This window comes from Labrus bergylta, chromosome 17, assembly GCF_963930695.1.
Source record: "Labrus bergylta chromosome 17, fLabBer1.1, whole genome shotgun sequence".
Classification (NCBI taxonomy): domain Eukaryota; kingdom Metazoa; phylum Chordata; class Actinopteri; order Labriformes; family Labridae; genus Labrus; species Labrus bergylta.
Genome location: NC_089211.1, coordinates 17,158,967 through 17,645,374, shown reverse-complemented (window position 1 = coordinate 17,645,374; position 486,408 = coordinate 17,158,967). Strand labels below are relative to the sequence as shown.

Sequence of the window (486,408 nt, the reverse complement as noted above, 5' to 3'; positions counted from 1 at the left end):
TAAGATGAAAAAAATCTTAGAAACATCAAATGGAAAATGTAAAGATAAAGATAAAGATAAAGATAAACTTTATTGATCTTTATAGAAAACAGGGGATGGGAATATAATTATTAAAAATAAAAATAGAAGTTAAAATCAAATCAAAACATATTTACATTCAGCTAAATAAAAAAAATACAATAATGTAAAATTATGGTTATGGTTAAACCATTTGATTAAACACCAATCAAAATATAATAAAATATAAATGGAATGCACAAGAAAAAAAACAACTACTTAATAATTATACAATTTAAACATGTTAGTTTGTGTTAAATCAAATAAAACACTATTTTAAAAGATGTGTAGCAGTTCAGTATAGTTTATAAGGTCTGTTGTAGGAAAGTCATAGCTAGCTAACGGATAAAGATAAGGTGTTATTCTAAGCTAACTAGCGTTTAGCTGACTTCCCTTTAATTTGCAACAAGTACTTTGGGGTGTAATAGACTAAGGCTGAACACCTGATTGTCTTACGCATGTTAGTGAAAATGTATTAAAGCCATCAGGAGAAGATAGCAAGCAGCCTCAGCTTCAAACAGGACAGGGCACAACCATGCTGTAACCGTGTGGATGCATACACACTCTAACAGGCAGGAATTATTTATGTGCTGAGACAGGCATTGTTGCGCTGCTCTTTGGAGCGCTACAGGGCAGCGGGCCCTGCTTTTGGAAAGCACAGCTGCCTGCCTTTCAAGAACGCTCCATCCTATCACCATGACAGTGAAGGTCTCACTCCCTAAACTCTCCCTTTCACTTCCTCCCTTCCCCATTTTTTTTTTTTAAATTTTCAGACAACAGGGTCAACCATGTCTTTATGGTGGGACCCTCCTCTGTACTGCGCTAGTTCTTCCAACGCTCCCAATTGACATTTAAACTCCAAGGCTAGGCTAAAGCAGGCCAAAGAGCATTAAATGAGGCGGTCCACAGGGGTGCACAGCCAGACATGACCACTCCCCATATAGCACCTTGACCTCCATTAGCCAACGGAGTCCCTGGGGGTGTGCAGATGCACCTAGCCAGAGAGATCAGCTCTAGTTCCAGGAGTAAAAGGGCAAAGCAGGGACATACAGACCAACCGTGTGATATTCTTTACATTAGCATTTGAGCAGTTAGCCATAGCGTCCTCTCTGCATGCTGCTTCTCTCTTTAGATGGCTAAATGTCAATGTTCATCCTCTCCTTTATTACCCTCAGCAGGTGAGAGGCATTTACTGTGTGTTTGAGGCTAAATCTTCAGTGTCACTCAATTTTTCTCTCACAATACACTGAGTAGGAGTGTGTCATATAACATATTTGGTAACCCATTACTGTTGGACCAAAACTTATGTTAGCATTTAACAACTTCCTAGCTAACATAACACTGAGAATGTTACATGACTTAATGTCAAAATGTCCGGTGTAGGTCTGTCAACATTAACTAGTTTATCACGATGAAATCTGAAATCAATACGTTCATTTCATTTACGATTCACGCTTAATTGCAATTTTTCCCTTTAGACGCACCGTGGATAAGCCTGTGTTTCCCTGTAGTCACAGTGATGGAACACAACAACCTTCCTTTTTCAGTGGTTAAGTAAATGACGCAACCTTGGGTCACAAAAAAGTGGGGTTGAATTCACAGAAAATGCAGTACTTTAAGCTCAAGATTGTACAAAAATTCAAAATAAAAGTCTAGCCATTTTTATTTTTAAAAGCAAAATAATGGAATATCCAACTTGCGATTAAAAATGCAATTCATCGCATTTAACTATTGAAACCAGCGCTTAATAGTGATTAAAACATTTGATCATTTGACAGCCATAGTCCGGTGATTTCATACACGTTGAAAAGAGTTGTCCAAGATATTCAGAATGAATAAAAAAATACAAATGTTTCATGTAACACAGACAGTGGTTGAATTCTAAAACTAGCTGTTGTAAAGTTATTGGTTACTTAATTTATTTTTACGCTTGAAGAAAATCTTTATTTACTGGCTAATTCTGTCCCATTCTTGCTAAATAACATCCTTTTTAAGGATAGTTTTTTTTTTTTTTTGGGCCAAATATTGAAATGTTACAAATGCAAATCACAAGTGATATAATTGAGGTTGTATTTAGTGGACCATCACAAAATAGTCCCCAATTTTAAAGTTGAGGAAGTTTGATTTAACACAGTTATTTAGATTATTCACAAAAACATGAGAAAGCGCTGAGTGTTGAAGGATTTTCGTAACATTTAAATTTAAATTATGCACCTATTTGTGTCTTTTCAATCCCACTCTGTAAAATCTGCCCTCTAGGGTGACTGCCTCTTCACACAGCTCATCCCTCTATTTCGGTGTGTAATGCTGGTCAGTTGAATGGGTAGGTGTTATCAGTGGATATGGCAGTCCACCAGGATGCGTCACTGTCTATTCACACAAGTCCGGGCCAGTTTTGACAGGAGCATGTTGTTATGAACAAGGTGCGGAGTGAGACAGTCTGGTCTGTGGGTGTCACACAAGTTCATGCCAGCTCCTGGGTGAGGGGGTTACCGTACTGCTGGCCTCAAAAGTCCTGCAACATGGCTCTGCTGATGAGCCATCCAACGTTCCATCCACCCAAGGGCTGTTTAACAGGATCAGTGATTAAAGCTGTGAGTAATTGAATTAGGAATGTTCGGCCCAGAGCTAAAGCTGCCTTACAGAGACTTGGAAGGAAAAAGATGGAAAAGTTTGTGAGGTGAGACGAGCCCACACCTTATTGGAACAAAAACTGATGCTTACAGATTTGAGTCATTTACTAAACGCACTAAAGTGACTGAAACTTTTAAAAAGGCAATAAGGAATAAGGCCAAATTATGTACACATAGTAGCATGAATTTACTTGTGTTTTTGTACAGTGTGTGTGTGTGTGTGTGTGTGTATGTATGTGTGCTTATGTGTGTGTAGGTGTGTGTGCTCATTCATAAATACATGTAGAGCTTCATTTGAATATGAAAGCAGGATTTTTTTGTGGGCATTCCTTTCAGGGTTTAGCCCAGATTTACACAACCTGAGAGCAAAGCTGTGTCCCAATTCCAGTGTACATAACAATTGTTTAAATGAGATATGAGTTTGTAGTAACTTGTGAGCTGGATATGAGACAAAATAATAATTAAAAAGAAAACGAAAAGTATTTTTGCTCATGTCAAACTCAAAGTTATTTCTTGAGAGCTTTCAGTAATGATTGATCACGCACTTCCTAGTTTATAGTGTTTTATTATAGTATAGTTTTGTATTTTTCTGTCTATACTATTCAATTATGTTGAATTGTATGTATTGGTAAGCTGTGTATTTGCTCTTTTTTTAATATTTCAAAGGCCCATGTAGTTCAGGTTAAGTTAACTTTAATGTTATCCGTATAGTTGGATTTGTTTGCAGTCAGCAAGACTGACATCCATCATGACACACAGATTACAAAACCGATGTAACAAGGAAAAACACATTAAAGAAAAGGCAAACTATTTAGTACCTAAAACAGGATCAATGATTAACAAAATTAACCGAGGCTTTATAAGCTGTGGTGTATATAAGCACCAAATAATCACAGAATACAGTAAATAAAGATCTGCTTACAGCTGGAAAAGCACATATATACAGCTCCAAAAGCATAAAGTAAGTATTACATTTTGCATTCTCTATGTAAAGTATCAATTGCAAGTGGCAGTTGCGTTGCATTGATGTTTATTTGTACTTACTATTAAACAGCAGAGTGCTTGAATTTCTTGACACCAACTGCCAAAATCAGTATGCTGTGAGTTTAGTACACAGTGAAACTTGTATTAGTTTATAGTGTGGAAGTGGGACACAGTTTAAGTCAGGTCTAATCGCTCTCACCGCCTTGAAAAAATACATGGTGACAGGCCATTATTAATGTAGAACTGCCCTACTTACCTACACACACATGCAAACACACACTGGTGAAGGCAACACACGGCAGCATTTTAACGTGATACCAAATCATTTTCTCTCAATAAAAAAACTCAGTGCTGTCTTTTCCTCTTGGATTCATCTCCAGGCTAAAAATAATGATAATGACAACATGGAAGGTTGGGATCCTTTAACAGCACACACTCTGCAGAAGGCAGGGAAAGCCCTGGACATGTTGCCAGTCTATCACAGAACTAACACAGATTGACAGATAAACACACACACACACACACACACACGCACACACACACCCATTCACTCCTATGGGAAATTTAGAATCTCTAATCCACTTGATTGTGTGTCTGTGGGCTGTGGGCAGGAGCCAGGGTATCAGGAGAAACCCATATGTACAGAGGGAGAACAAACAGAATGCACCAGTGACTGCGGATCAAACCTGGGCGCTTTTAGCAGGAAGGTGAAAGTGTCACGCTCAGTCATTGATTCCTGGAGGTCAAATCACCTTTTCACTTGACCACCTTTAAGCTCGACCTATCAATCCCAGATTAAATATATATAATTAATGTGTCTATTTTTAGGCTTGTTGTCACTTAAAGAGGCAATGTCGACTGAAGCTTTAGTTTTTAAAAGAAAGCATGTCTAGTTTTCACACGAGAGACAGAAATGTTTAAAGAATCACACTAAGACAAGGATTTGATTGATTTAAGAGACTTAAGAATAGAAATATTTTTAGAATCCAAATATCAACACAGCTTTCAATGGAGTCCTGAAAAGCACTTTTACAATCATTATATGACAATAGACTACATAAAAAACAACCATAAAATATTTACAACACACTTAACATACAATTTGACACTCCTAGATAAATACACCACTCCTAGATAAATACACCACACATACAGTACAGTATTTCTATGTATCAAAATGTGTGGCACTGCAAAAGGAGGACATGGACATGGGTATAAAAAGAAAAAGAAAAAACCTCCTCATTATCTTCCCCACATTCAGTCAGCAAACACTAAACACCAAGGCAAAGAGAAAATAGGCGACTATAACAGACAGCAGAAAAGCGCAGCAGCAGTTCTGCCAGAGCTGTGTTGATAACTTTCCAGGAGCTGATTTAGCGAAGGAAGCTACATCTGTTGAGCTTCAACGACAGCCACTGGGGTGTTCAGGGGTGCTTCAGCTCAGATGTGCTGCTATCAACTTTTTATGTCGATGGAGTAACCTAGTTTGTTCGGCACACAGCGAATATAGCAACCCGGAGCCCTGAAGCCCCTCAGCTCGGGCATTGTTACGAATATTAGCAGCTTTTTAATTCACAAAAAAACAAAGACTGATCCTGCAAAGGGAAATCCCCGCTCTCATGCAGTAAATTTCTAAATAACTGATGTAGAAACAGATAAACCGAATCACATAGACACTCCCTGTACCCTCAACCTTCTCTTTCTCCCTCTCCCTGAGACAATTCTGCAAATAGAGTCGTTCTGATACATATACAAGTGCTGTAAATTCATTTGACATGGCCTAAACTGTTGGATTAATTATCATTTGGTTAAAGCTATTTATTTCAAATCATTTTTCTTAGCACCTCAGAAACAGCACTCAGCAAGCTGCATTGTGCTGCCAACATAGAGGCCAGGCTGCAATCAGAACCTACTGTTTCAGGACAGAATGAAGAGCTGATCTCTAGTCAATTATTCTGTTACAGTCAATCTCTCTTTACAGATTCTAAAATACAGAATATGTAGGCAGGTGACATACATTTTTGGTGTGGGGAGTGTTCTGGTTTTTGTGTGTGTTCTGATTAGTACCATCCTTTAGCGTGTCAGTGGGTGTTGGCTTAATGCAGGCAAAAAAAAAAAAAAAAACAGTTTGAAGAGTGTGTGGAAAAGAGGCAAAAAGGTCCTTTGAAATGATTGATGTTGATTATTTGATGAGTTTTCACATCTTGACATGAGTTATTAGTGACCACGTAAAATACTACTTTTTTGAGTGATTCCTTCATAAATTGTATTCTTTACTAATACATAACTATTTCAGTATGTGTTCAAGTGGCTGATGTTAAAGTATTTTCTGAGCTGCAGCAACACTGTTAGTGTTGGATGTAATGTAAAGATGTAGATGTGCTGTATAATTTACAACACAAGGTGGTGTCTGTGAGTGAGTGAGGAGCAGCTCGAAAAACTTGCAGGCAGAGTTCAGAGAAGGAACCTGTTTGTCTTTTGGTGAGTGCAGAAAGAAAGAAAAGTTGAGTGACATGTCTTGACGCGTCTGTGTTTTCTGGCTGCAATTAATGCTTCAGCAGTACATTCAGCTAATGTTCGTTCTAAGATGCTCAACTCCAATTCTGTTCTCGATTCTCCTGTTACTAGTCTGACTGTAAACCCCGGCAACACATAGAGCAGGAAGTCCTACATCCCTTAACCGCTGGCTGCCTGAGAAGCCCCCAAAAAAGTTGTCAAAGTTGAGCAGACTACTGCATTCATGAAAAAATACAAACCTGCTCTTTTTTTTTTCAGATTTTATCCGATAACTATCTCTGAATTACGAGTTACATTTTTATGAAAACATAAACTTATAACTTGTTATTCTGAATTAAGGAGATAACGCTACCTCAAAAATCCCAATAGAAGCTCTCATTTAGACCACTTAAAGTAGCAAACAATTTTAGACTAAGTAGTCTAATCCAGTTTTATTTTGGGTTTGGGTTTGACACATGGGGAGATACTCATGTCTTTGTGCTGGCTAAGGAGATCATTGCAGTTGAGACGGAAACCTCACTCTGATCCATCGGGAAGAAAAAAACGCAGAGAAATGCATGTACCTCGCAACTCGTAATTCGGAGATAATCTCTTGGCTCCATGTTAAAAATTGATGCAGATAAAGTGAGAGGTTCCTCAAGAAATTCTCTCCTTTGTGAATCTGTTTTAATCCCTGTTAATATACGTCTCTCTTAATGTGACAATCCAAACAAATGAAGGGTCAATAGATTCTCTAAGCCAGGCAAGACAAAAACAAACGCAAAAACTGTTATCGGTTGGTAATTGTATCAGCCAATTTACAAATTCAGGTATCAGAATCAGTACCTGAATGAAACAAAAAATGGTATCAGAAAATAAAATCTCCCCTTCATAGGCAGAAATGTTTGGACAGCCTGTAAGAGCAAAAACGCTTGCTCTAGGGAACGGGTCGCTGCACCGCTTTGGTATGTTTGTGACAGGAATGAGTGGAAAGGCTGTATATGCATGTGGAGTGCAGGTGTGTCATGTTTTATATATAATATGTGTAGAAAAGTCACTGCTGAGGGAGTTCTGTCTGTCACACACTGTCCCTCGTGGCTCTTCCATCATAGACTAACGTTCTGCTGTACCTTTTCTCACACTCTTACTCTTGTCCTGATTGATACAGACACTATAAGCCCGAGGAATAGAAAGGTTTTAAAGGTTATAAATACTGCATGTCGATGTGTAGTTAAGTCTGTGCATTGAGGGAGAAGGTTGCGTAAAGTGAAAGGGATCCACAGCACACCTGTCCTCATGCTGTTGTTTGAGTAGGATGTTCTATGTCATCGTTAAGCAAACATACGAGCAGACAGGCGGATTTTCCTGCTCATCACCTGTCTGAGGTCATTCATTGATGAACGTGAATTACCACGTGTTAAAGCCCATGTATGCTTGCAGCTGTGTTTGTCTGCAGACTATTAAAAGCACAGAGATGATTGAGACAGGAAGTCTTTCATTCGTCCTTCCCTGTTCATCCAAAGTTAACCCGTGTGGCATCTAGTCTCATGCCATGCAACTAACATCCACATGGGAATTGTTGGCGGTGGTGATTCCAGAGCCTGTTGGGGCCCTGGGCAAAAAATCTATAGGGGGACCCTCCAACCAGCGTTCATCACCGTCTTGTCTGCCAGTGTCCCGACGCCTACTCCTCTTCCTCTTTATTTTTTCTCTCCTATAGATTAATTATTCCTCTTTCATCTTTCTGTGTTGACTATCATTGACCATCTTTGATTTTCACAGCGATCCTGCACGTGACGCTCAGCAGGGCAACACGAGTGAGTGCTGTCAGATGGGGCCCCCTTAGGGACGTTTCCTACAGTCGTTGCAAAATGTAAGGCCGCTGCTTTGGTTGAATTTGTCAGCCCTTGGTCTGAGGCTCCAAGCAGTTGCCTGCCCTACCTGTTCACAAGCAGGGCCTCTGATTGTATGTAAAAAAAAAAAAATATGCACAGGAGGCAACCACAAAACTTGCATTTCATGGGAACTCCTCCGGTTTCACATCAAATTAAGTTGAGGAGTTATCAGCCTGTTACGATGTTGTAGACTTTTGTATGACTCTCTGCAGGAGCTTTTTCTGGATTGAGAAATAGCTCTGGTGATGTCATTACACATGATCTAGTCACTTGGAGTGACTGCAAGTTTTTTTTTTAAACTAATATTGGAGACACATTTTTAGACAGGAAGGGTCTACAAAGTTGGGTTTCGACAACACGATACAAACGAAACAAATTCTGTGCTGACAATCTCCGTCTAACTTTAGGTTAAGGTGGGCCACAGGCCTCCTGGCAAACAGCCTTCCATCTATTGTTGCTTTATCATGTCAATAATGCTGCAAAATGTATTTTTACAGTGAAGCTGTGAAGGCGAAAACACATCTTAAAACCCATAAACCTCTAGGTTATAGCACAGGACAAGGACATGGAATCTATTCACTCTATAACACTCTGATAAAAAAAACACCAGTCTTTACATTTTAGTTTAAGGTGTTTGCGAGTAGTACAGTGAATAAACCTTTTTATGTGCGGGCCAGCATTGGTTTGAAACAGACATTCAGTTCAGATAACTTTTAGTGCACGGCTGCTGATGGATGCCACCAGAATGGCACGATTACAGAGGAAAGTTGTGGTGCAATCTGGATGCAGATCACCTCCAGTGGGGGCCAAAATAGCCGAGCACACGAGTGATAAATAGATGGAAATAGCCCACAGTGTCCAGTTCACAGGCCCGCTGCCCCGCGCTTTGATCTCTGGTCCTAATGAGCTCTCAGAACAGAGCCAGAGATGAGAAGACAGGCTTTTTCAAAAGGACCCTTGATTCTGGGGGAGACCTGCGGTAAGAAGTGCTATAAGCAGACCTGAGATGTTGCCTCAACCAACATTAGTATTCCCTTAAGAATTCTTGGCTACATTAGTAAAACCTGCCCACCCAACTCTCCGGAGCAAGGTCACTTTCATCATTCTGCACCAAGTCCTAAACTACAGAGGGCTTTCAGGGATTGAAACCATACGTTTGTTTATCATACAAAATGCTTTTTTCTTCTGTTAATAGCTTAATAATGTCAATAATTCCCTTTGCAGAGATGGCAGCTCCCCGCCCACCCCTGGGTGTATCTGGTAGTTGAATTTGTTGAGAAGGATTAAGTACTAAACCACCAGTGGGCTGAGACATTGCCAGGGGAAAAATATTTGTTAAACTGTAAAGTGCTTGTGTACAGCACATTCACTTAAAAGCAAAATCCCTCAGTGAGAATATGCAGCTGGATATGCAATCAAAAGGAATATTTAATGTCTTCCACCCTCGTTCAGATTCAGCATGCAGTGCACTCTGGTATGCTCTCCTATGCCGGCGACAGGCATATATTAGCTGTCCATATACCACACACACCTGCACGTTATTATAGACCACATACAAGAAATAAGGAGGAGGCATAACAGAGGGCTAGATTTGCTAACAATGCAAAAAAAAAAAAGTATCAGAAAGCTAATGAAAGGCAGGTTATTTATGGACAAATACATGAATTAAAGCTGGTGATTGAAGTTCCCACTTAAAGGAGAGTCAGACTCCTTTTTTATTGATGATGAAAAACTTTAGGTATCCAGTCATCTTTTCTACGTGGGACTCATTGGAAGTGCTTAATGATACCCGAGCCCTCTCAAAGGCTACAGAAGCAGCAGGACATCAAAGAGCGGATGACAGACAGACAGATTTGGAGTTGCATGTTAAAAGCCCATCCCTCTTTAAAATGAAAATAAAGCTCAAACACACAGCAATCACCGCCCTAGGAAAAAAAGACCCCGTCATCCTCCATGGCGAAACACTGCATCAACCTAAAGACGTACATGTTGCTACATCCGTATTTCTTCAAATCTTTATTATTTCATTTCCCCCCCCCCCCACTCCGCTCTTCAAATGGCTCGTGCTCAGGCATAGCCAGGCATGTTTTTGCATCATTAGAGCTGGTGGGTATATTTGAAGACAGACTAATGACAGCTTGGCTTTGCAGCTCAAACGAGAGCCATCGCTCCTTTACCTCAGTAGATACAGAGATAGATAAGGGAGGGGGGTTTGTAATGATGTCGCCTTATCAAATACTCCCCGAACAGAAAAGACACAATGTCAGACTTGAGCTATTTAAATTACAGTCACGGCTGTGCTGTGTGACAACTGTTAGGCATGTTAATGTGTATTTTCCGAGAGAGTAAATCAATTGGGCATCACCGTGTACATGCGGCTGTCTCGCAGGATGAATGGTCCGAATGATCAAGAGGAGCAATGACACACAATAAGGAGTGCTGTACACTGATAAATTTACAGGCATGTGTGATTCACAACGCTCGGCCTCAGAGAAACGCCATCCTCCCAACGCTTCAGATTCTGGCATGATCATGATCATGATCTTTCTTTCCTCCATTTATCTCCCCACAATCTGCCGCCCTATCTTCCTCTGTTCTCCTTCCAGATTTCAATACAGTTCGCACACCAACGCAAGCTTATTTCATGAGAGCTGCAATGTGGCCCTTTGCCAGGAATGGTTTCTTTCTCTCTCAACTTCTCTTTACTACATCTCCCACCTACAGCTGCTCGGTGGCCTCAGGTCACATCCCATTTGGGTGGCAAGTCATGGTAGCCAAATAACGTGTCCCTTTGTTAACACTTGGGAAGGAGACGCCAGAGTGTCAACACTGACCCCGGCCTGTTAAAGAGTATTAACAACCGAAAGCAGTGGCCGGTTTTTCCCGGGCCAGCTGTAGACGAAATCACGTCTTGTTGACATTTCATAAGGGTCCACCCCCCCCCCTCCCCCCCACCAACAAAAACCCTACGTCTGCTGCAGCCCAGGGCGATACAGATTAGACCATAATATGGATCGATCCCTGCTCTCCCTCTCCCTCCCAGCTCTCGTCTTCACACATACTGGATGTGTGGGTGTGCGCTTGGGTGTGTGCACATACAGAATTTGTGTACAATTTGTGAGCAGACCAAAGCACCAACACCCCTCCTCCTCCCCCCCCCCCCCCCACAATTTTTTTTTTTGTTTATTCCCCCACCTTTTTTTTTATTTTGGCTCTTTCTGGGAGATTAATTCCTCTCTTCCCATCTTTGGGCTGTCAACTCAGGGTATGGAGTCATTTTTTAAAGGCCGCCGTTCCCAAGGACGGGAGACTGATTGAGTTGTGGCCTTTTTCTGAGTGGGTAAAGAACAGGATTAATGTGTAACTCTCAAACTGACATGTTGGAAAATGGGGGGGGGGGAAAAGGGTTAGAAAATGTCCCATGTGAGAGGGTCATATAATGAAAGTTTATGTGCGAGTGTATTATGTACTTAGTTATGAGATCTGAATGCAAGACGTGTGATCTGTTTATGGGAAGGCAAGAACATGAGGACAATTTTTTTTTGCTGTAGGTGTTAAAATCTTTAAACAGAAATAATGATCATACAAACAATGTTTCTGTTTGAATAATTGGTCAACAGCTCAGAGCAATACCAAACTACTTGTACAACTGATCATCTATTAAACCCCTTTGATGAAAAGTGATCTGGACAGAAAGTCATGTCAAGCACATTTTTACATCAATCTACACTAACAGTAACAGTTCACATGCTTTGAGAGTTTCCGGTTCATTTACTTGATTTGTACCCGTAGGTAATTTTTTTCTCTCTTCTGTCATAATACTCAATATGTCTTCTGCTCTGTTATTTTTCTAAACTGAAAATTGGCATCGTAAAAAAATAGAAACACATACTGTAGGTTTTGATATGAACATCTAGAAAGACGTACATTAAAACGTTAATGTCACCACCACATTTTTTTGTTCCATTTGCATCCTTCATTCCTCCAGGTTTACACAACCCCCCTCGTGCCCTCTGGTGACCCCCCCTTGGGAGTCGGGATGAACATTATGAAAAACAATTAGGTTAAAATCTTTAGCAAGGCAGGCTAAGTACGTTAGTGTCCGTCTAAGGAGTAGCATACATTAACTTTATTGTGTAGGATTACAGGAAACTTAAAAACACTGTTTCCGACTTAAATAGCGACTAAAATCTACTGTATCTACAAACAATATAAAAGCTGTGACTGGATGCCATTAGAGAGGGGAGTTTAGCTAGCATTGTATGTCCTGCTCACAAAGCAACCCCAGCTTTGTTAATCAACTAAGCGGAACGTATGCCACACACATATATCAGTTAGTCCTCATGCTTAGAGTAATTTGTCCTCCAGAGTTTAAGGTAAAAATATTGGTTTAAAATGATAAATAGCATTATTTAACAGATATTTTAGGCCATTTGACTTTATTGGATAGGGTAGCTGAAGAGAGACAGGTCGTATTCAAACCCACGGCCGCTGCTACGAGGGCAATGGCCTCTGTATATGATGAGCGCAACATAATCGCTAGGCTATCTGGCGGCCCCTTAAATCACGATTCCCCCTTTCCTCATCAAGTTCCCATTGAAAATGGCCCTGTCTCTGATCAACTAGAAAATACACTTAAGATAACATTTCACATACGACCATCAAAAAGCCATAAATAATGACATCCCGGCTCTTTCACTGCATATCTTTGAAATGAATTTCCAGTGGAGGAAATTCAGCAGAGCAACATGATCAGAAATGAAACCACACGCTAGCTGCCCCCCTGTCTGAAGGAAATGAAATCTGCATTCACCTAGGGGTTCCTGAGAACCAATGTTCTCAACAAAGGGAGTGAATTAGAGGTTGGGCCTGCACTTTCTCATGAACTCCTCCCAACAGACTCTCACCGCTCCTCCCCCCCCCCACCCTTCCCGTGGCCACGCAGAGCTGAATAGCTGATTAAGCACACATTGATTAGCGCAGACTCATTAGCATCCTGTTTGCGTTGACTGCCCCCCACCCCACACACCTTTTTCAGCACTCCCACACACACACACTCACTCCCACACATACACACACACACACACACACACACACATTGAGCCCCCTTGCTGCTCCGACTCAAATGGATTAACAAGCACAATATTTCTGCCAGGGACAGGAAATCACTGAACACTTGTCAGGAAACCTGCAATCGATATATTTCACATCATTGACCCCCTCTCACCGCCTACGGCCCCTAACCCACCCCTGTATCCCCTGTCCCCGACCTTTCCACACAGCGCAGAGCAAAGCTACTCCTTCTGGCTAGTGAGCGTTTGCACATGTCTAATTCTAGATTTTGAATTTGCATTTCCTCTACATATCAAATCAGGCATTTATCAAGCTGGAAGTAACTCAAACGCACACTTGTGCAGGTGAAAACCCGCACAGATTCATGTACACACACACATATACAGTATGTGTATATGCACCCCACACACCTTGTTGCATACACAGTATGTGTGTGCGTCTGAAGTTTAACGCTAGTTATTAGCGTAGCTTTTTTTCTCGTCTGTCATCTCATCTAATCATTCCCTGCAGAGTTGCCAGCACTAGCTTAAGCACCTCAGGGTGTCTCCAAGGTTAACTTAATACATTACAAGCAGAAAAAAAACAGCGCTCAGAGTGTATGTGTGTATGTACTTTTCGTGTGTGTATATTAGGCACAGAAGTTTGTGACCATTTTCATATTTTTTGTTTACACAAATGAAAAATCTTTAAAGAGAAAAAAAAACTGTTGTTGGTAAAAAGCGACTTATTCCCAAAAGGCTCACACATTCAGCTCAGTAGATGATGTAAGATGAAAATATCTCAGCTGGAACCGAATCAATATACACTAAAATATGTGTGTTCGGGTAGCCGTCCAATTATGACACAGTTTTCTTCAAATAAAGGACAGAGAAAATAAACGTGTTGCTGATTTCTCCATCTGCCATCTGTTGCTGTAAGATTCACACAGAGAGAGAAAGAGAAAGGGAGGGCTGCTTTCACTCTGGAGATTCATGCAATTTGTACCCGTTTTTTTGGTTTGTGCAAATTGCAATAAATCTCTTTTAAAGATTTATTTTTTGGGGCTTTTTGTGCCTTTAATTGAGAGATAGGACAGTGGATAGAGTCGGAAACCAGGGAGAGAGAGTGGGGAACGACATGCGGGAAGGAGGCCACAGGCGGGGTGCGAGCCCGGGCCGCCCACTTGAGACGACAGCCTCAATACATGCTATCCATTGCGCCACCAGCGCCGCCCTGATTGCAATAAATCTCTGAGTGAAGAGCAACATTCCACTTTGGTTTGGGTTGAATGTAGCCCCAATCCAAAAGCCTTTTGCAGAAAACATAGGACATGAGAGACTTATTTCAGGCTGCAAAAATGGTACAAAAAGATTTAAAAAAAAAAGAAACATGATTCAAATGTTTTAGTTATAAAACGTAATGCATTCTTTCTTTTTCTCTTAAGAGGCTTTAAGCCTCCTGGAGGTTATTTTTCTGGCTGCTGTGAGCTTTCTGGAGTGTGACAAATAACCCAGCAGGCCTGGAGCCCACAGCTCAGTAAGCATTCCAACAATGCCATATTACTGCATTAATATTTAAGGTCTAATGTTTCCCTAACTGGCATTCAGACAGCTGGCTAAGGGCCTAGCTCTAAAAGCGTGTCAAGGCCGGCACTCAGCATCATGTATGTTGTTTGTGTGTTCAATGCTTTGTAAAATAAGCAAGAAAAAGTCAATCGATCAGAATTTTTTAATGGCTTTTAAAGTATTTATTTTCTGCTCTGGTTAATACACGTACATCTACAACAAGTAGATGTTGTCAGGTCCCGAGATGCTCAGCTGATGTTGAATTGGATGGAGACAGTGATTAACGTTAGCCTACCGCTGTATTTACGCTTTTATGTCAGTTGTACTCAAAATTGGCAATAAGCGCTTATTACCACTTCTACAAGGCTACTGCTGCTGCTGCTGTTTATACTACTACTACTTCAGTGTGATGAGTCAGCCAGTTATTTGTTCTGGTTGCTGTGTGGAATTTGGCTCTTTGCATTCACACATGCAGCTCACCTTGAAAATTTCCTGAAAGTTTTGTTCATGTGTTATAACAACTATAGACTATCATGTCTCAGCCTCCTGTTGTCCTAAAGGGGACCGGAGATGTTGGAGGGGAAAGGTAGAGATGATATATGCGGATATAGAGGTCATAACTAATTGCATAGACAGAGGAAGCTATACAAGCCACATAGACTTGAAATCCCCCATTTTTTTGAAGTATGAAAATGTCAGGAAGTGAATGTGTGTTCTTGTTGTACCTGTCTTATTTGTGGCAACCTGTTCATGGGTGTTTCCCTGCTGTCGACACTATGGATGTCGGCAATATGGAAGAGGAAGAACCAGAGGAAGACGATTAACAAATGACTCACTGCTTTCAATATCATTGCATAGCTCAGAGCACAGATAAAGACATTAAAGAGCCTGATGGTGTAACATCTGATGATGTAAGCTCTCCAGGTTGCGGAAGGAAAAAAAAAACATCTTGTACCCAGCCTCCATCTGACCTTGACTCACCAACCGCCTTTTGACTCTGATATCACCTTCCCGATCAAGTCATTAGCGCTCAGAGTGCTGCATGTGTGTTAGCACGTTTATTAGCAGGCTGATTATGAAAACATTTATGATTTGAGAAAAAAACAATTCTCCTGAGACACGCATCAGTCACAGTAACACCTCATCCTCCGGCATACATTACAGACCTTATGGCAGCATGTTTTTCTGCTGTTTACAATCTTGCCAATTTTTTTTTTTTCCCTTTCCCTTCTGGCTTCTCTTTCCCAGTCTGGATCTACCTGTTCTCTCCTGCCTTCTTAACCCCCCCTACAGGTTACAACAGAGCGATTAAATCCCTGGTGCCTGGATTACATCGTAGCAAAGGTTGCGGACATGTCTGCGTGGGAGTGGTTTGATATTTTACACAGTAAGTGATGCAGTCAATGTGACACTACAGAGGAGCGGAAGCTGGTGGGATCTCGTCAAACCTGTAAGCTAAATTTGTGAGACGGGGAGGGAGAACATTTGGGGGAAGTGCTGCTGGTGCACTGAAACTGAACCCAAAGCTGCAGATTAGCAGGGGGGCAGACGCTGACGTACTATGTGTGTGTGTATGCAAATGCACGTGTATGTTCTCCTGTGTATATTTTTCTGTGCACAGGAACGTTTGCCATAGCCGCGATGGAAGGAACAGATGGGCGGGGGAAGTGGACTCCTGTGCCTGAGGACTACTGTGGCGCTTAGGATCAGAGTGCCGCCTACGTTCCACCCTGGGCCCCAGTTACCCACTACAGCACATGGAGCCCGTCCAGCACCAGCCCATCATGGACCAGCCCCCCGCGCCATCTGTCTCCTAGGACAGACAACCCCCCCCCACCCCCCCTCCCCCAGCTCCTGCCTCCTCTTTCCTCGTCCTTCTCAGCGCTGTGTCCTCGCCAGCCCCGCTCCTCCGCCTCGCCACCCCCATCTCCTAAACCAAGAAGAACAGGCCTGCGAGCAGTTACATGAGCGCTACGTGTTGCTTTTTGGAGCTCTGGGTAGACAGAAGGAATTTGGAGAGATGACTCAAGGAGGAGATGGAGAGCCAAGTTGCATTTAAACCCATACATCAAGAAGATGGAGCGATGATTTATTTATGACAAACCTGCTTCCGTGCAGTTTGCTTTGGATAACTTGGTTTTACAGCATCTCTGAAAGTGTTGCAGGTGGCACAGACAGACTTCGAAAAAAAGGTCACATAATCTGGAAAAAAAGAGTGCTCATGCATGTCAGACGGTCTTAAAAGGCTGTATTACTTCAGTGAGGTCTATAGGAGCTAAACTTCTGTTAGCTTGTTTATAAATGATCCAGTCTTAAAGGTCAAATATCTAAGACATCCACTGAATTCAATCATAAAACGACCTCACTTTATGCTTAACATGTTGGATGAATAATCAAACGGTAAACTAAAAGAAAGATATTACTACATTTAATACAGTTAAAGTTACAGATATCTTACATATCTAGCTATAGGTATAGGCTAGGCTAATTCTTACATGGCTGAAATAGCTAGCTAAACATGTTGGACTTTAACACGCTAATGTTGAAGTGCTGGCTTATCTGACAACAATGCTGAAGCCAGTATGTCCTCCTTCCTAGTTTCCATTCTGGTTTGAAACGTTTTTATTTGGTGTTGACCAGAGGTAGACGGTCTTAAGGAAACCCCAAACAGCCGTTTTGGACACCCCTCGGTTTGCCAGGCAAACAGTATCTGAAAAGAATTTGAAACATCTGAATAGCAGAAGAATTTCTGTTCTGATTGAGCAAACTACTCTGAGAGGGATTTGACAAAGCAAACACGACTATTTTTTTCTTCTTACTTCTATGTCTTCTTTTGTGTCCTTTGGTAAAAAAAAGTCTTTAACAATATGACCTAATTTTCCTCAACTTGGGATAACCCAGAGGAAAAAATAAAGAAAATATATTTAGTGTCTCCAGTTGGGATTTTTTCTCTAGAAATATTGTTTAAAGAATGAACAAGTGTTCCTGTTGTGTTGTTGTTGCTGATTCATTGTTTGGTCATGAAGGTGGCTCTTGATAAAGGATTAAACCAAGATGCACAAACACAAATGAGTGTAGAAGGTCCTGCTTTAGCTGTGTTAACTGGTCAGATAAAACCTTTGGCCTGTCTTAATCACCTGTCAGCTCCGTCAGAGGCTCTTGGCCCTCTAACCGAGGGGGAGTTTCTGATGTCTTGTAATGCCCGGCCTCTCTGGTGTCTGTGGAGATAATGAGGCAATACTGTACCGAAGCTATGACACCATGCTGGGTGGGAAGGTTGGTCAGGGTGCAGTAAGGACCGATAATGAGGGACAAACTCTCGCAGGCATGGGGGCAGTTGCGGTGGGCGGATAGTGTTTGGAGGCAAACGCAGTGGGAGGTTCAACATGAGCCGGGAGTGAGGTGGAGGAAAAAGAGGGAAGTGTGTGTGTGTGTGTGTGTGTGTGTGTGTGTGTGTGTGTGTGTGTATGTGTGTGTGTGTGTAGGGGGGGGATAAAGACTGACGACAAAATACCAAGCACTAGTGAAAGAAAAAACAGAGCTCACAACAGATTAATGAAGACACAAAACAGCTGGACATCTGGTCCACTGTGCACATATAGTCGTGGCTGTTTCAAACTTACATCAACAAAACCACAAAAGAAAGAAAGCTCAACATATTCACAATCAACTCTATAGACTCAACCGCTACTTTATTTAAAGGGAGAAAACTCAGCTCTGTAGATGGAAGGAAAACATTGACAAAAACACTCTTAAGGCTCTCCTTTAATGACATGACTATTATGATGGTTAAAGGGAGTGTTAATTTAGCCCAAGACAAAAAAAAAACTTCTCTAACGACCCCCTCTGTGTTATATTAATATAGCTGTGAACACCCTCCCTTAGGAGTCACTGACAGAGCGCGGCATCCCCCCCACACCCCCTGCTTGCACCGAATCTCCCACACACTGCCTTCATTTGTGTCTCTGCTACTTTCTCTGCGAGGCAAATTTCTTGAGCGTGTTTTTCCTTTTTTAGTTCAGTCCTTGTATTCCATTCATTTTTCAATTTTTTTCTCTGATTTGTGTTTCAGGAAGTCCCACAAAGATCTGGCGGTTTCTTAGAGTTTTTGGTAGAACTCAGGATTGCCTAATTCTATGGCATCTTAAAAAAAAATCAAAATAAGGCCAGAGGCTGTGGTTGGTTAGACAATTAGGAACAAAGCCCCTCTATGGACAACAGATTAAACCCAGAACATCATGGGATGGCTAACAGTTTTCAACTTAAAAATTGATTCCATCATGTATTAGATTAACCATTAATGGTTTACTGTACTAGTTCAATGAAATGCCACTGTAATCCAGGACTTTGGTAGAAAGATTCTAAAAATGACGCAGGTGTCTGCTGCACGGCAAAAAAAAGAACAAGTCTCTATCTTGCAGCTTTTGAAAGATTTTAAGGATGCAGTAAATGACACACTGATGCTTGATATGACAATGCCTATGTAAAGGGAGAATTTTTCACAAGAAAGTACGTTTACCAAAGCGAACCTGAGGAAGCTACAGGGGAAACGTGTTGTTTGCTCACAATCAAATACAGTAAAGTTAATTTCAGTGTGTCACTGATTTTGGATTTATTTTTCATTGAAAAAGCATTTGAGTCAACTGCAGCGATTTATCAAAATATGTGAAACACTTACAGGCACTTGAAATGTTTTTACATCTTTTGTTGTAAAAGCCACTTCCTAAAGGGACTGGTCAAATGAGAAGAGATCATTTTCTGTCTTTTTCTCCACATGGTCACAAATGAAAAGACCATTGTTTTCCTCTTTTGATATGTTCTGTTTCGAAATGCTTTGTTGGAGCTGTGTTTGTGCCACAATAAAAGCAGTAACAGGCATACAGGCCAGCAGAGTAACATTAATTCCACAGCCCTCGGGAGAGCAGTGTATTGATCGAGCTTCGGTGTGGTTTGTCACAGGTGATCACGGTGATTGGGACACTGCTCAAGCGTGTTATCTAGCTCTGCCCTGGAGGAGAGCACTGTAAGGACTTATACAGCACAAACTGACTGGCACTAATGGAGAGCCCCACTCTTATTATATGAATCACTTGTCTGCACTGTTGAGCTGAGCGAGGAAATGACTGACATGCAGAAAAATGGCATATCAACTGAATGGATTTGGGCTCGTGGAGATTGAGCAGTTCAGACAGCTGAGGGCGGATAACAGGTGGAATCTGTCTTTCACTTCCTGACCTTGAAGTCATAGTATAAGTCTGTACACCAAGCCCTTTGTCCACACAATAATGGAAGGTTGAACACTTCCCTGCACCTTCTCCATATATTCTTAGCCTCTATAGTCCCAAGACCAGCAGGTGTGAATACTGCTGGATTTTTACCCGTGACTCTTCCTCTTTCTCAACCTTACTTTTTCTCCAACGCAGACACAGAAAAAATCCATTACATGTCCATTCTCACCTCTCTCAACTCTTCTTCTTTCTTGTTTTCAGCCGTCAGGACACTTGTTTCTGTTCCTTAACAGGACCACAGTTCTGCATGTTTCAACCCCTTTAAAAATATCCATGATCTTTTCTTGATTTCAAAGGGATACACATTTTTACAGAAATGTCCTACCCAAAAATTTCTCCACATTTAATAAATCAAGCATGGAATATAAACATTTTTAATTACTTAATTACTAATTACCATTAGTAAGCAGAAATGAATGGGTAACATCGCAAATTTAAGCTAGGTAAGCTAATTGATAATAGGCTAAATGGCATAGCTTAACATGTTGGCTGACTAATCAACAGTAAATTAAAATAAAGCTATTAATACATATTTACATAACAGATATCTTAAATATCTATAGGTATAGGCTTAAGCTAGCTATGGATAACATTTCAAATATTAGGCTAAAAGTAGGCTAGCCAAAAGTCATGAATACAATTTCAAATAGTTGACTTGGAGTTAGGTAATGGAGAAATTGTTTAAATAATAAGCTGATAGATAACATTATGGTTTGCATGAAGAGAACTGATGGATTCATGTTTGAATCTAGCTAAGAGTAGCTTTAAGGATAAATGTTGAAACCTTGAGCTTCTGCCAAACAGTTTTGTGATGAAAATGTAAAAATGAAGTTGAATAAAATGAAGTTCATATCAATGACACATAGGGAGACTGACAGATGGTGTCAATGACTTGCTGTGGGGGGAGCCCTTTATCTGGCAAAGTAAGTTAGAAACCACAGAATATCTGAAAATTAGAAAATTCTGATGATGTCCTCCAATGTTCACCTAATGCCAATCTGCCTCTGATCTTAGAAACCCCCTTTTTAAAATGTAAAAATACCTTATTTCAAGTCTTCTCATAACACAGAGAAATAAAACCCCCCAGAGACATACAGCTGTTATACTAGAGGTATTAAATATATTTACATGCATTACTTTAAGAAGCAGTAAAAAGGACTCTCTCCTCAGGATTAGTACCTAAAAATAACTCAAGTTGCTCATCAGATGCTAGAATAGGATGAGACTGCAGATTCCTTTGCCCAGTGGTCACAATTAACGCTGAACCTTCAATATTGCCAGGCGGCCTCCGGAGATCTATTAGAATTACCATAAGCAAATTGGTCAACAACTAGACATATCCCACACGAGGGGTTAGCAGAGTGTGACCCTGCCCAGTCTCCCTGCTGACTGACACTGTTCCTGCTCGACCTTTGGCAAACTCAGCTGATCGAACACGCCACCTCAGAGCTGGAGTAAGCATTGTATAGGGAGCGGGGCTAAAATCCCGCCGTCTGCATTACATCAAACATTCATAACCTGACCTGGCATGAGAGTGGAAACTCTTAAAAACCCTTGAAACTGTACTGGAGGGTACACGTTAATGTAAGGACGGAGGAAAAGCGTAACAGCTTTAAAATATTAACCTCTTTATAACAGTTTGATGGCTTAATCGCCAATCAATACCATTGTGCAGCGGCAGTGGCTGGGTGGGAACAGGATGGTGGTGATGAAAAATGCATGAGGCTGGGGCTGAGGCGGGGGGCCAGAAAATTAAACCCTGCCCGCCACATTTGCTGAGTTGCAGTGGTGGAGCCGGGATAAGTTCGAGTAGGGAGGTTTGTGTGTGTGTGTGTTTGTGTGTGTGTTTGTGTGTGTGTGTGTGTGTGTGTGTGTGTGTGTGTGTGTGTGTGTGTGTGTGTGTGTGTGTGTGTGTGTGTGTGTGTGTTTGTGTGTGTGTGTGTGTGTGTGTGTGTGTGTGTGTGTGTGTGTGCGCGTGTGTGTGTGTGTGTTCATGTTGGTGTGTGGTTTCCCTGTGGTGTGTTTTGCACCTGAGTGAAACAAATAAAAACACTCTGGTGACCGAAAACGTGACACACAAACCCAAACACACACAAGTGTTCTGCAGAACGTTATTGTTTCTCCCCCGCAAAGTTTAAAGGAAAGCCATTTTCAACTTAACTCCTGTTTTTGTTCAATCATCCGCACCACAAAAAGAAACAAAAAAAAAACTCTCAAGAGAAAAATAGTCAACCATCACAGGGGAAAGAGTACACGGGTGTAAAACCATGATTGGAGATGTTGCTGTGACTTTTCCGCTCCTGTTTATGAGATGAAACCTAGTCAGGGTTCCTGCAGGCAACCAAATGTTAGCAATGACCATAAAATACAGTCTATTTTTAGCATACCCTTAATTCCTCTCTTGTAAGGACCAGAAGGCCTCAGCTTCCCCTGGGTTATGAAAGATTAAAGACCCCTTATGTACACATTAGACTGACAAAATCATATCTGCACTCAAAAAACAGCTTGTCCCTCATGTGTGGTGTCTTGCTTTTTTAACTTTATATATCAATAAGTACCATTTTTTGGAACTACCTACAAAAAAAACTGCGTATTTTATAGTTTTACAGTACATTACAGTCCAAATGACATAGGGTCCCAGTTCAATCTCATTAAACTACATATAGTTTGTGATCAAGTTGTGAGTGTATACCTTTAATGAAACTTCTTATGGTAACAATTTACAATGAGGTACACAAATGTTGCATAGTTAGTGGGAAATGAATGGGAAACTAACCACTAGGTAACTATAAGGTAACCACTAAGTAACCACTGGGTAACCACTAAGTAATGGGTAGACAGTGAGTACTTCCTTATCACATGTTCTGGAGTAGCTAATGATTAGTTAGTGGGAAACAGCGGTAACACATTCACATTTACACGCCGTCAACGAAGCAGTGGGAGCAACTTTGGGTTAAGTGTCTTGCCCAAAGACACATCGGACATGTAGCTGTAAGAGCTGGGGATCAAACCCCCGACCTTTCGGTTGAAAGACAACTGACTCTACTACTGAGCCACAGCCGGCCTATGTAATCTATTTAGGGTCTTACATAATATGACCAAAGACAAATGAGATTGGTTTCAGACCAGAATCGAAAGTAATTAAAAAAAAACAACAGAATTTTGTTATTTAAATTCTTAAAATTTGGATGACATTGGTTATACTCAGTTATTTAATACTCAACTAATTCTGAAATCCAGTAACAGATGAAGTCACAGTTCAGCTACTGGTAAGCCATAGTTTGAGCAGCTTTATCCATCTTGTTAACCTGCTGGCGGGCAGTGCAGAGGTGGGTCCCGCGAGGCCCAGATGCTACCCCCACATGCTTTTCGCCTCTCTGTCGGACGCCGTGCTCCACCACAAGGCTGTGATCTCACCTGTCAGAGCGAATTTAGCTGCAGGTGAGCTCAGCCGGTTGCTACCTGCAGACTACAGCGTTGTTTCACGCTCCAGTTGGCCACCTCCTGCTGAACATGATGCTGGAGAAAAATGGACAATGACCCCACCTCAGCCTTTTCCATTCCAAGTCAATGCAGGAGAAAGCTTTTGCAGGAGGAGGGTCGGAGAGGGAAAGAGGGAGATGAGAGGGCATGTAGCACTTTAGCTAGGGTTTCCTGGAAGTGTTTTTATAAACTGGCAGAACAGTGGGTGGCATGTTGTACTCTGGCAGTGATGTAATTGTCCCTGCTGGTAAAGTGTGTGACATAGAGCATGTGAAATCTCTCAGAATGAATTCACCATCAACACTTTGAGCAGAGGAGACTATTTGAGGGAGACCAGGCGAGCCGCAGACGCTTCTGCAGCCTTGAACGGTTCGTCAGCCAAGCTTTTTGCTTGAAGTAATCTGGGCCTCGCCCTCAACACAAAAAATAGCTTTATCATTGATCAGAATGCATCCTGGCAAACAGGCATAACCAAAATAGCGTCACCATTGATCTTGAAAGGAAGACTAATCAATCTTTATTAGTTCTGAGCACAGCAACAGCGGCGTTTTACGGACTAGGCTTCCAGAAAGTCTGCTCTCACACTCACACACACACAGGGCCTGAGTAACATCTTCACACACACTTTGAGCCTGCATTGAGAGCACAGTCAGACGAGCAGACAGAAGCGTGAGGGGAAGTGTTTCAGTCAGCAGGAACCGGCTGTGTTGAACAGCAGCACCTGGCTTAAAGGATAACACTTTCCCTGATCCCTTGAATCTACAAGGCCGTGCCAGCTGAATATACCATCTCACAACCACAGACGGGGTTACCTACGGCAACAGCGGCCAGCATCATTTCTCTGAAAAGTGGATGTAACAAAAAAAAAACATCAATACTTGCCATGATATAAGATGCCCTCACGGAGGGACTGGGGACCCATCTGCATCTGATTACAAGCTGTAAATCTGGATGACCCTCTTTTTTACAGTCTGCACATATAGCCGAGCATGTTTATCGATCTTTGTGGACACTCTGAGGTCTTGTACACACACCCATAAAAAATACCAGCACTACACTGAAAAAAAACACAATATATTGTTGGATCAACTTGAGAAAGTTAAAGTAATCGATCACAAAAAATATTTGACATTAACTCAGTATATACTACATAACTTCAACCTGAATTTGTTTTAACACTTAATGTGGGATTTAAAACCATGTCTACGTGTGTGGTTTAAGCCAATTGAAACCCTAATCCATTACGCATTTACACATTAGTAGAGCAAAAATCAAGTACTGTATATCCTCTGTAAATGTCTGAGTCATTTACTGACTGTCCACAATGAGTTAGAAACGCGAGTCTTGCCAGCTGTATTGTTGTCGTAGCTGTGTTTACATCATGTTTACATGGACGGGACGGCTTGCATATAAAGCTGTTTTAGTCAAGGTTTAGAGAAAAGAAGAATAACATACTCACTGCTTATTTGGATGTCACATAAGTGTCTTTAGATCACAGTCATTTTGTGTCAATTTATGTGCAATGTGAAGCTACGAACTAACCAAACTGTGCTAACATTAGCCGGCTAACACAACAATGCAGGCCACAGGCAATTGCAGCACGAGCCAAAGGACTATTTTGTCCGCGGCTTTATCTTAACGGTGCTGTGTTATGATGCATTCTAATTAATAGCTCCTTCCTGCGAATGTGAGTGGAGAGAGGTTGGAGGTGTGCCGCTGGAGGAGAGCGGAGGCTTCAGAATAGCAAAGGTGTTGCCAATGAGGTCACGTCAAACAGCAGTTTCTTTTGTTTTAATGCTGGTGGGCGACGTCTGCTGGATCAAAAAGTCGCACATTCAGGTATTAAGGTATCCGTCTGTTTACACGTAGCAGTAGCATCACTCTGCCCGCCAACTATTGGTGTATTTTTGTAGGGCAGTAGGGATGGACATTTCAAGCAAAATACTATGTGGATAGTCACTGGAAATTATATCATTGGACTGGCCTTCACACCTGGCCAGATCATGCTTCCCCAATCTTCACTGCTCAACATTAGTATATCTGTACTAATCACAACTCACAATCACGTCATTCACAGTGTGATTGAATTATAGTAGGCTGTGCACGGAAATACAGAACAGATCATGTCATTGAGTCAGAGACTGAACATGATGGACGGATAGGTACGCATCATATTTCATCTTTTCCTCAGTGATCATCATAATTCATTATAAACTCTCAAAATGTTCGTCGATCACAGAATTTATTGTGCCATTTCACGCTCCTCCTGCATCAGCATGAGAGACATTTACTTTGTCACAACTCTATCTATTTTAATTTAATGTCAGAGTGTGTTGACGTCTGATAAACTAGTTGACCTAATAAAGTTGGCACTTTACACACAAATGCTTTTCAGTTTCAGTGAGTAAAAAATATTGAATGAGTGACATCAATCTTTCTCTGACTGCTAACTTTTTGATAGTTTCCTTTCGCACTTAGAAGTTCTTGTTTCTCTTCCACATGCTGGCACCTCAAACCCAAGGCTATAGGAGGAGACGATAATTATTGCCTGATATATTTGTCAAGTAACTGCTGCAAGATGCAGAGCACAGAGGGATTCCAAATAATCATGTTTGCCTCATTATACATACAGGGAAACAATTGTCTAAAAAGCTCAAAAACAGAAAACAAAGCAGTCTGGGAGAATGCATGACACCCTGAGGGTGAGGAGGGGGAGAGCAGGGAAGTGACAAAGAGGCGGAGAGAGACATGAAGGGGAGGAGGAGGGAGCCGCATTCAGCATGATGCTTATCTAATGTATGGGAAGTTTTAGTAGCAGAAATGAGAGTGAGAGGTAAAGAAGAAGGAAGGAGGGAAAGTGAGACGAGGGGGAGTTTAGGGGGTAAACAGAGATGTCTTTGATGGTGATAAACAGATGTTGAAGAGAAGCCGTCTAGGCTGTGCAAAGGCCCACCTGAGCTGGCAGGTAGTTGTGCCCAGATGGCTCTTTGTTCCAAACCCGGTGCTAATGAGGAGAAGGAGAGGCAGAAGTAGAGGGGAGGGACTCTGGCAGGGGCAACAAGAAGGAAAAAGGGAGCGGGGGTACTTTTCATCAGGCACGGATACAGGAGTGTTAGTAATGATTATCTCATTGACAAGCCTCTTGTGTCCCAACTGGACTGCACGAAGCGAACACCTGTGACTCGGAGATGATCTCACCGATAGCCAATCGCCCGGATGCAGAGCAGCGCTGCAGCATTGCATATTCATTACAGAATCCCATGCATTGATAGATCAATGGTGCTGCATGCTTCCATATGCAAACCACTGCGGTGTGCGATACATCAATCACCCCGCAGAATAATCAAATACAGGACTCGTCCCCCGGGCCAGAAAACACTGAGGACGCGGGGCAAGATGATGACACCACAGGTGTCAGCTGCTTGCATCTACTTTGATGTGCATCCGCGCGTTTCTGTGCGTCAGGAAGGCGAGTGAAGATGATGTGAAAAATAGCAGGTAGAAAAAAAGGTATGAATGTGTATAATATGAAATCAAATATGAAATAACATACACAAAGTTGAGTTATTTTTTATCGATAGCTATTTTTTAAGATCTTCGCTGTACAATTTAGATCCTGCAGACGTTTGAACAACCAGTCAGGGTTGCTCTTTTCACAGTTTAAGACATATCTTCACAAACTAGTGTTCCCTCTGTGATTTGATCCTTAATTTAATTGATCTGTCTTCTTTCATTTTCAACTGCGGTGCACTTTGTTACCTGTATTGAAAAGTGCTATACAAATAAAGCATCAGCATATCATCTGTTTTCTTTGTGAGTTGCAGGGATGTTTGTCAAAGTGAGACAATTCTAAGCTAAGAGCCAAAGAAATCCCAGGATGGATGGGTTAAAAAAAAGAATCCTCATATCAACTCCCTCTGGAGAAAACTCATTTATGGTACTTTAAACTTCTCACTTGTTATGAACTGCAAAAAAAAAAACTTCAACTGCATCATAAATGTATCTATTTTGACTGCAAGTGTGTTTGTGTGTTTGGCAGCTTTTGCAGGCTATGTTAGACATGTCTTGTTTTCATACTGTAAATAAAAGAGGTTTAGATCTTAAACAGGCTCCATGATCAAGTTAAGTGTTCTCTGCGATTGCAGTTAGTCATGTAAAGCCAAAACAGGTAAGATTTTCATTTTGTTGTTGTTATGAAGTTTAACTCACTCTCTTGCCAAAAAGACAGTCAGAAGATGGAAAGCTTGATTCCTCTGTTTTTCTCTTTTACCATCAACATCCGCTTTAGTCTTTGCATGAAGTGTTTGTTTTTGAGCTTCCTGCAAGAACCCTACAACATTATCCCATGTTATATCGCTGGTGCGATAGTGCTATTCGCTAGAATAGGCATGTGTGCCGCAGAAAGGGAATGAAAGAGGCACCATTATTTTCTTCTACAATTCAGTTGCCCCTTAGAATGATTTTAAGCAGTATTTTTGAGGGTCAGGGAACTTTTTCAGCACTTTTTTTTTTGCTTTAAGCTTTGCAGCTGTAACTCCTATAGGGCCAATTATGACAACCAAGATCCAAACATCCAAACATGAAATAATGCCTCTTGCTGCAACTGGCCTTTTGACAAAAAAGGGGGGGAAAAAAAGACAAAAACACGAACGAGAACACAAAACTGAATAATGTTGTCAACCAATTATGTGAGTAAAAAGAAAAGCATCTTGATTCATGACAAACAAAGCCCTTTTATTTCACATTCTGTTTGACCCTCATTTAGCATTTAGGTCTCTTGAGATCAACATCTATTTCTCAAAAGAGACTGGGACATAACTGTAGCTCGATTATGTCAGACACACACAAGGGAGAGCAAGATAAAATGTGTTGCACAAAACAAAATAAACATTCACACTTTCTAGTCTCACTCCTTTTAATTTCTGTGACTTCATGTTTTCAAATAATTTCCTTTTTTATTGTAGTTCAGTGCAAACAGATGGAGCTGCCCACTCTAAAGCCCTTTCACCAAGCTCTGTATGTTCCCTTGGTAAAGACACAAGCTGGGAGACCTCAGAGCGCAGGCTGCAATTTGACATCGCTGGTGTAAAGAAACACGAGGACAGATGTAACAGAAGCTGCTCAGGGAAGGCCTTATAAATTAGAGAGAACCCACAGAATTATGTGCATATTTCATCAAACAATGTGTAGAATCCAAGTCAAAAGAAACAAACTGGACCAAAACCTCTGACAGTTCCCTGTAAGGTTTCAGACAGAACATCTCAATCAGCTTTATTATACTCCTGTTAGCATACTTATGACACTTCAGCTTAGTTTCTCTTGTTTTTGCAGAGTGTTATGTGTTCTTAGTTTAGCATGAAGACAGCAAGTCAGAACTTACATGTCGTCACCCTGCTGTGAAAACTGCTTTCCTGCTGCTCTCACACCTGAGGCAGTCTGTACGTGCCTGGGGGAAGTTGATGGGAGTATATTACACCTTACCAACGATTTAATGTTCTCAGCGATGGTACAGTGCAGGTAAAATGCTGGATGTGTGTTTCTAGGTATCAATATCTTGAAATCGCCCACCTACATCTTAAATGTTATGATGTTAAATCAACACCCTAAATTGTAGGAAAGACATTTTTTTTTTTTGAAAATGTCAAATCTCCACAGTGGTAAGAAGTGTCATTTTACAATTACTGGAAAATGTCCATCTCTCTTTGATCTTTTGCAACCTGAAGGGAGTAGCCATAACCAAATAATCCCAGTGCCACCGCACAAATGAAAAGTAACCACAAATGAGTTTGAAATGAGTCTTTCTAACAGTAAGCAGAGCGCGACTACACTGGTTGCAAAAAGAAGTTTGACTGTACAGACGTCTTTGATGACCCTCATTCTCGACTTATTTAACATCAATGTAAACCTTTCCATACACATTTGTACTCTCAGTTGCTTGTTCCAAGTGATTTTTAATAAAGCGTGGGATTACATTTGTAAACTATGGTTCACTCAAAGTAAAATAGACAACAAAGAGCAATATGCTTTAGGGCGTTGCTACTTTGAACGGTTGTTACAAGAGCAACCTGAAATAAGAAAAGATAAGATAAGACAAGACTTGTAACATGTTTCTCCAACATTACAGTACAAAAAGAAGTAACACAAAAGAGCAAATATGCTTTGTCCTGTGTTTGGTTGTACTAAAACACACCCTAAGGTGTCAGATGTGAGTATTTTTTAAAGTACACTTAGTTGAAAGCCTGTCTTTGAAGTGTTATGCACTTGCTAAGCACACTACAGCGTCACCCTCTAATCCCTGTATTCCCATTACTGGTTCCTCAAAACCAAGAATTCGACAGCAGAGATGACAAACTTGAAAATTCAAAACAGAATTCTGGAAAAAAAAACAGGGGATGTAATAATGGCTATACTTCCACTTTTATCTACAGTCTATTAAATTCAACTTATAAAAAAAGAAAAACAAACTGCTTTTCCCCCCATCTCATTATTTTGTCAAGAATGTAAAATCCTGGATTTTGCACCAACAAGCACTAAACTAAGCATAAAGATCCACTTTTGGAAAACTCTCTAAAAGTATGGTAATATGCAAAACTCCAGCTGTGAAGTCTCCTGATAGAAGAGCTGCTTCTGACAACCCTCCTCCTCTCTTCACCTGCAGTCTGTGGTGGGTATAAAACTATTTCTCCCTGCTGCTCACTTACACCTCTGCATGGTCAGAGGAACCTCAAGAGACCCCAGAATATTTCACATTTTAAGTAGATTTGCCCCCCCTCCCCCCCATTGACTGAATTTCATTAAAATATGAAAATCTTTCTTTTTTAAAGTTACATATATTCACAGCTATTTATCATAGAAGTGAATCAAATGGTTGAAACTAGTATTCACCATGTTCAGACAGTGGCCATTTTCATCATATATCCCACTCAGGGTGGGAAGCTCAAATGCTATCCACTGTAATCCAGGATGCAAGTCTAATAAATAAAATACATACATCCAGATTTGGCCGGGACAGTCCCGTTTTCAAGCTCTGTGCCCCGAGTCCCCACACATATCTATAAAACATGTCCTGGTTTTGAACAGTCACTGTCTCAACAAACCAAACAATGCACCATGTTTGCAACACTGACTTTTCTGTATGTCAAATAAATGTCTTTACAGCTAGCTTATCGTACTAACATCACCTGCTGCGTGACGACAGGTAAACTAGCTGTCATGACTTAAACGAAGTAAACATTTTCTAGAGAGCTCTCAAACATCACGTTAGCTTGTAGGTCTATGACTTGATATGTGTTCTAAGACAACATTACGCTAGCTAGGATTGAATCCTCTCCCATTGTTTAGTGTAAAACTACCAAATGGTAATTCTAGCTTTTAGCAGTATTTTAGTTAACCCAAATTTTGTCTGTTTGGCTGGAGATTAAGCTAGCTGTTTTCTGAACCTAACTGTGTTATTTGTTAATTTGTTTTATCTTGAAATAACCGCTCAGATAACATTAGCTAACATCACATAAATGAAGGTAGACCTCAACTACTTATTTGTACTAAACAAGCAGAACGTTAGCAAAGACTTAAAGCCTGTTAACAACCTGCAAGACAGCAGTCTGACATAACAGCTTTTGAGCGTTCAACTCTGAGTATAACATCCAAGAAAAGTGTCCACGATTGGAATAAAGTAAATTCAACCACAACACTTTAACAAGTCTGACTTTAATCGCAATACTTGGGAGCTGGTCCGATTTTCTTAATAAGAATGTATGATGTTTTGTGGGTGATTGTAGTAAGTAGCATGTCCACAGATTGGCACAGAAGCTCCTTAAGGGTCATCTGACTGGCCACTTGTCGTAGCAAGCTGGCACTCTCCGCTCTGCTCTTCTGCACTCGGGGTGTGGTGGGTAGTCAGCCTGCCTCTCTGAAGGACATCCGGAGAGTTTCAAAGGCGATAACAAATCAAACTGTTCCCTGAATCTAATATCAAACAGGCCTGGTGTCAGCATTTATTAGAGAAATCAGATTCTCCCCCCTTCTGCCTCCCTCGTCTCCCCCCTTTTACTCTCCCACTTGCAGTATTCCAACACACAGCGGCCCCTTTGAAGTCGGAAGAATGCAGGATCGCAAATTACCCAGGAGACGCAGCTGATAGTCTTTGAAGCCCTCCTTTGATAGTGTTGTTTTTTGTGCTCCCCCTGCTTCTCTCTCCCTGTATCTCTCACTTGCTTTTCCCTTCTTTTCCACACACAATGTAGCTTGCAAACGTGAATCTGTTCAATGGTGAGATCACACACAAATACTCCAACACTTAGATTCTCTCACAGCAACAACAATGACCCGCTGGAAGTGGACAGGGAGGGGAAAAAAGGAATCCTGATTGCTTAATCTTCCACATTTGGAGTTATTTATTTCATTTAACAATAAAAGACCTCTACCCTTAGGAGGGAAGCTTCTCGTTTTGATCCACCTGCCAGCATGAGTGCGCTGTAACTCAAACTCTGGGCCTGGGCATACTTAGTTCCCTCATTCCCCTATGAAAGACAGATGGAAAGTCCATGAGCATGATGTAATTTCCCCTTAGCCACAGTCTATTCAAAACTTCCCTGCTCAGATATAAGTTGTCACAGAGCACTTCTGTTTACTCTGGTCTCTCCTCACGACATCTAAAGGGAATAACTGTAAAGGTACTCAAAAGATTTCTCTCTACATCAGACAGCATGACAGCTAATGCAAGGATGTAACTGCTTAGAAAACTAGTCAAGAAACCCCCTGTTCTTAAAAGGCTGATATTTGGTTTAGAGCTGACAGGAGGAAAACAAGATTTTGATTATTCATCGACAGCAAAAACACTGTTTTAGCTTGGGGTGTAACGGTAGGCTATGTGTCTTTGTCAGGGTACAGGAGTCTTTGTTTGGTGCATGCAGAGATGAATATGTCTAAGTGAGTGAACAATACAAGTGGTCACAGATGGCAGTATCCACTCCAATCTAGGTGGTGGTATTGCGCTCAAAAGCCTTTTGCCTTTCGTCGTTTAAGAACACACAAAGAAGACAACTTAATTAAACACAAGACCAAGAAGGGTAGATGGGAAATGCAAGGCGACACAAAGGAGCTTAAAGAACCTGCTAGCTACATTTAAGTCTGCTGTGTGGTAAAATGTTGGGTTTTTGTGGACTACAACAGCAATGGTGTGCAAGTGGTGGATCGGTTGAGGACTGTGTTTCTACGTTGTTCGACAGTGGTGCGGTATGTGTGTGTGTGGTAACACGTCAACCCATATGGGCCAACCACCAGGGCTGGACAAAAGAAGACAATTGTCCAACAAGTCGTACACAATGTTTTGAAAAAGCAGACAGGGTCAAAGAAATGAATGAAGCTCTTGGCATTTATATTTCAACCGCTCTGTGCCCGTATGCAGTAGTAGAGGACCCTGGCTTCAAATATTTACTGAAAGTTTCTGCACGTCACGCAAGGAAGCAATTAGCTTAACCAGCATAGCAAACTTGTGCTGGGCTCCAGTGTATTTTTTTGAGCCCCCCCACGCTAATTTGCACAGACACCCAATTACATGTAAAACCATTCCTTAAAATTCCACAACAGCCGATCTATGTCAACATGCAGCAAAACACCATGGAACTGTCACCCCTACCAGCCTCTGATCAGCACCACAGACAGCAGCCTGAGCGGCACATTTATCCACACTGATCTTAGAGCGTGCCTCAAACCACCTCAGCCTGGTTTAATGAATCTACCAAACATCTAATATCAGTTTAATAGGCAGCTTACCCTGCTTATTGATGACAATTAACCAAATAATCATGAAGAAAGCCCGGATGCTTCCTATATGACTACACATAAGGGATGACAGCATCTGATACGTCTACATGCACACTTCATAATTTATTAATAATGGCCCAGCAGCCACATTTGATCACAGACACACAGTCAGGGCACATTTTCCAACATATTAGAGGTAACAATAATATTTCAAAAAATTCTAATTCCATTCAACTTTAGCAAAGAGCAATCTGTACTCACCAATTAAAAGTTGATCCGGGCCTTGCACTCTGCAAAGTCTACAACAATCCATGTTTAAATTAAATTTACTGGCTTTGTTGTTCTCCATTAACAAAATTGTCAATAATCAGTTTGAGTTTTGAGAGTATGCGAAAATGCAGCAGTTACAGGAATGGTCAGGTATAGCAGCAATGCTGTGAAACCACAAAATTGTTGCTGCCATTGATCTGGGGTCCATGTGGGGCCACCCAAAGCGTGTTGGCCCCAGTTCATTGCACCACTTGCACTGTGGATAGTTAAGTCATTAAGTGGATTTACCAAAATAAAGTAAAGTGAATTATCCTTCTGTAAGTGGAAGTATGGAGGATTAGGATTATAAAGTCAGTAACAGAACAGTAATGCATTGTGACTTCTACATTTCGGGGTATCAGCAGCATTGCTGTTTAACCAGGAGTTTCACGAGGGGTTTGCTCCTTGTTGCTTTTTAGCATCTAGAGAAGTGTATTTTTTACAATTAAAACAATTCTGATATATGTTTCTAGATATAACTGCTACTCCTAGTTTCACATGCTTCCTATATTACATTACATTAGCCTATTTTACATTACATCTCTTTAAAACAGAAATTATGGCATCAACAGAAAATAAACAAAATGCATTGCATAAAGCCAGTCGCCTAATTTAGAGAACAAAGGAAGGCGCCCAAAAGGTTACAGTTTTCTTTTGAAACACAGGCCATTATTTATTCTTATGTTACTGGCAGATACATTCCCATGAGGTATAGCAGGATTAGATCAGCTGCCTGTCAGAGGTTGGTTGTAATCCAGTCAATTCGCCCAAGGACACATCGACCATCCATGTTTTAATCTCTGGTTTTTCCGGCAGGCACTTCATGGACCAGCCTGTCATGACTCACTAACACACAACATTGACCCATTAGGTAAATGTTCACCGGACTAAGGACACTTCTTAAGTTGACAGGGAGTACTTTTTTCTTAAAAATGTCTAATTTCTTTGAAGTTTTATTCCTTTTTATGTGACAAGATCTAAAAGTTTGGTAATAGTTCTGAGCACGTATAAAACTGATATGGCACTCCTCCTGTTCTTTACTTTTAATCAGCGGGGAATTCATCATGCATCATCTCTGCAACCCAAGTACAGATCGTTTCTTAATGGTGATGCAACCATTTTGAATTCTGGTGTAATGGCGGTCCATTGTAGTTTGGTTTTAAAACACTTTCATAAATCTTAAATGGCCTCTGCTTCATTAAAGTCGTTACTCAAGAGCTCCTTGGTGCACTTTTGTGTTTGACAGGTTTGACGAACTTCGCTTTTCTTGCCAATGATGTTCAAGAAAAAAACATGACATACACTTGAAGGGCAAGATGTCATACGGTGATGATGATGGCTACGCAAAAGCATGCAAGTGCACCCACACAAAGTGTCTTGTGCTGGTTTCAAAGCACACAAGCACAGACCCTCCCTGATGCGGAGCTGCATTGCTCTGGTGGTTTGGGAGCCTCACGTCCACTTAGATAATTAACAGTGATCAAGGGTCGTCCTGCCTGTCATAGTTGCCTCATGTTACCGCCTGTTCAAAAGGACTCAAACTCACTGGCCTGAGCTGAAAGGAAAGCTACACACAGGCTCATATTCACATCCAATAAGCCACATTGTAAATGCGAGTATAGGTTTTTGAGGTGGGGGCAGGAATCTGACTTATCTAATATGAACAAGGGAAGATCAAGCGCCTTCCACCCACACCCACTGAGGGCTTTGAAAAGGGACCCAAATTATAAAACATACCCAGGCTGTGCCATTCCTTGTAGCTGTACATACGTAAAACAGGTTGGAGATTATGAGATTTTAAGATTTTTCTTTTGTTGATATTTGTTTTTAAGTCCTTTTTTCCAGTTTGGCATTGTTTGGTTTGGCAAAATGTGCAAAATGACACACCTATGAACGTATTCAATAGGCAAACTGTTCATGTAGAAGAGCACACTTGCTAGATGCTCATTTGGAAGGTAACTTTCTACCATATCAGAGTGAAGATCAACTTGTAAACATCACAGTGGCTTTTAGCACTTTTCAACTTATTCTCCAAGGAGAAAATAAAAACAACTATGGATAGAGAGCGAGGAAAAGAAAGAATCAAACATGTTGAAGAAGGCAAACAACGGCTCCCAACCTCGCTTTTGTACACAAATAAATGAGCTTGAACTTTGTTCCTGAACACCACCTGCATTTTCTCAGATTAGATTCCTTATATCCATATTGTATTGATATTATTACTATATCTTTCATACAACAAGGTGTGGCTAAAATTGGAGTGGATGAAGGAGAAAGTTATTTTGGCCACGTCAATCAGGCAGAATCTTTAAACACAGACAGAAAAGCCTATTTCTTGGAGCAGATCAGTTGGACATGGAAAGTTGGTTGTGCGTTTCGAGATCACCATATCCAAAAAAAATAATAAACAGGTGATCAGCAGTGAGATTAGTGATAGGTTGAAAAAAAGCCGTGCACAGCTTTCTTTTCCTTTTATCTGCAAACACCTAATCAGAATGCTCCCCTACTCTACACAGACACAAACACACCCATTTCTTGCATGTGCCTGCTTTTAATGTGTTTGAATTTTTACACTGTCTATTTGCATTACTCCTCGCTTTCAGAAAAAACAAGGATGGGATGGGAGTCATTCTTCTCAGATAAAGAGGTAAACAGTATTTTTGTAGGAGTAGGGTAGGACAGGAGTAAAAATCCTCTTGTGTCACCCTCCATTGGGAATCCCAACATCCTCCCACCCTATACAGACAAACTCTATTGTAATTAGCAGACTTAACTTTGCAAATACACATTATGAACAGGTATGGTGGCCCAAAGCTGCATTTGTCATGGTTGAGGGCTTTGTGTTTGAAACCACTGAGCCTGTGGGACACCATGTCCTTTTGAAAGTTTTAATTAAGTTATGTGTGTGTATGTCTGTGTGTGTGCGTGTGTGTGTGTGTGTGTGTGTGTGTGTGTGTGTGTGTGTGTGTGTGTGTGTGTGTGTGTGTGTGTGTGTGTGTGTGTGTGTGTGTATTTCTTAGAAGTGAGGTATTTTGTATGGTAAGGCTTTAATGCAGGCAAGAGGCAACCTCTGGTGTGAAAAAAACGAAGCAGAAGTTCAAAAAATAAAAGTGCAATTCCCTGAGTGTCCACTCGAGGCTTGGCTGCAAAAGCACTGGAGTGCCATTGAGACCCATGTTAAAATGCCCATTTTTACTGCAGAAATAAACACATTTACAGTTTGATTCAAAACATTTTTTTTTGTCTTAAAGGCTTATTTCTTTATTTGTTCACACTGAAGAGGGGTTGAACTTTTTTACAACTCATCTATTTTGATTCAATTCAGGCAAAGAGTTAGGAGCATAATTAGGAGTGTGGGTGATCTGACTGACAGGCAGGTGCATTGTAGCTGTTTGCTTGGTGAGATCCACCTCAGCTCCACCTCTTTGCTCGTTTTAGGTTGACTGAAGGTTAGCGTTGGGCTTCAAAACTCTGCTTTAGAAAACAATGGGTGATGTCACTGAGACTACGTCCATGTTTGGTCTATGACTGCAACATGTATGATGGGACAATTAATGGTGTCAAGATACTGTTTTCTATCTATCTTTGGAGTTTTCCAGTCGCTTTCTAAAAAACCTGAGGCATAATCAACAGGTCAGGGGAAACAAATCAATCAGCCATTTCATGGTAAATTAACATTGTTTTTCAAGATGATGAACGATGATTGTTTACATGATTGGGAGGGTTTAATGTCTTATTTCATCTTATTAAAAAGTAAAACAGAATATTTTAGAATTTTCTGCCTTTAAGGAAGACACTTTGAAGTTTAGGTAATTTGGACTTCTCCCAAAATTCTGACATTTAATACACCAAACAAGTGATTCATGTATTGAATAAATTAACAGCAGATTACTGACTAAAAGAAAAAAATCATTAGTTGCCGCTCGATCATTTTCATCTCTTCTAGACTCTCAAGGATGAGATACTTATCCCGTAAGATATTTAAAGGTCAAAGAAAGTATTAAAGTAAAAAGTATGTAGATTGGTTAACAGCAATAATATAATCGTACACAAAGGCTGACACAACATTCATTAATTCATTCACTAATCCCTGTTATGTAAACTACAAATCCTCCCCTGGCTGGACTGGAAGTTCTCTTTCCCCTCCACAGGGCCAGTTAAAACAATACATAAGCACTGCTGTGAGTCTCCAGAGCCTCAGCAGTACAGTAATGCATATTGTAAGCTCACAGAAAACACTGGGGTGCAGCGTCCTTTTATCTCCACATTATCGGTGTCAGACTGCTAATGAGAGCAACTGTAACACCATCAGATGCATCCTATTGAGCCAAGTGTGCATGCAGCCAGTTCTCTGCTGCAATCCGATGCATAAATGTGTGTGTGTGTGCGTGTGCAGGGGCATGAGTGTGTTAAAAAAGAGGGATGGGGGTGTTAAACTTATGGAGAAACACTGCATCTGGGAGAACAGATGAGGGAGGTCTCGGCTCTCTGCACAGTGAGGCGAGGAAACAAGAGGCTTAATTCTTTTCTGTACGCCTTTCTTTAGTATTTCATCACTCCTTTAGTGTTGTGGTCCAGAGAGGGGGAGGAGAAGGGGGACCCCTCAGCTGGGACAAAAGAATCTAATCTTAAGCTTGAGGGAGTGGAATTAATATACATTAGGAATGGGGGCTTAGAAGAGGAAAACAAAGAAAGTTAATTGTCTAATGACCTTGTTTGCCTTTTACTTCACTTGTATTGATAAAAAAGTTTTGGCTGGGTTATTTTACTCTGAGACTGAGGCCAAGCGCTTATTGTTATGTTAGAGTTAATATTTGTGTAAACACTGCTATTCAACAGTAATAATAAGTCTTCAGACCTCAGGCCAAAATGAAGCTTATACATAGTATGAAGAGGACGAGAGTCTACCAGGGGGAGATTCAGGCGATGTATAGCTTATTTCAAACTCCATTTTTATGTTATGTAAAATACATTGGTTGGGTTATTTATTTTAGCTTCATACCTGAGTCTGCTAGTTACGTCATCACTAGCATAATATACATTAGTTTTGTCACTATTTTATTTACATTACTGGTACTCATTTGAATTCAAATTGTGTTTTTTTTTTTCCCTAAAGCGCACCAAATAGTTCTTCAAATCAAATGTTTCATCAAATGTAAGTAATTAAAATCTCCTTAAGGGGAACTTTCGGTTTGTTTTTTGTACTTTTGGATCGAAACGCTGCCCTTAATCTTCTTTAATCCTCGACTGCACTTCAACACTTTATTTATATTGTTACCATTCCAGCGAAACTTTTAACAAACAGTAACATTTCATTTTCTTGGTTGTATTGCTCTGTTTTCCCTCTGTTTTTTTCCTGAACTTTCGGTTTTTGACATTTTTGGCACAAACCGAAAGCGCCTTCTATGAACTCAATTAGAGCATTGAGGAACAACTTTGGTTAGGAAAAAAAGGTCTTCTGGCTGTGATTCTCTCACTTTCACGAGCTACCTGCATTCCACCTCTTTTACTCTTAGATTGTTGCTACAGTGTTACCTACATGATCATATTCTGAAGCTTTAGGCCACTGACTAAGAGACCGTGTTTGACAAGTTAGGAGGAAAAACATGTTGGTTTGACCATGTTAGGAATGACTAAGTATGAACTGCTTAACATCCTGAAAGTTGAATTTGGGTCTCTTCTGTGAAGTTCCCCAGCTTCAAAAAGAGAAAGGCCTCCTTTTGTGTAAACTTTGAAACAAATATTTATTCAATTAAAGATTTGCTAAACAGAGCCGAGATGTTAGAAGGGCAGTGAGACATTATGCAGAGCTTTGTTATTGTTGTGTAAAGTATGCACAACAAAGCGAATGCTTATCATCAGGAGAAATTATAACACTCCAAATACAAGTGGAGCAGAGAATGTGTTTAGAGAGAAAAAAAGATGAGGGTAACATTAAATTATTAGGGTTCAGTGTTGAAAGTAGATATCACGTTGCTGTGTTGCAATCTAAAATCTTATCCATACGAGATGAGTCTTCTTTATTTAAAAACACATTTAAGAACAAATAAGTTTTCTAAGAAGTTTTCTTATTTTGTTGCTACAAACCTGATTATGATTCAAAGTTTAGCAGATTAAAGGAATGTTTTCTGCATCTCTAAAGTTGGATTAATAAAACCAAGTTTTGTAAAGGCGTCTCTGTTTCTGTTTTTCTGTTTTTTTTAATGACACGAAGCACAATACAGGACAGCAAAATACAAGGTGTGAGAAAAAGCCTAATATAGAATCAACAGACAGAAGATTGGAACTCAACAGAAAACATTCCCTGGTAAACTAGTGTGTTAATGGTCAACATAACAGAGATCAGCGGACTGCTTGACCAATTCTTTAAATCTGTTCTAAAAAACACTGATGGAGGCAGGAAGAAAAATGTATAATTATGGAGAGGAGTGACACTAAATACATTGTGGGTTAAAGGATCATAAAAATGAGAGCCGTCAAATGTTTATATGCAATTAAAACTCAAAATTCAACAGTAATTACAAATGAATCGCATTTGAAACACGTTCAAAATTCCATTATTTTGCATTTCATTTGCTTTTATTTTGTATTTTTGTACCATCTTAAGCTAAGGGGTACTTTATATCCTGATAAGAGAGTAAAAGTCAACAAGAACATTTAACCTTTAACTGATTGAATGGCCATCAGGAGCTTTGTAAAAAAAAAAAAAGAAGTGGTAGGCAAGTTCTTTCCAATCATCTGGATAACTTTGCATGACTTTTTAGGCGAACAAAGTGAGACAAAGTGTGTGACATCAATTTAAAGAGATAAGTCACTTAGTATTGGGGACTGCCTGCTCATGCAGCTGCATCAGAGTGTGCATGATAAAACATAAAAACACCCTCCACCAGGAGAAAATATTGCTTAAAGTCAAGATATGACACAGCCTATTAAAAGTGTGTGCGGCTCAGTTTGACAAGTTGAAGCCGGATATCTATATACAGTACAACACCCCAAGACTGCTGGTCTGTGCATCCTGCTCCCAGCCGGGTGGGGGGAATTGCAAACCAGAGACAATATCAAACCCGCTGAAGAAGATGCAGAAACAGTCATTCATATTTCATAAGCAGAGCCCTATAACCCCCCCCCCCCCCCCCCTTTCCTGCCCCTCCTCTCCCCTACCTTTAACGTTTCCTTATTAAATCCGCAGCTGTCAAAGCGTACCTCAAAGTCTTAGCATGCACACACACCAGCATACACACAAACATTATGCAATTATTCTCAAAATCCTGGGTGTGCAGTAACACACACACACACACACACACACACACACACACACACACACACACACACACACACACACACACACACACACACACACACACACACACACACACACACACACACACACACACACATAGTTCCTCTGTTTCTATTCCCTCCCTGAGACAGGCATCCTGACTTTAAACTCATTACTTGAGACAAGGTTTTTAATGGAGGCTAGAGCGCAGCACACTGAGGTGCAGGAATGAATGATTTGGGGACAGAGAGAGAGTAAAAGAGGGAGAAACAGAGCGAGAGAGCAGCCAGAGTAAACTTTTACTTTTTAATTCACACCACACCCTCACCTTAGTTGACCAAAGACCTGATCTCTGTAGGAAGCCACTGCAGGCTGGTGGAGGAGAGTTCTGAGAAGGAAGCCGCACACAAACCTGTTTGGTTTTCCCCTCATGTATCTAAAGTTGGGCTGAGCGACAGAGGGGGAAGTAACGAAATAGAAATACTTAATAAATGCTCTGAACACTGTACTTGGTAGCTTGTGTACCAATCAAATTTCTTGCTTTTTTTGGTGACTTTTTACTTTTACTGCCTACATTTTTAAAACAAATATGCAACACTTCAACAGAGGCTTTAAAGCCTTTGGAAATTTGAAGAAGTGATTGCATATATGAAATAAAATTGATATTCCACTTAAGTATCCACAAAAATCCTGGTCAAAAACTGTCATTGTGAAGCACTCTGTGACGTCTGTTCTTGAAAGGTGCTATATAAATAATTCATATACTCACTTGTTTAGCAGTTTAGACTATTTTTAAGACTGTGTGGGCGGGGCCAACACATTTTTAATTGACATCTCGCACTAAGATGAGGCATGCCACTGAACTTCAGAACTCTTCCTGCTGACAGAACTGTACCTCTACTACCCGTAATAGAACATCAATGAACTAGCACTACTCTTGCAACAGACGAGCACTTAACCATCCCCAATACAGCAATGAAAGCTGTGTGATTAATTGTAATTTACTTGGTAAATCCTTGGAGGGTACCACACCCAATTCAAACCCAGTAACAGAAAAAATAGCAGAACAACAATTTTGGTTTAGGATTTTTCTAATAATTCAAAGGATTTTGTAGATTATTGTAGATTAGGGGGATTATCGGTTGGTGTATTTGTGTATTTTGCATAACTGAGCAACACTGGAGTGCCGGTTTAGCTCAGCAGTTAAAGCATGTAGCAGCCCAGGAGTGACTTTGATACTTGGCCAAGCAGAAACATCCAGGGTTGAAAAATGAAGCCAATGTGAAAGTGCAAAAACCTGCAGTTTCTCGAGTGTCCACTGGAGGTTAAATGCAAAAACAAGGGAATCCCAACGAGGTGTCATATTGTAAAATGCCCGTTATTATACAGTTTATGGACTCAGGCCTTTTCCAAGACCTGTTAACATTGAAAAGATGAGACAATAACACTTAGAAAAGATGATTTGCTTGGTGAACTCATCTATCCATATTACACAGAACAACAGCCAATAGATGTAACATAGAATATACAATGTTACAGACGAATCAATTAATAACAAACAAGTAGGAAATCTGCTAAGAAGAGATGTCTTCATGTGATGTCTGAATTAAATCAAATGTCTCAAATAGATACATCTACGTTTACCAGTCTTTTTCTTGTGTTCTTCTAGGGTAAAAAAACTGTGTGTACTTTTGCCACGTCTGCAGACCGGCCGGTGCTCGTGTAACGCAGCAGACATTCGCCACCAGGGAGTCATTGAGCAGCAGCGACGCCTGGGGTGTCATAACGACAATATTGCACCAGCAGAGTGCTAAATGACAGTGAGCTCACAGACACAGTGGAAAGAAGTGGCCGAGATGTGCTGATCAATGACGAATCAATACCGCCCTGCCAGGTAATCACAAACCGCGGTGATTAACGGCGTCCAATCAATTGCCATTAACCCCTGCATGTAGCAGTTTAGCAGACAATCAGCGTCGATGTCCGAGATATACGCCAGAAATGATTGGAGGCCCTTTAACATCCTTCTGTCTCTGTTAATGTCACCAGGAAGAGAGAGCTCGGATGTGTGATTCACTGTGTTTAACCCTGATAACACATAATGAGTGTCAACAGAAAACTTCAGTGCATTGAGGGAAACTCAGTCAGCGTAAATAAAGACTTTATTATGTGTCATAACTGTCTTTAAAGGTACGACATTAAAATGTGTTTTTTCTTTATTGACTGATTAAAAAAGACAGACAGACATTAGATTATTATAGTCGTCACTTCTATTACTTAGTTTTAATTTCTGCTATTATTGTAGGAGCCAATTTTAGTGTGTGCAAAAATAATTTCAATAGTTTGGTTTACCTGTTTATTGATTTACTTAAAGTTGACACTATGTGGAGATAATCAATAGAGTGGGTTAACTGGTCAGGTGGTATGGTTGAGTGGTTATAGCTCATGGGTTAACAGGAAGTCGGTCGGCATAGGTGGTGGGAAAACACGTTTATTACTGTAAATGAAACTAAATTATAATCTAAGACCGTCTGTTTCAGCCTTTGCAAAAAACGAATGAAAAGTCATTTCATTTTGTACATTGTTTATTTTTTTGGATATGCATTAAAGACAATTCAAAATGTAGGTGACTAAAAGTATGATTTAGAAATGTGGACATCGGATAGTCACTACAATTATTATTAACATTATTACTGTGTGTCTTGGTTATTTTTTGTTTCTCTGTTTGTGTGCTTCTTCCAGTCAACCAGTCAGTCAGTCAGTCAGTCAGTCAAAAGTAATGGTCACTGCTCATTAACACTTCACTAATATATTTTTCCTTCCTTCTTTGCCTTTATTGTTTGTATTTGTGCATTTATCTGATTTGTGTGTTCGTGGTCTGTTCGGGGCACCTTGTAATATTGTGTGTGTGTGTGTGTGTGTGTGTGTGTGTGTGTGTGTGTGTGTGTGTGTGTGTATTTTCATTTTGTGAAACTGAAACAGACTTGCCTAAGAAGTCTCTGCTTGATGATCATTTTTTGGGCACCTGTGAAATGCCATCTGACATTTTTCTGTCTGATTTAAATTGAAAGACTGGGCAGACAGAAAAGTACAAGGAATGGAGTCAATTTGCGGTGACATACTTTCCACCGTTCTTCCTTCACACCCTCACACTCCCATATAGGCATGCGAGCACACACCCACACATGGACACGCACATTTGCTGATCATTCTCACACTTGTAGGTGTGACGCAGCTTCATGCAACACACTAACCCCATGCTTTCAGGCTGTTGAAGACGCGATAATCGGTTCCTTTTCCTCCACAGATGAGAAACATTAGGATATATCCAAAAACCATTTTCTCCAATCACACTCACCATCAGCTTTCGTCTGTCTCTGTGCTGAAAAACCAGAATTCACAGTGACAGCTGTTGTTAACAGGCCAAAGTGATGGATGAGTGCGTTCAGGCACGAGCAATTTGTTAAAAGCTGACTTTGATTGCAACTAATGAGGAATGAAAAGACTTAATAGATGTTGTTCTGGATGTATTTCTTGTTTTGAACCAGAAGAGGGAGCTGCCAGTGGGGAAGCAGCATCCAAACTCTTTAGAAATAGGTCAGAGGAGTGTTTTTCTCCCTCACACCCGGCTCTACCTCCACTTCTTTTACACACTGTAACAACCGTTTTCTTTCTCTTTTTTACGCTCTCTCACTCATTCTACTTCCTGCTACCTTCTCTCTCTAACGCACTTCCCACTTCCCCTTCCTCACCTTCTCCTCCTCTTGTCTCTTCCTCTCTTTATTGCACATCTCAGCACAACTCCTAAACTTCAGCCATCATCACACAACTCTGACAAATATTCCACACCAGCAAGCACTCTTTGCACTCTCTGCTTACTTTGCTTGCTGCTGCTGCTGCTGCTGCTGCGCTAACCTTGAGCTTTTGAAGGATGCGTACTGCAGGACAGACGGACAGATGCGTGAGTAGGAGTCCTCCTCTCTGTGTGTTCCATCAAATGAAGATCAATATCACCACAAGGTCACTTTAAAATTCAATTAATAAGAAAGTAAACATCCCACGGGGCCGTCGTCACCCCCTGGGAGGGCAAGAACCAAACATCAAATCCAGTGTGGACATCAAGGAGCAGAGCAATTGATCAGTTTAGATCTGTATTATTAAGCACAAAGCATGATGGGAGATGAGTTTGTCTGTAATGAAGTCTCACCAAGTGCATTTTTTATTAATGACATGAAGCAAGCCAGCAAAAGCATATTGTGTCTTGTGCCACCATCTGTTTTTTTGTTGTTGAGGTGTCTGTGTGCATATTTTTTAGTGTTTAAGTGTATAAAGGTCTGAAAACTGCATGCGGTCTAACTGCAAGTCACGATAAGTAAGTTGTGAAGTTTTTGCATGCGCTGAATGACCACAAATGTGCCACTTCTTTCGTCCACACAAGGCCTGCATTAAAATATGCATGTTGAGCCACCACTCAAGTCTTAATATTTAAACCCCGCCTGGAGGTGAGGCCCGCTCTAACACAGCCTGACAGACCGTGTGTACAGAATGCAGGCTGCCTCCCATATAAAGTCCCTAAAAACGTACACACACACACACACTCACACACACACACACACACACACACACACACACACACGCAGCAACAAACAAGAAAATAAACACAAGCTGGTTCAGACAGAGCCATGGATAAATCCATACAATGTGCGTCCCATATGTGGGGAATGCTTTTATTAGCCGCGTATGAGCCGCAGGGGCTGGTGGGAGGACTGCAGGGAGGTGACTGGCGCTTGTTTGTAGCATGGTTGTGGAGGAGAGGGAGGGAGGGAATGTGACCCGCAGAGACCCAGGTGATCCGAGCGTTAATTACCGTCTGCTAATTACGAGAGAGACGCATCATTAAGCAGAGCGAGCCACCGGAGGGCTGGAGGACTCCCTGTCTCTCCTCCACTTCTCTTTCCCTTCGCACTCCTTTCTTCCTGACCCTGATCTTCTGTCCCAATTAGCACTGCCCTGCCTCCCCCTCTTCCCTCCACCTCCCCCCCCCTCCTGTGTGTTTCCATCAACACTGCTGCAGCCGCTGTCTAAACACACGCAGCATTGGCGGGACGCACCATGGGCCAGCCATTAGGGGAGACGGTGCTAAAGAGGCCGCGCAGGCACCTCTGTCTTCTTGCACAATGACTAATGTGGCGTCACGAGCTGTCATCCATGCCTCGCTGAGTCTTCCTCACTAGTCTCTCTTCCTTATTGTCTTCAATACTCTCTCTGTAATATGATCTGTCTGCTTTTCCTCCCTCGCTCTACTGTTAGCGAGTCAGTGTTTTTTTTTTTTAGTTACACAGCACTTGAGTGATGGCAGAGTGTGTGTGCTCGTGCTTCAAACAACTCAGAAGTGCCGGCGCTTTGAAGGAAACTATTTGAGGATGAGATGCAGTCAATGACAGGTTTGGTTGTTATGTAATTTCCCCTCCCGGTCCCTCTTCTGTCCTCTGCCTCTCATCTTCCTTGAAATTTGTGTTCCCTCCCGGACCCCCTGGGGATTTCAGGTAGGACAGGATCAGCTGCCCCCGGGGGTCAGATCTGAACCTTCTGCCAGCCAGACCATCTGGAACCTCGCGAGCCACGAGGTCCGTGCCGACGGCTCCACCACCAGTAAGGCAGTTGGGAAACGCAGGTAGAGAGCAAAGAGGTGCAGATGAGAGAGAGAGAGAAGGCAAAGGGAAGGGAGGGGGATAATGAAGACGAGGCAGGGAGGAAAGTGAGAGAGAAAGATGGTAATAAATGAGAAATGATGGAGATGAAGGGAAATAAGGGAGGAACAACTCTCTGGAACAAAGCTGAGACTACACTTTGTTGTGACATGAAGGAGATGGTCTTTAACTAAGAACTGAATATCACAAATTATTTAGTGTGAATCTTAGTGTAAATCTATGTCACTCGCCATTTAGGCCTGTATTATTTAGTACTAATCTTACATATCCAAGATCTATAGGGTGGACCCAACATATAGCACACAACCTGAGCTCTCCCAGTGTTCATATCAAACATTTATATTTCACACAGAAACAGAGGAATCTGTTGGATTGAACAATAGCGCGGAGTTATTGTTTTACCAATCAGAGAGGTGTTTAAACCTTTTCCCCACGTGCTTCTTCATGAGGCTCATAAAGATTATTTTTTTATTTGCTATCTTTATAACTGATATCCAGGCAAATACTTCCTCTAAAATTATCTGTTCGGTGTTTTAAGACCAACTAGAAAGTTGGAAGATCAAAATGGAGATGGAGTTAAAAATTGGCATCTCTTCAAAGCATTTTGAAACGGAATGAGGTTATACAAATGAATAAAATGCAAATATGTCACTTGTTGATAGGTTCAAGGATTTATCAAAGGTAATGAGTTACATCTCTTTTGCGTTCCATATGGACAGGTTTCCTAAAAACAATCAGAGCTCACTCAAAACCAGGCTCGTGCCTGGGGGGGGGGCATGGGCCACTCTTGAAATCTGGTTGGACACCCCTGGTGCCACTCTGAAATCCTAAACCATCATTAGTTATTTGCCTTGTTAGAGATGAGACTCATATTAAAATAAAAAATAACTTGTGTATCCGGCAGTGGTCTGGCCTAACAACCAGTAAAACGTCCACTCTCCATATCGCGTAAAGAAACACTCCTTTTTGCTGCTTTTGAGGGCTAGTTAAAAAAATTCAATGTAATGACACATTGCTCCATCATTATCACAAAATCTTGTCAGGTTGTCATTTCTGTGCCGTCTTAAATAAACATCACATCCCCATGAGAATTGAAAAGCTTCCCAGAGAGACATAACTGCCAAAAATAAGATAAACACTCTTGTCAGCTCGCAGAAACACTGAAATTACTTACAGTTCCACAAACATTAGGCTTCTGCAAAAAATAAAAATACATAGAGTGTAAACAAATCGATAAATTACTCATAGGGGTCCTGTCCTAAACTGAGCAAAGAGCAGAGATTTAAAGAGATGCCTACCACAGCTGTGATATCCGTCTGAAATGAGGGAGGGATCTGTTGAGTGTCTTCAAAAATAAACTCACTGGTACAGAATCTGTTGGAGGTGTGAAGAAGTTAATTCATGAAACTAAACTCATGTATTCAACCCACAACAAAATACAAACTAATGTTGGACTCAAAATTGGGGGGTGGATATAAAGTGTGCCTGTACAAGGAAAAAAGTAACTGTCATGCAAACATCTGCACATATTCCTCAAGCCAAATCACGCAAAGGTATTTCAGCCTTTTGTTCACACGTATCTGGCAACTTTTACCCCAAGCATCTTGTGACTGGGCAACATAATTTAAATATTGATGACAGAAAATGAGCAAATGGAAAAAAAACCTTCTAGTCGTATCTTTGATGTAAGAATGATTTTGCAATTTGTTGGTCGTTGAAATAAGTACATAAGACCATGCTGCTGTTTTCACTTTTTACATTTAAAGATGGATGAGATTTTAAGGAAAAGAATCAAAAACTTGATTATGTTTTACATAATGTTTAACAGATAGCCCAGTAAAACCAGCCGTTATAGATTTAGCGAGCGCAGTGTGTCTGTTGGCTGAGGCTGTCTGAAATCGCATACTTTCAACCTATTAACACAAAATATGACGTCGTAGTGAATATGTACAATGTCATCTTGTGTCTACCAGAAATACTAGTAGACTAGTAATAATAGTAATAAAAGTGTATTGTCTTGTGCACAAACACACAATGTATTTCAGTGTTGCACAAGGTTAGTTGAAGTCAAGATATTTCTTTTATTGATTCATACTGTTCAAACTTTCAATGACAGGTGACTTTTAGCAGAGGACACAACAAACTCAGAGTTGTTTGTCCATCAGAGAACGAGTGAGGGGGCAAGAGTAGCCGACCTGCTTGCCTTCTACTGCACATCATTTTATTTTGAAATGCATAAGGATCCTATTACCATGCCATTTATACAAACAATAGATTTATTTGTATTATGTTACAGGCAGGATTATGGGATCTGTTTCTATATGAAACTGATTCTCCCAACACACATATGACATTGTTGACAGATGCTATGCTAATAGATGTTCTGTAAATCGCATGCTGATGCATAAATTAGACCAAAGCTCATGTAGATCAGGCTGAATCTGGGCTACACAGGAGCGGGCCCGAGGAGTTCATACTGTTCATGCTGCAGAGGCAGTGCAGGTCAGTCAAGGATGGCTCGATTGCAGTCTTAATATTGCAACAGAGAACATGAATAAAACAAACCTGATACGGACAGTACCACTCCCTCCATCCATTAGTTACAACAGCAGGGTATCAGAGGAGTCCTCTAGCCTGGGATAGCAGACACCCGTCCAGTTGAGGCTCTCATTAGTCCCTGGAAGTTAGGATGCATGTCGTGTAAACACAAAGACTTAATGTAGATCTAACTTAAACAGAGCTGTCAATCAGTGGCAGTCCTTGACCCTGGTTGGCTGATGAGGGTTCTCTGGAGGCCCGGGATGGTTGGACAGTTGGCTGTCAGAGTTGTGCTCATCAACAAGCAGCGGCGTTACAACAAAAGAAGAACAGCTGGAACATCAGGCCAGTGACATTGACAGATTAATGTGCGAGGAGAACATACATAAGTAGCCACAATTACATCCAGATCAACTGTCAGGATAGTCAAAAGAAAGCCAGAAGAAAGTGGTGAGGAGGGTTCTTGCAAAGCTTGATCACTGATTTTCTTATTTCATGTTTTGCAGTTATCATATTCTCTATGCGTGTGTGTGTGTGTGTGTGTGTGTGTGTGTGTGTGTGTGTGTGTGTGTGTGTATGTGGTGTGTGGGCAGGCAGGTTGGAGTACATACACAGGCCCTGATGATATTTAAATGTTGACAGCATGCCTAGAACTCTTGTCCTCCGTCACTCTGTCTTCATTTCATCTCCCTCCTCAGAACACGCTGCATGAAATCAGCGTGCATCAAGCCTACTCATGCTAAATGACACGACTGTGCACCAGCATTATAATTTGTCTAATTCCTTCAAAATGATCTCATTTACTTAATTTGCATTCGTAAGTGGTCTGTGGTAATTTTTTTATTGCGATGTAAAGAAATGGCTGACTAAATGATCTGTTAGTTTCCATATTGGAGCTTTTTTAGCACTATAACGTCATTAAAAGCAGTGCAATTATTAGAGCATGATGTCACAGTTTATCAGCCTGCTTGTCTTCACTTCCTTTCAATATGCAACTCTCCTTGTCACTGATGCCCTTGTTGGTGCGTGTATGTGTGTGTCCGACCGAGGTGTCAGCATTTTCTCAGGAATCATTGGGCTGATGGCCTGTCACCCCAACTTAAGGACGCAGCGAGGGGAGGGGAGGCGAGGCTCACCTTTGCCACGGCTGACATTTTAATTTGTCACCGTCGCACCGTCCTGTTTCCGTCAATAGTACATCAATGCATCAGAACAAACGTCATGGGACGCAGGGGGATCTGTGGGTTCGATATTATTGATACTCACCTCTGATTAAGGCTTCAGTGCTGCCGCTGCAGAAGGAGCGGGCCTGTGGGGCCTGTGGGGAGAGAAAAGAAGAATGAAAAGAGTGAGATGGCAGCTCAAACAAGAGGAGATAAGAGAAAGGTCAAATCTCCAAACATAGGACAAACATCTCTGTTTAAGTACAGGCATGTGAGGCCATTAGGATGTAAGCAAACCTGTTAGGATAATTTCAAAAGCAACGTTCTATGTTTTCAGGTTTCAGTGGGACGTTTATGTAGATTAATCAACAACCAAGCAGCATATCTATCCAACTTCTTTTAGCTGTTACAAGAAACACTTGAGCATTAACAGCAACCATTTGGTGCATGTCATCCCCTTTCTCTTACCCAAAATCATATCTTACTTTAGCTGTTCTATCTAGAACAATTGCCTCCACTGTAAGCGTATGTTTCAATCATTGTCTCCTCCCTCAAGAATTCAATTTCAAGTATCTGCTTTAGATAATGTGAGTGTTCTTCAGCAAGATGAAGTGTCTACAGCTGTGCTTGGCAGCTCTGCTTGGCAGCTAAGTGCTAACATCAGCACTATTACACGCTCACAATGAAAATGTTAACACGGTGTCGTTAAGAAGGTAGAACGTTTACTGTGGTCACCAACCGAGGGAACATACTTTACCGCGTGATCCTTCTCTAGTTTTACTCAAGGAAAAAAATAAAATATATACATGTAGTGCTGCGGGGATGCCTTCTTGAGACGTCTTAAAAATCTTGTTTTGAGATTCTCCGAAAAAAAGGGGTTTGTTTGGCACAATCTCAGAGGTGACATCATCGTGTTTTTAATAGTTTATATTTTGTGAAAATGAGAGTGCCAATCGGAAATGATCACTCCCACTGTTCAGGTATTATATTGCAACTGTAATATCTGCTTAAGTGAGTACTATGTCATTTTTATTCCATATCATGCAGCGTATTAAAAGATGGAGAGGATAATGGTTTGTTTAAGCCCTGAATCTATCCAAAGTGTATTTTTCTTAATACGGCAAAATAAGAGGTTTCTATTGTGTTGTTTTTAAAAAGTACCTAGTCACTTTCCATCTCGTCTAATATACAGTCACTCTTCCTCATACACACACACCCACACACACACACACACACACACACACACACACACACACACACATTAATACATCTTTTCCCTGGCTGGGACGGTCATTAAGCCCTCATAGTGGCGTCCGTCAGTGCGGCCGAGACACCTCTCCCAGATGTCAATACAGGTTTGGCACACCTTGGCCCAGGGTGCCCTCTGAGACCCCACCACTGTCCTGCACGTGTCAGCAGAAACAGAAGCCACTGTGTCAGGCTGCTTCTCCTTCCTCCATCCATTCCTCCCTCCCTCTAAAGCCCTCCATCCATCCCTCGCTCGCTCCGTCCAGTCCCAGGGGCAGCAGGTCAATCCTAATTGTATGCTAATCAGGGCATCGCGCACGTCTCTCTAACTGCTGACAATCGATGGGTGACATCAAGGTATCGTAGCCAATGCAAAAGAGAGCCTCCAGAGTAAACAAGGAGGACAGGGCGTGGATGCAGAAGATGTGCCCATCAGTCTGCCTCAGTGGCCTTCACTGTGTGCGTTGGATTCACATCCTCCTAACTGATAAGAGGTTTCGTTTTATAGCCATATTCATCCAGGTATTTTCTGTGGTAATGTTTTGTCACAGCAAGAACATGAGCAATGTTTTAATCCACAGCATAAAACAGAGACAGCAGTCACGGGACAGACTTTAAATATGTGCTAATATAATGTGGCATAATGCTGCAGTTACAAGTGAATGATACTACAGACTGGAAGTCAGGAAAATGTATTTAAAGAGCGATGGGGGATAGATGTTAAAAAAAAAAAAAACGTTGGTATGTAGTTGAATTTCACACTTCATTGTTTCCATAAGTGTTATGGTTCAGGAAACTAATCAACAGTTACCACGGAAATTGCAATGTGCCACTCCAGCTAGCTAGCAGCTACCTGCCAGCTGTAGTAAACATAAGAGCAGGGCACACATACGTAAGCATCTGTGATATTCCCCCTACATCATCTACTCTCCCAAGATTTGATACGCTTTGTTAATTGATATTTCAGGCATATCAATTGAATATATGTAATTTTCTTTTTCTTTTTTTGGGAAATAATTTGAACATTGTTTTTTGTTTATTGTATTTTCGTGCTTTTCATTTTTTGATATGTTTGATTTTATTTGATATGTCTGAAATAAATGTAATCAATCAATCAATAACAACAATTATGAAGTCCATAATCAGCTGCAGGAAATGATTGTATGTAACTGAAACAATTCAACAGTTTGTCACAAATAAAACCCACTAATCAAATTTAACAGCAAGCTGCAACACAGTCATAATCACCCCTCGTTATGTAAATTATACATGTAGAGTATAAGTGGTTTAAAAATTTAAATATAACCTGCATTGATGTATTAATAAATATTTAATTTTCAACTATATTTCAAACTCTAAATTACTGGAGTTAGGGCGGCTATAGAGGTCAGCCTTATGCGGGGGGTGGGGGGGGGCTTGAAACCCTGCTAGTGACCGACACCCATCACTGATGTCTTTATCCACCATTACTCACTTTCTCTCACTTTCCACCCTCTCTTTACAGTCACATTACAAAGTCTCTCCTCTGTGTCTCCGATAAATCTGTTCTGACTTCCAGTAAAACCAAAACTGGCAGTTCTAAATGAATGAAACATGGGATAAGCAGAGATGACACAGAATCTGATGAATAAATCCCTCAATATGGGATGTGGGTTTTGTAATAAGCCACTCTGTATGGGCGTATGTGTTTGTGTGTGCATAAGTGTCTGCATGGGCCACTGCTTACGTGAGAACGTGGTAGTGTGAATGTGTTTTTTCCCATGTGCGGGTGATGAGGGCATGCATTCAAGTTCACCAGCTGCAGCTCATCTTTTGATCTGTGCTGTCTTTACGGCTTAAAATATGAATCTACAAAACTGTTCGATTTAATTGTGGTGAAAGATTTACTAGAAAAGGACTTGCATAACAAAGCAGATGAATCAATTCTTATCAATTAATTTTAAGTTTCATGCTAATGCTACATTACATTGTCAAACACTCAACAACCTTTATTGTTGTCTAACCACAAGGAGTAATAGAACAAAACATCAGAACAGGAGGACTTAAATAATGTCCTACTTATTCTTTTTTTAATTTTTTTTACACTTCCTGAAACATTCAAAAGCCGGAAGCTTAACAAGCATAAGAAGTGCGAAGTCTTGCTAGGTTTGACTTTATGTATTACGCTAGCTTACCAGTTATGTGAATGAGCTGAATAGAGCACTTGAATTCATTCATTTAACGTTATGAACATTTTTGCCTTTTGTGAAAATAAAGGCACGCACACATGAAATGTTGGCAAGTCCATGTTGGCAGCAACAGTTTGAGCTTTTTTCTAACAGCTTGTATTGCTTTCTCCTTAAACGTTTGGATAACCATGGTGATTTTATTCAAAACGTGTCATCATCTAACTGCTCATGTTTCTTGCATCATGTAATCTAACCTGTAACCTTAGTTAAGGATGGCCACGACTATCAAAATGAGAACAAAGAACCAGAAAGTTCCATTAACCTTCTGTGCATGCCACGCCTCTTAAAAACACTTTCTGTCCTTATAACAACCTCTTTTTGTCTTTTCATGCCTTGCCTTCACCCAGAGGAATCTTTTACTCTGTTACCCCACAATCTTTTCTATTCCTCACACATCTCTGATCCCACACAATTATCTCCCAAATCCCTTCCCAACTCCCCTTCTTCTCTTTTCTACTATTGTAGAAGAGTAAATGCTTTTGAACAGTCAGACAGAGACTATGGCTTGTGAATCGAGGGTCTGTTTATTTCACTCGGAGCAGTTCTTTTATAGCATCCCAAACATCCTTTTACAGGCAATCATCACATTGGGCAATTACAACATGTGTTTTATATAAAGACCATTTCCTAGAAGTTTCTTGGACGGACAACTTGTCTTTTACCAGGAAAGAGTGAGGAAATGTGTGTACGTGTATCAGAACATGACTTTGTGACTTGGGGGGTAAGATAACCATTGACTTGTGCCTGTTGTTGTCCAGATTGTGTGTTTCTGTTATGCTTCAACCTTTCAAACTACAACACTATCTCTCTTTCGCTCGTCATTTATCCACCCTCGTCTACTCCGACAGGTCTCATGGTTCCCTACCGCCCTCCCTGCACCTCTCTACCCCACTCATCCCGTCCCAGAGGCCACCAGATAACGGGGTCAGTGTAATCCCGCCGTATATAATCTCCCCGCTTAATCCTTTCAATCTCTCACGATTAAACACAAAAAAGATGTCCAAACAAGAGCTGGAAAAAATGACAGCCCATTGCGCAACAGGCTGTGAGGTCGCTTTGGGGGGAAGTGTGAGAAACGGTGAGGAAAATTGTGACAAAACTGAACAAGGCAACATCGGTATTAGCTTCTCTAAACTGTGTGCTGACACCTGAACACTGCTAGTCTCTGACATATTTGGAGACTATATACATTTGACTATTTCTGGGCCATCAGATGGACAGCTAAGGCAATACAAATGTGTGGGAAGCGGCATGTCTGTATTCAAGCAGGGGAGAACAGGGTGCCGTAAGGTTAACAATGCAGAGATCTTCACCATCACTCACTGGTCTTTTATCTCTCTTTTTTTTTTTTTTACCTTTAAGCTACGTCCCTGCTGAAGGAGGCAGAGTAAAAATAAGTCCCTCTGACAGAGTCTTTTAAAAACGTCTTTCTTTATCTGTGTTTGTTGTTAAAACTACAACCCTAGGTGGTAGGGCTGCCCTCTAAAAGTCGAGGATTTAAATCACCAGTCAAGAAGAGCCAGAGTTACATTGGCCCTTTTGTTTTGTGGATATGACAGTATGTAGGAGAAATAACATGGGAGGTTGTACACTTTAAGAGTCACGTCTCAAAATCACCGATAGATTACACATCACTGCCCTAAATCCGGCAGCAAAGGCATACCTCTCATTGTCTCCTAAATTGTAATTACTGTGCCTATGATGCTAGTTCTGTTAGGCAGCTAATGGAATCTCCATATATTGTTTAGCATCAGGCTAACAAACTTAGATGAACATCCCAGCCCCCATCTCTGAGAAATGTCTTCCCCCCACACCCCCAGTCGCCTCTGTAAAGAAGGTCAGCAGAACTGATTAAGATCCGAACAAAGCACTGTCAAAGTGAATGTTTCTAGAACCCTTTTCACACATATGGATATCTCCTGAAAAACTCTGGAGATTTGGCTACCCGGAGGTGCTTTAGGCTATGTGTGAAAGCAAACAGCCGCATTTTTTCGCGGGGACTTTACCCGGAGTTTCGGCCAAATCTGAGTGAGCTGATGTCTGAACGCGGCCGCGTATACTCCGGAGATTTCAATTCGAGCCAATGAGACCCGAGTGACGTTTATATACAGTGACTGCCTAAAGTGTCTGCACGCGACCACCACGATCTATCATTATAAGATCGAAATCCCCCGCTCCCCCCTCCCCTCTGACAGGGAAAGTCCCCCGCTGTGAGGAGCATAAGTGAACGGCTAGTTCGGGAGAATCTAGCGGAGCGGCCCTCCTGCAATTTTCTAGATATTATCCGGAGTGCATTTGTGAAAACGGCTTTAGAGGCTATTTGGAGGGGCTAGCTCATAGCTGAGCTGTTAAACTAACTTAAACTCACAGTCTTATCCCCATGATTGATAACATAAAATAGATGTCAACTGAGATAGAAACAATTGGAAAAAATTATCTGAACTGAATTTTAACGTCATGTTGTGAAATTTTTATTACACTATGTGTCAGCAGCTGGTTTGGTTCCTCCATATAAAATGTGTGGATCTTGTAGGCTCAAATAGGAATTTAGTGTGTCATTTAACTGAACTCAGACTTAGCAGGAATCAAGCGTAGATGCTAGTAATGGAAAAAACTGATTTGCTTGACAAAATTCTGAGTCAAGCACAGTCCTACTAGGTGCGCAAACACAATTCAAGTCGTTTCTTCACTAAAATATTGTCCTTGAAGTTAAAAAGGGGGGTAAACTTTTTGTTTAAAGCAGTGACAGAGAAGCTCCCCAATGTGAGGGCCTTCTGCCATCCCACAGGTACAAACAAGGTCATAAACTTCATCTGCATGAACACACACCCCACACACACAAACACACACACACACACACACACACACACACACACACACACAGTCAGATTTATCTACTTGGGTCATGTGTGTGGTGGCAGGGATCCAGACCACATGGGCTCTGGAGCTAGGTGGATCCAGACCTTAAAGGGGAGCCGTCCAGTGTGTGACGCGCTCCTCTTAGGAACGCCTGGATTCTCTGCTGACAGGGGCACGGAAGAACCGACCTGACAATGGCACTGCGGATCGATCCCCGCAAGGACAAAGCAGCTGCTCTGGGGGAGAGATGAAAACAGCCCTGGTGATTGGCCCTCTGGTGACTTTTCACACTACAGTGCAGTAAGGGCACCTTTGTGGCTTTTGATTCCTGCAGCTGCTGTGAAGTTATGGCATCCAAATAAATTCAGTGGAACTTATTGGTAATTTAGATTCCCCCCCCTCCCCATTTTACCAAACCAGGTAAAATAAGTAAAACCAAATGGTGGTCCTAAATTGAACCTCATGGGGGACTCCGTTGTTTACACCAAATTTCAAAGGCAATTTATATTAAATATTTATCATGTACGTCAAGATATTCCAGACAAAAGTTTCGGACCAGCCAACTGACGGCTGAAAAAGTCGGCCCTCTCTTCATCCCTGAAACATGTTCTGCAGCTGTTGGTGTTGGTGTAAAACTCTAATTTACCATCTTGATACAATGCGTATCCACAAACAAACACAAACAAACAAACATTGCACAATGCGCCGGTCGTGGAGCATTCCTGACATTTAGTCACAGGCGTCTTTAATAGAGGGAAAGTGGAGCCCCGGGGGCAGATGACAAACTGTGAGACTTCCTGCTTCTCCTCTTTCACACACTTATGAGAATCCGATACGACTGGAGCAGCACACTGGCCCTCTTCCCTCCCTCTGCTCAGCACTCCATCCATGGGGATAAGTGAGCAGGAATACAGAGAGAAAGTGTGTCTATGTGTGAGTACAATCAAGACGACGATACAGAGAGAAAATATAAGGGTTAGTGGGTGCAGCAGAGAGCAGAAAAAAGGAGAAGTCCCGGGAGGGAGGGAGAGGAGGCAATTTTTTTAGAGTTTAAGTGAGAAAGATAGAAGTGTTTGAGATGAGTGGATGAGTTTGAAAGAGTGAGAGGAAGTGGAGGAGAGTCGGAGGAGAAAGAGAAAACAGCTGGCATAGAGGAATGCGGCGGAGAAGGAGAAAAACCCCTCATGTGAAGACGAACCTGCATAATTCATGTTCTGCTCCTTTTAGAAACAGCAGCTTCATCAGGACAGGGCCGCTTGACTGTAGCAATGCAGTGTGTGTGTGTGTGTGTGAGTGTGTGTGTGTGTGTGTGTGTGTGTGTGTGTGTGTGTGTGTGTGTGCGTGCGTGCGTGTGTGTGTGTGTGTGTGTGTGTGTGTGTGCACGTGCGTGCGTGCGTGCATACGTGTGTGTGTGTGTGTGTGTGTGTGTGTGTGTGTGTGTGCGAGAGAAAAGGAAAGTGTGTGTTGCGTTGAATTCTGCTTGTAGTGGCATGTTTGTTAGTTGTGCGCATTCTCTGTGGTTGTACTTTTCACTGTGCTGGTTCCACAATGTGTCCAAAGCACACACAGATGTTCACATGCATTTGTGTGTGTGTGTGTGTGTGTGTGTGTGTTTAACAGGAAGTGGAGCTGTGCGCCTTCACCTTGCTCTGCTCTTCACCCTCACTCTCCCTGACTGCACTCTACAAGGCCATTAGAGCTCCCTGAGGCCCGCGGAGGCTGCTCGTCTCTGTGTCTGCTTTCATGTGTCAGTGAGTGGGCTCAAATGTGTGTGTGTGTGTGAACCCCACGGAGTGCATGCCAAAGTTGAACCGTAGTATGTTTCTTTTCCGAGCCTCTATGAATGGATGCAGTGTGTAGGCAATGTGTTCCTTCATACCTCTGCTTTCATTTTCACAGTGTTGGACAAAGATGGTTTTATGTTCCTGTGTGAGAAATGTTAATGCACAGGTGTGTCACAGAGTGTGTGACAGCGTACAGTATCAATATGAGTGTGTGTGTGTGTTTGAGTGACAATTCCAGCAGCAGCAACAGCCTGCTGTGCATGCAGTGTGTGTGTGTGTGTGTGTGTGTGTGTGTGTGTGTGTGTGTGTGTGTGTGTGTGTGTGTGTGTGCGTGTGCAGCTGCAAACAAGCCTCGGTATGGGTTGCAAAGGGACATAGCAGGCAGCGCTGGTCTGATCAAAAGATTCCCGGGTGTGTGAAATACACAACTCGAGCTTTACCACTGTTGACTGCTAGATTAGCATGCTGAGAACAAACATCACTACACAAACAGACAGAAAGACCAAAAAAAAAAACATTCTTAAGAAGAGCCGGCACTCCCACCCACTCTCCTCACCACCAGTATGTTAAAATGTGACAATTCTGTTACAGCGCTGCACAGAGAGACAGCAGCATTGCAAACAGAGGCAGAGAAGAAGAAAGCTTTTGTGCTGAAGGAGTAAAGCATTCGTCACAGCGGTAATCGCATATACACAGCTAACTTCATCTTGTGTAAAAAAAAAAGTTTTTTTTCCAGTTTTATGAACTGAGAGAGCATAACCTTCACTAATCTGCACAAACACTTTCATAATGAAATGTGTTAGCGCTCTAAAATTAACTCAACCTTAAACACATAAATCAGTTCACTAGCCACATGTGCGCTTTGAGGCTCTGGAGGAGCTTTGCATACACAGTGCATCATGAAGGTTCTATTTGGTTCCAGAGATGTAAAAAATGCACCATCAGTTGATTTAAGGGGACCGTATGTGTGGAACTTGAAATTAGACACTTTTAGTTAGGTCGATTAAAATACATTTTCTGTGTTGCCTTAAAACTGCATCAAAGAAGTTCCATTTGAAGAGTAAACATACAAAAAAAAAAAAGAGACTATCTAATATGTCTGTAGAAGAATATACACATGACAAAGGGACTTTGACAAAGGTTGTTCTTGCAATGGGTGCAACTAGCTGAAAACTTTCATTGTCAACTAGAAGTTGTTGATCTCCAAACTTGGTCCTCCATGAGACTTTACTGAGGCGCTTTGGTTCCCAAGCCAAGTCCCTACAGACTGAGCTGCTGCTCACACCTTGGCCCGGTGTAGTCCTCATCCATATAATCCTTTCACAGGACAGACGTTCGCTCTCATCTTGTTCTCACACCCCGCGTGAACATCGCGGAGCGGCTGTTTAATTTTATTTTAAATAAATGTGGTGTTATTTATGTATACCTCGTCTTTGACTCCTATTTTTGACAGGGACGCTCTGTGTAAAATTTGGATTTTCTCACAGTGCATGCGAGGGTTTTCTCCAGGTTCTCCTGCTTCCTCCGACAGCCCAAAGACATGCTCGTTAGGTTAATTGGTGACTCTAAATTGCCCGTAGGTGTGAATGTGAGTGTGGCTGCTTGTCTGTCTCTGTGATCGACCGGAGAATAGTCCAGGATGTACCCCACCTCTCGCCCAATGACAGCTGGGATCAGCTCCAGTTGCCCCCGAACTGGAAAAGCAGTGAAGATATGGTAATAATGGATGGATCTTTATACAATACTTAAATGCCCAAAAGTACGTGTAGGAAAACAGAAAGATATGGCTTGGTGAACAGAGTCCTTCATACTGTCTATTTGGAGATCCCTCCCTGGCAGGAGTCCAGTGTAAAAGGTGTGAGAGGAAACTTTTCTGTGCATTCTCAAGTACAGCAGAAGCCAACATGAATTACTCAAATCCACTGTGTATCTTCTGAGGGTTAATCATTCAGCGTCCCTGGTCAGTATTTTGCTGCTGGTGGGATGGATGTGAACACACACAAAAAATATTCTTAAGTTTGTAGAAATAATGTACTTAGACCTGTGAGTACATCCCATTTGAACTTGCAAACACATGAACCTTCCGCTCTGAGACAACGGTATGAAACAGCAACTGTCCTGCTGTCCAGCAAGAAACTCCAATCAAATATAACTGTGCTTAAAGTTTCTTCCATAGCTGTGTGCTTAAGCTTACCCCTGGGTTTTAAATATGTATTTTGAAGGTTGTTTGCGTTTTAATGTGATTCAACAGAGTGACTTGATGAGCGGAGTGTTTGTGGGATCTCTTCCTATTACTCAGGATTACGGCTTGTCCACAAGCCTTCATTAGGCTGGACCTTTGAGTTTTGATCCCAACATGGATTATAGGATATTTACCATGTTGCCCTCTAACCTGTGTAACATCCTCACCTGCTTTCATTCTTGAAAGGGTGCTGCGGAGGTCACGGGAGAACACAGAGAGGCCCTTTACTTGGTGAGTGTGCAACACTCATAACGATGAATTTAAGCTCGCCACTAAACAAGCAGCTTTTTGATTCTCGCTAATTATGAAATGGTTAAAAATTCTATGCATGTTTCTTTCTCCTGCATTCGAGGTGAGCCGCTGTGCAGCCGCAGCCTTCCACCGGCTCTCGGATGAAGCTCGTCAATTAGAGCTCAGGACGAAGCGCGGCATGTTAATTTGCGGTAAAATATTCCTCCTCCAGCGCTAATTAGGTGCTAGCTGTGGTCGAGGAGCGCCGTTTCACCGAGCGAGAGCAGTCTGTGCTGCGTAGCATTCCCCCGGTATCATTTGGCTGACCAAAGCAGCCGCGATAACAGGGAATTATTTTAATTAACCGGTGCCGCCTTCTGCAGCTAATGAGCCAAGTTAAAACGGAGCCGACATCTTGCTGCAGCATGCACGTTTCCAACTCAAGCACCAAGGATAATGTACTCAAAAAACAAAATATGAAGATAAATAAATCACAAAGTATATACACAGGATGAGTACATGCATGGATAAACTTTGAATCGGATGTCACACTAGCACTGATGCCTATACGGCAGGGAGGAGTCAGAGGAATGTCTAGCATTGCAAGTGCATGTGTGTGTTTGTGTGTCAATGAATGGAGAGGAAGGGTTTTGGCAGGTTGACCCTGTCATGCATGGTTTGAGTGACAACAGTTTGTCCATCCTAAAATCTTTAAATCCTTAAACAGAAACCAGAATGATGAATTTTCTGCTTAAATGTAGGAGAAGGACACTTTTTTCTTCTTCTCTCTCCTTCCGACTGAGTCAGAGTGAGAAAAGAGGAGGCTTTGAAACTCTGCCCAGGATCCTGCACAGAGCAGCAGAGGAGGGAGGGAAAAAAAAAAAAACGAGTTGGCCCTCAACACCGTTATTACTCTTCAGTTGTGTAACAGCGACATTTGCCCCTGTCTGAGGAACATTCATCTCTACCTCCGAACCACCTGCATTCTCAGAACTGCAGGCTGTGGACGTTGCATCTTCACCTAACAAAAATACCTCAGTCACACGCAGGTGACACCCGTTTTATAACTGTGAGGTACTTCATTTAGATAGAGCTGGTTTGATTCTGGTACACAGGGCAAAGCTGCCGAGCTGGCAGTAGCAGAGAGACCTGCATCATTGCACGGTAACAGCAGGTTTTTAGTGTCTATGTGTGCATTCAGAACGGTGACAGCACGTGCACATCAAAGGGCGGCACCAGGGGCTAAAAAAAAGCCAGTGCAAGTGAAAAAATCTGCAGTTCCTTTAGTGGCCACACGAGGCAGGTTCAAAAAGTGATTCAATACTCATCTAGCCCAATACAAAAATTCAAACTCGATAGTCAAATTAGATGTGTTAATAGCCCAGTACAAGAAGCTTTTTTGATTATTTCTCTGTTCATGATGATTGTACATCGGCTGGACTATAACTCAGCTGTTTCAATTATACTTAGGCTTGAAGTTATACATAATTAAAGAGGTGTTCAGTTTGAGTGTCAGATTGGTGCTGCTATGTCTTAACTTAACCTGCGATGTTGGTGCATGCAAATTTTAGACAAATAATGTGGCTTTCTGCAGCTTATTGTACTTCAAAATGTCTTGAATTATTTTACAATCACCTTTAAGAAGGTATGCTGTCCTCGCCATACAGCGCTTGTGAGCAAATTCAAAGTTTGTCAAGCGTTAATCTATTTGTGGTGGTCTCTAAATGGGAGTCAGGACTGTATATGGATATTTCCATCAGAGATGACACCGGGCATCAGTTATTTTTTTAGATATCCGTTCATGCCCTTCACCCACCAATCTCTCACCTGAGATTTGAACTAGCGAGCAGTGAGTCTTCTATGATCCACAAGCTCTCTTAGCTTCTTTAGACTAATAAATAAACATCTTGAATCACAACAAATTGAATCTCATTCTGGTAACTAGCTCATTTACATGCTAATTAATTAGCTGATGTCTCGCTCCTCTCCAGCTCCACCCTCTCGCCCAAATATGGTAACTCCAACATGGATGCGGTCACGAAAAAAGCTGCTGACAAATGAATGAACGATGATGTCAAGGTTTTGCTGGTAGTGTTATTCTGCCCACGACAAATATGGTGTTGCTTTGTGATTTCACGAGTCTTGGAATGAGGCCTTTGTCCTGTGTCAGCTCTCAGGCCTTTACTGCGGGAGCTAACACAGGAGACCGGCTGATGAGGTGATCACAATCAGGACCTGAGTGCGCTGAACTAAAACGTTAACTAACAGCTCTGAGACAACCTGCACCACCCTTACGTCCCCTCTCTTTCTCTCACACACACACACACACACACACTGCAGATGTCTAAGCTCAAATCAGCAACTCTGGCCTGTAGCTGAACGCTGCTGTAAGTGTGCAGCGGCTCTCATTACCTTTACGTGGGAGCTGAACTTTAAATTAGTCAGCATGGCACATTCATTAGCCCGCTCGAATTTACCTCTTGGAAGGCGCTAATGTGCAGAGCTATACTTCATCTGCACATCACACGTCTTGCTATCATACTTAGCCTCTCATCTGAAAGCAAGCGATGCCGGCGGCGGCGGCAGCAGCAGTCAAGGTCATTTGATGAGAGCTGGAGGTGTATGTGATGTGAATTCGCTCACCGGATTGATTCCTCCTGTACGTCCTAATGATCAAACCCGGGCGGATTTAGAGGAGAGTCAGGCCCCCTTCATGAGAGTGTGGATAGGAGGAGAGCGGTGCACAGGGAAATGAGATACTGTAGGTACACAGTGGTACAGTGGAGAGAGGGCCAAATGAGAGGCTGTTTCATGGTTTGAGCTGCAGATCATGTTCGCAGTAGAGAGGAATAACCCAGCTCATCTTATTAATATCAATCTGACAAGCTCACAGAGGAATGTCTACAGCTTCTTTCACTTTTAAAGACGCTGTGTGTGTGTGTGTGTGTGTGTGTGTGTGTGTGTGTGTGTGTGTGTGTGTGTGTGTGTGTGTGTTACATAAGCTTTGTCAGTGTTTGCTTTTTTTGCAAGGGATTCCTACATATTTAAAATGACATGGTGGGAAAACAAACAGGGAAAATACTGCTGCTGCTGTACAACTGCTTCAGCGTCTTACAAAAGAAACGAAAGCTAAAGTTAAGGGCTCTCCCAAATACAGAGATACGTTTTCTCTCTTTTGATTATATTTCTCAATCTTGGGGATTTGTGTCTTACGTTTATCTACTGCCGACCCAATACAACTGAGGATGATGTAAATACATTTGGATCAGTTCTATAGGAATAACTTTAGTTTGTACTGGAGTAATACTCCCGCAATGAAAATAACTGTCATAAAATTCAGTGCATTATTCACTTTTACGTGTCTTGTGACCTCTATAAATTGAGAATGTCAACATGTGACCCATCAGCTTATGTGTCTCAGGCCCTGAGAGTTAAAGATAGTCAGTAGCTTTTTCCTTAAAAAATAAAATATAGACTTTACAAAAAGTAATGCCACTCAATCACCCATATACATGTGGTGACTGTGTATGCAGAGATCCAGTCCTCTGCATGGATTTTGATGTATTGTTTTGGTTGACATGGGATGTTTCTGGGCGGAGAGCTGATGTGTTTCCCTCAGCCACTTTAGGAGGGGATACAGTTCAACAATCGGACAACAATTCAGTCCAGCGATGAAGGCAGACATGGACATAGCGGCAAAGAAGAGAAAATATAATCATAGTCAGGCAAAACGCCACCATGATATATAAAGCTCGTTCCAAAACGAGGGTGAACGTTGGGTTGGCTTTAACCCGCGGACGCAGAGTTGACCTGCTTTCTGTTGGACAGGCAGGTGCCAAACACCGATGGTCAGCTTGTGCTAGCGTGCAGTTGCTTGCAGTGAAGGTAGACGCTGTAAATGTACACACTAGGTCCAGCATTGAGTGTGCACTTCTGGCGGTGATGAGACCAGGAGGAGGAGGGGTCTAGTTTAAATGTTGTGTTCATCAGCTGCAACGAACAATGCTACTGACGCTACATTTAAAACTATACAAGATTAAAAATAATAATAATAAATATCAAGAAAGAATCACTTTTTTGTTCATAATAACCTGTTGGCCTCTTATCTTTAGACTCATTTAGGGTTCTTAGCCCCAGCTTGGGCACCAATGATGGAGATTATGAAAGTAAATTGTTATTCTTTTTTTATCTTGACGTATTTTTTGGTAATTTGGATAAACAGCTCCCTTATACTTGGAAGATAAATCCAATGTCTCCATCCAGATTGTATTAATGGAGAAAAAATTAAAAAGGAAGAATTTGTTCAGAAAATAACAAGTGAAAGAAAGTGAAAGGAAGCACAAAAAACAAACATTCATATCCACACATAAAAAATGGGGGCAGTGAGACGGAGCTCTGTGGTATTTCCGAGGTCGCACCCAAACTATAAATCAGACTTTGTAGCCAGAAACTCATTTTGTGATTTAAACAGGTCTTTGCCAGCTATGATTGAGCAAGTGGACGCGTATGTGTGACAGTACAACACGGCACTAATGAGATCCCAAACCAGCACCAAGCCACGCTGGAATTAGTGCCTTGCACACCCCCATACACCTCCTCCCCCCACATCCCCTTTAATTCTCCCAACCCTTCGACCGGCTTTATTAAAACCTGGACATGAGGCAGAATTGAAAAATGAGCTGAACTCAAACGCGACTTTAGATTGACGCAGTCTGGAGGCACAGTGCTCTGTGGTATGGAAGTGAAATGACCTGTGAAATACAGCCTCGTCTTTAAACACAAAACAGCCCCTGTTACACACATGTAGAGTTAAAAGTGTGGGCTGCAAGCACACACACTCATACACACAAACGCATTCCATCCTACGCACACACATGCACATGCCAAGCATCAGAGCAATTACTTGAACAGTGTTTCATGTAGGAGATGGCAGCAGAAAGGGTGCTGCTTATTAACGAACACTTTCGCTTGAGACAAAATCTGAGCCGTGCAGTCTACCTCCCATTCAACAGATTAAACCTGCGAAAAACAAATAATGAGAGGTATGAAAATGATGCATTTATAAATAAGGTAAATCCACACAGTGTCTCAGTGTGTGCAGCCAACATACACAGTGGGCCTACCAGCTGACGGCGCTTAGCGAAAGTAAAGCAAACACTGCGCTGCCTCTTATCAAAGGGCTCCTGCTGCCTTGGACTGGTTTTAATGAGGAATTAGCAGTAAAAGATAAACAAACAAAATCTGATTTTACTATTCACTCTCGTCTGTTTGAAGGGCTCCAATCCCCCCCACCCCCCGCCAGTCTCCAACCCATCCTCCTGCCCGTCAAAGACCCAAACAGACTGACTGATGGGAGCTTTTCTTTGCTGTGTGATCTGATTGGCTCGTCACTTTGTCGCCTTCTCATTGATGTCTTTTTTGTTTTTTTGGCAACGTTACCACACTTTCAGTGTTTGACTGACCAACTTATTAGTTGTGGCTCGCAGAACAGCAGGGAGTGTGTGTTCCTTGTCATTAAGGTGCTTTGCTGGGTCATTAGCACAGGAGCAGGACTGCAGCAACAAGAGGGGGGGACGATGCATAAAGAGAAAAACACACACTGAATACGCGTGGGTGGGTCATCACTGACTTCCGCCCGTGGCCTCGCTCCACTGATGATTAAAGCCGGTGGTGTCAGAGAGAAACATGTGTGTGTGTGTGTGTGTAAAGCAGACACAAACGCACGAAGAAGAAGACATGGAGGTGTTGCTAAACACAGACAACTTAACAGCTTTTGATCAGCTTTAAGGAGAAAGCTTGTCCACAAAAAAAACATGTTGTGCTGCTTAGCGACTCAGAAAGCTTGTTGGTGCTCTGCCACAACACCGAGTTCAACTTTTAACAACCGATTAACATTTTAAATCAAAATCTGAAGCTAATCTGCTGGATGCTTTTTTTTCCTCGCCCTCTCCCCGTCTTTTCTCTCGCTCTCATTAGTCGGCCACATTAGCTTTCCCACAACTCTCAGAGCCAAAGAAAGGAGAAGAGAGCCTGCGGCAAAGTGACCTTCTGGGGATGGAGGGAGGCCGGGGGAATTCTCCGACACCACTGATCTCCACCAAGTTCAGATTCGGCTCAGGCAAAACTCTGATCTGATGCAGCCGCTGGTGATTGACAGCAGAGACGGCGTGAATTTTAAGCACCGTTTTTCAGTGCGAGGGAGATCATTTGACTACAGACTGACACGTCTGCTGATGGCTGTTGGCAAATTAACCCTTGAAGAAATGTCACAAAGAGAGATCTGAGGTGAAGGAGCGATCTTAGGTTTGATTAAAGAGCGAGGATGCACACAGGAGGAGGCGGATCAAAAACTCTTCAGGTTCCTCATCAAACTAACCGGATAAATAAAAAAAAGTCTCGCTGCGTAATGACCTCGAGACTTCACTCTTTGAGAAGTAGCCAGGGCAGCATAACTAAAGGCTGCTGTTTGTGTTTTTTTTTTTTTTTCATTCTCACCACTGCAGCTATATCAAATTTTGTGGCCATAGCTGCTGGCGACACTTGAGAGACCTCCAGCGCCCCAGTATCACCGTTAGACCCTGTCAGTGTCAGCGCTTCTGCACAGAGCTCTGCTCAGCATGTCACATAACCTGCAGTTCACCAATTCTGTTTGCACGGTCACATCTGCGCACCAAAAATAAACAGAGAGGGAAGGTGAGATAGCTAGACGTGTAAAGGAAAAAGACAGAGGATAAAGGTATGTTTCACGTTAAGTAGGACATGTGACAGTTCTCTACTTGGTATATGATAAATCCTGTTGTATCCCCTGCACATATTTAACAGTAAATGTGTGCACTGGGATTGTAAAATATTACTTATGGTACCTTTAAAACCATTTGTTTTATGAATACATTTATTTGTGATCGTTTTATACGTATATGTTACATTATTATATGGATTTCCACAGTTTGATGTTAATGCAATTATTTTTGGGAGTTTTTTTGCAGCATATCTTTTTCATTTTCATTCTCTTTCCGTCTTTCCTTTTATTTTGGTCATAACATATTATTTGGAATTAAAATTGTTTCTCAATCTGGAGCATGTTTTTTCCTAATGTACATAGGTTGCAGGTCGCTTTCCCTCGTGGACCACCATAGTTGTCATGCTAAACTTAAAGTTTTTAGTAATACCTTTATACAAGTCTAGGCTTTAATTATGTTCTCTCCCTGAAGTACTGCAATTTCAAATTCAATGCAGTAAAGCAATACGCCTTCACAAACCCATCTAATTTTTGCAGCCGCGACACCAGATGCTACCTCAGCCTCAGTGGCCTTGCAGGACAAAAAGCCATGTTGAAGGTAAGAAGGCCAGTAAAGTCAGCACAGCAGTTGATACACTGACTGAATGGATGGATGAAGGAATCCGTTTTAAGTGAATGAAGACATCTGGGGTTCACAAAGTAGGGAAAGTGTTGTATTCTATTTGAAAACTAAAAAAGAGAAAAAGATCAACTAACTATAAATCTCATAAAACCAGACTGTGATATAAACTGGAGACCCCCCATACACCCTCTTTTGAATCACCTAAAAGTAAGACTCATATGGACTGCTAGTCAAACTATTTGAAAGCAAGTATTCTGGTGGATTTTCTTTAGTGCAGAAATGTCTCAACATGTCTTAAATGCCTTACGACACAAAGATATATGATACAATATAAACAAAACGGCATGAAATGCTACAATACTGTAATATACGATACTATACGATGCATTTGTTTATGGCAGTGGTTCTCAACTCGTCTAGCCTCAGGACCCATGCACTACCAACTCCTCTGTGAAGAAATCGCAACCCAAATTTCTGATATTTTTCCACCAGTCAGATTTATTTACTGGAAAATAGAGCAGTTTGGACCTCAGTTGGTACAAATCATATGACAGTGTTTAAAAAGCGCTTCACAGATGGTTTTTTTTTCCAGGCACACAGTCATGACCCACTGAAAGTGGCTCCGTGACCCACCTCTGGGTCCCGACCCACCAGTTGAGAACCACTGGTTTATGGTATGATACGATACAATAAGTTACCAAATGATATGGTACAATGCGATATGATAAGGTGCAATAAGATGTGATACAAAAAGTGTATGATACGATACAATAAGATAGCAAACCTTTTGATACGATGCAATATGTTACGCTTGGTTATACGTTACAATAAGATTCCATTCGTTATGATAGAATACGATACGATTACGTTTTACGATATGATAAGGTACAGTAAGTTACGAAACAAAAGAGTAGGATACAATACAATAAGATACCTTATGTTATGATACAATACCATAACATATGTTACGATATGAAACAATGCAATATGTTAATATACAATGAGTTACAATAACGGAAATATAATATAATTATAAAATATTATCATTATTTGTAAGTCCTACAAATAAAAAGAGCCACGCTGTTACTCAGCCCCATCATTGAAACATAGTACATGTCCCTCTCCTTCTGCTTACTCCATCGCTCTCTTTTTTTTCTTGGTATGAGGCTTCCCTGCAGGAGTTCTGTGTTTCCCTCCCAGCTTGTTTTCCTTGATTCAAAGCTCGTTCCTTAAAACACACTGCCAGGCTTTTTCAAGACAAGCCGAAGTTTATGGCTCTGTGATCTGAAGTTTGCTGTTTGGGTCCAAACACCGATGGCAGGCAGAGCCGGAAAAGGGGTCCACCATAGATCTGAGTAATGGTGCATTTGCGGTGGTACAAAGGATCCCTTCCAGTGTGTGTGGGGGGTGGGGGTGGTGGTGGTGGTGGTGGGGTGGGGGGTTATGTTTGTATAAGATTGTGAAGAAACAAGAAAATGTATGGTCCACTTGTTTGGCAGATATTAAGCCTCAATACATATCATTCAGACACGATGTGCTTTTATTTGTGTATATGTAAGTGAGTGTGTGTAGGAGAAGGGGGCGAAGGATGGGTAAGCTTGATGTCTTTATTCTGTCATCCCAAAGGGTTGGGGGTGGGTGTGGGCTGGGGGGGTAAAGCAGGTGCTTACACGGCTCAGCACTTCCCTATGACTGTGCCAGCGCCGGGAGCAAGCACACATTTAGAGTTAATCACCATGTTCCCTGCCATTACACTCTCACACACACACACACACACACACACAAAGAGAAATGTGCGCACACACACACACCGAGGCAGAGACATATACACACACAGTGAAAAATACAGACACACTTGGGGCACCCCAACTGCCTGCAGGGAAATCGGGGGCTAATCCGACAGTGATCTAGTGACTCTGGAGAGAAACCACATCCACAGAGGAGTGTCACTGGCTTAGTCAGGGGGAGTGTGTGTGTGTGTGTGTGTGTGTGTGTGTGTGTGTGTGTGTGTGTGTAGGCTGCAATGTGAAAATATTTTGGACTTTAAAACCAGGATAGAAAGGAAGCTAAACTGGTATTTCAAATAGAGTTTAACTGCTTGCTAAATGTTATTGACTTTGTATACTTTATTATGGTTGGTGAGGTCGGGTGAGGAAAATATTAACAATTCAAATGTAAAGGCTGAAGAGGCACTTGCAGCTAGGCTTGCTGGATATTTAGAATTCTGGGTTTTGATAACATTATTCAATATGACTTGCAATACAAACATATACAAGTGATCATTAATCCATGTCTCTCTCCTGTTCAGCATGTTTTACACAGACACCCTGTGCTTGTCACCTGCCGTCTCTCTGCTCTCCGGAATAATTCTAAATAGCTGAACCTGGTATCTATCACTCCACAGCAATCATGCTGTAGCACACTTTGGAAGTGCCTGTAAATTTACAAAAATGTCTCTAAGTATACGGCAGCTAGTTAGGTCTTATCTGATTGGTCAAATAGTGTGAATGCATGTGTGTCCGGTGTATCCAAGGCAGATCTAATATGTCAACTTTCACATGCTTAGTTTAAAATAATAATAATAAATAAACTTGTCATATTTATTAATTTGATAAAAGGATGACTGTACGGTTGCCGTTTATCTTGTAACCCTATAAACGGTTCTGTGAGCAATTTGAGACTCAATAGTAGTGGAAGCATCCTAACGCTCGCTTCATTTAGCAAAGTTACTTGGCATGGCTTCAATGAGTCCAGATTTTAGCTTCTGTTTTTTATTTTTTCAGCTTTGTGCAAGTAATGTAGAAGCAAGCATTTAAAAATACTTATTTCAACACTCCTTCATGAAAGCATTCTCCCATGACTATTTCAAAGCTCGTTATTTTGCAAGTGTGGGTGTGATTCTGTATTAAACTCCACTCACATGATTACAGGCGAACTGTTAAAAAGGGAGGTGGATAAGATGGGAAAAAAAAAGCGAAATCAAACCAAATAGAAATAGACAAACGATTAAAGAGATTAACAAGCTAAAGAATAATAAGAAGGTTGGCAGGAGAATGCAAAGGATGGCAAGAAGGATGGAGCAGATCGAGGGAGAGAGCTGAAGCAAACAAATGGTTTCAACTCTCCTGGGAAGGCTCTGTTCATCCCACACATATCGAGGGATAAAGGAGAACAAATGTTCCGGGGCCCAAGAGTCACTTCACAAAGATCCAACCATGCCACAGCTCCACCAGACTTCTCTGAGCTTCTATTGTTGGAGCACGAGTCCCACAAGACGCCATAAGAAGGAACACTGATGAGCAGCTCCACCTGTGGACAATATGCCTCCTCTTTCTCACACTGACGCTCACAGGTGTTGGTGTGAAACTTTTTTCACAACGAGGAGGGGAATTTGACAACAGTCCGGACATTTGGAGACATCTTGACCTTATATATCAGCAAATTCATTGACTGTCCAACTGAAGGGGAAACAGTCCAAAATCAGATTATTAACCCGTTGTTTTTTTAATTATCTAAACTTTTAATTTAAAAAAAATCGCTTTTGGTTAGTAATCCATCATAGAAATCATACATATGCCCAAACCATTTATTTGTGTAGTGAACGTTGTATTCTATGATCTAACTTCATGGTTCAGCTAATAATGGCAGGTCTTGATATGATATGATACACTTTATTGTCCCCTTGGGGAAATTTGTCTTTGACTCAAAGTGCTGCCAAACATTCAGCTGCTTCAGCACGTGAGTCCGGGTCGCAAAGGGCAGCGCCACCAGGATTTTCGGAAATGGGGCTTCTCAACACAAGACGCATGCACAAACAGTGCAGGCACATACAGTCGATATCTTTGTTTCAAAGACAGGGCAAAGACGAATAGACCAATTTGGGATAGATGTCACGGTTAGGTAACAGCAGCCGCATGCATTGAAGTGGCAGAAAAACAGCAGAAGCAAGTGGAGAGAAACATGGAGAAACAGGCCGGAGCTCTGGGATAAGGGAACTTTTTTATTTTTGTGCTTTTGGATGTCAGAGGAAAGAGTAAACAACAAGACGTTTTTTATAGCTGTGTTTTATGTCCTTGTCGCTGGCCAGGCAGTACTTCGGTCCTTAATACCCAAAAAACCGTCTGACAAATCTAAGCATTCAATGTCCTGAACATGATCGCAATGTACAAGATGGTATTCGTCAAGAGATTTGTATGCCTTGAGTTATTCTTAAGAAAAGATGATGGGTTTCAAGTTATACAAAGATTTCAGCTTTCTGTAACAGCATTACATGGTGGTGTAGTTGAATTCTTGTCCCACTGACCTGACAGTGAGTAACGGTCTGGAAACCTCACATCATTGATAAGGGTTAGTGTGTCACTGTAAGACTACTTGTCTTATGCAGCTAAAACACTGAAATAATTGGAGATGGCGTTCATACCAAAAGCTATCACTAGCTAACTCTCTGCCACCAGTTGAGCTCCAACCAAAAAACTACTCATCCATCTATACTAATACAAAAATGATCAATGTCCTCTTTAAGAGACAACAAAAGAGAGACAAAAAAGAGTCAGATATCAGTTAATAAAAACATTCACCATAAAACTAGTTATGTACAGTTTACACATCCACAGATCATTTGAGCAAAAAGTATTCTTTTCTTTTTTTCCCTCATGTTTCATTGCTTAAATTTCAAACAATGCTTATCAAGAGGTTGTTAAACAAATAAACTTGTGACCTATCAGAGCTGGAGAAGCATAGGTGTAATTAATAAGTAATAATAATGATGGCTGCATTCTTTTCAGCAGCGTCATCACACTAGCTGTTACAGCTTCCTGAAACAGTTAGATGAATCCATAATTGATGCCGTCAATTACATCCATGCCCCTCTTGTGAAAAAACCCCAACAACATTGGTTATGCAATCGACCAACAAAAGGGAAAGTTTGCTTATGAATACAACATTGTATAACATTGTTCTATCTTGCAATAACGTGAACGAATCCAGAAAAAAGAAGGAATTACAAAAAATATAAAACCTATTTTACGTTCATTATACCATACTTTTTTTTAACACTTCCAGCAGTGAAGTCACTGATCATAATAAAGGGTTAATCTGCAGTGTAACAGTTCATTTCTTACAATGACCCATCACAACAAGCACAGGTGTGACTAATATTAACGATGAATCAGTGTGATGTAGGTGTGATAATACAATAGGCATGACTCAGAACAAATAGAGACAATACACAACAGCAGGGCCTTGAAGTGACACATTCATCATTTGCATCCAGAGGTCGCGTCAACCGAATATGTTGTGGCCTTCGACAAAATTTTCTGAACAATGACAGAAAATATTTAAAGGCAGTCCGTCATTTAGAAAGATTAGAATGACAGGTATGGCACATCCTGTATAGCGCGGGAAAATTCTGCACAGATTTACAGTTATGTTTTAAATGTGGCTTTCTTACACAAAGCCAATGTTTGCACAGTAGGATACAGGACAGACCGGCTGGGGAAGTGACTGACATCGGAGAGGACCACTTCAGCGCAAATACAACCTCCGTGGCTCATCAAAATTCTTTGCCACAGAAAATGTAAAAAAAAGACTGTTTTTGTAGTGTCTTGTCTGACACCTCAGTGGTTTTAGACATTACAAACAACTATCAGAAAATATTAGAAAAGTAAACCTTTATGCTGATTGTCTTGTTTGCATTTAGAGCTCATAAAGAGACACAAAATATTAGTTCCAGTCTGTTTCATAACCATCTAAAAACTCCTCATAGCAGCTTTAAAGGGTTTTTTTCTTCAAATTTGTCACTTCAATTACAGACTACACACTTCTGAAAGGTGATTTCATCAGTCTCAAATGCAAATTAAATCATAATTTTTCCATTTTCATCCTAAAATTGTGTTTCTTGTTTTTTCACCTTTTTGCCTGTCTTGTTTTTTCAAGGCAGCTTAACAGTTACAAAGTCACAAAAAGACATGCTGTGCTGTACGCAGCATGCCAAGTAGTGATGCTCATCCACAGAGTTTAGGGCACACACGCACACACATCAGCAGATTAACATGATTTCTCCTTTTACTTTTTTTTCTAGCATTCAATCACTGCATGCAGACACAAACAGGCAGGTAGGATTAGAGGTAATTTGTTTAGACAGCGTGGTCTAGGTGCAGCAGGGAGACAACATGTGACACACACATTAAGGGAACAGATTTGCAGGCAGGGCAGAGGAAACAGGAGAGGTGGCAGGAACACTAATTAGAGATGAGGAGCAGCTGGAAGGGCAGGCAGTAGATCACAGCTGATTAGTGACACAGGTGAGGAGGAGAGAGGAGCACACCAATGGCACCTAGTGGACAGGTGAGGAATGGCAGACAGAAAGTGCAGAAGCTAAAAAAAAGGGCGCTTCAGGAGTTAAGAATGACCAGCTTAGACTGCTACAATCATACAACACATAATCCAACATAGAATACACATACACATAAAATTTAATTCTATTGGTGTGTCATTCTAAATTGGTTAGCTGCTTTAGTTAAAAACAAACAATACCTACATTATCAAAAACAATAGCTGTAAAAAAAAAAGTAAAATTACTATTCCAAAGTCCAGGTGGTCCAGGATGTACGTCTTAGTTTGTTAGCCTGATGCCATTAACAGGTTTACAGGTTTTTTTTACTAAACAATAAGTATAATAAATAGTTTAATTTATCAATTATGACCAAACAGCCTATCTTCTCCATCGTTTGACTGCTCCACTTTTCAGAAAATGTGTGCTCAAACAGGCCGTTTGGATATTTTCCCTTTATGACATCACAAAGTGCAGTAACCCCTCCCCCAGGTGGGTGACACTCTCACAGCTACAGTAGGTGTGTCTTCTGCCCTCTGAGTTGGCCTTTTCACTGTAACCAATTGGGCATGGTGCAAGAAAGTCCAGGCCACCCAAGACCATCCAGAGGGGCGTGGTCAGACACGGCTCATTTGCATTTAAAGCTACAGACACAGAAACGGCCCATTCTAAGCCAGGCTGAAATAGAGGGGTTTAATGAGTAGGAAAAAATACAGGATCAGAGTGGATTTTTAACAAGAAACTGTTTTAGGGAGCTCTGAGACTCATTTAAACTGGTTGAATATGTGACCTTTAAGTTAAGGGATGCTCTATGTATATATATAAATATATAAACTGCCTTTGCAGAACTCAATTTCCCATGAGCCTTTTATGGAGTATGTAAAGACATTTCTTTAAGATCAGGAAAGACAAGACTGAACATAGATTGTTATTTTAAAGTCTGAAATGAAAAAAATATGTAGATTAATATAATGACAAAGATTAAATCAAAATAACAACATTTAAGAAAAGATAATCCCAGGTACATTTTTCTTTTCTTTCAGTAAGCCTGATAGATGAAATGTTATCTTACAGTAAAATAAGCCGGGGCTTCAAAATTCAGCTGCAATGCTTGCTGCTTGGAGTGCAGGCAGGCCTTTAAAGGTGTTCAAACAGAATAATTAAAACAACAAAAGTGTATATAAAGTACAGTAAGTACATTCAAAGCAAGAAGGACATGTAGATGTGAGAGTTTGTACAAAGACAGCGAGAATGAGGCTTGATCCCGACCTCGTGCCTCTGCGGTTTCACTCTCTCCTCTTAGTCGTGCAGGTCTCACAACAAACATATCGATTGTGTTTACATTAACTGCTACGTGCAGAGCTGTAGAGGAGAGGCCGGCCCTGCCTTTACTGCAGTCCTGGGATCACTCAAACAGAAGAGGGCTAATCTCTTGCCAGACCTCCACCCACTGCCTGCTACATTCCCATACTAACACCCACCATCCTCGCCCCTAACCCCAAGCCAAGCACGGTGTGGGAAAATACTCCAATACCGTGATTAAAGAAGTACTGTTTACAAAAGAACAGACTGTACTTACATAGATATATCAGAGAAGTGTGAGAACAAAGAAATGAAAATAATACACCATGGTACATGGTGGTGCACATGAAAGGCAGAAAACATAATGCACAAACATGCTTGTTCATGCACATTAAAAAAAAAAATACATCAACAAGCTGTGACTAAAGCAAACAGCATGAAGGGAAATCATCCAGTTGTGGTGGAGCAGAAAAAATAATTGCATGAGAATCAATGTTCTTTGTCTGGATCTAATGAGGGAGATATCAGAGCATGGAAGAAGAAGGAGAAGGCGAAGAAGTTGAAAAAGAAGAAGAAGAAGAAGAAGATGCTTTTAAAAACGACAAAACCTTTGGTCCATGCTGAAGTCACGCAATGAACCTCAGCAGTGTTCAGCTGCTGCAGGCTGCTGGGTCTGATGGTAATTAGCAGAGGTTCCTTCACACACTGTTACTGGTGGCTATGGCGCCTGATGAGCTGCTGCTGCTGCTGTTTGTTCACAGCAATGTTTAAAGGTGTTTGAAGCAAGTGAAACAAGACACAAAAAAAGGAAAAAGGCCATGAAGCACTGCATGGTCGGGCTGGGGAATGACAAAAACAACAACATTCAACTAAACAGATAGTGTATGACATCAAATGGGAAGTTGAACTGAACATTGCATTTTGATGTATGATGCTACTCTTCAGAGTATAAACACTACTATTCTATTAAAGCCAAAGTAATTCAAGCTTATCACCAACTAGAACTCATTGTGTCGACTGCGTTGTTAAAGTGTTTATAAAGATTGTTTGGCACTTAGGAGCAGGAGAACAAGCTCAGTTTGAAGTAAAACATTGACATCGCATCACTTTATAATCTGTTGTTGAAGGTAGCATGAATAAGAAACATCCAATAACTTCTCTTTTGGCTCCGTTTTAGTCTCCACCACCATATGAAGGACACTTTAGCTGTTAGATGCCCCACAAAGTTGTCATAAGTAGAGTTAGTTAGTTTTATCAGTTTTCAGCCTTTTGGTTGCTGAAAAAAAGACGCTAGCTGCTGCTGGAAGTTTGCTCAATAAGTGTAAACTATAACAGGAAAGTCCTGACTATGGATTCCAAAAATGTTAGCTCAAAGATGCTAAAATGCTCTAACAATTTGAGCGATTTTTTCCCCCTGGTGCTTTGCAACAAGTCCCTTTTACATTGCCTTTCGGTGCTGCTGTGAATTCTCAATGTAAACAGGGGCATTGCAAGTGACGCCTCTGTCCTATACAGTCATAAGAACCATTGTAAAAAAAAAAAGAAGAAAAAAGAAGATATTGTTGAGTGCAATTTGAATTCCTAAAGTTGATACAGAGCATACATGTTTTATTGATGGGACATACAGACAAAGTGATTCAAACATTCAATCAATTTGCCTTTGTGGCATTAATAGGAGGGACATTAGTCATTTTTCTCAATGTCCATCAGATTTTCATAATGTCCTGGAAGAAGTAAGGCCAATAAGGAGATGTCATCTAAATTGATTGAAAAAATCTTGAGCCATCAGAGCTAATAAAGTACTTTTAAGGGAAGTGTTTGAAGAGAGAATTAGCAGAGAAAGTTGATTATATTCTTGTTCTGAATTATGTTGTTTTTCTTCTTCTTCTGATTCCTATTTTCCTTTTGAAGAAGGTTTAGGGGTGTTTCTCTTACTTAAATGTAAATACTTGCTTTACACACCTGTTTCGAGCTAAATGTATACGTATATAATTTTATTGTTTATGCCCTGTATGTTTTTTGTCTTTCATTCTAGTATTACCATGAAATAGAATTTAGAGATTATCTAACTGTGTCGTGATGTATTTCCAATTGAAACATCATAGAACCAATCACAAGAGAGAGAGGCGGGATCATTGGGATGAATTTCATTGGATCGTTAGCTTCAAAAAAGCTTTTTAATTGGTCGAAGAATTAGCAAACGTCGCCGAGTGCAGGATGAGTCATCAGACATTTGAAACGTTTTACAGAAAGAGAAAATTCGGTTATATGATTTCAGATATATATTTATTGAAATATATTTTGTAGATAATGGCAGATAAAGTAGCAATTCAAACAGGAAAGCTGGGAAAACGTATTTTTCATTTCATGAAGAAATACCCACATTTGCGTTTGCTGATTATTTGCTATATTATTTTACACATGTGCATTGTTTTTTGTGTTATTGTGAATCATTATTGTGTGTTTATGGTGATAACGATTGGCAGGATACATTTACAGGACATAATGCAAACACACACACACACACACACACACTCACACACACACACACACACACACAGAAATATAATATAAAGTAATTTAATATAAATAGATCCCTCCAACCTCACAATCATTCCCCCTCTATCCATGAGGTTGAACCCTGACCTGTTGGATGTAAAGTTTCAAAGACACAGGCTTCATTACCCAGGCTCCTCTCTGGCAGAGCGGGGTCTAAGTTACCCCCGAGGAAGGACAGAAATAAACAAAGACCACCATTGGTTGTGTGATGGAAACAAAGCACCGCTGCAGTGAGAGGTCAGAGAGGCCGTCTTCCTGTGTAGTGCCTTCTGGCTTTCAATCATAAAAAACGTCACAACAATCCTCGTCTGTGACATCATCTCAATGATGTAAGAAATGTCGCACCAACACATCATTTACACATGCCAATTACACCATACTGACACTACGATTATTAGGCTCTGAAGGGTTCGGTGCCTTGTTCAAGAGCACCTCTGCAGTGCTCAGGAAGTGAACTGGCTACCAGACCAGTTTTCAGTCTTAGTTTAGACTTAAACCGGTGACCCAACGGTTCCAAACCCAAGTCCTTACAGACTGAGCTACAGTGAGGAAAATGTAACCAAGATTATCACAGGAGTCATTCAACTCGTTTCAAAATAACACAAGAATCTCTTCTGCTGCGGACTGTACCGACCCGGGTGATCTTTCGCCGATTCATCGTAAGTTGCATGTGCGCTTTCGTTTAAAAAAAAGTCCTGACATCCGCAGCTTCACATCCCAGATTCGTTCTGTGCATGAATTCACTCCAAGAGATGACGCCACGGCGACAGTATATGTCGGCACCTGTCGCAGAGGTGTTTTGGCTCATATTGTGGCATATACATTTTAGCAGATGGATCTTTACATCACCAGGCAAATTTGGTGATGTATCATGTGTTTGTGACTATTTAGTTGTGAGCTTATTCTTCATTAGAACTCTTTTATATACAATTGTTTTCTGTATATTGACATTTTTTTATATTTGTATGAACACACTGTCCAAAACCAATGCCCCTAGTGGGATTGATAATCTTGTTTGATTGAGAAAACTGTTTTGGAAGACAACATTTTTTCGTCTTTCTCATGAGAGAATACTGAATTTATGATACTCGAGTGTGAGGACGAAAGCTACATTTTGACATTTATTGTGAAGGACATGTTTGTTTTTCTGTCTTGATCTCATTATTTAAGTAGTTTAAATGTCAATATTAGGTTACATCGTGTCTTCATCCTTTTTTTTTAACCATGACATCATAAGTCCTCCGAGAGCAGCTTTCACTGTACAATGTCACAGTCTCCGGTGGGAGAAATGGATAGGCTCTATATGTAGATAGATGAATGAACACGGTCCACAGGTGACAGAGAGGGGTCAGCATGGCGGAAGAACCTCTGGGTGGGACGAGGGCGAGGTTGTCTGAGCGAATCAATGAGACGAAAAGCTGCTATTGATCGTGCTGGATTTATCCCCCCCCCCCAATGTCAACACGGAGCGTCGGTCTGAAGAAGAGACTGTGCCCTGTTTGCCCCGAGAGCAGCAGGATAAATCTCATTCTCTCCTCTACAGCTCATTTAATGAAGGATATAATGGTGTGAGTAGGCTGAACGACTGTTAGCGGACCATTCTCCTGAATAGACTGTAAATCTTTTATCCTCCTCTTGTTCTGACTTTAATTTGCTGCTGAGCCCTGAGTTATAAATCTGAGATGGCATATAAGTGGCTATGCTAGCACATGGGAAATAATGTGTTCATCTCTGGTTACAGGAACTTTGAGGGATCAATTTTTTTTCCCAAAGTAGTTCTATTCATGCTGAATAGAAAACCACTTTATTTCACGCTGATGTAATGACTGTTAACATAAATCATTAAACATCTGCATGATAGGGAGGGGTCGATAAAAGTTCAAAGTGTTAAATCAGGATTTCTCAACCCCACTCTTACCTGAGATCCCATTTGTAAACCTTTCTGACGTCCATATTCTAGCTCTAGAAGCATGTACAATTGATACAGAAATTATAATATATACCCTTAATATGGAAATAATATCCCAAGAAAAGTAGAAGGGCAATAGGGCAAAGGCCACCACCAAGGCTTTAAGTGGTGTAACAATCCATCTGATCTGGATTATCCTCAAAAGGAATGCGTGTTTATTTGACTTGCTACATTAATTACCAGGCCGGTGATTTTTTTAAGTAATCCTGCAAACAGACAAACAAACAGCACTGTAAATTTGACCTTTTTTTGTCAGAGGTAATGAATTCATTTCATATTCAAAAGATCTTCTTCAAAATAAACATCAAATAATCAGTCAATAATATATCCATGACCTAGTTAGCATCAAAACAAAGAGGTCATGAGCCCTAAGAGAAGCATTAAAGGTGCTGTAAAACTGATTTTTATTTGTCAAATGATGCATCTTGGGAAAAGTGGGATCAGGTGTTTTTAAATCATGGCTACAGCTCAAGGAAATATCAGAATATGATGGACACTAAATCTTAGAGCGTGTGGTTTTTCTTTTTCATCTTTTATGGTTTAAGGGGACTAAATCAAGGCAGTATTCTCAATGCTGAATTTATGAGAGATTGCTCTGTTTTCGCTAAAGTTTCAACTCGAGGAAGGGTGTAGAATTGGTAAAATCAGTGGTTCCCATCCTTTTTCTTGGAGCCCTATCTTCTTGTATCTAAGAAAAACTGTACACGAATGGCAAATAGGAAGTAGTTTGAAACCAAGCTGTCATGTCAACTCAAAGAAACTCAAAGAGAAGATTTGACAAATAACAGAATGAGACAACCAGGGAGTAAAAAGGTGGGATAATAAGAGAGAAATGAATGTCATACATGCCTGACTCTTACTTTTGACTCATTTTCACAGTAAAATACCAAATCTCCACAGAGAGTAAATCACTGCCTCTAGACTTATCACTGTTTAAAGAAAACACAAACATAAACTCAGATCGTTGCCTCCCTTGGCTTCCTATCCCTTTCCATACAAACTTTTTTTTTACATATATATATATTTGAAACATCTACATGACAAGGCACCAAATAATTGACCTACAAACCCTCTATGAGCCTTTTCAATTTTCTTAAATCATTCTTTATTTAACATTCTGATTTCACACACAGCAGCCTCACACATACCATACATACATGACTGTATCCCTTTAATAACAGCACATCATAACACAAGACATCACAACAGTGCACACATATGCAGCCCTGACCTATAAGACCAACACCATTGACTAATAAGAGAATGAGCTCACTTATTCACTCAGCACATGAATGAGTAAGTGAGTGTTTCAGTGTACGTCAGTAATGTCAATGAGACTCAGCTGTGGTTCTTGCAATGGTGAACGCAACTCTCCTGTTGATGAGTTGATGGACGAGAGAGCGAATGACTGAGTGAGAGATGGAGAAGGGGTGAGGGAGTGAATGACTAACTGATTGATCTGATGAGTAAGACACTGAGAGAGAGAGAGACTGCGTTTCTTACCGTAACCTTCAGAGTGGCAAAACACTCTTTGTGTGTGTGTGTGTGTGTGTGTGTGTGTGTGTGTGTGTGTGTGTGTGTGTGTGTGTGTGTGTGTGTGTGTGTGTGTGTGTGTGTGCGCGTGTGATCGTGCGTGTGCACAGTAAGTGTGTTATGGCCTCTTTTCTGCGAGTCGGCAGTGGAGGTACGACTGAACCTCCTCAGTGTCCCTGTGTGATCCAGTGATCGATGCAAAACCTCTGGAGGTGCCTTTCACACACACACACGCACGCACGCACTCACACACACACGCACACACACACACGGATGCACCTTCCACACCCCTGCAGCTCTGCACACAGAAACGCACACACAATATCTCAAAACAATGCCCCTTTGTATGCTCGATCCCACTGACACACGCAAACACACACACCACCTCAGTAGACGGGAGTTTCTGCCGCTGGCTCAGTGTGGGACAGGACACACACTGAGTCCACAGCTTGTCATCCCTCCTTTAAAAGTGTGACGGATATGTTGTGTAGAAGACCTCAGGTGTTATTTCCAGTCATCACAGCTCCCTTTTTTTTATGGATCCTCACCCTCAAAATCTACTTCAGCCAATAAGATTCCACAGGACAGAAAACACCAAAGGTCAACCTAAAGCTCTTAATTTGTAAAGTTACAGAGTGTGGGTTATAAAACACTGAGGTGGGGGAATATTAAAGAAAATACAACTCTGTGTCTTTTTTTGTTTTTGCAGGGGGGGGGGGGGGGGGGGGGATTGTCCAGGTAAAAGGGTTAGCTGTGGTTTGTGGGATCAAGGTGAAATGTGTGTGCGCTTCAGGGTCTCTTCAAGGTTATTTCTGGTCTCCCTGGTGAGCAAACACCTGATGTAAGTGAAAAGAGCATCACTCCCAAGGTAGGACCACTAACTAGGAGTTGCTAGGAGACCATGATTTGTGTGTGTCTGTGTGTGTGTGTGTGTGTGTGTGTGTGTGTGTGCACGTTTGTGTGTCTCATTTTGTAAAGGACCCATCTGGTAGTTTAGAGAGAACATGGTATGATCAAAGTGACAGGTGTTGTGTAGTCTGGAAGGGGACATATGAGGATTACTAACCAAATATAAGAAAAGGGTGTGAAGTGTTGGAAATGAAACCAATATAAACTTTTTTTTAATTACAGCCAAGTGGTGACACACAGTTTGTTCTAGATTTAGTGAAATTTTTGAAATCAGACTGGACTTCAATACAAAGCTTCTGGAATTCATTAATGTTTTTTTTTATTATTATTTTTTTTTTTTTAGCATCACACCAAAGTCCTTCCAGCCTCCAGCCTTCATGAGTGTTATGTGAAAACTTTAAGATGTATGTTTACCAGAGTTTCTCACAAGAGCCAGCCTTCAACCAACTTCATGGATACTACTGTCTGAAGTCAGATCAACATCGTTTCATTATATTATTACTAGTGATGTTTCCTAGTGGGTAAATTGACATTTAAATTAGACTTAACAACTAGTCTAAAGGTAAGGAAAACACCCAGCCAAGTGTGGCTAACATTAGCACCGCTAGTGCATTAACATTCACATGCTTGTGATAAATGTTGCTATGCATCATTCAGGTCGATAGTTTAACCTGAAAGCACATACATTCAACTTTATCTCCATTTTCTAGCTCAAAATACTAGCTAACCGTGCTGCTCCTGGCTACTATCTGTTCATTGTGCTTGTTTACATCTGGGTGGTAGAGCGGGTAGAGTAGGCCCAGTAACAGAAACTACAGCCAGTAGTTGGCTACAGTGAGAGCTAGTGGAGGGTGGCTGTGTTGTAGTTTGAGCAAAATGGTAAATTTGTAAAACCCTTGAGAACAATGTAGAGAGGCAACCGCTGCAACAAATGCAGAACCCTTCTAAAAAGATGCAGCTAAAAAAATGAAGTGCGGAGGATTGACTACAAAATGCAAGCTGTCTTGTTTCTTAATCAAATAAACTTATTTGCTAAAAAAAAAAAAAATACAAATCAAGATTTTGGGGAAAGTTTTACTCACAAAGGAAAGATAAAAAAAGGATATAAATGATGCTGCAGAAATAGAGACATTGTACTGTACTGCTCCCATTTCACTTGGTTGTCAAAATTTGCAGCACCTGTATTCTCGACAACTCAACTCAGTGCCAGACATCTTGATCTGTGTTTCTTTTTGTTTTCTGTGTTTCATACAAGTGACCACTAATGTAGCCTTGAGCTTGTATAGTAGCTGCTAAATCATGGAACTAATTTCTGGCTAAGTTTCTAGTAATGTTCACATTTCTTTTCATTGTAAAAACGTCTTGGTCTTCAGCCCTCTAACTCAAGTGACATCACTTAAGGCAATATGCAAGATTCATTAAGCTCCTTTTTGAGTTTAAAGACCTTATACAAGTATTTTCATACATGAAGAAGCACTCCTTCAAATCTTTAAATAAACCTTGATGTATAAAAAGGGGCGTTTCGCTTTACATAAATTTATCTATCATGGATATGAGACAATGTGAGCTAATGGCTTCAGACAAGATCTTTTAAGGACATCAGCCTGTGTCTACAACCATAAAATGATATACATGCAGTACTGTACTGTGTTGTGTATGTGTGTGTGAATGTGTGTGCGTCAGTGTGAGATTACAGCTTGGCCATCTGTTCAAAGCATTTCTCAATGGATAGATAAATTATTTCTGATCATGCGCAACTTGTTTGTGGCGTTACTTAAAGTTCCAAAGTGATTTATGAGAGAGCGTGACTCCTGCACAGGTTGACTTTTACGTCATCGTTTCAGCTAAGAGAGAGAGAGAGAACGAGAACGAGAACGAGAACGAGAGAGAGAGAGAGAGAGAGAGAGAGAGAGAGTACAAGAGGGTGGGATGAGGTCTGTCCTGAACCTTGTCCAAACTCTGCAGGCTGCCACGATGAAGGGTATATTTTTTTATCAAGGTCTGCCAGCTAGGCTACACTGACAGTTCAATCCTCTGCCAAAAATACAAAAAAACAGAGAGAGTGAATGTGAAAGAGGGGGAGAGCACAAAGAAAGATGGAGTGGGGGAAAAAAGAAGAAGATACCAATAGAGCATCTTGTCATCTGTTTTTTTTCCACATACTGACACAAGTCGACAACTTTTTTTCAGATTCGGTATGCACACTCCAGGGAGCCGAATGATTCACAGAGCAGATTTCTATACAAACTGTTAAATAAATCACAGAAATTATATAAGACTGACATACAGCCAAGACCAAATCAAGTCAAAAGGATGCTGAAGTTTAAAAAGTATGGTTAAGTCACTATTTTTCAGGAAATGAGCGAAGCAATGCCCTGTTGGGATAGAGTAAAGTAAGCCAGGACAAGGCTGTCCTATTGTTATTGATACTCTTATTTAGTTAGACATAATTGAATTCCAAAATACGACATCACTCATCCATCATGTTGAGGGCTGACATTTCTATCAGGTTATTGATGCACAGTCAAGTGATTTCAGTAACGTGTAAAATCAAGAAAAGATAGAGCAGGAAATGTGAAGTTGGCTAAATATGATCCTGTTTTTTGTTGGAGACAGAGCAGCACATCATCAAAATGCAATCAGCTACCCTGCCCGCCTACACGTGTAATCCTGATCCATTTGTGAAAATAATGTTGGAGCTTAATCATACTAAGGCGTGATTCCAACACGACTGACACTCAATGACCCTCGCTGAATCTGTGATGAACCCCTGCTTTGAAGAGAGTTGACATTTTACCTGAGATAGCAAAAAGTGCTAAAATTATATCAACATTGTACCAGTCTTTTTTAAGAAACCACAAAAGATTGAATGAAAAGAACAACTGGTTTAAAAACAGCTCATTTGGCTACTTATGGGTGTGGCTAATAACATTTCTATTGACATCTAGCTCCGCCCACAACAGTGGCACATGTGACTGGTTATGTGTTTGGATTTTCCACTAAATGTTCTCTTAGAAAATGTTGTGCTACCCATTTTAATAGTTAAAAGTTAACATACAATTGCAAATTTTAGCTGAGATGCCCATTTTTCTTCTCAAAGCTAAATCAAAGGCTAAACGATGGCTAAGTAGCGATAGATGCTAACTTATTACGGAGCTTAACTCACTCTGAGTGGAACTCTGGCAACACTCGAAACCTAGTGCCAAGGAAAAATAATCAGTGACCCAAAATAATCAACGGCAGTTCAAAAAACAACTCGGGTGGAAACTCGTCAACCACTGCAGTCAGATTCTGGCCCAAGGATTATGCTAACGCTAGCTGTGGTGAGATTGAGATTGGTTTTCCGAATTTATGAAATTTCCGTTAAAGATTCCCAAACATAACAGCTCCAAATACAAGGCAGATAGCAAGATAGTTAACAGAAACTGAAATGATGGTACTTTGACTCTAAATTTGACCTGTTTTAAATAAATGTTTCGACTCTTTATGCCTTTATTGAGAGGACAGGATAGTGGACAGAGTCGGAAACATGGATGAGAGAGGATCGGATCTGGTGTGCGGTCAATGGCCGAGGTTGGGATTCTGGTGGGAGCTTAGGCTACTGCTTCGAGGGCTATAGCTGTAACACATGGGACACACAACTGAGCTAAACCGGCAGCCCTGAAACAAATTTTAATACTTTATAGATTGTTACTAATAGTGCATAAACTAAAATGACTTATAGAAGGCTTTTGTCGATTTGGGTTTTTATGGGCTTCATATCACTCAAGTGTCAAGTTGACAAAAAACTGTTGCACAAGCTCTCAATTCTAACCACTCACATCTGAAAACCTTTGGAAGTCCTACTCCATGTTTTTCTTGACAAAAAGCACTTAGTGTGTGTTTCACATTTGAATCAGCAGCAGCTGGAAAAAATCCTTTCTTTCCCCTCTTCACCCAGGTGCAGTGCCGATTAAAGGCCTGTGTTATTCTATATCAAGAGCCTGTTATAGCCGCCATATTTGTGTTGTTGTATTGATCCCTCAGGGGCGAATTTTTCTTTCAGTCTTGTCCTGTTCCCGGTGCTGTGGAAAGGAGGTCCTGTCCTCAACGGTATAAAAAAAGGAAGTGGAGAAAAAAGAGAGGGAAGGCCCCTGCAAGGACAAACTATCGATCCTCTCATGTGTACAGTGTCAGTGTTTCATACAGATGTTCAGAATTTCCTCCGACTCGCTTGTCTCTTTCTCACCGTGGTTTTTTTTCCTTCTAAAAATGGGACCAGAGGTGTTGTGTAATTATGTAAGCCCAAATGCTCGTCACTCACCTCAGGAGTGTGAATTACAGTGTCCTGGCTCACTATGAAATCAGTACACACATCTGCTCCTGTGTTGGCAGAACAATGGTGTTCGTTACTACAGTGGTTTCCAAAATTAGGTGTAGGGACCTTTGGGGGTCTTGAGAATGCTGCAGCAGGTCTTTTCATTTCATATTAGCTGCCACAGCAGGGAGGTTCAGAGAATTGGTGAAGAATCCGTTAATTACCACAGAGGTTACCACAGTTAGAAATTGTTGGAAAAATATAGTCTGCCTGATACTGATGCTATTCTTTTTCACTATGTATGTATGTATATTGTGTTGTATTTCAATAATTCAAATGTTATTGTTTTGAAAATAAACTGTAAACACAAATCCATCCATGTATCTACCTCTTGGTTTTTTTGCCCCAGAGTATCAAAACTGGCTCTGTAAAAGCGTAAACGACAAAACAAACATTTACTGAAACATGATTGCAATTGATGCAACAGTTGCTAAATAACTGCAGTTAATAAAGCTCCTTGTAGCATGACTATTTTGGGAATGATGTTTAATTGTTTTAAACTTAAATGCACAGTATGTAAAATCCGCTACCAGGGGGATCTCAATAAAAAAAAAAAACTTGCATACAGTTGTAGCGCCTGCAGAGTCAGAATCCTCTTTCTACACACCTTCATTCATTGCTTCCTCCGTCATCCACCCACATTCATCTCACACTCCAATGAAAAACAGCCACAGTGCCTGCGAAGTCTAAATCCGTCCTCCAGGAAGGGCATTTGTATAGGTGCAAGTCACCGGTGATCGGCGCGGAGAGTCATTGAAAGAAAGTCAGTGAAGGAGAAGTGTTACCTTGGCATAGAGCGTGATTGAAGTCCGTGTTATAGCCGTTTGTTAAAATCTTCGTCGCTGGAGGGCCGTCTTTGTCAGGCCCGATTACCTGTTGGATTTGTTTATTTCCCTGTTCCTGGCGGCCACTGCACTGTTCCACAGCGGTACGCAGACCACTTTGGAAGAAACAGACTTGATGCTGAGGGCAGTCCAGGAGTCTCACCTGGAGAAGCTTATCAAACCCCAGTTACATAACCTGTTACTTAACAATGTTGATGTGTGTACAACCAAAGTGGGAAGCACTGAGATATTGAAACATCAAATCTTTCTCACCAATCCTGTACCCATTTGACAGAAACCCTATCGAGTCTCCCCTCCTAAACACAAGGTGATGAAGGAACTCATTGAGGACATGCTAAAAGATGACGTCATTGAACCTTGTTGTTCTGCTTGGCCCTCGCCTGTGGTTCTGATTCCCAAAAAGACAAGGTTTTGTGTCGATTACCGAAAAGTGAACGATAATACAGTCACTGATGCTTATCCCATTCCCACAATCCAGGAGATATTGGATAGTCTCTCAGGTGCTGTTGTATTCTCATCACTAGACCTTAATAGTGGCTACTGGCAAATGGAGATGGATCCAGAGGTGAGGGAAATCACAGCCTTCATATGCCCTCATGGACTGTTCCAATTTAAAGTTATGCCATTTGGTCTTAAGAATGCCCCTGCCACCTTCCAGAGGCTCATGGAGAGAGCACTGGGAGAGCTGAAGGGAATCTTTTGTTTTGTCTACTTGGATGATATTATCATCTTCTCTTCGTCCTGGGAACAGCATTCCTATGATGTCCAAGCTATCCTGGACAAACTCTGGAACGCTGGCCTCTCTGTGAACATGAAGAAGAGCAAACTGTTCAGAACCTCTTTGAAATTCCTGGGTCATCTTGTCTCTGCTACAGGAGTCCATGTTGACCCAGACAAGGTTGAGGCTGTTCAGAACTTCCCTGCACCCACCAACCTGAAAGCCCTACAAAGGTTCTTGGGCATGGCTGGGTGGTATCACAGATTCGTCCCCAACTTTTCACAGATTGCCGAACCACTCAATGCCCTAAAGAAAAAAGGAGCAAAATTTGACTGGTTATGTCAAACAGCGTTTAATACCCTGAAACATCACCTGGTAAAACCACCTGTCCTTGGCCATCCAAACTTCAATGATCCCTTTGTGGTTTACACCGACGCCAGTGAGATTGGACTTGGGGCTGCTTGTCCAGAAATCTAATTATGGAACCGAGGAAGTCCTCACCTTTGCCAGCCGCAGTCTAAACCCAGCAGGTTTAGACATGTTGCCACTGAGCTGGAATGTTTGGCAGTGGTGTGGGCAGTTGAGAAGTGGAGAACTTACCTTGAAAGTAGACTATTCACAGTTGTAACCGACCATGCCTCTCTCCTGTGGGTGTTCAAAACCACCAAACCCAGCACACGACTCATCAGGTGGGCACTCCGGCTTCAAGAATTCACTTTCACTGTAGAATACAGAAAAGGAAGATACAACACTGTACCGGATGCCCTGTCCCGAGCCCCTTCAGAATCCATCCATACCTCCCCACCTGTGTGTGCAACCATCACATCTGCCTCTCCAAAACCATCAAAAGAGCTTCCCATCTCAATTGAGGCCCTGCAGAAGGCACAACAGGAAGACCCAGAATGTCAGGTTCTATATCAAAAAGTGGTAGAAACCGGACAAGTCAGTAATTCAAACCCTTCATACACCATCATGGATGATCACCTCTACCGCCTCGTCACCCTCCCATACAAAACCATCTACCAACTCTACATACCGCCTAGCTTCCGCACACAGTTACTGCACTACTTCCACCAAGATCCTCTCTCTGGACATCTTGGCAGGCACAAAACCTACCAAAGACTGCAACATCTTGTCTATTGGCCGAAGCTGAGCTTGGATGTCAGAGAACATGTAAAAAATTGTCGTACATGTCAACTTTACAAACCCGAAAACAGAAAACTTGCAGGACTATTACAACAAACTTAAATTCACCGACCATGGGAAATGCTGGGAATGGATTTAATGGGTCCCTTCCCCAGAAGCTCCAAACAAAACGTTTACCTCCTGGTTTTTGTTGATTATTTCTCCCGGTGGGTTGAATTGTTCTCCATCAGAAATGCCACGGCTGAAACCATCTCTCAAGTCATAGACATCTGGACCAGGTGGGGTATTCCTGATTACATCCTGTCTGACCGTGGAACACAGTTTGTGTCATCAGTTTTCCAAACAGTATGCAGAACCTGGAATGTGAGACACAAGTTAACCTCTGCCTACCACCCCCAAACCATCCTTACAGAGAGAGTGAACCGTGTTCTAAAATCAATGATAGCGTCCTATGTAGGGGACAATCACAAACACTGGAACAAGCACCTGTCTGAGTTTCGGTTCGCGATTAACTCTGCAGTCCAGGAGTCAACAGGCGTTACTCCTGCAGAGTTTAATCTTGGTCTCTCCCTCAGAGGACCTCTGGATGCAATGTTGCAACCTCAGCAAACTGCTCCAGACATCCCTTCCTACACCAAAATTACACAGCTAAAAGATCTTTGTTCGTTTGTTTTTAAAAATCTGGACTCTGCTCGTCAACGGCAGAAAAGAAACGACGACAAACACAGACGTGACCTTGAGTTTCAGGAACAGGACAGAGTCTGGTTGAGAGCCCATCCTCTCTCCAAGGCAGAGAAATCGGTTGCCGCCAAATTAGCCCCAAAATGGCAAGGACCATATCGGGTGGTGGAACAAGTTGGGCCTGTGAATTATCAAGTTGTTCTAGAAGATTCAGGCAAGGACTTGAAAGTTGTCCACATTGCCCGTCTTAAACCTTGTTATCCGACTGCTCGGGGGCTAGAGGAGCAGGAAAAGAACCACATTCTTGAAATCCTGAATGAGGAGTCGAATGAAGAGGACTTCCTTGGGTTCGCGGACACCTCCTGTTCAACTTCTAATGAAGGATGGAGGAAAAGATCTGCAGAAAAATCACAAAATTACAATTCTGACAATACCTATGACTCTGACAATGACTTCGGTCACAAATCAAACATCCGTTAAACAACCACCTGGACTGTGATTCTGTGTACACTAGGACAACTACTGCGTCTTACCTTTGGTCGGCTTCTGCTAAGGGGGAGGAGTGTAGCACCTGCAGAGTCAGAATCCTCTTTCTACACACCTTCATTCATTGCTTCCTCTGTCATCCACCCACATTCATCTCACACTCCATGTATGAGATGTATAGGCGCAAGTCACCGGTGATCGGCGTGGAGAGTCATTGAAAGAAAGCCAGTGAAGGAGAAGTGTTACCTCGGCATAGAGCGTGATTGAAGTCCGTGTTATAGCTGTTTGTTAAAATCTTCGTCGTTGGAGGTCAGTCTTTGTCAGGCCCGATTACCTGTTGGATTTGTTTATTTCCCTGTTCCTGGCGGATCACCTGTTCCCTGGAGTCAGGAGATGCCGGCCGCAATGGACTCTGACTACTGACTGACTTAAAAACGTTGGTACCGTGAGTACCTAGTGTGTCTTTTGTTTATTTGTGTTTTGAGAGACGCTGGTTTTCTTTTGAGTTTGTTTCCTTATTTATTTTCGAGGCCCGCGGTAAAACCTGGAGCAGAGTTTTTGTTTTGTAGTTTGAACATTGAACTGAAATGGACTGAACTGTGGGTTGTGGGTATACCGGAGCGGACTCTTTTCGGAACGGGAGTGAACTTTGATGTACAAACACAAACTGTGAAATGCGCACACACACAGTGCGCACATTCATTTTGTTTGCAGTGTGGTTGATGCATGTGATAATATATATATATTTGAAATCGCATTGTTGTTTTTGTTTGATTGTTTTGTGGCTCTTGCTTATGTCATATTTTGTGCAGGTTGACTATTTTTTGTTTGCATTTAATTTTTATTTGTCAGACTTAACTCTGACTGGCACCCCAAATTAAAACCTTGTCAAACCCGCTACACAGTAAAAAATGAAGGACAGTAACAATATCATTGCAAATGTCCCAATAAAAGCTGTGAGGAGGTTTTTGGTGGTTATTATGAAACTGACATTACTGATGCCTCTTTATGAGCTCCAAAAAAAACAAGACTTTTTGACGGACGATTTGTTATTTCTATAAGTAATTTCATATATCCCTATCACTGGATATATTTAAAACAAGGCGATTACTGGCAAGCTTCCAAAACAGCCTGTTTTACTTTCTTCCATGCCAAAAAAAGTCATTGTGAAGTACATGTTAGACATTTAAAATAACAAAGGAGATGTTTTGGCATAAAACTCGAAAGAAGAAGAAGTTCTTCAAAGAGACACTATTCCCACTTTGTCCACAGGGGCGCCAAAATCGACACGAACCAAAAGTTCCTCACAGAAAATTAAATGTGTTACCCTTCCATTAAAAAACATCCCAACGTTGAGTTCCCTAACTAAATTCTTGGGTTGGAGGACTCAACAATTTGAGAGGCTTTATGGGTTGTCACAACATCAACCTGAAAGTGATTTTTTTATATGAATAACTTTTAGAGGTATGAAGAGTGATTCATTCTTAACATTCCAAAGAGTGACTAAAATAGGCTTAAAGATTGTTTAAGCTTGACCAAACAGTGATGTCATGGTGCACTGACACATGGGACATACACTTTTACATCACTGCAGCGAGGTGAGAAGTTGAACTTCATGAGGTGAGCAAAAACAAGGGTGTTAGGTTTGTCTTCCCATAAAAAGGTCAACATTGAAGCAGCAGAGGCCAGGGAATTCTGTCTATTAAGCCTGGCTCACACTGCAGGATAATCGGGCCGATTTGAGCTCCGATTCTTCCTTCCCGACAATCGCAGGGTCGCTCCCGACTCAAGGCTGCTGGGACCCGATTATCTGCTCAGATTATCTTGTAGTGTGAGTGGTACAAAGATCCAATCTTAATGTCCCTGATCTGCCCGGCGAGCATTGGGGATGCCCCGATTTATTTCAAACATGTTTAATATTTAGAATTTAAAATCTTGACGATTACGTCATGAAAGGGTCCGGCAGAAGTTGTGTGTGACTACAATATCATGACAAAAACAAGGGAGGAATGTAGTCATGGCGACCAGAGGCAGGACGCAACCCAGCGTTTTTCGTTTTTTGGGGGGTTTTTTCGGTACAGATCATCAGTGCAGCACTTTTCTGAAACTTGTATCCATATATCTACGATTGTATCTACTTTCCTCTATCCTATAACAACTTTCACTTCCTTCTCTTTCACCAACCGCTGTCCGTTGGAGTTTTCAAATGAAACTTTATTAACAACTGTCAATGCTCTGTGACGATTTCAGTCGTACAGTGTGAGCTCTCCGGCCGTGTCCGACAATCGGGTCGTACAGTGTGAGCACATAAATCTCAAGGTCTGGTCGGGCGTCGTAAACGATTCAGTCGTACAGTGTGAGCTGACATGACACCCCGACTTTTATACAATCGGGGATAAATCGCACAGTGGGACCCAGGCTTAAGTCTGTTGTTTGTGTAAAGCTTGAATACTCCTGGAACCTACATTTCCCATCATGCAATTCAGTAGTGTCTTTCATTTAGCCCCAAGAGATTGTTCAGATCCCATAGCTCTAATTTGTAAAGAAGTGTTTCAGTAAACATCGTCAGGGTCAATTTCTGGAAAAATTGGGAAATACAATAAAGTTTGTATTTGGCAATCAAATTCTAAGTTTGCAAAGCATACAATAAATACATTTCCATTTAAATATGATATAATAAAAACACATCATAAAATATAGTCTTTGGTGGAAAGATATGAAGTGATATTAGAGAGAGCTGTGCAGATACGTGTGTGTTCTGTGATGGATAATCGGATTACAACCTGTTTGAGACACATTTCTAATGTGATGTCTGCAGGTAGAAACAAAGTTTGGGAACAATTGAACAGCATGTATAGTTCTTAAATTCAAGAACCTACTTATTGAAAGAAATTCTAAAAAAAAAAAAAAAAAAAAAAAAAAACAACTAAAGGTGACAAAATGTATTGAAGATGAATGTCAGTTATTTGGCAGCCTCTGAATTGGAAGTTAAATCTACTGTAAGGAACTTTCGATTTGTGTCGGTCTTGATAACCCCTGAGGACAAAGCTGTAACTTTCATCTCTTCCCTGATCTTGTCCTGTACATGAGAGTTATATTTTCATTCAGAAAGAACTCATCCTTCCTCTTTTTTTAGCAGATACATATTGCTCACAGTGATTCTTTTTTAGTGTAAACTGTAAATAAAGGCTCCTTTAGCTTTTGTGCTGTTCATGGCCTTATCTGACACTGAACCAGTGGCACTATAACAAGCATTAAAAGTTACTGGTAATTGTCTGTCTTCTTCATGATGGTCTTCTCAGATTTGGTAGATCATATAAAGGCATCAGTATTAATTTCAGTCACTTGATAATGGTTTAAAGGCTCTGCTTCATATCAGCCCCATGGACAGCGCACCGCCATGCTGCAGGATGGAGACCAGTACATGGCAACGCAATGTGACCTTTCAATTTGATTTAAAACTTCATGTCCATCTTTTGATATATACAGTGTCTAACAGAGGTATGCCCCTCCCCTCATTTACAGTGTTATGCTTTGGAATTCAGATGGAATTTAATATAACAAACAGAAGTTAACCAATAGGCAGTCATCTGTTGATTGCAAAAACATTAACCTGATGACAAAGCTTTTTACATCATATTAATGAGGGGTTTAGCAACAAAGCACCCAAGACTTTCAGATTGCAATATAAAAAGGATTTTCAAAGACAATTCATATTTTACACATAACTTAAAGTTAACCTTGTTTTGTATTTTTCCATCAAATAAAACCTAAATGAAATTAATTTCAAAGTAGAAGTAGATGGGTGAGTTAATATTGATGCAGGGGAGTGTTAAGTATTAGGACTGTTGCGTATGCTATAGGTTGAAGGACAAACTAGAAGGAGCTGACATCTACAGGATGTTATGTGGAATGTTTAAAGGACTTTAAAACAACGCAAAAAGAAGTAAAAGGTCACTGTATATAACGTTATGTTTTCTTTGTATTTAGCAATCCAATTAAAGGCAAGAGTAAAGTACTCCCTGCTGCTTCTTTTACACCGGGCAGCGGGCAGGGTGCAGACCGGACCCGTTGGGGAAGAGTTTTGAGCCTGAGCGGAGAAGGGAAGTTGCACCGCCCCGTTCAGACAGCAGGGCTGGAGCAGATAAAAGCTCAGATAGTGATTGAAAGTGATGGTAAAGGGATTTAGCCTGGGCATTAACAGAGAGAGAGAGAGAGAGAGGGAGAGAGAGAGCCATATACACACACACACACACACACACACACACACACACACACAACGAGTGAAAGCCAGGGAGAGAGAGAGAGAGAGAGAGAGGAGGAGAAGGAGGGAGGGTGATATTTTCCATAAAGCCTTTTTCTCTCTTTCTTTCTGCCCTTGAGCATCCCGGGTAAACCCAAGCTTGTAAAGTGGGAAGAGGAGGAGGAGTGGGGGAAGAAGGGCGGGCACAAGCCTTTCCTCAAAGTCAATATTTTATACTTTTGATACTCCTTGACGCTGGATTTTACTCCTCTTTTTACCCCAGCCGTTTCCAGATCTAGGACACGGATCTCGCGTGCGCAGCCGTCTGCAGTGATTAAAAAAAAAAGTATTCGGCAGAAGAAGGCAACAAAAATATAGAAACAACGAGCAGCCGGGCCGGGCCGGCGGATATCGCGGAGTACAGTGAGGACAGCGGCGGGGAGCGAGTACAGTGGACGATCAGAGGAGGAGGGGGGGGAATCTTTGTACCTACAGAGGGGGGGACGTGCACGGACTCCTCCACACAAAGTGCTGACCTGTCTCTCGGATGCACGTTAGAAGTAAGTGCTTTATCTGATACAATCTCAACACGGTGCATTTTGCTGTTTTGCTCTTTGAAGTCTGCACTGAGGAGCTGTTCTGAGTTCAGCACATTTATCCGGACCAGTGCGGGATAAGCAGAGCGGTGAGGGGACTTTGAGCTTTATTTACACCATTTTAGACAACAATATTGCTGCTTTTATTTAGAAGCATACAGGATACATATATTTTAAGAGATTATGCGTCTAATTGTTGTCATTGACACACCCCTACGACACTGTCAGTTCCGGGAAATCGCTTTGGCGACTTTACTTGACAGCTGAACTACGTCCGCAGGGTTGTTGTGTGGGACAGGCTGTGTAAAGGACCTGGCTTCTGCCAGTGCGGGATAACTGCCGGATTATGATCAATGAGGGCACACTGCAAGAAGTGTCAGCTTTGTTTTATGCATGTATTCATGTATTCACTTTAAAATCTAATTACAGTTGAATTAGGTGAATGCATCAAGGAATAAACAGCACAGTGCATGCTGGCGTGTTTAAAGTTTAAAGCAGGAGCAAGACCAAACATTTGACATATTTATAATTCATAACCATCCAGAAAAATTTAACTTTTTTAATAAAAATTATTTAACAAAGATTTTTTTCGGGGAAAATCTCCTTTTTACGCACATTTACGCACATGTGAGGTAAATATCTGATTGATGCTTTTAAATATCTTTCTTGCTGTGCTCTTACTAAAAAACACACACCTAAAGCCCAGGATGTCCCGCATTTATGGGCTGATAGAGCGATTACAACTCCTGCACGCAGCCGGCAGCAGCACGTGTTTTTACGCACAAGGTTATCCTCACAACACGCCGCTTTATCATGTCTTTTTAATGTACGACTTCATGATACATACAACATAAAAGGCACCGCAGGGGAGTTGAGAGTTTTCACCAAAACTTGCCCGCTTTGTCACCAACTTTCTGTGCCAAAAATCCCCTTAAAACTTCTCCTTCTCCTGAAGACGGATGGGATGTTTTTTCACTTTCCAAGCTAAATTACCGCCAATTACCACAGAATAATTAGGGAGTTAATTATCCTACAAAATAAGAACGCAACACACTCATCCACATGTATATTTCAAAGCCTTGCATTAAACTTTTATTCATGCAAAAGAGAAACAGCACGCTGGATGGATTTCAACTTAAAACCGAGCTCTGAAAAATATCATCATGCAGCATCGCTTCGTTTACTCTTGAGATCAAGCATGTGGTGGATAGATGAGCATACATTGCACTAACACCCCGTTTGTCCTCATTTCAACTCTAGGACAATCAGAGGAGCTCGGCCAGCGCAAGACGTCCAATGGATGTAGCTGAGGACGCAGCAGCTTCCTTTCCTTCATCCTCTCTGGCCGGCTGCACCGTTCCACAGCAGGACACAGAGCTCTTAGGCATGGATCCGCGTTAACGCCACCCACCAAACTCCCATCAACACTATGGTTAAAGTGTATGCCGAGATCCATCTCAGTAACATCATCCGCACCTCCATCAATCGCTCATCTTCCTCGGGAAGTCAGCCGTTAAAACAAGAAAGTGTCCCTCTGCCGGCGCTCTGGGGGTCGTCGATATTTGTGAAGAGAGACTGAGAGAGAAGTTGCCGATAGTGTCCTCCTGTCATCCAGAAACCTGGAGGCGAAAAAGCGATACAGTGATAAAGTTCCACAATATGGTGGTGAGGATGTCCACTGTTTCCTCATGATCACCGCTCCATGCGCCTCACCTCTCCGCTGAGCTCCGTGGCCCCCTCACCCTGCGCCGGACCCCGCTCCAAACACCCCATCACCCCCCCCTCCTCCACCAGCCTGCCATGCTCCTCCAGGCCGTGTTTCTGCTGCTGCTGCACTGCTTGGCCTCAACGCTGGGCCAGTACGAACTGTGCAAGTCCCTGGTGAGCACGGATGAGGGCTCGGTGTGGGAGCAGTACGCGTGCCAGCCCAAACAGGCGTCCATGAAAGACCACATGCGGATCAAGGTGGATCCGCCCGGGATCACATGTGGGAACCCGCCTGAGAGGTTCTGCACACTGGTGAGTACATGTCCGGATTTTTAAGGCTTCTTTTAAACTTTTATTCATAACTTTACAACTCGTGGAGATGTAGGTCAAATAAGGAAACTGGTTGGAATCTTCAGTGTAAAAAGTTTAAAAGCCATTTTCTAACAAAATATCAACTCGACTCCAAATTAAATAAAACAATGAAGAAAAATCAATAAATGTAAAATTAAAAACTTTGTACTATTTTAACTCTGAAATCTTGTATGAGGGTTTAAAAGGTTATGAGGGTGGAGATAGATCTAAAACTTTTTCAGAACTGTAAAGCAATTAGCCAATCGATAATCAACACTTTTCTGACAGTTTTAAGCATGCAGTGAGTTTTACACAACATTTTTAACAGATGTTTGGTTTTCAGAAAATCCTAATAAATATATGATCATTTGAAATTCAGCATAGATTCAAAGGTCATTAAAAACCAATGAATGTACGATACTTTTTACTTGGAACAAACCATACTTCCCACACATGCAATTAAGCTTGAGATTGACTCACAGCAAAGGTCGAATTAAAGTCAGAGCAGGATTCACACCATCAAAGCTATAGGGATCTAAAAGGGATGACATAAGTGCGATGACTTGGCAAAGCTCGACCTCCCTCAGAGAGCTCCGGAGGTGTTGTTTACATTAGTATGGACTTGGCAGCCTGGGATCTGGTTTGATTTCCTCTGGTAAAATGCATATAGCGGGACCTTTTTTTACTTCCAAGGACACTGAAGGGTGAGCTGAGGGGGAAGAACTCGTTAAAATGTCTTCCACAGCAATATTTAACAACGCTTTGGCCTGCAGGCGCGTTCCCATCCCGGCTAATGTAAGTGTAATAATTTGAAACAAGGGTTATAAAATCATTGTAATCCTACGAGGGCTGCAATTAAGCTTCCTTCCTCGCCTCTTTGGTGGAAAGTTTTTATGTTTGACTCATAAGATTTGACTCACTGTGAGACAGCAAGTTCGTCCTCTTGATGATCGAGTGTCCGCTCGCTTAGCTTGGCCGGCATTGGAGGTGTCAGACCTGCCTCCAACAGCCATGAGTCAAAATCTCACAGAAAGTGTTTGCAGAGAGAGCGCTCAGGCCTGTCTACATCATGTCCTGCTGTTAATTAGTTTGTTTCTGTGCGGCTGAAGATGTGTTACCCTCCACTTCCTCTCACTCAACAGCACGTGGGGTCATTTGACAGGGAGCGGGAGTGGATATGGTGCTCCTCGGATACCTAATGGTTAATGATTTGTTTAATGTAGAGGTAGCGGAAACCACTGTCGTCTTGAGAAAGCCTCTCCGATGTCTTCTCCTGAGCTGGGAGACGGACACAGCTGAAGGAAGGTGAAGTGAAGAGGGATGCTCGCTGCCATAACGTATTGACGTCTGCCCCCTAATGGCCCCAGCCTGGAAACTTCTATGACTATTTTTCTGAGTGAGCAATGATGAAATATTGATGGGGTTCTTAATGGGCTTCCTTACAAGGGTTAGCCAGCGTCGCTCCATCCAAAGGATCCATAGTGCAGAAAGAGAAAGAAAGAAAGTGGGGTTTAGAGAGGGCGGGACAGGAAGGAGTCTGGTCTTGGTCAGCACTTTTTCATTGGTCGGGGTCTTTTCAGTGGAACGTTGCGGTTCTTCTCAGGTCATCTGTCTCTTTGGGGATTGAATCAGACCCCCCATGGCGTGCAAGAATGAAGGATTTATAGAGTGAGAGAGCTGGGAAATGAAAGTTTACTTAAGAAATGAGGGATGACGTAGTCAAATTCATACATAATGAAACCAGAGTTGGTTTAATCCTGTAATTTGATTATTATTTGACTGATTTGTGTCTATTTTGCGCCATGTCCTTTCTTATCGATCACGTTTTAATCCACATTTTTGCATTTATCTAAAATTTAAACTCTACATTTGGAGTTACCGATCACTATGCAGCCACTCAAGCTTTAATCCATCTACACACACTTAGCAGGGAATCTAGCCCATTACTTCTCCTGTTTCTTCATTTACACCCACAGAATGACTATTAGCTGAGGGTTATTGGTATACAGATCATTTATTTTCAGGAAAGCACAATTTTTCCCCTCTACCTCCTGCCTCCCCCTGGATTTGGCAGCTTTACAGGAAAGCCAGTTTCTTTTCTAATTGGTGTACATTTACATTCACTCATTCAGCAATCCCACAAGTTGAGGGAAAGTCAGGGCACCGAAAAAAACAAGCCTACATCACCCAGTGTGCAGAGCCGCACATCCCTAATAAGACTAGAGACGTACTGCAGAAGATGCAAATCATTTCTCCCCATTTCCCTTACCCTATGAGTGCTACAGTGCTTTCATAAAAACTATTGGAGAATTCGCTGTTTTTTTGTTTTTTTTGATGTACTGTAGCTTTCCCTGCTTGCATTGCTTTACTGTAGTTTTTTTGTGCCTCCATCTCCACAGGGATGCATTTTTTTCCACTCTATTTATCTCTCTTGTTTTCTGGGAATGCAGCATTCTTTCTCCTCCGCCAAACAGGCCAGCATGTTGGCTTCCATAGACATGACGGGCTTCCAGCACTTTGACTAAGATGCTACTGTCACTAGCACTGTGTTGGGAGCTTCACTAGTTTCTTTGTAGTTTTCCCTCGTATGATAGCTACTATAGAGTGTTCGCTCGCAGTTGAGGATGATGGAGTAAGGCGGTTTGAGAAGGAGGCTGAGGCGGCGTGTTGCAGAGGGGGGAGAGCTAATGATGAGGGAGAGGTGAGGAAGATCCAAGCTTAGCTAAGCAGAAAGATGAAATCACACCACAGTTCCACAGTAGTACACATAGTGACGATATATAAAATGCTACACTCAAAAGAAGAGTCTCACCGCGCCCGTTGTTTGTTATTTTGCGTTTTGGTTTTTGAACCGAAACCTTCAATCACCAAATCTCCCTCGGGCCTGTGAACAGAGAGCGGGCGGATGCTAATGGGATGCTTGCAGGAATGTACAGTGATGGGGACTGTGTGAAACGTGTGCACGACATTGGCCGAGCACACATGATAGTATGTCTAAGAAAAGGAAAAAAAAAAAAAAAAAAACACACAAACAACACACCTTCCTGTTTCACAACACATTTGCCCGTTTTAGAAGGTAGAAATCAGCCAGCTCTAAAAATAGACATGAGAAGAGAGAGAAGCCGCGCAGCAGCGGAAGGGGAGCATGCAGGAAGGGGAGGAAGATGGCAGCTGGTAGCGTGGATCAGTGCTACCCAGACTGGGCCTATGGCCATGCTTCAGCCTCCCTGCTCAGTGTAGAGCTGCCAGGGCCCCGGCAGGCCTGCCCCGCACAGCAGTGGGGCATCAAGGCCGCGAAAAAGGGCCACGTACATCCAGCAGTGGGCCATCCCTGATGCTCCCCTCTGGGGTAAAAAGCCAGCCCAGGTGGCCGGTGTTCTAATAATACACGCTTGGAGGTGAATTTGGGCGCAGCAGGAGCAGGTTTGACAGTGAGGGCCATAATTAACGGAAAAAAAAGAAAGAGTGACTGGACTAAGAGAGGTGGGAGGAGGGTGCAGTGATGTAATGGCACTGCTTGCTTCCTCACCAGGACATGGTTGAAAGTGATAAGAGTGTGCTTATATGTGTTGGCAGAAGGCACGGATAGTTATAAGTGAGATTTATCCTTTGCTCAGGTGATACTATAAGACGGATTGGCCGCGGGGGCTTAGACAACCTGAGGTGAACTTAACGAACTGCCGCATCTCACCAATCAGGATTTCAGGATTGACGGCTATGAGAGGAGGAGAGACCATAAGCAGAGAAACACAGAGGATGTGTTTGCATGTGTACTGTACCTTTAAGAGACATGGACTGGACACAACATTCAAGTTGCAAATTAAAGAGAATTTTTTGACCCTTGATCCCATTATCACATTTTTGTCCCTTCTGAATTCTGTTCATGGTAAAAATTGACTCCCTAACTCCATTGTAGAGATTTGAGGAAACAGACAGGGATGAGGAGTTTGAGTCTCTTTGCTTTCCGACTGTCTTCAAAGCTTTCCAAACATTTCAATGCAACAGAATCCAACTCAAATATTCAGGCAGGCAAAATTCCCATGGAAATACTGCAGAAAAGTACCAGAGATAAGTTCTGTTGATTTGAAATGTTTGCAAAGCTGGAGGAGACTCTCAATCGCTCAATGAAGGTTGTGAGTAAGACTGTGGACTGTAAAATAAATAATCTTAAACTGAGGCGAGGGGTGCAAGTTTCCAACAACTTTCCCAAAAGAAACTGGGAATTCATCGAGATTCTCTCAGCAGAGATACCTGTTGGGATGCTTTCTGTGTTGGCTTGAAGTCAGACTCAAAGACGAGTGTTGAATTTGATTTGTATTGATTTCAAACTTTCAAAAAAACCGAAAGACAAACTCAATGCCCTGATTGGCATTCTTAATCCTGGAGGCCATATATCTAAATGATCTGAACCAAAGAGGTGGTGAGTAAAAGTTCTTTAAAAAAAGGACTAAACCCAATAAATAAAACAAGAAAAAAAACATACACCAGAATGTTCCTTTAACATCACTTACACAGCTGTGTACAGATACAAGTACTAATGCATATCTGAAATAAAGTCGTACAAACTCTTTTTAAAACTTTTTAAAAGGAGCAACGCAGAAAACATCTTGCAAATTGCCTTGGGTGACGTCACTTGAGTCAGCAGTAACTGAGGCTTATGATGACTTCTGTATTTACTCACTTAAAACTGCTATAATTATCCCCATGTAGGGGTTCACATTTGAATAACTGTGCGATTTTACCTGAACCTTTTCCTGCCAGCCCCCCCCCCCCCGAGTATATTTTCTACAAGAAGTTGGGATGAGCTGATGTGTAAACGCGGTTCAACGCAAGCGAGTGGGCGGGGTTGATGATATTCTTATCACATGACCAGTGATCGATCGCTGCGGTCCTCTAGCACGTAATAAAGCTGCTTCATACCCTTTACGTCTTCTTTGTTCTTTTCCACTCTTTTGTTGATACTGTCAATTACGTGAGAAAAATGGATCAGATCTGGAGGGCTGAGTTGGACAGAAATTAGTATCGTACTGACTGAGGCAAGAGGTCAGAGGTGATGTTAGCATATAGAATCTAAAACTCCAATTAAACAGTGGATTGTCATGTTGCATAGTGGGTAATGTAGTGCGAGATCTGAATAGAAAAGGGGAAGAAATATATCGCTGGCTCTGTGTTACTTAAACAGGAGATTGTGAACCTAATAGTTTTCAGCGGTGAAATGCTGAATAAGTGGAGTATTTGCTTTTAGAAATAAACAACAGAGACAATTATATAAAGACAGCTAATGCAAAGCTTAAAATCCCTTTTCCAGCCTGTCTGCCTCTCTTTATCTACATCTCCTCCTTTGTGATTGGTTTAGATTTAATAACAGGCATCCATAAAAGATAATAGCTTTTACCTGAATTCACCTCATCCCTGCACTGCATAAAAAATATTCCTGGATATTTTGTTCTTTCAGTGCTATATATATATAGCATATATATATATATATATATATATATATATATATATATATATATTAGCTATATTTATAACCCATTTTAAAAAAAAAACACTTTTCTAATTTCACTGGTCATGGTCCGATTGTGGAGATCTGCCTCTGCTTTAGCCCAGCATGTTGTCCCAGCTTTGTCCTTCCTCTTCTTCTCTCCTCCTCCAGCCAATCACACAAGCCTACAGTCAACATTTACTTTTAGCTCTCACGCACGCACACACAGACATAAACAACACCCGCCCACACAGACACACAACTAAGACACATTTACACTTCCTGACTGCTTTTTGGTGCACGGCGAGACATTTCACAGCCGGGGAATGATCACTGTTACAGGTAATTAAAGTAAACAGCAGGTATATGACTTGCAATTTTTTACATGTGCTTCACTTCTAAATACACACACACACGTCTCACACACACACATTTCACTCAGAGTAACAAGAATCTCCTGTATGATGGAAAAACCTTGGATGAAATAAAAGATTAACGTCATAAGTGAAAAAGCAATATCCCTTTCTTGTCCCCTCGGTGGCCTTTTTAATGGGAGGGTCATTTCATTTGATGTTTCTCCCAAACAAAATAAATTGTGTTCTCTGAGTGTGTGTCTCTACCTTTATTCCCCTTGCTAGCAATATAACTTAGAAACTTCTATAAGTGGAGGAAGAAATAAAGAGGAGAGGGAGGGAGAGGCGGCTGCGGAAGATATTTCGTGGGCGACAGAAATGGTCATAAAAGCGATGGAGGAGAGGGAAGAAGACATTTCTCCATGCTTTTATTTAGGTGAAAATGCACAATTGTAGCTTTGTTTCTCTCCAGGAAATGCCAAAAAAAAACAACAAGTTACTTCTAAACTGATGTTTGTGTGAGATTATTTTCCAGGAGGTAAGAGAGCGCACAATTGGTCCTGGTAGACAAACTTCCACACTTGAAGACTCAAAAAGGAGTGTTAAGGATCACATTGTTATCCAGCGACTAAAAAACAAGGAAGTCACTCATTACGAGGGGAATCATGGCGGCTGTTGTCGTGGAGACAGGATCCCAGCGCGTATAATTGCTGGAGGGGCTTAGCAGCGCGGGCCACCTGCTGCAGGAGTTGGCCTGGATCTGTGTGTGTTTGTGCGAGTGTGTTTGTGGGTGTGTGTGTGTATCCTGGCGTAGATATATATACACTGGGCCGGGCCAGAGTAGTGGCAGGAGGCAGGACTGGGATGAGGAGGACAGGGCACACAAAGGGCTTAAACATAACCCCTAAGTCCCTCATAGGGGGGATAATAATCTTCTACATTACAGTGAATATCACCTCTACTGTAGCTAATCCTAATGGGCCTTGCAGAGAGAGAGAGAGAGAGAGAGAGAGAGAGAGAGAGAGAGAGAGAGAGAGGTCAGAGTGAACAGCAGCTTACTCAAAGTCCAACAAAGAGACAACAAGACGTAAAAAATGACGTATTGATCCTGCTTCTTCAAGTCAAACCGACTTGTGCCTTCTATTGACACAAACACACTTCAGGAGCAGAGCTATGTGACGCCTGTGTTGTATCTGGGACGGTGTCACGGTGCGATCATTTAAATAGGATTTGTAGGTACAGGGTCAGTCCCGGAAAAACAGCGCACTAATCCAATCCTGTGTTGGCCAACGTGTGTCTGCACTAAGGTCAGGAGAGGCACTAATGGAGGTCACAACAACAGACTATAAGTAGCTTCTGACTTTCACTATAACCTCCTGGATCTAATTTGAATTGTCTTTTCCGGTTGCAGTCGCTTATGAGTATTGTAGATTATCATCCTAAGTGTGTTTGCGCTGACAGTGATCTCTATCCGAGCCAGTGCAAGGGAGATAATTGGGTTATCAGATAGAGGACAATGCTACAATGTAGTTCCAGCGAGGAAAGAGATGGATTATCTGCAGTTTTTTTATTTGTTTTTTTTTTCACTGTGCGGATACAGTGTCTTCACACGCATAGTGATCCACAGCCTCCCTCAGCAGCGCCTCAGCGTTTGCTTATGTTTGGACTTTTCCCACTCTGCATTGTCACCATAAATCAGATGATTTATAATGTCGGCCTCGCAGGATTGTAACTTCTGCCTTTGTTATTAGACCACTGGAGCGGGTTTGACTGACTGCTCACTTTCCCCGCGGTACAGTCCAATGACTCTGTTCAAAAGGCAGAGCTGTCGGCGGAAGCAGCTTCTTGGCAAAACAAGTGAAAAACAAGCGAAGGTCTGAGAAGAAGCGGTGACACATGATCCGTGCACGCACAGTTCCATCGATATTGTGCCGTATTGCTTTCACGTTAGAGCTTAGATCATAAAGAAGAAAACTGCTGTTTAAAGTGATACTCCACCCAAAATCATTTGAGTATTGTACAATCAGCTTTTGGAAAGTTGAAAAGTGGATGTTGAGAGGTTGCTCAGCTTTAAATCATGCAGTCAAATGGAAAAATATAAGAAAACAGGCAGAGAAAGTTCTCGAGCTGTTTGGTCATCCGCCTCTCCATCTGTATGCTCACTATGTTACAGACACTCTTAGAAATATGGGCAAACTTGCTAAGTAAAACTTGTTAGTTTGGTTTTTTTTGCACGATTTCAAATTAACTTCATTATTTGACGCCACCTTATTAGTCTCCAAGGGGTCAATGTTTGATGCTGAAAAAATAGATTCACATTCAATACATTTGGAGACATGTTTTGCTGTGCTGAACACACGGCCTAGTTTGAGTGTTTTATGAATTTGTGTTAAAATGGTTAAGTACTGTAGGGGCTAATTTTGGTCATCAGAGTAAGCATGAATCAGCATTTTTCCTGCATTTTGTTGGATTTGGTTAAGAAATCTCTTGCCTTCATCAAGGAGAAGGAACATTAATCAAGTGTCTTATCAAACTGCTGGAAATGAAAGATGAAGATAAAAGTCACTTTCTGAACTTTAGCGCTTCATTAAACTTCTTGTGGCTTTCTTCCACTCTTTAACTGTAATAAGAGCTCCGGAGGGTTCTGTAAACGGGGAAGCTCAATCTGATTAGTAGTTTTGAAATTATTTAACTGAAGACAACTATAATGCAACTTTGTTACTGGAAGTTAACTGAAATAATAACAGATTTTTAAAGCAAATAAGTTATGTAACATTAGCTTATGTATTGAACATTTATTTCAATGTTAAACCATTTTGGCTTTTGTTTTTGGTGTGCTTTAAAGCTCCTGTGATGAGTTTTTTTGCACGTTATGAAACAGACTGAAGTTTATACTGATACCTGATTATGACTTAAAAGAGCAAGCAAGAGAAACATTAACACAGTTGATTATATCTCTATTGTTATTATTAATACCTGAAACAGCAGTGACATGTTGGGTGTCAGGTAGAATGATTACTGGCCAAAACCTTTTTTTTATTTTATTTTTTTATAAACATTTTCTACTAAAAAATCCTCAATGAGTGATCCTTTTCACTGTTAAAAGAAAGCAAATTATTATTTTTTTTTACTTCTAACACACGTACAGGAAAAAATCAGGAGAAAGAGATAAGAGGTACCGCTCGTCCACATGGTTCCCCAACATCAACACAAACAGAGGGGTTCCTAAAAGGAGCTTCAATTATTGGTTTGAGATCGAATCTTAATTTAACCACACGTCAAAATAATCCACCAAATTTTTGTTTCCATTAAGGGTCACATATTAGCCTCCTTTTCAACAAGTTTAAAAAGTCTAAAATCCACTCTGATCCTGTATTTTATCATGCCTATAAACCCCTCTATTTCAGACCTGCTCACAACAGGCTGTTTCTGTGTCTGTACCTTTAAATGTAAATGAGCTGTGTCTGACCATGCCCCTCTGGAAAGGCTTTGTTGGATTGGGTTTTCTTGCTCCTTGCCCTATTGTTCACGGTTTTGAAGGCAGACTCAGAGGGCAGAACAAACACCTAGCTGTGGGAGTGTCACCCACCTGGGGGAGGAGTTACTGCCCTTTGTGATGTCATGAAGGGAAAATCTCTAAATGGCCTGTTTACGCACACATTTTCTGAAAAGTGGAGCAGGCAACAGACGAAAAGGACAGGCTTTGTTTATAATTAGGGGGGGTTTGTGAACAGGCTGGGGACACATATTAGTGTTTAAAAAACATTGTAAAGCATATTATTATTATTATTAGGTAGGACAGTTGAACAGAAACAGGGAATGTTGGGAGGAGAGAATGGGGGATGACATGCAGCAAAGGGCCAGGGTCGGATTTGAACCCAAGGATGCTGCGCTGAAGACTATCGCCTCCATACATGAGGTGCGCGCCATAACCGCTTGGCTATCCGCGCCTCAGTAAAGCATATTTTGCATAATACATGACCTTTAAAGCCTACTTCCCATCATCCAGATTTATTATTCCGTGTTTAAACATTGAAATCATGTTGAATATCTGTTTTTGCAACTACATTTATCAATGGCTAACATCAAAGCACTGACCATTAACTAAAAAACAAGACAACCCACAAGAAACCCACATACATCAGGGGTAGATAGTTAAGTTAGGAACATATGTAAGGTAAATCTTCTTCTCTGATTGGCTCTTTTTGCTCTGAGCTTTCATACATATATTGGATGTTTTCACTGAAGAGCTGCTTTTAAAGTTGACTATAACTGTTTGCTGTGAGGAATGAGTAAAAATACGTCACCATTCCACTTTCAGCACAGAACTTTTTTGCAGTTTGCAGTTTGGAGCATAATGTAATGTAATAAAAGTTTGATGAATAAAAGCCCAGTGCCTTTACAAAGTGAGTGACACACAAAAGTGAATACAAGGTTAAACAACATTTGTTTCATGTGGAAACATACAGTAGAAATGCTGAATTAATAAAAAAAGAAAAAAAAACGGTTTGAATCCCCAAACAAGGTACTGTCATTCTCTTGTTTGTCACATGCAGGGCAAATGTTAAAGTTTTATTGCTTTGCTACAGCAAATATGTTTGATGTCACTGGGGATGAGACACAAGTCCTTATTTCACCTACTTTGCCTCCGGCTGTTTTTCATCTTTTCTTCTTTTTTTCTGTTTATTATTCAAATATCTAAAAATATTCCAAAAATAATCATTGAAATTCGCTTTTTTTGTAGATGTTGTTGTCAACACATTCTTATTACCTCACCAAACAGCATTTCAAGATGAGCTGGTCACATTCTCAAACACTTTAGAAGACTCAAACAATTAGAAGAAGAAATAACGTTCACGGCAAGAAATAACAAAAGCAAAGCAAAGAAGAAAGAGGAGGAAGGAGAAAGAGGAAGAGGAGGTGGAGGTGGAAGAAAAAAGGGAGGATATTTTAAGACATGCTCTGCACTCTATCAAGAGCTTGTTAGGCTGAATGCAGTAAAATTGAGACAGACTATTGGATTCCCGATAAATAAAAGGATTTAACATCAGCTATAAAAAGTAATCAGTTACTACAAGTGGAGAGAAACACAGCGGAGTGAAAACTTCACAGGCGTCAGCAGCTAATTCTTCACCTAAACAAAATGTATTTATAGCAGGAATGACAGGTCTGGGGGTTTTCGAGTAATGCTACAAATAAAGTATAAAGAAAGAAGCCAGAGGCGTAGCGTTATGAGTGAATACTGGGACAAATTAAACAAATAACGACCCCTTTTGATAAAACGAATGACTTGATATCAGAGACAATAATAATAAGCCCTGATCAGGCTAATTAGTACATCCTGGGGGCGCGATGAGCCGTCTGAATGTGATACAATCTAAACAGAGCTTCAGCTGCATTTTGCAAATTAAGCACCAGGAGAGATGACGAAGAGGATCTCTGGGATTTCTGTGCAAATATTGAACTTCTGTGGTGATGTAGATGTCAGACAACTGGATTATAACAGTAAGCTACGTCAATTTAAAAGAAATGTCTGCAAATGTCTCAATGTGACGAGCTGACGACTGAGGAATTAGGGATTCGGGGAGGTGGGAATACATTAAGTTATTCAAGTATTGAGGAAGAAAACCGAACGCTGGATTAAGGTCAATGGAGGGGGCAGGACCTGACATTTCTTGCGACATGGAAATGTAGGAATGTCAATGAGCAGAGACTTAATTTGTTTTCTGGGTAGAAGAGGACATTGAGATCTCCTCACAGAGAGTGAAAGTAATTTCTTATTGCAGGTAGATAGAGGTGTGTCGCCCTCTGTGAAGAGTGTGAGTAATCCCGTTGACTTCTGAGTCCTGTAGAGGAGCCGCAGCTTGAAAGTCTTGGCATCGCTAGAACAGGAGGATCAATTCTCTGGAGTTAAAAGTGCAGCAGCACTCTGCTGTCTATGCAAAGACGGTGATGATGCACGATCCTCTTGACCTTCACACATCCTGTTGTGTTGTTTAGCAAGTTAACTTTGAGCTCTCTGTCCCTCAGTGTCACAGAGAGGAGTCAAAGCAGCTTCACATTTAAATACTCACATCCTTTTTTTGTTAAATTATTGATTATTTTTAGTCACATGTTTTCAATCTGTACTGATACTATAGTAGTAAATAAAGATGGGCATCCATTGTGAGGAATATTTAATTTCTTAGCTGTAGTTCATTTTTGTTGCCTTGAAAGAGAATCTAAGCTAAAAAATATTGCTGCCCGAGTTATATTTTCTCATCATCTGAGGCATTTAAGCCGAAATAACAGCTTGACGGATTTCGTGTGAGGCTAGTTAACCAAATGCCACAGGGTCCCCAAAGGCCATGTGTTCACTGTAGAAATGACTTAGTAGTATTTTGACTAATTGCAATTTCTCATGAGGGTATGCAACTTTAAATCATTTTATATACCGTACTTGAAAAATATGGGCATTAAGGTTTCCTTCTTAACCAAGCCTCAGGCTGTGAATTCACACCTTGATTATATCATATTATGTTCATTTAACATTGTTTTTTTTTTATTAAAAGAGGAGTCCTCTCTCTCCTATTTTTGTGATGTGACATTTAAGTCAGGTGACACAGTATGAGGACAGAATAAGTCCTTTTAGGGTTGTGGTCAGTGGTGATGGATGTGTGGATGATTGTTAGCAAGCTATATGTTAAAAATCGAACCTGTTGCTACTTAAGCACAAGCATGACTGCTTTGAAACTTTAAGCGCACTTACTTAACATTGTTGACTTGAGTGTGCTAAACTGTTTGGGCTGTGATGACCATGTGGTAAAGTGGGTAAGATAAAAAAAGTTCTGCATGTGGTTGTGTTGGCCTATGAATGCTAGCATGGAGAGTTGAATTGTCCAGCCTCGCTGAGGTGTTGAGGGACAATCTGGACAAAACCCTGGTGAATGGAGGTTCCCAAGCGACAACCTCAGTGATGTCCTGGCTTTTGCGGCCCATCGGTCTACATGGTTAAGGTGTGGGGGTCAGAAGGGACCATGTGGTTGGATAGGTAGTATCAGCGTTGTTATCTAGCTAGCTTGCATAAACAGAGGCGAGTTATATGGTAAGAGTGGCAACTTAGGTCCATGGGGTAGGTTGTGTAACTTATCAGTAGGGCATGGGGGCATAATTGGGATGAAGGGTTTCTTCTCCGAGCGCTTATCCTTTCATTAGGAAAGAAGTATATTGTGTTTATTGGTGCCAAAGAAATTTTCACATTTGCAAGCTTAACAACAAAGACTGAATCTGGAAGCTGATCCTAAAGCTTAATTGGCCCCAGGCTCACTTAGTATGTAAATCTCTCCATGAGTGTGGGATTTGTCTAGGTGTTCTTGTTTATTTCGAGAAATTATTGACAAGCTGGTATTGTTACATTAATTCTGAATCCATGACTTATTATTTCTGCTCTGTCTTAATCTCGTTTTCAGGAGAATCCATACCTCTGCAGTGATGAGTGTGATGCTTCTAATCCAGACTTGGCCCACCCTCCTCAGTTGATGCAGGACCGCGAACGCAATGGCCTTCTCACCTACTGGCAAACAGTCACATGGAGGCGCCACCCTGAGCCCCTGCTGGCTAACATCACCATGTCCTGGAACAAGAGTCTGGAGCTCACAGACGACATCCAGATCACCTTTGAGTATGGCCGTCCCACTATCATGATAATGGATAAGTCCATGGACAACGGACGCTCTTGGCAGGCTTACCAGTACTACGCCGACGATTGCATAGACGCTTTCAACATGCCTCCAAAGCGTGTGCGTGACCTCTTGCCCGCCAACATCACGCGGGTCATCTGCACTGAGGAGTACTCGCGTTGGGTCGGCTCTAAGAACGAAAAGAATGTGAAGTTCGAGGTGCGGGCACGCTTCGCTGTGTTTGCAGGATCGCGGCTACAGAACATGGACAGCTTGTACACTCGCATGGAAAGTATGAAGGGATTGAGGGACTTCTTCACCTTCACTAACCTTAGGTTGAGGCTTCTCAGGCCCGCCCTTGGAGGCACCTACGTCCAGAGGGACAACCTGCTCAAGTACTTCTATGCCATCTCCAACATCGAGGTACCTGCCAGGTGAGAGAGAGTCCATGTTGGTTTGATTTATGATGTATTTTTCTCACTTTCCCTATTTTTTACATAAAACTGGCAAATGACTACATGATTATTACTTTAGGTGAAAATATCTTTGCATTGCTGCGCGAGTAAGAGTTAATTGATTCCATCTTTGGAAGTCAATCCTAACAAGAGGTTTTCGATCCCATTATGTGACAAATCAAGTAAATCCAACTTTGAGGTTTTTCAGACGAAAGACAGCGGCACAGTTTTAGAAATGTTGAACCAGATTCTCTTTTTGTTACTGCAGCTACAACAAACATCTACAAACCACCTGTATAAGAGTACACCAAGAAAAACATTTAAATGACAAGCCATTTGATGGAGGAGTATTTGTTTGACTCTGGGAGAGAAGAAGAAATCCTGTGGAGGTGTAAAAGCTTTTCACTGTTTGGCTGCATTTTAAAACATAGAAGCAGCACAGATGGATGATGAGAGCTGATGACATGCCTCTGATCCCCATCCTCGACCAATCTCGCACAGTCTGACACGCATAAAAAGGCTTCAGATTCCTAGCTGATGCACAACTCAAAGGCACTGTAAAAAGACAACATAACTCCTGAGTCTTAGTAATGTAAAATTTCCCTCATTTAAGAATTATTCTGGCACAGAAGTTGAAGGCTTTTCACGGGGACTGTGCTCAGCAGGAAGTAGCTATTTAGAGTTTCCAAGTGTCACTTTTCGGAAGCTTTAGATCTCTTTAGAGTCAAACAAAGTTCGAGTCACCTAGCAGCAGAATAAGGATAACGTCAGCAGATAAAACTGAAGCTCTCTGCACCGGTGCCTATACAGACAAAATACTACCAATTTGTTCAAGTCAACAAGGGATATGTTTAGATGATCATACTTTAAATCATAAAGCAACCGGCAAGTTGTTTGACTTATCCTTTCATGCTCAAACACAGTATAAAAAGGAAAAGCACCTGGTGAAAAACAAATATCCTCTGATCTCACATCCATGCAAACACTCTGATCTGAGGGGCGTTTTAAAACGACCCCCTCTCTTTCTACATGAATCCCCACCTGCCTGTCACTGCCCTGTGAGGACAATGATAAATGACAGAAACATACGGCCTCGGTGGTCTAACGTAAACCGCCTTCGCATTCTTGCCGGGGGAGCGGGAACCCTTACATGGCAACTTTGTGACAGTGAAGGATGCTCGGGCCGTCATGCGCCTGCTTAGCATCAACAAGCCATCTCTCCTACCTTTCAGAATTATCATTCCAATCAATACGGCAGGCTGACATTTGAATGGTATTTAACATCCTTGTTGGGACGGCATGGAACAGGAGGGAGGAGGCGTGAATTCTGTGTGTGCGCCAGAGAATGATGGTGATGGTGTGTCTGAAGGGGAGAGTGAAAATGAGCGGCTGTTTGAGAGGGGCGTTGTCCGACGTGGGCGTCTTGTGTGTTTGTGTGTGCAGTCAAGGTATGGGGAGGTTGTTTGATGAAGTCCTGAGTGGATGCTGACACAGCACACACACACATACACATATACACACACAGACGCACACACAAACAGCCCTCTGGCACTGTGGAAAGGGCCTGCAGGTATTGATCACAGCCACTTTTCAGGCTCAGCACAGAATCAGAGAGAGAGAGAGCAGCCCAATGCCCCTGGGGTGAAACAGTCCATCAGCATGCCAGAATCTCTAACACAAGCAGCAGATTTAATAATCAACCATCCATGTGTTGAAATATTTGTGCTTATTTTGTTATTTAGCAGTCTACAAGTGAATCACATCTAAGAATTTATCATCTGTCTCCAATTCCCTCCTGTGCCGATTTGCCTGCAACACCTCCCGTCAGTGCAAGCTCTCTAAAACTGTATACTTCCACTACACTTTTTAAATGTCTTTCCGGATCCATAGAGCAGGACCGGTGGCTTGTGGCTGGTGACAGCTTGCGATAGTGTCAGTATGTGCTGGATCTGGTAACAAGAGGACCCAAATTTAGCCCTGTGGAGATGACTGAGCCCAGTCCATCTTCCGCCCCCGGCCACCCACACCTCCCGTAACATAATCACTAATCAATAAGTTATTCTGGGCAGCCAAGCAGGAGTATTAGGTGATAGTGGGAGGGGGGTCTTCAACAGTACAGTACAATCAGGAGTGTGTGATGCTTACGGTTGGGAAATTGATTTTGGGGGAGCGAGACGATTAGTCAATGTTCCCCGGACAAAAGGCTAAGCTATTTCATCTCATCTCATCTGGCCTTAGTAACATATTGGGATTCCCAATGCTTAAAATTTGAATAATGAATATTCCACTCCGCTGGGGCTTTAGCAGGGGACGGCCGCACTGAAATGGGTTTTATATGATCAAGACCGAGTGGCAGTGTACCACAGGTCGCAGCAGTAATGAGATATGCTGGTGTTATAGATGGAGAGAGAGGTTGTAGTCACTTCCTGGCCATATTGTGTGTCCCCATGCCTCTCCAGCTGAACCCAGTTAAAAGTGATTATTATTAGTTAACTGTTCTTCATGATCTGGGTTGACCCTGGGCAGAACAGCAAAACAACAATTTCCCGTCAACCGGCTTAGGATGTGTCTCATTTATCTGACGCTGCATTGTCAGAGTGACTGGCCTAAAGAGCTGGCACAGGTATGCAAGAAGACAGGTGCTCAGGGAAAAATAGTGCTGCTTTATCAATAAAAACGAAACCTGATCGGCTATTAAGTGCCAACGCAGGGAAGCTAGGTTTGATGGGAGGGAGGCTGTGAATTTAGATTTGTGGACGTGATGAAAACACTCAGCAAATTTGATGTTGAGCAAGTTCTGAAAGGGCATTTAGGGTGGAGGGCAGCCAGAGTTGGAGCAAGGGTTTCTGAGGTGGCAAAAGGGGAGAAGGTCAAAGGGAAGGGAGGCAAAGTCGAATTGGAAAGAGTCGATAGAATATCATTATCAATTCAGCATCACTCACTTTGTAAGTTTTCCCAAGGTTAACTGTAATGAGCTACAGCTCCGACTACAATATAAACTATGAGCCAAGGTGTTTGGGGTTTTGACAGCCCTCTGGCTTAGTGCTCATTTGACGGGCTATATCCAACCCTCAGATGTGGCCATTTCCATATCACTGATGGGCCATGTGAAAGCCATCTCCAACCATCATCATCAAGATAGAGTAGGAAAGCCTCAGCTCTATCATCATTTACATCAGTGAAATCACATTCACCGGGAAGCTTTACTCATAAGCAGAGCTCTCAAATTCCCCCTCATTCATTGAACCTCCATCTCTCCATACTGGCTCCCTCCATCCCATCTGTCAGCCGTCTTGTTGGACTGTGGTGTGGACTAAAGTGAGCTCTGGCTGGCCTGTAGTCTGCATTATGGATTAGACGTTGGGTCATGGATTGGGCCTTTTTAATGAAATAAGCAGCAGGTCGTACGTAGGGTCTTTATAATGGAATAAAGGAAAGGCTGTAAGCTCAGGAAGAGCCAAGTAAGTGGATTAGGGCAAAGCCGGAGAGAAGGAGATGGAGCAGAAGAAAAAGTCTGCATCATTTTTCTCTCCTCTCTGGTAATCGCTGTTCTCCTCTCCTCGACTTGCAATTTGATTTGATTGGCTGATGGTGGAAGAATGACATTCAAGAGAAGCCAAATATGTAGAATGAGTGTCTACTACTGCCCTAAGTCAGTCATCTGAGCAAGCAGTGCAGACAAAAGTTCAACACATGTTTTAAAGTACAGAGCTGATGTGGATTATTTTAGCACCAGGGTTCTTTTTTGTTTTCCTTCAAAGGAAAAAATACTGTTGTTAACCATTTTGATTAATAATTGTCCACTCAAAATATAGTCTTAAGTATTTAATGATTTCAAAATTCAAACAAACAATTTTTGGCAATTGAAGGTAACATTTTTTGTCCATTGTAAATGATTTTTGGAAAATTAAGTGTTTCTTAAATACTCAAATCTTCCTTGGCCTTTGCAAATGAATTACAAAAAATGTAAAAATGTGTAGTCAAGCCTGGCAGAATCTGAGCAAATGAAGAAATTGTGAATTCCAAACCAGTGTTGCAGAAAATTTGTTCAGCCAAAAAGAATTTCAGAGTTTCAAACAAACTAGTGTGTATTTATTTGCCTAGTGCTCATTTTTTCCAGTCATAGTAAAAAAAAAAAGAGGTACATTTTTAGGAAGTGGAACTGACAAATGATGAGAAATGACATTTATTTGTTTTGTTTGTAAATTGTATCCAGATTAATTGTGTACAATCATGCTAGTGGCTATGCATATGACCTTGAAAGCAAATGGCTAACTGCTAATGTTAGCATGGCTACAGTGAAAATGTTAACGCCCTTAATGTTAAGAAGTTTTACCCTGTTTTTCCAACAATGCATGGAATTGTTTTTGTCCTACAGTAGATACTTAGCTTCTTATTCAAAGTGTATACTTTGGATACAATATGCATGCAAGTTTAAACTTGTCCTACTCTTAACTTTGATGCATACTTTAGGCATACATACATCTGTTCATGCTATAGTATAGAGTATATGTCTTTGCTTTTTCCACCGATCAGTCGTTGTGTCATGTCTTCATCTGTGCAATGGATTATGGATCAATATACCCAAACACTGCATGTTGCATTAAGTCTGACTGAAGGTTGCAGAAGATTCTGGAATTTTTGGCATACTGCATTGGACAAACATGTATAAGGAAATACTAAATCTTTCAGTGGCTTGCTTAATAGCATAAAAGCATCGGTATTGCAACACACATGCTAATTACAATGTTCACCATCAAAGCTTATTGTGTAACCATGCTAACAGCATGCTAATTAGCACTAAACAGAAATCCACAAATGTCAGCGTCATGGTTGGTTTTCTGCCAATCCATTTGTAAAAAACAATTGAAAGAGATTAAGTTCTTTGTGCGTTAACTCCTAATTACATTAGATAGGCCTGGTCTTGTTTTGAGGCCCTATCTCTTCCCAACGATTAATTATTTTCCAGTTGTGAAAATGAGTTAAGAGCAGAACTGAAAAAAAAAAAAAAAAAAAAAAAAAAAACAAGCCATATGAATGCTAATGATATTCAGAGTGTTCTTACATGGTCGTGTTGTTTCATGCCTGCCTGAGACATTTATCCACCGTGTGTCTGTGTTTCTCCCAGTGCCATCCTGGCCCCCTGCTGACAGAGCTAATGTGCTGAGAGGTTTAAGCTCTCCATCTCCTCACAGGCTAGAACAGACTGGCACAGAAAACTTAGCTGGTGTTTGATAACATGTCGTACAAGGAGAATTAAAGCAGTTTTTGTCACTTCTTTTAGGTTGGTGTTTGTATTTGCCTGTATGTGTTTAAATCATGACAGACTAAGAGGCAGAAGAACTTTGCAGTTCTTACTTAAATAGTATTATCTCTGCTTCACAGCATTTCCAGGTGTAGCTCTAGATATAATCTAAAATCTGTTTTAGCGGATCTTATTTTAGGGCCTTTGCATTTACTTTGCATTTATGTTAAATCTGCAGTTTTCAAAAACATGGTACGTCTCAGGTCAGGGAAAAGTTGCCTTATATATCTGTCACTCAGATCTGTGTTTTTTGAATACATTGCTCATGTGTCCTTTGAGGCTTGTATGAGTGCACATTATCTAGAGATCAGATTCTAGTACAAGCCTGAAATATCTGGAATCTGGTTTTCAGAATGTGATGCTGAAATGATCAAAAGATCAACTTTGGAAGAGAGAGTGCAGTCGAAGGACACCATGATAATGGTGATATGGATACATTATCTGGATAAGGATCCACAGGCCTTTGCATTTACACGTGATATAAATCAACACTGTGTTTATCTGGATTCTTCCTACAGTATAACATATAATCAATATTCACATTTGGATTCTTCATTACCATCAGTATGAACGTACATTTTCTACATAGACTTTCCAGATAAAAAAATGATGCAACAATGTTTGTTTTTGGCAAATGCAGAGCCCCATCTGGATCGAGATCTAATGATTAATTCAAATCTAAACTTCAAATTGACAGAAGATTAATGTGTTTTTGCTAATACAAGAAGGAAATTACCATAAACAAAAACTGTGCAGAGAGAGAATTTCTACCAAAAACGTAATTCATGCTATATGAAAGATTTCTGCTGCTGGGACCTGACCCACATTGACTCAAACAGTTGAGGGTCTGTGCACCTTGAAGGAGAACAAGACAATCACAGGGGTCACAGGTTCTTGATGTTGCACATGTTGATGGTGGTAAAATCCTGCGTGTGAGTATTACAGACTGTTAAATGTATTCATCAGTTCATCAAGTCGGACGGGCCGGAAATCAGTTTATTGTCTCACCTTAAACAGCTTACCACCACAGACGCAGGAGTGCTGCTGTTGGTCTAAATCCCCACTTAAGAGTTGCATTGTCGGTAATGTAGTTGTCGGCAGGTTTTCCAGGATATATCTCTAGTTAAGCTGGATTGATGTTTACTTTTCTTTTCATCTGTCCAGTGGGAGTAAAGTAAAAAAAAAAAAAAAAAAAAAAAGGAAGCGCATAGTTTGATGGTTTAGCTACTGTTATACAGTTGTAAAAATAAACCATAAAACCTGGTGAAACCCATGGAAAAAAGAAACTTAACATGGGGGATGATAGGAAAACAGGAGAAGTTGCTTACAATTTCTTAAATACTAAATATTTTAATTTCATTCTAATCAAAACTTTATTTTGGACTCAAGGTCCAGATAAAATTACATATTATATACTAATTTGAGTTTTAATTTTTATAATGACAAACCTTCAGTAACACTGATGTGCACTTTTAAAGTGACATCGCCTCCTGAAGGATGAACTAATTATTTCTTACAGATGCAAAATCAGTCTGTTAAGAAAGTTTGCTGCTGTGTTGGCAGCTTGAATATGGATGATAACGCAGATATTGAAGTTTTTTTTTTACCTCAAGGCTTGTCCATATTGCCTACTGTAGACAAAGAAAGAACAAATGTTTCTCCTCTGCTCCCTCTATTTGAGCCTCGGGTCTCTCTGTGTCTTTTATCATCCACATAAGGTGACTTTGAATTGTGCAAACTGTTGCCGCTATTTTTGAATTCCACAAAAGTTTTCTTTGGTGTCCTTTGCTGAGTGAAGGTGAGAGGATGAGAGGTATAAGCCAGGATCAGGGGGAGAGGGGGAGAGAGAAAAGAGGGAGGTAGATGATGGATTAACTCCTAGTTTCATGGGACTAGCTTGGGTGTGTGATTTTGTGATGAATGATGTGAGGTGTGATGCTCTGTAAATATTATTCTGCTGCTCACACGGCCACCACAGAGCACAGAAACAACAGCATATTCTCCGTATTTTGCAAACTTCTGCCCCTGTCTATTCTGTTTCATGATAAAACAGCTTTGCACTTGAGAGATGCCACCTTTTCCTCCTCATGAATGAAATATACGATCCATGCTTGATGTGTGATGAGAGCGTAGAAGCCGTAGCTCGTGTGCTCTCGCGGATGACAGGAAACATTCATGCATGGACCCTCCCAGCCCCGTTCAGGCTCCTCCCACCGCCGAGCTATCTCCCTGCGAGGCAGCCGAGGCTCGGAAACAGATCACTTTTTAAATCATTCATGAGCACTCCCCCAGAAAAGAAAGGCATGCAGAAAGCTGAGGGGCCGCAATGAGGAATGTGTCATTGTTCCTCTCATATGCGATGATTTATGACACAATGGTTGTAACTGATTTGATAATCACGGTTTATTTCCCCTCAGAACGGGAAGAAAGTTAAAGTCAGCAATTTCGCCTGTTTTCCTTTCATTCCCCCTTCTTTTGTTTCTTTTCTTTTTTTTTCTTTTATAGATTTCTCTTTTCTTCCTCCACCCTTCCGGCCCCCTCCTCTTTTACTCATCCCATAAATATCCTTTTAAATTCACAAATACAATAAAAGAATCCTCCCCAGCAGCGCCCGCTCTGTGCCTTACCCAGCATCTGGTGAGAGGGGAATCTCTTGATACCGCAAGCGTGCTTTAAAGCTGAAAAGCATGCTGGGAATTGTAAGTGGGAGAACATGAGGTGGAGGGAGGGTGTCCTTGGAAAGATGGTTTGTTCTCAGTCAGCCACATTAATTAGCATAGCATTATTACAGGCATGGCGTGTTCAAAGACACACCGGCATCTCGCCTCGCTGTCATTACTGGCATGTAGATGGGCACAGATAAACAGCACATCAATCAGAGTCTGAACGGGAGAGCGAGAAAATGAGCCCATGTGTCTGTTAATAAGTACCACATCAGCTCACACTGCGATCAGTCACTTTTTGATGTCAGAGACTTTCTTTTCTACCACAAAGCTGTCGCATCGAGGGTCACGCCGGGTCAAAAGTCTGCAAGTTTTCAACAAAACAGAAAGTGATTTCACTGTGAATCATTTTTAGCTTTTTTAAAGACACAGAACCTCGAGACATGTAGCCTGTACACCTGGAAGTTGCCATGTTTACATAGAAATAACCCTTAATATTTCGGAGAGGACCCAGACTTTACAGGGCTTAACGATCACAAGAGATCCAGTTCACGATGAAGCAATAATATTGAACAAAATGAATTCTTATAATTTACATCGATACATCGTGTTTACCCTCAAATAGTTAACTTGCCAGAGATCTGCACTAGCCAAGATCCCTTGAAGTACAAAATAAGTAAAAAAAAAAAAAGTTTTAAAAGTCAGGAATACAATTTCAAGCTAATATCTTCATAATCAACCGTAATAGTTGGACTCTGACAATTGTTTTCCATGAACCAGTATCAACGTCTAATCAGTTCCTAAAACACACATTAGCAATAAGTAATCATAACTTTTTTTTAATGTACATATAAGACAGCCTCTATAAATAAATGTTTTTATTAATGATAACTTGAGCGTTGCTGCTTTGTTTACTGTCTTGTGTTTCTTAATTAAACAGCAATCTGATTAAACCAAATTTAAATAAATGATCTCTGTCTGAGTGTATGACTTTTACACAGCACAGAACTGTAGTGGAAAAAGACGAGAATACCTGCCATAACTCTGTGTTTGAAGAGCAGTGTTGGGACTACAGGTTACTAAGTAACGCCACTACTATTTGCAGTACAGTTTCTGACATGTAAAAGCACTCATTACTTGACAACAAGCGGGCGAGGATACGCTAACGTCAGCACAGTATCATCCTGGACAAAAGAACGTTGCAAGCTGTAAACAAACACAGATGGAGGATCATTCAGCCGTGAGCCTTCTGTCTCGTAATACAGACATTATTCTTCCCTGCTCGAGTTAAACGACAACAATACAGCGGTGAGTTGTAGTCTACGTGCAGGACGGAACACTTCTCTCACAAAAAACGAAGCACCGAGCTGCACAACAAGACACTTCCGGAGAGCCAGGTGCAGCTCACGTTAGCTTGGCAGACCAAGGAGGAGACACTCCATACAAACAGCCGGCTTGATTTAAAACACCGCCTGCCCCATGATCTGTAAGCCAGACTAAAGACTGATGGACAGGTATGATGTCGGCGACGTGCTTCAGATCAACTGTTGAGTCTGTTGCCTTCAGAGATCTAATCCCTAAAATACCTACGTATTCTAAATGACTAGTGTTATTTCAAATGTGTGACTTGTCACAGCACAATTCTTGTGAACATTAATATGAGGACTTAAGCAAAAAAAGTAACGCTCAAGTCACTTTCTCCGGTAACTAGTTACTTTAGTAAAGCAGTAATAATAACTCAGTTACTTATTGATAGTAGTAACTAATAAGTGTAACTAGTTACTCATTTTCAGAAACATGCCGAACGCTGTTGAAGAGAAGCTGGGTCAATAGGCCAATAAACAGATTACTGCTTTTGAAATCTGACCAATTATTTGGTCAGTTTTGGGGCAACGTCACCAAACGCTCGCTTGTTTTGTCTCAATCGTGATGTTTGGAGGTTTCCCTTTGTCTACATGCAAACACACGCTTCAATGTCGTCAATCATTTCTGAAATGGTAAATAATGAAAATGACAAATATCTGTCTTGTTTGAATTTTAATCATTACGTCAGCTGGAGAGTGCGAGTTTCCCTTTTAAAAAGTCCCCTTGTCAAAGTCTGCCTATCTTTACATCAGAGTCAAGACCTGAGCTTTATTATCCATCAGTTCATTTCAGGCCACCGAGCACATCTAGAATTTATATAAAGATATGGAGCTCAATAACTACATATTAAATCTGCACAAAGCACAGGTCATTTCATTAATTGCTAAATAACAATGGGCCATAGTTACACGAGAGTATCATTAGGTGGTCAGTTCAGATATGAATCCAATTTCAGCAGAATTAATTAATTTATATTGAGATTATTATGCTAAAACATAATTACTGAATAGTCGAAAGCGGAGCTCAGAACACTGGTAAACACCGTCCTTTGTCTTTTTTTGTATTTCTAAAAAGAGCCTCAAGTTTGAGTCCTTGTACTAATTGTCTTGCTAACTGTGCTGGTGCGTTTTGAGGCTCTCCGCTCCCCTCTCCTCGTTGTCTCTGGCCCGCGGCTCGAGGCGGCTCTCCTCTTGCTATGACTAATGATGTTCCTTCAGTCTCAAGGTTTTAGCGGGATAATTATATTAACCCCCTGTCCTCTGGCTGATCCCAGCGCAGCTCCTCTTCCCCAGGCATCCTCCTTTGTATGGTCTCAATGGAATTAAACACCAACACACACACACACACACACACACACACACACACACACACACACACACACACACACACACACACACACACACACACACACAGAAATCTGGTAAAGTTTAGCGCTAGGTTATATATTATTCTGACAAAAGGTATCCAGAAACATCCACTGTATGACTTTGGACTTTTGTTTGTCGGGGGGTGTGTTTATGTAGACACGCCATGACCCATGAACACCAGTTTAAAAATCAGATCTGTGAACTTACAGGCTTACCAGGTATGCATGCATGTATTTGATTGGCAAGTGTCTTGATGGATGATGTTGCTGAGCTCAGTTCAGTCAGGTTAAACGTCTTGCTGAGTTTTTATCCTCTCATTAGGTTGTCTGTAGCTACATTACAGAGTCTGGTGTCTACTGTTTGCATTGTTTTAGTTTGTGTGTTTGTTTTTAGCTTAACTTTTGACTTTTCTAAACAATGTTCAAGAGACACACAGAAAGATAATTTCCCATGCATGCCAAGAGACACACGAGTGTCATTAGCAACCCTGCTGCTTAAGTCCACACAGGTTAGAAATTCCTGTATTTTGCAGTCTGAGGATCCTCAAAGAGCATGTGTTTTTAAAGGTAGGTTAAAAATAAGCCAAACTCGCAGGAGGTATATTGCAGCCAAGTTAATTTGCTTACTGATAAAAAATCAACAAAAAAAACCCTCCTCCTCCTCCAGTATAAAAGAAGAAACCAAACCAGTGAGTTATTTCTTAAAACAAGGGTTATAACCACAGTTTAAGTGGATGATGTCCTAGAGGTGGGCGGTATGGTAAAAATATCATATCACGTTTTTTGTTTTTTTTTGCAATATCACGCTCATGATTTTTAAAAAAATCTTTTTTTGTTCTTCAGGAACATTTTCACGCAGTGATGCATTCATTTGAAAACATGTAGACTATGAGTTCTTATGTTTCTGTTCTATTTTAGCCCTGCAGAGTTCCTCCAGCTGGAGCTTCAAACAGGCTCTGCAGCCTTTGTTGTTTTTTATGACATCATTGGACTAACTTTAGTTTTGTTTATATATAATCAAACATAATACAGAATGTTTTCAATCTGTGACACATGATCAAAGTAAGTTTTAATGAAAGAAGAGTTTAATTCATAGAGGGGGCGGGACATCGTTGATTGACAGACAGACAGTCACCATTGTTACTCACTCTCACCTGCCTGCTGCACACAACGTGTAACGTTGTTTAGCCTAATCCCTATAAATTCACAACACATGAGCTTCAGGTGGAGAGGTTTGATAATAACTTTTTAAAACTGAGAGAGAGCAGAAAACACTGACAGCAACATTTGAAACACCAGGGTTATATCTCCACTGACTGTCTGTCTGAGCTCCGACCTGTCTGACTCTCTGCAGACTGTTCATGTCTCTCCGGCTCGTTAAACGGTTTCTTGTGTCACTATCCGAGATGTAAACTTAACTTTGCAAACCATGCAGATGAGTTAAGTGTTGCTCACGCCGAGTCGGTTTGGATAAATATCAGAACAGTTGCATATAACCGGGATGGAGTTGTTTTTGCAGACTTTACTTTTAAGTTTCGTTTTCACCGCGGCGGAGCAGAAGGGGAAGGGGAGACGCGTCTGTGTCGGAGCAGAAACTGCAGCATGATAGAATAAACACATTCTGCGATCTCTCTGCTTTGGCAGATCGTCAGCAAGTTAAAATCCTTCACGAGCTAAGATCGTTATATTGCCCACCACTATGATGTCCGCATAAACAGAGTATCAGTGGAAACTCCTGGGCTGACAAAATTCCATTAATTATGTAGTAGTTTGAAAGGTTGAAGCATAACAGAAACACACAATCTGGATAACAACAGGCACAAACAGGCACAAACCAATGGTTATCTTACCCCCCAAGTCACAAAGTCATGTTGGGTACACACATACCCACTCACTCTTTCCTGGTAAAAGACAAGTTGTCCGTCCAAGAAACTTCTGGGAAATGGTCTTTATATAAACACATGTTGTAATTGCCCAATGTGATGATTGACCATAAAAGGATGTTTGGGAACGTGGTACAGGAACACATTTACAGATAAAATGTGGGTTTTTGTACTAAATTTGTGTAACTTCTGATGACTTTTAGGAGACTTTCAGGTTTGAGCTTATCATTTAAATGAAAGGACAAATAAAAGTGGAGAAATGATGTTAAGTAGCCATGTTTTTGTGAGGAATTCAGTGCATGGGTGAAGACGGATGCGAGCCCTGAGGGTGCAGGTTTGAATCTGTGTTGATGTGCTAGTCTAAAGCAAAAGAATGCCTCTCCACACATTAGAGGTTCAAAAGTGTCTCTTAAGTTCTTTTGGCGGGCAAATTGTCTCAGAGAGAAGAAGTGTATTCTGTTTAAAGTTCTCAATCCGACTCATACACACACACACACACATAGAAAACACATAAAGACCCTATAACAGATCCGTATCGCTCCCTTGGGGTCCGTAGACTCCATGGGGGACAGCACAACAGGAAGAACCTCCCACTGAACCCCAATGTCGTCCCCGGGTTTCTGTCTCTTCATCAATTTTTCATTCCTTCACTTCTCCTTCCCCGTTCATATCTTAAATACAAGGAGGATGTATAATAACCCCCCACCCCCCTCCCCACCCCTCCCATTTCCAACTCACACCCAATTTCCTCTCTCCCCAGGTGTTGCTCTTCGCTGTAGTGTTCATTAAAACACATTCAGCAGCCGTAAGGACTCTGCGGGGAGGTCACACTCTAATATCCACAGTTACACAGCGATCTCAGGATGGCCAGCGCCGGACAGAAAAGGCCTTAAAGGGATAGTTAGAAATTCAGAGGAGGGGTTGTATGAGGTAATTATTGATAGTGAAAGCATTACCTGCTGTAGACGGCAGGCAGTGAGGCCACTGTTTGGAGTGTAGAAACTGAAATGAAGCTTTGTGCTGCTAAGGACTAAATTAGAGCAAAACATATTTTAGCAACTTGAAATCATTTACCAGGGGGAAGAAAAATCAGCTGAAGTGTAAAGCTATATTTGTAATATTTTCATCATTTAACCTTTCTGTCTTGCAACATTTTCATTTGGTTTTCTTAACTGAACACATTCTGCGTTTCCAATGCAGACGTGCATGACTTTGACTTTCTCATTGGCTGCCATTTTGACAGACAGGTTTGTAAAATTCCATTATGATGTGTTATTACTAAGACTGTCAAAAGTTAAATTTTTTTAATTGTGGTTGATAATTAAAATGTAATAGTTAATCGCATATTTACTTATCAAGCTTTTATTTTGAATTTTTGTACAGGCTGAGAGTCGTCCAATTGCTGTTTGTCTGGATATTTTCTCCTGCAGCATTGCTTTCATAAACACCGGTTGTAGTTTGTCAAATTGTTTGCATCTATGAACCGCTGACCTTAACAGCATACAGTTACAGATACAGTCTGTGCATGCATATGAGTACAGGGCTGTTGAGGAAACATATTTTCAAAGAAAGGGTTTCCCGTCAGAAAGATGAAGCGGTGAAATTAGAATAAAGCGTGCAAACTGGTTGGTGTCATGGTTAACTTCTCCAAACAGACCCTATACGCTGACTGTTATCTTCTGTATGAAGTATACTTTGAGAAGTACCTCAAACAACTATCCCTTTAAGAAACAGTGACATGGCTGCTTCAGTAAGAACTGTGTCAAGCGTTCTGCATCATTCATGCTGCATCATGCCGCATGAATATTACAATGCTGCCGTGCACTGTCTTAAAATACCACTCGCCAAATGCCAAATGCCAGTGAACAATGTCCTGTGTGAATGATTAAATAAGGGTCAGCCATCACAGTGGTTAGTGACTTTGAGGGTGCGTTTATTCATAGGTGATAGTATTCAGCATCATGTGTCAGTTTTGGACAATAACATTTCAAATGAATCACGTGAAGACAGACAGGAAAAAGTAGGTGAAACTGCTTAGAATGTGGCGCATTCACACCGTCTCATTTTAAATGTGAACCGCCAACATCGACATCAGGGGTGGGGATCGCAGGGTTCACGACTCAGCGATCCTGCAATGATTCTTGTATTGCATTGGTGACTCTTACAACACTTCCTTTCACTTCTTTTCACCACTTTCCAAAACTACCCTGCTGTCTTCATCTTCTTGTTTTTTTTTTAATTCTGAGCACATTTAATGCAAATTCAATGCATCCCATTTAAATTATCATTTAATTGAAATATGAAATAAATATTTGACTGAGAAGTCTGGTAAAGTTTAGCGTTAGGTTATATATTATTCTGACAAAAGATATCCAGAAACATCTACTGTATGACTTTGGACTTTTAGATCAAAAGCCGCCCTGTAGTTGTTGCAATGCAAGTGTTGAAGTTTGTGGGGGTGTGTTTATGTAGACACACCATGACCCATGAACACCAGTTTAAGAATCAGATCTGTGAACTTACAGGCTTACCAGGTATGCATGCATGTATTTGATTGGCAAGTGTCTTGATGGATGATGTTGCTGAGCTCAGTTCAGTCAGGTTAAACGTCTTGCTGAGTTTTTATCCTCTCATTAGGTTGTCTGTAGCTACATTACAGAGTCTGGTGTCTACTGTTTGCATTGTTTTAGTTTGTGTGTTTATTTTTAGCTTAACTTTTGACTTTCCTAAACCTTTAAGGGACAATGTTCAAGAGACTCACAGAAAGATAATTTCCCCGTGCATGCCAAGAGACACACGAGTGTCATTAGCAACCCTGCTGCTTAAGTCCACACAGGTTAGAAATTCCTGTATTTTGCAGTCTGAGGTTCCCCCAAACTCGCAGGAGGTATATTGCAGCCAAGTTAATTTGCTTACGAATAAAAAATCAACAAAAACCCCCCTCCTCCTCCTCCTCCTCCAGTATAAAAGAAGAAACCAGACCAGTGAGTTATTTCTTAATACAAGGGTTACAACCACAGTTTAAGTGGATGATGTACTTATAAACAGAGTATCAGTGGAAACTCCTGGGCTGACAAAATCGCATGAATTATGTTGTAGTTTGAAAGGTTGAAGCATAACAGAAACACACAATCTGGATAACAACAGGCACAAACAGGCACAAACCAATGGTTATCTTACCCCCCAAGTCACAAAGTCATGTTGGGTACACACATACCCACTCACTCTTTCCTGGTAAAAGACAAGTTGTCCGTCCAAGAAACTTCTGGGAAATGGTCTTTATATAAACACATGTTGTAATTGCCCAATGTGATGATTGACCATAAAAGGATGTTTGGGAACGTGGTACAGGAACACATTTACAGATAAAATGTGGGTTTTTGTACTAAATTTGTGTAACTTCTGATGACTTTTAGGAGACTTTCAGGTTTGAGCTTATCATTTAAATGAAAGGACAAATAAAAGTGGAGAAATGATGTTAAGTAGCCATGTTTTTGTGAGGAATTCAGTGCATGGGTGAAGACGGATGCGGGCCCTGAGGGTGCAGGTTTGAATCTGTGTTGATGTGCTAGTCTAAAGCAAAAGAATGCCTCTCCACACATTAGAGGTTCAAAAGTGTCTCTCAATACAGATGCACGTACACACATACCCACTCACTCTTCCTTGGTAAAAGACAAGTTTTCCTGCCAAGAAACTTCTGGGAAAAGTTCTTTATATAAAACACATGTTGTAATTGCCCAATGTGACGATTGACCATAAAAGGATGTTTGGGATGCTATAAAAGAACTGCTAACCCTAACCCAAATAAACAGATCCTCGATTCACAAGCCATAGTCTCTGTCTGACTGTTCAAGAGCATTTACTCTTCTACAGCATATTACCCACACCTGAACCGCTCGAATATACTGTATAGGTCTCTCTCTCTCTCTCTCTCTCTCTCTCTCTCTCTCTCTTCCACACACACACACACACACACACACACTCTGTCCTCTGAGGTCTGGACTGCAGAACAACATGTGCCCATGCAGGCTCCATTATTTAGTTATTTGCTCCTGTGCATACAGTACATATCTGAGAGAGCAGGTAGCCCAAAGTGGGCCTGACTGACTGCTGCTCTTGACGTGACTCAAACCGACCAATCAGAGAGAAGATCTCAGGTCTGGGCACGGGCTATGGCATGCACGCAATAGCCATTTACTGTATCCTGCTTAAATAATTCAGTCGTATGCTTAGTCTCTCACAATCTCTCTCTCTCTCTCTCTATATCACTCCATCTTCTGCTATGTTGTGCAAAAATTACACACCGAACTACACACTTTTTTTAAAACTCAAAGCACACTGTGCCTATATACTGATTCATCCCACATACACACCAGGGAGGTCACACATCTCCGCACACTGCTTAGTAGACTCACAGATAACAAACACACACACACACACACACACACACACACACACACACACACACACACACACACACACACACACACACACACACTCTGGGTGTGGATTGCAAAGACAATCAAGGTCATTCCCGCGCTTTGAATAATTGAAGATGTCTTTTTGCCGGACATTTCACTCACACTGCGACCTCACAATAGTGACAGTCTTGAGGGAGTGCATGAACTGTGTATAAAAGTGCTACTGCAGATTTGTGGGCTGCACATCCACGAGACAAATCTCCCGTTCCACCACGTCCCCCAAAAGTGCTCTTTTGGATCGAGATCTGGTGACTGTGGAGGCCATTTGAGTACAGTGAACTCATTGTCATGTTCAAGAAACCAGTTGTGATATGATATGAGCTTTGTGACATGGGGTGTTATCCTGCTGGAAGTAGCCATCAGAGAGGATGGGCACACTGTGATCATAAAGGGTTGGACATGGTCAGCAGCAATGCTCAGGTAGGCGGTGGCGTTTAAACGATGCTCAATTAGTACACAGGCTGTATCTAATGAAGTGCCTGGTGAGTGTAGTTGGACAATACCTCTCAGACTACAAACAGGGACCACAACACTTCAAAGCCCCAAATCTTCCCCATTGCCCTCAGATTCTGAATTCATTTGCATAAATCCGTTACCACATCTTAACTGATAGTTGATGGTTTACAGTTAACGATTGCATTTCAAAAAGAAATATTAAATATGAAATGTAATTAATTTCCTTTTTGCATCTCCTAAATGTATTTTTTGGGGGGGCAATTATGCATCACTGATATTTTTTTAAACTAACATTTAAAAAGCATCTCAAGCACCCCCCGCAGTTCTCCAAAGTATCCCAGTTGGTACATTTAGTCCCATTTGGACTTGACTGCAGCCTTAGATGTTCCTGTAGAAAGTGTTTTATCCCCTACATGTCTGGGGGAGATGATTGAACATTAGAAATAGAAAGAGATGGAGGGAGAGATGATGATTGAGACAGGAAGTGTTTAGTTTTTATATTCGCGGCCGTTTGCCGTCAACAAGTCGAATAAGATACTGACTGATTGAGTTTTAGAGGAATGATTTGTAGCAGAGAAAAAAGCTGAGAGGAACGCGTTAAAGAGCTGTGTACGGCGTCGTAACTCCACATGATCACAGGGGAGGTCACTTATAGATTACCTGTTTAGTCTGGAGGGGAAGTGAAGGAGCACACATGTGAGAAAAGGATACATGTTGAAGAGGAGGAGGGGGAGGTCGTAAAGAAAAGGTGAGGAGGGGTACGGAAGAGAGGGGACATTTGAATAGACTCACGCTGCTACGGAAGGCTGCGCTCGGGGGAAAATCGATCCTCTCTCCCCTTCAGAGAAAGAAATTTATGAAGCTGGAACATAAACGCAGTCATGTCCAATTAGCCGCGCTGGATTTACGAGGCGAGGCGGTGGAGGAAGTGGGAGGGGACGTGGTGATAAAGACTTCAGAGGAAGCCAATAAGGCGTGAGGCTGATCAATGATCCGGGCTTCACGCAACTCCCACTCGCCGCGCTCGGTCGCTCCCCGCGCTCCGCTTGGGGATACACTGTGTCGGAGGGATCGGCTTATCCGCTGGCCGCCCTCAACCAATCAGGTCCTAGTTGATGGACATACTTATATATCACCTCTGGAAATGATTTAAAGACACATCGCTATAATTTATATCCAATTTGGTTCTTGAAGTCTATGTGTCTAGTCTTTGTGTAATGTTGCACACAGGACTGTGGTTGGCTTTCAAACTAGTTGTGATATTACAAAACAGGTGTGTCCATGTAACTTTTAAACTCAGAATCAAGGTGAGAAAAGAGACTTCGTATACCTCTGGTTTAAATGTCTGCAAATAACATTTTTCATAGTGATAGTGAAACACTGAACCGATGTTCCAGTGACAAAAAACATTGTTTCAGTGGTGGATAATTTGGCAGATTTTCTGTCTGTGTGGCTCATGTGGACAAATGGGTCCCAGACTTCCTCCTTATGTGGCATGAGTGATCAGATCTCAATGGGTCTACAAGACGCTTTGGGGAGCGATCACACCTAGCATTAAGGCTGTCCACTTGTGATCTGATCACCCATGGAGGGATGTTAATGCAATGTTTAAACAGGGCCGTTGTATTTCTCTGCCTCAGCGACTGTAATCAATAACGAGTGATTATCTTGGTGTCAACTGTTCATCAGAAATGTGTTTACTTCTATAATGCTTCTACAATACGTCGGCATGCCAAAGGTTTTTAATCACACACACCAATGCTGTAAGCAAAGACATGAGGGAGCTGCCAGAGAGAGAGGAAGAGAGATGGACAGACAGACTGACTGAGAGCATTTGTATTTGGACAGAAGAGCTGAAGTGAATCAAAAACAGGACACATTAGCTCTGAGGTCTATCAGTGGAGTTTATGAAATGGACTGCAGTCTGTCAACAGAGACGAGCACTGATTGTTGTCTCGTACACGAACAGAGATCAGAGAAGCTTTTTTACATTTTTACAGGAATAATTCAGCGGTAGCTGGCTAATTGTATTAGGCATGCCTGAAGCTGAAAAAAACACAGATATTGCCACTGACAACTTTTCACTTCTTCTCCTCCTTTCACTCTTCTTACCCTTTGGCAGTTCTGGCCACGCTTCTCCTGATGCACTGGACCGGTTAAGATACAGAGACACCGTCACATCAGCCTTATGCCATCATTGTAGTTAGAAAGGACAAATTCACAAAGTGCTGTCGTTGGAAAACAGTATTCGTCATGAAAATACATGTTAGGTTTCGATGAGGGCTGAGGGTAGTAGAAGAAATAAGCGGAAGGCAACCACCAAGTAATCTTAAACACCCTTACAACGTCTCATACTGACTCATAAGGTAGCATCTATTTTCTCTTTGTCTTTTTGGTTTAGTCCTACATGGTTAACTTGGAAAAACACGTCATGTGCTAGATTAAAACAAAAAGTATTTTTATGATGTTTCTGTATTGTTTGGCACATTCATATCCCTCGACTACCAACTCAAACTACTATATCTTTAAGAACTGTTTCTATGAAGATCTTGTGTTTCCTAGGTCGGGTTTATATCGAGTCAGTTGAAGGCATGAGTGTTTGTATAAAGCTAAGAGGTGCCGTGACAAAGTTTTGGAATTTGTGAGTGAGAATGCGCTTGAAATCTTGTAGTGTGAAAGGAACAGTGAGCAGAAACCAACCACAGCCAACAAGAGCAAGCTGACTGGGAAGCATCAAGTGATGTTGCAGACTGGTTTGAAGATTTTGTTCAAACCAACCCTCAGTGCAAAATGTTTAGGCCAGTCTGTTTCATGCTTTTCAGCCAAGACATGAACCAAAGTTTTTTCACTTCCTTTTAGATTTGACATTGCAAAACATCATAAGGTCATTTTTGATCATACAACATTAATGCTGAGGGTGTAGTTCTGCAATCTGATTGCACTGTCACGGTCTGGAGTATGTTAACTTACAATTATATATATTTTTTAACTTAACCTTTTCTAAATTGGTTAAGATTTAAAAATCATAAAGTGCGCCGAGCATAACAAAATCTGATATTAGCCACTTCACAAAGGTAGGGCTTGCTACACTTTATTTAATCGTATTACACTGTAATTTCCTGTCCATTATTCCTGCTATTTCATTCATCCCTTGGACTTCCATGCCATCAGTCAGCTCTGCTTTGGGTCTTCAGTATTTCTCTCTCTATGATAAAAGCACTGACACTCAGCGCCCATTAGGCTCTCGCTCCACTGTTCCTTCTGCAGGTTGTGTATCTGGTTGTGTGCTTTGTGGTATCAGGGGAGGAAGTTGGTGTGAGTAGCGAGAGGGGCCTTCTCAGTGACGGCTGATGGAACACAGAGCAGAGAAAGACAAGGAGGAGGGAGATCTCCTGCTGGGTCAGAGCTGCATCGATGCGGTGTGCCTTCAGGTTAAGAGTGCGTAGACGTAGACCCTCCTCCTTCCCCTCCTCCAGGTTTTGCCGCCATAGTTGGGGCGGCAGGCGGACTGTCAGGGCTTTGACACAACTTACCTGCTTCATGCTGTACTGACTGCTCAGCCCTCTGTATCATCTAAACCCCCTATTTTCTCCTCCACCTACTGCGCTCGAACACATGTCCGCAACCCAATTTACCCCATGCACTCCTCAGTGAACACGGTGCCATGGTCGGAAGCAACCAAGCTAAAGAGGTAAGCCTGCTTAGATGGACAGAATGGGGAAAAGGAGAGGAAAAGATTGCGGATAAATGGGAATCAAAGAAGAAGAACAAACAAAAATAAAAAAGAGAGAAAAGGCTGGAGGAGCAGAAAAGCTACAGCGCTAGGAGCACAAGTAAAAAGAGACAGTGGGAGGAGAGTGCAAAACTGAAAATAAAAGCGAGGCAGTGATAGCCGTGTCCCCGGAGAAGGATAGAGGAATCCGCGTCGACTACAGTAAAGAGACAGATAAAGCCCCATTAACTGCTGCTTCCAGCTGCTTTCTCAGGCTCTGCCACCACATGACTCCCCCCTTGATGTTTGTTTATCTTTCTTATTATTTATTCTCCTAATTGCTGCGTCTCCGCCGTCTAAAACAGGCCGTCCTCGGATCATTAAGCACACTGGGCCGTCAAGATTTCACAGAGACAGACTGCAGGGAGAACGGACACAGAAACACAGACACAGGGAGGGTGACACTTTTTTGTATCTATCTGATGACGACTAATGATCACTGGTTGGAAGCAAAACTGTGCAAGCATGTGTGATGTTTCATGGTCTCACGTCCAAAAGAAAAAATCCATATCTTAAAAAAAGCTTTCTTTGTATGTTCTTCATGAAATTTGAACTGGAAGCAGCCATCAATGTAGTGAATCAAACCGTAATTGACAGGACCACAGTCTGTGCGTTAAGAGCAGATATTGTGGGAGTGAATACATGAAACATGGTGTAAGCTATCTAACCTTTTGCAGTTACATCAAGTTTGAACATGTTTTAACTTTAGAGGTAATTTCATCTAAACTGCTGCTCATTCTTTAGTTTAAAATAAACTATCAAGCATTTAATGTCTCTAATTTCCCTGTCACAAATGCTATAAAAGAAAGAGAAGCTTACAATGCAGAGCACTTCACCTGAGTGGACATAAAAATGAAACCTAGAAGTCACAGAAAATATAGATCACATAATGGTGTTAATCAGGAAATTCAAATAATATGGTCCCTTTGCAGAAAAGTATGTACTTTTTCCTTTTTTTTAAAGTATCTACATGTTTTCTTTCGTAACTTATATTGTATATTTTTTGTCAGTATCAGTTTTGTGCTCTTGAATAGATGTACTATTCTGATAGGCATGTTTTCCTTTCTTTTTTTAACAATCATGAAGTGTCTCTATATATAGTTCTTTTCATTGTCAGTGGTGGAGTCCGCTTTTCCCACAAGGGATTAAATGTCTAACTACACAAAAGGAATTCACAGCAAACAATGAATGCATTGAAGCAATGCAGAAGGCTGACCATATAGAGTATATATATATGATGTGATAGGGAAGACGTCAGCCAAGTGCATTCTGAAGTTTTCTTTATCAAACCAACATAATGCAATGAATCATCTACTTTCGCTGTTAATGGAACTACAGGGTCATGTTTGTGGTCGATACAGGTGTAACTTCAAGTTAACTCTGGATCATGTAACTATACAACATTGTAGATTTGACAAGAACTCACAAATGTTGCCAAACCAAAATCTGGCACCAAGACACTGGCAGCAGATCTTTGAAGTCCTGAAAGTCATGAGGTTGGGCCTCCATGTATCTGACTTGGTTGTCCAGCAGATCCCACTGATGCTCAATTGGATTGAGATATTGGGAATTTGGAGGCCAAGTTAACACCTTGAACTTTCTTCCATTGCTCTGTGGTTTAGTTCTGATGCTAAAGTGTCCATTGTAGGGGCTTTCTGAGGCAGACAGGGATACCCTTACTGATCAGTTACTACGTGAAAAACTGGAATGCATTGTATGTTCTGACACCGATGACTCTGTCTCTGGTTCCCAGGTTTTTCTTCCTGTAATAACTTTTGATAGGACTGCAGACTAGAAACACCTCACAAGAGCTGCCGTTTTGGAGATGGAGAGGGGCCATTAAAGTCGCTCACATCCTTACCAACTTTTTCTAGTTTCAAATCGTCTAATTTGAGGACAAAGTGTTAATTTGCTGCCGAACATATCCCACCAACTGACAGATGTCATTTTAAAGAGATGATCAGTGTGACCTGTCAGGGGTCATAATTGTATGGCTCATCACTGCTCATCCAGTAGTTTTCAGATCTACAAACCCTGAAATGGTTAAGGTTAGACTTGATTCTTAAAACTGGCGTGCGTAATATTAGAGAAGACAATGGTTTTGGTAAAAAAAAAGAAGCTTGAAACAAACTAGCATCTGAGGTGCAAAAGTTTTGTTGGACCATCCATCTACTGCAACTGGACAATACATACAAATTATTCAAAATTATAAAACAATTTATCTTTCATCTTTAATGAGAACAATATAATTGTTATTTCTTCATTCTTGAGTTGGATTATATTTAGAGGTCAAGGAAATCTACTCAAATCCAAAATTCAATAGATCCAAGATTAGCGCCAAGTCAATCGTTAGTCGTGTTTAATAATCGTGATCTCCAAATTGAACAAAATAATCTGTTTCTTTTGCTGTGCTCATCCAGCCCTATCGTCCACTCTGACCTCCTTCTCTGCAGACTTTGTGGCTCAGTAAAAACATCACCCAACTTCCTCCTTTTTCTAACCAATAGACAAAAGTCACAACTCCTACAGTGCTCTTTGTCGCATGGTCGTCAACATTTCTTCCCATATGCTGAAACAACAGATACTCCAGTTAGGAGTCTCCAACACACTGATAAACAGAAGTATTGACCCAAAACTACTGCAACTAATTAAAACACCACCTTGTGTGTGTGTGACTCTAAATGGAAACTGGAATACATTTGAATCACTTATTTGCTTCAGTTCCCAAGCTCTCTTTCTCAGCGAGCTTTCTCTTGCCCTTCTGTCTTTCCCTCCACTCACCTCTCTCTCTCTCTCTCTCTCTCTCTCTCTCTCTCTCTCTCTCTCTCTGTCTCAGTAAGGAGACAGCGTTGTGATGGATCCAGCTGTCCCGTCTTAACTTCCTCCGAGCAGCTACTCCCTCTTTGATGACTTTGCAGTGAAGGCAGACATCTTGCACATTAACATATGATTGTGGCCCATGTATTATTTGTGTGTGGAGGGACTGAAGAAAAGGATCGGGAGAAATCCCGATGCAGGCTGTCATCCGAAAGAGAGGGAGCTAAAGAGCGACGGCACTTGAAAAGTCCAAGTGTCACATCGTTCATGCGGAAGGAGTGCAAAGATGGAAGTGCTCATGGTCTTGTTGGGCTGTAATATGTGGCAGGAGTTGAGAAAGCAGGTCAAGGGGACAGAGGGTTTGCAAAGTTTCAAGACTTTTAGACTAAAACATTGACTTAGATCAGTCCCTGCAGGATTTCACAGGCTGCTTTTGGGATTGTTGAAGACTAAAATGAGTGATTTCACGGCAGCTTATTGAAAAATGCAATGGGGTTTGTAATGTTTTGAGGCGTGATATTTAGTGAAACACATTCAACTTCTACTGACAAACAAAAGATCCAATAAAGACATTTACTAGCTGAGGGACATCTTTTGGCTCCTGAAATCACTTCCTTTTAATTTGTTTTAAACCCCCCCAAAAATGTGTAAAAACTGAATGAAAGCAAAGGAAACAGCCAAACTGTGCATGCGCATGCTATCCATGTACGCAAAGAAGAATCTACACGTTTTTACTACATTTATGCTGATCTACTCATTACTGGCTGCTGGGCGAGTATAAAACCATTGATAAGAGTCAGGGGCATTACTACCTCACTGTACAATGACTCAATATGATCAGGACTGACACATCAGAGAGAGAAATTTAAGAACACACAACTGATTGATTGAGCAACTCAACATGAGACATTTTGGTTGGCTGAGTGGACGGCTTACAACTTTAATTGCAGAAAAAGAATAAATAATCACAATAGGATATCTAGAATTGGATGTATTATTTTGGATTCACTGTGTAAATCCTTCTTAAAAAAAAGACACTGCAGTCGTAGGCTGGATAAAGAAGCACCGACAGAGAAACGATTGCACCTGACGCTCTTTATAATGGGGCAGCTGTCTCCTGCACAGCACACACACACACACACAAAAAATGTCTCTGGCCTGCAGCTTTCAAGAGATATCTATATATAAGACACAGTAACAATACCTCCTGAAAAGTCATACAACATTTACAAAATAAAGGAGGTTAATACGTAAATTGTCAATGAAGTGATTTGAGTGATGTTTATAGCAAGAGGGGAAATAGGCTGATTGGTCAGATATGTGGAAAAGTTGTGGCAATTGGGCAGTACTGTTTTCCTGCACAGAACGCAGGGATCAGCTGATTTGGTGTTAATTGTTAGGATCACCACATTGCAGCTTCCTGAGGAGACTTTTTAATGATTATATAAGCGGGGGATTGCATTTGTTTTTTTTAATAAGAAGGCAGTGACATTCCATGAAGATGGATTCATGCACCCCTTCCCGCTTTAACCTCAGAGTACGTCAACTGCGCACATTATTGACAAGAGGGAGGCCATTTCCTCCAGTACACTCCAGCCATTAGGCCCGTAAGACACACACACAGTACAGCAGCATACCTAGAGAATCACTCTGTTCTTCAGTATTGATTTTAAACTACAACTTTTAGATCCTGCTCTCAGTGGCGCTTCCACTTTTGAGACGAGGCAGATGAGATTTATCACCGGCGACACAGGAGATGAGAAGCGGTGATATGTTCGGCGCTCTCACTCTCTCAACGCAGGCATTAGTCACCATGCCTGTGCTTCTCTGATCTGTTGTCTGTCATCCTCACTCTTAGACACATGCATCACAATCACACGGCGCTGAACACACACACACACACACACACACACACACACACACACACACACACACACACACACACACACACACACACACACACACACACACACACACACACACACACACTCCTTATTTTCTCCATGAAAAAGAGATGTTCAATTTCCACCCCTCGCTAAGTGGACAGCTCATGTCCTTCAGAAAAGCGTGCAGGAAACAAGGCCTTGTCGGTGGATGGATTCTCCCTGGCACGTCCTGTCAGCTCGTCCAGGTGATCAGAGAGGATTGTGGGTAATTTATAGGACTGAAGGCAACAGTGTGATACTGCGAGACACAACTCGCCGTGATCGATTGTCTTCACGTCTTCCTCCAAAGCTTACTGTGTGTGTTTCTAAGTTTCTGTCATCGTTAGTTTGGTACGTAAAGTAATGCTGAGAAACGGGAAAAAAAAACTGATGAGAAAGTGTAGATTAGTGTGAGGAAGGAAAATTGAAGTAGTCATCTCGCCAGAATACAGGGCCCATTCTTTGAATATTTGATGCAGACGGATAGCTGTTCACTCCAGTGGAACAAACTGGATTGGAGTCCAGCCGCTCATCTGGAAAAGGCTGTAATTTGAAGTCGTCACTGTGGAATGTCCTTAAGATCCTCATTTTCTTCTCGGCAAAACTTCCACCTCTGGATCAGCCCACCCAGGCCATAAACTGAGGTTGTGGGTCGCACACACATGTTGTGATTATGCACTCGTACTCACATTCTCAGGCAGTAGAATGTCACAGGACCAAATTAAAAAAAAAAAAAGATTTGTGCCAATATGCTCGTTTGGATGGAGAGTGGGTAAAGAGATTCCCAACAATCTTGGTCCTTCAAAAGATTATGTTTGCTTTATATATCTATCTATACTTTACTCATCATTTTTCCTCTGCTCTGTAATCATTTAGAAGAATGAAAGACAAGCAGCTATTTCAAAGTCGATTATATTCTAAAGAAATGTCCTACAATCAGAAACTCCAGATTGATACAAAACCTATCAAATATTTCTTGTAATTATTGAATTACATGCCTATTAGTCAAATTGACAACTTTATTTATCTGGTATGAATGGATAGATATTGCTTTGTTGTTAAAAAATGATGAAGAGTAGCGGCAGCTCTTCAAACTACATTTTTTAATTTGTTGTTCAAAAAGCTGAAAAAAAAACCAAGGCACTCTTCTGGAAGAAATAAAACGCCTCAATTCAATAGGCTATTTCATGATGAAATTGCTAAAAAAAAAAAAAAACAACAACAACACAAAAACAAAAAAACAGATCATGATTTAAAAACAAGCTGAGTAACAGCCTACCGAAGCGGCACAAACAGCCGTCTTCAAGTTGTTGCTCTCAGCACACAGTCTGCCACTTCAGTAAGCCAATTAATTACACACACCTTTGACCTGAGCAGCAGGTCACTGAGCTCACAGGTGTGAATGCAAGAGCATGCTCACCTAATGTCTGAGCAACAAGTACAAGAACCGGACATGAAGAGCACAATAAAGTCAATATAATCACCTTCCAAAAGTTAAAGACAAACATTCATTCACAAAGGTAAAGTAAACCACAACACACAAGGAGCCACACCTCATACACCAAAAACAACTCCAGAAAGGACTCCTCATTCAAACCTATACTGTCACCTTCATGTGATAAATATTGAGATTTACTCTGTAATGATCATTTCAAAAAGTTACCACCTCAATGGTTCTATTTAATTGTTTCTAGGCCAGAAAGCATGAAACTATGGGGTTGCTGTTGTTGTTTTTAAAATATATTTTTGGGCCATTTTTGTCTTTAATTCGATAGGACAGCTGAAGAAAGACAGGAAATGTTGGGAGGAGAGAGTATTGGATGAAATGCCGCAAAAGAGCAGAGGTCAGATTCGAACCCACGGTGGCTTCGACGAGGACTATAGCTTCTGTACATGGGCGCACCCCAGGGTTGCTGTTGTTTTTAAACTGCATTTATTGTTAAATAACAACTGAAGCCTGATTTAAACTTCCGCGTAGAATATACGACGTAGCATGCGCCGTGGGTTAGCATAGCTCTGTACGTACTCAGAAGCCTGCGTGCCTAGCCAGACGTGGACCTCAAATATTTTAAAATGCGTCGCAACAATGCAGATCAAAAGCCCTGTGATTGGTCCGCTCAGTAGCATCTTAAAGGCTAAAGGCATATTGTGTGTTCTCCAATGTGAGAGAAATAGCTGCTGACGTTGAACCAATGTGTCAAATGTAAGACATATCTGTAAATATCAGAAGCTCTCAGTTCCTCTTCCAGTGGCCAAACTAGCGCGAAAAAAATTCCCCCATCCTCTGCCTCAACTGATTCAGTCGCCGTACATTCCATCACCTCGGATATCCCCTCTCTTTTCTTCTTTGCAATAATTGCAGTATAATCAACTGCTGCTCAATATCATATACAATATATTTATACACTTGGTTTCAGTCGCCATGGTTTCCTGAACACAGACGAGCAAAGAATGAGACGGAACGAGAAACTGGCGATATCACTAGCATAGAAATCGCACTGCCAACTTTGGTTTGTAGGCGGAGTATTGCAGACACACCAACGCACAAGTATGTAGTGCTCACGACGGCGTAGGCCATGAAGGCGATCGTATTAATCAGGACTTTATAAAGATTAATAACGTGTGTTCAACATTCATCCCAGCTGGATGTTTGACTGTCGGTACATTTTGTGCAAACGGTTTGATTCATTTTCCATTACTTCACTCAGTGAGTATGTCGACTGTGTTGCTGCATGCTGGTGAAATCAAAACGACAGAATCAGATGGACTGGCAACTGTACAAACTGCACGAGCAAACATCAAATAGAAACGGCTGCTGACGCTTCGCCAGATTTCTTTTTTTTTTCTCTGAGAGAAAACTGAATGTGAGACCAGAGAATTACACTCCAAATGGAGTGACTGTGATTTTCTCCTTTACATAAACTGGAAGTCACATCACATATCTCTATTCCTGTATTAACTTTCATGTGTATTAACTTTCATGTGTATTAACTTTCATGTCTGCTTCTGCAACATTTAAGTGATGCAGCATATATAGGTGTACACACCCATATCACCACACATCTGATACTAATCCACATTTCCCACCCCCACACATAAAGACAAAAAAGTTTCTTTTAATATTAAGTTTTTCTAACTTCTTGCTATCCTTGCCAGTTATGTACTGTAATTTACAGCAAGGGTCAATTGAATAAAAATGTTCTTTTTGTAAGATTTTCATCCTCTAGACTTCATTTTGTTCCATCTTGTTTTACATATATTTCAACAATGCAATTTGCACACAACATGTTCCCTTTTTTGTAATACTGCTTCCACAATATCTAGCATCATTAACAGAGCGTCTACAATCAATGTGTCGCAACAGTTCTCACTTAATCAGACTTAATACCTTGAGACGACTCATCTCACTTAACGAACCTGTCTCTTTCTTTGAAGGTGTAAGTGTAACCTCCACGCCTCCCAGTGCCTGCTGCAGGAAGGGAACCTCCAGTGCCAGTGTGAACATAACACCACAGGCCAGGACTGCCAGCGCTGCAGGAAAGGCTTCAAGGCCAAGTCCTGGAAGGCTGGATCCTACCTGCCCACACCCAATGGAACCCCCAACACCTGTAAGCACCCATTAATCTGTCCTACTGTGTCGACAAAAGTCATCAATATTACACAAGCTAAGATAGTACACTAATGAACCCTTTTGTATGACTTAGCTAAAGCCTGTTAGATTGCATTAGGCTTCCTGGATGTAATAAAACACTGGAATGAACAAAATTCTTCTGACAGGGTGTCCTGGGAGGGGCCTAAATCTTGAGGCACTGCTGCAGATTTATGGGTTGTTTCTTCTTAATTTAAACCAAAAATTATTTCTCTACTTCTTGCTGACACTTACAAATGGAAAAGTGGCATCAGTTGAAAGTTTTTTAGTTTAAAAAATCCATAATTGCTGACAGTTTAAGCTTACCTTATCAAAAGGCTGGTACACAGAAGGAAATAGCTAGCCTGCATCCATTAAAAAGGAAAATAATGAGTCCACCAACTCTAAAAGTAACGTATTAAAACCTTATATTCAGGTATTCTTCCCCTGAGTCTCAGTTGGTTTCCAGTCCAGCACGCAACACACATAAAACTGTGTTGTTTTTTAAATTTTTTTTAAATTGTGGATAAAAAAATGGATAAGTCTGACTTTGTTACAGATTTTTTGGGGGAACCTGGCCCACTGTCTGCGCCTGATATCAGTCTTTTTCCATAGGGAAGCTAACTGGCTACTTGCAATGGGCTTAGTTATTCAGCATAAAGATCAAGTTTCATCAATGCTCATGTTTGGTTGATATAAAAAGTATAGAAAAGTGCAGCGTCAAGATGCGACATTTAGCGAGCTTGCTGTTTGTTTAAATTAAATTATTTTTTCGACATTCATGTTGGTTTCTTAGCCTAACTAACTTTGACCTGTAAGTTGTTGCTGCTGGTAGTTAAATGTGGCTAAATTCATGCTATCTCTGTGTACTGTAAGCCGAGAGGGCTGAAGCTCAGTATACGGTTAACTAGTGTCCATTGGCCTGTTAGTTGTTTTTAAGTAGGTAGTGAGCCAAGAGTGGGAATAAATTCAAATTTTACAAATCTGCATGGCCAGTTTACTGGTCAAGACGTCTGGTCTATGGAAAAACCCTACACAAGAACCTGTGAGGTCACTATACAGATAAATAGACTCCTCTACACCAATCAGAAGTCTTTATACTCAAAGTGTTTTATTCTCTTTTTACAGTAAATCTCAATTTTGCTGCTATGATGATTCCAGATGAAGTAAATGTGTTTCAGTTGAATCTTTCTAATCACACATGATTAATCATGACATTTCTTCTTTAAAAAATGAACGTGTAGGCAGGTATTTTAAATCTCATTCCTCAGCATTCTTGATTGATGAATGCTGAGGTTTCCTCACAACTCTCAGGTCCTCAATGAAAAAACAGGATCAATGGAGCAAGTTGAAAAGAACAGAGTAGTTAAGAGGAAATGACGGAGCTCTCCAATCTGTCGTCACCTCTGTGCAGAGAGCAGATCAGAGCGCTGTAAAACCGTGGGAGTGCGTGGGGGGAAATCCTCTTGGAGAGAGAAGCCTGCAACATTAGATAGCTCTGATAAAATAATAATCTAGGGCAGCCCCTCCCTACTTCAGTCCCTTCACACAAACACAGAAACACTCACATGCACATATAGACAAAGAGAGGCGCACACATACACCTGTATCTGTACTGGCTCTAATGTCAGCCCTTTTTTTATCAAGCATTTGTTCCCAAGTCACTTCTAATGGTACCGACACACACCTTCAGAGCCCATTACCACCCTTTTAAAGTTCGGAATCCCATTAGTAGAACTTTAAAAATTAAAATGTTTGCAACTTGTTCGCTTGAAATGCGACACAAAATGGCCATGGCTCACGAAACAGTTTGGTCCCAACTGGTTGCATTATGCATGGCAGGCTAACTATAAATACAATCTTAGAAAAAACACAGAGGAAAGGCAAAAAGTTTTGATTCAAGCATAGCAAAGAAGCAGCGCTTAAAACATGCATATATTATAAGAAGCTCTGAATGTGAAAAAGGTTTTGGAGGAGTAACAAGAAGAGTTTAAAGGCACCTTTGCCTAACTAGTATGAGGCTGTGGGAGTGTGTCTAGACTTTTTCAACTGGGGTGGCCCCAACAGGGGCAAGGACTTATGCAGGAGTGGCATGAATTTTGTGTGCACAATCCTGAAACTAGTAGTCTGTTGAACCATTGCCAAAATAGTTGATTTTATCCTTTATGTCCCACCCCTTATAAGGAAAAGAGCCTATCACAGTTAAATATTATGAGGCGGCAGCTGGAATGGCTGATTAGATTTGAAGGGGGCCTGTACCACCTCTGGACACCCCTCTGGACACGCAGCTAAGAGGCGGGCTTTAGCAGCTTAGAACCTTCACACATGCATTAAACAACTGTATCATACCTCTATGTTAAAGTAGATATGATTGGTGGAGACATGCAGACATGGTAAATAAATGCTTTGGACATACATGTACATGCATACACTTTATGCCACCCCTGCAAAAGTTGTGCCGCCCAAGTGAAAAAAAAGAGTCTGCATACTCCTCTGGAAGTAACAAGTTAAAAGGGGGATGGAGGAGGCGGTGCAGATCCAGAAATTATCCTAAAACATTGAGCGGTGGTAAGCTGCTGTTTTGCAGAACTGCTCCAAAAATCTCTCCGCCACTTGAGTCTGATGAATGAGGCAGAGTCAAGACTTTAGGCAGTTTGTATGCATAAATAAACAAGTTCTCATCTCCTCTTCCTCTGCTTATTCTCTTTCAGGTACGATTGCTGGTTCATCCTCCGGTTCCAGTAAGTAATAACGCATAGCAAAGCGGAAAGGCTTCTATTTTTGTATCAGCTCTCTCTCTCTCTCTCTCTCTCTCTCTCTCTCTCTCTCCCTCTCTTTTTGTTGCATTGTTTTTCAAATTTAAGTTTCAACCCAACACCTCCCATTCTGTACGTCTCCTAAACTCTCCTCCTCTCCCCCCCTTCTCTCCCCCTGTGATGTTCAGCTGGCTCTCTAGTCAGTCATTTCTCCTTTTTTCCCTGCATCTCCTCTGTCAGTGCTGCAGCTTGGGCCCTGTGTGCTTCATTATTAATAGGCCTCTCTGTCGCCATGTCCTTTCATCACAGCACATCACACTAACCTGCACAGGAGGAATTCTTCCACAGTTCTGCTGCTTCTCTCATTCAGACTAAAGACAGCGCTGGTGATGGATTGAAGAATTTGAAGGGGGGGGGGGGGGGGTTTGGATTGGATGGGATGGGACGGGAGAAGGTTGGGTGAGGATGGGTGCTGGAGAAGAGAGACAGACAGAAAGAGAGAGAGAGAGGGGAATGGGAGAGGAGGATGTTGGCATATGTTAGTGTGTTGTAATGCAGTGTGATTCTGGGTGAGGAGCTCGGGGAGGCAGGAATAAAAGGGAATTTGATTAGGGATTCTCTCTGTGGAGAGGCTCTCAGCCTCCGAGCTGTTAGACAGAAACGATCGGCAAAGTGGCAACATCAACCCTGACAGCACTGGGCTTTTCTCCACATGGCCGGACAGTAAAAAGGCTGCTGCATGGATAAACTGAGCAATTGGACTGCACTGCAGAAGTCTGTCTCCTCTCACAATTAGATACAATTGTGTGCTTATTTGGAAAGATAATGGGGGGGGGGGGGGGATGATTCTTGCAAATGGGCTGAAAATCAGTTTAGAGGTTTACTCTCAGGTTTCTAAGGTTTTAGTGTCTAGTCTGTTAATCATGATTTTTACCTATGCTGCTGATTAGCCTTAGCTCATACATTTATTGTTCCTGAAGCTGAAGATGACACGGAGGATGAAACTGAAGGAGAAGCCGAGGGGGAAGATGAAGGTGAAGCTGAGGGTGAAGCTGAAGGTGAAGATGAAGGTGAGGGTGAGCCCGAGGCTGAAACAGAGAGCGCCACAACCACTTCAGAAGCTGAATGGCCTCCAGCTTTTACCAGTGAGCAGTTCGGAGCCCCTCAGGAAGGTGCGGAATAAAAGTAGATTAGCCATAGATAGAGGTAGAGAGTTAGTACTTAGTGGGTTTAGTCAATACTGTCTATTCTTGTTGATCGTTAAACTCCCCTGAAGTATTTATTGGACAGATGTATTCCCTGCTGAAAATCTCTTATCTTCCAAAAGAATTGTTTACAATTACTGGGTCCTGAAAGCAGAGGCAGTTAGGGTTTTTAAAGTAACGTGGTTAAAATCAGTTTGTCGTGCCAGATGTCATTTGCTACTTCAAGTCTTCGCTTCTACCACTGAATAATAAATACAGTAAAATCTGGTGTGTGAGACGCACTTTTTTCTTCTTCTTTTCACTTTTTTTTTTCCTTCTGAAATGTTGTGCTACGTCCTATATAGGCCAACCGGTGTGACCAATATACCAGTATAAAATGTTGAGACATGTTACATCATGACCACAAGTGCAGTGCTCCCATTCATCGTGCATATCAATCTGACAATTTTTGGAAATGCACTTGGTTCTGTTCTGTTTGGAATTAGATGACCGACTTAGATAAACTGCTGGTGTCTTTTTGTCAAGTATAAAGTTAAATGGTATTTTCCAAATATTAGGGTTTATAGTGGTCAACTAATCTGAAGAAGCGTAGTTTAGCTTTGTAAGAAGAAGACAGGGGAAACAGCTGGACTGTTTAAAGCCAACGAAGTCGACCTACTGTAGCAGCAAGCAGCTCATGTATAGAAATTGAACAGCATCAGTTTGAAAGGGCAACGTGCATTAGAGTTAAGAAAAATGACAACACATAACCCCAGTGTACGACATACATTACAGTTTGTTTTGGTAACAGATGAAACAAACAAGAACTGTGTTCACAGGTAGCGCAGCTGTTTGCAGCCATGTGACCGACTGCTGGTTTTAGCTCTGTATTTGACAGACATATATGAGTTGTAACAGCTTATGAAGTTGTAAGTTGTGAGCCTTGTGTCTAGATAAGCTAAGAATGAAAAAAGAGTGACTGGAGATATGCTCCTATCAGGTTTTGAGGGAAGAAGAAAGCTTCCACGAGCTGACAGCGTTTGTCCAGCAAAGGTTAACATGGATACCATCTGTAGACCGCTGTCCTACAGACTGACAGTACTGATGAGGGACCCATGGCAGAAAACATAACGGACTGCTTGTGCTTTAAGAGACGTTTTTTCACAGGAAAAGATATATAATCAGTGAGTACTCGTTCATAAGGTAATGTGACTACTTGAGTATTTGGATTACTTTAAATGCTAATAGATCATAATCAGGCTTCAGAGCTCCATGTTAGCCTGAATCAAAATTCTTCCAAGTGCAACACTATAAGAACTGTGTAAAGTATGAGTGCAGGGCTTTCAAACTGTAGCATGAATTTGCAGTACAGGATTGCTACTTTTACATAAGCAACATATGAATACTTTACTAACCAGCCTGTCAAATAACAAAGAAACAGTGTTGTGGAGGCTTGTGAAGAAACAAATGTGTGTGTTTGTGTGTGTCAGTGTGCTTCTAGACACTGAACTGCAGCGTGTTTGTATCTGTGTATATGTATCATACATAATACATCCTGCAGACTTAAGATGTACATTGGCCAATTCCCCTGCCGTATGACTCTCTGACGTCAATGCCGGGTGAGGGTTGTCCCGTGTTGAGTGGAAGGGCGTCAAACTGTACCGGCATTCAGACTTTATTTGTTCTGACAGACTGATTTTAAGCAACCCAGGACGGACGTGAACAGAGTCTGTCAGCCGCTTGAATGTACAGTCAAGTGGACCTGAAAACCCCGGCTCGGGCTCATGCTAAATTTAAACCTGCCAGCTTGGTAGGCAGCGGACCTCTCATGTTCCACCAGAAAAGCACTTAGGAAGTGGGCGGAGCTGGGATTTCGGCTCCGCTGTGATGTCGACCGACTTTTCTTTTTTTTTTCTTTTTGTCTGAAGGAAATCCATTAAGAGCATTTGTTGAACAGCACAGCACTTTTGTTGTTTGGCTGACATCAGTAGGGAACTCAAATAAGTCAATGATTAGCTGTGATTTAGGAGAGGCTGACAGAGGCTTTAACACAGGCCTGTGTAAGCTTTTTGAAGTCCTCCGGGAAGCATACAACATCACACAACATCACATATAGACACGTTTCAAACATTAGGAGTCATAAAGAGACGATTAAATTAGATTTCCTATCCCAAACAGGGCCTCTGATGATTAATGTTATGTTCTTCTTTTCACATAAACCTTAATTATTTGAAGTCAAAAAAATATTTTCAAAATGTAAAAAAAACATTTCATAATGCTTTGTTTCTGACCCACCAACAATCTAAATCTTTATTCAATCTGCAAACATAGAAAAAAAAATCTGAGTCTAACTCCAGAGATTTCTTTGGTGCCATTTCTGCATGAAAGTGGTAGACTGTTTATAATAAGTGGAAATAATCTCTTGGTGTAAGATCTAAGTCGATGCAGACGTTACTTCATCCCGCATTCCTCCTAATGACCAGCAGGGGGAGACTGAAATGTTCCCATTTAGAGTTAAATAGACAATAAAGCAGTTAATGCTTTAGGGCGTGGATACCTATATATGACCGAGTTGATGAAAGTGATTTGTTAAATGGCACGAATATATAGCAAATCCACGCTGTCAACCAAATATAGTTACTTCTGGTTACAAAACAACCAAGACCCATACCAAAATTCCAACCTCAAGGCTTCAAAAAATTAAGTGAACAAACCAATGAGTGACGACAGCGTGGCTGTTGTTAAGTCTTCATTTACATACTGATCTAATAATCATTGCAGCTCTCATCAATGTCAAACAAATGCTAAGCCTTACTTTGTTTGTTAACCAACATAAACAAAACATACAGAAGTCATATATTCATATATTAGTACAGCAGTAAGACGTATTTGTATAATATATTTTATAACAATATTCAATATTTGGAATAAACTGGAGAAAGTTCCGATAAACCCCACAGACATAAGAACTATTCGGCTGCTCTTTTGGGACACCATATCTGATTTTTTTATATCTCAGGTTGCTTGAACCTGACCCTGATCTTAACAAACCCTTGTTATTTCTGTCAGTGTGTGAGTGTGTGTGTGTGTGTGTGTGTGTGTGTGTGTGTGCACATGTCTATGTGTGGACTCATGTTGGGCATATGGTGCAGTTCGGTGAAACCCATAAATCATCCTCATCCCTTACTCTTCCTCCCAGGGATCTGAGGTCTAAGGTTCCCTTCTCAGCCAGCGGCCAACACTACTGTGTGTGCGTATCAGTATGTGTACATGCAACACAATAGGGCTGCATGATTTATCCTAAAAAAAATCACAATCTTGATTCATACACACATGCGATCTTACTTATTGCTCGTATTCACATTCAGACTGAATGTTGCAGCCCTAGTACACACTGTCTGATACACACACAAATGCCCTCTAACACACACCCACTTGCATACATACATTTGATTGTTTTGTGTGGCTGAGGCTTCTGTGATGTTGTAACTAGATTGCACTAAAACCATTCGATGTGTATGTTCTTTTTGAAAAGTGTTAACTGCAAATTGTGCACATAAAATGTTGTCTTTCCTGTGTAAGCAAAATGTTTAAACAGCCTAGGAATTTTTTTTGGTCCATTTTTAATCCAAACAAACATCGGTTATATAAATCATATTTGTGGTATTATTACTTTTCCAGGAACCTTAAAAATGCTAATCCAAGCTCGGGTATGTATCGTGGGATTTTTCCACTAAGATCTATGACAAGATTTTAAGTGTGTGTGCAGATGAAGCACATGAATCCTCGCAAACATCATCAGACTTACAGCTCGCACAGCATGTCATAGTAGTTGCGCCCTTTTGTCATGTCCCTGCCCCAGTTAAACCACCGAGCATGCTCAGATGAGGATTAGTGATCTATTGGCAAGGGAGTCTGATCCACAGAGGCAGCAGCTGATTGGACGGCTGAACAGATGGGCGTTTGGCAGAGAGAGGGAGGTTGGGAGAGGAGGTCAGCGAAACCAAATCCTAAAACCTAGTCATACATCTACCAGGCAGCCACCATGACCTTGCATGACCCTACTTCATCTTTGCATTCAGAGGCAGATCCCAGGGCTGCAGAAGACCCTGAATACAGATAAAGTACAAGCAGGCACACATGTAGCCGACAGTAAAATCGCACACTGCAGTGGTACTACATTAGATTAACCGCAATCACATCTGTGCAGAATCCTCGCGCCTGTTAATCAAAATCCCTGCATTCCCATCAAAAAAACTGAATTTGCACTTTGACTGAATCATGTCTGAAATATCATGCGTCATATTAAAAACATTCATGCTGTCACTCCGTCCGTCCGCATTAGCAGTTCTTGCAAAACGTTAACTGGATCTGAATCTCAATGGCGTCATTACAGTGGAGTTAAATCAATGTCCAATTCTGTTGTAATGAATGAAGGGAATGCTGAGACTGACAGGTAGCATTAGACATTATTGTATCATTTCTCAGGCTGTATTAATGCTTCTGACAAATAATCTCATTATATTCAAATGGAAGAACACAGATAGGCGTAGCTGTAATTTGTGTGTGTGTTTGTGTGCGTATGTGCGTGTGCTTGTTTGTGTGTCATGGGACAGTCCATCTGCACAGACTGATGTCACAGGATTATGTAACGGATCAGATTAGATGGATGCATCGTATGTGAAAGTGATGGCGCTGTTACATGCCTGAAAATGACTCTAATACCTCACCCCCCCCAACCCTTTTTTTTTTGTATCTTTCACTTTCACATACAGAGTTTGTTGCCTCAAGAAGCCCTGTGTCAGAGGCTGGAAATTCAAAATACAGCCCTCTACACCCTCTTGATTTTGATCTAAGTGAAGGTAGGCACTTGGAAACTAGGTAGAATGGTCAGTTTAGTCATGCTTGCAGTCTGATTACACTCAAATATACCAGAATGATAGTTCAAGTTATGTAAACTTTTTGCTTTTATTCATTATGTAGAGCTTAGTTGGGGGGGGGGGGAACCGGACCCCAAATCCCTCGCTAGCACCAAGATTAAAGGCTGCCAGTTTCCGCTTTCTGTGCCTGCTTGACGCTTTCTCCATGTCTGCTTTTCAACTGTCTGCTTTCATAAAAAATATGTACTTTACTCCAGAGGTGGACTACTCACTGTCCTCCAGGGAACAGAGGGATTTCAACTACATTTCTATGCAGTCATGTGGATGTGGAACGGGTTTTCTGACACGCAATTTGCAAAAAAAACAAAAACAAAAAAGGATTACGAGGCAGCTGTGATGTATTTAGTTTTACCAGTTAATGTAGTAATTGTATTCGTCCTCTAATGGCTTAAATCAAGATATCGTTTTTACGTGCAACACGCAGATAATATTAACAGGCATACTCATTCCCCTAACCCCAATTTTTTTTTTATTCCAAAATAAGTCCCATTCACTAGCAAGCATTTCAAACTGAACATGTGGCATAAACAGATAATATTCTGTTTTCAGGTGCATGTCAAAAATTGGAAGTAAGGACCCCAGTTTATGTACGTGACATGTGTCTCACTTTACAGTCCGCTCTGTGTGATGCATCCAAACCATGTACCTAACAGTTTGCAGCACATTAATAGTGGATTACACAAACAGAAGAAAAGCCCAAATCTCTGGTCTGAAGTAGAAGCACACTAAAATAGACCAGAATGCCAGATAACATTATGAAAGATGTACATATTAACAGGAATAGGGATGTTCCTTTTGACTCATTTCCCTGTTGATTGAGCGGAAAGTGATACTCAGACTAGTCGACTAGTAAGAACACAGGCTCAATTTCTTTTAACATGGCTAAACAATTTCCAAAGACATACTGCTTTTAGACTTTTTGAAACAGATCTTCCCATTCTTTAATGAAACGGATGGCTACTTTGCATGCTGCTAAAGTGTGAGGCATTTTGCAAGGTGCATTACTCAAAAACCTCAAAAATAAGACTCTTGCAGCCTAAAGGCCAAATAAAAGAAACAATAATTAAATTAGTGTTAAATACAAATGTTGGTATGAAACCCTTTTAGATTATTTGAAAGTATGATAATAATCCAGGAGACAATAACAGTTTAAACAGGGAGACTTGAACCAGTAGTTTCATGTCTTCAGATTGTATCTTAACCCTTGCGCTGTAGCATTGTGCCTCACTCTATTTATAGGTACCTAATTGATTCAGGGCTGATGTAAATGAGATTCCCATGATGTTTTATCTCTCAGATTTTGAGATAACAAAATTGAGTGTCTGAAAACACATATGCACACATCCGCACACAGCATTGCAAGTGTAAGACACGAGCAGCACACTCTGACAAACAGTGCGCGATTTCATTTTACAACCATATTAACAATAGTCACACCTCGAGCAGTCATTGTGTTTTAAAGAAACAAAAAAACACAAATTCTCCAGCACTGAAAGGGTTGTGGAAAACATTTGGAGTTAAGCCGATCTCAGCAGTGTGAAATCACACTCTCGTTGTGCATTCTCACTTCTGTGTGTGTGTGTGTGTGTGTGTGTGTGTGTGTGTGTGTGTGTGTGTGTGTGTGTGTGTGTGTGTGTGTGTGTGTGTGTGTGTGTGTGTCGCTGCGCTCGCTTGTGTGTGAGTCGATGTAGGCTGGGCTTTCTTTGTATAAACAATCTGAGGCAGCATCTCCTATGCTAATGTCTTAACACGCTCATTCCACTTTGCATTTACATCCCTTGTCTTCATGCTTCTGATGCAACTGAACAGACACTAAAGCTCAACCAGCAGAATCCAGCAGACACACAAGCGCACAAACAGACAACATGTTACCCATCGACCCTTTGTCTAAGCCTCAACTGGTGCACTATGGGGCCCTTTCAATTATGTTCGACTTATATATATATATTTTTTTTTTTTCACATTTATGTTTCATGTTTATATGGGAGATAATGAAGCACTTTTGTCAACACTTTTGTCTAATTATGTGGTGGACGATTACAATCACAGTTCCCAATATGTCAATAAGAAAACCTTCAAAATGTAACAATGAAGTATTTGTTGACAACAATCCAGTGCTTCACTTAAATAAACAGTTTATCTTTTGTACACCTGACTAATTTGGACGATACCTCCTCCAAAATGAGCTTATTGTTACTTGTCATTTTCATTATTATCATTGTTATTATTTTGTCGGTTACATTTTTGGCCCTTCCCTTGATAAGATAATACAGCTGGAGAGAGATCGTAAAATAAGAGAGAATAAAGAGCGGGGCCGACATGCCTGAAAGAGCTGAGAGTTGAAGTTAAACCTCTGAGTGACGCATTAAACACTTTGCCTCTGTGCAATGGTCTCCTGCCTGACTGAGCCAAATGCTTCATTCATGTGCTGCTCGGGTGGTCCAAGTTTCCGAGTTGGGAAGTCGTTCTTCCGACATCAGTGTGTTCACGTGATTACAGGTCGGAAAGTCTGAATGTTGTAACAACAGCACAAAAAAAGAGTTGATGCTACGAAGATCAGTGAAATGTAACTTTTAATCCGTGCAATCCGTGAATTAATAAAAAGTATGTTAACATTAACAAAACATATTTTGTCCCCAATTTGATGACGATTCTGACATCAAGTCAGGAAGTCGGGCACCTAATTCTTTTCCGAGTTGCCGACACCACATGAATGCACCAAAACCTTCGCCTTCGTCTAGTTGATCCAAGCTGATTGGTTATTTGAAGATGACTTTTTAAACCGGCCACAGTGACATTAAAAAAGGTGAAACGTCTTCCTACAATGTTAAAAAGCTGATAAATACTTTGGCATTTTAGCTTTTCATTGATTCAAGCAGGAAATTGTCAATCTAAGGTGGTAAATGGCTTACTGGTCAGGGGAGATGTACAAAGATGAAGCCAAAATACCCCTGTGAGGGGTGCTGACATATTGCACATTTGGGGCAAGAGTCTGTGCAGTATTGTTCGGCTAGAAAAGGTCCAGTATTGACGTCACCTTGCCTTCTGCTAATGAAAACACACATTTAATTTACCAATAAAACTGCATCAGGTTGGTTCAGTCTACAACAGAGCAGATTCTAGTGTCGGTTAAAAAGCAGATGATCACGATTATGGAATTTCATTTCACTTGTGTTAATGTTTGTTAAGTTTTAATCTCACTGCTCCTTCTCCCGTGCAAACAGCACGGAGCAGCCACATTCGTCAATAGAGCCGTCAATCACGTTTTTTAAAACCTTTTTATAGCATCAAATTGCTTGTTCCATAAACTTCTCAGGGACGTCAGACATCCCATGTACAGAGGTTATAATCGTTGAGGGGGGCAGCCTGGGTTCAACTTCGACCTTTGGCTCTTTTGCGGCATGTTGTTCTCCAATCTCTCATCCCAGTTTCCTACATTATCCACTGTCCTCCTCTCTAACAAAGGCCTTGAAGCCACAAAAATAAACCCAAAATGGAACAAAAGAAACTTCCAAAGAAAAGTAGTTTTGAAGATAAATCAGCGTTACGAAATTAAGTTTGAGAAAAATGTATATGACCTGTATTCAGTCTATTGTGCGAGTGCCAGAGGACATTAGCACCAAACTTCTGTAAAAAACACGAGGTAAAAAGACTGAAGCAGCAGCCCTGAATCACACGAAAATGAGGCTACATATTTATAAAGAAAGCTAGTTTCCATCAGACACTTTTCATGTTACAGCACAAGTTTTCCCTCCTTCAGTATTCTATCTATCAGAAGAGTTCAAGACACCAGACGAGTTCAAACCTTCTATAACAATTCCCGACCCTCCACATCTGTCGGTCCCAGAGGAGCCCACGCATCACTCTGTTCATCATCATCTCCATTCGATCACAATCGAGTCCATCCTACATCCCCTGACTCCTGTTCACCATCATACAAGCATGTCTGAAACTGAGGGGAAACACTCAGAGTCGAGGGAAAGTGAGAGAGGAGGTAAGGCACATCTAGTAGTAGTAGCAGCAGGAACATAGAATAATCTTATTTAAAACAAGTCCATTATTTTCCTTTCTCGCCATTGTGATGATTTTATGATGTGGAAAAATGTGGAAATGGTCAATTTTCCAGGAGGTGAAAGTCATTAGCATAATCGTATATTGTTCAGCATCATATCACATGTCATTGAAGCTTATTGGATTTAGGTAGAGGCAGTGAAATCTAGTTAATGTTTGAGTGAGTTAGGCTGTTTTGAGAGCAGCAGAGAGAGTGATACAAAAAAAAAGACCAGCAGGGGAAGGCTTTAAAAGTCTGACTTCAGTTGACATTGTCTTTGCATCATTCAGAGGCACTGAGAGGATTGTGGAGCATCAGCAACGGGATCAGAGTGACGTAAAGACCCGATAACAAGAGAGACAGAATTAGGACTAAGGACGGGTGTTGAATATAGAAGCTTAGCGCTGCAATATACCTAATTTCCACCCCGGATGTTTGTAGAAACTTTGTTGGTAAAAATGATTGGGACCAGATTTCCTGAAGTGTTGGATTAATAGGTCAAGTCTTAAACCTCCAAAACAGCTAACAAGACCAGCCGGATAAAATCGAACTTGTTTAAATTAAGGATTTAGAATATGGATGATGCTTTCTGAACAGCAGCCTCATTTGCCAAAAAAGAACAAGAAGGAGAATACAAATGCTGAAGGGGGTTTCCAAGCAATGGTAAACATTTTAGCCTCAGGCACTAACAACAGCTAGCTTACTTCTGCTGACAGAAAACGAACATTTCTCACTGAAGCATTTTCATGTCCAACGTGGCAAAGTCCTCCGCCTTCGATTTTGTTTTCACTGCAAAACTGCAGCACCTTGTAATCAGTCTTAGTTTTGTTTACATCTGCTTCTCCTGAGATAACGTTAGATTATACAAGCTAATGTGAAGTTGAAGGTATGTGACTTGGGGGTGTCGCTGGGTAAGGAACAAGAGGGTAAAGGAACAAGAGGGTCGCTGGTTCAAGTACCGGTGCAAGTATGGAAGTTAGTCTGGTTTCTAGAAAGCTGCCAGGCCACTTCCCGAGTACTCCCCAAGGTGGCCTTGAGCAAGGCACTGAACCCCCCAAACAGCTCTGGTGCGCTCCCTGAGTAGCAGTGTGTAGCAGCTCCATTCTGATATGTTCTCCATAAATACATGCTAAAAGGTCACATTTGTGCATGTGTCTAATTGGGGCCGATGTGTTTGAGAAGCATGTCTCTCAATAACAGAGCGTAAAACCAGAATTTCCCCTGAAGGATTAATAAAGTATACAGTTATTTTAACTATTAATAAAAAGTATATTTTTGTCGTAGAGTTTGCATGTTTGATATTAGCGAGGAGAATATCTGTAACCTTTATGCCTGTGAAGGAAGTGGATTTTTCAAAATCCGTTTAGGATTGCCTGAAAGCGGCTTTGGCCCAAAAAGTGATGTGCCTTCTTCTAGCAGAGAAAGCGGTAACCCTTTTGCTCAGACGGCCTGCGTCTGATGTCAGGTCAGTTTGTGGCTGATCTGATTGTGATTGATGCCAACAACTGTTCAAATCGCTCCGGCCCTCGAGGCAGCAAGGGTTACTGAGATTAAATGCATTTATGCTTACTGCTGTGATACATCAGCCTTTGAAACAACTGTGATTCAGAATGCTGCACTCCCACTAGAGAGGGTTTTTTTTTCTGAATCTAGTGTGTGTGAAGCCGTGACTGGTGTGTGCGCGAGTAGGTATAGTGGGGCCGTGAGTCGGACATGAGCAGCGTTAAACAGGGGTTACTTTGATGAGATGTAACGATGGCTCGACGCCAGTTGTGTGAAATGGTTCAGGGTGCGGTGAGAACAGCTGCTGGCGCCCTGTCTCACCGGAGCCCAAGGGAGGGGGGGGGGGGGGGGGGGGTGAAGGGGAGTGAGTGGGCGGGAGGGAGGTTGCCTGAAGGGGGACGCTCCACAGGGGAGCAGGATGCTTGCAGGATGCCCCTCTCGGAAGGAAAAAGAACAACTGGAGACATACAACGCCTGCACAAAAACACCTCAAGGGGAAACACAGATGGAAGCGTGCAGCCATGTACTCTCCTGTGGTCCGGTGATCATTAGTCCCTCAATGATGTGCACGGTGTGGTCGCATCATGTGATTGGTTATCTGTTTTTTTTTTAGTCATTATCGTCTCTGCAGTGTTTTGATTTATTGAATCATGCTTGTGTTGGGAAAGGTAAAAGGTGGAGGAGGGCAGATGATCCATAAACTGAACTAGTTTCACATCTCTCTGCTTTCATTTGTGCTCACTCTAGCCTTAAAAACATAGAGCAAAGGATGCTGGGAATGGTATAAAGCCCTCTGGGAAAGTGATACATACACAGAAAGAGAGAAATAAGGGGAAATTTTTTGCAAGAGGCAATTAAAAATGCAGTAAAAGCAGCATTGCTTTTGCTAAGTTATCTCTGGTACCTTTATGGATTTGTGCTGTTTAGTGCAAGTGTTGCATGAGAGAGAACGTTTGAGCTAAACATAAGGAAGTAAACCAATGACAATATGTCATTGTAATAATAAAGAATATATTATGAGAGTGAATATTTTTGGGCAAACACAGAGACAAAAATAGGAGCAGACCATCATCTTTTTACCAGAACAAAGAAAGAAAACCACTAAGGCGAGTAAGAACAAGTGCCAGTCAGAAAATTCCATGACATTCAGATAAAAGGAAGTGCATGTCATTTTTTTTTTTTCACACCCAGGCTAAAAGTGTAGTGATGAAGGAGTTTCTCAAGCCTCTCTGACTTTCACAGCTTTTTTCCCAAGCCCAGGGCTGAGGCCCCTGCAGGGGCAATCCACTATCTGACAGAGAAAAGAAAGAAAGAGAAGAAGGAAAACAAGGTCTCAGAGGAAGACGAGGGCAGATGATATCAGTAATCTTTACCCACTGCAGGATCAGCCTAATTATCAAGTTCTTACCAGTCAGGTTTCTGAGGGTGGGGAGGGGGAGGCATGTGTTATAGGCTACCTCACATGATGATGATTTTGTGTTCAGTCTTCCATAACTCTGAGGAACATGTACCAGAGAATCATGGCCAGGCACCTGTACAACGGCAGCACTGGGAGGAAAGAGAGGAAGTGGAGGAGGAGGAAGATAATGAAAGAATAGCAGAAATCACAGGTACTTTACAGCAGTGTGCATGTTACCAAAGCTTCGAAAAACAACAGCTTAAGTGCCTGGTCAACCATTTCCTAGCTAAGATTACCATTTGATCGGGTCAAACTATGAAAGCTATAAATAAGCTAGCTAACAGCAATGTTGGCTTGTAAAATCAAAATCTTTCGACAACTCATTAGCCACAACTAACAATAACACTCTACTAACTCTTCGCTGACATTACTGCTATCAATTTACTGTTAGCCAGCTAGCTTTATTGTTTGCTCGCTAGCCAACATCCCTGTTAACTCAGAAATTAGACCTAATGTTTAGCACAACACTATTCAACAGTACTGTTAGCTAGAGAGTGATGCTAAATTTAGCCAATGACTCACGTTATACATTAGTGCACTATATAGTGAATATGCCATTTTGTACAGCTGTAGGAATTATGAGAGAGAATACATGTACCCTTTATAGGTAAGGCATGGTATCCCACAATGCATTGTGAAAAGCAGTGTGAAACGAATGGTCAATAACCAAGTAATACCACCAGCCATTGTGGTGCAAAACATTGGCGAGGGACATTTGACTTCTCTCATTGCCAATGAATGAGAGGCGTGCGAGCAGCGTGAATACAGAAACACTAAACTGTTAATGTGTTGGCGCTTTTAAACTAAAAATGTTTAAGATGTTTAAATAAAGAGTAAAGGACACTCCATGGAGCAACGCTAGATGTTCCTTGTGATGATGAAAGGAACCAGACCATAGTTTTTTAAGCACAATTAAAGAAGTTGTGGCTCAGAAAATTGTCAATTATTTTATTAAGATCAATTTAAGAATCATGTCTTTATAATATTAACTTATTTTGTAAAACAGAAAAGGCTCAGTATAATAGTTTGTCATTGAAATGTATGCTGTTTTATTTGATCGCTGGCCGGCATTGAAGCACGTCTTGATTGCTCAAAAGCAATCGCGTAATAACCCGTGTCTGGCGATTGGCTGAGTATCATTGTACGATGGTGTTTTTATTGGGCCGTTGAGCTCACTATACATTCCACTACTACAGAGAGCTTCCTGCATAGGGTTCTGTGAATGAGTGTGTGATTTCAGACACAGCCTTTGATTAACAAATTGCATTCTAAGTTGCTGTCCAATCAGGCAAGATAAAGAGGTTATTGTGTTTAAATGACAATACGAAACACTGTATTACAATTTTACTTTCAAACAGACCCAAGAAGTACATGCGAGCAAAACATTTGCCATGTGTATTCGGTGACTTTAGTTTAATATACTGTGGTGTTCTGATGCATTAAATATGCAGTAAATAAACTTCTATAATGAGTTAAACATGACAGATCACTGGCAGCCTAAACCTAAAAAAAACAATAGAACAGTATCTAAATTTATCTTTTCATGGATATGAGTCTGTCAGTCAAGCGACACAGCAACAACATAATTTTAGCACCAACAGGATGGGTGTCATATTTTCTATCTGAGACTGGAGCTGAAGGGCATGAAATGAAAAACTGGAATAAGGATGAAGCAAAAGTGAATTTATTCTTCAGGGTGCCGTGCTGACAAAAGAGCATGTATAATTTAGAGTGGGAGATGTTTTTTTTTTACTCGTTATGTCAATGACAATTGTGGTGTTTCAGTTGGGTACAAATCTGAGGGACCGCCACATGAGCGTCACGGCCACAAAACCTTCTCTGAGAACAGAGAGGAAAGGAAGGAGGAGGAAAGAGAAGCTCACAGGACAGGTATTGTTTTTGTTTGTACTGTAGTGGTTAAAGTCAACTGTACTTAGTTGTAGTGGTGGAAAAAGCAATAGAACTCTGTAAGTTGAAGGAAAAAAATGGAGCTTTTAAAACTAAAAGCTGCTAACAGGAGACCTGTATCTACATTTTTCCTTCTTTTTTTTACAATAATCGTGGCGGAACAGTCTCTTACAAGCCTCAAGGACATCAGACTCATGGCCACAAAACAACAACCTCGTCTGAGAACGGGGAAGAAAAGAAAGAGGAGACGGGTAAATCTTTTAAGGTGTAATGTTGGTATAGTGTAGAGGTTCCCCATTGTGCAGATGTGTAGTAGACCTAAATAAAGCTTGAATGCATATAGAGCAAAGAGAACAAGGCAGTGAGGGGAAAGTTATCTCTTTAGTATGTAGTAGAAGTAGTGCCCTCCAATGTCCTTACTGTTGTGTTGTTGTATAGTGTTAAATATGCAGTAGATACATTTCCATATAAGCTACACCCATAGTGTAAAATGAGAACCTGACAACCAGAAATAGCCGAGTGTGCAATAATTTTAGCTTTCAATATTAATAAAGATTGTGTTTTTTTTAGTTCCCAATATTTTTGAGGGACAAATGCACAGGACTCATGGTCACAAAGCCTCAACTGAGCATTGGGTGGAAAGGGAGGAAGAAAGGGAAGAGGAAAAGGAGGAGGAGGAGGAGGAGGAGGAGGAGGAAGATGATGAAAATGAGGAGGAGGCGGAAAAGGAAGACGAGGAGGAGCAGGCGAAAAAAGAGGAAGAAGAGGAAGTTGTGGAGGAAGTTGTGGAGGAGAAGGAGGAAGAAAAAACTGAAAGCAAAGGTATCTTGGTTAAATGTGGTAGTAGTGTTTGTAGATTCATCTTGCAAGATGAATCTAAAAATGAGAGATGGAAGTTCACATGCTGTGCAGAAAAACCCAGAGCTGCAGACTCAAGTTTTGGGAAACATTACCTAGATTTGGGAGTTATGTCTCCTTAAAGGGAAGCAAAACGTCAGGCTCAAATCCTTTCCACGATCAGGAAGTGACTTATTGGGGAAACGTGTCTACATCTTTTAACTTGTTTCTCAATGTTACGTTGAACAAAATGGTTAATCTCCTCTTGTTTTTTTTAAGGTTGGTGTACTGGCTCAGAGGTTTATTGTTGCCACCTAGGGGGCTGGAATGAAACCAGGATAGAAGTTGTTAATCAGGCAACAAAGTTTTTGGCACAATAAATACATCATCTGTAGGGAGAGCGACATGATTTTTGGTGTCCCAAGCTTTCTGGTGTACATTTATTGTTCAAGTAGTATAACCCCTTGGTGATTCAGCAGGCATTGGCTGTATACATAAAACTAGTCTGTATGGAGGGCAAAAGAAGGAGAATGCAATCACTGCAATGCAATCCAGGACCCCATTCATCATTTAAAGAAGGTTTAGCTTTATGGTTATCTCTAAAAACAAACATCTGCTTTCAAGTGCAGGTAACAATCTGGTCGTAGACGTTTTTCAACTCAAACCCTTTCTCGTGTATTAAGTTGCTAGCTTGACTGCAAACATACAACAGTACATGAAAAGGGAAATCTTGGCGCTGAATAACCGCTGGCTTCACCAAAGGCTCTAAAGAATGTCCTTACGCCCAGAGACTGTATCATTTCTTACGTACAGTGTACGCAAGAAATATTGTTAGAAACATATCAAATGCAATTGATTAAGTTATAAACCTATAAACCGATAAAGCTAAATCTAAACTCTGTTTACCAAGACTTCAGTGAAATGGCAAAAAAAGGAAAAGATGGATATTTAAAGGGTTTTAAATTGTTGTGTCAAGGAAGCCTCCATTTGTTTTTGTGATTTCATTCATAAATGTGCTTTTCAGTTTCCCACACATCTCAGGGGCCCGTTCATGTGACTCCTGGCCACAAAGCAGCCTCATCTGAGCATGTGCAGAAAAAGGGCGAGGAGGAGCGTAAAGGTATATCCTGAAATGTACAGTAGTGAAGGCAGTGGCTTTATGTAGTTCACCTGTAGTAAAGGGAGTATGCAGTAGTACGCTTTTTTTATTGGCAGAAAAACCTGGCATTCTTTGTTTCTAATTGTCGTCGGTTTTGCTTATGATGATTTTCGTTGGGGTTTGTCAGCCACCCACATTTTTGAGGCGCCCCTTCATGAGCCTCCTGGTCACAAAACCTCAACTGAAAACAGGGAGGGAAGGAAGGAGGAGGACAGAGAAGTTGAAAAGAAAGGTATCTCTTTTTTTTGTATTGGTAGCAATCATTTTATAAAATATACCTCAAACTTTTGTCCAATATGTAATTGACACTAGTGGTATTTTAGTCTCCCATCATTTTGAGGGACATGGACATGGGACACTTGGTCACAAACCATCAGGGCATGGGGTGGAAAAAGAGAACGAGCAGGTTGAGGTGAAAGGAAGACAACCTGAGAAGACAGGTATGTGTTTTTTTTGTATGTGGTGTAGGTCAAGTCATAGTTAGATATACTGTAGTTGACTTGTGATGTAGTAAAACATTCAGTTCATAAAATTGTATTGTGTTAAATCAGCCTTTGAAACCTGAGAACATTTTCGTTATTAGTCCCTCCACTGAGGACTTCACGTTTTTATGCATATTTTTACTTTGGTTTCACCGGCTCTCATTTAATTACATCATCTTGTTTTGGCCTCTTCTTCTGCAATGATTTAAAAGCGTCTCTCTGGAGAATTAGGACCACCAGCTGTTTATCTCAAATCCCTTGAGACCTTGTATTCATATACTGCAGTCTTAGATGGGTGTTATAATACTTGATATTTTCATTCACTGGTTTTTACTTGGGGGGGGAATATGCGCATTTATTGCTTTGAAACATCACAAATAAAATATTGTCCAAGAATATTACCCTTTGCCACAAATCCTTGGTTGATTGTTTTTCTACCAGACATAGACTGAAGCTCAAAGCAGGATATAGGAAAAGTTAATAAAACACTAAAATGTTGATTACTGAAGGTTGGAGGCTGAATCACAGATACAGACTGCGATGCTTAGAAATAACAAGTTATAGGAAAGTATATGGAGGATGTGAAAAACGCGAACATAAACTATGTTCCCTTTGCTCATTTTGACTATGATGATTATGGTATGACAGACTCGCAAAACTTTGAGGGACACATTCATGGGACTCATGGCGCCAAAACAACAACGCCATCAGAGAAAGGGGAGGAGAAGGTTGATCGTGAGAAAGAGGAGGAGAAAGAGAAAAAAGAGGTGAAAGAAAAGGAAGAGGAGAATGAAGCAAAGCAAGTGGAGAAGGAAGAAAAAGAAGTGGAGAAGGAAGAGAAGACAGAAATTATGGAGGAAGGTATATTTATACATGTAGAGACAGAGAGTGTATACATATGTTGTAGTTTGCATTTTATGCAGATATTTAGAAGTGTAGACCAAAATTAAACTTGGCAACTCCTGAAGAAATAATGTATCTCTGGGATATTAAAAACAAGAAATCTGCCTTAACTTTTTATCTTAATTTATTTTTTTCAGTCTCTAATCGTGTACATCAGACCCATGGCCACAAAATAACACCTGTGCACAAGGAGCAAAAAGAAGGGACAGGTATTTTTTTACTAAGTAGTAGTACTTAAGTTAATGTAGTATCGTAGTTAAGGTAGTCAAATATAAAGTTATATACTATATTAGCATATTTTAAGCTTCAATAACAGAAGAAAGATAATAAAATGATCTGTGTCGTTTGTTTTGTCAATGATAACGTTTTCAGTCAACCACCATGTTCATGAGATTCATAAGCAACTTACGTCAACCTCACCAGAGCACAGAGAGAAAAGGGAGGATGAGGAGCAAACAGGTAAATCCTTATCCCAATGTAGTCACAGCTATCCCTTATTGTAGTTAACCTTTAGATCAATGGTGCAAAGAAACTCTCACCTTGAATTTTTCCAAAAATGGCCCCTTTGAACAACAAAAATATACCACATTTTTGTCTGTTATGATGATGTGGTGTTTCAGTTTCCAATAAACCTGAGGGGAACGTCCACGTGACTCATGGCCACAAGACCTCAACCGCGCACAGAGCAGAGAGAACTGCTGAGACAAAAGGTAGTTTCAGACTTTGTGTTTGAAATACGTGGTAGATTAGATCATCTTTTATTTCAGATTTGAAAAGTTGCCACCAAAAAAAGAGAAAGAAAATCATGAATATTTCTGCGTACTCTATTTACAAAAAATGTTGTATGTCAGTTTCCTATACGTCTGAGGGACAGGGACGTGAGAGTCAAGTCCGTAAAACTTCATCCCCGTCTGAAATCATAAAGGAAATACTGGAGGAAGAAATACAAGTTGAGACTAAAGGTAATTTAGAAATTATCTTGTGGTTTTTAAAATACATGAAAAAGCAGAAATGTACTTACTGTGTCCTTTAAGTGTCATGACAGCCTTTGGGTCGATATGAACTAGTTAGCCGTATCTTAATTCAGTACTAACACTACAATCAGCTTATGAGAAATATTGTTTGTCAGTTTCTCAAACGTCTGAAGGACTTGGGACTCCTGGTCGTAACACAACAACCTTATCTGAACCCGGAGGAAATAAGCGTAGAGAACAAAACCCAGAAGTGAAAGGTACATCTTTTAGACAGAAGTGTTCATGCAGTGTTTCCCCCCTAATATAATGGTAGGGGAAACACTGGTTCATATGTTTGTAGTTTAAAGCAACAATATGTCGGAAGTTCTGGTGTGATTTGGTGCCCTTGAGTGTAACTTCACTGTAATAAAAGTTCTGTTACGCCTCCCTGTTACAGACAAAATGTACTTTTTGACAATCAGAATGTCTTATAGCCTCTTTGTTGAAGCATGCAAACACGTGATATGCCAACGATCCATGTCGACCAACAAGTTACATTATATTACTGGCATTCTACAATTCTACAATTCACTTAGCAGACGCTTTTATCCAAAGCGACATACATCAGAGAGGAAGTACAACACTAATCCATTCATACACCGCCATCGAAGCAACGGGAGCAATGCGGGGTTAAGTGTCTTGCCCAAGGACACAACGGACATGTTGCTCAGCTGGGGATCGAACACTAGGCCTTCCAGTTGAGAGGTGACGACTCTACCAACGGAGCCACAGCGGACCAGAAAAATGAATCTGCTAGTGTCTAAAGTTTACAGTTTGCAAACTGTTGGCATGTGAAGTATATTCACATTACTCACCCATCAAACAGCTCTATAGCCAGGTGTCGGGCTTGCAGTCTACTGTTTTGCTAAGCTCTCACCAATGTGTAAAGCCTGTCCAATCTAGTCCAATCTCGGTCACTTTCTCTTTCCCTCTTCTTAAAGTACTGAGCCGGGCGAACTGGCTTCTTTTTAGCTGAAGGCTGTTTTGTGAACTAGTGCTGTAAAGCCATGCATATCTTGTGAGATAACCGCAGCCCATTGCCAAAGTTACATAGTGCTGTAAACGGGTGAATGGGGCGCTCTGTGGAAATGGGGTGGCTGCCTTTCTGCCTGTTGAAAGTTATTAAACTATTAAATCGACTTTAAAACTACAAAAATGGAAAACTTACATATTGTTGCTTTAATGTACTGTAGTGTAATTTACATGTAGTGATTCACAAACTTTTACCACTTTAACACCCTAAACGTTAAAAACACCCGCCTTGAAACATAAAAATGTCAAAATGCATCCAAATGATCTTCTTATGTTGATGATGTGGTTGTGTTTCAGTCCCCCCAAAACCTGAGGGACAAGTACCTGAAACTCTTGGCCACAAAAAGACAACCTCTGTGCATGGCCATGAGAGAAAAGGTATTTGATAGTGGCAACAATTTCTTTGTAGATGCAGATGTGTTTCAGTCAATATTTAGTTGATGAACTTTCATCACAAGCTAAATTTGCTGAAAAATGGGACACAAACATCAGACATGTATCTTCATTCCTCTTTCTGTTTATCTGTTCAACTGCACTGTAGCCTGTGGGTAAACTTGGGCTATAAAATCTTAATTTCGTTTCATTGGAAGTCTATTTTTAGAGACAAGGAAAAAAGGTTGGAAGAGCCGAGAAAAAATTACAAATTAGATTGCTGGGAAGGAAGCATTTTAAGTTTTGTTGTTTTGCTTTTTCTGACAATGATGCTTTTGGTTTTTCAGTCTCCGACGACATTGAGAAACAAATACTTGAGAGTCATGGCATTAAAATGACAACAGGAAACGAGCACAAAGGTATCTTGTTAACATGAAGTGGCGGAAATCTTCTCATAAAATGTAGTTCATTTTTGCAATGTCAGTGATGATTGTGGTGTTTCAGTCCATCATGTTGTGCAACATGGGAGTCCTGGTCACAGAATCCCATCTGGGCACGGGGATGCTGAAAAGAGAGGTATCTCTTACAATGGCTGTATGGTCTTGTAAAGTACAGTAAATATACTCTAGATAACATGTTGTGTCGTGAATAGGGTAGAGATAAAGTCTTTCTCGGCAACGCACAGTGAAAAACCCAAAGGGTATCTAAATGTATCTTTAACAACATGAATACCTGTCAGTCAACATATGCTGTATGGGCTCAATCTTAGTATTCTACCAACAATACAGGAGCACCATATTTGTTTGAATGACAATGAATTTGTCTTGCCTGATCAACTTTTAACAACTTAAACTCAACACATCTTTCAGAACATTTCACATAGCTTTAATACTCATTATATTAGGATACATTAGAATATGTGAATTAGATCAATGTAAGCAATGGTGTCTCACCATTCATGGATGTTGTTGTCTTGTTAGGTTAGTAGTTGGGTAAAAAAAAGATCATCTGCACATCATCGATACAGATTGATTTGCGAGTTGTTGCTTCTCTCTAGTGCACCTGCACCACCACATCCACCACCATCACAGAGTGAATTTACTTGAATTGGATGGAGGTCATCATGAGTTGAATCGGACATTTGTAAAGAAGGATGAAGAAGAGGAAGAGGAGGAAGAAGAAGATAACAAGAGAGGTAGAGTTTGGTATAATAGCCAGGTGATTCATAACTGGTTGCACATCGGGACCAAAAGTTCCTCAGCATGAGGTTAATAGTTAACACAGTATTGCATTTATAGCTCCACTTAATGTGGTAATTTGAATCCTTGTGAGCCCACAGACGAGTCATCAATTGCATGGTTCATTCTTAAAACTCACGTTCTATTATTCCCTTAATTCACCTAAGGCTCTAAAGTACAATAGGTCGATATACTTCTATTGAGAGAGTCTTCAATTTAAATCCACTTTTTGAGTGCATTCAGAGGTAGTATGTGAGTCACAAAATGTACACTGTTCGTATCAGAATGCCATCTTATTTCCAGACGAAGTCCCATCCTGCTTTCAGTTTTGGGGTTGATTTCGTTTTTGGGATTCAACCATTTTTAAAGCTTGCTCTTGCCTTCCCAAATGCAAATGTTGTACAAAAGCCTGTTCCCTCGTGTCACTTTTTTTCTTTGGCTTAAGGGCACCCAAGACTATTGTGGTGGTACAGGGCTGTGTGTGGAGTCTAGCTAAGTGGGACTATCTTAAGGATCTCTTTCCCACTGTAATTTTTGCCAACAGTTTTTAAAAACATTTTGAATTAGGAAGAATACTTTCTCAGCAGGATGGATAAATCACAGTTCACAAGCTTTGGACTGCAACTCAAAATCGGTTTCGGCCCTAAGCTTGCCCAGTTCCTGTGGATTTGTAGATGTTTGAGTATTTATATCACTTTAAGGCCTTTTTTCCATGGTGGGATAAAAATTGCGGCTGATGGTTAACCTTGAAAAAGAAAAAGAAAGCTTGAAAGCTCGAGAAGAAATATTGATCATACCAGATTTCCCATGTAGTTGACCGACAGTGGTTTCCCGGGATGAGAATGACTGTTCTATTTACATTTTTTGGAGTATTTTTAAGAGAATGTGGAATAATCTTGAAACCTCTAGAGTTTTTTTTAAATCATGCCGTCTAGTCCAAAATATAAATAATGAATCTAATAATGAGCAGTCAGGGTAGACTTGAAAACACTGAGTTCAGTTCAGCACATTAGTAGCTCTTGTCAAAGACCTTGAGTTTGACTTTTGGATTCTTTCCAACCAGTTAAGAAACACCGCACTAGCTGAAGATTATGTCAGCTTTACAGAACAAAGCAACCCCCTTCTGTCAGGTAGAATCTAGTGGGAATCCTCCCCATCTAATTTATACAACCCCTCTGTAGTCCTGATCGTAACCTATAGACTACACCTGCTCCAGCTGTGTGAAGGTAAGGTTCTGTAGAAGTCTGTAGCACGATGAAAGATGTGGTTGACAAGTCTTAAACAAGGATTCCTTCATCTCTCAAGGGCTTCTGAAGTACTTGACCTCAGGAGAGCCTCAGGCCAGACAGTTGTTTGGGCTCATATACGATGATTTCAAAGGTAAGAGACCAACATGAGCAGCATGCAGTCTCAAGATACCAGCAGGAGACTTGAGCTTAGCTAAATCCTTTTGGATTCTTTGCTTCAGATCAGTGGATTTTAAGCTCTTTCTGTTGTTTGGATGATGTTTGTAGAGTGGAAACCTGTGGAAAAATTCCTTTCATTGCATGTTTTTCATTCCTTCCCAATGCATCTGTCACTCTTTGGTGGTTTTTGTGTCTTTATGTTCATGATTAAGGTAAGTGTGCTTTAAATTCATATTTAACCATCAAACAATTGCCTTCCTTGACATCGTTGTTTATACTGATTTTAAAGAGGAAGCTTGTTAGCAGAATATTATTTTTTTTCTTTCCACCTCTCAGACACTTGAATGCACACGGCTCTTTCTGTCGTTCACTGTTAACAATTCACAATTGATAAACACCAATAAAGCAGCATCTTGACACGTAACGTTAATTTGTGGAACAATGTCCCATTGCCTCTCTAGTCGGTAGAGTAATTGGCCATTTATATTTAATTAGGCACTTCTTCCCTCTCTGCTAGCACACTTCCCTCAGTGCTGAGAGAGGCACTTTATGGGACTCCTCGTGCTGGCTTCCTTTAAACCTGCTCATTAATATTTCAGCTGGCATCATCAACCAAACAATAATAAAATAATAATGTGACGGCTGATTAAACAGCTAAACTCCGACTTTTTAATGTGCATTTAAATGTGTATTTGCATAAACATGCCTGGTAAACGCCTCTTTAGAGGACAGTGATGCCTTGCAGCGCACTATTGCAGCCAACTTCTAAAGCTTAATAAAACCTTAATTAGGTACCAAGCCGCACCGAGATAAATGTAGCAAGAAAGTGGGGCAACACCCCTCCATCTCTCGCTACACCCCTTTGCAAAATGAAGATCATACGGAAAATTACAACATTTCTCTCACTGTGAGGAAATTATAAAAGAGAGGTGTTGCAGTATTCTCCACAGCATTTTTTTTTTTTTTTTTTGGCTTTGGTTTTAGGGTGTGAAATTTGGAAGAGGGCTTAATTTGTCAAGCGTACGAGCGTGCAATCAAATCCTCTCAGATAATTCATGAATTACAAAGACAAAATTGAATTAAGAGCTGCAATTGTGCAGGGTTTTATGAATAACAAGACTGTGGGAAATGAGGAAGAGATGGGGTAAAAGAGAGTAGAGGCAATGGAAGGTTAAGCAGGGTCACAGTGATTCCATAGCACCAGGTGCAGTCCGAAAACGTTTACTATACCGTAGCACTCACCTCAAAACTCCCTCGGTTATGATTCTGTAGCTTATAATCTACTCATCCGGTAATGCAGTTAAATTCCCAGACACAATTAACATGCCTGTACTCACACGCCTGTTCACATACACACAAAGAGGCACACACACACACACACACACACACACACACAGGATAGTGGAATTCCCATCAGTAATCAGTGCAGCCCAGCGAAGCAGACTCAGCAACTGTGAGTGTAGGAATGGGGAGGGAGTGGTTTGTCTTTATTGAACCAATATAGAGTCAGAAAGGCGAGTCATAAAATCCGTTCAGAGTCATTCATTTGTGCACTGACATCTGAAACTGAAACTTCCAGATGTATCTGTTAGTGCGGGTCGTTAATCATTTCCTGCTGTCACTGAGGAATCCTGGGAGAATCCTTAAACAAATCCAATTCAGAGTTCTAACGTATTGACTTCAACTCTTAACAGGCCTCCCCCTAGAATCTAAAATCTGTCTTTTTCTTTTAGACTGTGAGTGCTACGGCCACTCCAACCGCTGCAGCTACATCGACTACCTGAACATCGTCACGTGCGTCAGCTGCAAGCACAACACCAGGGGCCAGAACTGCCAACACTGCAGGCTGGGATACTTCCGCAACGCCTCTGCCGAGCTGGATGATGAGGGCGTCTGCATCGGTCAGTGTGCAGGAGAAGTGTGGAGAGTGGTGGGGGCAGAGAGAGTGTATGGAGGGGGGACAGTGTGTGTGTGTGTGTGTGTGTGTGTGTGTGTGTGTGTGTGTGTGTGTGTGTGTGTGTGTGTGTGTGTGTGTGCGTGAGAGAGGATGCTGGTGGGGTTTGTGTTGAGTGAGTGAATATCTGGGAAGGAGATGCTTTAGGTCTTGCTGCTTTTAAAATTCCAAAAGCAGTCTCCATTGACACAGACTTTGTTTTTTCCAAGTGAATGTGCCAAAAGAATATAGCGTAGAAAAGACTTTCTGAATGGATGCAAAAAAAAAAAAAAATTTCATTGAATATTCTTTCAACTATGCTGCTCTAAAACTTGTATGAAACATTGTGTTGTGTTGGCTCCAGCAAACAGAAATAGAAAACAAACAGTGACTTAGATTATAAAGCAGATTCAGGTTGAGGGTTTTTCCTTCTATGTATTCCTTGTTACAGTACAACAAGGGAACAACAAGTAAATGGGTATATTTATATTTGATGTTTAAAACAAGCTTTAAATCTGTTTTAATCTGTATTATTATAAACAAGACCCTCAAAGAGACCGATTTTGAGCACTACAACACTATTATTAGGTAGATTTCTCTTTGGATGCTCACCCGGGACACACTACTGCTATCTCAGTTTGTTTCAGGGATAGGCATTTTATTGAAACTCCAAAAGGCTAACAGAATTAGTATCACAAGAACTGTAGTTTGAACTCAAGAAACAATCCATTTTCCTTCACAATTTAAAAAAATAACAGCCTTTACAATCTTTGAGTTAAAGAGATCGTTGCTCAAGTTAAGAGATGCTGAATTATTTTTTTGGTATCTCTAAAGTCTGTAACACCACATACCTATTCAATCATTCAAAAACCAAGACCCAACACTAGCAGGTTTTTAGGGCTTCTTGTCAAAATTTTGGACCAAAGGAGAGTGTGACACAACGCCCATCTGACTCCCCTGATCCGTCAGCATCATCACATTGCTTTTCCACTTCATTGTCCTTATTCTTGGGGTATGTATTTTAAGTATAAAAAGGTTTAAAAGTCCTGCACAGCTTGCCTTGTACACCCTCAAGCACCCTCAGAGCTGAAATTCAACACTTATAAAGCCTAATTTTTTACCCAGTATTCAAGTGTTCAGAGCCAAGACAAAAACAAACATTCAACTGTTTTTCTAGATGTACTGTGGGTAAATATTCGTGCATCTTTTGGACAGTAACACACCGTTTTATGTAAAGTCTTTGCTCTTTTTAAACTCAGTCTCAATAAGGTCAAACCATAATAAGAGGTCACTCTGTTTGCACATCCGTGGAGCCAAAATCTGGTGTTGATTTGGGTCCATCTGTAGGTGGACTGCAGGGGGTTGGAGGGTAAAAACTCACAGTGGTTGGGGCGCACACAGGGCCAGGCCTTGGAGTCAGCACAAATAAGGCCCCATTAGCTCCTCTGCCAGAATCCTGGTACATGGAGCACGGCAAAAGAAATCAGATCACACCAGCTCCTCCCAAACACTAAAGCATCTGCTGCACACACAGTCTACACAGATACACATCCGCCATAGACACGGACACTCATTGGCTCACATGCAAGAGTCAGTATTCATGCACATGACCCACAAACACAAACATCCATCTGCATTGCTGTGGTTGTGTAATCTGGACCTCTTGGCTTGTTAGATTTGATTAATATTTAATGATAAGTTTCATAGAAAATTCTCTATTTTGGATTTTTGTTCAAGTAGACGATATCAGCTTACAACAAAATCAAGAAAAAGCATCGGTCGATCATCAGCTGGCAGACGATATGCTGCACTGCAATTTATTTTTGCCCCTAGATAGGACGGGGATCTGCAACCAGCTATCGCTGATTAGTCAGCTTCCATATTATATTTATTGGTAATGATCATTCCTGGAAGAAATTAGTGAAATTGATGTAATAACAAATTGCGATAGTTCAGAGTCATTTTGTGTAAAAGGAGGTGAACCCTAGAGAGGTAAACCTTTTTTTTAACTGCTTTGACATTAAGCTCAGTATTAATTTAAGATTTTAATTGGACAAACAGATGTTTGAGCATGTCATCAACAAGCTAATGTGATTAGATGTTTGTGTTGTTTGAAAGGCCGTGTAAATGATAAGACTCCAACATACTGCATTTCTATTCGTTTAATTATGCAGCACAACAAAAACACTTCTGCGTCTCCCTCGACTGCAAAGGCACCACCATGTTCCCTTCACTTCTTCTACCTGCCTTTGAAAGCATGTATACTGCCATCAAAAGAGCCTGAATTCCTTTTAAGATAGGATTAGTTTCCCAAACAACGTCTAATATATGGATTGTACTTTCTGACACCTGTCATTTCATTTGACTGTTTAACTGATACTTCAAACAGATCAAGGGTTTAGGAAAAGACTTACGTGTTTTGTGACTTTAGACAAATGATGTTGGATCTATAGAAATAGTTGTGAGCTGGCAACAATAAAAAGTGTGCCGTAAATTACAACAGTTTTTAGCTCACACAGCATCACATACATTCGATTTTCTGTTAGTTTCAATTATTTGAAAAAACTTTAACTAAAATAAGAGAATAATAATAAATCCTTCTGAAAAGGACCAAATGTCTTATCTGAACTTGTGTAGCATCGTGGCACATCTCTATACTTTGAAAAAACTCCACCTCTACTTGCACACTCCTGTAGTCCTTAGAGGTCTCAGTACCAAAGCATAGCTGTGGTCTCCAAACAAATGCAGATACCGCAGACGGGCTCAAGTCACATCTAGATCAAATCCTTTGCAAAAGAGGCTGTAATTCCTAAATGACTCCTTCTCTACTTCATCCACCTTCCCACTTCTTTCAGAGTGCAACTGCAACCAGATGGGTTCCGTCCATGACCGCTGTAACGGCACAGGCTTCTGCCAGTGTAAAGACGGAGCCGCGGGGGCCAAATGTGACGACTGTCTGCCCGGGTACTACTGGAAACAAGGCTGTTACTGTGAGTCCAGAAACACCATGTTTTGTCCAATTTAGGGTTCTCGTACCTCAGGAGTACTGTAGTGAACAGGTATTATCTGCCAGAAAATATATTTCAAAGCTCTTACATTTAAAAAAAGAAAAATGTTAACCCACCAGTAGAGTAGGAGATCTTTTATTTTAGCAAGTTCATGGAACAAATGTATAAATAAATACACCTTGTAGCCTTTTAGGACCTTTACGAGTGGACTGTGCCACTTAGCTTGTGCATCACCCTGATGTTTTTTCTTTACCCCCCCCCTCCCCCCCCCATGGGAATAGATCATGTACCTCATTAGCAGCATCAGCTGCTCTTTTAATTGATGACCCTGTCACTGCTTAACCCCATTACAGGGAATCGTCTTCCTCCACCATCTAGCATCGTGTCAGGGGGCCTCACATAGTCTCACATAGACCCTCTCCAACTACACACACACACACACACACACACACACACACACAAACACATTGAAGCGCCTTGCTTTTTAGCCAGGGGTTTATTTATCACAACACAGGGACATAAATTGTTGCACAATATGTTAAATATTTGACATCTTACTCCAAATACAGCAAAGCCAATTATCCAGAGTGATAAAAAAAAACTAGTTGGGGTGTGTAATTATTTCTTGTCACAGAAGGCTGATGATTTTTTTTTCGGTTTGTAGATTTTTGGGTCAAGTATCTTTTTGCATTGCAGCTTGCTCTATAATGACTTTTAAAGTCAGTGTAATTATGTTATATACTCCTCTAATTATGACCTAACAAATACACACATGCAGTGTATTTTCTGCTGCGTCTGGGACAATGATTCTGACTTGATCCTGAGAAAGTGCAGGCTCTATGAAAACAGAGTGAGAAAAGGGCTGAAAAAACAAAAAAAGGCAGGTGTTACCTGTTGTCGTCCCTAAGGCAAAGACTGGAGAATTTATCTTGCCTCTTTCCTTCCTCCTGCTTCTCTTTTCCACTTTGTTCTTTTTGCCCTGAATTCTTCCCCTCCCTCTGTATCTCTGTTTCCCCCTCATGCCTCTTACATTGCCCCTCCTTATCCTCCCCACATGTCTTCCTTTTTCCTATACATCTTTGTCGTCTTTGTGCACTTCACTCCCCCACTCTCCTTTTACCGCCTGTCACTCCGTCACTTTGCTGTGCCCTCTTTATTCCCAACTCCTCTCTCGTGTTCTCCTTACCTCTGCAATTCCCTCACACGCCCTCCCCCCCCCCCCCCTCTACTTTTCCCTCTGCTGTTTCTCTGTCTGCTTTCATCTCCGCTCACAGCGAACGTTTGCGATGAGGAGATGCTCCTGTGCCAGAACGGAGGAACTTGCTACCAGAACCAGAAGTGCATCTGTCCTCCAGAGTTTAAGGGGGTACTGTGCCAACAGCCCCGCTGCGAGGCGGGCAAAGACTGCAACGCCGCCTCTTCCCTGCATCCCCCCACGGCCACCCTGCTGCTCTGCACTCTGCTAGCCCACCTGCTGGCCACGTTAACGCCCCACTGAGCCACACACACACACACACACAAAAAAAAAAAAATCCCCTCTGACCACGGGGTGTGTGCGTTGTGTGTATGTGAGCGGGATGGGGCCGCCAAAGTCATGGACCCCGACGAAACAGACACCGCTGCACTCGCAAGAAAAAGAAGAAAAAAAAAGCAAACACACTCACACTAACTAGCCCAAGTCTCCTTTTCAAAACACACACACAAACACACACACACCTCACAGGACTGTTACAATAACCAGTGTGTGCTCAGGTGCAAGAAGGACAAACTGGAAAAAAAAAAGAAAAAAAGAGTGACCTCAGTGAAAAGAGATGCAGGCATAAGGGGGGGAAAAAAAAATCATACCAACCACTGTTCCCTTTATTCCTGAGCTGGAGCAATGTGCATCAAACCAAAAAGCATAAAGAAAACACTTAAATCACCACTGTTTCACTTCAAAGGGAATGGCTGTTGTTAATCACAAGGACCTTTTATCTTTTTCGTTCTTCTTGGTTAAGTTACAGATCTTGCCTCCGTTAAGACAGACAGCCGACATGTGTGTGTGTGTGTGTGTGGACGGTTTAAGACATGTCAACACGACGGACGGACTGACGGGTCGGGAGGCGAGATTTTGATCCTGCTGCTGAGGCCTACATATATTAACCAGGTTTCATTTCTTCTCTAAAGATGAGACTTGATTTGAGATTTATTCTATTTCTGCTGCATTCTTTTATTTTTTTTTTAATTTTAATTATATCTTCAGTCATTGTATCTAATGTGCCCACTAACAGTCGCTGAGATTATACGTACTATATAATATCCAGAGGGATTGCAGATTATAATAAAAATTAGTCACTGTTATGGTTGTTATAGGAATGAGTGATTGTTGCCACACTTATCGAGATTTAATCTTCACACAGTATTCAGGAAAGCAGAATTTATCAGAATTTAACTTATCAGAAGCCTAAAAAGAGAGAGAGAAAAGATATCATCCACGTATCAATATTATATGACATTATTTGAATATTTTTTGTAGAAATTATTTTTGTTTGGAGTTACAATAAATTATATAAAACAAGATTTAAAACTATTCCAAATGAGCATTTTATTACACTGAGTGTAAACCCTGCAGTAAATATGACTGTTATTTGCCTTCGTGCTTGTACTTTTTTTTTTTTTATTCAATGAAATGTTCATGATGTTGAAGTCTTTCTTTTCCAGTGGGCTGAAGAAAAAGCAAGATGAGACAAGAAAGTCCAAAGTCCTTTCAGTTTGGACATTGTGTTGAATGCTCATGAATGCACACAGAGTCTGTCTGACAATCACAAGCACTGCTTTCATGTCAAAAGAATATAAATTATTTTATTCTGATAAAAGTTGCCAAGGGTTTTTATATGCGAGTGACTAAGCAAATTAAAAACATATTTTCCTCTATCCTAACAATGCATATAGAAGGGACGGGGCTTGGCAAAGTATTATATTTGTGATTATTGTAAAAATGTATTTGAATAATAATGATAAACATTTGAAGACCACTAGCCTGTCAAAGGACTTCTCACAGACGTACAAAGAAACATCAAGCCAGCCTGAAGTTTTTGAATTGCAGTTTTCAAATAGTTTCTTCCTGTTTTAGGTCACCTCATCATCATATTTTAGATCTTGGTTTTCTTCAACTATATAAGTTAACTTCATTAATTATTATTTTACATCTGGATGTTAGGAGATGGCAAATTGAGCTAAAGTTAGCAGCGGCTCAGCTTGCAGCCCCTGACACCTGCTAATATAAGCTGATTTACAAAGTGAAGCTGCTTTCAATGCTATAAGCCGTTTGAGTTACTGGGTGTGTTGGTTTAGGAGAGAAGGAAACCTCTGCAGTTTGATTTGGCTCCCAGTAAAAAAGGGATAATGATTCCTATTATTTGTGGCTGTAAAACAAACAATTGCAATTAATCGCTGAATTTAAGTAAATCAAAATAGATAAAGGGAAGAGTGAAGAAATGCCATTTTGACATCACTTTGTGCATATTACTTTTCACCTGTCAACTGAGCTGTCTGAGAGTTTTTTAAAGAAAAATGTGCCATCCAAAGGCACAGTGGTGTCGAAATTTGATATCACCGTGGAAACAGGAAGGACTCAACGGTGTATAACCTAAGGTGCTCCTAAAGGGACAAAGTAACAATCGATTAAGGTGATTAAGAGAATTGAAGGTGTTCATTTCAGACCTCAATGGCATTACAATTAATGCATTAAAGCTGACACCCCTACTATTATTATTATTGGTGATCGTATTTGTTGCCATATCACGTAGATCTCACATAAAAGTGATAAGTGACCTTCTAGAGAGACTCTCCCTGAAGCAATATTGGCAATCTTTGACTCTCCTTGAATTCACTGATCTCTTTGAAAGGCTTTTCCATTGACTTGTCCTTCAGGTTTTATTTTTCCCCTACAAAACTACAACATTATTTTACTGAGAGATGTTCTGTTGCTGAGTCAACCCAGGTACACAGTGGGTAAAGAGACATGAATGCTGCATTACAACAGGATACATCAAAGATCAAAGTGAGACTAAGCCTGTAAGAAATGACAAGACAGGGTTTCTGGTATTACTCCTCTATGTCTGAGCTGTTGGTAGTTGTGTTAGCTATTCTGTCTGTAGGACTCATCCCCTCTGAGCCTGAATGGTGTCAAGAGCCGAGACGCGGAAGCGAATAGTTTATGAATGTAGAACACAGAGAAATGATGTAAAGAAACACATTTCATTGTGGATCAAAGAGCAGGTAGAGCATGCAGCCAGAGGAAAATACATTACAGCATACTCTGATACATAACTGTGTGGAAATCTGATCTTCAACAGCCAGTCAGAGAAGAACATGGATTGGGCTAATGCATTCTTGTAATCATTTCTACAAATGGAAATTCTTGAATAATAACATGTTGATATTCAGTGAGAGAGATTTTTCTTGGGTTGAAATGTGCTTCTGTACTATCTTGCCTAAGCTACAAAAGAGAGATCCCATTCTCATATTTTTTGGTAAATATTAAGCTACAGCCAGCAGTAGGTTTGGTTAGCATAAAGAAAGGGGAACACAGTTCAGGACCCAGGACTGGATATCCAGCCTGTCCTCATACCTCAACAACTGTGTAATGATAATCAATAGGAATTTTGGACAGTTCTGAGGAATCCCTGAGAGAAGCATCAACTGGGCTGCTCCCCCTCAACCTTCAATTAAGAGTTCTTTTCTGCCAAGAACACTGAAGAGAAGTGAACTGGGCCGTGATTGGAAAAGCAATACAACGTAAAAAGTTGTGTTATTAATGATGAAAGATCATAATAAGGAAACAGTTGGAAAGAAGACGTATATTTCTCATTCATTCTCTTTTAATATTTAGTCTTTAGGTCAATTTTTGAAGGTTACTAATAGGAGCTTTGGCCGTAACACAGGCGACTACATGTTATGTTTCCAGGTGTTTCATTGGCTCATGTGTCGGCCCAATTGGTGTACACTTCCATCTGACCCAATCATCGTACATTAGACCACTTAAAGCTCCTCTTGCTTTGTGACATTACGTACTCAAAAGTATAATTTATTATAAAAATGTTGCAATCCTAAATGGCATTTGAAGAATAACTATCACTCCAATCATATTATTCTTGGATATTATTCATTGCAAAAGAAGATTAGGGGGTAGGGTCCGCCAACTTTGATAAAGGGTCCTCTGATTGGATTCCTTTTATCTCTTAAAATGATTTATGACTGTCACTAAAATATCTACCATGACTATTCGGGAGCCAGCGGCATGAGGGATAAAACACATTTTTAAAGTTGTGTTCAGTTTGGTTAAGTTCAGGCACAGAGGCACTTGGTAAAGCATTGATAAAAAATATTGATTTGGGTTAAATTAAGTTCCTAAGTACAGGTACATTATTCAACGCTTGACCTTTTGGTTTCGCAGGGAACAGAAAGATCAATATGCATGGTGAAAATCATGTGTGAACCATCCAACCCCCTGACATCCTTCCTATGCAGATGTGGTCGATGTTTCTTCTAGGGGTCACACTTCCTCCTTTGCCTAACAGTTGGCCCAGCCATTGAAGGTTGCTGCCTAACAATAAACGTTAATAACAGTCTTAGCGAGGAGCAGGTGGCCTAGCGGTTACTTTGCATGCCTCATGAGGGTGTGATCTTTGGGGCAGGCGGCCAAGGTTCAAATCCAATTTGTGGCTCTCCTTTCCCACGTGTTGTTTGTCCCTCTCTCCCTTCCCAATTTCCAACTCTATCCCCTGTTCTGTCTCTCCAATAAATGCATAAAAAGCCCCAAAATAAATCTAAAGAAGAAGAAAAAGGTCAAGCTGCTTGTGCCAAAAACCTATATGACTGTATTTTTGTGATGAAGGTGTAGGATAGCAGTGGATATCACACCTTAGCATTGTCCACTTTAAACAGGTTCATTGTAATTCAACTTACAAAGGGGTTCCTGTTCCATTCAGTGACTTCATAAACAAAATGATCTGCATCGACGTCTAAAAAAATGAGGCATATATCATCACGATAAAGCAGGTCTGTTCATTTTTTCATGGTTTAAATCTGACAAATTAGACGGGAAGTGCCAAATGATGTCTCTATCCAAGACGAAACTGTGAATAATAATATCATTAGCGTTTATTACAATAATTAATGAATATTCAGCTCGGCCTACCTAATTAAATTAAAATGGAGCAACTCGCTGCTTTGAGATGAACCCGGAGACAAATGAAAAATGAATGAGAGTAAACTCTCGGAACAACAGAAAGCTTCTGTTTTTATTTCACCTCAGAGAAGCTGATATAATGAGTGCAAAAGATGCTAAATCATCTTTCAATTTCTGTTTTATCTTTTATATGTCTGTTCAGGGAGTGTGTGGGTGTCTTAAGTAAATTTCAAAATCCAGAGCATGCCATGAGACAACGCCAACATTAACATTAGGAGATGGAGAGCAGGACAAAGTATTACTGCTGATATAGAAAATAAGTATATACAGTCAGAGCCATACGAGGAACGCACCACATACAACATGATCTTAAAAAGTGACTTATGAAGGTAGACAGTAACACCTGCCAACGCTGCAGTGTGTCTGTGTAAGAGATCAGAGACGTGGGAGAAGAGCGGCTGAACAAGTTTGTCTTCTCCTGAATGTGACTCACAGTTTGGTGAAAAATGTCTCTGTTTGTCCGTGTCATCTCAGTCCTGTTTTCCCAGCTGTACCACTGCCTCCTGTTTGGATTACTTTCAGCTGTGCATTTCACACAGGTCCTAGAGGCTTGCACGTCTTAACTGCCCTGAAATCTTACTTTGTTTTAAGGAAACACGAGCCAAGCCCCATGTGTGCCAATGAGCCTCTGCCAGCCATGCTTTGTACAGCCAAACCGCTTCTTGTACTTCAAGGGTTATGACTTTCTCTGGGGTTTCACTGGGGCTCATCTCATGTTTCATCATCTTTTGGAAAAAAATGTGGGTTAGAGGTACAGCAAAGCTCTGCTAGACAAACCCCTCAGGGAAGAGGCTTGACAGAGCACCTTGTGTTTCGGGGGATCTGGCTGAAAAACCTTGCTTGTCTCACATCTGAAGTCCTGCTCTGTTTGTACACTGACATCCATGCATCAACAACTACCTACTCAAGGGTTGTCACGGTACCAGAATCTCAAACTGTGATACCATACCAGGAAAAATCAAACACTTTTGATACCTGTTTCTGCAACCACAAATAAAAGAACAAGAATAGAAGTTCTAGGCACCTAATATTTGTTACTTTTGTTGTTTTTTAATTACTAAAAATTGCAAGCAAACTTTTGCACACCGTCTTCATTGCACAAATACATTTGCAATGTTAGACCTTCTCTCCCTCACGCTCACCTCCTATACTCTCTGTCTGTTTGTGCGAGACATACGGTACATGTTGCTTTTGCAGCTTTTGCTCCAAAAAGGACTTGAGCAATGTCAGTATTTGCAGACCTGTGAATTTGAATGGACAACCGCTGCTCTCGCTCTTTCACTCGCAGCAGCTCTGGGACAAATACCTGTAGTTGACAGCCTTTACCTACTCTGTGTCAAGAACTCTGATCAGGCGAAGGTCAGTTCTTCTTTAGAGTGTCACTATTCAAGATTACCATCTGGGCCTGCACTAATGCCTCCCAGGACCGCTTCCAATATCTACTCTTGTTGCTATCTGATGACAGTGAGTCCATACGACACGTGTGCTCTTGTGTCTAAATTTAAAATCTGTAACACATAATTTCTTATGTTTTGGGGATCATGATTACGCAAGTGGGCATACATCATCATTCTTTTAGACTCGTACATGTTTTAGTTATAATCTTTCAGGCAGTTAATGTGATTCCACCATTAAAATGCTTTTTGTGCCTAAGGGCAGACACACCACCACTTTCTCGCAAGAAGAACTTCACAAGTATTACAAAACAACTATGATCTAATGTCTAAGTTACAGAGCCCTCAACTTTAGTCATTCTGAGGCAAAAGGAACCTCAACTTTGATCATTGGAGACTGAAGGGATCTGATGATTTCAGTAAGTAACTTTTACATGCTGTGTATTAATGTGTTTTTCAGAAGAGTATGCAAATGTTGTGGATATTGATCTGCAATTAGAGTAGCCAGTGTTGCTGAATAAGAGAAGACCTAAAAAACAGAAAGTGATGAAAAATTAGAGGTGTGCTGTAAACTGGTATCAGTACCATCACAAGTATTACGTTCTGCCACGATATGGAGTTTTGCACAGCCTTGCACAGTTAGTACACGGGTAGATACATATATAAACATTTAACAGAGGAAGAAACACATAAACTCAAGTCAGACAGCATGCAATGAGGGTGACAATATTTCTAAAGTCTGATCTCCTTCAGCTTGTGCTGGCACACTAAGCACACAACAGTGTCCTGTTTGCACTGCACTAAAAAAAATCTCAGTTTGGACCAATGAAGAGGCCAGAACGAGCCAAATACCTGTGTTATGTTAAGAGCGAAATATTCAGCATCTAGTGAGACTTCAAACTAAATAAGTAAACACACAAAAAATACTGAATGCTTTTAAAACATCAATTATGCATTTCTTCAAAAAAAATATTATTTTAGAAAGGCATAACACATTTTTTACGACCTGACAAGTGACGAAGAAGACGCAAGATTAGAATTTCCTGATGTTGAAAATACAATGCATACTTTTATGAAAGTCAAATATCAAACAGCACAATTATAAGACAGACAGACAGACAGACTGACAGATAGACAGATGAAAGATTGACTAATGAACAGATGGACATCATGAATTCACCAAAAGCATCTTATTCGTCCTATTTTTTGATCACAAAAAAAATTTCGTACAGAGATGTGGAAGATGAAGTTATTTCAACTGAAAGTCCACTTTAAACTCCACCTGTTACCATCAAAGTGTTGCTGCAGCAGTGCTGTACCTGTGAAAATCACTGCATAAAACGGCATTAATATGCATGAATAATTTAAGCATCATAAGGCCACCACCTAGCATGCAGACGCACCAGTTGGCATTGAAAGCTTGACATCGACTTGTGCAGGGTGCACACATTGCATTTTCTCAAAGCTGGGGCTCTTTACACATGAAGAGACACAGATGGGATGGAGGTGCTCCGCCCAAGGACTTGCACTAACAATAATGTGATTTGCAAATGGAAATTGAATCCATATTGTGATTAAATTAAATATACATTATTCATCTTTGAGTCAGCAGAGTGTAGTCCCGCTCTGCTCCCGTTAGTTGGTCAACTTCCTGTCACTCATCCTGATGAGGTGTCTACCTGAGGCGTGTAGCCCGAGGCTGAGCTAAAGAAATCTGTAAAGACACCCAGAGGCGTTGCCAGACATAAAAAATAATGCTGGGACATGAAGCTCCCAGCACACACTTCCCTAAAGAGCAAGTTGAAATCCATAGAAAATATGCATAACACAACTTATTTGTCATGAATACAAATAGATGCAGATCTGCTGGGGAAAGTTTATCAGATAAAAACATAATATTGCTCAAAGTAAGCATTACTAATGCACAGCAACCAACACTAATAGAAACTATAAATACTCAAAGGACTGCATAAATATATGAGTGAACTTCACTTTGAATCTACTGTCCAAAAGATTAAAGCCACAATATGTAGGGGTTTGGTGCGCTTTGGCACCCACCAAAGGTCTCTGCGTGCGACTGCACTGTCATAAAACACACATAGCGCTGTTATGCCTCCCCCTCTTACACAAAGTGCATCTGTTTACAAAGCCTGCTGACAAGGTACAATTAATACCACAGCTAGCTAGCGACTACAGCAGCTTGTTCGCAAACTATTTGAATGTGAAGTATGTGTGTGTGTGTTTATAACTGCTGCTGATATCTATGGGCTGTGGCTAAGAAGCTATATTGTTGAAGGTCATTTATTATGCTCATTGCTTATTTAGATAATTAAGGTTGCAAACTTTTAAAGCTAGACAAGGAAAGAGACAACTTCCGGCGTAAGATGGAATTTATGTATGTATCTAACCTGAGACATAACTAAGAGTAGAACATTTACACTGAAAACAATTCTACAATTCACTTAGCAGACGCTTTTATCCAGAGCGATGTACATCAGAGAGTAAGTACAACACTAATCCACTCATACACCGCCACCGAAGCAGCGGGAGTGCGTTGCCCAAAGACACATGGGACATGTCGGCTCAGCTGGGGATCAAACCCTCGACCTTCCGGTTGAGAGGCGATGTCTCTGAGCCACAGCCGCCTTTACAAACAATACAGCCTAACGTTACATCGCAATCTGTTATGAATGATACCTGCAGGGTTTTATACTCGGCTTTCTCCTCGGCCACTCTCTGTTTTCTCTTCTTCACCTGTCACTGTCCTCTTCCTTCAGCCACTCTATTAACCGAGACGGGCTAACTGGCGTCTTTTTATATCTGAAGGCTTATGTGTGAACTAGTGCTGTAAATCTGTACATACTTCTCCTAGACGAACACAGCCGGCTGCTAAAGTGACATGGCGATCGGGCCACGCTGCTGAGATGGGAGAGACGCCATTCTAAAAAAAATGTAGTAATATTTTTTGTAAAAATAAAATATAACAAGCTAAAGACATGATGGTTTCAGTGAAAGACTGTTTCTTTCTATCATACAGAAATCAGCCCCCTAGCTGTTCTGCCAGTTCACATGATGTCATATAATCCAAATATTCTGTTTTATGGGCTCTGCTTCACTCCCATTATTGCCTGTTTTATTGAGCATGTCAGCTGGGGCCATGAGACTCCAGTCTGCTGTGTAGTTCAATATACTCCGCTGATAAACAACGGAATTACACTGAATCACTCTGAATACATTTTAGTTACTGTCCAAGTGCACGCTCCATCTCTCTTTATTGCCCACTCATGATTACTCTATCTCTAAAGCGCTTTTTTCCCTGTGACTCGGCAGCATCCAATTCTGACTGAGAGAGAGAGTCAGCTGATTCATGGTAAAACATTCAGATAGACCCCCCAACACGATAGATGCCCACAATCTGACAAGTGGTGGTTGCAATTTGTGGTTCAGGTTAAGTCATGAAATATTGTCCTGGAATACTAGAAACAGATCCATGAATTCAAAGACTGATTGGATCCTAAAAAAAAAAGCACAGCTGTTTATTATACAACTACCTGGCATAGTACATTGCAACATGTCTCCACGATAACCATAATATCATGATACAGCAATTTGATGATCATTCAGATATTGCATCCAATTATTTACTGATACATCATGATATCTGAGCACCTTAAGATTTGTTTTTGCACTTTCAGCACCTATTTTCAATACAAAACCAAAGTAGTTCAGTGTTCTCAGCGCTCAACATCCTGAACACCAAAACCTCTCGATGTCTGCTTTTTTTTTGTTCCTGCACTTACACATCTCTCAGTTGAAAGAAGTTCAACTTTTAGAACAGCGCGTCCCTCATCAATGTCACTTCTCCCTCACCAACAAATCAAAATCAAGCAGGGGCGGGAATTCTGATATCAGTTTTGTCAACAACGATGTCAGAGGAGATGCTAGTCTGACTTGTCAATTTATAACAATAATAATAATATTAATAATAATTCAAAATAATTGATTTCCCTTTCTAAATTCTGCTGTGCAGGGACTCAAGGTCTTTACAGATCCTGACCTAACCAAGGACCCGAGTCAGATGGGTCCTTGATGCATTCAGTCTAATCAAGTCAGACAGAGGCCTGTTTCATTGCAACAGGCTGCACTCCTAGTGTTTATTATAAAAAGGTTATTTGAATGTACATGAGAGGACTGTGAATCAGTCATAATCATATTGGGAAATGTCAGTCACAGTCAGATTTATTCTGTGAAATGACAATTATGTTTTGAGGAAAATTGAATCACAAATATTAAATTAGTCAGAAAACAGTAAGTCAACAGCCACGTCATTTCTATAAATTAATGTCTGAAGCAAATTAGTTTTTGGACTTAATTCACATTATAATGACTTTTATGTTGCTGCTCATTTTTGATGGCATTGCTTGTTAACCGATAGCGCTGATGCTACTATTGGTGAGGGTTTTCTGTTTTATTGATCTGTTCTGGTAAAGTGTAATCATCCTCTGGTTGTTTAAGGCTGGGTTTTGACTGCAGATTAGGTCGCTCTGTAAGTGAATTGTAACATTGTAATTGTGTGTTGGCTGATATTGTAAAAGGAAATGTGTTAAAAGACTCCAAGAGAGGGATATATTAGTTTCTGTCACTCTTTGGTCCCCAACACAACTGTGTGCCAGCTGTTTCTCTTTACATAAGTAAAACCTCAAAAAGATTCATCACAAGCGTTCACTATCTTTACTGCTTACTTAGAGAAGACCAAAATAAAGAAAGATTTGGCTTCACCTTCCAGCATGTATTTGCTGTAAAGACTGTTTTACCTTGTAACATCCTGCTGGAGACTTCTAAGTTGACAGTTGTGTTTTTAAACATTTTAGGCAGTTTGTTTAAAAAGCGACGGGAGTGCTCACAATAGGCATTGGTTTGGCTGTTTTCCCCTCGTTTCCCAAACTGTCTTTTTACCGACACGTTCACTTCTGAGGTATCACTGTGCCATATTTCAAACATGTTGACATATTTCTGAAAAATGGCTGCCGCTGTGCAGCTTGTAACCCACAAAACGCCTGTGCTTCAGGCAGAATATTGAAATCTTTGTCAATTCACTCAGCTGTCAGGCTCAGCGTGGCGGAGGGGCTGACTTCAGAGCTGTGAGTGTTGTAGATCTGGGAAAGGCGGGGATGTGTGCCTCCTCCGCTGCTCCTGCAGACGTACAGCAGGGAGGAGATGTGAAACTAGATGCCTATGGCTTCAAGCTCATAAATCTGACTGGTTCCGATGTCTGAACATTTGTTGGTAGTAACATCTGCAACGATTATGATGTTTCTCTCTCTGTTATATGCTTTTAACATCTCAGTCTTTTGGTTTTTTTTAAAGACTCCTCTCACAGATGGAGTTTTAGAAATGTTTGAGATTGCTGTGAGAAACAAATCTGGATGTTTTGGTTAATGCTGCATAGCATTTAGAGATGTCAGCACGCTTTCAGGTGGCAAATTAAGCTTGTTTTGGACCTCTGCCATCGAATCTGTCTGTAAAATATGAGCAGATGAGACTTACTAGACGTGATAAACAAATAATAAGATAATATCCCTGTCCGACATCAGAAATCATTGGGGTATTGGTGTTCACAGAGAATGCAGAGAATACACACCCAATAACACTTTCTAAAGTACATTTTCTTCCACTCAGTGCTTTGACAGGAAGTCAGTGATTTGACAGGAGTGTGGAAACAGCTGGCTTGGTCAAACTTTCAATGAATGAGAAGTATAGAGTGCTTCAAATCAAGTACTTGTCAAAAACTGTCCAAATCTTCTGAGACCCATTTACGAGGGTTCAACATCAGACCTGAAGAGTCTACATCTGACTGATCTTTAAGGTTTTTTTTTTTCTGAATCTAAGACTCAAGTATTAATGCCCACTGTCTCCATTAATTGGTCAGGTCTAAACTTTCCTCTGAAGCTCTTTTTTTTCCACTCCTCAGGTTTTAATGCATGTGCAAAACTATGAAGGTCTCTGCATAAAGACCAAGCAGCAATCTCTGTGAAAAATGAAGCCAATGCATAAGTGCAAGTGCAGTTCCTCGAGTGTCCACTTGAGGCTAGTTCGGAAGGCCAAGGTCTCCCCATTGAGTCCAATAATAAAATGCTAATTTTTACTACATAAAAAGTAAATGAAGTAGTTAGATACAAACATGTTTACGGTCCGATATAGAAATGGTTTCAGTGTCAAAAGCTATTTTCACGATAAAAAACATAGATGAGGGGGAGTTTTGTGTAACTCTTTCATTTTGATTGTATCAGGAGAAAAGTTTTGCATAATTTTGCATAAATAGAGCCATAACTGATTTGAATGGCAGGCAGGCACATTGAAGCAGTTTGTATGTCAGTGATTTAGTAAAGTGAGACGTCCACTGCAAAAGGCATCGCTCTCTTTGAGGGATAAAAAATAGCAAAAGACCAGATCTGATAAAATTCCATCGTGGCGGGTGAGGTCAGTAGTCACCTCTACCTTTGACCAAAAAAATCCAACCAGTTTATCCTGGAGTCAGAGTGTAGATTGTGCCAAATTTTAAAATTTTCCCTTCATGCCTTTATGATATCACTTTTTTTTTTTTAAAAAAGGATGTATACAGTAACATAATGCCTCCAGCTATTGCTTTTTCCAGCAAAGTTGTATTCCACTTAGCAAGTAGTAGTGATGGAAGCTTTTAGATCATCTCCCTTCATCCATCCTTAAGACAAACAGCCTTGCTGCAATACAACATAAATGCAATGAAATACAATCCAGAGAGTCCAGTTTAACAAACAGATAAAGGAGTGTGAAGGGTTATCACACATTGTAAAGCTGCACTGCTGTGTATTCAACTTCCACAAAGGATTTTTTAAGCTCCAGAAAGTTATCATGTCCACAATTATTTGATCTTTACTTCCATCACAAGGCCAACAGTGTATCTTTCTGATAAACCAAAAATGATTGCTTGTTCTTGTTTGATTTTCCAAAGACTTCACCGTCTCGCCAGATGATGCTGCAGTTTGGCAAAAGTTGAGCCAAAATTAAGCCAGATTCCAACTTTTTGCTAGATGACCTTTTTTTTTTTTTTTTGTTGCCAGAGCCTCTATGTTGGCATCCCTGCTGTTCCGCTGCACTGGCCTTCAAAAGAATGAGGGGGCTGAAGTCAGTCTTATATTAGCAAACCACCATCAAAGGAGCCTAATGGCCTCGTCTGGGTTTAGGTTTGGGGTCCGAGACCACCAACTGACACAAACTATGAGAACAGAGAGCAGCCTAAAATCAATAAATGTACTCGTAAAGGGAAGAAAAAACAACCTTCAATCTGTTATACTTGGTGTTATTTAAATGAAAGGCGCCACATCGGGGATAGCTGCTTGAAATCATATAAACCAAACTCTCATTTTGACAAAGTACATAACTTACACATTCTTACACAGATCTTCTTATCATCTCAGACTGCAAAATGAACTCTGATAAAGGTCGAAAGCAGTGTTTTAAGCTTAAAAGACCAAAAAAGCAAAGCACAATTAAAAGTTTCAATTCACAAAGCGTCAATGCACGCAGAGAATGCATGACTTACTCTAATCCAATCTTCAGCACACTTTACGAAACATTAACAAAGCCCTGTCTCCAAGGTACTCATTAAAGCTTATGACTTTTATGTAGCACATCTTAACAACAAAACATGGAGATGGAACGATCTCAAGCAACCACATGATCTCCCGCATGCAGGCCACAAGTAATCACTATTATACAGCAAGGAGCTGCAAAAATAATGGTAAATTCAAAGTGTTCAAAGCTGCAGGCAGATCTGTATAGTGTATGTAAACAGTAGTCATTACTAGTGAAGCGGTGCAGTGTAGTAAAAATATTTCAACTCAAGTACTCTGGTGGACACTGGTGCTTTAACAATGGGTATTTACATTCAATGCAAATCTGTACTTCTACACCACCATGTCTTAGCTTTAGTTTAGAGAAATTGGTCTCACAGGAGGAGATCAATGCTACACACACATAAAGGTAGAACTAAGTAGCTCACAGTATTTAAAATTAGCACAGCAATAAACCTCTTTAACAGCCAAAATGCTAACTCAAAGGCAGCAGTATTATGCATCCATTAACAAATGATACATTGGTTAAAATGCTGGCAGGGACATGGTGGCATAATGAAGAACTTTAAATCCCTCAAATATTTTTTTTAATTTTACATAAATAAGCGTTTTAGTGCAGCAAGGCAACTGAACAGGGAAGTACAGCTCTTAATAAGTTCTCCATATCAACCATGCAACAATACACTTACAAACAATATGTCACAGTTAACCATCAGAAAAAAGGAAAAAAAAGTCAAACAGAGGTTGGATTTTGCTTACCAGAACTAATGTGGTAGTTCATTATTCTTTCTTTCAGAGATGAATAACTCCATATCCATATTGAACAATGTCCCAAACAACACCTGCTGTCCTGAAGATGTCTCATCTCCTCCTCCTGTTGCTGCAAGCTAACTTGGCAGAAGTTACCAACACCTCACACAAACCAGCCAGACTTTGTGTATTTTATTGAAATGATAACTTCACATGGTTTGTTTTGATGCAGTACTTCAGTGACAGTTTACGTCACAGTTCGTCTTCGTGGAGTACTGCCTGACGTGTTTGTTTCATATTAAACATTTTATTAATGAGAAGTTTGCGCCTACACCTGGCTGTCATCAGTTGAAAACGACGGCCTCGACTTTATGGGTGTAATACTGTCTTTGGCCACCGAGAGCAGGAGGCGCTGTTTTACTCATTTCAACTAATTCGCTAAAACCGGTGAAGAAGGAGGAAAACATTGTCAAATAACAACGTTTTCAACAACATTTATATCTTCTTTTTTTTTCAATCGTTTCCATGAAGGCCAAAAAGGTGTGATGTGTTTATAAGATGACAAAATGTATTGTTTTACTGGTTTTAAAAACAGGTGGATAAAAGACAAATGGAAGGATATGTGAGTTAACTATTTCTAAAATAATGGAGCCTATTTGTAGGCTATAGTAGAGTAAGCTGAGGTCAACATAATAAATCTTCACAACTTTTAAGTGGGGAAAAGTAGTTTAGTGTATTTTTTTATAATTATATTTACTATATTAATTATAATGTAGTTTTGCTCTCTAGTTTTCAGTTTTATCTCCTCTTTATATTTTTTCTCCACTAAATATTTGAGGCAAGTAGGCAACTGACCCTTACATTTTATATCACTGTTTTACTCAAAAAACATATTATTGGTTTACAAAGGATAATGAATGGGCATAGATTAAACCCAAAATGAAGTCATGCAATTAAAAATACTCCCTTCTTAACCAAGCATTAAACTGCAGCTTAAATATGAAGACACTAATGAAAATGATTACCTCATTAATATATTTAAAACAATACTGAAGGGGGTAATCCTGCATGAAGGTTACTTCAAATAAGATACAGGCAAGGCAATACTTCAGTAAAGTGTTGAATGCATGACACTTTATTTAACCGAGTATTTTTGTAGTTTGCTATAACTATTTCTTCTTAATTAACTAAATACTTCTTGCACCACAGTTATTGTCTGTACCATTTCAGAGGCATTCAGTAGCAGGCCGTATATTAAATTATCTTCAGTCTTGAAGTCATTCTTCAATGTGTGCCGTTTTTTTTGTTTCTATTTTGTTTGTAGAAGTTACCAGTAGGTATGCATGCGTGCATGAACTGATCATTGTTCTGCACATTTTCAGCTCATCATGCCAGAGGGATCTCAGTGACTGGAGGCTCAGACTCCCAGTTAAGATATTGTCAAAGCCCGTCTTCATTCCCCTCCAGGGCTGAAACATCAAATGGTTCACCTCTCGGTAACAAAAGGCTTAGAGCGAGCAGGTACTCTGCAGATAATCCTCTCCCATAGCTTTCAGTCTCCTCATGAAGCCTTTTAATGTAACACTCACTGCATAATAAAACATTTATAATGAAAAATTAAAACGACGAAAAAAAAGTAGAATGCATGGAATTCATGTGTTTAAAAAAATAAATAAATAACATAAAAAGGCTGATAGCTATGTTTTATCTTTTAAAACATTACTAGTAGAAGACATGGGCATGGGCCATTCTTTGATTGCCCTAAAGCATCTATAGTGTTTTTCGACATTTGATTTATACCAGGAATGCGTTTTGGATTATTTTCCATATTTATGTATATGTGGCTGTAGCTCAATCTGTAGGGAGTTGGTTTGGGAACCAGAGGGTTGCCGTTTCAAGTCCAGATGTGGATAATAGTATGAAAGTTGGTCTAGTTGCTGGAGAGGTGAGAGGGCACTTCAAAGTGCTGCTGAAGTGCCCTTGAGCAAGGCACTAAACCCCTAACAGCCCTTGAACTCTGTGTCGCAGCCCCACTCTGACATCTGTCCATTAATGCATGTCCACAGGTCCTGTTTGTGCATGTGTGTATTTTGGGCCTATGTGTGTAAGAAGCATGCCTCTCGATAATAAGAGTGTAAAACCCGAATTTCTCCTCAGGAATTAATAAAGTATATAAAATTAAAAATACAATACATTCAAGAACTGGTTGGATATACTGTAAGATACGATTTGTTGTTGCTACAGTGGGACTACAAATCCACCAAATTACATGTTGAAATATCCGGAAAGTTGGGCATATCTTTGCATATAATCATTGATACACCTGGTGTGTTTTTGGCAAGGATATACCAAAACTGCAGGTGACACAGGCATATTCTTCTGCAGGTTGGACACTTTTATTCATACAAAGAAACTTTGGCCATCAAGGACACCAGGGAGCTGAGCGTCATTCCTCACAGTCATAGCAAACAGCAGCGTCCACACACCTCCAGATGGCTTTGTCTGAAAACAAATGTGTGTGTAAAGTATAACCTGTCAGGAAAGACAGACTGAAAGAAGAGACATTGTACTGTAAAAGAGGAGAGGGAGCAACTGATGTTCTTTTTTTTCAGGAACCACCTGACTGTAGAAGCAAATATTCTGTCCTTTGTATGCTAAAACACATGGGAGCAAACAGGAGTTTTGGTAAACACCGTGACAGTTATTCAATTCAAGCAGCAGGAGGGGATTCAGAAACCCACTGCTCTCATTTCAGGCATGTCCAACTGTGCTGATTAAGAATGAGATCAGAGAGGAAAAAACACCACTCAGCAGTATGGAGGTCAAGAGAATTTGCAGCAAGAAATTGTCTTTTTTTTTTTTTTTTTAAATGAGACACAAAGAATACAAAGGACACAAGGGAAGGAAGCTGTGTTCATCAACAAGGAAAGAAGAACAGAAGCTTCAGTACGAGTGCGCAGTGTAAACACCGTCTCCAGCAGTGACATATCTGGAGTTTAACTCACCTGAACACTGAAGATATTGCTCTGAAGACGGCACAGCTCAGTCTCAGCATCCTTTTCAAAAGAAACTGCCAGAACAAACTGAGAAACAGCGGCCTTCTGTGTAAAAGCGTCGGTAAAAGCACTTCCTTAGCTAGTGTGTACAGTAATAAAAACAGTGTATTATTTTATGATTTATCTCGACTGAAACTGTTTTACGCTTTAAAAAAAGAAGGTAAATGCACATGAGCCTGTTTTGGTCTTCTGGCTACTCAAATTGCTTTTACACTGCAGGTCACACATTCACACCCACTCACACACTGATGGTAGAGGCTGCTATGTAGTGTCCATCAGTATTAACTAATCCCATCCACACCCATTCACACACTGATGGTAGAGGCTGCTATGTGAAGTGTCCATTTTAACTAATCCCATTCAGACACATTGACAAGCAGCAGGAGCAACTTGGGGTTTAGTGTCTTGCCCGAGGACACATCAGACACGTGGCTGAAGTACTTAAGGCTCGAACCCCTAACCTCCCGGTTGGTTGAGAGACGACCAACTCTACCACTAAGCCACAGCCGCCCTCGAAAGTATGAACAATAATTAGGCCTACATCACAATAACACAATTTCTGCTTCAACATGCTTAATTGAAGATAGAAACTTTAAGAATCATGATTAAGCACAGCCAGCAGTGACTTTTATGTGAACTTTTTGTTTCTGTGGTTCTGATTTCTAATTTTGTTTGGGTATGAAGTACTTTATTTAGCAGCTCCATATCACAGGCGACCATTCCCCCCCCCAAAAAGATAACATTTTGTTTCTTTGTGAAATCTCACTATTCTGGGGATTTGTGTTCGCAGGTTGCTCTGGCTTTTTTTTATAAACTCTGTTTGGAAGTATATTTTTCCCCAGTCTACGATGTTTGGTCAAACACTGTTCTCATAGCTTTCCTGTTGTCTGCAGTTTCTTCACGGATGGCAGAGCACTGTGTCAGCTCCTGTCACACAAACCCGAACAAAACATCAGTGATGTATTTACTGTATGCTGATGGGGAAAAGGAAGGTTTTTCTTTACAAGGGAGACAATATTTTTCCAGGAGGTTGCCAGGTTATAAAACCCCTAATACAGGACATAACACCTGCAATTTGACATTGACATTTGACATTATAAAACAAAAGGTGCCCTTAAAAGAAGCACAGCACGAGAGTCTACAGATATGAGAATGAAAAAGGTCATTTATAAAGAGTCATAGAGTTTTTGGCCATGCTAGCAGCTCTGTGAAGCTGTGGTTTAGAGAACATGTATCATGTGTTTATTTAGAAAACATAACTTGAAAAAAAAATAGTGTATTTTGCTTTATAGGACGTCATAATTTTCCTCCTCCTACTGCCACAACTTTAGACGTCCAAAGACTGTCAAGAAAAGGAACATTGGGAGCAATCAAAATTCTGATTGATTCGAGAACTTCTCCATGTTGCTAAAGAGATGCGAGGCCTTTGGGAGATCTGCTATAAGCCTCTTTTAGATGTAACGTCTAGCTTTAATGAGATCTGCCAAAAGCACTTTATCACAAGAAAGAGACAGAGATGAAGTCAATAGGGTCAATTTGAGAAGAGCAAGAAAGCGAAGCTGTTCAGAATCCCTCCCTGCAGAAATGAGAACAGAAACGATGAACTAACACCAGAGTGCCATTATTTGCTGCATTAAAGGTTGTTGGTATTTCAACGCTTTAGTCAAATCTGTATTATCTGTATGTCTTTTCTGTGATGTGCTTACATCAACTGCTCAAGCAATGGGATTATCCAGGATGTTATTTTTGTTCTCTTCTTTATGAATGAATCATTATGTATTCCTGTGTTTGCTGCTTTTAATGATTTATGCTGTGAATTCTCTCTATTTTTCAGTGAGCCAAAAGCTTTGGCACATCCACAAGGGTTTTAAGATTGAACATCGAAACAAACTCACTTCCTGCTTCCTTAAATTCTGTTACACTTGAAATAAATGGCTTTCCAGACTAACATGATACAAGCAAGTGGTGTCTCTAATTGTAAAAAGAAGTCTGCCAGATATTTGAAGAGTTCATCAGGGATATTTGTACAGAGGAGGACCTGTGTCCGAAGCCGAAGCAGAGGATAACAGTGTTTCATGGTTAACGTGTGTGTCCTGTCAGCAGGCAGCCTCTGGGGCGCCTAAGTGTACCATCTGTGACCAGGTCTGCCATGCCATCATACCTTGTACCGCTGCCATGATGATGAGAACGAGTTGGAATGAACATCACTTCTGATTCCAAGCCAACAGGAAACAAGGTGTCTGTTTGTTTTTCTTTACATACATCTGTTGAAATAATAATCGCTGTACACTGTAAACCCGAACAGTACTGCTAACTTAAACAATTTGATAGGTTTGTAATCAAATTCTGTTATCTAGTTAATGGAACTTAAAACAATTATGGTCACTGAACAAATATTCAATTCAATTCAATTAAAAAAACTGTCCCCGGGGGGCAATTCAAAGGCACACAGAGCAGTAAATTAACAACAGTGCAAGTAAACGAAACATTTTAACCTCAATATAAAGTGTCAATTTAAATACAACTTAAAGCTTAAACTGAACTTAAAAATACAAAATATAAAAGAGTAGATATAAGTGGACAGTGATCGGACTAACAGATGTAAACAGATGTAATCAGAACTATGTGCTTAGGGGCGGCTGTGGCTCAGTTGGTATAGTCGCCGTCTCTCAACTAGAAGATCAAGGGTTTGATCCCCAGCTGGGCAACATGTCCAATGTGTCCTTGGGCAAGACACTTAACCCTGAATTGTTCTGCTTTGGTGGTGGTGTATGAATGGCATTAGTTACCTCTGATGGATGATACTAAATAGCAACCACTACCATCAGTGTGTGAAAGGGTATGAATGGATGGATGTAAAAGCGCTTTGAGTAGTTGGAAGACTAGAAAAGCGCTATATAAGCTCAAGTCCATTTACCATTTACCATTACTTATAAGCCAGCACTGCGGTGAGGGTAGTAACACGGTAAATCTACGTTTTGAGTTTACTGAAAAGCCATTTTTTAATGACTCTAAAACGCTGGGGTGTGTGTGTGTGTATGGTAAATTAGAAACTCGGCGAGCATTATGGGTGATGTTTATGAGTTGTGTGCGTCTGTTTGCGTAGCCTACTTATGGGTTTCTCCAGTGCTTTATGTAAAAATGCTAAATGTCTTTTTCTCTGGCCGGAGTTGAGGTAGAAAAAGTGGTGAATGTATGTCTACACCAACTGGGCAGAGGCCAGGACGAAGCAATGCCGTTCGTATGTGTGTGTGTGTGTGAGTCAGTGACAGATACTACGGTGCTTTCTTGGCGTTACTTTGTAACGCGTAATTCTACTGTGTTGAGCCGGAGTAAAGGTAGGAATAATGGTGAATGGACGTGTGTGTGAGAGAGGCTCAGGGCTGCTCTGCCTGTATGTTTAATCTGTGATGGTGTTAAGTATTCTGCAACAACTCAAAGGCAGTGTTTGGTGATCTGAATAAATCATTGTCTATAGTGTCAAGAATGTATTAAGTATGGTAACAACATCTGTTAACTTTAAATTGAATCTCTACAAATTGTCATTCCCTTGTAGGCTGAAGTGGATGCTGATTTGCGAGCGCAATCGAGAATCAAGGTAACTTAAATGTTAACAAATTCACTTGGATGCTTAAATATTAGGCTAGATTTGTTATGTGTTGATTGAGATACATGGAAAAAAAAATCCAGTATCTTTAAAAAAAATCACAATATCATCAACATTATATTTGCATGTTTAATTTATACATGTACTACTTAATCTGTGATTACAGTTTTTCATGATGTGTAAACTGAATTTGTTTGTTGGTGTTTTAAACCTCCCCTTTATCTAGCTTAGTTGTTGAATGCCTTTTATTTGTAATCAATCATAGTTTGATTCTTTGTTTTTTGATCTAAATTGCATTGCATATACTTATATTACCTATATTTAAAACAAACTTTTGTGTATCGGATATTTTTAACTGTATAATTTGTGAATTCCTTATCGTGATTATTCATATTTATATCCCACATTATTTTTAGGAGAGACACAGTGTTTATAATTTGTAATTAACATCATCTCCTAAAACATTTTTTTGTCTGTTTTTGTATGTGCTTGTGTAGACCACAGTAGTCATCTGAGTTTGCTAAGACCATACTCTATCGGTAAGTGAACCCTTCAAATTGTGTATTAAAAGATTATTTAAGATTTGTCTGTAGTTGGGCTGATACCATTGCAATGTGCACATTCATAATAGTCGCATAGCAAGTCTTCAGATGTCAGTAATGTGACCTGAATGATGTCAAGCCACTTTTGTGTTGATTGATGCAGACCAAAACCGCCATTTTTCTTGATTCCTCGATAAGTAGTCAACAATACAAGTCTGTCTGATATCACCATCAGCAGTCAGAGAACTGACAGATGTGCATGCAGAGTCTGTGTCCCCTGCATGTAAAAATGCACAAGCCGCCACAGATACACTGGCATAATGCTCAACCAGATGCTCAATTACATATTACAAATCAATGTATTTCTGCTATCAGTAGCACGCCTGTTCTTGTTAAGCTGTGGCCACATACACAGACTGTTAACAGCGTGGATGCTGCGTTGATTGATATTTTTTAGCCGCTACTAACTGCAGTGCACGCAGTTAAGTTTTGTGCAAGTCACAGGCTGCTCAAGACGGGGAGCTTTCGTTTATTTCAAAGTTACAATCATGGTGCTGGTCATGTAGAAACGTAACTTTTGTCATTGTAAGAAATGGTTTATGTAAAAGTAAGACAATTGCAAGCCAAGTTTTTTTTTTTTTTTTTTTTCTTGAAAAAACTAGGGGTGTAACGAAATAGTCAACTCACGATACGATATAAGGCTCACGATACGAAATACTCACGATATGATATAAAATAAATAATTTTATTACCCAATGAAGATCTGTGAAATAAATTTTTGTTGATGAAAAACAATTTGACTGCAAAAGCTGGAGACAGTGTGTGGGAGTGTTTTGAGTCACAAAGAAAGAATGAAAACAAATTTACCAATCTCACTAGTTCTTTTTTTTATTATTTCTTAAATAGAAAAGTTTTGAAAGCTTTTGTCATATGGCCTTTATACTTTCAGCTCAAAATGCACAAACCAAAATCAAATCTCTTACCTTATAACAATTATAACAATTCTGTTTTTAACAAGTAGATCACGACCTTTCTGAGGCTGAAACTACATCAAAAAGACGTATGGAATCTCAGGTAAGAGTCTCACAGTGGTTTCAGTATAACCAGACGTTAATGCCTCCATTGCTTTGATGATAATTGATATTTTTTAATGCAGCAATGTTGCTGAAAGATTTTTTTATTCAACATGTTTTTCACAAAAAATTTAATTGCAAATGTATAATTGATCTTCATACACTTGTGCGTGTGTCTGTGTTTTTTTTAGGTTTGTGCTGAATTTCACAGGATAACAAATGTCAACCTTCGCAACCAATTCTACTCAGCTAGATTGACACACACCTCGGCTGCTGGCCTTGTATAGAGAGAAGGCAGGACGCACCGGGAATATATCAAAGGCCCTGCGTGACATCCTAAAGAGTTTTGATCTCCAGGGGAGTTACTTAACTAATCTTAAAAGATCTTTATTTTGACTAAGTTCCATTTTAGTTGTATGCAAACTAGTCAGTAAAAAGATCACAAGTTGCTAAAATAAATATATGCTATTAAATAATGATTAAAATAGGCAGCAATCAAGCAGTGGATGACCTGAGCTTATGTACAATTTAGAGTTGCAAGATAACATCAAACGCACAGCTGCTCTTTTGGCCCTGCCAGTGTCTGAGGAAGACCCAGACTTCTTCAAGTCTTGGAATGTAAGTATTAGTACATTCAACAAATGTATTGATTTATCAATGGAGTCATAATGCCTTTTTTCCAACGTTTTTCACTTTTTTTATTTAAGGGGTAAATTAGTTCAGGTGTTCATCAGTAACTTAAAAAATACTCTTAAAATTAATTTTGTAAAATAAATGAGATAAAATCATGATTGTGCTCCTGCTTATTGTCTACAGGATAAGAATACTTGAACTTTAAAATACATTTTAATATTCAGATCAATCAATCACAACTGACTCTCCCCTTTCTTTCAAAACGTGCAGTTGCATCTCAACTTAAAATCCACCTTTCTGCCAATAAGAAGAAGAAGATTTATTTTATTGATCCCCGCAAGGGGAAATTTCAGTTTTTACACTCTGTAGTCATGAAGACACACATAGGCTGAAGTATATATATACAGACATGCACACAAACAGGATCCTATGGACATGCACTAAGGGAGAGATGTCAGAGTGACGGAGCTGCCCACAGCAGGCGCTGCTGAGCCGATGGTGGGGAGGGGGTTTGGTGCCTCGCTCAAGGGCACCTCGGCAGTGCTCAGGAGGTGATCTGGCACCTCTCCAGCTACCAGACCAACTTCCATGCTTGGTCTGCACCGGGACTTGAACCGGTGACCCTCTGGTTCCCAACCCAAGTCCCTACAGACTGAGTATGCACTGCATTTGGACTACCCCAGGAGACTTGCACATACTTTCACTGTCATCCAGAAAGTGATAATGGGGCTTGATGATGGTAAGGCCCCGAAACCCTGTGTACTGCGTCTGAAAAACGACCTTTCGAGTACAGAGTAGGCTGAGTTGCAGTCTGTGTGCAAAGGCGTTAATGCACCAGAATATTTCTGTGCACTGTCGTTTCAGAGTTTGTTTGTTGTTGAAAAATGTTGTTGCTGTTTAAGTTGGTAAGTTTTGTCCGACTGACAGAACTACCAGAGTTCCTCAAGTCGCTGACTTAAAATGGTTCATACAACAGGACGAGGGATTGTTCGAATAATAACAGAAACCACACTGCCAAGATGATCATCCGTTTGACCACTTTATCGGCAGGGTGGTCAACAATGATCCTGTGGTTGGAGACCGCCTCAGAGTAATCTAGTTAGAGAAGTACAGAATTACACAGGCAGAGAGAGGTAATCACTAAATCATCGCCACACTCCTGGGCTTTCATTTTTTATCAGGTCTTTGTAGGGAATACTTGGTGTCCATGTTATTTTTTTTTTTTTTTTTTAATGAACCCGATATTTTGTTTTCAGGTTACTTTGCATTGTGAAAACATTTGTTGTCAACTTCATATCACTGTTTAAAAAAGCAAGTATTAAGTTTTGCAGAGCAGGCACTTTGTAAATGTTGATTTTCATTTTCCTCTTGGTTTATATTTTTATTTCCAGGAAATGTGTGTTAAAAATATATAGTTATTGAAAAAAAAAAAAAAAACTTGGCTAAGCACTTCAAGAAACACATTTCAGAGTTCTCTATTTGTTTTGACATGTTGGTAGATGCACATATTCACATACAATCACACTCTTGAACACACACACAACTTGCTAAATTCCCTCATAAACATACACAATAACAAATTGTTTTTAGTGCAATGTTCATTTTAAGCTTGAGCAAGGGTGTCAGATCTTGCTGTGTCTGTGCAGGTATTTAATTTTTTTTTATTACAAATGAGGTAATTTCAGTAATCAAGGTCCGGGACAAAAATGTGATATTCCCTGAGTCTTTGAAATCAAAAACTGAATACACTTTGACCTCCATGACACATAGGGTTAGACACTCCTGAGCTGTGTTTTTATAAAATTGTTATATATTCAGTCATGTTTGACTAAATAAAAAAACTTTTAATTGCACAGCAAAAGTTTTATGTTTGTGTTTTATAAGTAGTTTGAATTTAAATAAATTAAATATTATTTCTGAAAGAATAAGTTTATCACAATTATAGTTTTTGAGTTTTTAGATCATGTTCATCTAAGTTCTGGTAAATTAATGTAATTAAGTGTGGACGAACTAAAAATGTAATATATGTTAAGCAATACGTTTAAGTACTGGAAACTGAAAATTAAAAAAGTAATAATAATAATAATAATCTTTAAAGTTTGAGTAAATCAAAATTTGTAATACTTGAATTCTATATTTTTAAGTACAGTTATAATGAAGTGATATTTTTATGTGAACTCTTACTTAGCAATATTGAGTTAACTAACTTAAACATTTTGAGGTAATCAGTTTCCACAAAGGTTTTGAGTACTGTGAACTTTGAGGTTTAAAGGGTTATTTTTTGTCAAAAACAACAGCTTTTTACCAAGCTGCTCTAACATATCCTGCTTTCTAACACTTTTTGTGCAAAGCAAAGGCAGACTAAACACATCTCAGCACATCCAGTACAGAGATGAAATTGTTATTGATCCTTCTGTGTAATTGTGTTTAAGACAGCAGACAAGTGTACTTAGCAAAGGTAGTGTTCCTTTAATTGTATCAGGTCTGAGGCATCCTTGTTATACCTTCTTGTCTTGTTTCTCAGGAATTTTTTACCACAAGCACACCGAGCACTTTGACGAGAAACCGTTTGCTTGTGAGAACTGCGGTGCAAAATTTGGCGCCAACTCGTCTCTGAAGAGCCACATGAGGCTGCACACGGGAGAGAAGCCGTTCAACTGCAAACACTGCGACATGGCGTTCAGTGTGGCTGCTGCACTCGCGTACCACACAAAGAAGAAACACTCGGAGGGTAACGCACACACACACTCTCTCAAACCTGTGCATGACACCTGTTCAGGAACAGGAACACTCTTCCTGTTATGGTGGTCATATTTATGTTTTTATTTAGATCATTGAAACACAGGGGGGAAAAATGTATATTATCAAATTACTACTTCTCTGAATGACTTAACTGATGTTTTCAAATTCAGCAAAATCAGAGTAAATAAAGATATTCTTGAGTTTTGATACTAATTAAAGACGCTGCTCTGACATCAGTACCTCAACACCGTCTTGTTTTCTGTGTCAGACCTATCGGAGCCTCACGACTGTCAGAAGTGTTGCCTCAGCTTCTCCTCACTGGACGAGCATCGCCAACACATCCAAGACTTCCACCCTAAGGAGTACCACAAGTGTCCCACCTGCAGCAAGGTGTTCACCAGTGCCGCCCTGCTGGAGAAACACAAGAGCACACACACAGGATCCAAACCATTCAGCTGTGACATCTGCAACAAGTCCTACCAGGTTTGTAAAAGGGAACATTTCTGACCTACTTGTCGCCCAGCTTTCACAATCTCTCCTCATTTAAACCTACTGAAACATTATTTTTCTACAATTTCTTGAACAGAATAAAGTTTTTGCTTAGTTTGATTTCATTTTTCAAACTCTCTCATACCTCATTCTCACAGATTGTTATGCACATACTCTTTATTGTTGTTCAGCACACAGTTTCTTCATGACGACCCTCTCCTCTATCTTTGAAAAACAATTTTTGGATATTAGTACAAAGTCATACATTATTTGTGCTGTGTTAAATCCTACTAGATCCATGAATGTCAACATGTGTGACTTTTAAAGAACAAGACGTTGGAGTGTTAATGGTATCATTCATGCTTTGCTTCTGCAGAAGGAACTGCAAAGGGAATCCCAGCTCTCTCGTGGGTATCGGTGAACAGGTATAGATTGGGGAGATCGATGAAAATGCTTTCCACAACATCGATGACCCAAATTCAGAGTGTCGAGACATGGTATGTCGAGTTGGCTCACCTTGTTGTTGAGGGGGAGCTCTGATAATCAGACAGAGATGGCTTGTGAATCTTTTAGGGCGATGAACTCACCAAGCAATGTGATTATTCTATAGTCCTCATATCTGTTGGAACATCAGTGTTTGACCAGTGAAGGAAGGATCTCTAAATGTCTCTTGTTTTCGTCTCTTGTTCCTTTTTGTAGAACACATTTGTTGGCCTGACCAACCTGGGTGCTACATGTTACGTTAACACATTCCTGCAAGTGTGGTTCCACAACCTGGAGCTGCGTAGGAGCCTCTATCAGTGCCACAACTCCAGAGCCCAGGAACACAACTCTGAATCAGGTATATCTCAAAACCAAATATTGGGGATGCATCTGTTTTGTTTTCTCTCATTTCCTAGTTTGACTCAGCATGTTTTAGGGACAAATGTTTTCACCTTTTTTTTTTAAACCACTTAAAAAGGAGTGCATGAACCAACAGCTACAGATCAGTTAAATTCAGGCTCTCTTACTATTGTGCTCAGTGTGCTAATTAGTACAAAATATAGCTACACATCATTTTAAGTTAGAGACCAGAACAGAATATGTTGTTGTGTTTTCTCCCGTTTTGTTGATCTTAAACTTCTAAGGTTGCACACAGACGACTGGCTGATGGTTGTCTGAAATACGACAGAAGTCTGACAGAAGTGAAAAACGAGGCTAGGATGAATTCCCAAATCTTAACTTGTATTTTTCCTTTCCTTTCCAGATCATGCAAACTTTACTCACTCAGATTGCTGTCTCTGTCTCTTTTCAGATTACGAGCCTCAATCCATCAGTGACCACCTGCACTATCTGTTTGCACTCCTGCAGAACAGCAACAGAAAGTACATCAACCCTTCAGGGCTGGTCAAAGCGCTGGGCCTGGACACGGGACAGCAGCAGGTAAATCACGTCGAAGCCCTGCACCTTTTTTGTATAAAAAATAACTTTCTTCACGGGTACAAATCACATATTGTTTTCTCCTAATGTGAGTATTATGTTAAGTATTTTCTCAAATGCTCTATGAAGCATTTTATTGTATTGAATTGGTCAGAATTAACATGAAAGGCAAAGTCTTGTTATTAAACAAACTGTCAACCAGATGATTACCCAACTACGACCCAACACTTCCACCAGATACGTGTGCATTGCATGTCCGCTCCGGTACGACTCGTTCTCCCTCGTCCGTCTAACACCCCCAGGCTGCGTTCTCAGGCTGTAGAGACTACAGCCGTCAGCTGGAGTGCAGAGACAAAGGAATTCTCGCTGTAATTTTACAGATTCATTCGCGACAGTGTGCGATAGTACAGTGTATGTGTTATAAATCTCTATATAAACCTTATAAACACATAAACAAACACACATAAGGTCATCGTTCTGAACTGTCAAAACGGAGTGTTTTATTCTGAAAAGAATCCAGATGTTTTAATGTTGTTTCGGTGTCTGACTTACTGTCCCGCTCGGTCTGCTCTGTGGTAAATTGATCCAGCATTGGGAAAAAATAGAAGCCTTGGGTATCTGCTACAGAGGGATCTGGACTGCCAGAGCAGAGACGGAGCTAGTGCAAGCACACACATTGGATAAAGTAAAGCAGCAGGAGTGTAGACGGACAGAAAACGCATCTGTTGAAATTTAGGCTTTACACTCATCGGAGTCAACAAGGTAGAGTGAGCATGTTTATTAGTAGTTTTGTTTGGTTTCTTTGCAGTGCATGATGTATGCTAACATTTCCTTTTCAGGATGCCCAGGAGTTTTCAAAGCTCTTCATGTCTCTGCTGGAGGACACGCTGTCCAAGCAGAAGAGCCCCAGCCTTCAGATCGTCATCCAGCAGCAGTTCTGTGGACAGTTCTCCTATGTCACTTTGTAAGTCCAGTCAGTACTTTAACCTTGTGTAATTTTAAAATGTTCCTCTATGTTGCTTAAACCATTGCAAAGACACCAACAAGGTTAATTTCTTCTTGAAAAATTTGCCCAAGTGTTGATTTTCCCTGATTTATTTACAGACTGCATGACTTTTTAAAATGTGTAGGTATCAGTAAGGAGAAAAAAAAAAAGTATCAGCTCACATCTTTTTTAGGCTGTGGTCAAATCTGTGAACTTGTTTTGACTCTTTCTTTTTTTTTGTGCAGCTGTAACCAGTGTGGACGGTCATCTGCGTTGCGCTCCCGATTCTACGAGCTGGAGCTGAACATCCAGGGCCACAAGAACCTTAACGAGTGTGTCACAGAGTTCCTGAAGGTAACTTTCATACCCCGCATCATCAAGAATGTTAAAAATGGACAGACAGCGGAGTAAAAAACGTAAAAGGAAAGAGCAGAATATGAGGAAATCCCTTACTCCCCAACAGACAGACTTTTGCTAGTATTTCTGAACGGGCCAAAGCCATAACAAATGCCATTGAAGTTCTTATATCGACAGAGGGAAATATAAATAGTTCTGCGCTGAAACTATACTGTCCCAGATGTGATTAGCGTGCTCAAAGGGAATTCAAAAAACTTTTGCCTTCATAAGCTAAAAGGTGGAAGTGTAATTTAAAAGAAATATTTTTACATATATAAATATTAATTACTTTATTTCATTCATATCTTTTATTTATTGGAGACTCTTTTGGTTTAAGGATGCAGCGTAAGTTTATTTTAGTTTATTTACAATGTTTAATTTAAAATGTTATTAAAAAGTTACCTGAGTAGGTAGACAAGTCTGCACTTAGTCCAATTTGTAAAAGGGAAATTCTAAGTGTTCCTAATAAAGAAAAGAAAAAGTGTTGCATCAGGTCCCTTTACTGTACTGAAAATGTACCGAACTGAAGCTTCAAAACTTGGAACCGTACCGAACCGAAATTTTTGTGTACCGTTACACCCCTAATAGATGGATGGAGATTCAATGCGACTTAATCAAAGAAATCAGAAATATGAGCAAATATAAACTGGTTTAAGGTCATTTCCTGCGAGCAGTGTGAACACAGCAAATGATGAAATATGAATGATATGTTTCCTCTTCCTATCTACTGCCTTGCTTTTAATAATACACCTTTATTTTGTTTATTCTTCTCTGATTTGGGACTCAGTTTATTTTTCTGTTTCTCAAAGTATTTCAAAATCCTTATCACAGAAAAATCAGCTTCCCTGATTGGTCCTTGGCTGCTGATTGATCCCCGATCTCTGCTGCGTTGCGTTCTAATGACTCATCTGCTTCAGCTTTCTCTCTCTCTCTCTTTCAGACGTAGTAGCCTCGGCGCTACATCCTCTGAAAATAACTCTGTGAGTAATGACTGTCTACAATGGGTGTAACACCTGAGTCCCACTGTCTGTGATGCTTTTTCCGAGTCCTATCTGGCTGGCTCATCCCCTCGTGTATAAAAGTTGTTTAATTGAGGGACTAGAGAAAAGAAGAATAACATACTGTACTCACTGCTTAACTGCGTTTCTAGATCACGCTCCTTTCGGGTAAATTTACATGCAGTGTGAAGATACAAGCATAATAAAGATAGCTAACACAACAATGCAGCACGAGTTGTTTTCATTTCATAATGGTGCTCAAGAGCGACATCTGCTGGATCAAAAAATCGCATAGTAAGCTTTTAACACTGAATTTCTTTCTTTACATTTCAGTCAACAAGGTTCAATCATAATGTAACCATCAAATCAGAAGTAGATTCACTTCCTCAGTCCTGCAGAGTGACCTTTAGCGGAGAGACCGCCCTTTCTGTTTGACTCACTGTCCAGTCTCGGACCTCCACCGTAGCGCTCGTAGAGAAGATGTGCGACTTGCATGGAAACCCTCTTGGTGTCTCCGACCTTGTTTGGGTGCAGCTTCCCGTGAGAGCACAAGAACAACGTGGTGTCGATCTCTTTTGTGGTGGTGGAGTCGTCCAGCCACTTCTTCAACCAGTTGAGGTGGATAAATTCATAGGGCTCACCTTAGGACGAAGAGCAGGGAGACACACTTAGCAATCAAGCTGCCTGTTTTTTTTTTTTGTTTGTTTTTTTTTGTGGACTGTGGATCATTAGGGAATGTTTTTACCGACCGTCTCTTGCAGGTAAAAGCTCGTACAGCTGCTTCACCTCCTCATGCTTGCCTTTGCCTTTGTCCACGCTCTGTTTTCTCATGTCGGCCATCTCGTTGCACCACTCATCAAATTTACGGTTGTCTTGGTCCACCAACCTCTGAAGGAAGGCTGGGAGCGAGGACGAGGGTAAGAGAGACCATCAGACAAGGGGACATGAACCAGACTGCAGGCTATGGTTTAAATAAGTTTAAATTCTAGGACTCACTTGGCACCTCGATGTTGGTCCTTGGGGTTTCTGAGCTCTCCTCTAATTGGATCTTATACACCAGCATGGAGGCATTTCTGGAGCAGGGGTAGCCTTTACTGCACTTTGGCTTTCGCGTTTGGGATTTTCTCAGCTAAAAAAGCAAAAAGACAAGAACAAAAGTTACAACATGAAATGTCAGACTCTGAACAAAGGAGATCTTACCTGTTTTGTAAAAACCAGTCAGATTAAATGAATGTTATAGGGAGGCTATTTTAAGGTTTAGGAGCTACGGATGGCCAAGCATAATGTCAACAAACAGTGTGTTTACATGGACTTGAGTATCCCGGATATGAGCCTGATCCCGGATTTGATTACATTCTAGATATAGCTTTAACATGCACACAGTGAAACCTGGTTATTCATTTCCCTGTATGCATGTTAAATACTACTATCCTGGTTCATGATTACTGCATCTCAATTGCACAGACGCCCGCAATGTTTATCTTTTACAACACAAACCATGGCAACCATATGTATTGGGAAACTGGCGTCCTGCAGCCTGTTCACCACAGACTTGAACAGGTCCGCATTTCGATGATTTATCTCGTCTAAATTCCAATTATGTTGAATTATTTCATTATCGAAGGAAATGACTCAGTTTCTTTTCTCTTATTGCCGTCGCCATGTTTGTTCTAATGATGCGTCAGTTGGCTGTGGCTGAGCCTGCGCAGGTAGGTTGATGTGATGTTAATGTTTGTGTTTACATTATCATTTTTACCGTTCCGTCTGTGTGTGCTGCAAATGACAAGAGCTGCTTAACTTTTTTCATTGTTTTTATTTATACAATAAAGATATATCCTGTTGTAGTCAGCAGCTGTCAGAAACCGGATCAAGGCGTATTCATGCCACAGTATCCTGTTTTCTTCCGGCAGCAAAATCGTATTTCTCATAATCAGGCGTCCATGTAAACTAGTTCAAATGATAATTTAGAAAACCTTGCCTTGTGTTGTGAGGGTGCAAGAGGAGCATTATTCACTGTAGGCACCAGTTATTTAGAATGAATTCTGAGATATCCAGTAAGTCGATGTGTAGTGACTAATACATCAATTTGTGTCACGAGCCTAACCGCAGCCTTTAGGACGATCTGTTAACAGTGTATTGTAAACATACTAAGGCAGGTATAAGAGAGGAACACATTTAGCACGACTCACCGATGTCCTCCTCAATGCCAAGCTGAAGCTTCTTGCCTTCCATCTTCTTGATTTCCTCATCGTTGAATTTGTTCCAGTCGCCGGTGCGCGCGTCCTTCCCATGTGCGATATAGTGGCCCGAGTAGGCACTGATGCCCCGATGGATCAGTACCGCACTCAGCTTGTAAACAAAGTTCTGGCCTGGAGAAAACAAACAAAAAATGGATGTTAACAGTCTGCAGTGTGACCCCCTTATCTAATCTAATGTTCACTAATTTCACACTGTGGGCTACGTTATTGTCAGCGGGCTCTAACTGAAAGTGCAGATTATGTGTGTGTGTGTGTGTGTGTGTGTGTGTGTGTGTGTGTGTGTGAGAGTGTGTGATATAGATTCATGACGTTAAACACCTTGTAGTCCTTCCATGAAAGACCTCATGTCCAGCTGATCAGGAAAACTGATAAGAGGTGTTGAGCTTCTTCTTGTGGCCCGTTTGTCTGTCAAAAAAACCAAATAATTAAATCCACCAACGCACTTATTATTGTTATTTTTATTCCCGTCCTTTTTACTCCCCATCAAAAGCCCCCTGAATAGACTTTGAATAAGAATGAATTCCGAAGTTGGAGGCAGACCTGTTGAAGACGAAGCGCATGAGCTGCAGGTTGATTGTTGGAGGCAGGTTGTGCAGTCTGATCCTCTGGGTGGCATTTTGTTTACTCTAACAGTTCTCACAGAAGTATCGGTTCTCTCCTTCCAGCTCCTCCTCCTGAGAAAGGCTAAAGTTTAGCCATGAGCCGTGTTTTCAGAGAGAGTCCAGTTCAGGTTGTTTTGGTACGGTACACCTTTATTGTTGACAAAAGTTGGTAAAGGATGCAAAACGACTAATGTGTACCATCCTACTTTTTTGCTACCCTTCTGTTGGGATTGCCAAGCGTACAGATCCAACCCTAAAGGCTGCAGCTAGACACACAGCAGCCTGTTGATTGGTCGAAAGAATCGACACTTCCGGTGTGATGTTTGTTTTTAACTAATGTCAGCGTGTAGCAATGCCCCATGGACGACCTCGGAGGTACAGCCCTCTTCTGGACATTCTCTATAGTTGCCCTTTGTTTATCTTGTCGCGTTCTTCTTCTTCTTTGTTGAATTCATTTGCGGTCTACACTACTCTGATTAGCGTTCATTAAGCAAAGCTAGGAAGGGAAGGGAGGGAGGGTCGAAGAACTGAGACAAAGGATGGCTCGGTATCAGGTGATTTAATGTGTGGTCTAGGCGTTGTCCTGCTCCTGAACCTAAGTCAATATACTTACTTCATCAGTAATCTGTTTTCTTTTTGTTTTTTTAATGGTTGGAAATAAAGGGACAAACCGGAGCTTCCCGGAGTAAACCCATACAACAGAATTCATGATCAGATATTGGTGTCAAATGGTCGCGCTCTGGTCTGCGTTCTGTAGCATGACATGCAAAAAGAGGTGAATAACTTTACTATAGCTAACGGAGGCTCACCGCACATTAGTTAACTAATTAACTAATGAACTAAATGAGAGCACGCTCCCTACCAACCTGCTAGTCTAATCTTCCCTAGTGGAAGGAGCTATGAAAAATTATTCCGCTAACATCCTTTGGAGGACGGATGAACAAGTTATAATCACAGCCCCAGGATTATCTACCTAACATTCATTTCTAGAATAATTAGATTCAAGAATAACCCCTGGTATAGGACTCTAGATTACCCCCCGGAGAGGGAATAACTGTGAATAAGATAAAGATAATATAAATGCAAATACAAAACAGTGAAAGTAAAAATGTAAAAAGAAAAGCAAAACACAAAGACCAAAGTCTAAACCCGAGAGTGTAGACACTTGAGGTTTTAAAAGATTTTGGTCTCAGAGACTAAGTCCCAAGAATGGGGATTCAAAAGTCAGAGTGACATGGAGTCCTTTAGCAGAGCAAAAAAGAACCTCGATCAGCTTTTACACAGCGTTTTTATAGCCAACCCGTCTCTTTTTTTCAAGATTCTGTGAAACCTCAATAATGCAGAGTCGCAGAAATGTGATACATACATGTGTATTCAACCAAGTTCAATCAAGTTGATATGGGGTCTTGATGTCAAGGCATACAAGGTAACACAGGTGATACTAAGTTCATATGTGGTTTTAGCTCGAAGACCGTGAACCAGGCAGATACACAGAAACGCTATACGCCTACGAGCTCGCATGTGGTTTTGCTCAAAGTACGGCACACTTATCCTGACCTCACAGGTGCGTAGGCACCACGAGTGTGTGTAAGTTTAACAGGAAATGTTGAAAGCAGAAAAAAGTTATGACTTTATGACATATATATTAAATCATAAAAGAATTAAATGATTATAAAAAAAAAGACAAACACAAATTCAACTATTGCATAACTCTTTCTGATCTTTCAACAGTTCAGATCTCTACTTTACTGTAGTAGGTGATCCAGCATGTATCTTGAGCTCTTGTCAAAGCGACCATGGCCTGCTGTTCCTTTATCAGAGATTGGTGGAAAGCGAAGAGGCTCTTGTGGTTGCTCTCGCGGTTGCTCACACCGCTGCTTTTCGGGCGGACGGACACGGTGTGGAGGCACTGTCATGTTTTTTGTTGTTCTGGATCTTGTTCACACGTCCATATTTGGCCTTACGCACGTATATTGTGCAGTCTGGCTTGGTGTCAGGAGGACATGGAGTGAGCACATTGTTTTTTAAGTGGTTACCTCTGCCCACAATGTGGTCCACATCAGGAGACTTGACCCGAACTTTTCTGGCAAAACCACTGAGCGGAGTGCGAGGGTCATGTGGCGGGACCCTATCCCGCACATCTGGTGAGCTGACGTTATCTTCGTTTTCACTAGTTTCCGGGGAGTTTTCAGTCCCTTCCTTGACTTTGACGGTAGCACGCTGTTGAGGCTCCTTCATACGTTTTCTCATATTTTTGTCAATTATGTCGATCTGAGGGACGACCTGCATCGCCCTCCAATACAAGGCATATACTTGAGAGTCCGATATCGGTGGCCTAGCCTTTTCAATAGTCTCACTGAGGGTATCGCATTTGTCTAAATCTTGGAACTTTGTTTTCAGCTTGTGTTCAAGCTCCTTGTCTGATCTGTGTCTTTCTTCAAGCCTTTCTTCTATCTTTTCGAGTTCTTCAATCATTCTAAAATTACTCTTTTCTTCGCAATTTTCTTTTGTTTCTTTAAGTATTTGATCCTTTTCCTTTTCCATGCTTTGAATTTCTTGTAGCTCGTGGTCGAAATTCTGTTGAGGGCTGGAAGACATCAAATCCCATTGATGCCTCCTGAAGAGGCCGATAAAGCAGCCGGAGTTCGTCCACAGCCGAACATTGCAGTCCAACCCTGCGGTGACTATGTGTTCACGCTTAGAGTCAAACATCACACTCACTACCTCTGTCAGGTGAGCTTTCCAGGAGCCCAGCAGAGGGGGAGGACACAATGACACTTTCCATTCATTTGTAATCTCAAATGGCTCTTTAAGTGAATCTTTTCCTGACCAAAATCCATCAATGTCCCACAGGCTAACGTTCCCTAGACTGTCCCCGGTGAGTAAAATCTGCTCATCAACATCAGTTGACATGGTGGTAAGGACGGCACTTTCATCTTCCACTGCCTTGAACTTCCCTAACAGACCTCCCTTGACTTTAGGAGACCAGGCGTAGATGTAGTCGCCTGCATAAGTTAAAAGTGTGGCTATGTCTACTCTGTTTTCCCTGGTCTTCAGACATATTAGAGAACGGTTGTATTCAGGAGCCTTACCAGAAGTTGCACTACGTTGTTTTTTTCCAGCGATTTTCCTTTTACACATATCCACAGTCAGACACCCGGTCTGTCCTGGATGTCTTTTGTCCACCATGTATGTGTGAGGACTCTGATGGGTATTAATCCAAAAGGCGGCCTCTGCAGCTTCAACAGACCACAATTTCCAGACGACAATATATGCATTGCTAGAGGCGGTGATTAACGTGTTTTCATGCACATCCATTGAGGAAATATCTTTCAAGTATTTGTGCCTCATGTATCTGTGGTCTTTGTCTTCCAGATCCATGTTGAAAATGGTCCTAGAGTTAAGTCCAGACACAAAAATTCTGTCGTTGATGCACACAATACCCGTCACCTTGTTCGGCATGGTACCAGAGAGAACTATGAGCTCTTTTCCGCTGTTGAAGTTCCAGAGTCTCACTTTCCCGTCCTGTGAAATTGTGATCAATCTACGCTGCGGTTCATCGAACGAGATGGCAACGAGCCCCACCTGCTGGTCCGGAGTGACTTTGAACTGCAGTTCAGCTTTTCCGGTTATGATGTTCCACAACATCACAACACCGTTTTGGCAAACTGAGACGACCTGTTTGAAAATATTGTTGTAGAGGGTGCAGCACACGGGCTGAATGTGGGAGTTCACCGATTTTTGAAAAACATCCGTTCCTCTTCCGAGAGTTGTTGCAACGTTTGAGGTGGCCACAACTAACTCGTTATTTATGGTGTTCCAACAGGTGCTGGCGATCGGTGCCGTCCCCATTCCCTGGACCTGGAAGCTCTGCTCGGACATCCATTTAATCGTGCACCAAACGTGGACATTCTTGTCATCCGATAAACTGAGGAGCATATCATCCTTTTGGTTGTACATAATATGGGTGACGGGTTTGGTGTGCCCTACCATTATATTTTCGGGGTTCTCTGTGTTATTTGGTATCCACACCCGCAGTAATCCATCCATGCCACCAGTCACCAGGCGTTCAGCACAGTATTCCACACAAGTGAACATTTCCTTACCAGGCTTGCTTCGAAAGGTCGAGACTCCCACTGAGTGGGGCTCGGATAGGGTAATGAGGACCATGTCCCTGGACGAAGCACCGCAGACAGCAAAGGAGTTGAGGGTTGGAATAAATTGGATCTGACTGCAAGCGTCTTCGAAGACGTGTCGTCTGTGACACTGGAAGTTTTTGGATTGTTTAGTCAAAAGGTTCGAAATGTAAACCGTGGGATACTTCTTCAGGGACATTTTCTCGTAGCTTCCTTGGCAGAAGAGGCCTTCCTGGTGGACATTGTTGGAAATGAAAATGTACAGATATCCTTTGGAGTCACCAACGGAAAACACCGCTTTTGTGCCATCGGACCAGTAGTTCAAGCTGGTCAATTTTTGGTCTTCTAGTATTAAGGAGTTGCTGATTTCAAATGCTTCAGGTAACCTGTGGCAACTGTAGAACGCCAGCTCTCTTTTATTGGTGGAGACGGCGATCTGTTTGAGCTCTGGCAGGTAAACCATGTCATTAACACACATCGTCCTCTTTTGCATGTAAGGAAGTGTGTTCTCTTCGTTGTCCAGGTAGAATGTCTGAGGACTCTCGAACCTGTCGGTCCAGAAGTTTAAGATCCCATTAGACGTCATGGAAAGGTATTGACCTTTCAGGTAGACCCGTGCCTGCGACCCCCCTGAAACGGTATCAGTCGGCTCGGCATCGTTCAAAGGATTGAAGATGAGTTTCACAATATTTTTCTGATGATTCATGGGTGTAACTTTGAATGGTTTGGGAAACAGCAAATCTAAGTTGGACGTCGCATCAGCCTGACAGAGCATGAAGGTGAGTAGCTCTCCGAGATCGACAGTGGAATCGCAGTTTGTGTCGATTTTCATGTGAAGGATCTGGAAGTCTTCCTCGGTCAGGCTCTTGAAGTTGTCATTTTCACAAGTCATTTTAGAAATCTTTTTCATTGCTACACAAAACTCCTCCATGTCCAATCCTCCGCCTTTGTCTACATCAGCCTCTTTGAATATTCTCAAGAGCTCCGAGATAAAATCAGTTGATGAAAACTCCTCCGACTCTGCCGCATCATTGGCGGCGTTCATTGGAGAAATCTCCTCCTCGACGTCTTTGTGGCTCGTCATTGTTGCAACATTAGTCACTTACAATATAAGCAATTAACCAGGCAACAAGTCTTTTGTGTGTTTAGCGTGCAAGATGATGGGTCGAGAAAGTAAATGGGTATTCTCCAGTGGTAAACTCTGATTCAGTCCTGCACTTCTCTCTGGCTGTGACGAGTGAATTCAATCTGGGAAATTCATCGAGTCTATTTATGTCAGACAACGTCCTTTGTGATGTCATGAGACTAAAAAAATCAAATGTAAACAGAACGTCTGTTGTGATGTCATGAGACTAAAAAATTCAAATGTAAACAGAACGTCTGTTGTGATGTCATGAGACTAGAAAATTCAAATGTAAACAGAAGTGGAAAAAATAAGGTTTGCTGAATCATGGACAACAAACAAACAAACAAAAACTCCCATATCTACTGGGAGACAAAACTAAGAGATGTGTCCACCTAGCGTTGTTTCCGCACTGCATCATGTCGCCAGCACAAATGAGATGTGAGCATGGGTAGTTGTCACACTTCAGGGCCTCCGATGTCAAGCCTATGACCTGAATCTCATCAAGCTGCTACTTTTTTGTTGCTTGATGCAAAATTAAAACTCGCCAGTTTCCCTTTTGTCATGAATTTTCTAACAGAGAAGTCTGTGTGATATCACATTAATGCAGCTCTCAACCCGATCAGAGAGTTACCAGGCTGGTGTGGTGGAGGTCGTCCCTGTGCAGGCCGGTTAACACTAACAGGGCTGATGTGCAAAGAAGCATTTAGTTTTTAGTGGCTCCACCTACAGCGCACATTGAGCTTAGTGTCTTGTGAATCACAGGAGACAGAGAGCCTTTGTTTATTAGAAGGGACTATGACAGTGCTGATCAAACAGATAAGATGGAACTTTGAACCTTATGAGGAACATTGATGACATGTTTGCGAAACAATCGGCAGCCCTGATTGTTAAGTTGATAAAGAGAATCCAACTGTTGTCTCCCTACTTCCCCATGCAGTTGTCAAAGACGCTTTGTTTGTCTTCTACTTTCTTCTACTTTTTTTATCGGTGTGCTATCAGAATATAGACGGTATAACAAGATGCACAACAAAACACCTACCCCAAAGTGAAGCCAAAAGATTTAGATGAACCCCACCTCCTCTGTGTTAACAGATGGGAGACGGGGCAAATGTTAAAATAAAAATGCAAAGCTAATTTTTTTTTTTTTTAAACTGGCTTTGGTTGTGATAGCTAGTTATTAGCATACTGATTTGTGTAAAAGTACTCCTTTTACTGAGTAATTTCTGTTACATTAGGTTTTTTTAGTTAGATGTTGTAAAATGGCGTTGAATGCCATGATTGACAGTTCTGTTATCCAATGCTTTTACTTAAGCATAATAGCAAACCGTAAAACAGGATTCAGTGAATATATCATATCCGGTAGCGCCTGCCTCAAACTGACACAATAATCTGTTTAGCTGTGGACCTTACCAACCTGAGGAATCTCTGACTTTTCATGGTTAGAGAAATTTGTTGTTTTTTAGGGGAAGCTGCATGATGTCAGTGCCGCAGTTCTTCCACATTATCATTACTGCGCAGACTTTGGCTACAAATATGCAATATGTCAGTGCCCATCACAGGGGTACTTTGGCTTCATCTTTGTACAACAGGAGGAGTTGGAGACGCGTTGTCTTTTTTTACAGTCAGCTGGTAGGACTAGAGCTTAAATTGCATGTCATTGTGTAGTCCTATTATAATACTCTGTAGTGGCAACAAGGCAGACTTGAACATGGATCTTGGAGATATAAAATCGTCGAAACAGTATACTAATCAATTTGATCGATGCCTGTAGATATCTCATTTGTTGTTGTTGAGTTTTTCAATCTGCCACCAGGCCATGGTATTGATGAAGCAGAGCCAGGAGGATCCCTAAGGACAGTTGAGATAAATCCCTGCCAAATGTTCGAAAACCAGTGTGTAAAATGTAAGACATGAATTTACTAAAAACTTTTCTCACATAGCTATTTTTATTTTACAAGTACAAAAAGCGACATCATGACATTTACCCCAAAACTTGAAAGGTGTATTAGTTAAGGCAACTGAGCTAATGAGGGACTCGTGAAGCACAGGTGGAACAAATTACTCCCATAATATTCAGAGCGATGTGGACCACTCTGTGTGTCTGTAACGTTGATTCAGCATTTGTTTTGTTTTGCCAGCTCAGGATTTGTAAAACCTGGCCAACACTAACAGACTTTTTAAATCTTAAAAGATGTTGGAAAAAGTGAGAGAAACACATAACATTAAACACTGATAGATTTTTAAATTTTTGTTTTTAAAGTATATTACCGAAAGGTCATACACACACATCCCAACCTGCCGTGTTACCTCGGTCATGTTTTGTTTATGTTCATTTAATTTTGTAATTTCCTGTTTTATTTTGTACTTATGCTTGTCTCTTTCTTTCAGATCCTGCTTAGGTGTTTTTGGATTACCAAAATTTATAACCGTTGCATACGCACAAAACGGGGTCTGAAACTGGCGTACGCCTTTTCCCACGCAAAGTTTGTGATCTATAAAAACAAACCTGACGGTAAAATGTGCGCACCGGTAAGCAAACTGTGACCCAGGCGTACATACATTTTGGAGGCATGGGAAATTGGCGACACAGACAGCGAAGTGGTGAATTGAAGCCTGCAGATACATATTGATGTCTCTTCCACATTTTATTTCACTAAATATCAAACTTTACTGACAGATCCACGTCATCATAATCATTCAAACCGATGGTTTTATTTAGGCTATAATCGCGCATGTAGTGAGCCATTTCCAATAAGTCACTTTCAATATGACAATATATAAACATAAAATACAAATAAAAAATAAAAGTCCGCCACATACATATTGCATCAGCGCAAGCCCTTTTACAGAAATTCACAAAAAAATAAAAATGTGTTTTTGAGCTAAACAGCATTATGGTATTTATTAAGCTGTTTTTGGGGAATTGACACATGACAAGACTTACTGGACAGTAACTCGGTTGGCTTCCAAAACATCCCAAACACACTGGCAGCTTGATTGATTCAGCCTTTTTTTTTTTTACTGTAGATGCCTTAACCTATTTTCAAACACAATCAGACAGACGTGCATTTTAAAGGTTTCCATTGTTGAGAATTCTCAAGCTGATGGAGAAGACGGCAGACAGCTGGACAAACAGCAGTCACTCACCTGATCATGTCAAGTCTTATCACATTGATACAGATATCCTAGAATGGAAACAGTGGGCTGTGACGCTTGCTTTGTGCTGTGTTACTATTTATCATCCCTGTAAACAACATCAAATTGCTTTTTCTCATGTTTTTAGGAGAAAGAAATTAATGCATCCAGGGCATGGAATTTAAAATGATGAATTAAAAGTGCTAAATAAGACTCCCTTATGATATTATGATAGCGTATGTAATGCGAGAGGGTCATAAGTTCCATAATTCAATAAACACTTGTGTTACAAAAAAAACCTTTCCTCACTGTCATTCCTTGATTTCTTCCTCTGTCCACTTTCCTGTCTAAAAAAAGGACAAAAAGGCCAAAAATAAATCTTGTGTCAGTATACCGGCAAATATTCATGATGCTGTCCTGGAGCTCAGGAAATCAGAAAAGCATGTGGACTATGCTCCCCTGCAGCTCTCAGATGGATCTCTGCTGTCCATCACGGGCCTGTTGATGTTCCATCAGTTTAACATAAAGCATGACAAGGAGCTCCTCAGGAATAACTTACACTGTCAAAAGAGGACTGAAATGACCAGTGGTTGGTAGAAATGAGCAAGTAAGTGGTAGTGTACACAGTAAGTTACATTTGAGACCTATGCAATATTGTAATTACAGTATTAATATACATACTACCAACATAATTTCTGTTACAGGAACAGTACTCCATCCATCCATCCATTTTCTTCCGCTTATCCGAGGTCAGGTCACGGTGGCAGCAAGCGCGGAAAAGTCAACCAAGACTTCCCTCTCCCCAGCAACGTTTTCGAGCTCCTCCTGAGGTATAGGAACACGTTGCAGTGTACAGGTCAATGAGAACATAGTGCTGCAAATACAGACAGAAAACTGTATCCTCTTAAATACCGTCACCTCTATGTACTGCACAGTGTGCAACGTTTATCCACCATCTACCTCTTTTTCTTATTTATCTTTTTTTTTTTACCAGACTCAGAGGTTTAAATCTGCGTAAGGGTGTTATGAGAACACCGGGAATTCTGAAGCTGCCAGGTTTTCCTTCCAATACCTGAATGCCTGACCACAAATCAAGCAACAGGCAACAATGGACCCTGGTTGGGAAAGTGACTTAAGATCCAAGGACCTGTCTATCTGAGCTACAGCGTTCCTTGGCTGCTATAAGATTTTTTTTTTTTTCTGGAGAGACAACAGTCAGTGCAGCACTTCACAAATCTGGACTGTGTGGGAGAGAGGCCAGATGGCAGAAGACAGCAGCCCGGAGTTTGCAAAAAAAAAAAGAAAAAGGCAGTGAAAGACTGAGTGCATGATGCAAAAGACTGTTGTATGTCTAAATAAACACAGATGACATCAACTTTAATGCAAACTGATTTTGAGTGTAAAAAAGAAACAAGCATTGGCGTCATAGAAAAGAAGCATTGTGGTGCCAGCATCCTGTTCACCAGTGGGGACAGGTGAACTTTCGAAGAAGCTCCCTGAGAGAATCACAAGTGGAGTTCTGTTCTGATAGAAATCACTGCATTCATATATACAAATCATTTTTTTTATTATTATTATTGTGGAGATTAATCTGTCCCAAGAGGAAACTGAGACAAACGCTTCACAACTGAAATATCTGTCAGCAGCTGCCGCAATTAAACCTGAATTTACATATTTGTGTGTCCACTTCAGAGGAAGGAAACGCTGTAAACAAAATGCTGACATATTTCTAAGTTTAACTGGAAAATGTTCAAGTAAATAGTTGCCTTATTACACATTTTTGAAGACATGGAGGAACTTTCACATGGAGGTATTTTTCTGGCCACCTGGAAAATGTAATCACTTTTCTTCTCCTTTTGACTTAGTTTTTGGTCTCCACCCACCTCCAGGAAAATGTTTAATTCTTTATCATTTAAATGAACTGCTAACTTTATCTAGCAGCTATTAACCTCTGTACAGGTTGCCTACTTGTTGAAAGCCTTTTTGCTAAAAACTTTCCACTGTGCTTATAGTAAGAATATTGAGAGTGGACCAAACACTTACATTTTGGGCTGTAACACCATTATGAGCTTAAAGATGTGCCCTTGCTATTCAGAGTTAATTACCCATATCATTACCAACAGACAGTTAATTCATTATTCTAATATAGATATTGTTTATAGCATCTTTAACATACACTGAACTTGGAAACTTGAATTGGAAGGTGATTACAAAGTCAGGTAGTCTGCAAGCCACCAGCACATTTAAAAAAATAAATAAAAGTACAACACACACGGTCACAATCTATGAAAAAAACTAATTTGAAGACCGAAGAGCAGATAAAGTAAATTATTTAATCAAACAAAAGATCGAAAATACAAATTCAAAAGCTTACTTTTCCAAGAAAACAAAGTCCAACAAAGTCCATTTAAGTCCAGTAGTCGAAACGAAAACGAGCCATGAGAAAATATAACACAGGTAGGTAGACGTATTAACTGACTTCTTCTTTGGTGCATTACAGCAGCTTGAATCCACATTGTTGCATTACTGCCACCGCCTTCATTGTGTTTCTATCTCAAATCAACTTCTCAAGTCCAGTCATAGTTAAATGTTTAATTATTGTGACAACCCTGTGATCAGGCCACTGGGAGTCTTTGGTTTGCTGCTGTTGTCTCTCTGTGTGATCAAGGGAAGCAAGCAACATGAGGGAAGAATGTTTCAAAATAAAACAGGAAATGAAATCTAAACACTGAAATAAACAAACAAAGTACAAAACTGAACAAATAATTATGTATTTCCCCACCTAATAAAAGTAACCATATGTGTGTCTAAAAGCTTTTTCAGATCATTGATAACAAGCTCCTGTCAAACGTATTTTCTACGATCCATAAAGTAAGCTTGTGCTCTTGCCTATCTTTAGTCAACTTTAGCTGTTGACATTAACACGCGTTTTATATCGTGGTCATAATTGCATCAACAGAACCTTAAAAAACCAGGGCAGTAAGAAGTGGTTCTAAGTAGGGATCCAATAACATCCCTATTAAGACAGAGCAGAAGCACAAACAGGTGACAAAACAATAAGAACATTAAGGAGGATCAGAAGCTTTTCACTCAGACTGTGAGGCTTAAAAGGATGAGGCAGTCCCAGGAACACCAGCAGCTCCTGGCTTTGGTCCTGAAGCTAATCTGCTCCAGGAGAGTTGAGTTGAGTCTTCCTGAGTTTAGTCAACAACACAAGTGATGCATCATAAACTGGCACGGAAACAGCTACATTAGAGAAATTCAGAGTCTGTTATTCCTAGTTATAGTTAGGAGTTCACTTAAATTGAGGATATCACCTGTTTATGGGGGAAATTCTCATATCCCGTCATGTACTTACAGAATATCATATGATTGATGGATTGTTTCTAACATTACCAAAGAAAATTAGCAAAGGTGGAAAACAGATTTTCCTGTGACCCCACAAAGATAGCAACACCAGTTCATATGTTTTGCACATGTGAGACCTTGCAAGGTTTTTCTCAACTCAATTTTTATTTGATAATAGGGCTATTTAAAAGTTTAACATTTACATATTTTGTATATGGGCGGGGGATTTCGAATTTTCATGAAATTCATTAATCTTGTAACTTCGTGAAATGTATTAATCAAGTCCGCCTACCACCTGTTAACACTCCTACCTTTAGGTGTCTGAAGCTGTAACCTTATATGAGTGAAGCACCTAAGTAGTAGCAGATCTATGTTTGGATAGGAGCCAAGCATATGTTGTCAGCAACTGTTTGCTAGACAGAGGGTCTACAGTTGTTACGTATACAAATCAGTGTCATGTCATCTTTATTGTTTTATGGTGATGTACCCAAATGGAAAGGAATTTGGGGGTTGCACCTTTTTGACAGAATATAAGCAGCACTGTGAACACTGTTACTTTGTCAGCACTTTGTCAGTCAAGTGATTTGGAAGCGTGCTTGTTTGATGAAGTTGTCTGACCTCGGCCGATTAAACGGTGTTATAATCTCCAGTCTGTTTCACGATTTCTTCATTGGATTTATACAAACAGAAACAACCCCCACCTAACAGCATCCAATCATTATTTATGTCTTTCATACAAATTTGCTTACGTCATTGAAGGAACATTGAAGGAGTCTTTGGATTCATCCAAAAGGGAACATCTGTCTGTAAAAATGTTCACTGCTATCCATTGAAAATAGTCATTGGCATATATTGGACCCAGCCAGAGGTGGCGCTTGTCAACAGGCAAGGTAGGCAACTGCTTGGGGCCCCAGACCAGTAGGGGGCCCCTGAAGGCTGACAATCTTTAAGCCTAGCAATGGCATAAGAGTTGTGGAAACCTAGATAAGGTGGCCCCGCACAGCACTCAGTCTTGCTACGCTTCTGAGCGTGGCATGGATTATTCGGATGAAAAATGTAAACATCTAGCATTGTTTTGTTGGTGTCAGATTTTTTTATGATATACTGCTGATAGAATCTGGATGGACCCAGCCGTCAGAGGACTGATGACTGACATTGCTATTGCCCAGGACTCTTTCCAAAATGCATGCATGCATGTGTAGGAGTGTTCAGGCAGCATTGTTCATCAAAAGGTCTTAATTCTGCGTTTAAATGTATTAAGGGATTTAAAGTCTTTTGCATTATCAATGTAATAAATCCACATAAATCTAAACCTATACACCTGATGGAAAACTGATAAAAAAACAAAAAAAGATAGGAAAAAGTGGGTGTTATCTTAAACAATCTCTTGGAACATTTTTTCTTTTTGGGTAATCTCCACAAGTTTGGGAACCACTGTCTTGTCAGCCCTCTTCACATTAAAAAGATCTTGCTCCATTGCTTCAGTAACACTGCAGTGCAGATTTTACCCCAAACTGCATGAGTTTCTCTCAGATGTCATTCTGAGATTTAAAAGTGACTCATAAATTAGAGGTGAACTTGTGGCAATTAGATCAACTGTGACGCTCTTGATTCGAACGCACGGCAGGGTGTCGACAAAAGCAGGTGTACAGCAGCAGATGTTTATGGACGCAGTATTTGGTTTAAATAGTGTCCGGTCACAGCTTGAGGACTATTTATGAGTAGTTGGGTGTTTGTTTGTTTGTTTAACACTGCAATATTAGGATTAGAGCAACATAAGCACCACATTGTGTAAAAAATAAAACAACATGTTCACCAGCTGGCCCAGGAGCAGGACCTTACAGAGACTCTGTCGACTGCCCGCCCCCCCCCCCCCCCTCCCCCCCACATATTGTTCTTTCAGTGTCTAAATAAAGACTGTTGCAGGTGAGAGGCCAGAACAAAAACCCAAAACCCCACAACAAATAAAGATTGAGAGATTCCAAATTTGTTCAGACTACTGCCAGATATAGAGTTGAACAATTCCTAGAATAGAACAAAATGTATTTATTATTTATAGTCTTAAAGTTACTGTCAGGAGAATGTAATGTGACTTTCAATTTGTAATATTACACAATTAGATGTGATCATTTATTGGTTGCAAATACGTATGACCTTCAGATACATATTTGTCCTTGAACTAGCCCATGTTACAACGAGGGAACTAGTACCTTCTGTGACGAACATGAAGTCAGTATATGTTGCCCCCCAGTGGAGAGTTGTGACAAGGCAACAAGAGTACACCAAGATGTAAGGGCTTGACTACAGCTTTAGCCAAAGTAGTATACCAATAAATTACAGATACATCACACTTTGTACTTTTTACTGCTACACTGAGTGATAGACAATAAACACTAACCCAAACCACAAATCGCTCACCAGATTCTGAAATAAGACAACCATTTTAGGCATGAACAAACTTTCCAAATAATCAAAAGTAGCTACACAAAGCCAGAAAAAGACGTCAGTGTCAGGGAGTGGATTCATTTAGTTGTTTCAGATCAAAGAGAAAGGATTCATATATCAGGGAGGTTGTTTGTTTTCAATCCAAGAGACAAAAACAGAAAAATTAGGGCGTCAGTTTGAAAGCTCCTTACGTCCCTGTTCACCGTTCATACATTCATTGAAACAAAAGTGTTGTCCGTACAATCACTGTGCATGCGTCTGCAGAGGAGACTTGGATCAGTGTTTTCGGATTGGCTGCAAAATGGGTTTTTTTTAAGATCTATTGTCACGATTCCTCTGTCCTGTATGGTGATGCTAATGTGTGGATGATATATTTATTACACTTTTTAAGATGATTCTGAATTCATCAAATGTGTTAGGGAGCACTGAAATAGAGACATTCAATTCAACGAAACAAGTATATTTAAAGAGTCCTTTATAATAACAAACTCCATCAAAAACATTCTGCATCTGAGAAAACTGAAACAACAAAAAAGGTGATTTTAAAAAGCGCACTTTCATTTTGTTGGCTGTTTTTAACAGTGTTAATATCGACTGTGTCTAACTGTGACTGTGCTCGAGGTTGGTTGATTAGTTTCTGCAACTAAAAAGTACAATTAAAAGAGTTCAAACCAGTGAAACAAAGTGAATATGGAGGACTCATGAGGCAATGACTGTAGTGTTTGAGTTACAGAAAAAGTGAACTGTCTACTCTGCGCTCCAGTCTGATCTGTAAATGTTAAAAGGCTGCCACCTAGTGGAACTATTCCCACAGTGGCTGTAACAAGAACACAGAGCATACAATGAAGTACGTTTTACATTTAAGGTGTAGTTTTTACATTGAGCAGGATATGAAGTGTGTCCATTATCCTTTCTCAGATTAGACTTGATACTTGAAAATTTGATATGCTTTGTTATTACAGGTGCCGTACATGTCGAAGTTTCAGAAGATGGGAAATCTCCAAGAGAGTGTCCATCATGACTTTACTTAACTGCTGAACATTTTACATTCTTCTTTCATGCCTAATGATAGAGTAATAACTACATATAGTTATAGACCAGTGGTTCCCAAAGTGGGGGCCAGGACCCCCCTGGGGGGTTCACAAGATGCCTTCCAAAAACATGTAAAAATGGAAAATGGTTTAAAATTGAATATTATTGTGAAAATACATACAAAAAAGTAGTTTCTAAAATGAATTTATAAAAATGGTATGATGGTGTTTGGGCTATTATGTGGTGTTCTAATTTAACAACTTGTGCTATATTTATGTGCAGAAACAGATCTATTGATCAATTTGTTAGTGAAAGGTGTACATAGTGCATATATGTATTATTATTATTATCATTCGATTCTTTCTTATTATCATCAGTATTTCATCCTTTCCATGTTTGTATCTAATATGTTTTACGCTTTTATTTTGAAGTGTTTTAACACGCAAGTTTCCCCCAAAGTGGGATCAATCAAGTACATCTTATCAGTCTTATCTTGTCTTGACTCTGCATATGTATATAAAAGAAAAATTTCCAAATCTCCCAATGTATTCTTTCCTTCTCATCACCAGATTTAATCAGAGATGTTGAACAGCTTCCATGCCTGAGAGTGAACACACTAAACTATGAGATAACGCCCAGACTTCAAGTTGCAAAATGTAAATGACAATAAAACCTTCAGTGTCTGTGCATTATATGTTGTAGCAGTTGTCTCTGAAAGCTATTTGTTGAAGACTTGAATCCAGGACTTGAGGCTGTACAGTTGAGCCAAAGCTACGACTACACGTTGTTTACTCAGTTATGTAAATCCTCTGCAGGTTTTTTAATTTGGTGTGAACTTCTCTTTCAAAATGCTAGATAAACCCCTGTGATTAAATCAGCTGATACGTGATAAGCATCAGAAGATTGCACAGTTTAACATTCCACTACGTCTGCAACAAAGTTTCTTCACATTTGCCCAAGAAGACAATTTTTATAGTCTTTATGTTGCATTAATATCCTACTGTGTAACACTCCACATGGCACACATCATGCAATATCAGGTTTCATCCAGTGGAGGTCAGTGCTCCAGTGTTTGAAATTTGAGTGGGCTCTGCCGATATGGGACAACTAGAAAGGTTACATACAAAGGGAAATCCAACATAAAGGCTCCCTGACTTTTTTTACAACTTTGTTTGAACTGAAGAGATGGAGCCCCAGTCTTCCAAAAGAGTTTAATTCATTTAAACAACAAGCTTTGTCCTTGACTCCAAATCTGCATGTATTCCAAACTTAAAAGTCCTTTTCCATTTGGATTTAGGTTTTTTAAACAAGTTGTCTTTAAAGGCATGCCTCTTCATAATGTAGACAGCATGACACACCAGATTTCACATCTGCTCAAAGGAGTACAGTCAGATAAAACAAGACCCTTTAGGGCAGTGGTTCCTAAATCGTTTTCAATAATGTAGTAGTACTTTATATTTTGAGGAAGAAAGGCTGGGAGACATTTCTGCACAACGGACTCTGCAAGTTTCTTGTTTTGGCATTGGCTGGATGTACAATTTATTTTTTATTAATCAATAAATACAAATTTCAGACGACCCCATCTGAATTCCATGCGACCCCACATGGGGTCAGGACCCCAAGGTTGGGAAAAGCCTGCTTAAGGGGAAAGGCGACCACGCACTCTGGAATCATCTATTTTGTTCAAAACCATTTTATTTTTGGGAAGGGAACCAAAGTGCTCCATTAGCTCATTCAAACAGGGCATGCTCAGAGAAAATAGCTAGGAGAAACAAAAATAGGTCGAGGTCTTCCTCATTTTCTATCTAGGCTGTGCCCGTTCCCGACGGGTATTTAGGGATAGCCTGAGGTTAGACCTGCAAAGTGAATCCAAAAAGGAATGGGTCGTTTAAATAGGGCACGTTTCTTTTTATGCTGTATGAGACGTACTGTGTGTTCAGCAGCATGAGAAAGTCCCTTTACAATAAAAGGAGATTGTTCTTTCTTCTCTACGCAGCAGAGACCTATTTATAAGTTGTCACATCCACCAGCTCATACAAGTCACAAATACATACTTCAAGTCCTCTCTCGTTTGTTAATATTACAGGAGTATGGTTGGCCTAAATGATGTAAAAAAATGCTCTTTCATCAGCTCCTTGTTGAATTAAAGCCTATAGTACTTACATGCCTTTATTTACCACAAGGAGCAAATTGTTTATTAAAAAGATACACCTTAAAATGTTTGTTTATGGGGGTTTCACCTGGATAAAAATGGTTTTATGACACATTGTGTTCTCGAGTTTGGTAGATTGTTTTAGACAAAACTTCCAGCCTTTCAATTCAGGCAACACTTTTAAGCTCTCCTCAAATAGTAAAGTAGGCCCAACCAAAAAGGCTGTAATGTCTCCTGGTGGTTTTTCAAGGCAGGTGCCTCTTTGCAAACCTTCTCCTCAGAATCCTGTCCCATTTAACTCAGCTCGCTGCAGTTAGTGATGAATCAGCACAAATACAACAGGACTGTGCAGCCATCATCAGGCACACACCACAGAACGATGCAGTGAATCTGTAAATCTGAGACCTAAGTGCCACATTTGCTCAGAAGGAAACACAATAATGTGAAGAAAAAAAATGTTTTGGAAGATACCACAATTTGAAGAAAAAAGAAATAAAAAAAAAAAAGAAGCGTGAACCATCTCTTGTACATAAACACATTTTTATTCAGCCTGATATAGGTAACACATGAAAAAAAAAATTAATTCTAAGAGAACTACTTCCCTTTGTGGAGCTAATGATATGACGGTTTGATATCAGCTTCAGGTGCTCACTGGACAGCTGCTGTGGGCTGTGAGGATATTAAGCATAATCGCATGCTACGACTGACCTGAGGCGTTTTTTTTTTTTTTTTTCCTTCTTCATCTGAACTAATACAAAAAGAAAACACATCCCCCTCGGCAGTCATTATATGTACGATTTCTCACAAAGTGATATGGAATGTTGTTTCAGAAATGCAGTTTAAAAAAAAAAAAAAAAGGAAAACTGTTTGTTGCAACAGCAGAAAACAAGATAAAAAAAAAAAAAGATAATGGTTTCCCAGAATTCGGTTCCCAGGCTGCTACTGTGAGTGAGGCGCTCACAAACACAACTCAGTCCAAAGTGTTCGACAACAAAAACAACAGAAAAAACCTGCTGCTGCGAGTGAGTCTCCTAATCCTCACGTGGATATGAAGAGAAACCACAACCTGGATGCTTAATAGTACAGAAGGTACAGTCAATTTACACAGTTTGCAGATCAGCTTTGGAGTCTATTATATTAGGGCTGACAGTCATAGATACAAAGCAAAAGACTGATGAGGGGGAAAAAAGGGGGAGGATCTTAACATTTAACTAGTGTTAGTCGTCTTTTTTTTATTTATTTCACAAAGTGCAAATTTTCCTTTATATTACATCATTACCAATTTGTTTTAAAGAAATTCTTCTTATTCTATTATATAACAATGAAAAATGGAAAAAAACTAGCCATTACCCAACCCCAACCCCCCCCCCACCAGCTACCCATCAGAAAAGTAAAAAAAAAAAAAAAGAGGAATCACTAAATACATGCTGCAATGACGCCCACCGATGTGTCTGACCAGAGCCTCCTTCTCTCCTCCTCTCTCTTACAGTACACTGTTACTGCCAGCGTGCGTTTATAGTTAAAATATATATATTAATCTATCATTAAATAGTATGCCTCTTGCGCAGTCTTGCATGCACTGAAGAGCATTGTGGGCAAGCTGTACAAGGAGGAGAGGCATGTGGACGGACTCGCTCAAGCTGTAGGCTCCGGGGTCAGGTCCAGGCACTCTTATCGCCACCTGTAAACGGTTTCTGCCCCCTCTTTCCCTCGCCACCACGTCAGTCCAGAAGATGGTTCTCCAGTGTGTTTTTTTTGTCGGTGAGCGTTGGTTTGTGTTTTGAGTGTCAGTGTGTCGCGTCTGTGTACGTGTGTGTGTGTGCGGTGTGTGATGTGGTCCTAAATTCAGTTTCACAAAAGAAATGTGCGGATCACTGAAGCTTGGTTCCGAGCTTTCGTTGTCTGTTCCTAGAAACAGAAAGACAAAGAGAACAAATTCAACAGTGTCACACACACTAATAGAAGGAGGATTTTTATATCAGCAAAAGATCTATTCAAATGTGTATCTGTTGTTTGTCAATGCATCATGAAGAATATTTAAAAAAAAGAAATGATTTCCACTAACAGCATTTTGTGTTGAGGATATCACCAAACCTACAGATATTCAGTTTATTACATTGACAGACTTGAAGAAGTACAGTGTCTGTACAAATGTCTGGTCACTTAAAAAGTCAACATAAATAATATATTCATAAAAATAGTTGCCTATTATTTTGAAAACAAAGCGTGTATATTTTTTGTAGAAGTTTGAAGTCAATCTGGTAAACAAAAAAAACAGGCTTGTTTTAGTGGATTCACAAGCAAGGAAACAAACAAAAAAGGAACATTTTTGAGCTTACTAACTGATATGAAATAAGCTCACTAACATAGAGAGCTCTCCCGTCTCCCCTTCAATAACTCCGTACAGTTCAGACATTTTCTATGACAATGATGCTTGTATGACAATTTATTGTCCCATAAATTATCCCATATTCACCCAATGTTCTTTTTGCTTTTTAGGCCTTCATTGTAGAGATAGTACAGTGGATAGAGTCTGGAATCACAGCCACATGCGAAAGGAGCCACAGGTTGAATATGAACCTAGGTCACCCGTTTTGTGACGTGTGCCTTAACCACTCGGCCACCGTTGCCTCTCAACTAACATTCTTTAGGTAATGATGATGGTTAAATGATTTTATAAATATCCAATATGTCAACAGGTTTCAAGCCCTGCCTAAATCAACATTATGTATCATCAAACATCAATGTGTCTCTGAGGTGTGCTGGACATTCTGGTGGTTGATTGACTTACCTTGCCTCTGATCTGGTCACTGTATACTCAAACCATAAGATGTTGGGGATCAGGCTCGTGTCTCGCACCAGGAAGTACTCTGATATTGGCCTATCAATCGAAACAAATGAGAGTGTAAGGAAAGAATAATTAGAGCAGCCATAATTGAGATGTGTTAGACACGTATTCAGGCTCAGGAGGAATAGTCCTCCCCTGTGACATTAGAAGGAAGCAGAGGAATGAGGGCCCTACTTACCACGCTGCTATTTTCGGGAATAATGGTGTCAACACCTCTTGTGTGAAAAAGAACCAGACAATGCCAATCGTACAACCGGTCACTCCGCCATAGAAAACCTGGCTCCAGGTGTGATACAACAGGTAGACCCTGATGATGAAAGAGAGAGCGAGAGAGAACAAAACAATGTAATCATTGAGTTTCAGACTAAACTAAGTCCTCCAGCATGCATGTGTAACAAGATCACATTTGGCGTGTTCACGCAGTCCAAATAGTGTTACTCAGGAAAAAGCACAGTTTGGCTCCTTTGCTCAAAGTGTGAGCAGACGGTAAGGCCACACAATATTTTAAATTAGTCTGTTTGCCCGGAGCACACTGTAACAGAGAGGGTCATCAAAGCTGTTATTCATGAGCTGCAAATATTTCTAAGTTTAGAAATGAGTAAACCAATCGGGCAGTAAGTGAATCCGTTATTTAATCCATTATCATATGTAATCTTTATGAATCATAGTGATATCTTTGGATTTCATTTAAGTGGTTTAGCTCAATAAAAAAAAAGTGGGAGCTGCATTAAGAAATCTTTTATTTCAATGTATTACTTCATTTAATCAACATCCGGATAAATGAAAGTATCAGATGAGACTAACAGACAAGCTATATTAAAGGACTCGTACATTTAATGAGACTGAACAAAACTCAACAGGCAAATCACGAGGTATACAAACTGAGAGTCCAGTTAGCCTCTGCATTGATCTATGCTGTCTTCATTTATTCATCTAGATTATGACAAAACAAATTTGTCAAACAACACATCTCAAGAGTTGGTTAACATTTTTATATCCGAAGAATGAATCAGTGTTTCCTGCAGTGCTTTATAATTCAGATAATTGCTTAAAGAAGCAATATGTAACCGTAACGAGTAGCATTTAAAATGGGTACTGCAGTCCAAATTCAAACCATTGAAGAGAGCTGTCCCTGTCCCCCTCCTCCCTATAGTCGATGCTCATGCGTGTTGCCATGTCGCGGACACTGAAGCTTCAGTGCTTAGCCAGCTCTGCATCGGTCTAGAAACCTTTTTTTGAAAAGCCAGCTAGCACTTTAAATAGCGATTTATTTATTTTTTCTGTGGGAGAGACTGATGAATGCTCAGTATATTCAAACTTCTACCAACTACTACAAATACTAAAAGTATTTAAAAAAAATACCTGACTTCATCAGCCTCCAATGTTAACATTTTCCCTCTACATGTGCACTAGCTTAGATGGTTTCTGACAGGGTGGGAACAATCCCTTACCTGCTGTACGAGACTGAGAAGGCGACTCCCAACAGGATGATGGACAGTATGTGTCTCCACAGCAGGTCCACACATCTAGCATTATTGGTTTGATGCATTCTGAAATGAGAGAGCAGCACGAGTTCACAACCTGACATTCACCTTAAGAAAGGTGTGCTTAAAGCTTCCAAAGAGTGATAATGAAAAACATGTATTCTATGATTCAAATAAAAAATATATATACATATTTGACAGAAATATTAAAGAATCAAGCTGTACGATGCCAAACAAACCTATTCCACAATGCTGAAAGCTGTACAGAACATATCTACTTAGTTAATTTATGTCAAGAAACTTAATTAGCATCTTGGTCAACTTTAGTGGTTGTTGGACTCCCTTAAAATTACAACCTTTACACCTCCCCCAAAACAGCAAACAAAAACAAGCTCACCTTAAATAAAGGAAAAGAAAGAAGTAAACAACAAAGAACCAGATGAGCTGGGAGTGACTGGAGGGCATCCCATAATCTGTGTGCAGGGTGGAGTGTGTTCCTGCAGGGAGAAAAAAGAATCAAACTTAAACATTTATATCGAAGAGAAAATCTTCATATAAAGATTGACATTTGGTCAAATTGACTAGTGAGTGTCTCTCATTTCCTAACAATGTATTATATGAAAAGGGATGAGAAATACAGTGATGTCGTTCATTTGAGGTTATTTGTGTATTTGTCTTTTATTCGAATGATTTTGAATGCCACTTGTTATCTAAATTGGTTGTTAGTCCATGCTTTTATACTCAATGTTTCTTTCTTATTCCACAAGTCTCTTTTGAAAAAGAGATCATAATCTTGCTGGGAATAACTACTTTAATTCATTATAAACTTAATTTGACCATATTATCATAATGAAGAATAAAGCTTCAACATCTCTTTCTTGTGGCAGCTAATATCAAAAAAATTATACAATCATAAGAAATATTGGTTGCTATTCTGTTAATCAGTAATTTCTCACCAAAATAAGCAAACCAGTCTCCATTCATTGCTTTTTTAGATCTGACGTTTTTGCATTTTTTTTTTTCCAGTTTTGTTCGTTGTATATCATTGGAATTGGGACTCTAGATCAGATAAGGCGCTATTGATCAGAGCAGTCAACAGCCTTTCCCGCTCTCCAGAGAGACCACGCCCCCTTTTGGGTGAAAGCAAGCTCTGAGTATGTATGGGCCGTAGATTAGAAAACACTGGTAGCAATGAGATGAAATGCTATGGAAGAGCATTTTGTACTTCCAACTATTTTAAAAAATATTCGTAAAATGTACTGAAAAAAATAAATAAAAATCATCAACTAAGAACAGGGGACTGTGAAAGAACAACTCTGTGGCTGTGGGCTGAAACTAGAGAGGATCAGAGTGGTCAAATGTGGGACCGGTGTTCTCACTGGCTTTAAGCCAGCAATCGTTCTGTGACAGCAGGAGCTGTAGTCTGCCTGCCTGTTCCCAGATTTTTCACACATTCACTAATGTACTTAAAACATTTTGTCACATCTCAAATGTTTGGTGAAAATGTCTATAAAAGAACCCTGAGCCAGATCCTCTTACAATTCACTTAGCAGACACTTTTTTATCCAAAGCAACGTACATCAGAGAGTAAGAACAACAGTAAGTACAACTCTTACTAAAAGAAAATAATGTCAAGTTTGATATTGACACATAACACCTTCTCATCCTCATCTCAGAGCCTCACTTGTCATGTATCAATTTAAAAAAAGGAAACAATATCCAAGTTACATTAGACCCCTAAAAACTGTCTATATTTACCAATACATTACAGCTATGAACACTGCTAGAAACGATTACAAAGAAATACTATTGAAAAGTAGATCCCTTTAACAAAGTTAAAGATTCTCTATTTTCTTTAAGTACTTTATTATTTGAGGCTCATGTTTACTTGAGTATATATACTTGATAGGAACCCCAGTTTTCCATCATAATAAAATCCAATTTGAGACTAGACACCTGACTAATGTCTGACAATGTGACTGATATCAGAAGTAGATTTTCTGACTACAATGTTGTTGCAAGTTGCCCAATCATTATCCTTTTATCAACTAGTTCAGGGATGGGCAACTTTGGTCACAGCAAGGGCCCCATTCATTTAACTCTCAATACCAGAGGGCCAAATTGTAGGATACAAAAACAATTACATTCAATTTCTTCAATTTAACTCAACATATACCAGTGATCAAATATTATTATGGACATACTTGTGGTTTTCATGATTTCATGGCAGATTTTGTCATGTTTTTCTTCATGTTCCCAATTAATTGATATGTAAAAATTGACCTGAGGGCCACGTTGAGGGTTGATGGGGGCCGCATGTGGCCCCCTGAACTAGTTGCATCATTTACCTGCACATGGGCGCGGCTCTCTGAGGATGTTCTTAAGCAGCCAGTTTACCCCTTCATTCAGGATGAGCCCGCCAAAGAAAGAAATCTGTTGGTGAAAAATATTCCAAGTTAACACATGGGCACTTAAAAACACATGGCCTGACACAAACATTTAGGAAAATTCCGTAAATTAAAAATACTGACATGAAAGTGATAAAAGTAAAGTTTGCTTTTTCTTTTTCCTGCAGACAACCCCAGAAAGTGCATGAGCAAAACTCACCGTGTGCAGCTCCCGTTTAAACACTATAAGTGTAACAAAACCCACAAGGATTGCTATGGGTAGGAGACTGATGTAGGCCAGCACATTCCCCGTCAGATCACCTGAAACACATCAACACATCACTGAAGTTGAGGCTACCTGACAGTGGTGGGAGTGACACTTTGAGACACTCAGAGAACCCGGATGATTATTATATTAAACTCACAAAAACAAGAAACTGCTCTGTTGGAGAACCGAAGTCATTAATTGTGTAAACTAACAGAAACTGCAATTTAGTTTTATAATTAATTAAATAGCTTGGTGCAATTAAGTTCACGCTAGTTATACTTTACAGTGGCAGACCAAAAGGCAAGCTAACACGTTAGCCACAGTCACGGCTACTATCCTGTAAGGCGAAGTAGATAATAATTTAGTCCATATTGGAAATCTTGTATTGCAGTTATGAGTGCTTATATTTTTTCGCATTTATCTCGTGGGAGTGGGTATATTTGTTATTTCCACAGAGAACATATCAAAGCCGATATTAAAATAGCTATGAGGCTAACTAGCCTTCATTGTGGACGTTGACGCCAACTGCGCATGCGGCGCTGTCTCACAATTTGGCAGTCCGAACTACATTCCCCGCTGTGCTTGAGATTTTACAGCGGCTCACAATTTGGCAGTAGCACCATCGGCCGTGTCCATTCAGTCGCACGCAAACACATGCGCTTCAACAATTTCCCAGCGGCTGTCGGTTAGCAGACATTAAGGCGTTATAGGAATGTGTTAAGTTTACTCACCCTCGGGGAATTCTACGTGTGTCAAAGATATGGACCGCCATTGAGGTGGTGCCGAGCACTGCTCTTCCAACGCCATCTTACCCGGACACAACCGGGCTGTCCCAGTGAAACGCCCCAGACACGTGTTCAACCAATGGTGGTCGGAGCTCTGTGTTGAAGCGAGCCCCGGCAGCGGAGGAGCCGTCCAATCCCAGCCGCACAGCGAAGATGAGATATTTAGCCCATAGAGAAGAATTATTGAATGAACAAAAACCACAAAAGTCCAGTGCTCCACATTTAAGCAGAGAACCTCTCTTATGAAATTAAATTAAATTAAATTAAATTAAATTAAATTAAAATAAAATAAAATAAAATAAAATAAAATAAATTAAATTAAATTAAATTAAATTAAATTAAATTAAATTAAATTAAATTAAAAAAATAATAATTTGTATTTCATTAGGCATAAAACAATGCGGATCAGCTGCTGCCCAAATTCTATCCTTGTGTTAAATTTATGGAGCAAACTTAATACATTTAAAATAACTTGTAACTCATTTGTAATAAATGGTATTACAAGCTATAATTAACATTCTTATTCATTACAGGCAACTCGTAATTGAGCCATTCACAAGACTGCAATTAGGCCTATCATTATTTCTGTGGCGTAGCCTTTAGGCCTAATTAAGCTTTTATTTTTTTTCTAGACATCAAATCAATCTACATCCTTTTGATTTTGTATTATTTTGTGCACTGCTTCAAGAACAACTTTAAACAGACATATGTATCTTACATTTTGTATACCTCTATTATATGTAGAGGTATACAGTATGATAAATAGCAAAAAAAAATATTTGATGGCTGTCTTAGTGAGATCAGTAGGCCTACATGGTTGTATTAAGTGATACTGACTACCATGGACCCCATTGGAGAAAAGACCCCAGGTTTCTTAAAGCAGGAACTAAAAACAAAATGTTTTGCAATGTCCAGGAGAAATGAGATCCCTTAAACAAAAGTTGTCAAAGCCATCTTTAGAACTGGAGTCTATTGATCATTTACTCTGGTTATGTTTGCTATACAGAAATTTTGAGGGCATGCAGTAACATTTATATAACTGAGAGCAAATTTAAACATGTCCTTAAAACACCTCACTGTGCAGAAGGTAGGAAAACTATGAAGTTTTCTAAACTTGCTTAAGTGCACCCTCCTCTGGCATTACATTGAATCACTACAGAATTTTCTCTCTACACCCTACCATAGGTTACCACCAAATGTCTAAAAGTTCATTAGAGTCCTGAATCAAAACTCAACCTTTTGTTAATAGAAGAATAAGGGGAAACGGAAGTGACCTTTTAGGATAGTATGGTGGATAGTATGGTTTGGGAAAATTAAAAAAAACCCAAGGAATTATTTGGGCCCGAGCACCGACCTCAGAGCGAGGACCCTATTGTATCTGTAGGAGTTTTCCTTTGCACAAATGAATCGCAAATTTGGGGGCCTTAACATGCACGAAAACTCACAAATTTTTGCGTGTGTGAAATTTACATATTGTAGTGTTTCCGTACAAGTGTGATGCAAAATGGCTCAACAGCGCCCCATTTTGATTTTTACGAATAGGTTTTTTTGCCTACCTACATGTTGAACATGCCGAGACCTACAAAAAAGTCAGTGGAGGTCATCACCTAATGTCAACAGGAAGTCCACCAGGATTTTTTGAATGTCAAAAAACGTCATATTTTCCCTCTTTAAAGGGTACCTGTTTGAAAGCATCAGCCCGAAAGCGTTTATCTGATCAATTCAAGTTTGGTATCAAATGAAAGTAGACAAATTGAAGGATAAAAATCACTCAAATTACGAGGTTTCAAAATAAGGCGTGGCCGTGGCATGATATCAAAGTTTGTTGCTGTTTTTGGCATCGCGCCTAAAACAGTAAATGCTTATAACTCTGCTATGCAGTGTTCAATCATCACCAAAATACTCATGCATGACAAATAGCCCGCCCTGAACACATCCATGAATTGAAGTTTTTAATCAGTCACAGCGCCACCTGTTCACAACAGGAATTTACTACTTCTGAGCACTATTTTATTTGCATTAGCCATTGCTACACAGTTGCTCATATCTCCCTCACAATCGCTGTTGACCTTGGCCATACAACCTTTCGAAGCTCAAAGGCCTTCGCTAAAAAGCAGTTGCCTTACGAACGCGTTGTTCGCCATCAAACAATTTTTTTTTTATTTGAGGGACTTAAAATTGCTTAACATGGTCGTATACACACAACACGTCATACACATCATCCCAGTGGGAAAGTAAAACTTTTCCTGTAGGTGTAGTGAGTGGGCGTGGCTTAATGGCTCAGTGGCGCTCCCTTGAAATTTTTAAAAAGGCCTCCCCATAGGGGTTTCTTTCACAAAAAATGTTTCTATATATTTAACATATCAGGCCCTATACTCTGGCACCTATAGTCAAAAATCAACAGGAAGCCCGCCATAAGTTGTTTAACATTAAAAAAATAGTTCAACTTCGCATTGTCAGTGTGTTCTAGATGTGTTGAAGATATCAGCTTGTGCGCTATCTATCTAGCTCTACCAAAATTACACACATCCACACACTTCAAAGTGGGAGATAAAATACAATGGGATATCTTTTTGGGAAAAGGCATAATAAACATGTTTAATAACAAAAATAACATTTAACATGGAGAATCAAAATCAATTTACAGTTTGTGCTGACATGAAAGTTAACAATACAAAAGACAGAAGGCATGGATAGGACACTTGGTATGTACAGCAGTGACTTGCAAAAGAAATGAAAAATTTCAATTTTTTTCCACATTTTGGCCGTCTGAGATTCCTTTACTCTAACAAATGTACGTCTAAGTATGAGAGTCCACGCTGACACCATGGCTTCATATGATTTTAGCTTCCTAAATGTTTTCTTTAGCTGATTCCTAATTGAAATGATCTAAACTAATGACAACTATAGAGCTGAGTCCGCGTCTAACTGTTGCAGGGATATACTGATTCATGATACATTTCAGAGAATTTTACACTTAACATGCGAAGGCTTTTTGGAGAAATTCATCTTCTCTACAGATACAGAAAAAGCAGGCAAATATGTGAACACAGGACTAAACAATAGCATAAATGCATTCACCTGCAAGATGCATATTGTTGCAAATATATTATATACTCTACAATAACAGGGGAGACATTTTTTTTTTCTTAAAGCAGCTTTAGGGATGGAACCACATGTGGTCAAAGTATGAAAACTTTCAACATTTCAAGGATGAAAACTCAAACTTTGGATAGAATAAAAGATTACCATAATACATTTCTTTCATCGTAAAGATAGTTTTTCTACTGTACACTTCTTATGCTCTAACTTACATATACTTTTTCAGTCATAGGTTGCAATAAATAATTCAATATGTTTGTTCAACTCTTGAACAGATCATTCAAATAAGGGCTGTTTCCTGAATCTTCCTGCTTTTTCTGATAAAGTGCAAAATGCTTAAAAACACGAAGCTGCACGTCTGTCAAAAACAAAGAACTATACTATGTTGAGTAAAAAGCTCTATTTACAGACAGAGGCCGAAAGAATCCAACAATGCCGACTTTTAACACATCAAGTACAGTTTTTAAAGACAACACGATGGTATTGTATCGCATCAGAGGTGTGTCGTAACGATAGCAGTAGATTTGGATTGTACGGTTATGAGAATGAATAACAAAGAGCAGACCTCCTCTTATTTGTGTGATAAAATGTTAAAAATCTGTGCAACCCAAAATGATTTGATAGAAGTGTCTTCCCTTTTCTGATTCATGCAGGCAGCAGTAAGCATACATTCTGTGTTTCTAACGCTCAAAATAACAAATCTGTCCATCAAAATCATTCAGTACTCTAGTTTCTTAAACAGTCTGCATTCAGAAATCTCTTTTTACAGTAGTGGAGGTTTCCATGGGAGGACCACAGGAGGAAACTGCTTGAGGGTAGTGTCCGATAGAATCATTTATTTTGAATCAGACTACTGTCTGAGGAGGCATTGGTATCGGCCCGAAACGCGAGTCTGTGCATCTGAAACAGCATAAGGAAGGAACAATGGCATCAGAACATATCTAATTTCTACAGAAGAGCTGATCAGACATGCAACCGTAGATTTTATTTGCTCCGTTTTCACGGTATAATAAATCCTTCCTGGTTTTCTCGAAATCTCAGTATCTTGAGATTACGCTGGTTTTCCTATGATAAGAGAACATTTCAGTTGTTTTCTTCAGATTACCTCTGCATAAAAAAACAGATGGTTTTCTAATTATACCAGATTAGTGTAACTCAATATCTTGATTCAACAAACCACTTTCTGGTGATCTAGAAAACCAAACAATAGACTCATCGATGTGATAAGTCGAGATCTTGAGAAAAAAACAGGAAATGATTGAAAATGATGTGAAAATGGACTGAATAAAAAGTATGGATGCATGTCCTATCAGGGCCTCTGTAAACTTCAAATAAAGTCACACTGTACATTAACAGGTTCTTCACTAAAGGTCATCATGAAGTCAGAACCAAAACAACAATACTCTTGCTAAGTCTAGGTCTGTTGATGTTGACAAGGCTGTCAAGGTAGGGTGTAAGATATAGAAGTTCTACATGTGGGCATGATGTGGTGATTGAGCTAGCTTGAGGGGGGGGGGGGGGGACTCTGGGACACCGGAGCTCACTGTCCAGCCTTCCCAAGATGTTGACTAATTGGACAAAACAACAGTGAAGGGAGGTTCCTACTTGACAACAACTGTGTTGTCCTGGCTCTTGCTGCCCACCAGTCTACACAGTTTAGTTGTGGAGGGGTCAGAAGGGGCCATGTGGAAGGGTAGGGTAGTTGCTATTGGAAACTGTGACAACCTGGAGCTCGCATCAATGGAGCCTGGGTCTTTTGGAGTTGGCAATGCTGGTTGCAGGGGCAACTAAGGGCCACTGGGTGGGTTATATAACTCCTCAGTAGGGCACAGGGGTATAATTGGGATGAGGGGTGTCTTCACTGAGGGCTCATCCTCTCATTAGGCCTCGAGTTTATTTCAAAAGTAGATGGCACTGATTGATTTTTTTTTCTCTTTCTCAAGTCTCTGCTGTTTGTTACAGCAGTAGGAAGCCTTTCTTTGTGGGAGACATTTTGACATTTTTACCTCAAGTAAAAAAAGAAAAAAGAAAACGTGAATAATAAAATGAGTGACAGCTGTCTGTATTCTCTTTAGCTGCATCAGTTTCAGCACTGTGCACGCTGTTTTTGTCACCGCTTACTGGGACACTTGATCACAATAAAGCCATCACTATGATTTTAAATAACATCCGAGTCATTCCTTCCACCACATGAGACACTTTACTATATTCTCAGTGCTCTGATTTGTACCTTGATATTACCTTTTGGATTATTTGTCCTATACAATGTCAAGCATTTTGTCAAATTTTCTGTGTTATGAATCAAAGATGAGCACGTTGTACAGTTCAGATCAAAATGTTTGGAAGGAAATTAAATGTCTCAAACAATAAATAAATGAACTCAAGAATAACAAAACAACAAACAAACATGAAGCACTGCATTACTCACGTCCTTATATTGATTTCAAGCTACAATTCTCGTTACTTCCTGAGAGCACGTTAACAGAATTTTTGCTCTGTTCCAATTTCAAAACGAACAATTCTCCTACATGGGATGTAATCAGATGGGGAAGTGGGAAGTTTCTTTTCATGCCACCTCAGTTTGATAGATGTTTATCATTTGTTAGATAAATTCTGAAGGATCACTGTGACTCTGAAAGAAGATGAAGTATGTCATCTTAACATTTTTTTTTTTTTAAATTGAGTAGACTTTTTGGAATATTTGGCATCCTCTTGTTCTTGATTGAACCACTTGGGGCAGATATTTCTTCAGATAAAAGAAGATTAAGGGACAGTAACTGAAGTGACAAATCCATTAGGGTCCATCATGCAGCAGCACAAGTCTACAGCTGGCCGAGCACATCTGGAATCATCACAGTTAACAAAACTCCTTCCCCCTTTAAAGTAAAAAAAAAAAAACCTTTGCTTTGACTCTGATACTATTTCTGTTCACATAATAACAAAAACCTTGATGTCCAATTAAATTCCACAAGTCAGCTTAAAAGGAAAGTTACAGTGAAGCCACATGTTCTCCGAAAAGACTTGATCCATGTGGAGTTACAGTGTAGAAGGCCCGGTCTTCGTGTTGTCGGAGCTTCTGTCAGGTGGGTTTTCAAGAAGTGTCGATGTAACGAAACAAGGCAGAGACGAGTCCTCACACGTCTGAGATCACATGACTACAGTAGGCATTTCTTTGATACGCGACAGCAGCTGATAACAAGAGAGACAGAGTCATATCCAACAGTCTCTCTTATTAACTGAGGACCATCGAGACAGTAGATCTGGTGGGGGGGGGGGGGGGGAAATATCCTCTTACAGTAGTTGATTTTGATGAATACACGTTTGAATGCATAATGCCTGGACTCATAACTTGATTCCGGTCTTATGTGGAAGTACAGATGCTGAACTGCGAGTCCTTGCCGTTCCCTCCTGGTCAGCCAGCCCACTGTTTCCAGCCTGTATGAAGCTCTCAGTGACCGTAGCTGTCTTTGTTGGACCCAGATGAGCCCTCTGTGTCTCTGGGAAGGGCACCGTTGAGCTCCATGAGACTATCGATTCCCAGGTAACCCAGTAAAATCTCACTGCGCCGGTGGGAAAGGTTCAGGATGTCCTCAGCCAAGCACTGAGTGGAGGTGAAGCGGACCTTGTCGTGATCAAACATGTCCTTAAGGTACTGAACGATTTGTTGCTGCACATGAGAGAGGAGAAATGAATGACAGAGAGTTAGGGTGTGATGTAAACACTAAAACCTTCCATTGGAATCAATCAGTCTGTGTGGACGAATGATTTATTGAAGGGACTAAGATTCACCTTAGCAACTGTCCATTCAAATCTAGACTAATTTGTTTTTTTAAACTTAATGATGCTAAAACACAAATTTTAGCTAAGACAGAGAAAAGAGGCAGACGGCTCAAAAACAGGTTTATCACTCAACAGCTAAAAAAAAAAAAAAAAAATCGATCTATCTAGTACACAGCTTTAATCCAAAGTGTGCAAAGTTGACTCTGTTCTTATTTCATTGAAGTATTTTAGACCGAACAAAGACTTTGCTTTGGAAAGTCTGTTGGTCCTCCTTCAGTTGCACACTCCGCCATTATGTGCCTATAAACAACATCCCTGAGTAGTGGCAGGGTTAACGGTTGGCTCGTGAAAAAAAAAAGAATTACGATTCTTGAGCCTCTGGGCGACGCATAAACAAGCTCAAGGATGTGCCGTCAGTGTGAACACAGAGCTGAGAACAACAAGCCAAGTCTAACATCTTCAGAGTTGCAGTATGAGTATAGGAGGCTGGCTTCTCCGGGTGTGATCCACACTGGAGCTTAAAGATATAAATTCAAATACTGCACCTCCACAAAGTTAAGATGTGATCCTGATTCAATATTCTTGGAGTCTTCAGGAAAGAGAACATGGCTACAGTATTGCTCATCCTGGCAATGCTAATACTAGTTCACATCGTTCATTTGCTTCTATAAAATGTTTGCTTCTCAGGTGTGTATGCTCTCACCTTGAAGATTGTGCACACTTCACTTAAGTGCTGCCTGGGTCCCAAAAAGCCGAAAGCTAATACAGGGCTCACATGTTCTGATATGGCATAGAAGTGGGAGATAAAACCATCTGGAACCTGTGGAGAGCAATAAGAGCCAGCAGTCAGGATTAAAAAGGTTCAAACTGTGAATAACTGCACTTAAAAAAAAAAAAAAAAACACTCACCATAAGAAGACGTCTTTTCGCTTTGAGGACAGACCAGCAAGCTGTTGCAAGAGCCTGCAGGGAAAAAAAGCCCAACTCTGTTATTAAACCGACTCTTCGCTAACTTGTCTTTGACAGAATCAGGGAGTGTATACACGTGTGTGAACGTACTGTCTCTTTGAAGCTGTCAGAGAGCCAGCGGTTCCTCAGAACAGCTACCACAGAGGAGGGCGGGCTCTCCAGGTCTTCAAACGCATCCATCAGGATGAAGTCCAACACGATATCGAAAAAGTTCATACACACCACCTGCAGGAGTCAGTATAACCGAGGTAACATTTGAACTTAGATACAAGGTACACACAAAAGATACACAAGATTGACAAATGCATGATGTAACCCTAAACAAACAATATTGAGCTGACATTTAAGAGTTTACAGGACAATGTCTATCAGAGCAGGTCATGTTTATTTTGTTTATTTTTAATTCAGGAAATGTCACAGAGTCCTACTGAAGGTTTCATGCTATTCCAGTTGGTGATGGTGATGGTGATGCCCAAAGAAGTTTAGAATTATACAAAGGAAGATATAGGGGACTATATGAGTATGAGTTATACTTAAAAATCACAAGATTAGATGTATGAAATTGACATAAAACAAACAATTATAACATTTATATTTAAAGTCAAGCAGACCAGCACTTTTTTGCACTTCTGCACTGGCTTCATTTCTCAACACCGGAGTGTTGCCGCTTGGTTCCAATATTTCTTTCATCCCTCTTTAATTTGTCACATTCAGTTTATAATTCAGGAAGAGGCTTGTTCATCAATCTCTGGTGGGAGCATCAGGAATTTAGCTTAAATGAAAGTTATTTTTGCATGTTTTTTCAAGTTCATAAGGATGGATTGATTGCCGCTTACACAGCCAACTTCAGTGTGAGCATAAAAGAGAGCTTTAAAGCGAGTAAAGCTCACCATAATTCAGAGTATTAGTGACCGGGCTTTAGGTTAAGTATTATTCAGATTAGTCCCAGGGGATCTCGAGTTCATGTAATCTGCCTGAGCATCCCTGTTCCCATGGAGACACCAATAAACAAGCAAAGATAAAACAACCAATAACATGAAGATGATAAGTGTCACTTTATCATTAAGAGAAAAACTTAATTTTAACGGAGAGAGAACGGCAGTGTCACTCACCCCTCTGCCCTCCAGCTCCATCTTAGTGACGGGCCACGTCTCCTCCCTCTGAGTGTACAGCAGCATGTCCTCGTAGCTCTCCAGAAAGCCTTTGGGACTCTGAGACAAACAGGAGCAGTAAAAAAAACACAGAAACAGTTTGTTTACAGCAGTGATGTGGCCACTGAAGCAGAAGCAGAAGCATGTTCTGTTAATCCAATTAGGAAGAGTTAATAAGTGAGGATCCAGATGAGTAGTGTTTTACCTTGTTTGCCTTCACCATTAAGCCTGTAATCATTTGCTTCCCGGTCTCCATGAAAAACGTGCGGTGAGTTTCATCTAACAACAGCATCTGAGAAATGAAAGCATGATCAAATTATTACCCTTTGATGTCATTTTTCTTTTTTTTTTAAAAGTGGTTTCTATGTATACAGCGGGGTTCTGCCTTCTTTAAAGATCAGAGTTATTTCCACATGTAAGCAAAAGATGAATGCAAAGAATCTAAAGAGTCTGGAAGCCACCCCAGCTAACCCGAGTCATTGCCTCGGGGGTTATGAGACTACACCTGCACAGAGGCAGCAGTAAGGCTGCAAGACGTCATGACAACAGAGATGATTTATATTAACGGGCCTGCTAACACATGAAGTGCAATGACACAAAAACCCTTTGTTTCATATTGAGCAAGGGGAAAATGTTATTAAAAGATTGCATATTAGAAAACTGGCAATAAGGCATAGGCACTAGGGATGGGTCATAGTAGCGAAAGGACAATATATCGTCGTCCTGACTCCTTTGATTCATTTATTGCATCACTCTGGTGCCACATCTAGATTTATTAAAAAAAAGGTGGTGCTTTAAACAGATTTCCTTGAGAATTTGACTCTGTGCATCACTACTTCACGACTTCTCTCCTTGGCGATTTGGCCATAATTGAGGATAAAAGAATTTCATTTGACCAAAGAAGATGTTGTTTGAGGGATAAAAGAAATAGAAGAAGAAAACAGTGGGGATAATGTTGGACAGTGTGGAATATAAGTAAAGAGAAAGTAAAGTGTGTATCATGTATGTATGTATTTAACTTCTTTAAGGGCTTTTTTTTTGGGGGGGGGGGGGGGGTGCCATTGAGCAAGGCTCAAACACAAGACAATTCCTTTAAAAAAGAAAAGAAGAAGAAAAAAAAAAACAGGCAGAACTTTGCAAGGGATGATTGAAATCCTCGGAGCAAAGAGAACTTTGTGTGAGCTTAAACAGACCTGAAACGCTTGTCTCACACAGTGAAGCTTGGCCAGGAAGTCTTGGTCACCAAAACATTCCAGTAATTCAGTCCTGCCGAAAGGAAGAGAGAGTTATGAGGCTTAATCGAACCTTATTCTTCTGTTAGCCAAAGAACACAATAAAGCAGAATACACACTTTTATTTTGGTAACTGAAAACCTATTATCTGTTTACTAACTCAACAAACACGGAACAATATTAGCTTTCATTCTGAGAAGTGTTTTTAGTTACTATTCGATGAATGTAAGTCAATTGTTTACTCAACTTTTGCATCCATTTTTGGCCTCCACCAATTCATTGAAGAAATACTAGGCTCTTAAGCTGCTCAATGCTCTACCCTCTACTTCAGTGGGTACTAACACTGCCTGCTATTTCTGGAAATTACACCGATGAGAGCAGTGAGGGTCAACCAAAAGTATAATCACAATAAAACAAAAAACAAAAGAGCTGAAGGACCCAGAAACTTTCTGCAGAGCAGCAGCTAACAGCCGTGTTGTTCTCGGTGTGTTTTTCACTAAGAGCGACTCACGTTGATTAATGCAGCTTTAAGTATTTAGGTACAGTTGATACTCTTTAGTTACCTCAGAGACCGATAAGCCACTTTGCTCTCCCGGACCAGACACACGGCTTCTTCATAGAGAGCTGCTGGCTTCAGTGTCTGGTAGACGTCTCCCAGACACATGGCATCAAATAGCTGCAAACAAAGAACGTACACGTACCTCGGTGAACAGTCCACTTATGCTTGAAATAGAAAGCAGCAGACGTGACTGGCTCTGCAAGACGAGAAGGGTAATAGTACGAGTACTTTATACGATTACGGAAGAGAGAGAAACGCTAACCTCTGCAGCCGAGAAAAAGGAGTCGTCAGAGGTAACTGTAGTCGCATCGTCATCCCGCAGTCGGTGGAAACTCTCCACCGTAGGCAAGATAAGAGTTCCTTCACTCTCTGCCAAAAAAAAAGAGACAAATATTAACTAGCATGGAAACCATTTAAATGCAGATGTAGTTAATAACTTACTAAAAGAACATGCATCATTCCTACTCTTCACTGATGAGTAAAAGCAACTAAAATGTGACCCTCCTGAATCACAACATGTTCTAATTGGCTCACTAGGTATTCTTCAAACCTCAGTCTTATTTGTTCTGCTTGATTAAAGATATTTTGAACAGTTTTTAAAGTCTCAAAATGACTTTTTTACCGAAGTCTGCCAGCACGCTGTCTGTTGGGATACTGCTACCAAAATCTTCTTGTAGGTGATACGCCCTGTGCAGTAATGTCTCCAGCTTCTCAGCAAACACTTTATTACGGGCTTCAACCTGTAATGAAAAGGGGAAAAAACGCATAAAATAGGGCTAGGGTTACTTTATCAATATACAATTAAGACATTAAGTCCAGGAACTTTTTAAATCCTTTAAATGTACTGTGTCTGTACGGTGCTGAAAAACATTTTAAGAACAGTGCTTGAAATTTCGACATCAGCGTAATCCATAATAGTGTACACAGAGTGGAAAGTAATCCAACCAAGCACAACACTTTCAAGTAACATGAGCTGGTTATGATTTGTTTGATGGTTACCATAGGAAAGTCTCCACACGCTGCACCCTGCAGAGCAAGGCTGTTGTTGCTGGAGCTCGAGTGTGTGGGATGACGAATATTCAAGGCCTGTTCCCACTTTTGGAGCGCTTCCTCAAACAGCTCCATTCCTGACAGGGAAAGGAGAGCAAGGTTTACCACGCTGTCAATGCAGCATGTAAGTGTTAAGATATGCAAACAGAAATTCTGGTGGCTGGAGCACATTTTACCTGATCAAAAGTATAGTTTAACAAAAGTTTAAGTAAGCCAAGTTTGTATATTTTTAATAGGGGAAAGAAAATTCAAATAAATAATGCAGGATAATCCCGCCAACAACACTCTGGGTCCAAGATTCCAACAATTTACAGGATTACATCTTTCCTCCACTTGTTCTAACAACCCTAGAAGAATAAAGCCCTCTTCACATGCTTTGGAATGTCGCGCGATTTAGGGCTGCCATGATGCGGTGTGAATACAAAGAATAATCTTTCCATGATACTTAAGAAACAAAAGATTATGAAACATCCAAACCAGCTAAACATGTGAATGTGCGGTGTGTGAGATTTCTAAAAAGAAAAGCAGGAGTTCTAAACACCTACCCATTAAATAGAGATTCTCTGCGTTTGCATCGTCCACTGCCCCGGACTCCTCCACCACAGGCTCTGCTTCCCAGGGGGTGGATGGATTAACAGACTGATTTGGAGAGCTCGGGACCCGCATCTTTGCCAGAAACAAACATCAACACACACACAGGGAAGACGCATTACAAAAACGTGGAACAAGAGAAAAGGTACACAATATATGTCACAGAATTAGTTATTTAATTGTGATACTAACAGATGCCAGGCTGTGTGAGGAACTTGAGTGTTTACTGGGGGCCAGGGAAGAAATTCCACTCATGGTGTCATTGCTCCGCGTGCTTGGACTCATCATCTGTCGGCCAGTAATCTGACCTGTAAGAAGAAAAAAAAAAAACGCCTTCTGATTTGCATATTTCTTGCAGGATCTGAATGACCTAATATCCAATGTGACATGAACTCATGCACACCTCTCTTTAATGACGAAGGTCGTCCTGTCTTCATCAGTGCCTCAGGTATTCCCACAGTCTTCTGGCCCTCCTTCCCCTGTACCGCCTGCTTACGTTTCCTCCCTCTTCTTTTCAGCTGATGAGCGGTAAGCGCCAAAGCGACGCTTCCCAGCGCTGTGGCGAACAGCACCTTCTTCAAGTTCGGGCTGAGCTTCAGCTGAGAAAATATGGACTGAAAGACGACAGGCCAACACAAGATATCAACGTTAACAGCTTCTAGATACATTTGAAAAGCCTACAGTGAGAGTGAATAGAGATGCAAAGCATAACTGTAGATGCAAAGTGGTTTACCTGCCCAAATGTGGAATAGAGAAACACTGGTATCTCGGCCACAGTCATGGCCAAAGCCTGGGCGATGGACATCCCGTCTGGTTGTTTGACTGACATCTCAAAAATGGAAATGCCTTCAGGCCTCTGCTCGCCAAAGATCCCTCACATTCACCCTGAACGAGGTCTCCTCTCTGGTCTGGGATAAGCCAGCTCAGGGCTTGCTGATGAGCTGCCTGTCTTCATTCACGCCCCGGCTGCAAAGCGGTCCAGTGTCGGACTGTAGATTTTGTTTACCCTACAGACGGAGAAGGCATGAGTGTAACAACCTCCTTCTTTAGTTGTCATTCATAAAACCGGCCTCGCAATTATAAAGACAAGCAGAGTGTCACCAATCAATCATTCAATCTTTTTTTGTTTAGAGCCAATTCATACATTTTTTTTTTTTTATCTCAAGACCATTTAAAGAGCAGGTAAAAGGCCGTGCTTTCTTTTATGATATTTTCAAAGACCCAACATTAATCCATCGCGAGCATTGGCACTAATCAACATTTATCAACGCTACAGTGGCAATAACAAAACCTGCCTTTTAACAGACAGCAACCTCGAGAAGAACCAGACTTCACAAGATATCCATAATATCAGCTTTTGTAATTCTGTACAGCATCTAGTAACGACTTTATGAATGTCACATTAACAGTGAAACATGCACATTATTCCTTCGCTCAGATAAAGTAGAGCAACTCATTTTGCTGTATTGTGTACCTTGTATATTGAATCTTAACCCCTATTCGACAACATCCACAACACAGACATGGCATCAATAGACACAATCATCACCACAGAAATGCATAAAGCTGAGCAGAAAAACCTTCCAGACTCAGACAAATTAGAATATACTTGCAAAGGTCCATGGCTTAAACTCACATTAAGTGTTAAGCAGCAGACTGTCTGCCAGCTACTTACCTATCTACACTGTTTGGTATGCAGCCAGTGGACAGGGCTGCCTGACACCTACTGTGTGGCTGACTTTGTCTCCTTGGTCTTCATCACGTCTGGAAAATATGAATAAACGACAAGGAATAATCAGTATTGGCAAAGTGAAAGAAACCTCACACTCACACTCACACTCACACTCACACAGGCAAGCATGCTAATGTCAGCTAGCACTCAGCTAGCCTAGCTCGTCGCTCACTTGACATCACAGCATCATCCGGTCAACCGGACACAAACCGCGGGGCCTTTCACTCACACCTCAGATATTTCGGCATGTTTTGTGTGCTCCTAATCGGATATGTGACTAATAACATAAACCATCACTTTGCTACATACCGTGAGCATCCAAGTTGGCGGGGAAGGACATTACTGTGTCACCGCCGCACACTAGCTTACTGCTAAAGGGGGCGGAGCTCTACAGAAACACAAGGCTACGGTTTCATCCACAAGCCAATCAGGCGAGGCGTAGACCAGTTTCCTTTCTTTTTTTTCCATGACCAATCAGATAGAAGGTGAGAGGGGCAAAAAAACTTCTACTAGCCAATCAGATCATTTTCGCTTGACTAGAAAAGCGAAAATGTGAAAGCTGTCAAAAAGTTTCCTGTTGCGCATTAATTTGTTAAAAAATAATAAAAAATAAATAAAAATAAAATCGATTAAATAACATGAAAGACATAGCAACATAAGTAGCATTTGTTATTATTATTATTATTATTAATAATAATAATAATAATAATAATAACTTTATTTATATAGCACCTTTAAAAACACAGGTTTACAAAGTGCTTTGACAAACAAGAACAAAGCAAACTAAACCAAACACAGAAGAACATAAACAACAGCAAGAAAATAACAAATGCAAAATACTAAAAATAATTAAATACAATTCAACAGAAAAGAACCCAAAGTGCACGATACCCAACAGACATATATAATCCGACCATCACAAGAACCATCATAAGAACCCAGGAAACACAAGAACCCAACAACACGAGCTGAGACCAAGAGGAACCAAAGATTTAAAAAGATGTGAGAAACTAAGAGATATAAGCAAATAAAAAGATAACAGCAATAAGAAGGTAAGAGCAGTAAAAGAAATAGAAACAAGTGGTTAAAGGATCAAAAAACCCAAAACCATAATATTAATGAAAATAAAAAGTAAATATAAATATGAAACGTAAATAGACAAAGTAAGTAAGATAAAAAAAAATACCAAGTTAAAACATAAGAGGAGTTAAGATATGAGCATAAATAAAATAACAGTAAGAAGTAAAAGAAGATAAAAATAGTAAAACCAGGAAGAAAAGACATTAAGAAGACGACATCACATAAAAGCAAGTCTGTAAAAGTATGTTTTAAGAAGGGATTTAAAAGAATTGAGGGAATCTGCGAGTCTTATCTCCTCAGGGAGGAGACACGTCGCTTTGGACAAAACCTTGTGCTAAATTAATTTGTAGAATGTTACAATATGCAATATAATAATATAAACAGGCTATTGTTCTCCTTTACAAAAATACAATAGTAATACAACTGATCCTGCATTATATAGACCCGCATATTTTAAAGGGCTCGTATAATATCACTGTATCAACTGTATGTTTGCAATCGGCTGGCTTTTTTCCGTGCATGTGTTGTGGAAACATACATTTACGAGCGGCACTTGAAGACGTCATTATGAATGTTCCACAGGTGTGTTAAGTTCACTATAATATAATTTCCGGATGTGGCCTCTGTCTTTCAAAATAAAAGGGCGAGCAGGTACATAATACTGTAAGTAGGCATTTGCGCAATATTTCTCACGCGGTAGTTTTTAAAACATTGTCAAATTAACACATTCTCTAAGATTTAGGACAAGGGTCAAGATACACTTCTTTTTTTTTTTTTTTTAATTGTAGGTGTCCAGGTGATGCTTTTGTTGCGGACCGGAAGCTTTATTCTGGGTGGAGGAACACAGTGCGGAATTGAAACAATATTTAGTAGGCTGCTGTGTCAACAAAGCGGGTGCAATAGTGGTAATCCCCTGCGAAGAGAACAGCTTGAAGTTAAATTAGACATCCTGTTATGGGATATTATTATGGAACCGTCAGGCGATAAAACACTTTCGTGACATCGTAAAGGAAGAGGTCTCTGGATTCGACAATATATATCAGAGTTGCATGAGAGCAGCCATTAAAAATGTGTATGAATCCTTTTGATCGTGATTCGTCCATGGCTGAGTTTGTCTCTCTCGACACTCCTCCCTGGAGTTAAAAGAGCTGGAAACATGAGTGGCATCGGGCTCTCTGAAACTGAGCTACAATTCTCTTCCCCAAAGGACTTGATATGAAATCTCTGGTAAGACAGGCGGTTTTTAATGCAATGTGTGTTGTCATATTTGAGCCAGATGTTCTTGCTCTGTACATGTCCGGATGTGTTATCATTTCAACCACAGCCCCCCTCTTGCTTTGTCTGGTCTTCTGCAGATGCGCCGCTGGCTGTGCCTGCTCACCCTTTGCCTCCCTGTGTTGTTTTGGTTCGGACATGTGATCACGCGGGACGATCCGACCCCTGCTGAGAAGAGCTCCAGGCTCAGGGGCTACATGAGGGTCAGCCCCGGCAGGATGGACCAGGTGGGAAGCAGGGTTTGGGTTTCTAGAATATTGCATCTACAGGGCAGGGTCCAAAGCTCAGTGGTTAAAAATGAACCTGTAAATAGATTTCGACGTTACACATTTTGCATGTAATATTTTGCTTGTTAAAATGTGAAGAATATTCCAATTTTACTGGCAGATATTGGGTCAGGAATACAGGAAAATAATGGTCACTTTAAATGAATCTGCCAATCCTTTCTTGAATCATCCAATGAATAGATTCATTAGTTTGTCTATTTGTGTGTCAAAGTCAAAAAAATAGGGGAAGTCCCAATTTCCCAAAGCCCAGGTTTAAATGTTAAGAATTCTTGTTCTGTTCAACCAACAGTCCAAACTAAAGATATTAAGTTTACACAAAGTCAACGTATGCTCCTGATTCACAAGCTGAAAATGTGAAATGTAAGTCAGATTGAGTCGTTTATCTGTTATTGACATAGCCTAGCTGGTCATTTCATCGTTGTTAAATAACTCTTCTCTTTCGTATCTATGATTATTAAAGGATAATAAATGACACTTTAACAGCTGTAACTGCAGCATTGTTCTTTCCAGAATATTCAGAAGTTAGCTGATTTTTATTTATAACTGTGTTTGTTTTGCTGACATATTGTAGAACTCTGAAATGTCCCAACTCTGATATTTGTATCTTACATGGAAAAAAAAGGTTTGGGACCCCTGACATAATGATCTCGCACCATTAAAGGCTTAAGCTATAGAACTGGTTCATGTTATGCCTGACCTCTATAAGCCACATTATTGTTTAATTTCTGTGTTTTAGATTTTGTTAAATCAGCAAATGTCAAGATTCACATCATTTGCTTAAATTGTACTGGTTCACTTTTTTAATTTGGCGAATATTTTATTGTTATTCAAAAACTGCTAATATTTTGTGCCGTATTAACAATTGGGATTTTTGTGCCCACTCCTTTCCATAATTGGTTAAATAGTTTTAAATTGTGATTAATTGGTGAAAACATTTTTTTATTTCAGTTCTAAGTATATAATTAGGTTGAATATGATTTTAAAGACATTTTAAACATAATGGGTCCTGTCTATGACGAGGTGCTTGAGGTCATCTAAGCTGTTGGAGCAGGTCTGACAGGAAATGTTTACATACCTTATATTCCAGATAAATAGTTCCTGAAAACATTTGTTGTTGTTGCTAAACAGATCACATCAATAAGGCTAAGTCAATGCTAATACATAGAGGCACACACCAAACAGGTCTGGCTTCAATAACAGACACATGTACTGATACAAACATTGTGTTTCTAGTATTAAACAACTTGCGATAACATAATACATTTCAGTATGTAAGCTCAAACATCTTTTTTTTTCAAATTCTGCCTTCATTCTCCACAGCCCCTGGACATGCACTGCAGCCGCTGTGCCTTGGTCTCCAGCTCGGGTCAGATGCTCGGAGCTGGCGCTGGAGAAGAGATAGACGGGATCGGATGCGTGATCCGGATGAACAATGCACCCACGCGGGGGTTTGAAAAAGATGTGGGAAGCCGCACCAGTGTTCGGGTTGTGTCTCATACCAGCGTTCCCTGGTTGGTTAAAAATGAGAGCTACTATTTCCAGCAATCAGTGAACACCACGTACATATTCTGGGGGCCCGAGAGGAACATGAGGCAAGACGGGAAGGGACGGATCTTCAATTCTCTCCTGAAAATGGCAAAGAAGTATCCAAGTGTCTCGATGTACGCTCTGACCAGGGAGAAGATTCAACACTGCGATAATGTGTTTCAGAATGAAACTGGGAAAAACAGGTACAGATACAGGAAAACAAACAGAAAGACGTTTAATCAGTTCTATCTTTAAAATCAGCAACATTAACAAATTCTTCCAAAAATCACCCGCATTTTATGAATCATTGGATTATTATCATTTATTTGTTTGCCTTTCCTGTTTCCCCTATTTTCCCTTCAAAATAAGAATCTCCACTTTGTACAGGAAGGCCAAAAACAAGTCATTATTTGAAGGGGAAAAAAACACTCATGAATGCATATCAGGTTAAATGACAAAATGTAATGGGGTTGATATTTTAGAATTCCACAATAATGAAGTCACGAGAGGTTCTCCAGTTTTGCCTTCTCTTTTCATCCTAACTTAGCACAGGCTACTGTGGGCCTTAGCCAATGACAAACAAGACACCTGCCAGTATAAATGTCTGTGAATGGCTTCTGCCCCGGACTCGGAGACTAAACATTTTCATTACTCAGCGGGAAGAACAACAAGCCACCTCTTTCATGCTCTCTGCTAATCAGAGGCATAAAAACAGATAACTGTCACAGATACCAGAGGTTTCTGACAGATCGTACGGCCTCTGAGCGTGTCACCTAACACTGATGTCATCTAACACATTCACTGACATTCAGGACAATTCCTAGTAACGACCCAGTCCTTTTGTTTAACTGAAGATAACAGTCTTGGCACTGTGAACTTTGGAATAATAACAGTGAACATCGGCATGTTGCCCAGCCTGTTACAATGTTATCAACTGTAAAGAGAAGAAGTATATAGCTGATCTCATTCTTTTATATTAATCATGAACAAGTATGTTTTTATAAGAACAGATGTGTGGTGTCTCTTATTCAGGATGAAGACCGGGGCGTTCCTCAGCACTGGATTCTTCACAATGATTCTTGCTATAGAAATGTGCGACAGCATCCATGTTTATGGAATGGTCAATGATAACTTCTGCAGGTGAGACCCAATTTTAGGTTATGCAAAGGTTGCATAAGCCACTGTGACCTGTTGATCTTTGCGATGGCATTTTGAAGCAAGTTTGTTATTTATGCCGTTGATGTCTTGTTTTTTTTGTTTTTTGGAGCTAGAAGTGATCTTATTTTTGGACGAGAGGATGGATACAGTATTGCTAAATCTCTATCCTGGTTGCCTGGTCATCTTTGTAGTGGCTTGTCAGTCACAGGATGCCTCAAATGAAACCCTTTGCTTTAGACTTTATTGTCCTCATGGGGACGTTCCTTTTCACATCCTCATTTCTGTCCAACAGAAATGTCCCACCAAAGAACAGTACATACACAAAACACAGTGTATGAAACAAACAATGCCAAACAACAACCCAGAGTTCAGGAATCAGAATCAGAAATACTTTCTTAATCCCAGAGGGGAACTCGGTTGTTACAGTTGCTCTAAACACAATATAGCAGTAGAAATATAGTAATATATAAATATTAATAAAATAGAATATGAATGTAAGTAAGATATCAAGCAATAAGTACAAGAAATATTTACACAAATAAGAGTAAAAGTAAGAATACAGCTTAGTAAGCGCATTTTGATATTAGTTTGTGCTGCACAAAAGCACAGAGAGTGAGGACCTGGAATATATACACACATTTTCAAGATTATTGGCCTGCTCAGACAGGCCTTTAGTTCAGGGCAGCTATAAAAGCAGGGATCAGGATTTTCCCAAGGTGATCCCTTCTGCACCTCAGTGCTCTGTACCTGCGTCCTGAGGGAAGTAGGGGGAGCTGGATGTTTAGTGGATGTCTGATGTCCTGTTTTATTCAGGTTGACATGCGTGCAGTGGCCCTGTTGTTGAGTTCTGTTCGGCTGGGTGTGGGGGGAACAGTTATTATGGCAGCTGTGGTTGTGATGCGTGAGAGTTTGGCCTTGTTTTTAACCGATAACATGTTGATGAAGAAGCAGGTGGAATAATAAATTAGGTTAGGCGGGATATATTTTTTTAATGATCTATCAAGATCTGTTGAGGAAGTCTTAAAACCATCAGGTGAAACTATAAACTCATTAGAAAAATCTTTATTTAGATATAAATCATCTCAGATCACGTAGGGATAATTTCTCATCTAGTTCCTTTCAAGCAGTTTTTTGCAACCACGTTCGTTTTTTGGTAATCTGATGTTTCCTCCGAATAGCCAAGCCAACCAAAGTCCTGTTCCTTACCACTACTATGAGAAGAGCAGGATCAATGAATGCAGGATGTACAAGGTCCACGAGCACACTCAGCGCGGGGGTCATCGATTCATCACTGAGAAGGCCATCTATGCCAGGTGGGCAACCCAGCACAAGATTGAGTTTAAACACCCCTCATGGAGCCCCTGAAGAAGAAGATATTTACTACACAGTGTTCCTTTTACTGAGCAGCGGTATGTCCTTTTGCCTGGTTTTTGTTCCTCTTTGTTGAAGTCTATAGATTTGCCTTGAACTGCTGTAGAACTTTTATCATATACTGGATTGTTACTGGTGGAACTTTAACGGTCACAAACATTTTAAACTGGCTCAATGTGAATGCAGTTAGCCAGATTTAGCTGCATTTAGCTGCTAACATGTGGTGGGTACCATCCCCAGTATTACGAAATACATCAGCTGTATTAAGCCATATGTCAGTGTTGATGCTGAGAAAGACTTTAGAGCCACTAAACTAGAAACTAAGAGGAGTTCAAACGAAAGCGAACACTTCTTAATGTCTTCATACCTGTGCCTTGATTTTAAGTCTTATTGTGCACTATTTTATGCTGCAGCTACAATACACATTTTTACTTTATGAAACAGGAAGTGTAATGATTCCTTGCTGTGACAAAAGCATTTTTTTAGATCAACAGTTAATCTGGCATTTTTCATTTTCATGTAGTTGTTTAGTACTCAAACAGTTCTAACAGTTGGTCATTTTGAATGCCTGTAAATGCTGCTGTAGGGCAGGTTGGTGTCAGATGAGGCTTTTAAACACACGCTGCCAACATGGCCTTTTTTCTTTTTACATTCTCCATGGGATTTGCCGTCTTTTTAAACACTTGACTTTTAAATGACAGCAGGAGGAGATGTTTCTTTTGTGAGATATCACTAAACGCACATGTACAGAAAGAGATCAGCAAAGCGATATAAGGGAGGCTACCGCTTTATCCGAGAACAAGCTTTAGAGAAGTTTCCTTTTTTTAAATAATTTGTTTAAACAGTGGTTACAAACCTAAAGTAACTTCATTTACATTGTGAAAACAAGAAAATTATGTTTGCATTTTACATTAAGAATGGGGGATTGCCAATACATTTTAGGATTAGTTTTCTGTTGATCAAATAATTGATTAATTGAGAAATTTTTGCTACAATATCGTTCTTTTTAGTAAACTTTTGCCTTAAGACCTGACAGAGAAATGTTAAAGAAATGTAATGTCATGTTGTTCATTGACGTGTGTCTTGTAGTCAAGCTTAAAGCTGAAGAAAATCCCCACAAACTACTATTACGATACAGTTTATTATTTTTAAAATAGTAAAATAAGATTCAGTTTAACATAACTCATTTGAAAGTCCTTTTTTCCCCATTCCTCAAGTAGTTGTGGTCACTAGGATGCCAAGCTTTAATCTAAGTGCTCATTGACTAAACCAAAAAAAAATGAACACACACATCAAGCAGCATATTAAACTAATATGTGTCCCTAGTCTTTCTTCAATCCCCCCTATTATGAGAAAAGTCTATCCTCTCTGTCCTTTGCCTTCTAGACTTTTCAGAAAATGTGTGCTCAAACAGCTGTTTGGAGATGTTCCCTTTATGACATCACAAAGGGCAGTAACCCCTCCCCCAGATGGGTGACACTCCCACAGCTAGGTGTTTGTTCTGCCCTCCGAGTCTGCCTTCTCACCGTAAACAATTGGGCATGGTGTGGGAAAGAAAGAGCCACCCAAGCCCTTCCAGAGAGGGGCGTGGTCAGACACAACTCTTGTCAAGATACAAAAACAGCCTGTTCTGAGCAGGGCTGAAATATAGGGGTTTATAGGCATGATAAAATACAGAATCAGAGTGGATTTAGAACAAGAAACTTCACAGACATGTTTTGGAAAGCTCAGGACTTATTTAAACTGGTTGAAAAGGAGGATAATATGTGACCTTTAAGGTTTTAATGTTGAAGCTTTACTCTTATTTTATGCCCTGACTGCGACAAGGGAAAGGGCTTAAATGCTTTAAGTAGCAGAGGTTAGCTCTACCTTTTAACTCACCTGTTCCCTTGTGCATAATGTAAATGTAATGCAGTTGTTGTCTTTGTGAAATTAGTGGTGACACGAATAATGAATGAGTGATGGAGCTCAGTGAGACGCAGTGATTATTTGATGATATGTTTATACCAAACCTAGACCTCATATTATCTAAATGTAACTACTGAGAGCTAAGTGTCCATCACAGACAGCATTTCTTCAAATCAATGGCTGAAAAAAACACTGTTAATCATGGAACTAGTTTCTTGTCTTCAGAAAAAAAGAAAAAAAGTTTACCCTTTTCATTTTATTTGCTGGAAAAAAATAGCTCTGCCTTTAAGATTGCATAATTGTTATTTTATGACTAATTCCAAAGACTGTATTAGTTACTGTAATGCACTTCTGAATGAACTACTGTGTCAAAATAATTTTCAGGCATTACATGTTTGAATTGAAATATGTTTTTAATGGCCTTTTGGTGACCATAAATGTAATGAAAACTTGAATGTAAACTTGAGCACTCGTCACTGCTGATTGATGTCACTATGAATAAATCTGTTAAACACAGTCTGCCTTTGTGTCAGCTCTTGGCCTCAGATTAGATTCTCTTGGTCTCTATTTATAGTAGATCCCATGAATGTGGTCTGCACATGTGTATCTATACAGCCTTTGTCCATCAACATGTGCTTTTTGACTGGTAGGATATCATCTCGGGACAATGTGGGCGTGCACAAAAAGAGCTTCATAGACAGTGTCACACATTTTCCATTTGTTTTTTTTTAAATGTGTTTAAATGTTTAATACAGATACTGTTCATTCAGATGTATTTACCTTGAGTAACAGTTAATTCCACCACAGCTATTGATGGCTGTAGTTTCATTGATTTTTTAAGTGATTTTCCACTGCTGCAATAATTAATTTGATTTAAAGCAGAGATGAACATTGTAACCTGCATCAGTGAGAGGAATCTCTCTGACTGGCTGTTTAGAGGTTTCACTTATCTGCAGCTCGACACAGAGTTCGGAATCGGGAAAGCCCCTTGAGCATGCCGCTGTAGTAGGCTATCCATGCTTTCACCCATTAGTGTGGTTTCTCCTTCTTTGTCACCTCCGCCTCTTTTCTTTTTCCACTTAAAGAACAAGGGCTGACAACGCCAGTGCTATTTTCAACTTTTTATCAAACATTATTTTCGATTTGTAGGCTACCTATAGCCTACGAGTGGTGAGCGACAGCGGTGTGAAAATGGTCGTTTCGTATAACAACGGACTACCGCCGCCTGCTGGCATGGTTGTTTACTCTCACGCATGCGCAGAACGTACGTGGTGGTTGGCTGTCGGCTGTAGTCTTTGCGGTGTGTTCTAGTGCAACTTTTTGGCGAATTAGATGTGAGGCGACGTGAGGGCCTCACGAGATCCAGTTAATTCCACCACTGTTAGTATAGTAGTGTTAGTGTTAGTTTTATAATGGTGCAGTTGAGCTTTAAATGTTCAACAGGGCTTTTATTTAAAGCAGAGCTGAACCTTGTAGTCCGGATATTTTTGGGGTGTAAAACTGATTGAGTTCATGCCCAAATGAAGCTCCTACATCAGGCGTACCTTTTATGTCATTTTTTACATTTCAAATATAATTTTTATCACTGAAAGAAAAATAATAATAATAATGTAATCACTTAAAATGTCTTAAAAAGTATGCAGTTATTAATCAGATAACCTACGATTGGGACTAGTAAGATGTTTCAAGCCTCAGAACATTTGGTTTATTTTAGGGTAGTGAATAAGAGATACTGAGAGACGCAGACTGACACTTTGAGGGACGTTTGTCCGATCAAAATCCTCCAACATATTCATTTTAAAACATGTTCAATCACACATTAGACGTTTTATGAAACATATTTATTGTTTGGCTGTTTTTGTTTTTCCCAGAATGAGAAATCAAGCCAGGCCAGTTTTAAAATTCAGCTGATTTAGACTAGAATCAGAATCAGGTTCATCATCAATTACATTTCCACATTCAAAAAATTTGACTTGGTGCATTGGTATAGGCACTTCAATAAAATTCAATTAAAATATAAAAAGCAATTTAAAAAAAGATAATATAACACAAAATGTGCACTGGAGAAACTATGCAGTTGTGTGCAAGATCAATTATTAGAGCAATTCTGAATTATATAACATATTCAAGACCAGTGTGTATTAATGTAACACATGAGATCTGTGTTAGTCTTAGCATTATTGAAAATGACCACACTCTGTGGATGGATGATTCTCCATCATCATGTGGGGGGTAGAGCGGGGCATTGTTAATGAGGCTGGCAGCACAGAGAAAGAAACTGTTCTTGTGGCATGAGGTTTTGGTCCAATTACACAGTGAGCCACAGGAGTTGAGCATTTTTACTCTCTGAAGGAACATCACACTAAAAGAGACTGGTCCTAGACCTCTGATATAAACACAAGCACAAATAACAAATACGTTAGTTTAAGAAAGCTAGCCTTAAAGATGTATTTTACTTGAAGTGAAATTTACACATTTTAGATTGAGGTGCGTTTAAGGGGAGTTGGAATGATTGTGTTTAAAGGTAAATAAAACTGCGCTCTGTAGGGACAGCTATGAAAAGGGAAATTATACACACAAATGAAAGGAATAAGTGGAAGCATTAAATGGGAGAAGAGGAGGGGGACCAGAATTGAAGTCAAATTAAGACATTGATGTAGGGGCTTTTAGATTCAGGTGCGTTTAAGGGGAGTTCATACACACACACACACACACACACACACACACACACGCACACTCCTCAATGAAGTCGGACATCCCCCAACACAACTAATCTATGTGCTGCAGTGGGGGACGTTGTGATGACGTCAGATGTGGTGCAGGAAGATGGGGAGCGCGAGAGATGAGGGACACATCAACACAGCAGATCCAACTCGGCCATGAAACGGTAAAGCGGATTAACAAACACTGGCGTTAATTCTGACACTTTTGACATGACAGCTTAACCGATACCTTAATCACATTTGCCGGATTTGGCCATTGTTTTATAAAGATAGGCTATTTACCAAATGTACGTCAACAATGGACAGAGAACAGCTGCGTAATGTGGCATTTTTCTTGCAAAATAAATAAATAATTGGCTTCTAGGTTTATGGCGGTGGGTAGCCTACTTAAAAACTAAAAATGCCTTGCTTATTATTTTATTTTTTTACCCTAGTTTGCATATTTTTCCATTTGTTTTGATGCATAATTTTAACCTAAATAACGGTTCATTAATTAGACTACTTTGCGTATTGTTGCGTGATAGCCTATCGAATTGTAAATAATCTACCTATACTTCATTTGACATCATTTATAGGCTAGAAATAAACACTAAACCAATAGCGGGGGACCGTTTTCGGAGTCACAGTTGTTTTTTTTCGTCTGTCTTGCGGTTAAGGTATGATGACAGATAGTCACAGCCAGTGTGTTGGTACACTGCCTGATCTGACAGGATGGGGCTCAGGCTCAGCGGCAAGGTAAGCCTTTTTGATACGAGGCTATAATTATTGTGTGATTTAATTAATGTTTAATGTTTAGTGCGATCCGTTTACACAGCCACGTTCTTTTTTTAATGTAGGCCCATCCTACATGTGGTGTGAAGGATGTAAAGTCATTTTGGGAATGTATTAATAGGCTACATCACAGTAAAAATTCCAGTCCTGCATTGAAAATGTTCAATATGGAAAGGGTTCTTGAAGAAGGCCTATCATAAGTAATAATAACAATAATAGTCATAATTTCTATAAAATTTCTGTAAAACAACACTACAACAATGATAAAATGAAATAAAAAAGATATTCAAATAACTGTATTCATGCCTATCCCTGAGGTACACCTTTTGTGGAAAAGCAACAGTGCAAACACAAGGCTCATAAAAATTATAACTAAACCAGGTGTTTACTAAAACATTACACAAGATTAAGGTAGAGGATTATTTAAAAAAAGATATATATATATATATATTAAAAACTGTTTATAAAAGTCTGTTTAAGAAGATATTTTTAAAGATGAAATGGATTTTACTGCCTTAATTTCTTCTAGCAGACTTTTTCAAAGTACAGGTGCCAGACCTTCTTGTGCCTTAAAAGGAATCTGTAAATTGTAAATAAAATTCTAAAACATACTGGGAGTCAGTGTAGGTGTGCTTAAACATTAGTGATAGGAGTGAGTTTCAGTTTAAATCAAGATGAAAGGAAAGCATTAATAGCCTTCTCCAAATCAGCTTTACATAAAATTGTCTGGATTTTTGTGATATTTCTGAGTTGAGCAACTTTTAATGACAAACCATCAGGTTCCTTTAAAATCTGCTATCTGGCATTTTGCTGATAAAAATCTTGAATTTCATGTTTGATATCGTCTAACTGGGAAAAAAACGTTTAAACATGCAACATTTGATGGCATTGAAACCATATTTGAGGGCGTTGAGGCAGCTGGAATGATTGTGTTTAAAGGTAAATAAAACTGCGCTCTGTAGGGATAGCTAGGAAAAGGGAAATTATACACACAAATGAAAGGAATAAGTGGAAGCATTAAATATGAGAAGAGGAGGGGGCCCAGAATTGAACCTTGGGGTATTTTTTTATTTTTAATATATATTTATTTCTGGGCTTTTATACATATATTATAGAGAGACAGGACAGTGGATAGAATGAGAAATTGGAAAGAGAAAGTGTGGAGAATGGCATGCGAGAAACGAGCCAAGGTCCTTTTTTTTTGTCTCTGTACATGGGGCCTGCAAACTAAACAATAGGCTACCGGTGTCCAATTTTATGATTTTCATGAACAACGGCTACTCTGCCACCACAGCAAGATAGGAGTGGTGATGAAAATAAATAAGAGATGGTGTGTCTTTAATCAATGGAGTTAAATCACCTAACATTACAACAAGTGTAATAACCATCATGAAAATATCAAGATCTGAAGTATCTATAAAATCAGCAAAGGTACTCTCTCTGAAAGTGACTGTCATCCAGCACTGAGTGTCTAAGTATTTTAATATCTTTAGATTGAATGGGTTCATTAAAGGTGCAAGTATAAAAATTTAGGTTAACAGAAATAAAAATATACACCATACCAAAACTATGAACTAAGCCAAAGGTAAACATCATAGTTTGATGGAGAAAATGTGATGAAGTGCCGATGTACAATACCCTACACATTTTCAAGTTTAAGTATAAACCTGTTCTAAGGTGCTGCACTTGAGTTTAAGTCTTTAGTGACATTTAACAACTGTTGCTTAAAAGGGACAACAGAGCCACAGGATGGTAATCTTGGCGGCCATCTTTGTCCTGATGACACTCCTCATCCTGTATGGCTCCAACAATGTCAGCGATGGCGTCTATGCTCCCTTCCATGTGGCCACAAATCATGCTCTGGTGACAACAGATCTGAAGAGGTGGACTGGCAGAGAGGGATATGTGCCGGTCAGCGGAAATAAGGTACCAAATGAGCTGTGCACAAACACTGAAATCGTATTACCCCCCTGAGATGATTTGTATCTGTCAGGAATCAGGACTGATTTCAAATCTAGTTTGCATGCAGTTTGACTAAGCATGGGGCAAAAGTTCAATATATCTTCTACTGCTGAGCTGATCATATGTTCATGTTGAGACTGTTAAAACTTTAAAACCTTAAAAAGCTAAACTGAGTTGACACAATTATAATACACGCAACAATACACAATTAGTCTTTCAACTAAAAGATACCAACAAGAAAGTGGTATCCCATCATAAACTAAATGCATTCTTACTGTTGTCCTTGAAGGCAACAAATAAGCATGACTGCTGCTTACGTAATATTATCAGGACATTATTTAAAGTTCAGAACACAATGTTAAAGGTCAGTAAATCAAAACAAACAGGAAGAGAATTCAGAGCGGAGCAGCTTCCTGAAGTTTCTTTCCAGATGGGTCAGATAACACCTTCCTGTTCTCGATCTATGCTTTCTTTATGCTCCATATTTATATTGAGCACCAACACTTGCAAATAAATGATCTTATGCTGAAAGCAGCCACCATAACAATACTGATTTCCAGAAAGTGTAAACCTGCTGTCATGAGCATTTTGTTGTTTGAAAGCTTCTCTGAATGTGCTTCTATAAGAGCTATATGCTGCTCATGCTTAACTGTAACATGTCCTGGACATGCAAAAAGAGGTGAATACTTTGCTATAGCTAACGGAAGCTCACCACATATTAGTTAACTAATTATTGAACTAAATGAGCGCTCACTCCCTACCAACCTGCTAGTCTACTCTTTCCTAGTGGATGGAGCGATGTAAAATTACTCCTCTAACACCGTTTGGAGGACAGATGAACAAGTTATAATCACAGCCCCAGGATTATCTGCCTAACATTAATTTCTAGAATAATTAGATTCAAGGATAACCCCTGGTATAGGACTCTCTGTGGATGAATAAAGTTTATTCTTTTCAGTCCAAAAAGCGCGTAGACACTTGAAAACTGCACTTTTTCACACTTCCTCATTGGCTTCTTTTTTTGAAGACCAGATTTTCGCCACTTGGTTTAACCCTCTTTATTATTTTAGATAGGAATCTGGCATATGCTAACTACAACAACATTAAGCTCTGCTGAGGAATTGCCAGTTCTTTGTTTGTTTTGAAATTTACTTAAGGGTTAACGATCTATGCTACACGCCTTTCCCCCTATGTAACACAGAAACTCACACAGGATGCTCACACAGGATGCTCCGCCAGTTCTTATTTAATTATCATTCACTCAGAAACCTAAAACCATATTAGAGCCATCCAGACTAATCTGATTTTCGGTATCTCGGCCAAAAACACTGATACATGCAGACTGAAGGGACCAGGGATCGAACTGCAGATCTCTTATTAAGTGAAGCACAGTTAAAAAAACAACAACAACAAAATATGTTGACATGATGATAACCCTGGATTGAAAGTCGTGTTTGTGTAGGTCATTCCAGATGTGTTTGTTCACCACCTTATTTGCCTCTATGAAGGTTTATTCTCTGGTGGGCCCACTGCCCAACAGACCTGTAGTATTGCTTAATATGTAAATTATATAACCTGAAACTTGTTCGTATGAATTTGTATACCAAATTTAATGGAAAGCCAGTCTGTAGTTGAAGACTGGTTCATATCTAAAGCACCTATTAGGACATTTTTCTGTGTGGATTTTGGCAGCCGTTCACCCTTGTGTTAGATTGTTTAAACAAATCTCTTAATGCTTCCCTCTAACTGACCAACTTGCTATTCACTGTGAACTTTGTAGTGTGAAAAATAACAAACATCTTTTTCCATTTCAGAATAAATCTAAGACTGTTTCATAACCACTGAAAAACTCCTCATAGAAGGTTCAAACCATGTTGAAAATGTTTTTTAGCACCAGATTTAAAAAAATATATATATATGTGCAAGCTCTGGGAACTTCTCAGCATTCTTAGCATTTCATTACAAATTGACTACTAAATCCCCAACCACGGTATTATAAATGGACTGTATTTCCCACTATGAGTGATAGTCACCTTTATCTTGAAAATGTTGTTTTTTTCTTTCAGAACATGTCCCTACGTTGCCATAACTGTGCATTGGTGACAAGCTCCAGCCACGTCTTAGGCAGTGGAGCAGGAGAAGAGATTGACCATACAGAGTGCGTGATCCGGATGAATGACGCTCCTACGATGGGGTACGAGACTGATGTGGGGAACCACACCACTCTGAGGGTTGTGGCTCACTCCAGTGTGTTCAGGGTGGTCCGCAAGCCCAATGAGTTCCTACACCAGACAGACAGCAACCCTGTGATCATCTTCTGGGGACCCCCAAACAAGATTGGGAAGGATGCAAAAGGAACCTTGTACAGATTGATCCAAAGAGTCAGCATGACCTACAGCAACTTGTCTTGTTTCAGTGTCACACCCACCAAGATGCGCAGATTTGACAATCTATTCCATACGGAGACGGGACGAGATAGGTGAGTATTTAGCATAATGTGTAACTATTTTTTTTTTTGATCATTCTCATGCTACTTTCATTAATGTTTTTCTGTTTTTGTGCAGACAAAAATCTCACTCGTGGTTGAGCACAGGCTGGTTCACCATGGTCATAGCCATTGAGATTTGTGATAACATCAAAGTTTACGGGATGGTTCCATCTAATCACTGCTCGTGAGTATAATGATGGCGATAATCCTCCTATTTGGACTCTAAAAAGGAGCACTGTAGAATAAACCCTCCCCTAACCCTCTCCTCTGCAGGGTGTAGGAGAACTTTGTGTTGATGCAAAACTTTAAACAAATCCAAAAAGCCCTCTATAAAGCTAGTGCTTTGATTGTATATTTCCTGGTTACTGTATAAATCGTTGACTTAGAAGTGGACGTAGACTCTTGGTTTCAAGATTAAAGCCAATGTGGAATGGCCTAAAACCTGCATTCTTTCAAGTGGCCAGCAGGGGCTTGACTTCTATGCAACCGGATGAGAAAAATACTCAAAACATCAAGTTGTACATTTTATAAATTATGATTCCATTTGCAGTAAAACAGACAATTTAGTTTTTAGGCGTGGCTACACATTGCTACCACAACTACATGTCAACTGGGATAGAGACTTAGCAATGTGTATCTAACTTGTCGTCCAGATACGTCTCTTCAGAGTAGTCTAAAAAGGGGTGCAGTCAGACTGACTATACTTAAATAAAGGTATTTTTTGAAACACGGTACACTAATGACTGTTTTTTATGAATGGTTTATTTAATTTCTGTCAATAGATACCTTGAGCTTACACAATAGACCTTTAAAATACCAACAACCTATGAGTCCTCACATTATGTCAACCTTATGCCTGTTACGTTCCCCAAGATGGCTATGGGATGAGGGGAGTAACAATAAATTAAAACCCAGGGAAAGAAATAGGAACTAAATATGCAAAGTTTAAAATGATTTATTAACAAACTAAATCAAAATGTGCAACACAAAACCAGCTTCTTCTAAAAAACACTTAACAAATGAGAAGCCAATTCAAAACTAACACTCAAGATATGAACAATAAGGCCTTAATCCGAACACAATCCTTCCACAGAAGGATCACACTAAGTTTGTCAACGTCAAAGACACACACAGTCCAACAACCCACTAGCAACTGGCAGCCTCCTCTCCTGCTCTTTATAGTTTGCCCCTGATTAGTAATTAGCCACAGGTGATGCTGGGCACTCTGAGGCTGAGGAGCAACACCTGGGGAGCACACACAGGAGAGAGAGAAAACACAAACAAAACTACAGCACGTAACAATGCCCTTTCCTTTTTAGAAAAAAACCTGGATCCAAAAAGATGCCCTACCACTACTACAAGCCCCGGGGACCTGATGAATGTTTAACATATCTGCAGAATGAGAGCGGCCGCAGAGGGAACCACCATCGCTTCATTACAGAGAAACAGGTGTTTGCACGCTGGGCAAAGCAGTATAACATCTCCTTCACTCATCCCAAATGGTGAAAAGACTTTTAGAGATCTCTCCGAACGCTTGGAGCGGGATTTCAGTGCAACTTCCCTCTGATAAAAGAAAATCAAAGAGCCAGATGATGAATGACAGCTATTTTCAGGATACACCGGTAGAATGAAGAAGAAGCTTTTGGAGGAGAGCTATTATTGGACCAAAGGACTGAGGAGATGTCTGGGAGTATTTTCTGTCAATGAGGTGTGCAGAATCAGAGAAGTTTCTGAACAAGTAGATCCCATGTGGACCAACGTGTTTTTGTAAACAGAAAAGGAATGAATTTAAAGAAGATTTTTATATGTTTTTAAAACCTTTATTATGCATTGAAAATGCACTTAAGTTCTCATGTTGTGGGGTGTTGGGGTTACAAGCATTCTCATAAGTTAATAAGAGAGTAAAAATCACTATATTCTATTTGCTGTACATTAGCTATAAGCCATGTGGCCAGTGTAACATTTCAGATTCTGCATTTACAGATCGGCATCGGTGTCACCGGAACACGATTTGGTCTAGCTTAAAAGATGTTAAAATTTCCTACTAACATTTTCCTGCCATGCAACAGTGTTTAATGTGTCGGCTGAAGGCATCTCTGCAAAGACTAAATCGGAGACTGAAAACTGGCACAATTCAGCTTAGAGCACAAGAAAAAGTCTGATAAGTGAATGAACGCTGCAAACAATCTGGAATGGAAACTTGGTGCTTCAGACCATTTTTGATCAGTATCTTTTTTTGAAAGACGTGTGGTGCTTAAAGTTCAGCCAAATTCAGCAGAAGTCACTTCAAGGTGAGACAGAGATCACTATGAGGATAATGCATGAAAGTAGTTCTAGCGATTTTTCCACTGTTTGTCTTTTGATTTATATTCTTTATATTACCCGGACACATTCAGAATGCAGAGATTATATAGCACCAGCTTTACACTAGAGATGTAGATTTAATATGATACAAAAGTTATTTTCAGTCAAATGGTCATACCTCTGTTTTGAAGAGATTAGTTTCTTTACTGCACTTGAATGTTTTCAGGAAAATTTGAAGATATATAACGATTGCATTGTGAATTGAAAACTTTTACCTCGGAGGCATTGTGGCGCATGCACATTCAGTTCCAAACATTTAAAGAATACATCATCATGCTAGTACGATTTAGCTCTCTGGACTGAAGAAGTCAATTCAAAGTGAAAATACAATTTCTGACTTTAAATGTGGAAAAAGATGCGTTGTCTTAAACCATTTTAAACTCTTGCAAGTATTTACCTTCAGAAGAGGCCTTTCTCTCCATGTGGGCTGTGTGTTTGAGTCATGATCAGAAACCTGTATAATCCCTGTTTTCAAACTGCTTGTTACTAAATGAATGAATGAAAATGTTGAAACTGACAGTGGTACTATTGAACAAAGGTGACACTGCAACTCACCACAAATTCAATTATATAAAATTCTTATGTAATTTATGTTTCTTATAAAAAAATGTATTTAAAAATGAAAAATGGACCATAAATAACAAATATTAACAGCATAGATGCTTAAAATTTAGTAAGTATGATACAAGCATGTCCTACAGTTTAACTCCATGAGGGAGGACGAAGTCTGAGAAACACAAGTGAATGAATCTCAATTTAGTTCAATAAAAAGTCAAACTACAGGCTTCAACATGACTTTCACAACATTCTAAAACCTTACAAGCTTCATGAAGGTCGGGTTTTTACGATGACTGTGTGAATTCATTTGAACTGGGTTGTATATCAAACCGTTACAAAAAATATCAGTTATGTTACAATTCACTTAAACACTTTTATCCAAAGCGACGTACATCAGACAGTAAGTACAACACTAATCCATTCATACACCGCCACTGAAGCAGCAGGAGCAATGCGGGGTTAAGTGTCTTGCCCAAGGACACATTTATTATTTATTATTAAATCTGTGCCTGCCTTCTTGTCTGGGTGAAGGGAAAATTAAACACTGATATAAAGTGGTGTAAGGATGCATGCAGCATGCATTGCAAAAGGAAGACAAGGTGAATCTACAACCCAATGCAGGAAGCTGTGGCCTCCACTCTCTCTACTAAAATGTGTCACTTCCTCTGAACTTTGAGAGATCTGATGTTAGCGTTTCTGACAGTCTTACTCTGAAGTTCAGTGCCATTTGTTAACCACATTGTGCTGGTAACTGTTGTTCATGAAACACTCTGTATACCGTCTATCAAAATCAAAGGATATGCTTTGGATAAATACAAGTCACTTCAAGCCTGTGGAGTTTATTTTGTAAATATGTACAATTTGCTGGACAATTCAAAAACACTGACACACTGAAATGAAACAAACAGAAGAGGAATTTGAAAACCAAAGTTCCTCCGATGATGGGGGATGTGATGTTTGAGGTCAAAGCTTTTTAAGCGGTGAGCGATGTTTTCAAATCCAATTTATTTTTTTGAACCACTGGAAACATCTGCAAAAGCAGCCGTGATTTTGGGTCTCAATCCTGCCATGGAAACCAAGATGGCCTCCTGTAGAAAAGAAAAGAAATGAGAAAAAAACTGAGTTACTACATTTCGCACCACACAAGAGATTTGACATATATACGCATGAAACAGATATGTCACAAAACCTCTAATCGGCCCTCACCTCTGTGCGAATGGTCCTGCTGCCCTGACCTGGGCATGTGTTGAGATAAAGGTCGAATAACACACTGGGGTCATTCACCTCAAGGTTCTGGTCAGAATCTAAACTTGCCTCCAATCCCTGAAGACCTCCAAAAACGACCAGGAGGTGCCTGAAGGTGGAAAAAAAAGGGTCAGATTTAATGACAAAGAAAAGAAAGTGAAGTATCAAGACTGTGAGTTTACAGCTGTAGCTCTGTGAGACTGTTCCTGGGCACAGTGAGAGCTTCATGATAGTGTTAGCATATTAATACTCTCCCAATGACAATTTGATTGTGCTGATTTTCAGCAAACTTTTTTCACCATCAAAGTTTGGAGTGTAGGATTCGCAAATTATTAGGCCCAACAGATACCGACATCAATAATAGGGAGAGAAAAAAATATGATACCGATATATTGGCTGATATCTTTGTAGAAATAAATATAGACACACAAACTCATATCTTATATGTGTTGATCCCTCAAATGCAGTTATCACACACGTGTGGAGAAGATACACAATGGGGACAAGTTGGTCACTGAACTGGAAAGTAACTGTGCATGTACCTGCCTCACTACTTGACACTCTGTTGTTGTAATCCATATAGCGCCCTCTGCTGTTGACAGAGAACTGCTAGTGTAATACAATGAAACTCAAATTAAATGCTTTATGACTGGTGAATAATTCAAGTGATAGTGACACATATCTGGGACAAAAGTAGCCGATACCAACAGTCACTGGATATTATTGTATTATATTATTATGATTACATCAAAAGTACAGCTGAGGTCAGTGACCCTGGCATTAGCTTTGCAGGTATTTGGTTATAAATACAACACCTAAATTCACTTCTGATTGGGCTCATGAGTTAATAAAAGTTATTTAAATTCATTCTGAAGAGGACTTGAATGTCTTTCTGGACTGGTCAATCTTAGAACCCACTAGCTATAGCCTGACGATGTCATACCCTCTGTGAGCAGCCTACTTTTTGGGGGTTCCAGTGTATCCAGTGTTTAGTAATAAAGGCCTTCTGGACAGGACTTCCATTTTTGAGCTCTGTACTGTTTCCAGTCCAACAAGCAACTTGAAAATGGAGGATGGATTTGGAATTGGACCTACATCTTAATGGCGTATTAACTGAACTTGCATACCGATTTCTGTTTATGGGGGTCAATTAAAGCTGAGTCGTCATCAGGGGACCGCTGATAGTTACCCATATTGCATTATGGCTGATGTTTACTCCCTCATTTGCTCTCCTACTTGGATGGTTTTTCCTGCATAGAGCCAATGCTGGTTGAAATGTGAGTGGACAACACTGATTGGACTTCAAACAGAAACCAGGTCGCTTCCAACCCCATGCACCAGGAATCCAGTAAAGCCTCAATGGCTGTTAGGAGATTTCATTCTGGACAAGAATGGTTAAAAATACATTCCTTTCCCGACTTGCCCTCCCATCTTATTCTGAACTTACTTGAATGGTGCCATCTTTGTTTGGTCCATGTTGCTGCCTCTCTCTGATGTTCCTATAGTCATGTCGTATCCTTCTTTATATGGACTTTCTGAGAAAACTGCACCTGCATTAACAAACCCACAGTTTTTACATTCCAGCAGTCACAGCGGGGCAAAGTGATAGTTGTAAAGTGTTAAATGATGACTTACTGAGACAAGACGCCAGACGGACACTGTAGCCCCAGTAGAGACCCCCTTCAGTCCTCGGCAGGTGAGGAGCCACCACCTTACCTTTAAAAAGTTTGCTTTCTGCAGAGGAAGGAAGACGAAGATGATCACTGTCCCTGAAGCGTCTGAGAACTTTTTATCGAAGAACAAACGCACACAGACGGATCGTCTGATAGAGAAACTCACCTGGATTCTGGGATTTATGGAGCTGTACTGTGACTCGAAGTCCGGACTGCAGCTGTTTGTCAATCCGAACATCCTGTGGGAGCAGATGATCAAAGTCAAGTCGAGGTTTTATAATCTGGAAAACCTGAGACGACGCATCATATTTAAGCTAAAGTGAAGAAATTCACTCTTTCCAGCCTCCTAAAGAGGATTTGATTTCTAGTTCCCTTTTTCTTGAGTGACTGCAAACTGAAAGTATTTGGATTGTAGACAAACTGTATGACGACGGTACACTTATATTCTAGATTTTAATGGATATTTTTGACATTTTATAATCAATTCATCTTGAGTGTATTTGGTAGATTAAATAAAGTTAACCTTGCTTGGCTGCCTGCAGTACTATAGTCTGTGTTTCCATTTAAGTACCACCAGTATCTTTGACTCTAGTGACCACATCAGAATATAGTTACATTTTATCTCCTGTTAAGACATGCTCACCTTTCTCATCCCACAGTTGACCATCGAGCCTTTTCCTTGTTTGGTCGGCCTGTCGAGGACAATTCCTTCCCGGTATTCTGACTGATCATCTATCCTCATGTGGTGAGGGGAGTCTAAAGGGTTCAGCAAACCTGGGAGGGAAAATAAAAACATGAACTTGTGAAATAGTGTCCCCTTTGGACTTCATGTAAGATTCTGTGTTGTCTTTTTTTTCTTTAATACCAGATACAACTAATGGGAAGTTGCTCCAACAGCATTACAGCTAGGATCATGCAGGTGACTTTTGGAAAAGTGAACATGGTTTTGTAGATTAGAGATTAGGATAAATACGGAGCCCCTGAAGTTCCAAAAAGTGAAAAAATAAAAAATAAATCTTGCACAAATCTTAAAGTTAATAGCAGTCTGTACATCCATGAATACATTTCAAACAAGAACTGCTATTGGACAATTCACCAGACTTTTAAAAGCTGCAGAAAATGAGCCAACGTTTAAGGAAGGCATAATCACGTCAATTTAGTCCAATGAGACTCCTCATCGACCTGCCATAATTTGATACATTTCAAAAGCAAAATTTGGACTTCTACCTGCATACTGTAAATCCTGATGCTTTGGAAAAAACCACTTGCGCAGATACCTGGTGGAGAAAAAAAAAAAACTGAGTTTAACGATCTGACTAAGTGGTCCGACACAGGTTTGTCTGATGGTCAAGTACTTTTCTTCTTACTGGGGACATTCCAGATACTGAAGTATTCTGGCGAGCTGAATACAAGCCTGTCCCTTCTTCCCGACACCTTTAAATTCCCCTTCAACGCTCCTGCAGGACAAAGAAGAAGAAGTTAGTTTCAGAGGTTTTAAAGGGCAACTTACTGGAACAATGTAGCTCTTAAATGAACTCACTTGACATCTTCTCCTTGTTCATCGAACACAACGATCTCGTCGACACAGAACACGACGCAGGCTCGGGCGATCTGTCCTGCCAAGTATGTGCGAAGTTCAGTAGACTGAGCGTTATCCAACACAGAGCCTGGCAAGGCCACGCTGACTGTGTAAGCCCGACCTAACAGACACATGCACAGATGACACATCAATATACAATCAAAAAGGGTATACAGCCTAATAGAAATCCATGATATTACAATATGGTTACCTTTACTGTTTTGGCTCTGTTCAGATTTGTCAGCCTCTGCAGCCTCTACCTCCTTCTGCTTCTCCAGCTGCTTGATCAGCTTCTCCTCTTTCCTCTGCTTCTGAGTTTCTTTAACTGGTAGGGAAGAGTTACCAAAATCACAACCACTGTAGAGCAGGTTAAATGTACTGTTGATTCTGTCTGTTTGATGGCAATCAGAGGGTTAGGGTTGTCTTTTATCAAATCAGATTTAACCTGAAGGACTTTAAGTTGAAGGTGAGAAAGTTAATCTGTATTGCTATTGTATATATAATAATTTGTTTGTTACTTTTGGCACATGTGTCAATCACACCTGATGCAGCTGAGAGTTGTTAGCCTAATGGAGCTAACGTGTTAGCTGTTTACTTACTTTCTGATTTTCTTTTCTTCCAGTCGACCCTCTCTACAGTCTATAAAAATCACAAAATACATTACAGAAGACATCTTTTAAAAAAAAAATAAAACAGGACATTTGGTTTGTTGTGTTTAAAAAGGGTGCACTGGTACCTGAGCGGATTCAACGCTGGGTCTTTTTGCTGCAATATTGGTGGACATTTTTACGCACACATGTGATATTATTTACTTCCGGGTTCTTCTTCTTCGGGGTTTTCTTGATGCTGTTTTTTTCTAGCTGTTTTCCTAGCGACCCCTTTCGGTAGGTTTTATTACTGCAAACTAAATAACTTTCGTAGTATTCATTGATTGAAAATCTATTTTTAATAACTGAAACCATTCAAAGACAAAAATGTTATTCAATTATCTATTGATGAAATATAAAATAAAATATATAGAACATAGAAAGGTTATAATTGCAACCTTATGGGGCCATGTGGCGCTTACATGAGAGTGCAAAGTCGGATATGTATTTCCCCATTAAGTCTTGTTTGATGAAAGCTTAATTAAAACCCTTTTGATAAATATTTAAATTCATATACTATTTCGTGCTAAAAAAAAAAAAAAACACAGTATTGCTCAAACCCATTCATAGATATTTTATTGATAAAGTCTTGGTGTATTCATATGCACAATATGGTGTTAAGACATGGACAGCAAATGCATGACTATGTAGGCACACCCTACAATGCTTTTTTTTTTTTTTTTTTACAAACTAAAATTTCTCAAGATGTCCTGGGCTGCGTCCAGAGTGGAGTCCTCCTGTTAGACAAAGAGAGAGAGTTTCAGGGACTGACAAAGAGCAACGCACTGAAAGACAGGTCCTGAATCAAACTGAGATTTCATTCAATGTTAGCAATTTAATTTAGCTTACTTTGACGAAACAGAATCTGATGTATTTGTTGAACTCCTTGCTATGCTCTGGGCTGTAGAATGCAGACACGGGGATTGTCGCTAAACCCTGCAGAACACAAAATTATATCGTAAAGGCCGGAAGAACAGAAATAAGCTACACAATTATACACTAAACATTATTCAGCACTTGTGTTAGAGTCCTATTTGGGACTTTAATCAAGTTTTTGCATAATCTTTTAATATTCACCTTCTCTTTAATCATCCATTTAACAAATCTGAAGTCGTAAGGTTCCTCCTCAGTGCTCTGGTCATTCACCTCTGTCAAAAAAATACATGTATCGTCCATGTTTTTATGTGTTTTCACATGGCTTTCATTGTGCATTGTGTCTTGAAATGATGATAAGACTCAACTGGAAACACAAAGACATTCACACAGATGAATGCTGGTGCCACTCACTGACAGAGGAGATGTCTGCAATGATAAAGTATCCTCCCTCAGGCATGATGGGCTGCAGACCCACACTCTGCAGACATGAGGCCAGCTTGTTTCTCTTGTGTTGCAGCATCGCAGGCAGCTGTTTGAAGTAGCTCTCTGGAGTACCAAACACCTCATACTCTCTCTCAAACCCCTGAGCTACTGCCTCCTGATGAAAAAACCAAAAAGGAGACATGCAGGACTAAAGCGGTTCAAGCATGGAACTCATGTGAAAATCACGATGTATGCATCAGATTTGTGTACCTGAGCAGCGGTTGCACAATCGAACACAGACATCTGATGGGCGGCTTTCAGATGTTTGATGACATTTCCAGAACCCATAGCCCAGCCGACCTGGAAATAAGAAATGAATTCCTTTTGTTTTTAAATTTGTGTTCTTTTCTTTATGTCTGTCCGTTTGTGAATGACTTTGGGCTGCATGTTTTTATCATGTTTTTATATGAAAGGTGCTATATAAATAAAGCTGAGTTGAGAATCAGCATGTGTAGAAGAGAGAAGCACATTATTGGAGCTCTTCAAAAAAAACAAAAACAAAGATTGTGCTTTTACCTTCCAGCCAGTAGCACTGAAGGTCTTTCCTGCACTGCCAATGGTGATGGTTCGCTCCCACATCCCAGGAAGGCTAGCTGATTATACATTTATATTGTTAATCTATAACACAGCTATAGTTTTTTATGTATTGTACAGGCTGTGTCTCACCAATCTTCACATGCTTTGCTCCATCATAAGTCAGCCACTCGTACACCTCATCACTGATGCACAGCATGTCATGTTTGATGCACAGATCAGCGATCATCTGGAGCTCCTCAGTCTTATAAACCTGTAACAGACACAGATAGTTAACATCTATTTATACACAGATGATAACTTTAAAGAGACACACCACTGGTACATATCTTACTTTGCCTAACGGGTTGTTGGGAGTGTTGATAACGATGGCTTTCGTGCGAGGAGTGATTTTACTGGACAGCTCCTCAGGAGAGAGAACCCAGTCTCCACTTGTCAGGACGGCACCGCTCTCAACTTTCTGTAAGTACCAGTTGTTGTTGTTGTTTTTTTTTAAAATAGCTTGCTAATTTACAAACCATTACACAAGAAAAAGTGGAAGTTGTTGAAATATGCTGTGGAATCATTTTGTAAACTGTGTTTACCACTGACCGGCCTTAAAGGAACATACACTGCCTTCCCTCCCGCCATCTTCACCATCGGCTGGTAGCAGTCGAAGAACGGCTCGACAATTATGACCTGAAAGACAAACGCCAATCACTTTTGTTGTGTTTGGTAGCATAGCATATACTTTGAATCGCCTTCCCGTTAAAGGTGAATAACATCATTTTTCATCCTGGGTCCTACATAAACATGTTTCAGAGTGTAAAGGACTAGGTTCAAACTTGTTAGCTCCAGTAGATTAGGACAACCAGCAGCCACAACACAGCTGTAAACTACTACAATGTAATCCTTTGTGCCAAAGGTGAACAAGTTATGTCCTCTAAAAGTGATTCTTTTCTCCCATTGACAGGCTCAGGTTGTTACAGTAACTGTGTGTTAGGTGGAAACACGCTCCTCTGAAGTTGTCCTAAAGGATTACACTGTAGCCAGTAGTGTCGTGACCCCGTAAAGCATTTTCCCAAAAATATAACTCGTCTTTATATTACAATAAAGACATTTTGTATATGATCAAACCTGTTTTTATTCATTGCTATTGGTCTAAAGAATAGCATCAAAGTACAGTGCGTATACCATATACAGAGTTAAAATTATTTACAACAATATCAATAAGCTTAACAATTTAAAATTCCTTAAATCTGTTTATAAAAACCTTATAAAAAAAAAAAAAAAATTCTTGAGTGTTACAAACGTTGCATTAAATGTGGTTATTCAACATATAAATGCAGAATGCTGATTGGACAAAGTGTGACAAAATGTTTAGACTTTTTTGTCCCTATACTTACAAAAACATTATGGTTCAATACAAATCCTTTGATTTTAAATTGTAAAGCTTTTCAAAGATTTATAATAACAGTTGGATCCATCATTTCTACCAATTTTGGGTTGGTTTACAGACCTCATCTCCTTTATCCACTAGAGCTTGAAACGCACAGAAGAGAGCCTGATACGCTCCGACTGTGACCAGGACGTCCTCAAAGGGATCAATCTCACGTCCCACAACCCTGCTGAAGAATTTAGCCAGAGATTTCACAAGGGAGGGGTGGCCCTGAGGGAAGAAATTCAGGTCTTGAATATTGTTGGGAATCCATTAGTACTTTTAATACCAGAAAAAAATACTGAATCCAATCAGAATCACAGGACTTCACTTACAAACACTCGGGTGTACTGGTGCATCAGGGGTCCTCCACTCACAGCGCTGCAGAACGCCTCCTGCACAAACTTTGGAGGGGAGAAGTCAGGAAACCCCTGACCCAGGTTCACTGCTTTGTAGTCGGCTGCCAGCTTCGTGAATTCAACCCTGTTGGTTGAAAAACAGTTCAGACACTGCAGTTCTGCTAATATTATAAAAATCTGTACTATTCTGTGGAGTACACAGTGTTTAAGCACATCACAAATAAATAAAAACAGAATCCTAGTGTAAGAAGATGATTGGTTTTTAAAGGAGAAAAACACTAGATCGCAAAGATCCGCTGTCTGACCAGGGCTCAGAAAATCAGCAGAGACACCTCCCACCCCCACCAAGGACTGTTTTCGCTGCTGGACTCTGGAAAGAGGTTCCGCAGCCTCCGAAGCAGAACTTCCAGGTTCTGTAACAGCTTCTTCCCACAGGCCATAAGACTTTTGAACACAAAAAAATAATCCCTCCATTACCCCTCAAACCCCCACACAGGACTACCTCACTGGACTGTAAAATACATATAACGTGCAATATATTTATCTGTATAGTATTCTTACTCATAGTTTTTCTTTTTATATCTATTTATATCTGCACCTTATTTTTATTTTTATATGTAAATACATGCTGCTGTTCTTATCCTGCACTACAACGAGCCAAATGCAACGAAATTTCGTTCTTATCTGCACTGTAAAGTACAAGTTTGAATGACAGTAAAGAAAGTCTAAGTCTAAGTCTAAGTCTAAGTCTATATATTGCGTGATTGCACAAGAGAGTTTCCTGACAGACTTCACTCGGGGTACCACAACCCAAAAGTCTGTGATGAACACATACACTGCTTCTAAAGGGAGACTTTTTTAAAAATCCGGAATGAGGTAATGTTCCCCTGCAGTGAGCTGTTTGCTGACACACTGACTGAAGACTGAACTTTTCTGTCATCAGCCAATAAACTCCCGCACAGCTCAGGTGTCAAATGTCCACCTGTCATTATCTCTTACCAAACATTTTTATCCACACCGTCTGTTCGGTGTGCATGAAGCCGTCCTGACATGATTACCTGAAAATACAAGAACACTTGAAGTTATCCATAAAATGAGCAAATATGACATTAGTGTGGATGTAGTTCTGCACCGCTGCTTGTCTTACCTGTTGGTTGTTTCTTACTGAACTCTGACAAAACTACAGTCCAATCTGCAGGAACATCCAGCTGCACTTCTCCACCACTCCTTCCCTCGAACTTTCAACCTTCTGTAACTTTATGGCTGCACTTTCCTTTCCCTTCAATAACATTTCTCCATCGAATGAGAATAAGAGACCTGAGATCTATATGCGAAAAAAGAGCAAAGAGGATCAAACTCAAACACAGATTTGTATTTAGAGATTTAAAAATCAGAGGATTACAAATGACGCTTAAAGAATAAACTACCTTTACTGTTGTCATGGTATAATGGTGCAATTCAACCATGACAAAGAGCAATGCAACAAAAGTCTCTTACAGCACTGTCACACTTTGAATGCTCTGAGCATGAAGCATAAGACAAAGAAAGGCTGGTTTGTAATGTGCACACCAGTGAGGAATCTTGTTGGACTCTTTATAGCTGGTAGCTATATAGCTATAGCTGGAAGACATGAAACTTTCTGCAACACTGTTATTGATGGACAAAAGGGTATTAAACCCCTACTTCGTTAGACAAGAGAGGTCACACAGTGTTATCTAAATGGCTCCTCTAAAGACAAAGACTACAGGTGGAAAGCAGGTGGGACTCTTCAGCAGGTAGAGTTTCAGTTTGAGATGAGATAGGTCGACTCTCGTAAAAAGAGTAGTCGTTCCCTTACAAAGGATGCTACTCGATGGCCTGTTTTCTTTCTTTCTCGCATGTCGTTCCCCACTCTCTCTCTCTCTCTCCCAGGTTTCTGACTCTACTCATTATTCTGTCTCCAAAATAAAAGCCCAAAAACCCCCAAAATACATATAAAAAAAAAACCTCATCTGAACCAGCCACTGAATCTGACCTGAAAGAAACTTTTTACTTTTTTCCTCTGCACAAACATGCTCATTTTAAAGTTACGATACGATACACTTGATTGTCCCCTTGGGGAAATCTGTCTTGGACTCGAGACTCAGGAAGCGTTAGATGTATATTACAGTAGATTCTTCACATGGCATGAGCTAGACACTTTGCCAATCGAGGTTGTAAGACAGGAAAAAAAAAACTCACATTGAAAAGAGACGGCATGTCGAGTTCTTAAAATCTTTAATAAATTTATACTACTTTGTTTCAGGAAAAATATCTCAGGAGTAGAACATGATTTAGGTCACAAAGTTAAATACATCCATTTGATTATTATTTGTTATTTAAAATATCTTTTAAATCATTGCACAAGGATTTTCACAGTGTTTTGCTGTATGGACAAACTGAAAGTGGACGTCGTGTTCTCATATTTTTCACAGGGAAACATTAAATATGGCTCTTTCTTTTCTGAGGACGGGACCAGTGACAGCTTGAGCAGGATGTTGAAAACTTTATGGACGGTTAACACTTCTTCACAGTTTATTTCCACTACCCCTGACTCCATTTTTTCAAGATGTCTGCTGCTGCATCCAGAGTGGAGTCCTCCTGCGAGACACAGAGGGGTCAGAGTGTGAGAAGGACTGTCAAAGGGTGACATGTTGTGATTTATTTTAGCTTTCTAAGTAGAATTTACCTTCACAAAACAGAATCTGATGTACTTGTCAAACTCCTTGCCGTGCTCTGGACTGTAAAATGCAGAGACGGGGATGGTTGCTAAACCCTGCAGGAAAAAAAAAAAAAGCCAATTTATAAAGCAAGTTTGTTATTTTTTTCAAGAAATTCATTTGTGTATTCATGCAATTAAATCAGATAAAAGAACTGCATTTTTACCTTCTCTTTAGTCAGCCATTTAACAAATCTGAAGTCATAGAGTTCCTCCCCTGTGCTCTCGTCATTTAAGTCCACGTCTGTCGAAAAAAAAGGAGCCGATGAGTCAATGTCAGTAAGGCGGCTCTTATCGACGATTATTTATACACATCTGCACTCTACTTACTGACAGAGGAGATGTCTGCGATCATAAAGTATCCTCCCTCAGGCATGATGGGCTGCAGACCCACACTCTGCAGACATGAGGCCAGCTTGTTTCTCTTGTGTTGCAGCATCGCAGGCAGCTGTTTGAAGTAGCTCTCTGGAGTACCAAACACCTCATACTCTCTCTCAAACCCCTGAGCTACTGCCTCCTGATGAAGGCAGACGTGGATAAGAGAAAGAGAGAGAGAGAGAAAAACATGTTCATTTCATGATGTTGAAGTTTTGTAATAATCAAAAGGTCACCATGACTTTCAAAAGCAGCTGGCAAAAAAGAAAAAAATCACAAAACTGCAGTTCCTAAAATGGTGGCTCCAAAAGTGAGTCATACCCCACAGACCCCGATACTGAACCTCTATCTATATTTACGACAGAAATGATATTGTGTGCAGCTTGCTAAAGAAATGGATTTTACTCCTTGTAGCTTATTCAAGACAACAATGGGGAATTCATTTTGTTAGTAATGCAGAGTTTGCAGTCTGGCCACTGTGACTTACAGTTTTGGGGTCACATCAAGTTACTAAACTCCCAACATCTTCCACCCACTTTCTAAATACAGTCAGTTCTGGATAGAAAAACAAAACAAAACAATGGATGGTGACAGCCAAAGGGCCAAATAACATTAAGGTGGTCCATTACTTTTCTTTTTTTAATATTTATTCTGGGCTTTTTATGCCTTTAATTAGAGATAGGACAGTGGATAGAGTCAGAAATCAGGGATGAGAGAGAGAGAGAGTGGGGAATGACATGCATGGAGAAGCCACAGGTCGGATTCCAACCTGGGCTGCCTGCTTTGAGGACTTCAGCCTCCGTACATGGGGCGCGCACACTAACCGCTAGGCTACCAGCGCCCGAGGTGGTCCATTTCGAATACAACATTTTCCATACAGAAAAAACCTTTTAGACAAGCTGTGGGCAGATTCTTCATTAAGTTTCTGTTTCAGTTCAGTGTCAACAGTCATACCATCAAACTATATAGAAATAATGGAGACAGTTAGCATCCAAGTTTGTTAATTTCTAGGCTTTTCTATTTTTGAAAACCAACAAATTAGCAAAAGGAGGAATCATGTTTGTTACAGAATGTGGGAGCATCTTCTTTGAGAAGCTACAGAAACTATGTTTTGTTCCTGCGGGTGAATTCCGATGCTTCATGAGTCATTACCTGAGCAGCTGTGGCACAGTGGTAAACGGTGTTCTGATGAATGATTTTCATGTGTTTAATGATATGTCCAGAGCTGATGGCCCAGCCAACCTGACGAGACAACAACAGGTCATTAAAACAACGTGTGGTGGAAAAAAAAAAAAGGTTCTTAATATTTGAATTCTTTAACAATCTGTGTATTTACCTTCCAGCCAGTAGCACTGAAGGTCTTTCCACCACTGCCGATGGTGATGGTTCGCTCCCACATCCCAGGCAGGCTTGCTGCCAAAATATTGATATGATTGATATGCTAATAATAATAATGTAGCTTCTTGTGTATTGTACAGGCTGTGTCTCACCAATCTTCACATGCTTTGCTCCATCATAAGTCAGCCACTCGTACACCTCATCACTGATGCACAGCATGTCATGTTTGATGCACAGATCAGCGATCATCTGGAGCTCCTCAGTCTTATAAACCTGTAACAGACACAGATAGTTAACATCTATTTATACACAGATGATAACTTTAAAGAGACACACCACTGGTACATATCTTACTTTGCCTAACGGGTTGTTGGGAGTGTTGATAACGATGGCTTTCGTGCGAGGAGTGATTTTACTGGACAGCTCCTCAGGAGAGAGAACCCAGTCTCCACTTGTCAGGACGGCACCGCTCTCAACTTTCTGTAAGTACCAGTTGTTGTTGTTGTTTTTTTTAAATAGCTTGCTAATTTACGTACCATTACACAAGAAAAAGTGGAAGTTGTTGAAATATGCTGTGGAATCATTTTGTAAACTGTGTTTACCACTGACCGGCCTTAAAGGAACATACACTGCCTTCCCTCCCGCCATCTTCACCATCGGCTGGTAGCAGTCGAAGAACGGCTCGACAATTATGACCTGAAAGACAAAAGAATTCAATTTTACAGTATTTATGTTTATTACTCATTTTCCTAATTATCGCTACACTTCGGCTCATTTTGTACATACCTCATCTCCTTCATCAATGAGAGCTTGAAATGCACTGAAGAGAGCCTGATACGCTCCAACTGTGACCAGGATATCCTCAAACGGATCAATCTCATGTCCCACAACCCTACTGAAGAATTTAGCCATGTTTTTTACAAGAGGTGGGTGACCCTTGGGAAAGAAACAACCAAAAAAAACACAAAAAAACGTGAAGTAAATCTAGCTGTTCGATCTGCATCCAGTTGTTCTTAAAACATCAGCTCAATGAATACAAGAGAAGACAGAAAAACCACACTTACAAACGCTCGGGTGTACTGGTGCATCAGGGGTCCTCCACTCACAGCGCTGCAGAACGCCTCCTGCACAAACTTTGGAGGGGAGAAGTCAGGAAACCCCTGACCCAGGTTCACTGCTTTGTAGTCGGCTGCCAGCTTCGTGAATTCAACCCTGTTGGTGAAAAACAGTTCAGACCTTAAACTACTTTTACCAAATCAATCAAGACTAAAATCAGGTATGTGGTGACATTTGTGTAGTCTCCCCTAATTTAAGAGTTGAGTTTAATTGATGTAGGAAGTGATTAGAGAACACATATTGAACTAAAATGAATACTCCTGATGAAATAACTAAAGCACTGATGAGATGTCAGTATAATCAGATATGGGCCTTCAAAGGATACATCTATATCAGCCTCTAGGTCTACAGTATAACAGAATTAATATCATTGTAATGCACTCAGAATGCTTTCAGTGATTTAGAAATCGTTTCATTATGCAGTTTGTCCAGCAGAGCGACTCTTATGCCAATGCTCACAATACTCTCAGCGCTGTCTGCAGTACATGGAGCAGGACATCAGAGCAGAGCAGATGCAGGTTCAGACGAGACTTGTTGAAAATGTATAATATTGACGTGTGTTGGTTAATGAAATTATCCGTTTGAAAAAATAAAGTTAGGTTTACTTTTGAATAGGAATGTCTGTACTAAATTGGTTCAAAGATACAGAGAAAAGGTTCTTCTCTAGTTGAAGCACTTTGAAGTGCCTTGTTACCGAAACATGTGAGAAAATAAACTGGCCTTGCGTTAAAACGTTCTATATTGGACACCGTAGGTGAAATGTTCCTCTCTCAAACCGGTAAAGAAGTCATAAAGCTGGTAATCGTAAGGCTCTTGAAAACTTGAAGTTTCATTTCGAAGTCTTTAAGGTAAAATGATACGTCTGTCCACACAAATTATAGATAAATAAATGAATAGCCATAATTATTTATTTTTTTGGCAGAATCAGATAAACCTTAGTGATTCCTTGGGGAAAATATGGTCATCACAGTCGCTCTTAAAGGGTAGCACAACTGTCTTGACATGCAGAGAGTTTGTCTTTATTTGCCCACATTTTCAAGTATCCATGCCTGCCATTGCTAAAGTAAAAAAATAATGCCAAAACATTTTTCTCTATTTTTCTTTCTTGAAAGCATAACTAGAAAGTCCAAAGTGTATTATGATTTTTGTTGGCATTCATACTGTCCTTAAACTACCATATGTTTGATGTTTGAGAAGAGAAAACAGAGGACAAAAACTCTAAATGATGACATGTATCACTACACAAAATTATATCTTCTGATTACTTTTATTTATCAAGACCTGACTGTTTTTTTTTTTTTTTTTGTAATTTTCTCTTTTTGAACATTCTGTTGTGACACTGATGTGGTTTCCAATTATAACTAGACAATTTGCATTTACCTGCGGGGAATGCTGATCGCTGAAATGTTTTGCAAAACACTGCTGAATTAAGAAGAATCAGCAGAAACAGCTGAAGGAATAGTAGAAGATGAAGAAAGAGGAAAAAGTAAAAGAAGAGTAGTAGTAGAAGAAAAAGTAGTAAAATCAGAAGAATAAGAAGTAGAAGAATTAAAAGGAGTAGTAGAAGAAGAAGAAAGCAGTAGAAGATGAAGAAGCAGTAGTAGATGAAGAAACAGTAGTAGAAGTGGTAGAACAAGAAGATACTGCATTAAGACTGCTTAAATGCAGTCAGACAATGAGAAAAACGGGAAAGCGTCTCCCTATTGAGTGCTCATTTCAAGGGCTTAAATTAAGAGTTGGTGACTAAATGATGATTTTGTGAGCAAGAGGACAAATGGCCGAACGCGTTGATGTGATTTTCATGTCTGGGATCCAAGAAATGTGGAAACCACAGCGATCTAAAAAGTTAGTCCCTAGAAGTTTGGTCAGGGAAGTTTGTAGGAAGTTTACCGTTACCCCAGATGGACATTTATCTGGACCACCTGCTGCTTTGAAGCTCACAGTGTAAAAACCTTTGCTCCGTTTGTCCTGAAAACTCAAATGTGTGAGAGAGGACAAGTATGTGAATGTCTTAAAGCAAAAATGAATGGAACACAGCCAAAGTTATACGGCTGAGAAAAAAGTGGAAAAGTGGAAAAATGTTCCCATTCATTTGAATGTGGAAAAAGTGGAATAACTTAAAAAGTAAAAGTAGTAGAAAAGTGAAAAGTCATCATGTCCCGAAGAAGGCGGATAGTATGATAGTTGAATGGTGGAAGCATAGACTGTAAAAAAAAAAAAAAACTGTTGGAGAGTTGAAAAGGGCCAAAAAACGTACAGAAGTAGAATAATAATAATATTAATAATAAAGATTTGGATAACAACGAATTATCTAATTATTACACTAATTAAATTTTTTTTAATCATTACAAAAAAAATGTTAAATTTTCTCGAACGTATTTTTATTCATAATTTGTATATTTCTTGGTTTTAGCATGCAGTCTTAAATATAACAGGTTCAGACTCTTGTGTCCTGTAGTTTCTCACCAAACGTTTTTGTCCACTCCTTCTGTTCTGCTTGCATGAAGCCGTCTTGCCATGATTATCTGAAATACAACATCATCATGTGAAACATTTTATCGCTACCTGTTATTTAAAAGTGTGTTTTTATTTAGCTGCAGCTGTACTCACCTTGTTGTTGTGTCTTATTGCACTCAGACGAATTAAAGTTAAATTAAAGGTAAGATTCGTGAAAATTCCCATTAATGGATGAACATCGCCTAACAGCGTCTAACCCGTCGATTATCCCGACCGGAAAGACCACAATGCACCTAAAAGGTATTTAAACAATTTGTTTGTCTTAAACTGTCACCGCCTGAAGTTATTTGATGTTTTATTCAAACACTACAGAGTTGTTTCAGTTAAACTCTTGGACCGCCCCTTCAGTCTCCTTGTGTTTTCTTTTTACTTCCTGTCTCGAGATTACCAGGATGTAACCTCAATTTCTGTGAGCACGTGCCAACTATATTTAAAGAGCGGCGCGCGCATGGAACAGGGGCGACAAAGCAAAACAACGAAACTCAACCTGCAAATAATAATAATAATGATAATAATAATAATAATAATAATTATGATAACAATAATAATAATAATAATAATAATTATGATAACAATAATAATAATAATAATAATAATAATAATAATGATAATAATAATAATGATGATAATAATAATAATAATAATGATAATAATAATAATAATGATGATAACAATAATAATAATAGTACTAATAATGATAATAGTAATAGTAATAATAATAACAATAATAATAATAATAATGATAATGATGATAATGATAATAATAATAATAATAATGATAATAATAATGATAATAATAATAATAGTAACAACAATAATAATAATAATAATAAGAGCGATAATAATGAGACAAACAAGGATGAATTATATGTACAAAACATAGCATTTGAAGAACTAGTTCGACATGTTTGGAGAAAATGAATTATATTTTTAAGGATTCCCATAATTCGTCAAGCATGAAATTTCCAATTAGTACTACTTCAAATAATTAATAACTACCTACAGCGTATAAGTAGGCTACACAAACACAACTGTATTATGGGATATTGATATTGTTAAATGTCTTCCTGCTTTTTTGTCTTTTTCAACCTGAATAGCAAATTGAAGAGAATATTCCCAAACTGAATCCATGTTGAGAATAATCAGTAGCCTATACAAATAGTTTTCAACGAGCTACTCCACAACGGTAAAATATTGTTTGACTTCAATAAATAAGTAATAGTATAAGGGAATAATAGAACAATATATATTCTAATCGATGGCAGGGTTCATTTGTCAGCATACTAGAGTACTTCTACTATTCCCCTAGGGGACAATAAAGTGTATGGTATCGTATTCCATACCTTATTATATTTGAATTATAAACACTTCATTGGTGTAATTTTCTTCTTTTGATGGAGTTTTTGATAGCTGCAATGGCACATTGTTGGGTTGCTGATGATAAGAGGTAAGGAGTGGTTTGGTTGCAGGTGAACAGGGGTTGATGGGTATTTTGAGCCCAACTGCTGGTTTATTCCCAAGTTGACACTGAGTCAATAATGTGAAGACACAACACTAACACTAAGGCTAGTTTTGATGCTGTTACCCTGTAGTTACCTACAACCAACACTGATACTGGGTCAAAGGACCACACTGGTAGTAGTTTTATTCAAACCAGTTTAATCCAGTATTTGAAGTGTCAGAGTTAGGGGTTGTAGTTTTGTCTAAGTAAAGGGTCTTTATACTTTATTAGACAGGTCTAAACAAGCACTTTTCTCAGTTTGGAAATAAGTACAAGAACAGTGTTACATCTAAGTAACATGTTAACTTCCATTATGAGGTTATCTACAAAAGACTCACAACTTTTCATAAACTTTTAAGGGTTTTCATAACAGATCCAGGTCTGGAAAATGCCGTTTGGATCTTCCCAAAAATAGCCATAAATTTGCTTTTCTAAAAATAATCGGAGAGATTTGTTATTATTCTCAGACGTCTTAACCAGGCAAAAAAAAGAAGCATGTTTTTAAAACATTTTCAGCTATAACTTCAGAAGACTCTCGGCTGTAGTTGGTATAATCTATAAATAATTCAAGTAATTTAAAGAATGAAGGATCACATTTTATTGATCATGACAGACACATCATACGACTCCCTGACAGACATACCTCTGTAAAAAGATAACTATTTCTCACTCGTTACAAAATTGTATAGGTTCTCTTGCTTCAAAACACCACACACAGTTTCATCTTAAACTGCAGCTTATTTCAAGTCCTCAGGCAGCACTCTGCCTCTCTTCCTCGCCCTGTCCTTCTTCTTCTCTGTTTTCGCCTTCTTTTGTTTCTGGATGTTCTTTTGCCTCTTGTCCTGCCGATGCTGCATCTTCCCTAAGATGTTCTGGCTGCGCTCGTTCCAGTTCTTCTTCCTCTGAGACCGATTCTTCTCCTTCTTCTTTAACGCTGTGCGCAGCATGTTCTCGTCATCTTTGATTTTGATGCCCTCCGCCTTGTAGAGCATGTTGGTCCACTTCATCTTCTCCTCGTACTCGCGGGCCTTCCCCTCGTCTTTCTCCCGCAGCTGCTCCAGCTTGGTTTTGCGAGCCTCCACGCGCGTGAGCAGCTGCTTGTAGTTCCTTCCCGTCAGCGGTGTGATCTGACCCTTCATGCTCTGTTTCTTCAACTTCTTTTTCTGGATTTTGTCCACATAGCCCTCCTCCACCGTCTCCACCTTGTTGAAGATGATGGCGGTTTGGTTTCTTTTGTTCGCAGCCGGGGCCGGTGGTGCTTCCTGTTTAATCTCCGGCTGCTCTTCTTGGGCGCTTTGTTCAGCAAGTTTCTTCAGCCGGAACTCTTTCCTCTTTCTCTTCTTGCGCTCACGCTCCAGTTTTCTCTTTGCTCGCTTTGCCTGGACGGCCTCTGATAATGCATCCTTTGGAGCTCCCTAAAAAAATGTGAATAACTCATGTTAGTCTAAAAAAGAAACCAAACTCATTTTTAACTACTGCACAGATCAATCCTCAACGTGAACCAAATCGTACTAAAGAAGAGGATTGGACTTTTTGATATCTGCTGTATCAAAAGTCTACTTTAAATAGTAAAGTAGTCAAAATATTTCAGCTATCACAAAACTAAGCGTTCCCTGCTGTGGCCTGTAGCTGCACAGGATAAAGACGACTACAGGAGGAAGCAGCAGGATCAAATCTGGCTGACCAGCCGCTGATCACAGCCAGGCACTTTATTTATTTTAGTCAAAACAGATACAGTATATTGATATCTATTTAGGATACATGTTTCCTGGTATTCACATTTTTTTATACACCACAGAGGAGAATAATCTTGCTTTTGTCAATATGAAATTGAGATATTTGTTCTGCTTTTACAAGCACTGAAATGAAATGCAACAAGAAATGTTGTGGAACAAGACTAGAAAGTAAACTCTGTTCCTCTTTTTCCTTTCTTAGTCTTAAGTTTGCGGAGACACGGACGAGTTATTAACTTCTTAAAGTGCAAAAATTTGATTTTTTTTTAATCCTTGTTAAAAGCAGGTAATAATCATATTTAATATCAGCTGAAAAATCCACATTGTGCATCCTGTTGGTGAAGTTTAAATTCAGATTCACGGCCACTATAGCCGCTTTCACACATGCACTGCACTCTTGAAGATTTCTCGGCATGTTCCGGGCTGAGGGGCGTATATGAACGCAAACAACCAAAATCTGCTCACCCAGACTTCACCTAGGCAGACTATTTCCCTCTTATCCCTCAAGTAAAAAGTCTGCATGAAGTCGGGGCGAACTGATATGCAAACAGAGCAGGTAATTGTCTGGAACATTCACAGCAAACAGATGGGCGGGATGACATTTCTCTCGTTGATTGGAGTTTGTCTGGTCGCCTCAGTTGCCTGTATATATTTTTTCTTCTTTTGTGTTTGTGATGCATTGATGCGCTTATACATGTCACAGTGTTGTAAATGTTTCATCGAAGACTCTACCTCCTCCTGGGCCACCTAAACCTTGACTGTTTGAAGATATTTTTCCATCAAACAATTACAATCTCTCACTTTGAGGTGCATGTGTGAAATGACATTCTGAAGACATATCAAGGCCTTAGTGTCCTGAAAGTATCTAGAGTTCATGTGTGGACTTCAAATGGAGGATCAATAAACCTTCATGTGTGCTGCCTACCTGCCCTCTGGACTCCTCGATCTTTTCATGTAGTCTCTTGCGGAGAACATCTACTGTGGAGAAGTTGGACTCTACATTTCCTCCTTCAAGAGAAAAACAGAAGAACACATGAAGAACATAATGACAAGAAAAATAAAGCTAGAGAGAAACATTAAATGTTTAAAAAGAAGCATGACTTTATTAAGAAACCCAGCATGTACCTTTAGGTGGCTGTGTTGTTGATCCATTCACGCCCTGGGCTTTGGAGCCGTTCAGTTTCGCTGTGTTCGAGCCTTTCTGTGCGGCAGTCAAGGGTACAGATTTCTTCGGAGTTTTCTCATCGGCAACCTTTTCTTTAAAGTGCTTCTTTTTGCACTTTTTCTTCTTCTTTGGAGGACCTGTGTCACTTTTACCCTTAAAATGAGCTACAAACAAACAAACACAACACAGCTATGTTAATGGACATATAATGGAATGTTCAATGTTATAGTGGTGATATGACTACAATTATTCTGTTAGCCATGAAATGTAAACAAACATGTCCGTGTGTTTGCGTCATTAAAATTGATTCAAATAAAAAGAAACATTTCTCCTGTTTGAGGCTGAAACTTTTTTATTGTTTTGTTTATCAATTCAATCCAATTTTGTGATTCCCAAACGTTTTATTCCTGTGATCTGTGTACAGGTTTGCACAACCATAAAGGTGTGAGCTGTTCAATCTTTCCTTGTGTCATTTTAAACTGACAAGGACATTTGTAGGACACAAAGTAAACAGGTTCTAATACTTTTTCTTCAGTTAAAATAGAGATGGGACTGATCTGATCTGATATCTGTATCGGGTCTGATATTGACATCATTCAGTCTCACTTTGAAGACAGACTGAACTGAAAGAGAATACATCAACATGTTCTACATAACAAAAAGCACAATTTAGTTTGAAATATTTAATTTGTAAACCTGACAGTTGTTGCTGCTACCGGTTTGTAAATGAAGCCAGCAAAAGTAAAAAAAAAAATTAAAAAAGTCCTAGTAACATTTTTAATTTTTATATATATACACACACATATATATATATATATATATATATATATATATTTTTTTTTTTGATAAAGAAATGTAATGTGGGGTTTACTACAGCTTTGTGAAAAATTACAATCACCTGTCGACTTATTATGAAAAGGTGGATCGGAGCATCTTTAAAGTTAAAAGTATTTTTTAAGGCTAAAAAAGACATTTTAAAAAACAATTTATAACAAGCTATAAATGTAGTTATTAAATTAGTCACAATATCGATTGAAATGTGACAGTGTAGCGCCTCCTGTGGTCACTTGCTGTAATAGCCAGAGGTTCTCTGAAAACATTTGTGCATTTTAGTTGCCTTCTTCAAACGACAGCACTTACACTGTATATAATATTTGCAGTGACAGCAGACAACATATTATCAGGAACAGGTATGAAATAAAAAACAGCTATCCAACATACCAAATGGTTTCTTCTTCGGCTCCTGCTCTTGATGAGAAAAGACTTTACTCGCGAGTTTCTGAATGTACGAATCCCTTGAGGCGAGATCCATGTCGACGAAATTAACCTGAAATCCAGCTACAACAAACACATGAAAGCCTGCGATTTACAGACAGAAGATATCAACATATTCCTCTACACACGTGGGGGGGGGGAAACACGGGGCGGAGCGTCACAAACCCGGAAGGAGTAACACCTAAACATGTCCTCCATGAGAACAGTTATGTAGCTGTTCTTTTTACCCCTTGTGATTCATTGTGTGTATTCAACATGAGTTCTCTGAAAGCAGCGCTGGTTTACTCCAGCAGGCTTCTTACGACACTTAAAAAGCAGGTGAGTATTTTTTTTTTTTCCTCTATCAAAGACTTTCTTCTGTTTGCTTCGTGAATGTCATTGTTGTGGTTTCAGGGTTTGAGCTTGTTTTCTGTTGTTGCAGACAAATGTCATTTACATCAAGAGGACTCTACTCCTGCCTACACTGACAGTGTTCAAACGTACAGACGGTAAATAAAGTCATGACAGTATTATACAATGTGAAGAGGAAACTAGACTCCAGTTATTACTTCTCCTCAGTACTTTTTGTTCATAACCCCCAAAATGAACGAGACATCATCAGTAAAGAATACCTGTTGAAATGAAAATGCAATAGTTAATTGAAGAAGGCAGAAAGGAAATGTTTGATCTAAGAGCATGTCTCAAAGGTTATTTGCCTGAATAGTTTCAGGTACAATGCAAATCAATTTACAAGTTCAAAATCTACATTTATATGTTCAATGAAAACAAAATTGAACTCATGAAAACTTCTACACTAGGTAAGTCATAAACATGTTAAACTGCATGAAACGTTTCCTTTCATCATTATTAATTAACCTCAATTTAAAGTCACAAGCTTTGCCATCAGTATGTTCACTGTTTGCCTCTCATTATGAATTTGAACAAAGATTTTATGTGCATCCTTCCTTTTGTTATTACCAGGTCGGTTCGTTCCCTTTGTGCGACAGTGCAGCTCCACGGCAGCGGGGGCAGAGAGAGGAGAAGACTCCTTCCTCAAATGGTTCCTGCTGCTCATCCCTGCCACCACCTTCGGCCTCGGTACATGGCAGGTTGTGGCTTATGTTCTCTGTGCTATCACTTTTACAAATGGATCTGTGGTTTTGTTGTTCGTCGAACTGACTCGGATGCTTTCATTTCTGTGAAGGTGAAACGGCGTCAGTGGAAAATGCAGCTGATTAATGATCTGACAAAGCTGACGACAGCAGAACCGATTCCTCTTCCTATTGAGTGAGTACCCTTAGGTTTTATTACCTTTTATTCATATTCTCAAAACGCAGACTGGCTGTTCATAGCAGCACACTTTATACAACTTTAAACCAAACCGCTTCATGAGGCAAATAACGCCATATAGACATAGAACTGTGAAAGTCAGTTTTGTTGTTGTTTTAGATCCAAACTCAACAATTTCTCTGTTTTAAAGTCAGTTTTTCAAACTTGTTTTTTTTTCCAAGGTTAAAGTGATGAAAATGTACAAAATTTCAAGGACAGGAGAAATACAGCAAAAACAATTCTTGCACCTGTGATTACAAGAAATGTGTGAAGCCTTGTCTTTGAAATTTTAGGAATAAACGCTAAAAGATACGCGTTCCCTCTCAACTGTGATTCATGTGATTGAACTTTTTTGCCTGTATAAAATGCACCTGATGCACTTCACATGCACGCATTGAAACTGATTCACTGGAAATAAGAATGCATTCTATATTTACGACTCTTGTGAGGGTGGTACTTATTTATTGCCCTAAAAACGGCCACTATTTTACCTATTGTGCAGATGTCCTCATTGTTGATTTTCTCACTGGGTGTTAGTCCTCATGAGCTGAACAGCTTGGAGTACAGGAGGGTGCGAGTGCGAGGACGGTTCGACCACTCACAGGAGCTGTACGTTCTGCCCCGCTCACCTGTCGACCCCGAGAAAGAGGCCCGAGAGGCAGGCAGGCTGTCCTCAAGCGGAGAGACCGGCGCCAATGTCATCACTCCGTTCTACTGTACTGACCTCGGGTAAGACAACACACATGAAACACTGTTTTCATTTCGATATCCTTGTATTTATACATTTAATGCACTTAGTGACCTTTGCCCCCCCTTTCGACCGCAGCATCACAATCCTCGTGAACAGAGGATACGTCCCGAGGCAGAGGATAAGACCAGAGACCAGGATGAAGGGGCAGGTTGGTAGTAATGCAGGAGTGACACACTTCATACTCCACCAGTTTGATCATAACCCTCTTAGAGCAATATGGGACTCATAGTGGAGAGTAAAAAAACGCACCAGAACCAGTTGTCTTCTTTGTTGAAAATGGTTGCCTACATAACCCACAATGCAACACATTTGCAGCCAATGCAGCTGTTTTTATGCTTTAAAGATTTAAGAGCAGACTACAGAAGTCTGTTGAATTTACTTCTATTGAACTCCACAACCTCGAATCTTTGTCTGCTCCGGACACAGACTCCACTTGTGGTATTTAATGAGATTTCATGAAACTCCCTCTGCGTTTAAATAATCTTTAATGTTTGCACTGTAGTTTCCCTTTCAACCTCATGTATGTGGATTAAAATATTTGCGGACACAACTGCAAACATTTGATGCATTTAACCTTTTGCCTCCCCTCTCTGTATTTGTAATCCTTTACAACCTGTTCAATAGAGCTGTGATAATGTGTCTGTGTAGGTGGAGGATGAAGTGGAGGTGGTCGGTGTGGTCAGGCTGACAGAGCAACGAAAACCCTTTGTGCCGAACAATGATGTGGAGAGAAACCGCTGGCATTACCGAGACCTGGAAGGCATGTCCACTGTCACTGGAGCGGAACCCATCTTCATTGATGCTGACTTTGGTACGTTGGTACAAGGACTACAAAATCCATGATGCTCTCTGACTCAACTACATAATAGTGATGATCTGATAAATGGAGCCATTAAGATGTCATGTTTGCTTAAGCGAAACTGTCTCGTGTCTATTAGGCAGCACCATCCCTGGTGGACCACTAGGCGGACAGACCAGAGTCGCTCTGAGGAATGAACACATGCAGTACATCATGACGTGGTGAGTGGGAACTTTCACTGTGAACCACCGTTACTCTGTCCTGTTACTTGTCAGTATATTGTGTAATTGATTTTGTCACTCATTTTTTTTCCTCAGGTATGGCTTGTGCGCCGCCACTTCCTACATGTGGTTTGCAAAGTTCATCAAGAAGATGGTCTGACGTGATTTCATGCGGTGACAGTTAAAATACATTGTGCTATACTTGATTAGTGCTGTATCAGCTCCGGACGCTGCATTGATGCAAATATGTAAATAGATGTGGATTATTCTCCAGAAAAATGTTGATGGGAATAAATTAAGACTAATTAAACTGGCTCCCTCCATTCTTCACTATGCTGCACATCACCTCTGGGTAAGAATACTCTGTAGTATTTTGAATAGTTATATTTGTACAGTGACTCAAGTAATTCTCTTTTAGACCGTTTTCCTGTTAAATAAAACCCCAAATAATTTGTGCAAAATTGCCCAAAGACTTATTAATCAAACTTCCTTTGACCTGCTCTATCCCTTTTCTTTTATCCTTCATAAAAACACACCCATACAATTCTTTGGTCAGGCAGAGATCACCAGATAGAAAATGATCTGTACTCAGTGTCAGCATCACTGCATTAATAAGCCAAAGATCCACCAATCACTAATGTGTGGTCCTTAAAAATGTGCAGTCTGCAGTAAACTAAGATGCATTCCTTCAGCATGTGAACTACTCCACAGTAGTTAACACTGTTTATTGGTGCCTTCAGTATGTTTGTATTGCCGTTTTCAAACCTTATAGCTGTGAATTAATTGGACAGGGATTTGATTAATGTTCCAAACACTTCATTAGGGACACAGATGAATCATTTACTGGACCAACTGGTGGTTCATGCTTTGTTCCAATCCCCCACTCAAATTTCAGTACACTTTACAGTCACTGAAATGTTTTACGAAAGTGTTACCTGAAAACATTTTCAGTAAGCTTTTGGACTTACATCGTGCTAAAAGAAATAATCACACCTTTCCATTCCAATAACTTTGATAATATGCTAGATCTTTTGCTGTCACAATATACAACTCTCTGGTCCTAAATACATTTTTCTTATCCCTTCTTGCAAAAACCTCTCCAATCATAATGTACTATCAAATTAAAAAATAGCTCACATTCCTCCATTGTAAATTGAAAGACTTATGTTCAACTTTGATCATATTTCAATTCTGCAATAATAAAAACAACTCCTTCACTCGATTAGGACATATATTTTTTATTCCAAACAATTTAACCAAGCTTGGTTGCCAGTTCCTTGGCCTTTGCCTTCTCCAGCTTGCTGATGCGAGCCGTGGATTTGGGACCCATGATTCCACCTCCCCAGTGACGACGGATCTGGAAAAAAATTAAACAAGTTTAGATGGTGACAAATGTTCTAACATACAAAAAAAAACTTTAATTAATCAACAGTTAACTCTTTTTCACCTCCTCATATCTGTCATTGTAGTTGGTCTTGATGGCTTCCACAAGCTTGGCAAGTGCACCTTTATCCTCACTGTGAGAGAACAAAACTAGTCAGTACAATACAGAAACATTTATGCATCACATCAACGTTGATTTTCTAGAATGACATCACCTATTATACAAACAGTTGCAGAAATGCTACATTAACCTTTAAGAAATGTATTACAAGACATGCCCTGAAAGGAAAACTATGTCACTCTTCCAAATAAGGTTCTCTGATGTTTTACTGCTTTTAAACCTTTAATAAACTTAAGAGTTCAGTTTGTGTGCATGCTTACGGGTTTGTCTGTGTGAAGGCGACTGAAGTGCATGTCTTTCTGTGCACCAGTCTGCCCAGTCTAGCCTTGCCCTTGACGATGCAGTATGGGACGCCCATTTTGCGGCACAGCGCTGGCAGGAACACGACGAGCTACAGGATGAAAATAATCAAAGGAAAATTCTTAACATAAACCCGAAGAAGCAATACTTTCAATGTGACCAAAAACCAGCCACAGTGTTACAATGGTCAGGACATGTTGGTTGGTGGTTTCTGCTCAGGGTTAAAAAGCTCGTGTTTTGATCCACATAGAGGATTCAGGTGAAGAAATTCAAACATCATTGCTAGAGACCACTTCCTACAAACGACACAACTTAACAGCTGCTGAAGTATTAAAATTTACCTCAATAGGATCCACATCGTGGGCAATGATGACCAGCTGGGCCTTCTTGCTCTCCACCAGAGAGGTGACAGTGTTCACACCTGTAGGGAAAGATAAATACACAATTATCATCTCAATATTTAACAAGCAGCCTCAAACTATTTTAAAGGAACTTTGGCCAATGCTCAGGGTTAAAAAGCTCAATAACCATCAAGGAGTGATTCAGGTGAAGAAATTCAAGTCATCATTGCAGTAAGGCCAAGTTAAATAAAACATCTAACAACATGGTTCCTTTGATAACATACAATTCATTAAGACACAATCTACAGTCTCACAGCTCTACCATCATTAATGCTCACCTGCACGGAGGACAGGGGGCCTCTTGGTTGGGGTGTCTCCCTTTCCAGCGGCCTTCTGCTCAGCGCGGGCCAGCAGCCTCTGCTTCTTCTCCTGCTTGGTCTCTGGCCTGTACTTGTGGGCCAGCTTGAACAGCTGTGTGGCTGGGGAAAGCAAGACACTGCAAAATGTACTTCAACCACTCAAAATTGGCCACATACAATGTTTGCATGAAACAGATGGAGAGAATTCCTATTCTATGCATCAGTGATCTTGGTGGGATGTCAGCACTGTCAATAAGATAGCAAATATTCGTTCACATCATTTGCAAAGGGTGACGCCATCAAATGAGTTGATTTCTTCTGCGGGCAGCAATTTCAAAACATGAAACTCACCAGTCTGGCGGTCCAGAGCCTGGGTGAACTGGTTGATTGCAGGGGGAACCTTCAACCGCTTGTAGAGGATGGAGCGCTGCCTCTGCAGGCGAATGTAACGAGGCCATTTCACAAAGCGTGTCAGATCACGCTTGGGCTGAATATCCTGGCCTGTGGGATTCAACAAAACATTTTTAAGTGTCCAGCATCACATGGAGCAAAACTGTGGCAACTCTTGTTTTGTTTTTTAAATCCAAAAAAAGTGCATCAGCGATCTTGGTGGGAAATATTCATCACTGTCAATAAGATAGCAAATATTCGTTTACATCATCTGCACCTTAATGATTCTGATTCCTCACAAAGAGCTACTTACCGATGCCAAAGTTCTTTGGCCTCTTCTCAAACAGGGGGTTGACCACTCTTTTGGCCTCATGTTTCTTGGCCACAGAAGGGGCCGGTGCCACCTTCTTCCCCTTAGCCTTCTTTCCTTTAGGCTGTGAAGAAGACAATTGTGTTAGTATACCATAATGAAGTAACTCAACAAAAAGAAGAAACGGTAAGGCAAATGGTTTCCATCATTGAATGTGCCTATGCTTAATACAGTGAAAATCTTCCATCGTCCAACCTCCTCCCATAAACACATTAAGAAAGCACCAAGTGTTTTAAGATTTAACAATATGAACTCAGTTCAGCTCAGAACAGTGACTCAAGCTACACAAGTCTCCATGCTGACCAGTCTGCTCTGCTGCCAACATGCCACACTAAACTATTTCAAAACGATGAACAACATTGTAAACATGATCCTCAAATGCATTCTTTAAACACCTGAAAAATTAAACAGCCAAGAACCAAAAATATGCAAGAACCACAGCTGCAAGTCGTAACATTAGCAGAACCATTCACTCAAGTAGAACCAATGGTAAGGCCCATTCACACCACCCGGACACACTGCTATAATCACAAAACACCATATAGACTAAATGTACTTTACAATGTATAATAAACACACACAGAGTATAACTAGTTATCAAAATCCACGCGGAATTTGTAATAAACAACACTAAATATATCCCGGAATCGAGCATGTTCACTGTGCTACTCCAGCCGGCTACACCGGGGACAACTTTAACAAAGTATAACCCAAAAAAACAACAACATCTACGCTCAATATCAACATCATTCGTAAGATCATGCTTCAGAGAATCAATAAGTATACTTAACACTGTCGGAACAAACAAATAGGCAAGGATGCAAACAGATATAACAGTGGCGATGATTTCTCAGAAGAATCGGCTATGCACCCACCATGTCGGATCAGGCAGAAAGGAAGTCAGAGGGATTCTGGGTAGTATAAATACCGCGAGGTTTCGCTGCCGTGGTAACGTGGCCGGTCATGTGCCGATCTGAGATCAGATTTGACAATGACACGCTTTCATATAAATGTGGTGTAAAAAGTTTGAATGCTGACTCAGGATCCGTGTGACGATTATTGTCTCTCAGTGTTAATTTGATGTGTACGTCATTCATTATCAATTAATGTTGTTTAAAGCTTCATCAACTTTTAAAATAAATAACTTTAATTCATATATTTTGTTATGAGCGTATTTATAGTGAAATTGTTAGTTTTAAATATATTACACTTGATTAGTAATTATAGGACGCGCTTTTCCAATATAATTAAATATATATTTGGTCCTATTATTCACTCAACTGCGATTAAATGCTGTGACCGGAATAATTGAAACTCCACCTTGAAACAAAATGCAAAAATATTGAAAATAGGAGAGTAACATTAAGCGTCACTAAATAACGTCATTCTCAAGATTTTTTATTTTTTATTTTTTTATTTAAATAACTATATGACTCGCAGGTTGAATTACTTTAAATGTGATGACTTCCTGGTATTATTATTGTATTTTTTTCTCTGCCGTTATTTAACTGATGTACATATGTTTTATTTTTATTTTTAATAATTTTATCCTTTTTTCCTGTTTTCTTGAGCTGCTGTAATACAAAAAATTTCCCCATGGGGGGGATCAATAAAGTTTATCTTATCTTATCTTCACGTTATTCTCTAAGTAAGAAAAAAAGAAAAGAAAAAAACGCAGAAAATCGTAATTGAGAACGGAGACATGTGCATTCTTATATATTAATATAATATATATTGATTTTTAATATATTAATATTAATATAAAAAATATGTTTGAATACATTAATATTAAATAATATTAAAAATCAACTAAATAATCACGTGTCTGACAAAGACCGTTTAACTGTGCCACTCATAAACAGGCGGAACGAATCTCCCACAGTGGACGGGGGGGAGGGGAATATTTAACCGACGTTCGCTGTTGCATCACTTCCGTAAACAGTGTGTTTAAACAGTGTTTAAAATGTCATATCTATTAACATTACAGCCATACGCAAATGACGCACAGGTAATGGAGTTATAATTTAAAAAAAACAGTATGTTTTGAAGCATTATGAGTATTTATGAGTTGAGCTGACGTCTCCTTGTTGTCTCCTCCTCTAACCCTGCGTCGTGCCGTGCCGTGCCGTGCCGGACCGTGCTGCTGACTCTGGACGGGAGGGGGCGGAGTTGTTTAGGGATGGTTGGGCCGGGGTATATCGTCCCTCCTCGACTCGGCTCCTTGATTCCTTTGCTGTCTTTCGGTTTCCTTCCTCGGACTCAGTATTTTTTTTTTTTTTTTTTGTAAACATGGACAATGAAAACGATCGATTATCAGCGTGACGGCTGCTCGTGTCGGTGAATACGAGTTCACACATAAAAAAAAAAAAAAGATGTTGTCGTCGCTGCAGCCGTGAGATGGTCGCTGAGCAGTCGTTGGTAAACACCAGGGCCTTTTCCACGCTGCAGAGCTGGTAGATAATTGGTTTAAACCGTGGGGCTGTTATCATGAAAAGATGGCCTGAACAACACCACAGCTGTGCAACTTGTGTCCCATCTGTCAAGTCAGAGGCGAGGTGCGTCCGTTTTCTGTGTCTGCAGATCGCCTGTTTGTGTTAACAAAAAAAAAAAAAAGAAAAAAGAAAAAGGCTAGCTTTAGCTGTAACATCTGACATACGACAGTTTTAGCTGCTGCTGCTGCCCTGTGCAAATTAGTGAGACAGTGAGAAGGCCATGGCTGAACAAGAAATGTGTCCTCACCTGGACTCCATAGGAGAGGTGACCAAGGAGGACCTCCTTCAGAAATCCAAGGTGGGTGTCATTCATTCACTTGCGTATTCTTCACAATGTCCATGAGATGCCCAGTGCAGTTCATTGGCTGCATATGATCTGTTCAGCCCTCATGATTCAGCCTGGTCTCTTTATCATTTCATCAGCTTTGTTTCAGCTCTGCTATATATCGACAACCTGGATTGTGCCAGCAAACCCATTCCTTTAGAATCAAATTCATTTGGGCGCGCAAATATGTTACTGTGATCTTCTGTTTTGTATACATGCATCAAGTTTGTCTTTTTTTTTTTTTTGCTGCAGGGAACTTGCCAGTCTTGTGGAGCTGGAGGGCCAAACCTGTGGGCCTGCCTGCAGGTTAGGGTTGAGACTTGAATACTCACAAAACAAATTAAAACATTTTGCCGGGTGGTTCGGCTTGTGCACCTTTAACTATGAACGCCTGAGTGCAGCTACCTACTTTAAATTGAAGGGCCAGCTTAATGTTTAATAATGAATGATGATGTTATGGCATTGTTGTTGTTATAAATGCAGCAGCTTTCAAACTCTGGCAGGAAATCAAGCACACCTTCTATCGATTTAGAGCTGTGATTTATTTTCACTGTGATAGACGCTCTATGATATTCATTTATGTGTGAATTACTTATGATAGACATGTAGATATTGTGACCCTTTTTGTTAGATAGATGAGAGGATTTAACAGCTCTGGGTTCCTCTCTAACACACTCTTTGTGCTTTTTAGAGCGACTGCCCTTACGTCGGTTGTGGCGAGTCATTCTCTGATCACAGCACGCTGCACGCACAGGTAAATCACAGCTTCAGCCGTCAGTTGACCTTCTTTGTGATTTTTTTATTTCTTATTTTTTTTAAAGCAGATGACGATAAAATCAGTCCTTTAAATCATTGTGAGTTTGTTTCTTTGTAGACTAAGAAGCACAACCTGACCGTTAACCTGACAACGTTCAGGATCTGGTGCTATGTGTGTGAGCGGGAGGTGTTTTTGGAGCACAGGCCGGCGCTGGTTCCCGCCCCCGCCGCTCCTCACCACTGCCTGTCTGCAGAGCGGGTATGTTCTCTCTCTCTCCTCAGTGGGTTACGTCTCCTTCAAGTGCTGCGTTTTCAAAATTCACACGACCTCTTCTTCACATGCCTAACACTAGAAGTATCTTTGATTGTTTTTTTTGTTTTTTTTCCAGGAAGCAGCTCCTCAGCCAGTAGGTCACCCGCTTAAAGGCGTACCCATTGCTGTTGCCGAAGAAGACGGCTCAGAGTCAGAGGAGGATGAACTGAAACCCAGAGGTACAAAGAGTCAACAATTCTTTTCCTAAACAACATTTTTTTTTTCTTGATGTTGAAAAAGCGGTTGAGATGTAAAAGTCATTCAAAAAGCCCTGAAGAATGATCTCCAAAAGCATTGAAATTATTGCTTGTAATATCAGGTCACAGCTGCCATTTTAAATAGAGATAAATACTTAGGAGCTTAAGAATAGCGGCCAGGCCTTTTTTTTCCAGACGAGCACTGATAATTAAAAATAATTCTCTGTGGGGGTCTTCTCTGTTCAGCTGGGTCCAAAAATAAGTCGTTACTGCTTCGTTTTAAGTTTGGCACTCTCTGTGAACATAAGAAACCTTTTCTGTCCTTTCATGCAGGCCTGACAGGAATGAAAAACATCGGAAACTCGTGCTACATGAACGCCGCTCTTCAAGCTCTGTCCAACTGGTGAGGTCACTTCCTGTCATTACACCTGCTCCATCCCGAGAGATGTGTTTCTTCCTCTTCTTCTTTTTCATGAGCCCTATTCAGACTGCTGTTTCGAGCTGCGATTTTTTTTAATTTTTACGCTTCTGTGACGTTTAGCGTTCAATCTGAATGAGGCGGAGGAGTAATGACCTCCGTGCCGTCTTATAGCAGAGAACAGCTGTGTGTGTGTGTGTGTGTGTGTGTGTGTGTGTGTGTGTGTGTGTGTGTGTGTGTGTGTGTGTGTGTGTGTGTGTGTGTGTGTGTGTGTGTGTGTGTGTGTGTGTGTGTGTGTGTGTGTGTGTGTGTGTGTGTGTGTGTGTGTGTGTGTGTGTGTGTGTGTGTGTGTGTGTGTGTGTGTGTGTGTGTGTGTGTGTGTGTGTGTGTGTGTGTGTGTGTGTGTGTCTGTCTGTCTGTCTGTCTGTCTGTCTGTCTGTCTGTCTGTCTGTCTGTCTGTCTGTCTGTCTGTCTGTCTGTCTGTCTGTCTGTCTGTGTGTGTGTGTGTTGCATGTCTGTCTGTGTGTATATGTTAGAGCTGGGTATTGTCCACAACCTCACAATTCAATTCCGATTCATTGGGTCACGATTCGATTCCATATTGATCAATATGCTTCGATATTGATTCAATATTACACATAGATGAGAGAAATACCCAGATAACTACTCACAGTACCTTCTTATATTTGTTAAAAAAAAAAAGTATTTTATCGTTGCATTATTCTTTAATAAACAAAGAATAAAACATGAAAGTACAGTATGATCAAAAGTGCAAAATTGTGCCTGACCTGAATTCACGGCTCCCCCAGTGGAGAGGGGTTGGCATTACAACGGGGAAAAAAAATCGATCTCTTGAATTGGAGAATTAATAATTGCAATGCATTGATGAATCGTTTTTTTTTTTTTCAACCACCCCTAGTGTATGGGGAGCTCCCGATGTGCCGTGCTTCCGCAAGACTAGGACATCAATATCACACCGTCGCAGAATCAATATGAATGTACAACGAGGTGACGATGGATGAGCGTAGTCACGAGCACTTTTCTGTAAAAAAGTAGTCTGAAAAGGGCTTATGTTTGTTAATTCCCCTTCAGGTAAACATGTTTTGCTGATGTTATTTTTGCCTCTTCTTTTCTTTTTTTTCCTTTTTTTTTGGCAGTCCTCCTCTCACTCAGTTCTTCCTGGACTGCAGTGGATTGGTACGAACCGATAAGAAGCCCGCTCTGTGTAAGAGCTACCAGAAACTCATCTCAGAACTCTGGCATAAAAAACGGTAATTAACAACCGAAAGATGAAACCAACATTCTTGTGACGAGTAGTGCAGTTTCTGTTGCTGGAACTAACTCTCATAGTATCAACCCCCCCTCCCAGGCCCAGCTATGTGGTCCCTACCAGTCTGTCTCATGGCATCAAACTCGTAAACCCTATGTTTCGTGGTTACGCTCAGCAGGTAGGGGCAAGCTCCCAGCAGGTAACTACACCTGGCACCACTCAGCAGCTTCACAATGTCTTCTTCTGTTTACTGTCAAACCTATGTATTTCCACTGAAACATTGCTTTTAGTTTTCACTACATTTTTGTGAGAGTTTTTTTTTTGGGTGTTTTAAGGGATCCTCAGAACTAGACCAAGTCGTAGATGCATTTTTAACAGTGAGTGCGGGGACATGAGCAACTTTCTAATAACATAAATCACAACGTGTGCCCATAGTAGTCCAGCCAACCCTCTGAGAGAGCTTTTATTTTCTGTTCCTGGAAAAAAAAAAGTTTTCAAAGAAGTTCAGGGACATGAGCTCTTTCACACAGAGAGGCAGTCAACTTATGAGCTAAGCGTTAAGCAATACGTTATATGTTGTTAACTGATGCCACTTGGACCGCCCGAGCAGCACATGAATGCAGCATAACTCATAAGAGAGCATTTTTTTATCTCCATCTTTTGGATCAACCAAAAAACTTGGATCAACCACGCCTCCTCACTAAGATACACATTTCTGTCTCTTCTTTTGGCTCAAAGTTGCTTTGAGAATGTTCCTAAATCCCTCCTAGGCTACATTTGTTGTAAGCTAAACAAGGAGCTCTCTGAAACACTTCAAGAACGAGCATTTTAAAGTCACACCTGTGACTTTGTTGAAGAATACAAAAACGTGATTATCCCTTAAAATACACAAAATAGAAGCCCACACATGAGTTTGTTTGATTGTTTGTGTGACACTCAACATGTGCAACTACATTTAATAATGTTTATTATTGTATTCTGGGTTGGAGCATGTTTTATTGGACGTATGTTTTTGTTGGATGTATATTTATTATTATTTTATTTTGTTTATTTAACAGGGACACATACAATGACCTTTACTTCATATGTAAAATACAGAGTAGGTTTTTAGCCATGGCTAATTTGCAACCCCTGTCCCTGGGTAGGTTAATGGGAAAATAACAGAAGCAATAGACTTAAAGAAACACGGAAACATTTTAATACGATACAAATAAGAGACTAAAACAAGGACAAACTGTGAAGTTCTGATTAAAAGAGGAAGCACAGTCACTGCTCACAGACTGGCTTCAGTTTCAGCCTCTGTTTTAACATGTGCCTTAAAAACCTTTAAGCTGACATTTCAGATGTTAATGCGTTACACAGTTGTGCTCCTCTTGCTGAGAAGGATGTAGTTATCTGTGTATTTGATGCGCAACAATTTCCACCCGATGTCGCCCTTGTGACTGGGTATCATTGAATCTGCCACAGCTCTCTGCATTTCAAGATAAGACATAAACCAAGGTTTTGCATCATTTGAATTTTTTTTTGTTGCTGCAGATTTTAAGGCGACGTTTGTGGTTCACAGGATCGAAAGCTTTAAACAACTGCTCCCCACCACACCGCCTTTATCCAGGGACTGTTTCATAGTTTCAGTGAGGTTACAGTTCGCTAACTCTGTTGAGCACCTTGGTCTAAAAGCAAATGCCTTTGGGTGCAGAAGCTGATTACCTTCAAGGTTATCAACAAGTTGTTTAGCAACAGTTTTTTCATGAGCTTTTGAGAATGCAGGTACGAATGAAACTGGTCTGTAGTCAAAGACCTGATCAGTTGCTCCAGCATTAAGATTTGGGGTTATAAAGTATTGTCATACCATGTATAAATGTTAGGGGTGTTGACATGACCCTGCTTGTACTGGGTCTGAGTGGTGTTAAAGGTTCTCCTTGTTTACTTTATACCAGCAGAAATGCCTTCTTGTTGCAAATATTCACCTGTGTGTGTGTGTGTGTGTGTATACTTCATTTTTGTGTTTCTCATGAAAGTATCCACTGTTTATGTGTATGTAACAGCCCTCATGCATCCTCCTCTTGAGTGAGTGTTGTGTGTGTTCCTTGCTGCAGGACACTCAGGAGTTCCTGCGCTGTCTGATGGACCAGCTCCACGAGGAGCTAAAGGAGCCGCTGACCGAGTGCAGCATGAGCGCCGAGGGGAGCGACGGCGAGGAGATGCGAGACGGAGACCCCGCCCCGTCTGAGGACGAGTTCCTCTCCTGTGACTCTGGCTCCAGCAGCGACCGGGGGGAAGGGGGAGGAGCGGGCGACGGCGAGCCGCTCCTGCAGGACGAGTGCGACGGGGCGAGGACGCCCGCGGCAGGGATCGTGGCCGTCACTGCCGGCGGGTTGATCTCGGAGAAGGAGCGGCTGAAGGAACGGAGGGTGTCGGGCTCGCCTCTCCGCGGAGGCTCTCAGGAGATGGATGAGGACGCGGATGTGGACACGGCAGCGGAGGAGGGGGCCCCGGAGAGGGGAGGGGAAGAGGAAGTGTCGCCACCAGCAAACCCTGAGGTTCAAAACCAAGAGAACAACCAGATATCTGATGCAGGGCCACCCCAAACACAGGAAAACAGTGCCTCAGGTACAAGGCCTGCTGGATTATAAAAGGGGAAATTCTCAGTTTGGATTATTCGTTTCTAAATTGTTGATTTTGATGCATTCAACATGTTGTTTTTCTAGAGCCAGACAATGAAGCATCAATGACCCAGACGCAGACTCAGCCTCAGTCCACTCCCTGCAGCCCTGTAAGAACCCTTCAAGAGCTGCATCCCAAACTGTCCGCCAGTCCGCCTCGATCCAGTCCCCTCCGTTCTGCAGGACCTGCATACTCCTTCAAAAAAGGTTAGAAAACATCCGAAACAGGAGGCTGTACATTGAACACAGCTGTGGCTGTTTTATTTGAGATGTTTAGCAGTGCAGAATTAGATCACCTCTGGAAAATGAATGCAGCTGAAAGTTGTGGTGACATCTCTTAGTTCCCTTTTCTCGTATTTATACACCAGTCACTCCACACAAAGTCAACATGTCCTTGACTGGTATATTAACTACAGCTGACAAAACTTTTCTTTTTAGGCTCTTAAGAATAATGAGGTTTCCGTTATTTGTAATGATGTGGCGCTACAGAAAATGCAGATTTGAAACCAAAACAAAAAGGACCGTACTCCGGTTAGAAAACTGCATAAAGATTTGAGGTTGACAGCAGTGTTTTTTTACTCACTTAATATTTTAAAGCATTCAAATTTCACTTCTATGATTATGATTTTTCATCAAAACACAAAGACAAATTTGCTTGTGTGTTTAAACCTAACTGACCAAAAAACCCGACTCTGATTCGAACACGGCAGGTTGTAGCTCAAAGGCTGCCTTCATCATGATTTAGAGTGTCCCTTTAATGTCTCCTTTCTGTGATCATGAATCTTCCAGCTCAGCTGCTGCTCAGCACCCGGAAGAAGAAACAGCCTCACTATCGCAGCGTGATCTCTGACATCTTCGACGGCTCCATCCTCAGCCTAGTCCAGTGTTTGACCTGCGACAGGGTGAGCTGCACTTAACATGTTCAAACACAAGAGGGAGCTATAGATGTATTTTTTAGTAAGATCAATAACACATTTAACAATTTTTGTTATTTTTTATTTCCCATTGGTATTTACTAAAACATGATTGATTCTTCTTTTTTTTTTTTTTTTTTTTTTTTAGAGGATGGATGGGAACACTTAGAAAAAAATAGCCGAGATTATTTTGATTAAACAGCATATCTTGTTACCCTATTTTCTCAAATCCTTTTTAAATGCTCAGTTACTATATTCATGTTCAAAAGAATATAGTGTTTAAAAAAATTAAGCATGCATAGTCTATCCCTACATATGCATTCATATGCACACCGCCATACACCCACATAAAATACCAATGAAAACCCTGAATCACCCATCCACCTCTTCTAGTTTACAGCTCCTCGGGTAAATGCATTCTGTGTAAACCACGTCTCTGAATGTGTGACAGGTCTCTACAACAGTGGAAACCTTCCAAGACTTGTCCCTCCCTATTCCTGGGAAAGAGGACTTGGCCAAGCTCCACTCATCCATACACCAGAACCTTCCAGTAAAGACAGGCGTTTGTCCCGACAATTACAACTCGCAGGGCTGGATCACCTTCATCATGGACTCCATACGCAAGTCAGTGGACCACGTTTAAATATCAATCCATCAAGCTTCATTTATATAGCACCTTTCATACTAATCAGATGCAATTCAGAGTGCTTTACAGCGACTGAAAAACAGGAAAGAAAAGAAAACACGGTACAAACAAAAATGGATTTAAGATTAAGATTAAGATTTACTTTTATTGATCCCCGCAAGGGGAAATTTCAGTTTTTACACTCTGTAAGTCATGAACACACACATGTAGAAACAGGATCCTATGGACATGCACTAATGGAGAGAAGCCAGAGTGATGGAGCGGCCCACAGCGGGCGCTCCTGAGCTGATGGTGCTCAGGGGGCACCTCGGCAGTGCTCAGGAGGTGATCTGGCATCTCTCCCGCTACCAGACCAACTTCCATATTTGGTCCGTACCGGAACTTGAACCGGCGACCCTCCGGTTCCCACAGTCCCTACAGACTGAGCTACTGCCACCTTTTGATTTAGAGACTAATGCACACTAATAGGAAAAAAAATACATGTTATATAAGAAATATAACAATAATAATATAAGAAAAATTGTTGTGATAAAAGGAGAGTAAAAAAAAATTAAAGCACTAAAAAAGTAAACTGAGTGGAAAGTAGTTTCAGGGTAAAATGATGACGCTATTGATATGATTTGCTGCGCAATTTCCTGGAAGTGGTTTCATTTAGATGTAAGTGGAGATCCAATTAATACTACCAGTATAACCACAAGTTAATTTCTCAAGAAAGTCAACGATATCTCTGGAAAAATCAACTTCTGTGTTGATGGTTGCGTTACCACAGCAAGTTCCTTTTTGCTGACATTTAAAACACATTGTGACATTTTGTTCAGTAAATCCATTGTTGGCTCTTGTTCCCGTTTTTTGGAAACCTCTACTATGATCTAATGATGTCTCCAAGGAAACTCGACAGAATGCCTCCAAAGCTGCTCTAGCTCAGAGAGTTGTTCATGTACTGATAGTAAAATGAGAAATGCCTCTTGATATCCCTTAGTGTAGTATCAGTAAGAGAGCCAGTCATACACAAATCTGATACAGTCATTTATTAAACCCTCCTGACAAGTTTACTCCTCTCAGAAACAGTAGCCTACACATATATAACTGACATCGTGGGTGCCACTTGTTACTGCTGTTTTAGGCAAAAACTGAAGAATTCTCATGTGAAAATGATGCAGAGTGTAGCTTCAGCACTCTGTGTTTTTCAGCCAATAGTCAGATGTTTTTAATTGCAGCTGTATCAGAGGGGTGCTCATTGTGGACTCATGCTCACGTGTAGGGATCATAATAGATATCGGGTTGGAAAGATGACATCCAAACATCTCTAAAACGTTAAAATGGTTCATGCAGCAAATGAGCCTTGAGGACGTCTGGGATTGTATCCAGCACTGATTTGTTGGAGAGATTATGTGGACTGTGCAGGGCCGTGAAATACTTGTCCCAGTCGTCCAAGACAAGACCCGAGTACTGAGCCAGGAGATGACTCAGCAAGATTTGAGGAATTTTAAAAACAAGTGGAGTTAATATGTTCCAGAAGGTAATTTTTTTTTTTTTAAATGGCAGAACATTCTCTTAGATTTTTCTGAGATGATTTTTATGTTGTTTACCGGCTTTCTAACAACAATAAAAAAAAAAAAGTAAAAAAAAAATCAGCTGTACTCTCAGTCCAAACACTTCCCTTTGTTAAGAGTTTTTTTGGATACAGCAGGGCCGGCGTCTGTATCCTGGAGTTTAGATGTGATGACGGAGGGGCTTTGGATCGCTGTTTTCCCATCCTCCACTGGTCCTCAGATTTGTGCTGGTTCCTCTTGTTGTTACTGAGGCACTTTAAAGGGGGTACTTTGGACCTCAGCCTCTCATCCTCCACTCACTCAACAACTTGATGCAGCAGCATACATCAGGCAGGGCCAATCTAAAAAAAATAAGTCTCCAAAGAGAAAAAAAGAGAAAGCAGTTGTAGTGCACTGATTGTAGGGTGTGGACTGACAAGTTCATAAAGTTGCTCAATGTTGCTACAAAAACTGGAAAGGAAATTAGATCTGCAGCAGGCATCGAGACACAACAGATACACAAAGGAAAAACATGAGAAACACAGACGTACAGAAAATCCACTGTAGGCTGCTCAAGTGAAGAACAAAGGTACTTGAACCACACTGAGCCAGAGGCTGGAACAGTTCAGACCCAGCACAGGGAAGTGCATGAAGTCAAATGAAGTGCTGTGCAGTAGGTACAATAAATAATTATTATGAATAATCAAGCGAAAACCCTAGTCTAGAAACAAATGCTGGATGTCACAGTCACTTTCCCTTGATATACCTTTGTCCCTTTGCATTGTCAGGAGCATTTTCCAGCTTAAAAGTAACCATGAGGTCGGTCCTGCTGCTTGAGAATTAAAAAAACAACAAATACCATCGCAGAGCTTTTATGCTGTCCCAGAGATAAAAAACTACATGTTATGTGAGCTCATTTGCCTGGAGCTGGTGCGGCTTCATGCAGAAAAGCATCTTTTTTTTTTTTTTAGGTCATTTTTATTGTCAGGTGAAGATGATATTTTTCCTCTTTGTATTTTGCCTCCAAACAGATTCGTAGTTTCATGTATCCCCACTTGGTTTTGGGGGCCAATGGTGACCCTGGAGGACTGCCTGGCTGCTTTTTTTGCTGCAGATGAACTCAAAGGTAAATGTGCAGCTACTCTACTGTGATACTTTTATACATTTTATTTAAAAGTGTAGATCATTCAATGCTTCATATTTCCTTTCCCCAGGGGACAACATGTACAGCTGTGAGAGATGTAAAAAGTGAGTATGGAGTCAATCAAAGTAGAGACCCCTATGAAGCCTGGAGAATGTCCCTCGTTATTTTGAATCATACGAGGAAAAGTGTTTGATTTTTCTGTTTCTTCTGTTTTTCTTTGCAGGTTAAGAAATGGTGTGAAATATTGCAAAGTGCTTAGACTTCCAGAGGTACACGTTTTGTTGTTATCTCATCTCCATCTTGTTTTTTAAGTTAAGTGTAAGTGTTGGGCGGCAACTTAAAGGGATTGTCCCCACATTCATTTTGCAGATTTTATGTATTCATCTGAAACGCTTCCGGCACGAGGTCATGTATTCGTTCAAGATCGGCAGTCACGTGTCCTTCCCGTTGGAGGGCCTCGACATGAGACCTTTCCTGGCCAAGGAGAGTCCGTCCCAAGTGACCACCTACGACCTGCTCTCAGTCATCTGTCACCATGGCACGGCAGGAAGTAAGAGATATTGCTTCATTTCCTGCAGATGAAAACATTTCACAACTTATTTGCATGTGGGGAGCTGGGGGGGGGGGGCTTTTATATACTCTCCACCTTCAGCGGTAGTGAGAGGTTCTCCCTGCTTTTTCTCGAGTTGTCTGTGTGTATATATAAACACCAACTGAAAACTTAGTGTGTATTAGATTTACATTGCCTGTCTCCCAGAGTGTAACTTGGCAGCCTTTGCTTTTTGTTTAGTATTTTCTGGGTCTCCTGGACAATTTTGGTTTTGAATTTAGTTAATCATTTTGTGGCTATCCTTCTGGGATAACGTTGAGACACCCTTGAGTCCACAGCTGCAACCCCCCCCCCCCCCCCCCCCCCACCCTTCCTGAATGTTAACAACTTCTGGAAAATGAGGAAACGTGTACATGTTTTTATCTATTTCAGTCAGCTCTCTTTCCCAACACTTATTTTTCTATTTCATGTGTTGTTTGTGTTGGTTCAGGTGGACATTATATAGCTTACTGTCAGAATGTGATCAACGGCCAGTGGTATGAGTTTGATGACCAGTATGTGACAGAAGTCCACGAGACTGTGGTGCAGAATGCAGAGGCCTACGTTTTGTTTTATAGGTGAGCATTCGTTATTAATAATCTTTATACTCAATCTATGCTGATATGCTCCAACAATAATGTCCATAACTTCTTTTTTTTTTTTTTTTTTCTTCGGATTTGTTCAGAAAAAGTAGCGAGGAGTCTGTGAGGGAGAGGCAGAAGGTTGTGGCTCTGGCCAACATGAAGGAGCCCAGCCTGCTGCAGTTTTACATCTCCAGAGAATGGCTGAACAAGTTCAACACCTTTGCAGAACCCGGCCCCATCAGCAACCACACGTTTCTCTGTCAGCACGGAGGTATGTGGCAGAAAAAATGTGTATCGAAAAAAAAAAAGCAAAAGATCAAATTCCTGATATATCACAACAAGAGGACAAAAACAACCTTCTATGAAGGGTAATGAACTTATTCCAGCTGTATAAACAGTTATTAATCTTAGCAGTCTTATGATGTCATAATGACCATTTTGGTCAGGGAGTTACTTTCTGTAATTGAAAGCAGAAATCCTGACTGATAGCATGATAGTCATTGATACAGTATTGTAAAGAAAACATACTAACTCTACAGGAAAAAGTATTACTGTACCTTACGTTTCTTGCTAACAGCTCAATCAAAAGTACCTTCAAACATGTTTAAAGCATTCCCATTCACACATCACATAGAACACATTTTACATGCTTAGAAAGTGAAAAGAAGATATCACACAAGAAGCAGCGAGCGAATGATCAGAGGGGATTTCTGATGGTCTGCTATCAGCGACTAGCCAGCAGCTTGGGGTGTCTAACTAACTCCCCTGTACTGTTTGAGCTCCACACTGAGCTAGCACCCTCCCTCCAAACATCTGAGAAGAAACTGATCAACCTCATGAAGACAGAAAAAAAGCGCAGCATTCACAACGTATGTTTGGCTACATGTGTACTGCATTACTGAGTGACAGGCTATCGTTCAAGCAGACAGCTGAGATAAGGGATTTTGGGAGGTAGGATACAAAAAATCCAATCGGCCAGAATGCTTTTCTCGTTTAACAGGATTTTTTTTCCCCCCCCTTACAGGAATCCCTCCCAACAAGTACCACTACATCGATGACTTGGTCGTGATCGTTCCCCAGAATGTCTGGGAGTACCTTTACAACAGGTGACTTCATATCAGCTTAGAAGTGTTGTGAAAGTGTCACTGACCTCGATCTGATTCTACAGACTGATTTTTGGCAGGTGATAGTTGACATAATATGAATGCAGCCAGATGCCTCTGCGATAAAACCCATGTTACAGGCCAAAAAGAAATCATATCAATCTCCTGATTTAAAGCAGGCTAATGTTGGGTTTTTGTTTTGTAAAATAGAGCTGAAAGTCCGAACTGCTTATAAAGATTGCCGTCACACTCGAGCTCTGCAATAATGTTAAAAAAGTGTCTGAATTGATCAGCATGTTGGCATCAGTAAACAAATGCCTTTATTTATTTTTTTATATTTTGCTTATTCACGTTCATTTGGATCATTTTTCTTCTGAGTTCTTTTGTTAAATGTCTGTTGTGTGTCTTCAGCTTTGGAGGCGGCCCAGCAGTGAACCACCTGTATATGTGCGCCATCTGTCAGGTGGAGATTGAAGCTCTGGCTAAACGAAGAAAAACTGAAATAGACACTTTCATCAAGGTAAAAAAAAAAAGAAGCAAGGTGTTACCTGTGTCTAAACATATCTTTTTGAAAATGCTGACTCAGCATGTTTTCTCTTGTTCGTAGCTGAACAAGGAGTTTCAGGCTGAGGAGGCTCCGACTGTGATCCTGTGCATCAGCATGCAATGGTTCAGAGAGTGGGAGAGTTTTGTGAAGGGCAAAGACAATGGTATGACCCTGCAGAAAGACTTCAGTAGTGTGTTAAGTTATTTGTTTCTCTTCATTTTGAGCACTTTTTAAATATTTGTCTTCTACAGAGCCACCAGGTCCCATCGACAACAGTAAAATAGGTGTCATGAAAGGAGGACACGTACAACTCAAGCAAGGTAAAAGACAAGTAGACACAAGTAGACAAAGAAGGGCAAAAGAAACACAGGCTTTCATTGAATGTTTCTGTTATCGGTTCTTCTCTCTTCAGGTGCAGACTACGGTCAGATCTCAGAGGAGACATGGCAGTACTTGTTGGGTATTTATGGTGGAGGACCTGAGATTGCAGTGAGGCAGACGGTGGCCCCCGCTGACCCCGAAAGCCTCCATGGAGAGAGGAAGATCGAGGCGGAGACCAGAGCACTTTGAGATAGAAAGAGGTTAGATAGTTTACTTCTTTTGAAAATACCATTAAATCACCATAATCCTGGGTAAAAAAAACTCACATTCCCCCATACATAAATCCTTGCACACTGACAAGCATTTTAACTGTACTCCGGGTGTAACAATTTACTGGAAGTGGTGACTATTGGAGATTGTGGCTAGCCCTGGAAAAAAAAACGCTTTCCATCCATTTTTCTAGCATCAACTGCATGAGCTCATAAATTCCTCCTGGCCTGCAGGGAGCAGAGCTATCTGCACATTCTGGCCAAGGATAATGGAGGCAGTTCATGCAGTAAAATAAACAAATGTTAATCCAATCTAGACAGTTTGGGCCTGTTGTGGGTCCATTTGTTCTCAATTTGTTTTTCCAACTCCCCCCCTCCTTTCAGGTCTTCTGACCCCCCCTCCCCTCCCTTTCCATTCCTGCCTTCACAGGGAGCTGAGGAATTTGCACCTTGGTGAAGAAGCCTCGCCTGAGCACTTTGTAAATGTAGCAGCGAATTATCCTGGAGACGTGTGGAAGAGGGTATTTAAATATCACGTAGTTTATTTATTGGAAAATTCTGATCCTTGATGTTAAGGTGTAAAAAAATAAAAATACATAAGGCGTCGTGTCACATCTTTGGAGATGTTTTTTGTAGTTTCAGTGGCTGCTGTAGTGACTAGGTGTCATATTCTGCTAAACCGGCTGTGGCCGACACACAGCAGAGGTCGGAAGACCAACAGAACGACGCTACAATGTTTGGTTTGAAGACTGTGCTTCTCTTCTTAAGTGAAAGCAACAACCAAGAGACATTCAGAAGCTTTCTGTTGTTTGCCTGTTTACTAGCTACATAAAACAAGTTGAGACATCAAGTGAGAATTATCGCTTCGATCTGACTCTTACACCTCCAACCTTAATTACACAGTATATCTGAGCCCTCAGGAAAGGAAGTCTAGTTAGTCGAGACCAGTGAAATAACATTTAATCATTCAAAAAAACAAAACACAACTGGTTTATTTCAAACCATAAAACATGCATGTGTTCTGATAGATCATTTTCAGGGAAATCTTTAATTGAAAAACTACAAAATGCATGTAGCTGCAACTTCTCTCTTGGACCTTATGAGACATTTCACTGTCCAAATTGTTTGCTCAAAAACACAATTATAGACATTTATTTATGTTCTTAAAAAGAATGGAGATATTGAGCTACTCATTGACTATCCTTAAATAGCAACAGGCTTAAAAGATATAACCATTTAATTCTAGAAAAGAGTAGCGATATAAGATTTCTGAAAGACAAACTTATTAGTGTCTTGACCTCCGTTTAGGAAGAGGATTACACAAAGTATCTGGTGCAATAACTGTAAATACGCTGGAGGGTATTGTGAGAATCTTGAGCATCAAGTGTTTTGTCTGTCAGCAGCTTATAAAGTAAATCAAAGGAAATTTCTCTAACAGATGGAAGTGTCAATTACATCATTATTTATAGCTCTAGAGAAGATTTTACCCAAAATGACTCATAATGCAGTACCAGTTTACTCATAATGCAGTACCAGTTTAAATTCATAGAGGGCAGTATTTAAGACATTTCTTTTTTTTTTTTTTTTACATTGTAACAATTTACGGAGAAATGATTTATAATATTTAGTGCGACATGCACAAATCAGGACCTGTTCCAACAGTCACATTTTTTATGATAACTATTTGATCGATCAGGTACATTTTCCTCTTCTATGACTGTGCATGTTTTCATCCAATCGTCACAAAGTGAAGCTGTAACCTGTGAAAAAGATGTTACACTGAGTTTTTTTTCTTGTAAAAATATTTGTGCATCTGCACACTTCATTGTTGTTGATGATGCATTTTTTTAAATGTTGTGTACAAATACAACCTTTCTGTTATTTAGACATCATGGTATATTTACTGAAATGATATTATGGTGTAAGGTTTGACTCTAAACTAACACAGCAGTCCAAAAAAAAATCAAAAACCCTCAACCGCTTGACTCTTGTGTCAAGGAAACCTGACTGAAAACTTGTGCTTTCTTGTCTTTTCATTATCTTTTGATCACAGATAAGTGTATGGTAAGTAAGAGCGTGGTGTGCAGTTCATTTCAGACAGTTCAAACTGCTCCCAGTATAAACTGTTTTTGGTTCATTTGAAGCTGCCAACCTCCAAAGTATTTCAAATAGAACTTCTAGTATTTGAATTTGATAATTCATAGCTTTTATTAATTTTTATTTGCTAGCATTAATTTAACAAAACATATTGTTGTGTATTATGACAAAAAAGTGCAATGAAATTGACAACTTAAACCACTAAAAGAGGTGAAGGTGTCTGGGCTAAATCTATGATAAAAGGCAGAGGCAGTCTAAGTTGAGCTTAATAACCAGGTCCTCTTCCATCTCATTGTAAAAACATGCTTCCTTCAAATTTGCACAATCAGTTTGTCACAACATTTTAAGCTGTTAATTATTAAGTCTTACTCACTGGTTATTATTACCAGTTACAAGAAAGACTTCACAAGGAAATATCTTATCTTACATTTTGATTGTAATAAGTTATAAGAATCAATATAAACAATACGATAATTGTAAAAAAAAAATTTATATTAGCTGTAAATTACAATGAAGTGGTCTATTCCTTAAGATGTATTCCATAAAATGTGCACAAATTCACAAGATAAAAAGTGTTTATATTTTGTTTTTTCAATTATCATTGAAGTAGGTATTGTTTTTACTGTGCTTGCACATCCAAGAAGACAAAGATCTTCTTGCATAAGTACAAATACAAAGAAATCACCTGTCTCAAAAGGCCACACAATTTGGAAGAAAAGAAAGACAAAGAACTGCAGAGCAAACCACAGCCAAACCGTGAAAGACAAAGAAGCATGAAATCCTTCAAATACTGTAATCGTTTTAATGCCAAATGACAAAAAAATCAACAATGATTGTCATCTTAAATTGCCATGCAGTGTTTACATAGGAATAGAGTATATCTTACCTTCAGCATTAGAGTCATCCTACCTTTAAATACAGTGCCTTCAAGCATCTTCACACCAACATTGCACCTGCACTGGTGTTTTAACAATTAAGGTCTTGATTCCATATATCGGGGGATACCCATATAACAGGTCAATCAGAAATCATGGTCAATCATGTCAGAAAGATTTTTTCCTTATAAATTCCCAGATCACCTGTAGTCCAAGCAAAGTACTATTCAAATACTAATACTGAGATAACATCTGTGTGGGTATAAGGGGGCTTTCATACATTTTCCATCGACCTTGACTTTAGAAAGGTCTAATTAGCTGTTTACTGCTACATGTTCAGACAGTGTCTCATTGTAAGATCCAGCAAAAAAATTGACCTCGGTTACAGAAGGTCATACTAACTTCTAATAGACTAAAAGAGGTGATGAAAGGAATACATTTTGATTTTCTTTGTTAGAGTTAGACAACTAGTATAATACCACTCAAACGTTTGTACGTTAACATTAAGCTATAGCCATGAGACAGTTAGCTTAGCCAACCTTAAAAGAAATAGGCCTACTGTAAACAAGGAAACAGCTAGCCTGGCTCTTAAGGTGCCAACTAGTTCCTCTTAATATTTATCTGTAGTATACCCACACACTCACATCTGTCCCAGAAAGTATAGTTCCTCCAAAGGTCTCTAAGCTAACTGGTTGCTGGCTGAAGCTTAACATTTAGCATACAAAGCTAAGGGTGATATCTTTTTTTTTGTTAGCTAACAACTAAAATGACAGAAGGATGTTTTTAACATTTTTGTTTTAAGTTAAGCCTCAAAGAAGAGTTTAATGTCTTTCAATTTAGTGTACATTTTTCGTAAGCTAGTAGTGATATGGATCCTCTTCAAGTCATTTTGTGTCTTTAAAAGATTCAAACAAAAGAAAAAAAAAGACAATCTAAAAAGAACCATGGTCAACAAGCTCAGCAGATATTTAGAAGTGTAATTATCAGGAAAGCAGCAACAGATTCCCCTTTGCAATATATTCACAAAGTCAAATAGATAGTAGCCTAAACCAAAACACCCCAAAGTTTGTTTTTTTTGTACACCATTTTTAACAAAGATCTTTCGACTGTCATAGTTTAAATAAACTTGAGAAAACATGAATATTAGCATTTCCAGAAGACTTCAACATCTACATTTAGAGGTCCATTGTTTCTAAGGTGGTTAAGTGTCTTTTTCAAGTGTTATTGTTTTTTACTAGCTTGTGTTAAACTTAGCGCTAATGACACAAGTGAAGTAAACAAACTGGCTTTTTTTTGTTATGTGTTAAGTGTATTCAAAGATTGTTCTTTTTTTGTGTAGTCTTTAAAGATTGATTTGCTGTTTGGTACAGGTAGTTCACAGCTAAGCTCTTGGCCTGACGGCTTAAAAACAATGTGAAATTTACTGTAAAGATCCATAACGTTGACAGAAGCTAAAGGCTCAAGTGATAATTCTATTAAGTTTAATGAACAGGACAACAAACTCTTTGATATTTAATATGCTCTTATCAGAGTAAATCATAGCCCCTTAAAGTTTGTCGCTAAAAGTTGCAACATCATGAAACATGATAACCCAGAAATTCCCCTTTACCTTGACTTACATCTTCCACTGTTATGTCAAACACCAGATTATTTGATAACTTCATTCTGGACCATCTCCTTAAGTAGTTCATATTTTCCTTTTTTATTTGTTGTCCAATGTATTTTTGAATAAGACTTGACACTGATTCGTCCATTTGTCTTAAGAAAAGGTTGTTGCAGTGTTTTTGGTGTCACAAGTCCAGTCTGTATTTTCACACAATAATGCTTCTACAGAGATGTGTAAGCTATGTTAGGATAGTTCTTAGGGGAGTAAGTGCAATGAATAAAAGGCAAATCTTTGTGCAATCTGAAGCGCTATCATCAAAGACATTTAAAAGCTATCATACACGGAGCAATTTGAGCAGCTGACAGGGGAAGTGCAGCGTTTTATATTGCAGTGTTAGGAAGCGTTGAGTGATAATTACTTAATCATCCCTTCCTGTGAGTTTGTTTGCTTGTGTTACAGCACGTAGCTATGCGTGTGAGAATTTAATTTCACCATTCAGTGAAAAAAGGAAAACATGATGAAAATAGCTGTTGTTGGACAGAGTTCAGAGTTCATGACAGCCTGCAGACAACACAACCAAATTTTGCTGACTCATGTTTTCCCCATATTTTTACACTGTGTGGCTGTTGTGGTCATAATAATGAGGATGCTTTGATAACATGGTTGACATCAATTCAATGGGATGTCTTAATGTCTGTATAAATTGTGTAATTACTCATGACTGGTTTCTGATTAAAATTGCCTGGTCTTTGATGCTATTTGTGTTTTCTTTCCTATAGATAATAAAAACCCAAGTAGAAACAGGTAGCTCTGAAAACGGAAGAAAACAAATTGTAATTGTATGAATATTTCAAACCACACTGAAAAGTGTTTTTAAAGGGAATCTCCACTTTACATGGCCTAGTAGTAAGAGAATGGTTGAGAAACTAACCCTGGTGATGTCATCAGCATTCAATAATTTACAATTAAAAGTCAAGTCATATTTTTTTATAAAGCACATTTAAGGGGTGCAGACCTGATGGAGAGGGGATCTATTCCAGAGGCGTAGGGGACTTAACTGCATAAGCATGATCTCCTTTTATCTTAAGATGTGAACAAGGGACAAATAGGAAGCCCATGTCAGAGGACCTAAGGAACCTAGAGGAAGTGTAAGTGCTAAGAAGGTCAGTTATGTAGAGGGGAGCCAAGTCATTCAGGGCTTTAAATACAAACAACGCAAACTTAAAATCAATTCTGAAATGTATTGTGAGCAAGTGAAGAGATGCTAGGACAGGACTGATATGCTCCCTTTTCCTGGACCAAGTCAGTAGCCTGACTGCAGTCTGTTGGATCAGCTGTAGGCATGACAGGCAGGACCTACAGAGCTCTTAAACGTACACATATCTCTTTAATTTTGACAAAAACTTCAGGGAAAAAAAACATTTTATGGATTGAATAATTTCAGTAGTTTCCCCATGTATCCAGTAGGGGTGACCCCCCAAATGTTCGAAACTCCGAAAATGTTTGAAAGAGCTTCATTCATTTGCCAATCTCGCAGTCGAACACAAGGATCATTCCATTCTAGCTAAATGGGGGTACTTCATGTCTAATTTTACATAGATAGATAGATAGATAGTCAGGGACACCCCTAGATTCCAGTCATTGTTCCGCACTAAGCTAACAGGCTGTTCACTCCAGCTCGTTAGCATGCAGAATTGAGTGAGAAAACAAACAACTTATTCAACGCTTGACAAAATTGAAGAAGCTAAGAGCCTAAATATACCAAGACTAATAAATGGCCTTGCTTCCGTTAAGGAGGGTTTGAAAAGAAGATGCTATTAATAGACTTACCAAAAAAAGTGAGGCTATATGCTCAGCTGGCAAACTCTCCAGCTTGAAAGGTCGTTCTCCTTTCTGTGATAAATATGCATGTAAGCATGCCCACAAATTAAAATATATTGCTTCTCTTGACACACTGACTTGGATTCTGTCCATTTTAGCATCATCACTAATCATTTAGAGAAAAAGCTTTAGATGAGTGAGTGCACTGCTTCTTTCTTAGCTGTCTGATAAAACACAGAGGTAAGTGTAAGACAGAGACAGATAGGGTTTACCTGTTTTAATTTTAGACAAAGGAAACTACTCCCAAGTGAGCTGCTGTGATGTCATCTCGAGTCCCACACGTATGCTGAGCTGAATCCAGCCCAGACAGAGTCAGACCGAGAGGACAACAAACCGAACCGGGGAGGAGAGGATGTGATGAAGAAAGGGAAGCTGACACAGGTAAGAGGCAAACATTCTCCTTTTTACACACATATACATGCTGCTGCAGCTTCCCTTCACTTCCCATTACCAAAACATTGCCATTTTTCCTGCTCTGTGTGTGTGTCATCGAGGCGGGGATACTTGTACGCTGTAAGGGATGCATTTCATGTGACACCAGATAGACTGATGAATAATTAAATATCCCATTGCAGAAGTTGAACAGGCCATTGAATACAGTGTGAATTCAGGACAGCAGGGGTGAAGCTGGCTATAAGATGGTGCCCCATGCTGTGTCCTTTCCCTGGGATGGGATGGGTGTGGCATGTACAGCAGAGCACTCGTCCTTTAAATCTTCATCACTCCTGCCAATGGCTATCTGTGCACGAGGAAGCTTTTGCATGATCAAAGTCAGATGACAGATTCAGGAGGGCAGGTTGTGATTGGAATTAATGAAGTGGAATGATAACCCATCATGCCTGGCGGTATGTGTATTCAGCTGCACGGATCCTCTTGCAGCTTCCTAAGGGATTTCATTGTAAAGTTATTTATAACACAGACACAGCAGTGTGACATTATTAGCTTTAAAGAACTTTATTGGATGGGATTCTTGTCTGTTGCTACTGCTGTCAGAGTAAACAAGATTCTGCCGGGGCTGAAGGACACATTTTTAATATTTCACATTATGAACACTCGAGTGGTTCCCCCATTTCACCTCAGAGTGTGCTCCGGTTACCTGCTTTCTTACTCTGCAACAAGCAAGCCTGTAGGTGTGTGGTTATTTTGGCTGGAAGTCAAAATAAATGTATGCCTCAAGAGTTGTACAAAATCAGTACCAGATGATTTAGAAATCCCAGAGAGAACAGAGAGACAGAACATGTTGTGTCTCTTTAAAAGTCCCAATCTTTTAGTTTAAGATGATTTTGCCATCTCTCTGATGCAATTCCCGACATAAAGCCTTAATCTTTTTCTCCAGGCTGTAAAAATAGTCTAGATAATAGAGATCTAGAACATGTCAAATTGTTGATATCTTCTTAAACTTAAAGCCTCCACTAAAGCTTGGCTCTGGTTTTTTCCCGAATGTCTTATACATTTTTAAAATCTATTTTATTGGTTTTACTTGAACAGTTTTGTTATTTTATTCCGCATGCATGCATTAGATTAGAGCTGCTTTCCTGTCTATATTTACTGTGTAGGCAAAGTTTTGTTCTTTCATTTGTCTCTTCCTATAACACACCTTCATTTCTCTCCTCAGGGATCTCATTATACAGCAGTGCTTTCTCCAGCTGAATAGAGAAATATCCTATACAACACAGGAAACAATTCATCTGTGAGAGCTCCAGCATGAGCAGACCAAGTGATGATCCTGCACCCAGCTGAAGCCCAAATCCAAATGCTGCAGTGTCATTAAAGAGGCCAGTCACAGGCCAAGTTGTGACTTGTAGCACACTGATTCATCCTCCTCTCTGTCTGTGAAAGCGTTCTGAATGCTTTTGCAAAAGTGAATGCTGTAAATATTTACATGTTGGCAGCAGTTGGAGACGGAGAACACCTCTGTCTGACCTCATTGTAACCCTGCAGGCAGGGCTGGATATGTTTCTGATGTGGGTTCCTGCTTGCTATAAACCAGAGGGAACGTGATCAAATAGCTGCAGTCTTTGATTTGTGCTACCTTTCTTGCGTGTCTATATTTCCCCTGCTGTAAGCCTTTAATCAGTGAAGAATACATTCACTTATTAGAAGAGAACCATCTTCACTAAATCTGTTTTCCACTGCAGAGACAACACTGACTATTTTCCTGATCAAATACATTTGATCAGTTCACGTGTTTGCTGAGCAAGCAAATGTAACGCATGTTTTCTGAATATTTGCGTAATATAATGGCCTTCTTGTTTTTTAATTAGCTGTATATATTCGAACAATATAATCGTCATCATGTTATACAATGATTATTACAGCTTTAAACAACATATACCATGCAATAAAATGCAATGATAAGATTCAATATGTACAATATGACATATTAAAAACTGTATACTGGACTGTTAAATGTAGGTTGAAATATTAGATCTCAGTGAGTGTAAATACATTTCTAATCTATGTTTAAATCTATTTAAATGCTTACATATTCACTTTCAAAATGCAACTTGTATAAGGTAGTTTGGTGAATCAATAGTGATGTGCGCAGTCACCCACATGATCACATAAAGACTGTTTACACCTGTATTGTCCTGACCTGTTTACACACACACACACAAACGATGGGCTGTGCCATGTGCACCCAGCTAGTGGACATGTGGACCGTGAGGGTGAGCAGGAGCGGTCGCAGGGCGATGGAGCTCTCCACCTACCCACAGGTTCTACGTGGAGGTTACCACAGAGTGACCGGCCTCCACTACATGTCGTCCTTCTCTGACGCTGAGGACTGCTGTGACGACACGAGCTCGGGCAGCTCCCTCACTTTGGACTGGCAGGCACCAGGGACTGACACCTAATAACCCACCACAAGGTGCTACAACACACCAACAAGTCAATAAATGTAATGGACTATGCAGGACATAGGGGGAATAAGCAATAAATGTGATTATTGGCATTGAAGAGAGAAAGAGGCTTATGTTTTGCTTGTTTTTGTCCACAAATTGGCTTCTTTTAAGTGAGAAAATCATTTTGTAAGGGATGCTTAAATCTGAAGCTGCATTGTAAAACATTGTATAATATTTGACTACACTACAATCAGGCCTTCTTGTTAACTGTATTAGTTAATAACTATTCTTGAAAATGTGAAGTAAAATTGATCACTAAAAATCAAAAAGAAGCAACGCATTTTTAAATTGGGGCAGACTAAAACAACATTATAGAAATACTTGGTTAAACTTGAGCAATCAAGGTACCAAATCATGGCACCAATCTAAAGTGCAATGGGAAATTTCCTTGTTTGCCAACCAACAAGACACCCATATTTTGCTAGCAGCCTGACAGGAAATCCTTTACTCTGTTACGTTTGAGTTTAAGGGTTTGGACCCAGAATGCAGAACACAGAAACAAAAGTCAGTCTTTAAGACGTTTTAATGTAGCTTGTAGCAAAATAAAAGGCTTAAGGCGGTTGGTGCCAATAGAGGACGGGCTGGCGCAGGACAACTCAAAAAACAGCAAGGCCAAACAGAAATCCAAAGCAAGGAGGTGAGGCTCACCGGCAGGCGACTGCAAAAGGAATAATCTGGCACAGGAGTTGAGTCTCGATCTGTCTTTAAGGCCTGAGTGATGACCTGCTGAGATTCAAGTGCTGCTCGTTCCAGCTCAGCCAGCCACGCCCTCCACTGCACACACACACTGCAAGAGAGAAAACAGAAAACAGAAGGAGGGGAAACAAACACAAAGTTACACCAAATGCATCAGAAACTAACACCATGACATTACTCCCCCCCCCCCCAACAGACACCTCTCGCCGGCCTACCCAGTTTATCCGGAAAGTCCTGATAAAAGTCTCGAATGAGTCTTGGGTCCAAAATTATGGAACGAGATACCCAGGACCGCTCCTCCGGACCGTACCCCTCCAAATCCACCAGGTACTGATACCTCCTGCCACGTCGGCGCACGTCCAGCAGCCGCCGAACCGAGTAAGCAGGATGGTTGTCGATGAGCTGCGGGGCCAGAGCGGGTTCGGCCAGAGGGCTCAGAGCACTGGTGGAGACAGGTTTCAACAAAGACACGTGGAAGGCAGGGTGAACCCTTAGCGCTGGAGGTAACTTCAGTTTCATCATACTGGGGTTGATTACCTTCTAAATTTCATACGGACCAATGTACCTGGGAGCGAGCTTCCTACTCTCCATCTGTAGAGGGATGTCCCGAGACGAGAGCCAAACCTTCTGGCCTGGCTGGTAGTTGGGAGCAGGAGTGCGATGTCGATCCGCTAACCGTTGATTCCGGACCGCAGTGCGTGTGAGGACTGCCCTAACCTCCCACCAGACCCTGCGGGCACGCCGAAGCTGTTCCTGGACAGAGGGGACGGCAACTTCACTCTCCTGGACAGGGAACAGGGGAGGTTGAAAGCCCATGGAAGCCATAAATGGTGACATGCCCGTGGCTGAGCTAACCAGGGAGTTGTGGGCATATTCCACCCAGGGTAGATGGGTGGCCCAAGAGGCAGGGTGTCTGGAAGCGACGCATCGTAGCGCTGACCCTAGGTCTTGATTGGCCCGTTCTGTCTGGCCGTTGGTCTGTGGATGGAATCCAGACGAGATGCTGGCTGACGCCCCAAATGCCAGGCAAAAAGCCTTCCAGACTTGAGAGGAGAACTGAGGACCACAGTCAGGGAGACCAAATCTTGGGGGATGCCACGGAGTCTGAACACATGCTGGATAAGGAGGTTAGCGGTCTCTAGAGCTGATGGGAGTTTTGCCAGGGGGACGAAGTGCACAGCCTTGGAGAGGACTGAGTGACAACTGAATCATAGGAGGAAATCGATAAAGCCCGAGCCCAAGCCCAAGCTCGGTCAGAGAGTAAACTCATGATAAATGCTATCTTCGACTTATCGTTAGCATAGGTTTGGGGCTGCTGATCAAACACTAGGGAACACTGATGCAAAAACTGTCTGCATGTCCCTAACTCACCCAAATACCTGGCTGGAGAACGGATGTAGGGCTCCCGGGTATGGCTGGGCAGAGAGGCTGGAGGAACTGCAGGAGGAGCCAATGGAGCAGACGAAGCCTGAGGATCCACAGGAGAAGAAATGCTTGAGATGATCTGCTCCAGGCGACCGCCGAGCTGGGAAACGCTGGTGGTGAGGGTCTGAAGACTGTCCATAATTTCGCAGATTGGCCAACACGAGTGGCTTGGTTAGATAGCGGTTGCCTTAATTTATCCGTCTCTGCGGGGTCCATAATGCCCAGATTATTCTGTTACGTTTGAGTTTAAGGGTTTGGACCCCAGAATGCAGAACACGGAAACAAAGGTCAGTCTTTAAGACGTTTTAATGTAGCTTGTAGCAAAATAAAAGGCTTAAGGCGGTTGGTGGCAATAGAGGACGGTCTGGCGCAGGAGAACTAAAAAAACAGCAAGGCCAAACAGAAATCCAAAGCAAGGAGGTGAGGCTCACCGGCAGGCGACTGCAAAAGGAATAATCTGGCACAGGAGTTGAGTCTCGATCTGTCCTTTAAAGCCTGAGTGATGACCTGCTGAGATTCAAGTGCTCCTCGTTCCAGCTCAGCCAGCCACGCCCTACACTGCACACACACACTGCAAGAGAGAAAACAGAAAACAGAAGGAGGGGAAACAAACACAAAGTGACACCAAATGCATCAGAAACTAACACCATGACATACTCAGTGTGACCAATGTAGTGAAATGTAGCCTTCTCTTTAAAAAATGACACAACATATTCATTCTGAAATAATGATTCAATCATAAGAAACAGGACATCAAAGTTTCTCTTATCATATCTTTTTCTTGTTGTAGCCTACTGTTACTTTTATATTTTACCATTTTGTTGTCTAATTTACTAAATGTAACAACTATTTATCATGATGCCTTTCCTTCTGACGGAGTATTCAGATTCTTCAAAGTCAAAAGTGTGAATACACCACAGACAACGTGACTAGTTGACTGTAGCCTGGGGGAGCTCATTTTTCGCGTGCCAAGGTATTCGTCTCTCTTCGCAGTGATGAATGCAACAGGCAGCCTCTTCCGTTGAACCTGGGATCATCATTGGGTGAGTGGGCGATGGCATCATCAATCAAATACTAGAAAAGAGCCTTTCCCCGTGAGCTCACTCTCACTTTCTTACAGCTGTACGCAGTCACAAAACTCAGTTTGGATTATTGAAAGTATTTTTTTCTTTTACAAAACATGGCGGCTTTGATAAAAAATGAAGTTTTCTCCTGTTTTGTGTTCTACAGCGTGCTTCTGGTGATAAAAATGTACATCATTGCGATTATAACAGGACAAGCGAGGCTGCGTAAAAAGGTGAGTGGCTGTTTCAAAGAAGGAAAGCTGATGTGGAAACAAAGTCTCATCTGGAACTTTCACTAATAAGAAGTTTTCTCTCCTAAAGGCTTTTGCGAACCCGGAGGACGCGCTGAGACACGGAGGTTTACAGTTTCACAGAGAGGACCCGTACGTGGAAAGATGCCGGAGGTGAGAGAGAACAGAAAGTTTCACACTGTCATAACTTGCTTTTACTTAAAAAAACAAAAACAGAAAAAAACGAGTTGTGTTCTTAGTGACTGTATCCATAAGAAATAATACACCGACTTTTTTTTTTGGCAACAATGCATTCTGTCATCCACTCATCCTATGGGTGGAAGAATATTTTTACAGTTTAGGCTGCTTAACTTTATTGACTTGATTGACAGGTTCAAAGAAGCAGAACTGCACTTTAAAAATGATACAGTACAAGTTTGAAAGTATTGCTTAAAGCTCCTGCAGGGTTTTTTCCTAGCTATGTACCAGACTGAAATGTTATTTATTTATTTATTTAAGTAGTGACAGCGCACATTAATAAACATAAACATGTAAATGCCAGATTACAGCCATAGGCTACTTTCCATCTGTAGTCCCTTGGCAGGTTGGTGGTAAAAAGGTAAACAAAGTTACATAAAACCATGATGACAAGCAAAAACCAATACAACAAGTAATGACAAAACAACAACACATTCTTTACATTAGTTAACAGAGACACATATATACCAGTATAAAGCGTGGCTGTTTGATTTTGTTCAGAACTAACCAGTATAAAGTGACCATCAGCATAATACTGATTATTTCTATAGGCCTATACCATAGACTGTAAATAATAATATATCAGCAGTTATTTTTTATGCCTTTAAGCACTGCAGCAGGGTCCGTCTATGTGTTGGATGAAGGGATTAAAATCAATCTGCTGAAACAACCTTTACAGTTTAGGTGATTTAACAATTTAGACTCTCTGAGTGAGGCAGAGGCAGCGGATGAAAAAATGGTTAGATCGTTTTTGTAAAAAAAAAAAAAAAAAGGATGACCATAGACTGTAGATATTTAAGTAGAAACACATTTGCAGAATTTGTACTAGTCAACACAGAGAATGACTTCTGATGCATACTGTAGTTGCATACTGTAGTAATTCTTAAGCACCAGTTACTAGTTTGGGTGTCAAACTGTTGGGTTTGAAAATACATTACAGTGATATTAAATAAGCTTATCATATGGAAGATTTCAATCATGGTATTGGAGTGAATGTGCTTCATATATGCATCTGAAGTGTAGTTGATTATTAAGTGACAATACAAAATTCTCAAATGTGTACTTTACTGAAGTATTTGAGTAAATGTACTACTAGCATCATAAACTCCATACTGTATATTTCCTGCACTACACTTTCTACATGACTCCATTTAACAACCCAGTCACTAAAAGGGTTATTTTAAAAATTCAAATGGTGTTTGAGGAGCATCAAGGGTTTATGTCTTTGGTAGTTTCTTTTAAACTTCTGCATAAGGTAAGATAAACCTTTATTTGTCTCACAACAGAGACATTCACAGTGTTACAGCAGCGAAAAGCAAGGATAGCAAAAAAAATAGCAAAAAAATAGAAATAGTTGAGGAAGCAAAAAAAAAAATACTATTATGCTCACAGTACTCAAACATGTGCCAAGTGATACTACTTTATTCCTATACTTCATTGTATTTGTGATTTATGCAACTGATTTCCCATCAGATGTGTTTGCTTGCAGGAACCGTGCTTCACTGCGTTGTTTTAACTTGTCAGAAAATGATCCGTGACAGCAGCAAGAAAGGCCACATTTTTTTATTTTGCGATGTAGAAAAAACCTTTTTCCTCTTGTTTTGTAATTTGTCTGACTTGGTTCATCGACAACCTTGTAACAGGAAACAACTCTCTGTTAATGGACAGTTTCAAATCCCAAAGTACCTTTTCAAATCCTGGTAATTCAACATTGCTTTTGGGGAAAATAAGATTTCCAGGCTTATTATGGTTACAGTAAGTACTGTTTCTTTAAGAACTGTGAACAGGGCTCGTTTCTTAACATGATGTTGAAATGTTGAAAGCAGTGGGTGGAGAGGAAGCAGGATGTAGTAGTCTGACTGAGCTGCCAAAAAGGAGAAAGTCAGAGCTGTTAATTATCATGATGAGTAACCGTACTGAGAAATGACAGAATCCCCATTGTTAGGTAAGTCAGGTCGCGCGTTCTCCAATTAAAGATGCTGAAAAATGACCTAATTCAGAATTGAACGAGTCATGAAAGTGAATGAGAAATATTTTAGTCACTTTCATCATTAAAAGCCGAGTCACACAATTACAAAATATCGGAAAATGAAGTGTTACTTAATCAGTTTCCTTTTCTTGTAGAGCTCATATCAATGACATGGAGAACATCCTCCCATTCCTTTTCCTGGGTGCCATCTACTCCATGACCGGACCCTCGCTAGCTGTGGCCCGCCTTCACTTCCTGGTCTTCTTCGTGGGTCGAGTTCTGCACAGCGTCGCCTACCTGTGTGCCCTGCGAGCACCCACTCGCTCTCTGGCCTACACTGTTGCACAGATTCCTTGCATCTCTATGGCTCTGCAGATCCTAACATTAGTCGCAGCGTATGCTTAAATAAGGTTTCAGAATTGAGAAACCGAACCTTGAGGTGGTGTTCTGGCCTGAAGGAAGGATTTGTGGCCTGTCGGAAAAAAACGGAGAGGAGGAATACCTGAGAGGCCTCCTGGGAGGGAGAGCATAAAAGACAAGAATGTCTATGCAATAAAAGGTGTAGTTAAACACCACAGCCAGGGTATTGGTTGGTTTTGTCAGTATTTTATTGTTAATTTACAAACTTCAAATGTGAGAATGTCTAAAAATGTATTTAAAGTCAAACATGACTCATGTATTTAAAATGAAAATGAAGGTTGTTTTGCTCGTTTTTTTAACCAGCTTTTGCTTATATGGAATCAAAAACTCACCAACAAAACATAAGGTTTAAGCCACTTGGGAAATGTTTCCAGTACTGCACTGTTTGTTCATCCCTGCCACTTGTGTGTGTGTGTGTGTGTGTGTGTTTACACATAGCAAAGACCCTCATCTGTGTGATGCAGTACCCTCCATAACTTCATCTGTTTCCTGTGGGGATATTCCATCTATTGTCTTGTTGTGCCATGTTCAATTAAATCTCAGCGGATTCTGGCATAATGACTGAAGGTGTGTTGGGAAATTTAATCCCAGTCAGTGAAATAAATCTAGATGCTCTTGATGTGTGAAAGAAACTGTCTTTAAGTAGTTTTTAAGGAAAAAAAGAAAAATCTTTACGTAGCCTGTGGACTGAGAATAAATCTTAGAATAACTTGTTTTGAAAGAAACTTAGACATATCTGTGAAAAAAAGGCCTTGTCTCTCATGAAATTGCTCAATTGAACAAAAGACTGTATTTAAAGTTTTTTCTGAACTATTTATTATTCAGTTGCATGTAAACAGTGTTGTTTCTAAGATACATTTTTGTAGGCAATAAAACAATTCAGATATGCAACAAAGTTGATTTATTTTTGTTAATTCTTCATGGTCTTTGGCCAGTAGTGTGTACACAGTTTATTCTGTTGATCAGGGGGACCGGGCCCCAAAAAGGTCCAGTCTATGTGAGATGATTCAGAAGTCTGCGGCAAAGCTCCAGCATTCCTCCAGCTATTATGCAAGACCTTTGGCTGTGTTTGTGTTCACAGTCATATCCTGAGGGGCCAGGAGGGTAGCTGGCAACTATAGACAGACGTACTGGCAGACACGAGAGTGCTCAGGCATGCATTCAAGCCAAATATTATTACAAAACTTTGTTGTCTGCATGTCATCCTACGCAAATCACCTGTAACAATATCAGTGAAGTGTTTTCCATCAGTTACAACATTTTCTTAGGCTGGTTGATTTTTATTACTCCTGTGTGACTTGTGTTTGTCCTCAGGCAATTCTTCCAAACCCCTGATATGATGTATGCCCAGTTATCCCATTGCCAGTGATTTTCCTAGCAGTGATGAGTAATTTGAAATTACAGAGCTGGAATGTTTTGTGATTATAGAGATGTTATCCAAACAAAATAAATATAACAAACCCCAAGAAGGTAGGAGTTCTGGAAACTCATAATCCCTTTTCTCTGAGTGAATGAGCATTAACAAAACATATTATCTCTGTGAAACATAAAGCTAATGCAGGGATTCAGGGGTGTGTGTATTTCCTATGTAGGCGTCAGTGGTGTGGTCGTCTAAACCTGTCTGTACAATGTCACCTTATACTTCACTTTTCCTTTTTCTTTTTTCTCCGTCTTCATACTCAGAGCTGCCAGGCCTGACTCACCCTGTTGAGGACTCACAAAAGAAAGAATGAAGAAACTACAATGAAACATCAAATTGATATTCATCCCCACCTGGTGGCTGCACTTATAACAAGTGTTCAAAGCCTTGACTTAAAACAAAACAACAAACTTGTGGGACACCAAAAAAATGGTATCCCACAAGGGTCTATTCTGGATCTTTATACATTTCATTCAATTCAATCACTTTATTGCAATGTTACTGGTATGAAAGGTAATTTTATGCAGACGACACCATAATGAGACTTTTTGATTGAAGTGTTGAACCTAAAGAGAATTATGTCCAGAATCTTTTCCATATTTAGGTTTTTAATTTGTTTGCCTGCAACTTCATGGTTTGATTACTAACCAGTTACTTTCAAAAAGGCTTTAGAATATACGTAATGGAGAAAAAGGTACAGAATTTAATAGTGAGTGAAATTAAACAGTATATTGGAGATACTCAGGAACATTTCAGATAACTCAAAATTGTACTTCAGCACAGAACTTGAGTCCACTTATTTATTTATCATTTCAATATCATTTCAATATCATTTTCAACCACTGTCAATTAACATCCAAATGTTTTCAACCATCACCTTCTGGTGGAACAAACTCTGTAATCCTCCCGCATAATCACACCTAAATTCCAAATGAGCGATTATCGCCGCACAGGTGGTAGTTAGTTTTTTTATTTTTATGATTACAGTAAATCAGCTAAATTGGATCATAGAGACACATACAGTAGATATGGTAGACAGATTTTCCTTTGTGTGTGGATGATTGAATCTTGGAGTCTCATGCCATAATGCTATGGAAAGTTTCAAAGAGATGAAAGATGAGATATTCCAAGACATGTCTAAATTGAGTCTGCTTTGCAAAAAATGCTCAATTAAACATAATTGAAAACGAGTGCTTGAAATAAGAAACTTTGGCTTGTGGCGCAATGAGTTCAAATAAGTCAAAATTGGTGCATACATTCATGATTCCCGGATACATCTCTATGACTTGAGGATTTTTCCTGGGGGGTGGCAAGATGTATTCCAAAAAAATATACACATTTAAAATAGCATATCTTATCCAATATTGGGAAAATATATTTAAAAAATGATTCAAGAGATTTCGTGGGTTCTGCTTCTAGCGTTTCTAACAATACATTTCTAAAATAATCTTACATGTTGGGCTGTTGTGTTCTTTTGTGCTGTCTAATGCCACTATTTCTATAGGCTTAATAGTGTGCCCGGCCGGGTGCAACATCAGATGTTTTTAACACCTCCAAGGATAATGGTGGTCCCCAGTTGCTAGCATCGTTATTTTGGGGCTAAAAAGTTTGGGATCCCCTGTTTTAGGTAACTGATTATTTCAAAATGAATAAAGACAAATTGTTAAACTTTGTCATTGTAAAATATAATCTGGTTAATAAAAACAAAAGTAGCAGTTCAAATTCCATAAATATTTATTACATATCAATGAACAGAATCGACTACTTTCACAGCAGTGGTCTACAGCACTTGTTTAAAATAATTGCTCAAATAATAATAATATTAATAATAATAATAATATAGTTCAGTTTCATTTGAGGCCACATTTGATACACAAACATTTACAAGTAGTACTTGGCATTAAAAACGATGGCGATACAATATTTTAAGACACTTGGTGTTTTTTTGTTCATTTTCTTTCGTTTTGATATCACAGAGAGGTTCAGCAACAGTCTAAACAGTAAATATAGATTCAAATACAAAAACAAAACCAAACAAATAAACAGTGAAAATGCCAAGGGGAGGTAGGAACAAAGAGTACTCAACAGAAAACGCAGGAGAAGTAGGAACATTAGAAGTGGGAGAAGCAATGTTACAAACTGTAACAGCCAGACATCTCCACAGTCACCCGCACTCATTCAGAGTAATAAACAGTAAAGTAGAGTACCTTTGTAAAAATCCCCCCATCCCGTTTTTCATCTTCTTCTTCCTTTTTTTTAAAAAGTTTTTCTGAGTTGTGTTATAGTGTTGGAGGGGTGCACACTTGAGACAGGAAAAGACAGCAGAGGAGAGGAGAGAGGGGAATCAAGAGGAGGAGGAGGAAGAGGGGGTGGCTCATGCAAGATCTGAAGGCTGCTGTGTTGTGAAACCACCACAGAGAGGCGCTCTCATACCAACATATGCATAGTCAGAACCACAGCTCCCAGTTTGTTGCTCTGCCTGTCAAAGCATTTGCTCAATTTAACTGACTGTCTAGTGTTGATTAGGCGAAACAATTTCCCTTTTTCAAGTTGGGAAAGTTTTTCATATGGACTCACCGGACCGATTAATCTTCCTCAATACTCAGTACAAAGTAGAGTACGATAAATTCAATATTTTCTGGTGAAATTGAGTTGGTATAACTGGCTGCTGACACATTGGGCCAAATTATTCAAAAGAGTTCTGGATTTTAAAAATCAAATCTCTTTTGCTATCCAGGACCATGTAAGTCATCTTAGATAGAGATTCAAGGATGACCACATTCAGATAACGAAGCTTAAAATGGGACTACAAAACACATGATTCTTCCAAATCCAGACAAACTGAAAGATCCTCACAAATGCTTTTATTGAAATATGTTATGCTTGTACTGAAGCAATTTGGTGAAATATTTTATAGGGAAAACATCCTTTAGATGTCAAAATTTTGCGATTAAGAGGAAGTTGTTCAAACATATTTAACGCATTGAGTGAGAACAATGAATATTCTGTCGGTTCATGTGCTTTGGGGAAAAATCCTTAAAGAAAACCTTGAATATATGTTAATATATAAACAAAGATAAAGACAATTAGTTTATCTGAAAATATACTGAATGGGCCAAACATTTAGAGGTTCGAGTGTTGATGATGATGATGATTGGTGTTAGTTTAGAACAGAAACATTTGTGTAAGTAAGAAAGCTCTAAGATGAAAGATGACCAGTTAACATTTGGTTATGGTTTAAACAGCTGCCATCAGTGTTTTTTTTTTAAGACAAGTTTAGCTGGTTGTCAAAGAAAATTTGGATAGTAGATTCGAGTGTCCCTGGTGCCGTCGACAATGGCCCACAATTCACGACTTCACCCCTGCTCCAGATGTAACAGCTACAAATCAGTGTTTTATTGGACATAAGGAATAAAAACCAGCAAGGCTTGTGGGCTCCCCAGACCCAGACGAGCAATGAAAACCTTAAAAAAAAGAAAAGAAATGTTTGCTTTAAGGCATCAGCCTCCAGCCATTGATGTGATGTCTCCTTAATAGTTTATTTTGTTTTTAAGCTTTAGTAGACTTTCATAGAAGCTTATTTTTGGTTTAACTGACACAATTTTATTTTGAGTTCTACACTCGTCTTAGTTAATTGTAGGTCTAAATTTTAGGTTGTTTAAAATAAAATCTTGGGGCATAATCACAAAACTCAATCATTTTCTGTATTTTGTTTTTTAAATTGTGCACAGTGCAATTTAAACAATGAATCTCTCGTTTTTTTACGTAAAATAATAAAAAACACTTAAAATGGACTAACTTTCAGCACCTTCCAAATACAGAAAAGAGAAAACGAGCTAAGTATATTTTACAGTAATTTTCACTGACATTTTCAGTGAGATTAACAAAGTTTAGCTTTAACATTGCCTTTTATATTTAGATTGTTCCTCCCTTGCTCATATTCATATTGTACCTCTTACAGTTTAGATGGAAAAAGTATTTCCGTTTTTGTTTTTTTCACATCCAACCTGTCTTTGATCTCAGCTTGTGGTTCTCTCTATGCAGTCATGTTTGGTATGTTGCCGCTGACCTCTTGGTTTCCAAAGAAGCTATTTCTTTTGGCGCAGAAGATACAATACTTGTAGCGAAGGCAAAGATCATGCAGATTCAAGGTTGAGTGCATGTGGCTTTTAGAGAGCGCCTCCGGTTGCTAAATGTATGTGTGAATGCAGTTGTGGGTCACCAGAGTAATCTAATGTGGACTACAATCATGGCTGCTACTGTAAAGACACCATAATATGGTGGCTGTTAGAGGTGTAGTTCAGTGGAGGATGCTGGGAAATGGCACTTGTGGGAGACTTTGCCTCCAGCCCTGTCTACCTGTAAACTGTGAAAAGGAGAGGAAAAAGGACTTAAATGTGCAGATAGAATAAAACATTTTTTTTTTTACTTAATATGGGAATAAAATTGTTTTTTTTTTATAATATATCTATAAATATGCATCACAGGCATACACACCTGTCACTGTGAACATTTCCATGTATAACAGATGTACACATACATATGCATATCATACAGTATTTGATAGTGGATTGGAAATAATCACATAATATACAACACATAATAAGCAACTTCAGACGGCCTTGGGAACAAGTTTTTGTCTTGCCTCGGTGTGCAGATTTACATTCAGTTTGTGGTTCGGGATCAAATGGTTAGCATTACCTCAAGGCTGTTGCAGAACTCTGAATAAACCATGTCGTCTCGCACAGCAACTTCATAGCCTCTTTGGGTAATTTGCTGCGGGGCAACACAAACATCACACAGTGGCAGAGGGACTGCTCGTGAGAACAAACAAGCACTCAGACACGTCTTCTAACTCCCAATGCACCCATCTTGTCTGATGAATGGGGAGACCCCAAGATTCAGGGATATAAACCAACATAATGTTTAAAGGAAATCAACAAACAACAAATCAAAAGCAAACCAACCCAAACTATTAAATAATGGTGACAGTACAGGAGCGCGAGGGCAGAGAAGTGTACGATGGGATTGTCTTCACTTTAGGTCCAGGACATCTTCTTCGAAGGATGTGGAGGGGGCGAAGGCGTTAGCCAGAGTCGGGCTCTCCGCTAGCAGCACCACCTTCTCTGGCTCCGCCTCCGAACTGGATGAACAATGCAGCTGGACGTCCAGGTCGGACTCTACTGACTCTGAGGCTAACCTGTTGAGGACAAAGAGATACATTTCACACCTATGGAACATTTAGCAACTGTTTAATGTACATGTAGTGTTTCTCTTATCCATCACTATCACCTGTCACTGTTTGTCGAGGTCAGTGCTCGTGCTTTGGGCTCTTCCTCTGTGTTCTTCTTGCTCATCTTCCTCTGTTTGACGCTTCCACTGTCCGGCTTCCCACTTGGCTCCTCCGTCAAGCCTTTTTGGAATGAAGTAACAGAAAACGTTTATGACACTTATTAAATCTCTTGACAAGAATTGGCTTAGCTTTGCAGTGAGAACAGCCAGCCTGACTCATTCAGAAGGTTAAAAATGTCCCAATTAGAGCACCTCGTAAACTCAATATTTACTTTTTTATTGCTAGTTTGTTCCATTTCTTCTCGCCAAAGAAATGTTTAAGCATGTAAAATGTTAATTAGAAAGCTTTACAGGTTTCTGAATGTGTTTTTATTTAAACATTTGGACAAACCATAGCTAGCTAGTCCCTATTTCTTCCAGTGTTTGTTACAAGCTGGTCTAATTTAGCCAAGCTGAAATATCATGCTGCTAGCTGTTAAGTGCACAGAAATAAGAATATCATTATATTCATAGCAAGAAATCCAAAGAGCAAATATTTCAGACAGTAAAACTAGTTGAAACATTTTTTGTAAAGCTTCACTATCAAAAAGTAAACATTTGATTTTACCGAGCAACTCCTTCCGTGTGCGGCTGGCTATCTCCTTGATCTCCATGCGGGACAGTGACAACGAGTGTGAGGCAGAGATGAGGGGAGTTGGAGGAACCATGGTTGGGGCCGGCGTAGTCAGCACCTTGTTCACCAGAGGGGACTTCAGGGGTCTTTCGATGCTGCGGCCCACCAAGTTGCAGAGAGGGATCTTGAACATGTGTTTACATGATGCTTCACCTGAAAGGAAGGAACCCAGAGGGAGAAAAGAAGGGGGAAAAAACAAGAGAGCGTTGGAGAGAGTCAGGAAGAAGGAAGGAGGCAGGCAACAAAAGAAGACAAGAAAAAAAAGATGATGATTGATAGGAGCAAAAATAAAATGTCAAAAAGTGACAGATCATGAGAAATGCATGAAACTGAAGCACTTAAGTGTTTTTGCATGATGTATAGCTCATTAGTTACGAACACAGATAAAGCATGCCAAGACTTTCAATGAACACTTAATCATCGTACATGTATTTTAATTATTTCCAAAATTACATTTGTCTTGCGTCCTATAGCAGATGGGAGAACTGGGTTGGAATGTCCCCACACCATCAAGTCTGTAGGCTGTGCTAAATATGAAACCTTAGCCTGCACATAGTGAGCTTACCTTAGCCTAAAGACAAGGACCACTAAAAGAAGCTAACTTGAATCTGACCATCTGTAAAGTATATCTCAAAAGGAAACAAAACAGGACCTCTAACGCTCACTTAGTAAAAGTAATTCTTTAAATACACACAAAGAAGTTTTGCAGTAAATGTTCTGTTTTGGCTAGCTGTAGATTTCCGAAAGCTTTGTGACTGTATCTTCAAATTCCACAAAGTTGCTTCATGTGAGATTGGGAGTTTATCGTCTAAAACAAACAAAGTAACATAAAACAAAAGCCTCTCCCTCAATCATACACTCTGTAACTGTAATTACACTGTCACTGTAATTTTACATTTCTGAAGGTTGTCAATCTGATATTCAAATGAAGCTAATCTAAAGTGATGAATGGTCCTGTCATCTTAAAGTTAATCATCCTTACTGCTGAGAGGTAATGTAACATAACTATTAAATTGCAGCCATTTATAGCAGACCATGGATTATTCAGCAGAGACTATAAACACTTAAAATCGGTTTGGGACAAATTTAAAGTAGGTTTTTTTTGTTGTTGTTGTGGCAAATACAAAAAAAAAGAAAGAAAAGCCCACAAAAAAGCTGCAGTTTGCAAGCCTGCAGTTCCAACAGACGCCAACAAGGAGCAGTGCTGCAGTTCATCAGGTACACTGTGCTCCACTGAGACTGGCAGATAGTAACATTGGATCAGATTGACTTAATGTGGATGCTGCGCTGCACAAAGAAGAGCGACTCATCTGAAATGCCAGCGGATGAGAGGTGAGTGAGGAGCGATGGGGAATAATAGAGGGTCACTGCTGATGTTTGACAGGTACACTGTGTAAGTGTTGTTACAGATCCTCTTTGCTTTACCTGCAATGTCATACAGCAACAACATAATAACCCCCCAAAAAGCAAGAAAACGTGCAGTTATTTGGAATATAAAGACATGGAGATCAATATATTCCTCATGCGTTTCTGGACCAGGGAAAGGGTCAAAACTCCATCACTTCACTCCATGTAAAAACTGAAATTTTGAGCACTAATTGAAGAAAAATGCCCCAGGTTTTTTTTTTAAACCAATGGATGGAGGTGGATGGAAGTAAGCAGCCTCATCAGTAACAGCATCTTGTTCACATTACTGATGAGATTACATCAGATAAATCCCTCCCCAAGGATCAGATACAGCGGGCGCACAGGCAGTTAAGAGGATGGGATTTTTGTCAGCACCCCTTCCACTTGTTCTTCCCCCTCCTCCTCCTACTGCTGCTATACCCCCCACCCTCACCCTGCTCAGATTGTGGCACCACTGTTTGGACTACCACTTTGGATCGAAGAGAGGGCTGACAAAAGTCTCCATGGCGACAGTGCAATCTGTAAATCATGCTGCGGCAGACGTGTCTTCTCCTTCCCCATTTCCCTTTTTCTCCCAACCTACTGCATGTACACAACCCCTCCCTGTTTTGTCCCTCACTCATGCATACCATCTCTCCTTGTAATTTCGAAAACCATCCACTTTGATCGACATTATCTCCTCTGCCTCACTTTTGTACTTTGCACTTTATCACCTTTCTGCCTCTCTCTCACTCTCTCCTCGTGCTAATGCTTTAATTAGTTAAGACAGAAAGTTGGGGGATGGGGAAGACATGATGTTCACTTAACATTCAACCAACGTTCAAGTCAACATGCCGCTGTGGAGGAGCAGACAGGGTGATGCACTCTGGGAGCGTGTGCGTGTTAGTGGGGCAGCATTGTGAGGGTTTAATGGACTTAGGAAACATGTGGGAGAATCCTGCAGTACCTTCGGCGTCCTTAGACATGTACAGGGAAAGCTTGGTACCATAGGGGATCCGTATTGAATCTGAACCAGGGATGAAGAAGAGGGTTACAAAACTGAACACACAGGGTAACATACACTAGGAAAACATTTACACAAACACACAAAGACACACAAACACAGTAGGTGTCCAATTGACACCAATTCACATGGTGGCCACTTTTTTACTTTGTTATCATTCTAAGGGTGGGAACCTTAAATGCTGATATAAAGTCATACTGCTGGTTTCCAGACTGTAAATCCTAGAAATGTACCAAATATGACAAATTATTCTAATTTCACTGCTTCCAGAATGTAAAAAAACAGACACAATTAAAACTAGGAGGTACATCATTCAATATTTCATGTTAAAACAACCTAGACTTAAATTGAAGAAAATAAAAATAGTTTTCAATAACCAATTTATTGCCAGACAACTACTAATGTTAGAATTCAGCTAAGAGGGAGTTAAATGCTAACTTTACATTTAAGAGTTCAAAGATACATTATAAAAGGCATTAACAGATCTATCTTTGTAAATGAAATAAACCAACAGACCAATTAGCTGCTGTCAGACAACAGCTTAGCATTCAGGTAGCTTAATGCTAACACCAACTTTTGAAAGTGCCTTTGACGCAACTGGAAATATTGACAGAATTAACTTCTACTGTTAGCTTTCAGGAACCTCCTAGCTAGCAATCCTGCTGGGTGAGAGGTAGCAGACACTTAACGTGTCATATTATTTAATAGGAAACAGACTTGACTTTGTAAAAGCAACATACAGTATTTGATTAGCCATTTGCTTCCATAAAGCAGTATCCAAATCAACAATTTCCTAGCTAATGTAATATTAGATGGAAGTGTGTGAGTTTCTACATCAGCTGTTGTCTAATGGTTTTTCAAATGTGTTGTTTAAATTTAAAATATTTCCTGAGGTCTATCCAAATTTTCACGATCAGGGATGTTTCCAAATACTGAGTAATCAGGAAATGGTGAAATGATAACTGTTGTCAGACTCCCCAGATTTAGAAAAATTTCAGTCTTAAGCCAAAACACAACAGATTGAGCTTCCCACCCTGATCGTGATTCAAGATGAAGACATCCCCTGTGTGACTATATGGTGAATTATGCAGAATTATATGCATAACCAGCTAAAACAAGAAAGAAAATTACAATCCCTTTGAGAGAAAAGATTACCAGAATCAGCCTAAAAGCACAAAGCCCGTCCTCTGCTAATTGCAGCAGCGACAGACAAACCGTCCTCCTTGTTAGCCTTAATGGGACCTGTAAATACCTGCTCCCCTCAGGAAAACAGAGAAAATCTGCCTCGATGGAGCAGCTGCAGCCACTGCACATTATAATAATTGTTTTCTGAGGCCTTGTCCTTCACTGCAGCAGTAAGAATCACACAAATGCATCTGAGGATGACTTTGTGTCACTTTTAAAGGCTAGAGAGTCTAATGACAAACGACAAGGTGACATTGCCGTGATCCATAAGCTGAATGATAAACCTGTATGCCATTAACGACAGTAGTGCATCACAAATATGCCCCATTTACAGACAGTAGTAACAATCTAAAAGAGGTCAGCTGGTGGGGGAGGGGAGACTCCAACTGGTCAAAAACTCAATAAAAGATGGAGTAGGGAGTGAAAGGGCTGGTGGTTGGAGGGAGGGACTCGTATTGATCCTCAATCATGAAAGCCTTCTTTTTCTTCCGCAGGCACTTACTATGTCCCTTGAATGGTGGTGGGTTGACTAAGTGGGTGAATACGCTGCTATTTTGGGTAATTGGTGGCTTGTAAGAGTTTTAAAAATCATATTTTTATATGGAAAGTTGTAGCTCTGTCTTGCCCACAAATTACATTAATTTAACAGCCAACTATTTTTTCATATCATTCATCTTCGATTAAATATCTGGCTATTTTGCAACCATATACTTAATTGATCATAGTAGATGTCTTCAAAGATGCACCCTAATGGGACTGTAAGCTATTCAAAAGCAAAATCAGAAAAGACAGTTCTTGTTGTCAACAAACATCATGAAAAGACCATAAAATCTATCCAACAGAGAAGCTGCTAAAAACTAAAGAGCCTGGCTGTTTTACTTTAAGTTGCTGGATGAGTTCAAGAAACCAAACCATACTTATATAGATATAGTAAAGTAGTTAGGAAGGTATATTTTGTATTTAAAAATACCTGACATTAAAAATAATTGCTTTTTTTTCTTCAAATGTTTTGAATTAATAATATAATTGATTTGGTCTTGTTCATGCCTTTTGTTCTGACAATTTTATTTATCAAGCACTGCTAGCCGGGGTCCTTGAACACACCATCAGTTAAAACTTTTAAAATGACTCGGGCTCTCAGGGACAAAGGTAGCAGTGACATTAGAAGTGTAAGACATTCCCTTTTTTAATTATGAGCTATCTAAGACAGCTGTTTAGTCTCAACAGTGTAGAATATGCTATAAACCTGTACTTTTAAATACTGATGGTCTGAAACCAAGTTTAAGGCTCAAAAGAACTTGAAAGTTATTGTGCTAAAATAAATGGAAGAAATGAGCTGGCTGGTGAGAGATCAATATAAAGCGTTGGAAACGGTCGTCTTTTGTGGTATGCAAATTTAATAACATTGGAAGGTTAAGGGCTTAATACTTAGGCCATATTTATAGCATTATAAAAGTAAAAGAAAGAAAGAAAGAATGAAAGAAAGAAAGGGGAATCTATTGACAGAAATCTTCCTGAACATGTAGATCATTTCCAGTGTCACATTAGGCAGCAGGGAAAAAAGAATGCATTTCCATAAAGGCTAAATGATGTCAGTAGGAGGGTGCCCTTGAAAACTACACATAATTACCACTGAAAAAAGAGGGAACTGTTGAGGGTAAAGGCTGCACCTTCAATGAATCTTTCAGCTGAGACCACAGTAGTTCATGTAAATTGCTCTGGAGCTAACACAGCAGCACCCAAAGTCAAACAGATCTGCAGGCAACGCTGACATTTGGAAATCTTTACTTGGAAAGCACTTATATCAACATCCTCTTGTGCTTCTACTGTGATGGGCTTACCGTCACCAAGCGGCGATGGGAATACAGGCATCTCGTAGCCGGTGGGCGTCTGTGGGGAACTATGGGAACTGGTGTCTCTTGAACTGCAGTTGGATGCTGAGCTCACCGGAGCAGACGAGAGAAAATAGATGTCTGACTGTGTGTGGAGAAAAAGAAGGAATTACAGATATCAGTAAAGCGACACAAAGAATAGTTAATGATTCCAAGAAATGTTGAAGGAAATAACTTGACAGAAAGGTTGGAGTAAGAAGGTAAAACATGACAAAAGAAAGAAAAATACAAAAAGATCAAATGAGAAAAAATAGAAGGGGGAAAAGGTACGTGTTCTATCAGGTGTTCTGTGGTCTCTCTTATATCATCTGAGTGTATGAATAATGAATGTATTATTGCTTTGAAGCCATGCAGATTGCCGGCCATATTTCCCAGTAGGGTGATAAAGATTGATTGAAACAAGAGAGCTGAGACAGCAACTTTTACAACGCACAGTCTGGCCTACTAACATTAAAAATACACACAGCTTTAAAGGCTCCTATTTCAGTGAATCATGTGTGTTTTAGGTGCATAGATGAACAATTTCTTCGCTAAATACTGACCCGTGAAGCTGCTAACTGTAGCTCTGGGACTACAGCTGTGTACACAAGGTTGCCGTTGACCACCAGCCGGATCTCAATGGAGTCGGTTGTGAAGGCCAATATGTAAGGGAATGCACAAACTGCAAAGACAGAACAAATGGATGGTAAAGAAGCAGAACAATTGGCGTGCAAACATGCAAATTTTACAAAAATGTATACATTTTTTAAAGATTTGTTTTGTTGTTTCCTGAGGGAAACATCTGGCATTTAAGCTGCTAATGCTAAACTTCGTCAATCAGCTAACTGCTAATGTTGCATGTCTGTTGTTTGGGGCTTAACTGAGCTAGCTTTATTTTTAACACAGAAAACAGTCGGATGTTTTAGCTGGAAATTAGGTTGATAAAAATTAGCGAGAGTGAATTAAAAACTTTAAATTTACCAGCTGATGAAAGACGAAAACAAGGAGCTAAATGATGCTAAAATGATACACACAGAACTCCCATTCAGCGTTGGGTGATAACCCTTTGTGGGGTTTTAACCAGGCTTGTTGTTAATATAAACATACTGCTGAGCGTAGCAGAGGCTCTCCAATATTTTTCACACCTTTTGTTATTGCCTTTGTAAAAATGTATGAGTTTGTGTGTCTCATTATGTGTTGAGAGAAAGGAGCATGGAGCCGCAACATGTTATCAACGGGGTCAGGGTTACAGGTTTAGTGCCAATTGTGTTCCCTTTTCATCATTTTCTGCATTAATAAAAAAAAACATTCACCAGCACAGACACATGTGCATAAACACACACAAACACACAAAATAATCACATAAGCCTATTGGATGCTTGTGACCACACATGGCGTTTCCATGGTGACAGCTAGCTCTGGGCCAGGCCTGCAGGAAGAGTCTGGGTGGAGCCCAAGTGTTGTTTCCGTGGTAACATACCGATAGCATTAGGCATCTGGTTCCAGCTGAAGTGGAAGTCGGAGGTGTTGGACTGGATCATCGGTGTAGAGCCGTTAAACGGACAAACTTTCTTATAGTAACAAACATCTGGAGAAAGACAAGAAAACTGGTTCTTCTTCTTCTGTTTATGTTTCAAACAAGGCCTAATAGCTGCGTTTTGTTGTAATTTAGAAACTTCAAGAGCTATTTGTCCTTTTATCCAGACAGTAAAGGGTTAGGGTTATGTATTCTTAAATCTTGGAGCATTCTGTACAATTATTGTATACTACAGAAAGGAGCTATGTAAGAGAAATGCTTAGATTTGACAGCAGGGACAGGAACCTGTGTCAAATAACAACTGAAAGGTTCAGAGTTAAAGGGAGACTCACAGTTATAACACAAGAGCAGGCCCGCCTCCCCGTCTTCGTACACATCAATGGCTGCTACATAATTTACCTGAAAGTAGAGAAGAGTCATTTTAAAGGACATCTTTTAAACATGATCCAAAGGTCAAGGAAGAGGAACTTTGCAAAAACTGATGCCAAGGTATTGGGTGAAAATCCAGAGATTATGAAAAACACATTGTTACAGTTTGTCATCTTTTCAGTTACTTTTTCAAAAGAGAAATGGGAAAAATAGCTATAAAAAAAGAGTATACATAGAGAAGCTCTTCATCCTCTAGCATCTTCGTTTCTCCTCTTCAGCTGTGGTTTGTGAATGATTCACCCAAGCAGCTTGGTAATATGTGCGTGTGTGTGTTTGCAGGTGTTGCCTCACCCTGTTGGCGTCTACATGGTGTAGCCTGTAGGCATCTCCTGTGCTCTCATTGATCAGGTCAAACTGATGTTTGTAGGCCACACAGATCATGTTGTCGTTTTCCCCCGTCGGCCCGTCCACCAAAGCCATCACCACCGGCGGGTCACACAGACAGATCTCCTGATGGAGCGATGGCAAAAGATGAACCTCAGTGCTTTCACACAAAGTTTACTTTAATTGCTCTAAAAATAAATATAACCTTTTTTCTCTTCATGTCTTGTACATTTTTATTTTCATACTTCCATTGGGTACATAGCTGTGTTTAAAGTTATAGTCAACTTGGGAACTTGTTGAGTATATTTGTTTAAATTTTGGAAAGCTTAAAAGTGTTCAGAATTAGCATTGCCCTTTGTGAAGCACAGTCATGAATTAAAAATCATTGGATTCCTTCTGTACGGACACATCAAGCTGATTTATTGGACATGTGTTTGTTATGGACATAAGAAAATAAAGATATCCTTGGAAAAAAAACTATTTCAAACTGAGTCTACAGATATGATGATCATTTATGTGTCTCAAGATGTCATACAATGATATCATGACAAGGAAAGTTGTTGCCGTCATGGAGACAAATTGGGGCAATTATGTAGTAAAAACAACAAAATTGCCTCCATGAGCTCTGAGCAACTTCTTCTGACTTTCATTTGTTTCTGGTCAAATCCAATTCCAAAAACATGAACTAACTTATTTGTATTTTAAGAACAGCTGCATGTACTTGTTGTTTCACCTTCTCTCCCCCTGCGGCTCAACACAACGTCTCGCATAAATACAAAAACCCAGCTTTAGAATATATTATGTGTAAAGAGACAACAGACAAATATAATGTCTTCTTTTTTCAAAACCAAAAATAAACTCATAAGTTTATGAGTCTGATTCTCATTTGTCAGGAGTTTGATTTTTTCTGCACGTTAAGTTTTTCCTAATATAGTTATTGTCGTACCCGTATGTACTGAAACTCCTCCACCGGTGAGTCTGCTCCCGCTGCGATGGCGCTGAAGCCTTCAAAACGTGGATGTTTCCTGGTGATGAGGAGGAGTTTGTTCCTGATAGCTGCTACTATCCTCAGCACGGAGCCGTGGTGGGTGTTGATAGAGTACAAATGACAGCCTGCGACGAAGAGGGTTTGGGAGAAGCAGGAGGATGGGTGAGTGATCGAACAGATCAATGATTCAGACAGATGACTTTACAGCAGCAGCAGGTCAAAGGTTATGTTTTTGCACTCCTCAGAGGACTTTTTTTTTAAAGGTCGCAACATCCTTTACTGGGCTGATTAAATATCCATTTCTTTTGACTAATATAAAAAAATTCCGTCAAGAAGTAATTGCCTCACACTGAAAAATGTGTTTACAAGGTTACTGATTTAATTTGTCACAACATTTTCAATTAATCTTTCTGCCAAAGCTGACAAGAAACAAGATCCAATTGTGGATTGCTTGATGTCGGACCAATTTCCCAATTAATAAATAAATAGATGGATTTACTTTCAAACGAAACAAAACAAAAACAACAATCAAATTTTTCATTGTCTTCAATTAGTTTAAAATCAAATTCCAAAAGGATTTTCTTTCAAATAAATGTCTATTAAGTTTCTCTTATTATCAAAATAAGAAAAAAACAATAAACGTATCACACTGGAATAAATGCCCTTATATTTTGCAGTGACACGTTTTCCATCTCTTAGGATTTTTTTTGCCGCCGTGTAACAGACTCGCTCTCTAGCTCACTTGTGTTTGAAGCAGTTCACCGAGTTCTTATCGCTAGTTAACAGTTATCCTGACTGAGCGAACAAAGAAAAGATCAGTATTCTGTAACCAAGATTACCTTTTATTACCACAGGTGGTGCTGAAGAGCAAAACTGAGGTCAGTTGTATTTTTTCTTAAAGTCATTATCTTCTTCAGAAAACCAAAGGTAGCAGGCAGATTGAAACACTCACATTATAAATGACATCATCTGACAGTAAAAAAAAACAAATACAGTGCTGTGTTGGATACACTTATTTTAAAAGTCTATTGTTTGGAATTGTTATTTTATACTACAAAGACATTTTAATACTAAAAGACGGTAACTCTACTTAGACAGCAACGATACAAATACCTTCATTTAACACTTAAAGTGCATGTAAAGAGTTTTTAGAGGGGTTGTGAAACAGACACCAAATTAATATTGTCGTCTCTTTATGAGCTTCAAATGTAAACAAGACAATTAGCAACAAGATTGATTAATTCTATGAAGTTACTGTTCATAATAATGTAATTTAATAATAATGTATTTTTGTATTTGAATGTTTAGCTGCTCGTTGTTTGTGTGAAACTCTGTTAATTGTGCTGCTGCCTGTCTTGGCGAGGACACTCTTGAAAAAATGTATTAATTATTATTATTAATCTCAACAAGTTTTCTTTCCTGGTTAAATAAAGGTTAAATAATATATATTTTTTTTTTAAAGTTTGAATCTGATGGGGTGAGATAGGCGTCAGAAGAAGTGGTTCACGACAGACTGCCAAAACCAACTTTGTTTCCATTTGCCATGGCAAAGAAACTTTATTCAAAGCAGGATATGATTTTTTCTTTAAAATGATGACTTAAATGTACAGGACAAGATCAACAAAGACCCAAGAGGCACTGATCTGTCCACAGGGGGGCGCCAAAATCAACACAAACAGAAAGTTTCTCACGAGCTTTAATTACGTTTGACAAGAACTAAATAATTAAAAAGGACAAATTCTGTTTAAATGTGTATATTGGCACATTCAATCGGTAGTCTATCCTTTACGTCTTGAATTAAGATGTATTAAAGTTAATTGCATCACTTATGATATCTTGCTTGTTTTGCAGAGTTATTTAAATGTTTCGCAACTCTTTTTGTGTGGTACCTTTAGTTTTCTCCAGTTTGTTCTCGCGGCTGTCACACTTGCTCCTGACGAGCTGCTTCTCCTCCAGGCCTCTCTTGAGCGCGCTCAGTCTGAACACATAGAGCCGGGCGTCCTTCCCTGGGAAACAAAACACACAAAAGGGCGCTTCTGTTTTGCATGAAGGTTACTCTTAATTTGCCGTCGCTCTTTTTTTTTAAGCATCCTCCTACGCTCGGACAATAGAGAGGATTACTCCGAGGCTTCTCAGAGGCTTCATCAAAGCCCACACACAGTCGTGACAAATGTTTGCTCTGCCATCACATAATCACTATCAAAACCAAGTTAACCCTGTTTGTTAATATTAGGGTTATAATAATCTGCGCGCTAATTAATTAAATGCTCTTTTGGTTGAAACAAACACGAGACGAATTGCAGAGCTGTTTGTTCTTACAAAGAGTCTATTTGTTTTTGTTTGAAATGCTTTCAGGTCCGTGTGTTTCATTTTATCTGTGTCTGCCCATTACAGCGCTCACAGTCAATCCAGACCTGCAGGATAAACAGACACACACTGTTCTGTACAGACACACACAATCACACACACAGACACACAGAGCCCGGCGGGGATTGGTTCTCTATAGGTCAGCTTCCTTAGATCACAGCCAGAGATCGATGTGTTCACTCGGCCGATGGAGGTGGAAAGGGTAAGTACGTACTCAACAACGCAGAGAGAGATGACAGAGGTGAAATAAGAGAAAAAAATGGGAATAATGAGAGAATAAATGTGCTTTAAATTCGGTTCTGCTGCAGAAAAAAATGAATGAAGGAGGGGATGGCAAAGGATGGAGCACACTCTGATGTCCAGGGAGGGGGTTTTAAGCATAATTGTCCTTTTTTCCCCCTTGAGGTGTACCTTTGTCCGCCCTGGTGATAAGCAGGTCCTGAGGCTCGAGAACGTGCATCTGCTTCACCACCATGGTTTTGTCAAACGCTTGCACCGGAGGGAGAGCCTGCGTCTCTGAAAAACAACACACAACCGAATAAAAAGATGTCAAATCCGAAAATGACTTGATGATGCAATCAGATAATTGGTATTGTTGTCTTCTAAAATGACTCTAATTAGGGTAGAAAATATCTCAACTTTACAAAGGCCTTGTGAAAAAGTAACAACACATTTCAGTATATATTTTAGAAAAACAGAAGAAAGATGCTTCAAGTAAATCCTGGTGTGTTAAATGCCACTGTTATGTGTGTGTCCCTTTTTTTGTTACATCAAAGCAAAGAGCATCAGCGTTTACAAAATCAGGTTTGTTGCAAGGTATAGATTTGAAGGAATTTGTCATGGGAGTGTTTTTGATGCGAAAAACAAAGAACATAAAGTAGAATACAAAAATAGTAAATAAGGGAACAGCAGAACTCCTACTGTCAGGGAGTCTTAAAATAAAATAAACATTAAATAAAAATATCTAATATATGTTATATAATACAAGATATGTTCAACAGGTGGGAGTGGAAAAATACTCTTCTTGGTAGAGTTTCAAAGAAGAAGAAATTCTATCATAAACCTACATTCTTAAGAACCTACATTATTCTTAAGAAATGTTGATTATCAGTCAAGGCTGATAAAAAAATGTTTTTGGCATTTTAATTTCGGCTTGTAAAAAAACTCTTATTAGGCATCTCTACTGACAGATTGTGTGGACGTGACCTGGAAAGGACACTGATGCTGTCTTATTTAAAATAACAGGAACTTCATTTGTATTTATTTTCTCTGCAGTCTCCCCCTGACATTACACGGTGTAAACACCTACTCTCTCTTAAGATCTAACTTAAGATCTAATACGTTTAAAAATCTTAAAAACCTGAGGACTATAGAGAAAGTCAAGCAATGTTTGTCTTAATAATCTGTAAAACAAACAAAAAGAAAATAGGTCATAACCAAGGATAAAAAATGAGTCACTCACCTGCGTTAGGCAGAGCAGGATCCGGCCCTGAAACATGCACACCATCATTATCATCCTCATGCTAGCTGTAAGTCGTGGCATTCAGCTGAGCGCAGTATTGAAGGGATATGGATGGGTGGCTTTTATTTTTGAAGGACATAGGGATATATAGATTAGGGATGATCTCACCATCCAACAGCATGACCCCCGCTGTGTCCGTGGCAACCAGCAGAGACTGACCCCAGGAGTCTGCACACACGATCTCGTAGGGGAAAGTGCTGCAGAACGACTGGGACTCCCATGGCTGCAGAATAGGTGCACATACGGACAAAGATATATGAGAATTCAGGTCTACTTGCTTTGTTGAAAACTTAATAAGAAAAACAATAACACAACATTTGTAAACTACAAAACCATTTTGAGATTGCATTGAGCCTGAAGCGTGATCTTCAAAAGCTGTACAAGTTGTGCAAGATCAGTCAAATAAGATAAATCCACATGCCTGTATTTAGTATTGTTAAAAACAGCAGCAGGTGCGGCAGATTGCTGCTTCAGTGAAAGAAAGAAGCTGCAAAAAATTCTTGATACCTTCTAAATTTTGGAGTTTAACAATAAAACAATAAAAATGAAAAACAATAAATAACAGAAATTAAATTAGACTGAGATTAACTAAGAAACTGTTCATTTTTTTGTAGTTATACATGGACATAGGTCCTTTCAATGAATATTTTGGTAATTCTTTTAAAATAATCTCTCTGATAAATGACCTTAACAAAAATGTTTTTATGTCATGTCATTACAAAAAGGAATATTGCTCCAATTTATCTGAAACTCTAAAACATAGATAAATGTTTGGCTCTACACTGATTTGTTTTGGAAGTAATCTAAATAAGGATTAAAACATTTTCATTAATCTCAAAGAAAAATAAAATGTCGGTTCAGATTTTCTGCAGTGAATTGTCTAGAAGACAGCGAGCGCTCACCTCTTTCCTGCACAGGCCCGTGGTAACAAGGCTGGTCGGGGCGTCTCCTCTTACAATGGTCTTCAGCTTCAGAGCCTGAGGATGAAATGGTTACAGATGTAAAAACACAGCAGAGACATCTGTCACTACTGGATGCTGTGGCCTTCAGTGCCAGAGACATGATCTGATCATTTATTTAAGTAAAAAGGAGCAAGGTAACAATGAAGAAGACACTGTAGTAGAGTTAAAAAAAAATATCAAAATGCTATACTGACATATGGTGTTTTCTGACCGAACAGCAAGAGGAACTATCCAATAGAGTTCCCTGAGAACTTCACATCATGGGGACTTCTTTTTCTGTCTGCATTCACACCGCCATGGTACCTACTCTGAAGCTAAGTTCCTCTAAACGGAGTTCTAGTAACTAAAATAGTTCAGAGCTCCTGCGGTGCGGAATCAATAAAAAAGGGGGAGGATTCCAACTATGAAAAAGTTCCTGCGGTCCGAAAGCAGCTTTTGTCAAGTGACCAAAAAGTACCTCTAACTGTTCTTAACTTAACTTGTGCTGTTGTGAAGAATCGCTCGAAAAACTTTTGGTTGCTCACATAATTCACCTAAGGCACGAGTGTCTCTTAAAATAAAAAATTCCGGTGACCGCTACAAAAATATCTGGATAAGATGTTTGAATCATGGAGCCTGCACTGAATAATTGAGTTATTCTTTTTATTGCATGAGAAATGTGCACATAAATGCATCACAAGCAGTGCTGTGAGCTCGTTGAATTATGCACCTTGTATTCCATCTCTAATAAATAACTACACTGTTACTGCTGCTTCCTTGTTTTTATGCTTATTTATGCTGAGAGATGTGACAGCAGCTCGTCGGAATAGAAAGGATGTAGACAAGCCAACTAGCAACTGTAAAAAAAAAAGACCGTGTCTTGAAAATGGAATAAAGTTTGTAATTGCATCAGAATTAAGTTTGCACGAATGCTAAAGGAGCAAGCGTCTGATCGGGTTAACAATTTCCAGTCCAAGCTGAACTGTCGGGCGGTTCTATTTACATATCTGCATAAACAGGCAACCTGGAGATAATTAAATCAATATGAACAAACAGCACAATGACTGGGCAGTGCAGCACACTCTGGAAATATACATCAAATACATATACTGATCCATCCACATGAAACCTTTGAGTATATTCTGCATCACGCAGCCGTTGAACATATACAGAGACAGTTTAGTTGAGGACAAACGCCTTGTCTCTACAAATCAGGGAAATCAGTGAATCAACACGTCTCGCTCCCTTTGTTTTCAAGCTTTAGAGCACAAAGTTTCGATGTTCGGGCTTCTTGTTTATGAGCCGAGCGCGACAGAAACAAGACAAATAAGGCAGAAAACACTCGGAGGAACAAGGCTGAGAACTAGGAGATAAACTAAGAAAACAAAAGAGACAGAAAACACTGTAGAAGCAAAACCAAATCGTTAGAACTAATTCAAAAAGGTGCTAACTTTGTTGATCGATAATTCCTCGTGGCTGTCTGTTCCGCAGTGTGCAGATGTAAATAATTACTACATACTTATTTTCAGTGTAGACTGAAAAAAGAACACAACAGCTTGGTTTGCAGGCAGATTGTGGCCTCTAGGAGGTGAAAAAATGTGAAAAAACAAAACAAAAAAAACAGAGATCAGAGATTTTAAAGCAATCCGTCTCAAATCCTAAAAAAAAAAAAAGGCATAAGGTGTCTTCGGATCACAGGAACTGTTTCATATATCTAGGAACTGTCAGAACCCTCCTCCTTTTTTAGTGCTTTTGCACCACAGGAACCAAGAACTGTTTCAGTTCCTAGAACCCCGTTTAGAGTAGGTACCATTGTTATGGTTCATCCTTAGCAGCCCCTCCCTTCCTCATGTTTGTTGTTAGTTTTCCTCTGTTTGTCTCAACCCTCTGTTTCTCCTCTCCTGTGTGTCAGGTGTGCATGGTTGTGTGTGTGTGAGTGCTGGTGGGCGTGGTTTTCTCCCCAGGCAGCCCAGGTGCAATCAATCATCCTCATCTGCAACAGTTTATCTACTCCGGTCTTTTCACCACTCGTGAACCCCTGAGTATACTATATCTCTCTGTGGTATTTACCTTGTTTTTGGCCGACATCTCTGAGTATCGTTCTGTGTGAACTACTAGTGTGTTGCTAACTTCTACCTCTGTGTCTCTCTGCCTCAGTGCCTGGTGTTTTGTGCTTGTGCCTGCCCGCCTACTTGTGGAAGTCTCTACCTTGTGGATTTTGTTTTTCTCGCTACCAATGCTCTTTTGGCGTTGTGTGTTTTTGTTGTCGCTCATTAAAGACGGTTTGGATTGTGCCTCTGTGTCCGGAGTTTTGTTTTTGGGTCCGTACTCTCGTGCTGAGTCATAACAACCATGGTGGTGATAATGCAGACAGAAAAAAGTCCCCATGGTGAGTACTCTGTCAGGGAAACTCCCTACCAGACAGTTCCCTCTTATAAAAGTCCCCTGAAAAACAGCTATAGGTTACCGTTATGGCTTCAACTAAACTTCCAGGTAAGGCACTGCTGAGTGGGTTTGACACGCTATCAAAACCAAAAAGCAGCCGCAGATTCTAAGACAACTTGCACATTTATTTACAAAAAAAAATCATCAAAAATGAAACTCGACAAAGTAAAATAAACAAATCAGGTCGCTATCATTTAATCTCAGCTGCCGCTTGCAGTCAAAAAACTGTTCTGCTCCCCACTCTCACCAGTCTCCCCCAGGTGTCATTAACCACAGTAAATTACCCAGCCAATAAGAAGCGGCTCTGCTCCAAAGAGGGAGAACGAGGCACAAATACCCCAAATCTATAAAACCAAAATAAACCCAAATAAACAAAAACATAAAATAACATAAGCTTAGCGTCTGCAGCACATTCATTAGAAACAGTGAACAAACTGTTTACCTGGAACTACTTTCTCTGGTATATATCAAAAGTTAATCTACACCCATGTGACACCCTTCAGCCAATCAGAATCTAGTATTCACCCAGACCATGGTATAAGATTATTTAAACAAAATATTTAAAGGGATAATTCTCACAAGTTTATATTTTTTTCAAATCAATTGAATGGTTTCCAATTAATTTGAAGTGCATGAGCTAATTGTTGTAGTTTTTAAAATGTAGTTGAATACCAAAAGAACTACAACCTAAATATGTAAATAATTGTAACGCAGGTGAAAGTACATTATTTCCCTTAAAGATGTGGTCGAGTTTATGAAAAGCGCATTTAATTTCCCACATCTGTGTGAGCATTATTGTAAAATAGAAACATTTTAGATTTGGATATGTACTATGGGGAAAATTACAATTAGGAAAAAGTTCAATTCATTGATTCAAGGCGCACTAAATCAACAGCAGCTGTGCTTCACTCCAGAATATTGTCTGGAACATCACATGATAACTGAGAGCATATTTTTCCAAGAAACAATGAATTTTTCAAAAGCAACCCCAAACACACTAATTATGTTAACAATGCCAGACGTCGCCCTGGTTCAGCACCACGGACAGTTCTTTACACACTTATCTCTTTTGTGTTTCCAGACCTTGTTCCCGGAAAAATGATAGTTACATCAGCACCAAGAGCAGAGGTGTAATGATCATTACATCAGCACATTAATACTTGAGCATGGACTCACTGACCGGTTCTTCTATCATTATTCCACCCTGACCCTCCTGGAAGCTGTTCACTCTGCTGTCTGTCAGGAATTACAGCTCTTAAATGGCTTTATAATAACAGACAGAGTCACAGATCCTCCTCACAGATGAGAGAGGATAGCTTTCTACAACAACAGCTTCTGTATATGGCTTATTATTGTGTCAAAATAAAAAATATATACTAGCAGTGGCGGTTAGATTATACACTGCTCAAAAACATAACAAAAAGCATTGTGTCTCACTGTGAATAATGTGCCTGATTACAGCTCAAGTCTTAAGTGTTCTCAACTGAAAAATGTGATCAGAACCATATCACGGCCTCATAAATAAACAACAGAATATACTTTGTTATTTAAGCAGGGACCGAAAGACCACATGAAGTCATTTCTCCATAAAAGCCAGAAAAGTATTTTCTAAAACAATGAAAGTGTGTAGCTGTATTTCATCTTTTTTTTCCACACATACAGCCTTAACAGATTAACAGTTAATGTTAAAGGACACATATTATGCAGAATACACTTGATTTTATTCTCAAACTTATATGTGTCCCTGGCATGTCTACAATCCCCCCGCTCATGAGAAAAGTACATTCTCTCCGGCTTTTGCCTGCTCCACTTTTCAGAAAATGTGTGCACAAACAGGCCATTTAGAGATGTTCCCTTTATGACATCACGAAGGGCAGTAACCCCTCCCCCAGGTGTGTGACACTCCCACAGCTATAGGTGCTCCTTCTGAGTCCATCTTTCCACTGATAACGATAGGGGATGGTGCAAGAAAGCCCGAGCCACAACCCCTTCCAGAGAGGGGCGTGGTCAAATACAGCTAATTTGCATTTAAAGCCACAAACACAGAAACAGCCTGCTCTGAGCAGGGCTGAGGGGTTAATAGGCATGATGAAATACAGGATCAGGAGTGGATTTTGAGCAAGAAACCTCACAGACATGTTATAGGGAAGCTCTGAGACTTATTTAAATGTATTTAAAGGAGGATAATATGTGACCTTTAAGATTTTTTTTCACTACATTAAAGCCACACAAACTACTTTTATGATTTATCATTCCCAAGATGTAACTCTCCTTGTAAATGAAGCAAGAGCACAATGTAAGCAGGAGACGGGGAATCATCGACACATTCATCTGAGTCACCTTCATTCATAACCATGCGCACAAAGCAACCAGCTTAATGAGCAGCAGTGAGTGGTTAGCCAGTCCCTCTCTCTGCCTCAGGGCTGTAACAGGATGCTGCACCTGACAGCTGGGTTCAATATGCAGCCTGATACTAAAACCTGCAGACACTACTCTGTCCAAGAATCAAATCCATCACAAATCTCTGTGCCTGCAGAGTCTGTCTTCTAACAACAGCCAGCTGTTCATGTGAGCGTCGGATCAGGTTTTTGCTTGCTGTAATTATTCCATCTGTTCATTGTGATCTTCAGGTGATCCTTCCTAATACCAGTCTGATGGAAGTAACATGTCCATGTTCTCTCTAGAAATACACTGGGAATCATTACAAGTCTTGAACAGTAAGTGATTCATACAAGAATAAGGGAGTGTCTTCCTTTTTTATAAAGCATTCCCTTGGAAAGTGTCGAGTTGCTTTGCAGAGACTGAAAGAAACTAAAAAAAAAACGAAATCTGTCTATCCACTATCCATATTGTTTTCCCGTTCGGGGTCACAGGGCTGAAGCCAATACCAGCTGTCATTAGGCAGTAGGTGGTGTACACCCGGGACTGGTCGCCAGTCAATCACAGGGCTGACATATAGAGACAGACAACCAGCCAGCCGCACCTCCAGGCAGTTACCAATTAACCTAACAAGCATGTCTTTGGACTGTGGGATGAGCCAGAGTACCCTGAGAGAACCCATGCATGCACAATGGAAGAGCATGCAAACTCTTGCATCACACACATCAAGGCCCTCTCTGACGGGGATTCGAAACAAGGAACCTTCCCGCTGTGAGGCAACAGCGCTAACCACTGCACCACTGTCCCATGTTGATAAGATGCTCACTCTATTCGACCAAGAGGGCTAAGATAACATAAAACTACATTAATTCCCAAGGAAATTGGACGTGCCTTATTGCTCTAAAGTTACCGTATGAAGAGCATCAAACACACGAGATATAAAAACATAAAATGTATGATAATAGACAAAGTGAATGAAGGTCAAATGCAAAGAAGCAGTGCCTGAAATGGAATAGCAATAGACCATCTCCAACTGAGAACTTAGAAAAATTTAAATTGCACAAAACAAGAATACCAACATTGAAAACAGGTAAATGAAAGCACGTAGAGACAGCTATATTTACACCTTAAAAGGGGAAATGTACCCTTAAAAGTTGCTCTGGTATGAGCAGGATATATTATCATACATATTTCGTATCAGTCAGACATTCACTCTGTATAACATGCTGGTATTATGCTCACAGATAATGACAAATAGAGTGTTTTTACATGTTCATGTGTGTCTGTATTTGTCTATTTATGCTGCTTGTGTGTGCCCACCTTCTACTGGGTGTGTACTCTGGTGAGGGTGTCTCTGCCTCCTCACTTTAGTGTTCTGATAGTGTGTTAATGCAGTGTGTGTGTTTGTGTGTGAGTGTGTGTTTGTGTGTTTTTTACCTGCCCTATTCTGACAAACTCAGCCTGACGCGCCTCCTCCTTCTTGCGCGCCGACTTCGGAGACTCGGGCAGCACGTCGCTGAAGGATCGCCGGTTTAACATGTTCTGGGGAGAAAAAGGGACCTAAAACACCCAAAATGTTCACACACACAAACACAAACAAACATATGCGCACACACACACACACAAAGAGGGGAAAAAAGAAAGCAGAGTGGGGTCTTAGAGGCGGACCCTGGCAGGGGGTGAGAACAGCAGCAGTGAAAACTAAGTGCCGGTTAGAGCAACAGTTAAAAGAATGAAAACAGGAGTTTTAAGAAGAAAAGTGGTGTGAGGAGTCTGAGAGAGAGAGCCTCCTGCTGAGAAAGTCAGCATTGCAGTAGTATCCAGTTGACGTGGTGCAGTATGCAGAGAGAGACCGAGGGCTGCAGTAGAATACAGCAGAACAAAGCTCAGCAGAGGATAGTGTCTGAAGTCACCAAAGTGACAAGAAGGACAAAACTTGGATGGGTAAAAAGTTCAGACAGCGAAGAATGGACAAGAAAGGTACTTGTTGACGGTAAACACAAGCGTCTGTACCTTGTGCAGGTCTGGCATGAGGTCTTGGTAGAGCGAGCGGATCAACATGTCGAGGGTCCGCTGACGCTTCTGGGCAAACGTTGGTGTCTCCAGTGTGGCTTTCTCTCCATTGATTACTGCAGGAGCGAAAGCAACACTCGATCATAAACAAAAAGAGAAAGTGCAAACGTGTTGTGTGCATTCAAAGTACATTTCTAGTTCGCTTTCTTACATTTGACTAATAAAAAGTCCCTGAATTCTTGGTGATCAGTAAACACAGGCGGAGACGGGAGAGGGGGTCCAAACAGTGGAACGCTCTCCTCTGAGAATATCTTCAACCTGTCAAAAAGAGCACATATGTCAAAATGTTTCCTACACTTAAAATGGATATAAATGAAGGCTTGGGGATAGAACAATCTCAATATGAGATAATACCAATGTCCACAAGGATGATTTACTGGTCATAATTACTTAATATGTTTCGATCAAACAGCTTCTGTCTTCTGTAAAAGAGGGGGGGGCACATAATCGAAAAGCGGGACTCCCCATCATTCACCAAAGAAAAGTAAATTGGAAAAAATGGTAACATAGTTTATATGGTTTATATTGATACATTTAAGGGATGACTTAATGTAATTTTTCTGTGTTTGCATTTTTTTAAAGGTACTCCTTAAACTAAAGAAATTATAAATGACGATACTTTTTTCCATTTTTTCCAGCGCTTATTAAAGCACATCTCAACCGAACATCACAGAATCAATCAAGAGGAGGTGAGATTTTAAAAATAAGTTAAAGTCAAAAGCAATCTGCATTAAACACCATAAAGCACAGAACTCACCTGTAACTGTCATTCTGGCTATTATACCTAACTAAAGCAAAAATATCTGGAAGTGGAGTAAAGGAAACACAAGATTATGTAAACGGTAGACACAAAAAAGCAATCCAATCATGGACAGGGTAACATGTGACATGTGTTTCATATCTCCATCTGGACACGGCTCATGTTGATGACGACCTCCTTGTTAACGTTCACGGGAAGGATACGGGTGAAGTGCGATCGGATCATAGACGGTTTGAAGGACGACGATGCGTCATCCCCTTCCTGGAATACAATGGTAACAATGTCGTTTCCAATGTGTCTCTTTCTCTCCACCTGCCAGAAGTAACAGACCAAATGTATTAACAAAAATCCTGCAGCTTAGCACGAGAAACATTGATTCAGTGAATTGTTGTGGCTCTTTTTCTTCTATATTTCCATTCATTTCAAATATTACCCAACGCCCCTACGGTTTCTGTTTGTATGTACATTTTTTGTATTTCAGTTTCCCCCCAAAGGTACCAAATTCTACCCAACAATTTGCTTCATGGCAATTCTTTGGCATAGATAACTATGCTCGTCAGAGAATGAAGAAATCCTCAAACGGAAAAAAACACATCCACTCATTTAGCTTTAGGTTCTAATTAAACCATGTAAGAGGAGATATAAAAATAACCAACACACACTGGTGATGCTCAAGACTTTGGAAGAAGAAGAAACGGCAGTGAAAAAACAGGGTGATGTTTTTTTTTCTTTTTCTCAAAAGTTGAGTCTTTTAATAGATATTAGTTTGCACCTACTGTCAACACCTCCACTGCAGACATCTGGTAATCATTTTGACTTTAACACAAGAAAAACCCAAATCTAAAACACATTTTGATATTACTTGAGCACATTCATGCTCCCCAGAGGATAGCCCATTTCTTTTTTTGGATGCTGAGAGATTTCTTCTAACTTTGTATTATAGCGTCAAATAAAAGCTACCTCTTCACCAATTAAAATGGACTAAATAAAATTCAATAATATGCTTTCATTCTCTTGTAAGCATGAGACAAGCAGGCAGACTCAAATGTAGTACACGCACAGACTGTTCCTTATAATCAGCCACCAGAATGTATTTTTCCTATCTTGAGAAGAAATCCAATTATGATTCAGGTCTGCTAAACACCAGCCTGTTTAAATCATATTCGTATTGGCATTACAGAAAGGAGCTCAGCTGTAAAGCAATAACGACCTTTCTTTCTAAGGTGAACAGAGTTTCATTCTATTCCACTGTACCTGCTTTCTATCGGTACAAAGTTAAGAGTGAGTTAGTGTCTCTGAAAAATCACAGAGAGATGAAGAACTGAGACTGACGTGCAATTTGACATGATGCGATTTTGTCCAATAAAAGAGTATAAAACAGCCAGAGGGGTTCAATCTCTACCTGCAATTAGTGCTGAGGGCCGAATGTGAGAATACATTTAATTATGCAAAAAAGGAAAGTCGAGGAAGATTGTATTTGAGATCAAATATTTTCTCAAGTGTTGCAAGTCTGAACCAAGAAGAGTTTACTTCATCACAGTTGCTGTTTGTGTTTACAGTTGCAAGAAAACAATCTATATAACAGGAAAAAGGGGAAATGAAGACACCCACCTGCTGTTTGTTCTCTTTAGAGTAGGGTAACATGGTGGACACATGGAACATGAGCTCATGGCCCTGATACACTGTGTAGATGGACTTAATCCCTGTAGTGTCATCTGCAGGTGAAAAGACAGAAACATTTGAATTAATATTGGTTTATTGGAAGGATTTGCTTTTAAAGAGATGTTAATGTGATGTGATTCAACATTATGAGCTCGCTTACTCTTGGTGTCTAGCCCTCCGCGGTAACCTGCCCATCCCTGCAGCGTTATGGAATCACCCAGAAGATTGAGAAACTTATCGAAGCCCTCACTCCCCGTCTCTGAAACAAACACGTCAAGTCGAACTTAGCAGATACATTACTTTGAAATACAAGTTATTTTGATGGAGTTAGTTCCATTATTACACATTATTTTATTATATATATTATTCATAAAGCATATTTTCAGTAAGCTCAGTGTGCTTTACATTGAGGTTAAATACACAGGAATGAAAGAAAGATGTACGACTGTGTGTCTTCAGGGTATGAATGGTAAGATACTTTCTCTTTCCTGATGATTGCACCGAGCAGAAGCATGTATAGATTAAAGAGCAAAGGCCCAAGGACTGATCCTTGTGGGACCCCAGAGAGAAATTTTGTGTCTTCAGATGTACAATTGCTAAGAGAAATGTAAAACTTCCTTTCTTTTAAATAGGATTTGAACCAGTCGAGAACAAGTTGACATGTTGAGTAGAAGATTTTCTACTACTCTCATGTGGGTACCCTAAATATGACTAACACCAGAAGCTGCTTATAGCTTGTCATGACTGCAAACAGGTGCAAACAGCTAGATTAGCAGGCAGATTTCATTGCCTTCATGAAGAACAAGGTTCGTGTTTCACCTGTTTTCTCTCTTTATGCAGTGAGAATCTAACTGGCTGCTGCCTCCAGCTCCAAACTAAAAAGACAATCAGAACTATCTCCTTGTTTATCTCTTGCCCATTTAGCCAATATGTGCATATCCCAAAATTAGAATCTATCTATTCTGAAAAAAAGAGAGAAGAATGTAATTTACCATTGCTAAACATCTCATCATCTGTGAGCTGTCCATCTTTGGCAAACAGGACACCGAATTTAAAGTTGACAGATCCCTGCAAAAATCACATGATATTAATATTTGCTAATACATGCATATATACAGTATATATACATATTTGTAAGAACTGTACACATTAGAGTAAAACCTCAAACTCAAAATGGATTATTAAATGCCAAACATAAGTTTTATGGTAAAAATAGAAACAACATTAACAGGGAGGGATTTCTTTTGTAAAAAATAAACACAGAATTAAAAGCATACAATCATTGCACAATAAAACAAGAGTAAAGAGTAAAGTAGTTTTAATTTATGAATACACTGGTGTAAACTAGCTGGAGATGTAAAATTACAATTATTTTCACATGTATGATAGCAGCTTTTCTCACTTACAGAATTATGCAAACAAATAATGGTATCAGTTACTGTATGTGCAGATGGCTGAAAAGCAAAACAAAAAATGGACCTAAAAAAGTAGTATCTAACCCAAAGAAATACCCGATCTCTAAAAAACAAACAAAAACAGTCCATGTACGAGCTAAACTGTCGGGTAAAAGCAGTGTCATTCCACGTACCTCCTGTTCCTCCAACACCAGCAGATCCTGAGGAGAGACGACACAACAATTATCATTCACACCGAGTAGCTCTGCAAGGAAGGAAGCTCAGCCTGAGGATATATTGTAGGATAGGTGCTGCTGATCCAACGCTACTATGCTCTGGTGTTACTCTCACCTTCTGAATCTCCGGGGTGAGGATCTCCCTGGGGCCTTTCTCAAACCTGTCCATGTTCATTGCACTGGCAGTAAAGAAAGGAGAGGGGAGGAGGTGAGACAGCAGTAATGACAAGAGGGAAAGCTGTACACTTAGGATCCATGGAAGACAAATAGCCCATAGAGTTACACTGAAAAATGAGAGAGAGAGAGAACTGATACAGGGGGATTTCTCTTCTTAGTTGTATCACGTGTTGTCATTCAGAGTGAGACACGCTCAACCTCAGGAATTTACAACCTCCCGTTTCATGAATTCATTACATCCTGGTACTTGTCAGGGACACACTCTGCAACTGGAAACATTACATTAAAGATATCAATAACACTATGATTTTTTAAAAAAGCATTTCATAATGAGTTCAGCTTCTTAAACACCATTAGAACTGACAGCGATACAAAAAGGCTATTCAAGCAAAAAGAAAACATTATCTGAAGCTAATAGCTATAGCAATTACTTAAAAAAAAATCAATGGTTTGAATGAATGAATGATAGAAAATGAATCTGCATACATTTGAATAACAGATTGATCTTTTCAGCCATTTTTATTTATTAGATTTACTTTTGGGCTTTTTGCTGTCATTTAGATACTGCAGTGGATAGAGCAGGAAGCTGGTAGAGAGAGTGGGGACAGCTAAGGCGGTAAAGGAGCTGCAGGTCAGACTTAGCCCACTTGGAGGACTATAGCCTCTGTACACAGGGCGTGACCTGACCCACTAGATCATCAACGCCCCTTTTTCAGACATTTTGAGCAAACTTTTTTATCTTCTGCAATCTGAGATTTGTCTTTTTTTTTTCCATCTTTTAAAGACATGCTTTCCTTTCGGGCTGTTGTTTGGACAAAAGAAGCACTATCACCTCATGCTCTGGAAACTTATATCTTATGAACATAATAATGAATAGGCAATAACCTGTAGAAACATTTAAAAATAACAGTAATTAAAATGATATAGATAGAACAAAATCGTCAGCATCTCATGCAGCTCCAAATCAATGCGAAACCTGTTTTGTCATTAAACATGAGCAGCAGGACCCTACTTCTTCTTTTAAATACTTTAAGTTCCCTTTCCTCATAATACCACTTCATTTTTTTTTGCTTCATTTCAAGACTGGCTTTATATTTATAAGAGAGCATTCTGACTGTTTTCTTGTGCAAAGGGTCAGAACCCCTCTGTGGATGGATGCGGATTTTGAGACCAAACTGCATGTCTGTGAATATTTTTTTAGAATTACATATTATCCAAGTCCAGTGGAGGCCTTAGAAGGAAGTATGACTTCTTTCTGATCTCCATGTAGGTTTAAATATATTCTGTGAGAGCCACAGACATCTTGCTTGGTTGCAGATGTGTGTTAAGGACTAAAAAAAAATCCCTCTTCTTAGTAGGCGAATTTGTAGCAGTTGAGGTGCCGATTGGCTAATTGGCTGTATCTTATACCGTAAGAATAAACTCTCATGGATTGAATTGTGTCACAATAGAGCTCCAGGCACAGCACCTCTCACCTTAGGATTGACTTGACTGATAGTGTTTTTGTCGGGCTGTAGGGGAGGCTGATCTTCAGAGTGCCCTGAGAGAACAAAAATGACACCGATCAGGGATTACAAACTCTTACCACGGTGGGTTTCAATCACCTTTATCCCTGAGGAGTCACTTTGCTAAACCTGTTGCAGCAGTGCTCCTCCTCCTCCTCCTAAAATAACATCCTGCAAAATCACTGTTTCAAACAAGAAAAGTGCAAGTGCACAAGACATTTTTCAATCAGTCACAGAACAATTAAATAGGACCAGATTACACCAGAGCAGCTCAGACAAACAGGGTCGATCTGTTAAGCGGAAACAACAACAACAACAACGGCAACATCCTGTTCCAGTTGGAGTCAGACAGAAACAAGATAAATCAATGTGATCAGTCAGAGGAGGTGCAGCACCCTAATCAGGTTGCAGATGACGCTGGAGGCCAAAATTAGTACCAAGCTATCTTGGTCATGAAGCTGAGTCACCCCACTGCAAAGACACAACATGCATCACAAACACACACACACACACACACACACACACACACACACACACACACACACACACACACACACACACACACACACACACACACACACACACACACACACACACACAGAGGGGAGTTTTATACCTCCTCAAAATGCTATTTCATTCCTTCTTTTATTCAAATCCCACAAAAAGTTTGATAATAATTTTTTTCCTCAGAAAGTGTTCCAGTTCAAGATGAGTCCTTGCTTTCAACATTTCAGTATCCTCCATTCTCTTTTGGGTAGTTAGTGCAAACATAACGTAGTTTCATTTCATTTCATTTTCTTTCGGATTCTGCTACAGTTCACTCCTCTATACTAAGAGGGAAATAATGTACTTTTTACTCCACTACATTCATTTCATAACTTTAGACACAATTAACTTTTTAAATCAAGATTCTTTTTCAGGAAATAAATCATTTTAAGGAATAAATACATGTATTCAACTCTTGAGGATTAAACCCAACCGTTTTGGCTTGTGACCCCATTCTAAAAAATGTAATTTAGGTCAGGACCTCCTGCAGTATTTCAAGCTCCTTATTTGTCATAATAATAACAGTGAAGCTGTTACACTTAGGGTGTGACCGTTCCAATAAAGGTTGCAAGAAATATATATACAAAGAAAACTGAAGTTGTATTCACGCATTTATGAAACAGAATTAACAGTATAATCACATGACATCTGACATTTTTTCCTCTGCAGAACCACTCCTTGACGAGGTATTCCTTATAAAATGTTTTGCTTATATTTGAATTTCAAAGTGCCTTCTAAACAACCAAAGGCTGTAAAATGATTAGTGCGCATCCTTAAAGTCTACATAACCAGTGGAATGCATTTCCTACCTCACAGTTAGTAAGCCAAGTTTTAATCCTGCATTGTTTACTTCAAGGATGTCTTTTAGCATGTTTTTTTTCTACATACTTTGGCGTATTTTTAATATATTATGATCCCCACATGATCACTGCAGTAATGTGACACGATTGGCAGGATTGTGGTTCGCATTATGTGCATGTGTGTGTGACATGCAGGAGATTCAAAAAAATGGTGAACCACACATAGAAAAAAATGACCCGTAGTGTTACTAGAGGTTAAACCCTCCACATTGGGAACCTTTAAGTAGAATTTTTAAGCAAGACAGCTTGTTATGGTGATTTTTGCTTTGCTACTTATGAGTACTTCTTCCAGCACTGCAGTGAGGTGTGCAGATGGTGTACTCACTGTTTTTCTCCATAGGATGGCTCTGTACTGAGGAACCCGCTGGTTGTTCTGGTCTGAGAGGACGACTGACAGGTAGAAGGGGTTCTTCTCTGCATCTGTACCCACGTAGTTCTGGTGAACTGAGGACGACAGAGAGGACAAACTGAATATTAAACATGTGAGGATGTCACAACCAAATATAAAAGAGATATTTATCATTAGATGGAATCATTCTTCTGTTACTGACCAATCATATCCTTTACCCCCAACATGTTTGGATATTTAACTCATTCACTTTGTATTACTCTGTTGCTTTCCTTACATCATTCCCCATTTTCATTTCAAGTATGTCCCCTTCAGTGCCTCTCTCTATGTGTCTGACGTGCACAGACAAAGATGTAGTGACACACCAGGGCAGAGTCGTACATTCAAGCCTCCTTCTCTTAGGTTGACCGGGTAACATCATTAGAAACAATGGTGAGCAGACCTCCAAACCTAATTAGACAGAGGGTCCCCTCCGCCTTCCTATCTGTGTCCTTTTCTTTGTCCGTTTGTTTATATAGAGCGTTCTTCTCTAATGTTTCCTTTATTCTGGAATTTTATTTTCTGACTCTGCTTGGTTTTTAAGGTGTTTCCCCCCCCCTCTCAAGCCACTTCATTCTGCCTCAGGTCATCTGTGACTTTGCAAAGCTTGTATGCAATTACATACTTATTAGTTTTTGGACCTTGAGCTGTTCTTTGCATGCGAAGAAAGTATCGAATCTAATCAGGAATTATCTCCAAATCTAATGCTGGAAAAACAGGCAGACAATCTACTTCACCTTACAATGAGGAAATTGAGAATCAGTCATAGTACTGGATGCATCATCAGATAGGAAGTGATCATTTTTAGAATAATTGGCAGAGAGTTCACGTTGCACGATGCAGTCTGCTCTGATCAGGCTGTGACTCGCAGATGGTTCAGCCGCAATCCAAACAGGTCAAGCCAACTAAACTGTCCATGCCGTAGCAACAGTCAGACCCTCGCTAAAGAAAAAAAAAAGGCATTTCTTTTCTTCCTCTCCTGTGTCTGTCTCCTCCTCACACTTATCTCCATCCTTCTCAGGCTGTGTCCTCTTTGTCGAGCTCTCAGCTGAAGGCGTTCTTCCTAATTCAAGTCACGTCAAAGAAAACCTCGGACAATGATCCTTTGTTGGAAAAAACCTGCGGTGCCACCTACGCAGAGAACAGCCAGGGTGTTAATGAGGTATGGGGGATGTTGAGGGTCACAAGGGGTGAAGGAAAAGGGTGACAAATTCTGCTGTATTATTTAACAATCTCTAAGGCTAGCTCCTGTGAATGGCTCCTGCTGGCCTGCTGCACTGAAGCGGCAATCCGATCTTAATTGTGTTATCTCCTGCAGGAAAGCCTTTGCGCTGCCTTGTGGCTCCTCTATGGACTTCATCCATGGGTGGTGCGTGGGGTTAGAGTGTAGTTGAGTCTCTCTGTGGGAATAAGGCTGGATGCTAACAAGTTTTGAATGAGGAGTGGTGCAGCATTGCGGACAAGGCTAACTCCATAAGATTAGATGCTTCCTGTGGACTATGGGGACGACATATATACGTCTGCAGCTACTGAGAGTCAGCTTTTTCCTCACCTTCCTCACCCCTTTCTTATTCTCTCCTTCTTCACTCTCACACTTACTCCATACGTGTGAGTGGCTCTTACTTAGAAAACAGCGAACACAGCAGAGAAGGACTGACCTTTTCCCAGGAAGTATTTAAAGAACCATCTGGTGTGGTACTCTGGATTCTCCAGGTGGACGTCAGTTCTCCTCCAGGTTCCCGGAGTGTAGTCCAAAGTCTGTTTGTCACACACACATGCATACATACACAGAGACACACATAGACACACATAACACATTGTCATCGTGATGGTCACAGCTTGAGTCAAAGCAGTCTCCTCTGTGAAAAACTGTTACACTGCACCATTACTAATTACAACACAGGGTAGAACAACAGCACAGCTAATCCAAGGTGAAGTGAGAGACTGTCAGTTTTTTTTTTTGGGCTTTATATGCATTTGTAGCAGAGACAGGACAGTGGATAGAGTCGGAAATTAAGGACAGAGAGAGTGAAAACTTACCATAAGGTCAGCAGCACTTTAATCTTACATCATGATGTAAACATTCCTAGGGAATTGTGTCTTTGTTAAAAAATGGAGCTTTGAAAGAGGCTCTTTTGACAAACTAACACAACATCCTTAATTACTCCAAGTTGTAAAATCAGTGCACTTAACCTGTATTTTTTTTTTTTTTATTACAGTATACTGTAAAACACAGTTAAAAGTATTCAATAAGCAGGACATGTGGCTGTTATCTCACTTTCTTGTTTGAATTATATCTAATCTTGATATATATTTAACCTAATCCTCTCCTGGTTTTAAAGGCTACTTTTATATTTAGATGAGAGTAATGTGAATTCTCTCAGTAACAGTATTTAGCAATTTTCCATACAAAGGACATTGCTGTCTTCATAATAAGAAAAAATACTTTTTATTATATTGTTCATTTCCTGAGGTTTGTGGAAGCATCATATGATGAGTGAACGAGTGGGATGCATTTGTGCACAAAAGTGTATTCTTAACCTCATCTGTAGAGCCATTCTCCACCCTGAAGCGCCCTGCCCTCTGGATGGCCCCATCTGCGTCACTGGAAATTAGCTGAGAGGGAGACAGACAGACAGACAGACAGACAGAGACATGTTTAATATTAGGAACCTGACAGACCATGACTTGTGGCAGACAGTAATAAGCAGGTCATAAATACATCTGAGCTGGCAAAAGAGGAACCGCGGCAGACACATCACCTCCGTGTGACAACAGCAGCATGAGTCCGGCTACAAAAGTCTACCCACAGCAGCACCCCCCTTCAGCTGTGCAGACTCATCTCTACAGTTCTTTAATCGTCAATAATGACTCAAGTCTTTGCAGTAGTTTCTCCATCTTCATTCGCTATAAAAACGGTTTTTTATGCTTGATTTTCCTTTCCATTCTCGCAACAGCCACCCTCCACTTATCACCCCCAATTATCTGTCTCTTGCTGACTCACCTGGTGTTGCAGAGAAGGCATTATGTGAGAAAAATGGGACAGTTAATGCTAGTGGGAGAGTGAGCGACACAAGGGAGGACAGGGGTGAAGAGGCCGTATCCTTTGTAAGTACAAACAACTCCTACAATAGGTTCGATGTATAGGTCAACCCTGTGTGCTTACTGGCTTTGCCGAGAGTTTTATGAGATAGGCGATACTGAAGCCCTTTTGTAACCTCAGCACTCCATTGTTGTTCCATATGGTTCAAACACCTGAACCTTGTTTGGACAAAGTAAGTAGTGTCTTCCCTTGAACTATACTGGTGTTGGTTTCGGCTACAGATAATGCCTAAAACTCTCCCCTTCAACCACAGATTTCAACAGGTTTCAGGTAAGCCTTAACTATCAAGTGACAGTAACAAACAACAACATGGCAGTGTTTTCAGAGAGTGCTATCTTGACCAAGGCTAACACAATGTCAGCAATCAGTGTTTACCCAGCAAACGTGTATTTTAAAAGTCAAGCTTGTGTCCCAGAAAAAGCCAGTACTCAAGTCTAGGTAACTGAATCAGTAGCAAAATGCTGTCAACAAACCTCCAAAAGCAAATCTAGCTGCATGCACTTGTTTCCAGTCTTCATGCTAAGATATGTTTATAACTAACTGACTGAAGTTTAATTTTAACAGTCAACTAATATCAGGCTAACTCTCCATCATCATGACAATGTGAAACTAACTTTTCGAACGCGTACTTCACACACATGTCAACTTTTCTACACTCGATTTACAGTGACATGTCAATGTACACCACAGATTTAATCCACAGTTTTTATATTTTTTTATTTGAACTGTATGTTATCCTGTTTGCAGTCACTTTTGTGTTCATGCTACATGCCTGTCAGCTGCAGATCTTTCTTATTGTTGGACCCTGATTGAGATTTTCATGACAGTAATAATTATTCATACCTGTTTTGACTAAATTTGACTGATTCATTGTAGGATATTTAACATATGTTAAATCTTTTCTATGGATATCTACAATCATGTTTAATGTGATATCAGTATCTCAACACTAGAATGGAGTCACGTTTTTTGCTGGTATCATGCGACTCTGAGTGATTTCCTGTATACATCTACAAAACCCTCTTTAATCTATTCCTCCTCACGTCTCTTTTTATCCCCCCAATGCACTGAATGATGTTTCGTTGCCAGGCAACAGACCCTATAGTGTCTCCTCCCTTTCTTGCTCTTGCTCCTCTCTCCCTCTTTGCCCTCTGGTCTTTGACCATTTTGACTATCATGCTCTATTTTGCTCCCCCTGCCAATAGAGGTCTCTGCACTGCCGACATGTGCTTTTAGAGAGAGTTCTGGCACGACTGTGGGTTCCTACACAGCACACTGTGATCGGTCCAGATGGCCTGAGATGGTCAGACGGAGCCAAGCAAAAAGAGGATGACAGGGAAGATCCTGGGAGGGAAACACTGAACATAGAAACCCCAAAGTATGACCGACCTCTTGGAGAAACTTGGCCTGCAACTAATGATTCATTATTAATTGATCTGAATAATGTTTTCATTTTTATTAAAGTTTAGGAGGATGCAGAGTGCTGCTTTGGTGAGCGCTGTTGCCTCACAGAAAGAAGGTACATTGAATTTTGAATTCTTTGCGAGGCAGGGGCCTTTCATTGTGGAGTTTGCATGTCCACCCCAGTGCATGCGTGAGTTCCCTCCAGGTACTCTGGCTCCTCCCACAGTCCAAAGACATGTTCTTTGGTTAACCGGTGAATCTAAATTGCCTGTAGGTGTGAATGTGAGTGTGGCTGGTTGTCTTTCTCTCTATGTCAGCCCTACTGGCGACCAGTCCATGGGTGTACCCAGCCTCTCGCCCAATGACAGCTGGGGATCGGCTCAAGCCCTCCAAACGGGATAAGCGGTATAGATAACGGATGGATGGATTATAGTTTAGTCAATAAAATGTCTTCAAATTGAACAAGAGTCGTCCTTGTTCAAATAAATGATGTTGAAATAACAAATATCCTATTTATAAAGATAATTGACCGACCGCAAGTGAGAACTTGGCCTACCGAGTCAATAACTTTAAAGGACTCAACAATAGGAATGTGTTCAAGGGCAAACGTTTCTTCCGTTAGTCAGCAAAACTGAATATATGATGGTTATTAATGATCATTTATATGATAATACCACAACCATAACCACAGCCTTAGACACAACTTCTACTTCTACACTATTACAAATAATGAAATGTCTGTCATAGAAGAAATGCAAAACAACATGCTTTAATTAGGTTTGTACACAGGAAGTAATATTCTTTTTAATGAAAATAACGGATAATGGACATAAACGCAAGGATTAAACGAAATGTTACAGATGATAAGATGGCTAAGAAAACCTAGTTGACATCATTTGAAACATTGCATGCCCATTGCTTTACAAGAACTGTGTTTACATTATAGGAAACAAGAGAACAGGGGTCAAACTATTTCATCCATTAGTGGACTTGAAATTAAATCCTGCCTCTGACTGGGCAGATAACCAAAACCCTAGTTGAAGATTTTTGGGTACAACCTGTTGTGGACATAACATTTTAGGGGGGACTATGCCCCTGATGACACCCCTGCAATAGAATCCAAACAGCACAGTGTTGTTTGCAGTAGAAGCAGAAAGCTACAAATCAAACTGGGTTATTATGAACTGTTAGTGAAATGAGCCGCCAAGATGTTGGAATCAAAGTTAAAGCATGATCAGAAAAGTAGAATTATATGACTACTTTGTCAGGGATATAAATAAAATACTTTTATCGTATTTGATGCAAACGCCTTATCTGAAACAACCTGTACTAAAAAAGCAGGTCTCAGAGAGTCAATGGTGCTCCCTGCTCCAGAGACTCATTAAATATGTCAGACGGCGCAATGATGTGGGAGAGTGCTGAGAGAGCACTTATCATGGAAACACAGACAGAGGGGTAAAGTCCATTCAAAACATTCCTGTGGGCAAGTGAGGATAAAGACGAGGGCTTTATGTTCTGAAGAAAATCATTAATAATAACTGTCACACGTTATTGTTCGGGGCTAAATTAAATCTGATATGTAGTAATCTGGCTCGGGAGAACACTCTCTTGCAACTTAAGCTGCACTGCGAGTGGGTCTTAAAATTGCACACACGTTGTTTGTATGTCATGCCAATCCTTTGACACCTTACAATTTAAATCTTTATATAAAAAAACACATCTAAACTACGGCTGTTAGAATTAAGGTCCGAAATGAATGCATACATTAACAGAGATTCATCGCATGCTGTTTTGTCCCGTTGTCCTCTTTTAAACAAGTCGTGTTACTGGATAACTCTGTGACATTAAACTGTATTGTAAAAATACATTGATTTCAGCCAGCCCTAATGTGCAAACAAGTGTAGCAGTGGATGCATTTTCTCCACATGCTATACAGTTTATAATGAGATAATACAAACCAGAGCTCAGCGTGTTTACTGCAGGTGTGAAGCTCTGATAAACGACAGAGAGCTTTCCGTGCAGTAATTGGCTGTGTCTAGGAGAGGCTGCAGAATATACTGCTGTCTCTCTTTTCATATGCATATTAATAGACCTGAAAACAAACATATCTTCTGCCTTTTTCCTGGTGTGGTTGCTTGTGCCTGTATTTATTTGCATGTTTCTTTCCATATGTAAGTAATCGAGTTCTGCTTTTTTTTTTTGTGTGTGTGCATATGTGCAGAACATGGAAAATAAATGCCGCAGCTAGTTCTCCATCACCCTCCATTTCTCTCGCCTCCTGCAACATAAACTGTCCAATCGCAGGATAATGGAGGGGAAACCAATGCGGTGTTCGGGAACAGGGATGTACAGGGAGCCCTTGTGTCTGTGGGGAAAAAAAAAATTGTGAGGCATTCTGTATTAAATGTGCATTTAGTAAGTGTTTGTGCTGCTGTGTGTGAAGAGGCTTTTTCGAAGGTTTCTGGGTGAGAAGATGAAAAATAGCAGGAGAAAAGAAGCGATTAAGCGCTCTGGGGAGTCTAGTGTGTGTGTATGCACTCACACGCACACATGCATCATAAAGCTTCTAAATCATGTAACAGAAGAGTGGCAAAGAAGGAAAAAGCTGCCCTCAAACGATTCCCAGTGGGCCGCAGAAGGCAGACAGGAGGAAAGGGGAGGTGGGGGGGTTATGCTTCTGTGCTTTTACAAACAACCCATAAAATACCTCACTTCCAGGGAGCAACAGTGGAGGATGGTGTGGAGGGAAACGGGCATTGCATGTATATAGAGAGACAGGCAAAGAATGAAGGCTGAGGCCACTAGGGAAAGAGAGGCAAAGAGTGACGTGTAATGATGACAAAAAGCCAAATGATAGAAGAATAATAGCGGCCTTCAAGATGCGTAACCCCATGGGTGAAGGCCAAGGCTTTCCAGCTTTATAGACATGGCAGGGATGCACAGCCACACAGATCTTATACACACACTTAGACAGCTCCTATTTTAGGGCAAGACTTGAACATTTCACAAAGACAATCGAGGCTCTTGTCGTACTCAGAGAGCCTCTGATTTCCCCAAGGCCCACAGGACAACGGAGCGCTGCAGTGCAGACAGAGATGTATGTGTGTGTGTGTGTGTGTGTTGCGATATTTAAATCAATACTTTTGTGACTGCTGATAGATAATTGATCTCATCAGCTGCCGTGTTCATGCACACTCACAATCCCCCAGGAGGGTAGAGAAATTGGAAGGCACAAGTGGCGATGGGTGAGGCAGGTGCACAGTCAGTGAGAAGAGATGAGTGACTAATCAGGGAAAAAGAGAGATTGGAAAAATAGGGAGAAGATTTTTATAAAAGGGAGAAAATGAATGAAAAGAAGCAAAAAAAAAAAAAAATTGAGGGATGAGGAAAACCAATAAAAAAGGAAGGAGGAAGCGAGTAACATGGGCTCTGATTTTGAAATGTTGTTTGAAAGACAGAACTATCTACAGGTATTATCTTCCTCTTTTCCTCAGTTGAAAAAAGTCTTCCTCATCAGTAATCATCAAGAATAAAGTGTGCATGTGAATATTTGAAAGCCATGTACAAACATTTTGAGCTAAAACAAATCAGCTGGAATAATTTAACTGTTCAGCTTTAGTGAGCTAAAAAAAAACAAAAAAAAAACACAGCCTCCAGTTAAGTCAAAACAGGCACCGAAAGAACAACAAAGCAACCTCAGACAGACAAAACCATGTTTTTCTCTTTATTCCTGCATGATCTTGTGGTTTTCCTGTGATGTGTGTACAGCTGTTCATGGCTGCGCTACGCTGCGTCACTTTCCAGAAACGGACCAATTGGGGAAGGCCTAGCGCCATACCACAGAGCAAAACGATGGCGCTGACTGACCGTGCTGCACGGAGTATTTGGCAGTTGGGAATCAGTGAACTACTGCAGGTATAGCTTTGACAATAATAATGTTGTTTTCTATCTGTCAATAGGAGGTCTGCTTTAGATCATGGATTCAGCAATTAAATCATCCACTGTTAGAAAACGAATGAATTTAGTGGTTGGGCTTTTCAAGCACAGCAACACAAGCTGACTAACCCACGTCTGTGGTCAGCGCTGCAAGGGCAAAGTGAAGCAAAACAGAAGAGGCACATGTTTTTTTTTTTTTTTTTTTTTTAGTAAAGGGTTAGACAAGACTTTGGGAATGTTAACACGACATGTTTCATTGACATTACAAAGAATGTGGGTGGTGTATCGACATGAATGTGTGGCAAAAAGGTCATCCCCTGACTCAGACAGTTCAGAGACATAATACCACAGCCGCTGCATTTAGAGGAGGAAGTGAAACTTGACAATTGACACTGAGTGGGGAAGCAAACACAAAATGCTATACTCCCTTCTGTTCTCTCTGTATTTCCCCAAACGACTGTTCATACAAGGCGTGACTTTAACACACTATATGGATGTGTTATAGCAGCACAATTTATTCTATTCAATCTGTTAATGCACTGTATTTGTTGTTGTTCTCTGGAAATTCAATAAAAAGGCCAAAGCCAGCAGAGAAGGGATCCCACGAAGAAGAATTGATTGATTGGTCAAACCCTGATTCATCCACCATAGACATACATAGTGTTTGTTTTTGTGTCAATAGTTTTCCTGACAACAACACAGCTCTCTGGCTCAGGCAAACAAAGCTTTATATGCAGGCTATGTCTATGTATCTTTATATTCAGATACATAGACCCATTTAGTTTGTAGGATTGTTTGATTGTTGGTTTGGCTCTTTTTTTCTGATTGGTATTGCCATTTTAAAAATAGAATGTGATCAGAATTATCTTTAGAATACTTAAAGATTATTTTTAATGTACTTAAATGTTGTTTATCCATTTGGTAAAACAGCATATTCATGTTTATTGGTTGCAGATCCACAAAAAGCCCATGAAGCTGCAATGATAAATGCCTGGCATTTCACAAACATAATGTGCAATAACCCTACCATGTAGTCAAATATGCAGAGCCAATATTGATGCATAATGCATGTTTGTTGCAATGGATTTGAAAAACCCCATCTGTAAAGAGGAAAATGGAGGTGAAAATACGACTCAAAGACAAACGGCTAAAGTAAAGCAGCCCATTGACTGCAGCTGATTAGCATTAACAATATGACAAACACGGCCACAGCAGCATCACATCAATAGATTTCCGTCGATACTAAATTAGCACTGGGGATGACTAATCTAATCACCAAGGACTGAAGGCATCAGGCCACCCACTCACCCAGGAGTTCCAGTGACAGGGTGCAGCAGCTTTAAGGACCCCCAAGAGTGGGCAGATGCTGCAGTGAATCCTGGGATAGCAACACACAGCTGGAGACAGCCATGCATCAGCTCCTTTAAAAGACATCTACAAGGATAGAGCCCTGAAGGTATTTCATTTACTCATAAAGAGATTTTTGGGGGATTTGCGGGGATTAAAACACCAAGAAAAATATAATAAGTGCTGATAAAGTTGCATGCTTGTAAGAAAAAGTAATTATTTTCAAGGATGCTTATTCTTTTCCAGGAATGTATCATGCAGCCCTGTAATTTTTTGGATTCTTGGAAACGTCCAAAAGAGATAGAGAAGGCCATTAAAATGAGAAATAGAAAATTCAATATTGCACAGTTTAGAGGAGCAACAATGAACTTTGGTCTCCCCCAGCCCAGATTAAAGTTTCAACAGGGCCCTGCAGCTCCAATAAAGTGTCAAACAGGCAATTGAGCGCCAATAAAAAAAAAAAAACCTTAACTACATCAAAGTATGGAAACCAATATAAGACAGGGCTTCAGTACAGCCACCGTCACTGGAAACACTGTGAACATTAGCTTTACTGACAATAAAACCAGAGCAAGACATCTGCATAAACAATTGTACAGAAGCAACCCTTTCGGAGCCAATTTCCATCATAGTTTCTGGGAGGGTTTGTCACATTTGCAAGCGTTTGTTCCTCTGTCGATGTGGGTGATAAATAACGCCCACTCAGACTAAACTAAACCTCTCTAAACTGTAATTTCTGTAGTTCTGCATTAGCAAACCATAGCCGTTGTAGTTATGACAGATTACATCCTTTTTCAGCTACTGCGTCTACATTGACATGTAGTTCCTAGATAGAGAAATTAAGACCTTTATCCAAAGATATGTTTGAAAATTGTAATAAAACTAGGACTCATGATCTGTTTAATGAACTAAAGCCTAAAAAATTAAAAGACCAAAAAAACTGAACTTGTTAGAACAATGTTAGAAAAACACAATTATGGGGAAAATATGAGTTAAAAGTAATATACACGTTTAAAATGAAGTGTGAATGTGTTCAACAGATTTGTAGTTGTAAGAATATTTTGAACAGGCAAGAGTAGTAAGTCAGTGAGCACAGGCCTGTTCTGAAGTAGTGTGCATGTGTGCAAAGTTGAACTTTCATGTGTCTGAATTAGGATGCACTTTAGCCATGCTACGAGCCATTTGTCCAGCAGAGCAGGACTGCATCAGGTTGGCTGGTCCATCACTTTGGCACAGACTGATATGTCTCAACAACTATTTGAGGCATTGGAGTGGAATTTGGTACGGATGTTTAATGTCCATAGAGGCTGATTTCCAATGATATAAGTGATCAAACAACAATTTCTCTCAATCAGTGGGTCAATGTTCTTAGTTACCCTTTAATATACCGCTTGCATGTTCTTGGTATGAACATTTTAGTCAAGTTTCCCAGACAGGGATAACTTGGGAGATCCCTTGACCTCTACTCTTGTGTCTCATCATGTCAACCATTTAAGTTGTATTGAAATATCTGTAAAACTTAGCATGGACCATGTCACTAAATATAGTTTTTAAATTATTTATTAAAATATTTTATTTATGATCAAATATCAACTGTGAGTGTACACGTTCACGTCATGTCAGCATTAAGTTTAAATCACTGCTGTGCCTTGTTGACAGGATTAAGTCAATCTTCCTTCTGTACTTAATCAAAACAACACATTTATACAGTCCTATTATATGAAAAAGTAGTTGCTGTGTGTGAATCATACTGGCATGATAGGGTCTGTGGAGGTACTTGGTCTGGTATGACATTCAGCTAATGGTCGCTAACATCAGCTAAATATGTAAGCTCATTTAGATTATTTATTTATTAAGATTATTTATCTCAAGGCTATGTCACAAAAAATAAAAGAAGAATAAGTGCAATTTTAGATGACAAACGTTCAATGTCATTATATTGTAATAGCGTTAGTGGCCAGAGGGGTCGCTGTTTCGCAAAAGACACACATCTTGCTTTAATGTCAATAAACACATCAACATAGGTACTGGCACACAGTGAGATGCGCACACACCGAGAGCGGGAATAAATTCAATGTGACAGCGCAGTCAAAAGCCTCTGAGGCAGTGACAGTAACAGCGGCAGGCAGGTGGGAGTGGAGCCGTCTGCTCACCAGGCACTCGGCAAGACTGACAGCAAACCCTTTGCACACACACACACACACACAGAGATGAACACACATGGGCATGTACACCAATTCTGATGAAAGTCTTAGTCTTATTCTCTGATGTAATCCGCAGCTTGGACCAAAGAGAAACGCCCTCACACACAGTCAAGACACATTAACGGGAATGGTGTTAAACACTCCCAGCACTTTTCAGTTTTCCTGTGTGCTATACAACACAGTGTCAGTGACAAGGAGCACCCACTTCAAGCCTGTCTGTCATGGCCTTTATCTCTGGGTGACATATAAAGACAATTTAATTCCCTCTCATTCTCTGAGCAGTTATGTCAGGATGAACACAAATTTAATTGTTGCTGGCTTTTGAATTTGGACTGTGAATATGACAATGAATTAAGTGACAAGACATGGTGGGAGTTGTCTTTTGTTTGTGTTGTTCATCTCCATCTTATCTTAAAACACAGACTATCATGGAGTATTTGTTTGCTCTTCTGGCATGATGATAGCAAATTACGAGTTTGTGTCTTTGTGCAGATGTCCATAGTCACCTTGTATGTCTTGACTAGACTGACTTGGGAATGTAATATGGTTCAGAAAGCTAAATCATGTGTAAGTGATATAGTGTATTCAATTTCCCTATTCATGCAAGCTTTACACATTTTACACAAAAACACACACAGACACACACAACCCCACATCTCTCCCCATTTACTAAGGACAACGTTAGAAAAACACAATTATGGGGAAAAATTTGAGTTAAAAGTAATATACACGTTTAAAATAAAGTGTGAATGTGTTCAACAGATTTGTAGTTGTAAGAATATTTTGAACAGACAAAAGTAGTAAGTCAGTGAGCACAGGCCTGTTCTGAAGTAGTGTGCATGTGTGCAAAGTTGAACTTTCATGTGTCTGAATTAGGATGCACTTTAGCCATGCTACGAGCCATTTGTCCGGCAGAGCAGGACTGCATCAGGTTGGCTGGTCCATCACTTTGGCACAGACTGATATGTCTCAACAACTATTTGAGGGATTGGAGTGGAATTTGGTACGGATGTTTAATGTCCATAGAGGCTGATTTCCAATGATATAAGTGATCAAACAACAATTTCTCTCAATCAGTGGGTCAATGTTCTTAGTTACCCTTTAATATACCGCTTGCATGTTCTTGGTATGAAAAGTTTAGTCAAGTTTCCCAGACAGGGATAACTTGGGAGATCCCTTGACCTCTACTCTTGTGTCTCATCATGTCAACCATTTAAGTTGTATTGAAATATCTGTAAAACTTAGCATGGACCATGTCACTAAATATAGTTTTTAAATTATTTATTAAAATATTTTATTTATGATCAAATATCAACTGTGAGTGTACACGTTCATGTCATGTCAGCATTAAGTTTAAATCACTGCTGTGCCTTGTTGACAGGATTAAGTCAATCTTCCTTCTGCACTTAATCAAAACAACACATTTATACAGTCCTATTATATGAAAAAGTAGTTGCTGTGTGTGAATCATACTGGCATGATAGGGTCTGTGGAGGTACCTCATCTTATTGGTTAATATTCACTGATGCCAAAAAGTAATAAAACAAACAGACAGGATGAGTCACAGCTCTGCTGCTCTGTCTTATTAGGAGGATCCTGCTTTGAATCAATATCTCTCACTTGAGTTGGATTCATGTTGGTCAAAGCAGTCGAACACACTGAAGTCAAAATTCATGTCAATGAATGTAGAAACAACACCAAAAATGAGGTGCTTTAAAGTTGTAATACAAAGGTCCAAACTAAGGTGGCTGAGACTTAACTTTAAAGACACAGCTGTACCTTCCTTAATAAAAAATGTTTTAGTGCATTCTCTGTAAGGCAAGTTAAAGACCAATTGACAATCAAAAATAATTGATTAAATACCTTCCTTAACAAAAAGATATAATTGGACAAATCATGCAGGAATGAGATCTACAGCCAACAGGAGGCACAAAAGAAACTCAACCTATATCCTCAGCAGGACCATTGTGATGTTGTAAACTGAGCAAACACATGCTAATTTAACCAATAAAACTTTTTTAAATATATTGAAAAAGAATACCCTTAGATCTGCAAAGTTCAGACATCCTACACTGGAGCTTATGGTTTACTGAGTGTTTCATATCCCTGCAACCATGCTTCAGAATCAGAAATACTTTATTAATCCCAGAGGGAAATTCAATCGTTACAGTTGCTCCAAAATATACAATATAGCAGTAGAAATATAATGATAAAAATATCAATCAAATAGAATAGGAATGTAAGTAAGATATCAATAATAGGTACAAGAAATATTTACATGAAAAAGAGTAAGATGGAATATATACACACACATTTTCAAGGTTATGTCACTGTTTGTTTCAATATTGCACTTTGTTATCATGTACATATTATTCACTATGCATTATGCATGCTACTGAGTAACTTTTTTTGTTGCAGTAAAGCAGACAATTGTGTCTTTTTAACAAGGCTGCGGCGTGATCTTTTCTCTTTCATGAGCTTTCAAACCTGGCCTTGCACTGATGCGTCTTTATGGAGATTCTATACTGTAAATCCTTAACATTAGATCTGGTACTGATATCTTCTTGAGATCTATCCAAGTTGGAAACTGTAGGTACTTGTCTCAGTTGCTTACAGTTAATGTGCAATAATATGACATACAAATTAAAACAACACAACTTGTATTGCAGATTTTTTTTTCAAAATGATGCTGCAGAATCAGACGCTTTAAATCACAATCTGCAATGATCTCTGAAAAAAGCTGCTGAAAAAGCACCTCTCTTTCCGTCCAATCAAATAAGACAAAAAGCCCCAAAATAATCCCCAAAAATAAAAAAATAGAAAGTTAAATGATCACACCTTCCTGATTTGATGACTTCTTTGACTTTTGTAGAAATGTCAGATGCTAATATCTCGCTGATTCACATTGGCCAGACAAAACACCCCATGGATTCAGCACTGTCTACACAAGGAGCCATTTGTTGACCAATTTGCGTCAAGACCTGAATTTCCTCACACTCTTTCCCTAACCTTTGCACAATCCCACCCTAGAGACACACAACCTTAAACAGTGTGAACGCCATAGTCCACAGAAACACTTTCCCTTGTATGTTCACACAAGCAAATGTATTTCTTTTCCAACAGAATAACAACAGACTTAATATCAATGCAGAGTCAAGGGCCTTAGATAATTGCTGTAAATGTAAGCCTCGCATCTTCCTTTTCTTCTCTGGTGAGTTCCAAAAGATCAACCTGGATTAATCAAGCCCCAACATTTATTTTTGTAATTAACTCTTGTTTGAAGCACGCAGCCTTAAAGACCCCCAGGCATTTTCATGTAATATGAACAGAATCAGACTGAAGAGGATCATTGTTAAAGATTCATGAATGTTTTGTTTCAGTAAAACTCGAACAGTTCCATAAATGTACTAATTCTTGCCTATTACAATGAGACTTAGATGGCTTCTCTGAATTAGCAATCATTTCTGATTATTCCTTGTTGGCCTAATTGACCACTCATCAGCACACAGGAGGCTTTGCTGATGCCAATTAACAGAAGATAAGTGACGCAAAAAAAAAGAAAAAAGAAGAGCACTAGGCAGAAGTTATTAGTGATTCTGTTAAATTCAAACAGTGTATGCTACACAGTGCTGTTGCTACTTTCTGCTAGTTCATCATACCATTAACCATCGCGTAGCCTACTGATCTTAAGATTTGGATTTTGGATAACTTACATTTTGGTCACAGCACTCAGAATGGGTGAACATGACTTTGAAATGAATGAAAAGTGTTTGGAGTTTAAGCTCTTGACATTTCAGAAATGTCGCTAACGTTTCATAACTAGTTCAAAAATAAGGTGTCTCAAAGGAATAGTTTGACATTTTGGGAATCATACTTATTTGCTGCGGCTTCAGGGATCTCGATGCTTTGATTTGATTGCAAAGATTAATAACTGATAAAGTAAATTGAATACGAAGGATGAGTTAGCATGCGACTAGCTGAGCTTAGCTCTGCTACAAACAATTAGCCTGGCTTTGTCGTTGACGTCTTTGTGTGGTTGCCAAGTAACCAGCGGCGTGTTCCAGAAGTCCCTGCACAACACAAAGAGATGGTCCCTACACATAACTATGCCAAAAGAATAAAAACTGGTTGTTTAAACATTTCTTCTAATAACCTGTTGAAATACATTTTGACAGCTAGCAAAGAGGTAATTTGTTCTTTGCTCTCCAAACCAAAGTATGCTTTCTAATTGAATGTCATAAGATAACTTGTGTTGTGAATTATAGCTGTACAAAAACAAAGAATTCATAAATAAGAATATGGGCCGTGGACTGTTTGCAATATTTCATCCATTTCACAACCCGCTACACTTCCTTGTTACCCACACATTACCTTGAAGCTCAAGGTAAAACCACAGAAGTACATTCAGCATATTGCTGTCAAAGATGCTGCTGAAAATATATTTAAAAAGTCATGCGGCAGGGGCGCTGGTGGCACAGTGGTTAGTGCGCGCTCCCCATGTACGGAGGCTATAGTCTTCCAAGCGGGCGGCTCAGGTTCGAATCCAGCCTGTGGCTCATTCCCCGCATGTCATTCCCCATTCTCTCTCCCCGATTTCCGACTCTATCCACTGCCCTATCTCTCCATTAAAGCCCCCCCCCAAAAAAAGTCATATGGGTGCAAAAGAGTTGCTGTCGTCTCTTTTGCTGTGAATCTGTCACACTTTGAATATGAGACTATCAGTGATCTCATCCTGGCTCACAGTCACTGCAGTGTTTGGATACTGCCCTCTCTCCTTTTTTCTCTCACACACTACCCAGCACACAGCAGCATTGTGCGCACTGACAGTCTGCGAGCACTGATAGGCAGCATGTGGTTTCTCTCCAACACTAATCAGCCCCACACGTGGTGGTACAGCAATACCCACAATATGTCTCATGTAGGAAGTACGATGGCAGTGCCAAACTCTAGGACTTCCTGCTCCTCTTGGCTATCGGGTGGTACAGACACACACTTCCCCAAAGCAACAATGACTCAACAGCTTAGTAATCAACCCCAAAGACCCACACTTTGCTCTGGTTTTACACCAGCAGCATCAAAACAAAACAAATTAACTCTGAAGGGTGCACAGGGAGAAGAGTCCTGCATCCCTTTTTCTGGAGCACCCATTGTGATCCATGCTGGTCACAAAACACATCACTGGACCACACCCAGGATGTCATGACTCATCAGTCCCCCTGTGCCGTCCATCCAGGCCAACAGAAAGAAAATAACGGCAAGAGCAGAGAGAGAGAGAGAAAACGGGAGGGTACATCTCAATGAGGAGGATAAAAGGAAAGAGGAAGAGGAGACACACACTGACAGACAAAGAGAGTAACCGACAGATAAGTGCATCGTGGGTGGGACTCACCAGCTCGACCGAGCCATAGTGTTTCCTGCTGAAGTCTCCACGCCTGCAGCCCAAGTCCTCCGAGGCAGAGCTGCAACACAAATGCATGGTCATACACATGGCCTCCATCACATAACACAGACATGCATGGACTGTGACATCTCTAACACAACTGGCATTGCAGCATCTGCTTTACTTCTCGTCTAATTTGATCTCACTTTGTCGTCTTCTTCTTCTTCATGCCATTTAATCCTACTCTACACTATTTCTTTCTCTGTACTCTTCTATTTTTCCTTTCTCCTGTCTGAGTCCGCCAAGGTGGCGGCGTCTGCCAATGGTATGGTGACTGGCCAGAAGCGGCGGCCAACCCAGTTCTGATTAAGACAGCCCGGGTCCTGATTGAATTACACTCAAGTGATAGATGGAGACTGGCTGTGAGAGCTGACTGCTGGACTAATATGCCAAGGCATACACACACACAGACACAGACAATTCAATGACCAATTCATAAAAAGAAATGCACATACATGCTATAAACTGTTCTCTTTAACTTTGACTGTGGTCAGTCAAATTGAGGAACAGTTTTATTTTCAAGTCTTGATCATGAGGATCTAAAAACCACCCAAACTGGGACTTACTGTATTTGATTCAAATACTAGGATTTATCTTCTCCATCTTTAGATAAAATTGATAACTGGTGATTAACTCACTTCAACTATCCAACAAATAACATCAATCAACAAGTTAACTTTAGATTGGTTTCAGAAGGTCTTACTTAAAGCTAACTTGAGCCGGACTGACCAATTCCCTCCTCCAAGACTCTTGGTTAGTCAAGCTGGCAAGTGTAGCTTCATATTTCATGAGCAAACGAGTATCAGTCTTCTTAAATAACTGACTGCACATATCCCTTTGAAGCATACTTTGTAAATGCAATGATATACCTGAACCATAACAATTTCACCAAACAACTGCAAACACATGCTGTCTCTACTTTTTTTATTTTAGCTCAGTCCTGTCAATCAAACGTAATGTCAATAAAGTTTTTACAATCCTTACAATTTTGACAGTGATTTTCTACCATGTCATCATGGTGTGGCTCTAGGGTTGGCTCCTGAATGGTCTTTCATAAGCTGTATTGCATGGATGGCCAAGACATTTTGTACAAACATTCATCATTTATGTATAAATGTTTTGCAAGTGCACATGTAAGCGTTCCACTTTGAGTAGTGAGCTCAAAGCTCTGCAGCATGAGCACAGCCTCACTGCTAGCTTGGCTAATGACGGTAAAATATCCACTAAGAAGCAGAAATCATTTAAACCTTTAACAAAAAAAAACTTGTTTCAGCATCGCAGTCTCCTCACAAACCTAGAGAAATAACTTCTAGACTATGTATTACCCACGGCAAAAGGCTGTATTCTAGCATGCTAAAGCAAAGACAGATTCTCCTTAAGCGCAATATTTAATACACTAATAAGACACATACGAGCGTTTTACTTTGGAAGGGGCCAATCGGTGTTAAAATTCACAGAATACTTTTTGCTACTACCCCCCTAAACACTTTTATGCCCAAAATTTGTATTGCTCCAAGAGTCTTTAAAATACCCAACAAGGTTTAAACAGTGTGTGGATGGGTGTGTGCACTCATGGTGGTGTACATATTAGGAAGCTTGTACTGTAGCTGCATGAATGCCACAGTTATGACATGACCTGCATGCTTTTTAGATCCCCCACTCCTCATATATCCCCCCTTAACTCTTCTTCCTCTCTGGTCGGGTCTCTCTCTCTCTCTCTCTCTCTCTGCGTAGGAGATGAAGGCAGAGAGGGGTTATTAATACATAATGTACACTCAAGCTTAAAGGACGCATTTTAAAGTGTCTGCACTACAGGATGTATCCATCACTGTGTCTTTACCCCACTCTCCCTCTGCAGGCTTGCCTTCTCTACATAGGAGTGACCGGGGTGGGGTCTGAAGGAGCATCTAAACATGTACTCCATCACTGCTTTACCTTACGCTTTTTCTTTGGAGCACTAAGGAATGCTATCTTTCCAAGCCTTCGCCTTTTCTCGGAGAGGGTGTCATGGAAAGGATTGCACCTCCAAGTTGGATGATTAAGTGATACGACCCAGCCCACCTAATGTAATGAAATCCACACCAGTCCTCCTAGTGAAACTCATCTTCTTCTTTTGAGTCTAGGCTTCTTGTGATGTTTAAATGGAACATATGGATGGACAATTTATGCAAGGACTGAACCAAAATGCAATCTCTTTTCCTTTTTTTTTTTGGCTGGAGTTAAAACACACATAACGCAGCCGCCTGCAGCACTTTATATACACAGCAACGACTACAACACTTAAATGTATACACCCAAAGGAAAAGTGCTGTTGCAACATTTAAGATCCTTCTTCCTTTGTATACTACAGAAAATGCTTTTGGTTAAATTTGAGCTTTTAGGCTTTCAAGTTGAGGCATGTTTTAACACATGTGGGAGGTGTACACTGTGGTGAAGTAAGAAACGCTGTTGTGTGTATAAAAGAGGTGGAATGAGGCAAGAAAGTGAAGTGCTTCACGTCTGATGAGAGACATGTACCTGTCAACGGGGGTTGGACACTGTGAAAATGACATATTCCAATTTCAAGAACAGTATGTACAAGGATTTCCAATGAGAAACCAAATAACAAAAAGGGATCGTGTGCATTGTGCGTAGTAAGACACTATTAAAAATGATAAAACAAGAGTTCAAAATGATCCTAATCATGTATTTTTTCAGAATCTCAAGCCGTTGTTTGTGTTAATGTTAGTACTGGATTTAATCCAAGATTTATTTATTTATTTATATTAAGATTATTTGGACGTTTATTTTCAAATATGAACACACTTATTTATTTTTTTAAGCCATGCTAGCTGTTTGTGAGTTTATTTATTTAATGTTGTGTCCTCATTTAGATCCAGATTAAAGGTCCTCAGAACTGCTTTGATGTATCGCTATCAAGTTTGATGTCAAATAAATGGTAAAGGCTTTGAATCCCAGGATTCCCTGCTAGCCTCGATGTCATCTTTTGTTATTGCAGTATTGATTGAGAGCCCCTTGGCGGCGGAATCTACATATTAAATGACTAGACATTCTTATTAAAACATGACACATAGTTTTTAAAGCCTGTGGTTTTCAATGTCAGAAGCTTCAGTGTTTAGCCAGCTCTGCATCGGTCTTGAAACCTTTCTGCGTTCTAAAATCTCTCCATTTTAAAAAAAGTGCATCCAATATTTATCCTAGTTTTACCACGTTTCTGGTCATGGAGCATCCAAACGGTTGTGTGGGGGTGACTTTCAAATACAAACTTAGCAGGAGGACATACTGGCTGCTGCTTTGTTGGTAGAGAGGCCAGCAATTCAATATAGCATGTTTCCTTAATGTCTGATGATAAGGTCAATGTATCAATTAATTCAGCAAATTTCTTCATATTCACCAAAATTTTCCATATTGGTCATTTTAGCTTTTGCCATCATAGGATTAGACTTTTGATTTGTATACTACTTGGTGTACAACTTCTTGATGGATTACACATAATTACTTGCGACACCCAATGACATTCCTATCAGTTTAAGATTTATGTTCTGATTTAAGTCGAAATCATTAGCAGTGTTTATTGTAAGCATGCTAATGGTTGCATTTAGCTTAGTACAAGCTCACAGAACTGCTATAGACTCTTTGATAACAAAAGACGTATTGATTATAGGACTGTCCTGTAACCTTGCATGCTGCCTTACACACTAAGAGATATGACACAGATGAAACCTTCAACAGCTGTCCGAATGTTTGGCCACCATCACTTGAACTCTGCACCACAACAGCTCAGATTCCCAGCAGCACGGTGGCTGTTAGCCAAAGAAAAATGACTTTGAAAGCTTGGACCAAAGAGGAATTGCTCTGACACAGAAAGAGGTAAAATGGATATTCATTACTCAAACTGCTGCCCTCAGTAATGGAGTACGGGAAAGGTTACAAATTGCGGTTTCTGTCACAAGACAATGGACAGTGGCCACTGAAAGGCTCCGCACAATACAGTAAAATGTGAGGTATAAATCACTCTGCCAACTGTCATACCAAACCTCCCAGTGTTGCTCAAGACAAAATCCAATCCTGTTATCCCTTATATCAAACGTTGTACGTCTCTGCAGACTCCTCCATCACTCCATAAAGTTACTCCTTCTTGAAATGCCAAATATACAGAGAGCTTGTTGCTAAAAGGTGTAGCAGTAAACATCAGACCGTAATTAATCAAAATTCCCATACAGTGGTAATAGAATTCTCAATTTGATTGGCTTTTAAACATCATACATCAACGTCAAACACACCCAACCACAGAGAAAATGTAAACTTCTATTGATTGTTGGCTGCAGCAAGTTCTTAGTAAAAACCGCCTACAGTGTACCGAGTCTTTCTACTGTATGTGTAGTCCAGGTTCAGTTTAGGAACTACAGGAAAACAATTTTGGTGATTAATACCACATCATTTTCAGATTTCATTTCAACTGAGAACTATTGAATAACAAAGTTAAGATGATGCCTGGTGCACAATGTGAAAAGTGCAGAAAAATACTCGCCCGTAAACACTTTACTAACAGAGCCATTGGATTTCTGTAAAAAATATCACTTTCTGCTACATTTATGTATAAAAATTAGACAAGCGAAGCTGTGATCATTGTGAAAATGAGCTGGACAAATATGCTGGGAGAAAAAAAAGAAGAAAAAAATGTAATTCATGCTATAACAAGCCATTACTGCAATATGACAAGTCACTAGAGCGTTTAATGAACATTCAGGACATCTTTGGCTCCTCTTGCCTCCCTCCCTGCACAATTGGTGCAGCATGGTTGTGCCTGAAGAGCTGTATGTTCCCTATATGATCTCTCTCTCTCTCTCGTTATATTAAGAGTCACTGCAGCTTCATTTGTGTTGCCATTGGCGGCATTTTCAGATCCATAGGAGGCTTAAAATGAGCTGCTGCACAGTTACCTTGGACTGCTTCTTCAACTCAGCTGCACACTTTAAGCCGGATGCCTGCCTTGATGCGTTTTTTTCTGTCGCGGTCTTACAGAGAGCCAGGGCAGCTATCTTGAACTGCGAGGCATGCCATGAATTATTCATATTTTTCCGTGTACATACTGAAATGTCTTCTCCCAGGAAAGAAAGGGGTTCAATTAATAAGCAGAACATTTAGTTTCGATTCATAAAGCGACAAAGCTGCACATAAAGCAGTCGTGTTTGTGCTTTAATTAAAAAAGCTGTTGTGGCTGCTCTGGAGCGTCAGGACTCCCACACTGGAGATACTTGTGGATTCAGTGACGCTCAGTTTGCCAAGTAAATGGAAAAGGATCAATAAATCATGCGCTCGACAAATAACTCGACAAGTGTAAAACTACACCCAATGAGTCGATTAGTGTAAACATTATTAGCCGATCGCAGAGCCTAATTTGGCACTTTACGCACCAAAAATGCCGAGTGCAGGTGTCCTACGCTTTGCCTTTATTGCTTATGGCTGCGTTAACTGTATGCCAGTGCTGCAGGGATACATCAGAGCGACCACAGAGCATTCAACAGTTGAGAGGAGGCATGCAACAAACACAGGGAAGAGTCACATTACCGCTGATTGAAAGTCAACAGTTTGGTAGATGCTGGATCCACACTGTTCATGTCCCCATGCGATGTCAGTCCAACAGAGAACCGGCGTTATTTTCCTCCTCTCTTTCTCCCCCGTTTTTTATTTCTCCCTCACTGCTAGGAGCGCAGGAGCATCACTTCAGCACAAACTCCAACAACAGCTGATCCAAACCCGGTAGGTGGTCGTGCTCTATTTTGCTACTCTCTCTCTCTCTCTCTCTCTCTCTCCCTTTTCCTCTGCGCGTAACAGCGTTATGATGAAGCGGAACGGATCTGCCATAGGAGCTATGTGTTTACTGTGTGACCCCCCCCCCCCTCGCTCCTCTCTCTCTTACTCACTCACTTACATCAGTGGTGCATTTCAATCCACCACAATGTTTAGCTGCAGGCTCCACAGAGCCTCATTCACAGCGAATTATTCTTATCGGGGGTTTTCCCCCCTTTCGTCGACCATACTGTTACATCACCGTCGATTACGTGAAGCTTTCTTTATATAGTTACAGTAACCTGAAGCGTAAAGTGATGTCAGGATGCGGACCAGAGGGTGAGGGTTCGCACTACAGCATCCGGTGTGAGCAATGAAAGCTGTGGGGGGAATTAAACGTGTGCTTTCAGCTCTAAATGTGATTCCTGGACAGTTTGGAGCAGAAAAAAAGAAGTTAGGGAACTTGGTCAGTGAACAGCACTGTATGTATACAAATGTTTATAATTTGACTTTTAAAGTCAGCAGGAAACTGTTGGGTTGCCAGTTTATAAGAATAATAATTCCTTGGCAGTTGTTTATCCTTTCTTTAACAGGTCTGTATGCAGAATGTTACAAATGATGGTTACTGATTTAAAAATAGGCTTTCTTACTAAAAATAAAGTCTGAAGTTATGAATGTTAGCACAAAAAAATACAGCTCTGATCTATCAAGTCTGCAGTTGAAATGTTAGTTGGTAATGATTCCATAGTCATTTTGGCAACCCTAAAACTGTACCTGTATGGCCGATTAATAACAGATCTACAGTTTATAACACCAGAAAATTAAATGCTCACCTATAAAGTAAAAAAAAAAAAAAAACCCTTATGGATAAGAAAGTGGGATCATGCTGTGACATTTCTCTTAAAGGACAAACTGATCAGATGCTCTCAAATCAATTCGCTTTCATGTGCTCTTCAGGGTCTACCCATAATCCCACTCAACAGCAGGTCTGGCCCATGATGAGGTCATTCAGTCATTCATGCATGCAGCCTCCTTCCTCTCTTCTTTTACTCTCCACAGCTCACTCTCTTGTCTTTCTTTTAACCTCTTAATTCTACATTCACATTTGTAGTTGGTGCTGGAGACACAACAAATACAGTGTGCACACAGAGACATGGCGTAGTTACAATACTGCACTTTATTTAGAGGAACAGATGGAAGACATCATACTTTCATGTTTTGAAGTCTTGGAATGACTTCCTCTTTGGTTTTGATCACACAGACCCTAAACTGTCCATTTTGAGCATGCAAAGTATTGTATTATTTGCCTTTATAAGTAGTTGAAAGCGGGTTTAATCATCAAATCAAATAATCATGAAGCATTCTGGAACTGTGATTGGCTGATGTTTACATTTATACATTTGTATGAGTGAACAAAATGGAAGAAATGACTGCACATATACGACTAAATGTTAGCCTATGTGTATCTTTGTCACATAGAAATGCTGACGTATAAAAGGGAACCACATAAATAGAGTTTTTAACATCATAGAATAATTACTTTTGTCACTTTATTGGTATATAAAATGTTTAATATGTTGTTCAGGGTATAAATGATCAAATATAGATTCAACATTTTTATTCTGGAGATAGAAAAATGTCCATATTGTTGTCCGGCATAGTGACATCACATTCATGGGGACAATTTAACTTCAGACCTCTTGACCTCTTGTAAAGAAAAATACAAAATTTCACTTTCATATTATTTATTTGTATTTAGGAGGGGGAGTGCAAAGTCTGCGTAAGAGCCAAAATGTAGGCTATCTTTTATGACCATTACGTGTAGTCTTTTGTACTGATGGTGGTTGTCATTTTATGACTACAGCTCAGTCATTTTCTAAGTCAGGTGTGATCCCGGAAGGGCTAAAGGTTTTTGACAACAAAGCGAGAGTTGTAGTTCATCATCATTTGTGTGGTTTATTTTGTTGTTTTCACTGTAATGAAAATTGTTTACATCGTAGGAGATTAATAGAATGAGTGGTTTTTAAGTGCAATCCCAGCTGGATGCTTTGTCTACAACAACTAAAACACAGCATTGTTAACGTTGTTTGCAACCTGCTGCAAAGGCGCAAAAGCGTCTCATGCTAAATGTTTAAAAATCCACTTCCTTTGAGCTCTAGTTTTGGTCTCAACCGGTTCCAATCTGTAACTTCTGTACATTTTTTTTTACTGCCAGCCACATTGAAACCAGTGTTGCAAAAAGTCACAGTGTTCACATTTTCATTTGATATGTTTATGTCATAAAAATATCAAGTATGGCTATTTTCAAGTGACAGAATAGCATCATTTGTGATTCGTCAGGCAGTTTAAAGTGCATGAGTCTCTTGATCCCCAACAAACTGACACTCAGATTTATGCTACAGGCTGCAAAAAAAAAGAAAGAAGCGAGACTGAAAAAAACATTTTTGTCACCTGCCAGAATATTTAAAAAAAAAGGTTGGCGCACAGGAAAAAAATAAATACCAAGCAAGTTAGGGGGAGTAGGCATAAATAATAAACAGAGGCAAGTGGTAGAAACCTGTCAAAACAGTCTCCATTTTTATTCTCTGCTCTCAAATACACATACATACACACGAACACACGCGCGCACACACACACACATGGAATTGCAGATGAAACTAGAGCTTAGCTAAATCTGATACCTTCACAATAGCCCAGCCACAGCTTAGCCCACACACATACACACACCACACACACACCACACACACACACACACACACACACACACACACACACACAACATGAAAGAGTGCAGGAATGCTCGGCTCAGGCTACACTCAGCTGCTCATCAATTTTTAATCAGCAGAAAACCCCCCTCTGTGACACGCCACACCACAGGAACACCTAAAGCTACCAACACACATCGTATTTACTCTCTTTTTCTCACTCTCTCTCTCTGAATGTGACTCCCTTTAAAAATAGCTTGTGATAAAATGCTGCTGAAACAGCCTGAAGAAAGAAAAAAAAGAGACTTTTACAAAAGACAGCCTCCGTTGTCAGGATCCAGTTACAAACAGTCAACCTGAGATACCTGAACACCCCCACCTCTAATTAGAGCCTAGAGGCCTGTCGCACGTACATACACACGGAAACATTCATAGGTGTTGCACCACACACACTCCTATTGTCACACTTTGACACGCTCTGCTCACATGGCCTTTGCATGAGGGCGTCTGGTTTTCAACAGTCGCTCGTGAAGCCCGTCTGTAACAAGGGAAGTCAGAAGAGGAAGAGTTCCTGTTCAGAGATCATGCTATCATTCTGAATGCATTAACAAAGCTGCCATAACAAGTAGTTATTATAATGGGACAGCGGCCTGCTCCAGGTGATGAATTCAGTCCATTAAAACAGGACATGAAAAAGTTGATTGAGAGTACATGGGGTTTGTGTTTAAAGCTCCTGTAAGCTTTTTCTATCTGATAATGAGACATAATGAAATGAATGGTGATGCCTCTATATGACCTGCAAAAGACACCTGTCACCTCTGCAGCTGGTGTAGGTGTCAGGTGAGGTGTTAATGGCACCCTGCCAAAACTGCCTTTTTTATTTCCCACACCACAGATTCATTGTGAGTTGCACATGAGTAGACATTTAAAATTAAGAAAGACACAATTATATGTCAGGATTTATTTTTCTATGTATGTACAAGAAAAGACCAGCAAAGACATAAACCATTCCGATCTGTCCACTAGAGGGCACCAGTATTGACACAACCTTTAAGTTCCTCACAGGAGCTTTAAGTTTTTTTTTGTCTACATAATAACAGTCATCATAAGTAACTAATTACAAAGATAGTTAAGGTGGGGAAACATTAAAGTCTTTGACCACTAGTAGTGCTGTAGAGCAAGTTTTTAAAAGTTCTTCTGTATCAGGCACATCGGTCTCACTGTTTAAAAGGTTGGGATGATGCCAATGTGCTATGAAATAAAGTGATGTGAAGGCAATGGCGAGTACTTGGAAGCTAGCAAGCTTGTTACTAAGGTAGCTTTGTGTTAGAGTGCAAAAATAAACATGAATGGAAACTTTTATTAGCATGAAATGTGAAATAAATTCGATTTTGAGGGTGTTCTACTGAGAAACAGTGAATGAAGACATTCCACAGTTTTTTCACCCTAAAAAAGCCTAAAGGGTTCCTATGCTAGTACAGGTTACACCTTTAAGTATAACCTATGTGAGAGGCTGCGATGCTTTAGAGAAAATGTAGAAATCCAGAAGGGAACAAGAAACTATGTTACAACTTAAAAATGCTGATGTGTTATACAGATTGGGTTGACGCAACTGATGTTCTTCAGACTGAATGTCACCTTTTAATCTGCACATAATGTTTGCTTATGGATTAACTAAACCTTTGAGCCATGTCAGTGTATCCGGCATTAGGCTACAGGTCATTAAGCAAAAAACAAACTCAAGTGTTCACACACCCTCTAAGCAACTTTCAATTACGCTGACTAACAACTAGTGAGCATTGTTTGCAGTCTTTTGAACGCTTCATCTTCAGTTTGGAAGTGAATTTAAACTATAAAACTTTGATTTCGAGCTCTGGGACCCGGCAGTGTTGGACTATCCCAGGCTTTCCATCCCCCAGATGAATACAACTTCAAAGCGCAAGGAGATGAACGTAGGTGTAGGCATTATTGTGAGTGGGTTCAATCCTTGTGTCCATGCCAGAAAAGGTTGTGGTGCTCAGGTACACAAAACTTAAGTGTGTGCGCACTCGCACTCCCACATTAGCCTCTGCAGGAGCTGCATGACGGGATCAGGAGCTCTCGACTCAATAGTGTTCTAATCCCTGTGAGCTCCTCCGCCTTCTCTCTGGACAGCTGCCACTCCGGCCCTTTAGTCTCACAGAGTAAGCCATGTCTGACCACGGCAACTTTCCCACGCAGAGGATGAACAAGGCCTCTGTTACTGTGTGTGTGTGTGTGTGTGTGAGAGAGTGCACAATGTCACATTGGGCGTCATTTCTACGAATACAGATGCATGAAAATGAGTCAATAATAAAACATACTGGCTCACCGTGTAATGGAAAGTGTACTACAATCACTACACAGTGGGGTGATTATTTATCACATACTGTACGTTCAGAGACAACATGCAAATCAATTGACCTGCCATGGCGTCACTTTCATTGATGGCGCGTCTGTGTCTGGGTAATATTTTACCCGGAGGAGGAAGCAGAGATGACTAATCGTTCATTTGACTATCATCCAACTATTGTGTTGGACCTGGAGCACACAATGACTCAGGAAGCAAAACACGACTTCAGGACTTTATTTAGCTTGGACTTTGGAGTTTATATCATTGGTAATGGAAGTTACTTTTACTCAAAGGTTTTCACAGGGACTTAGTGGTTCTATATACCTCTACTCCACTGCATTTTTTTTGAAAATGTTGTACCTTTCACTTTGATGCATTCAAATGAGGAGTGATGTTAAGTAGGCTAAATGTGCTGTAAATAAGTTGCATTGTTAAAGACAGGCCTGGGCAATACATTTTTTTTTATCGTCGTATAATTAATTATTGCAATATCATTTTTTCTCAATATAGATATAACACATGTTTGAAACCTACAATTACACCACAAGGCATGTGAGGCTAAAATGGGCAACACTACAAACCTCATCCATCATTTGAAACAATATCACCCGTTAGAACACAGCGAGGTAAGAAATGACCAAACGTCCCAAATGAGTGTTTGTGGACCTTCAGAAAGCGCAAAGCCAGTAAATGTTACTCCACAGCAGCAAAGTGTCAAATCAGCGTTTTCCAGCACTGTGCACTGTGCTCATGATTGTTCCTCTGCTTAAGTGGAGTATGTCTGGCCCAGCCTTATAGATAAAGATATCAGCAGTGGTCTTAGGAATTGTTCTCGGTTTGGGTTTTGTGTAAAAGCATCTCAATTATTCACAAAAAATGAGAAAAAACAAGAGTGAAAATCTTTTTTTTTTTTCTGTCAATTCCTATTTGTAATCTCACAGGTCTCCATATTGGTCATATGACCATTGAGGGCCATGCCATCCCTAAATTGAGAAACACTGGACTTGACTACAAATTGAAAGATAAGTAAAAATAAAAGCAACACCTCAATCCCCCCTTTTTTTGGGGCAATAAGTATGTTTTTATTAATTTTATTTTGCTAAAACTCCCCCCCTATTGCTTCAGTAGAAAAAAATAAATGGATCTGTACTAAGAATTACATATACCTGTGCAAATGGCAATAAACATCTATTCTATTCTAGTAGGAGTTTGAATTTTGGACTTGTAATAATCGAGGTGCAATACGTTATTGAGCGACACAGAAGTTGTTTGAAGTTTTAATGTCTGATAGCATAATATTAATCAAAGATTATTTAAAATGTGATCATTTTATTGCTTTTCTTTATCATACATAAAAGTTAACTATTTGGGGGTTTAGACAAAAAAGCCTATACCCTGCTGGAACATAAAACAGGCCTTTACAAATATAAATCGTCAGTTTCCGACAAAATTACAAATCGGTTGACAAAGAAAATAACCCACATGTGTTGCATTGGTTGTTGGTATAACTAACGTTTTTCTTTACTTTGATTATACTTTGAATTCACTAAAGGAATCTGTGTTATCAGATACATCAGACGTACGAGTTTTGAAGCTTTTCATGTGAGTCGCGACAAGCGTTTAAGGACTATCCATTACACCTGTGTGTCCACACATACAAACAACATTCAGATGATTTGGATTCAGAGCTTGGCCTCTGCGTACTCAGTGCATCCCAAATGCCAGCAGGTCACCACGGGGCCTCTGTGAAATGTCACAGTGTCAGGCAGCAGGGATTGATGGTGGCCCTCTCATTAAACATGATCAGGAGAATTAACCTTTTGTCTGGAACGATCTGTGCCGCTATGGATGACACTCTGCCCTCCACCCTTTGGCTACATGGGTACTGTGTGTGTGTGTGTGTGTGTGTGTGTGTGTGTGTGTGTGTGTGTGTGTGTGTGTGTGTGTGTGTGTGTGTGTGTGTGTGTGTGTGTGTGGATACAAACTTTTTCTGTACATAGAAAACACTCTAAGTCCTGATAACTGCTGCTATGTATTATATAGGGATTTTCCACTACATATAGGGCCATAAAAACATTTATGTTGTCACAGAATCAAAGGAACAAAGACATCTTGTGTCTGCCTATGAATGAAACCCTCATCTGAAACTTCTTGAGTCCAGCTACTCTTCACCCTGATGTCTGTGGTTCTTTATGCACTAACTCCTCCTAGTGGAAAAGAATCCAACCAAAGAATTAGACCAGGTTTGTAAGATCTAGTCGTGTGTATTTCAACTGTTTTTAAACAATTCAAGATCTGCTTTTTTTCTGCAACTCATCATCTTGACACACATTTTATCCAAACTTCACAGTTAATATCCAAAGGTGGAATGTTTTTTCATTGGTAACCCTGGCCTTCCATCATATACTAACATAGTGTTTTAACAGGGAGGTTCTGCCCCCTGGTGGTTTAAACTTTTATCACAGTTTTATGTTCAAGAACTGAATGTACAGTTTGTACTAAATTGTACACAACCTGAGATCATTTTGGCAATACACAACTATTATAACAATATTTCATATTTAGTTTCATATCATTATGTAATGTAACATGAACTATCTAGTGCAGGAAAATGGAAGCTCTGTGGAAAGAAATACTGTATGTTACTTTCTGTAAAAATGTGTTGAACTATGTAATAAAAAAATTGCATCACAAAACCTACCTGCTCCCTTCCTCAGTCCGTATGCACAGTCGGCTGTGTGTTAAGGTAATTAAAAAATAAATTCAAATTTTGGGTTTTGAAGTTAATTTTTTCCCCTTGTTTCTTCTTATTCTGTCTGGATCCTCAAAAAGCAGAAACTCCAAGTAAATGCCTGTCAATGCCCATGTGTAATTCTCCCATTTTTGCTTACTTTGATCCTTGTGTTGTGTTCAGGCATTCATGGTCCCCAGATGATGAAATGATGAAACTTTGTTGATTTTTGACCTTAACCATCCAGTACTTTTATCGACTTTCCAAAGTAATTCATCGATTTCTTAGGCTGATGACCAAAATACTTTTACTTGCTGTACTTTGTTATCAATGCTAGATGGGAAGTTTCGGCATGCTAACTTGCTAAATTAAGATGGTGAATAAAGTTAAAGTTGGATACGCTTAACATTAGCATGTTGATGAAGTCAGCGAGCTTGTTGATCTTGACCTAAAGGTGGCGCTGTGGACCACGTTGCTGTTCATCATGAAGCGGCGAGTCAAATTCACAATCCAATAAATTCACACCCCAAAAAAAAACACTACCCCACTTCAGTTCCTCCAATGAGTCATTAGATCATGAGCTTGTTTTACATAAAATCTAACATTGCTTATAATTCGTCATTGGTTAAACGTTTTTGAGGCTTGTAACTCACTGCTGGAAGGATAAGCCATTTCCCTCCACGTCCTATACTCTACATCACATTGTTTTGTGTTTTTAGACGATGCAAGACTGACTCAGAAGAAATAGCAACGTGCAATAAACTATTTCAACCTCAGAAGGCTTACAGTTTGGGAAACTCCCCTTGTAAAGAATTTCCACACTTCAACATCTCCTTTCTTGAGGTTTCAAACTTAACTTCCACCTCCAGACCCTCTTTTTTTTTTTTTTCCTGTTTGCTGACTTTCTAACCAAGAGGAGTTGTTTTGGCCGACCTCCCTTCAAACCGCACGGTAAAAATGTGCAACAGTAACCCTTCACAGGCTCCACTTCCTCTTCTCGTCTCTCCTGGATCTCTCTTTGAGGGGTTACGGCGGGGGCAGTGGGCTGGTGTGAAGCTGCTCACGGTGTGTACACACAGACTGTGGCCATACTGTGCCGACTTCCTGTGATGTCTCATACTGCAACACACTCACTTTCACTTTGCGTCATCCTTGACATAGGCCAAGAAAGAAAAAAAAAAGAGAAAATGTATACAACTGAGGAAAAAGAAAACACTCCCAGAATATGACTCTTATATGGAAGTGGTTTGTGGCTTGTGCTCGAGCTGGCCACATCTCAACAGATACCCTGCTGTAAGTAAACTCCATGCCGGCCTTACTCCAGCTAACTATAATGGGAAATGTTTTTTCCAGCCTCTAAGCTTTCCTGGAGCAGTGCACCGTGCTTTTTAATGTGTAGGTATGTGTCTTAAAGCCCTAAATGGAAGCAGATGTTCCTGTGGAAGAGTAAAAGTTTACACAGGGTTGTTATCAAGTGAGGGCTTTGTCCTTCTTACTTTTGTGTGGATTTTTTTCTTCTGGTAATTTGAATCTATTTCTCCATCTAAATGAGCCTGAGCATTGCGCACATGGCTGGACAGTGTGCTGGGGTTGTGCAGACCCATATGGGAGTGATTACAGTCCAGTGTTTATCAGACCTCACTCAGGGGCCGACTGTACGGCCTAGCAGAGCAGAACCAGCCTCGCAGACTCTTCCAATTTCCCTGCTCCTTCTATGGAAATCCAGAAAGTGATTCAACATTACAACAACACTGTGACGCACGTATTAATTCCTGGAAGAAACATATGTATGGAGCATAAGTAATTTGTTATACTTACTCATTTGTGAATCAATTCTATTCAATTTTACGCATCAAAGTCTGTACACAGGTTCTGCTGCACTTGTGCCAAAAGTCTTCGAGGGAGCTATATGCAAAGTTTAATCTATGGCCTTGAGTGATGTCACTTGAGGTATGAAAACATAGAGCTAAAGACTACAAGCTGAAAAAATATTTATGGGTGTGGGAAAAATACGGTAAGGTTAACTCACTTCTGCAGCATGCCACTCGTTTATGCTAAAGTAGAGGGACCATATTCTCAAATGTCCACATCGGGACACTTGAATTTTTACCTCAAACCTACATGTATCGATTCCACAGATGGGTTACCTGCACTGATCACATAAGGCAGTAGAAGGTAACGGTTTCCTCCTGAGCAGCTCTAAAGTTGGTTGCCACTGCGTGTGCCTCAATGAAGTAGATCGTATCAGTTCTACTTCCAGCCTGTACCCACCATTTGTGTTTGCTCATTTTAATATTGCTTTGTATGTCTGCATTTCCACCGTGAGCAAATGAAAATGGACACTTGCAGTGTGTGCAAAAAAGCAGCACATTCATTACCTGGTGCTTTTCAAAGGAAGCTGTAACTCTCCTGGAGCTCTTTGGAAAACGCTGACTTGCTTTCAGTATGACAGCTCGTCTACCTGTCATTACTCAGCAGATACCTTTAGCATGATTAAACCAGGCTAGCTAAGCAACAGCTGCAACCTCCAGATTGACTGACACATGTACAGAACAAATTTGTATTGAAAATTGACTCATTTTAGTGATGTTTTTTCTATTAAAACCGTTAAAACCGTTAAAACCGCAATCGCTTTGGCGACGACATTCATTGACATAAATATACTTTAGAGACAAATCAGTGTTGCCAGCATGGTGTATTGGGACAGGGACTGTTCAAAAACAGGACTTATTGGTGTTCTATAGATATTTGTGGGGACTCAGGACACAGAACTTGAAATGTGATGGTCCCACTCAAATTGGGACGTCTGGTCACCCTATGCTAAAGGCTAACAGCTATAGGGCTAAATTAGCTGCTAGCCTAACAAATCTCAATTGAGCAAGCTGTAAGCAGATGAGCTGCTTTGTGGGTCATTTAGAGTCATTTTAAGATAAGGTGAGGAAAAGGAATACAAGGGACTTGAATATTTGTGTCAGCTCAGCAGAATCCCATGTTTTATAAAAAATGTCTCTTTGGAGCCTGACAATGTTATGCTAAATCTAAGGATTACACTTTTAAGCACATATTTCTGAGGCAAATTTCTCAAAAAAGCTTCTCAAATGTATATGTTTTTTGGCTTGAGTGTTCTTTGGTTATAAACTACAACTTTTGTGGTTTCATGATTGAACAATTACAAGAAATTTGAAGATGGGGCAATGGACTTCATGGATTGTTTTTGTTACTACCAAACAATGATGGAACTCAAAGTGAAAAAGCACAACGGGAAAAACAATATAGATAATGGATGGATGGATGGAAGTTAAAGTACAACATCAAATGCAACATCTATACTGCTTCTGCCGTGTTATGCAAACACACAAACAACTACAGGAGTGAAACATCGCTGTGTGTTTGTGTCTAATGTGCGAGCTGCATAATGTTCACAGCGCGCAAAGCAGAGGAGTGCCTCGAGTCAGCAAAAAAAATCTTGCACTCCATCAATTTATCTCCCCGCTGTGGGCTTGATGACAGACTGTAACGCAGAGGGAGACCCCGACAGCCCAGCCTATTACAACCACTTTCACTCCACACGGGTCTGTCCTCATGTACTGTGCTTTTCTTAGACTCAAAATCATGTCTGACTTTCCAAACACATGTTCTTCATTCGAACACTGCTTTGAAGCCTACTGTAAAATCTTCACAAGGAAACTGCAAGTAGAGGAACCCTAATGCATATATCCTTTTCTTTTTTTTCCCCTCTCTTTAAAAATACACATTGCATAAACTGCAGTTTCTTTACTTTGCACTTGAACGCAGCACGATGCATCTCAGCTGCATCTGGCTCCAATCTTGCACCAATCCGACATGCTACGGCACAACCCCTGGCAACAGAAATCATAGAACAATGTAGGTTTGGCAGCGGGCGAGGTTAATGAAGACACTCTGTTAGTATTTCAAAGCAGAATGCACTCAAATGACCTCTGAAATAAGAGGTTCAGGAAGAAAGGTGAATGAGGGGGCGAGAATAAAATAAGAGTCTGTGTGAGTTTCGGTTGCTGCAGCTTGCCAAGTATCTATTTTAGCTCCGTTAATGTGGCTGCAGTCGCAAGCTTAAGTTATTGCTGATTTATGTGAAGCTTTTTGTTCAGAGGGAGGATGGAGGATGGTAAAAGCAAGGAGGGGCTGGATTGATTAATGAACATTAGAAGGCATTTCAAAGCCAACTAGGGCAACAATCCGTCAAACCTAATCTGTCCCACGTACATTGCGAACAAGCTCCTTATCTAGTTGGATTTGTTACGTCTGCTCCACAAGCTTAAACCATAGTAACAAGTTTCAACTGCACATTTTCCCCCGTTAGCTCGAGCCTAAATGTGCTTCTCTTTCCTCATGGTCCAGTTATGTACGCAAACGGCTTATTGCCAGTGAATGCCTTTCCTTAAATGAACTACAAATGTTCTCTCATGGATTGACAAGTGAGCACTAACAGATTGCAGACAATGAGGTTAGTTTCCACCACAACAGAATTTGCTGATGTTGCCTTTGAGTTCATAGACAGCAAGACTTATTCTGACGTTTGATAGAGACTTAATAAGATCAAATGTTCCTCCAGTGGGCAGGGTTTGTATGCTTGCTGGCTCATTGTATGTATATTGCCTATAGTAGAAAACCCCATTTGCATTATTTCCCTTTGCCTCCTTGGCACCGTGTCTTAGACTTATGTTTGTTCTGCCAGTTCGGAGTCTGAGCAGAGCCAGTGTTTTCTTGGCTCCTCAAAGTGTCACCATGTAGTCTAATCTCAACACACACAAGGAGCCAGAGCTGACTGGAAGCGGTCCGACACGAGCCAAAACCAAGAGTCAGTGACAGGCGCGGTTGATAGCCTCAAAGAGACATGGAATGATTGTTGTGGAAATGAATGGGAAAATGCACTAAAAAGGTGAGGATGTATCGTTCCTGGAGGACATCCAGACTTTTATTATGTCAGGCTCAAGACTCAAGGGCAAAGAACTTGCCCAAAGCTGTGTGTGCTAGCTTAAACGGCCACAATAAGCTCTCATTTCTACAGTGCAGTGATGAGCCCCCCTCTGAAACTGTTAAACCAACACCTTTTTGCTGTAAAGGAGGCCAGAGATATCATGTTGTTTTTGTTCCACCCACTTTTCCTCCTTGTCAAAACCCGAGGCCTACATTACCCAAAATGCAACCTGACCGCTAACGGCTGAGCTTTCCTCAAATAAAGACGGGGAGCTGGTTGACTCGCCTCTTACACGCAAAACATTTCTTCTCCATTTTCAAACATGTGGTTTTCAGTCTTTTATCATTGCAGCCTTGAGTGACATCATTTGAGTCAATTTATCAGGATTTGCTAGGTCCTCTATGCCGCAAAAATATATATTTTTTACCATATTTAAGTTGTTGGGATGAGTTATGCTAGTAGCAGCTAATGTTGCATAGAGCTGATAACCTCAAGCAGTGATGGGGAGCTGAATGAAAATGTGTGATTTTTTTTCCATTTCTTTCTTGCAGTCTTCAGTCCCAATAGATGCTGACAACAAATGACATACCTTGAGGCAGTTTATGAGACTCTACACATCCTCTTATGGAGACTAATATACAATATACTAGACCGGTAGATAGACCTATCGATAAATGTAAATCAGTTGAGCTCCCCTGTATGCCCAGAGAAAATGTGGACACACTCTCACAAACGCACAACTTATACACATGTACTAACGATAACGCACAAGCTCTGAATCATCTGTCATTCACCAACCACGTGCAACAAGAAAACAACTTGTTCTATTCCATTCAACTTTTGTTCTATGAGCAGCACAGCGGCATGCAGCAGCTACCTGCCTGCTGTCAGAGAGAATATCTGCCAACTGGCTCTCCGCTGACTTGGTTAGATAAGGCTTAGTCACCAAGAAGCAGTGTCCAAAACAGTCAGAAATAATAGTGTGATGTGAAGTGTTTATCCTCGAGCAGATCAACACTGGTAGAGACAGAGTACACATAACCAAGACAACTTTACACCATAAACTTTTTTTGTTTGAGTTCTGGTATACACTTTGCTGATACCAAAGTTCCTCAAGTGCTGTTAGCAGTTCAGCAAAAGAGTAATTTCCCCACTTGAAATCTCACCCAGTATGATTAAATACTTGATGCCAAAAGCTATGTTAGTTTGGATGCATCACTATAAACAACCCAGCTTACGCTTAGAAAAAAAAGACCCATTCCATTAAGGCTACAGCAGCTTGTATCCTCTCCTTTATGAATACAGTTTTTAGAAACACAACAACGTCTTTTTACCATTCAGTCTTTTTTTAAAATCTATTGCACATGAGGGAGTGGACATGATTACAGTTTAATCAAATGGAATTCATCAAACATTCATTTTTCTCGAGGCATTAATGTCATCAGTTTCAGTCAAGTCAGCAAAGTAGTCAGTCAGGATTCGTACACAAACGTTATTACTCATCCCAATTTGATTGTGTTGTTGTAATGTGCACTGCATTTCCCAGCTGTAACCAATCAGGGCTTTTTTTTCCCTCCAAATTCTTGTAGTTTGCAATCATGACTTGATGATCACTCAGCAGTCATCTTTTTTGATTTAAGTGAGGTTCTCTTTGTTGATGTTGTTGAAATACAGCATTTAAAGACTGTACACTCTCTGGAAGACTCTAACATAGTTGTTGATTCATTTAAAATGTGTGTTGAGTTAAGTTATTAGTCCCAACATATGTTTTCATATTTTCACTGACTTCGTGTATGGCCCAATGGAAGGAGCCTCAAAACATTTCTGGAGGAAACACTGTGATTTAATGCAACGTTATCGCTAACAGCGGCCATTCTTTCCACAAATAAATACTTTTCTTTCTTACTTGTTTCAATACCTGAATGCCTTCAGCTTTTAAAACCTACACTCTTTCACTTTTACTTGTAATAGAGTATTTTTTTTGTACCACTTCTTCCACTTAAGTTAAAGATTGAGGTACTTCTTCCTGTCTGGAGGAGAAGGAGGGCAGATTGATGTCAAGATAAAACTACCACATGACTTAAATCCTCAGGCAAACATATGGAAACACTCCAGCCATTGTGTGAGATTGAGCATGCAGCACACATGAAAGCAGATTAACGTCACACTGTACACTATATGTCCTTATGAAGATGTCCCTGTGTGTAAGGGTTTGTTTGGATCTCTGCAGTACAATAAATTACACAGACTCCTGAGCAGCAGCTTCTTACTCGAGTGTCTTTCATATCTTCTCAGTAAAGTGTAGAGTCTATTTCCCCCATGCGGGAGCACTCTGATTGATTGTCTGTTAAACTGCGAGTGTCTGAGAGAGAGCCTGCCAGGAAGCCTTACAGCAGGGTGACTCTGGGTGCAACATTATCCTACACAGGATAAATCAGGCTCATTAGGGAAGATGTGTAATTTGAAAGTAAGTGTTTGGCACAAATCTGGCCAAATTTCACCCCTGCATACACCCCGAACTTGCTTCTGTTTGTAGAGAAGAGACCTTGCAGCCTGGATGGAGACATCTCAAACACACACACACACACACACACACACACACACACACACACACACACACACACACACACACACACACACACACACACACACACACACACACACACACACACACTGAGGCAGATTCAACAGCAATAAGAGCAATGAAACAAGATTCAAGAGAAAATCTGCACTTCTGCACACCTCCGCAGATCGGCTGAAATAGAAGGAAAATTATACTGAAGGTGGGAGTATAAGAGGGAGGGGGTGTGTGGTGTGACAAGAACACTAGTCTACGGACATTATAATAAGAGAATGAAGTTAAAGCTCCAATTGATAGGTATAGGTCTATCGATTAGTTGATCGACAGAAGATTCATTTTCACTTGAGTCAATTTTCTGACGCAGAAGATTTGATGCTTTCAAGATGTTCAAGTATGTCGAGTTTTTTCTGTTTTTTTCCCCCAGCTTTTCATTGGAGTAAGTTTGATCATTTGAGGGTTTAGACAGTTGCTCCAAGAAAAATAGACAATTTGTTCATGTCTCCTGCAGAAATCAGATGGACATGTTTCTCTTAAAATAAACCACACTCTACGAGTTAGTAAGAATGCAAAGATAAAGGAACTGGTCTGACATCAGTAAAGTGAAAGCTTTTAAATATAGCAACTATCAACTACTCGGTAACATCAGTGCACAGCCTTCTCGTGGCTGCACAACACAGGAAGCTTCCTAACTGCTGGTTTGCTGACACACAGTCAGTGTCATCCAGCTCGAGCGACCCCAACAGGCGGCCACACATCTCAGAAAGCTTGAGGGGTTTTATGGGAGGTTCACCATGAAACCAGTTACACCACACTGAGAAGTCAAATCACCTGCACATGAAGTGGTCTACCTGGCAGCTAAGACCCCCTGCCTTCATATGTCTGCTGCCTCGGGATGTGTGTGACTCACTAGGGTGCCAAAGTGGTATACAGCAGGTGATCCCTCAAATCATCTCCTGTAGTGGTTCTATTTTTGGATAGAACAAAACCTTGCACATTTCCTGCTCAGTATTGCGCATGATTGGGCACCTTTGGTGTTGCTGGGCTGCCCAATCAACACCTAATTGTGGTAATTCAATTACGTCTGGCAACGTCCTGCCACTAAGCAGCTTGGTCAACATTGCAGGGTCAGGTGCAGACCGAATCTATTCGTGCGTAACGCTTCCACACACGATCCAAGAGGGGATGCAAACGCATGATGTTCGGTTCAAATATGATAAGATGAACACATGACATCAGGAGGTTATTTTGTCCAGAGTGTTAAAATAATCAATTGCGCAATGTGGCCACATTATCCTTGGAAACATATGCGTGGGGCTTTCCTCCACTCCATGCGCACACACACGCAAATATCACTGCTAAATCTCCAATCCACAAGGTGAAAGGCACCCATTGGAAACTCGTTATGTGTGTCCACTTCAATGAAGGAGGTTGCAGTGTCTGTGGGATAGTCTAGCCTTTTTGATCGCCCTCCTGTACTAGACAAAAACATCCCCCTCAATCAAAGAATTCAAAAAAAAATCTACACCTACCTGGTAATTTCGAAGCTGCAGCCTTTCCGAAGGAGCAAAGCTCTCTTCCGCATGATGCCTTTGTCTCTGCCGAGGTACACATTTTTATCCGAATTCATGGGTGCTGGGCGAGCAGGTAGACTCAGGGGAACAGTGGCGCTTTCTTCCCGAGGAAACAAAAAGTCCCAAAAATCGAGCAGTGGACCGTGGGAGGCGGAGGGAGAAAGGGAACAGCCTGACCGAAAAAAAAAGGAAGAAATGATTTTTGTTTTGTTTTAAATCCTTGGTCCACCAGAAGGAAAAGTGATCCTGCAGACTTTTTTTCTCTCCCCGCAGGCTAGACAAAAGACGGCGTATTGAAGCTGTCAGAAATGCATGGTGTCGAGGTTGGAGGTGTCTCCATGCGGGATAATGTCGGGGCAGGCTGCTGCAGTTGTCAACCTGAGCGAACCGTGCAGAGAAGAGACTCTCCGCGGCTGTGATCCTCAACTGTGGCGGAGTCCACAGCGCTGCTTCGGCTACATCCCCGGCTCTGAGAGGTAGTGACTTCACACACACACACACACACACACACACACACACACACACACACACACACACACACACACACACACACACACACACACACACACACACACACACACACACACAGACACTCACTTACCGTAAATAGTCTCTCTCTCTCTCTTTCTGTGTGTGTGTGTGTGTGTGTGTGTGTTCAATTTAATTTAATTTATGCGTGAGAGAGAAGAGAGAGTAACAGACTGAGAGCAGAATAGCATGAATGTCAGATATAAAACTTACAGCATTAGGCTATACAGTGATGCTAAAAGTGTAATTTATCATAAATTATTATTAATATTTAATGATGTTACTTTACCCACTTTTTTTGAAGGGGGGGGAGCGAAGATCCTCTTTTGTGTCACAGTTTCTTACTTATATCAAAACAAATAAGCGTTTCCTGCTCACTGCAATCTTGATGAGTGCTTCATATCTTCAGTTTTTATTTGGCCTTGAATTGTGTTTTGTTGACTCAATAATGATCTATTCTATAAACATTGCACAAAATGTAAGGAAATTTGTGTTTGGTAGATTCTTTTTTTTTGTTGTAACAATGCTTCTTGCCAAGAAATGTCATTTTGGAAAGCCTGTTTATTTCCCCTTTGAATGGTGCCACATTTGTAAGGAACATGCATTGTGGGATGAGCAGCAGAGCTGAGTAGGTGGGTTGTGCCCATGTAAACTAGCCAAATCTTCTCTGCCAATGCCAAACAGCTTATTCTGCTGTTGACTCTTGTTTGGTGTTGTTTCGTGGATTGGATGATTTTAGTCTTAAGAAACAAGACATATTGGCAATTTAACATTTTATTAATTTAACAAACAGGAGCCTCAGTAGCGTGTGGAAGAACCATACACAGCCACAACAGGTCACCAGCCTGGCCACGCACTGCTGTGGGATGGCATCCCATTCTTCAACCAGCATTTGCGCAGGTCAGCCAATATTGTTGTGTTGGTCACTCTGGCATGAACAGCATGCCCAAGCTGTTCCCATAAGTGTTCAATGGGGCTGAGGTCAGGACTGCAGGCAGGTCATTCCATCCTCTCCATTCCCAAATTCTGGAGGTAGTCTCTGATGAACCCCGCTCTGTGGGGGTGATCATCTTGGAGGATAGAGTTTGATCCCAGACTGTGGAGATATGGGATTGCTACTGGATGCAGAATCTCATCTCTATACCTGTCTGCATTGAGATTGCGTCCAATGATGACAAGCCTAGTTTTTCCAGTGAGCTGTTTGGCATTGGCAGACAAGATTTGGAAAGTTTTTCATGGGCGCAACCCACATACTCAACTCTGCTGCTTATCCCAAAAATGCATGTTCCTTACAAATGTGGCACCATTTAAAAGGGAAATAAAGAGGCTTTCCAATGGATTAAGATCTATAAGCATTGTTACAACAAATAAATAATCTACCAAACACAAATTTCCTTACTTTTTGTGTGATGTTTATTAATATAATCTATAAAAAAAATAAAGTTTTTACTACATGAGAATATATTGCATGAAAGGTTTACATTTGGTACCAACTAGATTCGTCTTAATCAGATGGTTAAAGTCTCCCATATTACATTCTTGCACGACTATTGCTGTTAATAATCTCTTACTGACCCTCATTTGGCCAAGGACCTGGAATAACGATTATTTGTGGATGCAGGCCCACTTTTCTTTTAAATATCCAGATCTCACAGTCCCACAGTGAGTATTACAGGCAGTTCACTCAACTAAAGTACAGTTAGTATTGCAACAAGATTAAAAAAAAAGAAGCTCAAAGTTTGTTTCCTGAACAAGAGAAGAGACCTTCAAATATAATTTACTCAGCTAAGAAAGCTTCAGCTGCAGGTGCACCCAGCTGTAGGTGCAGGATTAATTCGTTGACTCCAAAAATATTAAGGTGTGGGTTGTGGTTGCATCCTGTTCCTCATTAGGGTGGGAGAGTAGAGGTGATTCATAGAGCACACAGTGTGAGACTGGGAAGTGTGGGCCAGTTCATATGAGGTCAAATCAGTCTGCACACTGAGAGATCTTGCCAAATTTATTCCCTGCTTGCCTCAGGTCTCCAGATGCAATTGTGTGGGTTTTTTTTTTTTTGTCAAAGGTTGTAATTTTTAACACTGTTGAACACCTTGATAACAGACCTGTATGAAATAAAAGTACAACACTTCTGTGAATCGACATCTGGTAAAAAAAAAACAAAAAAAAAACACACACATGCATTATGCATATGCACAGTTGGTGGCAGCCTCACACCAATTGAAGCATGCATAAGGCCAATGACTTACCCGTCTAAAGAAAGTGTTTCCCTTAGCATCAGTCCATGTTTGAACTATTCTAACAAATTGTAAAACAATCATCAAGAAGGACACATACTATATTCCTCTTTCAAAAACGACGCGACGCCTTCAACATAAAAAGTATTCTTTAGAGATTTGTTTTATGGATATTATGTAGTGGCAGTCTGACAGCAACTTTATTTTTTTATTTGTTGCTCAAACCTTCTGACTCACTGTGATTCAAAACATACTTTGATTTCTCTCAGAGCATTATCTTCTCTCAGAGCATTATCAGTCCATGAAGAACCAACTTTCAGAAAAAACCTTGAAGAATCTTGATTATCTGCTTAAAGCAACAAAATAGCTTTGTAATTTGGCACTGAGCAGATATTCACATAGGAGTTGGTGGAGACCAAAAAAGAGCTTATGAATGTTGAATCTAAGGCCGTGACACATGAGGCTTACAGTTAGCTTATTAGTTAATATCGAGCTGGAGCTAAGTGTTCTTGGTCCTTGTCCCTTTTGTGTTTTCTACACCTTTGGCCCAAGTTTTCAGCTTCTATGGTGTTTATAGGTTGAAAAGAGGCAGAACAAGCCAGTAAACAACTTTTCTGCCCTTCTCCACAAGCAAATCAAGAACGGCTGACAGAGCCGGAGCAATATGCATCCTTTTATCAGACACATTCTTGATTAGAAGCAGCTGCATCACAAAGCTTTCTTAGTGGTGAGCCAGAGATGACCAAAAATGTAAGGAAGCTCCGTTGTTTTGGTCCAGACACAGGGAACATGAGGCGACACAGCAATTGCCCTTTTTTGCCACTAGCTCTTTAATGACAAGTTGGTGTGTCTCGGGCTTTACCTTCTTTAGTTGGCTAGCAACCTGTGTGCAAATGAATGCTGAAGTTGATGTATACCTGCTGGACTTGTAAGTAAAATAATGGTTGCTAACCAAGCAAGCAAACCGTTTCTGCATTAAATGGACCAAAAAAACAAGTCATTGCTTGAATTTAACTTCTATTATTCACTTTTCTTTTCAAAAAATGATTAAATGTGATTGTTTCTCTTTAAAAAACTGGACTTAAAGCTCCTATGAGGAGTTTTTTAGCCAGCTATAAAAACAGACTGAAATAGTTACTGATGTCTCTTTACAAAAAGAGACATCAAATGTCTCCTACAAAAGCAAACAAGACTATAAACGACACAACTGACAGTTTCTATTTATGCAGCACGATGCAAAAACAGCCTGTGTTTAGATTTCTCACAGCAAAGATTCACGATAAGTGATGTTGGACTTTTATAAGGCAGCAGGCGGACATTTTTTTGCTTACTGCTTGCAAGGGGCGGCAAAAAATAACCCAAACTGAAAGTTCCTTACAGGAGCTTTAATCTTAAAAAAGAAATGTGGATATGCAACAGGCTGCAGTATCTTCCACAATCATCCTCACCCTAAAGCTCTAAAGCTTTCAGTCACTTCTTTTTAAATAATTACCCATGAGAAAAGGAAAGACACAGCAGCAGGTTAGCTCACTGGTTTGTATAGCAATCAGTAAATAATTGCATTCTTCATGCTAGGTTGCTGGTTGTATTTTTCGCCCTTTCGCTCTGATAGAAGGGAAAATAAGCTCCATTACTCCCACATATGTACCAAGTTACACACAGACTCCCTCTCTCTCCATCTAGTATGTCCACCCTCTGTTTAGTTGAAGGCATTCTCTCAATATGACTCACAGCTGCATTGAGAGAGAGACCCGGCCATGTTTGTGTGATTGGAAAGACTTCAGCTTTGTTGCTCAAACCTTCTGACTCACTGTGGTTCAACAGAACTGCCTCTTACCACATCTCAGGGTGGTTAGAGACGACTTTATGTCGCTGCCTTTTTCTTTAACACCCCTTATCAATTTGATCTTGTAGCAGCCATGTTGACATCAGAGTGAAGGGCAACCAACATGGGCTGACTAACTTGTTGGGGTTTCACTTGTGGCGGTATTATTGCAGAGGGGCCTTTAGAGACATAGCATTTACTGTAATGGAGACTTTAAAAGAAAGACTGCTAGCCACTGAACAGTGAAGTCATGGTTCAGGCCCTTAGCTTAAAGAATGTGTTCTACAAATGAGTGCCTTAAGTTTCATTTTCAAATGTTCTTCTGCCTGGCGTGTGATGGGTTACCAGGTTATGCAATATTTGTTGAGTTTTATTCTTTAGTTTAGTTTAGTATAGTTTATTTGCACATTTTTTGGAAAGAAGAATCAAACAGAAAATTAAAAAAGATATCAAATAAAACACATGTGCAGGTGAGGTAGAAACCCAAAGTAAGAATGTTTACTATCACAAATAAAATTTACCCAATTGAAAATGATATACAAACATTGAAAACATAAAAATAGAGCAAAACAGGACACACAGTATGTAGACAATATAACAAAATCAGGACAATTCACTATTCACTACAAATCTTTCTGACATCAACGCATTTCTGAGTCTCAATTTGTATCTAGAAAAAGACAAAAACTCATCAAGTAAATAAATATGCGTGTTCCATAATTTGACTCCATGATATCTTATTGAGTACTGTCCTCGAGATGTACGACACATTGGTAGGTATAGGTTATTGGTTTGTCTAGTTGAGTAATAGTTCACTTGAGAATTAAGAATGAAAAATGCTTTAAAGCTTTCTGGCAAGTTTGCACTCATGTATTTAACTTTAAAAATAAAGCTACTTATTTGAAGAATATTGATATCAAAGATTGTCAATATGTTACACTTCAGAAAAAGAGGGGAGGTTGCATCACAGGATTCACTGCATTTACTAAACAAGGATGAAGGAAACTGAAAGGCCATGCACATCTGTGGCCTCGAGCTTTTTCTTTTCTTAACACAGTAAACAGTTGGACTCTTGTATGAGCAATAAAACAGTGTTAAAGTGATATTCTGGTTGATGCTGTTGGTTTTACTTACCTTTAAAGGCTGAATATGCAACATTTTAAATGTAAATATAGCAGAAATCAAGTATATCCTCTGAAAATAACTCTGTGATGTTGTCTTATTTGATTGCCACATAAGCGTTTTTAGCTCATGGTCATTTTGTGTAAATTTACATGCAGTGTGAAGCACTAGCATTAGCATGCTAACAAAACAATGCAGCTCCAGTTGTTTTGGTTTTATGCTGGTGCTCAAGGGCGACATCTACTGGTTCAAAAGATGAAAATACTTTTTGGCCACTAGGGGCCAGTGTAAACAAGCCTCTTAAACAACACTGACGTACAATTGCTTTAGAAAGTTCGTTTTGCAAACTTGTGGCTTCTTTCTTTTTACATCTGGCAGCTATACAGCACTAGCATTAACGTTTGTTTTGGTTTCTTGTTGCCGGAGACCTAGAAAAGTATTTGTTCTCTTGTTTTAGCTCTTCATGGACACCTCTGGGCACTTGGCTAACAGTCTCATAATCTTCCCTAGCTGTTTGGTTACTTTTTCTAGATGGTGTTTATAGTTCTTTTTTTTCTTTTTTGCAAGTTTTTTGCTCCTTTGCTGTCTTCTCTTTTACTGCAGCGAATCAGAAGTTGAGGAGTCAACCTAACAGGACATTTTTTTTTACTGTCACTGTTTCTTTAAGAAGTCGGCATGGAAACGAAAAAAAGTTTTCAACTGTTGCTATACTGTGATTACTTCATCACCAAGAGCAATGTGATTGAATTTTGGGAAATATTTTAGGTTTCCTATTGTGTGAACGACCCCTCATACCACTGTGTTATGATGAATTCTAGGGTGCTGGTTTGATGTACCAGGCCGTGTCCAGTTATATCAATATCCTGCAGTCTGGCAGCTTGTCAGTTTTATAGTCTTCATCAGCTTGATCAGCTCAGTAATGACCAGCTGCCATTTGGAGTGTGGGATGTGGGGAGTGTGGTTTACGACCCGTAGCCGCCCCCCCCTGCTCTTAATATGGCTCAGTCTCAGTAACAGTTCTGGCCGATGACCTCTAGATGTGCATTTTAAGGTCATCCCATCCTGACTGAAACAGTTTCTGTGTGCAGCCTCCATTAGTCAGGAAGTGACCGTTTGAGTGTGAAGAAGACAGAACAAGACCCAATACTGAAACACTAAAGAGAGAAGGGGCCCATGTGGGAGGAGTAGAAAAGGGAGGCCAATAAAATTTGGAAAAGGAGGTAAGTGACAGACTTGATGATGTGATAAATAGTAAATAATGAGCTGTGTGTGCACCAGTGCCAGGTGCAAATGTGTATTTTCTATCTGAAATTAATCAGCTGTTTATCACAGTCAAAAGTCTCATCCTACCTTACTGTGACAGTCAAATGTATCACTTATTGAGAATCTTCCATGAAAAAGGCTGTTTTTGCCTTTTGCTGTATGTGATTGTATAGTCTGTCACTTATGGTCCAATACAAGCGTCAATATTAATTTCGGTCTGTTTTATAATCAGCTAAAAAATCCATACAGGAGCTCAAAAACTGCTATAATTTTAAATAGCATTCAAATTAGTTTTATTTTTAAACTAAAACAGTAAGTAGGCTACATATATTCACCGTATCAAGGGGTACGTCAACTTATTTGTGAATTCCAATTTTGATTTCTTGACAGTACATTAAGACATGTAAAGAGGAAAGAGCTGGGCCCATCTTAAAGGGAACCAAAATCCACTTGCTACTGTTAAAGCACACAGATAAACTTTGTCATAAATTGTGAATAAAACAACAATTTGACCTTAAACAAAAACCTCATTATCATTGCCTTCAAGCCAAGGAAGAGCTACAAATAGTCATTTTTCCATTCAGCTTTTGAACAGAGCTTTGGCTTTGTTAGATTTTTTTTTATCCCTGAGCAAAGTCAGGCTTACTTTTTCAGCCTTTATTAAGATTTCAACTCCCACACCTATATCTTTATTGATATCCATAATCCCCCTTCAAGTTGAACATTTTCATACAGAGAGCTGACTGACAATCCTTCAACTAGTAATTCAACTTGTGATGGCTAAGGAACCTAGAACATGTAATCAATTAAAGTGAAACATATAATATCAAATAGTTTTGAACAAAAACCCAGACTGCTAAGTCAGGCTGTGCAGCTGCAGGAGGCTTTGTTTTGCTGAATTGTTGTCATTACATCCCATCTTTGTCTGAACAAATTGGCTGACCAAAAGGGTTGTGTTGCACTGTCAGCATGCCATGAAGTAAGTTTGAGAATTCAAAAAGAGACAATCGCATATCCCCTCTTACCTGCAGCTGATGGAGACAGCGTTTGTGATTTAAAGAAAAGTAAAACCTGTCAACATGACTATGGATCCTCCTCTATAGCTCCCTCCCTGTAGTCTCAGTTGTCTGTAAATGGACTGATTCATTGCGGTATTGCTGACCTGCCCAATAAAGAAAGAGCAAATAGGAGAGCGGGGCCCCATGATGGTGCCAAACCACCGCTGAGGTGAGTCTATCAATGACACTGGGTCCAATGCCAGCAGACCACAGCAATCCAAATCTCAAATTCACTGTGGTGACATTTAACAAAATGATGCCACCATTGGCACATCCCTCTGGGTCGTAGGGTTTTTTTGTGGGGGGGGATAGAGGGGGACGATGTTGTCTGGCGATGAGGCCAGTGTCAGCAGCTTGTCATCCCCTGAGGAGTCTCAAAGGGCATTAGTGTTCAGAAATGAGAACAAAATGCCAAATGCCACCATGTAAACTGAGATTCAACAGCATAACTAAAGGAAAGCACTTATTAAAAAGATCAGTATCAGATAAAGAGAAGCTGGTGAACAAAATGATGTATTTAAAGGCGACACAGACATATTTTTTCTCCAAAGTTGGTACCAAAATAGGGCTAAAAGTAAGAAACTATTGGCAGTAATGGTACATGTATGTAAGCCTACTGTATGTGAGCTTACACTTTGACATAACGTCATTCAGTGAAAATATTTCCAAGTAGTTATTGCAACATTTTTCTCCTTCCCCAAAGTGGCCAAACTATAAACAAGTTGATTTGATGAAGGATAAGCGTTACTCCCAATAAGGCGCATCTAAACAGATTGACAGGCGGGCGCAGTCCAACAGTTTGTCAAGAGACTTACAACCCGTCCCAGCTCTGGCTCAAATAAGTCTGAAACTTCTCAGTTCATTTTTGATTTTCTAGAGGCATCATCAACATCTGCACACCGAAGTGTATTGTACCTGGACCCTACAGCCAATCAGAGCAGGCAACAGTAGCTTCTTGGTTAATTTTCAAACATATTATGCAGGCGTTTGCTATGGAATTACTTGGCTACCAATCTTTCAGAGCACTTTGTCTGCCTACCGGTTTAATAATCCTGCGTACACCAGCTCAAATTTTTTTGTGTTTTTTTTTATGCAAGTTGTACCAATAAAATTGTTCAAAGGGTCCGTTTTTGTAACAACTTGATCAAATTGTAATGCTCTCTGCAGGGACTTGCAGCCTATACTCGTGTACACGTCTAAAAGAAAATTAAAAAAAATATCTATAAAAAGAATTGCGGCAGCACTGCTGTTCCTTACATCATGATAATTCTTCACATTTTGTCTTTATCTGTATTCAAAATAATTTATAGCAAGCTTTTAGCCAGAGTTTGTGTTTGTTTATGTTATTGTTACTCATTCTTATTGAGGGAAATCATTTCAAGGACACACTGAATGACAACCCTTTGTTTACCTTCATGTCACTGTCTTACTCACCACTTATATATGCACATAATTACCCATCTCAACCATCTTAAAGGGAGATCACACATCTCTTTCCTCTCCTTTGCAGCTGCCTGCTCAAAAGATCACACTGGAAATCTGCAAAGGATGAGCCATAAAGAGCTGGAGATACCCAAAACAAAAACCTCCAGAACAGTTCTGTTCCTTTTTTTTTTCCATCAACAAACACAATACAAAACATATAATCTAGATGTAACACCAAAGCAATCATCTTGGCAGGCATTTTAAAACAATTTGAATACTGATGTCCTGCAGTGAGTTGCTCTGAAATTGCTGCGGAAAACAATCTAGCTACACTTTGGTGGAGCTGCTGACAGGCCTGTTTGTGCACTTTAAAGCCATTATAAGCTGAAGGATGAAGCGAATACGTTTGAAAATGTCAGAATCCTTTTTAAACCATCTGCTGAGGAGAGAAAAATACTCTGGGCTAAGTATTGTTGACCTTTCGTGACACAGGCTGAATACTAACTCCCCACGGATTCTGCAGCTGTCTCCGGGGTGTTTCACAGCTGTAGCACAAAACAAATTACACAACAGCCATCAGTGTCAGAAAATGGCAATTTAACACCCACACATGGGATTTGAAATAATCCTGCTATGTTTATGGATTACTTCATATTGTAAAGATGAATCAAAGGCCTGTGCCTGCTTATGAATTGTAATGTTCTTGTCAACTTGTTAAATCTCATCCCAGTAGGTTTATAATCCATGTGTTGAAATAATGATCTAAATGGAGTCATAAGCTTTTCTATTATTACATGAGGCTGCCCTGTACTGTAGAAACAGCTTCAAAATGACTGATTGGAGTAAAATCAACAATTCTGTATTTAAGGTCTGACAAAAAAATCACACACCAAACCTTCTCAAAGTCAGGACTGCTGACTTGGGTAACATTGGGTGAGGCTGCGCAGGTGTTCATGACATAAGGTCCGCCCCTTGAATCTATTTGAATGTCAGTTCAAGCCCTGACCCTCATCAGCAGCCGGACGGAGAAACGGAAACAGCAATTACAGCCTGCTGGTCTGTGATCGCAGATGTCCACTAAATGACTGAGTGTGATACTACCGGTTTTGCATTTGTGTGGGCTTGTCCATTTCAATCTGAGTGTACTTAAGGAGGAAAGCAGAATTTGAGTTATCTGTGTATTTTCCCTGTTTTTTTCATTGTCTAGGGGTCGTATGTTCGCTCTTGTAAGTTTGGTTTGTCTTTAAGTCTTTAAGAAAATTAAAAAGGAGCGTAAGGCAGCAGAACTGTACAAGTGTATTTGTGGAGTAAAGAAAAGAAACTGAAGTATGTTGGAGTTGATCCTGGAGAACGGGGAGTACTGCTGACTCACAGTGGAAATGTCTCCAGCTCTCCCCTGGCTCTTCCTTCCTCCTCTTACCTATTACAGACTGACTCATAGATTATCACCTAAAAAGCCTCTCAACCAAGATGCACAACCAAACACACACTTTCACTCAGTTACCTCGCTCTTGTCAGGCTGCCATCAACACTCTCAGCTCATCAGAGTTTGGGTCGCAAAGAGTTGCTTCGGATGGTGCCACTCAATTTCTTCCCCTCCAGGAGCTTTGATTAGCGAGAGAGCACAGATCAAGACGATCACTTAGTGTCTGCCATCTCCCTGCTGAAGTATCTGAAATGTTGCATGAGTGTAAAATCAGACAAGGAAGAACTGAAAAATATACGGGATGGACTTTTGGGGGGATCTTAGTTAACTAAGACTAAACTAGGAACTTATTAATTAATGTTTAAAGAATCAGGCTGGTAATTTTCTATGTTTGTCTTATTGAGAATAAATCCCATGAGAAGACAGAGACATACATTATGTATATCAATACTTCCCAACTGGCCTGGATTTACAATCTAACAATTCTAGCAAATACCAAATGTGCTGGTCAACCTAGTGGGCCACAAGGTCATCACCAGAAAAATTAACCTGCTGGCCGCATCTAATGTTGGAAAAGACCCCATTGTGATTGTGGGTTACAAGGTCAGAATTTTTGATCAATAGGCTGCTGTCGAGCAGACTCATAAACCAAAGATGCTCTATTGAAATGGCCTCTGCATTTTAATTTAGTCCATCTATAAAATATTAGATGTTTAAGCAGGAAATGACCATATGACCCAAAGACAGAAATATAACATACATATTATTTAAAGAAAGAATGTGGTTACCATTGGTGATGACTACTTTTGTGTTTAGCCATGCTAGCACTGCAGCTCTTTGGTAAGCAAAGCAGCTCCAACAACCTATTACAGGCCAAAATTGACCACTGGATGGGTTACCGTGATAACTCAAGGCCAAATCCTTAAGATGTGAATGTTCCCATTCCAGGTTTAACATCAGTCAAACAACAGCTGGATGGAATTTCATCAAATCTCATAGAATTTGAATAGAAATTACCGACCTAATTACTGCAAAACAACTGACATTGCTGCTAGCCTCAGTTGTACTGTACTGTTATAATTAACACCTCAAAAACGCTGTCTGCGGCGAGCTCACGGCATCCTTAAAGACTCCTCCCACCCTGCCTACAGACTGTTTACCCTCCTGCCCTCCGGCAGGCGCTTCAGAAGCCTCCGGACCAGAACCAGCAGACTGAGGAACAGCTTTTTCCCCAGAGCTGTTTCTCTACTGAACTCTACCCCCCGAACTCTGAACTCTGTCTCTCTCTCTCTCTCCCTCTCTCTCTCCGCACCCTGCTGACCCCCCTTTCCCCTGCATATCACCTCACACCCATCATCCCCCCACCACTCCTCCTGGTCACACACACACATCTCTCATCCACCTGTATTATTGTATTATAGTATGTTCATATCACCTCAATAAGTTATCGACCTGTACAATATGTCCATATTCTTTATATTATCTGTAAACTAGTATAGCATGCTCACTGCACCTTAATCTGTATATTATAATCCTAAGAATACACTTATATTTAGAGCATTTATTTATATTTATAGCATCCCATTAATCCAGCCATCCATATATACCTAATAATTCACTTTTTTTAGTCTACATCTGTAAATTTTGTAATTACTGTACATAGCACAGACTCTTGCACTTTCTGCTTATTTGCACTTCTGGTGAGATGCCAAACCTCATTTCGTTACTCTATACTTGTATATGTGTAATGACAATAAAGTTGAATCTCAATCTCATCATCTCATCTCAAACCTGCTAAACATCAGCCTGTTAACATTGTTATTGTGAATCTGTTGGCAGGCAAATATTGGTATAAAAGCCCTGCTGTGTCCAGGTCTAGCCTCCCAAAGGGCACTAGAAGCTGCAGCATGGACTATTCAAACAAACATTGCTGGTGTAATCATATGATACTGAAAAAAGGAATAGGTAGTGCATTTTTTTCAGCTTTTGATTAATACATAATTTGTTTGTAAAATATTTAGAATCAACAAAGTACATGTAAGCAAATAAATAAAATTCTGACCACAATGGAGTGATGTATAGCCTTTAAATGGTCCTCCTTTCCTTACATAGTTTACACAGAGTGATTATCTAATACTATAATCTCCATACATGTTAAGTAAGACGTTATCTGCTGAGGAAATCCCTCAGATTGGGACATAAACTACTAACTGAATGAGTAAGTTCAGCTGGTGTTTTCCATCCTTCTCTCCACTAACATTAACTTGTCAGTATCTACTTGGCATGTTTTCTATCTCTGTGATGATCAGGCATTTTTTTTTTTTACTCCTCTTCGTCCCCTATGGGACATAAGGCTTCAATGAGCACTCTCCATTGTATTCGGTCCCTGGCAGCACGTTGGACCTCTCCCCATGACAGGTTCATCTGTTCCAGCTCTTGTGTCACAGTTCTGCGCCAGGTGGTTTTTGGCCTCCCAGGTTTTCTTTTGCCTGGTGGTGTCCATCTTAAGGCGACTTTTGTGATGCGGTCCTGCTCCATCCTCAACACATGTCCTAGCCTTTTCAGTGCGTAATCTCCTTGGTGATGCTCCGGCTTCCCATTTTTTTGTAAAGGTCATTGTTGGAGCTCTAATTAGGCCAAAAGATCTGGCATATTCGTCGGAGGCATCCATTATGGAACACTTCCATTTTCCTCATGTCTGTTTTGACAACTCGCCAGCTCTCTGAACTGTACAGAAGAACAGACTTTACATTGCTGTTGTATAGGAGCATCTTTGTTTTAAGGCTGTATTGTTTTGATCTCCAGATGGAACGGAGTTGGGAGAAGGCACCCTGAGCCTTTCCCAGCCTTGCTTTGATGTCTTTTGATGCCCCGCTGTCCTTACTGATGAGACTGCCCAGATAGGTGAAATCTTCCACAAACTCAAGTGGTTCCTCATTAACAACGATGGGTGCTGTGGGGATCGAGTTGACACACATCACTTGTGTTTTGGAGGTGTTGATACTGAGCCCAACTTGTCTGGCAAAGTTGTTCAGCCTATCAGTTTTAGCCTGCATGTTGTACTGGTTGGTTGATAGGAGAGCAAGATTGCCAGCGAAGTCAAGGTCTTCCAGCTGGGAGAACAGAGTCCACTGGATGCTTATGGGTCTGTCTGCTGTGGTGTTGGTTGTGATCCAGTCTATGGCGACCAGGAAGAAGATAGGGGAGATGATGCACCCCTGTCTCACTCCGGACTGCATGGAAAACCACTCAGCGAGGTCATTTCCCATGATGACACTACACTCAAAATGTTCATAGAATGTTTTTATGATTGAGATGATCTTTGATGGTATTCCATAGGAGTGCAGTATCTTCCAGAGGGTGTTTCGGTGCACACTGTCGAAGGCCTTCCTGAAGTCCACGAAGTTGATGTAGAGGGGTGTGTTCCATTCCAAGCACTGCTCTATGATGTTACGCAGAGCAAAGATCTGGTCCATACATCCTCTTCCCTTCCTGAAGCCTGCTTGCTCCTGTCTGATCCTGGTGTCAATGGCTGTCTCCATCCGGTTAAGAAGGACTCTGCAGAACACCTTGCTTGGAACAGACAGAAGGGTGATTCCACGCCAGTTGTCGCAGTTCTTGGTTTTGCCTTTCTTGGGGACTTTGACTATAAGACCTTTGGACCAGTCTTCAGGGGTGGTGTCGCTGTTCCAAATGTTTTGGAATAGGTCTGTCAGCACTTGTGTTGATGTTGGAATGTCTGCCTTGAGCATCTCAGCATGAACAGCATCTATGCCACATGCCTTGCCACTCTTCAGGGTTTGGATGGCAACTTTAACCTCAGCAGAGTCAGGGGGGTTGGTGTTGATTTCCAGGATATCCTCTGTTGTTGTGATGTTGGCTGGTTGTTCTGGCTCAGGGAGGCTGAGTACTTCCTGGAAGTGTTGAACCCATCTGGCTGCTTGTTCACTCTCTGATGTACAGATGTTGCCATTCTTATCACTAACATGCGTAGTTTGGTTTGTACATTTGCCATAGAGTCGCTTTGTGATTTTGTACACTGTGCCCAGGTTTCCATAGGCTGCAGCTTTCTCGGCTTCACTTGCCAGGTGTTCAACAAAGACCCTTTTGTCTCTCCTAGCACTCCTCTTCACCTCTCTGTCCTTGTTTTTATAGGACATTGCTTTCTCGAGGAGTCGTTGGGACTTGGTGTTCAGCATCTTTGCCTTCAGCTGCTTCCTCTCTTCAACTTTCTGCCAAGTGTTAGCTGATATCCATTCTTTGGCCCCTTTCTGTTTGAAGCCCAGGACCTTTTGTGCTGTTTCGGAGTATATGGTCTTGAAAGTGTTCCATTTGCTGTTTATGGTGGGTTCTTCTTCCATTTCAGAGGAAGCCTCTGGCGTGCTGAAGAGGGTTCTGAGTTCCAACACAAACTCCTTGTTTTTCTTTGGATACTGGAGTTTTGCAATGTCCAGTTTTTTCTGCCGGTGGCTTTTTGGGATTGACTTCTTCAACTTCAGTTTAATGGTGGCAGCGATTAGGTGGTGGTCGCTATAGGCATCTGCACCCTGGTAAGCTCTAACATCTTGCAGTGACCTGTGCCATTTACCATTAATGATGATGTGGTCGATTTGGTTGATGGTCCTACCATCAGGTGACTGCCATGTGAGCTTATGGATGTTCTTGTGTGGGAAGATGGTACCGCCGATGACCAGGTTGTTGTTCATGCAGAAATCAACAAGGCGTTCACCATTGTTGTTTCTTTTGCCACATCCATGCCTGCCCATTGCCCTCTCGTTGTAGGAATTGTCAGTTCCCACTTCAGCATTCATGTCACCAGTTAGGAGAAGAACGTCGTGTTGGGGTACCTTTGAAACCGCCATTTGCAGTTGTTCATACCAGTCTTCTTTGACCTCCTCCTCAGCCTCGTTGGTTGGTGCATAGCACTGTAAGATGGTGAGTTTGCAGTACTTTGAGTTGAGGCGTACTCGGATCAGCCTTTCACTTACTGGTTCCCACTCCAGCAAGGTTTTGGCCTTCTCCTTGGAGATTAAGATGGCTACACCATGTGTGTGGTTGTTCTCATGGCCAGAATGCAGGATGACAGACCCATCATGCAGGACTTGACGACCGGAGCCGGTCCAGTGACTCTCACTTATCCCCAGGATGTCTAGGTGGTACCTTTTCATCTCACTGAGGACTTGTGCTGTCTTGGTTGTCTCAAACATGGTTCGGACATTCCATGCTCCAATTCGGATCTTGGTTTTAGGCCCTAGTAGGCCCTCTTTCGCACTCCTGACTTCCTTTCGGCTTTCATCAGAAGTGGTCATACTGCCACCCAAAGTTTGGGTGGCCAGGGTCTACAATGGGCCTGATGTCAATAGGATTTCTCATTTTAGTTTCTGTAACAGAAACGGGGTTGCGTTGTTAGCGCCACACCCAACCCCCAACCTGGAGGACCAGGTGCTGCCTTTTGTCTCACTCCTCACCCAAGACCAGTCTGGTATGGTTGAACCTGCCAGGAGCCATAGGCTCCCTCCAGTATAGCTCTCAGGATCATAGAAGCACGCAAGCCTCTCCACCACGGCAAGGTCACCGCACAGGGAGAACCCAGCACTCACAACGCATATACTGTATATAGGATGACTCAACGTAATAATCCTCATCTCCAGAATAAGTCGTTTTAAGAATCAGCAGCAGCAGCAGCAGCTATGCAAATCAGTTTCGGCTCCCTTCTTTCCAGCCACTCTGGCAGTCGATGTCTTCCTGTGGCTGTGGGAGGATCAGAGGAACAGATGTCAGTTATTCATGAGGTCTCTGTGTTACAGTGGCTCTCAGAGATGGGATTAAGATTGTCTGATGAGTTTATGTAAGAGCCCCGACATCTTTTTTTTTTTTTTTTTTCTGGCATTTAGATGTATGAGATTCAGCAGATGGAAACATATACACACGCACACAGACAATTCTATTATTTGTTTATGAAGTGTGCTCACATGCACAGAATAAGATCTTACAGTGAGGTTTTTATTTCCTCACTGGGAACACGAAGTGAGCAGGTGCAGTCGCTTTGGGCGGAAATTCCCATTCAACACAGCTGTCAATCACCTGGCTGTAGCTGGAGGGCTTCCCTAAAACGAGCCTCGGATCTTGATCAGTGAATGTCACACAATTAATCCAATTTGTCAGCAGTTCTGACTAATTTTAGACTTTAAAAAAATACATTTTATTTAACCAATCTTAGGTTCTTTAGAGGAATGGGAAAAAGGAACAGTGGCTTTAGTCTGTAGTGATTCAGTGGGCACATGTCCCTGGGTTTATTTATGTTTTTGTATCTGTGTGTTGGTGCTTGTGAAAATGGCACAGTGATGGTGCATCTCTGTGTTCAAGAGCAAAGTTGTATCTTCAGTCATGGTAATGAGTGGTAGAATAGAGCAGCCTTCACAGGGGGGACGTTGACGTGGAGGATAGATTTGATTGCCAGGCCATGATTGCAGCCTTCAACTTGAGCGACATGAGTAATTATTATAAACCAGTCTCTGTTGATGAATTTTGAAGGTATTATGTAAAAATTATAAAGGTTTTAACTGGTGATTTCATGTTATCATACCATCTAAATTATGTACATCCCCTGTTTTTGCAAGTTGCAAAACAACTGACAGAGAAGAAGTTGAGGTAGCTAGGGAATATCTTTGCATTCTCATGAAAGCTAATTAACGCTAACTATGAGCTAACTGGTAGCAGCCTGTTGATGCATATTTTGGTTGTCTTTGGTCAATAGCTGCAACAGGCTCACATTTTCTCCTCAGCAAATAAAAAAAAAAAAATGATCGTCATTGTGTGTCTTTTTTGATTCTGTGCCTGCACTACCATTTAGTCATGAAATCAATAAGATATTCTGTGATTACTGCAAATTATACAACAGAGGCAACAGGAGGGGACCGGTAACTAGAATTTAATCTGCATTTTAAGTGGAATAAATTGACTTTAAGTGGCCCTTTGGAGGGATCATTAACATACGTTCAAGTTTTTAAAATTTTCAATCATTATGAACGGTGTTTTTAAATCTCAGATTGAATGCTTAACAGGGGGCGAGTGGGAGGAATAAAGGGCTAAGAATAGAGGCGACAAGGACAGAGAACTGTAAGAACAATCAGTGATTTTCTTTGTCGACAAGAGAGGAGAGAAAATAATACACAAAAAAAGGGATGCTACATCAATGTAATTATTAAATCTCTTAGTATTGTATCTCCATCTCTGTGTGTAATAGCTGAAGGGAGGAAGGGGACGGCTGCAGGTTTTTTTCCCTCTATGTCGTTACTTATTCTTCATTCACACTTGCTTTCAAACTCTGCTCTCCCCTAATTTCTGAATTCAGATAAAAGAAGATGAGGAGGAGGACAAGAGAACAATCCCTTGTGGCACATATTTCATAGAGACACGACGAAAGCAAAAATGTAGAGAGCCCAACAAGAGGGTTTTCATCTATTATCCTTTCATCAGAGTCTGCTCCTCATGCTGTCAGATGAATTGCACCCTCCTCTTGTGTGTTTATGCAAGGCTCCAATGAGTCATTGATTGATTTCCGGCTTTCATTCACATTTATCAAAATCAGCAGTGTGCGTTGATCATTAAAGCGTCCGATTCAATCATTTTGACCTGTCTTCAAATTCTGCTGATGTTGATTTATTTTAGCTGTTGGAAACATCTGATGCACAGGTGTTGAGCATCTGTTATTTACCCAATGAATTACACATCTGGAGGGATACTTCACTGATATGTATGAGGGACAAACACTATCTATAGAGCCACGAGAATACTTCACTGACTATAATGAAAAGTTGAAAATATCAGCCATACAGAACTTTCCTGTTAGAAACGTTTTATCTTTCACAAATATCAAAAATCATAAATATGAACCATGCTCTGAGAACATCACCAGGCTCAGGTAGTAATTTGGGTAATTTTCTTACATTGCAGCCTTTGAATTCCAGCGGCAGACCGTTTAAGAGGCACAAAGTGTTCATGTCATGTGTAATTGAAGTGTTACTGTCAGGTCTATTCGCCCTTTGCAGATTATACTACAAAGAAAAGTTGCTGTAGACATAAAAAAAAATTCTTCATGCACTACTGACAACCAGATGAAAGGATTATTTAAAGTGTAAGGGACTCTGAATGTTTTCCTGAGACCTCAGAAATGATTTCTACATCGAGTACTCCGGATGCAACATTATAAGATGCTGTAAGATGTGTTTGTTGTTTCTGTGAGTTGATCAGGCTACACGTTCTACCTCTTAGGTTACATTTGCCTCGTTCAATTACGAGATAATCTAACAAAGAATTCCCAGGTGGGGACGTGCAAACAGGTGTTTTAGAGACGCATTCCAGGCACACAGAGAGGTGGAGATAATTAAAGAGAATGATTAGCCTAAATGTGGATAAACGGGAGACGAATAAAAAAGAAAGGGCAAACACAACAAAAGATAATGGGGGCATGAAAAGGTTAGAAGGAAGGATAGACTGGGATAGAATGCAAATTTCTGAAAATGAGAAGCTAGACCAATCAAATGACTGTGAAAGGTCAGGGACAGGCTGCAGTCAAGGCACAGTCATCCGTTTGAATAAACGTGATGCGCTGATGATACTGCTGGGCAGGCAGAACACAGCTGCAGTAACAGCTTTGAGGCTCATAAAGCCTTTAAGATAATCCCATGAAGCTGTCGTCTGCTGATGTGGAGTTTGACGTGTTCATGGTGGATGAATGAGGTTTTGTATGGCTACTGCCTTTCAACATGACAGAGCTTTCTCAATGATACCTATAAAAAAGGGGAGGACAAATTAAAAAGCATAAATCAGTCAGAAATAGATAAATCAATGCTCCCTGGCTTAGGTAGGTGTCTGTGTTTACAGCATGATGCACGTGTGTCTGTGTCCTTGCACACTTTACTTTGTGACAAGTATGAGATTGAGTTCTAGGAATCAGACGAGATTCTTTCCTGCTATGAGTCCCTCCCAGTGAGTGGTGTACATGCTGCTTCAGCATCACTCCTATCAATTTGTCACTGTACCTTGGATAATCTGATTCATCTCTGCAAGGGGGGAAATCATTTGAAAAAGTGTGACAGGAGGGAGTGGCTAAAGAAACGTGAAGCTTTTCTGGTGGTACAGCTGAGGAATATCTTCAAAATGTAAAGGAGATGAGATAGGAGGTGCAGTTTGAAGTGAAAGGGAAGAGGAATCAGAGATATTGATTAATACCATTGATAAATGGTATCAATCAACAATAACTTTCCAGCCTCTCAAAAAATACTCTTCAATCAGGAAGATGGCCGTTTGCTAAATTGTTTAAAGTCAACCCATCAATTCATCATGAGGCAAATTGGTTTAAAATCTATGTTTTTTGTGTGGAATTGACATTATTTTAATCATTGATGTATTTGAAAAGAAAAAAAAATAGATTTCAACCAAAGAAGAAAATGGCAACCTCCTGGTTCAAAATATTTGGCTCACACAGAAGTGCCAAAAACTGCAGTAACACAAATAGCCTCTTAAGGCTGGCTTTAAAAGTGAGTCAATTCCCACAGAGGCCCATGGGAAAATGCTCATCTAAGCAGTCTTAATTGACCTTTTTGCTGACTAGAAATAAGAACGATTCTAGTCCTTTAAAAAAAAACATTATTCATGGCAACATAATCGGGGATATGTAAGGATTTATGTATAAAACTCACAACTTAAAATCTTATAAAGGCTTAAAGTAAGGCATTGTTTTGAGGCAATTAAGTGACAGTGAGGTGCTTCGAGCTGTTTGCTAAGGCCGAGCATACACTGTGCAGACTGAGGCAGATTCTGACCCGTTTTTTTTTTTATGTGCACAACTGATTTTTTTAGGATTTCATCCAGATCACGTGTCGTTTGTTGTTTGTCCAGCCCCCTTCTGGGCTTGGCGTGGCCCTCGTGCCTCCCAGTTCAATGCTCCCGACCAGCTGCATGTTTTTTTTTGGAGGGGGCGTGTTTGAAATTTTGTTCGTACAACTACATACACTCTCACAGTCAGAGCAGAGGCATGAGCAGATTCCCTGACTTCGGGGCCTTTTCTTGCGGCTACGCAAACTGGCAGACAGCATCTGAAAGCACCATGGCAACAGCAGGCGCGCCCGTTTGATGTGTCTTCCCCCTCCTATCACGAAGTTTGAAACAAGAGAAAGATTGGCAGATAATGCAGACATCCAGCTGCCGGGGAATATTTATTATGATTTTGCTTTTTAGCTAGCTTGTTGGTGATGCAGAGTGTGTGTGTGAGTGTGTGGGTGAGTGAGAGCAGTTTTGAAGGTGTTTTTATTTGAGCTGTGCATAAGTTACAACTGAAATACACATGGACCTGAGGTCAACATCTGTCTGTGGGAGTTTTCAGAGGAAACTTCATTGACTTTATCAGTGCTCCATCCTTGTAGGAGCATAAAGGTGGAGTACCTTATTTGACCTTTAAGTGTAGTATTTTTGTACCGTCTGTAGATCTGTAGCTCAGTTATAAATTCTATGGAGTCACCGTCCAGGTCAGGTGTGTGATCCCTGAAGTGTGAGATGTGTTCCATCGTAAGTCCAGAGTTGTATACTGTCTTGTCACTGTTGAAGACATTCAACAGATGAATACAATTAACTGTTAATTGTATTGTACTGTTAAATTCAGTCTGGCTGCCTAACTTTTTGATCTCCTTTGACAGTCCTGATACGACACAAAAACCATGAACTTTGGTTGTATGTCAATTCACCGAACTTAACTTGTGTGTGTTGTTGGAGAATTTTTCTGCAAATATCACACAGACATCGTTGTCACGTAGCAGTTCAACACATAGGGAAGGGACCCAGATGCAGACTTTGAGAATAACTTTGAGGAAATTGGCATTCAAAAAGGCTTATTGAATAGAGTGCCTTAAAAAAAAGGGCGAAAACTGTACATCTTTAAAATCAATCAATCAATTTTTTATTTTTTTAAACTTTTGGGGACTTCAGGGGCTCTGTAGCTGTGGCAGTTGTGTTATCGTGCAATAATATGAAGAAAAAAGAATTATGACTGTACAACCTTGTGTTTGTCTTTCCCTCAATTATTTCACAGATATGCAGAACAGAATTTAATCATCCTTTTTCATGAATTGCTCATCGGTTAATGAATAAAAGTATGATCCAGATGATTAAAGATAAACAGAAGACATACAGGAATGAAGCTTTGGATATATTTTTGGCTTGCTGTAATTCTCTTTGAAAGACACTCCTCATGCTGCAGTCAAATCCGATCTCTTCCGACGAAGTGATGAAATAAATTGAGTGTGAAAACGTTTCACATTTGGAGAGAGCTGAGTGTGCACAGCTGAGTGAGCTTATATACTGACTGACTCACCGCTCTGTGTAACTGGTATTATTACAGTCAGGCCCTCGAACACACACACGCTCACATGCACACCCACAAATCTAAAACCAGGTATAAGGGGTCTGATTGGAGGTGACAGGTATCTGGTTTAATGAGCAGGGAGGACAGGGAGCAGGGTAAAGGCCTTTAGTTGCTGACTCACATTTTAGCACAAAAATAATGGCACAAACTTACACTCCTTGAGCACTCATTCAGCAACTACAGTCGTATTGTTTTGGTCTGTGCTTGGTAGCTGTCTGTCTGACTGTACGTTTATGATTTTGACCAGCACATCTAAAGCAAAGCACCTGTACAGGTTTCGAATAAGAAATCTTACTTTGCGCTCCTGTGGTGAGTTTTTAGCCGCATGAAGTTGACTGAAAATTAGACTGAGGCCTCTTTTTGACCTACAGACGTCATAAGTTACAGTACATGAACTGTCTTTTATTTAAATATTCCTCAGCTGAGACTCACAGTGAGCGATACATTTGACTGTTACAGCAGGATGATATGTTTAATTAGAAAACCTTACTTACACTTACAGGACAAGATCAGTCAAAAAATTTACACTAAGCCTAAGGTGAAGGTCTACTTTCAATCAAGAAACGACAGATATGTACAGCAATTCAGGAGAGGAACATAGATTAGCTCTTTCTTTAAGCATGCTCGCTATATATTTTTTATCATATTCTGCATGTTGTGTATTTTATATTGAAGGCCATTTCAGCGACAGGCATTGGAAATTAGCATTAGCTATAAACGCTGCAGTGCAGTGCTCTGGAAAATTGTTGCTCAGTTCTCCATGTATACTGCATCTGTCCCTGCCAAAGAAAGCAGAAAAAAAGATGTCTTCAGTGTAAATTCTGTAAAATGACTACTGGAAAAACTGCTGCCAGTGTGTGTTCCTGTTGAGTTACATGACAAAAGTTTGCATTAGGATCATTTTGTTGGAGTGGTTGGTGATGATTTTAGATCTTGTAAGGATAAAAAAAAAAAGGATTCTACACAAGTTTGTATTTTTTTTGTCTGTGCCAATTTCTTTAATAACTGTTTCTCTGTGAAAAGGATGCCTTTGGATATTTTTCTCTGTGAGCCATTAACCATTAAGTTGATCAAATTCATACACTCTTTTTGTGTTCATTTCTGGATTCCATGAGGACTAGGAAATGCATTAGTGGAATCTAATGGGGGGCTTGTAAGTGTTGCACACTTAGATGGATAAACTGGCATTTTGGTTCTGTGAACAATATTTTACCGTCCCCAGGTTCTGCCAAGCATCAAAGCGCAGCATACACTCTTACACTGAATCTCAAGGGAGACAGGTGAACTTCCCTTAGACCTGTATAAAGGTTGCTCGACAGGTTGCATTAAAGTAATAATCGGCATTAATTGTGTTTATTGTCAAAAAGCAATGTAAGCACAGTGAAATGATGCAATGCAAATAATTGTAGTTCCTCAGAACTGTGATCATAAATGTAAGAGAAGAAAACACAGTTGGAGGGAACTGGTGGAGAAGATAGAGGAAGTAAGTGAGTGCAAGTAATCATTTTATACACATGCCATTTTTCATGGGGAATAACAGCGAGTAATTATCTCCCTCTGACAATTTGTGCAAAAGCTGTGCTCAGCGTTTTGTCCAGATGGCAGATTACAGGCAAGGTCACACACACACGCACACACACACACACCGAGATAAACAAGGAGTATCGTAAAGAAATGATCACTTACTGCTTGAAATTCAATGAGGGTGCATTTTTACTTGAGAATTTTCGTTCAGATCACAGTTAGAGGGAAGCCTGGTTGTCTGAAACACATTAAAGAAATGACATGTGAAACACTGAAAAAAAAGAATAAAAGAGGTTGACACTAATGGAAAATGGTAAATGAACTTGTGCTCGACCAACTCTTCCAACACAGCCGTCCCACAGGCTGAGTTGGGGTGACAGCAAATTGTCAAATCTTTTCTGATTCGTTTGTCAGAGCCTCAGTGGAACACATGGATCATTCATCAGCAGTGGTACAGATCAAATCTCTGATTTTACTTAGGCATGGCTGCAGCTGTGTTTAATTATATTTAGGTATTTTGCTATTGTATCTTTAATACCTAAATAATAACAACATGTGGAAATATCAGTGTGGTTTCAACCCATCCGTCCTACAACACTTGGTGTCTTATTTCCCCACAGACTACCTTCATAATTGCTCACTTTCCCCTTTAACAGGAGGGGAGGGGGATGTATTAAAAACAGGAATGACTAAATGCATATTTTATTTTTTGTTGTTAAAAAGATAGGATTCAATTTGATTCCACAGTTGGTGGAAGCTGCACTGAAAACCATTTTGCAATGATGACGTGGTGTGAAAAACAGCATCAAATGAAATGAATATGTGATCTGACACAAAGATATCTCTGGTGTGAAAAACTATTCATAACACAATAAGCCGGACAGATGAATAAAACGAGACAAGGCTACTGTGTGAGAGCTGGCAAAAAAAATAATTATTTTTATCATTCAGAATGAAAACTCTGTCATGGCTTTAAAAAAATCATTTAGAAAATGTGCTAATAAAGGTTGTGTTATGCTTAGATGCTCTGACGAGAACTCTTAACAGGAGGCAAAGGAACCAAGGAGTAACAGGGGGAAATTGTTCTTACAAATTACACCCAGATTCTCTTCACACTCAGAGGGCCTGAGATAATGTGTGATGTGTTCCTAATTGGCCTTATTCAACAAAGATTTGTGATCTTAGGATCTCATAGGATGGTGATCTTTTTGGACTTTCTGATTATTGGAGTACTTGAAGAGAGAGGAAAGATAATAAGCCCAGTGGGTAATAAGAGAACCCACAGGGATAATATCAAATCAGGAATGTTGGCCGTGGATGTGCAAAGGGCTGAGCAGTTATTTGAGATATAAGAGTTGAAAGGGAATTCGGGTCAGCATGCAGCTAACAAGCTAATAAGATCAGATGTGCATGTACATTTAAATTGTGTTATAGACTGTCTTTGATCCTCGTGGGAGTGCAAGCAACAGGGTGTGACTGTGTTTTCTTCTTTTTCCAAGTGAGAGCATTAAGTAAAGTCCTTAAGTTCCCAGCTTTGGTAATCATAATTTAACCTGAGAGACATTTTAAAGGTCGTGAAAACAGAGAAAAATAATTATCCGACTTCATCAGAACAAACTCTCTCGGACCTACTGTACTGTGTGCTCATTCTAATGGCACAGATGTTAAATCTCCCAGGCAGCTCGAGGCTTTATACAAAAATATAAACACTGAATTACTATTCTACACCGCACCATGTTCACACACCAAAGAGTGTGAAACCCCTAGCCCATGTTACCTCCTCTATAACATCCAGTAATCTTCCTCGCTCTTGATTCTTTCCTCTGATCTCTTATAAGGAGACGTGAAGCTGCTGCCCATAGCCTAAAGCATATATGAAACCACAGCGCTTTACAGTCCAGCTGCCAGAGATAATATTATTCTGTAATTTCATATACCTGTCTTTCTGTGCAAACCATCAATTATCATATCCCTGAGAAACCCTCTGGATATTTTTCTTTCAACAACATTATGTTTACATTGGTGTTCACAGACTATTAGTACAATAATTCTCTGCAGTTTCTATCCACACCTTTAATTGGCCCTTGTATTCGATGAAGACTTAATTACTATTTCTTCCAACATGTGCTCTATGTGTACATGCTCATGTATTTTCTGAACATACTTGGCTACTAGCTTGTCTTTGCTGACGGCGAGACATAACTGAAACATTATTGGTTAAAGGACATTTGGGGAATATTTGGTTCCTTTATGGAAATTAGGAGATATGGGATCTTTATGATATTTCCTACAAAGAAAAACTGAAAATTGCGTCTCACTATTTAATAAAAGATTGTGTGAATTGTTTTTGGCAACAATGTCCAAGATTTTGAACATTAGGCTAAGCTAACCATCTTCCGGCTAAAGCTTCTGAAGACACAGATAGGAGTCATATTAATCTTCTTACCTTCACTTAAAGAAGGCTACATGTTTGTCGGCCTATATTTGCACTTTAGTTTTTTAAGTGTTTCAATTCACACATAACTATACAGGATAAGAAAGAATGGGAGGTTAAATACTTTACTATCATGGCCTGTAGCACCAGCTCTGTAAAGTGAGAAAGGTGGCTAGCATGGCTGCTGCTAACTTAGTTTAGCCTGTTTCACTGATAACTGAAGAACGACTGAGGAATGATGCTAGCTTAGCTGCCGCTTACTTAGCTTAACATATTTTACACATAACTTCAGTTCAGGATGTCTGTTGAGTAAAGTCCTTGATCTGCTTGGATAATACAGATAAAAAATAACCATGAATTGAATTAAAACTACAGGAAAGTAATCAGCTGGAAACTGTGTAAAACGTATAAATGTAGCTACATCGTAAAGCTAAGACTGTAGGCTCACACTAATTTTGCTATGGTGCTGACCTTAAAAAAGGAACAAAGAGTCAATACTTCCTCACATTAAACTGACAAACCCACTTAAACTGAGTTGATTCAGTTCTTTATCTAAGCAAGAAAGCAGATTAACTTGCTTCCTAAATTAAAAAAGAGAGACAATATTGTAAATAAAACATAACAACTATGTTCATAATTATCGCACTAACAATGTGTGAAAGTTCACATTGTTAGTATCCTGTGAGGAACAACAGGTGGGTGGTTAAAGATGTTTTTTTTTTTTTTGCCTGGTGAAATTGTAGGAAATATAATCCAATCAACACCTCTGTTTTCATGACTGAGCTTTATAGTACTGGTTGCACACACTCCAGTCTTTGTGTTAAATTAAAGGAGAATGTTTTCCAAATCTCAGAATATTCCTTTAAAATGAATTGAGCTGACATGATTAAAGATATATGTTACAGGTGTAAATAACATCAACATTTTTAACAACAGCACCAATTAGAGCCCACTTAAACACACCCCCTCCTCAGCGTTCTCTATTTGACTCATACTGTAAAAATATGGCGGTGGACTGGCCTGCACTTCTTGTCAACAAGCTAAACATATTGAAGTAGTGTTTCTTTCTTTCTTTGGACAGCCTCTGTTAGCTAAAAGAAAAAGCTAACATAACTCTCTAGTCTTGTCATCTTCGGCTATATTTAGCGTTTCAGAGCCGGTTGTACGTGATGCTGAAGTGCAAACATCTTGGCTTTCAGACTATTGCTTACTTCTTGGGCAGGCTGTTAAAGCAGTGGGTGGACTGGACACCACAAGTGTTTCTTCTCCTTCACTTGACCACAGAAGAAAACACTGCTGTGGAAAAAGAAATGGTTTTAACCTTCGGGTTATTGTGTCTCCTCCAGGGAGCTATTTCAGACACCCCTCACCTAGAGCCCTCAATCAGAGCGGCCTCACGGGCTCTTCATGAAACACAATGAGTCCAAACAACACTTAATGCCCGTCTACCCCGGTAGTGTGTGTGTTACAAGCTAATAAAAAGGATTGACAAACACAGAAGAGGGAAACTGAGTGTTTTTGTGAGCATTTAGGTAGTATATGTAAGAAGAGGGTAGGAAGAATAACATCACCATTAAATACACTCGCTGCTGTAATAAAAGAAAAGAGGTGAAATGTCAGTAAAATCTAAATGTCACATGGAAAATGGAAGGGCTTGTCCTCTGTCTAAGACTTTTACGTAAATGAAAAGGCCAAGCAACTCAATGACAGCGATGTTCTTTCTGCCTGTTGCTTGTCTACGGTGTGTCCTTCTTTTCCCAGCTCCATCTGACCACCTGACACTGTTGTTTACAAATCTAAGATGATTATCTTCTGACTAAAGCCATGACATAGTGAAGAAAGACTCGAGCTGTGCAGGGCCAGAGAGGAATTTTCTTTTACTACATGTCTGAAGCTTTTGTGTAAATTTATTGTACAACTAATTCAACATTTCTGTGTTAAATATTATGCTCTAAATACTATAAAACAAATCCACATTCTACTTATCATTTTCTATATGATGAAAAGTGAAAATTAAGTGTTGGGTCGAAGTGTGAAAGAAAATAAAGCTCCTTCAATTTTTTTGTTTAATTATTCCAAACTCATCCAAAATGTGCTGACTTGGTTTTTAGTTTCCAATGCAGACGTCAAGTTCATGTGACTGAAGGGATTTATTAAAAGATAATACACGCTTAACTTAATTTGCTCTTTTGGTTTTTGGTTAACAGTCTAAAAAGGTTTTAAAAAATGAAAAAGTTAATATCATAAATGTAAGACTGAGCCATTTGGTTTCAGGGCTTTTCTTAAAGTGGAAATTTCTCAAATAAAAAATATTTTCACAAAAAATATTTTGAGCTCCACCTACTGACTAGCTGCAGTAAAGATAATAAAGTATACTCCCTCCATGTTAACAGAGGGGGAACATGTTAAAATGATAAAATAATGTACATTTATTATGTTTCTGTCTTCATGGTTAAATGGGTCAGCAGAAGGGGCGGGATGTGATGTCTGTGGCTCCTGCAGTCAGATCTCTTTGCCCACATCTTGGCTCAAAATGGGGTCTTTTTGCTTCACTTCTGTACAAGAGGAGATTGAGACACATTGTCCATATTTAAAGTCAGTGGTACCACCATATAACATCTTACTGCACTTTGGTATGGTTATCTGAACGCTCCAGAAGGAGCTCCAGTTTATCAAGAGTAAGCCATTATGAACTGTTTATTCATTTTGTAAGTGGCAAATTTCTACCATGATCTCAATGTCAGAATTAGACTGTAACACCCAGATATTCTTGAATGAATTACAAAATCCGCTAAATCTGCGGTCTTATCTTTCCTCTGGCAGCTGTTAGAATGTGCCGGGATGTGAATACCTTTTTTTTCTGTGATTACCATCCTCATTCACAGAGCTTTGATCAGCGACAGGTTCTCTCCTGTCTGTACAAAGACTAATGATTTTCAGCAGCATTAGTGGGCTCATTAGGGACGATCTTTTTTAAGAAGCTGTGTAAAGCCACTGAGCCGGGGTTAACAGTCAGCGTCAAGCTGTGATCCGGCTCTCTGCAGATACGTTGGATTGATCTGAGATCAGATGCAGTCTGGTATTGAACAGGATCAGATGGAGGCCATGTCTCTGCAGAGAAAGAACAAGAGACGAGGGAGTCGCTTCTGCTTTCCTGAGCCGCGCAGACATCCTGCATTATTGATCAGCCAGGTGGGGAACTCCAAGCTAAAGCAGGACATGAAGGTGCCTCAAATAAAACACAACACACATCAATTCTTGTTTTTTTTTAGCCAGTGCCAAAGGTGATGTTTGTTCTCCTGAGATCAGAGCAGTGCAAGGAAAATAACAGCTCTAATACCTCTGAGCGGCAGAATTTCCCATTTGCCTCCATTCTCATTACTCCAGGCCACTGAGGCCCTGAAAGCATCAAGCCTGTCAGTCACCTGCTCCTGCCTCGGAGCGACAGTGTACACTGCGGAGGCGGGATGTGTACGCTCGGGGGACAACAGAGAAGAAAACAGCAAAAGACAGAAAAGTCTTGATGGTCTTGAAAATGTCAGAAAGAGTTTTACAAACACCAACTTTTAATGTCAACTGTGAACGTAAGGGGGGCATAATTATTCCAAAGTAAGTGTTTGTCTTTGTGCTTTAACACAACAGGTTTGAATCTGACTGAGCTGCTTTTTAAGATGACCTCAGCTCACCTGTTCATTCATACACAGCACTTTAAAGTATTCACAATGCTGCTAACCCTAATCCGTGAATTGAAAAAAACGGTTTCTTTGAAGAGCAACAAATGCATTGTTTTCTCATTTTGTGTGCAAGATCACATTAAGGTTATATTGTGTGAGTTTGAAGTTACAAAAGGAAAGTCGACACACTTTAATTCTTCAACTACTCCTCTTTATTTGTTCTCTTCCACGTGTTATTGCTGTTTTGGCTCCCTGACTCACAAGATGTTGAGAAAAGCCTCATTTCTGGGGGGTGTAAAGTGCTTTTCCTGTTGGCATTTCACACCCGCACCTGCACCTCTACCCCCCTCCTTCCTTACTCCTCTGCTGCTTTTCCTCTCACGGCCATCTACACTCAATTCTACCTGTCAGAAGTTACACTGTTACGCTTAATATGAAAAAAAAAAAAACATGTCTCAGAACAGTCTTATCACATGCATGCCAAAAAATATAAACATGTAAACCTCTACATGTTTAAGCCCCTGAAGGCTACACATTATTTCCATACTTTATCTCTTTTGTAAGTAACTTACTAAAAAACTGTAGCAAAAAAAAAAAAAGAATAAGATATAGACATTTGTGGTTTCTACCACACTGTCTTTCTCTACGGTCCTCTGTGCTCCCCCACTTATCTTCCCATTGAGTCCAAGGGTTCATTTAATAACAGTCTCCCTACTCAGACAGCTGCTGCCCACAGCTCTAAAGGGCCATTAGCTCTTTGTGTCTTTTTTCAATGGCTTTCTTTCTCCCTGGACCATTTCTCAAAACTCAAATATTTTTTAATTCATTGTGGAATCCATCAACAGACTCATTGCTGAAGAATACAAAATCCATTCTGTTATCCGATCATTTTAACAGCGCTGAAAAAACCTAAAACAGAGGTAGCAAATAAAAAGACAACGTGCTAAAACCCACTCGACCTTGATAACAATAATATACTACACAGCCGCAAATGGATGTGTATACACCAAAAACTATCCATCATTCCGTTAATCCTTTAGCTGACTTTCTTGTTCTTTTCTTTCCAACCATCACCCACAGAGGTGCTTTACAGACGACGAGGCTCTTCTCAACATCACTAACATCTGCATTATTACCGTGTATCCCCTGGTCTTTGCACCACAGAGAAGCATCATACAAAATAACATTTATACGTTGGCTACTAGCAAAAATAAAATGTGTTCCCTCATCGCCTTTTCCTTCTACGGTAAATGATGTGACCTTAACAGTGCAAGAATTGCTACATGTATTCTGCTTAACATTCTAGTCACTAAAAAGTAAATTAGATCATTTAATTCATTACAAAAATACTAAACTTTTCCATTGGCTAATAATTTACATGGTGGATTAATTTCAGTAGCTGGTATATGCTACTATTTGTAGTGTATCACAAGTGGACGAAATAATTAAAGTTCCCAGTGCAAACATAGGCGGGTCTGACAGGGAGTATTGCATTAAAAATCGGAGGGACAGTTGGAGGTCTCCATCTAACTCCTCTGTGGGATTATAGCGTCTTCTTGGTTGTTCTCCAGCAGCTCATCCTCTGAAAAACTGATGTGAAGGCAGGTGTCATTCATGGGGGAGGAGGAGGTGGGTGAATGCTTGCAGGTGTCCGAATTTGAGAAGAGGGTAGGTGGGTCAGAGGAGGGGAAAACTGCTTCACATCTGTCCTCCAGTGGACTGTCGCAACCACTAGACGCTGTCAAAAATGTCCCACGGTCCCCGAATGGGTCGTCATCATCTCTCAGCTGCGACAGCAAGGACTTGGTCTCAGAGCGAACGCCCGAGTCCTCGCTGGCCGAGCAGGAGCTGCTCTCGCCATTGCTGAGGGAGTGGAAGTCGGTAGAGGATAAGGAGCTGGGGGTGATGTCTGGGAACGACAGGCTGCTGCTGCGGCTGGGTGCGGCTTCGTTAGCGGTGACATCTCCAGGGGTGGACGCAGCCGAGACCTCCAAGCCCGGAGACAACGTCCTGCTGGCACGTTTGCGGTTCAAGGAGGGCGGAGGCGGGTCTAGTTTGGGAATCTTCTGTTTACACCTGCCAAGGAGAGAACATACTGTTTAGTGAAGTCTTACAAAAGTCTTCAGTTTTTTAACATTTAGAGAGTTCAATTTAATTCCCTTAAATGTGCTCATTTAAATTCAACATTTATTTTTGTGCCTCAAGCTTGTTTTCCTCTCCATCAGTCACATTATACCCCATTAGCTCAGCATACTGTGACTTAAACTCTCTTTTCTCTCTGGCTCCCTGTTGCTTTAGCTCTCTAGGGACTTATCTACATCCCACAGCTCCACTGTTGTGAAAATAGAAGGACAGGGAAAGAAAGAGAACCAAAAGATTTAAAAAAAAAAAAAAAGAGTGGGTGGAAAGGAAGCGAGGAAAGAGCTGCAGACTCCCTCTCTCCCCCCCCCCCCCCCCTCCACACACCAGAAATAGCTCCATCACAGCCTCCTTGATTGTACCACAGAAAGGCCTCAACAGGCACCAGTGAGCACAACCACACACAATCGTAGCCATCCTCCTGGAAAATTAGCCCTGACACATAGCCGCTAACAAGCCTCACTTCCTCCCTGACTCCTCCCAACTGTATTGTACTGGTGGCTGGCTAACTTCGTTCCCCTGTGCGATCCGGTCTGTGGTTGATTCCTGGTCTCTATAATGAACTTATGTGACTTGTTGATGTATTTACTGTCTCTGCTTCTGTAGGATGGCTGATACAGTAATGACAGCCTTGCGGTAATGGTGCAGAGAATCTGTCTCCAGAGATGATTATCCACTGTTTTCCCTGATAACTAATGGCCCAAGCAGCACTGTGGGCTTAAAGCAGAGTTGAACTCTGACCCCAAGTGTGAAAAAATAAAAGTTATTTTAACAATGGTAGCAGCAATGTCTCTAAGAATGGCAAATAGGGTGGTCTAATGGGTCAACCACTGTGGTGAAAACTAAAACATCTCCAAATGTTTGGCTGTGAAATGTCTTTAGGTTCATGGTCCTCATTGGAAGAAGCCTACTGACTTTGAAGATCACACCACTTTTCTTAAGTGACACAATGCAGCCAATGGTAATTATTTTAAGTCAAATGTTTTGAAAAACCATTGGATTGAGTGACATGAATTCTGGTATAGTTCCCAGAGGCCTAATGTCTATTATAGATTCTGCAAAAACATGCAGAACCGATAGGCACGGGAGTTTTGTCCACAAGCATTCCAGCAGGTGTTGGATATATGCAGTCCATTTCCACCAATATTATCATTCATCTTCACTGACTTTGCTGTAAATGTATTTATTTATAATTTTTGGGATGTCTCTGCTTCCCAACTTTGCAAACAACAAATTATTTTTCTTGAAACATGTTTTTGTTAAATTTCAGTAAATTACATAATGAGAGTGACAATGAGTGATAAAGTAGTCCACATAGCGCTGCTAAGAGTCGGATACTTGAATTCTCTTCTCTCCTATAAAAGTGTTTGTTTAAGCTGCCGTTGCTTCTTCTTCTGTGGTATTACATGCTCTGTCGAGCTGCGGAGCTGAATTTGCGGCTGAATCAAGGAGCAGGCCACCTCGTTATCATAACTTCGAGTCAGCACTCCTGTTGTCTGTCACACTAACGCTCCTCTCCACCTCACTGACTTATCTCCTTCTGCAGTGCCATATTCTTTCAGTTCTTCTACCGCTTCTCTTTTTTTTTTTTTAAACACTGTCTTAAATCTTTGTCTCTCTATTCATCTTGCTTCTTTCATCTTCAATATATACCACAGCACTCAAATCTTCCAGTGCTCATTAATCCATGATGCTGTACAAGTAGTCTCACTAAAGGGAATCATTAGGAGCTGGTTGAAGTCAGGCTGCTCTTATGACAGCTCACGTGTACTTCATTTTCCTGCTAAAAAGTACATCTGAATGCTTTCCTCTATTGTGATCTATAAGCAGACACTGGCTTCACTTTATTAAGTTTTTTGATTCAATCAATGAAAAGGCTATTTAACAGCAAAACTCCTACTGTCACAGAACTACAGTAGAATAAGAAAGAAAATATTTAAAATAAACCATATAAAACTGAAAACATATAGGTACAATGGAGGAGCTGTACCGTGTTCCAGGACGTGCAAAATGATGGTGAGTGGAAATTTCTTAGAGTGGAAAATTACACATTAAACAGAAAATACTGATATCAAAGAAGACCTGACAAAGCCTTTATATTTAGTGACTATTGGGTTGGATGAAAAGTCGAGTCTAGTGGGAGAGAGTGGGTATGTAAATAAACAAAACAGGACAAAACCTCCTTGGCGCCATCCTCAATCTCAATGTGAGGTTTAACTTGATAACCATTAAAAATGTTCTTGTGACACTGTAAGTAATCCATCAGTTTCTTTTTTATTCTAAATAGATGATTTCAAACCTAAACGTGTATTTTATAATTCAAGATGGAAAGCTCTGACATCAGAGAATAAGTTACAAGATAGCTATAAACATAGCATTAAAGTCCACAAAGTCCATATTGTCTTTTTTTCATGATCCATATTAATGTATTCTTTATTATCTGGATTTATTTACAGTATATTTTTTTGTCTTATTGGATGTAGGGTTTTAAACACAGTTTTTGCACAGGTAACAGAATTGTATATTTCCCTATGCTGCTCTCCACCTCTTATCTATGAGTCTTTGTTGAGTACAAACTCTATTTGGAAGGTTCTTTTATGGGTAGACTCAGTGAAGTAAAACACGCACACAGTTTAACAGTATATACACAGTATAACACAAACTCTGAAATAAAACAGTGAGTGTATAACAGGTAAATCATGGGGTACTTCTGCCTCTGCTCTGACAACTTAACTGTTCAGGTGGAACCTCCACTGACACAGAAATATCACATCTTGATAGGCACAACTTTTCTATTTTGTGCGAAGGTATGTGGGACAAAAACAAGTGCTCACCACCAGCAACGTGTGGTACAAACATAGGCAGAGCTACCATGCATAAGAAGTGAGTGACTCGCTGATTGCATCGATGCTAATGTGGTTATGAATTTGCAGAATCATCCGCATGGAAATGAAGGCTATTATGCAGTACTTCAGAACAGTGCAGTACAGAAATCACTGATGAGTCCCACACACAAGCCCAACAAACACCCACAACACCCCATGCTTGTGCCACAAAACACAGGTTCCACATGCTGGTAGTCATGAGTTATACTCACATAGAGGGAGGAGAAGGGGCAGAGAGGAGAAGAAGAAGAAGAGGAGGAGGAGGAGGAGGAGGAGGAGAAGGAGAAGAGGCAGGCTGGTGCAGCAAACGAGGAGAGGGACGGGGATTGGGATGGGATGCAACTATGGATGAATTTTCTGGGGGGGGGTTCAGTTTGTTTGCTTGAGCAGACTGACAGGGAAATGAGGGATGGTTAGAGGAGGAAGAGGAAGAGCAGGAGAGGGTCCTCGCACCTGCACCAAAGAGAGGCAAAGGTTAGAGGATCAGGGAGCTACGTGAGGGACTAGTAAACTTTTGTTCGCCATTCTGCAAGTCTAAGCCTGTTAAAGTCTCAGGAAATTAGGCTTGAAATATTGAAATGCATGTATAAAGATAAACTGAGCGTCTCATTGAGCATCCATCAAACCTCTGAGACAATGAACTTGCTTAAATATTCAAAAACCTACTTCAGATAGAATTTATTTTGCTTTTTTACTACTACTGAGTTGGCTTACTATCATGCTATAATGGCCTTCCTCTGCTTTGCTATTCATTTCATAGTTAACAATATGAAGATGTGGCACAATGAGTCAAATTGGCAGGAAAATCTGTTTAGAGAGCTGCAACTTTTTTAATTAAAATGTCTTTCTTTGGCATCAGCGACACAAGAATTCTATCACACCAGTCAGGATGACGACATGTATATTGACACATCAACATTTTGTCCCAACCCAACTGTAGTAGCCACTACATGGAATTTCCAGCCTTTGCGTGCCTTGATGTATGCAAATGTAAAACATAGCACAAAGCTGTTACATAATAAAATAATTTTCTAATTCTGGATTCCCATTCAAACTTTCATTGGAATTAAATCATAAATTCCAGGCTTCACATACAGAGTTACAATCCTACAGGTTCCCGTGTCCATCAGTTTCAATAATTATTAGATTTAGTCAGTCAGTATCTATTTTGTTTTTTTTACATAATTTTCTAGATGGCAATAAAAACTACAACTCCCATGAGCCTTCAAAAAGCCAGGATGAAATCAGAGTAGGAGCTAGTTTAATGTTTCGACTTCACAGCTGTGAGCTAAAACCATGATAGAGTGAGTCGTGTTGTTGTGACATTGTTTTTTCCCAACAGTGAATTCTCCATCTTGTCTTTTATTGAAAGTGGCCCATAAAACTGAATTGTTTTTGGTGATGTCTTCATTGGGAGTCTTAGTAAACTCAAGCTAATGTTTGGTCTACACAGACAGACTTGCACTTTTGTGCCGTTTGTAAAAGAACCAGACATCACAACTGTCAATCTGGGAGGGTTTAGGGTCTATCAAAGCCATCTAGTTCCTCCGACTGAGAGTCATCAAACATCTATTGAGGAAATTAATGAGATTTTTTTCCCCCCACAGAATAGCTCTACTCACCAATCTACCCAAAGAACACTGAGGGGATTGGAAAAGCTCCCAGTTTCTGTTAAATTAATTAAATAAATAATAATAATAAATTAATTTCTGCTTATAATCTTAATGGTTCTTACATCAACAATGTTCACAGTGATACATTATCAAGCCTTACCACTACATGAACAGTTTTATTTAAATGTATGCAAAAGACAAATGTATTCAGTTAGTACTTAATGGATGGTAAAACAGAGCCAAAGGGATGGTACTCTAAGGTTTAGAGAAACCATTCACTGCGGAGACTTGCTTTTTACTGGGTTAATTTTAAGCTGCATGAAAATCAATATTGACACTAAAGCAGCAAGACTGTTTTTAGAAGTTAAAATATCCCCCACAGTGTCTGCAATATGAAGTCTATGAGTCATAAACAGCATGCTACATTCCTATTCAATAATATGAACAGGAAAAAAAACATTTCAGAAGCGACCAGTAGGAGCTCTGCAGATCGACAAGTGGACAGGAATACAAGAAATCAGTCCAAGTTTTCTATCTCCCTATTCAGCCGAGTCTCTGAAAAGAACAGCTTCTGGTAAAATCCTCAATACTTCAACCTTTATCAGGCGGACCAACACAATAAAGCAACTGAAAGGAAATAAGTCGAATGTTGAAACTCGGAGAAAGCACACTGAGCTTTTGGAGAAGAATTATAAATGAACACACAGCAACACCCATCAAAGTGTGTGAGAAGTCTGCGTGGGTTGTTTAAGCATGTAGGTGATTTAATGTGGGAGTCTGCACGACTATGACAAACTTAAAAACCAAGAAATTATAAACTAAAAAAATACAACAGTTTCAAAACATGTTCTTCTTGTCAAAAAGCTCTTTAAAAAAAACCCAGTATGAAAAAACCAGCTCCACCATAACGCCTGGAATCAATCATCCATTACGCTCCAATCAAATCTCTGCTATTAAATTAGCGACTAACGAGGCCGCCAGTTGAGCTCTGACACACGGATGATGATGTTAATGATGAGGAGGGAAACAAAAAGAAGGATAGAGGGGAAGGAAAGATCACCTGATAGGTCAGAAAATGTGATTATGCAACATTCAGTTCAGCCAGAGAGCGAGCGAGTGTGAGAGAGAGCGAGAGAGCAGTCCTCGCCAAAGGAAAACATGACTCAGTGGTGAATAATATGGAGTTTGATGTTCATGGCCACCATATGTGTTTGGATCTGCTCCGTGTGGGCATGCTGCAGTTTATAGCAGGATGCCTCTTGAGAAATCTCTCTCGACGTGTATTTCCTTAAAGTTCTGCACATATACAGTATTCATGTTTCTAGACAACATTTTCCACGGGATTTTCCGAGCTTCGTTCATTTCTTTCAGCGCCAATACGAGGTTCAGATTTGTGTCTTTTGAATGACATTTCTCAACAACTACGGGATTAAATCCCCTCAGAGTGAATTGTTAGAAATGGATGATTTTCAGACTTCTCTGATCTAGCATCATCATTAGCTCAAATGTTTAAAAAGTCTGATCGTTTTTTATATGAACAAATACTGTGAACTATAAGAAAAAGAAGGTAGCCTCTGGTTCTTAAATAGTAAATTACACCTGAAATTGTGTAAATGCAGGCAGGCAGGAACTGATCTGGTTACAAAAGATTGTTTAGAATTAATGAGAAAATAACACTTCTACCACCATGTTTTATTACCGTTTTCACATATGCACTCCTGAAAATTTCTAGATAATTGCAGGAGGACTTCTCCGGATATTCTCCTGACCTGGCTGTTCACATATGGGCCTCACAGCAGGAGACTATCCCTGAATATTTTTTCTGCAACTGTGAAACCCCTATAAGGGAACATTTCCCTATGAGTTTATGATCTAATTCCCAAGTTTAAAATCCACCTCAATATAGTATATAGATGTGCATTTTGTAAACTATAGCCACATTTAGAATGAAATGTAAAGCAGGGTTTTTTGTAGTTTGTGGCTACTTGGATTGACAAGTTTTTCAACCTGCAACTTTGCTATACTGTAGCAAGATGTAGCCCACCCTTTTGTCTCTTAAACAGATAGCTAAAATGCCTCAAGGCTTCTAAACAGTCGTCTATAAACCATTGGGTGATGTCACCCTAGCTATGTCCACTTTTATACACAGTATACTTCAAATACCCACATCAATAATAATCTTCCCATCACTATAAGCTGAACTTTATGTTTGGTACCAGCAAATGCTGGATTGTGCACATGTACTGTATGTATTTTGATGAAAGCACTGTTCTGACATCTTACAGGCAAACAGAGCAGCTGTTGACTTGTTTTCTTGTGCGTCATAAAGAGGTTGATGACTCACAGAGTGGTCAAAATATATAGTCCACAAAGTGTACAGTAAGTCTACAATCATATTCTGTTGTGATCCTACTTTCACTTCTTCTGTTTGTGGTTTAAAGTGTGACTCACAGCATAGCTACATATTGTGTCGGCATGGTACAATGCCAACATACCATATGCACTGATATAGTGCTCGAGTAGGCGAGCCAGCTTTAGAGCACACATGCATATGATCCATGTTGGATGATAATGCCTGTGTGATTTAAAGCGTAAAAGAACCACTGATGAAAGATGATGATTACATTGTTCTGCATGACCAGGACTGGACCTGGGAGGAGGTCAGCTAAGGCTGGATGAAGAAGAGGAGGAGGGGAGGAGGAGGCGAGACAGTATGAAAAGATGGCAGGGGAGTCTCTCTCTGCTCGTTCTCATGACATAAAATGAGGCCAGTCAGGCTGGCTGTAAACATCGATTCGCAGGGGAAATCCAGAAAACAAAGGCAAATGGAAGCAATAAAATGCTTTATTTTACTTTCATTCTAAACACTGAAAGGTTAGAGTTAATTTAACGTCATAAAAAGCAGTTATTACAGTCATACTCTGACTTTCATTATGTTTGTATTTATTTGTTTATAAAACCAGCTTTAAATTAGATGATGACTATTTATGGAAAGATGATGTCATGGAGGAAAGGAGGTCAAGTCAATAAAGGGGGGGGGGGGTTGGCAGAGAGGGGGGAGTCACTTTAAAAAGGAAACATTTAAATGTCCTGGCTCATTCATTTCTCAGCATCTTTTTTTAAAGCCTTTGAGAGAGCAAATGGAAAAATGTAGTGGCACAGAGAAGCTCAGGAGGAGCAGAGGAAACGCAAGTTGTTATGTAATGACTACAAAGATAAAAAAAAAAGGGGGTTTAAAGCTTTGCATCCAACAGACTGGCACATTATCTGAATGCTCAAATGGAAACGAAGAGTAACAAGGAAGAGAGTAAAGTCCCTCTTTTGCGTTTCCATTTCTTCCCTTCATGCTCGGGCAAAAGGGGGAAAAAAAGGGGGAAACATATTTGGACATATGTAGCTGGGTAGAGTTTCAGGTTGTGGAGAGGGATAAGAGCTGTGATTGGCTGGGAGTCTGTGCTGCAGGAAACCACGGGATGTGATTCTGGCTGTATGGTTTTAAGGCTGCAGAAAAACACATACTGTATGCACATGAAAAAAAAATGAAAAAAAGCAGACACAAAATAAGCCGTTACAAAAATGCCAAATTCTCACTACATCACTGAGTCGATTCTAACTTCTTATTTTCCTTCCTTGTCTGAAACCAACTTTAAAGCACTCTCCTCCGGGATTTTTGATGTGAGGGAGAAAACCGCAAAGACTAGAGTGACAAATTAAGTGATTGGCTTTGACAGAGAGAGAAGGAGGAGGGATACAAAAGACAATCACTGAAGAGTTTGTTGTCCTCCATGATCTCATGTAATCAGTGTTATTTCCCCCTTCACTAAGGCTGGTCTTTGTGATGGTGATTAAAAGCTCATTAAAAAGCTCATTTAAACGGCATTACATGCTGAGGCTTCATATACATGTACGTATGTGTTTTCAAGGTATAAGCTGCTTGTGTATCTCTAAGCTGTGTAACATAACATTCAAACATTAAGGAGGAAAGTCAAGTCTGGGAAAGCACTTCACGACATAAACCCCGTGAGAAAAGGATAAAAAGAGCTTCAAACATTCTTGAAAAGCACTCCGTATAAATTATTTCAAAGAAAATTATGACATTTACTCCCTTTACTCCCTCGACACATGTTTTAACAGCTTCTTAAAAGAAGTTGTTCAATGAAACATAGACTCTGGGACCGAGTTACAGCTGATGGAGTTTCCATGTTTCTTTAAAAAAAATCTCATTCTTTCTTTTAAGCTGCCGTGATTCCCTCTTCATACTTCAAACCCTCATCCTTTCTTTGTCTGTCTAACCCCAAACCTCTTTCTTTCAAACCTCGTTCCTTGTTCTGTAATACCGAGATTACAGTCACACTTTCATTAGCTGGAGGCTGTTTCTGCTGAGCTGAGCTCTTCTACGCTAATAACACTAAAAGCTACAGGCTGTGTGTCACTATGTGTATGTGTGTGTGTGTGTGTGACGGTGTGGCCTTGTAACCTTAAACACTAACTGACTGGTACAACATTAGGAATAGACCATTAGGGGAGTAGTTCAGCATTTTGGAAAATAATTTCTTCCTAGTAGAAAGACATCTTTAGAAATCCTTAGAAATGATGCTCCTTAATAACTGCAGAACTTACCTCAGTATCATCATGGTTTTTTTTTTTTTTTTACATTTTCTTTGTTTAATGGTTTACGCCTGTGGGTACACTGCTTACTGGAGCAGCTGTATGTAATTCAGCATACTGTTAATAGTGCTACTGTGCCCAGATATACGGTAGATGAATTTAGGCTAAAGAATGGCGCTCAAGTTAAATCTCAAATAGATGCCAGACAGATTTCATTTTGAGGGACAAAATTGATTCATAAAACCTGTTAACGTTGCGCCTTCAATATTTCCCCTTCGTTGAGTGCATAGATGTATAATAAGGGTTTATGGAGTTTATTGGTTCCTTATGCCCTAATGGTGTTTAGAAAGTTCCCAAAAATGTTTGGCGTGAGCTGCAAGTGTGAACGCAAATGGCTAGATTTTTCACCCACACTTTACCGGGGATTATTCCTGCCCAGTCAGGTTGAGCCAATGTGTGAACGTTGGAGTAAAAGTCAGGTAAATTCACCTCAGGCTAGCAGGAGGGGGTGATGACATTGGTGCACCCAGAGCAATGATCTTGCACATAATGTTGCTGCTTTATTCTATTTATCTGCTTGATGGTATTTCCTTCTATACTCATTACTGTATATTAATTGTACGCCATCTATGAATTCTGCTGTGCATTTTTTTCTGTCATGGTAGCCTCCTTTAAGCAGCTTCCAAACTCCCCACATCTCTGATGCATTATGACATGGAAAATTACTTTAGGCAAAGGTGAGTTTCCCCCTCGAAATTTGGTTCTAAGGCTAAAAAAGCCCAAGAAATATTAGTTAGAACTTATCCTTTAATATAAAACAACTTCATTACATGCTGCCACCGGCCTGCTGGTACAGTATTAACAATCATTACTTTCCATCTTGTAATCAACACATAAAGAGCCGTCTTACTTCTCATCCATGTTGGCAGAGTTCCTCAGCGTGAACGGGACGATCTCATTACACGAGCTCTCCTTGTTGTCTGCTGTCACGTTAGCCCGGATGAAGGGGTCCAGGTCTCCGTTGACTGAGGCTTCCGGTTTGGTGCTGTTCTCCAGGTTAAGCAGGTTCAAGTAGGACTCGGCGCTGTCCACCGTGGAGGGGGAGAGGGGTGAGGTTTGGAGCGGCCAAGCAGGAGTGGAGGTGATGAGCTGGTCCAGAGTCTGGCTGTAGTGATTCTTCAGATTCAGAGACAGAGACTTTGCTGATGTAGAGACAGGGCTGCTGGATGACTGTTGATCACCTGAAAGAAGAAAAATCAACAAAATGACAAACGAGTCAAGATATGGAGAAGAGGAACCGATAAACGTGTTGGCCTTTTTGTTTTTTCTTCTGAAGACGTGCTGACTTTCATTACAGAAAAGAGCATATGGCAAGATTCCAGTGGCATCATTTAGCCTAGCCATGTTTGAGATTAGCAAGATTAGCATTTCCTATCAAAGGGACTAACATGATTAATTCAAGCATTAACCATGATGTGTTATTTCCAGACACACAGGAAAACACATTCAGTATGTACACAGAATTAACACAAACTGACACACAGCACTCTTCAGTATGTGTGTGTGTGTGTGTGTGTGTGTGTGTGTGTGTGTGTGTGTGTGTGTGTGTGTGTGTGTGTGTGCTTATTCATTGATATTTGGCAGACTGTCTTTTTTAACCGCTATAAATACATTTCTCCTCCAAAAACCCTCCTGTGGGAGAAAGGTGTGTGTTTATGGTTTTTTCCAAAATAAAAATGTTAACACCATCAAAACTCTCTCTGAGCATTGGAGTGTGAGGTAAAGTGGAAAAATGGCTTGAATCCATTATATTATATAATCTTTTATAAGTTAAGTATATAACGTCCTGTAGTAATGAGTCCTAAAACCCAGAAATGAATTAGCATTTTAGCACTGTCTTGAAGTCCATGGGGTTTTTGAATTAGTTTTTGGTTAGATGCCAGAAATAATGTCTGTGGTAAACACAAGCTTAAGAGATTAAATTTTGTTTTGTCTAGAACAAAAATTACATCTGGAAGAGCCGCACTTGTGAATTTTGAAGCTTTTTCACGTCTTACAAAAGGTTGTCGCTAACAACTGGCTAACTCTGACTGCAGAGTTTATTGGTAACATTAAACATCATCACGCTGAACATGTAGCCTCATCTACTGGGTGGAAGCTTAGCGGTGGTGACGTTGAAGTCAGTTGACCGTGGTGTAGTTTCTTTATAGCCTTAAATTAGCATTTGACATGAAAAAAAACCCAGTAGGCTTTTTGTCAATAGAACCCAGGCGATGCTAACTTCCGGGATTGCCTACAAAAAATAAGTCCTCCCTGCTGCACTCCATAGAGGCTCTTGTTTTGGAAAATGTGTTAATTACACACATTGTGTTAGGCAGAGTGAGCGTGCTGTTAACACAATGCGGGGCCCGCGAGTTGATTATAAAGCTTTTGTTAAATCGCAACAATCACTTCAAAGTGAGATCAATAATCTTATTCTGTTCTGAAATTGACACAACTGCAGCAGAAAATACATTTTATAACACGCTCAGTGGCAATTTTATAATGGTAAACCAGTAAAATCTAATTGCAGCCGTATATCTTAAACTTAACATTATGAACGTTTAGATTTGATTACACTGTCAGGACGGTATTATTCTAAATAAATGTGTATTATTGAGCTTTCTGTGTGCACTGGCGTTGACCTACTGGACTGTATTACATTAAGCGTGGGGTATTATGAGGCACAGAGATGAGGCAGTGGGGGATTTATTAGAAACACAGTAAAGTCCAGGACAATAGAACTGTTAACTATTAATACACATATGGCTGAATTAACATTTATCGGAGTGTGTTAACAAAAACTAAATGTAAAATCTTCTTAAATGTAGAATGTGTTACAAATCAGATTCTTAGGATTGAACTTGTGACCCTTAAATGTCCACAATTAAATATCTAAATATCTAACATCTCTGGATGTAGGAAATTGTGTGCCTGCATTAAAGGATTCACAAGGAAACATAACTGAGGGTACACCATAACTTTTTTTAATAAGAAATGTGTTTCAATATGGCCTCATCTCAGCCTCTCAGAGCTGCGAGAATGCCTGTGGACTCTTTTTGGATGCATCATTTCATTTAGCATGCAACTGAAGCATATGAACTCTGTTTCTCATTGAGAGCCTTTTAGATCATCTTGTTTTTTCAGCATTCTCAGGATCAAAACCAAAAAAAAGGTGAAGCAGAGTTTAGTTTCATTGATCCCCACCTGTGGAAAAAGCTTCCTGAATATCTCTAGATGGCTTAAACTGTCAGCGCATTTTAATCAGGGTTCTATTTAACCTGGATCTACCTTTCGCTTACTTTGCCTTTAGTTTTATTTTACATCTTGTTGTCTTTGAAATACAATCTGTTTTGATTGTTTGATTGGTATTATATTAAAAACATTTTCTCAATGTCTTGTTTTGAGAGTATTTTTTTTTAAGCACTTTAATTTGCCTTTTATCTAAAAAGGTGATTAAATAAATAAACTTGCCTTTGATGGTCTCCTCCTTTGATACTTTGATCATGACATCTTAGACATAAAAGAAAGCTTTAAAAAGGTCGTACTTGCACCTGGCCAACATCGTTTTGCTTCTCTATCTGAGATAAAAGCAAAATGCTTAATTAAAGGACATCCAGGTGGCGTACAGGGAAAAGCACTAGTGTTCACCTGCAGAGCGGGGTTCAAATGCTGGCAGCTGTGCTTGTGCGCCATCAAACCAGCTCACAATGTTCGCAGGCAGGATGCAGTGAGGGGTCATAGTTTGTGTCGTGACTGATTACACCTTCCCCTCGTAAACAAGGGAGTGAGCAATGACAAGAAGTGCAGAGCATGAAAGAATCTGACCTGACATGAGTCCATCTAAGGGATTACACTGTCCCTACCCGTCATCTCCGCAGTCACTTACTGTGTCCGTTAGCTAGAGGCTCCTGTTGTGTTGTTTTTGGAGAGTGGGCCTCCAGCTCTTTCAGCTGCTTCACCAGCAGGGCCAGGTGCTGCAGCAGGTCCCTGTTCTGGAGCAGAAGCTGGTGGACGCGGGCCTGAGCCTCCATGCGGGCTGCCGTCTCGGCTGCCATCTGATCCTTCAGGAGCTGCACCTGGAATTGACGCAAAGTGCAAGATGTGTTTGTTTGAGTGAGGAGATTCCAGATTACTTTTTTGAATTTACTTTTTTTTTTTTTTTTACAAACAGTAAATAAAAAGTGAATGAAATGTTGTAAAGGCTTCCTGTTTATGGCTGAGTTAGACTTATGTATTTGTCTAAATCATTGAGGTTTTTTTTTTCCAGTCCGAATCTATAATCCCTTGCCAGAGACTAACAATAATAATGGTATGGCATTTAAAGTAGACAGTCCACTCCTGGGTTCATTTTTCCTGGCGGTACAATCAAACGCATAAAAAAAAGAAAATAAATATTAATGCAAATATGCATCTGTGTTGTGTTAGCACCTGTTGTTAAAGAAAAGGTGCTTGATGAATATAATGAGATGCTTTGTTACAAATCTGCATTTCAATATCAGTATTGCTTGTGTTCTATTTTGTTGCACTCTCCTTCCATTCCTATGTTGGTGCTGCCCCCTAGTGGAAATCATTGGTCAAAGACAAACAGTGCAGCCAATTATATTGTTAATAATTCATGTCATATTGGATGAGGTAAATCAACAACATGAGCCAGGATCAATCTGTCAGATCCAGGTGGAATTACTGAAGTTGAACTCAGAGACAGAGTAAGCTGGAAAAATAATTGGTACAAGCTGCTGGCTTTTACTCAAAGCAGGTGACTTTCTGATGTAATTTATCGGATATTGATTATTTAGATTCCCTCTCTTAAGAGACCATAGATTTTAAATTAGCTGGAAAATTAGAAAGACCAGAGACTTAGAGAAATATTAATCCCACCAGTGAAACAAATGATACCCCATTGCCTTAGATGAGGCAATTAACTGACTGACAGAACCATAAGTATAATACAGATTTGGTTTCAATAAAAAAAATTAAAAAAAAGCAAAGGGCAAAGTGAAAACAGAATTTCCTGGTCTCAACCAGTTTCCTGGCTATAATAACGATTTTCATCTTTCTTTGCCAGACAATATACATAGTCCTTGAAGTTCTATTGAGATGTGTTTATTGCTTGTAAAATGAACAACTTAAGCCTTTCTGACATTTAGTAAAAAAAATTAAAAAAAAGAAGAAAAAACATCGGAAGATTTCATATTTGACTAAACAAACTTTTAAAACTTTTTTTTTTACATTTCATAGACAAAACAACTCAGAAAACACTTCTCCTAATATGAATCAAACCTTAGTTCGTATTGAATGTGTACTACAATAGAAGGCTGACAGTTTCTTCACAATTTTGTCTTAATGGTTGTATTTACAACCTTCACTCTGCATATGACATTCTGTGTCTGATTCTCACCTGTGCGACAGCCACCTGTGTATGCTGCTGTTGCTGCTGTAGCTGCTGCTGAAGGAGTTGCAGGTAATGCTGTGATGCCAGAGGGGTGAGAGATGGAGAGCGAGGGCTGCTGGGAGCGACACCTTGGGATGTCACAGTGAAGAGGGACCGTCGATCCAAGTCCTGACCGTAGACAAACAAACACAGCAAAGAATGTATGATAAATATGACAGGGAAATGGAAGTTAACACGATGTATTGTAACCACAAATCAATAAATAACACATTATGCATTATAAAAGAATCTACATTTAGAACTTGGACACCAGAGATGGACTCAATTAACAAAGGAGCAGGACAGAAACCACCCAGCCATCCGAGTCCCTGGAATCTCACTGTAAGAGCCCTTGACTCATCAAAACATTCACTCTTTTCATCTCAGCCAGTGTCCTTCGTCCTTTGATTTTAAGATGACCGTATCTCTGGATCAAAAATTCATCTTCAGCAGCATTTCTCTATAAACCAAAACCAATTATGTGTTAATCTTCAGGAACATCAGCGATCACAAAAACAGATGGAAGGTGTGTGTGACTTTGGATTGGCTTCAGAGATAATCTAAGGTACTTTCAAGTCATACATAAACAAACAGAATCTACATCTGTAATCTCTATCACAGAGAACTGCTCCAGCTGTGATGCAGATTTACAATTTCTGATACAGTGGATTACAGACTGTTGTAATGTCCACGTCACACCACTAGGAGGAGACGTTGCACACTGCAAATTACAGGACTGAATGTTTGAGGGGCTTCTGCTTCAGATCATCAGCTTCCCTAAATAAGACATTAAACATTTTAAAAGTCCCTAAAGCTATGATTTATTTCTCATAATATGAACATCAAAAACAATATCACAGGGAGAATCTTTTGTCCTCACTCTGTGCCCTGAACGCCTGCTCTTGCACAATGTAACTTCGGTTGAGCAGGTTACTATCTCCCAGGAGAAGCCCTGAAGAAAAACACCTCCTGTTACCTGTCTGAGCTATTCCGTTAGGACATCAGAGGCAAAAAGAACAAAGGGGATGTCGACGGAGGGAGAGAAAAAGAGAGAGAGTAAACAAACCAAGAGTCCAGGAAAGAATACATCTCAGACTGACTTTCAGTTGCTTTTCCAGTAAGTGAAATGCACAATCTGCTTCTCTGTATGGTTGTTACCTAAGTCAAAAGCAATGTCAAATATTTTTAAATCACCAATCAAGATTTTCTGACAATTTAATCAAAATGTGATGACAGCCATGGGCTGTTTGGCCGGATATTGATGCAGCCACAAAGTCATGCAGAAGTTGATTATCTGAGTTTGTTGCAAGTTTTTTTTCTCTCATTCTGCACGTAAGCGATAAGATTCTCTCCCAGCTGCAGTAAAGGTCAAGAGGCGGTTTGATGTAACCGTCTTTGTGCTAAAAAGGGAAGCGTATACTGAACCAGTATTCCTGCCTTGTAATGTATATCACTGTCAGCTGGACTAAGCAGTTTTGTTAGACGCTGTCAGATTGTACTGTCACTTGATTGTCCATTCTATGTCCATTTATCACAAAGACTAACTTCTTGGGTGTACTTATATATATTTTTTTTTCTAAGGGGGGGGGGGGGGGGGGGGTGTTATGCCTTTATTCAAGAGACAGGACAATGGATAAGAGTCAGTTATCCGGGGGAGAGAGTGGGGAATAACAGAAGGGAAAGGGAACACAGGTCGGATTAAAATCTGGGCCCCCCGCATCGGGTAGTGCACCCTCCGTGCATGTGGTGCGTGAACCACCCACTAGGTGCCCCATGGGTCTACTTCTTTAATAGCATTGTGCCTCCAATTAAATCTTCGCCTTAAGAAATGTTGGTTTAACAAAATATGCACCTTTGACGTGATCCTAGGCTCTGAGAAACACGTAGAGGCTTTTAAAAAAACAACAACAAAATATTCCGACATTTAAAAGACAAAAACAACAACCTCATAAACAGATTAAAGCTATAAAAAAAACATGGTTTGAGTTCAAGTTATTTATCTAATATGAATGACTAAATTAGACACAATACAATTTAAACTTCTATAAAGCACTTTTCTTTATTTTGTTCATGTACGTGATCTCTTTCTGTTCTTCTCAGTCTTCTTTCCGTCTCTCGTTTTTTTCTCTTATCTCCATGGAGCAGATGTTCATGAACCCCTCAACGGGATTATGGTGGCGTTTTTCAGAAAATCAAAGGGAACAGACTGGGGTTTTTGTTGGGATTAGGTGGCCCCATTTCAGAGCCAGCAGGAATATTCAAGTTCCCCCAATCCAATCCCACTCTCTCTCTCTCTCTCTCTCTCTCGCTCTCTCTTAGCAGCCTTCTAAACGCTGACTCTCCCACACTTGCTGTAGTGACAAATCCAAATGAACACATCATGACAAAACCTCACGTGCATCTTTTCATCCCGCCACTGTCAAAGATTTCCTGAAAGATAATCACTGTTCCCTAACTTCATGCAGGCTTAAAATTCTGACTACACTTCTCGAATGCAGAGAAAATGAAACGTGGTCTCTGTAGATCGTGCGAGAGTCTCAGGTGAATTTACACCTACAGTATCTGTTGCCAGTTTAAGATTGCTGCAGTCGATGATCTGGTCAGGTACTGCAGTAGATGACAAAGCACTTCACTGTTGCTTTCTAAGTTCAATGAGCCGTTTGGCAGTAGATTGCCTGGGTAATAGCATCAGAACACGACTAAAGCCAAAGCAATGAATCAAAGCAGAAGCAGAGTCCTGCTCCAGCTTCAAGGCGAGAGAGGTCTGGGGCAAAGCAACCTGTGATCACTACAAGGATCAAGGTGGATGCTGCTGCTAACACATCCCCTACTGCTTATGTCATGAATAAAAGAGGAACATTCACCGAAAAGAAACCGTCGTAAGAATTTCTGAAGAACTGTTCATGACGAGAGTTGTGTCTGTGTGAGTCTTCACTTAAAAGTTGTTGATGTAGTGCTTAGCAGTTCAAGGAGCCTGAAAGGAATTCAGCCAAGAAGAGAAAGCTAAGTAGTAAAAAAAACACATAAACATAAACTAATTGTGAGCTAAAGAAATATACACTGTATGCATAAATAAGTAATTGTCGTAGGTGTTTTTAGGCATCCACATACAGAGCCCGGTTGATATAATGCTATCCCAGTATCATTGGGCTTGTACTGGCCTATTAAGGATGTACCAGTACTCGTCTACGTTATTCCCAATGTCTGCCGATATACAGTATACTTTTATCTGATTCTAGCAGACGATTCATTTCCTCATGTCCGTTACCCTCAGCAACACATGCAGCAGAGCCTTCCAGAGGGGCAGACAGCGGTAGGAATAAAATGATTAACAATGTTTAAAAAGTTTGATAAAGTTGTTTTTATATAAAGAGAGAAATGTTCTGAAAACCTTTGAATTATTATTTGGTAAAGAGACAGGATCTTATTAATCAAGAACAATACAGGATTCATATAACAACCTGCTTGGCCTCAGCATTGCAATGTCCAAGAGTGTGTGTGTGTGTGTGTGTGTGTGTGTGTGTGTGTGTGTGTGTGTGTGTGTGTGTGTGTGTGTGTGTGTGTGTGTGTGTGTGTGTGTGTGTGTGTGTGTGTGTGTGTGTGTGTGTGTGTGTGTGTGTGTGTCGCAGTATCTTACTATGATGGTCTGTCCAGGTTTGACTACGTGTAGTTCGGCCAGACTCTGCAGGATTTCACTGACTGCTTTTTCACACAGTGAGGTGCCGACTGAGGGGTCTGCCTCTCCGTTTTTGCTCTCCTCCTCTTCCTCCCCTTGCTCTGCTCCTGTCAGTTTACGACCTGCAGAGAATCACGAGAAGACAACAAGCAAACAGTGTCATTACCTCTGGGGTTGTAGATAGTTCACTTTTTTTCACATGTTTGTTTGAGCTGTGTCCCAGTTTGTGTTCAGAACAACTCCAAACTGACATTGTGTTATTCAAACTGTGGCATTTCATTTTTTTTCTAATGACACTTGTTTTTTTTTTAGTGCTGGTTAACATTGCAGCTGTCAAAAATTTGAAGTTTGATATGGGACTAAAAACAAAACTCAAACAAACATGGTTGCCTACATTTAGACAACAAAACCCAAAATGTATTCTACACTTCCTTACACACATTTATACTTCAGTGCTCTTCACAGAGTGACACCTCAGAAAACACACCGATCAAGGTTAGATTCATGTTGTCATGTAAATCTGTTTACATTCCAGTGTAGCAGATCATCTGTGTTGTTGCCGTTTGATCAGTGTCATGATTTGCACGACTCGAGAGAGTTCATGGTTCCAAATTGGCTTCAGGAAGGCGTGTAATCACACTCAACAAGCAAGGTGGAGCTTTAGCCAGGAGAGAGATCAACCTTGTGCATCCAAAATGACAAATAAGAACTCATAAACACCAACAAGTTCTCCACATTAACACTACATAATAAATATTTTATGGTAAAGTATGTGTTTTGATTCATCATTAAGTTTTCCTGAAAAACGATAAAGAAGTGAAGAAAGCATCGGTTGAAACACATTTTCTTTTTCAATATTATTTATGAATTGTGCTATCACGTCTGTCACATCAAGTCTCAATTCCCATGATTTGTGTTTCTGTCATTAAAAATGGTCATACATGTGTATTAAAGTCTGGGAACATCAGGGAAACAAACAAAGCGAGTCGATTCGAGCGCCCGCTGTGATCAACGCGTGATCTTATCTCTCTGCTGATTTTGTCCGTAAGTGCTGTTTTCTCTTTTCAGCTTATGGTCTTTTTTGCTTTTACAGGTCATATATAGGAGTGTTTCTCAACTGGTCTCGCCAAAATGCAACCCCTTATTTGAACGGTATTGATATAATGATTTAAAATGTGTTTTTTCTTCATCTACTGTAATGTTTGAGATGAAACACATGAGCCCCTTTCACACAGACCATTACTGCTGGACTCCTCTGTGGACTTGTCACTTTCTCCGTCCGCCTGGCCGTCAGCATCCTGCTCAGCGTGCTCCAGACTGAGCTTATGGCACACTTCAAAGGCCTGACCTACTGTCCGCACAATACGCATAGCCTGTGTCTGTCAGGTGAGGGAGAGAGAAACACACAGAGGGCAGAGTGTGAGATAAAAGGTCAATGGTTAGAGGAGATAGTATTCAATGATTAGCAAACACCACAGCGAGTCATTTCACTGTTCACGAGTGAGAGTTTATCAGTGAGATCACTTGCTGTAGATAGCCTGAAAGCATGCATGCCCTCAGCTTTTGTCGGCACACAGTTGAATACCCGCGGCTCAGAGATTAATCATATCACTTCTATGGAACATTTCTCATTACAGCTGATTGACAATACCAGATGTGTGAGTCAAGTCAGCAGCAGCTTGCAGTCATACAGCTTAAACTAAAAAAAAAAAAAAAAGGTGTCTGCCATGTGTGATGTAATTTTGTCCTTGTGTGCATCTATTCTGCATTCAGTGCAGGGCTATAGCGCTGCAGTGCTAAGCTGATGGATATCAAAGCCAGTGGATATTGAATTTTAGACCAGAACCTTTTTTTTTACTGAGTTAACAAAACACATGAAATTAGTTTCTGAGAAAAAGAAGAGAAAAAGGGGGAAACAGCTGGAGAGAAAATGAAGCATATGACATTGAATTCTGCCTGCAATGCTTGTCTTCGTTTACTATTCGCCTGCTGTATTCAACTGGAGATATAAATCAAGGCTAAATATGAGCAGCAAAGTTTTGAGTTACAGGGAGAAATCTAATCGAAGTGATGTAATGCAGCACTACTGACGCAGCTGTAGCTGGTGATTGGTTTCTCCCTGTATGTATGATAACCGACGGTTTCATTTTCAGTTTTTTTTTTAACAGGGACTTTCAGCGCTGATGAAACATAAGCGGAGCAGCCAAGTTGAGCATGAAGCCTACTCCCCAGAAAAGTGATATTTAATATTTAGCAGGTCTGTATCAGTAGTTAAATGTTAAGGGAATAGATTAACATCTTGGGAGTGAGATGTCGGCCCATTAAATATGAAGCTACAGAAGGGAGCTACTTAGCTTAGCTTGAAGATGAAGATTGGAAGAAGGATGATAGTGGTGTCCTTGACCGGACATAAAATGTGTTAATTAGAGAGTCGACTAGGCCGTGGTACCAGGATTTGTTTTAGCTTTGGACAGAGCCAGGCTAGCCATTAGCCCAAGCTACAAAAAACAACAACATGTATGCTTATACCTTCTTCTTTGACTTGAAGACATTACATCTGAAGGAATTGTTGGACCCATCTCTCGCGATGTAGCTGAAAATCTTTAGGTCCTGGGAGTCATGAGAGACGTAGAAAATCCTGCAAAACACGACATATATATATATAAAAAAAAGTCAAACAAATGTAAAGAAAAGAAAAGATCCACCACTTTGTTCACCATCACTTCCTCCACAATGACATTTTACTTTGAAACACAACAAAGAAATGAGAAGAAAGTGTCAACCCAATGCAGATATTCAAACGTAAAATATTTACAGAATAATATTCATAATAATAAATGCCACTGCTCTACAGTATATTCTCTCTCTGTGTGTTATACTGTTCATGTATTCTGTCCTTTACAGCAACACACACTCTGAGGCAGGGTTGACCATTTATCCAGCACCACTGCTACACACTAAAGCGTCCCTGTAGGGATCCAGGCAATATAATTAGCACAATTCACAACTTAGAATCAAGTGATTCATAGTGTATATCTCTACCGCACACTAACTCATAAAACATCAGCATGTATAATTAAATTGAATACCCATGGTTCCCTTCATGGGATGCTGCTTTGCTTAGTGAAAGTGCTTTTCGGCTGTGCTCTTCACTGGGCAGGTTGCACCATTTTGACACCTTACTGTTTAATTGCTCTGAGCTGTCAAACAGTAACTGACAGCTTCACAGGCCCGTTGAGGATAGGCACCATGCAAACAGAGAGGTTTGTGGGATGTTGAGGCTTTTAAATCTAAAATAAAATACTTAAAGTAGGATGCATCACCTGGAAAAATCACATATTCAAAAGTACACTTACATATGCTCAACCTCCTACATGAACAAGCTATAGATTATTCAGTGCACTGCATCATGATTGTGAATGCATTTGGCACCTACAGTACCCTACATATATGCACATTAGCCCTGCATGCTAAAGTACATCCAAAGCAAAGGCAAGCTTTATCCTCAGAGGCTGAGTTAATGTATGTCGTACCTGCAGTACTGTCACAGTAATTGCTCTACTTAAAGCCAACATGAACATATAGAGGCTAAGGAACAGAACGGGACCAATATCAGTTTAGCAGTTTATTCCCCGAGGTATACAAAGCAATTTGAAAAAATACGAAACCTTTTTTTTTTTTTCTCTGTACAGTGTTAACAAATGTATGAGTCATGAGGTTTGAGAGGTATGGCTGACCTATAGATGGGATCTTGCATGATCAGCATCTTGCTCTCGTCCCATGTCCACTCTTTTCTCTGTGGGTAAGACATGTTATTGAGATAAAGCACTGATAAGGCAACATACATCATACAAGTTACACTTTCTAACAATGAATGAGCAAAAGAAGGGGAAAACAGACCTTTTTTTTATTTATTTTTTTAATCCAGAAAGAGATGGTTATTGTGTCAGTGTTAGTGTGTCAGTTTGTGACTTACCTTCTGTTTCTTCCTCAGCATCACCTTCACCCCGTCCACAGACACCACGATGCTGACCTTCTTCTTCTTGATGTTCTTGGCCTTGAATTCATACTGGGGAAATAGAGAACAGGGGTTTCATCAGAATTGTAGAATTTCATATTGATAGCAGCTTATTGTTTCTATTATTAACTATGTAAAACTATATGACATCAGGCAGCACAGTTCGCAAGCAGTATTGCATGACAGTTTGCTTGTTTCAGAGATGCAGAGTTGGCTGCACATAACTGAACAAAAAGTACATAAGAAGTCATAAATGTGCAATACTTTGCACCATTTTTTTTTTGGGGGGGGGGGGGTGGGGGTGTAAGTTGTATTAAAAATAAATATTATACACCCAATACATTTCAATAAAAAGTATTATCAGCAGACCTGTATCAGTCCTCTCTGCAGCCACACTGCACACACACATTTACACACTAGTCAGCCTCTTGAATGAGGTGAGTGTATGTCTGGCTTCACATTTGTTTTTGTTTTTTCACTGAACTCATTGCATTAAATGGAACAATCTGTCAGCCTTAAAACATAATCTGCGGTGCACTTTAATATATCAGAATCTTTAAACCCTTGGCAGCTCACAATAAGAGTCTGCTGAATCTTTGTAGACAAGCCAACAACAGAAACTCAAAAAGCTCTGTGATGACAGATGACATGGAGAGAGGACAATGTTGGATGACAGAAATTTGTAAACAACAAAGACTGCCAAACTTCTCCTTTAATTGACAGATAACCAACTTCCATGCTAATTATGTAAATCCTGTCTGATCATTTACAGCTGAACTGATATCATTAAAATTGGATGTTTAAAACTTACAGCTGAACCAAAGAGGACAAAACATAAATCACAGCAGCTAAATGAAAAGCAAAAACATTAAAGTAAAAAGCCCAGGATCAAACTGTGTGTTATCTTAGAGAAGTACACAACAGCTGTGTCTGCACAGAGTTACTAAAATGTTTCCACCTCGTCAGCTGGTCCGGTCTCTCTGCTGAGGACCTCAGCAAGTCCGGCCTGTCGACTCACATCAGTGTCGCTTTAAAACATGAAACAGGGTTTAACCCTTATTCACTACCAGCTGTCAGGATCTACAGGGAGACTGTCCGGCCACAGCCGTCTATCGGGCTACAAACTGCTGGTGTTTGACTTTTGAGACAAAAAAGGAATATATAATGTGGCCACAATTAAAAGTCAGATATGTGTGAAAGTCATGTGTAGAGAAAAAGAGCTTTCTGTCTCAGCTGTTCAACGATTCAGTTTTAATACACGAGACAATTTGATTTTAGATAAGCCAGTTTTAATTTTCTTGCTGAAAATAAATACGAGAAGATTGATACCACTCATGTAAGTGTTGAGAACGAAGCCTGCGGAGACAGATAGCTTAGCATAGAGACATTTCAGAATATTTAAAATCAAATAAGCTCAATTGACTGTCTTGCTAAAAATAAGATGATAAGATTGATGCCACTGTACATATTGAGTATATAGCTGAACGAGTCAGTTAGCTTAGCTTAGCATTAAGACTAGCAACAGAGGGCAAAAGCTGCCTTGGAGAAGAAGCCTCGTCGGTAGATCCTTTGTAAGATAATCGTTATTATTTCTGATAGCAAGGCTGACTATTTTCTCCTCCATTAAATGCCTTTTTGCGACAGATAACTGGCAATCTTAAACCAGATCTTCTGGCCACATTGGGAGAAACAATATTGAATTTGACTTGTCATTTTTTAAAGTCAATATATGTTAAAATAATAATAATAATAAATGAGTCTTATATTGTGGTTTTCTAAATACTCAAAGAAGGAGGTTTGCGTCAGAGACCTGGGTGGGAGTGTTACCTGCGATCAGACAGTTGGCCGTGTATCGTATTATGAGTTACCCTTATTCCCACCCTTTTTCTTTTTTCATTTTCTGATAAAGCAGATGGTCCCCTTTATTTCTGTCTATCTCTGACTGAACACACACACATTTATTTAGATTTTAACTTTTAATCACGTCTCTTATCTGTTGCTGACAGGAGCTTGCAAAGCCTCTCAGGATGACAAACGATAAATGTCCATGCTGCTGTTTAAAACATCCTGCTAAAATATCATTACACAGCAAAAATGAACGGTCGCAACACGGACATTTACAGAGGAGATAATATGTGTTTAAAAGAACGGAATGAAATAAATGCTGGTATGGAGGCAAGGCAAGAGTAAGAAGACAAAAGATATAAAAAGACGAAGTTGAGCAGATAGGAGGAGACAGAGGGAGAGGAGCTGAGGAGACAGCTGTTTTTTATGTAAGGACCTCCTGCAAACTGTGACCTTTTATTCTAGCAACACAACCCTGTCATGGATCAATTAGCCGGGCATTGTTTAACATGTTTTTACAATATTTGGGGCTCTAGTGCAGATAGGGTATGTCGTCCCTGTCTGCGAATGTCTGCAAAGACTGACAGTAATGACATGACGTCAATGATGCAATATTTTGTCACACTGGTTTCCATGTTTCCCATACCTTCTCTGATGCTAATTGTCTGCTTGTGTCTGTTTAAAATGGCCTGCTCTCCCTGCCCCGGATCCATGGTGATTAAAGATTCAGCCTCTAATTATACGGAACCGAGTCCTGAGAGAGCTGATTAAATGGAGAATAGGTTTAGAGAGGGAGTGCAGGAAACACACCACGGAGACAGACGGAGAGGAATGGGGAAATGCTCGGGCTGCAAAGTGAAGTAGAACGAGATGAAAGGAAAGTGCTCAAGCGAAGACCCAAAACGCAGCTACTGAACTTTCATTTATCTCAATCAGTGGACTTATGGACCTTGTGCAAAATTTACGGATGTTGTGAAAACAGTATCTGCTCTGGGGCAAATGAAGACAAAAGGCAATTTAGGAAATACTAATTAAGGGAGGAAAGGAATCATGAATTCAGGACACAAACCTGCCAAACATGCAGCTCTGAGGCAAAACCGAAACAGAAAGGCATATGAGCCAAGAAAATAGAAAATAAAAGCAGTGTTTCAAACTTGACAGCCCAATTAAACATGTTAATTAGCTGGTAAAGAAAGGAGGTCTGGGTCTGTGTAGCTAATTTCCCCTTTCATGCTCTGATAGTCTAAAATCAAAGGGTATCAAACCTGTTTTTATACCAAGGCAACACAACCAGAAGTCCTAGGAACACAATACAGGGGTAAAATATTTCTTGTCTTCAATCATCAAATATTGCATGTGAACTTCTGCACACTCTTTAAATTATACACATATGTTAACAACGTTTCAATACTAAAACATTGACAAAGTATTTGTGCAATTAAGATAGTTTGCAGGAGTTTGGCTGCAATTTTTTGACGGATTCATTCCTCTACAAGCTAATTTTTTAAAAACAGATTTAGCTATTTTAAAGCCTTTTTCGATACTTTGGAAAATTAAAATGACTGAGATTGTATCTTTTTAAAACACGGGGTATAAAAAGTACCAAAGTATCAAACATTTTTGACAACCTGAATATCTGTTATATGTCATGCAACTTACCAGTTAAGATTAAATTGAGGCTAAACTTAAGCCTAATTAAGGACATGGGCAGTCTGGCTGATCAGCCAAGAAGCCTGTGCTGCAGCTCTTTTAGTGAGATACATTTTAGTTTAAATGTTTCAACCTTAATTTGCTATATCCCTATCTGCTTGCTCTACCAGATTTCACCATGCCCTGTGTTACGTAAATGTATTAGTGACAGACAACACACGGAAGGCGGGATTGTTGTTGGCTTTTCCACAAAGTGAAAATGTTGAGCGATTGTGAAGAGAAGGGTTGTTTCGCTTACCTGCCTCTAGCTCTTCAACCAGAGCTCGGTGTGTGACATCAGAAGGACAGCAACTAGCTCCACAAGCACTTTTGATCTAATTGGAAAACTACTCCATCAGCTACCCACAAGTGAAATCTTATCTTGTGGGAAACTCTTCTGTGAACCAGCAGTCTATTAGCTAGCTTTAGTTAAACCCTCACACAACTAAAGCTCTGCTTGGCTTGCCAAGATGCCACTTCCGGCTATAGAAAAAACTCATATGGCGGCTCCCAGAATGCCACATAAAAAGGCATAAACAAGAAGAAAAAAGCCAATAAATCAATAAAAGTCCACTTCTTACATACAGTTCAGGAAGACCTAGATTCTGCCGAAGCATCAGACTATGAACGCTTGCCTCAATATTGAGAGAAAAGCGAACAACGATAGCTGACTACAGATTCCAAAAATGGAGTTTCTTGAGTTAGTTTTGGAGAGAAAGGACAACAAGACCTAACACACACCTGCTTATCTCAGGCGCCTTACTAACTTCTCAAAAACATTAGTGTGGAAGAAAATAACACGCAGCTCTTCTATTATTCACGGTTTATGCCAGCATTTCTGGTGTAGCAAAATGGGACATTACAACTTCATTCAAAGTATGAAATTTTTATATTTTCCTTGCTTAAGTGCCAAGTGTTTTGAAATATTCAAGCTTTTAATGCACTTGGTTTGTTATGGTTTTCCCTTTAACTAACAGCGAAACAATTTAAAGCTCCTGTATCAGATTCCCTTGAGCCTCAACGTGATAGGTTCGAAGTCTTTAAGACACGACACATGTGACTAATATGTGCAAAGTCCTGGCTTTAACACCTAAGATGCACTTCTCAAAGAGGGTTCCTTCACCTTAAAATGAAGCATTATTCTCAGTGTTACAGTGCTACAGTAACACCCTGGATTCAGAGTGAGGGCGTTTATTTCAAATCTTTCTCAGTCTGGATGTATGCATTACAGCCGACAGACTCATCAGTCTTTCCAGACAGCGTGACAAATTTCAGTCAGAGGTCCTCTGCAATCTATTATGAAAGTGTCACACAGAATAGTGATGGCTGTTGCTATGTGCATGAAATGAAATGGGAAAGGGAAAGCTCAGCAGAAGTCTTGAAACCCCATTTAATAAATCCTGCTGCTCTAAAACAGACAAAACATATTAAAAGTTCAAACCAGAAGAGGCACAAGGCCTTTCACTCTTATTAATAATATCGGAGAAACCCAGGGCAGTAGACACGGTGAGACATTTTCAGAGCAATCAGAGTGTAACAAGCTATGACCAGAGCTTGACTTTAATTCCTTTATATTTGAAAGTCATTAAGAACCTAAAGTCACAGCCTATAAATCAGTTCAACCTTTATGCATAATAGACTCAACGTCATTTCTTGTTATTCGCGATTATCAGTGGATGATTTATACTGACTTTTCCTTTTTTTCTCCTCATTAAGGTTGACGTTTTAGGCCTAAAGTGATATAAAACTTAAACTAACTACTGGACACATGAAATTCATGTTTCACAGAGGATGAACAGCAATGTCTTTGGTGATCTGTTACCTTTGTTCTTGCCCATTTTTAAATTAAATATTTTCGTAGTTTAGTACTAATTAACAACTATCCACAAAATAAAAATGGCATTTTAATTAGCCTTTGTTGTGTTTTACATTCAGTGATAGACAGGCTACACATCTTCAAGTCTTATTCTATTTTCCTCCCCTTTTTGAGTTAAAATGATTTGAACACATCTAAAATATATCAACAAAGTCAATATTTTGTCCTGAGCTCCGTTTTGTTTTCATTATCAACTTGTTACATTTATGCTACTGAGGACTGGGGGGGCACCAGTAGCCTAGCGGTTATGTCGCAGAGGCTATGGTCATCGTTGCAGCGACCGCTGGATCTTTGCTGCAGGTGATCCCCTACTCTATCCTCCCAACCTTTCCTGTCTCTTTTCATCAGCTCTCCTATCCAATAATTTAACCATTAAAGCTAACCAATCACAATGGCTTATCTATTATCATATCCGTACAATTAACTAAACCTGAAAAGATGAAGTTGAGGTTTGACAAGGAGACATGGGATTTTAAAAGTTTCTATCACGACAAAGCCAGACAAGCTCCTTCCTCTTGCGGCTAGTTTTTAATGCTAAACCAAGATGAGACTGATATTGATTTTCCCGAAAAACAGATCCCAAGATACAGATCAAAATCTTTCCTTGCCCACAAAGCACGAGGGATAAGGAGGCTTAAGTGGAAGACTAACTGTAGAGGATGTCCCAGAGGACAGGATACACACGAGTAAACTCCAGTGTTATGATGTTGATGGCCTCTTTCCTGTTGGGGACTTCGCTCCCAGACATTATTAAGAAGTAATTCTACTGCAGATGTTATAAATTAACCTCCTCCAAGGCTCCAAAAGGCCCCTGTCAACACCACCTTAATGAAAGGCCTCAGATTTCTTCTGTTGATGGTTTTTGATACATTAAAGCCAAAATTGGAAAATAAACTATTTTTCCCCTCTTGCTGTTTATACATAATTTTAGAATAAAGAAATAAGCAAATATAGGTTTTGTGAGCCAAATCATGGAATAGAAAAATTTGGGCAACCCCCCACCCCCACTGCCCTCCCTCGATTGTGAAAAGCTGTGGAATGTGGGGTGCATTGTGGGTTGTTGGTGCTCCCTGTAGTACCACTGAATCCATACAGGAGTACACAATAGCCTCTATAGATGGTAACTTAGCAACCCCTTCATTACAATTCTCAGGATTTGGGGTCTTCCAAGGAATTTCCCTGCTTTTTCACAATTTGGGACACAAAGACGAGACTGTTTGCAGCACAAGTGAGCTGGGAAACACAACAGCTGCCTGACAGCCTGCCATTTAACGTCAAAAACAATTCTTGGAAATCAAAGTAGCAGGAAGCAGTTTGAAGTAAAATTAGCACTTTTATTTTATTCCAACTCAAAACAGCAAGAGCTAATTTTTTTTTAGGAGGAAATAACATGTTTTGGCAGTGAAGCAGCTGCTCTGCACTATGTCCCGTTAGTTTAACACAGCTTTAATTACTGTTGCCCAACTAGTAGCTCTTCCTGTAAGAGGTATTTTTCAGACAGGCCTTGCAGCCAAACAGGGAGGACGGAGTGACTCCCATGACGCTGTGAACTGGCACATCACATCATTAGTCAGCAGGAGTGTGATAAGGGGAGCAATTACCTGAAGAGTCGCCACAGAGAATGACCTTGGCCTAAATCAGACAGGGAGGATAGTTTGTGTTTGTGCAGGCTGCAGAGTTATGTGTAAAAGAAAATGAAAGAAAGAACAAGATACAAGAGAAAGATAGGCAGATGTAATTAAAAATGTTTGTGTTTCTGCTTGCATTAGGTTGCCTGCTGGTGCCCGTCTGTGATTGCGTGAGTGGTTTTTCGCCTGAGTGCAGATATTATGGATTGGACGCCAGCGTGTTGGCAGCCTCCAGTGAGCAGCAGCAGTCTGGTCCTGTGGGAGAAAGGGCGCTAACAGGAAACAGCTCGCTTAAAGGGCTGCTAAATTGGGGCTTCTGCGTGACAGTGGGATTTCATGCAAGATTTGAATTTAGGATGCATAATAACTTTCTTTTATTGTGAAATAAACATCTTTTACTTGAGTTATAATTAAGGGGCTTTACTTCTTAGTATGTGTTTTTTTTCATTTCAATGGTTTGGTTTGGTTTGAAAAGTATAAGAGGGGAGGAAATACAAAGGAGGCCTTTAGTTTTCATAGGGCCTTCTTTTTTAATGGACATTTATTCTTGATTTTGGCGCAGAAACAGACAAACAGGAATTTACAGAAAGGAGGTCCGTATATTTATAGATTCGGAGTAGATTTGATTGAAGGGCTTACATTTCTTATTTTATTCAAATTTCTTAAGCATGTTTATTGTTGCTTCTCTTAATGTGATTTACTAATTCATAAAAATGTTTTTCTCAAAGAGTTCCATAATCAAGACATAAGCATGGGCAAATACTGAGTATCACTGAAATACGGGCGTGATCAAACATTTAAATTAATTTCATTTATGTTTTCAACTGTTAAGATTACCTGTAAATTACATTTAAAAATCAGCTTTAAAAAGCGGGATGGAATTACACTCATTTTTGACATTTCAAGCATTGACTGATGTCACAGATTTCCCCAACACTGCACTTTTATTGTCCACTATAATCAAGTGGTAACATACCTGAAATAAGTTCTACTTCACCAAAAAGAGTAGTTGCTACAGGCAGCAGTAATTATTCAGCCCCCCTGAACTTTCCCATCTGTTTTCATGTAACAAATGCAAATTCATTTTGTTTTAATTGGGGTTAGTAATAGATTAACACAAAAAAAAAGTCCATTGTTGGAGGAATTTAACAAAGGTATCACAAATCTGCAATGCTGTGTTACCCCTGACTGTGATCAGAAGCAACCTACTGTCAAATTGTCTTCTGGAAATTGTTTTGCATCAAATACATTTTAGATTTTAGACTACACTTGTTTATAAATAAAACAGTGAAAATCCAAAAAGCTGTATCACTCCAAGGGAAGTGAACACTGCACTGAAGAACTGTTGTGTATGCCGCTCAGAGAATGAGAAGCTATTTTAGTTTTTTGGGGCCAATAATTTATTGTATTAAATTGTGCATACAATGGTATAATTATTGTTATCACATTTTATGCACCATCAGCAGCATTTCTGGTACTAGTATCAGTATTGGAACCACTGAGTTTTCCTGATGAAATCTTGGAAGACAGATAAGCATCCACAGCTGGCAGTGACTGTGTACCAGATCCATCTGGGAGCTACAGCTGTGACTTTAAAGATAGATGACTTTCATTACCCTGCGATTGTGTTTATAGTGCTTGACAGATAAAGCTGATCAGTCCTGTATAGCTGTGTTAGTAATAGTCTGAAGGAATGAAGCCCCTGAACCTATGGGATCCAACTACAACAGATGTGCTAAAACTGATTCATAACCATCATGCCCTCAAGGTCATAGAGAAAATTCGCCACGGGTGAAGACATTAAATGTGAAGCTGGCTGTGCCAACCCGCACCTTTGGAGAGGAATCAACTCCACTCAAAGGGGGCTTGTCAGAGGAAACAGCTAAGTCCCAGTGCAGGCCCAGGCAGACACTCTGCGAGTGTTGGCGCCCTTGCAGTGAGAATGGACCCACGCCTGAGTGACTCGCTGACAGGCACAGTGAGAGGACAGCCAGTCCCAGAGCACTGACGGTAGCTACTCAGGGTTAGTCACATGAGACGGGGAGGAAATACAAAGGAACGACCTGAGCATGCCAAACACACTTTCTCAATGAGATACTGGCAGAGGGTGCACAAGGATACACACTTACTAGTACTACATGATACATGTTCACACAGGAAGAATGCTTAATGCCACAGTGTTCTTATAGCTAGTATCACATACATTGCAAAACTGCAGTAAAGTAACTCACAGTTTAAATCTCGTCTGCCAAAATGTTGAAAAAGAATCAAAGCGAAATGTCTAAAAGCCTTAAAAAATGTAGGAAATTCAGAGCTACACCTGCTGACTCCATCCAGTCTGACACATCTTAATCCTCTTCCAATTCAGTGCATTAAAAGAGTGTAGCAGATTCTCCTTGAAATGCAAATCTGAGAGACGACTAACTCCACTGCAATTAGAGAAAAGAAGTCCAAATGTGTCAGATCATTGTTTGTGTTGTTTTGGTGAGGGAGACAGACTCACTTAAGCCTCTTTCACATACGTACTGCATGATTTCCTATGACCCAGTGTGCGAATGCAGGAAGTAGTGTTCAAGATTGTTCCCATAAGCTGGTGGAAGTGTTGATGTGGCCGTTTACATTTCAAAGGGTTTATTGCCCTATACTATTTTTCTGCTTCCCTTTCATTGGGGTTCCATCCCTTAAGATATTGTAGAGATAACAGTCTCAGAACTGGTTGTTGTCTGACGGTGATATAGCCTCAAACTTTCCGGCGCTATCAATGTAAACCAGTGGTTAGCGTTTGTAGCCCTAATTCTCTACAATCATTTAGATTCAACAGTTGGAGTTGAGAGTCAAGATCTAAGATTTGATTGTTAGGTTTATTTGCATGAAGATGTCAGTTTGCCTCCTTTCAGAAATTAATTCATGTTAAATTGTAGTGAGATAATCTTCAATGGCATCCCTTACTGCATCACAGCCACTGCATTCTGCCCCTTGTAATTTCCACACCAATTTTTTTCTGCAAACAATAAAAGTTTGCTTAAATGTTGTTGGAAAATTAAATTCATAATACAAATGGTACCCAGCACTGTGTCATTGGCATACAGATTCTGAATTGTATGCAGAATTTGGCAATAGAGTTTATAGTGATATCAGCCCTCCTCATCCTGCAAGCTCTATGTGTCACCCCTCACCTAAACCAAATGAAATACATGACCTCTCACATGAACAGTCTCCAGCTGTGTGCTACTTATGTGAAAGAACAAGACTTATACAGTGTGTCCAGAAATCGTCATTTTAAAATGGCTTGAGATAAGATTATGGGGTTTGTTTTAATGAAATATGTCCATGTTAGGCTTAAAATAAACTTATTTACGCTTGATAATGATGGACTTTGTAGCTTTAGCCCTGCAGGAATCAGACATCTGGACCCTGAAAATGACATATGTTCCAATGACAGTCCTACTGAACCCAAAAATGTGTTCTGCAACATCACGAGTATGTCGAAGTTTTAATGTTAAGGACGAAACATGGTGGTGGTACATCTGCTAGAGAAGAAAGGTTTCTCCTCGCTCAGTATATTAGAGTTTAAGAACTCTTTACTGTAAGAACAGCAGGATCTTGAGTCATGAAAAAAAGGTTGGGAGCCAAGTTCAGCCAACTACTAAAAACACTGAAATGTGACTTTTAGTGGAGTAGGGGATGTTTTGTAGTTTAACTTATGAAACTAGTGATAATTGGATATCTATAGTTTCTGTTTTTTTTTCTTTCAAAGTGATAGAATAAGTTGATATAGTTTTAGAAACTCTTAAGTTGTTAATTCAACTTTCATGTCGAATAAAAACGGATCAAACACATTATTTTTCAAAGTGGAGACTTTAAAGAGTCTCGACATGAAGCTGGAGGGGATCTTTTATTAAAAAAATGTAATTAATCAGATAAAAATGTTAAACAATTGATTAAGGGTTTGCAGATCTGTGGAATTGAATCTTAATCGAGTTTGTGATTTTATCTAGAGTGTGCTGCGATAAAAATGGTGTTTTCTCTAATCTTCTGCATTTGTCTGCTCGACTTGTTACTTTGATGAAATTCAGTTGTGAGGTGAAATTCACTTCACTAACATAAAGAACATCGTCTCTTAGGACAATCGAAGATACTTATTTCTGGACATGAACAACTTAGACTGTCGTAATAAAAGGCAGGTGATGTATAATCTCAGCAACATGCAAATGCTCTCTGGAGCTTGTAAATAGTTTCAGATCATTTCCTAAAGTGCTTCACTGGCTCAGCAAGCGAGGCTGACGGCATATTATTTAAGATTCATTGAGCCAAGGATATGAAGAAGTCTTTTTGGCTTCAGTTAGAATATCGAGACTGTTCTGGTATTTTCTGACAGATAAAAAAAAAAACAATCTATACACAGATGTACTGGCAGGTTAGTGGATAAAGTTAAGATCTGGACCAACAGAGCATCCTGCAGTAAACAGCACAGGAATGATTGTGATACAGAGATGCTGAGTGCGACTCTGTCCGATGCAGAAGTCTGGCAAAGCAGCAGTCGAAGTAATAGGATTACCCGGACGAACGCTGTCAGATCACAGGCCTTAAAATCCCAGCACCAAGTGAGGAGGGGGGGAGCAACAAGAACCGATATGCATTCAATGTAAAAACACAGTTTGTGCTGCTCTATTGAGCTGCAGCAGATTCTGCACTGAAGGAAGGTTTGAATACAGACATGTTTCAGTGCTTGTTTCATAAACCATTGAAAGTTATAAAGGTAATCAGTTTGAAAGAAACCAATTCATTGATACGTTGATAAGAAGAAAATCATTTGGCTACTTCATTCATTGCCTGTTTCAGTCATTTTCAGTCAAGAACTCCAAACTTTCTTTGGTCACATTAAAAGATTAGCTATTTTTTTCTGTTTAATATCAGTTAACCATAACTTACTTAACATGGGGAAAATCCCAGACTTTAGACTGTTAGTTGGGCAAAACCTGATATATTTGAATCTAGGGAACCAAGTTTACGACATTTTGGAGACAGAACCCCGACAAGAGAAAAAATAAATGATATTTCTTCCCCAGGCCTTCAATTATATTAAGAGGATGGCTGCTGCAACCGATTCTTTGTGTAATCAAGTAATCTTTGGATAATTCTGGCCATCAATGGAGTAATTGGATAACAAATATTTCAGTGGTCAGCTATTTAGTTTTTCATTCAAACAATTGCTTTATTTAAGAGCAAAAGTCATTTACAAAAGAGAAAATAACAGCGGTGTCTTTTACCTTTTACAAGTTTACATTTTGAAAAACATGTTTTCTTGCCTTTTAACATATTTTTTAAACCATTTATTATTGTTTTTTTTAATGATGCTCATCTCGACCTTTTGCTTTATTTTTGCCTTTTCTGCTGTAACATTGCACATTCCCATATTCTGGGATTTATAGAAGATTATCTTATCTTAATATTAGGCCTATGTCATACTTTAAGTTCATTAGACTGGTTAATGTAAAGTATTTAATATGTTAAAGGGATGCCCTAATGCTGACCCTACTCACTGCAATCCAATCAAAATAGCAACAAAAGGCAACAAAATAAAGACATTGTTTTACTGTTATTTTTTGTTCATTATAAAATGTGTTGAGGGTAAATAAATTATGAGCCTCTTTGTGTATGCCCACAAACATTATGTCACCCCCCTATAAGGTCAGGACTGGGCGCACACACAATCTGCATTACCAATAAACACAAGCTATCTAGCAGCTACATCATGCATTCCCTGTCCGTTGGAGGGCCACTGATATTTCTGCCATAGTTTATTTCATGACAAGAGGGAGCAGACAGGTGAAAAAGAGCATGCCTGCTGCTGTTGCCACATTGATTTTATTGTTTGTCTTTTTGTTCAGACAAATCAGGGGGAAAAGTCCCGGAGTAGGGGAATCAGCTCGTGGCTCTGCTCACACTGTGCAGTTTTGTGCAGGCGAACAACCAAAATATCAAATATGTCCAAAATGCATTTGACTGATCAGAAGTAGCTGTTTGAACAGTGATAGCTTATCGTGCCTCAGTGTACACTGCATGACTGACGCCGGGCGATCAGGCTGAAATGTGCCCTGACTTCAATATGAGTCATACGACTAAAAAAAATCAGGTCTGAATCCACCAAAAATCTTACGCCATGATTTAGTTTTATATTTGACACGTATTCTGCTAAATTGCCGATCCCTATGCAAAGAATTAAAAATGGGAAACATAAATGTGAAATGTCAGACCACTGAGGAGCCTTAAATTGATGTGAAGAAGGTCCACGATGAAAGAAAAACAGACTGATAAATAATAAAGTAGGTGATGAACTAGTTAATAAGACAATGAGAGGTTTAAGGCCAAATGAAACTGCCTGATTAACCACATGTTAACCCTGTTTAAGGGGGTAAACATGGGGTGTGAATCAGGGGCGCCATCTGTGCCTCACATGCAAACACGGCCAAAAAGCTCCCCAGAAGAGGCTTTAAGAGTGTGTGTGAGCTTTCATAAAGCTCAGTCATGAGTAGCTTAAATCCCTGTCTGAGAGGACTGAGACAGCTCCTCAAGCAGACCAGCTAGGACTCCTCTTAGTGGGTCGAGCAAAGTGTGCCACCACATGGCACTGATTGATGATGGTCATTTTCATTCTAGTAAATGCTGTCTGCACTATCTCCCCCCTGGCTTACCGCTTCCTTCTATGTGTCAAGGTAAATATACATTGACACCAAAGAGAGGTGCTTACGCCGTGGTTCAAAATATCAAAGAAGCTTGTCAGAGTCTGGTGGCCCTCTTTTACTGAGGCTCTGTGATTCAGAATGAGCAGTGCACTGCAGCAGATTAGAGGCAATCAAATAATCAAAAGCACTGAATGCCTTTTGAGAATAATCAAAGGACTTGGTGTTTAGTATATGATGTGATAACCAAATGATAACTGTACCATCTTTGGGATATATTACCCAGAACAATAACAATCAATCGACAGCGTCCCTTTTGGCTCTGAGAGACTGCACTTCATAATGTTAGCAGACTAACATGAGCCCAATGGCTACACAATGGGTAAGACGCTGTTGTTCAGCATGTCATTTAACCAGGGCTGTTACTTCAGGTTAGCTTTCTAGCATGCTAACGTTTGCCAAACACAAACTACTGCTGAGGTTAATGGACATGTTATACCATGCCATTGTTTTTCAGGCATTGGCAATACATTTGTTTGTCATTGGGATGGTAAACAAATACTTACATTTATTGAAAATGAACCTGAAGGGTAAGCTGACATTGTCATTCACCAAAAGTTAATGATTTCTGAATACCTGGAGTAACTTAGGCTAACACAGAAAGGCTTTCATACACTACAACCAATCTGAACAAAAAGTGTGATGTAGCAGTATAGGCTGCAAGACTATTGGATAAAGGTTTGTGACTGGCTCGACCAATCAGGCAAGGGCAAGGGGAGCAGATGCATCCGCCAGAATCAAAGCACGAGTTATCTGGTTACCAAGCTACCTGAAGGATAATTGAATGCCCAGAACAAATTTCATGTCAATAAGTGAAAATTGAGAATCTTTCATGGCAATCTGTTCAATAACAGTTAATATATTTCTATCTGGCTCAAAGTGATGGATCAAAAAAACATAGAAGCCACCCCTTGGCCAAAATTCTAGGCCTATAGATAAAATTTGTGTCGTCCACATAATAGCATTTAGCATTAGGAATCATGGTCTAGTTGTAAGAGACAATCAGACGGAGAGATAAGAAAGAGATCTGAGGAGTGCAGGCTGAATCAGAACACCCAACACAGAAGGAAAAAAAAATACATCCAATTGGGATCAAATAATTCAAAGGACGCTGACGATAGCTTGAAAAAAGCAGAGTTTGGGAAATTGAGATTCTGTTCCGAAAATATGCTAATGCCTCCAGTGCATTTGATTAGACGGCTTATGGGTTGTCTCCGCTCTCATTACCGATTCAGTTCTTCTGCCCTGATGGGTTGATGCATGTGGAGATAACAATGATTGCAGCAAAACCAGTTTCCCAAACTTTCTCTGTAGATCGGGGTGTTATATAAACAGTCAAAATTGTGACTCACACAGCATCATTCCATTCAGTTAAATCAATAGCCAAAAATATGTCTTTAAAAACCTTAACTGCCTAAATGACGAGCAGTAATGAGGGGACACAGTGTGACAGGCGGGGATATGGCCCTCCATAGGAATCAGATGTTGTTAATCTGAGTGACAGTCACATTTGCCTTGTCATTTGGACGATGGAGAATACATTATCTTGTTAGTGGACGTGTGGATGGCAGCCCTGAGTCTTTAAGATGAGCAGCAGCAGTTTGCACACATCATTTATCCAATTAGAGTATACCAGGGCTCGACTGTTGATTCCCCAATGGTCTAGTGGAAAGCATAATCCCAGTGGCCCAAGACAACAGGATTCCTCTGTGAACCATACACTGTAAGTGTAAAGATTCCCCTGTCTGAATCTGTCACCCATCTTCACGTCAAAGATCCAATTGAATCAGTTTGCGGAGCTCTGGATCAATATAAAAGAACCTGTAACATATTGATGACCTGATTTTTATTTTATCAAGTGGTTTCCTGAGGCTTTGTTGCTGGTTCTCATAGCTTGTTCTGCATGCGGTGCTCAGTGTATTCCATCTGAGACTCTTGAGTTTGACCTTTTACCTTTCTTGAGAGTAAAAGATGACGTCATGTAGACATCACATGGAAATAAAGGACTATTTATTGTCTAAATTGTTCAATAAAGTAAACCGCTGGAAGACGATTCTAATCCAGATGGACGCCATGGTGAAACCTGCGCTAAACGCTACGATTAGCAAGCACTGGCCTATGCATACCCGAATATTAAAAACTTTCTCTGGCCACAACTCACCAATGTCACAGCATCCACAGCCCCGTTGTAAGGCTGCACAATTAATCCACATTTAACTGTTATCACAATATAAGCATTCACAATAAACACAATGCTCCTAAACAAGCAATGCTTTTATCACTCAGTATGAGAACATTTTACCATTTGGATGGAGGTCGTCTTTCAGAAGTGTTAATCCTTACTGTAGATCAAGGCAAGACCAGTCTGTGAACCTGTGTCTGCCGAGAAGATAAGACTCTGTAGTCAATGGCTTCACAGTAGTATAACACTGAAAGGCATGCAGAGCACATTTGTTTACCAAATCAATAGCTGCTCATGACTTCATTTAAAAACACAAAACACAAAAGAAACAAGCTAAAGCACATATGAGAAAAAAAAATTCAGGATGAAAAATGGCCATTCTTTAACACTGTTTTTGCTGATGTAACATGAGAAGCTACCTTGCAATCAGCAGTAAGGTTAAATTGACCAATTTAGTAGTGAAAACAAAAAGCTTATGGATTTATTTTATAGTCTGGAGGTACAAGTTGCCATCACAGATATTGTTTAAAACATTAAAAACCACAGATAGACCTATAAACTGTGTATTAAAGCTAATATGCATTCCTTAATATTTGTGTATCACGCTTCATATTGTTGTCGTAATATTATACAATGAAATCGCAAACCACATATTTTTTCTCATATGATGCAGCGTTGTGGATGTGTAAAAATGTTACCTAATATTTCTCGTTAGCATGTACATTAAAGTTGCGCAACTCGCATTGCAACCAAAGATTTTTTTATGGAAATCTGTATCTGCAAGTCTCCTTTTTGCAACAAACAGCCAATGTCCAGTACGACATCACATGTGACCCTTCCAGTGAATCTGAATGCATGTTTCTACAATGTCATTAGTGTGTCTCGATTTGGAAAGCATGATGCTGCTTCATTAAAAAAAGGTATTAGACAAATCCAAACGCTCCATAGGAAAATGTTGCAGCTCTAAATGTCTGACGTTGTAGTCAAGATTTTGACAGTCAGTAACGGTTAAACGTCAACTTGACAGAGCTTTTAAACCTCTGTTTTCCTCCTGCATGTTTAAACAAACACACTGAGACAAGAGTAGAGGAACGCGGGGCAGATGTAGCTACAATGAACGAGACATGAAGGTGGTGAGACAAAAAAAAAAAAGTCAGAGTGCAGGGAACTTGAACGATCGGAGCAGGAGAATGAGACCTTGAGGCTTTTCCATGTAGCACGCTGGAACAAGATGAGAGGAGTGAGATGAATGTGCACGCAACAGTCGCACACACCTATACACAATCACCAAACACACACAAACACAATCACAAACACACACACACAACTCCGAATATCATTTCGAAGTAGGGCAGCCTATCCGCCAGCTCAAAAGCCTGTAGCACTTTTCTCAATCATTATCCAACAATGATACTATAATACAATAGGCCTAGTTTATCTGCCTACTCGTGCTAAGAAAGAGCGCCTGCAGGCAGGAAAGCACAAATCACAAACCTGACACAACTTTTAAAGTCATATCGGAAAGAGTTTATAGTTAAATATGGACCAACTTTATTTTAATATGGATACAAATATTTTGTCTCAGCTTCCCAGTTGATATGAAATATAAACAGGGAATTTATAGTCTGTTCCTGTGTAATCCCCTATAGTTAAGACAAATCCATCATCGTGTAATAGGTTAACTTCAGGCTTTTCATGTCAAAAATTACAATGCCTGCAGATTTTGATTGGCTGAAGAAACCATCTCAAAGTCAGATCACTATCAGTGGAAGGCTTAATAAAAATCTGAAGCCCACTAAGTGTTTTCGACTCTTAACAGATTTTAAAGTAGCTTCAATCAGAACTTCTTCCAAAAAGGGAATTAGTTAAACGCTACATTTATTTTCTTGGCATAAGTTTGTGTTCCCACCCCCCCCCATTGCATCATATTGTAAATGTTCCTGTTACTCTGTCAACATCATTTTACACATAAAAAGACTTTCTTGCCTTGCACCTTTCATATTGTATTCTTTGGGAATCCACGGATGTACACCAGGATGCAAATGTTCTCGCATGACTGAAGATTTGCAGGTGCAGGTACACACCCACAAACACACAGTACTAACAGTACCCACCCTATCGCCCACACATGTCCAGCTCTTGGTCTGTTGACTTAAGCTGTGTTTGTACTTGAGATTTGCGAAAGGAAGCTTTGGAGCGCCAACAGTAACAGGCAGGTTTCAGGGCTAATGAGAGTCTGACTCTGAGTTCAGACCTTTACTCGAAAATGAAACTATAAGCTTTGACTTGCTGACATATTTCTATAACCCTGAAAAGGGCAAAAAAATAAACGCTTTTATACAGCTGACCTGGTTTAAAACACCATCCTCAGTATGTTTCTGTTACATTTGCATTGTACACTATTATCTTCCTGTTTCTGGTCACAATTAGTGAGTCCTATATATATGCTGTGTTATTCCTAGATCATGTTTTTGTTTTTATTATGGAAATGCTTCAAATAACACACTCCAAATAAATGTATCAAATAGACACAGAGATAAAACCACATCTAGCTCTGTGGTCTGAGGCTGCAGAGAGCAATGGTCAGAAACTCACTATGCAGGAAATGTGCCTTCGGGCACCACATCAGGATTGGGTTCATGGCTTTAGTGATGTCTTTTTCTTAGCACAGGGCTTGTTTTGGGAGAGAGCGTGGGTAGAGAGGATCAGAGTATATAAAGCTTAACTAATTGTAGTGCTGAAAGACATGGCATAGCTTCAGGGCGGATAATGAAAGCAGAAGCCTGTGTGTTTATGTGTGTGACATGATGCTGGAAGTGGAGGCAGGGACCACTCACCACCTGCCTGTCCATCCATGTGAGCAAAGACCTGCTGTCCCTGCTGTATATTTATCCGACAGCATATACATGTGGGACAAAAAAGAATGCGCAAAGCAGAACTACAGCAAAAAAAAAAGAGGTTTCTTACATAACCTGATATTAACTAAAGTGCACATGAAAATGACTCTGCACCTTTTAAAGGTAAAAAAATAATTCCCAACCTCCGAATGGAGCGAAATGTGATGTTTCTTGGACTCAGGGCTTTACTGTCACTATGAAGCACCAGGTTTAGACTGAGCTTAAATGTGTTATTCTATCATTTTAAAATAATATAGGTGCTTAATTAAGTTAAATGAAGTCAAACTTGTTTGTTTGCGTCTACTTTGGCACTAAATATGTGGAGTGGTCATGTGTTCTGATTAAAGATCTCACCATGCTGTCTTTATAAATTCAAACATATCACCTATGGTTAATCATAGCTTTGAACAAATGTAAATAAAGGCTGTTTTAAGCAGCGTTCCGCTACTCCCCTCGTCTGACATCTACCCTGTGGCAGTGGTTACTGACATTAAGAACAACGGAGTAGAAATTGTTTAAATGGCCGCTGATTGTCTTGTTTGCATTTGTAGCTCATAAATAGAAATTAACATTCATTTCAGACTTTTTCATAACAAGCAAAAAACTTCTCACAAGGAGCTTTAAGTCTCAACAATGCAAAAATGCTCATCACAATTTCCCAGAACAAAGTCCTCAAACTGCTTCTTTTGCCCAACCAACAGTCAAATTTGGAAGACTCTTCACTAGTGATCAGTGTGATCATAAGTCATGCAAGAAGCTTGGATCAGCAAGTCTTAAAAATGACTGAAACCATTTTTAAAAGAGTTTTTTTTTTTTTAAAACTCACCCATCATTCAGCTGTAGTTGCAACTTTGGGCTTGGTAATCCAATAGTTGAAAAAGATGAATGTGGTTGCAAAAAATTGTTACAAGCGTGTCAGCTCTTGGGGAAACAGGAGGTTTTATTGAACTTGTTGAATTGATTTTGACATCAACTTTGGGTGACTTCAGGCTGTATATGCTGTGTTGATCAGTGTTGATTAGCTTTACAACGGCTCCTTTTTGTGGGCCCTCAGTTGGAGTATAAAATGTGATACAAAAGACAAACACTCTTTAAGTTCACGGTCCTGTCCAGCAACCAAGCTGTCCAAGTATCAGTTAGTCAGCAGCTAGCTAGCTTGTTAGCTAAGACAACTGTTCCTCCTCTTCAATAGAGCTATTTAATACATAAAATGATGTAACATGGAAACAAACAAAATGCTGAGTAAAACAGAGATGTTTATGGAGCTTTTTTGACACACTAGAGCTAGCATGATCCTGGCTGGGTCGCCTCATAGCAGTTTGCTCAGCAGATGAAGTATTTCACCAACAAGCCCGGCCGAGAGTAGTCACTATTTTTCAACACGCCATCTTCTTTTTGGAAGATGAGTGGGTGAATTTCACTGTGACACTTTCTAAACAGCGCAGATCATGCAGAAGAACAAAAGTGACGACAGATTGTGACTCATTTTTAAGTGACTGTTAATATACAAGAATGGGACACCAGTTCTTTTGGGGGGAGGGGGTTAAACAAAGGCTATAGCTGCACCCTTTGAAAGCTGACATCACATCTAATCCAGTTCACATATAGGTCACTTCATATGCTATTGTACATCTGCCATTAAGCTAGCATGAATAGGCTACAAAGTGAATACAATGACCCTCAATATGTGTCATGCTTCCCTAAATACAGCATATCCCTCATTCACACATCAGTGTGCACACAAACAACACAGATTCATCCGCCCCCACTCTGCTATAGATCTGTAACCCCCCTGGAGTTAATCTGTGCTCTCATTTTCTCTCCTGGTTTCCTGGGACATGTGGGGGCATTGTTTTGTTTTATGCAAAACTGTATTTCCATTTGTTTATGATGGATCCTTACTTCAGATCAGTTTTCATCAAGGTCGTGTTGTTTGATCCTCTTTGAACGTCTGTGTTTACGTCTTACTCCTTTCAACTGATAATTTAGACTGAAATGCCTCATTATGTGATTCACAATCATACCCAGTCATACAGGATGTTAACACTAATCTGTGCTCGTTTTGTTTGTTCTGCAGCCTTGGGGCATGGCTAAGCATTAGTTATGGCTGTCTGCCAAAGTCTGACCATGAAGAATGAACTGACCGGGACGGAGAAGAACTCAGGAAGGTTAACACAATGAAAAATGTCTTTTTTTGTTTTAGCTGCAGAATAAGTTGATTACTGCCACCGCGTTGTAAGTTGGTGACAGGTGGTCACATGATGAGCATAGAGAAGAGAAACAAGACGGTTAATAACAAACACGACGAGTACCTTGAAACACTGGTGGCTTAGCTGTGCTTAATGAGTTGTGAAATTGCAATTTGGCTCTATTGTTGAACCACTACACTACTAGAAGAGGCTTTGCCAATAAATGTGTGGCAGTTCAGGTTCTGATACCATGGGCCACAAAAAAATTCTCTGTGGCCACAAAGTTTGGGGTAAAACTACACAGCAATGATATTGCAATATTTATCCTGGAATTATGGCATTAATGGCCAGTATCAATCTTTCATTGTTTAAATTATGACAGAAATATTGATGAACAGAAATATAGCGTAAAGGTACAACAATTATAAACAACTGCTTTCAGTCCACCAGATGTTGCTTAGAGTTTCTATGGTTCTATCCCAATACTGTAACCCTTTGCTTACACACTATTACAGTTCTAACCCTAACCCAGTATATGTGCCTAATGGCGCTCTTACACTAACACAAAACTCCTAACACTTTCAGTGTTAGGAGTTTTCAGCAAGTTTTCAGTCCTGCATATGTGAACACAAAATGCCAAATCGTTCAATCCAAGTGTACCTAGAAATTTTCCCGGCAGCCTCCTACTAGACTGTCCAAGTGAAGTCAGAGTGAGCTGAAATGCTTACCCAGCTGATAGACTGTGTGCATGTGATTTCAATGTAATGATATAGAGGCAAAAGATTCTCAATATAGCGTGGACTACAGTGGACTGAACCGACTCAGAAAGATTTTCTCCCTGAAATGTTCTAGAATTTTTCAGGAGTGCATACAGTGTATGTGAAAACGTCTTCAGTTAGCAAACAATGATGTGTTAATGTATATGGTCCAGAAGCAAAGGAGCTTCAGCAGATGGAGCAGACACACCTGCAAAGCAACTAGATGCAATCTAATTAGTCTCATTATCTGCTTGGTGCTCAATTTGAAAAGATAACAATTTTAAGAGTCAGTTATGGGAGGCTATATGGAATCTATAACTTAAAACACTTCAAAGCAGGTCCTCAGAGATCCTAGAAATACATTCAATATTTTAATCCCAGAGCTATGGCTGTTGTGAACTGCACCATAGGTCAATTGTCTATAACAAACTGTCATCACAGCTTTGCAGCAACATCGATTCTGTAACATCTGCATCGATACATGTCAAATAATTTTTCACATTATGTTACTCTCATTGCTTCAGTTTTTTTGTCCACAGTTTGTGTAAGGTCTAAAGAACACTTAAGGACACTAAGTAAGGAGTAAAAATGTCTATCTCGCTCTCTAAAAGGTCTGGAGGGCCTGTTTCACCCACTACATCTCGTCAGCCAAACATCTGCTCTTGACTGAGACAAGACAGCTCAGCATGCTCTCAGAGGACTGACACGGACTCATCTGACCCTTACTGAAATTAAGGTACAAGGAAATAAATAAATGATTTAATAAAGTTTGCTTCCCTCTCACACGGAAAACAAGAGATCTTCTCATGAGATGCTCATGACAGACATGGGGACAAATGCAGAAAGAAGGGGGCCATGTAATTTCTGAGCAAGACTCTTGGCAGTCTGGCAGAGGAAGCAGGCTGCACCCTGACGGACATGTGAGGGAGGCTTAAAATCCCATTAGAGCCGATCAAAATTCAAAGGGAAGCATGCATAGCCTGCCCTCAGAAAAAAAATCTATTCCTGTCCGCACTGAGTAGATGGGCAGAGATGGGCTAAATTGAGACAGTCTATTTTAGTAGGAGGAGAGTGAGGGGTGGGACAAAACAAGTGGAGGGGGGGGGGGGGCGGCACAGAAGAGAGAATAGCCTTTAACTTGTATCTTTTTTAAGAGACACAGCATCCCTCCTGTAAATAGTGCGTGTTTGTTTCCACGAGTAAATTCCAGTGTATACACATGCCCTTTTTGGAGGCAGTGAGCTGTGGACAACAACACCAAACCTCTCCATGTGGGATGCTGCACTACAGTTTTTGTCATTCAGCTTCGTTAATCAAATGCAGAAATGTTAAAATGCAAAGGGTCTTGCTATTATGGAGCACCGGACCGCTCTCACACACGAACACGCAGGCACACAGTTATACAGGCAAAAGCGTGTGTGAACGCACTGGGGGTGGTTTCTATACCACTGGTCAAACTGAATGAAACAAATTCTTACACAGCAGCACAGTAGGAGCAGTCAGCCATAAAGGAAGAAGGTTTAACAAAACAACACTCTGAATAGATCCACAGGGTACTAAATTGGGTCCTTTCACTTTCTCGCTGTCGGAGTGGCAGGTGTGTGTGTTTGTAAAACCGTGGAGGTCTTGTTTCAGGAAGCAAACGGCGTCTCTGCTCCGTCAACCTCACTGTTTGCTCAGAGATGATCAGGCTGTGTCGTCTGCAGTCCCTCTCTCTCCTCTCATGTTTGCCCCTGTTTTCTCACATCAACTGAGACTAAAGAGATTAGCAGAGGGAGATGAAACGACTAACGCCTCTGCCAGCCTCCATGCAACCCTTTCCCATGCCAGGACTTCCTCTCAAGTCTTTCTCTCACTGCCATCTCTTCATTCCTCACTCTCTTTAATCACACGGAACTCCAGAGTTTCTTTGCAGTCGTTCAGCTAAAAGGTTGGGGTTTTAAATTAGAGACAAGTCCTTTTCTTTGGTGAAGAGAGATGAGGAGAGTGTCAGGAAGGCCAGGCAATATTACTCCACACAAAGCTAATTACATTTGACTTGGCAGCCAGTCTTAAACATGGGCGCCTGCACTCTAAAATACTCATGTATTTCTTTACACAGCAAGGAAGAATCTAACCTAGAAAGATGTTGGCAGGCACAAAGAAAAGCCGATTTTCCCATGTTTTGTAAACTTAGACAGTATAGGACAAACAATCCTAATCAACCAATGCCTGCTTTAAAAAAAACTACACAATGTGATTCCAGAAAGCTTTTAAAATACTTTTTTTGGTTTTGGTCCGAATAGATCATGTTTCATCTTGACACACTGTACAAGGTGAATTTTTTGACTCATCAGTTTGGATTTTATGAAGGGTAAGAGTTATGCTGAATTAGGGAGTGACTGATCAGACTGCAAGTGAGAGCACTGTAGCTGTTCTTCAGGGGGCTTAAAAAGGCAGTTAGCGTAGTCTAGCTTTGCTTTTGTCTGCTGGAAACTAAATGGCATTCTATTTTTTCCCCAAAAGTAAAAGAACAAAAATTGGGCAAAAAAGCGCAACTAAGCCCACAGCTTGAAACTTTTCTTGGTAATGTGTTGGACTATTTCTTGGCTGGTTGTGGTTACTTCTTGAAGTGTTGTCATTTATGTCAGGTTGTTAATCAATTAGAACGAAACCCACTTGTATAGGGAGGAGCATACTGTATAGAACTGTAAATCATGATTAGTAAATGAGTTACTAATTTTGGAGACACGAGACACCCACTGTTTTTTTTAACCTTGGTTAGTGTAGTTTTTTTCTGCAATTTCCTGGTTGAAGCTAGATATCTAAATAAGTCAGTTTCTCAAATTGCTGAACTGCTTTTAAAGAGAACATGTTTTTTTTCCCAACCCTGGGGCCAACCTAGAAGGTCCTCTATGTGATCATGAGGGGCAGATAATTTTCTGTTAATTTTGGGTTGCCTATTGTGCATACAGTGTCTCAAGCTCCGAAAAAAAAGTTGGGTAGTGTCACTTTAAAGCTTCAACTAAGCCAGAGTCATCCATCGGTCAGTAAACAGTAATAACACAAGTCTATAAATAGTAGCATCACTCTAGTCTCAGTCAGCGGAGATAACATTAAATACACATGACATATTGATGAAAGAGAGGTTGTGTTTTTTTATAGACTGGTCTTCCCTATCAGGCAGACCCTCCTGTTTACATCTGTCACAGGGGACTCCAGAAAGTAGCACTCTGCTTTCTTCATTAACCATTCAAAAGCAAATGTAGTCTATACAATAGGCTGAGAGTAACAACCTAAATAGACCAACTCATCTATTATACATACATTCAAGGCTTTCTTTGGATCTCAGGGGAAACTATTTACAGACACAAACGCAACATGTATGCATCCAAATCTGAGCAAACACTGATATAAATAATCACAAGTGATGCAATGTGTGCATTTTTAATAGGAACTATATTTAAAAACGGTGACCGTAAAGACTTGATCTGATTTGGTGGAAAAACAAAAAGGTTTCATAAATCTTTCAGAGACATAATCTTTTTTTTTTTGAGCATTTAAAATAATCTTTCCTTTATTCCTACACCTGCTGTTTCATCATGTTCTGCTTCAGTCTGAAATGCATCGACCTGATGTTAACTTCACAACTCTTTTGCTTTTCTGCTAGTAAATTGCAAGTAATAACACCTGCACACCAACCACATTAAACACACACACAGACTCAGAAAGTCTTGATTTGTCTCTGTTCCATGGATCTACAGTCATAGGTTTAGTATTCCTATAAAGGTCTCTTTTCAGTAGTAGGTTTCCTCAGATTTTATACACACAGTTACCCACTAAACATAACAAAACAGCCACCTACAAACCCAATCTTTTACTCTATGAGCCAAAACAAAATCTTGAAATAGGATGACTCACCAAAAGGATTTAAGAAGAAAAAATCTTGACTCTTGTATCTCAGAACTTATGCATATTTCAGAGGATAAAATGCACATTATGGATTTTTAGTAGCACTGAAAATGAAATCTCACATTTCTTTTTCGGCATGTTCACTCAGTCAGGCTTAAGAGCCTTGTCGTGTCTGAACCGAGCTAGTCTACTGAGTCACACTAAAATTAAAGAACCGCCCAAGCTGTCTGATACGGCTCTGCGTTAGCTTCTTGAGGGAAATGCAAGCCTGTTGGAGACAACAAGAGGGGAAAATGATTACATGATCCCCATAGTAACACTACTGATAGAGCTTTATGGGGGAAAAAGCCTGTCTATAATAGGGTGGTGTGAATAACAGTGAGGAGAGAGTGGATGTAAGAAGAAATAAGAAAAGCAAAGAAGACTAATAGAGGGGAAAAAAAGTGAACTCATTGCATTTTTTAATAAACTATCAGCTCAAGAAAATATAATAAATCGAAGTTGGACTTTAATTAAAGGCACTGATGAGGCTCACACACATACACGTGCACTGTGTGCTTAAACTTTCACAAACAGTAAAGAAAGGGGAACTAATACTCTGCAACAAATCCCCATTATCCAAATGTCTTTTGCTTTTGTCAAAATTCATCCCTTTGTTTCTTTACAAAAAGTCGAGTTACATTTTCCAGACAGTGAAGGCATCATCTCAATCTTTATACAAACTTCATCGAACAGTCTCATGTTCTGTGTGCGATACATTTTCCATTCTGGAGACAGTTTTTGCCCCCCCATCACGGAACAATCACCACAAGATCGCTAAAGGGTTGTGTTTGTGAGTATGTGTGCATCTCTTCTTTATGACAAACACTCAGGTTTTCTTCTTACCCTTATTCTCCTCATGGCTGCCACTATCTCCATTCGGCTGTTGGGTCTGGGCACGTCAAGACTCCCCACATACTGTAAAAAAAAAAAAAAAACAAGCACACATACAAATGTTAGCACACAAAATCCCACATCCCACATGCACAACACATTTTCTACAATTACAAGTAACAAACTCATAGATATTGCTTCTTTATCTTTAATAGATTAAAGGACAAAGTCATAAACTGCATGGAAGAAGTGGGCGTAGCCACCATGACACCATTAACTGCTTTGAGGATGTCTGTTATGAAGCATTGAGTTTGGAGTGTTGGCCGCCATCCCATTTTTTAGAGCCAGAAGTGACCATCGTTAACCAACAAGGAAGAAATGCATTACTACATATTCCTGGTTGACAGGTTCCCATGGTAGGAACACATGTAGCTGCACGCTAAAGCATATCCAGTTTTATCGTCAATTTTACACAAATTGGAGCCATAAATTGAAAAACTAACATTAAGCTGTGTATAGCTTAATATAAAAAGACTAAAAACTAGTGATTGAGAATACAAACTCATTAAGTAGGTAATAAATCAGTTTATTTCCTCATCTGTTTTTTTTTTTTCAAAGTAGACTTTCAGCAACTAGTGCAATTGCCCCCTGCTGGCCTTTGGGTAGAATGGAGGTTAAATGCACTTCCACATTAGCGACAGAGGCTACATCCAGCTTTAAACTCTGGTGCTGAATAATGAAGCCAATTCAGAAGTGCAAAAAAACTGCAATTCATTGAGTGTCCACTTGGGGCTGGCTCCGAAAGACCCAGAAGTCCCATACACACCCCATATTAAAATGTCCATTCTGACAGCAGAAATAAAGAGCCTGGTACCAAAGTCATCTGTATTACTATAAGTAATACAGATGACTTATAGTAGAAGTCATCTGTATTATTTTTATGATATGACTGATATGACTGCTAGATTGACCGAAAGTTAGTTTGAGACTTTCAATATGATGAAGACTACGTCCATATACAGTCTTTGGATAACTATGGGTTAATGTAATTTCTTTGGGTTTTTTTTACAAAATGTGGGTGGGGTATTACCTAGAGTCTTGTTTTGGTAGAAAGGTTAAATATTATTTTATTGCTGGTATTGAGTTTTTAATGCAACAGTATGCAAAAAGTGGTACTGTTTGGAAGTTTTGCAGTGTTGGAATACAAATCACTATCACTAAACACTAAATAAAAAACCTGCCTGAGACTGACTTTGTTCAGGCCTCTTGCCTGGTCTCACCGTTTTCTTCTCTTCTCCTCTACACTTCTCTTTAATCTCCTCACCTCTGCTGCTCATGATGTTACTGCTGTGAATACAATGCTAGGACAGGTAACCAGTGGTGTTTGCCTTCGGGGGCGTCCTGCCTAAAAGCTTTGCCTTACTTACTCCCAGGAGATTGTACCCGCTCAACCGAAGTTACATTGTGCAACAACAGGTGTAAAAGAAGGGCACAGAGTGGAATGGAAAGATAAACCATGCAATAAGTCAGTGCACCATGATGTTTGTTTTGTGAGTATTTGAATTACATTGTTTTAATGGTAGACTATTTATTTATTTTTAAATAAATGTGGTTACTATTGCTTCTCTTTAAAGAACAAAACACGTTTGAAAGACTGCACCAAGGACTTGTGTTTGCATTTTCAGAAAGTCCTTTCTTTTTCCTTCTTTAAATTTGCAGCTGTGTAATTAAGAGGCTTGCTTTACAACTTAATATTTATTTGGAATAGCAAATTTAGCAAACAATATTTTTCAGCATTGTTTTTCTCATGAAATCTGAATGTTAAACTTCATATTCTAAGAAATAAAAGGTAGTGCATTGATGTTCATGAGGTTGTGCCCGTCGCTGATTAAGGTCATTTGAATGCCTCCTCAGAACGGATTCAGAAATGCTCAATAATAGAATGAACTGGTAGGAAGTAGGAACTCAGCGACACTTGTTTCACTTAATTTGGGCAATTAAAACGACACATTTAAAAAGTTATTTGGGTTTTGTTTTGTGCCAAATACAATGAGACAACTTAATATATCCACAGGACTCGGAGGAATATAAAAACACATGTGTGAAGCTGCCATGTGTTCAAACTTCAGACACCAGCTGAAAGGCTCCAGCGCACCTGCCACTCAGCTCCGAAACAACACAATGCAACTCCCAGCTGACTTTGCGGTAAAAAGGCGGCAGGGAAGACAACAAAAAGAAGAAGAAATATGTTTGTTTCACCTTGGCTTGGAAAGAAATCCCATGCTGGTACGCCTCCTCATTGTGGAGCGGAATCCTCGAGTCCGCCAAATCGTCCACCAGGTTGTACCTGTTCCTCGCGGGCATCACGGGCTCAAAGCGACCGACCGGCCCACGACCCTTTCTTTCCCCCACGAGACACTAAACACTGTTTAACAAGTAAACAGACAAATGTGGTCCGGCTTTGAAACGCTACAATCCCATGAGAGTGTGCAGCTGGGCTCCAGGAGTGAGTTCCCAAAGGAAACGAGGTCCATTGTTGTTGCGTTGAGCTTCAAAAAGGTCCCGTCCTCAAAACAGGGACAGATTTGAGTTGCCCCCTTTTTTTTCGCCCTGAAATCCACCGAGAGACGGGTAAGGATTTAAACAACAACAACAACAACAACAACAACGTGGAGGGTATTTATCCCCAAAGCCACGAGGGATATCCAGCGTAACAAGCGGCGTTTCTCTCCGCAGGTGATGTTGCTTTCAGTGTGTGTGTTATGTTTTTGGCAGCAACGCTTCAACCGTCTCTCTCTCTCTCTCTCTCTCTCTACACCTCTCTCTCTCTCTCTCTCTCTCTCTCTGTGCACAGAGCACAAAGCGAGCCCCTCATTGGAGCAAAGTTCCCAGGCATGATGCAACCCAGAGCCGACACACATGCGAACACCCCCCCACCTCACCCAACCCTCTCCAAGGGGGTAAAAAAAAAAACATTCCCTTGTTCCTGGGACTGAGGTGACAAGGTTACTGAAAGGGAGAAATGAAACAGAAAGACGGAGAAGAGCTTCAAAAGATTCTTTAAAAAAATATTTCTAATGAAGGTATAGGTCTTTGGCTACTTCAATCTGAACCTTTAGCCTATTGTTTTATATTTTACTGCTCTCTCTGTCCATCTCCTGCAACTACTTCACAAAATGCTGTTTGGTAGTAACATGTTCAGATGATCTAATTTGTTTTTTTTTATTCATAAGGAACACTTTACTATGGAACAAAAATTGCACTTTTACT

The 486,408-nt window shown here is 40.2% G+C and overlaps 16 protein-coding genes, 1 long non-coding RNA gene and 4 other non-coding genes across 29 annotated transcripts; 8 read left to right on the top strand and 13 right to left on the bottom strand.

Annotated features, from left to right (window-relative positions):
- Positions 1–95,309: 95,309 nt before the first annotated feature.
- On the top strand, positions 95,310–175,259 carry ntng2b (netrin g2b). Of its 2 annotated transcripts, XM_065965639.1 has the most exons (29): positions 95,310–95,810; positions 97,107–97,865; positions 111,191–111,834; positions 141,324–141,496; positions 144,228–144,257; positions 145,253–145,444; positions 150,232–150,318; positions 154,157–154,390; positions 157,435–157,560; positions 159,195–159,299; positions 159,482–159,568; positions 159,888–160,139; positions 161,179–161,274; positions 161,441–161,545; positions 161,637–161,753; positions 162,444–162,656; positions 162,836–162,907; positions 163,071–163,157; positions 163,319–163,408; positions 163,550–163,660; positions 163,828–163,929; positions 165,041–165,121; positions 165,463–165,534; positions 165,620–165,691; positions 166,173–166,310; positions 167,659–167,733; positions 169,493–169,660; positions 172,548–172,682; positions 173,975–175,259. In XM_065965639.1, exons 2-29 carry the CDS (start codon positions 97,647–97,649, stop codon positions 174,196–174,198), a joined length of 4,107 nt encoding a protein of 1,368 aa, XP_065821711.1. In that variant the 5' UTR covers positions 95,310–95,810; positions 97,107–97,646; the 3' UTR covers positions 174,199–175,259. The 2 variants fall into 2 exon arrangements, with proteins under 2 accessions (XP_065821711.1, XP_065821712.1); XM_065965640.1 differs by lacking the exons at positions 150,232–150,318; positions 154,157–154,390 and having other exon boundaries at positions 95,312–95,810.
- Positions 175,260–198,323: 23,064 nt separating this feature from the next.
- On the top strand, positions 198,324–203,738 carry LOC109984457 (ubiquitin carboxyl-terminal hydrolase 48-like). Its single transcript, XM_065965821.1, has 7 exons — positions 198,324–198,339; positions 200,125–200,331; positions 200,611–200,825; positions 201,531–201,672; positions 202,126–202,253; positions 203,090–203,214; positions 203,481–203,738. The coding sequence occupies exons 1-7, from the start codon at positions 198,324–198,326 to the stop codon at positions 203,644–203,646; spliced, it is 999 nt and encodes a 332-aa protein (XP_065821893.1). The 3' UTR covers positions 203,647–203,738.
- A 5,617-nt stretch (positions 203,739–209,355) lies between these two features.
- Positions 209,356–213,077, bottom strand: LOC109984458 (WD repeat-containing protein on Y chromosome). Its single transcript, XM_020634628.3, has one exon. The coding sequence runs from the start codon at positions 212,707–212,709 to the stop codon at positions 209,356–209,358; it is 3,354 nt and encodes a 1,117-aa protein (XP_020490284.3). The 5' UTR covers positions 212,710–213,077.
- Positions 213,078–213,233: 156 nt separating this feature from the next.
- LOC136183146 (uncharacterized) lies at positions 213,234–217,261 on the top strand. The gene is made up of 2 exons (XR_010668963.1): positions 213,234–216,493; positions 216,591–217,261. It is a non-coding gene; the product is annotated as an uncharacterized lncRNA (long non-coding RNA).
- Positions 217,262–225,384: 8,123 nt separating this feature from the next.
- On the bottom strand, positions 225,385–232,734 carry dolpp1 (dolichyldiphosphatase 1). Its single transcript, XM_020634594.3, has 8 exons — positions 232,582–232,734; positions 231,803–231,903; positions 231,544–231,628; positions 229,593–229,692; positions 229,163–229,261; positions 227,890–228,018; positions 227,655–227,744; positions 225,385–226,771 (listed from the first exon to the last, which is right to left on the bottom strand). Exons 1-8 carry the CDS (start codon positions 232,655–232,657, stop codon positions 226,735–226,737), a joined length of 717 nt encoding a protein of 238 aa, XP_020490250.1. The 5' UTR covers positions 232,658–232,734; the 3' UTR covers positions 225,385–226,734.
- Positions 232,735–235,205: 2,471 nt separating this feature from the next.
- miga2 (mitoguardin 2) lies at positions 235,206–247,201 on the bottom strand. The gene is made up of 17 exons (XM_020634641.3): positions 247,111–247,201; positions 246,745–246,833; positions 245,803–246,076; positions 245,473–245,683; positions 245,262–245,377; positions 245,024–245,144; positions 244,428–244,555; positions 244,051–244,168; positions 243,691–243,797; positions 243,433–243,545; positions 242,831–242,903; positions 241,843–241,929; positions 241,599–241,697; positions 240,577–240,711; positions 240,427–240,480; positions 240,221–240,337; positions 235,206–239,404 (listed from the first exon to the last, which is right to left on the bottom strand). Exons 3-17 carry the CDS (start codon positions 245,896–245,898, stop codon positions 239,186–239,188), a joined length of 1,794 nt encoding a protein of 597 aa, XP_020490297.1. The 5' UTR covers positions 245,899–246,076; positions 246,745–246,833; positions 247,111–247,201; the 3' UTR covers positions 235,206–239,185.
- A 1,544-nt stretch (positions 247,202–248,745) lies between these two features.
- st6galnac4 (ST6 (alpha-N-acetyl-neuraminyl-2,3-beta-galactosyl-1,3)-N-acetylgalactosaminide alpha-2,6-sialyltransferase 4) lies at positions 248,746–255,923 on the top strand. Its single transcript, XM_020634650.3, has 5 exons — positions 248,746–249,108; positions 249,237–249,383; positions 250,764–251,173; positions 252,003–252,110; positions 253,307–255,923. The coding sequence occupies exons 1-5, from the start codon at positions 249,097–249,099 to the stop codon at positions 253,491–253,493; spliced, it is 864 nt and encodes a 287-aa protein (XP_020490306.1). The 5' UTR covers positions 248,746–249,096; the 3' UTR covers positions 253,494–255,923.
- Positions 255,924–258,153: 2,230 nt separating this feature from the next.
- Positions 258,154–266,298, top strand: st6galnac6 (ST6 (alpha-N-acetyl-neuraminyl-2,3-beta-galactosyl-1,3)-N-acetylgalactosaminide alpha-2,6-sialyltransferase 6). The gene is made up of 6 exons (XM_020634640.3): positions 258,154–258,294; positions 258,787–258,865; positions 260,633–260,827; positions 262,930–263,342; positions 263,428–263,535; positions 264,671–266,298. Exons 2-6 carry the CDS (start codon positions 258,842–258,844, stop codon positions 264,855–264,857), a joined length of 927 nt encoding a protein of 308 aa, XP_020490296.2. The 5' UTR covers positions 258,154–258,294; positions 258,787–258,841; the 3' UTR covers positions 264,858–266,298.
- A 798-nt stretch (positions 266,299–267,096) lies between these two features.
- Positions 267,097–283,551, bottom strand: LOC109984468 (kynurenine--oxoglutarate transaminase 1). The gene is made up of 25 exons (XM_020634642.3): positions 283,263–283,551; positions 283,119–283,177; positions 280,601–280,748; positions 280,323–280,472; positions 280,146–280,232; positions 279,891–280,016; positions 279,689–279,809; positions 279,535–279,611; positions 279,351–279,440; positions 278,154–278,340; positions 277,991–278,067; positions 277,794–277,880; positions 277,650–277,705; positions 271,507–271,561; positions 271,370–271,409; positions 270,982–271,095; positions 270,732–270,891; positions 270,559–270,648; positions 270,419–270,468; positions 269,835–269,965; positions 269,358–269,430; positions 269,154–269,252; positions 268,966–269,068; positions 267,480–267,627; positions 267,097–267,361 (listed from the first exon to the last, which is right to left on the bottom strand). The coding sequence occupies exons 1-25, from the start codon at positions 283,332–283,334 to the stop codon at positions 267,278–267,280; spliced, it is 2,484 nt and encodes an 827-aa protein (XP_020490298.2). The 5' UTR covers positions 283,335–283,551; the 3' UTR covers positions 267,097–267,277.
- LOC109984478 (kynurenine--oxoglutarate transaminase 1) lies at positions 271,977–276,371 on the bottom strand. The gene is made up of 13 exons (XM_020634656.3): positions 276,234–276,371; positions 276,086–276,144; positions 275,063–275,210; positions 274,809–274,958; positions 273,902–273,988; positions 273,645–273,770; positions 273,443–273,563; positions 273,293–273,369; positions 272,987–273,076; positions 272,705–272,891; positions 272,495–272,565; positions 272,267–272,353; positions 271,977–272,154 (listed from the first exon to the last, which is right to left on the bottom strand). Exons 2-13 carry the CDS (start codon positions 276,136–276,138, stop codon positions 272,101–272,103), a joined length of 1,251 nt encoding a protein of 416 aa, XP_020490312.2. The 5' UTR covers positions 276,139–276,144; positions 276,234–276,371; the 3' UTR covers positions 271,977–272,100.
- A 1,702-nt stretch (positions 283,552–285,253) lies between the features above and the next one.
- surf6 (surfeit 6) lies at positions 285,254–288,998 on the bottom strand. Its single transcript, XM_020634591.3, has 4 exons — positions 288,790–288,998; positions 287,529–287,732; positions 287,329–287,411; positions 285,254–286,085 (listed from the first exon to the last, which is right to left on the bottom strand). Exons 1-4 carry the CDS (start codon positions 288,878–288,880, stop codon positions 285,408–285,410), a joined length of 1,056 nt encoding a protein of 351 aa, XP_020490247.1. The 5' UTR covers positions 288,881–288,998; the 3' UTR covers positions 285,254–285,407.
- An 8-nt stretch (positions 288,999–289,006) lies between these two features.
- surf1 (SURF1 cytochrome c oxidase assembly factor) lies at positions 289,007–292,232 on the top strand. The gene is made up of 9 exons (XM_020634592.2): positions 289,007–289,161; positions 289,265–289,331; positions 289,804–289,931; positions 290,027–290,109; positions 290,689–290,880; positions 290,978–291,050; positions 291,551–291,713; positions 291,841–291,922; positions 292,019–292,232. The coding sequence occupies exons 1-9, from the start codon at positions 289,099–289,101 to the stop codon at positions 292,080–292,082; spliced, it is 915 nt and encodes a 304-aa protein (XP_020490248.2). The 5' UTR covers positions 289,007–289,098; the 3' UTR covers positions 292,083–292,232.
- A 908-nt stretch (positions 292,233–293,140) lies between these two features.
- rpl7a (ribosomal protein L7a) lies at positions 293,141–295,331 on the bottom strand (the record flags this gene model as incomplete). Its single annotated transcript, XM_020634629.2, has 7 exons — positions 293,141–293,279; positions 293,370–293,439; positions 293,687–293,817; positions 294,068–294,147; positions 294,406–294,546; positions 294,778–294,927; positions 295,130–295,331. Coding segments are annotated over 7 exons (879 nt in total), but the record flags the coding sequence as incomplete, so codon positions are not given.
- Positions 293,937–294,011, bottom strand: LOC114920339 (small nucleolar RNA SNORD36). The gene has a single exon (XR_003808661.1). It is a non-coding gene; the product is annotated as a small nucleolar RNA SNORD36 (small nucleolar RNA).
- Positions 294,227–294,299, bottom strand: LOC114920340 (small nucleolar RNA SNORD36). Its single transcript, XR_003808662.1, has one exon. It is a non-coding gene; the product is annotated as a small nucleolar RNA SNORD36 (small nucleolar RNA).
- LOC114920342 (small nucleolar RNA SNORD24) lies at positions 294,643–294,712 on the bottom strand. The gene has a single exon (XR_003808664.1). It is a non-coding gene; the product is annotated as a small nucleolar RNA SNORD24 (small nucleolar RNA).
- On the bottom strand, positions 295,020–295,092 carry LOC114920341 (small nucleolar RNA SNORD24). Its single transcript, XR_003808663.1, has one exon. It is a non-coding gene; the product is annotated as a small nucleolar RNA SNORD24 (small nucleolar RNA).
- Positions 295,332–297,137: 1,806 nt separating the features above from the next.
- Positions 297,138–316,600, top strand: usp20 (ubiquitin specific peptidase 20). Of its 3 annotated transcripts, none has more exons than XM_020634615.3 (24): positions 297,138–297,976; positions 298,256–298,309; positions 298,695–298,757; positions 298,878–299,018; positions 299,149–299,251; positions 299,603–299,672; positions 300,845–300,958; positions 301,057–301,156; positions 303,054–303,567; positions 303,666–303,827; positions 304,410–304,522; positions 304,986–305,158; positions 307,744–307,838; positions 307,927–307,960; positions 308,080–308,125; positions 308,226–308,406; positions 308,897–309,023; positions 309,131–309,300; positions 310,054–310,135; positions 310,544–310,652; positions 310,740–310,842; positions 310,931–310,999; positions 311,092–311,260; positions 311,700–316,600. In XM_020634615.3, exons 1-23 carry the CDS (start codon positions 297,899–297,901, stop codon positions 311,247–311,249), a joined length of 2,859 nt encoding a protein of 952 aa, XP_020490271.2. In that variant the 5' UTR covers positions 297,138–297,898; the 3' UTR covers positions 311,250–311,260; positions 311,700–316,600. The 3 variants fall into 3 exon arrangements, with proteins under 3 accessions (XP_020490271.2, XP_020490272.2, XP_020490268.2); XM_020634616.3 differs by having other exon boundaries at positions 297,139–297,976; positions 301,057–301,135; positions 311,654–316,600; XM_020634612.3 differs by having other exon boundaries at positions 297,139–297,976; positions 311,654–316,600.
- Positions 316,601–323,845: 7,245 nt separating this feature from the next.
- Positions 323,846–327,588, top strand: ptges (prostaglandin E synthase). The gene is made up of 3 exons (XM_020634646.3): positions 323,846–324,049; positions 324,138–324,220; positions 326,429–327,588. The coding sequence occupies exons 1-3, from the start codon at positions 323,933–323,935 to the stop codon at positions 326,676–326,678; spliced, it is 450 nt and encodes a 149-aa protein (XP_020490302.1). The 5' UTR covers positions 323,846–323,932; the 3' UTR covers positions 326,679–327,588.
- A 2,241-nt stretch (positions 327,589–329,829) lies between these two features.
- Positions 329,830–402,714, bottom strand: garnl3 (GTPase activating Rap/RanGAP domain like 3). Of its 5 annotated transcripts, none has more exons than XM_020634624.3 (31): positions 402,179–402,712; positions 379,461–379,530; positions 364,619–364,693; positions 363,736–363,835; positions 362,015–362,133; positions 360,254–360,318; positions 358,717–358,780; positions 358,560–358,586; positions 357,964–358,039; positions 357,132–357,230; positions 356,921–357,024; positions 355,513–355,621; positions 355,307–355,352; positions 354,701–354,807; positions 354,490–354,605; positions 353,914–354,036; positions 347,614–347,688; positions 346,820–346,934; positions 346,652–346,678; positions 345,601–345,705; positions 344,712–344,828; positions 342,781–342,947; positions 341,802–341,960; positions 341,414–341,480; positions 341,025–341,132; positions 340,108–340,226; positions 339,515–339,650; positions 336,432–336,491; positions 334,013–334,231; positions 333,406–333,526; positions 329,830–333,313 (listed from the first exon to the last, which is right to left on the bottom strand). In XM_020634624.3, exons 1-31 carry the CDS (start codon positions 402,274–402,276, stop codon positions 333,148–333,150), a joined length of 3,159 nt encoding a protein of 1,052 aa, XP_020490280.2. In that variant the 5' UTR covers positions 402,277–402,712; the 3' UTR covers positions 329,830–333,147. The 5 variants fall into 5 exon arrangements, with proteins under 5 accessions (XP_020490280.2, XP_065821503.1, XP_065821504.1 ...); XM_065965431.1 differs by having other exon boundaries at positions 353,914–354,018; XM_065965432.1 differs by lacking the exon at positions 402,179–402,712 and adding an exon at positions 385,083–385,335.
- A 29,630-nt stretch (positions 402,715–432,344) lies between these two features.
- si:dkey-34e4.1 (carboxyl-terminal PDZ ligand of neuronal nitric oxide synthase protein) lies at positions 432,345–485,952 on the bottom strand. 2 transcript variants are annotated; one of them, XR_010669030.1, is made up of 12 exons: positions 485,398–485,952; positions 483,151–483,222; positions 456,526–456,618; positions 456,287–456,345; positions 455,079–455,187; positions 453,787–453,928; positions 452,511–452,671; positions 448,841–449,002; positions 447,329–447,518; positions 444,311–444,641; positions 437,392–437,632; positions 434,093–434,231 (listed from the first exon to the last, which is right to left on the bottom strand). XR_010669030.1 is itself a non-coding variant. In XM_020634587.3 (11 exons), the coding sequence occupies exons 1-11, from the start codon at positions 485,500–485,502 to the stop codon at positions 433,682–433,684; spliced, it is 1,974 nt and encodes a 657-aa protein (XP_020490243.1). In that variant the 5' UTR covers positions 485,503–485,951; the 3' UTR covers positions 432,345–433,681. The 2 variants fall into 2 exon arrangements, 1 of the variants encoding a protein (XP_020490243.1); XM_020634587.3 differs by lacking the exon at positions 437,392–437,632 and having other exon boundaries at positions 432,345–434,231; positions 485,398–485,951.
- Between the last annotated feature and the right edge of the window lie 456 nt (positions 485,953–486,408).

What these genes read in the sequence shown, in the direction of transcription:
- usp20 (XM_020634615.3), top strand. Translation starts at nt 297,899, where the DNA reads ATGGCTGAACAAGAAATGTGTCCTCACCTGGACTCCATAGGAGAGGTG. An exon ending in ACAGCACGCTGCACGCACAG is followed by an intron (nt 298,758 to 298,877) that starts GTAAATCACAGC and finishes GTTTCTTTGTAG; the next exon opens with ACTAAGAAGCACAACCTGAC. An exon ending in ACAGGAAAACAGTGCCTCAG is followed by an intron (nt 303,568 to 303,665) that starts GTACAAGGCCTG and finishes TTGTTTTTCTAG; the next exon opens with AGCCAGACAATGAAGCATCA.
- dolpp1 (XM_020634594.3), bottom strand. Translation starts at nt 232,657, where the DNA reads ATGGCGTTGGAAGAGCAGTGCTCGGCACCACCTCAATGGCGGTCCATA. An exon ending in TTAAACGGGAGCTGCACACG is followed by an intron (nt 231,629 to 231,802) that starts GTGAGTTTTGCT and finishes TTTCACCAACAG; the next exon opens with ATTTCTTTCTTTGGCGGGCT. An exon ending in AGAGCCGCGCCCATGTGCAG is followed by an intron (nt 229,693 to 231,543) that starts GTAAATGATGCA and finishes TTCTCCCTGCAG; the next exon opens with GAACACACTCCACCCTGCAC.
- LOC109984468 (XM_020634642.3), bottom strand. Translation starts at nt 283,334, where the DNA reads ATGGGAATTTTCACGAATCTTACCTTTAATTTAACTTTAATTCGTCTG. An exon ending in TGTATGTTCCTTTAAGGCCG is followed by an intron (nt 280,017 to 280,145) that starts GTCAGTGGTAAA and finishes TGGTACTTACAG; the next exon opens with AAAGTTGAGAGCGGTGCCGT. An exon ending in AATGGCTGACTAAAGAGAAG is followed by an intron (nt 277,881 to 277,990) that starts GTAAAAATGCAG and finishes TTTTTCCTGCAG; the next exon opens with GGTTTAGCAACCATCCCCGT.
- ptges (XM_020634646.3), top strand. Translation starts at nt 323,933, where the DNA reads ATGGCGGCTTTGATAAAAAATGAAGTTTTCTCCTGTTTTGTGTTCTAC. An exon ending in AAGCGAGGCTGCGTAAAAAG is followed by an intron (nt 324,050 to 324,137) that starts GTGAGTGGCTGT and finishes TCTCTCCTAAAG; the next exon opens with GCTTTTGCGAACCCGGAGGA. An exon ending in TACGTGGAAAGATGCCGGAG is followed by an intron (nt 324,221 to 326,428) that starts GTGAGAGAGAAC and finishes CTTTTCTTGTAG; the next exon opens with AGCTCATATCAATGACATGG.
- st6galnac4 (XM_020634650.3), top strand. An exon ending in GCCCCGGCAGGATGGACCAG is followed by an intron (nt 249,384 to 250,763) that starts GTGGGAAGCAGG and finishes CATTCTCCACAG; the next exon opens with CCCCTGGACATGCACTGCAG. An exon ending in GTCAATGATAACTTCTGCAG is followed by an intron (nt 252,111 to 253,306) that starts GTGAGACCCAAT and finishes TCCTCCGAATAG; the next exon opens with CCAAGCCAACCAAAGTCCTG.
- LOC109984458 (XM_020634628.3), bottom strand. Translation starts at nt 212,709, where the DNA reads ATGACGAGCCACAAAGACGTCGAGGAGGAGATTTCTCCAATGAACGCC.
- LOC109984457 (XM_065965821.1), top strand. An exon ending in GGAACACAACTCTGAATCAG is followed by an intron (nt 201,673 to 202,125) that starts GTATATCTCAAA and finishes GTCTCTTTTCAG; the next exon opens with ATTACGAGCCTCAATCCATC. An exon ending in CAGTTCTCCTATGTCACTTT is followed by an intron (nt 203,215 to 203,480) that starts GTAAGTCCAGTC and finishes TTTTTTGTGCAG; the next exon opens with CTGTAACCAGTGTGGACGGT.
- st6galnac6 (XM_020634640.3), top strand. Translation starts at nt 258,842, where the DNA reads ATGGGGCTCAGGCTCAGCGGCAAG. An exon ending in GGCTCAGGCTCAGCGGCAAG is followed by an intron (nt 258,866 to 260,632) that starts GTAAGCCTTTTT and finishes GTTGCTTAAAAG; the next exon opens with GGACAACAGAGCCACAGGAT. An exon ending in GTTCCATCTAATCACTGCTC is followed by an intron (nt 263,536 to 264,670) that starts GTGAGTATAATG and finishes TTTCCTTTTTAG; the next exon opens with AAAAAAACCTGGATCCAAAA.
- LOC109984478 (XM_020634656.3), bottom strand. Translation starts at nt 276,138, where the DNA reads ATGTCAGGACGGCTTCATGCACACCGAACAGACGGTGTGGATAAAAAT. An exon ending in AGCAAAGCATGTGAAGATTG is followed by an intron (nt 273,370 to 273,442) that starts GTGAGACACAGC and finishes ATGTATAATCAG; the next exon opens with CTAGCCTTCCTGGGATGTGG. An exon ending in TCAGATTCTGTTTCGTCAAA is followed by an intron (nt 272,155 to 272,266) that starts GTAAGCTAAATT and finishes TTTGTCTAACAG; the next exon opens with GAGGACTCCACTCTGGACGC.
- si:dkey-34e4.1 (XM_020634587.3), bottom strand. Translation starts at nt 485,502, where the DNA reads ATGCCCGCGAGGAACAGGTACAACCTGGTGGACGATTTGGCGGACTCG. An exon ending in CAGCCATGAGGAGAATAAGG is followed by an intron (nt 456,619 to 483,150) that starts GTAAGAAGAAAA and finishes CTATTTCCCCAG; the next exon opens with TATGAATTCAAGGCCAAGAA. An exon ending in TCTTCAAGTCAAAGAAGAAG is followed by an intron (nt 453,929 to 455,078) that starts GTATAAGCATAC and finishes CTCACCTGACAG; the next exon opens with ACACAGGCTATGCGTATTGT.
- ntng2b (XM_065965639.1), top strand. Translation starts at nt 97,647, where the DNA reads ATGCTCCTCCAGGCCGTGTTTCTGCTGCTGCTGCACTGCTTGGCCTCA. An exon ending in CAGAGAAGTTGAAAAGAAAG is followed by an intron (nt 161,546 to 161,636) that starts GTATCTCTTTTT and finishes GTGGTATTTTAG; the next exon opens with TCTCCCATCATTTTGAGGGA. An exon ending in GAGAACTGCTGAGACAAAAG is followed by an intron (nt 163,409 to 163,549) that starts GTAGTTTCAGAC and finishes GTTGTATGTCAG; the next exon opens with TTTCCTATACGTCTGAGGGA.
- miga2 (XM_020634641.3), bottom strand. Translation starts at nt 245,898, where the DNA reads ATGTCAGTCAAACAACCAGACGGGATGTCCATCGCCCAGGCTTTGGCC. An exon ending in ACCTTCGTCATTAAAGAGAG is followed by an intron (nt 245,378 to 245,472) that starts GTGTGCATGAGT and finishes TTCTTCTTACAG; the next exon opens with GTCAGATTACTGGCCGACAG. An exon ending in AAGTGTGCACAATCTTCAAG is followed by an intron (nt 239,405 to 240,220) that starts GTGAGAGCATAC and finishes TCTCATGTGCAG; the next exon opens with CAACAAATCGTTCAGTACCT.
- surf1 (XM_020634592.2), top strand. Translation starts at nt 289,099, where the DNA reads ATGAGTTCTCTGAAAGCAGCGCTGGTTTACTCCAGCAGGCTTCTTACG. An exon ending in TTCTACTGTACTGACCTCGG is followed by an intron (nt 290,881 to 290,977) that starts GTAAGACAACAC and finishes TTTCGACCGCAG; the next exon opens with CATCACAATCCTCGTGAACA. An exon ending in ATGCAGTACATCATGACGTG is followed by an intron (nt 291,923 to 292,018) that starts GTGAGTGGGAAC and finishes TTTTTTCCTCAG; the next exon opens with GTATGGCTTGTGCGCCGCCA.
- garnl3 (XM_020634624.3), bottom strand. Translation starts at nt 402,276, where the DNA reads ATGAATTCGGATAAAAATGTGTACCTCGGCAGAGACAAAGGCATCATG. An exon ending in CCATCCTATGGAGAAAAACA is followed by an intron (nt 360,319 to 362,014) that starts GTGAGTACACCA and finishes TTGTTCTCTCAG; the next exon opens with GGCACTCTGAAGATCAGCCT. An exon ending in TCAGTCAAGTCAATCCTAAG is followed by an intron (nt 358,781 to 360,253) that starts GTGAGAGGTGCT and finishes CTTTACTGCCAG; the next exon opens with TGCAATGAACATGGACAGGT.
- surf6 (XM_020634591.3), bottom strand. Translation starts at nt 288,880, where the DNA reads ATGGATCTCGCCTCAAGGGATTCGTACATTCAGAAACTCGCGAGTAAA. An exon ending in GCCGAAGAAGAAACCATTTG is followed by an intron (nt 287,733 to 288,789) that starts GTATGTTGGATA and finishes GTTTGTTTGTAG; the next exon opens with CTCATTTTAAGGGTAAAAGT. An exon ending in TCGAGGAGTCCAGAGGGCAG is followed by an intron (nt 286,086 to 287,328) that starts GTAGGCAGCACA and finishes ACATTTTTTTAG; the next exon opens with GGAGCTCCAAAGGATGCATT.